This window comes from Bos mutus, chromosome 7 (assembly GCF_027580195.1).
Source record: "Bos mutus isolate GX-2022 chromosome 7, NWIPB_WYAK_1.1, whole genome shotgun sequence".
Taxonomy (NCBI): Eukaryota; Metazoa; Chordata; class Mammalia; order Artiodactyla; family Bovidae; genus Bos; species Bos mutus.
The window spans coordinates 48999046-49575761 of record NC_091623.1 but is presented as its reverse complement, the minus strand read 5'-3'; the positions used below and the strand labels follow the sequence as shown (position 1 = coordinate 49575761).

Sequence of the window (576716 nt, the reverse complement as noted above, 5' to 3'; positions counted from 1 at the left end):
ATCCTTTGGAGGATTCTCATCACATTTCTTAGACTCTGTCTCTCATATCAGGCCCTGCATTTCTATGCCCAGTGCCCCTGCCTGAGTGGATTCTTGCCTGGTTTGTAGTCACTCACCAGGACATTTCCCTGTGCCTTGGGGCTTTACTTCCTGCATCTGTTCCAGATCAGCCAAGGACTTCCAAGACCCAGGGCTGATCCTTTCCTTCTTGTTTTCAAACCTCCCTTTGCTTCCCTGTGGCAAGAGGCTTTGTCTTGTCTACATGCTGCAGTTTGCAGATTGCTCATTTTCTCCTTGGTGTGGACTAGATATCGAGTTATGCAGCATCCCGTGGTGGTTGGGTGACTTGGCTGAGTCCAAAGTGAGAGCCAAAGAGATGGATCCTTGTGGCTTCAGTAGGATTGCAATTGGCCTATCAGTAGACGGTGCTTTACTAATTGTGTCTCATGTGTGTATAATTTGTGCACTTTGATTGTCATTTTATAATCTAAGCGAGCTTCACTATCTGGATATAATTGGTACCCTGTGCCAAGAACGGCCAATTAAGGTCAAATCATTTTTCTGAATAACACAATATGCCATTGGCTGTGGTCTTCTGCCAAAAGTGTTTACCTAAAGCAAAATATGCTTTTTGAGCAGCACTGTCTGATAGAACCCTTAGCTGTAAATGTTCTGTATGGTGGCCTGTGACTGTACAGGAGTCACAGGCAGCTGCTGAGCACTTGCAATGAAGATCATGTGACTGGGTTATAGGAAATGCAGGGGAGAAAGGAAGAAGAGAAACAGCACCTGTAGCAAACAGTGAGACATTCCTACAATGGGCAGCATCTGCCATGACCTGGTAGAACAGGCAACCCTGATGAGACTGGAACTACCTTCTGAAAGACTTCTTTCTAGAAAGTCAAGAAAGTAATTGGTGTGAACGTGGCAAGATCTTGACAGTTTTGCAATCTAGGTAATGAGTGTAAGAGAATTATTATTCTACTTTTTTGAATGTCTGAATTTTCATAATAAAAAGTAAAAAGATATATAAAAAAGTGAATACATATGAAATGGGAACCAATGTGTCATAAAGACTGAAAAATCCTAGGGAATTCCTTGACAGTCCAGTGGTTAGGACTCTGCACTTTCACTGCTGTGGACCTGGGTTCAATCCCTGTTTGGGGATCTAAGATCCCGAAAGCTACACAGCGTGACAGAAAACAAGAAGACTGAAAAACCCTCAAAAAAGTCTTGACTGAGATGAACATAGATGCAAAAATCCTCAACAAAATTTTAGCAAACAGAATTCAGCAACACATCAAAAATCTCATACACCATGATCAAGTTGGGTTTATTTTAGGAATGCAAGGGTTCTTCAATATACACAAATCCATGTGATATACCATATTAACAAGTTGAAAGATAAAAACCACATGATAATCTCAATGCTGCTGCTGCTGCTGCTAAGTCACTTTAGTCGTGTCCGACTCTGTGCGACCCCATAGATGGCAGCCCACCAGGCTGTCCTGTCCCTGGGATTATCCAGGGAAGAACACTGGAGTGGGTTGCCATTTCCTTCTCCAATGCATGAAAGCAAAAAGTGAAATCTCAATAGATGCAGAAAAAGCCTTTGACAAAGTTCAACACCCATTTATGATTAGAACTCTTCAAAAAATGGGCATAGAAGGAACCTACCTCAACACAGTAAGGGCCGTATATGCTAAGCCTACAGCAAACATTATTATTAATGGTGAAAACCTGAAAGCATTCCCCATAAGATCAGGAATCAAGACAAGGCTGTCCACTTTCATCACTATTATTCAACATAGTTCCAGAAGTCCTAGCTACAGCAATCAGAGAAGAAAAAGAAATAAAAGGAATCCATATCAGAAAAGAAGAAGTAAAGCTCTCACTGTTTGTACATGACATGATACTGTACATAGAGAACCCTAAAGATAGTATCAGAAAATTACTAGAGCTAATCAGTGAATTTAGCAAAGTTGCAGGATACAAAATCAATACACAGAAATCACTTGCATTTCTATATACTAACAATGAAAAATCAGAAAGAGCAATTAAGGAATCAATCCCATTCACCATTGCAACAAAAAGAATTAAGTATCTAGGAATAAACTTACCTAAGGAGACAAAAGAACTGTACACAGAAAATTATGACACCAATGAAAGAAATAAAAGATGACATAAACAGATGGAGAGATATTCCATGTTCCTGGGTAGGAAGAATCAGTATTGTGAAAATGACTACACTACGAAATGCAATCTACAGAGTCAATGTGATCCCTATCAAGTTAGCAATGGCATCTTTCACAGAACTAGAACAAAAAATTTCAGAATCATATGGAAACACAAAAGACCCTGAATAGCCAAAGCAGTCTTGAGAAAGAAGAATGGAGCTAGAGGAATCAACCTTCCTGACTTCAGATTATACTACAAAGCTACAGTCATCAAGACAGTATGGTACTGCCACAAAAACCAAAATATAGACCAATGGAATAAGATAGAAAGCCCAGAAATAAACCCATGCACCTATAGGTACCTTATTTTTGACAAAGGAGGCAAGAATATACAATGGGGCAAAGACAGCCTCTTCAATAAATGGTGCTGGGAAAACTGGACAGCTGCATGTACAAGAATGAAATTAGAACAGTTCCTAACACCATACACAAAGATAAAATCAGAATGGATTCAAAACCTAAATATAAGACCAAAAACTAGAAAACTCTTAGAGGAAAACATAGAACACTTGATGACATAAATGAAAGCAAGATCCTCTATGACCCACGTCCTAGGAAATAAAAACAAAAGTAAACAAGTGGGCCCTGGTTAAACTTAAAAGCATTTGCTCAGCAAAGGAAACTATAAGCAAGGTGAGAAGACAACCCTTGGAAAGGGAGAAAATAATAGCAAATGAAACAACTGACAAAGGATTAATTTCCAAAATATACAAGCAGCTCATACAACTCAATACCAGGAAAACAAACAACTCAATCAAAAAGTGGGGGAAAAAACCTAAACAGACATTTCTCCAAAGGAGACATATAGATGGCTAACAAACATGAAAAGATGCTCAAATCGCTTATTATTAGAGAAATGCAAATCAAAACCACAATGAGATATCATCTCACACCAGTCAGAATGAACCTCACCAAAATTCTAAAAACAATAAATGCTGGAAAGAATGTGGAGAAAAGGGAAGGCTCTTGCACTTTTGATGGGAATGTAAATTGATATAGCCACTATGGAAGAGGGTATGGAGATTCCTTAAAGAACTAGGAATAAGACCACCACATGACCCAGCAATCCCACTTCTAGGCATATACCCTGAGGAAACCAGGGTTGAAAAAGACACATGTATTCCATGGTTCACTGCAGCACTATTTTCAATAGCTAGAACATGGAAGCAAGCTAGATGCCCAACGACAGATGAATGGATAAGGAAGTTGTGGTATACATACCCAATGGAATATTACTCAGCCATAAAAATGAACACATTTGAGTTAGTTCTGATGAGGTGGATGAACCTAGAACCTATTATACAGAGTGAAGTGAGTCAGAAAGAGAAAGATAAAAATCATATTCTAATGCGCATATATGGAATCTAGAAAAATGGTACTGAGGAATTTATTTACAAGGCAATAATGGAGAAACAGACATAGAGAATAGACTTACAACATGGGGAGAGGGGAGGAGAGGGTGAGATGTATGGAAAGAGTAACGTGGAAACTTACATTGCCATAAGTAAAATAGATAGCCAACAGGAATGTGCTGTATGGCTCAGGAAACTCAAGCAGGGGCTGTGTATCAACCGAGAGGGGTGGGATGGGAGGGAAGTGGAAGGGAGTTTTAAAAGGGAGGGGATATATGTATACCTATGGTTGATTCATGTTGAGGTATGACAGAAAACAACAAAAATTTTGTAAAGCAATTATCCTTCAATTAAAAAAAAGAAAAAAAAGTCTTAACTGAGATTTTATTTTGATAATAAAAACAAAAATAAGTTTCTTTTATCTTATACTTAACAGAATTTAAAATGTTCGCAACCATGTACTAGTTTGTATAATGAGTAAAGAATGAATAAGTGCTAATTTTCTTTGTACAATTTTTCTGAAGATAATCACATTATATAGCATTATTTATTTCACATCTGATTCACAATGGAGTCAGAAAGAGGGTCCAAAAATATTTAGGCTTCATATTTTTTCTCAAGGCCCCTTTAATCCTGCGGCAGATTAAACCACACCCTATTCTGGCTACCTTTTCATTTTACTTGTATCTCTTTGCATGTACATACAATTCAAGCTAGTTGGCCCAAAGTGGTAAAGTAATTGTCCCGTTTATCATGTTATTCATCCTTCTGGATATTTTGGTAGGATATCTCATAGGAAAAAACAAGCCGTTTTGCCCATCTAAGCTCACTCTTCTCTTTTCATATGTTTTAAATTTACTATTTTCCCCCAACTATTCTATTTTAAAGCTCCTATTGGATCAGCAGCATTAGTTTTCTTTTCTGCTGATCTTATATGTCTGTGGCTTTGTGTGGGATTGGCTGGGACTTTAGTATCACTTTTGTTTACTCCGTGAAATCTTGCATTGTGTGCAGATTTATAGCTTCACTGTACAATTGATTTGCATTGTAGACATCTGACAACCAGCCAGAGACTGGCTAGCCTTTGGCTCAGTACCTGAGGTATAGTACTTTGGGGTCCAGCAGGAAGTGAGCTTGGAGCAGGGATGGATTTTATAAGCGGTAATACTAATATACTCATTAGTAAATATTTTAACATTTTAAAGACTTCGGCTTCTCTGAACGGCCTTGTAACTACAGGGATTTGGGTAAAATACTCTACAATGATAAGTTGAATCGTAGAACTTGTGGTGGTTCGTTGTAACTGAACGAGATGTAAGTACTGTTGCTGAGATGGCATCAAAGTGTGAAAGTTTAAAGGGTAACCAACTGAAAGGAAAACTTGTCTTCCTACTCACAGTACTTCTGACACTAACTGTCTGGAGTTAATGTGGACCCCACAGGGTGAGAGCTCAGTCCCACAAGACTGTCCCCTCCTAAGACTCTGATGCTGGGAGGGATTGGGGGCAGGAGGAGAAGGGAATGACAGAGGATGAGATGGCTGGATGGCATCACTGACTCGATGGACGTGATTCTGAGTGAACTCCAGGAGTTGGTGATGGACAGGGAGGCCTGGCGTGCTGCGACTCATGGGGTCGCAAAGAGTCGGACACGACTGAGCGACTGAACTGAACTGAACTGATGGCTAATTCATGTTGATGCTTGACAGAAAACAAGAAAATTCTGTAAAGCAATAATCCTTCCATTAAAAAAAGATAAAAAAAAGACTGTCTCCTCAATTCAGAGGCCAATCTAGGCCTCCAGTGAAACTGAGATCCCCTAAAACGGAGTTCCTTTACCGAGTTTATGATTAATCTATTTAAAACTTTATTCCCTTTCTTGTCCGCTCTGACCTCAGTCCTATGCTAACTGAACCCTAGTCAACCAGAGTCGGATGACTAAAATTGCTCTTGTCAATAACATTATTGAAGTACTCAAATTGCTATTGTAGACATCATCATTAATGTAAAAACTCAGGTTGTTTCTCTAGGGCAATATGAGCTCACAGACTCCTGAGCCATGGACCACACATGGCTAGAGAATCTTAAACTGGAGATATCCTGACCTCTGCAATTATGATCAAGAATTGTCACAAGATAATGTTTAAACACAGCTTCTTTGTTCTTCCCTTTAAAAAACACCCCCAAGCCGAAGATCGGGTTGGAGTAGATCTGGGGCTTGTCTTCCACTCCCTTGCTTGATACCCTGCAAATACACTCTCACTTCTGCAGACACCTGCTGTTAGGGTTTGGCTGTCTGTGCTGTGGGCACAGAAGCCCTTGTTTGGTGACACAAGTACTTCTAACTGACTGGCTATCAGTAAGCCGTTCCCACGAACCCCTCCTCAGGTTTCATAACTTGCTGGGATGACTCATGGAACTCAGGACAGTGCCTTACTTAACTATCCTCTTTGTGGTAAGGATGTAGCTAAGAAACCAATGGAAATGAAAAAGAGATGCACGGGACAACGTGCATGGGAAGAGGTTTGGAGCTTCCATGCTCTCTCTGTGTGCATTACCCCCTCAGCACCTTGATATGAATCCTACTGCTTAGGGTTTTAGTGGAAGTTCAGTTAGATAGGTATGATTGATTATTAACCATTGGTGATTGAACTCAATCTCCAGCCCCTTACCCCTCCCAGGAGGTGGGGGTGGGGTAAGCATGAAATTTCCAACTCTCTAATCACAAGAGTCACCTCATTAGCATAAACTCAGGTATTGTTGAAACAGGCTTTTTACAAATAACAAAAAAGCTGTTCCCATCTCTCTTTCACTCAGGAAATGACAAGTTTTAGGAGCTCTGTTCTGGGGACCAGAAGCAGAGTATCAAATATGTCTTTCTTATTATGCAAGACAGTTATTCTAGGAAACTAATCTTGTATTAATTTAAAAATAAATTGTTGTTTAATCACCAAGTTGTGTCCAACTCTTTTGAGATCCCACGGACTATAGCCCCCTAGGCTCCTCCGTCCATGGGATTTATTTCCCAGGCAAGAATACTGGAGTGAGTTGCCATTTCTTTCTCCAAGGGATCTTCCTGACCCAGGGATTGAACCTACATCTCCTGCATTGGCAGGCATATTCTTTACTGAGCCAACGTGGTGGTAAAGAACCTGCCTCACAAGGCAGGAGACATAAGAGACACAGGTTCGATCCTTGGGTTGGGAGAAGATCCCCTGGAGGACGGCATGGAAACCTACTCCTGTATTCCTGTCTGGAGAACCCATGGACAGAGGAGCCTGGCTGGCTACAGTCCACAGGATCTCAGAGAGTCAGACATGACTGAAGTGACTTAACATGCATGCGTATCTTTGTGTACTTGTCTCCTAAGTAACTTTCTGGGAGTGGAATTTTTGGGTCAAAATGTTTCATTAAAAAAAGATCTTGGGACTTCCCTGGTAGTCCAGTGGTTAAGAATCCACCTGCCAATGCATGGGACATGGGTTCGATCCCTGGTCTGGGAAGATCTCATATGCCTCAGGGCAACTAAACCCATGCATCACAACTACTGAGGCCACAGTTTGTAACTAAGGAAGCTTATACATCTTGGAGCTTCTGTTTTGCAACAAGAGAGCCTCTGCATGAGAAAGCCGTGCACGGCAATTACAGAGTAGCTGGCATGCAACAACGAAGAACTAGCACAGCCAAAAATAAATAAAAAATCTTGATTTGTAGTAGATGGCCAGATGAAGACTGTACACTTCTACCAAAAAGTTATGAAAATGTTCACTTTCCTCCATCTTTCCAACACTAGACATTATCAGCCTTTAGAGATGTGGGCCAATTTGATAAGTGAGAAAGAGCTCTCCTTTTGTTTCATTTCTTTGTTTATTAGTATAGGTACTCTTTTTTTTTTGCTAAATAAATGCTGATTTTGTTAATAGGCTCAGTCCTAGGTGGGATACTGATGTTTATTACCTCCCTGGCAGCTAGGCGTGCCATGTAGCGTAATTCTGACCAATGAAGTGTAACTACTGTATTGGGGCTTTTGGGAAGTCTTTTGCTTTTTCTGATAGTGGGAAGCCATATAACATTTACCAGGTCTATCTATGTATTCACCAGCTGATGATCCACTTCCTTTTCCTTTTTTCCTTGCCTTGAATGTAGACACGATGGCTGGAGCCATGGCAGCCATTTTGGCATCATAATGTGACCAGCATGAGGGTAAATAACTCTGTTTATGCCACAGTAAATGCTTACTTTCATCTTGCAGCTGAAAGTATCCCTAAGTGATGCACTGTGTGAACCTGAACTTCATTTGGTGTGCTAGTTTCACAGTGTATTTATTGCTGTATGATAGTATTTGGTTTGTCTGTCTGGCTCCTCTCTACATTGGGAGCTCCTTGAAAAAAGGGGCCACCTGACAATAACACTCCCTTCTGTATGGCAGAGAAGACACAGATCAAGTGTTCATTAAGTATGTTTGAAAGGAATTGTATGATATTATTTAATTATATATGCAAATTGTTTTTAAGACGGAGAGCTCAGGATGGATATTTACTCTTTCAGTAAATTTCAGGTGGATGGCTGCTCCAGGTCATTTCCTGAACAAGCATTCTCAAACTCTCTGGTCTTTGTAGTCCTTTATAAGTTTGAGAGATTCTCATTCCTAAAGCTGTGCTTCCTAATCTTTTTCATGTCATGAATCACTCAGAACATGATACTGTTTGTCGTCGAACACTGCATTGTAAATGAGTGGAAGACTTCTTGCTGCAGAAGTAGCACTTGGGGAGTCTTGCTTCCTCAGACTTCACTGGGTCACCCCGGGCCAAACATATCAGCGTCTCTGAACAGCTAACTGCTGAGTAGCCTTATTAGTCTGGAAGCTCTGCTCTGCTCTGCAGAGAGGTGAAGGCTTTTCTACTTCCTAGTAGGGAATATCATGAATACTTTTAAATTTATGCCCAAAGACACACATGACTATGTAACAAGTATCAGTGTTTGGCTCCATCTAGTGGTCTAAAATGGATTTGGGTTTCTAACAATCCAGGATTTGACAAGTTGCGTCAATCTATTCTTGTTGCTGTTCAGTCACTAAGTTGCGTCCAACTCTGGGCAACCCCATGAACTACAGCACGCCAGGCTTTCCTGTCCTTCACTATGTCCTGGAGCTTCAGACTCATGTCCATTGAGTCACTTGGATGTCATCCAACCATCTCATCCTCTGTCCACCCCCTTCTACTCCTGCCTTCAATCTTTCCCAGTATCAGAGTCTTTTCCAATGAGTCTGCCCTTCGGATCAGGTGGCCAAAGTACTGAAGCTTCAATTTCAGCATCAGTCTCTCCAATGAATATTCAGGACTGATTTCCTTTAGGATTGACTGGTTTGATCTCCTTGCAGTCCAAGGGACTCCCAAGAGTCTTTTCCAACACCACAGTCTAAAAGCATCGATTCTTCTGTGCTCAATCTTCTTTATGGTCCAGCTCTCACATCCATACATGACTACTGGAAAAACCATAGCTTTGACTATATGAACCTTTGTTGGCAAAGTGATGTCTCTGCTTTTGAATATGCCGTCTAGGTGTGTCATAGCTTTTCTTCCAAGAAGTAAGCGTCTTTTAACTTCGTGGCTGCAGTCACTATCTGCAGTGATTTTGGAGCCTAAGAAAATAAAATTTGTCATGGTTTCCATTGTTTCCCCATCTATGTGCTGTGAAGTGATGGGACCAGATGCCATGATCTTCATTTTTTGAATGTTGAGTTTTAAGCCAGACTTTTTCACTTTCCCCTTTCACCTTCATCAAGAGGCTCTTTAGTTCCTCTTTGTTTTCTGCCATTAAAGTGGTATCTGCATATCTGAAGTTGTTGATATTTCTCCTGGCAATTTTGATTCCAGCTTGTGATTCATCCAGCCCACATTTTGCATGATGTACTCTGCATATATGTTAAGTAAGCAGGGTGACAATATACAGCTTTGTCGTACTCCTCCTTTCCCAATTTTGAACCAGTCCATTGTTCCATGTCTGTTCTAGCTGTTACTTCTTGTCTTGTATACAGGTTCTTAGGAGGGGGCTTCCTTTTTGGCTCAGCTGGTAAAGAATCTGCCTGAAATGCAGGAGACCTGGGTTCGATCCCTGGGTTGGGTTGGGAAAATCTGCTGGAGAAGGGAAAGGCTACTCACTCCAGTATTCTGGCCTGGAGAATTCCACACACTGTGTAGTCCATAGGGTCGCAAAGAGTCCGACACGACTGAGCGACTTTCACTTCTTATGAGGCAGGTAAAGTGATCTGGTATTCTCATATCTTTAAGAATTTTCCACAGTTTGTTGTGATCCATACAGTCAAAGACTTTAGTGTAGTCATTGAAGCAGAAGTAGAATTTTTTTTTTTGAATTCCATTCCAAAGGAAGGGAATTGCTTTTTCTATGATTCAGTGGATGCTGGTAGTTTGATTTCTGGTTCCTCTGCCTTTTTGAAATCCAGCTTGTATATCTGGAAGTTCTCGGTTCATGTACTGCTGAAGACTAACTTGAAGGATTTTGAGCATAACCTTGCTAGCATGTGAAATGAGTGCAGTTGTACAGTAATTTGAACACTGTTATTGCCTTTCTTTGGGATTGGAATGAAAACTGACTTTTCCAGTCGTGTGGCCACTGCTGAGTTTTCCAAATTTGCTGACATATTGAGTGCAGCACTTTCACAGCATCATCTTTTAGGATTTGAAATAGCTCAGCTGGAAGGGTTATGTAGGCGTACATAATTTCTTTCTTTATTTTTCCTTTCCTCTTTTCCTTCCAAGATCCCTCCCTCCTCCTTCCCTCTCTCCCTTACTCTTCTCTCTCTTTCTTTTCATTTCCATTATGGTTGGAGAACAGAGGTGTTATGATATTGAATTTTTGGAATTATTAAAGTGTACTTTAAGGTGCAATCATATGTTTAATTCTCAGAAATGTTCTAAATTACATAATTAAATATGTAATTACATAATTTTGTTTATTGTGGATAAAGACACATACATATAAATTTAAAAAGCATTTTGTAGGTCTTTCATGTCTCTGCTTATTGCTTTATCTGCTGTGTTTATTGGTTCCAAGAGAGATGTTAATATTATTGATCTAGCTATTATTCCCTACAGTTCTATCAGTTTCTGAGAAGGTATTAATAACTTATTATTTCTCTTAAAATTTCTTCCAGTTGTGGCTTTCTCCATAACTAGAGAAAAAATTAAGTTGATTTCGCATACATATTTCAAGCCATTGCATTGTATACCTTAAACTAATTTTATTAGTTTAAGGTATTAGTATTAGTTTAACTAATACAATAAGTATTAGTTATTAATACAATACAATTAGTTTAAGGTATTAGTATTAGTTTAGCTAATACAATAAGTATTAGTATTAATACAATACTAAGTATTATATTAGTTTAACTAATACAATAATATCTCAATACTGCTGGAAAATTTTCATTCATTTTTATGGTGCAATAGTATCTCTTCATCAGCTTTCATCTCAGCAGAGTTTTACACTGCTCTGACACCACCTCACAATCTGTAACACCAATGGTTTAACCACAGGTTTCTAGGGGGACATGTTGTCCCGAGAAAATGGGTGGGTTGGGTTTTGGGGGATGGAGTAAAAAGCTCTACTCCAACATGCCTTCTCATTGCAAATTCTGCCTTTACTTAAGTTTTAGTCTTTTCAGAGCTTTCTTGGGGATTATTATTTTGGGGGATGGTTATTTCTTGGTATTCATGTTTCCTTTTCCATTCTTGGGAGCAAGTCTGCAGCCTTGGTTTGCCAAGTTGGCAGGAAGCAAGGCTGTGTGGCCTCTGGATTTCATTTTTTAAATTCCAATTTTATTGATTTATTTTTTAATTTCAGTTTTATTGATATATAATTGACATAGTCCATTATATAAATTTAAGGTATTCAGTGTGATAACTTGACTTACATATATTGCAAAATAACTAACATGATAAGTTTACTTAATATCCATCATCTTGTATAGATAGAGAAAAAAAGGAAAAAAAATTTTTTTCTCGTGATGAAAATTTTTGTCAGCTTTCAAATAGATTACACAGCAGTGTAAACTAATCATCATGTTGCATATTTCATCCCCAGTGGATTTTGAATTATGATTTGAAAGTTCCTTCTTCCAGTGGCACCCCACTCCAGTACTCTTGCCTGGAAAATCCCATGGACGGAGGAGCCTGGTAGGCTGCAGTCCATGGGGTCCCTAAGAGTTGGACACGACTGAGCGACTTCACTTTCACTTTTCACTTTCATGCTTTGGAGAAGGAAATGGCAACCCACTCCAGTGTTCTTGCCTGGAGAATCCCAGGGACGGGGGAGCCTGGTGGGCTGCCGTCTATGGGGTCGCACAGAGTCGGACACGACTGAAGCGACTTAGTAGTAGAAGTAGTAGTAGTAGTGGGCACTTTTAATCTGAAAACTTGTATTCTACTTTTCTAGGAATGGTTTCACATTATTTCTTTGATAAACCTGTCTGCTTAGTTTTCTTGGGTTTCTCTTTCTGGAACTTATATTATTCTTTTATTTTATGTCTTTGCAGTTTTTTAAACTCCCCCCTGCTACCATCTCAAGATTCTAAACACTTACTCCTATATTTTGCTTTAGTAGTATTACAATTGTATTCTTTATATTGATATATTGATCTGTATGGAATTTATTTTGGTGTCTGATACAATACAGGAACTTAACTTCTCCCCCAAATGTTAGCCATTTATTCAAACACTGTTTATTCAATAGTCTATTTTTCCTCCACTTACTTGAAATGTAAAGTATTGATTTTTTACTGTGTTGTGATATCTTTCTACTTTATTCTTTTGTTAATTATTCACCTATCAATTGACCCTCTTGAATTTTCTAGGTAGGCAATCACGTCTTTTGCAAAACAGTGTCAGTTTTTCCCCCCCTTTTTAAGATTTACGTCTTTGTCTTTTGCTCTTATTATTACTGATTGATTGCTTTAGACTATGGCATTAGTTTCTTATTATAGATTTGTGGGGAGACATTTTTTTAAATTTCATGATGTTAAATAAGCTTCTTTCTCTTCTTCAGCTTTAAAATAAAATCAGGAATGGTATCAAACATTATAAAATGGTTTACAGACAGAGGTATCCCCTACTTTACACCACTTCACTTTTACAAAGACTTACCTTAAGAGACCTTTTAACCTGTTTTGGGGGCAGGAATAGAGAGGAACATGTAGAGAAAGGACTTGTGGACACAGAAGGGGAAGGAGAGGGCAGGACCAGCTGGGAGTGTAGCATTGAAACATCTACACTGTCTGTGTATAGTATGCTCAGTCGTGTCTGATTCTTTGCCTCCCCATGTTCTGTAGCCCGCCAGGCTCCTCTGTCCGTGGAATTTTCCAGGCAAAAATGCCATGTATAAACTAGATAGCTAGTGGGAAGCTGCTGTATAACACAGGGAGCCCAACTTGGCACTCTGTGATGACATAGAGGGGTGAGAGGCTCAAGAAGGAGGGGGAGATATATATATATATATATATATATATATATTGCTGCTGCTACTGCTGCTAAGTCGCTTCAGTCATGTCCAACTCTGTGCGACCCCATAGACGGCAGCCCACCAGGCTCCCCCGTCCCTGGGATTCTCCAGGCAAGAACACTGGAGTGGGTTGCCATTTCCTTCTCCAATGCATGAAAGTGAAAAGTGAAAGTGAAGTCGCTCAGTCGTGTCTGACTCTTAGCGACCCCATGGACTACAGCCTACCAGGCTCCTCCCTCCATGGGATTTTCCAGGCAAGAGTACTGGAGTGGGGTGCCATCGCCTTCTCCGATACATATATACACACACACACATATATATGTATACATACTTATGGCTGATTCAAGTTGTTATATGGCAGAAACGAACACAATAGTGTGAAGCAAGTATCCTTATTCAATGAAAAAACGACCTGTTTTTGCTTTGAACTGAAAGAAGTCTAAGAAGACTTTTGCTTTTACAAAAAAGGCAAGAAGCTAAAACAGCATTCAGCATTTTTTTTGCTAACCAGATGAGTCTGTACAGAGGCAGCTGAATCCCAAGCATAGAGTGGCCCTGCCCAACTCCCTCCCTGGGAACCGCTTGGCACCTCAGCAAGGAGCTGCTGAAGCTGTGAACCATGTCCGTGAGCATCTGTGCTTTGTCTAGATGTATTTCATGTGTCCTTTAGCAAGATGTATACTGAGGTAATCGCTTCTAGCTTTATTGCCCTTTTGTAGTTTTACAAAAGGTTTCATAGGAACGCTCTACTTTTGGATAGTGGGAGAAACATGTTTATCAAGATAGTGGTGAAATTTTTCTCACTAATCTGTTAATGTGGTAAGAAAATTTCTACTCTTGAACCATTCCTATATTCTTGAAATAAGTTCCATTAGATTGTTATTATTTTTCTTTTAATAGAATGCTGGATTCTATTTACTGATATTTTATTTAGAAAATTTGCATTTGGTTTATAAGGATTTTTTTTCTCCTTTCCCATTCTTTTTCCTTTCTTCCTGTCTTCCTTTTCTTCCTTTCTCACTTCCTTCTTTCCTTATTCTCTTACTTCTTCCCTCCTTCCATGTTTCTTCCTTTTAAAAAATATTCTAGTTTGTCTAATTTTGTTGTGATGGTTATGGCAGCTGCCAAGAATATTGCGGTCAGGGAAGGCAAATTCATACACCAAAACTATGTCTGTCTCTATTAGGACAAATTGCTGTCCCCTTCATGATAGAAGTGCCCACCGTGATCACCTGGAGTGGGCCAATCCCCTTCCTGACAGAAGTGCCCACTGTGATCACCTGGAGTGGGCTGATCCCCTTCCTGACAGAAGTACCCAGTATGATCACCTGGAGTGGGCTGATCCCCTTCTTGACAGAAGTGCCCAGTGTGGTCACCTGGAGTGGGCCCATCCCCTTCCTGACAGAAGTGCCCAGTGTGAGCACCTGGAGTGGGCTGATCCTCTTCTTGACAGAAGTGCCCAGTGTGGTCACCTGGAGTGGGTCGATCCCCTTCCTGACAGAAGTTCCCAGTGTGAGCACCTGGAGTGAGCCCATCCCATTCATGACAGAAGTCCCCAGTGTGAGCACCTGGAGTGAGCTGATCCCCTTCATGATAGAAGTACCCAGTGTGATCACTTGGAGTGGGCCAATCCCCTTTATGACAGAAGTGCCCAGTGTGAGCACCTGGAGTAGGCTGATCCCCTTTATGACAGAAGTGCCCAGTGTGGTCACCTGGAGTGGGCTGATCCCCTTCCTGACAGAAGCGCCCAGTGTGGTCACCTGGAGTGGGCTGAGTGGTCTCCCTGGGAACTGGTGCCATCTGCCTTTGGTAGGGTAGGCCCTCAGCAGCAGCTGTGGCCAGAGCAACCTCTGTGAAGGAAAGTCCACAAAGAGCCTCCTTCTTGTTTCTGTGGCCACTTTGTACCTAGACTTAATGAACAAGCACTGGGCGATTGGGGAAGAGGCTGACTGACACTTATGAGAGCATTCTCTTCAGGAGGTGGATGTTGTCTTCTAGGTATTCTACTTCTTTCCAAGTCCTAGACCAGCTGGCCAATCTATTAGCCACTGCACGTGAACCACTGTAGACCCATATCACAGGCCATCTTTCCTTCCATACAACACGGACCACCAGATGTCTTGTCTGAAGTTCCGTCTTTGGGAAGATCTCCAAATACTGTTTTCTAGGGTTTCTAGGGTTTTCCCTGAGTGGTTGTCCCCTTTAGGCTGGTGCTGGCATATTGCGCTTTTTTCTCTTCATTTTATGGTCATAGGGAATACCCATAAGATCACAGAACAGTGGCAGGCCTGGCAGCAAAGCAGTAGGGGCAGGTCCTGTGGAATCTGACACACACACACAGGTATTTTATTGGGTCTTTTGGAACCACTCAGACTTTTCTAGTAGGTACCCCTTACATGTCATAATGAAATGCTTCTGAACACACCCAGTTTTTTGATTTGGTGGTTCATATAACACCCAGTTCCTAATGGGCAGTTTAGTAAAATTATTTCACAAAGCAGGTTATGGTTTTAATTAGATTTCTCATTCATCAGTATTCCTTGTATACACTGTCTTCTCTTGTCTTGAGGTTACTGTTCTGATTTAATTTTCATGTTTATGAAACTATTCTTCAGTTATTTCCTTAGAAAGGACATGTTTATGGTAGACTGTATGAGAAATGCATTAGAAGTATGATTATCTTTGGCAAATAGCCTGTTCTTTCGTTCTGGAAGCTCCTAAGATTGTCTTTTGATAATCACAGTTCAAAAAATTTACAGGAAATGTCATACTTATGACTTAAAAAAATTAACTCTGCTTGGTACTTAGCTTGGCATTTTCAATCAGAAAATTCAAGTCTTTTTTTCAGATAAGGAAGTTTTCATGTATTATATCTTATATTATTACTTTCTCTACTGTTCCTTTCTTTCATTTTGGAACTATTATTATTCACTCTTTTTTTCTCCGTGCTTCGTTTCTTGTCAGGAATATGCGTTTGTGGTGTTATTTATTTATGTATTTACTTAACAAACATTTTTGAGCACCTCCTCTGTGCCCAAATTCAGGCACTTAGGTTATATCATGAATAACACAAAGAACCTTGCTTTCAAGGAGCTTGCATTTTAGTGAGAAGAGATAGATGACAAAGAAGTAAATTCCATAATATATTTGAAGATGATGAGTACTAAAGAAGAAAGAGACAAGTAGGGTAGGGCAAGGAGAGTTGGGAGTGGTATTAATAATATAGGGATGATCTGCAATTTTATTTTATTTTATTTTTATTCTTACTAATTTTATTTTATTTTTAAACTTTACAATATTGTATTGGTTTTTGCCAAATATCGAAATGAATCCGCCACAGGTATACATGTGTTCCCCATCCTGAACCCTCCTCCCTCCTCCCTTCCCATACCATCCCTCTGGGTCGTCCCAGTGCACCAGCCCCAAGCATCCAGTATCATGTATTGTACCTGGACTGGTGACTCATTTCATACATGATAGTATACATGTTTCAATGCCATTCTCCCAAATCTGCCCACCCTCTCCCTCTCCCACAGAGTCCAAAAGACTGACTGTTCTATACATCAGTGTCTCTTTTGCTGTCTCGTATACAGGGTTATTGTTACCATCTTTCTAAATTCCATATATATGCGTTAGTATACTGTATTGGTGTTTTTCTTTCTGGCTTACTTCACTCTGTATAATAGGCTTCAGTTTCATCCATCTCATTAGAACTGATTCAAATGAATTCTTTTTAATGGCTGAGTAATACTCCATTGTGTATATGTACCATAGCTTTCTTATCCATTCATCTGCTGATGGACATCTAGGTTGCTTCCATGTCCTGGCTATTATAAACAGTGCTGCGATGAACATTGGGGTACACGTGTCTCTTTCCCTTCTGGTTTCCTCAGTGTGTATGCCCAGCAGTGGGATTGCTGGATCATAAGGCAGGTCTATTTCCAGTTTTTTAAGGAATCTCCACACTGTTCTCCATAGTGGCTGTACTAGTTTGCATTCCCCACCAACAGTGTAAGAGGGTTCCCCTTTTCTCCACACCTTCTCCAGCATTTATTACTTGTAGACTTTTGGATCGCAGCCATTCTGACTGGCGTGTAATGGTACCTCATAGTGGTTTTGATTTGCATTTCTCTGATAATGAGTGATGTTGAGCATCTTTTCATGTGTTTGTTAGCCATCTGTATGTCTTCTTTGGAGAAATGTCTATTTAGTTCTTTGGCCCATTTTTTGATTGGGTCATTTATTTTTCTGGAATTGAGCTGTAGGAGTTGCTTGTATATTTTTGAGATTAGTTGTTTGTCAGTTGCTTCATTTGCTATTATTTTCTCCCATTCTGAAGGCTGTCTTTTCACCTTGCTTATAGTTTCCTTTGTTGTGCAGAAGCTTTTAAGTTTAATTAGGTCCCATTTGTTTATTTTTGCTTTTATTTCCAATATTCTGGGAGGTGGGTCATAGAGGATCCTGCTGTGATGTATGTCGGAGAGTGTTTTGCCTATGTTCTCCTCTAGGAGTTTTATAGTTTCTGGTCTTACGTTTAGATCTTTAATCCATTTTGAGTTTATTTTTGTGTATGGTGTTAGAAAGTGTTCTAGTTTCATTCTTTTACAAGTGGTTGACCAGTTTTCCCAGCACCACTTGTTAAAGAGATTGTCTTTAATCCATTGTATATTCTTGCCTCCTTTGTCAAAGATAAGGTGTCCATAGGTGCGTGGATTTATCTCTGGGCTTTCTACTTTGTTCCATTGATCTATATTTCTGTCTTTGTGCCAGTACCATACTGTCTTGATGACTGTGGCTTTGTAGTAGAGCCTGAAGGTAGGTTGATTCCTCCAGTTCCATTCTTCTTTGTCAAGATAGCTTTGGCTAATCGAGGTTTTTTGTATTTCCATACAAATTGTGAAATGATTTGCTCTAGCTCTGTGAAGAATAATGTTGGTAGCTTGATAGGGATTGCATTGAATCTATAAATTGCTTTGGGTAGTATACTCATTTTCACTATATTGATTCTTCCAATCCCTGAACATGGTATATTTCTCCATCTATTAGTGTCCTCTTTGATTTCTTTCACCAGTGTTTTATAGTTTTCTATATATAGGTCTTTAGTTTCTTTAGGTAGATATATTCCTAAGTATTTTATTCTTTCCATTGCAATGGTGAATGGGATTGTTTCCTTAATTTCTCTTTCTGTTTTCTCATTATTAGTGTATAGGAATGCAAGGGATTTCTGTGTGTTGATTTTATATCCTGCAACTTTACTATAGTCATTGATTAGTTCTAGTAATTTTCTGGTGGAGTCTTTAGGGTTTTCTATGTAGAGGATCATGTCATCTGCAAACAGTGAGAGTTTTACTTCTTCTTTTCCAATTTGGATTCCTTTTAGTTCTTTTTCTGCTCTGATTGCTGTGGCCAAAACTTCCAAAACTATGTTGAATAGTAATGGTGAAAGTGGGCACCCTTGTCTTGTTCCTGACTTTAGAGGAAATGCTTTCAATTTTTCACCATTGAGGATAATGTTTGCTGTGTGTTTGTCATATATAGCTTTTATTATGTTGAGGTATGTTCCTTCTATTCCTGCTTTCTGGAGAGTTTTTATCATAAATGGATGTTGAATTTTGTTCAAGGCTTTCTCTGCATCTATTGAGATAATCATATGGTTTTTATTTTTCAATTTGTTAATGTGGTGTATTACATTGATTGATTTGCAGATATTGAAGAATCCTTGCATCCCTGGGATAAAGCCCACTTGGTCATGGTGTATGATCTTTTTAATGTGTTGTTGGATTCTGATTGCTAGAATTTTGTTAAGGATTTTTGCATCTATGTTCATCAGTGATATTGGCCTGTAGTTTTCATTTTTTGTGGCATCTTTGTCAGGTTTTGGTATTAGGGTGATGGTGGCCTCATAGAATGAGTTTGGAAGTTTACCTTCCTCTGCAATTTTCTGGAAGAGTTTGAGTAGGATAGGTGTTAGCTCTTCTCTAAATTTTTGGTAGAATTCAGCTGTGAAGCCGTCTGGACCTGAGCTTTTGTTTGGTGGAAGATTTTTGATTACAGTTTCAATTTCTGTGCTTGTGATGGGTCTGTTAAGAGTTTCTATTTCTTCCTGGTCCAGTTTTGGAAAGTTGTACTTTTAAGAATTTGTCCATTTCTTCCATGTTGTCCATTTTATTGGCATATAATTGTTGATAGTAGTCTCTTATGATCCTTTGTACTTCCGTGTTGTCTGTTGTGATCTCTCCATTTTCATTTCTAATTTTATTGATTTGATTTTTCTCCCTTTGTTTCTTGATGAGTCTGGCTAATGGTTTGTCAATTTTATTTATCCTTTCAAAGAACCAGCTTTTGGCTTTGTTGATTTTTGCTATGGTCTCTTTTGTTTTTTTTGCATTTATTTCTGCCCTAATTTTTAAGATTTCTTTCCTTCTACTAATCCTGGGGTTCTTCATTTCTTCCTTTTCTAGTTGCTTTAGGTGTAGAGTTAGGTTATTTATTTGACTTTTTTCTTGTTTCTTGAGGAATGCCTGTATTGCTATGAACTTTCCCCTTAGGACTGCTTTTACAGTGTCCCACAGGTTTTGGGTTGTTGTGTTTTCATTTTCATTCATTTCTATGCAAATTTTGATTTCTTTTTTGATTTCTTCTATGATTTGTTGGTTATTCATCAGCGTGTTGTTCAGCCTCCATATGTTGGAATTTTTAATAGTTTTTCTTCTGTAATTGAGATCTAATCTTACTGCATTGTGGCCAGAAAAGATGCTTGGAATGATTTCTATTTTTTTGAATTTACCAAGGCTACATTTATGGCCCAGGATGTGATCTATCCTGGAGAATGTTCCATGTGTGCTTGAGAAAAAGGTGAAATTCATTGTTTTGGGATGAAATGTCCTATAGATATCAATTAGGTCTAACTGGTCTATTGTATCATTTAAAGTTTGTGTTTCCTTGTTAATTTTCTGTTTAGTTGATCTATCCATAGGTGTGAGTGAGGTATTAAAGTCTCCCACTATTATTGTGTTATTGTTAATTTCTCCTTTCATACTTGTTAGCATTTGCCTTACATATTGCGGTGCTCCCGTGTTGGGTGCATATATATTTATAATTGTTATATCTTCTTCTTGGATTGATCCTTTGATCATTATGTAGTGACTGTCTTTGTCTCTTTTCACAGCCTTTGTTTTAAAGTCTATTTTATCTGATATGAATATTGCTGCTCCTGCTTTCTTTTGGTCCCTATTTGCATGGAAAATCTTTTTCCAGCCCTTCACTTTCAGTCTGTATGTGTCCCCTGTTTTGAGGTGGGTCTCTTGTAGACAACATATGCAGGGGTCTTGTTTTTGTATCCATTCAGCCAGTCTTTGTCTTTTGGTTGGGGCATTCAACCCATTTATGTTTAAGGTAATTACTGATAAGTATGATTTACTTTATTGTTTGGGTTCAAATTTATACACTGTTTTTGTGTTTCCTGTCTAGAGAATATCCTTTAGTATTTGTTGGAGAGCTGGTTTGTTGATGCTGAATTCTCTCAGCTTTTGCTTGTCTGTAAAGCTTTTGATTTCTCCTTCATATTTGAATGAGATCCTTGCTGGGTACAATAATCTGGGCTGTAGGTTATTTTCTTTCATCACTTTGAGTATGTCTTGCCATTCCCTCCTGGCCTGCAGAGTTTCTATTGAAAGATCAGCTGTTACCCTTATGGGAATTCCCTTGTGTGTTATTTGTTGTTTTTCCCTTGCTGCTTTTAATATTTGTTCTTTGTGTTTGATCTTTGTTAATTTGATTAATATATGTCTTGGGGTGTTTTGCCTTGGGTTTATCCTGTTTGGGACTCTCTGGGTTTCTTGGACTTGAGTGATTATTTCCTTCCCCATTTTAGGGAAGTTTTCAACTATTATCTCCTCAAGTATTTTCTCATGGTCTTTCTTTTTGTCTTCTTCTTCTGGGACCCCTATGATTCGAATGTTGTAGCATTTAATATTGTCCTAGAGGTCTCTGAGATTGTCCTCATTTCTTTTAATTCATTTTTCTTTTTTCCTCTCTGATTCATTTATTTCTACCATTCTATCTTCTAATTCACTAATCCTATCTTCTGCCTGTTATTCCACTATTTGTTGCCTCCAGAGTGTTTTTAATTTCATTTATAGCATTATTCATTATATATTGACCCTTTTTTATTTCTTCTAGGTCCTTGTTAAACCTTTCTTGCATCTTCTCAATTCTTGTCTCCAGGCTATTTGTCTGTGATTCCATTTTGATTTCAAGATTTTGGATCAATTTCACTATCATTATTCGGAATTCTTTATCAGGTAGATTCCCTGTCTCTTCCTCTTTTGTTTGGTTTGGTGGGCATTTATCCTGTTCCTTTATCTGCTGGGTATTCCTCTGTCTCTTCATCTTGTTTAAATTGCTGAGTTTGGGGTGTCCTTTCTGTATTCTGGCAGTTTGTGGAGTTCTCTTTATTGTGGCATTTCCTCACTGTGTGTGGGTTTGTACAGGTGGCTTGTCAAGGTTTCCTGGTTAGGGAAGCTTCTGTCGGTGTTCTGGTGGGTGGAGCTGGATTTCTTCTCTTTGGAGTGCAATAAAGTGTCCAGTAATGAGTTATGAGATGTCTATGGTTTTGGGGTGACTTTGGGCAGCCTGTATCTTGAAGCTCAGGGCTGTGTTCCTTTGTTGCTGGAGAATTTGCTTGGTATGTCTTGCCCTGGAACTTGTTGGCCCTTGTGTGGTGCTTGGTTTCAGTGTAGGTATGGAGGCTTTTGATGAGCTCCTGTCAATTAATGTTCCCTGGAGTCAGGAGTTACCTGGAGTCAGGGTTTGGACTTAAGCCTCCTGCTTCCAGTTATCGGTCTTATTTTTACAGTAGTTTCAAAACTTCTCCTTCTATACAGCACCATTGATAAAACATCTGTGTTAAAGATGAAAAGTTTCTCCGCTGTGAGGGTCACCCAGAGAGGTTCACAGCGTTACATGGAGAAGAGAAGAGGGAGGAGGGAGTTAGAGGTGACCTGGATGAGATGAGGTGGAATCAATAGAGGAGAGAGTGGGCTAGCGAGTAATCACTTCCTTATGTGCACTCCACAACTGGACTGCTCAGAGATGTTCACGGAGTTATACAGAGAAGAGAAGAAGGAGGAAGGAGGCAGAGGTGGCCAGGAGGATAAAAGGGGGGAATGAAAAGGAGGGAGACAGATCCAGCCAAAAATCAGTTCCCTAAGTGTTCTCCACCGTCTGGAACACACAGAAATTCACAGAGTTGGATAGAGTAGAGAGGGCTTAGGGAGGAGACACAGGCGACCTGGTGGAGAAAAAGGAGAGTCCAAAGAGAGAGAGAGCAGTCAAGCCAGTAATCTCGCTTCCTAGTGAAAAATGGGTACTGAAGATTGGGTTCTTAAAGGTACAAAATTGGTAACAAATACATAAAAGCAAAAATTAAAAATCTAGAGTAGAGTTTGGAATTTCAAAAATACAATGTTAAAGAAAAGAAAAGGAAAAGAAAGAGAGAGAAAAAAAACCCAACCAAACAAAAACAAAGGCGCAAAAATTATAAAGAAAACATAGGTATAAAATTGATAACAAATACCAGAAAGCAAAAGTTAAAAATCTAGAGTAGAGTTTGGAATTTCAAAAATACAATGTTAAAAAAAAGAAGAAAAAGAAAGAGAGAAGAAAACAAACAAACAAAAACAAACAAAGTTGCAAAAATTATAAAGAAAATATAGGTACAAAATTGATAACAAATACCAAAAAGCATAAATTAAAAATCTAGAATTGAGTTTGGAATTTCAGGTATACAATGTTATATAAAAGAAGAAGAGAAAGAAAGAAAAAAAAAGTCACAAAAATTATAAAAAGAAAAAAAATATAGGTACAAAATTGATAACAAATACCAAAAAGCTAAAATTAAAAATCTAGAGTAGAGTTTGGAATTTCAGAAATACAATGTTAAAGAAAAGAAGGGGACGTCCCTGGTGGGCTAGTGGCTAAGACACTGCGTTTGCAGTCCATGGGGCCCAGGTTTGATCCCTGGTCAGGGAATGAGATCCCACATGCTGCAACTAAGACCCAGTGCAGCCAAATAAAACAAAATAAAATATATTTAAAAAAAAAAAAAGAAAAAAAAGAAAAAAAAAGGTCAAAAAATTATAAAAAATATATGAAGTTTGCTTTAAAAAATAGATTTTTTTTTGCAAAGTAATAGTAGGTTATAGAAGTGAAAATTAAAGGAACAATAGAGGACTTAAAATTTTTTTAAAAATTAAAAAAATAAAGAATGATCGTAAAAATAGTAAAAATATATCTAGGACTTTCTCTGGTTTTGTTGTCGGTATTGTGGGTTCAGTTCATTTTCGGCTAGTTCCTTGGTCCGACTTATATTTCTCAAGATCTATAGGCCCCTTCCTATGTAGATGGTACTAACCACAGGGTTAGTACCTATTGCCTGTAGCTTCCAAGGCGGTTCCCTCTGTTATAACTTCTTCTGTTTGCTGGTCTCTTCAGTGTCTGGTTTCCGCCCTGACACAAAGGGGACGGTGGTGGACACTTTTTTTTTTTTTTTTAGGCTCACTTGTTCAGTCGCGCTGTGGGGAGGGAGGGACGCTGCAAACAAATAACCCTGGCATGTGCTCGCAGTGCCTCAGCCACACTGGTTCTGCCCCCACTCACGGCGCATGGAGCCTCCCTGCCCACACTGCTCAGGCTCTAGGTTGCTCTGCCGGGAACCATCCGTGGCCGGCCCTGGGCTGCCTGCACCTCCCAGGTCCAAGCTGCTCAGGTTCAGGCACTCGGGTAGTCCTCAGAGGCGCAGACTCAGTTGGGCCTGCATTTTGTGCCCTTCCCAGGTCCGAGCAGCTCAGGTGATGAGGTGTTTGGCGAGCGCGATTGCTGCGACTTATCGCCTCCCCACCACTCAGTTATCTAGGTGTACAACCGGCGCATCTTCTCAGGCGGATGTTGACCGTCCAGACCCTCAAGAAATCTTAGTTAGCAAAGAAGCCTGCTTACAGTTTTATAGATAATGTCTCTCTAGGGCTGCAATTGCCCCCTTCTGGCTCTGGCTGCCTGTCACCGGAGGGGGATGGTCTGCAGCCGGCTATCTCTGTTCAGTCCTTTGTTCCGTGCGTGGGCCTGGCGGTGTCTTAGGTTAGGGCTGGCTTTTAGCGTGGTAGATATCCCACAGTCTGGTTTGCTAGCCCAAATTATTTCGCTCAGATAGTGCTCGGGGTATTCAGGCCAGATCCTTACTCTAAGCGATGCAGCCTGTGCCACGCCTCCCTGCCCAGCCCCCGCTTGCTAGTGGCGTGTGCAGGCGTCTGCTCTGCTTCTCCGCTGGAGGAGTTACCATAGGGCTCATAATCTGCAGGTTTTAATTGTTTATTTATTTTTCCTCCCTGTTATGTTGCCCTCTGTGCTTCCAAGGCTCTGCACAGATTCGGCAGTGAGAAGGTTTCCTGGTGTTTGGAAACTTCTCTCTTTTTAAGACTCCCTTCCCGGGACGGAATTCCGTCCCTCCCTCTTTTGTCTCTTTTTTTGTCTTTTATATTTTTTCCTACCTCCTTTTGAAGACTTGGGTTGCTTTTCTGGGTGCCTGATGTCCTGTGCCGGCATTCAGAAGTTGTTTTGTGGAATTTACTCGACGTTTAAATGTTCTTTTGATGAATTTGTGGGGGAGAAAGTGTTCTCCCTGTCCTACTCCTCTGCCATCTTAGCTCCTCTGATCTGCAATTTTAAATGGGTTGTTCAGGGTAGGCCTCTTGAGAAGGTGAGAATTAGTCAAACAAGGTGAGGGAGTGAGCCTTGCAGGACCTGGGGAAGAACATTCTAGGAGGCAGCTGGTGCAAAGGCCTGAGAAGGGCGTGTACCTTGTGTGTTGGATGAAGAGCAAGAATGCTGGTATGACTGGCACAGAGTGGATATTGAGGTTCTGATGGATAACAAAACCTATAGGGTCTTATCGGAGAAGACAGTGGCACCCACTCCAGTACTCTTGCCTAGAAAATCCCATGGATGGAGGCGCCTGGTAGGCTGCAGTCCATGGATATTTGGTAGCAGTTTGGTAGCAGTGGACTGTAATGGCTAGCAGAGTTTCCACTAGCTGAAATGAGGCCAACATTCAGAAAACGAAGGTCATGGCATCCGGTCCCACCACTTCATGGGAAATAGATGGGGAAACAGTGGAAACAGTGTCAGACTTTATTTTTCTGGGCTCCAAAATCACTGCAGATGGTGACTGCAGCCATGAAATTAAAGGACGCTTACTCCTTGGAAGGAAAGTTATAACCAACCTAGATAGCATATTCAAAAGCAGAGACATTACTTTGCCAACAAAGGTTCATCAGGTCAAGGCTATGGTTTTTCCTGTGGTCATGTATGGATGTGAGAGTTGGACTGTGAAGAAGGCTGAGTGCTGAAGAATTGATGCTTTTGAACTATGGTGTTGGAGAAGACTCTTGAGAGTCCCTTGGACTGCAAGGAGATCCAACCAGTCCATTCTGAAGGAGATCAGCCCTGGGATTTCTTTGGAAGGAATGATGCTAAAGCTGAAACTCCAGTACTTTGGCCACCTCATGCGAAAAGTTGACTCATTGGAAAAGACTCTGATGCTGGGAGGGATTAGGGGCAAGAGGAGAAGGGGACGAAAGAGGATGAGATGGCTGGATGGCATCACTAACTCGATGGACGTGAGTCTGAGTGAACTCCGGGAGTTGGTGATGGACAGGGAGGCCTGGCGTGCTGCAATTCATGGGGTCGCAAAGAGTCGGACACGACTGAGCAACTGATCTGATCTGATCTGATGAGATTAAAATCAATAATTTGGCTTGGGATATATTAAGTTTGAGAAGTCTAACGTTTCAAGTGGAGGTATTGGGTAGGTAGTTGGATATTTGGACTGTAGTTGGATATTTAGTATCCGCTAAGAGTCGGATACGACTGAGTGACTTCACTTTCACTTTTCACTTTCACGCATTGGAGGAGGAAATGGCAACCCACTCCAGTGTTCTTGCCTGGAGAATCCCAGGGACGGGGAAGCCTGGTGGGCTGCCATCTATGGGGTCGCACAGAGTGGGACACGACTGCAGTGACTTAGCTTAGCATAGCATAGCATAGCATAGGGTCTTATAGACCACAGTAAAGACTTTGGATTTACTCTGGCTAAAATGGGAAGCCATTGTAGAGTATTGATACAGAAGAATAACTTGATCTGACTTATTATAAAAGGGGGAGAGGGTTGGAGGAAGGATGGAACAGAGGGTTGGAGTTAGCTTATGTAAGTTATTATATGTAAAATGGATAAGCAATAAGGTCTTACTGTATAGCACAGAGAACTATATTCAATATCCTCTGATAAACCACAATGGAAAAGAATATGAAAAAACAATATGTATGTATATAACTGAGTCACTGTCCTGCACAAGCAGAAATTTATACAACATTGTAAATCAACTATACTTCAATAAGATAAAGAATTTTTAGTATAGTTTCATAAACAATAAAAAGATCTCTCTGGCTAATCTGTTAGGCATAGATTGTCCAGGTATCAATTGTATGGGAATAGACTGTAGAGGTAGAAGTGGGAGAACTAACTGAAAGTGATTCTTTAACGAGTGTGACAGTGGGATCAGGGTGGTAGCAGTGGAGTTTGGTAGCAGTGGAGTGTAATGGCTAGCAGAGTTTCCGCTAGCTGAAATGAGGAATGTTATGAGAGTAAAATCAATAATTTGGCTTGGGATATGTTAAGTTTGAGAAGTCTAATGTTTCAACTGGAGGCATTGGGTAGGTAGTTGGATATTTGAGTCTAGAGTCCAGGAGACAAATTTGGCAAAATCTATAAATTTGGGAGTAACTGGCATATGTAGTTAAGTAGTTAAAGGTATAAAGTTGGATAAGGTAACTGTATTGGTCAGAATAGATGAGGCTTCTGCCTTGGTAACAAATATCTCCCAAATACAAGCAATTGATACACAGATGTTTGCTCAATGATATGAAGCTTGATGCATGTCTGGGTTCATTTCCAGGACGTCTGTCTTTTATAGAGTGACTCAGTGAACAGGCTGCTTTGGTTTTTTGGTCCCACACATCAACATGAGAAATTCTCTAAATAGCTACAGCAGGAGAAAAGACAGCTGGAAAATTTTATGCCAGGCTTTGCTGGGAAGTGACCTGTCTCTTCTACTCAATCTATTAGCCAGAACTAGTCACATATGGTCTTCTAGTTGCTGGGAAGGAGTGGGAGGAGATGTGGCTATCACCAGGGAAGCCAGGTAGTTAGAGGGGAAAAGAAGGTCATGGAGGGGAGGAGGAGCTAGCAAAGGAGACAGAGAAGAAATGTTCAGGAGATGAAAGGAATTCAAGGAGATGGTATCCTGGAAACCAAGGATGAAAATATTACAAGGATGGGAAGGTGGCCATGCTGGGACAGTGAGATGAGGACAGCCCATGGGATCTATATGGAAATGATTTGTAAGCTTGAGGAGAGCAATTTATTACTGTCACGTGTAAAAGCCTGATTGAAGTACGTTAAAGAGAGATGGTGGATGGAAAAGAATTTGAGACAAGTACAGACAAGAAATGGGACAGATGTTGGCAGGAGGAGTAAGCTCGAGACTAGGGTGTTTTGAGGACTTCCCTGGCAGTCCAGTGGTTAAGACTGCATGCTTCTACTGCAGGGGCATGTGTTCAATCCCTAGTTGGGGGACTGTGATCCCACAAACAGTGCTGTGTGGCCAAAAAAACAAAACTGCAGTGGTTTTTTTTTTTTTTAATTTATTTTAATTGGAGGATAATTGGTTTACAATATTCCACTGGTTTCTGCCATATATCAACATGAATCAGTCATAGGTATATGTATGTCCCCTCTCTCTTGAACCTCTGTCCCACCTCCCCACGTGATCCCACCCCTCTAGGTTGTCACAGAGCACCAGGTTTGAACTCCCTGCATGACACAGCAAATTTCCACTGACTATCTAATTTTACCTATGGTGAAAATGAAAGTTGCTCAGTTGTGTCCAATTCTTTGCGACCACATGGACTTCTCCAGGAAGTCCATGGAATTCTCTAGGCCAGAATACTGGAGTGGGCAGCCTTTCCCTTCCCCAGGGGATCTTGCCAACCCAGGGATTGAACCCAGGTCTCCCGCATTGCAGGCAGATTCTTTACTAGCTGAGCCACAAGGGAAGCCCACGAATACTGGAGTGGGTAGCCTATCCCTTCTCCAGCAGATCTTCCTGACCCAGGAATCAACCCGGGGTCTCCTACACTGCAGGCAGATTCTTTACCAACTGAGCTCTCAGGGAAGCCCCTTGCATATGGTAATGTATATGTTTCAGTGCTACTGTCTCAGCTGGTCCCACCCTCTCCTTCCCCGCTGAGTCCACAAGTCTTTTCTCTATGTTTGTAACACTAGGGTGTTTTCTCTTGTTCTTTTCAGCTGGGAGAGGTAACAGCATTGTTGTATACAGTTGAAGAAGATCCAGGAGAATGAAAGAATGAAGACTGATGATGTGGCAGAGAGAGAGCAATGTTGTTGGAGCAGGACCCTTGCATCGGTTAGGAGGGACTGGCTGTGGGTGGCAGCTTGGACAATCCAGGGTGGGCAGATGCTGGTGGGAGAGGGCTGGTAAAGGCAGAATATTGGGGGTTTGCGGCGAGAGAGGAAAGTGAGAACCAGCCTCTGGAGACTGGGGAGTGGATGGATGAAGGAAGTACAACATGACCTGGGCAGGACAAACTGCCTCTTGAGGTTCACAGTCAGGGACTGGAGTGAAGCCCATCTATGCGACTTGTGATTTTTCCCAGCTATCTTCTGCTGGAGAGTTGGATTTAACATGGTTAAGGTTTCATTAAGAGAGTTCAAGGAAGTTAGGGGCAGGAGTTTGGCGTGTGTGTAGGAGTGATAATTACGATAATGTTAGAGCATCCATTTTGCTTTTCATTACCTCTACTGAATTTTTATAATTTGAATGTATGTATATATGTTCTGTATGTATATAGACTAAAAACTATTAAAAATAAAATAAAAATAAAATACACAAATATATAAAATGTTAAAATTATAACAAAAATCTAAAAAATAATTGTAATGAGAACTTTTAAGGAGAGTCAGGAAGATATTAGCAAGAAACAGTAAGAAAAAACTAGCGTTTCAGTTCCAGGTGGAGGAGCAGCAGCCTGTGGGGAAACAGGTGTCACGGCCAGGAAAGAGGTACACCGGGGAGTCGCGAGTGGCCTGCGGCGGCAAGGACCCCACCAGCCAGGGGAGCTGCACAGCCTCCGGCCTCCCCAGCCGCCACCAGCTCTCGGTCGCTGCCACCACCCGGCCCGACATGACCAGGCTGATGAACGCCTTGCCCGCCGCCTCAGCGAACCCAGAGAGGGCTTCCAGGGTAAGGGAGGCAGGCTGACTGCGAGTCAGAGGACGTGAGCAGGGGCAACAGACTTCCCAGCCTCACCCTCAGCTCCTTCTTCAGTCTCTCTACGTTGCGGACATTGGTCAGCTCTTCAGGTCCCATGAGAAAAACCTAGAAGAACCATATAGGAGAGTAGAGGCCCTGGACAATTGGTTACAAGACAGGAGGGGCTGGGACTCAGACTCCTGTGTCTAAGGGAGAAGTCGGACTGAGGGCCAGAATTCCTGAGAAAAAAAGAAAAAAAGAAGAAAAGAAAAAACAAAGATTTTGGACTATATCTATACCAAATCTGTATCTAATTTCTCTCTCCCTGTTTCTCTGTGTAGACATATCTCCTTACGAGTTCTCATTACAGTGTCTCTTGTGTTCAGCATTGTTTTTTGTTTCCTTTCTGAAGTCTGCCTCTGTTGGGGCCACCTCCTCTGATGGCTGGCCTCTGTCCCCTTCCTTCAAGCCACCTTTGAGGTCCTTTGAATTAGTGCTTTCACTGTGGTCCTGGGCCAGAGCATTAGCGTCACTTGGGAGCTCTGTGGGAATGCAGATGCTCAGGTTCTGCTGGAGACCGCCTGAATCAAATATTTGGGGGCAGGGCCCAGGAACATGTATGTTTACTAGCTCCCCAGGGATTCTGTTGAGAACTGCTACTTATATCCCTGTGGCCTTTGCTTTCCTACTCATATGAGGGATGTGGGCCCCTCCAGACCTGTGCTGGTAAGATTTGGGGGCTCTTGCCCAACCACACTGGGGAGTTGGCATGAGGCATGAGAGCAAGTCCTTCCTTCCCTGGGAGCGTGGGGACAAGAGAATGGTGAGCGAGCTGGCCAACAGAGGTTTGGATTCCCATTTCTCTACCTTTCCATCTGTATGTTTTGGGTTGAATCAGCACCCAGCCAGCCCTGTGCATGTTAATTACCATTCTTACCTCACTGTGGTCCTTGTAGGCTTTCTCGGGCCTCTTCCTGGCTCAGGGAAGAAGGGACACTAAGATCTCAGACCCAGAGAGAACACAAAGACAGCCAAGTTTCTAAATGGATTAACTTACAACCAAGGAAAGACTAATTTGAAAATCATGATCTTTTTGATTTACTTAGACAAATCCTGAAAGACTCATTCAAACATTTTTTCTGCATGAAGAATTGAATAGGGAAGATTGCAGGTTGGTGTAAGAAAGCCTTCCTCAGTGATCAATGCAAAGAAATAGAGGAAAACAACAGAATGGGAAAGACTAGAGATCTCTTCAAGAAAATTAGAGATACTAAGGGAACATTTTATGCAAAGATGGACACAATTAAGGACAGAAATGGTATGGACCTAACAGAAGCAGAAGATATTAAGAAGAGGTGGCAAGAATACACAGAAGAACTGTACAAAAAGATCTTCATGACCCAGATAATCACGACGGTGTGATCACTGACCTAGAGCCAGACATCCTGGAATGTGAAGTCAAGCGGGCCTTGGAAAACATCACTACGAACAAAGCTAGTGGAGGTGATGGAATTCCAGTTGAGCTATTTCAAATCCTGAAAGATGATGCTGTGAAAGAGCTGCACTCAATATGCCAGCAAATTTGGAAAACTCAGCAGTGGCCACTGGACTGGAAAAGGTCAGTTTTGATTCCAATCCCAAAGAAAGGCAATGCCAAATAATGCTCAAACTACTGCACAATTGCACTCATCTCACACGCTAGTAAAGTAATGCTCAAAATTCTCCAAGCCAGGCTTCAGCAATATGTGAACCATGAACTTCCAGATGTTCAAGCTGGTTTTATAAAAGGCAGAGGAACCAGAGATCAAATTGCCAACATCCAATGGATCATCGAAAAAGCAAGAGAGTTCCAGAAAAACATCTATTTCTGCTTTATTGACTATGCCAAAGCCTTTGACTGCATGGATCACAACAAACTGTGGAAAATTCTGAAAGAGATGGGAATACCAGACCACCTGATCTGCCTCTTGAGAAACCTATATGCAGGTCAGGAAGCAACAGTTAGAACTGGACATGGAACAACAGACTGGTTCCAAATAGGAAAAGGAGTACGTCAAGGTTGTATATTGTCACCCTGCTTATTTAACTTCTATGCAGAGTACATCATGAGAAACGCTGGGCTGGAAGAAGCACAAGCTGGAATCAAGATTGCTGGGAGAAATATCAAGAACCTCAGATATGCAGATTGACACCACCGTTATGGCAGAAAGTGAAGAGGAACTAAAAAGCCACTTGATGAAAGTGAAAGAGGAGAGTGAAAAAGTTGGCTTAAAGCCCAACATTCAGAAAACTAAGATCATGGCATCTGGTCCCATCTCTTCATGGGAAATGATGGGGAAACAGTGGAAACAGTGTTAGACTTTATTTTTTGGGCTCCAAAATCACTGCAGATGGTGACTGCAGCCATGAAATTAAAAGATGCTTACTCCTTGGAAGGAAAGTTATGACCAACCTAGATAGAATATTAAAAAGCAGAGACATTACTTTGCCAACAAAGGTCTGTCTACTCAAAAAGTGAAGTCGCTCAGTCATGTCCGACTCTTTGCGACCCCATGGACTGTAGCCTACTAGGCTTCTCAGTCCATGGGATTTTCCAGGCAAGAGGACTGGAGTGGGTTGTCATTTCCTTCTCCAGGAGATCGAACCCGGGTCTCCTGCATTGTAGACAGACGCTTTTACTCTCTGAGCCACCAGGGAAGCCTAGTCAAGGCTATGGTTTTTCCAGTGGTCATGTATGGATGTGAGAGTTGGACTGTGAAGAAAGCTGAGCGCTGAAGAATTGATGCTTTTGAACTGTGGTGTTGGAGAAGACTTTTGAGAGTCCCTTGGACTGCAAGGAGATCCAACTAGTCCATTCTAACGGTGATCAGTCCTGAGTGTTCATTGAAAGGACTGATGCTGAAGCTGAAACTCCAATACTTTGGTCACCTCATGCGAAGAGTTGACTCATTGGAAAAGACCCTGATGCTGGGAGGGATTGGGGACAGGAGGAGAAGGGGACAACAGAGGATGAGGTGGCTGGATGATATCACTGACTCCATGGACATGAGTTTGAGTGAACTCCGGTAGTTGGTGATGGACAGGGAGGCCTGGCATGCTGCGATTCATGGGGTCGCAAAGAGTCGGACACGACTGAGCGACTGAACTGAACTGAACTCTAGGAGCTGAGAGATGAGTGCACTGGCTGGGAGCCTGGCAGGACTGTGGGTGGGCTGTGTGTGAGCACGGAAAGCCTGCCGACTGTGGGGTACCAGCACTTCAGCACATCAGGACTTGGGGCAGGGAGTTCAGGTAAACAGCCTGAATCTCTTGAGAGAGAACCTCAGGGACTTTCTCAGCAATGACAAAAACACGAAAAGTGCCTTCCCTCCCAGCAGGTGGCCGTGGCTGGGGGTGGGCTTCCATGGAGGCACAAATGCTCGTCCATCACGTGCTGTCTGGGAGGATGCTGGTGGAACTGAGGCCAGGTGTCAGTCTTGCAGCCAGGGATCCATCCAAGAAAAGGGGAGCAGGGTGGGATGAATCTGCATGAAGTGTCTGAGGGATCAAAGATGGGACCGAGTTTTCCTTCAGGAGACTAGAAGAAACTGTACAGAAACTGGAATCAGAAATTCAGGAGAATTCCCTGGTGGTTCAGTGGTTAAGACATGCGCTTTCACTACTGTGGACCCAGGTTTGATCCCTGGTTGGGAGATCCCACAAGCCATGCAATGTGGCAAAGAAAAATTCAGAGTGCATTATGAAAAATAGAGAGCTAGGTTTTGAACATGTGATTTTGAGGCTGAAAATTTGTATTTGTTACATTTATACGTGAATGTGAAAATATGCATAGTGCCTGGCATACAATTGGTGCCCAGTAGGTGCTAATTAATATCTTTTCAATTATTCATGTAGCCTACATGTGTGCCCGCACACCAGTGGAAAGGGTAATGGAGCAGAGAAAATGCCCAGGTGATGCTGTCATGCTATTTTCATTTGGAAATTTGTTTGCCTTTTAACATGCTGCTGCTGCTGCTAAGTTACTTTGGTCGTGTCCGACTCTGTGTGATCCCATAGATGGCAGCCCACCAGGCTCCCCCGTCCCTGGGATTCTCCAGGCAAGAACACTGGAGTGGGTTGCCATTTCCTTCTCCAATACATGAAAGTGAAAAGTGAAAGTGAAGTCACTCAGTCGTGTCCAACTCTTAGCGACCCCATGGACTGCAGCCCACCAGGCTCCTCCGTCCATGGGATTCTCCAGGCAAGAGTACTGGAGTGGGGTGCCATTGCCTTTGCCTTTTAACATATTTTGGGTCATATCTTATAGATGATTTTTTACAACTTAGAAGCAGTCATTAGTGCAGATGACTAAATTCCAAGTTGATCAGAAGACCCAGGTCTGAATCCCAGGTCTACCACTCACTAGGTGTGGAACCTTGAGCAAGTACTTTACCTCCAAGAGTCCTCCTTGTCAGTGAAGATAATGCCTGATTCATGAAGCTGGTGGACAGCAATGAATGTCTCTTGAGGGCTTATACCTGCCTGGAGCTGTGCTAGGCGATTTAACGGGTGTTTTTACAATGTTGAGCGATTGGTCCAGGGCTGAGTGCATATGCCAAAGACAGTGAAAGAGCAAGTGTTCTCTCGTGTTCACATACTACACACACAGCACATGCATGTGCACCACAAACACACACTATGGCAGCACACACTGCAGGCGTGCATTCCACGCACATACTTACCATATACACGGTGTGTTCACATACGCAGACACCGCACACACGCATGTCACACAGACACCTAGACGCACAATACCTGCGCAGCACACACAGGCAATACACGCACATGTGCCACAACCTCGCATGTACCACGTACCACCCACACCCACACTGTGTCACTTGCATGCTCAGTGCACTGCATCACACACATGACCTACGGGAACACACACCTGCACACACACGCCACATACTAAATGCATACACACGTGTGGTAACCAGTACTTGCAATAATTAGAGACACCACCAGGTGGCATCACGGCACCTTTATTTGGGCGTTTTTACTTGTCAGGCTCCTCCGTCCATGGGATTTTCTAGGCAAGAGTGCTTGAGTGGATTGCCATTTCCTTCTCCAGGGGATCTTGCCCACCCAGGAATCGAACCCAGGTCTCCCACATTGCAGTCAGATGCTTTACCTTCTGAGCCACCAGGGAATCTAAGTGTAACCAAGACTATTTTCATAATAATACTAAGATGTCATTTGCCCTTTTTTTTACTCTTTCTCCCAGGAGTATACAGTGGAGTTTTTAGGAGACTACATGACGTATGACATAGCAACAGACTGAAGGCTGAAGTAGATCTGAGAATCCAGCTGTCATCTGCAAAGCCAGACCTTAAAGAGATTTGTAAACGTAAGACAATATCACTACATTTTTAGAAGATACAGTTAATTTTCATAAAACTTATTTTATATTAACATGCACTAAGTTTATTAACGCTATTTTAAAATAAATAAATATCTCAAGATCTCCTCAGTTCACTATCTAATACAGTTAAAATGGATAGGTACAAACTCACATAACAAAAGTTATTTTGGGGGTCTGCAATATAGCTTTTTAAGAGTATCCTGAGGCAAAAACATTTCAAATCACTATTTTATATGTAATCACATATCCACAGATACATTTCAAAGTTTTTCTTTTTTTTTTTAAGTCTTTATTGAATTTGTTACAATATTGATTCTCTTTTATGTTATGGTTTTTTGGCCTAGAGGCTTGGGGGATCTTAGCTCTTTCACCAGGGATCGAACCCACACTCCCTGCATTGGAAGGCAAAGTTCCAACCACTGTACCACCAGGGAAGTCCCAAGGATTTTCTTGTATTATAAATTTATTTGTAAAGAACCAAAACATTACAGAGAAGAGGAAAATAACTTTTAAAAGTACATAGTTCATTTTTTATTACCAATAAAAAATAAATTCCATATGTATGTATGGTATGGGTGTGCTCAGTTGTGTCCGACTCTGCAGCCCCATGGCCGGCAGCCTGCCGGGTCCTCTGTCCATGGGATTTCCCAGGCAAGAACAGTGGAGTGGCTTGCCATTTCCTCCCTCAGGGAATCTTCCTGACCCAGAGACTGAACCCATGTCTCCAGGGTCTCCTGCACTGCAGGCGGATTTTTTACAGCTGAGCCACTGGTGAAGTCCCTAAATTCCATACATTGTTTAACAAATGTTGTTCTCTGTTTTGTGACAAAAAAGTCAGATTCATGACAGTGCCAAAGTAAATCACAAAATTATACAAATTAAGGTCTTATGCAAGACAAATATGAGTTATTTGCTATGCTGGCTGTGTCTTGCCTGTCCATTTGGAGGCCCCTTGGGAAAGTCTGCTCATGGGCAGTCACATGGGTGGGCTGGTTCCAGGGTATGGCCAAGAGACCAGAGACAGTCGCTACTGATGTCTTACCATGTTTTGTCCCAGTGTTTCTGCACATATTTCTGCACAGTTGAGGTGTTCTGAGTACAAACTCAGAGTCCCAGGCTGTGTCAGCCAAGTCCTGTTTTGTTGACATTGCCGTGTGTATGTGGCAGCTCGGAGCCTTCAGCTGCTCATGCTGCCGCCCGGGACCCAGGTGGGCTCTGGCCCTCAGCGTCTTTGTGGGTCTTACTTCAGTGACCCAGCTGCCTCTAAGGTGTCACCTGTGGATTCTGGCTAAGGTGTGTCCTCAAGTGTTTCCGCCTTCGAACAGCAGCCCCCAGCCCTCCCCCTGGGGCCCTCTTGGTCTCTGGGCTGTGGAGGGCGTCTCCCGTCCTGTGCGGGGCCATGGCCTGCGGTGCCCTGCTCCTGCTCCTCTGGCCTTTGCTCGCTCTGCCCTCTCAGGCCAGGGGCACCACCGTGACCTGCTGTTCCGCTGACACTATTTTCAGACTCTGTATGGGCCCCAGTGTGTCCGCTTCTTTAGTACCTGTAGGAGGGCAAGCTCCCAGGAGCTTCCCGTGCATCTCCCTCCTCTGACAGAGATGAGAAAAGCCTGCACGGTCTGCGTTCCCCTCTCACATGGGAAGGACTGCTGAAACTACAGACTTACATAAGACTCTTGGCAAGCCAAGGTGGGAAGGGGGTTCATTGAACTGCGCAGCCTGAGAAGCAGGTTCTCCCCTGCCTCCCCAGAGCCCATGGACTCCAGGCAGGACTCCTCCGGAGGGTTCAGCACACGCCCTGTTTTTCCTCTGCTCACCTGCCTTCTTCAGCCTCCTTCCCATGCGGCAGACAAGCTTCAGTGCAACTGTCAGCCCACTTGAACTTCTTTCCCAAGATTCGTCTGGGCCCTCAGAAATATCTAGAGGTGTGCCCAGACCCCGAGCCCATGAAAAGTGTTCCAGAGTCTTCATGAGAGTGCCAAGCTTTGTCTACCTGGAGCCCGCTGGGTGTTGGGGGCTGTCCAAGTCCACAGATGGGCCTTTCTGTCCCTCAGCTTCAGCCGGATATCATCTCCAACTCCACACACATGCATTTTAAAACTGAGGTATAGTTCAGTCAAATGCACACACCTTAAGTGTATTTAGCTCAAAGATTTTTTTTAACAAATATTTGCGTATCTGTGTGGCCAACACCCCCATCAACTTAAAGAACATTGTCATCATCTTAGAAAAAATCCTGCCTGTTCCTTTCCACTCTGTCTCCCTCCTGCCCCCATCTTGCTCCCCAAGCAAACACTATTTTGATTTCTATTCCAAAAAATTAGCCTTTTTTTCTAGTTTTGAACTCCATATTAACCGATCATAAAGTACACACTCTTTCGGATCTCCTTTGGCTCAGAACACACTTTTGAAGGGTACTCTTTGTTCTCACTCGTGTTAGTAAACCATTCCTTTTTAAACCTGTCACGTAGTGTTCCCCTGTATTATTGTCACTGTCGTTTAGTCGCTCAGTCGTGTCCGGCTCTTTGGCAACCCCACGGACTGTAGCCCGCCAGGCTCTTCTGTCGGTGGAATTTTCCGGGCAAGCATACTGGAGTGGGTCGCCGTTTCCTTCTTCAGGGGACCTTCCAACCCAGGGACTGAACCTCCGTCTCTTGTGTTTCCTGCATTGGCTGGCGGATTCTTTGCCACTGAGCCACCAGGGAAACCCATACCACAATTTACTTACTCATTTTCTTGTCGATGAGCATTTGAGTTGTCTTCCATTTTCCTACTATGAATAAAGTTGCAATAAACATTCTTGAACAATAATTTGTGTGGACACGTGTTTCCTTTCTCTTGGGTCAATATGTAGGGGTGGAATTGCTGGGTCATAAGGTAAGAGAGGGCTTCCCAGGTGGCATTAGTGGTCAGTTTATTTCTTCAATGTCTTATACTTTTGAAGGCCTTTTACTTCCTTAGATAGGTCTATTCCTAGGTATTCCTAGGGATACAAGGATTTTTCGATATCCACAAATCAATTTATATGATATACCACATTAACAAATTGAAGAATAAGAAGCATATAATCATCACAATAGATGCAGAAAGACTTTTGACAAAACTTTCCAGAAAGTGAGCATAAAGGAAACATACCTCAAAATAATAAAGACTCCATATAATACATTCACAGCTAACATTATACCGGATCTGAGATGCAGTGTGTACGTGCTAAGTCACTTCAGTGTCTGACTTTGCAATCCTATGAACTGTAGGCCCATCAGGCTCCTCTGTTCATGGGATTCTCCAGACAGAAATACTGGCATGGGTTGCCATACCCTTCTCTAGAGGATCTTCCCCACCCAGGGATTGAACCCGCATCTCTTATGTCTCCTGCACTGGCAGGCAGGTTCTTTACCGCTAGCACCACCTGGGGAGCCCTAACACTATACCCAATGGTGAAAAACTAAAGGCATTTCTTCTAAGATCAAGAAAAGGACAAGGATGCCTACTTTTACCCCTTTTATTCAACATAGTTTTGGAGGTCCTATCCACAGCAATCAGGGAAGAAAAAGAAATAAAAGGAACCTAAATTGGAAAGGTAGAAGAAAAACTGTCATTCTTTGAAGATGACATGCTACTGTACACAGAAAATCCCAAAGGTGCCATCAGAAAACTGAAAAATTCATCGGTGAATTTGGAAAACAATAAATACAATTAGTAAACAAACTTGGTGCATTTCTATACACTAACAATGAACTACCAGAAACAAAAATGATAGAAACAACCTCATTTACCATTGCATCAAAAAGAATAAAATTATTGTGTGCTTTAAAATGGCTGCATAACAGTCCAGAGTGTGAGTGAACCACATGCTTTCTTTTGGCTGTTTTAGGTGGAACAGCATGCAGGTTAGGACCATGGGCCCTGGAGCCAGCAGTCCAGGTTTGAAGGGGAAGTGCTGGACTGCTGGTTCCCGGGCCCATGGTCCTAACCTGCATGTTATACTGTCTACAGCAGAAACTAACAACTATACTCCAATTAAAAAAAATGCATGTGGAAACCTTACTGGGATAATTGCAGTAAATGCTTCTTTTTTCTTTTGTTATAAACCACATTACTATCTTGCACAAAGCCTTTTTCCTTATTTAAGATTACTCTTTTGGGATCAATACTCAGAAGTAAAATTACTGGGTCAGTAGACGTGAGCATTTTTAAGAATCTTAACACCTATGCCCAAATTGCTTTCTGAAAGGATCCATTTACCCTCCCACCAGCAACATATGAGCGTGTCCTTGTCACCACAGTGCAAGTGGTGACTTTTTACTATGGTGGAATGTTCTATCTACAATGGGAGAAGTCATGTTAACAGGCAGTGACTCAGAAGTCACTCCTTACACCTGCTGCGGTAACACCCAACACCTACCCAGTATTACGTATTGCCACAGTTACGCTGCATAACAGCATAACTTACATGTCAATGACATACAGTAATACGTATTTATTTTTTATTCATGAGTTTGTGGGGCTTCCCAGGTGGTAAAGAACCCTCCTACCAATGCAAGAGACCTAAGAGATGGCGGTTCGATCCCTGGGTCAGGAAGATCCTCTGGAGGAGGGCATGGCAACCCACTCCAGTATTCTTGCCTGGAGAATTCCATGGATGGAGAATCCTGGTGAGTTACAGTCCATAGGGTCGCAAAGAGCTGGATATGACTGAAGTGACTTAGCACCTGCTGTGTATGACCTGAGGCACATGAGTTTGCAAGTTGCCTGGTGTGGCTCTGTTTCATGCTTTTTTGGATTCCTACCCTCCTCCTGCAACTAGCAGGGTCATGTTCATCTCTAGGTGGTGGCAGGGGTCTGAGAGAGGGCACTCTTGACCACTCAAACATATTTCAAATTTTTCTTGTGTCAGAGCTGCTAATATATCATTGAGGGAGCCCAAAGTCAATGGGAAAGCCCAAGGGGGTGGGAAAGTGCCTCCCGCATGGAGACTGTGACAAGGGTGTGGCTGCAGAGAGAGGAGAACAACTGGGGAGATAGTTCAGTCTACCACCCTTTGCATTCGGTTGTTATAAATTAAAAGAAGCTTCTTTATTGGATTTAAATGGATAAAGGAGAGGTTTCTTTTAAGCTTAATATGCTGATATATTAATAATGTATTTATTAGAGATTTTAGAAATTTTTCATGCTCAGCAACTCAACACTCTTTAAGAGAACCTGTCAGGATACAAGCTTTCCTGTACAGTTGCTGATCATATACGATTTCTCTACCATCTCAGGTAGCTCTCCACCTAGTATGATCTGATTTACTGAAAAGTATATGTGACAGTTTAAATCAGTATCTTAGTTGTACTCCTCACCTTGCTTCTGGCCTTGAGTTAACTCAATGACAAACTTTATAAACACGTTCATTAGCTTAATAAAAAGCAACACTGGTTTACTAGTCCAACTATTTAGTGAATCTGAGCAATTTATTAAAAAATACATATTTGAGTTATTTTTATAGAATATGGCAGTTATAATAGGATGTTTTGTTAAAAAAGGTCTGTTCTTGCAGTCCGGCAGTATATACACTTTGTGAATAATTTCACTTCTTTCTCTCCTAGCTGCTCCCATTAACCCCGCAATCAGTTCCTTATCACAGTGAGCTCACTGAGATTTTAATTCCATATTGAAATTTAACTTTTTGTTAAAACTAGTGCACCAACTCTAAGTTTTTACTTTACCTCTTCCTCCATTATTTATTGGGTTCTATATCTGATTCTGGGAGGGATTGGGGCAGGAGGAGAAGGGGACAACAGAGGATGTGATGGCTGGATGGCATCACTGACTCAATGGACAGGAGTCTGAGTGAACTCCAGGAGTTGGTGATGGACAGGGAGGCCTGGCGTGCTGCGATTCATGGGGTCGCAAAGAGTCGGACACACTGAGCGACTGAACTGAACTGAACTGATATCTTCCACTTTTTTTGATTCTTTGCAAGTTTTACCTGCTATGAACTGACACATGCATGAAGATGTCTTTATTTAGCATCCCCACTTGAATGCTAGTTTGGCTGGGTATTAGATTCTAGGTTAAAAATGCTTTTTCCTTCAGATTATGAGAGAAATTGCCCTACTATCTTCTAGCATTCAGGGTAATGGAGATGTCTGATGTCAAACTGCACTCAATGTGCACTCAATGTGAAAGTGCTGCACTCAATATGCCAGCAGATCTGGAAAACTCAGCAGTGGCCACAGGACTGGAAAAGGTCAGTTTTCATTCCAATCCCTAAGAAAGGCAATGCCAAAGAATGTTCAAACTACCACACAGTTGCACTCATCTCACACACTAGCAAAGTAATGCTCAAAATTCTCCAAGCCAGGCTTCAACAACATGTGAACCATGAACTTCCAGATGTTCAAGCTGGATTTACAAAAGGCAAAGGAATAGGAGATCAAATTGCCAACATCCCTTGGATCATAGAAAAAGCAAGAGAGTTCTAGAAAAACACCTATTTCTACTTTATTGACTATGCCAAAGCCTTCCTCTTGAGATACCTGTATGCAGGTCAGGAAGCAACAGTTAAAACTGGACATGGAACAACAGACTGGTTCCAAAGGAAAGGAAGTACATCAAGGCTGTATATTGTCACCGTGCTTATTTAACTTATATGCAAAGTACATCATGAGAAACGCTGGGCTGGATGAAGCACAAGCTGGAATCAAGATTTCTGGGAGAAATATCAATAACCTCAGATATGCAGATGACACCACCCTTATGGCAGAAAGTGAAGAAGAACTGAAGAGCTTCTTGATGAAAGTGAAAGAGGAGAGTGAAAAAGTTGACTTAAAGCTCAACGTTCAGAAAACAAAGATCATGGCATCTGGTCCCATCACTTCATGGCAAATAGATGGGGAAACAGTGGAAACAGTGGCAGACTTTGTTTTCTTGGGCTCCAAAGTCACTGCAGATGGTGACTGCAGCCACAAAATAAAAAGACGCTTACTCCTTGGAAGGAAAGTTATGACTAACCTAGACAGCATGTTAAAAAAGCAGAGACATTACTTTGCCAACAAAGGTCTGTCTAGTCAAGGCTATGGTTTTTCCAGTGGTCATGTAGGGATGTGAGAGTTGGACTATAAAGAAAGCTGAGCACCGAAGAATTGATGCTTTTGAACTGTGGTGTTGGAGAAGACTCTTGAGAGTCCATTGGACTTCAGGGAGATCCAACCAGTCCATCCTAAAGGAAATCAGTCCTGAATAATCATTGGAAGGACTGATGTTGAAGCTGAAACTCCAATACTTTGGCCACCTGATGCAGAGAGCTGACTCATTGGAAAAGACCCTGATGCTGGGAAAGATTGAAGGCGCTCAATGGACATGAGTTTAGGTAGGCTCTGGGAGTTGGTGATGGACAGGGAGGCCTGGCTTGCTGCAGTTCATGGGGTTGCAAAGAGTTGGACGTGACTGAACGATTGAACTGAACTGATGCCAAGCTGTTTTTCATTGTATTGGGATAACCTATTTTCTCTCTTTTGAAGCTAGTAGGACTTTCTTTTACACTTGGTGTTCCAAAATTTTACCACAATATGTCTAGATTTCTGAAATTCAATTTGATTTTTCATTCACTCTGCTTAGCACTCAATGAACCCTATTAGTCTGAAGACTAATATCTTTCTTCAGCTCTGGAATTGCCACCCACCATCCCATTATTTCTTTGAGTATTTCTTCACTTGCATTTTACCTGTTCTTGCCTTTTAGAACTCCTGTTACACACACGGTGGAACTTCTGAGTCTACCCTGCATATCTCATGACTCATGTTTTCTATTTCTTTGCCCTTCTAACTTAGCTTTAGGAGAATTCCTTGTTTTGATCTTCATGTCACTAGTTTCCTTGACCTGTGTTATTCTGATAACGCCTTATTTTTGAAGTTAATCTTCAGTTTTTGCTAAATATTTGCAATTAATTTTTAATGGGTAAAATATCCTGTCATCTCTCTAAAAATAGAAATTCTAGTTACTATAATTTTTTTAATAAATAATTTAATTTATTTATTTATGACTGTGCTGGATCTCCCTTGCTGTGTGGGCTTTTCTCTAGGTGTGGAGAGCGGGGGCTACTCTTTCCTCACTGCAATGTGCAGGCTTCCTATTGTGGTGGCCTCTCTTGTCTCCAGGCTCCAGAGCACAGGCTCAACAGCTGTGGTCCACGGGCATGCTCCAAGGCATGTGGATTCTTCCCAGACCAGGGGTCGAGTCTGTATCTCGTGCATTGGCAGGTGGAGTCTTTACCGGAGAAGTCCTATGATGTCTTTATGTCCTCTATTGATTGGTTGTAGTTCTTCTATGCTAAATTTGATTTTATCATGGTGTTGATTTTTCTCAAGAGTTTGGAGATTCTTGGTTACCATTATGTACTTCTTTTTCCTTTCCTTTCTCCCCTCTCTTGTTTTTTGCTTCTGTTGATTAAACGAGTCTTTTCTGTCATTTATAGGATTTTGATCAGGAAGGAGGTCAAATGGGGGTGCTTGATCTTCCATCTGGATCTGATCTGCATTTTTAGCAAAGCAACTAAGTTTGGAAGTTTGAAACTGGAGACACTAGTGCTGAGAGATTTCTTAGTGTAAATATATTTCAGCAGAGTTAATGAAAACTTGGAGTGCTTACAAAGTTGGATATATTACATGTGTGACAAATTATATATAAACCAGATTTCATTTCCTGTTTTTTTTTTTTTTATCAGCAAAGGAAAAATGGCAAGAGACCTAAATCTCCTATATTTTAGCTATACATTTTAAGGGACAATGTATATTTGAACATTTTCAGCATTTGCTGTTAAAATGAATAAACCTTTACAGTAAATCGCCCCCAAGCATAAGTTCTAGCCAGTGATGAGCCCCTCGTTGGCTACAGCCCAGGTTTTGTTCAGAGGACCTGCCGGCTGCAGGCCGCTGCTGTTAGCAACCGCAGAGCCATCTTTCTCACTTGTCTCTCATCACTATGGTGATTCTTGTTAAATAAAGTGAACAGTCCTGATCGTGTACACTGGTACCTTATTTCGTGTATTATCTGTGGCTGTCAGTTTCTACAAATAGCCGCCATCTTAACCAATAAATACTTGTGAATGCCTACTATGAGCTTGGACCTAGAGACACAAATAGGGCAAAATGCTTTCCCTCAAGGGAGGAACATGCAAAATCCGTAGATTTCATGGATCATCCAGCAAGTGAAGCCCAACTTGATACATTTTTGTGGTTCTTGAATTTAAAAATGTTTTGTTTGCATGGGTATAATCCTTTAAAAATCATGTCTAATTTCAAACAGGAGATAACTTACAGGGTTCAAAAATCAAAATGTCATGAAAAGTTATCCCCATTCACATTCTTTCCTCATCTCCCACTCCTCTAGGTGACTTTTTTTTTTTTTCCATTAGATTCTTGTTTCTACTAGTGTGTTTCCTATGCATTATGTATGGATACATATTTAGATTTTTCTCTTCTTAACAAGGGTGATATGCAATATATTTACCAATATACCCTGGAGATCTTTTCATATTGGTTCATAAAGATCTCCCTCATTTTCTTTCACAGCTCTAGGTAGTCCCCTTGGTTGATGTATCATAGTACATTAATGAATCCCCTACTGAGGGACACTTGGGAAGTTTTCAATCTTTTGCCATTACAATGAACATCCCAGTTAATAATCTTGTGTCTGTCATTTCTGTGTATGCAGGAGTATTTGCAGAATTGATTTCCAGAAGTGATACTGGTGCATTAAAATGTACTTTCATGTATACTTTTGGTAGGTTTTGCCAGCTGTCCCTTTAGAGCTGCCCCTTTATATCTCTCCCTCTCTCAACAATGTCTGAGAGCACCTCTTTCTCCTGGGTAAGACTATGTCTGATCCTTTCTCATCTTCTCAGTTAAGTCGCTCCGTCGTGTCCAACTCTTTACAACACAAGGCTTCCCTGTCCGTCTCCAACTCCTGGAACTTGCTCAAACTTGTGTCCATTGAGTCGGTGATGCCATCCAACCATCTCATCTTCCGTCGTTCCCTTCAGCTCCTGCCTTCAATCTTTCCCAGCATCAGGGTCTTTTCCAATGAGTCAGTTCTTCGCATTAGGTGGCCAAAGTATTGGAATTTCAGCTTCAGCATCAGTCTTTCTTATGAATATTCAGGACTGATTTCCTTCAGGATTGACTGGTTGGATCTCCTTGCAGTCCAAGGGACTCTCAAGAGCCTTCTCCAACACCACAGTTCAAAAGCATCAATTCTTCAATGCTCAGCTTTCTTTATGGTCCAACTCTCACATCCACACATGACTACTGGAAAAGCCATAGCTTTGGAATAGGTGGACCTTTGTCAGCAAAGTAATGTCTCTGCTTTTTAATATGCTGTCTAGGTTGGCCATATTTTTGCTCCCAGGAGCAAGTGTCTTTTAATTTCATGGCTGCAGTCACTATCTGCAATGATTTTGGAGCCCAAAAAGATAAAGTCTGTCGCTGTTTCCATTGTTTCCCCGTCTGTTTGCCATGAAGTGATGGGACCGGATGCCGTGATCTTCGTTTTTTCAATGTTGACTTTTAAGCTCACTTTTTCACTCTCCTCTTTCACTTTCATCAGAGACTCTTAGGTCCTTTTCACTTTCTGTCATAAAGCTGGTGTCATCTGCATATCTGAGGTTACTGATATTTTTCTTGGCAATCTTGATTCCAGCTTGTGCTTCATCCAGCCTGGCATTTCGCATGATGTGCTCTGCATATAAGTTAAATAAGCAGGGTGACAATATACAGCCTTGATGTACTCCTTTCCCAACTTGGAACCAGTCCATTGTTCCATGTCCAGTTCTAACTGTTGCTGCTTGACCTGCATACAGGTTTCTCAGGAGGCAGGTAAGGTGGTCTGGTATTCCCAGCTCTTTAAGAAGTTTCCACAGTTTGCTGTGATCCACACAGTCAAAGATTTTAGCATAGTCAGTGAAGCAGAAGTAGATGTTTTTCTGGAATTCTCTTGCTTTTTCTATGATCCAAGGGATGTTGGCAATTTGATCTCCTATTCCTCTGTCTTTTCTAAATCCAGTTTGAACATCTGGAATTTCTCAGTTCACGTACTGTTGAAGCTTAGCTTGAAGAATTTTGGGCATTACTTTGCTAGCATGTGAGATGAGTGCAATTGTGCAGTAGTTTGAACATTCTTTGGCACTGCCTTTCTTTGGGATTGGAATGAAAACCGACCTTTTCCAGTCCAGTGGCCACTGCTGAGTTTTCCAGATTTGCTGGCATATTGAGTGCAGCACTTTCACAGCATTATCTTTTAGGATTTGAAATAGCACAACTGGGATTCCATCACCTCCACTAGCTTTGTGCATAGTGATGCTTCCTAAGGCCCACTTGACTTCTGGCTCTAGTGAGTGATCACACCATCGTGGTTATCTGGGTCATTAAGATCTTTTTTTGTATAGTTCTTCTGTGTATTCTTGCCACCTCTTCTTAATATCTTCTGCTTCTGTTAGGTCCATATCATTTCTGTCCTTTATTGTGCCCATCTTTGCATGAAATGTTTCCTTGATATCTCTAATTTTCTTGAAGAGACCTCTAGTGTTTCCCATTCTATTGTTTTCCTCTATTTCTTTGCATTGATCTCTGGGAAGGCTTTCTTACCTCTCCTTGCTATTCTTTGGAATTCTGCATTCAGATGGGTATATCTTTCCTTTTCTCCTTTGCCTTTAGCTTCTCTTCTTTTCTCAGCTATTTGTAAGGGTGAGACTAAGTCTAATCCTTTCTTGTCTTCCAGTACCAAATAATACTTGCAGATTTCCCCCTTTCCCTCACAGTGTTGTCTTTTTTCTCCAGTATTGTGCAAGTCTCTTTTAGCAGAAGTTTCTTATGCTGCTAAGTCACTTCAGTCATGTCCGACTCTGTGCGACCCCATAGACGACAGCCCACCAGGCTCTGCCATCCCTGGGATTCTCCAGGCAAGAACACTGGAGTGGGTTGCCATTTCCTTCTCCATAACTTATAAGTAGACAGAGTGTTACATTTACTGTGTGGTGCACCAGATGAAGAATTGTTGAAGGAAACCCAGCATATTTAAGGGATGATGTGGAATGCAGGTGGCTGGGGTCCAGGTTCAAGCTGCTGAGTAGTGTGAGGAAAGCTCAGGGACAGATTGTGGAGAACTTGGGCTTCCAGACACCAAAAGATTTGGATTTTTCCTGCAGGCAACAAGCAGCCATTGAAAGTTTCACAGTAGAGGGAGAAGATGGCCAGAGCCATGTCAAGGCAGATTAATTCCAGTGGCCTCAGGATGGGAAGAGACTAAAGATTGCAATTTTTAGTTCTTACACGTACCTCCTGTGGCTTGCTATGGTAAGAAATGTGTAATATTGCTATTTACCAGTTGTGTGTTACCGCACATGCAGCGGTTTGGGGGAGAATTCCTTAGCCAGAAGGGGTAATTTCTCCATTAGCTTTCTGACTGGAAGAGGGGAGGGGTGACTTTCCCTTTGGCCCCTCAAGGGTTGTCCTCATCATTGTCATTCAACTCACAGTAACTGAAACACCAGTCCCTTTAAGCTCACAGAGCAGCTGCTGCCTTTGAGCCGAGGTTTCTTATCTACTGTTCTTTTGATATTATTTCCCGGGGAGAGGCTGTCCCGCTGGGGCAATCCCTCCTTCCAGACATAAGAAGAGAGTGTGTTACAACCACGAGAAGAAGGCACGCTTCCCAAGGCTTCATTCAGCTGTTTTCTACCCACCGAGCGGCCTTGCCGAACACTGTCACCTGCTTGGTGCCGGTGCGAGGGGCAGCGATGCTGTGTGCGGTTTCCATGGCAGTGGGCTCCCGAGCCCCGCAGTGGCCCGCCAGGTTGCTGGTTCACTGCCATCCGCACGGGCTCAACTGCTTTGCCGTTGGCAGCTGCCCTCTCCACTCCTCTTAGTTCCTGGAGCTTTAGAATTTCTTTGGTTACTCTCTTTATGAGTCTGGTCTCTGTGTGAGAGAACCTGAAAGTTCTGAGCTTATGAGAAGTGCGACTTTGTCTCTGAGCAATGGAATGGCAGGAATTCAGAAGGCGAGGGTGGAAAACTACGGGGAGATGGACCTCTCTGGAAGGGGGCTGGAACTTGGAGGGGAGGCCGATTCTGAGGCCTGAGCTTCCTGTGAAGGGTGGTGGGAGGACACATTCCATGGCAGAGAGAGTCCCCCCAAAAGGGCCCTGGGATTCTCCTCCCAGATGTCATTGGCACACAGGTTGTTAGGATTTGGAGTCTGTCCATCTTCGCTTCATCTGATCTCTTCATTTAATTAACTTAGGGAATTTCCTGGCTGTCCAGTGGTTAGGACTCTGCCCTTCCAGTGCAGGGGACCTGGGTTCGATCTGCAAGGGGTTCAATCTGCAAAGGTAAAGATTAAATTTACCTTTAGGAGATTGTATGTGTTGCAGTTATTTGCTGACAGAAATGTCTGCTCAATCAACGTCCATAACTTTTCAGTGAGGACACAGTATTGCATGATTACTAGGAATTGGGGGTCACGGAAGGGAAATGAAGGGTCTTAAATAGAGAAGGACGTTAAAGTTCACGCATGCTATTTTAGCAAGTGCTGCTGGTTTTCCTGTCAGCTCTGTTTCCTGATGCTGTGTCTTCAGCCCTGTGGTGTTGGGGACCAGGCAGCTTCACAGGCCCGGGACCCTGTGGGCTCTGCCCATCAAGGACACCTGGCTTTGGGCTCTGCCTTGAGTCCTGGTGAACCAGGCTTATCTCCAAGTTAACACTTAGAAGAGTTTCATGGCAGGGATGGAGACAAAGGCTTGAGGTAAGGGACAAGACTCTGTTTGGGAAATGAAGATGCTTCAGATGGGTTCTATCCAAAACAGTCATGATGGCAACAACAGTAAGAGCTGCCGGGGCGTGGGGTTCTTCCAACTGCTTAAGGCTCTGTAAAAGTGGCCCCGGAGTCACATTTTCTTCTAGGACATACTAAAGAATCACTGAGCAGAACATATTTTAGTATCAAGTGCTACTGGAAAACAAAAAGTTAAACTCAATTTAAGCCCCAAAATGAGTCAAAGCAATTTATTTAGTTTTCTTCAGGGGCAAAATATTCTTTGTCCTAAATCATCTGCAGTTAAGTCATAAACATAGAATGAAATTCCCTTTAGTAACCCCCTAAGCTAATTAAACGCATTTCTCCGGTTCCATATCACGAGCAGCAAAAGGGAAAGGAAAGAAGGAAAGAGCGAGTAAATTAGTCCACGTGATGATTCTGTGGTTAGACATGTTTTTCAGCAATTACTGTGGTTCTTGACTCTGAAACAGGGACTGAGCAAAGCCAGCCCAAACCCTTGCCACCAGGGGCTGAATGTGCTCGGGATCCAGGGAGGCAGGCAAACAGCCAGATGATAGTCCAAGGCTCGGCAACTTGGGCTTGGCTCACTGGGGTGGTTGGGAAGGTGAGGAAATTGGAGACAAGGTGCAGAGGTGAGAGAGGGAGGCCCGCTCCAGGTGTGGAACCAAGGCTGGAGGAGCTGAAGGAGGAGACATGGCGAGAGGCGGGTAGAGCCCACTGGCTTGGGGACGTGGGCTCCACGCTGCGTGTGCAGAGGCCTTCAGATAGGGGAAGTGGGTTTCTCAGACGACTCTGGCTGGTGAGTGAATAAGGAAGGTGAAGTTGTCATGGGTGCAGGGAGTCCAGGGATGCAACTACTGCCAGATCCAGAGGGAGAAGAGATCGGAGTGGGGTTGGAGGGCTGGGCACAGACTCGAGAGAATTCTACTCCCCTGCTCTCTCCTTCCACCCAGCTGACTGAGTAGAGAAGGAGCGCAGGAGGGAGGAGTCAGTTCACACCCCAGGGCTTCTGACTTGGGGAGCTGCCAGGAAAGCCATGCAGTCCATCAGGATAGGATCATGGCAGTGTGCCTGGGTGGGCTTGATGGTGGGGCGGAGGCAATGAGAGTAATGAGTTTGAGTTTAATTAATGGTATTAGGCACTGTATCAGTCAGGGTTCTGCCAGAGAAACAAAATCAGAAAGATATTAAAGAGAGAGAGAGGTCGATTTATTGCAAAGCTTACATGTAGGGCTGCCGAGGCTAGTTGAAAATCCGCAGGGCAGGCTGTGAGGAAGTGCGGGCTGGGACCATCAAGGAGGAGCTGACAGTGCATCCACAGGCAGGGCTTCTTCCTCAGGGAATCCTCAGTTTTGCTCTGAAGACTTTCATCTGACTGGATGAGGCCCATCCAGGTTACCAAGGATAATCTCCTTTACTTAGTCTCTAAAGAGTGTAGGACTTCCCTGGTGGCTCAGACAGTACAGAGTCTGCCTACAATGTGGGAGACCCGGGTGCGATCCCTGGGTTGGGAAGATGCTCTGGAAAAGGAAATGGCAACCCACTATAGTACTCTTGCCTGGAAAATCCCGTGGATGGAAGAGTGTAGTAGGCTACAGTTCATGGGGTCACAAAGAGTCAGACACAACTGAGCGACTTCGCTTTTTCACTTTCACATCTAAGCCAAGTTGGTACATAACACTAACCTTCATCGATAGAAAACTACAGAATTGTGAAATATTCAAGTAGTAGGGAATGAGTAAAGGAAAAATGGTATTCCTCCCATCCCAAACTCCTGGAACTTCTTCCCAGAGGAAACCATAGTTAAGAGTTCCTGTGTTTTCATTCAGATGGATGAGGGACCTGGGCAGGAAATGGGGGTTTTTCAGCATTTGGGTAGGATGTAAAGCCATAGGACTGGGTGGGAGCACCCAAGGAAACTATGAAAGTCACACAGGAAGAGAAGGGCAGACTCTGAAGATACCACAGATGGGGACTTGGCAGGCAAGAGCCAAGAGAGGGGCATATGGAGCCTTGTCCTACAGAATCCCAACCAGCTTATGCATGGCGAGTGAGTCCAGAGCAAGCACCCAAGAATTCAGGCTGGGCAAGCAGCAGAAGAACAGGCAGCAGAGCCCTGGGGAGGATGGCCTTCTTTGTCTGGCGGGAGGAAGCACCTTACCCTAGCCTACCCCTGTGGCCGGGGTCCTGTGTTCAGGGAGGAGGGTCAAAGATTTCTCTCCATGCTGCTGAGAGCAGAGACCAAGGGTTCTTGGCATTTTGCTTAGGGTTCACCTTAGTGAGTTCTTAGTTGAGCAGAGGTTGTCCTGGAGACTCATTTGGGATTGTGTACAGGAATTTGAGGCTAAGAGGCTGGTACTGTGGGAAGAGAGAGGAGCAGACCCAGCCCGTGGCAAGAGGAATTGTGAGGAGGAAAGATGGCCGGTGAGCCCTGTGCAGAGGGGCTTTTGCAGACACTGCAGTTCTGATGCTGTATCCTGTTGTAAACCTGGAGGGGCAGAGTGAGCCCAGACGGACAGCACGTTTACTTACTGTGCTTTGCCCTGTGGAGCCTGATGCTAGCTCTCGACTGTTAGCATCAGAACTGAACTGCAGGATTGCACTCTGGCTTAATAATCCCAGTGTAAATGTGGAATTGAGCATGTATGCAAGGGGGCAGCGGCCTCTGTTCCTTGGTGAGGGCCATGGTAGTATAACCTAGGGCTCCCCCAATAGCTCCCTGTGCCCTCTCACATGAGCCGTGATTGAGACTGAGTTATTTGGTGAGAAAACCCCTTGGAAATCTGGGAAGGACTCAGGCAGCAGTTTAGTCACAGACCTTCACGCTTTTTGTCCTAAAAGCCTTGTAGAACAATGAGTACCCTGAACTTTCCTCCATATCTCAATAACAACATGAAACGGCACCTTTGGTGAATCTAGGAGACAGAGGAGAGCTCCAAGCTGGAATTACATTTAACTGCAGTCAAAAGCTCTCACAGTTGATCACTAGGCCTGGCAGAGAAGAAGGGGCAGTGGGGAAGAGTCTAACAAGAACTTCCTAGAAGGAGAAGGTCTTACTCCGAGGAGGAGCTGCTGTAATAAAGACTGAAAATCAGTTGGAGGAGGTTGAGAGAAGATGTAGATGGGCCTGGAGGGCGTCTAGATGTGGCCAACCTAGGAATAACTGCTTTAGGAAAAGAGTGGGTCCCTGGAAGGCAGACTCAGTGTTCCTTGGAGACAGTAGTTACTGATAAAGGAACTGAAGATGCTTAGAGGTTGGGAAGAAACCCTTCTGTAGTTTAGTTTGCTCTCCTTTTTTCAGCGTTTTGAGGTAGACCATTAGGTTATTGGGAGAAGGCAATGGCAACTCACTCCAGTGTTCTTGCCTGGAGAATCCCAGGGACGGGGGAGCCTGGTGGGCTGCCGTCTATGGGGTCGCACAGAGTCGGACACGACTGAAGCGACTTAGCAGCAGCAGCAGCAGCAGCATTAGGTTATTGATAGGCTCTTTCTTCTCTGTTAACAAAGGTGATAACTATAAGTTTTCCTCTAAGCACTGTTTAGTTGCATACCATACGTTGTGGTATGTTGTGTCTTCATTTTTATTCATCTCAAAGCATTGTCTGGTTTTCCTTTTGACTCCTTCTTTGACCCATTTGTTGTCTAGGAGTGCATTGTTTAGTTGTCATGTGTTTGTGAGCCTTGGGGAGCCCTTCTACACTGGCAGCCTGGCTCTGCAGAGAGTAGGTGAAAGAATCTGTCCTTTGTATTCACAGAAGAGGGGGCCCTGGAGCCCCAGTACTACCAACATTCAGGATTGCCCACTAACAGCTGATCCTAGAAAACAGAACTCACCAAAATATCAGTAACATAATAGGTATTATAGCACATTTATAAGAATATCATAAGAAAAATAGTGAAAAGGAAAAACAGAATTGTTCTGCATATGAAGAAAACACACCAGAAAAATGTTGCTAAAGGTGGGGGAAAATTGTACCCTAACCTTCCAACATATGTTAATGATAATAATAATAGCTCAGTGAAATAGTTGCAGCTTTGAAGAAAGACCACACAGCAGGAATTTAAGACCTTAGGAAAGAAGGAGCTAAACGAAAGGAAGATAGTGAACTATCTTGGTAGAAATCAGGAGAGAAACAGAAGAAAATACAAAATCAGAAATGAACACTAAATTAAAAGGAGCTTGAAAGAGAGTAGAGCAGAAAGCACAATAAGGCATATAGAGGTTATCAGTGAGGAAAGAACCTGAAACAGCAATAAGGGAATGAAACAGGTTAGAGAACCAGTGAAGACAGTGAAAGACATTGAATTGGGTCAAAAGGATTATGAGGTATCTTTAATGGAAAACTATGCTTTGGAGTGGAATGGAACACTAAACACTGCTTTCTGGATTATCCCCTCGGGGGCTGCACCTTTGTGCTATTTTATGATTTTGTAAATTGTAAATGGGGCTTCTCCGGTGGCTCAGTGGTAAAGAATCCACCAGCAGTGCATAAGGTGCAGGAGATATGGGTTTGATCCCTGGGTTGGGAAGATCCCCTGCAGGAGGAAATGGCAACCTGCTCCAGTATTCTTGCTGGGAAAATCCCATGGACAGAGGAACCAGGAAGGCTACAATCCGTAGGGCACGAAGAGTTAGACAGGCCTGAGCGACTGAATATACACACACATGCAAATTGTAAATAACCAATAGCAATGCAAGTGATTTCTTTCTTTTTCTTTTTTTTGATGTGGGCCATTTAAAAAAAGTCTTTATTGAATTTGTTACAATCTTGCTTCTGTTTTAGGTTTTGTCTTTTTGGCCATGAGGCATGTGAGATCTTCGCTCCCTGACCACCTGCATTGGAAGGCAAAGTCTTCACCACTGGAATGCCAGGGAAGTCCCCAGTGCAAATGATTTTAATCTTATATATGCAACTTAATTATTTGTGATGGAAGGAATAATTGACCCCCCATTTTTGTAGGCAGAATAATGCTCCCTGCAAAATGTACATGTCCTATTTGTAACCTGTGAATATGTTACTCTACATGGCCAAAAGGGTTTTGCAAATGTGATAAGTTAATGATCTTGAGATGAGGAGAGTCTCTTGAATTATCCAGAAGGGTCCAATGTAATCACAAGGATCCTTTTACCAGTAGGGTCAGTGTTAGAGAAGGAGATGTGACAATGGAAGCTGAGGTTGGAGTGATGCAGTCATGGACCAAAGAATGAAGGCAATCTCTCAAAGCTGGAAAAGGCGGGAAACAGATTCTCGCCTAGACCCTCTAGAAGGAAACAGACCTGAACACCCATTTTATTTTATTTATTTTAATATAAATTTATTTATTTTAATTGGAGGTTAATTACTTTACAATATTGTATTGGTTTTGCCATACATAAACATGAATCCGCCACAGGTATACACATGTTCCCCATCCCGAACCTCCCTCCCTCCTCCCTCCCCGTACCATCCTCTGGGTCATCCCAGTGCGCCAGCCCCAAGCATCCTGTATCTTGCATCAAACCTGGACTGGCGATTTGTTTCATATATGATATTATACATGTTTCAATGCCATTCTCCCAAATCATCCCCCCCTCACTCTCTCCCACAGAGTCCAAAAGACTGTTCCATGCATCTGTGTCTCTTTTGCTGTCTCGCTTACAGGGTTATTGTTACCATCTTTCTAAATTCCATATATATGCGTTAGTATACTGTATTGGTATTTTTCTTTCTGGCTTACTTCACTCTGTATAATAGGCTCCAGTTTCATCCACCTCATTAGAACTGATTCAAATGTATTCTTTTTAATGGCTGAGTAATACTCCATTGTGTATATGTACCACAGCTTTCTTATCCATTCATCTGCTGATGGGCATCTAGGTTGCTTCCATGTCCTGGCTATTATAAACAGTTCTGTGACGAACACTGGGGCACACGTGTCTCTTTCAATTCTGGTTTCCTCAGTGTGTATACCCAGAAGTGGGATTGCTGGGTCATAAGGCAGTTTTATTTCCAGTTTTTTAAGGAATATCCACACTGCTGAACACCCATTTTAGATTTCCAACCTCTAGAATTGTAAGGTAATAAATTTGTTGTTTTAAGCCAGTAAATTTGTGATTGCAGCAATAAGAAACTAATACACCCCCCCAAATGTCTATTTATATCTATTTGTAGATTCATTTTATGCTCTATGTATGTCTCTATCCTTTGAATTCTCCTTTAAGCTGGTTGCAACATCTTATTGGTTTATCATTAATCAATGAATTAAATATTTTGTATTTGCTTATTCATGATTTCACTTTTTTAAAAAAGTAAATTTTGACAAGTAATTGTTGCCAAGACCATTTAATAGCTAAAGAGCAGTCTTTTCAATAGTGCTGTGAAATGGTGCTGGGAAAACTAGGTATCAACATGCAAAAGAATGAACTGTACCCTTGTCTAACACCATATGCAAGAATTAAGTTAAAATGGATACAACACCTAAGTGTAAGAACTGAAACTGTAAAACACTTTTTTATTTTATTTTTTTGTCCATGTGGCTTGCAGGATCTCAGTTCCCTGACCAGAAACTGAGCCTGGACCACAGCAGTGAAAGGGCAGAACCCTAACACTAGACCACTAGGAAGCTCCCAACTATAGAACTCTTAGATGACAACATAGGGAAATTTTCATGACACTGGATTTGGTAATGATTTCTTGGATATGACACTAAAGGCAAAAAAAGAAAACAAATGGCCAAACTGGATTTCATCAGAGTTAAAAACTTTCATGCATCAAAGAATACCAGCAACAAAGTAAAAAAGTGGGAAAAATATTTGCAAACACCTATTTGACTGTGTGGATCACAATAAACTGGAACATTCTGAAAGAGATGGGAATACCAGACCACCTGATCTGCCTCTTGAGAAATCTGTATGCAGGTCAGGAAGCAACAGTTAGAACTGGACATGGAACAACAGACTGGTTCCAAATAGGAAAAGGAGTACGTCAAGGCTGTATATTGTCACTCTGTTTATTTAACTTATATTCAGAGTACATCATGAGAAACGCTGGACTGGAAGAAACACAAGCTGGAATCAAGATTGCCAGGAGAAATATCAATAACCTCAGATATGCTGATGACACCACCATTATGGGAGAAAGTGAAGAGGAACTAAAAAGCCTCTTGATGAAGGTGAAACTGGAGAGTGAAAAAGTTGTCTTAAAGCTCAACATTCAGAAAACGAAGATCATGGCATCCGGTCCCATCACTTCATGGGAAATAGATGGGGAAACAGTGGAAACAGTGTCAGACTTTATTTTTTGGGCTCCGAAATCACTGCAGATGGTGACTGCAGCCATGAAATTAAAAGACGCTTACTCCTTGGAAGGAAAGTTATGACCAACCTAGATAGCATATTCAAAAGCAGAGACATTACTTTGCCAACAAAGGTCCGTCTAGTCAAGGCTATGGTTTTTCCTGTAGTCATGTATGGATGTGAGAGTTGGACTGTGAAGAAGGCTGAGCGCCGAAGAATTGATGCTTTTGAACTGTGGTGTTGGAGAAGACTCTTGAGAGTCCCTTGAACTGCAGGGAGATCCAACCAGTCCATTCTGAAGGAGATCAGCCCTGGGATTTCTTTGGAAGGAATGATGCTAAAGCTGAAACTCCAGTACTTTGGCCACCTCATGCAAAGAGTTGACTCATTGGAAAAGACTGATGCTGGGAGGGATTGGGGGCAAGAGGAGAAGGGGACGAAAGAGGATGAGATGGCTGGATGGCATCACTGACTCGATGGACGTGAGTCTGAGTGAACTCCGGGAGTTGGTGATGGACAGGGAGGCCTGGCGTGCTGCAATTCATGCGGTCGCAAAGAGTCATACATGACTGAGTGACTGATCTGATCTGATCTGATTTGATAACAAAGTATATGGAGAACTCCTAAAATTCAATAACAAACCCCCCAAACAACCCAATTCAAAAATAAGCAAAATACTTGAATGGACCTCTATCCAAAGAAGATACAGAAATGTCTAGTAAGCACTTGGAGAGATGCTTAATATCAGTAATCATGAAGGAAATGCAAATACAAATCACAATGAGATATCACTTCACACTTATCAGAATGGCTATGATAAAACAGAAAACAAGTGTTGGTATGGACATGGAGAAAACGAAACCATTGTGCATTGCTAGTAGGAATGTAAAATAGATTTGATTATATTTAAAAAGAATCTTCCACCCTGCTTCTGGAAAGATGGAGTCGATGTACTTTTTCCTATTATTTCTGTTAAGTACAACTAAAGCTCCTGGAAGATGTATATAAAATGAACACAAGAAGACTCTGAAAGGTAGAGAGATAGAAGCCAACAAAGTAAAGGACTCAACAAAGCCTGCTCTCTGTGGTCAAAGGACCAGAAAGATATAGCCTAGCAAGACAGAAAACTTTTAGACAGTAACTACTCTGCTTCAGCCAGACTCCGCAGGAAACAATGATGGTCCCACCCGCTCTGTGTCAGCAGAGGTCACGAGGAGAGCCTAGACGTCCGTTCTTGCTTGCATGCTGTCACTTCAGTTGTGTCCAGCTCTTTGCGACCCTCTGGCCTACACTCCTGTGTCCATGAGATTCTCCAGGCATGAATGCTGGAGTGGGTCTCCATGCCCGTCTCCGGAGGATCTAGACTTCTTCTCTTGCCATGCTGTAATGAGGTGGCTCAATCGATGCGTCCATTAGTAGGGTGCTAGCAGAGAAGGCCAAGTGAGGAGCCAAGACTTCTATACGTGCTGGGTGAGAAACGAAACCTTGCCAATTATGAACATGCTTCAAACAAATGAAAAAATAGGGCGTCTCAGCAAGAAATAGAAGCTATAAAGAACTCTGAAAAATTTTATACCTAAATGTGCAGTAACAACAACAAAAACCTCAACAACTGGCCTAAGAGTAGGATGGAGTGGATAGGGGAAAGAATCAATTAAATCAGTTAACTTAAAGATAGAATGATATAGTGCTTGCTTTAGCAACACATATACTAAAATTGGAACGATACAGGGAAGATGAGCACAGCCCCTCAACAAGGATGATGTGCAGATTTGCGAAGTGTTCCATATTTTAAAAAAAGATAGGGTGGAGATTCCTTAAAAAACTGGAAATAGAACTGCCTCATGATCCAGCAATCCCACTGCTGGGCATACACACTGAGGAAACCAGAAGGGAAAGAGACACGTGTACCCCAATGTTCATCGCAGCACTGTTTATAATAGCCAGGACATGGAAGCAACCTAGATGTCCATCAGCAGATGAATGGATAAGAAAGCCGTGGTACATATACACAATGGAGTATTACTCAGCCATTAAAAAGAATACATTTGAATCAGTTCTAATGAGGTGGACGAAACTGGAGCCTATTATACAGAGTGAAGTAAGCCAGAAGGAAAAACACCAATACAGTATACTAACGCATATATATGGAATTTAGAAAGATGGTAACAATAACCCTGTGTATGAGACAGCAAAAGAGACACTGATGTATGGAACAGTCTTACGGACTCTGTGGGAGAGGGAGAGGGTGGGAAGATTTGGGAGAATGGCATTGAAACATGTAAAATATCATGTATGAAACGAGATGCCAGTCCGGGTTCAATGCATGATACTGGATGCTTGGGGCTAGTGCACTGGGACGACCCAGAGGGATGGTATGGGGAGGGAGGAGGGAGGAGGGTTCAGGATGGGGAGCACATGTATACCTGTGATGGATTCATTTTGATACTTGGCAAAACTAATACAATTATGTAAAGTTTAAAAAAAAAAAAAAAAAAGAAATACATTATCCAATTGAAATAACGGGGAGAAAATAAAGTGGTGGAAAAAAGAATAGAACTTCAGAGACGTGTGGGCTTCTAACAGAGATCTAAAATTTATGCCATCAGAGTCCCAGGAAAGGAGAAGACATGGAACTGAAAATATTTGAAGAAATAATGGCTGAAAGATTCTTAAATTTGGCAAAAAACAAAAACAAAACCCAACCAAACAAACAAAAACAAAACACCTGAATGTACAATAAGAAACTGAGTGAACTCAAAGATAAACCTGAAGAAATCCACGTCAATACACATTGAGTCAAATATCTAAAAGCTAAAGACAAATTACAAAATCCTTGAAAGTAGCTAAAGAGAAACAACATGGAAACCTTTGGGGAAAAACAAAATTTCAGCAGATTTCTCACCAGAAACCATGGGGACTAGAAGGAAGTGGTGCAGTACTGTTTCAAATGCTGAAAAAATGACTGCAACCCAGAATTGTGTCAAGCCCATGAAAATATGCTTCAGGAATATAGGGAAAATCAAGATATTCTCAGATGAAGGAAAACTAAGAGCATTTGTTGCTAGCAGATCTACCATAAAAGAATGGCTAAGGTTGTTCCTCAAACAGAAAGGAAATAACAAAAGAGGAACCTTGGAACATCAGAAAAGAACAATGTAGATAAATACAGAAAAGGACAAAAATGTAGATAATACAACAGACTTCCCCTCTTGAGTTTTCCAAATTATTTTTGATGATTGAAGTAAAAATTATGACACTGTCTAATGTGGGGCTCAGTGTTTATAGAGATAATATTTAAGACAACTATAAACGGTGTAAGGTAAAGGGACTTTAAAGGAGGTAAGTGTTCTTCCCGTCACTCAAACTGGTTAAGTGGCAACACCATTCAGTTCAGTTCAGTCGCTCAGTCCTGTCCGACTCTTTGCGACCCCATGGACTGCAGCACGCCAGGCTTCCCTGTCCATCACCAACTCCCGGAGTTCACTCAAACTCATGTCCATAGTGTCGGTGATGCCATCCAACCATCTCATCCTCTGTCGTCCCCTTCTCCTCCTGCCCCCAATCCCTCCCAGCATCAGGGTCTTTTCCAATGAGTCAGTTCCTTGCATCACGTGGCCAAAGTATTGGAGTTTCAGCTTCAGCATCAGTCCTTGCAATGAATATTCAGGATTGATTTCCTTTAGGATTGACAGGTTGGATCTCCTTGCAGTCCAAGGGATTCTCAAAAGTCTTCTCCAATACCACAGTTCAAAAGCATCAATTCTTCAGCACTTAGCTTTCTTTATAGTCCAACTCTCATGTCTGTACATGACTACTGGGAAAAACCATAGCTTTGACTAGACGGACCATTGTAGGCAAAGTAACGTCTCTGCTTCTTAATATGCTGTCTAGATTGGTCATAGCCTTTCTTCCAAGGAGCAAGCATCTTTTAATTTCACAGCTGCAGTCACCATCCAGTCTGTCACCAACAGTCACCAACAGTCACCAACAAGTCTGCCACTGTTTCCATTGTTTCCCCATCTATTTGCCATGAAATGATGGGACCAGATGCCAGGATCTTAGTTTTCTGAACGTTGAGTTTTAAGCCAACTTTTTCACTCTCCTCTTTTGCTTTCATCAAGAGGCTCTTTAGTTCTTCTTCACTTTCTGCCATAAGGGTGGTGTCATCTGCATATCTGAGGTTATTGATATTTCTCCCGGCAATCTTGATTCCAGTTTGTACTTCATCCAGCCTGGCATTTCACATGATGTACTCTGCATATAAGATAAGTAAGCAAAGTGACAATATACAGCCTTGATGTACTCCTTTCCTCATTTGGAACCAGTCTGTTGTTCCATGTCCAGTTCTAGCTATTGCTTCTTGACCTGCATACAGATTTCTCAGGAGGAAGGTAAGGTGGTCTGGCATTCCCATCTTTTTGTGAATTTCCACAGTCTGTTTTGATCCACACAGTCAAAGGCTTTGGCATAGTTAATAAAGCAGAAATAGATGTTTTTCTGGAACTCCCTTGCTTTTTGATGATCCAACAGATGTTGGCAATTTGATCTCTGGTTCCTCTGCCTTTTCTAAATCCAACTTGAACATCTGGAAGTTCATGGTTCACGTACTGTTGAAACCTGGCTTGGAGAATTTTGAGCATTACTTTGCTAGCGTGTGAGATGAGTGCAACTGTGCGGTAGTTTGAACATTCTTTGGCATTGCCTTTCTTAGGGATTGGAATGAAAACTGACCTTTTCCAGTCCTGTGGCCACTGCTGAGTTTTCAGATTTGCTGGCATATTGAGTGCAGCACTTTCACAGCATCATCTTTTAGGATTTGAAATAGCTCAGCTGGAATCTTATCATCTCCACTAGCTTTGTGCATAGTGATGCTTCCTAAGGCCCACTTGACTTCACATTCCAGGATGTCTGGCTCTAGGTGAGTGATCACACCATCGTGGTTATCTGGGTAGTGAAGATCTTTTTTGTACAGTTCTTCTGTGTATTCTTGCCACCTCTTCTTAATATCTTCTGCTTCTGTTAGGTCCATACCATTTCTGTCTTTTATTGTGCTAATCTTTGCACGAAATACTCCCTTGGTATCTCTAATTTTCTTGAAGAGATCTCTAGTGTTTCCCATTCTATTGTTTTCCTCTATTTCTTTGCATTGATCACTTAGGAAGGCTTTCTTATCTCTTTGCTATTCTTTGGAACTCTGCATTTAGATGTGTATATCTTTCCTTTTCTCCTTTGCCTTTAGTTTCTCTTCTTTTCTCAGCTATTTGTAAGGCCTCTTCAGACACCCATTTTGCCTTTTTGTATTTCTTTTTCTTGGGGATGGTCTTGATCACTGCCTCTTGTACAATGTCATGAACCTCCATCCATAATTCTTCAGGCACTCTGTCTATCAGATCTAATCCCTTAAATCTATTTGTCACTTCCACCGTATAATCATAAGGGATTTGATTTCAGTCATACCTGAATGGTCTAGCAGTTTTCCCTACTTTCTTCAATTAAAGTCTGAATTTGGCAATAAAGAGTTCATGATCTGAGCCACAGTCAGATCCCAGTCTTGTTTCTGCTGACTGTATAGAGCTTCTCCATCTTCTGCTGCAAATAATATAATCAGTGTGATTTCAATATTGACTATCTGGTGATGTCCATGTGTAGAGTTGTCTCTTGTGTTGTTGGAAGAGGGTGTTTGCTATGACCAGTGCCTTCTCTTGGCAAAACTCTGTTAGCCTTTGACCTGCTTCATTTTGTACTCCAAGGCTAAATATGCCTGTTACTTGAGGTATCTCTTGACTCCCTACTATTGCATTCCAGTCCCCTATAATGAAAAGGACATCTTGTTTGGGTGTTAGTTCTAGAAGGTCTTGTAGGTCTTCATAGAACCATTGAACTTCAGCTTCTTCAGCATTACTGGTCAGGGTATAGACTTGGATTACTGTGATATTGAAAGGTTTGCCTTGGAAATGAACAGAGATTATTCTTTCATTTTTGAGATTGCATCCAAGTATTGCATTTCAGACTTTTGTTGACTATGATTGGCACTCCATGTTTTCTAAGGGATTCTTGCCCACAGTAGTCAATATAATGGACATCTGAGTTAAATTCACCCATTCAAGTCTATTTTAGTTCATTGATTCCTAAAATGTTAGACTATATAAATTATGTACATATAATGTAATACAGCAACCACTAAAGGGTATACAAAAATATACATTCAAAGATCTTAGAGATATGTCAAGTGGAATTCTAAAAAAAGTTGCAGTAACCCAAAGGAAAGTGGGAATAAGAAAACAGAAATGAAAATCAGAGAGAATAAGAGGAAAATATAAAGTGGCAGACTTAAGCCCTAACATGTAAACATTTACATTAAATATAAATAGTCTAAATATATCAACTATGAGGCGGAGATAGGCAAACTGGATTAAAAAACATGACCCAGCTATGCACTGTTGACAAGAAACTTATAATGTTTATAATGATATAGTTGAATGTAAAAGGGTAAAAATATATACTATGCAAACATTAATTAAAAACACAAAAGTGGCTACATTTATATTAAATAATGTAGACTTCAGAGTGAATAAAATTATCAGGGACAGAGAAAGAAATCATACGATGGAAATAAAGCTAATCCACCAGAAAAAGGACCAATCTGTCATGAAGACATATCATAATAAACACATGAAAAGATGCTCAGCATTGCTCATTATTAGGGAAATGCAAGTCAGAACTATAATGAGATATCACCTCACTACCAGTCAGAATGGCCATCATCAAAAAATCTACAAACAGTAAATGCTGGAGAGGGTATGGAGAAAAGGGAACCCTGTTGCACTGTTGGCGGGAATGTAAATTGATACAGCCACTATGGAATACGGTATGGAGATTCCTTTCAAAACTAGGAATAAAACTACCATATGACCCAGCAATCCCACTACTAGGCATGTACCCTGAGAAAACCATAAATGAAAAAGACACATGTACTCCAATGTTCATTGAAGCACCATTCACAATAGCTAGGGCATGGAAGCAATGTAGATGTCCATCGACAGATGAATGGATAAAGAAATTGTGGTACAGATATACAACGGAATATTACTCAGCCATAAAAAGGAACATAATTGAGTCAGTGCTAATGCGATGGATGAACCTAGAGCTTATTATTCAGAGTGAAGTAACTAAAAAAGAGATAAATATCATACATTAATGCATATATATAGAATCTGGAAAGATGGTACTGATGAGCCTATTTGTAGGGTAGCAGTGGATACGAAGACGTAGAGAACAGACCTATAGACACAGGATAGTGGGTAGGAAGGAGAGGGTGGGGTGAATGGAAGGGGTAGCATGGAAACATATACGTTAACATATGTAAAATAGATAGCCAATGGGAATTTGCTGTATGACTCATGGAACTCAAACCTGGGCTCTGTGACCACCTAGAGGGGTGAGATAGGGTGGGAGGTGGGAGAGGGGGAAAAAGAGCAAAGCCAATATTATAAGAATCTGCACAGATGTGGGGGAGTCTAGTGGGAATCCAGGTGGGGAGTCACATGAATAAAATGGTGGTGCTGGGAGTATCTGGTCCCAGTGGGGAACTTCAGAGGCAGTTCTGACAGGAACAGCAAGAACCTGAGAGAGAAGGATGGAGTCCAGACCAGAGTGGTAGAGATAGCTTGGGTCATAGTGGAATGGCAACACAAATGCTTTTTTCCAAACTTCATCAGTGGAGAATGAGCACTTTGATTTTCTAGATGAACTGAATTTTTCTGAAAGTCCCTTTAGGAAAACAGCCACGTGAACCCCTCCAACAGACACTTTCTCCAACAACATGCAAACTCCTGAAACTCCTCCACCACAAATGCTTCATATAGTAAAGTTGAGAATTAATTAGAAAAGGAAGAAAATATCTCAAGTCAAAACACATATCTCACAACCTATTATAGCATTAAGATTAGCATTAAAGAAAGTTGGAAACTGTAACGTTTTAAGCACAATTTATAAGTCAGATTTCCTGTGTGTCACTCTCAGATAATAAATGCTTTTCCTTCAAGTTGAAAAAAAAGAGAAGAGATATCAGTCCTAAATGTATATGCATCAAACAGCAAAACTGTAAAATATGCATAGCAGAAACCGAAAAAATGGAGAGACAACTCTACAATTATAGAGACTTCAACACCCCTCCTCAACAATTAATAAAACAGTTAGACAGAAAAGCATTAAAGATACAGAAGAATTCAGTAACACCATCAATCAACAAGATCTAATTGGCATTTATACAACATCCCACCCAACAACAGCAGAACACACTTTCTTCTCAAGCACCCACAGATTGTATAACAAGACAGACCACATCCTGTGTCATAAAATGAACCAAAGCAAGTATAAAATTACTGAAAGCATACAGTGTGTTCCCCAACTATTCTGGACTCAAACTAGACATCAGTAACAGAAAAATAACAGGAAAATCTGCAAACAGAAACTAAACAATACACTTCTAAATAATCCCTGGATTAAAGAGTAAATCTTAAAGCAAATTAAAAAGTAGATTAGAAATGAAAATATAGCATCAACGTTTGTGGGACGCTGCTAAAGGACTACTGAAAATAAGTTTGTAGCACTGAAGGCTTACATTAGTAGAGAGGGAAAGTCTCAAATCAGTAGTCTAAGTTTTCACTCAAGAACTCAGAACACCAACAACAAAAATCCGAAGCAAGCAGAATAAAGGAAATAATAGAGATAAGATCTGAAATTAGTGAAGATGAAAACAGGAAAGCAACAGAGGGAATCAATTAACCAAAAGCTAGTTCTTTGAAAAGATTAATAAAATTCACAAAGCATTAGCAGGGCTGACAAAGAAAAAAGAGAGATGCCACGTATTAGTAATGTTACTAATACCAGGAATAAAACAGACCCTGCAGATGCTGAAGGAATGAAAGGGGGATACTGTGAATAACTGTACACGCATACACTTGACAACTTATATGAAATGGATCACTTCTTTGAAAACACAAATTCCACACTAACCCAATAGGAAATAGTTGATTAACCCTATCTCTATTAATTTCCCAGGTGATGCTAGTGGTAAAGAATCTGCCTGCCAACCCAGCATACATAACAGCAGCGCGTCTGATCCCTGGATTGAGACAATACCCTAGAGAAGGAAATGGCAACCCACTCCAGTATTCTTGCCTGGAGAATCCCATGTTCAGAGGAGCCTGGAGGATACGATCCATAGGGTTGCAAAAGAGCTGGACATGACTGAAGTAACTTAGCACACAGCACATCACTATTAACAAAATTTAGTTCAAAATTAAAGAACTTCCCCAAAGGAAATCTCTGGGAGCATGATTTCCGTCCTGAATTCTATCAAACATTTAAAAAAATTAACACTCATTTTATACAACCTCTTCCAGGAAACAGAGCAGGGAAAAATATTTCCTAACTCATTAATGAAGTCAGTATTACCCTGAAACAAAGACTGTGCCAAACAAATGAAAAAAAGAGAAAGAAGAACCTAGAGACTAATATATACATTGATCATGCATATAGACACAATGTGTCAATATATATTCCCTTATGCATATAGATGCAATGATTCTTTTTTCTCTGCTAATTTAGTTTTATTTTAAAAGTTCAACTTTATTGAGGTATAATTGACATTAGAATTATAAGATATTTCAAAAACTCTTAATAAAACATTAGCAAATAGAATTCAGCAATATATAAAACCAATTTTACTCCATGACCATGTGAAATTTGTTCCAAGGATACAAGGCTGGTTCAACATTCAGAAATCAATTAATGTTAAAAAAAATCAATTAATGTAATCTGCTATATCAACAAAGTCACATGATCATATCAATTGATATAGAAAAGCATTTGACACATTTTAACATCTATTCATGATAAAAACTCCTAGGTAGCTAGAGATAGAGGAGAACTTCTTCAATGTGATAAAGAACATTTACGAAAATCCTATAGCTAACATCGTGCTCAATGGTGAAAGATTAGATCTTTCCTCCTTAAAATCAGGAATAGGCAAGGATGTCTGCTCTCACCACTGCTATTCAATATATTATCAGAAGTTCTAGCTATGCAATGGAGAAGGCAATGGCACCCCACTCCAGTACTCTTGCCTGGAAAATCCCATGGACGGAGGAGCCTGGAAGGCTGCAGTCCATGGGGTCGCTAAGAGTCGGACACGACTGAGCGACTTCACTTTTACTTTTCACTTTCATGCATTGGAGAAGGAAATGGCAACCCACTCCAGTGTTCTTGCCTGGAGAATCCCAGGGAAGGCGGAGCCTGGTGGGCTGCCTTCTATGGGGTCGCACAGAGTTCGACTCGACTGAAGCGACTTAGCAGCAGCAGCAGCAGCTATGCAAGTCAACTATATTAAATAAAATGTATACCATTGGAAGGGTTTCCCTGGTAGCTCAGTGGTAGAGAATCCACCTGCAATGCAGGAGAGGCAAGAGGTATGGGTTTGATCCCTGGGCAACCCACTCCAGTATTCTTGCCTGGAAAATTCCAGACAGAGGAGCCTGGTGGGCTGCAGTCCATGGGATTGCAAAAGGGTCAGACACAACTTAGCAACTAAACAACAACAACATACTATTGGAAAGGAAGAAATAAAACTTTTTCTATTTGTAGACAACATTTAGGGACTACATAGAAAATCTCAGGCAGTCTGCAAAATCCTCTAAGTGATTTCAGCAAGGTTATAGAATACAAAGTCTACTGTATTTCTACAAACAAGCAGTGAGCATGTGGACACTGTAATTAAAATTCAATATTATTTATAATCACTTAAAAAAAGAGAAATACTTAGGTGTAAATCTAACAAAGCATGTGCAGGATTCAAGTGCTGAAAACTGAGAAAGTTTCTAGTACAAAACTTCCAAAGTGCAAAGAGAGAGAGAGTGAGAGTGAAAGTTGCTCCATTGTGTCCGACTCTTTGCGACTCTCCAGGCCAGAACACTGGAGTGGGTAGCCATTCCCTTCTCCAGGGAATCTTCCCAACCCAGGGATCAAACCCAGGTCTCCTGCATTGCGGGTGGATTCTTTACCAGCTGAGCCACAAGGGAAGCCCATGTTTGTTTTCTACATCTGTGTAAGTAAATGGAGAGACAGACCATGTTTGTGAATTAAAAGATTCAACATAACAAAGATATTAGTTATCCTTAAACTGATACATAGGTTTAACCAATTGTTATAAAAATCTCAGTAAGATATAGGCAAGATTATTCTTAAATTTATATGGAAAGGAGAAGAAACTAGAATAGTTAAAGACAGTTTTGGTAAAGAAGAAAAAAGTGGGAGGAATCACCCCTTTTTAAAGACTTATAACTAAAATAATCAAGACGGTATTGTATTGGTGGAGGGATTAATGAAACAAAATTGACAATCCAGAAATAGCCTCAAGCAAGTACGGCCAACTGATTATGAACAAAAGTACAAAAGCAGTTAGACAGAGGAAAGATAGTTTTTCAACAGAGTGCTAGAACAATAGCCAAAAAAAAAGTTCATTAACCGAAATCTTATACTTTACACGAAAACTAACTCAGGATGGATTAGAGAATTAATTATAAACTGTAAAACTATACAGCTCTCACAACATAACATCTGGAAAAATCTCCAAGGCCTAGTTCTTGGTAAAGATTTCTTAGACATGGCATTAAAAGCACAATCCGTTAAAAAGAAGAGCTAATCCTTGACATTCTCTGGTTTCAGATTCTGGAGTTAGGATTTGGGCACATCTTTTTGGAAGCCACTCTTTGACCCCTTGCAGATGGAAAAAAACAGATGAATGGTTGTGGGGTTTAAGTATGGTGGCGCGAGGGCAGTGGGTCACGACAACGAGAAAGAAGCTCTAGCAGATCTTTGTGTTGATGGGCAAGTTTTGTGCCCTGATTGTGGTTACATGAATCTCTACACATGACAAAATGACCCGTGTGATACCAATGTCAATTTTCCTGACTTTGATGTTTATTGGTTTTGATATTTTCTGGTTTTGAGGTTTTTTGATGTTAACATAAGATCATTATTGGGAGAAACCAGGTGATGAGTCCAAGGGGAATTTGTATTATGATTGCAACTTCCTGTGATTATACAATTGTTTCAAAATAAAATTTTAAAAACACTATACACATATAAATATGAGCAAAATCAAAAGGCAAATGATAAACTGGCAAAAATGTTTCTAATTAGTTTTGCAAAAGGATAATCTACCCAATGCAGATGTGGATGACAGACGGTCTTAAAAGATGCTGCCACCAGCTCTTGTTTCCTGTGCCCCATCCCACTCCCCAAGCCAGAGGAGGAGTCATTTCCGACCCTTTGAATCTGGCCCGTGACTTTCTCTGACTAATACAGTGCAGAAGCGGCGTGTTATGACTTCTGAATCCATGCCATAAGAGGACTGGCAGCTTGTTTCCTCCTTCTTGAAAAATTAACCATAATGCAAGAAGGCTGGCTTCCTTTAGACTCTCATGTTGTGAAGAAGCTCAAGCCAGCCAGCCCCTGGAGAGCCCACCTCTGGATGACAAATGCATGGGACAGGTACGTGATACCTTCTTGGGCTGTCCAGCTTCTTGGACTACCGGCTGCCAGATGAATGCAGCCATGTAAGCCCACTCCTCCATACACTTTAGATGCCAATTGCAAGCCCAGATTATCACCTGTGCTATAGATTAGAGGTTCCAATGACTCACCCCCTTGGGTTTGCAGAGCTTCTGTACTTTCTCTGAGCAAATTCTCCCAAATTTTCCACGTGTTCATCTACCTGGAAACTCTCCAAACCCTGTCTTTTTTTTTTTTTGTAGAGGCTTCATTGATTACATACATAGGCATCATGCCTACAAAGGCATGAGTAAATAAATCAGACCATTGGCAATTGTTCCAGCTCCTTGGAACTGGAGCTGAGAATTCTCACACACACACTCCCACATGCATACTCATTTGCACACACACTCGCATATTCACACACACAGAGACACATGGTTGGGTCTCCTGGCAGTCAACCCCATCCTAAGGTGGGGGGGCTAAAATCACCTCAACATAACAAAAGACTTAGAAATTCTCATCACTTAGAAATTCCAAGGGTTTTAGGAGTTCCGTGCCAGAAATTTGGACCAAATTCATATACTTTTTATCATAAAGCATGGGCTTCCCTGGTAGCTCAGATGGTAAAGACACTGCCTGCAATTCAGAGACCCAGGTCTGATCCCTGGTTCAGGAAGATTCCCTGGAGAAGGGAATGGCAATCCGCTCCAGTATTCTTGCCTGGAGACTCCCATGGACAGAGGAGACTGGTGGGCTACAGTCCATGGGGTCACGAAGAATTGGACACGACTGAGTGACTAGCACACACACATCACTGTAGGAAAGAAGGAGGGTGTGCTGTAGGATGTGGTGAATGCAAAAGAAAGGTGCACAATGCTGTGGAAATTATGTTATCTTTCTGTAAGGAAAGGATGGAAAACAGAAATAAATATACTTGCATTTCCTTGTGTTTGCATAAAGAAATACAGAAAAATGAACAGAAAACTAATGAAATGATTACCTATAAAGAGGGAGTGGGAGTTAGAATTCCCTGTGTATGTTTTTATACCCGTTTCATACCTCTTAATGTTCTTTTGACTTTTGAATCCACATAAACATATAACATATTAAAAGCCAATTCATGTGGTAAGGAGGGAGTTGGAATGGGAAATGACTGTTGATGTGCTTGAAGTCTCTCTTAATGTGGAAGTTTTCTAAAATTAGATGATGGTGATGGTTGAACAACCCTGAGAATATGGTAAAAACCACTGAACTCTAATGTTTTACATGGTGACTTTTATGGTGTGAAATGTATCTTGATAAAGTTGGAAAAAAGAGCACACATGAACACAAAAATTGTCAGGAATGAAGAGAAGATAGACTCAAGATGAAGTGAAGATTAAAATGACAGTAGGAAAATAATATGGATGACTCAATGTCCTTAAACGCAGGACTTCCTAAGAACATCTAGAAAATTAAATTAAAAAACAATGGCTCAAGGAGAAAGAAAAAACCTAATAATATTTAAAGAAACCAAATTATTAGTAAACAGTCCTTCATAAATGAAACAACAGACTGTGGTAAGTGTAAGATAACTTTGAAGATCATTTCAGTCTTATATAAAGTCTTCTGAAAAAATACTCTCCAATTCACTTGTTAATACAAAAATAACCTAGATACTAAAACTAGACAAAATTAGGAGAAAAGTAAATCATAGGCCAATCTACTCCTGAATATGGGTACAAAACCTAAGTAAAATATCAACAAACTGAATCAAAGCAACATACATAAAGATATAAACATGTCAAAGTTGTAATATTTCAGAAACTCAACGTAACATTAGAAAGTCTACTAGTGATAGTGAAAGTTGTTCAGTTGTGTCCAGCTGTTTGCAATCCCATGGAATTCTCCAGGCCAGAGTATTGGAGTGGGGAGCCTTTCCCTTCTCTAGGGGATCTTCCCAACCCAGGCATTGAACCCAGTCTCCCACATTGCAGGCGGATTCTTTACCACCTGAGCAAATAATATTCTCAATAAATGCAGATGAAGAATTTCATAAAATTCAAAAGCTGCTCATGATTTAAAAAAAAAACAACGAACTTTTGGCAAATTAGAAGTAGAAGAAATTACATATTATAATCTATGGCAAACATCATACTCCAGGGTGAAATGCTAGAGTAATTCTTATCCAATCAGAAATAAGATCAGATACCCAATGTGCTCTTTAAATCAAATATTGTCCTGTAGGTCCAAGACAAATTAGACAAAGAAGAAAAACAAATTCAACATACAAGGATTAGCAAAAAGGAAACCAAATAGTAATTGGTGTCTGAAGATATGCTTGTAGAAATAGACTGCCTCTCTCCATTTACAAACAGAAGACAGGAATCAATAAGGTAGTATAGGACTACCAGGACTGGAAAAGGTCAATTTTCATTCCAATCCCAAAGAAAGACAATGCCAAAGAATGTTCAACTATCATACAATTGCACTCATCTCACATGCTAGAAAAGTAATGCTCAAAATTCTCCAATCTAGGCTTCAACAGTACGTGAACCATGAACTTTCAGATGTTCAAGCTGGATTTAGAAAGGGCAGGGGAACCAGAGATCAAATTGCCAACATCCACTGGATCATAGAAAAAGCAAGAGAATTCCAGAAAAACTCTACCTCTGCTTCACTGATTACGCTAAAGCCTTTGAATGTGTGGATCACAAAAACTGTGGAAATTCTTAGAGAGATGGGAATACCAGACCACCTTACTTGCCTCCTGAGAAATCTGTATGTAGGTCAAGAAGCAACAGTTAGAACCAGGCATGGAACAATGGACTGGTTCCAGATTGGGAAAGGAGTACATCAAGGCTGTATATTATCACCTTGCTTAATTAACTTATATGCAGAGTACATCATGTGAAATGCTGGGCTGGATGAAGCACAAGCTGGAAACAAGATTGTTGGGAGAAATATCACAAACCTCAGATATGCAGATGACACCACCCTTATGGCAGAAAGTGAAGAGGAACTGAAGAGCCTCCTGATGAAAGTAAAAGAGGAGAGTGAAAAAGCTGGCTTAAAACTCAACATTGAAAAAACAAAGATCATGGCAGCCGGTCCCATCACTTCATGGCAAATAGAAGGGGACACAATGGAACCAGTGAGAGACTTTAGTTTCTTGGACTCCAGAATCACTGCAGATGGTGACTGCAGCCATGAAATGAAAAGATGTTCGCTCCTTGGAATCAAAGATATGACCAACCTAGGCAGCATACTAAAAAGCAGAGACATTACTTTGCCAACAAAGGCCTGTCTAGTCAAAGCTATGGTTTTTCCAGTAGTCATGTATGGATGTGAGGGTTGGACCATAAAGCCGGCTGAGTGCCAAAGAATTGATGCTTTTGAATTGTGGTGTTGGAGAAGACTTTTGAGAGTCTCTTGGATTGTAAGGCGATCAAACCATTCAATCCTAAAGGAAATCAGTCCTGAATATTCATTGGAAGAACTAATGATGAAGCTGAAGCTCCAATACTTTGGCTACTTGATGCAAAGAGGTGACTCATTTGAAAAGACCCTGATGCTGGGAAAGATTAAAGGCAGGAGAAGGGGATGACAGAGATGAGAAGACAGAGATGAGAAGGCTGGATGGCATCACTGATTCAATGGAGATGAGTTTGAGCAAGCTCCAGGAGTTGGACAGGAAAGCAGTCCATGGGGTTGCAAAGAGTTGGACATGACAGAATGACTGAACTGAACCAATAGTAAGCTGCTTGATATATAATGAATAAAAAAGCCAATTGCCTTTGTACACTCCAAAAACAATGAAAATAAATAAATTTACTAAAGCAACAAAAATATGGGGTGCCTAACAATAAAGTCAACAAATATTCTGCAAGGGACTTCTAAATGTCATAGTTGCAACAGCCTTAGGTCCAGTTCAAGCCTGGCAACGGAAGAGAGAAAAGGAGGAACCAGAGCCTGGCATCTCAGACACAGCCTTCTGCTGTGGGCTTTTCTGGTGCGGATCTCCAAGATAGAGTAAGAATGTCTTGAGTTAAAGAGAATATTAAGCAGAGAGTGTAGGAAGCTGCCCAGACTATCCTAACAGCAGCATCACTTCATCCTCTTTTCCTAATTGCAGCTGGTGACACTGACCCAGTAGGCCCATCTCCAGCCATACCTCGACCACTCTCCCTCACCAGACAAGCCTTCCCAGTTCAAGGGCAATAATGGGCTTGGGCAGCCAGTCCAATATGTTCCAGCCTCATGCTTCTCCACATATTTTTTTTAAACTTTATTTTTTGATGGAGGATAATTTTTACCATGTTGTGTTGGTTTCTGCCATAGAGTGACATGAGTCAGCCGTAGGTATATGTATACTTCCTTTTGAAACTCCCACCCAACTCACCCTCTCCATCCCACCCCTTCTAGATCACTGAGCGCTGGGCTGAGCTCCTTGTGTTATACCGCAGCTTCACATTAGTTACCTATTTTACACATAGTGGTGTATATAAGTCTGTGCTACTCTCTCAATTTGTCCCTTCCTTCCCCCACTGTATCCAAGTCCATCCCTTACTTCTGCATTTCTCTTCCAGCCCTGCAAATAGGGTCAGATCAGATCAGATCAGTCACTCAGTCATGTCCGACTCTTTGCGACCCCATGAATCGCAGCACACCAGGCCTCCCTGTCCATCACCAACTCCCGGAGTTCACTCAGACTCACGTCCATCGAGTCAGTGATGCCGTCCAGCCATCTCATCCTCTTTCATCCCCTTCTTCTCCCACCTCCAATCCCTCCCAGCATCAGAGTCTTTTCCAATGAGTCAACTCTTTGCATGAGGTGGCCAAAGTACTGGAGTTTCAGCTTTAGCATCATTCCTTCCAAAGAAATCCCAGGGCTGATCTCCTTCAGAATGGACTGGTTGGATCTCCTTGCAGTCCAAGGGACTCATCAGTACCATTTTCTATATTCCATATATATGCATTAATATACGGTATCTGTTTTTCTCTTTCTGACTTTTTTCATTCTGTATAATAGGCTCTAGTGAATCCACCTCACTAGAGCTGACTCAAATTCATTCCTTTTTATGGGTGAGTAAAACATTGTATATCACAATAAACTGTGGAAAATTCTGAAAGAGATGGGAATACCAGACCACCTGACCTGCCTCTTGAGAAACCTATATGCAGGTCAGAAAGCAACAGTTCTAACTGGACATGAAACAACAGACTGGTTCCAAATAGGAAAAGGAGTACGTCAAGGCTGTATATTGTCACCCTGCTTATTTAACTTCTATGCAAAGTACATCATGAGAAACGCCAGACTGGAAGAAACACAAGCGGGAATCAAGATTGCTGGGAGAAAGATCAATAACCTCAGATATGCAGATGACACCACCCTTATGGCAGAAAGTGAAGAGGAACTAAAAAGCCTCTTGATGAAAGTGAAAGAGGGGAGTGAAAAAGTTGGCTTAAAGCTCAACATTCCGAAAACTAAGATCATGGCATCTGGTCCCATCATTTCATGGCAAACAGATGGGGAAATAGTGGAAATACTGTCAGATTTTATTTTTGGGGGCTCCAAAGTCGCTGCAGATGGTGAGTGCAGCCATGAAATTAAAAGACGCTTACTCCTTGGAAGGAAAGTTATGACCCACCTAGATAGCATATTCAAAAGCAGAGGCATTACTTTGCCAACAAAGGTCCATCTAGTCAAGGCTATGGTTTTTCCTGTGGTCGTGTATGGATGTGAGAGTTTGACTGTGAAGAAAGCTGAGCGCTGAAGAATTGATGCTTTTGAAGTGTGGTGTTGGAGAAGACTCTTGAGAGTCTCTTGGACTGCAAGGAGATCCAACCAGTCCATTCTAAAGGAGATCAGCCCTGGGTGTTCTTTGGAAGGAATGACGCTAAAGCTGAAACTCCAGTACTTTGGCCACCTCATGCGAAGAGTTGACTCATTGGAAAAGACTCTGATGCTGGGAGGGATTGGGGGAAGGAGGAAAAGGGGACGACAGAGGATGAGATGGCTGGATGGCATCACCGACTCGATGGACGTGAGTTTGAGTGAACTCTGGGAGTTGGTGATGGACAGGGAGGCCTGGCGTGCTGTGTGATTCATGGGGTCGCAAAGAGTCGGACACGACTGAGTGACTGAACTGAACTGAACTGAATAATGAGTGATGTTGAGCATCTTTTCATGTGTTTATCAGCCATTTGTATGTCTTTGGAGAAATGTCTGTTTAGGTCTTCTGCACACTTTTTGACTGAGTTGTTTGTCTTTTCTGGCACTGAGTTGCATGAGCTGCTCATATATTTTGAGGATTGAACCTTTGCTAGTTGTTTCATTTGCTGTTGTTTTCTCCCATCCAGAGGGTTATCTTTTCACCTTGTTTGTAGTTTCCTTTGTTGTGCAAAAGCTTTTAAGTTTAATCAGGTACGGTTTGTTTATTTTTATTTTCACTACTCTAGGAGATGAGTCATAGAGGATCCTGCTATGATTTATGTCATAGAGTGTTCTGCCTATGTTTTCCTCTAAGCGTTTTGTAATTTCTGATCTTACATTTAGGTCTTTAATCCATTTTTAGTTTATCTTTGTGCATGGTGTTAGGAAGTGTTCTAATTTCATTCTTTTATGCATCACTGTCCTGTTTTCCCAGCACAATTTATTGAAGAGGCTATCTTTTCTTCATTGTATATTATTGCCTCTTTTGTCAAAGATAAGGTTCTCACAGGTGTATGGGTTTATCTCTGGACTTTCTATCTTGTTCCATTGGTTTATATTTCTGTTTTTGTGCTGGTGCCATACTGTCTTGATGACTACAGTTTTGCAGTGTAGTCTGAAGTCAGGAAGGTTGATTCCTCCAGCTCCATTCTTCTTTCTCAAGATTGCTTTGGCTATTTAGGGCCTTTTGTGTTTTCATAAGAATTGTGAAATTTTTGTCCCAGTTTTACCAGTGCCATTGGTGATTTGATAGGAATTGCACTGAATCTGTAGATTGCTTTTGGTATATAGTCATTTTCACAATATTGATTCTTCCTACCCAGGAACATGGAATATCTCTCCATCTATTTATGTTGTCTTGGATCTCTTTCATCAGTGTCTTATAATTTTCAGTATACTGTACTTTTTTTCTCCTTAGGTAGGATTATGCCTAGGTTTTTTATTCTCTTGGTTGCAATGGTAAATGGGATTGATTCCTTAATTTCTCTTTCTGCTTTTTCATTGTTAGTGTATAGGAATGCAAGTGATTTCTGTATATTGATTTTGTATCGGAGAAGGCAATGGCACCCCACTCCAGTACTCCTGCCTGGAAAATCCCATGGATGGAGGAGCCTGGTAGGCTGCAGTCCATGGGGTCGCTAAGAGTCAGATACGACTGAGCGACTTCACTTTTCACTTTCATGCACTGGAGAAGGAAATGGCAACCCACTCCAGTGTTCTTGCCTGGAGAATCCCAGAGACGGGGGAGCCTGTTGGGCTGCTGTCTATGGGGTTGCTCAGAGTTGGACACGACTGAAGTGACTTAGCAGCAGCAGCAGCAACATTACTACATTCACTGATTAGCTCTAGTACTTTTCTGATAGTACCTTTTGGGTTTTCTATGTGTAGTATCATGTCATCTGCAAACAGTGAGAATTTTACTTCTTTTCCAAAATGGATTCCTTTTATTTCTTTTTCTTCTCTGATTGCCATGGCTAGGGCTTCCAAAATATGTTGAATAATATGTTGAATAATAGTGGGAAGAGTGGTTACCCTTGTCTTGTTCCTGATCATAGAGGCAATGCTTTCATTTTTTCACCATTGAAAATAATGTTTTCTGTGGGTTTATCATACATGGCCTTTATTATGTTGAGGTTCAGTTCAGTTCAGTTCAGTTGCTCAGTCATGTCTGACTCCTTGTGACCCCATGAACTGCAGCATGCCAGGCCTCCCTGTCCATCACCAACTCCTGGAGTCCACCCAAACTCATGTCCCCTGAGTTGGTGATGCCAGCCAACCATCTCATCCTCTGTCGTCTCCTTCTTCTCCTGCCCTCAATCTTTCCCAGCATCAAGGTCTTTTCCAATGAGTCAGCTCTTCGCATCAGGTGGCCAAAGTACTGGAGTTTCAGCTTCAACATCAGTCCTTCCAATGAACACCCAGGACTGATCTCCTTTAGGATGGACCAGTTGGATCTCCTTGCAGTTCAAGAGACTCTCAAGAGTCTTCTCCAACATCACAGTTCAAAAGCATCAGTTCTTCGGTGCTCAGCTTTCTTTATAGTCCAACTCTCACATCCATACATGACTACTGGAAAAACCATAGCCTTAACTAGACAGACCTTTGTTGGCAAAGTAATGTCTCTGCTTTTGAATATGCTGTCTAGGTTGGTCATAACTTTCCTTCCAAGGAGTAAGCGTCTTTTAATTTCATAGCTGCAATCACCATCTGCAGTGATTTTGGAGCCCCCTTCTCAAAATAAAGTCAGCCACTGTTTCCACTGTTTCCCCATCTGTTTGCCATGAAGTGGTAAGACCGGATGCCATGATCTTAGTTTTCTGAATGTTGAGCTTTAAGCCAACTTTTTCACTCCCCTCTTTCTCTTTCATCAAGAGGCTCTTTAGTTCTTCTTCACTTTCTGCCATAAAGGTGGTGTCATCTGCATATCTGAGGTTATTGATATTTCTCCTGGCAATCTTGATTCTAGCTTGTGCTTCATCCAGCCTGGCAGGGTGACAATATACAGCCTTGACATACTCCTTTTCCTATTTGAAACAGTCTGTTGTTCCATGTCCAGTTCTAACTGTTGCTTCCTGACCTGCATATACGTTTCTCAAGAGGCATGTCAGGTGGTCTGGTATTCCCATCTCTTTCAGAATTTTCCACAGTTTATTGTGATCCATACAGTCAAAGGCTTTGGCATAGTCAATAAAGCAGAAATAAATGTTTTTCTGGAACTCTCTTGCTTTTTCGATGATCCAGCGGATGTTGGCAATTTGATCTCTGGTTCCTCTGCCTTTTCTAAAACCAGCTTGAACATCAGGAAGTTCACGGTTCACGTACTGCTGAAGCCTGGCTTGGAGAATTTTGAGCATTACTTTACTAGCGTGTGAGATGAGTGCAATTGTGTGGTAGTTTGAGCATTCTTTGGCATTTCCTTTCTTAGGGATTGGAATGAAAACTGACCTTTTCCAGTCCTGTGGCCACTGTTGAGGTAGTTTCCTTCTATGTCCATTTTTTGAAGAATTTAAAAAAATCATAAATGGGTACTGAATTTTGTCAAAAGTGTCTTCTGCATCTATTGAGATTATCTTATAGTTTAATATTTGAATTTGTTAATACAGTGTATCACAGTGATGACTTGTATATACAAGTATTAAAGAATACTTGCATCCCTGGGATAAATCAGACTTGATCATGGTGTATGATCTTTTTAATGTGTTGTTGGGTTCTGTTTGCTAGAATTTTGTTGAGGATTTTTGCATCTATGTTCATCAATGATATTGGCCTGTAAGTTTATTTTTTTTGATGTCTTTATCTGATTTTGGTATCAGTATGATGGTGGCTTTGTTGAATGAGTTTGGAAGTGCTCCTTCCTCTGCAATTTTTTGTAAGAGCTTAAGAAGGATAGACATTAACTCTTCTCTAAATGTTTGAATAGAATTCACCCATGAATCCATCTGGCCCTGGGCTTTTGTTTCTTGGGAGGTTTTTGATCACACTTTTCATTTCAGTGCTTGTTATTGGCTTCTTCATAATTTCTGTTTCCTCCTGATTCAGTCTTGGAAGGCTTAACCTTTCTAAGAATCTGTCCATTTCTTCCAAGTTGTCCATTTTATTGGCATATAGTTGCTTGCTATTGTCTCTTATGACCCTTTTATATCTGCAGTGTCCCTTGAACTCTCCTTTCTCATTTCTAGTTTTGTTGACTTGATTTTTCTCCCTTTTTTCCTTGGTGAGTCTAGCTAATGATTTGTCAATTTTATTTATCTCCTCAAAGAACCAGCTTTTAGATTTATTCATCTTTACTATTGCTTCCTTCATTTCTTTTTCATTTATTTCTGCTCTGATCTGATTTCTTTCCTTCTATCAACTTTGGGGTTTTTGTTCTTCTTTTCCCAGTTGTTTTTAGGTGTAAAGTTAAGTTGTCTATTTGATGTTTTTCTTGGTTCTGGAGGTAAGATTGTATTGCTATAAACTTCCCTGTTAGAGCTGCTTCTGCTGCATCTCATAAGTTTTGAGTCATTGTGTTTTCATTATAATTTGTTTCTAGGAACTTTTGATTTCCTTTTTTATTTCTTCAGCAATCTGTTATTTACAAATATGTTTCTTAATCTCCTGTACTTTTTTTTTTTAACAGTTTTTTCCCCCTTGTAAATGATATCTAGTTTCGTAGCATTGTGGTCAGAGAAGATGCTTATACAATTTCAATTTTCTTAAATTTTCTGAGGCTTGATTTGTGACCCAAGATGTGGGCTATCCTGGAGAATGTTGCACGTGCACTTAAGAAGAATGTGTATTCTTCTGCATTTGGATGGAATATCCTAAAGAGATCACTTAGGTCAATCTGGTCTGGTGTGTCACTTAAGGCTTGTGTTTCCTTATTAAATTTCTATTTTGATGAGCTGTCTATAGGTGTGAGTGGGATGTTAAAGTCCTCTATTGTTACTGTCAATTTCCCCTTTTATGTCTGTTAGTGTTTGCCTTATGTATTGAGGTGCTCCTATGTTGGGTGCATTAATAATTACAATTCTTATGTCTTCTTCTTGGATTGATCCCTTGATCATTACACAGTGTCCTTCCTTGTCTTTTGTAATGGTCTTTTTTTTTTAATTATTTTTTTTTTTTACTTTACAACATTGTATTGGTTTTGCCATACATCAACATGCATCCACCACGGGTGTACACGTGTTTTTATTTTAAAGTCTATTTTATCTGATCTGAGTATTTGCATGGAATATCTTTTTCCATCCTCTCACTTTTAGTCTGTGTGTGTCTCTATGTCTGAAGTGGGTCTCTTATAGACAGCATATATATGGGTCTTGTTTTTGTATCTATTCAGCCAGTCTGTGTCTTTTGGCTGGAGTGTTTAATCCATTTAAATTTAAAGTAATTCCAGAAAAATAAATGACCCAATCAAAAAATGGGCCAAAGAACTAAATAGACATTTCTCCAAAGAAGACATACAGATGGCTAACAAACACATGAAAAGATGCTCAACATCACTCATTATCAGAGAATGCAAATCAAAACCAATATGAGGTACCATTACACGCCAGTCAGAATGGCTGCGATCCAAAAGTCTACAAGTAATAAATGCTGGAGAGGATGTGGAGAAAAGGGAACCCTCTTACACTGTTGGTGGGAATGCAAACTAGTACAGCCACTATGGAGAACAGTGTGGAGAATCCTTCAAAAACTGGAAATAGAACTGCCTTATGATCCAGCAATCCCACTGCTGGGCATACGCACTGAGGAAACCAGAAGGGAAAGAGACACGTGTACCCTAATGTTCATCGCAGCACTGTTTATAATAGCCAGGACATGGAAGCAACCTAGATGTCCATCAGCAGATGAATGGATAAGAAAGCTATGGTACATATACACAATGGAGTATTACTCAGCCATTAAAAAGAATACATTTGAATCAGTTCTAATGAGGTGGATGAAACTGGAGCCTATTATACAGAGTGAAGTAAGCCAGAAAGAAAAACACCAATACAGTATACTAACGCATATATATGGAATTTAGAAAGATGGTAACAATAACCCTGTATATGAGACAGCAAAAGAGACACTGATGTATTGAACAGTCTTTTGGACTCTGTGGGAGAGGGAGAGGGTGGGATGATTTGGGAGAATGGCATTGAAATATGTATAATATCATATATGAAACGAGTCACCAGTCCAGGTTCAATGCACGGTACTGGATGCTTGGGGCTGGTGCACTGGGACGACCCAGAGGGATGGTATGGGGAGGGAGGAGGGAGGAGGGTTCAGGATGGGGAACACGTGTATGCCTGTGGTGGATTCATTTAGATATATGGCAGAACCAATACAATATTGTAAAGTTTAAAAATAAAATAAAATTTAAAAAAAACACAAAAGACAAGAGGAAAATAAAGAGAAAATTAAATGAGAAAAAAATAAATTTAAAGTAATTATTGATATTTATGTTCCTATTGGCATTTTTCTTTATTGTTTTTAATTTATTTTTGTAAATATTTTCCTTCTTTTGTGTTTTCTGCGTATAGAAGTCCCTTTAAAGCCTGTTGTAAAGCTGGTTTAGTGGTACTAAATTCTCTTAACTTTTGGTTGACTGTAAAGTTTTTGGTTTCTCCACCAGTTTTTTGAATGAGATCCTTGCCAGGTTGAATAATCTGGTTGTAGATATTTCCTTTTCAGTACTTTAAATATATCTTGCCATTCCCTTCTGGCCTGCAGAGTTTCTGCTGAAAGCTCAGCTGTTAATCATATGGGGTTTCCCTTGTATGTTACTTGTTGCTTTTCCCTTGCCGCTTTTAATATTCATTCTTTGTGTTTAATCTTTGTTGATTTGATTCGTATGTGTCTCAGTGTGTTTCTCCTTGCATTTATATTTTATGGGACTCTCTGTGCTTCTTGGACTTGATTGACTAATTTCCTTTCCCATGTTAGGAAGTTTTCAACTATAATCTCTTCATAAATTTTCTTAGACACTTTCCTTTTCTCTTCTTCTTATGGGATTCCTCTAATCCAAATTTTGGAGTGTTTAGTATTGTCCCAGAGGTCTCTGAGACTATCCTCAATTCTTTTTATTCTTTTTCCTTTATTCTGCTCTTCAGCAGTTATTTCCACCATTCCATCTTCCAGTTTACTTATCCATTCTTCTTAGTTATTCTGCTATTAATCCTTCTAGACAATTTTTAATTTCAGTAATTGTGTTGTTTGTCTCTGTTTGTTTATTCTTTATTCCTTCTAGGTCCTTGTTAAATGTGTAATTGATTCTTTCATTTTCTCCAGTTTAGTTTTGAGGTTTTGGATCATCTTTACTATCATTACTCTGAATTCTTTTTCAGGTAGTTTGCCTGTTTCCTCTTCATTTATTTGATATTGTGAGTTTTTACCTTGTTCCTTCATTTGCACAACATTTCTCTGCCTTTTAATTTTATCCCTAGCTTACTGTGACTGAGGTCCTCTTTTCCCAGGTTTAGGGCTGTATTCTTCCTTTTAGTTTTTGGCTTTGGTGGGGGCGAGTTTGGTCCAGTAGTTTGTGTAGGTTTTGTATTGGGAGGGACTTGTGCTTGCATTCTGGTGGGAGGAGATGGGTTTTTTCCCCCTACTGGGCAGGGTTGTGTGAGGCGGTATATTTTGGGGTGTCTGCTGATGATCAAGTTTATGTTTTTGTCTTGCTTGTTGTTTGGGTGAGGCATCCTGCCCAGGATGCTGCCAGCAGTTGGGTGATGCTGGGTCTTGGATATAGATGGAGGCCTTTGTGGGAGTTCTCACTAATTAATACTCTCTGGCATCAGGAGTTCTTAGGCAGTCTAGTATTTTGGACTCAACACTCCCACTCCAAAGGCTCATGCCTAATCTCTGGTCAGGGAACTGAGATTCCACAAGCCATTTGTTATGGCATTAAAGTGGATTAAAACAAACATAGAAAAACAAAAAACAAAACAAAGCAAGAAACCCTAGACAAATGGTAGATACAAAATCAGACAAAAAACAGCAAAAACAAAGGAACATACATACATACACACAAACAAAACCAAAACAGCCCAGAAAGAAGAAAGTACCAGAGAGCCACTTGGCTGGCAAAGGAAACCAAAAATGATATCGACCAATTAAAAACAAAACTAACTAAAACACAAACCCGAAAACAAGACCAAAGCAGAGTGCCAACTGGGGAATAAAGCAAAGAAAACAAAACAAACTAACAAACATGGTGAAATAAAGAAAGAAAAGGATGAAAAGAGGAAAACTAGAAAAGCAAAGTTAAATAGAAGTGTATAAAAAAAGTATATGTATTGAAGAATAACTGCAGCAGGAAAAGAACAATAAGAAAAACAAACAAAAAAATTTAAGTAGAAAAACCCTATAGAGCTGCAAAAAGCCAATGTATAGGTATAAGTATATAAAGGAAATAAAAAGTGTGTTTTTAAAAAAAGTTCTCAAAAGCTTAAATAGAGTTAATAGTAATAATAAAATCAACAACCTCAGCAATGGAAAAAGAAAGAAGAAAAGAAAATCCAGAACCAGTTCTTTTGTGGGAACTCTCATTGTCCTTCAATATATTGCATAGACACAGAGTCTGCCTAGTTGATTTTGTGGATTTAATCTGCAGCTTGTACAGCCAATGGAGAGGTTTTTGATCTTCTTCCTTAGCCATGCTGCCCCTGGAGTTCAATTGTGGTTTCATCCCCACATGCTTGTGGATCATCCACAGGAGCTGTTCCTGAGGCTGTCCTAGAAGATTTAGGTCTGCCTTAGTGAGGACTGGGTTGGAGCTGGCACAGCTGATGGGATCGCAGGGATCCTGGAAGTACTGGGTATGCAGGGGAGCTGGTGGCTGTGGGCACAGATGATATGGCACTATTAGGAACTTTTTCTAGCCCTGGTAGCTCTGCCCCAGAGAGGACTGAGCATGTAGGTGGTGCAGCTGCTTGGATCATGGGGACCCTGGCAGCACCAAGCATTCAGAGACACTGGTATCTTCAGGCACAGAACCTATGGCAGTATTAGAGTCTTTTTCTAGCCTCTGGCAGCTGGCATTCAAAGCGCCTCCCTGGCTGGTCCTTCTCTGTTGCTTGGAACAGCAGGCACTTGAAGGCACCACTCTGGCTAGAGTACTTCTCCATTGCTCAGCACATCAGGCGCTCAAAGGGCTACCCTCTCCAGGGCTTTTCTCTATTGGTCAGCTGCTGGCACTAGTGTGCGGGGTGAGAGAGGCTGCAGTGATGGCTCCACCCCCTGTCTGTGACTCAGCAGTATTGCCTTGCTTCCATGGCTGCTCAGCTTTCCTCCAAAGGCATTCTTCACTGCGGTCTCCTTCCTCCATGCCCTCAGGCTGTCTCCTCATGGTCAACAGCTGACCTTGCTCTGGGCTTGCTCTCCAACCCCTATGCTCCAGCTCCCAGCCTCTGAGTGTTCCAGGGGACTTGTGTCCCTCTCTGGGGTATACAGGGCTGTGGCAAGGTTTGTGTGGTTCTCACTCCATTCAGACGTCACAGATGAGCTGTTGCACTCTCCAATGGCTCAAGTGCTTCCCCTCCATCCCAAATGTTTGCCCCAATGTGGGGATCTCACCCCCACTTCAATTCCCCTACCCCATGGTTGCAGGTCCAGTCGTGCTCACTCTCTTCTTTTTCCCTTCCTTCCTTCATCCTACTGAGTTATTCATGAGTCTACATACTCCTTTCCAGTGGTCAGGGACTCTTGTCTGTTCTCAGCTGGTGTTTTGCAAGATCTTCTAAATCTGAAGGTTTACTTATTCCTGATGCATCTGTGGAGAGAGATGTACTCCATGTCTACCTACCATATTGCCATATTGTCTATCCCCACCTGAATTTCTCACATATTTTTAAGATGAACTTAATTCTGTGAATAGGTAATACATTTGTATTGTCAACCAAACCAAGCACTTTGGTGATGGGTTACAGATAGGACACAGAACTTGGAGTAGGAAGCAGCTTATTTGGAGTGAGCATCACCGTCTGTCTCAGGGCCACTGTCCCAACATCTCATTCCTTTGCAGTTATTTCTGATTCCATTCTCTCACTCTTCCCTTTATCCTTTGACTCTGCTGCTGCTACTGTTGCTAAGTCGCTTCAGTCGTGTCCGACTCTGTGCGACCCAGAGACGGCAGCCCACCAGGCTACCCCATCCCTGGGATTGTCCAGGCAAGAACACTGGAGTGGGTTGCCATTTCCTTCTCCAATGCATGAAAGTGAAAAGTGAAAGTGAAGTCGCTCAGTTGTGTCCGACTCCTAGCAACCCCATGGACTACAGCCTACCAGGCTCCTCCATCCATGGGATTGCCAGGCAAGAGTACTGGAGTGGGTTGCCATTGCCTTCTCCGATCCTTTGACTCTATCTCCCCTAAAAACTGCATTCTATGACAATCTCCTAGAGGAAGCAAGAACAAGGATGGTGTTTTCTTAAATACTTTTTCCACTTTATAAGATAGCCCAACTGCTCTTGTTCCCTGAGCCTGATGTGACCAAGAGGTGGGTGATGGATCCATTGACCTCCAGGGCATATTTCCCCTTATTTTCTTGACCCCAGTCTCACTCCATGAACCATTATTGCTTTGCCTACATGGTGGGGCAGGTAATGGCCAATCAGGGGAACACGACTAGCCTGTCAGGGCTGTCTACAGCAGAGACATGGGGGATCCCAGAATGGAGGTGGCTGATCTTTGGTTGATGGGGTACAGGTGAAGGAAGCTGCCGTGAGGGTGCAATCCTGTTCTAGAGGCAGATGAGAAGGGGCATTTTGGTCCAGCAGCAGTGTCTGCAAAGGTATGAAGGGCAAGTGTGCTTGGGGCCCACATTTCAGACAGGGTGCAAAGCCACCCTGGTCAGGAATGCACAGCCTGACCTACGCAGGAAGAAGAGGACAGCTGTAGTCACAGCATTTCCTCCCTACATGTGCAGCCTCCTGGGGACCTGGGAGGGACTGGGGAGGAGGCATGTGTGGGTGGCCAAAAAGCCACAGCCCCAGGATAGAAGAGCCTGGGAGCAGAGATCTGGCAGAAAGCCAGGAATCTCTTCCCTGCCAGTCAATTGATCCTCTTGGGATCCTGGGATCCTGGGCAGAGGTGGCAGCTAGTTGTCACTGTGGGCTTGTGACTGAGCCTGGAGCAGGTCTAAGGACTCTGCCCACCCAGCCACCTGATTTTGTGTGGCCCAGTGAGTTTCTGAACCATATGCCAACTGCCCCTTAACAGCCCCCCAAACTGTCCAGAGCATAAAAGTGGTTTGTTGTGATCATAGCCTCAAATTTTAGGAGTGGGCAGTGGCCTTGGGTTGTTGGCCTTGTTATTCCAAGGACAGGGAGACGGTTGTTTCTCCGGGTGGTGAAGGATTAATGACAAACCTTAGGAGTTGGGTCTCCTTGCCCTTTAAATCAAGAATTTAGCATTTTCATTCTGGTTGGAATTTGTGACTTATTACTGCCACCAGCACAATCCCAGAGAGTGTGGCTTAAATGTCAAGGTATATTTTTCAGGTGCATAAGACACCAAAGATCACAGCTCTCTGGAAGAGTGAATTTTAATTAGCAAAGGGATGCCATCAAACCTCCCCAACCTTGATGAAAGAGCCCTGCCAATCTTTATTCAGCCCTGGTGTTTCTTACAGACTCAGATGGCTGGTGATAGTATCCAAAGGACCTCGGGACTGTGTTAGTGGGAATGGTTTTTACTTTCAAATCTTATCTGTTAAGTCCCTTATGCCAAATACCTCTGTAGAAAGAAAGAGGGCTACATAAAGGCACTTTATGAATAGCTAATAGTGTAGTATTGTCCTTAGGGACTTCCATGCACTGTGCTTCCTTTGGTTAATTTAGATGGTCTAGAAAGAGTTTGTTCTTTGAGGGCTTGGGGAGCTACTCACATTTGGAAAGGAGCCCCTTACTAGTTCTTACTTTACTTTCCCTCATACCAGCTTTCTCTATTCCCACTCTTTGCTCCTCGGCACTGCTAGAGAAAGCCAAAGACACCCCCTCTCTGATGCCAGCAAAGACTCATCAAGTTCAGAGACAGTCCAGCCAGCTCTGCTCTGTAGCTGGGTACTCAGAGATGGATGGGGTGGTCTTAACCTTTGAAGAGCTCACAGCGTCCTGATATGTAAGCAAGTTGACTGTGACACCGAGTGACAAGGTGTCCTAGTTACAGTGTGAATGAGGTAGGCTGTGAACACAGAAGAACACTCAGGAAGGTGTGTGAGTATGTTTGTTGGGAAGGTGGTGAACTCAGTAGTAGCTGGATTTTAGAAGATAAATAAGATGACATCATAGAAAAGATTATAAAGGAAAACTATAAATTTGTCAATATATTAGATAACTAGTATATATATCCCACTCCGGTACTCTTGCCTGGAAAATCCCATGGATGGAGGAGCCTGGTAGGCTAAGTCCATGGGGTCGGACATGACTGAGCAACTTCACTTTCACTTTTCACTTTCATGCATTGGAGAAGGAAATGGCAACCCGCTCCAGTGTTCTTGCCTGGACAATCCCAGGGATGGGGTAGCCTGGTGGGCTGCCGTCTCTGGGTCACACAGAGTCGGACACGACTGATGCGACTTAGCAGCAGCAGCATGTATGTATATATATATATATACTAAATAACTTTGATGAAATGAACAAATTCTAGGAGACAAACTACAAAAACTGACTCAGGAGTAACTTGAATATCTGACTAGACCTATAGCACATAAACAGATTGACAACAAAAACACAGGCAACACAAGGAAAAATAGATAAATTGTACTGTGTCAAAATTAAGAACTTTTGTCTTGTGAAGGACACCATCAAACACGTAAAAATATTTACATATATGGTAGGGACCTGCATTTAAAATATATGAAGAACTCCTTCATTTTACTAAGAAAAGATAAACAGCTCCATTAAAAATGGGCAAATGGGGAATTCCTTGGAGGTCGGGTGGTTGGGACTCTGCATTTCCACTGCAAGGGTCACAGGTTCAGTTCTTGGCTGGGGAACTAAGATCTTGTGAGGCCAGAAGAAGGGCAAATGATCAGCATATACATTTTTTTCAGAGAAGATATGCAAATACCTAATAAACACATAAAACAATGTTCAACATCATTAGCTATCAGGGAAATGGAAATTAAAACCACAATGAGAATCACTTCATATAGCCTTACATTAAAAAAACAATATATATTTGTTATAGTGTATACTTTAATTGAAAATACTTTATTGCTAAAAAATGCTAACCATTATCTGAGTTAGTTGTAAGCATTCTGCAATAGAACTGTCAAAGATCACTGATCACAGGTAACTATCACAAAGATAATAATGAAAAATTTTGAAATATTGGGAGAATTACCAAAATATGACAGTGACACAGAGACATGAAGTGAGCAAATGCTGTTGGAAAAATGGCACCAATAGACTCGCTCAACACAGGGTTGCCACAAACCTTCTATTTGTAAAAATTTCAGTGTATGAGAAGGCAATAAAGTGAAGTGCAATAAAATGAGGTATACTTGTGGAGGAGTATTCATAATAGCTTTATTCAGAATAGCCCCAAAGTGGAAACAACCCTCAAAATCCATCAGCTGATGAATGGAACAAAATAGGATATATTCACACAATTGAATATTATCTGGCGTAATATATAGTATATATTGATATATGTGACAACATGGATAAAACTTGAAAACATTATGTTAAGTGAAAGGAATAATTCATAAAAGATCAATTATATTATTCTACTTACATGAAATTTTTGTAAGAGGCAGATTTGCAGAGACAAGTAGATTACTGTTTAGGGGTTGAGGGGAAAAGGGGGGTGAAGGCTAATAGGTATGGAGGTTTGGGGGAAAGTCATGAAAATGTTCTAAAATTGATTTTGGTGATGATTCGTAATTCTCTGTGAACACACTAAAAACCGTTGAATTGTACACTTTAAAAGGGTGAGCTTTATGATGTGATAATTATATCTCAATAAAATTGTTAATAAAGAATTCACTAGGTGTGGGAATGGCATACTGCGCTGGTGGACAGCATCATAAAGGGGAGCGTCAGGGACTCGGAACTTTCGATGTGCTGATGGCCGCTGGCAGTGAGTGAAGGGGCAGAAGATGTGAGCAGTGGGCCTGGGCAGCAGCACACTGGATGTGGTGTCTGGATTTTCTCTGAAGGCCACGGTGGGCCGGCGATCAGCATGAACAGGAGGGTGGCAGGCGAAAGAAAGACTACTCCAGAATGAGAAGCACGTGGCTGAAGCTGGGGCTGAATAGGCGCAGTGGATGCCGGGCTTGGGGAAGAGGAGGTGGCTCTGAGAGCCAAGTGGAGGTACTAATCTTTTCACAGATTTCTTGATTTTATTTGGAAAACTTCAAAATGGCATTTGAAAGTAAACCAACAAGTGAAAAGCCTCTGAACAGTCTTCCTTACCTTCAGAGAATGCTTCTCCTTTTCCTTTGAGAGCTGTGGCTGGGGGTAACTGCCAAGCTACTTAACTTCTTCTTTTTTTTAAATTAATTAATTTTAATTGGAGGCTAATTACTTTACAATATTGTAGTGGTTTTTGCCATACATTCACATGAATCAGCCATGGGTGTACATGTGTTCCCCATCCTGAACCCCTTCCTTAACTTCTTTTTTAAATTGTTTTTTTAATTGACATATAGTTGTTTTACAATGTTGCGTTAATTTTTGCTATATGCAAAATGACTCAGTTATATACATATACACATTCTTTTTTATATTCTTTTCAATTATGATTTATCCAGGATATTGAATACACTTCCCTGTGCTATACAGTAGAATCTTGTTGTTTATCCTTTCTATATTTAATAGGGTTTCCCTGATAGTTCAGTTGGTAAAGAATTCGCCTGCAATTCAGGAGACCCTAGTTTGATTTCTGGGTCAGGCAGATTCGCTGGAGAAGGGATAGGCTACCCACTCCAGTGTTCTTGGGCTTCCCTGGTGGCTCAACTGGTAAAGAATCTGCCTGCAATGAGGGAGACCTGACTTTGATACCTGGGTTGGGATGATCCCCTGGAGAAGGAAAGGCCACCCACTCCAGTATTCTGGCCTGGAGAATTCCATGGACTATGTAGTCTACGGGATCTGCATCTACCAACATTAAACTCCCAGTCCATCCCCCTCCCAACCCGGTTTCCTTTGAGAACCCCAAGTTTGTTCTCTATGTCTGTGAGTCTGCTTCGGTTTCATAGATAAATTCATTTGTGCCATATTATAGATTACACATGTAAGTGATTTCTCTTTCTGACTTACTTCCCTTAATATGATACTCTCTAGTCACATCTATGTTTCTGCAAATGGCATTATTTTGTTCTTTTTCATTGCTGATTAGTATTCCATTGTAGAGATGTATCACATTGTCTTTATCCATCCAAGTCTTCAGTTCAGTTCAGTTCAGTTCAGTCGCTCAGTCGTGTCCCACTCGTTGCGACCCCATGAATCGCAGCATGCCAGGCCTCCCTGTCCATCACCAACTCCCAGAGTTCACTCAGACTCACGTCCATCGAGTCAGTGATGCCATCCAGCCACCTCATCCTCTGTCGTCCCCTTCTCCTCCTGCCCCCAATCCCTCCCAGCACCAGAGTCTTTCCCAATGAGTCAACTCTTTGCATGAGGTGGCCAAAGTACTGGAGTTTCAGCTTTAGCATCATTCCTTCCAAAGAAATCCCAGGGCTGAGCTCCTTCAGAATGGACTGGTTGGATCTCCTTGCAGTCCAAGGGACTCTCAATCTTCTCCAACACCACACTTCAAAAGCGTCAATTCTTCAGCGCTCAGCCTTCTTCACAGTCCAACTCTCACATCCATACGTGACCACTGGAAAAACCATAGCCTTGACTAGACGGACCTTTGTTGGCAAAGTAAAGTCTCTGCTTTTGAATATGCTATCTAGGTTGGTCATAACTTTCCTTCCAAGGAGTAAGCGTCTTTTAATTTCATGGCTGCAGTCACCATCTGCAGTGATTTTGGAGCCCAGAAAAATAAAGTCTGACACTGTTTCCACTGTTTCCCCATCTATTTCCCATGAAGTGATGGGACCAGATGCCGTGATCTTAGTTTTCTAAATGTTGAGCTTTAAGCCAACTTTTTTACTCTCCTCTTTCACTTTCATCAAGAGGCTTTTTAGTTCCTCTTCACTTTCTGCCATAAGGGTGGTGTCATCTGCATATCTGAGGTTATTGATATTTCTCCCGGCAATCTTGATTCCAGCTTGTGCTTCTTCCAGCCCAGCGTTTCTCATGATGTATTCTGCATATAAGTTAAATAAGCAGGGTGACAATATACAGCCTTGACGTACTCCTTTTCCTATTTGGAGCCAGTCTGTTGTTCCATGTCCAGTTCGAACTGTTGCTTCCTGACCTGCATATAGGTTTCTCAAGTCTTACATATTTTGAATAGCGCTGCAATGAATATAGGGGTGTATGTATCTTTTTGAATTATAGTTCTGTCCAGATATATGCCCAGGAGTGGGATTGCTGCATCCTGTGACAATTCTATTTTTAGTTTCCTGAGGAATCCCATCCTGTTTTCCACAATGGCTGCACCAACTGACATCCCTGCCAACAGTGTAGGAGGGCTCCCTTTTCTTCACACCCTGTCCAGAATTTATTATTTTGTAGGCTCCAAAATCACTGCAGATGGTGACTGCAACCGTGAAATTAAAAGACGCTTACTCCTTGGAAGGAAAGTTATGATCAACCTAGATAGCGTATTCAAAAGCAGAGACATTACTTTGCCAAAAGGTCCGTCTAGTCAAGGCTATGGTTTTTCCAGTGGTCATGTATGGATGTGAGAGTTGGACTGTGAAGAAGGCTGAGCACCGAAGAATTGGTGCTTTTGAAGTGTGGTGTTGGAGAAGACTCTTGAGAGTCCCTTGGACTGCAAGGAGATCCAACCAGTCCATTCTGAAGGAGATCAGCCCTGGGATTTCTTTGGAAGGAATGATGCTAAAGCTGAAACTCCAGTACTTTGGCCACCTCATGTGAAGAGTTGACTCATTGGAAAAGACTCTGACGCTGGGAGGGATTGGGGGCAGGAGGAGAAGGGGACGACAGAGGATGAGATGGCTGGATGGCATCACTGACTCGATGGACATGAGTCTGAGTGAACTCTGGGAGTTGTTGATGGACAGGGAGGCCTGGCATGCTGTGATTCATGGGGTCGCAAAGAGTCGGACACGACTGACTGACTGAACTGTACTGAGACTTTTTAACGATGGCCATTCTGACAGGTGTGAGGTAATACCTCATTGTAGTTCTGATTTTCACTTCTGGTGCTGTGGTAATCTGCTTGCCAATGCAGGAGATGCAAGAGATGTGGGCTTGATCCCTGGGTTGGGAAAATGCCCTGAAGTAGGAAATGGCAACCCACTCCAGTATCTTGAATGGAAACTTCCATGGACAGAGGAGCCTGGCAGGCTACAGTCCATGGGGTGCAAAGAGTCAAGACATGACTGAGCAACTGAGTGTGCACACGCGTGCACACACACACACAATAATAATAGTTAGTTGAGTATCTTTTCATGTGCCTATTGGCCATCTATATATCTTCTTGAGAAATGCCTATTTAGGACTTCTGTACATTTTTCAATTGGGCTGTTTATTTTTTGTTGTAGAGTTGAATGAGCTGCTGATATATTTTGGAAATTAAGCCTTTTTTGGTCACATTGTTTGCAAATATTTTCTCCCATTCCATAAATTGTCTTTTCATTTTGTCAATGGTTTCATTTGCTGTGCAAAAGCTTGCAAGTTTGATTAGGTCCCATTTGTTTATTTTTGTTTTAATTTCTACTGCATTGGGAGAATGAACTAAGAAAACATTGGTACAGTTCATGTCAGAGAATGTTTTGCCTATGATCTCTTCTAGTTATACAGTGTCTTGTCTCTAAGTAATTTTGAGTTTATGTTTGTGCATGATGTGAAGGCGTGCTCCTCCCTTCACTGATTTACATGAAGGTGCCCAACTTCCTCAGCACCACTTGCTGAAGAGACCAGCTTCCCCCCATTTTATATTCTTGCCTCCTTTGTCAGAGATTAACTGACGACAGGTGTGTGGGGTTTATTTCTGGGCTTTTTACTCCGTTCCACTGATGTGCGTCTGCTTTTGGGCCAGTGCCACACTGTTGTCATTGCTGTGCCTTTGTGGTCTTGTCTGAAGTCTGGAAGGGTGATGCCTTCTGCTTTGCTCTTTTCCCGCAGGATGACTTTGGCAATTCTGGGTCTTTTATGGGTCTATATAAATTTTAGGATTATTTGTTTTGCGAAAAATGTCATGGGTAGCTTCATACTGCTGCTGCTGCTAAGTCGCTTCAGTCGTATCCGACTCTGTGTGACCCCATAGACAGCAGCCCACCAGGCTCCCCCGTCCCTGGGATTCTCCAGGCAAGAATTCTGGAGTGTGTTGCCATTTCCTTCTCCAATGCATGAAAGTGGAAAGTGAAAGTGAAGTTGCTCAGTCGTGTCTGACTTGTAGCGACCCCATGGACTGCAGCCCACCAGGCTCCTCCGTCCATGGGATTTTCCAGGCAAGAGTACTGGAGTGGGGTGCCATCGCCTTCTCTGGGGTAGCTTCATAGGGAACACATTAAATCTGTAGATTGCTTTGGGTAATATTGCCATTTTAATGATATTAATTGTTTAATCCAAGAGCATAGGATATCTTTCCATTTTTTGAATCATCTTAATTTTCCTTTACTAATGTTTTATAATTCTCAGCATATAAATCGTTCATCTCCTTGGTTAGGTTTATTCTTCACGCTAATTCTTGATGCCTCAGTGTCTTTGTTTGCAAAACCTACCTGCCTGAGCCTTGTGGTGAAAGTTAAATGTGAGTCCTGGCATAAAATGAGGGCTGAATAAAGACACATTCTTGTTTATACATGTAGCCACTTCTTATACATTTGGAAGGATGAGATGGATTTCATTTTGAGTCCTTATTTCCTTTAATCTTGTTTTTTTTTTTTTCTTCATGCTGTGTGTATGTGTTTGTGCTTGTTGAGTTTTATTTTTTTAAGTGGAAAGATGCACAAAAGGTACTATTTGCTTTAAGGTTTTATTTACTTTTGTTAACTCATTAACCCTTATTTTGATAGTTTGCATTGTCTTGGAAAAGAGATGTGAGCTCAAAGTTTTAATATTCATGTACCTATTATTATTTATATCTTCTGTCATGTTTGCTTTATGAATATTGATGCTGTTATTTGTTATTTAGTTACCATTATCTATGTTGAGAGTTGCACCTGTGACTGTAACAAAGGGCCAGTTTTCATATTAATTAATGTTTTCTGCCATGAATCCAACCTCCTTTATACACTTTCTGCTGCATTTCCAATATAACTTGTTTATACTTTTAAGTTTTATCTTTCTGAGTTATTCTTGGTTATATCTTTTGTACATAGTGTGGAATGGGATGTTGCTTTTGGGGACATGTTTGATTGTGTATTACTCTACAATACTAGACCACGTGACAAGTATGTTTTGTCTTGGTTCTGTCATATAATTTAGTTTTGAGGGCTGTTATCTGTCTTTTTGTGTGCATCTCTTCTGATAATCCGAAAGATATCTATTATTGTTTTTACTGAGATACAGTTGACACGTAACATTGTATGAGCTATTGGTGTACAACCCAATGATTTGATACATGTACCAGTTAGTCTTTATGTCATTTTAAAGCCACATCCCATTCTACTGTGCTGCTGTGTCATTATTGTTTTGTAGTAAATCTTGTGTGGTAGACTGAGACTGTCTCTAATTTTGCAAAGATGCTTTAGGCATCTCTGTGTTCATTCCTGGTTTCAGTCAGGGGTCTTTAGTTGCAAGAGACAAAGATGACTGGAGTAGCTGAGGGAAATTGGTCTGGAGACAGGGCCATGCCCAGAAGCCCCACGGGTATCAGTGCACAGATTTCATTGTGCCCTTGCCAGCATCCAGTGCTATCATTTAGCTTTCTTATTATTTGCTAATTTAATGGGCATAAAACAGAACTTCAATGTTGCGTTAATTTTGTAGCAAGGGGCAAAGATGTCTATGGATTTGTTTGGTGTGAGTTCTCTCCCCTGTGGTGGTGGCTGTGTTTATTTCTTAGCTCACTGCACGTGGGGCTGCTTTCAGACTTTGTTGGAGAACTGGGGCATAGGGCCTGGCCTCCACGTGGTCTTCCTCTTTCTCAAGAACACACAGAGCATGTCTCCAACTGTGCAGTGAAGGCCAGTGTGTTCTGCTCCCACTATGGGGCCAGCTCTGTTGCTGCAGCCTGCCTGAGAGGGGCCAGGGAAGTGATAAGTGAAAATCCATCACAACTTCTGGAACTAACTCAAAGGACACACTTGACTGCGGAAATACCAGCAGGACTCGGCCAAGCTCAGCAATGTTGTCAGGAGAATGATTCCATTTCAGCAGGTACTGTCCTTGTGGAAGGAGGTCTTTGGAGGATAGCTTACAAAAAGAGTAAAAAACTGTCTAAACAGTATTTGTGTAGGGGGAGAAAAGGAAAAGGGAATGTGTCTTTTGCTTGAATCCAGTCTCCTTTGTGTCCCTCTTTTGGGGGTGTCTGTGCAGCAGCTGCACTCTCAATTATTTCCCTTTTGGACAGAGTTGTGAGCAAAACATGATAAGTGGTGCTTGCTGTGGCAGGAGTATAAATCAGTGAACTGTACATTAGTTTATATAGTGTCTTATGTAATGTTATATATGTCTTATATATTGGTTTACCCAAATAACAACCTTTCGATTTCAGGAATTCATGAGTTTGCTTCAGTTTTCTAAAGTCTTTGCAAATGGAAAATGGTTTATAAGATGAGTAGAAAAATTTACCTGATGAGTATATTTTTCCTTCTTAGAATGTTGGGTTGGATTTCATCTCTGAGAATCCTTCTAAAGTGTAATTGCATGCACATGCTCTGGGTCTTAGGTATGTTTGGGTGTCCAGATCCCTTTGCAAGAAGCACCAAAGAGGTCTGGTGTGAAAAATAAACCCTCACCCAAAAATGAAACTCCCTGTGCTCTGATTTCTCTCATAAGTTGAATCTTATTTGCTTTCTATTTTTCAGAAATTCCTCAAAGTATATGGTTCCTCAAGAGCATCATTCTTGCTTCCCCATGTTTTTCGGGGGACCTTTTCATTTCCAAATGCTGTTTTCTCGTGCCATTTCTTAGCTATTTTGGAAGTGGAGGATATGAGAAGTATACAGCTCACAACCTTGAATTGACCATTCAATTCAAGGTTTGATTCATTTAGCTTTATTTATGTTTTTAGAACATTTTTTATAATTAGAGACAAACTTTAAGAAACAATAAAATCACTTATAGCTTCTATCCTTAGAAAAAGGTTTTACATTATTTTTTTAAATTTATTTTAATTGGAGGCTAATTACTTTACAATATTGTAGTGGTTTTGCCATGCATTGACATGAATCAGCCATGGGTGTACATGTGTTCCCCATCCTGAACCCCCCTCCCACCTCCCTCCCCATTCCATCCCTCTGGGTCATCCCAGTGCACCAGCCCTGAGCACCCTGTCTCATGCATCGAACCCGGACTGGCGATCTGTTTCACATATCATAATATAATATACATGTTTCAATGCTATCCTCTCAAATCATCCCACCCTTGCCCTCTCCCACAGAGTCCAAAAGACTGTTCTATACATCTGTGTCTCTTTTGCTGTCTCACATACAGGGTTATCGTTAAATTCTTTAAATTGTTAAATCTTTCTAAATTCCATATATATGCATTAGTATACTGTATTGGTGTTTTTCTTTCTGGCTTACTTCACTCTGTATAATAGGCTCCAGTTTCATCCACGTCATTAGAACTGATTCAAATGTATTCTTTTTAATGGCTGAGTAATACTCCATTGTGTATATGTACCACAGCTTTCTTATCCATTCATCTGCTGATGGGCATCTAGGTTGCTTCCATGTCCTGGCTGTTATAAACAGTGCTGCGATGAACATTGGGGTACACGTGTCTCTTTCCCTTCTGGTTTCCTTTGTGTGTATGCCCAGCAGTGGGATTGCTGGGTCATATGGCAGCAGTTCTGTTTCCAGTTTTTTAAGGCATCTCCACACTGTTCTCCGTAGCGGCTGTACTAGTTTGCATTCCCACCAATAGTGTAAGAGGGTTCCCTTTTTTCTGCACCTTCTCCAGCATTTATTATTTGTAGACTTTTGGATAGCAGCCATTCTGACTGGCGTGAGATGGTACCTCATTGTGGTTTTGATTTGCATTTCTCTGGTAATGAGTGATGTTGAGCATCTTTTCATGTGTTTGTTAGCCATCTGTATGTCTTCTTTGGAGAAATGTCTGTTTAGTTCTTTGGCCCATTTTTTGATTGGGTCATTTATTTTTCTGGAATTGAGCTGCAGGAGTTGCTTGTATATTTTTGAGATTAGTTGTTTGTCAGTTGCTTCATTTGCTATTATTTTCTCCCATTCTGAAGGCTGCCTTTTCACCTTGCTTATAGTTTCCTTCGTTGTTTGATCCATGAGAACTTTATATTAGTGAAAGGAATACGGTTGTGATTTGGCATTCATTTTTGTATTGTTTTTAATTGATTAATTTTCTAGTTGTGTCAATGCCTTTTATTGAATGAGGTATTCAGTGGTTCTTCTCTATCACATTTCAAATCCCTGCTTGTACTTAGTGGAGAAGGCAATGGCACCCTACTCCAGTACTCTTGCCTGGAAAATCCCATGGGTGGAGGAGCCTGGAAGGCTGCAGTCCATGGGGTCGCTAAGAGTCAGACACGACTGAGCGACTTCACTTTCACTCTTCACTTTCCTGCATTGGAGAAGGAAATGGCAACCCACTCCAGTGTTCTTGCCTGGAGAATCCCAGGGATGGGGGAGCCTGGTGGGCTGCCGTCTATGGGGTCGCACAGAGTCGGACACGACTGAAGCGACTTAGCAGCAGCTTAGCAGCAGATTGTACTTAGACTATTTTTGAACCCCCTTGTCTGCCCTGATTCCTCCTTCTTGGCAGTGGCGCCAGGTAGGTTCATCACATCCAGGAGAGAGTGCTAGTCCTGCTTTGTTACTTTTTCTTTTCAGAAGTTTCCTAGATATAACTATATTTTCCTTCTGATAGACTGACTGGCTTTTAAATATCTTCCTTTTCCAAAAAAAAATGAGAAGAAAAAAATAAACAAGATACTATACTAAACCAAAAAGAAAGAAAGGGAAGAAGGAAGGAAGCAAGGAAGAAAAAGTCAAACTAAACCAAACTACAAACCTAACCAAATAGGATTTTGATTAGGATTGAATTAAGCTTGTAGTTTATATGGAAAAATACTGGCATCTGTATTAGTTTTCTAGACTGCAGTGATAAATTGCCACAAACTACATGACTTGGAGCTTCCCAGGTGGCTCAGTGGTAAAGAATCCACCTGCCAGGGCAGGAGGCGCAAGAGACACCAGCTCAGTCCCTGGGCCAGAAAGATCCCCTGGAGAAGGAAATGGCAACCCACTCCAGTATTCTTGCCTGGAGAATCCAATGGACAGAGGAGCCTGGGGGGCTACAGTCCCTGGGGTTGCAAAGATTTGGACACGACTGAGTGACTGATCACACACGCGCATGACTTAGAACAACCGAAGCCCAATCCCTCGCCGTTCTGGAGGCCAGAAGTCTTGAATCCAGATGTCAGCAGGCCATGCTCTTTCTGAAGTCTATAGAAGAGAATCTGGTCCACGCCTTCCTCTTAGTTTCTGGTGGTTCCGGGAAGGTCTTGGCAGTTTATTGACTTGTAGACACATGATTCCAGTCTTTACCTCTGCCATCACATGGTGTTCTCCCTGTGTCTCTGCCCTTTTCTTATGACACCAGTCATTTTAGACAAGGACACACCCTACTCTAGTATGCCCTCATCTCAATTAATTACATCTTCAGTGACCCTATTTCCCAATAAAATCACATCTGAGGATTCAGGAAGGACATGAATTTGGGGAGGATACTGAAACCCAGTAGAATGTTTTTTAGAATTTGTATCAATATTGTTTTCAAGAAAGAGGTATATCAAGGGAGGGGGGTTCAGGATGGGGAACACATGTACACCCATGGCGGATTCATGTTAATGTATGGCAAAACCAATACAATATTGTAAAGTAATTAACCTCCAATTAAAATAAATTAATTTGTATTAAAAAAAAAAAAGAAAAAGAGGTATGTCAATTTATTCAGGTCCCCCTTTACATCATTTAATATTTTTTTTCATGCATTGCATTCCTAATTGAAAATTTTTTTGTCCTTTTGTTGAGTGATATAGTTTCTTTTGTTGCACAATCTAGCTGTTTCTATTTCTTATAACAAACTATAGGAAATCAATTTTGCTTTGGAGGTAGATTTTTTAACTCACTGAATTATCTTATTTTTAATACCTTTCAGTCGGTACTTTGGAGTTTTCAGGTCTGTAATTTTCTCATCTACAAATAATGATACTGTTGCAACTCATTTTGAATATTCAAACTTTGTATATTGTTTTCAAGTCTAATTACATGGTCTCACAGTTGAACAGCAGGTGAATACAGCTGTGGGTCTGACTTGTGAAGCTTGACTTCAGACAGAGCTTAATAATGTGAATATTTTTTTAAGTGTCTTCTGGTTGAAAGTGGCAAACTGAACTCTAGATGACGTAACTGAAAAGGTCTTTATTAGCTCATGCAGTGTAAAAAATTGTAAATTAAAACAATGCTACTAGAGAGTGATCATGGTAGTCATCATTCTTAGTCCTAGTTTCTGATTTTGAGGGCCAGTGGAGGGTGGAGTCAGGAAAATGTGTAGGAAGCGGCACTGCAACTGAGGCCAGACTTTGCCTGCTGCTGCTAAGTCGCTTCAGTCGTGTCCAACTCTGTGCGACCCCATAGACAGCAGCCCACCAGGCTCCCCCATTCCTGGGATTCTCCAGGCAAGAATACTGGAGTGGGTTGCCATTTCCTTCTCCAACACTTTGGCTAAAGGGGTATTTTGACATCTTGCCCTTTTTGAGTCACTTCTCATCTGGATGGAGCCTAGGGTCAGGAGAAGACAGTTCAGGTTTTCTGGGTAAGGCAGGCCAGTCCTCAGGTCAACCCCTGTCAGTGTCAGATCCACCAGGCCATCTGGGAGCTATTCTCACACCCCTGAGAGGCAGGCACCGGGGGCAGACAGCTGCTTATGCCTGCCCTGTACCCGGGATCTCTTCCTTGGTAGCAGACCTCTCGCCTCCTCCATCCAAGTCCCTGTGTTTTAGGCTAACTCTAGTGTCTGGGGTATGGCCAGCCACTGTATTCCATTCTGAGTGAATGGCAGTTGGTTTGGGGCAGGGGTGGAAGGTTCCATTCAACTCACACCAGGCCTAGGCAAGCTAATTTGGGGGCCCTTTGTATGAGAAAGCCTCTACCTTGGGGACCTGAGATAGGGAAGGAGTTGCCCTGAAGCTACTAGTGTTACACACGAAGAACAGCTTGCCTGAGGCTCAAACTAGCAATCATGACGCCAGGTTATAACAGCATTATTTGCTTATCTGGATCCAGCCATACCTGCAGCTAGTTACTCTTAGATTTTTAAGGTATATGAGTCAATAAAGACCTTTTAAGTCTTGTCATCTTAAGTTCTCCACTTTCAACTGAAAGACACTTGAAAAATATTCACCTTATTAATCTCTGTCTTAAATCAAGCTTGGGAAGTTAGACCAAGTGGTACTCACCTGCTGTTCAAAACCACTGTGGTCATGAGACATTTTGTATTTGCTCACTCAAATAATACGTGTTGAGTAGCTACTAGGTACAAGCGCGGTTCAAGCCCGCGGGATACGTCAGGGATCAAAACAGATGGTGATTGCTGCCCTCAATGGAGCTCACATTTTAGTGGGGAAGGCAGGTAATAAACATGAAAAATTAATGACTAAATAATCTAACATGCTAGAATGTGATCAGTGCTGTGGAAAGGCAAAGAAGGGCAGGCTAAGGGGGGATGAAGAGGTAGTTTTCAGCATCAAAAAGGGTGGTCAGGTCTCATTGATTGGAAAGGTAGATTTTGGGCAATGGTAGGTGGGGGTGTGAAGTCTGTTACTGGAACAACCCCCTCCCCCAGCTTGGGGCAGGGAGTGGGTGGTAGGGATGGAGAAGCAGGTAGGTTTGTGGAGGATAATTAGGAGCCGGAACTGGTAGTATTGTGTGATGGGTGGGACACCTGGGAAGAAGACAAGGGAGGTTTGAAAAGACTCCTAGCTCTGGATCATTTGTCAGATGAGTCTGGATGGAGCAGGGAACTCCTGTCCTGAGGCAAGAGCTGAGTGTGCCGAGTTGCAGTGTCTTGGAGACACCTAGATCTGGGAAGGGCCCTGCTTCTCATGGGGCTGGCCCAATGGACTGGGCGCTGATGATCCTTTCCCCAGTATCTTAGCTGCTGGCTGTGTCTGGTCAGCGTCCCTCTGTATGTGTGGTCACTCGAGCTGGGAAGTGGGCTGGGCTATCGTGGGCCTGGTTTGGGGCCCATCAGCTCCTGGTCCACTTCACACTCCCTGCCCACTCCTGTGCTCAGCTGTGGGCCAGGCTCAGCCACTGGGCCTTGCATGGGGCCCAGGAGCCTCCTCTCCTTCTTGGGAGGCCTGGGCAGGCAAATCCAGGGCACCTGGGCTGAGAGTGCCAGGGCAGTGCCGGTGGTCTCCCTGGCCTCCTTTCCCTCCCCTCTCTCCTCCGTCAGCCAGCACCTACGGAGTCCACACTCCTGTTCATGTTTGTTGTTCTCATTTCTCTGATGGATTTATTTGCCCTCATTTGCATAAGAAATACCATACTCCCCAACTTAATGAGCAGGCCCATCTGGCAGTGCAGGCTTCCTCTCGGCTGAGATTTGCATGGCCAGGAGCTGTTATAATTAGTTTGTTCCTTTCCAAGATTGAGGAAGGAGCAGGTTCTTGACACAGCCCCTGGACCAGGGCCCTCCGCAGTGGGCCAGAGCTGGCTTCCTGGGCCGCCAGCTGTCTCGTTTGTAGGTCCATCTGTGTGTGTTGTCTGGGTTGGCCCTGCCTCTCCTGAACTGTCCTTGGCTGGGCCAGGGCTTGGCCAACATCAAAGCAGGCATTTCATAGTCGCACTGCAGAATCGAGCTGAGAGCATCCTCATGGCCACTTGGTTGAGCTTGTCCCAGGCTGGAAGTATTGGAGTCCTGTAATACTGTGTCATGGAAGGGAGGCTCTGGGCAGAGCTTAGCTGAGCTATGTCAGAGGTGACACACCAGAGAATGTGCCCTAATCTCTCAGATGTCACCCTGATGACCTCCATACTAACCCCTATCCACCCATACTTCAACCCCGCAGTGGTGACTGCCCACGCCTCTGTGCCAAGTAGGCTCTGCACTGGCCTCAGAAGAGGTGATAGGCTCCCGCCTCATGAGCTGTGAGCCCTAGGACACAGGCACCCCCCTGTGATGTCATCCTGCTAGAATGGGTTGAGGGTCAAGGGAGCCTGGCCAGGCGAACATCTGTGTCTGATCTGAGTGGGCCACACCTGGTCTGCATCGAGGGGGTGTCGCCAGGTCTCCCGGTCGGTGTGCAGAGCGCCAAGCCACCCTTCTCTCCCCCAGGTCGCCTTCAACTTTGGCTTAGTCATGACCATCCTGGCTCCACTCCTGCCCGCTTCGCACTCCAGGAGTAGTTCCTGCGTGCTTAGTGAGCACTTTTTGCCTCATTTCCAGTAATGAGGTAAAATTCATACTGTTAAATGATTAGCTTCCAAGAAGGGGTGACGGAATCCTCAAGTATCCTAGGACGGTGCGACAGGGGAGAGCCACGTCTGGGGAAGGTGGTAGTGGGTGGCACCCTGCAGTGCATTTTCCCTACTTTTTGCCTACAGGAAGACTCAGGAGAAAGAGTCAAAGGGAGAATTTGCTAAGTTTTAAGCTGGCAGCTGGAAGCAGACTGGAGGGCTCCCATGAATGAGTCAAGCTATTTGGAGGCTGGGAGGGGATGGAACTGTGCCGGGAGCCCTGGGACTGAAGTCTGGGTGTAAGGAGGAGGACTCTGATGCTGGAAAGAGCATGAGCCTGAATGGTGACCAGTGAGTTAGTGAGTTCCCTTGTCTTTGTGTTTCTTACAATTGAATTCCATATTTGTAGTTTTAGAAAACTGAGGTATCATGACAAAATGCATCAAGAGCCCTGATATTCTGACCGAACAGGACCCTATAGGGCCCTCCTGGGACAGATTCCCCGTCTCCCCTCTCCTCCGCCTGTCTTATGTTTGTAGAAAATCTTTAGCCTTCTAGGCCTTCCAAGGAATAAATTTGATCAGAGAAGTGAGAAAATGTTAAAAACAAAACAAACAAACAAACAAAAAAACCCAAGACAGTCAAACAAGACAAAATATTAGTTTAGCTGTTAAAAGAAGTCAAAGACATTTAATTTCTCCTCAAGGGATATGGGTAATATTCTGAGTAATATCCCTTGAGTTATTTTGCAGGTACTGAATCTCCCACCAGGTGGAAGAAGTTAACTGTGTGCTGCCCGCAAACATGCAGACCCCAGATTATTTGGAACCAGAAGGTTGATGATGTTGACTCCCAATTACCTCACCATCAACTAGTCAGAAGAATGTCCATGAGCTGATTGCACATCCCACAATCCACTCCCTCATTCTGTTTTTAAAAATCTTTTTCTAAAAGCCTTTGAGGGTGCTGGTCTTTTGAGCATCAGCTGCCCAGACTCCTTGTTTGGGGCCTGAAATAAATGCTGCACTTTACTTCACCACAAGCCAGTGTCAGTAGATTGGCTTTATTGCACATGGGCAAGCCGATCCAAGTTTGGCTCAGTAACAGTAGTATGCAGATCTTTACAGCAAATTTTTCTACATAGATAGAGAGGCTTATCAGTATTCTGTAAGGCTCCTATATTAATTGCATCTTAAATTTTCAGTATTTTATGATGCTTTGACATCTTCTGTTGCTTTACTAGCTCAGGGAGACTGCCCCTTCCAGCCTAAAGACAGCAAACAGCTTGTCTACAAGTGTCTTTTATGTGCAAGCCAACCAATCCAACTCACAGGCTAAGCTAGTATCCCTTGTGCCCTAAATCACCCCAGGGTCAGATACCAGACAACTAGATAAGATACCATCCTCATAGTACAGAGCTTGCCAAAATAATTCAGGATGTGAGAGTTGGACTGTGAAGAAGGCTGAGCGCCGAAGAATTGATGCTTTTGAACTGTGGTGTTGGAGAAGACTCTTGAGAGTCCCTTGGACTGAAAGGAGATCCAACCAGTCCATTCTGAAGGAAATCAGCCCTGGGATTTCTTTGGAGGAAATGATGCTGAAGCTGAAACTCCAGTACTTTGGCCACCTCATGCAATGAGTTGACTCATTGGAAAAGACTCTGATGCTGGGAGGGATTGGGGGCAAGAGGAGAAGGGAATGACAGAGGATGAGATGGCTGGATGGCATCACTGACTCGATGGATGTGAGTCTGAGTGAGCTCCGGGAGTTGGTGATGGACAGGGAGGCCTGGCGTGCTGCGATTCCTGGGGTCGCAAAGAGTCGGACATGACTGAGCGACTGAACTGAACTGAACTGATCCAGTTCTAAACTTGCTTAAACTTGCCAATTGCCTCTCCCATTTCTTCCCTGGGAATCACAATACGAGCTCTGACCATGCCTTTCCCGGCTCCTTCTGCCTCCTGACCAACCTGGCGCTTTTCCAAGTGGCCCTGCATGGCCACTTCTTCTCTTGGAAACTGTAAGTAGCAAACTCTTCTTTCAAAGACATTGTCTCTGTGTCTGTTACCTTAGCATATCTGATTAAAACAGAATTTCATTTCAAGACAGCACCCGCCTCATGTCCCTTCCTAGTCTATACATTCCTCCGTCCCAAGAAGTACCACTGTTGTGATTCTATAATTACAGAGCTTTGCCTGCTCTTGTCCCTTATATAAATAAAGTCATTCAGCATTTTCTCTTTCGTGTCTGGCTTCTTTCACTCAGCATGATAAAATTCATCCATGGTGCTGAGAATATTTCTCTCTCTCTTCCTCTCTCTCCCTTCTGTTGTAGTATTCCATTTATACACAGGCCACAATTTACTCATTTCTTTGTTGATGGGTATTTGAGTCTATGACTGTTTCACTCCCACCCTGTACCTATTTCTCATAGAGTTTCACATTTCATTGTCATTACACTCTTTTGCAACTATGGAGTAAAACTGCAAGTATCTTACAAGTTGTGACCGTGTGTGTTTTGTATTCTGTCTCCTAGATCCTGATGCCCAGTGACAGCTGTTATCCATCCATTCATCAATAGGTCTTGAGAACCTGCCATGTGCCAAGGTGCTGTTCTAGGTGCTGGATTTCCTCCCACAAGGGGCATTCTAGTGGTGAAGGTGGTAGTGGGAAGAACAGATAGCAAATAAACAAGAAAATAGATCGCATAATTTCAGGAGTTGATATACACTAAGGAGAAAATAAAGCAGGATGAGGGTATTCAGTGTATGTATGGCAGTGGTTATTACAGGCCAGGAAGTCAGGGCAGTGCTCTTTGAGAAAGTGCTTTTAAAAACAGATACCTAAATGCCTTGGGGGAGGACGTTCTCTGGGAGAAGAGCATTCTAGACAGAAGGGACGAGCATGTGCAAAGGCCCTGAAGCAGAAACATACCCTCCTAGGGTGTAGCAAGAGACTGAGAGGACATGGAGAAATAGACATGAGGGGGAAAGTGGTAGAGATGTGACCATGTGGTCCTGGGCTTGAAAGAGTGGCTGGCAGACACCCTCGGGTTATTCAGATGTGGATATGTGGAATACAGGGCTTCCCTGATGACTCAACGGTGAGGAATCCACCTGCCAAGCAGGAGACACGGGTTTGATCCATGGAGAAGGAAAAGGAAAACTGCCCCAGAATTTTTGCCTGGGAAATTCCATGGACAGAGGAGCCTGGTGGGCCAGAGTCCGTGAGGTCACAAAAGAATCGGACACCGCTTGGTGGCTAAACACCACCACCACCATATGGGATACGTTCTATTGAAAATGATCTAAGTTAGCTTGTCTGTTCACATAAAACAACTGAGTGCATTTATAGTTAAAAAGAAAATTTAAACTTTCAAGTGAAAATTAGAAATTTGGGTAACATGTACCTGCCACTGTGAGTGTAACAGCTTCTCAACACAGGAAGCCTTTTCTGATGAGATTAATGATATTAATGAATGTGATTTTTGATATTGTTTAAAGCAACATGTCAACAATTGGAAGCTCCCGCATGTCTCAGAGAACCTGTGTTTTCCGAACGGCCACGCATCATGTTTCTGCTGAGAAGTCGGCCCTCCACTGGGGCTCGCTTCCACTCTGCAGGTCTCCCTGGGTGTGCCAAGAATGGGAGACCTGACTCTCTCTTTATTCAAGGTGTTTCTCAGAAGTGTTTGAGGTGAGCAGCCTTGAAGGATGAGGCATTGTCTCCCTTTAGGTCAAAGAGCAGGCTTGCTTACTATGTACTGTAAAAAACATTGGTCCCCAAGCTCAGGGTCTGTCACTTGCAACACAACCCCGCTGCTTCCGTAGCGTCTATCCAGGCGCTTCTGCATAACCTCTGTGGGACCTGGGGGGCAAAGAGAAGCGATGTAAACAGGCTGATGCTCACGGTGCTTGCTGGGGAAGCATGCTGTGAGTAGTCAAGTCCTTTGTCACTGACAAAGGACTCTCATGTCTCTTGCCAACATCTGTGAAACAGCAGCAAGTTAATTCAGTACCTTGTAAGTAGAGTAAAATCAATCCTAGTCCTGACAGTTACAAAATCACGCATGAACAAAAAACCCATTCAAGCTACAAGACATAAAGGGGATTTTAATGGAACAGAGTACAAAACAAAGCTTATCGCTTAAGCTTTGAGGTTCTCATTCAACCAGCAGGCCTAGTGTTAGGTGAAAGGAATGAAGTGCAGGCACCTCACACCCCTGAGAATGAGTTCTCCTGAGTTTGTACCCTGAGTGCCTCCCTTACCCTTTTTCTAGTCCTGGTAACTAATCCTTAAGAAACAGCTTCTTTAAATAAATTTTTGAGTAACCTCCATAGTGTCTTCATATATATATGTGAAATCTGAAAAAATAAAACAGATCACAGATACAGAGAGCAAACTATTGGCTATCAGTGGGGAGAGGGCTGGGAGGAGGGGCAAAACATGTGAAAGCAATTCAGAGTTACAAAATTCTGTATATAAGATAAATAAGCTACAAAGAGGAACTGTGCAGCACAAAGGATAGAACCAACATTTTGTAACAAGGAGTATAATCTGTAAAAATATGGAATTACTATGTTGTAATAACCTCAGATATGCAGATAACACCACCCTTATGGCAGAAAGTGAAGAGGAACTAAAAAGCCTCTTGATGAAAGTGAAAGTGGAGAGTGAAAAAGTTGGCTTAAAGCTCAACATTCAGAAAATGAAGATCATGGCATCTGGTCCCATCACTTCATGGGAAGTAGATGGGGAAACAGTGGAAACAGTGTCAGACTTTATTTTTTGGGGCTCCAAAATCACTGCAGATGGTGATTGCAGCCATGACATTAAAAGACGCTTACTCCTTGGAAGGAAAGTTATGACCAACCTAGATAGCATATTCAAAAGCAGAGACATTACTTTGCCAACAAAGGTCCGTCTAGTCAAGGCTATGGTTTTTCCTGTGGTCATGTATGGATGTGAGAGTTGGACTGTGAAGAAGGCTGAGCACCGAAGAATTGATGCTTTTAAAGTGTGGTGTTGGAGAAGACTCTTGAGAGTCCCTTGGAATGCAAGGAGATCCAGCCAGTCCATTCTGAAGGAGATCAACCCTGGGATTTCTTTGGAAGGAATGATGCTAAAGCTGAAACTCTAGTACTTTGGCCACCTCATGCTAAGAGTTGATTCATTGGAAAAGACTCTGATGCTGGGAGGGATTGAGGGCAGGAGGAGAAGGGGACGACAGAGGATGAGATGGCTGGATGGTATCACTGACTTGATGGATGTGAGTCTGAATGAACTCCGGGAGTTGTTGATGGACAGGGAGGCCTGGCATGCTGCAATTCATGGGATCGTAAAGAGTCGGACACGACTGAGCGACTGAACTGAACTGAACTGAACACCTGAAGCTAATAAAATATTATAAATTAACTATACTTCAGTTTAAAAAAAAGAATGAAATGCTTGTTGACTTCTGGTATAGTATCAAGTAAGAACATCCATAATTCTCTGAAAAGGCTATTAAAATACTCCTCTCTTTACTGGTTGTATCTCTGAGGAAATCCTGAATTTCTTCTTATGCTCCAACCAAATAACGCGTCATAATAAATAGAAGCAGGAACGAAGACGAGAACCCAGCTGCCTTTCTTAATATAGAGATTAAGGAGATTTGCAAACCTGTCAGACAGTGGCACACTTTGTGCTACGTTTTCTCATTTGTCTTGGAAAATTAGTTTTTATTTAAAAATGTGTTATTTGTATTAGCATATAACAGGCTTATTATTGCTATTTTTAAAACAAGTTAATGAATGAATGTTTTTAAAATGTCTCGGTTGAAAGTTTTAATGTGGTAAACACTGATGGGTGTAACATACAAAACAAGAACCCTTTGGGGTTCTTAATACTTTTTAGGCAAGTAAAAGTGTCTTGAGACCAGAAAGTTTGAGAACTGCTGGTCTAAATGTTTAAGAGTTTATGAATCAAGTTAACAAATTGGTAAATAAAATATGTTGTTGCTCCAGTCTTGAAAGATACATCTTTAAAACAGCCTGGAAAGCCAGATTCAAACAGAAAATTCTGTTTTTAAAAAATAAGTTAAATTCATTTCTTTTGGCTGTACCCCATGGCTTGCAGAATCTATGTTCCCTGACCAGGTATTGAACCCATGCTTCCTGGAATGGAAGCGTGAAGTCCTAACCATGGGCCCACCAGGGAATCCCCCAGATGGAGAAATCTTGAACTCATCAGAGTTCTGTGCTGGAGGGTGGTGGAGAGGGGCTCTGTGGCCTGGCGTCACCCTCTCTCTTCATCCCAGGCTCCAGGCACCCCTGAAAAAAGAGGTTTGTTGGCCACCCTCCAGGGCAGATCTATGCAAGAGGACTACTCAGGTCCTGAAAGTGAAGTTGGGTTTTGGGGTCAAGACCTGTAAAGTCTGGGGCACTTCAGACAGAGCACAGTCTGGAGTGTGAGGGAGTGGGCTCGGGTGGCCATCTCCCCTTGACCCAGTGGACACCTCATCCCATGAAAAGGGACATGGCTAGAAGTTAAGTCTCAGGAAGGAACGGGGCTGGTTCTAACAGGGATCCTGCTCCTTAGTGGCTGTCTCCATACTTGGTTGTTCAGTTGCTAAGTCATGTCTGACTCTTTGCAATCCCATGCACTGCAGCATGCCAGACTTCCCTGTCCTTCACTATCTCCTGGAATTTTCTCAGTGCATTGAGTTGGTGATGCCATCCAACCATCTCATCCTCTGTTGTCCCCTTCTCCTCCTGCCTTCAATCTTTCCCAGCATCAAGGTCTTTTCCAATTAGTTGGCTTTTCACATTAGGTGATCTTGGTACTTAGCACACAGTAGAAAACCTTGAACAAGTTGGAATCAAGAATGCTGGAAGAAATATCAATAACCTCAGATATGCAGATGACACCACCCTTATGGCAGAAAGTGAAGAAGAACTAAAGAGCCTTTTGATGAAGGTGAGCAAAGAGAGTGAAAAAAACTGGTTTAAAACTCAACATTCAAAAAATAAAGATCATGGCATCCAGTCCCTTCATTTCATGGCAAATAGATAGGGAAAGAATGGAAACAGTGAAAGATTTCATTTTCTTGGACTCCAAAGTCACTGCAGATGGTGACTGCAGCCATGAAATTAAAAGATGTTTGCTACTTGGAAGAAAAGCTATGAAAAACCTAGACAGCATATTCAAAAGTGGAGACATACTTTACCGACAAAGGTCCATATAGTCAAAGCTGTGGTTTTCCCAGTAGTCTTGTGAGAGTTGGACCATAAAGAAGGCTGAGTGTTGAAGAATTGATGCTTTTGAACTGTGGTGTTGGAGAAGACTCTTGAGAGTCCCTTGGACTTCAAGGAGATGAAACCAGTCAATCCTAAAGGAAATCAATCCTGAATATTCATTGGAAGGACTGATGCTAAAGATGAAGCTCCAATACTTTGGCCACCTGATGTGAAGAACTGACTCATTGGAAAAGACCCTGATGCTGGGAAAGATTGAAGGCAGGAAGAGAATGGGGTGACAGAGGATGAGAAGGTTGGATGGCATCATTGACTCAATGGACATGAGTTTGAGCAATCTCTGGGAGTTGGTGATGGACAGGGAAGCCTGGCATGTTCATTCACTGTGGATGAAAACAAAGAAATGAAAAGAGACTGACATATCTTCAAAAAACTTGGTCTCTCTGAACAGAAATCCATCTATTTATCCACCAGTCCATCCATCCATGCAGGCACCCATGTCTCAGTCTTCACATTTGTTAATACATCTACCTATTCTCCCTATCTATCTCCCATCTACCTATCACCTACTCATTTGCTGTTCATTCATCTACTCTTCTATTTACTTCATCTATCTAACCATTCAACCACCCATCAATCCATCTGTTTATTCCATCCATCCATCAATCTATCCATCCAACAGATATTTGGATCCCCAATCTGAGAGGAGACTTTCCTGGTGGCTCAGACAGTAAAGCATCTGCCTACAATGTGGGAGACCCAGGTTCAATCCCTGGGTTGGGAAGATCTCCTGGAGAAGGAAATGACTATCCACTCCAGTATTCTTGTCTGGAAAATCCCACGGAAGGAGGAGCCTGGTAGGGTACAGCCCATGGGGTCTCAAAGAGTCGGACACGACTGAGCGACTTCACTTCACTTCACTTCTGAGAGGAGCCAAACCTCATAATGGGTCATGTGGTTGGGTAATTAGAAAAAACCTCTGGGTTTGTAGGAATTGGGTCTGCTCTGGCCCCTTTTATTAAGTTTCGTGAAGAAAGTCACTGCAGCCTGACACAGTAGGGGTAGATGTGTCTTCTCCTTTAGCCAAAGGAACAATCTGGTTATTAGCTCAACAGGTAAAAATGTGTTATGTGACTAGGAGCAATATTTATTTCTCATATTGACCTGATACTGAAGAATGAACAACAACGGCAACAAGGCTTGACTTTGGATATTCTGGAAGTGAGCAATCTGCATCCCAGAGGGGAAGACCCCACGACTCCTACCCTTTCCTTGCCAACAGGCCCAGAAATATGACAGCTACAGAGGCAGCACATCTCAAGTATCTCAGCAGTCTGGGAATACCCAAGGGTCGCTGAGCTTGGGTCTCTGCCACTCATGGGAGCAGGGTCAAAAGTAAGGGAGTGGTGGGATACATAGGTGTGCCAAGCTTGAGACTCAGCTCACCTTTGGGGCAGGAGGGATGGGTTCAGTATCCCCTCTCCCTCAACTCAAAGGTCTGAACAGAATCCCCATGGAATGGTGGAATGGCAATCCCAAAGACAGGGAGGTCAGGAGATGACGGCATGCTCACACCCTGGTCATCTATTGGCACGGGTTCCACCAGAGGACCCCCATCTGGGATCTACCCCTGGATCTGCACTTGAATCCCCACCTGCCTGCCAACTGCTAACATGTGGGCACAGCTTGTTCTACATATTACTGTGGGTTTTTGTATCAGTTGCTGCCTCCCTGGGTAGGTCACATCCCAGAAGTCTCTCCCCACTGTCCTGGGTCCCCTTATGCAGATGGAGAGAAGCCATGACTTGTTTCTCCTGTCCCTGAGGGCAAGGGGCCTGTTAGACCCTCCATCTGCTCATCCCTGCAACATCCCAGCCTCACCCAGCCTCAGGAGGGAGACGTGACAGGTAGGTGGCAGAGTGCTGGCATAGTTCTAGACTAGGGGCTTGCACCCATTGTCCAAGGCTGATTAGTATTTACTGAGTAAAAGTCATTGCCCTGGAGACGCGGGCTGTACTGACACTGAGAGATGAACACTGTCTGGTCTGTTGGTCTGCAGAGAAAGCCTCTTGTGTTTCTGTGCAGAACCTCAGGGAGAAGATTGCCTGCCAGAGGCTGGCAAAGCCCGGGGTATGGGACAGAAGTCGTGGGTGGCTGGGGGTGGCCTGGACACAGGCAGCAGGTGGGTGTTGCCTCTGTGCTCTGAAAACCTGGGGTCTAGGATGTTTAAGGGTGATGCAGTCTGTAGATACGCCCAGAGTGGCTAGTCTTGGCTTCAGGGTCTGCTTTCTTCCTATTTCCCTTTCATCTGGGGCCAGCTCTGCCCTAGTCCCTTCACAACCTTCAGTATTATCACACCCAGCTCTAGTCCTAAGAGGGAGCGTCTAATGATACCCCAGTCCCTTACCTGGGGTCTCTGACCTGGGTCCCCCAGACACCGCCCCTCCCAACCTTTGGAGTGCCTTTCATGAAGTTGTCTAAGTGCCTGGGACCAGTTAGGCTGGCAGAGGTACCCAGGGGTGCTCTCCAAGTCTGAAGGGGACCTGTGTGGGCCCTGGACCCCATTTTTCTCCCTCAGGCACTGTCTGGCCCTGCAACCAATGTGTGGAGTTGACCATATGCCTCAAGCAGCTCCAGGACTTGGGCTGATGGTCATTCTGTGGGCCTGTGGCTGGACCTTGGTTCCAAGAAGGTGACCTAGTAAGTAAATGCTTCCTGCTAGCTGGCGTGGTCTTCCTTTTATGTAGTCACACGAGGTTGGATTGCCAGAATGATGCTGAAATGCTGATTTGGGGTGACTCAAATAGTTTACATGAGCAGAGGCCCCACAGAAAGTATTTTCCCAAGGGCCTGCACACCTTCATCTGCAGTAACTCACGAGCTGTTTACGTGGTACCAGTAATGCCTAAGCACCCCACCATCTTCCCCCATATTTTCCAACACAACTTCTGGGCAGACTTTTGGCCACTTGCCCAATGGCCATTTTCCTACTCTCAACTTTTTTCTCTCAGCCATCACCCTGGTTTTGATTAGAGGGGTTCTGGTGGGTCCCAGGAAGTCTTCACCCACATTGGCCACTCTCTGCTCCTCTCTTCTCTACACCTGGTGCCTTCAGTGCCCACAAATGGTTGATGTCCCCATCTGTCTGTGTCTGATGGGTGCCTGCCCTGGCCACCTCCCCGGGCAGCTACTGGGTCTGGGCATCCCTTGGTGCCATGGCCAGCCTGCCCCAGACACTGGGTGTTTGATGTTTGCAGGGGCCACAGAGTGGAAGCTTCACCTGGGTGACAGATGCTTCTTCCCAGACAGCAGATAAAGGTTGCTCCTAAATTCTTGAAGAAAAGCATCCACTTATCTGGAAAATGTCAGAAAGAAGAACGGCTGCCCTTTGCCGAGCTCAGCCCTGCAGGGTTCAGGAGGGAACTTAGGAGGGCGAGACGCCTGCCAGGTTGGCTCAGGGGAGCCACTTGCTCACTCAGGGAAGACAGGACAGCAGATGACCTCCCCCACAGGCTGGGTCTGTGTATCAGGAAAAGGGGGCAGCGTGGTGGGAGAGGCAGTGGGTGTGCCGCATCTGGCCAGAAGACCTGTTCTGCTTGATGCACTCACAGTGATAGATTACTAATGTGGCATCAAAGCCTGGGTGTCTGGCATCTCTGAAGAGGGCAGCCCTGGGCTGACATCCTGTAGGCCCATTGGCAGGAGCTGGGGAGGGGAGCCGCCTGCAGGGAGCTGTGCTGTGCTCTACTGCCTGCAGCCCCAGGCCAGGCTGCCTCCCTGCCTGCTGGACTGCCTGGCCCCTGAGGGCATCCTGGCCTGAGGCCCAGTGCTCAGCTGTGAGCCCTCCCCCAGGCAGGTGGGCTCCGGGTTGGGCCACTCCATTCCCACCTCTGTGTCTTCCTCCCCAGATTGGCTCTCTTTCTGGACCTCAAACCGTTTCCTCTCCACCCGAGTTCTCACCATTTAACACAGCTCTGCTGGGTTCCGAGGCTTTGGGGGTTTCTTTCTTGCTCTGCTGTAAGCTTCCCCCAGTATCTCTTTGTCTAAGGATTTTGGTCCAGAGTCAGTGCTAGAAGCCCCACTCCTTCCAGGGTCTCCCACATCTCAGCAGAGTCAGGAACACCTAAAATGCTGAGCGTCTCTCTTTCTGCCCAACGCCCTTTCCCAGGCAATACCCAGGACTTCACGTGTTCCCTTACCAGCACTGAAGGTCAGCGTCACAGCCCTCCTAAGTATGATTGGTGAGGGCTGCTGGATTCCTGAAGACTAGTTCTGTGAGGGCTGGACTTGCATACCATGCAACCCCGTGCCTGGAAGAGTGTCATAGGTGCACAGGAAGTGTTTGTGGGAGGGACTGCTGCAGAAAGAGTGCAAGGGTCTGCATTTGTCTGCTTGGGCTGGGTTGCTGAGGCAACAGAGATTTACTTTCTCACAGTCGTGGAGGGTGGAAGTTCAAGGTCAAGGTGTCAGCAGGGTCGGTTCCTTCTGAGGCTCCTTCCTCGGCTCCTGGAGAGCCGTCTTCTCCCTCCTTCTCACGTCATCTCCCTCTGTATGTGTCTGTGTCCTCATGTCCGCTTTGTAGAAGGACCCGAGTCATAGTGGATTAGGACCCATCCATATGGCTTCATTTTACCTTAACTACCTCACTGAAGACCCTACCTTCAAATAAGGCCACATTCTGAGTGGGCCGGGGACTGGGGGCTAAACTTCATCATATCATTTTTTGCTGGGGGCAGGGAGTGACCCAATTCAGTCCATAGTGTTACTGAGCCAGTAACCAACACTGGAGTGGTGTCCTCCTCCCGGTGCTTCAGATGAGGAGGGCGTGAAGGGTGAGAGTGCCTGGTAGGAGGCACTCAGCTTTGCCCAGGAGCAGGCAGGGTGTTGATGGAGGTGAGCAGGTGGCCCGGGCCGTCCTTCTCCTTGCTCATCTCTGGGCTCAGTTCTTGCTGCAGACAAGGCTCCTGATGCTGAGCCCTGGCGACAACGATGGGCAACCCCTCCCAGGGCTCCAAGCACGGAGCTTTGTACCACAGCTCCGGCTTGGAAGTGGGCGAGGAGCGCACAGACGCAGTGCCAACATTCACAGTGCCGGGAGGATCTGTGGTGCTCCTGGCAGGGACCCTCAGAGACCTCCGGAGCAGCAGCAGGGACCAGCAGGATACTGCAGGATACTGCAGGGTGGCTGCAGAGGAGGCTGTGTAGGTGGGACTGTCTCACTCAACCAGCGACCTCTGTTCCTGCCCTCTGCGACAGGGCAGCTGGCATACTGGGGGTGGGTGGGGACCTCCCGGGTGGCTGAAGCGGTGTGGACAGCGGCTTGTGCATGAAGCCCTCTCCCCACCAAGGGGTTGGAGATGCTGCCTATGTTCCGCTTGCCTCCAAGCTCACCTTGTTAATATAACTCCATCAGTGATTTCGTTGCTGGTTCTTGTCAGTATTCATGATACATTTGGAGGGTGCCTTATGTCTCCATTACTTACCACTTCCAAACTCATGGACCTGTGTGGACAATGAGAAAATATTAAAGTCTACCCTCTTGAACTTTCAAATGAGCATGTAGCTCTTTCATGAGAAAGGTGCATTTCTGCCATCATATAAATGAACACATGTGTGTGTGGTGAGCAAGCATCTGGTTTGGTCTTTATCACTAAGTTGTGTTGGATTCTCTGTGACCCCAGGAACTGTAGCCCACCAGACTCTTCTGTCCGTGGAGTTTTCCAGCAAGAATACTGGAGTGGGTTGCCATTTCCTTCTGCAGGGGAATCTTCCTGACCCAGGAATCAGACCCCTGTCTCCTGCATTGACAAGTGGATTCTTTACCACCGAGCTATCAGGGAAGCCCAAATGAACACGCACATACACACCTTTTAGTTGGTAGAATTTGAGATGTTGAGCTGACGTGAAAGACGAATGCCTATCCTGCATTTGGTGTCAGCACACGATGCTGTCTGTATGCTATTCACCGAATGCCTAAAGCAGCTTTGTGAGGCAGATGCCATTTCCATTCCCATTCTGTAGACAAAGAAATTGAGACCTGGCAGGGTTAGGCACCTCTCTGAGGTCACTTGGCTAAAGAGTGCTGGGGCCCAACCTCAGCCACCAAGCTGCCCTGTAACGGATAACAAGGGCCAGCATGAACGGGGAGGCTGAGATGGAGAAGCTGCTGCTGCAGCCACGATTTAGGACTTCACAGCAGAGCTTCCTCTGAAATATCTGAGGGCGAATCCCAGACCTGGATTCTCATTTCGGGCTCCCAGCAGGCTCTATTGACTTGAGCTGGTCATCATGCCAAAGTTCAAGCCGGCAGACAGAGTTGATTAGATTTGACTTTATCTCTGACTTTGAATTATTCATGCCTCTACCCTAATCTCCCCAGGAATAATTTAATAATGCACAGCAGCAGGAGGGCGCCTGAGTGGGTGGCTCCGTGCCAGGCAGGCCTAGGACTCCCACAGTGTTCGCTGGGCAAAGGCTGCCTTGAGACGTCTTTCCTTAAAAGCAAGTCCCACCTTGAGCATGCAGGACCTGGAGATCCTGCCTGGGCAGCCCAGGGCTCCAGGGACCTCCGTCCTCCTCTGTCCCTGGCCCCTGAGAATCCTGTCCCCAGCCCTGCATCCTGTCTCCCCGCAGGGCTCCTGTGCTCAGCACCTGGCCATGCTCCTGAACCCCCAGACGCGGCCCAGGCCACACCCTCCACAGCCCTGGAATGTGTGGGAGAAACCTCTTAGTCACTGCACTCTCCTGGACCAGACCCTTCTGGTGCTCCTGCCCTGTTTGGGGCAAGGTCAAGCTTGTTAGCTTGGCGTTCGCGCCCTAGCCTGTGGGGTCAGACACCGTTCTGTCCTGCCCCTCACTGCAGCTCTTGCTCAAGGGCAGCCTCTTCCTCAGGAGGAGCACGGGGCCTGGTTGAGGGCCACTGGCCCTGACCACAGAGCTGACTTCAATCCTGGGCTGCGGAGGGTGGGCAGGCTCCCGGGAGCCTGAGGCCCCAGCCTCTTAGGCCAGGCAAGGTGCTGCCTGGGGAGTGGGTATTCCAGCTTCTCTTCTGCCAGGGCCATCCCTCCCACCTGCCCGGGAACAGACTGAGGGCCGGAGCAGGAGTGAATGCTTTCCTGTGGTCTTCAGGGGAACAGAGGGGCGCAGGGCGTGGAAGAGACACGAGGAGCAAAGCCAGCGCTTTCCAGGGGCTGCCTTTGGCTGGGAGCCGTGGTGAAGTCTCTGGGAGCTGTGGTGAAGTCTCCTCATGGATTCTCCCACTGGCCTGACGACCTCTGAAGGGAGCACTACTACTGCCCCATCTTATTGAGGGCAACACTAAAGCACGGAGAGGTTGGGGCACTTTTCCAGAGTCCTGCAGCCATGCAGCCAGAACCTTGAGCTGCCTGATTTTGAAACTCTCTCTGTGGGTTATTACCAGCAAGGGCTAGGAGAGAGAGAACTTCAGGGTCCTCACCTGGAATTGGAGCGTACTGGGCTACAAGCTTCATTCGCTTACACCCATCTTTTCTCCCTCTCCCCCACCCTCCCTTCCTTCCATCCATGAACATGTTGGTCGCTCAGTCCTGTCTTGACACTTGGAGACCCCATGGACTGTGGCCTGCCAGGCTACTCTGTCCGTGGGATTTCCCAGGACGAAGATACTGGAGAGGGTTGCCATTTCTTCCAGGAGATCTTCCTGACTCAGGGATCAAACCCGAGTGTCTTCTGTCTCCTGCATTGGCAGGTGGATTCTTTATCACTAGCACCACCTGGGAAGCCTTTCCTTCCATCTGTCTCTCCTTTACCTATCCATTGACCCATGCCTCCATCCCCGTAACAATTATTGAGCATTTACCGCATGTCAGGTTCCATAGTGGGTACTGGGAATCTAGACATGAATTGATCCGGTCTCTGCGTGGGACCCCTGGGATGGGCAGACAAAATAAAGCCTGCTCAGAGCTGGGGACATCCCGGGAAGTGGCTTGGTAAAACAGGGCATGGTCTCCCTGGAGAAGGTGTAATGGCAGGGCTGGCTCTGACCCTCACTCTGGAAGGTGCCCAGGTGGTGAGAAGTCACTGGTCGGGGCTTGGCACCTTGTCCTTCCTCCTGTCCAGTCCCCCTCACTGACTCCACATACACTCCTGTCCTTGTGCTTGCTGACAAGATGCAGCCTGCATCTGAGGACACTTGTCTCTTTTGTCCCCAGGCTAACCTGGCTGCTGGAGAGGATGCAGAAGCTTATTGGATGAAGGGGGTGGGCTACAGAGCTGCCCTGAATGGTGGCTGAGACTTGGCGATGAGAACACTGTAGCAGCTTATAGGACAGTGGTAAGTGGGAGGCCAGCACAGGATGGGGTAGCCTCAGGCCATAGGGCATCTGATGGGGGGTGACTCTCAGTCCTTTAGGATAGGGGGCTTGCAGCAGGCTACACAAAAATGGACCCTGGTGAGTGACTGATGAAGAAGCACCCTTAGTCTGGGGTGGAGGAGGGGTGTGAGGGACAGGGCTCCCAATGGACACGGGACTTTAATGTGTGGGGATGTCACAGAGCATCTGGAGGAGCAGAGCCACGTAGTGGGTAGACAGCAGAGGCCCAGGCTGACTGTGGAGGATGAATAATGGTCCCCTCCTTAAGAAGTCCCTGTTCGAATCCCAGGAGCCTTTGAATGTTACCTTATATGGCAAAAGAGACTTTGCAGATGTGATTAAATTAAGGATCTGGAGATGGGAAGATAATCTTGGATTATCCAGATGGGCCCCAAATGTAATTATCAAAGTCCTCATAAGAGGGGGGCAGAGGGAAGTGTGATGACAGGAAAAGGAGACGTGATCTACTTTGAGAGTGGAGGAAGCCAAGGTGGCCACTCGGAGCTGAACAAGGGAAGGAATGGATTCATCCCAGAGCCTCCAGAAGGACCCAATCAGTCTGCCCACAACTTGACTTTAGCTCCATGGGTCTGATTTTAGACTTCTGACTTCCAGAGGTGTAAGAGGATAAATTTGTTTCATCCTAAGCCACTGAATTTGTAGTAATTTGTTACAGTGGCAATAGGAAACGAATGCAGTGACCATGCTTAGGGCGAGACAGTTGTGTGGGAGAGTCACGTTGTAAAAGGCAGAGAGCTCCTGCGGTGGAGGGCGTGGTTATCCTCTGCAATAGGAAACAAATCCAGTGTCTCAGGGCAAGACAGTTGTGTGGGAAAGTCACGTCATAAGAGGCAGAGAGCTGTGCAGTGGAGGGCATGGTTATCCTCTGCAATAGGAAACAAATCCAGTGTCTCAGGGTGAGACAGTTGTGTGGGAGAGTCACGTCGTAAAAGGCAGAGAGCTCCTGCGGTGGAGGGCGTGGTTATCCTCTGCAATAGGAAACAAATCCAGTGTCTCAGGGCGAGACAGTTGTGTGGCAAAGTCACGTCATAAGAGGCAGAGAGCCGTGCAGTGGAGGGCGTGCTTATCCTCTGCGCACGTCGCTATTATCTGAGGGTTTGGGCATCCGTTCCGGACTCGGTGCTCTGAGGGACAGAAAAGTTTGAGGGGAATGGCCATTTTTTGGGGGGTGTTTGTCCAATCTCTCTCCTTTGAGAACTGCTTCCCACTCCTCCGAAGGAGGGGTTATGGTGGCTAAGTTTTTGCCACATATTCCTGTCACCGTGGCCACCCTTGGTCTAACCAGGATGGACAGCTGACCCTGGCTCAGTTGAGCAGATGCTCTCTTCTGAAATCTGTAACCGAAGCAGGTTCTTGTTGAGTCTGGGCTGGATGGTGAATTGAAAGTGAAAGTCGTTCAGTCGTGTCTGACTCTTTGCGACCCCATAGATGATACAGTCCATGGAATCCTCCAGGCCAGAACACTGGAGTGGGTAGCCTTTCCCTTCTCCAGGGTCTTCCTGATGATGAGGTGTTGTGAGCGGCAGAGAGGGACCTGAGACCCATGGCCCTCTGCCTCACATAAATTTGTGAATTTATAAATTCACAATTGTGAATTGCATAAATTTGTCTGTGATAGCCTCCCATAGTTTTTTTTTTTTGAAATTTTTTATTGAGACAATATTCCCATAACATAAAACTCATAAAACTCACTGTATGTTTCAAAGCATACAATTCAGCAGATACTTAGAGTGTTGTGTATCCGTCCCCTTTACCTAATTCCAGAGCATTTCATCACCACCCAAAGACTCCTCAGCAGTCGTTCTCCCTTCATTCAGCCCCTGGGAACCACTCAGGTATTTTCTGTCGATACAGATTTGGGCATTTCTTATGAATGGAGTCAGGAGACCTAGGGCCTTTTGTGTCTGACTTCTTTCACTGAGCAGAACGGTTCTGAGGCTCATCCATGTTGTGGTGTATGTCAGTAATCCAGTCTTTTCTGTGATTGAATAACATTCCACTGTATGAATAGATCGCATTTTGTTCATCCGTTCATTCACTGATGAACATGTGACTGACTCTCCTTTTTTACTATTGTGAATAAAACTGCTATGAATATTTGTATGCAAGTTTCTGTCTGGATGTGTTTTCAGCTCTTTTGAATAAACCCCTGTGGATGGAATTGCTGGATCATATAGTATCTCTGGGCTCTGAACCTGGAATTCAGGAGACCTGGGTTCGATCCCAGGGTTGGGAAGAGCCCCTGGAGTAGGAAATGGCAGCCCACTCCAGTATTCTTGCCTGGAAAATTCCATGAACAGAGAAGCCTGCTGGTCTACAGTGCTTGGGGTTGCAAAGAGTCAGACATGACTGAATGACTAACACACACTGAATATATGGTGCCTCTATGTTCTCTGGTAACCTTTTGTCCTCTTGTCTTGAACATCTGTAAGATCTTTAGTGATATGTTCTTTTCCATTTCTGACATCATTTTCTGGTTTTTTTTTTTTTTTTTTCTTTATTTCTTGCTCAATCTCTGCAAGGTTTACCAATGAACCAAATTTTGGCTTAGCTGATCCTTTTTATTGCATACCTTAAAATTTTAATGAACATGTATTACATTTTATTATCTCTTTCCTTTTACTTTCTTTGATTTATTTAGCTGTTATTTTCAGCCTTGTATTTTGTAATACTTGTGTTTAAAACCATAGTTCCAAGTAATAATCATGGCTTCAATTGCAATCTTACAAATTTTAATACATAGTATTTTCATTAACTCCAGCATATTTTCTAACTTACATTGTGATTTTTCTCTTTGATCCATTAATTATTTCAATGTGTGTTTTTCAGTTTTCAGAGAGCAGCCTCTGGCCTCAATTCCCTCTTGAAGCCGTCGAGGTGTCACTTAAGGTCTTAGCTGTCTCCTTAGGAAGCAGTGAATGTATCTGTTTTCAAATGACTACAAATTTAGCCTCTTATAGCAGGACCTGTTCATTAGTTCACAGATGTGCAGGTCAAAGGTCTGGCACTAGCGGATAGGATACCTCTGCTCATGGTCTTACCAGGCAGAAATCAGGTTGCTGGCCAGGTTGGATTTCATTTGGAACACTGTGGCGGCTTTCAGCCTCGTTCAGTTCTTTGGCAGAATTCATTTCCTTCCGTTTGTAAGATTGAGGTCCCTTGCTGGCCGTCAGCCACAGGCCACCCTCCTCTCCTAGAAGCTGCCTACGTGTCCTGTGAGAGGGCCCCTGCATCTTCCAAACCAGCAAAGGAGCCTCTTCTGCCACATTGACTTTCTCTCACAGTTTGAATCTCCTTTGCCAGGAACAACACTGTCCCTTTTAAAGATTCATCTGATTAAGTCTTTCCCACCAAGGTTAATCTCCTGGTTAAAAATAGACTGATTCGGGACATCAAACACATTTGCAAAATCATTTCACAAAAGTGCCTAGATGAATGCTTTACTAACCTAGAGAAGGTAGGTGAATACCAGGGCCAGGTATCTTGGAGCTGACTTAGAATTCTGGCCTCCACAGTGGGCAGCAGTGGGTATACTCCTCAGGCCTCCATCCTCTCCCAGGTACTGGCAAGGGAATTATTTATTATCTTGTTAGTGTTGTGATACAGTCTAACAGATTTTTAAATTTTTGGTTCCATTTTTCTGCTCTGCTTCAGTGGAAGGGTTGGCCCAAATTACATACCCATCATTATTGGAAGTAGAAGCTCTTCTATTACTGATTAAAAAAAAAAAAAGAACCCCCAAAAATAAACTCTTAGGAATGAAAGAAAACTTTCTTAACTTGGTAAAGAATGTCTTTCAGAAATCTAAAGCAAACATCACATATAAAAGTGAAATATTAGGCTGATTCCTTTTAAAAGTGAGGATGGAGTTAAGTTCAAGTTCTCTGTCACTATGGCTAAAAACTGGAATCTTGGCAATACAAAAGCTGATATTGCAAAGAAAGAGAAAAAACCCTGTCATTATTTGAAGGTAGATATGATCCTCTACTTAGGTAATTCAAGAGATTCAACCACCTGTCAAATTATTAGAGTTAATTAGAGAGTTCAGCAAGATGGCAAAATAGATCACCCTAAAAATCAGAGCATTCCTAACTGCAGCAATAACTAATTAAAAGCACAATACAAATGAAATATCAATGACAATAGCTACAGAGAACAGGACACATCAAGGAATGAATCTGACAAAATATGAGAGGATTCAAGTGTTGGGTATCATAAACCCTTTCTGAAAAGCATAACAAATCTTCACAGTTAATGGAAAGAAATGTCACATTTAACAAGGGAAATATTCAGTATCCTGAAGACTTCATTCTCTTTGAATTAATATAAGTTCAATGACAATCTCAATCAAAATCTCAGAATGGAGGATTTTTTTTTTTTGAAACTCTTCAAACTGATCCCAAAATTCATGTGGAAGACATCATGGGTAAGAAGGAAATGCTTCTGAAAAAGGATGACAGTGAGGTTCTTCCAGATCTGTCCAGAGTGAGGGTCTGTAGAGTGTGCCAGTGGTGCTGGCACGAGAAAAAGGACAGTCAAAGGGCTCAGAGGAAGCCAGAGCTATCCACGCACTTAGGAGCATTTAGTGCAAGACAGAAGTGGCATTTCCAATGCAGGGGGAGAGCTTTTATTCTTTTCTTTTTAAACAGATAGGGTAAGGCCAATTGGCTCTTTGTATCAGTCATGGCACACTCAGGAAAGGAAGAGTTCTCATAATAGAAGCAATTGAATGCACGGAACTAGTTACACAGGTGATGAAAACAGCCAGTAGGGGCCAGAGGTGCAGCCGGGCCTGGCCTTGGTGCGGGGAATAAAATGGACTGGGGTCCGCTGGCTGAGGCTGGGTGCACGCTTGGCTTACTCAGGCCGAGCCAGAGCCACAGAGCAGGTGCTGACTGTTCAGAGCGGCTGCCTGGCCAGAGTGGGAGGGCAAACACCCCAGCTCTCCCTCCTTCCTGCCCTCCAGCCTCCTGCCAGTGCTTTCTCTGGCCTGAGCCCGGCTGGAAGGTAGGTGACATGGTGGCCTAGGCAGATGCAACTGTAGGGTCAGCGCCCCTACAGTTCAGTCTCTGTTCAGTCTCCTCTGCTTCACTTCTGCAGGGTGAAGCAGAAGACGGGCCAGAATGGGGCTGGAAGTAAACAGGCCAAGACTGCGAACTGTCGTCTTGGGAGAAAAAAAGTTAGATCTATTGTTCATGGCTTAAAAAAATAAATTCCAGATCAATCAGAGATTTAAACATCAGAAACCAAAGAACTGAAGCATTAAAGAAATATAGGAGGATATGGTTACAACCCCAGAGCACACAATGCTTTAAAGAACACACAAATTAAAAATAAACCATGACAGAAAAGACCGATACAATTTGTATTAGGAAACTGAAAATCTGTTTTATGACAAAGGATGTCATAAACAAATGAGAAAAATGACAGATAAGGATAAAATATTTGCGACATAAAGACAAAGATTCATTTTGATATTTGGCAAAACTAATACGATTATGTAAAGTTTAAAAAAATTATTTATATATTTAAATTTGCATGGTTTAATTTAGTGTAAATATATGTTTATTTATCTTAAACATTCTTTTCTTAAGAATTAAAAATAAATTCTTCTACCTGAAAAAAAAAAAAAAAAAGACAAAGGGACTTCCTGGCAGTCCAGTAATTAAGATTCTGAGCTCCCTCTGCAGGGGGCAGGGTTCAATCCTTAAGTGTAGAATTAAGATACCACATGTCATGTGGTACAGCAAAAAAAAAAAAAAAAATTATAAAAAAGGATTATCTTAGAATATGTAAGTAAACACTTTTACAAATTGATAAAAAGACAAAACAACCCAAAAAGGAAAACTGGCAATTCCAAGAAGAGAAATAAGAACGTTCTAAGACAGAGAACTACAGATAGACAATAAAAATGAAACGATAGCCTTTTTCAGTAATTATTGGGAAAATGCCAATGAAAACAACAGCGAAATACCATTTTAGGGGAACACAAGGGTGTGTGTGGTGGAGATCATTACCAAAGTCACCCACTAAACCCCATTATTCACACCCCATTTTTCCGACAATGAGCAGACTCCTCACTGTCTGTTTCACACAGGGCCACCTGGAGTCAAGGCTGCAGTTCAGTCTCCTTTGCAAATAGGTGTGGCCACACGATGAAGTCCAGGGAATGACATGTAAGGAGAAGGGTAGAGGGCAATGTCTGGCATCTTCCTTGAAGATAGTCAGGGTGCTCTTTGCCCATCTGTCTTTGTCCTTTCCTTCTTCCGAATGCTGGCAATGCAGCTGTGACGGCCGGAACTGCAGCTTCAGCTGGGAGACCTAGAGAAGGGGCCAGGTTTGACGGAACCATCAGGTGGTTCCCTGGGGATCTGGGGAAGCAGAGCTGCTAGGCAGCCCCAGCCTGCCCGCCTCTGGTCTTTAATTTGAGAGAGACTTACACTTCTGCCTTGTGTGTTTTCCCTTCCTGTTACGCATAGCCAGATGGATTCCCAGTTGATACAGGGCGTAGATGAGGACAGGAATTGTTATGGGCTGAACTGTGTGTCTCCTTTAAAATTCATGTGTTGAAGCCTTAGCGCCCAGTATCTCAGAATGGGACTGCGTGAAGTAAGAATGAAGTCACGTGAGTATGCCCTAATCCAAATGACTGGTGTCCTTAGGACAAGAAGAGATAAGGACACGACCACATCCAGAGGGTGATCGTGTGGGCTCACAGTGAGAAGGTGGCCATCCACTGGCCAAGAAGAGAGGCCTAAGGAGAAAACCACCCTGCCGACATGTCAGTCTTGGACTCCCACACACACAAGCAGACCTCAGCCTCCCCCTGTCTGCTCAGGAGCCCTGGGCAGTGGGCTCAACACAAGCTATCCATGGCTCACAGCTGCCACCATCCTATCCTGAGCTGAATTTGGGGCGTGCTTGGGTTGGCTTGGCCAGAGCTGGGGCACTGGCCCTCCATTGGGTCTACATGCTTTGGAAGGCAGGGTGCCTTCTGACTGGCGCCTGGAGTGGGCAGCTGGGTCCTCATGCCTGCCCACTGCACCAGGTGGAGACTCCCATCTGGCTGGGCTGCTTGGGGTGGGGTGGGGCAGACGGTGTTAGCCCATCGCCCACAGGTCTGACCTCCTCCCTGGCTTCCTTGCCTCTCCCAGTCATGGAGTCTGCTCTTGGCAGGCCTGTCTCTGAGCTGCGGCCCCTGCCCCTCTGGCCTGGAGGGCTGGCTTTGCCCTTGGTACACTTCTGCTAGAGTTCACAGCCAGATGACAATCCAGGGAGCATGGCTAGAAATTTACAGCAGCCCACCGACTTCTAAGGGCCTCCACAGCCAGAGATGAGATGCTGAGTAGCACACTGGGGTTTCACAGGAAATCTCTCAAGGCCCCGGTTTTCTTGTGAAGTTCATGACAACACTTGCTGAAATTCAAACTTGGAAGGGGTGAGTCAGAGCAGATGAGGTGGCTTCCCAGGCCTGGCCCTGAAATTGTCCAGGGATCTGTGTCCACAGACACTCCTGCCAGCCAGAGGGCAGGAGAGTGGGGGCAGTGCTCCAGCTGGACAGCTGGCCTAGGTAAGCACCCGTCACAGTGGGGGCTGGACCCATCCCTGCCATGATGACTTCAGTGGGGCCTTGCATTACTTCCAGCAACTCACATAGAAAGTCATCAATCCCAAATCTCCTGCCAGCCAGCAGGAAAAAGAATTAAGCAGAGAATAGCAAATGGGCTCATTATTTCCTTTCTCCTGTGGGTCTAGGGGTCTGGAGGACAGGAGGGGACATGAATTGCTGGCTCCTTTGACCCAGAAGTCACTTTCCTCTGGGAACCTCATCCTGCCCAGTCTCCATGCCCTGAAGCTGCTGGGGCGAGAGAAGGGACCATCTGGGGGGTACCGCGCTTCTTCTCTCTCATCCTGTGGCATGAGTGTGTGGCCAGCCTCTGCCTCTGCCTTTCCAGACCACCTGATAACTCCAGGTCCTGGACCCCAGAGCACCTGGGCAGGAGGATTCAGCTGGCAGTGTAGCCCCGGCTGAGTGGGAGGCTGAGCCTTGTGGGTCTACAGCACTGGCCGCCCCCTCAGTCACGAGTGCTCTGACGGCCTTGCAGTCTGTGCCATGCCTCGGCTTACTCCATGGTGCCTGGAGCTTGTCGCTAGCTGGGCCCGATCCTAGTGAGAACCGCCCGGGCCACTTTCCAACACTGACGGTCCCCCACGCCATCCCACAGCCTCTTCAGGCCCAGTCTACCACTACATCTTGTCTGGAAAACTGGGCAGTGGGTACCCTCTCCTCATAAACCCAAATAGCTGCTTTGATTGGGTCCTGTCTGGCTGCCATCTCTCCTGCCCACATGCTAGATAGGGCTGCACTGGGGCATGCCCCCCTCTGCTTGGGGGTCTCTCATGGAGGAGGGTGGGGGCAGGACCTGCCCGGGGTAGCAGGGTCCCTGGATTCTGCCGCTTGGGCAGTGGGACAGGAGCCTCCCTGGATCCAAGACAAGCCGGAGTGACTGCCCCTTGGGGTGATGAGAGGAGGAACGTAGCTGGGGGCAGTGCTGCCCAGGACTGCTGAGAAGGACTTCTCGTCCAACGGGCAGTGAGGGGCAGGCCCCTGATGGCCAGGTGGCGAGGACAGGCAGGCTCTGAGAGCTGCTTCCCTCCAGAAAGGCTCTTCAGGGCTCTGGGGAGCTGCAGGTCCTGTTGAGGACATTGGGGATGTGAAGCTGAGGCTATGTGCCGACTACTGGCTGTTGCCAGGGAAGCAGGACTGGGCTCTCTGAGCCTTTATTTTGCCATCCATGGAAAGGGAACAGTAACATTGACTTTGGAGTTGGTGCTATACTTCAGAAAGCTAAAGGTTATGAAGTCTCCAGCACTGGGCTGGGGCCAGAGGACCCAACCAGCCTTTCAGCAGGGAAGGCAGAGGCTCAGAGATGAGTTCCTTACAAGGAAAATCTAAGTCCCACTCAGGCTGACCCTTTTCCCAGGTCCCTCCTGGCATCTCACCCTCTCTGAATGGACATGGTTGGGTGCACTAGGCAGACACCTGCAAAGAGCTTTGCTTACAGCTTCTCAGTCACTGCTCCCATAGCCCTGGGAAGTGGGGGCTAGAACACTCCTGGTCTTACAGATGACACTCCTGAAAATCAGTCAGGAAGGCTCTGCACCCCGCCTGTGCTCATTTTGTGTGGAAGGGCAGAAGTGAATTTTAAAGCCAGCCATGTACCCGAGGAATTAAAGGCGGGCTGGCCCAGGTAGAAGCGCCCAGGAGGAGACTTGCCTACCAGAGGGGCTTGGGAGCCGCCTTCTGTTCTGGGAGAAGGCGGTGGGACAAGGAATTAGTGCCTGTGTGTGGAACCCCAGAGGCCCTGTGAGGGCTCCAGAATGAATGTGTGGGATGTTCTGAAAGCTTTCAAGCCTCTAAGGGTCCCCAGAGAGGCTCTGAGACTAGAAGTGATTTTTTTTCCCCTTGAAACTAATTACTATTTTGAGAGTCAGTGAATTAGAGCTCATGGAAATGTTTAAACCCCTGGGAGTGGAATTCAGGCATCTCTTCTTTGCTCCTGTTTGAAGACTTGCTCTGAGAATCCTTCCTGCTCCCCTCGTGAGGAGCTCTGGCTTCCCGAGCCAAGGCCCGAAGATGGTGACTTGGGAGAGCGCAGCACGGCTGTGCCCAGGTGCCCAGCAGGGATCGGTGCCCACAGAGAGGCCTAAGTTCTGGCAAGGTGAGCAGGGCAGGCTTGAAAACGAAGGGTGGACTGAGGGAAGCCCTGTCCTTTCCTGGACCAACAACCATCTTCATCAGCCTGTGGGTCCTAACAGTGTCTCTGTAGGGTCACACACACAGATGTGGCTCGCAGTCTGCTCACCCTGCAGCTCCCTAACGCAGCAGCTAACTACCATATACTCTTACTTATATGGCACCCTGGAAACCCTTCCAGTCTGATACCTAGAGTATGTCCTTGTCCTTTTTTTTTTTTTTTTATAAATAGCTACTGCATTAGTCAGGGGCCTGGCAGGAAACAGATGGCTCACTTAAATTGGGCAATTTGAGGAGTGTTTACTGAGAGAGATTCTTCTTTACAGAGGTGTGGGGAGGACACAGGGAAGTCATGAGGGGTGGCGTTCATTCTTACTGTCCAAGGCCAGAGGGGTGAGGGGAACGCGGGAGAGGGAAGCCAACAGGGCCACCTGCCAGGAGCCATGACCTCTGCTTACCCGGGTGCAGCCAGGTTCAGGTGACCCTGCTGGGGGAAAATACCTCCATTTCTTTCTCTTCTTGCCCCCTCTGTCCAGTGACTGAATCACTGAACTAGACCTGGAGTCAGAGGGTGATGGAACTGTTGTCTTAGTCACACGACGACTCCCGGAGGCCCTGAGCAGGGTGAATGATGGACGGCGAATCTGGCAGGCAAATGGGACAATCTCTGGGTTTTTGCCTGTCTTTCCTCTTTGTTGGGCCATAAGTTTTTGTTTTTTTTTTTTAAAACATGTGACTTCGCTTAGCTTTCAGATCTATTGCTCTTAACACATGCAGGCCTATGTCAAGGCTGCATTTCCAGAAGTGAAATTGCTCGGTCAAAGGGTAAACACGTTTGCTGTTTTGACAGCCGTTGCTGAATTGCCTTCTGGAGAGAGACACCTCTCCCCACATTGTTTCCCCAGCAAAGGGTGTTTTCAAATTTGCACTTCTGCCAAGCTGATACTGAGAAGCCACAGTAGGGCTAATTTGTATTTCTCTTAGTAAGGGTATCTTTGTGTATTTGAGGTCCCTTTGTATTTCACTATCTGTTCCTGTCCTTTATCATTTTCTCCCTATTGCATTATTATTATTATTATTTGGCGCACTTTTTTTTTTTTGAGGATAATTGCTTTACAGTATTGTGTTGGTTTCTGCCATACGTCAGTGTGAATCAGGCACAGGTATACCTGTCCCCTCTCCCTCCCACCCCTCTAGGTTGTCATAGAGCACTGCACGGAGCTCTCTGTGTCACCCAGCACGTTCCGTGCATGGGCGCCAAGTAGCTTCAGTTGTGTCTGACTTTGCAATCCCTAGGACTGTAGCCCGCCAGGCTCCTCTCTCCATGGGTTTCTCCAGGCAGGTATACTGGAGTGGATTGCTACACCCTTCTCCAAGCAAGTTCCCACTTGCTGTCTATCTTACATATGGGATCCTATTGCATTATTGATATTTTTCTTATTAGTTTCCAAGAGCTCCTCATATTATGAATATTAGCTCTCTGACAGTGATCTGAGCTGCAAGTATCTTTTTCCCAGATGGTTTCTCTTTTTTTTTAAATTTATTTTTAATTGGAGGATAATTGCTTTACAATGTTGTGTTGGTTTCTGCCATACAACAATGAACCAGCCATAGGTACAGCTACGTCCCCTCCCTCGTGAACTTCCCTCTGACCTCCCACCCCATCCCACCCCTCTAGGTCGTCACAGAGCACCAGGCTGAGCTCCTTGTGCTACGCAGCAATTTCCCGTTAGTGTCTATTTTACACATGGTCATGCATATATGTCAGTGCTACTCTCTCAATTTGTCCCACCCTCTTCTTCCCCCACTCTGTCCATGTCTGTTCTATATGTCTGAGCCTCTATTCCTGCCCTGCAAATAAATTCACAATACTATTTTTCTAGATTTCATATATATGCGTTAATATATGGTATTTGTTTTTCTCTTTCTGACTTACTTCACTCTGTATAACAGGCTCTAGGTTCATCCACTTCACTAGAACTGACTCAAAGTCGTTCCTATTTATGGCTAAGTAATATTCCAAAGAGGAGAGTGAAAAAGTTGGCTTAAAGCTCAACAGTCAGAAAACTAAGAGCATGGCATCTGGTCCCATCACTTCATGGGAAATAGATGGGGAAACAGTGGAAACAGTGTCGATTATATTTTTGGGCTCCAAAATCACTGCAGATGGTGACTGCAGCCATGAAATTAAAAGACGCGTACTCCTTGGAAGGAAAGTTATGACCAACCTAGATAGCATATTCAAAAGCAGAGACATTACTTTGCCAACAAAGGTCTTTCTAGTCAAGGCTATGGTTTTTCCTGTGGTCATGTATGGATGTGAGAGTTGGACTGTGAAGAAAGCTGAGCATCGAAGAATTGATGTTTTTGAACTGTGGTGTTGGAGAAGACTCTTGAGAGTCCCTTGGACTGCAAGGAGATCCAACCAGTCCATTCTGAAGGAGATCAGCCATAGGATTTCTTTGGAAGGACTGATGCTAAAGCTGAAACTCTAATACTTTGGCCAACTGATGTGAAGAGTTGACTCATTGGAAAAGACCCTGATGCTGGGAGGGATTGGGGGCAGGAAGAGAAGGGGATGACAGAGGATGAGATGGCTGGATGGCATCACTGACTCGATGGACATGAGTCTGAGTGAACTCTGGGAGTTAGTGATGGACAGGGAGGCCTGGCGTGCTGCAATTCATGGGGTCGCAAAGAGTCGGACACGACTGAGCGACTGAACTGAATATTCCACAGCTTCTTTATCCATTCATCTGTTGATGGACACCTAGGTTGTTTCCATGTCCTGGCTGTTGTAAATAGTGCTGCGGTGAACTGTGGGGGTGCATGTGTGTTTTAGAATTGTGGTTTTCTCGAGGTATATGCCCAGTAGTGGGACTGCTGGATCATATGGTAGTATTATTCCTAGTTTTTTAAGAACTCGCCATTTTATTCTCCATCGCAGCTGTATTGATTTATATTCCCATCAACAGTGCAAGAGGGTTCCCTTTTCTCCACATCCTCTCTAGCTTTTATTGTTTGTAGATTTTCTGATGATGGCCATTCTGAGCTGTGTGAGGTGATACCTCATTGTAGTTTTTATTTTTATTTATTTATTTTTAAAATTATTTATTTTTAATTTTTATTATTATTATTATTATTATTTTTTTACTTTACAATATTGTACTGGTTTTGCCATACATCAACATGCATCCACCACGGGTGTACATGTGTTCCCCATCCTGACCCCCCTTCCACCTCCCTCCCTGGAAAAAGATATTCCATGCAAATAGAGATCAAAAGAAAGCAGGAGTAGCAATACTCATTGTAGTTTTGATTTACATTTCTCTAATAATAATAATGACCCCGTGGATTGTAGCCCACCAGGCTCCTCCATCCATGGGATTTTCCAGGCAAGAGTATGGGACTGGGTTGCCATTTCCTTCTCCAGGGGATCTTCCCAGCCTAGGGATTGAACCCAGGTCTCCCACATTGCAGGCAGATGCTTTACCAGCTGAGCCACAAGGGGAGCCCTTAAAGTGAAAGTGAAAGTTGCTCAGTCATGTCCTACTCTGCGAGCCCATGGACTATACAGTCCATGGAATTCTCCAGGGCAGAATACTGGAGTGGCTAGCTGTTCCCTTCTCCAGGGGATCGTCCCAACCCAGGGACCGAACCCAGGGCTCCTGCATTGCAGGTGGATTCTTTACCAGCTGAGCCACCAGGGAAGCCCAAGAATAAAAGATGTTTCCTGTGTTTATTAGCCATCTCCCAAACGGTCTCTTGACTTTGCCTAAGTGACTGCTCTGCAGAAGTTTTTGGTCTTTGTGCCATCTATCAATCTTTTATGGCTCTTCAATTTTAAATCATAGTTGGAAAAGCCTTCCTTGCTTCAAGCTTGTAAAGCTCAATTCTTCCCATACTTTTGTAGATTAATTTATACATTACATTTTTTGATTCATTTAGAGATTATCCTGAGGTATGGTGTGAGAGACTGATCCCACCTGATCTTTTCCCAGAAAGCAGCTAATCACTTCCAACATCATTTACTCAAGAGTTCATCTTTACTAAAGGAGATGCTGTCTTTATCATTGACTGACCTCCTGTGTGTTTGAGTCCCCATCTGCTCTCTTGGTCTGTCTCCATTGTATCTGCATATTGCCACACTGATTTGATATTAAAGTGCTCGTGTTTTAATATCTGATAAGGTGGTTTCCTCTCATTGTTTCTTTTTAGTGTCTCTGCTGCTGCTGCTGCTGCTAAGTCACTTCAGTCGTGTCCGACTCTGTGCGACCCCAGAGACGGCAGCCCACCAGGCTCCCCCATCCCTGGGATTCTCCAGGCAAGAACACTGGAGTGGGTTGCCATTTCCTTCTCCAATGCATGAAAGTGAAAAGTGAAAGGGAAGTCGCTCAGTCGTGTCTGACTCTTGTCTCAGGTACTTTTAAACTTACCTTTGCAAACTGTACATGTGCGTGTGTGCGTGCTAAGTCACTTCAGTCATGTGACCGCACGGACTGTAGCCCACCAGGCTCCTCTGTCCATAGGATTCTCTAGACAAGAATGTTGGAGTGGGTTGCCATGCCCGCCTCCAGGGCATCTTCCCGACCCAGGGATGGAACCTGTGTCTCTTACGTCTCCTGCTTTGGCAGGTGGGTTCTTTACCACCAGCGCCGCCTGGAAGACCTGATTAGGCACGTACTTTACTTATTTCCCTGGGACAGGCCTCCCTGCCCTTTTACTCCTGGTGGGCATCCAGCGGCAGAGGGTGTCTTTAACTGGCAAGTTTATTTTTCAGCTGCTCTATGTTCAGAACTGAATAAAGAAGGAGAAAAGAATGGTTTTGGATACCACATTTGTAATGTAAGAGGTCAGCTGGTCACACCGCATCCGGCCCTGTTTGTTTCCCTGCCTGTGCCCCTTCAGCCCCGCTGTCCGTGGGCTCTGCAGACGTGGCCAGTACCCTCTCCCACAAGGCCCGCTGTTCCTCTGTTTCGGAGGCCTCCCTCCGCAGGCCTCTGCTTAAAAGTCCTTCTCTTGGAGGCCCTTGTCCTGTACCTGCATGATTGTTAGGCGGCTGTCTGTCTCCCTGTGTGCGGGTTCCTGGAGAAGGTCCATCTCTGGCCCAGGGTGTTTCTAGGGGCGCAGACAGCTAAAGCTCAGGGTGCCTGCACTTGCTCACTGCTGTTCCTCCCCCAGCCGGCGGTCAGTCCCCGTCGACTACTCTTCTGTGGCCCTCCTCTGCCTCAGGGCTCCTCCGCTCACCAGCAGTTCATATGGCCCTCTGCTGTCCTCTGCTACTACTCACCCCATGTTCGGTCCTCCCAGTTCCACCTCTGAAATGCAGCTTATATGGGAATCTCTCCTTTTATCTGCATGGAACTTCCCCTGACCGGACACCTCCTCCTCCTTCCTGAATTGCTTCTTTCTGCCAGGAACCGTTCTGGTCTGCTGTCCAGAGGCTGTCAACACGATCTTTCTAGAAGGCACATCTATCGGTGTTGTTTCCCTGACTAACTCTGCTCGTGGTCTCCCAATGGCTTTCAGGATGAAGTTCAAACCCAGTGGCTCGGCATCCTTGACCTTCAGTGGCCTGGCCTTGGCTTACCTCACCAGCATCCCTAGCCCATCTTCACAGAGGCTCCTCACCCCTCAGCTGACCAGTAGCCCCTCAGCCTTCAGGTCTCAGGGTCTGTGTCACGTTCTCTGGGAAGACCCTTCTGGCCCACAGGTCTGGGTTGGAGGCCCCAGAGCCCCTTGAGCACACCATAGAACCGTGGCGTGGGAGGGCAGATCCTTACTGGACAAGCTGGATCCTGGTGCCTGGCGTGTGCAGGAGCTTATTCTTGCCTAAATGAAGAAATTAAAGCCTTGAAATCAAGACAGCAGCAGTTGATAGAGAAATATAATGTTTTTTAGGAACATCTTTGGATCTGCCCCTTGGCACTGAAATACTCTCTCAGCGTCTGAAGGGCTTAAGGAAGAGTGGGCGCCAAGCCAACCCTGTAGACAATGGAAATGAGCTTAGCAAAAGCTTCCATAATGTGTGTGCCACACCGCTAGTCCCCAGAGGTCCATGAAAGGATAGATTATGTTTTCAGCAGGAAGAAAAGAAATTTGTCATCTCCTCCAGCGCTGGGAGCCAAGGTCACCCTGACTGTGGAGTTGGCTCCTGGATGACACCAGGAGTGTCCGTCAGGTGCTGAGAGAGGCTGCGGGCCTTGGAGGCCAACAGGGTGGGCACTTCAGGTCATCACTGCCTCCTGGGAGGGGAGGCACTTTCGGAGGGTCCCCGCACAACTGAGGAAGGCCCAGGGTAGCCCCCTCCCAGGGGGCCTTCCTGCCTGTGCACCTTCGTTTGTGGTGGCAGCGTCTCCGGAGAACCGTGGGCCTCCCAGGCCAGCTCCTGGCTCTGTCAGGGTCTTGGTGAAGACCGTGTTCCCCTCCCCCTACGGACAGGAGTTGCCGACACAGCGTGCCCAGAGAGCATGGCCTAACATGGTCAAGGCTGGACAGGTATTGCACGTGGCCTAAAATACAGAGAGTCATTCTTAAAGTCCTGACATTACTCTTCACTTGACTGCCCCTTGTTCCTCTTCCTCCTTGTCTATCCACTCCAGGGGCTTTACCTTCCTCTCCACTCAGGCTCAGTTTTTTATGGCGAATACTCTCAGGGGGAGTTCAGGCTGGCACCTGCTCTGCTTCTGAGGCTCAGCATCCCCACGGGAGCAGGCAAGAGGTGGGTATGAGCTTGGGTCAGACACTCAGAAAGCTGGCTGGCAGGAAGGGGCCTCCCCGGTGCTCACGGCTCCTGAGGGGCTTGGGGCAGCAAAGGAGTCTGAGTCTGTTTGGGAGCACTGACTGGGTAGTAGGTGCCCAGCAAACATTGTTGCCCAGGGGTCTTTGGTGTGGGGACCATGGCTGAGCCTTGGGCCTGAGGGGTAAAATGGACAGTTGGTGCAGATGGCGGGGTACAGGCGTGCAGCTGGTGACTATAAGCAGGACTAGAGCAGCAAGCGCTCCAAGCCGAGTGCGGGAAGTCAAGAACGACTCCTGGTGGGAGGGCAAGGCAGGGTGCTTGACCTTGAAAGATGGGAAGATTTTGACAGCTGCAAATGTACAAGAAGGGCTCTTCGGGCCTAAGCAAAGAGGAGGGGAAGGAAGGCACTGGGATTGTATGGCTGCACAAACGGGTGATTTGTGTTAGAGGTGAAAAAACATGCGAAGAGATCTCAACCCAATTATAATCAAAGGATGCAAATTAAAGCAATAAAAAGATGCCTCCCCCTGCAAATGTTAAGTAGGCAAAGATAAAACCAAATTGGAATCCAGGCTCGGAAAGGGGTTGGGAGATGAACCCTCATATTAAAGTAGGCTGAGTCAAAGCAGAGATGGATATAGAAAGCCAGAGAATGTCTATATTCCTTACCCAACTTCCAGGATAGTCTTCTAAGGATGTAATTAAGAGAGGCATCAACATTTAGCTCTGCTGATTTTCATCAAAGCACGGCTGAGGACCACAAAAAAAGTCTCAAATGTTTGATGGGGAATTGGTTAACTTTTTTTAAAAAATTGGGCTTCCTTCAATTTCCCTTCTGTGGCTCAGAAGGTAAAGCATCTGCCTGCAATGAAGGAGACCCAGGTTTGATCCCTGGGGTGGGAAGATCCCCTGGAGAAGGAAATGGCAACCCACTCCAGTATTCTTGCCTTGAGAATCCCGATGGCCAGAGGAGCCTGGCGGGCTGCAAAGAGTCAGAGACAACTGAAGTGACTTAGCACACGCACGCAAAAGAGCAGTTATTAAGGGGAGAGTATGTTCCAGATAAGCTGTTGGGTGGGAACTGCAGGCTTTAAAACAGGGTGAACAAGGTGGATTTTGTAGAAGTGGATGTGTGTGTGTGTGCACATCTTTCTCCCTCCCGGCAACAGGATGGGGGTGCTGCAGGCCCCTTCATCCCCCCTTGTCCTTGAGTGGGTGACTCTTTCTCTGAAGTGGCCACAGACGCCCAATGAGCAGGGACTATCCTGCCTCGCCTTGCTGGTGATTTGGAGAGCTGACGCCCTGCCCAGGGGACCTGGGTATACATCTAATTAATAACACAAGGCGCACTTTGGTTGGCCATGTGCCACTGTCCCTCCCCTTCCTACAGCTTCCTTGAAAACCTTGCAGGCAGGGGATGGCTGGGCTCAGAAGGGGTTGTAGTATTTCCCAACCCTGCTATAATTTATGCTTATAATTTTGTATATGTACTTTCTGTTTTGAAGTTCAAAAGTCACCAAAGAATGTACAGTGAAAAACAGGATTTCTAACCATGCCTTCTAGGCTATCTAGAACTACCAGTTTCTTGTGTAGCCTGCTAGAAATGTTTTAGAAATTTGAAGACTATTCAGACAATTACATGTATGTAACCTCCTCCCAAGGCATCCCAGGTGGCTCAGTGGTAAAGAATCCGCCTGCCAAAGCAGGAGACACAGGAGACTTGGGTTTGATCCCTGGGTCAGGGAAGATCCTCTGGAGAGGGAAATGACAACCATCCCCAGTATGCTTGCCTGGGAAATCCCATGGATAGAGGAACTTGGCAGGTACAGTCCATGGGGTTGCAAAAGAGTTGGACACGATTTAGTGACTAAACAACAACAACCTCTCCCAGCTGCTGTCACATGACTGAGAGTATTGTACATGCTGCTTTGCACCTGTCTTTTCACTTAATGATGCGACCTGATGATAATTGCTTACTACAGAGGGTCCTTGTTCACGGCTTCATAATATTTCATGACACAGACACACCACTATTCATTTAACAATAGACGTTTAGGTTGTTTCCCATCTTTTGCTATTACAATGAAGAAGCCTTTGCACAAGTAAATTTGAACATCTGTGACTCACTCTGTAGGATAAGACCCCAGAGGGGGGCAAAGCTTTGTATCTTGGAAATTTGGGTCAAAATTACCAAAGTATCTTCCACAGATGATGCACCAATTTATACCCCACCAACCATTTCTCCACCCCCTTGCCAACACAGTCAGTCCTCAGATTTTTTAGCCTTTATAAAATAGTTTAAATTTTTTCACTTATCTTATTATGAGTGGTGAACATCTTTTAATTTTTTTTAAATTGTGAATTATAGCATATATAGACAGAATTATACAAAATATTTGTACAGTTAAAATGAATAATTATGAATGAAACACTCAGATAACCAGCAAGTAAATCAGGAATGAAAAGAGATCAGCACCCTATGATCCACTCCCATGCTGTCTTAACCCTTTCCTCACCCATCGGGAGCCACTCTCCTTAATCCTGTGTAGTTCTGTTCTTTTAGGGGTCCCCCTGGAAATCAGGATGGTCCTTAACTTTTCAAATCCTGTGGCTAATCAATATCTTCATCTTCCCCTCAGATGACACAGACCATTGGACACTTGAGTATCATCCACCCCTACCCCCAACGTACACATTGCTATGGCAGTGCATTTGGACTCCATCTCCTTCTTAACGATTTCTAGGATCTTTTTGTGTGTTAGGAAATTAGCTCTTCGTTGGTGATATGAGTTGCAAATATTTCCCCCCTCCAAGTTTGTCTTTTAAAATTTTAATTTGGCCATGGTGGTTTTGCCACGCAAAGTTCCCAAAATGCACGTGTTAATTAAAAGAGACTAGCATACCAGGAGAGCAGCCCTAACCGCTGCTAGTGGGGGAATTATGGCTCATTGTTTTGCTTTCCGTTTGCTTTTTTAAAGTTTTTTTTCATATTAAGAATATATTACTTTCGTAATCAGAAAGAAATAGGTCAGATGCCAGAACAGTAGAGTTGCTCACCTATGGCAGGACCGCCCAGGGCCTTGTGAAGCCGGAGGCACCGATGGAGTCACTTTGCATTAAGGCTCTGCCTTCCTCCCACCCTGGCTACGGCAGACCCCAGGGTCTCGGCCTCTCCCATGTTCTCCCCAGCCATTTCTAGGAGACCTAAACTGGGATCTATAAGGCCTTCACCTGTTGGTCCAAGATGCTGCACGCTGCTGCATTTGCAACCTTGAGCCTCTCACCCAGGCTGCCGCTACACATGCCAGCTCCTGTGGTCCTCAGAGGATCCTCCTGAAGGGAGTCCCAAGATGTGGGTGGCCCCCTGACTCTGCAGCACCTCCTGAAGGCCAAATAATTGCAGGCAGCCTTAGTTGGGCTTCCTTTCTCCTCTGTAACCTTTACAACCCCAGGCTGTGCCCAGCAGTTGCTTAAAGCTTTCAGACTGAAATATGAGGGAGTGAAGATCTGGGTGTCCAAAGCAAGAGCGGATGGGACTTGCAAGGTCTAGTGACGCCCTGAGGGGGGCTGGCTGGCATTCCACTCCACCAAGCAGGAGGGGCCTCCGAGACAGTCACTGGAGATCTCTCTCCAGAGGGTGGGGTGCCATTCTGAGGGTGTGGGTAGGAGCAGGAGAGGCTGGGTGCCATTCCCAGAGCATGGCAGCTATTACAGTCCCCTCGCTGTCCAGGTGTGGGAAGCAGGGGGGCTAGAGCCTTCCTTGTCCCACCCACGCCCTGCCAGCGAACGCCCTGCTACTTCCAAGCTCACAGCTCGGGACAAACGCCCATCAGTCCTCACCTCCCATTGTCCTTGCATCGCCATCCCTTGGGAGACGTTCCTGGGAAACAAGCCCTGGGATGTCTCCTGGGTAATCGTGTGTGCTTTTTAACGCAACCAACGCTGAGGCTTCCAGCAGACAGGTTTGCTTTTCTCCGGTGAGCTGCTGGGAAGCGTTGGGACACATTTGTTTTTCGTTACAGCAAGCACACGGAGCACGCATGGCATTCATTTGGCCGTTGTTTTCAAGTTCGCTTTCTTTCTTGTTCCTCTTTACGTCCCTACCCTTGTTTTTCTTTCTTTTTTGTCTCCCACGTTTAATTTATGCTGTCTTGTTATATATGTGTATCCTCGTAAGCACCTTAAATCCTTTCCAGAAACGTTGGGAAGAAATCATAAATACCATTTCTATCTTCATCCGGAGTCTGGAGGTGGGAAAACATCTCCCTGACAGCCAGTCTTATTAACCCTTACCTGGACAGGCAGGGCAGTGACTCCCAATCAGAGCAGACTGTGGGGTCTGGGAGCCTCCCCAGCAGTCCTCGGAGAGGTCCTGAAGGGGAGGCTGGCGGAGGGGCGCACCCACTTCAGGTTGAGTGAAGGCACTGGGTTTACATGGAGACTGTGGAGCCTGGGGGCTGGGCACGGGCTGGGCACGAGTGCTGCCAAGGACTGCTGGGGACCCTGGATTTCTGTAGCCTCAGCCCTCAGAGTATTTGAGAAAAGACACATTTTCATTGCTCTAAGATAGGCTTGTTTGGCAGAAGGGTGGGACACAAGGTTGCTATGGGCGTTGGTAGGAGAGCAATTGAAGAGTACCTGCAGGGCTCACCCACTGTTCCTGCCTAGGCAGGGCTGGAGGAGAGGCTGGGGAGTGCTGATAAGACCCAGGCAGGATCCGGGGGGAAGCCCCACTGGGTGGGCTGTGGAGTTCAGCATCACTTCCTAGAGGTGGTGCTGTCCTGAGTGAGGAGAAGGTTTTGGGTTGGCCTCAGAAGAGGCTGGCGGAAGTGGTGTATGGACAGGTCCCCCTCCATCCTCAGGGGTGGCAGGAGCGGGCGGGTCAGTGAGGAAGGGTACAGGGTGGTACAGCTGGGTGGGCGGTCCTCCTGGGATGGTGCAAGGACACTGTGCTTGGTCTGTGAGCTCTCCCGTCCGGCAGCCGCTTCCCCCTTCTCCAGGAGCAGTGCTGAGCTGCCTCTGGGAACCTGCCTCCCCTCCCACCTCAGATGGTATGGCCTCAGGACAGCTCTGCCTCTTTTCCACAGCCGCAGCGGGAGGCCCTTCCATCAGGTTGTTCAGTTGTGTGGAATTCTGGGACTCAGGTGGAAACTTCTGGAAAGAGATGCTTTCTTTCTTGTTGAACTTGAATCTGAGGACATGAAGGCCTGGAATTCACAGGCCCATTGTTATCATGAGAAGGCTGAAAGTAAAACCATGTGGAATGGACTGGAGAAAGGACTAGAGAAGCTAGAGGAATGGGGAGGTTTTGAACCTCCAAATTCAGCTGTACAAGAATTTTTTTCTTTTTTCTTTCTTTTTTAAAAAATTGAAGTATGGTTGATTTACAATGTTGTGTTAATTTCAGGTGTACAGCAAATATATCTTGGAGGAGGGCATGCAACCCACTCCAGGATTCTTGCTTGGAGAATCCAATAGACAGAGGAGCCTGGTGGGCTACAGTCCATAGGGTCACAAAGAGCTGGACATGACTGAAGCGACTTAGCATACATGGCACATATGCAGTAAATAATATATATGGGAAAAGATCTGAAAAAGAATACACACACACACACATATATGCTGCTGCTGCTGCTGCTAAGTCGCTTCAGTTGTGTCCGACTCTGTGCGACCCCATAGACGGCAGCCCACCAGGCTCCCCGGTCCCTGGGATTCTCCAGGCAAGAACACTGGAGTGGGTTGCCATTTCCTTCTCCAATACATGAAAGTGAAAAGTGAAAGTGAAGTCGCTCAGTCGTGTCCAACTCTTCTCGACCCCATGGACTGCAGCCCACCAGGCTTCTCCATCCATGGGATTGTCCAGGCAAGAGTACTGGAGTGGGGGGCCATTGCCTTCTCTGACACACACATATATATACACATATAAATACACTTTTTCAGACTGTTTTCCTAAATAGGTTATTATAAGATACTGAATACCATCCCCAGTGCTATACAGTAGATCCTTGTTGCTTATCTATTTTATATAATAGTGTGTACATGTTGATTCCAAACTTCTGATTTATCCCTCCCCCTATTTCCTTTTTGGTAGCCCTAAGTTTGTTTTCTATGTCTGTAGGTCCTTTTCTGTTTTATAAATGAATTCTTTTGTTTTGTGTTTTTAGATTCCACACACAAGTCATAGTGTAGTGTCTGGCTTACTTCACTTAGTATCATAATCCCTAGGTCCTGAAAACAGCACTATTTCATTCTTTTTTATGGCTGGGTAATATTCCATTATATATATTAACATATACACATATGTGTGCTGTGTTGTGCTTAGTTGCTTCAGTCGTGTCTGACTCTTTGCGACCCCATGCAAGCCCATCAGGCTCCTCTGTCCATGGGATTCTCCAGGCAAGAATACTGGGGTGGGTTGCCAGGGCCTCCTCCAGGGGGTCTTGCCAACCCAAGGATCTAACCTAGATCTCTCACATTGCAGGTGGATTCTGTACCATCTGAGCCACCAGGGAAGCCCAAGAATATTGGAGTGGGTAGCCTATCCCTTCTCCAGGGGATCTTCCCAACCAGGAATTGAACCAGGGTCTCCTGCATTGCAGGCGGATTCCTTACCAGCTGAGCTGGTAAAGAATATGAATATATATATATATATATATATATATATATATATATATATACACATATATACACCACATTGAAGATAATTTATTGAGTCAAAAATTGAAAATGTCCAGTCATAGACTGGATTCCTCAGAAGAGACTTGAACAAGCAGTTCAGTGATATCACAAATCCCTCCTAGCTTTTCCTCTCCTGTGCTGTAGGCATTATCTTACGCTGGGTCTCCTCTTGGTGATACAGTGGCTACCAGTGGCATATGAGGTCATGTTCTTTATCACTGAGAAAGAACTTTTCCCCAGAACCTCCTGTAGACTGAGGAAGCATCTTTCCTGGGAGACCTCAGCAACTTCTCCCCCTATTTCACCGGCCTGACTTGGGTCACATGCCTACCTTTGGACCCATTCCTGCTGTCAAGGGGCTGAGAGGCCCTCACTGGCCAGTAGGAGCCCAACTTGAAGTTGGAAGATGTAGGTATCTGTTAGGAAGGGGAGGCTATATGTGGGGAGGCAGCCAACACTGCATACCTCAGTCAGCTTGGAGCGCTGAACCAAGAGCTGACCTGGCTTCCTGTGAGGTCTGAGGTGACTCCTGGCTGGACTGCTGGGCTTCCAGTCCCCTCTTCCAATGTGCTGGGGCTTGTGTCAGCAGACCCGGCAAATCTGGGCTCATCTGGACTCTGAGTCGGAGTCTTTGGATCTAACTCCAGTTACAGGAGAAAGTGGGGGCAATGCTGGGGCTCGAGGGGGCACCCCATTCAGAGGGAGGCTCAGAGAAGTCATCAGAGGGACTGGAATGACAGAGCAGGGGAGTTTGTCATGGCAATACTACATTTGCCTTCCTCAGGAAGTTTTGTTCAGAGACAGAAGCTGTGTACACAGTCTGGAAGCAGGTGATATGTATCTGGAGCCATGGGTCACCGCCTTATTTACTCCATGAACTAATCCCCATCTTCTGTGCTGCATGTATTACTGAGATTCTCTATTAAAACATGATTGATTCATATCATTGTGGTTTGTATTTCTTTTTCTGATGAGATGAAACTAGTGTGTGTTAGTCGCTCAGTCGTGTCCAACTCTTTATGACCCCATGGACTATAGCCCGCCAGGCTCCTCTGTCCATAGAGTTCTCCAGGCAAGTATACTAGAGTGGGTTGCCATGTCCTTCTCCAGGGGACCTTCCCAACGCAGGGATCAAACCTCGGTCTTCTGCATTACAGGCAGATTCTTTACCATCTGAGCCACAAGGGAAGCTCTGATGAAATTAGTAACCATGGCTTAATTCATAATGGATTAAAAGTAACTTATCTGTCAAAGACCCCTTGCCCCATCAACTCTGAAGTCTTTTGGGGTCATTAACCACGCCCGTAGGGCTGAAACTCAGCTCTGGCGCTGTCTTCTCCCAGAAATGGTTTCTTCTGAAGACCAGCATGGAACCTCTCCCTGGGCGAGACCTTCTTGAACCCTGGGTCTGGTAGAGGTCTCCTGCCTGAGGCCTGCAGCAGGGAGGGAGGAGGGAGACCCTGGGAGTGAGTCTGAGGGTGGAGGGAGGTGGTCCTGCACTTAGGTCCACAGCCTGTGGGCTGTTTCTGTGCCTCAGAAGTGTACAGAGTGATAAGCAGGGGCCATCCTGTGGCTCTCGGACCCCTCTGGGTGGGGAGAGGCCTGCATTTCCACCACCAGAACCTGACCTCCCTTTCGCCCTCGCCCCTTCCAGGGGGCTTTGCTCTGGACGTCACACTTGGTGTTTCCCTGGAGGGCATGACTTGGTGCCTTTGGCACCATGGTACCTCCTGCACCATGCCTCACCCTGCTTCCAAACCAGTCTCTGCTCCAGTCCCTCCCCCAGGGCGTCTGCTTTCCCCATGGTAACTTCCCTTACTAATCTCTTTGTCCCCCTGGATGGTCATGGGGCCTGAGAGCCCCCAAGCTGGTCCCGACCCTCCTCAGTGCCAGGCATGGAGCAGGGTGGTTCACAGAGCAGGCACAGTTCCCGCTTCCCGAGGCTGATCTTCCAAGGGGATGCAGACGGCAGTAGCCTGGCATGCCATCCGGGAGGCGGGAGGCGGGAGGCCCTGCTGAGGAGCGTGAGACAAGAAGGCACAGCACGCAGGCAGGGGCGGAAGCCCTGCTGGGGGCAGATCACGGACAGCCTGGAGGAGTCAAGGCTTCGGGTGTAATGCTAAGCCACGGGTAGCTTTTCTAAAAACCATCTTGGTTGAGGAGTAATTTATGGCTAATAATACGTACCATTTTTAAATGTGCAGGTTAATAAAATGACACAGACGTGTATAGAAGTGTGGCCAACACCGAATCAAGATAGAGAAAATCGCATCACCCCACAGAGTTCCCCTGCGCCTCCTTCAGTGAACCCTTCCTCCCCAGCCAGAACTCACCCTTAAGTAGCTCGGATCTGCTCTGTTACCAGAGACTAATTCTGCCTGTTCTAGAACTCACTTCTCTATTGGGTCTGGCTTCTTTCAGCAAAATGCTTTTGAGATTCATCCATGTTTTTACGCATATTAGTAGCTTTAAAAAATTGCTGAGTAGCATCCCATTTTGGGGTTCCCGTGTGGCTCAGCTGGTAAAGAATCCTCCTGTAGTGCAGGAGACCTGGATTCGATCCTTGGGTTGAGACAATCTCCTGGAGAAGGGAAAGGCTACCCACTCTAGTATTCTGGCCTGGAGAATTCCACGGACTGTATAGTCCATGGGGTCGCAAAGAGTCAGATACAACTGAGCCACTTTCACTTTCATGCCATTTTATGAACTATCCTATTGTGGACATATGAGTTATTCTCAGTTTGGAGCAATTATGAATAAAGACTAAACGTTCTTAAGCAGGTCTTTTTTTGTGTGGAAATGTTTTCATTTCTCTTGGGTAACTGCCTAAGAGTAGAATTGTTGGCTCATGAGATAGGTTTATGTTACACCTGTTTCTTGGTAACTGCAGGGGATTGATTCCAAGACCTCTGTGGATCCCAGAATCTGCAGATGCTCAAGTCCCTTAGGTAAAATGGAGTGGTATCTGCATATAATCTAAGAACATCCTCCTGTATACTTTTCAGAGAGTCAATTCCTAGGCAGGTTGATAAGAAGTCCAGGGATCCCTGAGGAGAGAGGGTCTGGAATTCTCAAGGAGGAGGAAAAGACAAACATCTTTTTTTTTCTTTACATTCCTTAGTCTTAGTCACATAAAACTTTTTTTTCTTTAAGCCAGGAACTGATGATTACACAACAAACAACTCAGTTTAAACTCTGTACTAAGGATTATATAACAACAGTGTATCCTGTGTGAGGACAATTTCTCCTTCCTGAAAACCTTCTGGCTAATCCTGTTATCCTACAATGTAAATTGTGGGAGTGGGTCTGGTAAAATATTCACAAACTTGAGACATTCTTTTGATTTATTGTTATGATTAATTAAAAAGTATGTAACTCCTTTGCTAACACCAGCGAGGAGGGCACTCTCCGTCCCCTTCTGATGTCTGTGTCAGAAGCTTTCTCAGTCCCTTTTTCATTTAATAAAACTCTGCTACACAAAAGCTCTTGAGTGATCAAGCCTGGTCCTTGGTCCCGAAGCTAAATCTTCTTCTTCAAGCTATCACTTTAAATCATATTTGCATTACCATGCTTATGTAAGTAGTTGATAATATAATATAAACACAATGTAAATAGAAAAACATCTACTTCTGCTTTATTGACTACCCCAAAGCCTTTGACTGTATGGATCACAACAAACTGGAAAATTCTTAAAGAGATGGAAATACCAGACCACCTTACCTGCCTTCTGAGAAATCTGTATGCAGGTCAAGAAGCAACAGTTAGAACCGGACATGGAACAACAGATTGGTTCCAAATTGGGAAAGGAGTACGTCAAGGATGCATATTGTCACCCTGCTTATTTAACTTATATGGAGAGTACATCATGCAAAATGTCAGGCTGAATGAAACATAAGATGGAATCAAGATTTCCGGGAGAAATATCAATAACCTCAGATACGCAGATGACACCACCCTTACGGCAGAGAGTGAAGAACTAAAGAGCCTCTTGATGAAAGTAAAAGAGAGGGGGAAAAGTTGGCTTAAAACTCCACATTCAAAAAACTAACATCATGGCATCCGGTCCCATCACTTCATGGCAAATAGATAGGGAAACAATGGAAACAGTGACAGACTTTATTTTCTTGGGCTCCAAAATCACTGCAGATGGTGACTGCAGCCGTGAAATTAAAAGACGCTTGCTCCTTGGAAGAAAAACTATGACCAACCTAGACAGCATATTAAAAAGAAGAGACATTCCTTTGCTGACAAATGTCTGTCTAGTCAAAGCAATGGTTTTTCCAGTAGTCATGTATGGATGTGAGTCTTGGACCATAAAGAACGCTGAATGAGGAAAAATTGATGCTTTTGAACTGTGATTTTGGAGAAGACTCTCAAGAGTCTTGGACTGAGAGTCCCTTGGACTGCAAGGAGATCTAACCATTCAATCCTAAAGGAAATCAGTCCTGATTATTCACTGGAAGGACTGATGCTGAAGCTGAAACTCAAATACTTTGGCTACCTGATGTGAAGAACTGACTCATTGGAAAAGACCCTGATTCTGGGAAAGACTGAAGGCAGGAGGAGAAGTGGACGACAGAGGATGAGATGGTTGGATGGCATCACGACTTGATGGACATGAGTTTGAGCAAGCTCTGGGAGTTGGTGATGGACAGGAAAGCCTGGTGTGCTGCAGTCCATGGGGTCACAAAGAGTTGGACATGACTGAACTACTGAACTGAACTGAAACACTCTGTAAATACCGCATACAATAGATAGTTGCTGGTGTGTGGCAAATTCAAGTTCTGTGGTTTGAAACTTTCTAGAATTTTTTTCTGGAATATTTTTGATTTGTGCTTGGTTGACTCTTTGGATATGGACGTATGGACATGGAGGACCGACCATGTAACAAAACACCAAATGATTTTCTAAAGTGCTCGCACCACTTTCACTTGAGCAATGCACGAGAGCTTCTGTTGGTCTATACCTTCATCAATACTTGATGCTGTCAGACTTTGAAAGTTTAGCCAATTTACTATGTGTGAGGTGATGTTTCCTTGTGGTTTTAATTTGTGTTTCTTCAGACAGCCTTGAACACTGGGAGAGTAGCCATGGACAGGACTTCTGACAAAGTCTCTATGTTAAGGGTCTCCTGAAGTAGGCTGGCCTGGTTGTCCCACCTTTTCCTTTTGAGATTCTGGCTCCCTGAGCTCCCAGCATTTCTCCCCTGTTCTCCCCACCTCCCAGTCCCTCCTGGAAGGATGTGCAGCTCCGGAACCTGCGATTTGGTTTGTGTGTCCACTGAGAAATAGGGGCCAAAGCGCTGGTCAGAAGCTTCTCAGGAAACGGTCCAGGGAACCTAGGGACTCCAGGCCAGCCCAGTGCAGTGGTGTCAGCCTTTGGTGACTGCCGACCCCCAGAAGGAGGGTCTGGGGCTTGCTTTCAGAGACAGAGTCTCAGGGTGAGTCTCAGGGTGGCTCCTGCTGGCGAGTATGCTCCATCCTAGGGCCACCATGGTCACTGTGGGGCCCTGGAGTACCCCACCTCTGGCCCCGGTTCCTAAGTCTCATGTGCGCCTAGCCCTCTGCCTTCCTCTCCTTCAGGGCCCCTGGGTCCTCAAGCCTCCATGTAGAGGCGCTTCTCCTTTCTCAGGTTGCTTCCCTTGGTGGTCTCGACTCGGACTCTGGCTTCCGAGGGCCTGGAGGAGCCTGCAAATCCTCTGCACCCTCATTCTGGAACTGGGGGTGGCTGGGCTATGTGCTTGCTCCAGGCCTTGGTTTCCTTGTCTGTAGGCTGGGCCGGTGACAGTCTTTCTTATGGGTTGATGTGGGGATTAGAAGCGACCCTCCCACTGTAGAGGGTGCACATTGCTGGGCCTCTTCTAAAGCCCATCTGTGCAGATACAGGGCGCCTCGTTGTCTGACAGCTGGAGGCGGAACACTGAGGCTGCTTGCAGGGTGTCTCCACTGTGGGCTGCGAGCCTTGGCCGCTCATGGCGATTTCCAGCATCCGTCCTGTGGCGTCCTCCGGAATCGCAGCTCTTACCTTCTCAGCGCCCCAGCGCCCTCCTCACTCACCCTCCCATCCTGACACGTGGCTGTGCTCCTCCTCCTGCTTCCCCTTCTCTTCTCCTGTTCCCGCTTGTCTCACCTGACCCAGCTGTCATCCTTGAACCCCCGTCACTCCTGACCCAGCTGTCTCGTCTGACTTACCTGTCTCTCCTGACCCACCTGTCTCACCTGACCCAGCTCACCCGTGAAATGGCCACCTCTGTGCCAGCCAGGCTGAGCTCAATCCATTGCAGTCATGGAGATGGCTGGTATCTGGTGCGAGGGTGGGGCCTAGCTTTAGCGTGTGCTGCCTGCACCGCTCAGGAGCCTTCTCCCTGTGTCCATGCTCAGGTCCTTGTTCAGTGATGGTCAGGAGGCCCACTGGGAGGCATCTGTGGGGGCCTGCAGGGCCCTGGGGGGCAGGAGAGCCCTGGAGAGCAGGGGCAGGGGACAGCATGAGACCACGGTGAGCTCACCTTTCACAGAGCCTCGGGGGAAAGGCCCGTGGCAGACAAGGGGGTGCCTCATTTCTAGGAGAATTGCCCCAGAATGTGCTGGAGGGAGCAGGCCTTAGGGCTCCTCCCTGACTCCCACCAAGCCCCTGGTGTGGGGGACTCCGTCCTGCTGGCCCCTCTCCCAGGGAAGGGCCCACCTCACTCTTCTCTTTTGGGTCCCCAAGACAGAGGCTCTGGGGAATGGAGGAGTAGAGATGGGTGGAGCTGGGGCTGGGTGGGAGTGTGTCAGCCCCCTTTATTGACTTGGATTTGTATTTTGAAATTGTGTTGCAAGGTCCACCTAAGAAGACCGGCAGTGCTAGAGCCCCTGTAGAATTCCTCTGCTGACCTGCCTCTGAGCCACCCCCAACCCCCAGAGGCCAGGAGCCCCACAGTGGCCGTCCTGCAGATCTTGCTGGGGCTGGGGTCTGCTCTGGAGGAGGTGTGTGAGAAGGTGGCCTTGCGTGGCCTTCCCTTAGGCACTGCTGTGCTGCTGGGGGTATGCCTGTGGCAAATCAACAGGTGAACTGGGCCTGCCCTTGATGCGTTAAACCATCTAGAGAAGCAGACATTGTTGAGAGCCACAGAGTGCGTGGGTGTGGGGACAGGAAATGGGCTAGGGACAGGTGCAGCCCTCCAGAGGGCAAAGGGACACCGATGGGCAGATGGAGCACGTTGAGAGTCCCTGAGAGGCCACCCCTGGTGCTGTTCGTCCTGGCCTGCATAGGCACCCAAGGGCATCAGGGCTCCCTGAGCTCTGCCTCTGTGAGAAGCAGCTAATCCCAGGGTGCGCAGTGCTGCCACTGGGCCTTCACTCGGGGCCGAGTGGAAAAGTCAGAAACGTGGAGGCTGTTTTACAACATTATGTCAGGAAGAGACTCTCCGCCCCATCTCACAAGGACACTCAAAGTGCAAAGACACACAGCAAAGACCCCGGGTGCTGGCTGTGGAATGTGAGGCGTGTTTGGTGGGAAGGGAGCAGGGATGCAAGGGGAAGCAGAAATCACAGAGTGAGTCATGGGCCTGTGGAGCCTTAAGAGATAGAGGCCACGTACTGAGGAATCTGAACTCAGTGAAAGTGAAAGTCGCTCAGTTGTGTCCGACTCTTTGCGACCCTATGGTCTATACAGTCCATGGAATTCTCCAGGCCAGAATACTGGAGTGGGTAGTTGTTCCCTTCTCCAGGGAATCTTCCCAACCCAGGGATCAAATCCAGGTCTCCTGCATTGCAGGTGAATTCTTTACCAGCTGAGCCACCAGGGAAGCCCTTCTCTTTAAAGCCCAAAACATGATGAACAAACAAGTAAGCAGTTGTAGATCTCACGATTACTTGGAGAAACTCAATGTGGACAGAAAAGGATGGGAAGGAGGCATGGGAGGCGAGGCCACAGTCAGTGGGTTGTCAGGGAGCATCTGAGTGGGGGTGGTGGTAGAAAGCCTGACTTTGGAGGCCCAGGAGAAGGCCAGGGGCTGGGACCCGAAGTGTGTGCAAGAGGAGCTGTGGCTGAGCAGGTGAGGCACGTGCAGGGGGCCCCAGAGCTGTGTGGACTCAGGCCAGGCAGGGGCGGCCACCAAGCATGCTTCTGCTGGGAGCCTTCATGCATCACTAGCTGCTGGGAAGGCTGGCTTCTCCCCATCCTGCATGCTGTCCCTGCTTCTCCCATCTCAAGTTCCAAGCAGAGTTGTTAGTTAATCTTCCCCCACTCCACAAATGGGGCATAGGCCTCAACATAAATGATGTTGTGTATTCGGGTCTCAGAGTGGTTTTCTGTTAACTTAGGGTCAGGGCTTAACCTGGGATTCAGTAACCAGGAGGTAACTTCTCCCTGGAGCTTCACCCTGGAGCTGAGAGCTGCTTCCCTCGGTTTGGTCCTGGCCTGCTCGCTTTCCTAGAGCCTACCCTCCTACTGGCGATGGGGAGGTGGGTCCTTGGGTTTTAAGGTCGTTAGGTGGGTCAAGGCCTCAGAGCTGGCTAAGCAATAGCTTTGGGGATTGCTGTGGCTTCTGATAATATCAGCAAGTGGACCAGCCTCTCTTGGGGAACTTCCGTTTGTGCCATACATCTGGGATTCACTCCTGCCCGTGCGTTCCTGTCCCCATGTCACCGACAAGGGAGCTGAAGCTCAGTGGGGGAGGGCACTTGGAAAGGCCACCAAAGCCAAGGGCAGTGGTCAGACTGGGAGTGAGGCTGCCGATGGTGCCCTCACCAATGGCTTGTCTGTCCCAGGCTCCGGGCTCATGGCCAGGGGGAAGCCAGTGGGGCTGCCAGCATCCCAGGAGTGGTGATAAGCTGTGATAGAGCTGTGTCCCAGGCCTGCTGGGTCCAGAGCCTCTAATTGCTGGGAGCTGGCTAACCCAAAGGATGGGGTGGTTATCGCAGATCTGGCGGAGTGTCCTGCTCCTTTGGGGTTGTTGGTTTTTTCCATTGCAGTTGAAGCAACTCCACTCTTTCTTGTGGGGCTGGGTCTGGCCTCTGCTGGCCTTGAAGAGCTGAGGTGGCCCAGGGAAACTGACTTGCTTATGCTGCCGGGAAGTGTGGTGCTGTCACAGCTTCAGCAGCTGGCTCTGCCCCTGGTGGTCACTTCAAGGGGGGCCCCAGCCAAACCCCTATGCCGTGGGTACGGGTCTGGGTCTGGCTTCCTGGTCCAAATTTCCTGCCAGGGCCAGCTGGGGTACTCATCTCTGCCCCTCAGGGAGAACGCCCACTCTCTAGTGTCTATTTGATCTGGACGCCCATCCAGGTTGGGGGACCCAGCTACAGGGAGCTCCAGCCAGGGCCTGGCTGAAGCCGCTGGACATGTCTTCTCGTCAGTCTGAGTGGAAGGCAGGACCCCAGACCAGGAGGATGAAGAGAGGAAGACATCCTGGCTCAGTCCAGTCCATCCTGGGCACAGGGGTCTCAGGCTAGGATCCTGACTGCGGGGTAGGCGGCAGGGAGACACGTGTTCTCACTCCTACCTGCCACAGCTCAGCGCGGCTTTCCTGGTGTGGGTGAGGATCTGGCCTGCTGCTTGCTCTTGGGTGCCCCTGCAGAGATCTGGACCCCAGGGCTCCCTGGAGAAAGCTTGGCCTGTGCTGAGCCTCAGCTACAGGAGGGCCTGGGAGTCTGGGGATGATGACGAAGGAACAGTTATCTGCACAGCTGGCTGGAGGTCTGCCACCAAGAGCCCAGGGAGAATCTGCAAAGGACCACTCCCCATCTCTGAGCCTGCCTCTGCCATCTCTGGGGTGTTCTGAGTGGACCCTTAGGCCACTGCAAGGGCCAGTTTGGAGCAGTCACTCTTCCAGCAGGAGGCAGAGTCCACTCCGATGGAGCAGAGGGAGAGAAACGAAGGTATCCCTCTGGAGTGGTGAGGACTTGGAGCTGGAACAGTGAGGGGCTGGGACCATCTTGGACCAGCAGGGTGAAGAGAAGAAGCAGGGTTTACTGGGAAATTTTTAATTAAATGTATTTCTAGCAAGTTTGGATAACTGGTTTCTAAAATGGAATAGTGGAGAAGCAGCAAATGTGTGTGTGTGTGTGTGTGACTATATGAGTATGCTGTGAGGTATGAGGATGTAGGCCTGGGACATGCTACCCCAACCCGTCCCCTCCACTCTCCCTCCAGCCCTGCTATCCTCATATTGGACTCAGGGACCGGCACTGGGTCCTTCGATTCCTCTGGGTCTTCCCCAGGATCCTGCCCCTAGTAGCTATCTGAGAATATCTATAGAGTAAATGATTCAATGAATACGTATGCTAATAATTACAGCAAAAAGGGAAAAGTATCAGTCTGATATGTGAGAAAGAAAATAAAAGGAAAAAAGCCAATAAAAGCAGAGGAGAGAAATACAAAGGCATTACAACAAGAGGCTGAGTGGAGCAGAAGTCAAACATTCCATGCAGCTGGAAGGATCCCGAGACGGGCCTCGTTAAGCACTGGACTGATGGTCAGTTGGAAGCCATATCTCATTGCCTCCTGTCTTTCCTGCCTCTTTCATTTGGTCCTCAGACATGCTCACTTCTTCCTTGTGGTCTGAAAATGCCAGCAGTTTCTTGTTATCTGGCTGCTGCTCGTGCTGTTCCCTCTATGTGGCATATCCTGCCTAGTTGACCTTGTAAATCCTCCTTCAAGGTCAAGTCAAATGCCCTCTCCTTTGTAGAGTACAGCTCCCACTCCCTGTTCATTCTTCCCCTGGGACCTCGCCATGAACTTATTCCCACTGCAGCAACTTCGACTTCTAGCCAGGCATTTCCACAACTCATTGCAATTGTCTGGTTTTGTGTCCCCTCTCCCATGAGTTCTTCAAGCACAAGGGCATCACCTTACTCTTTTTGTAGAAATGCAACAAGTTTGTTGAAGCAAATTGAAGTTTGGCTATTTAAAGTGTCAAATCTTTCAGACATTTGGCTAGTGAGAGAACCATGTCCCAAATATCCAATGTATTTGAGGTTTTCTTTCAAAGGTTTAGGACATAAGATCCGCAAAGAACAGGCTTAAACCATTTGAAGGGAATTTGTCCAACATTAGACCCAGATGCCTTACAGGAAAGAACTATTTTTCAATAGAAGGAACTTCCTAAACTGTTACATTGGACATGTTGGAAGCCCAAGGCTGCTCACATCAGTTTTACTTTCTTCATCTCTCATTCCCTGGCTTTTAAGGGTCATCCATTGTCATTAAATTTAAAATAGTTTCCAACCTTCATGCAGTTGAGTTGTCAGTATTTACTGGATCCTGAGTTGGGCCTGCTCTGGATGTTGTGCTCAGAGGTGTGGGAGGCCCGCTTCTGGCAAAGGGCTGCTCACCCTCAGCTGGGGACCTGGGAGCTGTGGCGGGCGGGGGTGGGTGAGCACACAGCTCGGCTCAGAGTAGCCTTCGAAGGCCGAGGTGTCTGGGCCTCTGAAGTCTGGGAGGCTGTGGTGATTGCTGGCTGCAGGAGGCAGCATGTTGTGGGCACGGTGCGGAAGTTGGTGGACTCAGGAAGACAAGGGTTCAGAGCCTGGCTCCCAGGCTGCTGGCTGGCTGAGGCGACTGCTCTCTGCTCTGCCTCTATAAAGAGGGTGAATGTGACGGAGCGCTCAACACAGGGCTGGCACCAGGAGGACTGAGGACACTGAACTTGCTTGTTGTGCAGCCGTCTGGGATGACATCACTGGGAGGTGGCCTGAAGCCTCGCGGTCGCTGGAAGATGAGGCCGCGTGCTCGGCCTGACTCCATGACCCTGTACCCACAAGCCCAGCTCTGCTGCCAGGGCTCTGGGGCAGGGTCAGGCCTGGTGAGGCCCAGGCTGTCACCCTAAGGCAAATGACAATCTCTGAGTGTGTCGGTGCTTTGGGCCCTCTGGTGTTCAGGCTTCGGGGAGGCTGTGAGAGGATCCACTTAGGCCTTCAGGGAAGGTGAGGAGGAAGCCAAGCTGGAGGAGTTTCTGGAGCCTGGCTTAGTGTCTGTCACGGCCAAGACTTCCCTCTCCGAGATGCCATCAGGAACCCAGGGCTTCTGCCTCATCCCTGGCCACGCTTGCTCAGAGGCCCTGGCTGGCTTCTCCCCTTCTGGAGTCCGTGCCATGCTCAGACCCGACTGGAGGGGAGGCCCTGCTGTCCTGGCCACGCCAGGGTCTTGGGGTCCTGTGGGTGGGCCTGATGCTGCTGTCCTCCTGCGTGTTGTGGCTTTGGAGTCTGTGGTCTTCCCAAGATAGGCCTCTGAGGGTGGCTGTCAGTGATGAAGAAACATTTTTTTTTTTTTTTTTACAGATGGAAGCACTAATTAAGACATTTGAATGTCTTCCATATTCCTAATTCTTTGTTCTTTTCCTTTATGTAATAGAGAAGATACTGCTTAGCTCATTACCAGCTGGTCTAGTAAACATCTAGAGACTATAAGGATATTTTATTTTAATTGCCTGAGCCTCAGGATTATGGAAACAAGATGGTAGGGGGAAGGGCTCTGCAACGAGGCTGGAAAGAAATGCTCTTCAGGAAGTACTCCCTTGGAAGCAAGTGGTCAGGTTACTTTGTTGGAGCGATTTAGAGGTTTTGACCTGGACCCAGGAAAGATTGAAACCAACTTGAAGGAACAGATGGGTGGAGCCTGAGTTGCTGCCCCGTTGATGGAAAGGCAGGTTTGAGCCAGTCAATTCAACACATTTCTCTTTAATAAATGTGGCAAAACTGCATGAAAATATGTCTTATTTTCTAGGTTGCATGAATCAAAGTCTGGCAGGGGGCCTGAGAGGCAAGAGCTGTTTGCTCTGTGACCGACACGCACACAGACTCTGGTGCCGGCGCCGGGCTCCACTTGCACAGGGAACGCGGCCCGCTTTCCAGAACAGGGCTCCCGAGGCAGTCAGGGAAGCCGGGGAGGGAGTGGATGCTGACCCACAGGCCAGCACAGGAAGGGTGGCAGGAGTACGGCCGCCCACTGAGAAGAGTCGTGGATGAAGGGCCACAGGCAGGCCTGGCCTGGCTCAGCCACATGGATCCCATCAGGGTAAGGCCTTGAGGCCACCTGTCCTGGCCCCAGGGCTTGCCCCACCAATATGTCCAAGAGGCGCAGCTTTAATGCAGGCTGAAGGGGCGCGCAGAGGCCCAGCGAGAGGGCGGAGGCCAGCAGCCTCCCCGTTTCCTCCTCGCCAGCCACTCCCAGTCTGACCCCCTTGCTGGGAGAGCAGCCTCTGGCAGCAGCCTGCTCTGCTAACATCCAAGGGGAGTGAGGCGGTCCAGCTTCCCCTGGGCCAGCAGCAAGGGCCCACCCCATGACCTGGTGTTTGGACGGTTCTGGTACCTCTCTGACCAAGCCTGACATGTTATTCTCAAAGTGGACACCCTTAGGATGTCACTACCCGGAGGGGAAACAGGCTCAGCAACTCCTGGGCTCCTCTGTTGCATCCCTATCTCACCTATGAGTGCTCCCTGGAGACACCCAGCCCTCTGCACCCAGCCCTGTAGCTCTAGGAGGGAGGTAGGGCTGGGACTTCTGCCCACACTGCTGTGGGGTTGGGGCTGGCTCCTGTCTGGGAGAAGCCAGAGGTGCTATGAGCTGTCCCACTCCACTCCCCACCGGTGGCATTGCTCTCTGCTTAGCTGGCTGTAGAGTGCAGGCTTGGCCTTATTAAAAACTGGGATCCAACCACAAATGCCAATTCCTTGCTCTTAACTCACAGTGTAGTGTTTATAGTGGAGAGAAACTCATTAGGGCCAAGCACTTCCCAGGTTGAGGAAGCTCAGGTCTCATTATGGAGGCCAGATCTGTTCTGGTGGTTCTAATGAGCTGTGAAAACCACTCAGGACCAGGAGGATTAGCAGAGAAGGTGTCTTCAAATTCCCACAGGAGAGTTTTCTGCCTAGTTTTGGAGTCTGCTGGCCAAGGCATTTTATGGGAAAGGGGGCTAAGAAACCTGGCTTACCTTTCTGCACGTCTGCATTGAGCCTTGGGCCAAAATTCTCCCACAGAGGAGTACCACTACCCTGGGTTTCCCAGCTTTGGTAGAGAAGGAGAGATGAGGCGGGTGGGGATGGGGGCCAGGCAGGGGGCTGCCAGGCCCTCAGAATAAGGTGGGGCACTCTGGCATTGGGATTGAGGAATGGTACTTGGGCAGGGATGTGGCTGGGGGCCGTTAGCAGTGCAGACAAGGCCTGCCTGACCAGACTACGGCTCTGGCCAGGTCCTGGGTCAAGAAGGTGGGTCCAGAGGGAGAGAGTTCCCAAACGGTAGGGTGTGAGGTCTGTGTCAGCTTATTCTCAGAGACCTGTCACTGATGACCTTAAGGGGGAAATGTGAGCCAGTTGAGGTGAGGCTGGTGTAGCCAGGCCACGTCTTCTCCTTGTCAGCAGGGCTCAGTTCCCTGGTCCTTCTCAGCCCCATGAACCTGAACTATCCGCAGCTTCTTCAGGGATACGCTCCCCACGTTGGACCTTGGGAGCTCTGGCTCCTGCTCCTGCCTTACTCAACCCAGTGTGTGGAGAGGGCCTCTTGCTTAGAACTTCAGGAAATATCCCAATCACGAGACTCATCACCTAACTGGGGCCACTGGCCATGCCCTCCCTCATCTGGGGGCCAAGCTCAGTCACACTGTTGATTCTCATCTGGAAGGGAGGGGACCATGCACACTGGTGACCCAACCCAAAGTGACCTTTAGCAAAACACTGAAATCCCTGCAGAGCATCTGGTTCTCCAACTAAAAGCCCACTGCAGGTAGGGGCCCACAGGACCTGGAGGTAACCAAGCATGCAGGGGGCGCATCTCATTCCTGGAAGGCAGGCAGCTGTTTTCCAAATGCGGGTGGCCTCCTCCCTTACCCAGGACAATGGTCTGTACCCCTTGGCCCAGGTCAGTGTGGACAGGTGTCTGTGGGTCTTGTGACCACAAGGCTGTGTGCTCCCCCGTGTGTAAGTGACGGCAAGTCTCCAACTCATAGGCCCATCTGTGACCTCTTGCTTCTCAGCTCACAGACCCTCTGCAGAGTTTCTCCCTCTATTCTCTTGGTGTCCCTGACAAGGAACCTACTATGTTTCCTTCTACTCTGTTGATTGCTCCTTCTCAGTCTCCCTTTCTACCTCTTCTTCCTTCACACAGTTCTAAAACGAGCCTCAGTCCTTGGTTCTCTTTGCTTCTCACTCTAAACCATCACCAGGCAAAGCTGTCCAGCTGTGACAGTAAGACCATCTATAGGCTGATGACCCTTTGTGTCTCCACCTTTGAGCTTTGGACTCACCGCTGGACATCTCAGCTGGTCCCAAACTTGAACTTGCTCTCTCCTGTCCCATCTGCTCCTCTTCCTGTCCCCCTCTCCAGTTGCTCCATCTAGTTCCTTCCTCTCTGTGAGCTGGCTGGGGCTGCCTGCCTGGAGCCGAGCGTTGCAGTGTTCCCAGGTTTGCACAGGCATGGCCCCAAACAGACCTGCCCTGGGGTGGAGCTTTCCAGGGCCATCCCTCCTAGTTTCTATCACCTTACTAGCCGCTGAGTGCAAGCAGCTGAAACAGGAAAAAGAGTCCAGAGGGGTGGGGGCTTCTTGGTACCCAAGTGAGGACATACTGACTTGTCAGTGCTGGTTCCTCTCCTTGCTCTTGTCACAGATGTTGCCAGAGTGTACCTGGAGGTCACCCTGGACACCTCTTTGCATAACTGCCCACATCCAAACAATCCCATGTTCTGTTTATCTTACCTTTCATATGGATCTCAAACTCACCCTTGATCTCCTCTCCTTGTGACCTCTGGGCCAAGTCATCATTCTGTCTCTCCTGGACTCTGTACTGGCCTCCAACACACCACCCTGTATCTTCTTCAGCCTGTTTTCCACTTGGCAGTGAGCACAGTCCCTGGCACCTGGTGGGGCTCACTTAGCGTTTATGCCTCAGAGGGATGAAACTGCTCCCTGTAGGTCAGCAGGGCCAGGAGGACGAGCTTTGCTGCTAAGGATGTATGTCATGCCCCTGCATGGTAGGGATTATCATTACTATTTTTGGCTAGGAGGAAAAAGAACAGCTCTTTGTTATTAAAACCAGAGAGGAGCTACTGGTTGGTCAGAGTGGCAGGACACCTGGTGTGCCATGCACAGGCCCACCAAGTTTGTGGTTGCTGGTGGTGATGATCTCAGCACGTGTCTTGCCTATGTGTTTTTAACTTTTAATTTTGAAATAATTAACAGGAGGTTGCAAAAATTGTAAATCCTTGTAGGATTGTCTGCTTCCCCCAACGGTAACATCTTATATAACTGCTGCTAAGTCGCGTCAGTCATGTCTGACTCTGTGTGGCCCCATACACGGCAGCCCATCAGGCTCCCCGGTCCCTGGGATTCTCCAGGCAAGAACACTGGAGTGGGTTGCCATTTCCTTCTCCAATGCATGAAAGTGAAAAGTGAAAGTGAAGTCGCTCAGTCGTGTCCGACTCTTAGCGACCCCATGAACTGCAGCCAACCAGGCTCCTCCGTCCGTGGGATTTGCCAGGCAAGAGTACTGGAGTGGGGTGCCATTAACTGCAGTGCAATCCACGACTGAAGTGACTTAGCAGCAGCAGCAGAGTTAATTTATAATTTTATTTTCAAGTGTACAGCAAAATGATTCAGCTGTACATGTATCTATTCTTTTTCAGATTCTTTTCATGTATAGGTTTTTACAGAGTATTGAATAGAGTTTCCAGTGCTGTACAGTAGGTCCTCGTTGATTAGATATATAATATATACCCACTCCAGTACTCTTGCCTGGAAAATCCCATGGACGGAGGAGCCAGGTAGGCTGCAGTCCATGGGGTCGCTAGGAGTCGGACACAATTGAGCGACTTCACTTTCACTTTTTACTTTCATGCACTGGAGAAGGAAATGGCAACCCACTTCAGCGTTTTTGCCTGGAGAATCCCAGGGACCGGGGAGCCTGGTGGGCTGCTGTTTATGGGGTCGCACAGAGTTGGACATGACTGAAGTGACTTAGCATAGCATAGCAGACTACTAATTTATCCCTTTCTCCACCTTCCCCTTTTGGTAATCATAAATTTGTTTTCTAAGTCTGTGAGTCTGTTTCTGTTTTGTAAATAAACTCACTTGTATCATTTTTTAAAGATCCCACATGTAAGTGACAGCATATGATATTTGACTTTGACTTACTTCATTTAGTGTGATAATCTTGAGGTGCATTCATGTTGCTGAAATGGCTTTATTTCATTCTTTTTAATGGCAGAAGAATATTCCATTGCATATATGTACCACATCTTCTATATTCATTCATCTGTCAGTGGATAGTGAGGTTGCTTCCACGTCCTGGCTTTTGTAAATGAACATAGGGGTGCGTGTATCTTTTCAAATTAAATCTTTTTCCCAAGATATATGCCCAGGAGTGAGACTGCTGGATCATGTGTGTGCATGTGTGCTAAGTGTCTTCAGCCTTTGTCAGACTGTACAACCCTATGGACTATAGCCCACAGGGCCCTCTGTCCATGGAATACTGGAGTGGGTTTCCATGCCCTCCTCCAGGGGATCTTCCCAACCCAGGGATCAAACCCACATCTCTTATGTCTCATGCATAGGCAGGCGAATTCTTAGCCCTAGCACCACCTGGGAAGCCCTTACTGGATCATACGGTAGCTCTGCTTTCAGGTCCTTAAGAAACCTCCATACGGTTCTCCATAGTAGCTGTGATGACTTACATTCCCACCAACAGCGCAGGAGGGTCCCCTTTTCTCCACATCCTCTTCAACATTTATTTTTTTGGTGATGGCCATTCTCACTGCTGTAAGGTGATGGCTCACTGTAGTTTGCATTTCTCTAGTAATTAGCAATTCTAAGCATGTTTTATGTGCTTTTTGGTCATCTGAAAGTCTTCTTTGGAAAAGTGTCTATTTAGATCTTCTGCCCATTTTCTGAATGGGTTGTTTATTTTTTTGACATAGAGCTGCATGAGCTGTTTATATATTTTGGAGATTAATCCCTTATTGATTGCATAATTTGCAAATATTTTCTCCCATTCTGTGAGCCACCTTTTCATTTTGTTTCTGGTTTCCTGTGTTGTGCAAAAGCTTTTACATTTAATTGGATCCCATTTGTTAATTTTTTCATTACTCTATGAGGTGGATCCAAAAAGAAATGCTTCAACTTATGTCAAAGAGTGTTCTGCCTATGTTTCCCTCTAAGAGTTTAGGTTTTGAATTTATTTTGAGTTTATTTTTGTATATGCTGTTAGGGAATGTTCTAATTTCATTCTTTTACATAACGCTGTTCATTTCCCCCAGCCCCACTTATTGAAGAAACTATCTTTTCTCCATTTTATACTCTTATTTCCTTTGTTGTAGATTAATTGACCATGGATGCCAGGGTTTATTCCTAGGCTTTCTATCCTGTTCTGTTGATCTAGAAGTCTGTCTTTGTGCCAGTTCTGTACTGTTTTGTTTACTGTCGTTTTATAATATAGTCTGAAGTAAGCTGGGCTGGAAGAAGCACAAGCTGGAATCAAGATTGCCGGGAGAAATATCAATAACCTCAGATATGCAGATGACACCACCCTTATGGCAGAAAGTGAAGAGGAACTCAAAAGCCTCTTGATGAAAGTGAAAATGGAGAGTAAAAAAGTTGGCTTAAAGCTCAACATTCAGAAAACGAAGATCATGGCATCTGGTCCCATCACTTCATGGGAAATAGATGGGGAAACAGTGGAAACAGTGTCAGACTTTATTTTTCTGGGCTCCAAAATCACTGCAGATGGTGACTGCAGCCATGAAATTAAAAGACACTTGCTCCTTGGAAGGAAAGTTATGACCAACCTAGATAGCATATTCAAATCAGAGACATTACTTTGCCAACAAAGGTCTGTCTAGTCAAGGCTATGGTTTTTCCTGTGGTCATGTATGGATGTGAGAGTTGGACTGTGAAGAAGGCTGAGCACCGAAGAATTGATGCTCTTGAATTGTGGTGTTGGAGAAGGCTCTTGAGAGTCCCTTGGACTGCAAGGAGATCCAACCAGTCCATTCTGAAGGAGATCAGTCCTGGGATTTCTTTGGAAGGAATGATGCTAAAGCTGAAACTCCAGTACTTTGGCCACCTCATGTGAAGAGTTGACTCACTGGAAAAGACTCTGATGCTGGGAGGGAGTGGGGGCAGGAGAAGGGGACGACAGAGGATGAGATGGCTGGATGGCATCACTGACTCGATGGACATGAGTCTGAGTGAACTCTGGGAGTTGGTGATGGACAGGGAGGCCTGGTGTGCTGCGACTCATGGGGTCGCAGAGTTGGACACGACTGAGCGACTGAACTGAACTGAACTGAAGGGAGACTGATTTCTCCAGCTCAGTTTTTCTTTCTCAGGATTGCTTTGGCTATTTGGAGTCTTTTGTGTTTTCATACAAGTTAAAAGTACTTTTGTTCTAGTTCTGTGAAAAAATGCCTGGGCAATTTGATAAAGATTCCATTGAATCTGTAGATTGCCTTGGGAAGTATAATCATTTGACAATATTAATTCTTCCAGTCCAACAACATGGTGTATCTTTCCACCTATTTATATCATATTTAATTATTTTCATCAGTGACATATAGCATTCAGAGTACAGGTCTTTTGTACCCACAAGTAGACTTATTCCTAGGTATTTTATTCTTCTTGATGCAATGGTAAATGGAACTGTTTCTTTAATTTCTCTTTTTGATCTCTTATTGTTAGTGTATAGGAATGCAAGATATTTCTGAGTATTAATTTTTTTTGTATTTTATTTGATTTTTTTAAAATTTTATTTTATTTTTAAACTTTACAATATTGTATTAGTTTTGCCAAATATCGAAATGAATCTGCCACAGGTATACCTGTGTTCCCCATCCTGAACCCTCCTCCGTCCTCGCTCCCCATACCCTCCCTCTGGTCGTCCCAGTGCACCAGCCCCAAGCATCCAGTATCATGCATCGAACCTGAACTGGTGACTCGTTTCATACATGATATTATACATGTATCAATGCCATTCTCCCAAATCTCCCCACCCTCTCCCTCTCCCACAGAATCCCTAAGACTGATCTATACATCAGTGTCTCTTTTGCTGTCTCATACAAACCTGCAAACTTACCACATTTATTGATGAGTTCTATTAGTTTTCTGGCAGTGTCTTTAGGACTTCCTGTGTGTACTATCATGTCATCTGCAAACAGTGACAGTTTTACTCCTTTTCCAATTTGTATTCATTTTATTCTCTGATTGCCTTGGCTAGCACTTCCAAACCTATCTTGAAAGTGGACATCCTTGTCTCGTTCCTGATTTAGAGGAAATGCTTTCAGTTTTTCACTGTTGAGTATGATGTTAGCTGTAGGTTTGCTGTATGTGGCCTTTGTTATATTGAGGTATATTCCTGAGGTATAAGCTCTTTCTGAAGAGTTTTTTTTTTTTTTAATCATAAATGGGTGTTGAATTTTGTCAAAAGTTTTTTCTGCATATATTGAGATGATCATATGGTTTTTATTCTTCAATTTGTTGATGTGGTTTATCACACTGATTGATTTGCAGATATTGAAAAATGCTCATATCCCTGGGATAAATCACACTTAAATCATAAGTCATTATTTGTGATTTTTTAAACATATTGTTGGATTTGGTTTGCTAGTGTTTTGTTGAGGATTTTTGTGTCTATATTTATCAGTGATGTTGGCCTATTATTTTTGTGTGTGTGTGTGTATGTGATATATTTGTCTGGTTTTGATATCAGATGATGGTGGACTTATAGAATGAGTTAGGGAGTCTTCCTTCCTCTGCAGTTTTTTGAAAAAGTTTCAAAAGGATGGATGTTAACTCTTCTCTAAATGTTGGATAGAATTTGCCTTGGAAGTCATCTGGTCCTGGACTTTTGTTTATTGGGAGTTGTAAAATCACAGTTACAATTTCAGTACTTGTTCATATTTTTTATTTCTTTCCGATTCAGTCTTGGGAGCTTGTACCTTTCTAAGAATTTGTCCATTTTTTCTAGGTTGTCCATTTTATTGGCATATAGTTATTTGCAGTAGTCCCTTATGATCTTTTGTATTTCTGTGGTGTTTGTTGTAACTTCTCCTTTTTCATTTTTCATTTTTCTTGTTTGAGCCCTCTCTTTTTCTTGATGAGTCTGGTGAAGGGTTTATGAGTTTTGTTTATCTTTTCAAAGAACCTGCTTTTAGTTTCACTGATCTTTCCAGTTGCTTTCTTCATCTCTATTTCATTCATTTCTGCTATTATCTTTATGATTTCTTTCCTTATAGTAATTTTAGATTTTGTTTGTTTTTCTTTCTCTAGTTGCTTTAAGTGTCATGTTAGGTGGTTTGACATTTTTCTTGCTTCCCAAGGTAAGATTGTATAGCTGTAAACTTCCTTCTTAGATGTTATCTCTTCAAATGTTTTCTCATGTCCTTTCTCTCTCTCTCTTCTTCTCCTAGGACCCCTATAATGTGAATGTTGGTGCATTTAATGTTGTCCCAGAGGTCTCTTCAGTTCAGTTCAGTTCAGTCGCTCAGTCATGTCTGATTCTTTGCGACCCCATGGAGTGCAGCGCACAAGGCTTCCCTGTCCATCACCAACACCTGGAGCTTGCTCAAACTCATGTTCATCGTCCATCTCATCCTCTGTCGTCCCCTTCTCCTCCTGCTTTCAATCTTCCCCAGAATCAGGGTCTTTTCCAATGAGTCAGTTCTTCATATTACATGGCCAAAGTATTGGAGTTTCAGCTTCATCATCAGTCCTTCCAATGAATATTCAGGACTGATTTCCTTTAGGATGGATTGGCTTGATCTCCTTGCAGTCCATGGGAGTCTCAAGAGTCTTCTCCAACAACACAGTTCAAAAGCACCAATTCTTTGGTGCTCAGCTTTCTTTATAGTCCAACTATCATATCCACACATGACTACTGGAAAAACCATAGGTTTGACTAGACAGACCTTTGTTGGCAAAGTAATGTCTCTGCTTTTCAATATGCTATCTAGTTTGGTCATAGCTTAAGGAGCAAGCATGTCTTAAATTGTCTTAATTTCTTTTCATTCTTTTTCTTCATTCTGTTCTGTGACCGTGGTTTCCCCCATTCTATCTTCCAGGTCACTTATACATTTTTCTGCCTCAGTTATTCTGCTATTGATTCCTTCTAGTGTGTTTTTCATTTCAGTTATTGTATTATTCACCTCTGTTTGTTTTTTATTTCTTCTAGGTCTTTGTTAATGTTTCTTGCATCTTCTCAATCCTTGTCTCCATTCTTTTCCTGAGACTCTGGATCATCTTCACTATCATTATTCTGAATTCTTTTTTTGAATTGCCTATCTCCATTTCACTTAGTTGTTTTTCTGGATTTTATCTTATTTTTTCATCTGGGGCATATTTCTCTGTAATTTCATTTTTTTTTTTTTTTTTTCTAATTTGCTATAATGTAGTTTCTGTTCCAAGACTGCAGGATTATAGTTCTTACTTCTGCTGCCTGCCCTCTAGTGGATAAGGCTGTCTAAGAGGCTTATGCAAGCTTCTTATGGGAGGGACTGTTGGTAGGTGGAGCTCAGTCTTATCCCTCTTGTGGGCAGGGCAGTGCTCAATAAAATTTTTATCTACTTGCTTGAGGATGTATTCTCACCATGTTAGTTGTTTAACCTGAGGTGACCCAGCACTGAAGCCTATAAGCTCTGGTTGGGCTAATAGTGGCCTCTGGGAGCCCCCAAGTCAATGAGTATGATTCTGAACTACTGCTGCCAGCGTCTTTGTCCCCACAGTGAGCCACAGCTCCCCTACCTCTGTAGGAGGCCCTGCAATGCTAGCAGATAGGTCTGGCCCCATCTCTTATGGGATCATTGCTTTTTTCCCCTGAGTCCTCGTACACATGAGACTTTATGTATTTTCCAAGAGTGGAGTTTCTGTTTCCCCAAGTCCTGTGGAAGTCCTTCAATCAAACCCTTCTGGCCTTCAAAGCCAGATTCTCTGGGTACTCCACCTGTTGCTGGACCCCTAGGCTGGGAAGCCTGACATGGGGCTCAGAACTTTCACTTCTGTGGGATAATTTCTGTGGTATAATCATTTTCTGATTTGTGGGTGGCCCATCTGGTGGGTATGGGAATTGATTTTATCATGATAGCACCCCTCTTACCAGGTTGTTGTGGCTTTTTTTTGTTTGTTTTTGGATGCAGGGTTTTTGTTTTTTTTTTTTTAAGAGGGGGTAGGTTCCAGCATTTTTGGCTAGTGGTTATTCAGCAGTTGTGATTTTGGTGCTTTTGTAAGAAGAGGGTGGGCTCACATCCCTCTACCCTGTCATCCTGAGACCAATCCTCTTAAAGAGTCTGGGAAGAGTATTTGTGGGTGCAGGTTTTCCCCTCTCATCAGTTTAAATGTATTGTGCCACTTCCTTCTAGCCTGCAGAGTTTCTGCTGAGAAATCAAGTTGATAATCTTATAGGAGTTCCTTTGTATGTTATTTGTTGCTTGTAATACTTTTTCTTTGCTTTTAATTTTTGCCAGTTTGATTACTGTGTATCTTGGGGTGTTCCTTCTTGGGTTTATCTGGCCTGGGACTCTCTATGCTTCCTATACTTGCGTGACTGTTTCCCACATTATAGAAAATTTCAGCTATTGCCTCTTCAGATATTTTCTCTGGTCCTCTCTCTCTCTCTTTCTTTTCCTACAACTCCTAAAATTTGAATGTTGGTGCATTTAACGTTGTCCCAAATGTCCCTTAAAATGTCTTCATTTTTTTTATTTTTTTTTCTTTATTTTGTTCTGCAGCAGTAATTTCCACTATTCTGTCTTCTGGCTCACTCATCCATTCTTCTGCCTCACTTATTTTGCTATTGATTCCTTCTAGTGTATTTTTCATTTTAGTTATTGTGTTGCTTGACTCTGTTTGCTCTTTATATCTTCTTTGTCAAACATGTCTTGTATCTGTGCCTCCACTCTTTTTTCCAAAATCTTGGATCTTCTTCACTATCATTACTCTGAATTCTTTTTCAATACTGGTATATTGCCTATTTCCACTTACTTAGTTGTTCTGGGGTTTTATCTTGTTCCCTCTTCTGGGACATATTACTCTGCTGTCTCATTTCATTTAACTTTCTCTGTTTGCAGCCTCTCTTCCACAGGCTGCAGGATGGTATTTCCTCTTGCTTCTTATGTTTGGTCCCAGTGGGTGAAGCTGATCTAATGGTCTTCTGCAGGCTTCCTGGTGAGATGGACTCATGCTTGCCCACTGGTGGATGGAGCTGGGTCGTGTCCCTCTGATGGGCAGGGCTGTGTTAAGGAGTTCATTTAGAGGTGGTTGTGGACTCAGGAACATTTTAGGCAGCCTGCTTTCTGATGGGTGGGGCTGTGGTCCTGCTTTGTTATGCTTGGCCTGAGTCACTCCAGTACTGAGGATGCTTTTTATCGCCAGATTTTGCTGTCAAAATGGCAGCCAGCAGGAGGGTTCACACTTATGAATATTCCCTAGTACGCTTTCCACCTGTGTCCTTGTCCCCACAGTGAGTCATAGCTGCTCCTGCACCCGTGAGACCCTCCAAGACCAGCAGATAGGTCTGGCCCAGGCCCCTATGTAGTCAATGCTTTTCTTCCAGTTCCTAGTGTGCATGAAACCTTGTATGCACCCTCCAAGACTGGAGTTCCTTTCCCCCAGTCCTGTGTAATTCCTGTGATCAACCCCACTGGCCTGGGGGATCCTCTTCCCAATGCCAGACTCCTAGACTGGAAGAACCTGATGTGGGGCACAGAATTCTTATTCCTTTGAGGAGAAGCTCTGTTATATATTTGTTTTCCAGTTTGTGGGTTGGTCTCCTGGCTGGTATGGGATTTGATTGTATCATAAAAGTGTTCCTCCTACCTCTCATTGTGGCTTCTTTGTCTGTGAATGTAGTATATCTCTTTTTGGTAGGTTCCAGTATTTTTTTTTTTTTTTGATGATTATTCAGCAGTTAGTTGTGATTTTGATGTTTACACAAGAGGAGGTGATCTCTTTTACCCTGCCATCTTGTCTTTAACCTCTGCTTCTTGTTGCACTAGTTCCCAGAGAGGATGCTGGGCCTGGAAAAGGGCCTTTATTGAACCAAATAAGGAGTGGGGAAGATGGTTATTGGTGTCATTGTTTTCTTTCTTTTTCTGGTATCTATATCCAATAAAGAGCCTTAAAAATGTATCTGTTCCTAAGAACATATAATGCAATCATCCTACTTGTATGGGATCAGAATGCTGTTCCTCATCCCATTTATTCTCTAGCTCAGTTTGCAAACTAGTTGCCCATAAGTGTCATGTAGTTAACAAGTATGCTTTATATGTCCTATTTGTGTGTTTATATACCTATAACTCCAGAAATAGAAAAATTAGAACCACCAGATTAGTAAAATCGTATTTAGTAAGCATTTATTGTGCATATAAGAGCAGTTTGTGAAGCTGGGTCTCTGTAACAATGGAATGAAACACAGAGGTATGTTATAGGACAATTTACATAGTGAAATGCAGAGGCTGCTTATGATTTACAATGATTTGTTATATAGCTTAGAGTTTTCTTCCAATTGTGGGTGACAGTCTAAGGTTCATTTATCCTCTTCAGGGTAAAGAGTCTGCCTGTAATGCGGGAGACCCACGTTCAGTCTCTGGATCAGGAAGATCCCCTGGAGAAGGAAATGGCAACCCCCTCCAGTATGGGAAATCCCATGGACTGGAGCCTGCCAGTCCAAGGGGTCTCAAAGTGTCAGGCATGACTGAGTGATTAATACTTCGCTATACTCTTCAGAGACATTATAAGAAGTGGCCCAGGTTGTTTTTACCTATTGTCTAGAATAAGATTAATGTTTTTTTCCACTCAGGAAATTTACAAGTTTGCTTTCCATTTTGTATTTTACTTTGTATCTATTTACCTACAATTATTGTTTGTTTATACACCCGTGTAACTGTCATTTCAATTGATAGAGAACATTTCCATTATCTCAAGAAGTTCCCACATGTCACTTCCCAACTAAACTGAGTTAAACCCCATTTTACCAAGGCAAGAACTGTCCTGACATCTACATCACAGCTTAGATTTGCTGTCTTTGAGCTTCATGTAAATGGATGGCAGATACTCTTTTTTCCTAACTCCTTTCACTCATCATGATCTTTATCATCCATGTTGTTGCATGTATCAGTACTTTGATTCACTTAATTGCTAAGTACTAGTCCATTGTATGAATAAATGCAATTTATTTGTTTACTTGATGATAAACATTCAAGCTGGTTTTAGAAAAGGCAGAGGAACCAGAGATCAAATTGCCAACATCTGCTGGATCATGGAAAAAGCAAGAGAGTTCCAGAAAAACATCTATTTCTGCTTTATTGACTATGCCAAAGCCTTTGACTGTGTACATCACAATAAACTGTGGAAAATTCTGAAAGAGATGGGAATACCAGAACACCTGATCTGCCTCTTGAGAAATTTGTATGCAGGTCAAGAAGCAACAGTTAGAACTGGACATGGAACAACAGACTGGTTCCAAATAGGAAAAGGAGTTCGTCAAGGCTGTATATTGTCACCCTGTTTATTTAATTTATATGCAGAGTACATCGTGAGAAACATTGGACTGGAAGAAACACAAGCTGGAATCAAGATTGCCGGGAGAAATATCAATAACCTCAGATATGCAGATGACACCATCCTTATGGCAGAAAGTGAAGGGAAACTGAAGAGCCTCTTGATGAAAGTGAAAGTGGAGAGTGAAAAAGTTGGCTTAAAGCTCAACATTCAGAAAATGAAGACCATGGCATCTGGTTCCACCACTTCATGGGAAATAGATGGGGAAACAGTGGAAACAGTGTCAGGCTTTATTTTTCTGGGCTCCAAAATCACTGCAGATGGTGACTGCAGCCATGAAATTAAAAGACGCTTACTCCTTGGAAGGAAAGTTATGACCAACCTAGATAGCATATTCAAAAGCAGAGACATTACTTTGCCAACAAGGGTCCATCTAGTCAAGGCTATGGTTTTTCCTGTGGTCATGTATGGATGTGAGAGTTGGACTGTGAAGAAGGCTGAGCGCCAAAGAATTGATGCTTTTGAACTGTGGTGTTGGAGAAGACTCTTGAGAGTCCCTTAGACTGCAAGGAGATCCAACCAGTCCATTCTGAAGGAGGTCAGCCATGGGATTTCTTTGGAAGGAACGATGCTAAAGCTGAAACTCCAGTACTTTGGCCACCTCATGCGAAGGGTTGACTCATTGGAAAAGACTCTGATGCTGGGAGGGATTGGGGGCAAGAGGAGAAGGGGATGACAGAGGATGAGATGTCTGGATGGCATCACTGACTCAATGGACGTGAGTCTGAGTGAACTCCGGGAGCTGGTGATCGACAGGGAGGCCTGGCGTGCTTCGATTCATGGGGTCACAAAGAGTCGGACACGACTGAGTGACTGATTTGATCTGATCTGAAATGTTTGAATTGTTTCCAGTTTTGGGCTATTATCAATGAAGTTTCTATACAACATTCTATGCAAGTCTTTTTATTTTTATTTTTTATTTATTTTTTAAAATTTTATTTTATTATTTAACTTTACAATATTGTATTGGTTTTGCCATATATCAACATGAATCTGCCACAGGTATACACGTGTTCCCCATCCTGAACCCTCCTCCCTCCTCCCTCCCCGTACCATCCCTCTGGGTCGTCCCAGTGCACCAACCCCAAGCATCCAGTATCGTGCATAGAACCTGGACTGGCGACTCGTTTCATATATGATATTATACAAGTTTCAATGCTATTCTCCCAAATTATCCCACCCTCTCCCTCTCCCACCGAGTCCAAAAGACTGTTCTATACATCAGTGTCTCTTTTGCTGTCTCGTATACAGGGTTATTGTTACCATCTTTCTAAATTCCATATATATGCGTTAGTATACTGTATTGGTGTTTTTCTTTCTGGCTTACTTCACTCTATATAATAGGCTCCAGTTTCGTCCACCTCATTAGAACTGATTCAAATGTATTCTTTTTAATGGCTGAGTAATACTCCATTGTGTATATGTACCACAGCTTTCTTATCCATTCATCTGCCGATGGACATCTAGGTTTCTTCCATGTCCTGGCTATTATAAACAGTGCTGCGATGAACATTGGGGTGCACGTGTCTCTTTCACCTCTGGTTTCCTTGGTGTGTATGCTCAGTGGTGGGATTGCTGGGTCATAAGGCAGTTCTATTTCCAGTTTTTTAAGGAATCTCCACACTGTTCTCCATAGTGGCTGTACTAGTTTGCATTCCCACCAACAGTGTAAGAGAGTTCCCTTTTCTCCACACCTTTTCCAGCATTTATTGCTTGTAGACTTTTGGATCGCAGCCATTCTGACTGGCATGAAATGGTACCTCATAGTGGTTTTGATTTGCATTTCTCTGATAATGAGTGATGTTGAGCATCTTTTCATATGTTTGTAAGCCATCTGTATGTCTTCTTTGGAGAAATGTCTATTTAGTTCTTTGGCCCATTTTTTGATCAGGTCATTTATTTTTCTGGAATTGAGCCGCAGGAGTTGCTTGTATATTTTTGAGATTAGTTGTTTGTCAGTTGCTTCATTTGCTATTATTTTCTCCCATTCTGAAGGCTGTCTTTTCACCTTGCTTATAGTTTCCTTTGTTGTGCAGAAGCTTTTAAGTTTAATTAGGTTCCATTTGTTTATTTTTGCTTTTATTTCCAATATTCTGGGAGGTGGGTCATAGAGTATCCTGCTGTGATGTATGTCGGAGAGTGTTTTGCCTATGTTCTCCTCTAGGAGTTTTATAGTTTCTGGTCTTACGTTTAGATCTTTAATCCATTTTGAGTTTATTTTTGTGTATGGTGTTAGAAAGTGTTCTAGTTTCATTCTTTTACAAGTGGTTAACCAGTTTTCCCAGCACCACTTGTTAAAGAGATTGTCTTTAATCCATTGTATATTCTTGCCTCCTTTGTCAAAGATAAGGTGTCCATAGGTGCGTGGATTTATCTCTGGGCTTTCTATTTTGTTCCATTGATCTATATTTCTGTCTTTGTGCCAGTACCATACTGTCTTGATGACTGTGGCTTTGTAGTAGAGCCTGAAGTCAGGCAGGTTGATTCCTCCAGTTTCATTCTTCTTTCTCAAGATTGCTTTGGCTATTCGAGGTTTTTTGTATTTCCATACAAATTGTGAAATTATTTGTTTTAGCTCTGTGAAGAATACCGTTGGTAGCTTGATAGGGATTGCATTGAATCTATAAATTGCTTTGGGTAGTATACTCATTTTCACTATATTGATTCTTGCAATCTATGAACATGGTATATTTCTCCATCTATTAGTGTCCTCTTTGATTTCTTTCACCAGTGTTTTATAGTTTTCTATATATAGGTCTTTAGTTTCTTTAGGTAGATTTATTCCTAAGTATTTTATTCTTTTTGTTGCAATGGTGAATGGAATTGTTTCCTTAATTTCTCTTTCTATTTTCTTATTATTAATGTATAGGAATGTAAGGGATTTCTGTGTGTTGATTTTATATCCTGCAGCTTTACTATATTCATTGATTAGTTCTAGTAATTTTCTGGTGGAGTGTTTAGGGTTTTCTATGTAGAGGATCATGTCATCTGCAAATAGTGAGAGTTTTACTTCTTCTTTTCCAATTTGGATTCCTTTTATTTCTTTTTCTGCTCTGATTGCTGTGGCCAAAACTTCCAAAACTATGTTGAATAGTAATGGTGAAAGTGGGCACCCTTGTCTTGTTCCTGACTTTAGAGGAAATGCTTTCAATTTTTCACCATTGAGGATAATGTTTGCTGTGGGTTTGTCATATATAGCTTTTATTAATTATGTTGAGGTATGTTCCTTCTATTCCTGCTTTCTGGAGAGTTTTTATCATAAATGGATGTTGAATTTTGTCCAAGGCTTTCTCTGCATCTATTGAGATAATCATATGGTTTTTATTTTTCAATTTGTTAATGTGGTGTATTACATTGATTGATTTGAGGGTATTGAAGAATCCTGTCATCCCTGGGATAAGCCCACTTGGTCATGGTGTATGATCTTTTTAATGTGTTGTTGGATTCTGATTGCTAGAATATTGTTAAGGATTTTTGTATCTATGTTCATCAGGGATATTGGACTGTAGTTTTCTTTTTTTGTGGGATCTTTGTCAGGTTTTGGTATTAGGGTGAAGGTGGCCTCATAGAATGAGTTTGGAAGTTCACCTTTCTCTGCAATTTTCTGGAAGAGTTTGAGTAGGATAGGTGTTAGCTCTTCTCTAAATTTTTGGTAGAATTCAGCTGTGAAGCCGCCTGGACCTGGGCTTTTGTTTGCTGGAAGATTTCTGATTACAGTTTCAATTTCTGTGCTTGTTATGGGTCTGTTAAGATTTTCTATTTCTTCCTGGTCCAGTTTTGAAAAGTTGTACTTTTCTAAGAATTTGTCCATTTCTTCCACGTTGTCCATTTTATTGGCATATAATTGCTGATAGTAGTCTCTTATGATCCTTTGTATTTCTGTATTGTCTGTTGTGATCTCTCCATTTTCATCTTTAATTTTATCAATTTGATTTTTCTCCCTTTGTTTTTTGATGAGTCTGGCTAATGGCTTGTCAACTTTATTTATCCTTTCAAAGAACCAGCTTTTGGCTTTGTTGATTTTTGCTATGGTATCTTTTGTTTCTTTTGCATTTATTTCTGCCCTAATTTTTAAGATTTCTTTCCTTCTACTAACCCTGGGGTTCTTCATTTCTTCCTTTTCTAGTTGCTTTAGGTGTAGAGTTAGGTTATTTATTTGACTTTTTTCTTGTTTCTTGAGGTATGCCTGTATTGCTATGAACTTTCCCCTTAGGACTGCTTTTACAGTATCGCACAGGTTTTTGATTGTTGTGTTTTCATTTTCATTTGTTTCTATGCAAATTTTGATTTCTTTTTTGATTTCTTCTGTGGTTTGTTGGTTATTCAGCAGTGTGTTGTTCAGCCTCCATATGTTGGAATTTTTAATAGATTTTATCCTGTAATTGAGATCTAATCTTACTGCATTGTGGTCAGAAAAGATGCTTGGAATGATTTCAATTTTTTTGCATTTACCAAGGCTAGATTTATGGCCCAGGGTGTGATCTATCCTGGAGAAGCTTCTGTGTGCACTTGAGAAAAAGGTGAAATTCATTGTTTTGGGGTGAAATGTCCTTATAGATACCAATTAGGTCTAACTGGTCTAATGTATCATTTAAAGTTTGTGTTTCTTTGTTAATTTTCTGTTCAGTTGATCTATCCATAGGTGTGAGTGGGGTATTAAAGTCTCCCACTGTTATTGTGTTATTGTTAATTTCCCCTTTCATACTTGTTAGCATTTGTCTTACATACTGCGGTCCTCCCGTGTTGGGTGCATATATATTTATAATTGTTATATCTTCTTCTTGGATTGATCCTTTGATCTTTATGTAGTGACCTTCTTTGTCTCTTTTCACAGCCTTTGTTTTAAAGTCTATTTATCTGATATGAGTATTGCTATCCTACTTTCTTTTGGTCCATATTTGCATGGAAAATCTTTTTCCAGCCCTTCACTTTCAGTCTGTATGTGTCCCCTGTTTTGAGGTGGGTCTCTTGTGGACAACATATATAGGGGTCTTGTTTTTATATCCATTCAGCCAGTCTTTGTCTTTTGGTTGGGGCATTCAACCCATTTACGTTTAAGGTAATTATTGATAAGTATGATCCTGTTGCCATTTACTTTATTGTTTTGGGTTTGAGTTTATACACCCTTTTTGTGTTTCCTGTCTAGAGAATATCCTTTAGTATTTGTTGGAGAGCTGGTTTGGTGGTGCTGAATTCTCTCACCTTTTGCTTGTCTGTAAAGCTTTTGATTTCTCCTTCATATTTGAATGATATCCGAGATGGGTACAATAATCTGGGCTGTAGGTTATTTTCTTTCATCACTTTAAGTATGTCTTGCCATTCCCTCCTGGCTTGTAGAGTTTCTATTGAAAGATCAGCTGTTATCCTAATGGGAATTCCCTTGTGTGTTATTTGTTGTTTTTCCCTTGCTACTTTTAATATTTGTTCTTTGTATTTGATCTTTGTTAATTTGATTAATATGTGTCTTGGGGTGTTTTGCCTTGGGTTTATCCTGTTTGGGACTCTCTGAGTTTCTTGGACTTGGGTGATTATTTCCTTCCCCATTTTAGGGAAGTTTTCAACTATTATCTCCTCAAGTATTTTCTCCTCAAGTATTTTCTCATGGTCTTTCTTTTTGTCTTCTTCTTCTGGGACTCCTATGATTTGAATGTTGTATGTGGTGTGTATTTCTATTAGTATTAGTCTCCTTTCATTTCTTTCTTTTGGTGGGGAGATCTAATTATCTTAATTCAACAACTCAGGAGTCAGGCAGCATCCAATCTAGTAAATAGAGGGATGCTCAAGGAGTTGCTTAAAATCGAAGGTTTTTATAGGTAGAAGGAAAGTAGGGAAGAAGGTGCTAGCAAAAGAAAAGAAAGGATTTTTTTTTTTTTTTTTAAACCAGGCCATCTTCGCTTGGAGGGAAGGAAACAGAAAAGGTCTTTACCATGTTCAGTTCAGTTCAGTTCAGTCGCTTAGTCATGTCCGACTCTTTGCAACGCCATGAATCGCAACACGCCAGGCCTCCCTGTCCATTACCAACTCCTGGAGTTCACTCAAACTCGTGTCCATTGAGTTGGTGATGCCATCCGGCCATCTCATCCTCTGTTGTCCCCTTTTCCTCCTGCCCCCAATCCCTCCCAGCATCAGAGTCTTTTCCAATGAGTCAGCTCTTCACATGAGGTGGCCAAAGTACTGGAGTTTCAGCTTTAGCATCAGTCCTTCCAAAGAACACCCAGGACTGATCTCCTTTAGGATGGACTGGTTGGATCTCCTTGCAGTCCAAGGGATTCTCAAGAGTCTTCTCCAACACCACAGTGAAAAAGCATCAATTCTTTGGCGCTCAGCTTTCTTCACAGTCCAACTCTCACATCCATACATGACCACTGGAAAAACCATAGCCTTGACTAGATGGACCTTTGTTGGCAAAGTAATGTCTCTGCTTTTGAATATGCTGTCTAGGTTGGTCATAACTTTCCTTCCAAGGAGTAAGCATCTTTTAATTTCATGGCTGCAGTCACCATCTGCAGTGATTTTGGAGCCCAGAAAAATAAAGTCTGACACTGTTTCCACTGTTTCCCCATCTATTTCCCATGAAGTGATGGGACCAGTAGACTTCTGAAATTTCAGGTTATATATTTAAAATTCACTTTCCTAGCTCTTTTATGCCCAGTGAAGTCATGGCTCATGGTCTCAAGAAGCACTTGAAGTGTGTAACAGCTCCAAAGCTTTGGATGCCAGATAAACTGACTGGTGTGTTTGCTTCTCATCCATTTACTGGTCCCCATAAGCTAAGGGAATGTCTCCTCCTAATAATTTTCCTGAGGAACAAACTTATGTATGCTTTGACAGAAGATGAAATAAAGAAGATTTGTATGCAGCGTTTCATTTAGATTGATGGCAAGGTCTTCACTGATATAACCTACTCTGCTGGTTTTATATCATTAGCATTGACAAGACTGGAGAGAATTTTCATCTTTTGCTGTTCATTGCATTACACCAAAAGAGGCCAGGTATAAGTTTTACTAAGTGAGAAAGATCTTTGTGGGGCAAAAGGAATTCTGCATCTGATGACCCTTGATGTTTGCACCATCAGCCACCTTGAGTCCCTCATCACGGTGAATGACACCATTCAAATTGATCTGGTGACTGGCAAGATTACTGATTTCATCTAATTTGACACTGGTAATCTGCATGGTTTCTGGAGGTGCTAACCTGGAAAGAATTGATATGATCACCAACTGCGAGAGACACCCTGGTTCTTTTGTAGCTCGTGAAAGATGCCAGTGCCAACAGCTTTGACACCAGATTTTCCAACATTTTCATTATTGGCAAAGGCAACACCATGGATCTCTCTTCACCATGGAAAGAGTGTCCACCTTACCATTGCTGAAGAGAGAGACAAGAGACTCATAGCCAAACAGCAGTGGATAAAATGACCTCTAGGTGACATGATTGGAAAAGTCTATACTTAATTAAAGATAATGCTGCACAAAAACAATAAAATTTTATACCCCTAGGAGATGTTGAAACTGCCATGAGATTGTGGTTTGATGTTCTGGGAGCAAATCACTCCCTTTTGTATTTATTTTATTTTTGAAATTTTATTAATTTTTTAACTGGTGGAAAATTGCTTTACAGTTTTGTGTTGGTTTCTGCTGTACAACAGTGAGAATCAGTTATAATTACACACACACACACACACACATACACCCCTTAGCTCATGAACCTCCCTTACTCCCTTCCCACCCCTGTAGGTCATCACAGAGTGCCAGGCTGGGCTCCCTGTGTTATTTAGCAACTACCCACTATTTCACATGTGATAGTGTCAACGCTACTTTTTCAGTTTGTCCCACCCTTACCTTCTCTGACTGCATCCACAAGTCTGTTCTTTACTAGGTTCATCAGTACCATTTTCTAGATTCCATATATATACATACATATACATTAATATACTGTAGTTGTTTTTCTCTTTCTGACTTACATTACTCTGTATATTAGGCTCTAGGTGCATCTACCTCACTACAAGTGACTCAGATTTGTTCCCTTTGTGCTCGAGTAATATTCCATGGTACATTTATATGTACTACAACTTCTTTATCCATTCATCTGTCAGTGGACATCTAGGTTGCTTCCATGTCCTGGCCACTGTAAATATTGCTGCAATGAGCACTGGGGTACATGAGTCTTTTATAATTATGGTTTTTTCAGAGTATATGCTCAATAGTGGGATTGATGGGTCATGTGGTAGTATTATTCCTAGTTTTTAAAAGGAATCTCCATACTGTTTTCCATAATGATTGTATCAGTTTGCATTCCCACTAACAGTGTGGGAGGGTTCCCTTTTCCCCACATCCTTTCCAGGATTTATTGTTTGTAGATTTCTTGATGATGGCCTTTCTAACTGGTGTAAGGTGATATCTCATCATAGTTTTAATTATTACTGTTAATCTTTCCACATGTTATTGGCCATCTGTGTGTCTTCTTTGGAGAAATGTCTGTTTAGGTCTTCTCCCATTTTTTGATTGGGCTGTATGTGTTTTTTAATTGTATAAGCTGCTTATATATTTTGGAGATTAACCCTTTGTTACTTGCTTTGCAATTATTTTCTCCCATTCTGAGTGTTGTCTTTTCATCTTGTTTATAGTTTCCTTTGTTGTGTAAAAGCTTTTAAGTTTAACTAGGTCTTATCTATTTATTTTTGTTTTTATTTCCATTATTCTAGGTGTGTCAGAGAGAATCTTGCTACAATTTATGTCAAAGGGTATACTGCCCATGGTTTCCTCTAAGAGCTTTATAGTTTCCAGCCTTACATTTAAGTTTTTAATCCATTTTGAGTTTATTTTTGTGTATGGAGTTAAGAAATGTTCTAATTTCATTAAAAAAAAAACAAACAAACACGTAGCTGTTCAGTTTTCCCATCACCACTTGTTGAAGAGGCTGTCTTTTCTGCATTGTATATTCTTGCCTCCTTTGTCAAAGATAAGGTGCCCATAGGTGCATGGGTTTATCTCTGGGCTTTCTGTCTTGCTCCATTGGTCTATATTTCTGCTTTCACACCAGTGCCCTACTGTCTTGATGATTGTAGCTTTGTAGTATAATTTGAAGTCAGGGAGTTTGTTTCCTCCAGCTCCATCTTTCTTTCTTAAGATTGCTTTGGCTATTCAGGGTCTTTGTATTTCCATACAAATTGTGATTTTTTTGGTTCTAGTTCTGTGAAAAATGCCATTGGTGATTTGATAGGGATTTCACTGAATCTGTAGATTGTTTTGGGAAGCATAGTAATTTTGACAGCATTGATTCTTCCAATCTAAGAATATGGTATCTCTCTCTGTTTGTGTTGTCTTTGATTTTTTTTCATCAGTGTATTTTAGTTTCCTACGTACAAGTCTTTGGTCTCTTTAAGTAGGTTTATTCCTAGGTATTTTTCCTTTAATTTATCTTTCTGATATTTTTATTGTTAGTGTATAGGAATGTAAATGATTTCTATTTTTTCTTCTTAACAATGTCAGTTATATCTTTAAAAAAATCAGTGTGCCCCTAGTTTTAATGTGTGAAAGAAGGTTTCCTTTAATTTCTGTTAGCAGTGTTTTATAATTTTCAGTGTGACAATCTTTAGTATCTTTTGTTAGATGTGTTTCTATGTATCTAATGTTTTTTCATGCTATTGTAAATTAAAATTTTTACATTCCAATTTTTATTGCTAGTATATAAAATGCAATTATTAATATTTCTGTTTTTGACCTTGTATCTGTGAGTTTGCTAAACTTGTTTTTTAATATTAGTAGCTTTTTGTAGACTCTTTAGGATTATCTATGTAGACCATCACATTTTCTATGAACAAAGGCGGTTTTATTGACTTCCTTCCAATGTTTTCACCTTTTATTCATTTTGCATGCTTTGTTGAAGTACATAGAACCCCCAGCATGATGTTCAGTAGAAGCTGTGAGTGTGGCATTCAGTATATCACTACTTAGCATGATGCTAACTGTAGGTTTTCATAAGCAACAGTTATCAAACTGAGGAAATTCATTTTTATTTCCAGTGTGCTGAGGATTTACGTCATGAATTGATGTTAAGCTTTGTCACCCCCTGCCCCACATCTATTAAAATAACTATATATGATTTTACTCTTTTATTTCATTAACAGGATGAATTATAGATTCACTTTTGAATCAACATTCAAAAACTTGCATTTCTTAGAATTTACTTGGCCATGATTTATTATCACTTTTATATGTTGCCAGGATTCTATTTATTGATATTCTATCGAGGATTTTTTTTGCTTTTGCATATGTGTGTGCATGCATGCATGTGTGCTCAGTCATTCAGTCATGTCTGACTCTGTGACCCATGGACTGTAGCCTGCCAAGATCCTCTGTTCATGAGAATTTCCTCTGTCCAGCAAGAATACTGGAGTGGGTTGCCATTTCCTTCTCTAGGACATGTTCCCAACCCACGGATTGAACCCATGCCTCTTCTGTCTCCTGCACTGGAAGGTGGATTCTTTATCACTGAGCCAACTGATAAGCGAGGAAGCCCACTAGGTCTGTAAGACTGATAGCTTTCTTCCTTAAATATTTGATAGGACTTACCAGTGGAATCTATTTCTTTACACTGAACACTGAGGAAGGCTTTCTTATCTCTCCTTGTTATTCTTTGGAATAGGATGGAAAAGACTAGAGACCTCTTCAAGAAAATTAGAGATACCAAGGGAATATTTCATGTGAAGATGGGAACAATAAAGGACAGAAATGGTATGGACCTAACAGAAGCAGAAGATATTAAGAAGAGGTGACAACAATACACAGAAACTATAGAAAAAAGATCTTCACGACCCAGATAACCATGATGGTATGATCACTCACCTAGAGCCAGACATCCTGGAATGTGAAGTCAAGTGGGCCTGAGGAAGCATCACTACGAACAAATCTAGTGGAGGTGATGGAATTCCAGTTGAGCTATTCCAAATTCTGAAAGATGATGCTGTGAAAATGCTGCACGCAATATGCCAGCAAATTTGGAAAACTCAGCAGTGTCCACAGGACTGGAAAAGGTCAGTTTTCATTCCAATCCCAAAGAAAGGCAATGCCAAAGAATGCTCAAACTACTGCACAATTGCACTCATCTCACATGCTAGCAAAATAATGTCAAAATTCTCCAAGTCAGGCTCCAATAGTACATGAACCGTGAACTTCCAGATGTTCAAGCTGGATTTAGAAAAGGCAGAGGAACCAGAGATCGAATTGCCAACATGTGTTGGATCATTGAAAAAGCAAGAGAGCTCCAGAGAAACATCTACTTCTGCTTTATTGACTACCCCAAAGCCTTTGTGTGGATCACAACAGCTCAGTTCAGTTCAGTTCAATCGCTCAGACGAGTCCAACTCTTTGCGACCCCATGAATTGCAGCACACCAGGCCTCCCTGTCCATCACCAACTCGCGGAGTTCACTCAAACTCACGTTCATTGAGTCAGTGATGCCATCCAGCCATCCCATCCTCTGTCGTCCCCTTCTCCTCCTGCCCCCAATCCCTCCCAGCATCAGGGTCTTTTCCAATGAGTCAACTCTTTGCATGAGGTGGCCAAAGTACTGGAGTTTCAGCTTCAGCATCATTCCTTCCAAAGAACACCCAGGACTGATTTCCTTTAGAATGGACTGTTGGATCTCCTTGCTGTCCAAGGGACTCTCATGTGTCTTCTCCAACATCACAGTGCAAAAGCATCAATTCTTTGGCGCTCAGCTTTCTTCACAGTCCAACTCTCACATCCATACATGACCACTGGAAAAACCATGGCCTTGACTAGACGGACCTTTGTTGGCAAAGGTCTCTGCTTTTGAATATGCTATCTAGGTTGGTCATAACTTTCCTTCCAAGGAGTAAGCGTCTTTTAATTTCATGGCTGCAGTCACCATCTGCAGTGATTTTGGAGCCCCCAAAAATAAAGTCTGACAGTATTTCCACTATTTCCCCATCTGTTTGCCATGAAGTGATGGGACCAGATGCCATTTTCTTAGTTTTCTGAATGTTGAGCTTTAAGCCAACTTTTTCACTCTCCTCTTTCACTTTCATCAAGAGGCTTTTTAGTTCCTCTTCACTTTCTCCCATAACGGTGGTGTCATCTGCATATCTGAGGTTCTTGATATTTCTCCCGGCAATCTTGATTCCAGTTTGTGCTTCTTCCAGCCCAGCGTTTCTCATGATGTACTCTGCATATAAGTTAAATAAGCAGGGTGACAATATACAGCCTTGACTTACTCTTTTTCCTATTTGGAACCAGTCTGTTGTTCCATGTCCAGTTCTAACTGTTGCTTCCTGACCTGCATACAGGTTTCTCAAGAGGCAGGTCAGGGGTCTGGTATTCCCATCTCTTTCAGAATTTTCCACAGTTTATTGTGATCCACACAGTTATAGGCTTTGGCATAGTCAATAAAGCAGAAGTAGATGTTTTTCTGGAACTCTCTTGCTTTTTCGAGGCTCCAGAGGATGTTGGCAATTTGATCTCTGGTTCCTCTGCCTTTTTTAAAATCAGCTTGAACATCTGGAAGTTTACAGTTCACGTATTGCTGAAGCCTGGCTTGGAGAATTTTGAGCATTACTTTACTAGCGTGTGAGATGAGTGCAATTGTGCAGTAGTTTGAGCATTCTTTGGTATTGCCTTTCTTTGGGATTGGAATGAAAACTGACCTTTTCCAGTCCTGTGGACACTGCTGAGTTTTCCAAATTTGCTGGCATATTGCGTGCAGCATTTTCACAGCATCATCTTTCAGGATTTGGAATAGCTCAACTGGAATTCCATCACCTCCACTAGCTTTGTTTGTAGTGATGCTTCCTCAGGCCCACTTGACTTCACATTCCAGGATGTCTGGCTCTAGGTGAGTGATCACACCATCGTGATTATCTTGATTATGAAGATCACAGCAAACTGTGGAAAATTCTGAAAGAGATGGGAATACCAGACCACCTGACCTGCCTTCTGAGAAATCTTAATGTAGGTCAAGAAAAAACAGTTAGAACTGGACATGGAACAATGGACTGGTTCCATATTGGGAAAAGAGTACATCAAGGCTGTATATTGTTACCCTGCTTCTTTAACTTTTATGAAGAGTACATCATATGAAATGCTGGGCTGGATGAAGCACAGTCTTGAATCAAGATTGCTGGGAGAAGCAGCAATAACCTCAGATATGCAGATGACATCACCCTTATTGCAGAAAGTGAAGAAGAACTAAAGAGATTCTTGATGAAAGTGAAAGAGGAGAATGAAAAAGTCAGCTTAAAACTCAACATTCAAAAAATTAAGATCATGGCATCCAGTCCCATCACTACATGGCAAATAGATGGGGAAACAATAGAAACAGTGACAGACTTTATTTTTTTGGGCTCTAAAATCACCACAGATGGTTACTGTAGCCGTGAAATTCAAAAGACACTTGCTCCTTGGAAGAAAAGCTATGACCAACCTAGACAGCCTATTAAAAAGCAGAGACATTACTTTGACAACAAAGGTCTGTCTAGTCAAAGCAATGGTTTTTCCAGTAGTCATGTCTGGATGTGAGAGTTGGACCATAAAGAAAGCTGAGCACCAAAGAACTGATGTTTTTGAACTGTGGTGTTGGAGAAGACTCTTGAGAGTTCCTTGGATGGCAAGGAGATCCAACAAGTCCATCCTAAAGGATATCAATCCTGAATATTCATTGGAAGGACTGATGCTGAAGCTGAAACTCCAATACTTTGGCCACCTGATGTGAAGGACTAACTCATTGGACAAGACCCTGATGCTGGGAAAGATTGAAAGCAGGAGGAGAAGGGGACGACAGATGATGAGATGGTTGGATGGCATCACCAACTTGATGGACATGAGTTTGAGCAAGTTCCAGGAGTTGGTGATGGACAGGGAAGCCTGGTGTACTGCAGTCCATGGGGTCACAAAGAGTCAGACATGACTGAGGGACTGAACTAAACTGAACCACTGAAATCATCTAGGCCTTCAGTTCTTTTTTTTGTGGTGGGGGGTGGGGGGTAGTTTTTGGTTATGGTTATTTAATAGATTTAGGTTGTGGTAGAGGATCTCCAAACTGGGATGCCATCCATTTCTTACCCCTCTGTGTGCATTCCTTTGCATATATCTCCCTCTCTTGAGGCTAATGTGGTCTTAAGACTTATTTTGACGAATAGAATATGGGAAAATGACAGTCAGTTTAAGTTCTGTCCCGTAGGAGCCCCAGCAGCTCACGCTTTCCCTCTTGAAGTCAGCCACAATAGAGAAAATATGACTGCTCTGAGGCTGCATGGTTAAGAGGGAGCTCAAGAGAAGAGACCATCTGAAGGAGCGCTAGGTACCAGACATGTGAGTAATGCATCCGTGGACTTTCCAGCGTGGCCCGTCTGCCAACTGAAAGGAGCAGGCTGAGTCATCCCGGCCAACGCCATTGGATGGGGAGAAACACCCAACTGAAGTCAATTAATTCAGCAGCCACGCAATGGTTGTTGTTTTTGTTATTTTAAATTGCTAAGTTTTGGGACTGGCTGTGAAGCCATAGGACACTAAAAAATAGGGCTATTCATATTGTTTCTTTTTTCACGTGTGTCACTTTTGGAAGATTTTGTTTCAAGGAACTTATCCATTTCATCTAAAATCTTGAGTTTATTATTATAAAGTTGTTTATAATAATCCCTTATGCTGCTGCTGCTGCTGCTAAGTCGCTTCAGTTGTGTCCAACTCTGTGCGACCCCCCAGACGGCAGCCCACCAGGCTCCTCCGTCCATGGGATTTTCCAGGCAAGAGTACTGGAGTGGGTTGCCATTGCCTTCTCTGAATAATCCCTTATACTTTATATCTATTGGCTCTGTAGTGATGTCTTATCTTCTATTTTGGATATTTGTAAGTTTTTCTTTTTATCTTGATTAGTTTTGCTGGGTTTTAAAAATTTTTTATTAATCATTTCAGAGTTATCTTTTGGCTTTATTATTTTTTATTTATTTGCTTGTTTTTATTTACTTGACTTTGGTTTTTATTATTTCTTTCCTTCTACTCATTGTGGGATTAATGTGTTCTCCTTTTTAGTAAATTTGAGCTATCAGTTTTTAATCTTTGTTTTATTTTTTATTATAGAATTTTATGATTGAATATTTCCTTGTAGGCACTGCTTTAAGTTCATTCCATAAAATTTCTTACTTTTTATTTTCATCATCATTCAGTTAAAATATTTTCTAATTTTCCTACTAATTTTTTGTCATGAGTTATTGGGTCAGGAAGATCCGCTGGAGAAGGGATAGGCTACCTATGCCAGTATCTGCAGGCTTCCCTTGTGGCTCAGCTGGTAAAGAATCTGCCTGCAATGTGGGAGACTTGGGTTCGATCCCTGGGTTGGGAAGATCCCCCAGAGAAGGGAAAGATTACCCACTCCAGTATTCTGGCCTGGAGAATTCCATGGGCTGTATAGTCCAAGGAGTCGAAAAGAGTCTGACATGACTGAGCAACTTTCACTTTCATTTAGAAGAATGTTGTTTACTTTTCAAATATTTAGGAGGATTTTCTGGATATCTATTGTTCTTGACTTTTAATTTAATTCCATTATGCTCAGAAAACATACTATAAGATTTTATCTTTTGCACTTTATTGAGACTTATGACTCAGTATACGGTCTATTTTGATAAGTGTTCGTGTGCAGTTGAAAAAATGTGTACTTTAAAATCATTCAGGGAGATATTCTGAAAGTGTCAGTAAGAGCATGATCGTTGATAATGTGGTTCAGATCTTTTATATGATTACTATTTCTTTTTTTTGTCTCCTCATTCTGTAAATTACTGAGGTAGAGGCTCCAAAATCTCCAGTCATGATTGGCAAAATTTTTATTTTTCTCATTTTGTTACTCAGTTTTTGCTTTATGATTTTTGAAGTTCAGTTATTAGGTGCAAAATTAAGATTTTAATGATTTCCTGCTGAGTTAACGCTTGTGGTATTATGAAACGTCTCCCTTTATCTGTGGAAATGCTTTGCCTTGAAGTCTGCTTTGTTTTATTTTAACGTAACCCTACCAGTTTTCTTACTTTTACTATTTTCATACTTTCCCATCCTTTCATCTTTAGTCTGTGTCTTTATATTTCACATTTATATAGTTGGGCATTGTTTTTATTTTTTATTTATTAAAACTCGTATTTGCTTATTTATTTTTGGCTGCCCTGGGTCTTCACTGCCAAGTGAGGCCTCTCTCTAGTTGCGGTGTGTGGGCCTCTCTTGCGGCTTCTCTCGGTACCGAGCACCGGTGCCGCAGGCTTCAGTAGTCGAAGCACGTGGGCTCCGTCGTTGCGGCATGCAGGCTCTAGAGTGTGGGCTCAGTAGTTGTGGTGTGTGGACTTACTTGTCCTGCAACATGTGAAATCTTCCCAGACCAGGGACCGAGCCTTGCATTGGCAGGAAGATTCTTATCCACTGGATCACCAGGGAGGTCTGGGCATTGTTTTTACTGTAAAGTAAAAAACTTTAATAAATAAATTAAATAAATTTATTAAAATAAATAATTAAAAAGTCTACTCTGACAACCATTTCCTTTTAATCACAGTATTCAGCTCAGTTTTACTAAATTATATAGTGAGCTTTAAGCATGACATGTAATTATTTGTTTATTTGTCCCATCTGCTTTGTGTTCTTCCTCTTTAGTGCTTTCTTTTGGATTAATCAAATACTTTGTATTCTTTTTTTCATCTTCTTTATTGGCATCAAAGCTATTTTTCTTTTTATTTTTGTTGGCTCTTTAAGGATTATGTGTTATTAATTCATCACAGTCTAATTATAATTAATATTGTTTAACTTCCCACATTGTTATTCACACTTAACAAATGTAAGAAACTAATGGCAGTACGTGGGGAGGGAGCATATTAGCCAAGATCGGGTGCGTACTCGGGCTCTTTCGCCCCACGTTTTGTAAACAATGACTATGTAACAGCTGGGATCATTTGTAGCAGTGCGCATGCACGTCACGAGGTCCTTGCTTAGTCACGGGTTGGGGGCTGCACATATATGTGAGCTCCACCTAAAAGGTGGAGGCGTTGTTGTTGCTACATGGCTGGGTCTGTTGGGTCAGCCTTGAGAGGAGAGAATTGTGGAACGGGTGCTGCGTCAGCCAGGAGAGAATACTGTTGTGGCTGCTGTGTCAGCCAGGAAAGAGGTTGTGTTGTGTTAGGTAATGCGATGGCTGCTGCTCCACCAGCCAGGACAGAATAAATGTGTCTCCTCAAGCCTTCTTGCAGCCTCTGAGCTCGCGTCTTGCCTACCCTGGGTTCAGCAGACCGTGCGGACAGTGTGAACAGCGAGACAAATGGCGTCACGAACAGGATGAGGAGCACGCACAGCCTAACTTCATTTTCCTCTCCATCCTTTGTGATGTAGGAATAATTTTAATTTATGTATAGTATAGACCTCAGTTTATAATGTTACTATTTTCACTTTTAATGGGCATTTGTCTTTAAATTAAGGGGGAAATCTAGTGTTTTAGATTAGATATAACATTTTCAGTGTTTGTCATTTTTTTCCTGTGGATCTGTTTCTATTTGGTAAAGTGTAAATTTGAGCTGTCAATTTTTAATCTTTGTTTTTTTTTCTATTATAGACTTTTATGATTGAATATTTCCTTGTAGGTATATTTATCTAAAGATATTTCCTTGTAGGAAATATTTATTTAAAGATAAAGATATCATTTATCTTTAGCCTATAGTGCATGTCTGCTGGGAACCATTTCTTTCAACTTTAAAAAAATCTGAAATGTCTTTATTTTGCTCTCCTTTTAAAGAATATCTTTGTTGGATACAAATTCTTAGAATACAGTTTTTTCTTTCTTCCTTTCAGTGTTATTCTGTGTTATACACTGTGTTATAGAGTGTTATTCTGTAATAACTTGTGGTCTCCATCATTTCAATGAGAAGATAGCTGTCTTTGTGTCGTTCCTCTCATGTATTTATTTAGTCATTTTTCTCTTGTTGCTTTCAGAGTTTTCCCTTCATCTTTGGTTTTCAGCAGTTTGATTGTAATGTGCTTGCTTGTGCTTTTCATTGTGTTTATCCTGCTTGGGGTTCGCTTCGTTTCTTGAATCGGCAAGTTAACATTTTTCACTACATTTAACAAAATGGCAATCACTGTTTTTTTTGTTTTTGTTTTTTTTTTTAAATTGTTTCTTTCTTGTTCTTTCTTTGCTTTCCTCTGAGAGCTGAACTGGACTTATGTTAGACTATTTAACGTTGTCCCCCAGGTCACTGGGACTTTGTTCATGTTTTTAAATTTTTAAAAAATCTTTTTCCTTCAGAGTGGAAATTGTTATGAATCTGTCTCTGGTTCACTTGTTTTTTTTTTTTTCCCTCTTGCCATCTGAAATTTGCTTTTAAGCCAATCTAGTAAAATTTTGATTTCTGATATTTTCTTTTCAGTTAGAGAATTTCCATTTGCTTCTCTTTCATAATTTCTGTTTCTCTGTGGACTTCTCCTCATACGGTCACTCATTAGGACTATATTTTTCTTTAAGTTTTTAGCATAATTCTAATAGCTTTAAAGAAAATCCTTGTGTGCTGATTCCAATTTCTGGATCATCTCAGAATCTGTTTCTAACTGCTTTTAAAAAAAACATTATGAGTCATTTTTTCATTTCTTTGCATGGTTAGTAATTTTTTTTTACTGTATTCTCAAACATTGTAAATTATGCGTTTTAAAGAATCTGGCTTTTTTTTTTTTTTTTAAAGAGTTTTGAGTTTTGTTCTGGCACACAATTAACAAGACTTAGTTTTAGGCTTGGAGAAGGAAATGGCAACCCACTCCAGTGTTCTTGCCTGGAGAATCCCATGGACGGAGAAGCCTGGTAGGCTGCAGTCCATGGGGTCGCACAGAGTCGGACACGACTGAAGCGACTTAGCAGCAGCAGCAGCAGTTTTAAGCTTTGCTAGGGCAAAGATTGTTGTGTTCATCTACTGCTGTGTAATAAATTACCCCAAAACTTAGCAGTTAAAAACAACATTTATTATCACACCATTTCTGAAGATCAGGAATCTGGGAGTGACTTGGCTTCATGGTTCTGGCTCAGGAACTCTGTATGAGGTTGCAGTGAGCCATCATTTGGGGCTATAGTCATCTAAGACTCCAACATAGTTGCAAAACATGCTTTCAAGAGTACTCACGTGCTTATTGGCAGACTTGTTCTCATTTCTGGCTATGACAGAGACCTCTGTCCTGCTTCATCTGAGCTTTTCCGTGTGGGTGGGTGGGAACTAGACAAAGATATGAATAACAGGAGGCGAGGATCACTGGGGAAGCTAGCTACTAGCTTTTGCAAAGGTCTAGAGTAGCACTTTCATGCATTGGAGAAGGAAATGGCAACCCACTCGTGTTCTCGCCTGGAGAATCCCAGGGACGGGGGAGGCTGGTGGGCTGCTGTCTCTGGGGTCGCACAGAGTCGGACACGACTGAAGCAACTTAGCAGCAGCAACAGCAGCAGAGTAGCACTTATTTTAGGGTGGGGTTTCTCAACCTTGACACTATTGGCATTTTTAGGCTGGAAAATTCTTCGTCGTGTGTGATTACCTTGTGCACTGTGAGATGTTTAGCAATATCCCTGGCTCTGCACACTAGATGGCAGTAGTACTTCCCGTCCCCTGGAGAAGGAAATGGCAAGACACTCCACTACTCTTGCCTGAAAAATCCCATGGACGGAGGAGCCTGGTGGGCTATAGTCCAAAGGGTGGCAGTAAGTTGGACGCGACTGAGCGACTAAGCACACACAGCACCAGTATGTCTCATCATGACAGTAAAAACAAGATCTCTAGACTTTGCCAGATGTTCTTTGAGGGAGGAGAAAAATCACCTCACCCTTCCAATTTGGAACCACTTCTTTAGGACATGAATCTTAACTTGTGTGATGTTGGAATAAACATTATGTCTCAGATGAATGCCTTAATGAGGTCTCTTTCATCTGGTTGGACCAGAGCTCCAGTGTCTACTGAAAGAAAGTGAAGACACTCAGTCGTGTCCAACTCTTTGCGACCCCATGGACTGTAGCCAACCAGGCTCCTCCCTCCATGGGATTCTCCAGGCAAGAGTACTGGAGTGGGTTTCTATTTCCTTCTCCAGGGGATCTTCCCGACCCAGGGATCGAACCCCGGTCTCCCGCATTCCAGGCAGACGCTTTAACCTCTGAGCACCAGGGAAGCCAGTGTCTGCTAGTGTGACATTTAGTATCTCGGCTCTGCTTTCAGCCATGTCAACTGCTTTCTGCAGGGTCTTTCGGTCTTTCTCCGTACATGTGAAGCCAAGCTCTCAGCCAGTTCCCTTCTCTGTGTTGCTCAAATCTTTACATTTTAGGTGTTTCAATGGCTCTAAACTAACCTCTGCCTTCTCAACTCAGCATTTGTGCTCCCTGGGGTAGAAGAGATCGGGCTCCTTCTATTTTGTGGTTAGGAAATTGTCCTAGGCCAGGCAGTGCTTGGGGCTCACCTGATGCGCTTCCTTCTCTTAGGGGTTGCAATCCTGAGCTGGCTATAACAATACCTCACAGCATTTTCCTTATATATATTGTTCCATTAAATCTGCTTAAGGCAGAATGGCAAGTGTGATGGCAATTATTCCATCATGACTGAAGGTAGACTGTACCAACCCAGTGTGGCTGTTGTTTTTAAATGAACCAACGTTAAAAAATCAGAAAATGTTATTGCTCTGGAGAATCATATCTGTCTGTCTACTTGGAACTGACAAACGGCAGTATTTATCCAGACTGATGGTTGCTGTTCATCTTCACATTTTTGCTGTTGGTTTTTTCATTTCTATGAATCCAAGTGCCTCCATCCGTGCCTCTTACAAAAATGGAAAGATATGCTGAGTGGACAGTGTGGTTTTTCTCACACATGTCAAACCTCACTTGTATCTATCGTCCACGCTTGAGTTGGTGACCCCTCTTCCTGAAATTTAAGGGGTGATGAGATCCAGGGGAAGAGAACATTCCAGTGTCATCTGTTTTGTCCATAAGTAAAGCTCGGAGGCTGTTTGATTCGAGCCAGCACATCTCCCATGAATTCACCGGGCTGGGGTTAGCCACAGGGCCACCACCATGCAATTATATGGACAGACTTCCTGAGGGGTTGGCTCTGATGTGGTTGTCTGAGTCTACTCAGAAGCTATTCATTTTCCCAAGGGCTCTGGGAAAAGACCCTTCAGTAGCAAGTTACTGAAGGAAAACTCAAAAGGAGAAGAACTGTGCTTTACATGCAGAAGGGTCACCTTCTGATTTAGAACCCATCCCACTGTGTTCTGACAAAGCAAGAACAGCCTTTATCCTAAATGGAGATCACGTGGCTTATTTCCTGAGGGGACCCTGTGCATGAAATCAGAACAACCATCGTTGAATCCGTAAACGCAAGAAGAGCCTTGAACTGTGCTTAAGTTGGGTTTGCACACTGGAACGCCCAGAGGGGCCAGATATGCAACATAAATGAATCAAGCTAGATACTGAACAAAATAGAGTGGAGGGGTCTGTGGCCAGTGGAGACCACTTTCTCTGGTCGAGCAATCCATTTCCAGAAGCTTAAAAACATGGAACCAGTGAAACAAAGCCACATGTGGGTTTGCCTATGGACTACAAGTTTACAGGTCTGGTTCACATTCTTTATTGGTTCAGAGAAAGATGTGTGTCCTTTGGCGTTGCTCAGTCGTGTCTGACACTTGGCGACCGCATGGACTACAGCCTGCTATACTCTTCTGTCCATGGGGATTCTCCAGGCAAGAATACTGGAGTGGGTTGCCATGCTCTCCTGCAGGGGATCTTCCTGACCGAGGGATCCAACCCAGGTCTCCCGCACTGTGGGCTCATTCTTTACTGACTGAGCCACCAGGCACCAGGGAAGACCCAGTGAAAAACACCGTTGCTAGTTTTCCCTGGGGGCATCACGCATCTTTCAAGCTGGGCACAGTATGGAGGAGGCTAGTTCCAGTGCCTTGGACCACCTCTTGGGCCCCAGTGCAAAGAGCTCAGTGTGGCCCTTCATGCTCTGGGCTTGTTGGCTACTCTGAGCCGCCTCCTGACTAAGGAGTCCTGCCCCTCACGCACCATCTGTAGTGCCCTGGGGAACGCACTCTTCTGAGAACTTTTCTGTTTGGTTGGAGTTGTCTGGTGCTCAGTGACTGAGGGCTGTGGAGGGGAGGAAGGAGCTCCAGGCCAGCCAGCCATTCACCTTGAACTGACGCTTTTCTTCAGGTCACCCTAGTGGGCCTGACCCTAACCTGCCCAGCTGTGGCACACACCAGTGCTCCAGTTCTGGGTTGCCTATGGGGCCCGGAGGAGCCGTCACTCTGAAAGCCCTTCACCCCATTCCTTGGCCACAGCAAGCGGACCTCCCAACCCTGAAGCCATCTCTCTTGTGTGTGCAGTCGGAAACGCGCACTCGTCCCTGAAGTCTCACTTTAGTTCTTTAAGTGCAGAGGTGTCTCCACTTCTGCAAAGTGTGCCCAGCAGGGCTGGGATAGAGCTCGTGGCCCAGGCTAGTTTTTCATCCTCCCTACCTGATTGGTTACCTTACAGTGTCTTCCTGGCTTCTCCAAATCTTTATAGGTATTCATGAGAAAAATGTGTACACTTGTCTTATATATATTATATATATATATATATATATATAAAATTTGAACCATGGAGTAAATATTTACTTTATGAGGAAAATGGATTAGGTAGTCAATAGGCATGCCTGCTCAGTTGTGTCTGAATCTTTGAGACTCCATCTTTGGACTATAGTCATGGAGTCTCAAAGATTCATATATACCCATGGAGTCATATATACCCACCAGACTCTGCTGTCCATGGAATTTTCCAGGCATGAATACTGGAGTGGGTTGCCATTTCCTACTCCACACTTAGTCAGTAAACACTTATAAATACTATTTTCAAAGCTGCACTTGAAAAAGTGACCATTAATTTCTTTAATAGATGGTGACATTGGCATAAATGAAATTAAATATTATATTTTTAATAAAGTGCTGATCTTAATTATTTTACCAGGTTCAGAAAAACACTCCAATGCTTACATATGATTTTTTAAAAACTATCATAAAACTAGAAATAGATGGAAGCTTCTTTACCTTCATTGCTACTGCTACTGCTAAGTCGCTTCAGTCGTGTCCAACTCTGTGTGACCCCAGAGACGGCAGCCCACCAGGCTCCTCTGTCCCTGGGATTCTCCAGGCAAGAATACTGGAGTGGGTTGCCATTTCCTTCTCCAATGCATGAAAGTGAAAAGTGAAAGTGAAGTCACTCGGTCACGCCTGACTCTTAGCGACACCATGGACTGGAGCCTACCAGGCTCCTCCGTCCGTGGGATTTTCCAGGCAAGGGTACTGGAGTGGGGTGCCATTGCCTTCTCCGCTTTACCTTCATAACAGCTACTATATTTCAAAAGCCTACAGCAGACAAGATACTTGGGGATAGCATCTGCACTATGAGCAAGGCTGGGTGATAAGGCCCATACTGTCCCCACTGTTGACACCGTATTTGGGGTTTTGGCACCAATACTCTCTGGAATGGAAATGACATAATACCTGCAAGAATTGGAAGGAAAGAGATTAAATCCTCATTTCAAGGAGGGAATAACATTACATATATATTAAGCTCAACTCAATCAACAGACCAAATAATAGAACCAACAAGTCACTTAAGCAAGTTTTCATCATCAGCTTACAGACACCAACAACCTCCTGCTATATCAGCAACAACCACCTAAAAAATAAGTCCCAGTGGCCATGTTGAGATGCTGGGAGGGTGGTACATCTGGATTAAGCATGGAACTCTCTCCCTACGCATCCCCTGAAGTATCTATTCCATTCAATTGTTCCTGAGTTGTGTCCTTTATAATGAAAGAATAAACTGACTGAAGGGAAAGCCTGTAAATATTTTTAATAAAGCATGGAGTTCTGTTTTTATTGATTCAATTTTGAAGTGGAAAATACAGACGTCTCCTTGGTTTGCACATAACTTTGTAAGAGAGTCAGTACTTAAAGGTCTATTGAAACTCCAGGTTTTGAAGCAACAGCAGAATTACTCCTAGGCTACAAATTTATAGGGTTCTCTTCAAACAATCCAAAAACAGCTGGCTACTAGCCAAACCCTCAACTGGTTCTGTCAAACAATGAGACGTTATCAACCAAACAAATTATCTTTACTGAAAAAGAACTGAGGAAACATGTATTATGCAGCAAATGTACTGGAAAAATATTGATATTCAAAAATGCCATAAAATGCTTTATAGGAACAAATTCTTAATGAAAAATGATCAAGAAATTTTAAAAAGTCACCATTTTCAATGGCAAAAAAAAGCATAACAAAGAATATAGAGAACTTTTCTGTAGATAAATGGAAACTTCTAGTATATGACATAAAAGGAGAGATTACTGTGTGTACAGGTGAGATTTCTTACTGTTACAAGGCTCTCGAGTCTCCCAGATTCATGTAGGCATTATATGCAATCCAGATGAAAATTTCAGCTGGAATTATTGAGGAAATCAACAAGCTCATTGCCAAATGTATATGGAAGTATCAAATAAGAAGGGGTAAGTCACTCCAAGCCAAACACATGTAGGTCTTGCCACTATTTCTCATGTGATAAGGTTTCCAGACCCTACATCATCCTAGATCTCCACCTTGGTATGTACTCCAGTTTATCAAAATTGTTCATAAATTGCTGTTGTTGTTGTTCAGTCATTAAGTGGCGTCTAACTTTTTGTGACCCCATGGACCAGTTGCGTGCCAGGCTTCCCTGTCCTTCACAATCAGGTATCAAATTCAATCCCATTATGGTCATCATAAGGTGGAGGAGGGCCATGAACCCCAAACTAGGTGCCCTTGAGTGAAAGAAATGGCAGAAGCCTTGAGGTCTGGGAGATGTGGTGGGATGCCCTCCCCCCAGCTTTGATCCAGTGTCCATCTGCCACTCAGTCTACATTCCAAGGAAGTAAATTTAGCAACCTTACCATTTTCATCCCTTCTTTTCTTTCACATTTAATCCTTTCCTACTTTTTGTCTCCACATATTACTTGACTCTTTCCATCTTCTTTATTTTTGAAAGACGCGGAAATATAAAAGCCAAAAAGGATGTGAATGAGAAAGGAATCTGAGCAGGTAGGAAAAAGTTTTTCATTCCTTGTTTTAGAAAAAAGAAATGAGGCAAACGGGGTGTTTCCAATTATTAAACAATCAATCTAGTTTGCTAATCAGACTTCTTCAAGGGCATCATGAAAGTCCCGAATGGAAGAACACAGAACTCTTTGCATACGAAAAGAACACACCTGCCTACCACCCAGTGAAGCCAGGAGAAGTCAGGCGAGGGGAGGAACTTCGGGAGCATTGCTGGCTGGGAAAAACCCTGCTTGGGCAGAGCAAGGACTGTTGAGGAGAGAGAGGAGGCTTGCAGGGCGACAGCACTTTCCTCAAGGTCCCTGGCCCTCTGCAGCACTCGCTGAACCAGGTGAAGACTGAGACACATTAATCAAGATATTCATGGCATCTTGAATAAAGAATTTGAGAACTAAGTCTAATAGGTCCGTTGAAGACAAGTAATAAATCAGAATGCTTGTCAAAACAAACAAAAGAAGAGGTAACTTGATCTTTCAAAATTTCTCTGTCACGGCGTGTCCTGGAGACTGTGGTCCTGGTCATGGGATAGACTGGGATGTCAATAGCATGAAACGGAGAAGCTGAAACAGACCTGGTGGACATGGGGATTTGGAATACGGTACAGGTGGCATCACAAAGAAAAGGGGGAAAGACAGGCTATTTAGTGGATGAGGCTGGGAAATGGGCTTTAAAACTGGACTCTACTTCACCCCGATATCCTAGGGGGGTCTCTGGATGGATTAAAGGCTGACAGATGGAAAGTAAAGCTTTAAAGCCGGCAGAAGATTATGCAGGATAACATCTTTTGAGATCTAGAGTGGTGCAGAGACTTTTTAAAATAAAACTCGCCACAATGCAAATCAGAGGTGAAAAATTGATGCTTTTGGCTAAATCAAAGTTAAATATATCTGTTCAATGAAGAACTCCACAGCCCAAGTCAAGAGAGTGCAGACTGGGAGGTGACATTTGTGATGCTCACAACTGCTAAGGGATTACTTTTTAGAATATAGAAAGGTCTTCTGCCAGTTACTAAGAGAAAGACATGCAGCACAATAGAAAAATGGGAGAGGGGAGGAAAAGACAGTTCTTATAAGGAGATGATGCCCAAATGGCCAGCAAGTGTTTGAAGAGATTTGAACACACCAGGGGTCAAAGAAACACAAGTGAAAGCCACAGTGAGGTGCCACTGAATACCCAGCAGAGTGGCAACATTGGAAAGGTGGATGATACCAAGCATCAGTGGGATGTGTGCTGGGATTTTCAGGAATGGTTGATTGGGGGTGTGCTTCTGGCGACAATTTCAGAGTTTTGTGAACGTGTCCTCTGACCCAGGAATCCTAGAGACGCTTCCACAGGGGTGCCTGAAGGGACGTGCATGGCCATGTTTATTACGCTATTGTTTCTGATAGCAGAATGCTGGAGATAGCTCCAGGTTCACAGCCAAAGGTGCATGACAAGTTCGACGTGCTGAGTGCAAACTATTGTGTACAAAGCAACGTGAAGGAACTCTGGACCAGTTATTCATAAGTTCCATAAACAGAGCTCAAAAACTGTGTTAAGAGAAGAAAGTAGGATTGGAGCAGAGTTTGCAGCTCAAAGTTGTTTATGCAAGGCAGCATGAGGAGGGTTCCACGCGTACTACACAGGGAAGCCTGCATCTTTAAGGTTGAATCAGACAGAGCATGTGCCTGTGGAGGGAGGCAGTGGGAAGAGTAGATGGAAAGAAGGGAAAAATTAAGTGGGCTTAATCAGGGGCTTGCCTGCATCTGTGTTAACAAAGCTGTGATCTGAGGAGTATGGTTTTAGCTTAAATATCTGAAGCTGAAGTTCAAATATTAATAAATAAGGAAATGAATAGGGAAGCAATTTCCAGGTTTTAAGATAAATTTACAAGTCATCTGTCCCTGTATGGAGGAACCATTAAATAAATGTAGGTGGGAAAATTGGATTCTAATCTAGGGACAAAGGAAATCTTAACCCAATCATATCCCAGACATTATGATAAATTCCTCATGATTTCAAATTTAAATGAACAAGTGGTATGGCAAAGCGTTTGCCTGTTGTCTCATCTCTGGAAGGAAGAAAATGCTAAGTGAAAGTGGTGGTAATGTGAAGATTTAAAATGCTTACTATGTGTTAGGGACTATGTACTGTGCAGTGAGCTTTACATAGATAGTTCTATCGCTCATGGCTACCAGCTACTATTTCCATCGTACAGACGATGCTCTTGACTAGGGAGGTGAGGATCTTGCCTGAAGTTGTGGTACAAGGGCTTCACCAGCTTGGAACTCAGTCCACCAGCCTCGGAGCCTGTGCCTTGACCCAGTGATGTGACAAGTGACGGGATAACAGCAAAACAAAGCGGCTCTGCAGATTGAAATGGAACACAACCAAGATAAAAAGCAGCAACAGATGGGAAATAACAGGTTCCATAAAGACGATGAGAAAGTTAACACAAACATAAGGGCTTGCTACAACTCTCATCCTCCAGCACACAGTATCCAAAGCAAGTGAAACAGGAATTTTATCTAAATGGAAACTAAAGCGATAAACCAATGTCTCAGGAAGCTTCACTTTAAATCATTAAAAAATGCCAACCAATAATGCATTTTCACTTTTCCCAGTTATTGTTATAAAAAATAAATGCATGCCATAAAACTTTGTGCTGGTGAGATGCGGGGGACAGGCACATTCATGCACAGCTGGTGGAGGCCAAACATGTATGCAACTAACCTGGGGAGCAAACACCCCTGAAATGGAACCAAATTGCAACAGTGTTTTTCTTCTACCTTCTCTTTTTTTTTTTTTTCCCTACCTTCCTCTTAATGTGTGCTGGTAGGAGGACACCCTGCCCTCTCTGGAGGAAAATGCGGGCTGGTCTCACGCCCTCTCAGCTCTCCGGTGATGGGTCTCGCACAGACTTCATCCCCAAATCAGCACGACCAGGTCAAGGCTGTGACTAAACTCTTAATTCGGCAGCGTGGCCCAACTTCTGCCTTGCCCCGCTGGGCTGCCTTCTGGCTGGACTCCTGCCGTGGGAACTTGCTGAGGTTGCCTTCTGTGCTGTTTCTCCTGTGGAGCTTCTCCCCCAACCTTGCCGATCAGGGTGGGTTGGCTGCCTGCTCTTGGCCTGGCCGGCGTTGGGCTGTCTCTCTCATGTGTGCTGTTTGATGGTTACTGAAAGGTTCCAGCTCCATGACCGTGAGGGTCCTGGGACGGAAGGTTCCCTATCCCATGGGTCCCTCAGGAAGAGACAGAGTGCTTCCCCAGGAGGGGGTGGGTGGGCTGGATGCTCAGGGGCCACTGCAGCTGCTTAGCAGGTGAGCCATGTGCTTTTTCCTCCACTGGTGTCTTTTCTTGTCCTCATGGTTCCTACAGATTCATTGCATGCGGACTCCCCTTGAGCTCCACATCCTCTCAGCCTGGGGGTTCCATGTCCCACCACATCTGGTCCCCGGAGCATCCTTGGCCCTGGGGCACTGAGAGGCGGGGTGATCCCAGTACAGCAATTCCCTCCGAAGTCTGCTTCCACGAACACGACACTGGTCCCTCTATCAGCTGGCACTGGTTCCCAAGTAGGGGGGTCTGACCTCAGTCTTCAGTGCCCAAAACCTCCAAGTGACCCCCTGAAAGTGCCCTCAGTAGACCAGAGGTGAAGGGGGTGGCACACCACACCCCTCTACATTGGAGGGGGGCTGCATTCATGGTATGAAACAGAAGCTTCCAGATGCACCCCGACTCTCTTTCAAAATCCTCTCTTAGCACTTGCATGTTCTTCTAGTTGGTGAGGAGGTTCAGGAGGAATTGGGATGCAGGCTGAATCTTGGGGTGTCCCCATACTTGAATTCTGAATTACTTCCGTCTGAGATTGACCATTAATTAAGCTTACACATTGGAGCACTACCAAGGCTCTGAGTATGCAAAGCTGCCTGTGATACGGCCTTTGTCTTGAGCATTCAAGGAAGCAGATGAGATGGGGGGGCAGACATCTGCCCCAAGACCCCGGATGAGTTCATGGAGTTGATGGTATGTGTACCAGGGCCATGTCCAGGATTGAAGTTCCTGAGGGTTCCACTGGGAATTTCTGTAAGTGACAGAAAATCCTACTTAAACTAGCTTAAGCTCTGAAGGGAATTTATTGGCTCATGTTACTGCCAAGTCCGGAGAGGCTTGCAATGACGTGACTAAGAACCAGCTCCAGTCCTCTGGGATTCTCTTGGCTCTGCTCCTTCTGAATGCTGGGCTCATCCTTAGCCTAGCTGCCCCCTCCCTACTCCAGGGAAGCAGCTCCCAACCATCCACCTTCACACCACTCCCTCCCGGAGAAGAGCTCCATCTCCTCCCTAGGCACCCATGGGATAGAGGGACTTTCCACTCCAGAACACTGAGGGTCACTCTGATTGGATCCACTAAGGCCAGGGACGTGGCTGGCTCTCTTAGGACCTAGTTTCCTGCTTCGTCCCGGTCGGGGCAGTTGGGAGAAGGTGACCAGCAGCGGGCAGAAGAAGCAGTGGGAAGCCTGCTCACGTTGGAGCAGAGTGACTTTACATCATGGCACTGCTGCTCCATCTTACAGGCAGGTAACTGCTTCGCCTAAGGTTGCATCAAGAGTTAGTGAGTGTGGACCCAGGTCTGAAGACCCGGTTCTTGGAGAACAGGAAGGCGTGTGGAGCTGGTGGTGGTGGGGAACCCAGGAAGAGTGGTCTAGGCTGAATAACAGACCTTGAAGATCAGGCCAAAGCAGTTGCCCTGACTCTTATGGGACTTGGGTTTCAGTGAGGAATAGAGACTGGTTCCAGGTTTTGGAAAGAGCACCAGGATTCTGGGCAGATGGCTAGGAGGTGGGGTGGGTGCTGAGACACAGGGCTGTGGTGGCAGCTGGGCACATGTACCTGGGCTCGTCCCCCTGGGGCTCCCTGTTACTTCTGTCCACAGCAGCAGCTCCAGCCTGCCTAGCTCGGTTTGGATGCAGAGACTTTGCCCAGATGCTGAGCTCTAGGGGTTCAGCCACTACTGAGTCCCTGCCAGTCCACATACTATTGATGCTGGAATGGAGGCCTGTTCTCTGTTACTGATCAGGGGATGTTCTGTGTCCATCCCACGCCCCACTTCTGGGTCCTGTGGTCTGTGTCCTGTCCTGTTAGTCTGCTCTGCATGCTGCTCACCAGCCTGAGTAGATGAGACATTTTTTCCCCAAACAATCATATGAGATCTAGTATGTTCTTTCCTAAAACAATGGAGAAATTGTGGTTAGACTGAGGACATTCAATCCCTCTCCTGCATTCCTGACAAAAATCTACTCAGGGTGACATGCGAACCGCTTAGACTAGCTGAGTCACCTCCCATCTCCAGCTTCACCCACAGCCCCGGGTGGCTTCGTGTTGAAGGCGTTCAAAGCTCAGCTCCCCTCCCTTGCCTGGCCACACGCTTTGACACCTGCCTGCCTTGGCACAGGTGCTCCACCAGAGAGGGACCCTGCAGGAACTCTGTGTTTGCTCTCTTCTGAAGTTGCAGGCCGTTTTATGAAAACCAGGCTCCTTTGGGCACACCTCTTGCTCTGTAAGGAAGGTCTCCTTTGGTCACATAGATGGGAAATGAGGCATCTTCGTGGTTCTGGGACCTAGTCACTGGCTGTAGTCCTCCCTTTCTAGACCACTCCCTGCTGGCTCTTTCCCCTTCATCCCCAGCTCAAAGCCTCTCAGAATCAAACTGTGGCTGTACCCGTAGTATGGACCTAGGCCTGGCATGCCCAGACCCTCCTTTGTCTGCCATTGGGGTCTCCCTCAGGCCAGCTTCTCCACCAAGGTATGACTATCTCCTTTTTTCATGTAAGGAATCAGGCGCAGAGACCTAAAGAGATCCTCAGAGGCCAGGTCACCAGCCTGCAGAGTCATATCTGGGTCAGGGCTGCCAGCCTCTCAAACCTGATTCTTCTCTCCAAAAATGTCATTCCCCATGGCTTAGGTCACTCTTGGAAATCAAACAATAAATTGTAAAAACAAGATAAGGGAAACACTCTAGATGAAATGAACTGACGGCTTCTGTGATGAAAGGCTGAGATAAAACAGGAAAAGAACTACAGAATTTTTTCAAAGTTAAAATTGCAGGAGTAAATAGCATTTGTTGTTGTTCAGTCAATAAGTTGTTTCTGACTTTTTGCAAACCCATGGACTGCAGTACACCAGGCTTCCCTGTCCTTCACCATCTCCTGGTGCTTGCTCTAACTCATGTCCACTGAGTCGGTGATGCCATCCAATCATCTCATCCTCTGTTGCCCTCTTCTCAATAAACAAGACAGAAGAAAGAGTAAAATAGGGAAATTAAAAATATGTGACTCTGGGTGGGGAAGGGTGGAAGGGCCCAGGACAGTCCAGATGAGCCTGGGGTGGGCTCCTGCCATCTGCCTTCTCCCGGGGCCAGTGGCTGGCAGCCCCACTCAGCAGGGCACCAACGGAAGGTCATGCTGCTGATCAGGCTCCCTGAGTGCTGGAATTAGGTACGCCAGCCATACAAGCTGATATCCAGCAGCAGCTCTGACCAAACAGGGAGGCGTTTCCACTGGGCTGTTTTAGTGCTCACTTCTGTAGCTGGTCTCTCTGCAGAATGGTGATACCTCTCCGATTCAAGCAGCTACATCTCCATGAAACATCTTGCATATGCATTTATTTACAGACTCAAATCTTAGTTTCTCGCATTTTAGACAGTGTTCCCTGCAATTTACCCTGATCTAAGAGGATTTACCACCTGCTTGGAGGGCAGCAGAACCCTGGGGCCCCACTTTGTGGGGTCCTGGGCCTGGACATCTTTCTCAGCCTTGCTCGCTGAGGGTCAGCCTCTGGCCCAGGAGGTGAGCCCAGGGGAGCCCTGAGTCAAGGCTGCAGGCTCAGTGGTTCCAGCTGGAACTGGCTGGACTCTGGCTTCTGAGAGCAGCATCTTCTCAGTAGCCTGCAGACAAGAGGATGCGCGTGTCGTTGCTGGGATACGGTGGAGGCCCGGGAAGAAAGGCCGGACTGCCTGCCAGCCAAGGCATTGATTTTTACCAAGGGGCTCTGCAGGCTCCTGTGTTTGGGCAGGCCTGGGGCTGGAGGGCTGAGGCTGGCTGCCAGGGGACTCAGCTCTGAGCCAGACTTTGAAAGAGAAGCCTGTTGTGGGGGCCACAGTCCTTGAAGGGCAAGGACGATGCTAGCTTGAAAATGCCCACTTCTCATCTAGCACCTCTGTGCTGACATCAAGGAGGGAACCATCGCCTCCTACCCTCATGGACTCTGCTTCTAGTGGAGGGACTGACGAGGCGTGTGCGCTGTGGGTGCTGAGAAGGTGGTGGAGAAAACAAGCAGCTGCACTGCTGAGAGCTGGGCAGCGTGATGGCTGGGTGCCCTGGCGTGACTGCCCTGACCTCCCTGAGCCTCAGTTTTCTCTGTATGATAAAAATGGTGTGTGCCTCAGAGGGTTGTGCAGAGAATTAAATGAGACAAGGGGGAAGGCACTTAGAATATTGCCCACACATTACAAGTGCTCAGCAAGTGTTACAGGTTGAATTGTGTCTCCAAAATTCATATGTTGCAATCCTAACTCCTAAAACATCAGAATGTGGCTGTATTGGGAGATAAGGCCTTTAAAGAGGTAGAAAAATTAAAATGGGGGTGTTAGGGTAGGCCTTGATCAAGTATGACCGGTGTCCTTATAAGAAGAAATTAGGACACAGACACGCTCAGGGGGAGGGTCGCGTGAGGACACGGGGAGGAGACAGACATCCGCAAGCCGGGAGAGAGGCCTCGGAGGAACCGGTCTTGGCCACACCTGGGTCCTGGACTTCTAGCTTCCAGAACTGTGAGGAAATAGATTTCTGTTGTTTAAGCTACCTGATCTGGTACTTTGTTAGAGCAGTTCAGCGAATACAAGCGTTAGCTACAGGCATACGTTGTTTTATTATGCTGTGCTTTATTGCAACTTTATAGATACTGCAGTCTTTACAAAGCGAAGGTTTGTGGCAATCCTGTGTTGTTGATTTACAGTTAGAATTTTTTGGCAATAAAGTGCTTTTTTGGTTAAGGTATGTACATTTTAAAAATATAATGCTGTGGCACACGATAGACTATAGTGTAAATGTAAGTATTATGTGCACTGGGAAACCAAAAAAAATCCATAGGACTTGCCTTATTTCAGTATTTGCTTTATTGGGATGGTCTGGAACTGAACCTTCAGAATCTGTGAGGTCTGCCGATATTATTGTTATTTCCAAGCCCCAGCACTCCGCCCGCATAGCGAAGTTTACAGATGGAACCCTCAAGAGTACATGACCCTCTAAGGAGGCAGTGAGGTGAACAGCACTGGAGCCATGGTGAGCCAAGGGCCCTCCTTAGAGTGGGAATGACAGGCTCCCAGGGGCATGGCCCCAGGGAGGAGGAGGAAGTGGGGAGCAGGGCGAGGGGGTGAAGGGAAGGGGTGCAGGAGTCTTCTGCTGTTGCTGACTGTCAACGGCGTCGTCTGTGCTGCAGCACTGTGACCGTGTTCACCACACAGACAGCGAGAGTGGGCGTCTCTGCTGGTTGCCTGCAGGCTGTCCCTCTGGGTGTGGGGGCAGCGTGTCCAGCTGGTCTGCTGTGGCCTGGACACCGCTCTTGGATCTGTTACTCCGCTCTGATATGCAACACTAAAGGGAGCAGGCTTGCCCAGTCCCCCTTGGGCACATAGGCAAGGCTTTCCTCATTCAAGTGAATACGAAGAGCTGCTGGATCAAGGGGCATATGAATTGTTCACTTTAATTTTAAGAGACTTTACCTTTAGACTCATCTTGTTAATGGGATCCTAGAACTCAGGGCAGGGGACCCAGTGGAGCCTCTGTGCTCAGCAGCTTGGTGGAGGTGCCCTGACATTGCCCCAGGCAAGTCACTGCAAGAAGGCACTGGAGGGGCTCCAGGCCCCTCCCCCATCTCTTCATGTAGTATCGGTGGTTGGGGACCCTGTGGGTGACAGAGGCAGGAGTCATTGCTTCCAGCATATGGACAGATGCTGGGGACTGGGGGAAAGGAGCTGCTCAGCCTCCCTAAAATCTGCAGTAGCAGCTCCATCACCTGTCTGGCTTGTGATCACTCCCTTCTAGCTGGTACTTTGCTTATGATCGTCACCCTGGGTGACGACCAACCAAGAACAGGGCTGGCCACTGCTTTCCATAATGTCCATTGTATGTCAGACCTGGATTCGGAGACATCTCCCCTCCTCTCTCTCCACTTGAAGGATGCTGAGGTAGGCATGCACTCCTTGCACCCAGGAAGGACTTAAGACACCAGATGAGTTCACAGAGATTCAGTAAACTAGCTTGCCCTGAAATATATTTGCTCAGCAGCTCAGGGAGGATGATTTCCTGAGGTCTGGAGATGTCATTCTCAGCTGCAGAGTGACACATGCCCGGAGGTAGTCTGTCTGCACATCCCTGGTGATGGGTGAGGTCCTGCATCTGTGTCCTGGTTTACATGGGCCTTTTCTTCTGTTGAATGGGTAGGACTGGGCTAGACACTAGAGGTGAGAACTCCAGGTGGAAGAAGCAGCCCACGTAAGACAATGAGGAAAGGACATTTGAGATGTCTTAAAAGCAGAGGCACAGCGCTGGGGGCTGGGACTCGACGCCAGTTGGAGGCGCAGAGGAAGGGCAGAGCGGCGGCCTGCAGGCCTCTCAGTGCAGGAAAGGGTCTGGGCTCAGCCCTGAGGGCAGAGGGGGTTAGGGAGAGGAGAGGGTGGGGCGGGCTCTGGGCTGCTGCCAGGAGCTGGTGAGGAGAGGGTGGGAGCAGCGGCCTGCCTGGAGCAGCCGGGGTGGCTCGGCAGGGGGACCAGCAGGGGAGCGGGCTGAGAGGCCGTGCAGAGGCAGCCCTGGTGGGTACAACTGGCAGATGGATGGCGAGCTCTAGGCAGTGGGGCTGAGGCTATGACATGCCAGCAGCTCTGTGCACCCCTATCCCAGAGGGCCACTCAGGGCGTGGCCTGCTGGGAGTGGCCGGCAGCTCCAGCCCCACGAACGACCGGGTAGCCTCCCAGGTGGCACAAGTGGTAAAGAACCCACCTCCCAATGCAGGAGATCCGCACTTAGTCTCTGGGTTGGGAAAATCCCCTGGAGGCGGGCATGGCAACCCACTCCAGTACTCTTGCCTGGAGAATCCCATGGACAGAGGAGCCTGGTGGGCCACAGTCCATGGGGTCACACAGAGTTGGAAACGACTGAAGCAACTTAGCACGTGTGCACCACGAATGAGGCAGCCCTGTGTCTGCCCCCAAGGAGGGAGTGGGGTCCCGGTCAAGCCACCTTCTGTTTGTCCAGCCGTGGTAAAGGAGGGCTGAACCTGCTGCAGCTGCCTGGGGCTAAGTCTCTCAGCTCTCCAGTAGGAGGCCTTGTGGAAACAGCCCCGAATCAGGCTCCCAGAGCCTCCAGTCTAGGGCGGCCCTGGTGAGATGTTGGAGCCTGGGAGGAGAAGCCATTTGGGGTGGGAAATGTGACTTTAGAGCCTGAGAATTATTGTGGCAGGTCAGTATTCTCTTGGGAATTCTGTGTCAGGGAATTCACCAGGATCACTGCCTTGGTCATGGAGAGGGACCGTCTTCTGGGGCTGAGTGCCCCCTCGCACCTGGGATAGGCTGGCAGGGGAGAAGGGCAGCAGGAGCATGTTTCCTGGTGGGCACTTTGTGCTGTAACTCTGCCCCACCCTTCGTTGAGGTCTGGCGTCACAGGCCCCCAGGTCAAGTGGCCCTGCAGGGCAGTCCAAGCCTGGTGGAGACGGAGTAACATTTCTTGGCTCCAGGCTCTAGCTAGTTTGCTCTATCAGGACACAGGCCCTTGGATGCCGACTCTTGATAGTTCAAGAGAAGCTGCAAATCCAGATTTCTGGGTGAAATCCTTTTGTATTCATTTGCCAGGGCTGCCATAACAAGCTATCATAGGCTGGAGAACTTAAACAATAGAAATGTATTTTTTCATGGCTCTGGAGGCTGGTAAGCCAAGATCCAGGTGGTGGCAGCCTTGGTTCCTCTGCAGCCACTTGTCTTGCACATGTTTCCTTGTCTTGCACATGTTTTTTTTCACGAGGTCCTCACGTGGTCACCCCTCTGAATGTACCTTTCTGGTGTCTCTCAGTGTATGAAAATTTCCTCTTCTTATAAGGACACAAGCAAGATAGGATGAGGGCCCATCCATATAACCTCATTGTACCCTGAAAAGTGAAAGTGAAATGAGCGTAGTAGTCGCTCAGTTGAGTCCAACTCAAGAATGCTGGAGCGGGTTGCCCTTCCCTTCTCCAGGGGATCTTCCCGACCCAGGGATCAAACCGGGGTCTCTTATGTCTCCTCCATTAGCAGGTGGGTTCTTTACCGCCAGTGCCACCCGGGAAGCCAGAGAAGGCTAAGTGGGAAAGTGAGAATGTGTCAGTCGCTCAGTCGTGTCCGACTCTTTGCGATCCCATGGACTGTATCCCGCCAGGCTCCTCTGTCCATGGGATCCTCCAGGCAAGAAGACTGGAGTGGGGTGCCCTTCCCTTCTCCAGGGGATCTTCCTGACTCAGGGATTGAACCTGGGTCTCCTGCATTGCAGACAAATTCTTTACCAATGAGCCACCAGGGAGGGTACCCATTTTACCTTATGCCTCTTTTTTAAAGACACTGTCTCCAAATAGTCATTTCTGAGATTCTGAGGTTCAGGACTCCTATGCATGAATTTCTGGGGGAACACAACTCATGCACAACATTCCCTAATGGTTTAATGTTGGTTTTCATTTAAAAAATTAAAAAACTCTGAAGGGGCAAACAAACCAGCCCATGAACTGGATTGGGCTTGTGAATGGTCTGTTTGAGGCCTCTAATTTCAGGTCTGACGCCAGACCCCCAGGAGCTCCCACGTGTGATCTGGAAATGTGCACAGGTGACTTTAGCCCCACCCATGAGGTCTTGTCGATTTGAGCTCTGGGCTGTAGGCCTGGGAGGAAGAGATGGTGTCTGCAGATGGGGGATGAATATTCTGCCCCCACTGGTGATTGAGCTCAGGAAGGAAAGAGTTGGAGGGGAAGGGAGATAAACTGAATACCCAATGTATGCTGATGCTGTGCCAGCCACTGGTGACCCAGATGTGTGTCAGACACTCCTGTCCCATCTGAGGGGCTTCTCTGGAGGTCTGTCCAGGGCGTGGTGGGTGCTTAGACGAGCAGGAGCCTAGTACACCCTTTGTGTGGGGCTGGGGTAAGAATGGCTAGATCCTGGGACAGTGAGAAGCCTGGCTGGATGAAAAGCAGGACAGTACAGCTTCTCATGTGATCTAACCCATCCAAGGCAGGCTCCAACATCAGTCTCAGAGCCTCCTGGTGGTCTAGTCTAGGCTGCTGCAATGAGAGGCTGGAATAGATTTTCCCCAGGTCCCACAGGATCCTCTCACCTATCGCTGTGCCGGAATGTACACTGGGAAGTGGAGAGGAGTGAGCAAGGCCGACCAAGCCGGCCAGGACAGGGCTGAGCATCACCCATCTCTGAGCACCCTACCTGTGAAAACTAGAGAGATTATCTGTTGGATCCAGTACAACTGTAACCTGCTGTTGCTGATCAAGCTCACCTTAATTTTTGTTAGAAAAAACTTGTGGGTTCCCCAAGAGCTCATGCAGCCTAAACAAAGTTTGCCTGAGCTGTTTTCCAGGAACTTGGTCAGCTGTGTCTAGTTCAAGCTCCAGGTTAAGACTGCTTAAGACCACTGACCGTCCAGCTGGGCCTCTGAGTGTCCACTCAGGTACTTTTTGACGTCAGAGGGTTAAACACTCCACCCTGTGTGCACCCCGCTGCCATACTTCTGAGTGCATGTCCCATGGAGAAGCCTGTTGCTAAGCTGAGCCCGTGCAGAATCAGATCATCTCTACCTTCCCTTATCTCTAATCACATTTCCCCTTTCTCCTCATGCCTCAGATCAGCCTGCTGCTTTATGCCATAAATTCCTGAGCCCCTAGCCTTCCAGTAGGTCAATCTAAGATTTGTTTTCCTACCTCCTTGCTTGGCTGTCTCATAAATAAACTCTTTGCTGCAGACCTCAGGGTCTCAGCATTTGGCTTGTTGTGTGCTGGGTAAACACACCTTGTTTGGTACCCGGGGTCTCAGGCCAGGTGAGGCCTGGAGCTGGGCCTAGCACAGGCATAGGAAGGGGTCCCAGACTCCAGCCAAAGGGCAGTGCCACCCAGCAGCAAAGAGATGCATAGGGATCGGTGCTCACCTGGCCTTTCCCAAGCCAGTGTCTGAGACTGGGATACAAGGTTCAATCTCCTCTCATTACTCAGGAACTTAAACTGGACAATTCAGGCTATCAGAGTAAACCTCTTTTGTGATTTAATAGTCTCACTCTAAGTCAGAACTGTTAGGGTGGTACAGGGGCCACTTATACCCCTTTTCTATGAATCATGTAGTTAGGGTGACGTTGGCCTAGCCCTGGCTTAAAAGGTGAATCACATGGCCCAGGCCTGGCCTCTCTTGACCAGGAGATGGATTCAGGAATGGGTATCTGATCCCTTTGGGGCCCATCAGATAGTTGAGACTCAGTCTGAGCTCTTGGAGCGGCAAGGGTTTCCCCCCAGATTTTGAGGTTGTGAGAGTGTGAAGCTGGAGCCGCAGCAGCCCTCTGGGCACCATGAAGAGACTTCTTGCCTGAGAAGGGAGTGACCCAAAGGCAGGGAGAATAAAGTTAGAGGGAAAAAACTGGGCTCTAGGGACATCATTTCATATGTCCAAGGCCAAACAATCCCTGGATTTTTAATTTTGTCAAACAATAAATTTCTTTTTTGCCCAAGTCAGCCCAAGTCAGCTCCTGTCACTGTCTTATAGCTATGGCTGAGCCACCAGTTCTTGTCAACCTCTGATCCTTCCTGTGGTTGGGTGGGGCCACTGTGCTGTCCTGACATGGAGTGGGTTCCCTACTTACCTGGTGAATAGTTTTGGTACCCAAGTATCTTTCTAACTTCCAGTCCTTGGGCTGAAACCAGCCTGTGGGTGAGAATTACAACCAACCTCTGAGAACTCTGCAGGAGGAAGATGTGTTGAGGGAGGGATATCAGAGCATTTGCCTTCAGGAAGGCAAGCCAAGTGTTGAATCTCCATGGGCAACTTTAATTTAACTGGAAATTTAAAAAATCAAAACCAGAGTCTGGGGCATTTAGAATGTCTGTCTTCCTGGTTTAATTTCACTGGGATTGTATTATTGCTTTTGATAAAATGTTTCATTTTAAAGGACTGGTTTCATCAAAGCAGGGCTTTCCTGTACAGAGGCAGCTCCACTGATAGAAGATATTTTCATTAGGAAAAAGTGACACCTGGCTTGGACTTAATGGTGGGTTCAGAGAACAGAAAGGAAACGTCTGTGCCCTTTGGTGATCCCTCATGGTCTCTGCGGAGGCAACATAGCTGAGACCGGGAGTAATTTCTTGGACACAGCACGCGTGTTCACAGTGCTTGCCTTTGTCCATGCTGCTCGCTGCCTCTCCCTGGATGTCTTCTCTTTGCTCCTGGTGGGTAAGATCCAGCTTGCTGACTTGCCTCTGCCTACTCTGGATGTGGTCTTGGCCAACTCCCGTGGTTTGCCAGGGCTGGTTGGTTGCAAATGGTGAAATGTGACCTTATTTGCAGATATGATTAAATTTGAGGACTTCAGATGAGGAGGTGTCCTGATTTATCTGGACGGGCTCTAAATACAAGCACAAGTGTCCAGATAACAGGGAGACCAAGGGAGACTGGGCATGCACACAGGCAACGAGATCAAAGAAGTGGAGACTGGAGTGTTGCGGCTACAAGCCAAGAAATGCTGGCAGTCACGAGAAGCTGGGAAAGTTGAGCAATAGAATCTTCCCTAGAGTCTCTGGGGAGAGGTTGGCTCTGCTGATGCCTTGATTTTGGCCTCTGGAATTTTGGCCTACTGGGAGAGAATATATTTCTGTTGTTTTGAGTCACCTGTTTGGTGCTGATTTATTTGTAGCAGCCACAGGATACTAACATAGAAGGGAAAGCCATCTGAACAAAGTAGGAATTTTGTGTTGAGCATGGTGGTGGTGGTGGGGGGATTGCAATTCATGAAACCCAGAGTGGAAAGAACATTCCACTCTCCTGTGGGTTAGAAGCAGTACCAGAGAGTTGCCCGGCAAGCTTACAGCCCTTTCCTTGCTTCCCTCCTGCTCCTCCTTACTCTCCCTGGCTTCCCCATGCATTGCATGATCCATTCTTCTCTAACCAGGAGAGGAAATTGGGCGGTTCACAGGGAAGAGATACTCGCTTTTTTTTCACATGATTTGGAATTGTTTCACTTGTTACAACAACTACTACTTTTGTAATATGAAAGATGTCAAGTAAGGAAAATTGAATCTAAGATGTGTTGGATTGCATCATTTTCCCAGCTCCTTACCCCTCTCTTTCTCCACCCCTGTGCTATGTCACTTTGTAACTTCTCCATCTAGAATGGAGTAGGTGTTCTGCCCCATTCATGTGGCTTTCCTGGCCCATGGAACAAGAGTGGAAATAAGCGTGTGCTGGTTTGGAGCCCAGCCCACAGGGGTCATCGTACTTTCATGCTTCTCCTCCTAGAAGCTCCCGACCTCCTCCATGAGACGGGCTTCCCCTGGGTCCAGGCTGCACACAGGGAGAGCAGAGCTGTGGGTCTGAGCGAACACTACTGTTGTTCTGGGTTTCCAGGTTCTAAGGTGGCTTAGCATCCAGTGTTACCACGGCACTGGGTAACCGCTACAGAAATTGGTACCTGGAACAGAAACCTGCAATATGTGGCGTTGACTTTGGAACAAGAAACTGTTACTGGAGGCTGAAGAAATGATGGCCTGTATTATGGAATGGTGGGATATTTGCTAAAAACTGTCACTTGAAATAACTTGGAGGAAAGAAAGTGTGCCTAATACACTGGTGGCTCTGGGCCAGAGTGCGCAGGTGGAATGTTGCAGGCAGGAGCAGGCTACAAAGAGTCAGTGCTTCTTGACTGCTCAGGTCTCAGAAAGGATTAGAGTGACCAAAGAGAGTCTGGAAAATCTTGGACTTACTGTGTTGAAAAACAAAACTATTTTTAATCTCCATCTTCTCCATTCAATAAAAGATTCTCAAACATAGCCTGAGAGAGAAGTCAAATCAAGGGTATGGCTATTAAGATATAGCCCAGGGGTCTAGAGTGAATCAAAGGCACAGCACTTGCACTTGTGAAGGCTTCTGGAAGAACTAGATGGTGCTTAAAGTTACTAGAAAGATCAGCGATGTGGTCCTTTAAATCAGCCCGAGCTGCCCACAGTACTTGTACATGCAGAGACAGACATGTCTTGAAATGAAGTGGGAATATGGCTTTTGGCATATTAAATCAAATACATAGGAACTCCACAAGTTTTGAGAGAGCTGTATTGACAAAAGCCCCCAGTTCAGCTCAGTTCAGTTCCGGCATGTCCGACTCTTCGTGATCCCATGGACTGCAGTACACCAGGCTTCCCTGTCCATCACTAACTCCCAGAGTTTACTTAGACTCATGTCCATTGAGTCGGTGATACCATCCAACCATCTCATCCTCTGTCATCTCCTTCTCCTCCTGCCTTCAATCTTTCCTGGCATCATGGTCTTTTCCAATGAGTCAGTTTTTCACATCAGGTGGTCAAAGTATTGGAGCTTCAGCATCAGCTCTTCCAATGAACATTCAGGGTTGATTTCCTTTAGAATGGACTGGTTTGATCTACTTGCAGTCCAAGGGACTCTCAAGAATCTTCTCCAACACCACAGTTCAAAAACATCAATTCTTCGGTGCTCAGCTTTCTTTATGGTCCAACTCTTACATCCACACATGACTACTGGAAAAACCGTAGCTATGACTAGACAGACTTTTCTTGGTAAAATAGTGTCTCTGCTTTTTAATATGCTGTCTAGGTTGGTCATAGTTTTTCTTCCAAGGAGCAAGCATCTTTTAATTTCATGGCTGAAGTCACCATCTGCAGTGATTTTGGAGCCCAAGAAAATAGTCTCTCACTGTTTCCACTGTTTCCCCATCTATTTGCCATGAGTGATGGGACTGGATGCCATGATGTTAGTTTTCTGAATGTTGAGTTTTAAGCCAACTTTTTCACTCTCTTCCTTCACTTTTATCAAGAGGCTCTTTAGTTCTTCTTCACTTTCTGCCATAAGGGTGATGTCATATGTATATCTGAAGTTATTGATATTTCTCCCTGCAATCTTGATTCCAGCTTGTACTTCATCCAGCCTGGCATTTCATATGATGTACTCTGCAAATAAGTTAAATAAGCAGGGTGACAATATACAGCCTTGATGTACTCCTTTCCCAATTTGGAACCAGTCCATTGTTCCATGTTCAGTTCTAACTGTTGCTTCTTGACCTGCATACAGATTTCTCAGGAGGCAGGTCAGGTGGTCTGGTATTCCCATCTCTTTCAGAATTTTCCACAGTTTGTTGATATCCACACAGTCAAAGGCTTTGGTGTGGTCAATAAAGCAGAAGTAGATGTTTTTCTGGAACTTTCTTGCTTTTTCTCTGATCCAGCAGATATTGAGAATTTGATCTCTGGTTCCTCTGCCTTTTCTAAATCCAGCTTGAACATCTGGAAGTTCTCAGTTCACATACTGTTGAAGCCTAGCTTGGAGAATTTTGAGCATTACTTTGCTATTGTGTGAGATGAGTGCAACTGTGCAGTTTTGAACATTCTTTGGCATTGCCTTTCTTTGGGATTGGAATGAAAACAGACCTTTTCCAGTCCTGTTGTCACTGCTGAGTTTTCCAGATTTGCTGGCATATTGAGTGCAGCACTTTCACAGCATCATCTTTCAGGATTTGAAATAGCTCAACTGGGATTCCATCACCTCCACTTGCTTTGTTCGTAGTGATGCTTCCTAAGGCCCACATGACTTTGTATTCCAGGATGTCTGGCTCTAGGTGAGTGATCACATCATTGTGGTTATCTGGGTCATGAAGATCTTTTTCTATAGTTCTTCTGTGTATTGTTGCCACCTCTCCTTAATATCTTCTGCTTCTGTTAGTTCCATACCATTTCTGTTCTTTATTGTTCCCATCTTTGCATGAAATATGCTCTTGGTGTCTGTAATTTTTTGAAGAGATCTCTAGTCTTTCTCATTCCATTGTTTTCCTCTATTTCTTTGCATTGTTCACTTAGGAAGGCCTTCTTATCTCTCTTTGTTATTCTTTGGAACTCTGCATTCAGATGGGTATATCTTTGCTTTCGCTTCTCTTCTTTTCTCAGCTATTTGTAAGCCCTTGTCAGACAACCATTTGGCTTTTTTACATTTCTTTTTCTTGGGGATGGTTTTGATCACTGCCTCCTGTACAATGTCATGAACCTCCATCCATAGTTCTTCAGGCACTCTGTCTATCAGATCTAATCCCTTGAATCTATTTGTCATTTCCACTGTATAATCATAAGGGATCTGGTTTAGGTCATACCTGAATGGTCTACTGGTTTTCCCTACTTTTTTTCCAACTTAAGTCTGAATTTGGCAAAAAGGAGTTCATGATCTGAGCTACAGTCAGCTCCTGGTCTTGTTTTTGCTGACTGTATAGAGCTTCTCCATCTTCGGCTGCAAAGAATATAATCAATCTGATTTTGGTATTGACCATCTGGTGATGTCCATGTGTAGAGTCTTCTCTTGTGTTGCTGGAAGAGGGTGTTTGCTATGAGCAGTGCATTCTCTTGACAAATTCTGTTAGCTTTTGTCCTGCTTCATTTTGTACTCAAAGGCCAATTTTGCCTGTTACTCCAGATATCTCTTCCTACTTTTGCATTCCAGTCCCCTATGATAAAAAGGACATCTTTTTGGGGTGTTAATTCTAGAAGGTCTTGTAGGTCTTCATAGAATGGTTCAACTTCAGCTCTTTTGTATTAGTGGTTGGAGTATAGACTTGGATTCCTGTGATATTGAATGCCCTGCCAATCTGGACCAAAAGACACTGAAACTGTTCAAGTTGGAAAACCTCTGGGCCACTAATTTGTTATGGGCAAGGTGCAGGTTGAGAAAGCATTCAGCATCCATGAAAGCCATATTTTAGAGTATCCTTCTCAGAAGTAACCAAGAAGAATGATGTGAACAAGAAGTGACCAAGAAGAATGATGTGACAAGAAAGAAGTGGCCAAGGAGAATGATGGAGAAGGAAAGATATTGTAGGGAGTAGAGCCAAGAACCACAGCTCCAGGGAGTAGACTTGAAGCCCGATTCCACAATACTCCCTGCTCCAGGGTAGAAGTTCCTGGCAATGTTTCTCTAACAGGATGTAAGAATTGTTGTGGGCTAGTGGACCAGTGAGGAGAAGGCGATGGCACCCCACTCCAGTACTCTTGCCTGGAAAATCCCATGGATGGAGGAGCCTGGTAGGCTCCAGTCCATGGGGTCACTAAGAGTCGGACACGACTGAGTGACTTCACTTTCACTTTTTACTTTCATGCATTGGAGAAGGAAATGGCAACCCACTCCAGTGTTCTTGCCTGGAGAATCCCAGGGACGGGGGAGCCTGGTGGGCTGCCGTCTATGGGGTCGCAGAGAGTCGGACACGACTGAAGGGACTTAGCAGCAGCAGCAACAGTGGATCAGTGGGGCTTCCCTGGCAGCTCAGATGGTAAAGAAGTCACCTGCAATGCAGGAGACCCGAGTTTGATCCCTGGGTCGGGAAGATCCCCTGGAGAAGAAAATGGATACCCACTCCAGTATTCTTGTCTGGAGAATCCCATGGACAGAGGAGCCAGGTGGGCTACAGTCCACAGGATAGTGAAGAGTTGGATATGACTGAGTGACCAACACACACACATGAGTGGACCAGGGGGCTTCCCTGGTGGCTCAGGCGGTAAAGAATCTGCCTGTAATGCAAGAGACCCAGGCTTGACCCCTGGGTCTGGAAGATCCCATGGAGAAAGGAATGGCAACCCAATCCAGTAGTCTTGCCTGGAGAATGCCATGGACAGAGAAGCCTGGCGGGCTATAGTCCATGGGGTTGCAAAGAGCCAGACATGACTCAACAACTAGCACTTTAACTCACAGTGACTGTTTGGGGCCTCCTGTCCTTCCTTTTTTCTTTAAATCAGAGTATGGTTGCTTTATCCTGCTGTGTCAGGTTCTACTGTCCAGCAAAGTGAATCAATTATACATATATGTATGTCCACTCTTTCTTAGATTCTCTTCCAATTTAGGTCATCGCAGAGCGTGGAGTAGAGTTCCCTGTGCTATACAGTGGGTTCTCATTGGTTATATATTTTAAATGCAGTAGTGTGCATATGTCAATCACCGTCTCCCAGTTCAGCCCACCCTGCCTCCTCCCATTTGAATGGGAGTGTTTGTTGCCTGACATGTCCCTGTTCTATCACGGCCCACTTGGCCTGTGTGAGGTGTTGCAGGGGAGGAGGGGCACAAACAACTTCTCCTTTTGTACTTTAGGTCCTAGGAGCAAGGGGAGCTGCATTTGGATCTGACTTAGAATACGAGATTCTCAGCTTCAAGCTTGACACCGCGATTGGGTGTGTTGAGTGAGAATGAGTGTATTTTGTATGTGGGTGGGTAACTGTGTCCAAGCGGAGAAGGCAATGGCACCCCACTCCAGTACTCTTGCCTAGAAAATCCCATGGATGGAGGAACCTGGTGGGCTGCAGTCCATGGGGTCGCGAAGAGTCGGACATGACTGAGTGACTTCACTTTCATTTTTCACTTTCATGCACTGGAGGAGGAAATGGCAACCCACTCTAGTGTTCTTGCCTGGAGAATCCCAGGGATGGGGGAGCCTGGTGGGCTGCTGTCTCTGGGGTCGCACAGAGTCGGACACCACTGAAACGACTTAGCAGCAGCAGCAACTTCGTCCAAGAGGGCCCTTTGCGGAAGATTCTATCATTGTTCCCGATTCTTTACCCATCGTGTAGTTGTTTCCTAGGACTGCCACAACAGATAACCGCAAAATTGGTTGGCTTTATGTGACAGAGGTTTACTGGAGGCCAGAGATCTGAAATCAAGGTGTCAGCGAGGTTAGTTCCTTCTGCGAGGGAGAATCTGTTCTGTGACTCTCTCCCAGCTCCTCATAGCCAGAAATCCTTGGTATTTCTTCCTTTTTTAAGAGAATATTCTGAGCCTGTTCTTTTCAACATATCTTTATTTGTTTGTTTTGGCTGTACTGAGTCTCCGCGGCTGCATGGCCCTTTAGTTGTGGTGGGCAGGGGCCGCTCTCTAGCGGAAGTGCGCTTCCCATCGCAGAGGCTCCTCTTGCTGTGGGCACAGGCTCCAGGTGCATGGGCTTCGGCAGTTGTGGCTCCTGGGCTCTAGAGCACAGGTTCAGTAGTTGTGGTACTTAGTTGGTCTGTGACATGTGGGGTCTCCCTGGATCAGGGATCAAACTCATGTCTCCTGCATTGGCAGGCAGATTCTTTACCACGGAGCCACCAGAGAAGCCTGGCATTTCTTGAGTCATAGACACATCCTTCCAATTTATGCCTCCAACTGTCACACGGCATTCTCCCTGAGTGTCTCTACTTCCCTTCTTATAAGGAGATCAGTCACATTGGATTAGGGGTGCACTCTGATCCAGTATGACTTCATCTTAACTCATCACTTCTGCAAAGACCCCTTTTCCAAATAAGATCCCTTTCTGAGGTTCTGGGCAGACATGCATTTTTCAGGGGAGCACTGCTCAGTCCACTACATGTCCTGTATCCACATCCTTTGCCCTGTGACTCTGCAGCTTCTCTCCCCAGGATGCAGAATTATCTGCCCCATTCATGGGGTTGGTCCATATGTCTCATGTGGCCAAGGGTAGGTGGGTGAAATAAACTGTGGGCCAGTTTGGAGCCCAGGTCTTAGAGGCATTGTGTACTCATGCTTACCCTTTTAGAAGCCTCTGATCTCCTCCGGGAGATGAGCTTCCCCTTAGAGCTGCTGTCCCTGCATCCTGGTTTACATATGAGCTGCCCCAGCTGTCCCCAGACGTGCCCTGTCAGGAGAGCTGCCTTGGCCAAGCTGTACAGCTGTGAGCCTGCAGGTAACTCTTGTCTTTCTCCAAAAGAAGACAAGAATATAGATTTCAAATCCTTAATCTCCTAATTTTTATGTGTGTTTCTGACTCAATTAAAAATGTCACTGTGCTGTCCCAACCAAACACTCCTGTGAGTAGAATTCTGCCTGTAATCTTCCAGCTTATGGTCTAGGGTGCAGATCGGCCAGGCCCAGGGATCCCTCTGCTCAGCTGCTTCCTGTCTGAGGCACCATCCTGGGAAAATCCTTGCTCCAGGAGGAGAGGGTCCTTCCGTGTGACACAGAACCCAAGTGGGCCCTGCAGCAACCGAGGATTTCCATCTGGAGGGCGTATAGAGCCCATCTCTACCGGCGGTTGTGCACAGGATGGCCAGGCCACGGAGGGGGTCTGTCATCTTGATGCCCCTCTGCCCTTTCCAAGGCATCTCAAATGATGCTGTTTTAAGAACATTTGGCAAGAAGATGCCCATAGTGTTCCTTTTACAAAAATGGTGGCTTCTTAGGGATTGCTCTAAAAAACAAAACCGAACCGAATGAAACCACACCAAACCAAAACAGTTACGGAGAATAAGGAAATCAAATACCACCAGGTTGAAACTGATTTTACCGGATGAACTTCTCACTTTAAATTGAGTCCAAGTTCATTTTCTCTCCCAGACTTCTAGAAGGCAGCATTCAAAATGTTTACACTTGTTTCGTGTGCCTTTTTGCTCAGCTCTGGTCCCCCACCTCCTTGCCTGCACTTCACACTTACTGTTTCATTGCACACATATGCTCAGCTTTATATTTACACGTATCTAATTTTTATATATGGCTTGTGAAATATGCCAGACGAAGAATGAAATAGTCCTGAAAACAGCTGGAAAATTATGCAACAGAGGAGATTGGGCACATGCACATTCTGTACTGCAAAGTTGCACAACAGACCAAGTTTGTTATAAGCGAAGCTGGGAGGTTTTTATTTTTTCTCCAGAGTGACAGCTTGCATGGTGGAGTAAGCCTTCTGCAGAAGGCATTTCCTCAGGCGCCTCAGACTCTCTGAGACGGGAGAGGCAAGGCTGGAGCTACACGGGGAGCACAGAGGCTGCAGCCCAGGGGAGTTTGCCGAGGGGCTAGAGGCAACTCTTGGGGTCTGGTCAGGTCAAGGCCAGGGGCCGGGGTAGGCCAGGACATGGCAGAGCCCATAGGCCAGCCAAGGCTGGGGATCCGGCAAGGCCAGGCCCAGCAAAGCTGAGACCCAGTTTCTGGTGAGAGGAGGACAACTTTTGGAGGTGTCCATGTCTCTGCTGCCATCTGTTGGGAAATCCTGGTGGACAGATAGCCTCAGATGAATCTGGAGCCAAATGATCCCTCACCGTCTGCTGCTCCCAGAGCTGAGTCTCTGTTTACCCATCACCACCCTGGCTCTGCAATTCTCTGGTCTCTCCCGTGGCCCAAGAGGATGCAGGAGAGCAGGGCCTTGGCCCCTCAGACCAGAACTGGGGCATCACTGGGGCCATCAAGCCCTGTGACACAGCTCTGCTGTGCACCTTATTGTCTCACAGGTTAGAGTCAGTGAGAACCGCAACTGAGCCCAAAATCTGCATTGTCAACACCCAGTGAAGAGGCAGGCATTACTCTGCTATTAAAAAGACCCAAGTGTCTCAGTCAGCCTGAGGTGTAACAAGATGGCTGATAATGTGATCTGTCTGCTCCACAACTGAAGGTAACATTATGGCCAGCAGTGACCTTCTGTCTGGGCTCAGTCTGGGAGCCTGTGTGGAACAGGCAGTTCTGGCGTATGCTGGAGGAGGGGCTCCTGAGCAGGTCAGGAGGAGGACAAACACCGCAGCCCAACCCTGTGTGGAAGGTGGAAGGGAAGAGCCTCTGGGAAGCTGCTGCCCAGCCCTTGGTACAGGGCTTGAGTTTACCCAGAGAGGGCAATTTGGCTCAATAATGGTGGAGAAAATCTGGGGCCCTTGCTGTGAGGGGGGCCTTGGCTTCCCGGGCAAGCAGGCCAGTGGCTCCCACCATCACCACAACCCCTAGGTAAGCTGGCACGTCCTGTTTACGGCCCTCATGGCCAGGGCAGGCCACGACACGGCAGAGCCCACAGGCCAGTCACGGCGGGGGATTAGCTGCAGTGCGGAGGGTTGCTAAGGAATCCGGGGCTCAGCTGAGAGCCTGGCTGCTGCAGCCACTCAGAGCGGAGACGGGAATCGCCATGGGGGAACTGTGCCGCCCGGCTCATTCGGTTTCCTCGTTCCCGTTTCCAGAAATGCAATTAGGGAGGCCAAGGCACTGCGTGGGCTCTGGAGCGACTGTCTGGGTGTCTGGGTCTGTGGTGTTTGGGGGCTGGGGTCAACGTGTGCCTCTGTGCTCATTTGTGCACATATATCACCACACGCACGTGGCATGGTGTGTGTGTGTGCACAGGTGCAAATGAACACTCTCACCTCCCATCTCCTGGAACAGTCATCCCCAGACCTTGAAATGACGGTTCTTGGCACCCTCCACCCCTGCTCCCAGGGGCAGCCTGTGCTTTCAGATTTATCTCTGGGGGGCTGTGTATTCTCAGCTAGGGAATATAATCTCTTAGTGGGTAGCAGAGGGTCAATGGTGCCATGTGGGGACCACAAGAAGGAGCATACAGGAAAGTTCCAGCAACCAGAGGCCCTCATGGAGGTCCTGACTGAGCACGGCTGAGAAGCCTGGGAAGGAGAAGGGGATGCAAAGGCAGTGGGTGCTGGAGAGCAGCCCCCATAGCCTGCAGATGCCTCACAGGCCGTGCAGGGGCCGCCAGAAGGCAGAAGTGCTTGCTCTAGCTTCCCCATCCAAAGAGCCGGAGGTGGGCCCTGCAGGGCAGGTGGAGGCCCTGCTGCCTCTGGGTGAAGCCAGCCGGCTGGGGGCCAGGAAGGTCAGAAAAGCATCTAAATGCTGTGCTACCCCTCAGACCCAGCTCGGCTCTCCATATGACCTGGTATGCCCAGTGTGGTCAGATGTGCTTTTTTCCCAAGAGAAGCCAGAGAGGCATATTTTAATGGGGGCATCTTTTGATTTTTAAAAAGTTTTAGCAAATAGTTTAACAAACAAAACCCTGTGGGCTGCTAGTTGGGAGCCCCTTATGCATCAGTTATGATACTTGACTCTGGCAAAAAGTAGGGATTGGTAGAAAGGATTCTCAGATTCACATCCCAGAAGGCTTCACAGGAGCACCCAGAGCAGTTCACCTTGTGGGTGATGAGTGCTCTGGTTCTGAAGCAAGTCATGAGGTCTGGTCTGGCTCTGGCCCCAGGTGTTATCATCTCTAAGGCTCAACTTCTTCACCTGAACATGGTAAGGTTGCGTTTCCACCTGGAGGGATGTTGTGAGGATAAAGGGAGGTAGTTTACTTAAGAGCTCTGCTAACTCACCAACAGAGCTACGAGCTTGCGGGAAATATTGTGATTAACAGAACACAGCCTGGGACAAGAGGTGTTTCCCAAGGGCACACTGACCCCAGTGTCTTCACTGGGAAGAGGAAACTGTGGGCCTCAGGTTGGCCAGTCATACTTGACCAGGGCACAGGGGGATGGCCATGGAACACTGATGTGTGAGATCCTTTTCCTGAGAAGGGGAGTCTGGAAGCTCCGGATCAGTGTCCTGGTGAGTGCTCCCAGCTCCCAGGGCTTTTCAAGATGAACACGATCTTGCTTCATTCTCCTACTTAAATCTTCCATTTAGAACAAAGTGCAGCCTGCAAGCTGAGACCTGCAAGGCCCTGCCTCATCTATGATCCCCTGGTTGCCTTTCTCACTTCATCTCTTTCTTCTTTTACCACCCTCTGGTTTCACTGCTCTTCTTTCCCTGGAGCAGTAAAATCTCTTTTCTGCTCAGGGCCTTTGCCTATGCTGGTCTCTCTGTTTGAGATGCTCATTGCCTAGACTGCCCATTAGGATTCCTGGTGGCTCAGATGATAAAGAATTCGCCTGCAATGCAGGGTTTGATCCCTGGGTCAGGAAGATCTCCAGAGAAGGGATGGCTACCCACTCTAGTATTCTTGCCTGGAGAATGCTATGGACAGAGGAGTCTGGTGGGCTTCAGTCCATGGGGTCACAGAGAATCACACACAGCTGAGTGACTAAAGCTTTTTTCCCCCCAACACTTAGACTGGTAACTTCTCTCTGACTAGCTTTTAACGTCCCCTTCTCTTCCTCTCCTTTGTCCCACGTGTTCTATATCACGAGTCTCTGTTTATTTTCTTCATAGTATCTATCTTTGAAACTTACCTTATTTTTAAAAATTCACCCTTCAAATCTTTACTGAGTGCCCACTACGTTCTATTCTGTGTTTTGTCAATCAATGTTTCTTGCAGTTCTTCAGCAAGGTTCCTCATTAGGCCACATTCAACCCTGGCATCCCAGCCACCCATCTCCTGCAGGACAGCCAGGGTTCAGTTCGAAGGTCAGTGATGATATGAAAAAGCACGCAGTGAAAATACTCTGGAAAATTTCCAACGAATACAGTTTTGCATCTATAGGCCGACGCTGAACTACGTACAACTGGGTATAGGGAGTGACGGAGAGCAAAACCAGCTAAGGTATGGACAGCTCCATATGTGTTAAATCATTTAATTCTCCAAGCCATTCTGTGAAGTTTGTGATATGACTCTGCCCATCATAAAGTTTAAGAAACTGAGGCATGCGAAAGTTAAGAAAGCTTCTCAAGATCACATGACTGGAAAGTGACTGACAGAGCCCTGGCAGCCTGTCTCTGGGCTGCTCTGGGGAGTAGACAATTGTGTATGCTGGGGAACCATCGTGTAACCCCCCTCTCAGCAACCCTCAGCGAGCAAGGCCTCTGCTGCCCAGGATGGCAACACTGTCAGGGTTGGGAGGGAACGCTCTCATTAAGCCATCTGACTCATTATTCCAAAGTAATACATGTGGTTTCAGCTTCCAGTGTGTGTCAGGGAATCTTACATTCATTCTGCTCTGAAAATGAGGATGAGCCAGGCCCCAAGCTCTTCCTGACCCTGGCGTCCCAGCCTTGTGGATGGGGAAATGGGCAGTGGAGAGACTGGGCACAGTGTGCAAGGTGTCAGAGGTGCCTCACTGACTTTCGGGAGAGAAAGTCACGAGAGTCAGTGGTTCAGCTTCAGGCACCCACTGCCCAACCGAGACGATGGTGAGGGTACTGCCACCATGGCTGAGACAGGTGACTAGGTCTGGCTTTGACGGAGTAGCAGGGAAGAGAGGTGAATTCCTCCTCCTAATGAGAGGGAGATGGAGAGCTGACTGCTTTACTGTAGGGGTAAGGAAAGAGAAAAGCAAAGGAATTCCAGGAAAACATCTGCTTCGTTGACTATGCTAAAGCCTTTGACTGTATGGTCACAGCAAACTGTGGAAAATTCTTCAAGGGATGGGAATACCAGACCTCCTTACCTGTCTCCTGAGAAACCTGTATGCAGGTCAAGAAGCAACAGTTAGAACTGGACATGGAACAATGGGCTGGTTCAAAATTAGGAAAGAATATGTCAAGGCTGTATATTGTCACCCTGCTTATTTAACTTATTTGCAAAGCACATCATGTGAAAAGTCAGGATGGATGAAGGTCAAGCTGGAATCAGGATTGCCGGGAGAAATATCAATAAGCTCAGATATGCAGATGACACCACCCTAATGGCAGAAAGTGAAGAGGAACTAAAGAGCCTCTTGATAAAAGTGAAAGAGGAGAGTGAAAAAACTGGCTTAAATTTTCAACCTTCAAAACACTAAGATCATGGCATCCAGTCCCATCACTTCATGGCAAAAAAAAACACAAAAAAACAAAAAACCGCCAACAGTGACAGACTTTATTTTTTGGGCTCCAAAATCACTGCACACAGTGACTGCAGCCATGGAATTAAAAGACGCTTGGAAGAAAAGCTATGGCAAACCTAGAGTATTGAAAAGTGGAGACATTCATTACTTTGCCGACAAAGGTCCGTATAATCAAAGCTATGGTTTTTCCAGTAGTCACGTATGGGTAAGAGAGTTGCACCATAAAGAAAGCTGAGCACTGAAGAACTGGTGCTTTTGAACTGCGGTGTTGGAGAAGACTCTTGAGAGTCCCTTGGACAAGAAGAAGATGAAACAAATCGATCCTAAAGGAAATCAACCCTAAATATTCATTGGAAGGGCTGATGCCGAAGCTGAAGCTCCAATACTTTGGCCAGCTGATGCAGAGAGCCAACTCACTGGAAAAGACCCTGATGCTGGGAAAGATTGAGGGCAGGAGGAGAAGGGGATGACAGAGGATGCGATGGTTGGATGGCATCACCAACTCAATGGACATCAATGTGAGCAAACTCAGGGAGATGGGGAAGGACAGGGAACCCTGACTTGCTGCAGTCCATGGGGTTGCAAAAAGCCTGACACAACTGAGCAGCTGAACAACAACAAAAGGAAAGAGATGGGGCTCAGATGCCCCTGGTGCCCAGGTGGAAGGAGAGATGCCAGGTTTGAGCCCAGGAGGCTGGGGTGGGTGGAGATGAGGGCTGTGAGAAGCTGAGGCTCTGGGACACCACAATTACAGGGTGGACAGACCTGTCTGGGTGGTCTGTGCATAGAGCCTTGAATACATGAGGAAGGCTGAGGAGGAATCCTGTGTATGGAGAGAAAATGGCATCCATTGGGACCGGCCCTGAGGAGTGGCCAGAGGCTATGGGGACATGTGAAGGGTCCTCTCGTGAGGTGCTGCCTGGAGCCAGATTTGCAGAGAGCCTGCAAGGGGCTATTTATTTTATCCAAAACAAAAACTTCAAAACATTGCACTAAAGACCCAGGTCTATCTCTTTTTTGGAATGAGCAGAAGATGGGGACACTATTTTGCAGGGGGCAGAGGAGACTGTTCCTCCATAAACTCCACACTGGAGTGGACTTTGTGTCGAGTCTCAGCATTTCTGCAGAGGAGGGACCATCTGGAGCTGCTAGGAGGGAGATAGTCAAGAAACACCCATCCTACTAGTGACGGGGACGTTGGTGGGGAATAATCCTCCTGACACCCTTGCAGGGGTGGAGGGTCTCGAGGGAGTCCCCAAGGGCTGCAGTGATGGCCAAAGGCCCTCAACCCTGTGTCCGGAATTTCTTCTCACTGAGTCTCAGCCTTGGGATTCCATGGTTAGTGCTACTGCCAGACCCAGCTAGAAGCTTTGGCCTCTTCGAGGCCCACATCCTAGACGGTGCGAGTCCTGCTGGGTTGGGCAGGACTGGAAGGAACTTGACATGAAGGGAATGCAATCAAAAGAGAATAAGGCTCCGAAGGCCAGGGATCCTGGGTTTACCAAGGCATTGGCCAGGGCCACCCACTGACATTCCCTGGATTGTCCAGGGAAGAAATGTCCAGTGAGATTTACAAAGCGTTTGAATACAAAATGCCACAGTGTAGTAGGATTGTGCCGTTCACAGTAACATACAGGATTTATATGTAAAGAAATTCATTCTCCAGTCTCTGGAGGGGATGTCATCAGGGAATGGTGAATTCCAGGGAAGAACATCTTCTTTCACCAGACAAGGGAAAGCCTGGGACTGTGCCATGCTCTCATTTGGACATAAAGGCAAGTAAAGAGCTGGGCGGACACTGAGGCTAACGCCTAACATGTTTCTGCCTCCGATGGTTAATCCAGGCTTGTCCCAGTAACAGCACTGCCCCTTGTCAGCAGCTGGTTCAGCAATGGCCGTATGACCCAGCCTGGGGCGGGAGTCAGCTGGTCCATCTGGGAGAGGTGAGGACCCCTGCATGTGCTTCGGTCATCTTGCTACCTGGTTGAGCTCTGGAGCTGTCGTGCCTGCAGACCTCCTGCATTTCCTTATGGTCTAAGTGGGCTGTGAAACTTGTGTCCAGGGGCATCTTAAGGGACCCAGAGGCATTTCTCAGATGAGAAGCTTGGAACAAATGTCCCCCTTGACCTGTGTGAGAGGCCAGACACAGGTCTAGACCCTGATCCCAGGAGACTCAGAGCATCACTATTTGCCACACCCAGCGTCACCTTGAAAAGTCTTGGGACCTTCTGCCTCTCTGCTAGGTGGAGCACACATGGATAGTCAGAGGTGCGCACTGAGCTTTCTCCTTCCCCAGCTCTTGATTGCATAGATTGAGCCTGAGCCTCCAGCTTCCGTCTCCAGTGTAAAAGTATTGACTGAGCCTAGATCCCCAAGCCTCCAAACTTCAAGCACTTTGCTTTTCACTTCTAGGCAGAACCCACTGCAATGGAGGTGGGACTCCTCTGTGTAGAACATGGCAATGAAAAAAAATTGACCTGGACACAATCTCCATTTCCTCTTTTGTCTGACACAGATCCCTGTCAGTGTATGTGTTGGGCGGGATGCTCAAGAAACTGCAAGAACTACACCCCTAAAGGCCACCTGGCTGGCATGTTCTGTTTAATTAGCATTCCCCTGACATATTGCTTACCAAGGCTGCTCCCAGCCAGAACTCTGCCTGTGCGTCTGACGGGGCCATTGCACCCGCTGTTTGCCAATAGCAGAGGGGGGTAGAACTGCTCTCTTCAGAGGCCCTTCGACAAGGTCGCCAAGTCCTCACGGCTTGTTATGCTCGGCATACGGGTCCCCGGAGGGCTAGAAGAGTCTAGATCTTGCCCCACAAGCCCTAGGATCTTGCCTGTCGGACGCAGGAGAAGGAGCTCTCACTACTTCCATCTGCTTGCAGCCTGCAGTATGGGCATGGCCTGCCAAGGATGGTGACCTCGGCAAAGGGCAGAAGCACTTCTGGTTTTTGTGTGGCCGCCAGGGGACAGGAACGGCTCTGATGAAGTCTGTCCTGGTGCATGTGACCCGGAAGTCAGAGGCGGGCTGAGAGCCTTGCTTCTCTTCAGGCCAAAGGGGCACTGCTCCCACCAGACAGCTGGGGCAGGCAACCATTGGAGTAGAGACATTAAGTTCCTTGCTTAATGTCTCTACTCCAAGGCAAGCACTGTGATTTGTGATACCCAAAATGACCAGAAAAAGTCCCCATTTCTTTCCGTACCTCATGTTGGGAAGATTTTAAAGGGATTGGAGGGCTCGAGCTCACTCTGAGCTGTTCTCACCCTTTGTCCACAACATGGGGCTGTTCTAGATCAGGGGTGCAATTCCAGTTCTTCAGGGATCAGACTGGACACAACTGTGAGCAAAAAGCAGGTATCGGACAGCAGGGAGTGGTGGGGATGGTCAAGTAGGAGAGTGCAAGCCAGACCGAAGGCCACTCAAGTTCAGCTGGAGTCAAACACACAGGATATGCACTTAGTAAGAGGTCTAACTGGACTGGATCTAGACTGGATAAGCAGACTTCAACGAAGAACCACTGTGCATTCCTCTGTTCCCCTTTCACCCAGAGGAGAAGAGGGGAACAGAAGGAGAGGCAACGACCTCAGTTCTGGCAGCATTTTCCAGGAGGAGAAAGACCTGAGCATGGAGGTTTGAAGAAGTAGGGGTGATCTTTTCTATTTTTGAACTGAGGACAAGTGATCAGGAAGCTGGGATGAGTCCACAAGAGCTCAAGGATTCATCCATAAATTTTGATGCGTCTGTGCTTGGTTCTTCCACTCAGCCTAGACAGGTGTCATTGTGGGGACTAAAGGATGGGTTGGTTAAGGGTAGTGGTCTGCCTTCGAGGAGTCTCTGTCGGGGTGGAGCCCCAAGAGGCTTGGGGTGATGTGGGAGGAATAGTTGCCAGGAGTGACTCAGGAGTGTCAGAGAGACAAAGCTGCTTGCCAAAAAGATATTCTAGAGCTGATTTTTCAAAGTGCACAAGATAAGTTAGCTACGTGGACCCGTTAGAAAATATCAACTCGCAAGGTGAAAGAGTCATTCATTTTCAATTCTCCCTTCATGCTCTGATCACATCAAAGGAAAGGGCTTTGCTTCTGCTGGTCTGTCTTACCACTTTTTCAACACTTGTTAATCATCTTCAGTCTCAATGCCTTTTGCAGGCAGTAGTATTTAGACTTTGATAACAGCTTTTTGTTTCATATATTTATTTTTGGCAGTTTTCTTTGACTTATGGCAAGATTTTGGCTTTCCCATGTACAGTATGATTTAAAGTATCCTTTAAAAACTAAAGTACAGGATTAAGTACAGTATAAAGAAATAATGGTGGTGGTGGAAGGATTATGGTAACGACCATAAACCTGGCAGGGAAGTGAGTGAGGTGATAGAACGTCACCCTCATCAAGTAGGTGATGCTGCTGCTTGGGTCTCATTCATCTTTTCAGGAGGATGAAAGCACAAAAACCACACGGGAAATGAGTGGAAGAGAGTCATGGGTTCCAAGACAGCACCTAGCTGAACCCAACTCTGGGCTGCTTGGCTTCCTCCGCCTTCAGGACTTGACCCATGCTGTTTCTTACGGGAAGTCCTCCAGGATACCTGGCTCTTTCCTCATACACTGATCTCCATCCACTTTCTCTGGAAGCATCAGAGGTCACAAAAGTGGACGACTGTTGGGGGTAAGGGAAGGACACCTACAGCAAACTGCAGAGCATTTGCTTCATTTTATCACTGATAAGTAGAAATGCAGGCCCAGTGTGGTCTCACTTTCCAATTTCTCAAGAGAAGTCAAAAGTTTAAAATTTTAGGTGAAATGTCACCGGTTTAAACACTGACAACAAATGGTCACCATACCTGGGGGCTGGATGCTGTGGTGGGCACCCTCAGGTGACACAGAGAGAAGCTTCCATGTGAAGATGACCGTCAAGCTGCAGTGCTCATACACCCAGGTCCTGGAAATGATGGAACTAAGGATATGAAACCACAGCTAAAGCAAGTTCCCCAAGTCACATGTTTTCCCCGTAAGACTGGGCCCTTCTGGTGGGCATGGAGGGATCTGAGTCATCAGGCCCCGCCTGGCCAAGCCAACCCCAAAGCCCTGGCCACTCAGGCTGGGGGCAGGGTGAATAAGAAACTCCAAAGGGACAGGTGTCTCCCCTTCAGGGACTTGAGGCAGGGGTCACACAGCAGAGGTGTTCCCATAGACACGTTTGGAAGTGAGTTCCTGGGCAGGATGGGGGTGGGGAGGTCATTGTGCCTGGGGACAGTAGACACGGTAGGATGGTGACTCCAGGCAGCGAAAGGATGAGGAGTCCAGCTGGGGATGGGCTTCGACTGCAAACTGGCTCCAGGCTGCAGAGGGACGCCTTGGAGGCTGAGTTGGAAACGGTGGGCAGAGTGTGGAGAGGCTATTTCAGGCAGAGCCTGGGTGAGTGCAAAGACCAGACTTCGAGAAGCCCATGCAGGACTCAGGACAGGTGAGGGAGGCAACCTGTGAGGTCTAGCGGGCAGAGCCCAGGTCTACGAGGAGGAGACTGTGCTCGCAGGCTGCAGTGGAGGGTTGGGGAGGAAGAGTACAGGGTGTGTGGGGAGACCTTAAGGCAAAGAGCAACTGGGGACTGAGGGAGCCTTGCCTCTCTCTGGAAGGGTAAAAGTTGGTCTTTGGGGAGGCCCCTGTGGTGCACACCCCCTCCTGGAAAACTCTTCCAGTCCCTGGAGTCTCCATCTGGTCAAAAGGCCTGTCTCAGACCCACAGTAATCAGGCCTCTCCGCCCACCCGAGGGCGCACAGAGAGGGGCCATCTCTTGCGCCCCGAGACCGACGGCTGGGACCCGGGGGCCCCGAGTCCTCTTTGGGCGGGGAACTTGCTCCTCCGAGGTGGCGCGCCACGAGTGCGCTGGGCGCGTCGAAGGTGGCCGGCCGCGGGGCTCCCCCGACCCGACCCGCGGCGCTTCTCTGCCGCCGCCTCGGGGTGTCTCTGCTTCGCTACGAGCCGGGAACCGCGGCGGCGACGGCGCGAGGAGGGGAGCGGGCGGCGGCGGCGGCCGCCGCGCCAAGAAGCGCCGGGTCACCGCAGGCTGAGGCGCCCGCCGTCCCCGCCCTCCCCCTCGCGCGCCTTCTCCTCCCTCCCGCCTCCCTCGCTCGCGCTCCTTCCCTCTCCCCGCCTCCCCTCCGCGCTCCCCCGCCCTCCCCTCCGCGCCTCGCCTCCTCCGCCCCGCGCCCTGCGGTGCTGCAGCTGCGGGCGGCTCCAGCTGCCCCAGATGTGGGCTGGGCGGCGCGCGGGGAACTTTCGCGCCGGCTGCGAGTGCGGGGCCCCGGCTGTGGTCCGGCTGCCATGGATCCGCCGGCGGGAGCCGCCGGCCGCCTGCTCTGCCCCGCGCTGTTGCTGCTCCTGCTGCTGCCGCTGCCCGCGGACGCCCGGCTCGCCGCCGCCGCCGCCGACCCCCCAGGTAGGTGCGGCCGAGTCCCCACGCCTCGCGACCCCAGTCGGCCGGGTTCCGCCCCGCGCGCCCCACCGCCCCCTCCCCAGGCGGCGTCCGGCTCGACTTGGGCAAACTCCGCGCGCCCCGCCCGGGGCCAAGTTGGCCAACTTCGGGGCCGGGTTGGTCGGGCAGGGGGCGCCCTGCGGCGCACCCGGGAATCTCGGGCCGGGGGGAGCCCCGGAGCGCTCGCGGCTCCCGGGACGCCGAGCGTGGAGACAGAGGGCCGGGAAAGCCCAGCGGCGACGAGCGCAGCATCAGCACCAGCGGGTCCGGGGGAGCCAGGGCGAGGCGGCGCCCCGGCTCGCGTCCGGAGACGCTCGGGAGCAGTCGGGTGCAGAGCGCGCCGCCTTGGGCCTTGAGGATTGGTTGGGGCGCCCCGGAGGGGATCCTCGAAGATCGGAGGGACCCGGCTCCACCCCTCCCTGTTCTCGGGCACGCGGGGGAGGCGGCCGGCAACGGGCTAACCTGGAGCTGTACGCGGAGGACAGGCCGCCGGTGCCGGGGGGAGCCGAGTCCTCGCAGCTCCGGAGGCGAGCGGTGAGGGCAGTCGCGCGGCGGGGACTGCTGAGAGGTAGAAGCGCACGGGTAGGGAACCAACCGGGAATGGCTTCAGAGCAGCCCCCTGTCCTGCCAAGGACGGTAGGTTCAAGGGGCGGGGGACGGCCTGACCGGGCCCGCCCCTGGGGAACTGCGAGGAGCTGAGGAACCCCAACTTGGAACGGGGCAGGGGGCAGAGCTCTTGGTTGGGAGGGCCCCAGAAGGGTCGACCGGAGGTCGGAGGAGCGCCAGCGTGGTAGCCCCGTTAACGCCCCTTCCCGATTGGAAGAAGGCCGGGGAGGTGCAGGCTAGTTTCTGGGGGATGCCTAGTGGAACGCCCTTCCCTTCGCCATGGGGCGGGGTTTGGGAGGATGCTGTGCTCGGTGGCGGGGCCCTGGGGCTTCCCGGTCTCGGCTGGTCTAACGCCCCTTCCCTTTGCAGGCGGGCCCCAGGGGCACGGAGCCGAGCGCATCCTGGCGGTGCCGGTGCGCACTGACGCCCAGGGCCGCTTGGTGTCCCACGTGGTGTCGGCGGCGACGGCCCCAGCTGGGGTGCGGACCCGCAGGGCCGCCCCTGCCCAGATACCGGGGCTCTCTGGAGGCAGCGAGGAGGACCCCGGTGGCCGCCTCTTCTACAATGTTACGGTGTTTGGCCGAGACCTGCACCTGCGGCTGCGGCCCAACGCCCGCCTCGTGGCGCCTGGGGCCACGGTGGAGTGGCAGGGAGAATCGGGTGCCACCCGCGTGGAGCCCCTGCTTGGGACCTGCCTCTACGTCGGAGACGTCGCGGGCCTGGCTGAATCCTCCTCCGTGGCGCTCAGCAACTGCGATGGGCTGGTGAGTACGCGCTTCTCTCCCTTCTGTCTGTCCACTGCTCTCACGCGGGCTTTGGAAGCCGGTTATCTGGGGGTCTGCTGGGAGGGCAAGGCCTGTACTGAGGACCTTCTCTGCACCCCTTGTGCTTAGGGACCACCGAAGGGGTTGGCTGGAAGGCAGGTTGTTTTGACTGGCCCAAGAGGGTGATTTACGCAGGGGGAGGGCCACATTTCCAAAGTATTTAGCAAGTAGCCAAGTGTGGTCCCCCTTAAGCCTACAGGAACTGGTTTTCCTTTTGCATTCAGGTGTGTGTATATCTCGGTGAGTGCATGCATCTGCACACGTGTTTTGGCATGGGTGCTAGTATCTAAGTACATGTGCACTTGTGTGAACATGTGACCGTGTTCTTGTGTCTTGTGCGTGTGTGTATTCACAGGTTTTTGCTCATTTGTATGTCAGTGTCTGTTCAGTGTGTTGCTGTGCATTGTAGCACGTGTGATATGTGTGTGAGGGGGCACGTATGCAGGTGGGTGGTTTTTTTGTTTCTGTGTGTGCAGGTGGTGCCAGCCCAGCGAACAGGCAATGGTGCTGAAATGCCCAGTTATCCCTCTGCCCCCTGGCTGATTTTTTATGCTGTGGTTTCCTGTTGGATTTCAGCTGGTTATTTGAAAAGTTAGTTTTCTCTCTCTATTTTGAGCCAAGCGGAGCATTTGGAAATGCAGTCTCTGGTGCCCCCGGGCAGCCCCTGAAGGACAGGAGAGGCTGGGGAGAGGGACCCTTCTGGGACTGGCTGGGCCCCTCAGTGTGACCAGAGCTCTGGGAAGTTCTCCTGCTTCCAGGAGCCTAGAGGGACCATGGCTTTGCATAAGAGAGCCTTGGAGGAAGCCTGGATCAATGCTTAGGGAGGAGGCTGACATTGGCAGTGCTCTGTCTGGCCACCCCGGGGCCTGGCACATGGCAGAAGCCACTGCAGTTTTCTATTTTGGATTGGCTGTGTGGTGGTCAGGCTGGCTGTGCTGGCCAGACATCTGAAGCCGCCCACCATGGGTTCCGCTGTAATTACTACTCAGGGGACTCCTGCTCGGAGCAAGTGGCCTCTCTCCCAGCCCTGGTGGCCCCCAAGCCCCCCGTCCTCAGGCTTGCCCTGCAAGTTGCAGAGCCAGCAATTACACAGAACCCCACAACCGGTGGTGTTCTTTTTATGGACACACAGGAAATGTCACTTGTTGCTTCGGAAAATCACTGCCTTTGGCTGGATTTAGTTGGAACCCAGACGTATTGCAAACAACCGTGAATGTCCTTGGAATAGCTGGGTAACATGGTGCAGCCCTTTATATTCTGTTGCCTCTGAGGATATCCCAGACTTCATAAGTGTGTCTTGTTTTTACGCTGGAGGTGAATTTCCTAAATGAAAGGAAATTGGTGTTGGGGGCTCGGAATGGGGGTGGTGGTGGCCTGAGCTGGGGTGGGGGAGTTGACATGGAAGTGGTCTGTTGTTAGTTGCTCAGTCGTGTCCAACTCTTTGTGACCCCATGGACTGTAGCCTGCCGGGCTCCTCTGTCCATGGGATTTCCCCCGCAAGAATACTGGAGTGGGTTGCATTTCCTCAGTCTGTTGTTGAGCAACTCCTGTGTGCTGAGTAATTCTTGATGGAAAGCATTTCAGAGAGGCTTTGTTCATGTATCATTCATTCATCTGTTCATTCTGTGGTTTGTTTTTTCAGCCAGTACTTCCAAGCACAGTTGTCTGCTGTGCTGGTCAGAGATGTAGCTGGCCTGGTGCCCGCCCCCGCTGCTCCCCCCCGGGGCACCGTGCTCAGCTAACAGTCTGGGGCCCACTCTGGTCAGGGCTTGGAAAGCATGCTCTTGGGGGCTCTTTGAGCATGAGTTGCCAGGGGGCAAAGGCCCAGAGGGAAGAGCATATGCAGAGAAGTACCAGGTGTGAATTGGCTTGATCAGAACAGGCGCAGTGAGATGTCACATGTACGGGACACACACCAGCAGAAGTGCAAGAGACAACTGGAGAGCAGACTGGAGCTGAAAGGGGCTGGAGTCTGCCAGCGTGGCCTTGAATGTGGTCAGTGAAAATGGCTTTGAGACAGTGGAGCAGCATCATTAGTTCTTCTTTCCTTGTCCTTCTTTCTTTTTGGTGTGTGAATGTCCTGATTTGATATCACTTAATTCCTTAACTAGTTAAGTCCCACTGTGTATCACTGATGGGCCGATTGCAAAGCGCCTAGGGTTTAAACATCATGTTTCTGGTCCACAGCAGCCCTGTAGTGGGAGGGATTCTTCATCCCTCATTTACAGATGGGCAGCTGAGGCTCTGGGAGATTGAGTGGCTTGCCCAAGGCCACACTGTCTGTGGTGGTAGGAGTCTGGCCTGGTTCTGTCCAGCCCCTTCTGCCAGGGTGCTTCCAAGTCTGGGCAAGTAGAAGCGCTTGATATGTGGTGGTAGAACTCTACTCACTCCCGAGCCATTCCCTCATGGTCCTGCATGCATTTCAGCAGCCATGCTGCACAGTACCCCTTCCTCTGAGCCTGCTCTTCCTTCATAGATAGTGAAACACACAGAAGCAGGTGTGCCAGGCTGCAGTGTCTGTGTAGATCCTCAGGGATCTTGTTACAATTCAGATTCTGAGTCAGCATGTCTAGGGTAGGGTTCAAGGTTCTGCGTTTCTAATGAACTACCAGGCTGATGCTCCTGGGGTTTGGGACTGCCCTTTGAGAAGCAAAGTATCACACCCTAATTTCTGCAAAGGAGTTCTATAGGATCACACCACAAGTTTCTCTGAGCAAATGCGGTTCAATGGACAACTGGTGTGGGAAACGCTGCAACTTGCTTTCAACCTGGGAGATTCAGGGAGGCTCATTGTGATCTCTGAGAAGCTCTGTAATAAAGAAACCTCTTGAACTTCATGTATTGTAGCACTTCCCATGCAGATGAGGCCATCAACCTCTTCTTTGCAGGAACCCCAGGAATGTGCATTCCTGGAAGACAAGTGGAAAAACCATGAAGCAGGGTCACAGCAGGCAGCTGGCAGCTCACAGCTTAGGTTGAGGTGCTTAGGTGCTTAGGTGGGATGAGCCTCTCCCCAGAGCCATAGGCCTTTTCACACCTGTTGGCCTGCTTCTGGCCTGGGACACACATTTACTCATCTACTTGCTTGGTGCTGAGTTTGTTTCTCTGCCTTAAAGGAAGGCAGTAGTAGCTCTGGTTTCTGTGGACAGCAGTCTCCTTTTCTGTTTAGCACGAGGGGATTCTTATGGTCAGGATCCTTTTAGTCATGAGTGAAGGAAACACAAGTCAGACCATTGAAACAGAAAAGGGAAGTTAGTGGCTCTTACGATGCTCTGCCTTCAGGCCTGGCTGGATCCAGGTGCTCCTCCCGCGTTGCCTCTCTGCCTCCACCTTTTTATGTATTGGCTTTGTTCTCAGGTGGAGTCCTTCTGTGGTAAGTCAAGGGGCGCAGTGGTGCTGGCTGATAATCTTTCTCTGATAATTCTGGCTGACTCCTGGGCAGCACTCTATTCAGGCTGGGGTCAGATGCTCCCATGAGAAACAGAACATGAGGTTTGTAGAACCCGGTGGATGGAGAGTGCAAGGGGTGTTGCTCCCTAGAATGACATGAGGTGAGGGCCTGGGCTGGCCAAGGTGACGATTCTAGCTGAGTCAGGTAGAGGTGTAGATTCAAGAAATGCCACATGCTTCATGTTGTTGTTCAGTCACTCAGTCGTGTCTGACTCTCTGCAACCCCATGGACTGTAGCACGCCAGGCTTTCCTGTCCTTCACCATCTCCTGGAGCCTGCTCAAACTCATGTCCATCGAGTCGGTGATGCCATCCAACCGTCTCATCCTCTGTCGTCCCCTCCTCCACCTGCCCTCAATTTTTCCCAGCATCAGGGTCTTTTCCAATGAGTTGGCTTTTTGCATTAGCTGGCCAAAGTGTTGGAGCTTCAGCTTCAGCATCAGTCCTTCCAATGAATATTTAGGGTTGATTTCCTGTAGGATTGACTGGTTTGATCTTCTTGCAGTCCAAGGGACTCTCAAGAGTCTTCCCAACACCACAGTTCAAAAGCGTCAATTCTTTGGTGCTCAGCTTTCTTTATGGTGCAACTCTCACATCCATACGTGACCACTGGAAAAGCCACATGCTTCATAAGACACACCGTACATTTTATTTACAGAGAGGTTGGTAGGTGTAGTTTCCAGGTTCTCTTATAGCCACTAGGTAGATATTGTTCATCATATTCTCAGGGGAAGGTTAACATTTGCCTTTTCACAATGAGTGAGAAAATGATGCTTAACAAAGGATACTTGTATATCTCATTGCTATGGAAGAATTCTCTAGTACCTCTCAGGCCACATGATATGTAATTCCATGTCATTTTTACATGCTCACTAAAGACTCATGAGAAGCCTGTTGATAAAAAAATAATAACAGAACGTCGGTTTACTGTGCCCATGTTATGTGTCAGGCTTTCCGTTGAGCACCTTATGCTATATCACCTTGATTAATCCTCACCACCCCCTATACTGTGTGACTGATATTATTCCCATTTTACAGATGAATTAACTGAGATAGCCTGCTTCAGGCTTTGTGGGTCTGTATTTAAATACATGTCTATTTGGTTCTAAGACCGTGCTTACTACATGTTATTGCCTTTATTGCATGCCAAAATAAAATAAAATAAAGCAATGCATTTCTTTAAAACATTTCCTACCTCTTCTAGTCAGCTCCCGAAGACCTTCTTGGTCCGCAGCACTGCCTGTCGTTGGCGTCAGTGAGTGGGAGCTGGGGGTAGGTCTGGTGGCCAGGTGGCTTCGTGACTTGCGGCTGACATGCTCTGGCTGCACCCCTTTCAGGCGGCCCGAGTCCCTGTGGGGAGGTAACGGCAGCGGAGACTCCAGTGGGATGGGAGTGCCCTGCCGCACCTCTGTCTCCTCCATGCACTGCTGCTCAGGGGGACTTCTCTGGCCTGGCGTCTCTGGTTGGCAAGGCCATCGGTGGGAATGTCTATGGGCTGGGCAGCGACTCTGAGGGGCATGATCAAGGCCTGCGGCCTTGTGGGCTGGGGCTCCCCTGCTGGGCTGCTATGCCGGCCAGGCCCCTGCTCTGTAGAGTCTTGATGGGCGTTGAAAGTCACTGAGGGCCACAGAGAGAGAGAGGTCGTTTGCTGGCCTAAGGGATGGAATTGAGTTTAATTTTTCTATAAAGGCCACTGTATTTGAGGCTGCACGCTGGGTTCCAGCTGGCTCAGGTGCTAGAATGGCGAGGGCAGGGGCAACACGCTTGGGCTGCAGGGCAACGGGTGAGAAGTGTGTAGGACTTGCAGTTGCCCTTTGTAGAGTCTCCTCACCTTTCACCTTGCCTTGGCACTGCCTGGAGGGCAATGAGAAGGTCTCAGGAACATCAAAGAGGGGCTGCGGGAACGTCTGAGTTCCCTGGGTGTTGGGGCTCCTCAGGTCAGAGGAGCAGAGGCTCCTGCTTGGCCCCTACTCTTGGCAATCTACACAGCTTCCCAAGGTGGTCTCAGCCTCCTACCTGGCTTACTATTCTCCTTGTTGTTTAAGATGCATTCAGCTGAAGTGGTGGAAAGCCAACTTGGATGAAACAAGCAAGATGTCGTGGGCCCAGTTCCTTGGGGTCCTGAGGCGGACTTCAGGCATGGCTGGATCTAGTGGCTCAGGGGTGCTTCAAGTTATGACCAACCTAGACAGCACATTAAAAAGCAGAGACATTACTTTGCCAACAAAGGTCTATCTAGTCAAAGCTATGGTTTTTCCAGTGGTCATGTATGGATGTGAGAGTTGGACTATAAAGAAAGCTGAGCACTGAAGAATTGATGCTTTTGAACTGTGGTGTTGGAGAAGACTCTTGAGAGTCCCTTGGACTGAGGGAGACCCAACCTAAAGGAAATCAGTCCTGAATATTCATTGGAAGGATTGATGCTGAAGCTGCAACTCTAATACTTTGGCCACCTGATGCGAAGAGCTGACTCATTTGAAAAGACCCTGATGCTGGGAAAGATTGAAGGCAGGAGGACAAGGGGACGACAGAGGCTGAGATGGTTGGATGGCATCACTGACTCAATGGACATGAGTTTGAGTCAACTCTGGGAGTTGGTGATGGACAGGGAGGCCTGGCGTGCTGCAGTCCATGGGGCTGCAAAGAGTCGGACATGACTAAGCAACTGAACTGAACTGAACTGAACACCTGGGGAGCCCTTAGGTTATAGGCCCACCTTTGAATCAAACACTGTGATGTGAGCCTAGCTAGAGTCTCTTGCCCATCTTTGGAGTTGAGAGTGAGGGTCAGATCCCCAAACTCTGGAACGTATTGAGGTTTTATCAGAAAGCAAGGGGAAGGACCAGTGTGCTGGGCCACCACACTTCACCCAGACTTCAGGTCCCACGTCTCTTCCTGTGCTCCAGACTTGCCTGCCAAGCTGCCTCGTGGGACCCTTCCTTGAGTGACCCAGGCTTCTGAAATGGAACGTGGGTCTCTCTACTGTCCTCCAGACCTCATCGTTCACTTGGGCGGGAATCCCAGGATTGCCCCTCCCTGCTCTCTCCATGACCCTCACATGCAGCTAGTCATAATCATAGACATCTCCAGACTTGATCTCAGTTCACAGCTTTCTACCATGCCTAACTCCAAGCCCTGTGATCCTTAGGGACTCCAAACTGGAGCAACTCTCTCCCCACACAGCTACCAGACTGATTTTTGTAAACCATGCATTCAATCATGTCACTCCTTTGCTTAAGACTTTTCTTGAGTAGTGGTCTTAATTGGTTCTGATTGCCCTTAAAAAATCCAAAAAAAAAAAAAAAAATTCAGACACACTGAAACTGCTAGTCACTCAGTTGTGTCTGACTCTTTGTACCCCATAAGCTGTAGCCTACCAGGCTTCTCTGTCCATGGGATTTCCCAGGTAGGAATACTGGAGTGCATTGCCATTTCCTTCTCTAGGGGATCTTCCCGACCCAGGGATGGAACGTGGGTCTCCTGTGTTGCAGGCAGATTCTTTACCGTCTGAGCCACCAGGGAGGCCTGGCTTGGCATAGGAGGCCTCCCATGAACTGACCCAGTAGTCTTCAGCCTTGTCTGTCACTGTGTCCCCCCTCATGCCTGTACTACAGTCACATCAAGCTTTTAGTTTCTCTGCCACTGGACACTGCCGTCTTAGACCCTTTGCACAGACCGTGCCCTTGCCTGGACCACTCTTACCTCCCTCTTTAGTTGGCTCACTCTGTTGTTGTTCAGTCGCTCAGTCCTGTCTGACTCTTGGTGACGCCATGGACTACAGCATGCCAGGCTTCTCCTGGAGCTTGCTCAAACTCATGTCCATTGAGTCGATGATGCCATCCAATCATCTCGTCATTCGTGGTCCCTTCTCCTCCCACCTTCAATCTTTCCCAGCGTCAAGGTCTTTTCCAATGAGTCAGCTCTTTGTATCAGGTGGCCAAAGTATTGGAGTTTCATCTTCATTATCAGTCCTTCCAATGAATATTCACGATTGACTTCCTTTAGGATTTGATCTCCTTGCAGTCCAAGGGACTCTCAAGAGTCTTCTCCAATACCACAGTTCAAAGGTATCAATTCTTCGACGCTCAGCCTTCCTTATGGTCCAGCTCTCACATCCATACTGACTTACTGGAAAAACCATAGCTTTGACTATAAAAGCTTTTGTTGGCAAAGTAACGTCTCTGCTTTTTAATATGCTGTCTAGGTTTGTCATAGCTTTTCTTCCAAGGAGAAAGTGTCTTTTAATTTCATGGCTGCCATCACCATCTGCTGTGATTTTGGAGTCCAGTGTAGTCTCAGCTAAATGGCGTTTCATCCAGGAAGCTGTCCTAGACATTCACATGCCACATTGTACCCCATGCTTCTTTGGTAACTTGTACCATAGGCAATTTGTACCTGGGTCCACAGGGCCCAGCTCCAGCTGGGTGGAGCTCAGCTAGGGGCCATGAAATGAGTGTCTGTGGAGTGGGGGATAGAAGCCTGTGCAGTCCTTTGGCCCTCAAGACCCTGTGCCCCATACCCAGGGATGGTCCACCTCTCCATACCCAGGGATGGGGTATGTGGACCTACCCCAGAATGTCCACACTCAGCGGGGTAGGCCCCCTAGAAGAGTGCCCAAAAGCTCCTTTTCCGCAGGAAAGCGTTGTATTCTCATGTGGTTTTATGCAGTTTTCTTGCCCCCACTTTGGAGTTCATGAAAGACAAGTTGAAAGTCCGTGGTCTAAATGAAACTTAAGTAAGGGAGGGACCCCCTCTGGGCCTGAAAAGACTGGGCTCTGGCAAGTCACCATCCAGCTTTGAGCAATGAGCTTCAGTTTGTTCAGGTGGCAAGTGGGGCTGGAATAATAATTTCTGAGACCTTTATAAAGCAACTCTGGTGTCTTGGCACCAAATGGCGATCAGTTGAGGGGATCAGTGTGATAGAAGGAGAGGTGGGAACCATGGCCGGTCTATGCCCTGCATTCCTTGATAGATTTTTGGCCCTTGGGAACACAGGCTCTTTGCTGCCAGACATGCAGATGTTTCTTCAGAGAAGCAGCATTTCTGAGTCTGTTGATATTACGTGAGCAAATGCATCCAATGTGACTCCACGGAGCTCTGAGGTCTTGACCGGGCCTCCAGAGGCATGTGTGGAAGTGTTGAGAGCTGCACTGGCAGCGGGATTAGTAGATGGGCAGGGCTTCCTGCAGGCAGGAGCTTTCTTTGAGAACTTGCTGAGAACCCAGGCTTACTTCATTACAGATACCCCCTGGTCTCTTCCGGGGCATCCACAGATGGATGGCCTCCCCGCCACTTCTCACCTAGTGCCGTTTGGTGGGAGGGAAGGAGCTTCCCAGGGGCTCTTCCCTGCTGGGACTGGGTGCACTGACCTGTGGCTGGTGGAGGCTGGCTTGTCAGGGGTTTGTGCCGGAAGCAGCAGAGGAGCAGCCCACGGCCCCTGCCCGCCTCGTGGTGGCCCCCTTAGAATGGCGTAGGCGGGTCTGTGGTTGGAAATCCAGACTCACCAGGCTTCAGCCAATATGGCATCTGAAGGCCTTTTTGTTTATCAGAATCTTAGAGACGGGGTAGAGTTGTAAGTTGTGGCTGTCAGGAGCTGAAGGAGGAAGACAGAGCGTTGTCGATACAGAACTTCAGTTTTACAAAAAGGAAAGGGTTCTGGAGATGGATGGTGGTGATCATTGCACAACTTTGTGAATGTATTTAATGCCAGCAAACCATACACTTCAAAGTGGCTAAGATGGTAAATTTTGTGTTATGTGTATATTTTATCTGGAGAAGGCAATGGCACCCCACTCCAGTACTCTTGCCTGGAAAATCCCGTAGACGGAGGAGCCTGGTAGGCTGCGGTCCATGGGGTATCACGCACACATACAAGGCTTCTGGGGACTGGGAAGGCTGTGCAGGTAATTCAGAGGTGGAGTCGTGTCCCCGCTTGCCCAGCTCCTTCTCCCCAGTGTGACTCTGTTCTCTGGTGAACCTTTGGCTGTAGCTGTACACACACTCCTCACACTGCACAGGCATAACCAGGTTCTAAAAGGGAACAGTTCTTCGCTCCATGCAGAATGGACAGGCTTAGGTCTTGGGACCGTCCCATAGCCAGTCATCGTGGCCTGGCAGTGCATGCAGGAGCAGAGTGGAGCCTGACTAGGCCCCTCATGGAGGCCAGCACGGTTGGTTGCCGCCTGAGTCTCAGGCCAGGAAGGCTCTTTACCGACCGTCTTCTGCCACCCCTGCCCTGGCTGCACTGCCTGCTTCTGCGTCTCTGGCACTGGTCGTGAGCTGCTGCTCCTTTCGGTGCTGGCAGGTTTCAGGTTCCCTTGCCTGATGGCTGACTGCCTGTGCCCCCATGTCCCCAGCAATTAATGAATGAGGAGGGACCAGCATCAGGAGGGAGGCGAGGAGAGGCTGGGTCTTCACCCAGGCCTTCTGCGAGAACCACAGGTACCACAACCTCCCTGAGTAGAGGAGGCATCGAAGAGCTCACCATTCTGGGCCACAGGAGTGCTCCCCACCCCCACCGTGGCCTGGGGTGTCCACTTCCGCATCCAGGGGGGCTTTGCTGTGTGGTGGCCTGAGCTGTGGCCTGGGCCTCCTCTTCTGGCCTCTGAGGTATGTAGGGTCAAGTGTTTTGGGGGCCTCTGCCAGGACTGTGGGTCTGTACTGACAGGCAGACATGTCTGTGATCACCCCTATTGCCCTCCTCCACTTGGGCAAACAGGGGAATTTTGTGTTGTAGCCTGAACACAGCAGGCTGCTGGTATATGTGAATATGTGTGCACGTTCCTGTCCATGGGAATATGTGTGCATGTGTATGTGGAAACGTGTGCACATGTATGCATATCTGTATGAGTATGGTGTGTGTGCATATGAGTGTGTGTGGGTATCTGTGTGTATGTCTGTGTGCATCTGAGTAAGCACGTGTGCGAGTGTGTGCACTCAAGTGTGAGTGTGTGTGTGATCATGTATGTTCTCAGCGGGGCTTTCCTGCAAGGGAGGGGACTGAGGTGGGATGGAGGGACTGAGGGGAGGGCATGACTCCTGCCCCCTGAATCTGGGTGCTGCCTTGGGCCCTGCTCTCCCGCCTGGCAGGCGTTCTCGAATGGGAGGGCCCGGGTAGGAGCCTCTGGCTCTGCTGCGTATGTTTCATATTAAATGTCAGCTGTCCACCGGCTCTGCTGTGCTGCCATTAATATGGAGAAGTTATTACTGAGTCTGGAGCCGGCTCCTCGGGCTCATCCATGAATTTCAATTGCACTGCACGTCTCCTCCAGGGCCTGTGGAGGGGGCACACAGCTTCCTCTGTGAGGCGGAGGAGGCCCTAGCGTCCAGGACAAGGCTCCGCAGGCTCTGCGCCGCCCCACCCTGCCATGCATGTTTCAGTGAGCGCCATGGTGAGCGGTGGACTTAACGTGGGTTGGAGGCTGCCGTGTCCCGTGGTTAGCTTTGTCCCTGGCAGCTGGGCAGCCTTGACAAGGGCCTCAACACTGCCGATGTTTGGATTGCCCAAACGTTGCCCGTTCTTCGGATTGGCCCCCTCATTGGGCTTTGGAAGGAGGGCTGCAGGATTTAGCAGCGCTTAGCCCAGGTCGATGATTTGGGAAATGTGGGCCGTTTCTGAGTTTCATTGTGTCTAAGGTGCCATCAATTAGAGGACACAGAAGGAAAGAGGGGGCACTCCAACTGAACTGCTCCGTTGCACCTTAACCGTGGTCTCGTGGAGTGTAGGCAGCCACCACCCTGCCACTGGCTGCTCCGCGTGGTGGCTCCTGCCTCGCTCGCCTGCCTTGCTCACATTGCTTACTTAGTGTGTGACTGGCTTCATCTACTCCTGGTATCTTCCTCTCTTTAATAAAGGAATGAGGTCATGGTCCTTCCTCCAGGGACATTCCTCTGGATGCCAAAGCTCTCTGTGTCTTTCCGTACAGACTGTAATTTTTGCGTCACAGAGTGACTTCTTGAAGACATGTTGGGTGGCAAGTGTCGGCGACCCCGCACATAAGTCAGGTGACGTGATGGCAATATGAAACACCGTGGCAGAGTTGGTGTGTGCCAGGCAATGCCAGCCACCCCACAGTTGCTGCCGGCTGCCAGCAGTGCAAAGACCCATGGATTTCATCCTGAGTTTGGATGTGGTAAATGTGAAAAATGTGTGTCTTAGATTCCTGGACATGTGGTTTTGTTATTTTGATGATGTTACGTGTGATTAATGGTTTTAGTCCCTGAGAGCTGGCATGCAATGCCCATGGTAGGGCACCAGGGTGATGGCAGAGCCTGGGTTGTCCATACTGCAGGGACTAACCCTTCCCGGCTCTACGAGCAGAATGTTCAAAGATTCGTCTTTGAACCTGGATATTTCTCCTTTGAAAGCAGGGATTGGACCCCACGGCAAATAAGGTATATGTTCTTGTACCAGTACTGAATTATGTTCATTATTAGAGCTTTAAAGCTCGAATATGTAAAATATTGGCTATTTGACAACTATGCTGTCCATTATGGTAGCTATAAGCCACTCGAGGCTGTTGGCTATTTGAGATGTGGTGGGTCAGGACTGAGAAGTGCTCTTGAGTGCAAAATATACACCAGAATTCAAAGACTTAGCACCAAAGAAAAAGAATATAAAATGTCTAAAGGATAAATTCAATAGTGACTACAAGTTAATATGATAATAGTTTGGATATATTGGGCTAAGTAAAATATATTGCTGAAATTAAATTTACCTTTTTAAAAACATGGCTGCATGTAGCATTCATATGCCATCTCTGTTGGATCGTGCTGCTTTGAAACATCTGACTGGATACTTCCCATTTTGCTGTTATTTTGCAAAATTTTCCTGGCTGGTCACATCTGTTTATTCATTCAATTGAATTTCAGAATTGTTTTGTCAGGTTAGAAACATCCCTGGTGAATTTGATTGACATTAAATTAAACTTAGACACCAATTAAAGGGGGAATGGACATAATTTGTAGTATTTATCAAGAATATGGTATATTTTTGATTAATTAGATTCTACTTTGATGTTGCTTAGTAAAGTATCGCACATTTTTTTATGTGGGTCACCTATTGTTTAAAACCAGGGCCATTTTAAGGGTTTTTTTCGTTTTGCCATTGTGAATTAAAGCATTTCCGTCTATTGCTGGTATACAGGGTGACTATTGATTTGTGTGCAGTTATCTTTTATCAGGCTGCTTGATTGAACTCAATTCTCATATATCTTTGTGAGTTCCCTTGGGTTTTCTGGGTAAACAGCTGTACCATTTGTGGCCTATGATAATTCTGGAGCTTAATTTTCGATCTGTGCCATCGAGAACCTTCGGAGTAACGTTAAGTACCCGCGGTGGCTTTGTGTATTCCTTTCTGCGCCCGACTCTGATGGGAACGCCCCTGGCATTTCTCTGCTTAATAGAATGCTTGCTCGTGGACTAAGATGGATTTCATGCGAAGGCAAGATCCTCTGAATTCTAGTTTTCTAAGATCCCCTTTTCATCAGCAAAGGAACTGAAATCTAGGTAAAATGTGTCTAACCCCCACACCACCACCACCCTCCTTAAAGGCTCAAGGCATTGCAGTTCCCAGAGGCTGGGCCCCTGCCATCCTGGACTTCAGGACTGCTGCCCGGTCCCCTCAGTTGCAAGCTTGCGACCCCTGTGAACAGCTGTTGACCCCTCACAGGAAGCCCTTGCGGGGTGCGGGAAGGCGGAGGGGGCTGCCCTGCCTAGCTGTGCCGCTGGCTCCCTGTAGCGCAGGGAGCGATCCTCAGGAAGGCCATCTGTCCCTCTGATGGCAGGTCCCCCTCCTCTCAGTGATGGCTTTCCCATCCTCCAGTTTCTCTGGGGCAGGCCCCCTTTTTATCCCCCTTCTGAGTCACTGACACCTGCTGACATAGACCTCCTACCTCCCATTGTTAGCTTTATTCACTCACGCCTAGAAGGTCTTTTCCCAAAGACCATTGTCCCCTTAGAGGAAATCTGTGGCCTGTAAAAATAAATTTGTTTTCCATCATATTAGCTGTCTGCCCACAGACAGGCATGGATTTGGGGCAGTTTGAACAATGCCTGTGCCTAGGTCCCACCCTGAGAGAGTCTGACTCATCAGATCTGGGCAGGACCTGGGGATGGGGAGGCCTGAGGTCACCCAGAGCCAGGTTTGGGGCCCTACCTTCCTTTTGCTGGCCTGTGCCCCTCAGTTTCCTTCCTTGCCATGCCACCTGCCTCGGAGGGCATGTGTCTGTGAGGGAGTGATGGGAAATGAGTCTGGCTGGCCTCGGTCTAAAGGAATGTTGTGGGGAGACTGGGGTGAAAGGTGATGGCCAAGAGGGATGGCCAGGCCTCCAGGCGGCCTGGGACCAGGGGAGCTGCCTCCTGGCCCTCTCTGCCCTGGGTCCCCCATCTGGGAATTCAGAATCTGGCAGAGGGAGGGTGCCCTCCCTTGCACAGCCATCTCAAGGGCTGGCTGCCCGCCACAGGCACGTGGAACTCAGTGGGTGTGATGCTGCAGATCCAGTGGGCAGGGTAGATGCAGGGTGTCCTCCTCGTGGCGCCCACTGATGCCCCCAGCCAGACCACAGGCCCCTGAGGCTCCTCGCCTGCTCCCCTCCCCTCTGCTCCCTGCACCTGCCGGCTGGCCATTAGCTACTAGCCTGAGCTCACTAGCCCTGGGCTGGGGTCTCGGCGCCCCCCGGGGTGCGGGGTCTGACACCGCCTGGAGTGGTTTGTCTGAGACCTGCCTGCAAAGAGCAAGGAGGTCCCGGGCCTGGGCTCCGCTCAGCAGACAGAGGGCGGGCCAGTCTCTCCAGAGCAGCTCCAAGCAGGCAGAGGTGCTGGGTTCTGGGGTGGCGCTGGGGTCTTGGTTCAAACTCCCTGGCATCGCTTCTGTCCCTCTCTCTTCCCTGCCTCACCCCGCACCTCCCCTCCCATCCCTCGCTTCCCCTCTGTCTCTCTTTCCCCCATCCTTCCCTTCTCTACCCCCTCCCTCCTCTCCTCCCTCCCTCTTCTCTCTTTTTCCCCCTCAGTTCTTCCGACTCCCTCCCCTCCCTACTTCCCTTTCTCTTTCCTCCTCTGTCTGTCCTCCCCTTCTTTCCCACAGTGAGGGGAGCCCCCTCCGTCACCCTGGATGGCCCTTCCTGGGTACCCTTCCTGGGCAGTGGACTCTTCATCTCTGGCTGCACACTTAGCCCCAGGCGGCACCGTGTTGTTCTGTTCACAGTCACCTCCTGCGATGCTCACAAGCTTCCCCTGACAATAGGCGCAGTCAGGGATGGTGACACGATCCCGCTGGACTTGGAGGAAAGCAGGGCTCAGAGAGGGCAGTGACTTACTCCAGGTCACACAGAGTCCAGAGCCTGAGCCCCTCCCGCTGAAGCTCTGGATAAAGCCCTTTTGATCTCAGAGCACACGTCACCCCTCGACCGTCCACACAAGCAGGGTTAATTGCTTCCAGGGAAGAGCTGAGTTCTTGGTGCACTTCCCAGCAAATGAGGTCAAGGCCTTGCTCTGCCTTGCTGGAGTGGCCCTCACTTCAGATAGGGTGGCCTGGCCTTTGGGTGCCATCTCTTCTGCCAGGGTTCCCAGGCCCTTGCTGACTGTGTCCTTACTAGGGAGGCCAGTTGGGCCAAACTGTGCTCTGCTTGGGGTTGCCATGAAAGGTTGTGCAAGTGGTGTCCTGCACAAGGACGCCTGAGCAAGGAGACGGACATGTGAACAAGGAGATGAATGAGGCTGGCTCCCGCTTGGTGTCTGGGAGTGGATGGAGTAGAAGGCAGGGGGTGGCCACAGCTAGGTGGGGATGGTGGACATTGGAGAGGCAAGAAAAGTGTGCCTGGCATCTGCCCCCACCATCAAGGTCACTGGAGTCACTGCATTCTCTTTGAGGAGCTCTTGGGTCTGTAGGATTTGGAGCCTAAGAGCCAAAGCCAGGCCAATTGCAGAGAACTGATGGCTGTTGATGATGGCTTTGATGACCAGAGTGGATCCTCTGGGACTGGGCACGAGGGAGGAGCACAGATGCTGGCAGATGCTCTGTCCCAGCGTCAGCCTGTGCTGCTCAGGGGCAGGGTCCTCACAGTCCTCCCCAACCTGAAGGTGCTCCTTGCTTCCAGTGGAATGAGCTCTGCTCCTGAGTGCAAGGGCTGGACTGGGCCCCTCAGCCCTGGGCGTTTGCTTTGGGTTAATTATATGGGTGTGGGTATGATCCTATTGTTGCTGAATCTTTTCCTCTTCTGAAGCTGGCTCGTCCTTCTTGCGGCTAAACATTAACCCTTTGTTAGCTTGGGCAGACATAGTCTTCAAGTTTCCTTTTTTATTTTACCTTGCTGACTTTGCTTTCTTCTGGTCAACTCTGTGAGGTCCCTCCTACTGATTTCTTCTGTTTATTTAGATTGTAGAAAATAATCAGCCTTTCAAAGAGGTACTTCATATGTTTTGATATTGTTTTCGGATTTGAATTTTAAGTATTTAGCTTCTTTACTTCAAGTGAAGTGTTTCTTGTACTGTATAAATTAAAGATTTTAAGTGTTTATTTTTTCTAAATTGCCACTCTGTGGTCTCAACACCCTTCATGTACTAAGTCACCCTTCCTCCTGACTTTGGGGTGCATATTTCGTATCTCTGAAGTTCATGGAGGTGATCTGGCTCATTTTTCACGTGAAAAATGTTATCTTTTTTGCACTAGCACAAGAGTCTTGTAATTACTGTGCTTAACAGTATATTTTCGGAGAAGGCGATGGCACCCCACTCCAGTACTCTTGCCTGGAAAATCCCATGGATGGAGGAGCCTGGTGGGCTGCAGTCCATGGGGTCGCACAGAGTTGGACACGACAAAAGCGACTTAGCAGCAGCAACAGTATATTCTAAAACCACATAGGGCAAGAATCACCATCGTGACTTAAAATGTTTTAGCTACTTTTGTCCATTTATCAAATGTCTTTTGGGTTTGTTTTCTTATGGTTTTTAAACAATCATGAAGATCACGAGGATCTTTATTTTGGGTGATACTGCTGCTTAAATTAGCGTCCAGCATTCAACAGAACTGCAGCAAATCGTAGCTGAAAACAAGTGATTGACATCTTCAAGATGGTTATTTTTCTCAGGGAAATAAGAACATTAATTCATACCTTTTAAAATATATCCCAGGAGGTTTACTACCAAGAGTTAGAATGTTATTACCATTACAAATAGGATCTTTTCTGTTATGTTTTATAGTAAGTTGTTATAGATGTCTAGGAATATTTTTAATCTAGGATACAGTAGATGATCATTTACTCAGAATACCCAGAACCTACTTGTTCCAGATTAATGATATCCTCAGTTTCAGTTCAGTTCAGTCGCTCAGGTGTCGGACTCTTTGTGAGACCATTGACTCACTGCAGCACGCCAGGCTTCCTTGTCTATCACCAGCTTCCAGAGTTTGTGCAAACTCATGTCCATCGAGTCAGTGATGCCATCCAACTGCCTTAGAGTTTAGACACCTTCATTCCCAAAGAGCCAACAGAAATATAAACAGCGTTTTAGTACAAATTATATAAGCATTTGCATAATTGTTTCTAAACACGACAGCTGCCGTTGACCTGGCAAACCCAGACCCCATCAGGCCCCTCCTGTTCCTCGTCACTTGCTCCTGATGGCTTGCATCTTTCTCTTGCGCTTCAGCAGAATCAGTCTTCCAATATCATAGTGGCACAGATGCAGAACATGGATAATCACGAAAAAACCCTTTTAAAGTAAATCTCTCGATTGGATGTTTCCCATGTTTGCACTCCAGATGCGCACGTTTCTATATTTATTTCACATCTAGGCATTTTCACGGAGAAGGCAATGGCACCCCACTCCAGTACTCTTGCCTGGAAAATCCCATGGATGGAGGAGCCTGGTAGGCTGCAGTCCATGGGGTCGCTAAGAGTCGGACACGACTGAGCGACTTCACATTCACTTTTCACTTTCATGCATTGGAGAAGGAAATGGCACCCCACTCCAGTACTCTTGCCTGGAGAATCCCAGGGACGGGGGAGCCTGGTGGGCTGCCGTCTATGGGGTTGCACAGAGTCAGACACGACTGAAGCGACTTAGCAGCAGCAGCAGGCATTTTCATGAACTTCTGTATTATTATTTTTGTCCTGTTTTGTTGGATTTTTTTTGGGGGGGTGAGAATTTTTTACATATGCTATTATCTTCTGCAGTTCATAATATGTTTGCATTTTCTTTTTCAGTGTTTATTCATTTTATGTCTTATTACATTGGTTACAGTATAACGCTGAATTTTAGCAATTCTGTGTGGGAGCCACAACTGTGTATGCAGAGCATCTGGCCTGCCGCCATCCATGGGAGAGCAGGACCTGGTCCTGCCTCTCTCTCTGTGAATGTGCAGATGGCCGACCGGAAGTGGGCATGTCTGGGAGGAGGTGATCTCCCATCCTCACTTTCCCTTGGTGGAGCAACTTCTCTTTCCCTGGTCTGTTGCGTTAGGTAGAGCTTGAGCACAGAACATGGATGTACGGTGGTTTCTGGGGGGATGAGCAGCAGTGACTGGCAGGCCTCCACTAGTCAGGGAGTCTCTCTCAGCCCCGTTTGGGCTGTTGTGTTCCCTGCAGCTGAGGGGCAGTGCTCCTGAGCCCCATTGTTTGCAAGGCTGGCAGGAAAGGCATGGTCTTTCAAAGACTGTTCTGAATTTCAGCTGGGGAAGCAGTTCAGTGAAACCCTTGCAGGGGAAGGCTGGCAGGTACATGCACACGTATAACCTCAAAGTCTGAATGAATCTGGACTTTGAAACCCCGTTTTGAGCCCCTGCCTTGCCCCTGACCAATGGAACGGCATCTGAAGCTCAGTGTTCTCATCGTGCAGGGCGGAGCTTGCGAGCGGGTGGGCTGCGTGCCATGTCCACCCACAGATGAGTTTTGTTTGGCCTTCTCAGTGTTTGACAAATTTCTCAGAGAGCTCCAGATTTCCCGTTTCTCTTGAGAACCTGGGAGAGCTGCTCGGCCTGTATTTCCGAGGGCTGGAGCTGAGCGGGGCCAGAGCCCTCGCGAGGGATCTCACGGCCTCCACCACGCGCTGTGATCACCACCGCCTGGTCACTTTCGTTTCCCACGTGGCCCTGTGTTGGCACCTGGCTTTCTCGCGTGTTGAGGTGGGATGCCCGAGGGGTTCCGCGGCCAGTCGTCTCTTCCTCCTGCCTCTAACTCACGGTTTTGACTTATAGAATGTTGTCTCTGTGTGGGGCCCTGTGCGCGGAAGTCAGACATGGTCCCACAAACACGGTGTGTTTGATTCTGGCTCCTTCCCTCCCGACAGAGCCTCCTATTTCTCTGTGAAAGGTAAATTTGATGGGTTGTTATGAGGATTCAGTGAAGTAGGGCCCACAGCTGGCATTTAGTAGCGAAAGGCCCTTGTTACTTCGAGATAGTATTTTCCTTGGGGTGCTGTTAGAAGAAGCCAAAGCGGGAGAGTACTCAGAGACGAATGGAGCGCAGTGCAGATACTTATCATTTCTGAGCGCTCCATGGGCTGAGCTGGGGCTGGGCGTGGGGAGGAGGGAGGCAGGGCTGTGGGCCGGCAGGCCCCTGAGTAGGACGCTCTCCCTGCCCCAGGCCGTAACTAGCCTGGGACATGTTGCCAGATGCCGCCGTGACTATTCTGAAATGGAATTCCTGGGTCAGAATAAGGAGACCAGATGTTTACTGGATGCGGCCAAGAGCCACTGACGTCACCGAGAGCCCGTCAGGACACAGACTGCGGCTGAGGGTCCTCCGTCCCTTCCTGTCGACACAGCATTCCTGGGACAGCTGCCAGGGCTGGGGCGGGGACACACACACATGCACCTACATACACACCCACATACACTTACATGTGTGCACGCGCACACACACACAAACACGACTTTTCTTCTGCCAAATCCTCCTCACCTGAATACAATTAGCCAGGATGTGGGAAAGATTTCCAGCCGGGAAGGAGAGAAGAGCTCGTGCTGGCAGTGGGCTGGGGAGGGGAAAGGCATGCCAGGTTGGTGAGTGGCCTACTCTGTAAGACGGAGGGGCAGCTTTTGGGGGTGAAGAGCTGTCTGGAGGCACTGGCCGGGCAAGAAGGGGGAGAGCCTGTCCTCTAATTTCTTCCTCCCTTCCCTTCCTGTCTCTTCCTGTCTTCCCTACCTGTCCCTTCCTACTTTCCTAGCACAACCCCCTGAGGCGGAGAGCCTGTCCTCTAATTTCTTCTCTGGGTGTAAATCTGGAGGGTGTGACTGTGAGGCTGACTCCTTGTTCCCATCCTGTCACCAACACGCGTGAAGCTGCTGCTGCTGCCCTGGTCCCCTGGTGATCCCCAGGTCCAGACCCCTGCCAACGCACGTACAGAAAACCCCGTGTGAATCATTTCAGGCCAGAAGAGGATGCTCAGGCCTGCTGCCCTCTTTCAGCTCCGCTTCCCTCCTCCCTGATGTGACCTCAGCAGGCACTCTCCAGTGCAGGGCTGCAGGCCGACCCCCCACCAGCTTCAAGCCCAGCAGAAAGACCTTCTTTCCCCCTGGGGTTTCAAGTGTCCTGAGTCTAGTTCTTACTGACTTAGGCTAGGTCACGTGTCAAGTATTGAGCAATCACTGTGGCCAGCGCAGGGAGCAGGGCTTCCATCGGCCAGGTCTGGTCACATGTCCACTGGCTCCAAGGGTAGAGTCTATGGTCTGAAGCTCTAGGACACAGACAAGGAGGGTTGGGTACCCAGTGGGAAGCCAGACTGCTGTTGTAGGGGATAGCAGCAGGGCCCGCTGCCTTCTCTGTCTCCCAGATCTCTGCCTGTCTTGCCCCTTCTCCTGACTCCCATTTCTCCTGCTCTAGTCTGTCTTGCTGTACCTTCCCCTGAGCGCCTTCAATGGCTCTTCTTCATCCATTGGGTAAACCAGCATTCAAGATCCCTTATGACTTAGTTTACCCAGCTCCCTCTCTTCTATCCTGCGGGCCTGGGATGAGCTTTCCAAAGACCATACATTCCCACCAATGGGAGTGTTACAGATAGCCCATGTTGCAGAATACCCTTGTCTCGGTACTAGGAGGGAGCTGATTGTCTAGGCTGCAGTTAGACCTAAAGACAACCTGAAGGTGAGAAGTTTTAACTGGGGCCTAAGACAAGTCAAAGGTCTGAGTGGGCAAGGAAGCCGGGACTCCGTGGGCTCATCTGGGGTTGTATTAACAGAGCAGATGGAGTGGGGGGCGTCTCCAAGGACCTCTGGGCCTTTGTCTTAAGTGTTGGGAGTCCCATATGCCTGGATAACTCCTCATCGTCGGTTTCAGGAGGCCCTGCCTGTTCTCTTTGCCACGGCAGGTGACACAGCTGCATCACAGCACACACGTTCCGGTTCGTCCTCCTCACTCTGTGTCGTGACCCCTGGTAGTCTGTGGAGGCCCTCGGACCCTTCACCAGAATAATGTTTCTAAGTCATAATTTAAAATACAAAGAACACCAATTCCATTGAAATAAACCTGTTAACATCAAAACAGTTTATAATACAGCAGCGCATGTGCTTTTAAATTTTTTCTTGTCATCGTGCCTTTTTTTGGGTAATGACTTATTGAGATAAAATTCACATATCATATATTTCACCCATTTAAAATAAGATTCAATGGCTTTAGTATGTTTATAGAGTTGTGCAACCATCACCAATGAGTTTTATAACATGTTCATCACTCCCAAAAGAAACCCCAGACCCTGTGGCTATCAGACTCAAGTGCCCTGTCCGCTTAGTCCCTGAGAACCACTGTTCTACTTTATGACTCAGATTTGCTTATACAGTACTTTTCACGTAGATGTGATCACACGATGTTTGTCCTTTTGTGTCTGACTTCTTTCACTTACCGCTTTTGAGGTTCTTCTGTGTTGCAGCACGTGACAGAACTTCTTTACTTTTTCTGGGTCCATTACCTTCACTGAGCGACTGGACGGACCCTTATTTATTTATTGTGACTGCTCTAGGGGTTTGTTGCTCTACATGGGCTTGTCTCTCTCTGCGGCCAGCAGGGGCTCTTCTTGGTTGCGGCGTGTGGGCTTCTCGTTGCGGTGGCTTCTCTTGTGGCCCAGGAGCTCAGTCGTTGTGACTCCTGGGCTCTAGAGCTTGGGCTCAGCAGTTGTAGCACATGGGCTTAGTTGCTCTGTGGAATCTTCCTAGTCTGGGGATCAAAGCTGTGTCCCCTGCATTGGCAGGAAGCTTCTTATCCACTGTGCCACCAGGCAAGTCTAGAACTTTATTACTTTTCGTTGCTGTTGTTTAATCTCTCAGTCATGTCCAGCTCTTTGTGACTGCATGGACTGCAGAATGCCAGGCTTCCCTGTCCTTCACTATCTCCCAGAGTTTGTTCAAACTCATGTCCATTGATTCGGTGATGCTATCCAACCCTCTCATCCTCTGTCATGTCCTTTTCCTCCTGTCCTCAATCTTTCCCAGCATCAGGGTCTTTTCCAGTGAGTCAGCTCTTTGCATCAGGTGGCCAAAGTTTTGGAACCTCAGCTTCAACATCAGTTCTTCCAATGAATATTCAGGATTGATTTCTTTTAAGATGGGCTGGTTGGATCTAGCTGTCCAAGGGACTCTCAAGAGTCTTTTCCAGCACCACAGTTCAAAAACATCAATTCTTTTGCTGCTTAGCCTTCTTTATGGTCCAACTCTCACAACCACTGGGAAAGCCATAGCTTTGACTAGACGGACTTTTGTTGGCAAAGTGATATCTCTGCTTTTGAATATGATGTCTAGGTTTGTTATAGCTTTTCTCCCAAGGAACAAGCACCTTTTAATTTCATGGCTGCTTTTTATGGACAAATAGTTTTCTATTGTGGCCTTCCGTGCTGGATAAGTCAGTAAAGCATCTGCCTGAAATGTGGGAGACCTGGGTTTTATCCCTGGGTTGGGAAGATCCCCTGGAGGAGCGCATGGCAGCCTATGCCAGGGGGCTGGATCCAGGTAACCAAGTAAAGTTTTCATCTCTTACTTTCTCCAGCTCTTGGCTGTACTCCTCTCAGTGTTGATTTCATTCATGCTCTTTTATTCATCCAGAAAAAAAGGCTGAAGGTAGATGCTTCCTCGGGTTTGTACATTATAACAACCCCAGGGAAAACAGGTTTTCTAAATAGTTACAGCAGTGTTAGTTGCTCAGTTGTGTCCGACTCTTTGTGACCCCATAGACTGTAGCCCACCAGGCTCCTCTTCCATGGGGATTCTCCTGACTCATGCCCTCCTCCAGGGGATCTTTCCAACCCAGGGATCGAACCTGGGTCTCCTGCATTGCAGGCAGATTCTTTACGCTCTGAGCCACCAGGGAAGCCCCAGTTGCAGCAGTGGTTTCTGGATTTAACCCAATAGGCTGACTTGTGGCAAGTCCTTGTCCCTAAGCCTGTGTTCACTGCGGCCGGGTTGTCCTGCCTGGGCTGTGTGGCCCTTTACCTCCACGGGACCTGTGGGAAGGTGGTGGGGCGTGGCTCCTGACAAACACAGGGCTATGTTATCAGAAGGAGGGCAGTGCGGTTTAGGCAGGCCGAGGTCCCCAAAGAAGAGGCAGGGCAGGGGGCGGGAGCCCTAGATGGCTGGAGGAGGCAGCTGCTGCCCCACAGGATGGAAGGAAAGTGTGGGTGATGATATGGGGCAGGAGGGAGTTTCCTCTGGGGCCTCCCCTCACTTGCTGGGCAGGGCAGGGACACTGAAGTTGCCAACCAGGCTCCGTAACTCTCGTGGGGGTTGGCCAGCCCTGGAAGGAGAGTGTCAGGCTGGAGGAGGTTGACCACCTGCTGGCTGCCTTGGGAGCCCTCAGGCTGGGCAGCTAGAGTGGCCTGAATGCAGAAACATGAGCACTAGGGCCACGCAGGGAGTCCTCCTCCCTCAGGAGCCAGAGACCAGGATTATTGGGGCCTGTTAGAGGTGGGGCACACATGTATGGACCTAACAGAAGCAGAAGATATTAAGAAGAGGTGGGAAGAATACACAGAAGCACTATACAAAAAAGATCTTAGTGACCCAGATAACTATGATGGTGTGATCACTCACCTAGAGCCAGACATCCTGGAATGTGAAGTCAAGTGGGCCTTAGAAAGCATCACTACGCACCAACCTAGTGGAGGTGATGGAATTCCAATTGAGCTATTTCCAATTCTAAAAGACGATGCTGTTAAAGAGATTCACTCAAGATGCCAGCAAATTTGGAAAACTCAGCAGTGGCCACAGGACTGGAAAAGGTCAGTTTTCATTCCAATCCCAAAGAAAGGCAACGCCAAAGGATATTCAAACTACCGCACAATTGCACTCATCTCACATGGTAGCAAAGTAATGCTCAAAATTCTCAAGCCAGGCTTCACCAGTATGTGGACCGAGAACTTCCAGATGTTCAATCTGGATTCAGAAAAGGCAGAAGAACCAGAGATCAAATTGCCACATCTGTTGGATCATAGAAAAAGCAAGAGAATTCCAGAAAAATATCTACTACTGCTTTATTGACCACGCCAAAGTCTTTGACTGTGTGGCTGACAAAAAACTGTGCAAAATTCTTCAAGAGATGGGAATACCAGACCACTTTACCTGCCTCCTGAGAAATCTGTATGCAGGTCAAGAAGCAACAGATAGAACCGAACATGGAACAATGGACTGGTTCCAAATCGGGAAAGGAGTACGTCAAAACTGTATATTGTCACCCTGCTTATTTAATTTATACGCAGAGTACATCATGCAAAATACTAGGCTGGATGAAGCACAAACTGGAATCAAGATTGCTGGGAGAAATATCAATGACCTGAGATATGCAGATGATACCACCCTTATAGCAGAAAGCAAAGAGGAACTAAAGAGCCTCTTGATGAAAGTGAAAGAGGAGAGTGAAAAAGCTGGCTTAAAACTCAACATTCAAAAAACAAAGATCATGGCATCTGGTCCCATCACTTCATGGCAAATAGATGGGGAAACAGTGGAAAGAGTGTCAGACTTTATTTTCTTGGGCTCCAAAGTCACTGCAGATGGTGACTGCAGCCATGAAATTAAAAGACGCTTACTCCTTGGAAGAAATTCCAGGAGGGAATTCCAGACAAACATCTACTTCTGCTTCATTAACTTCCCTAAAGCCTTTAGCTGTGTGGATCACAACAAACTGTGGGCAGGTAGAATGGGGGAGACAGGAACGAACATCATTTCAGATAGTGGTAAGAAACATGAAAATAAGTAAGCAGAGAATGAGCCCAAGAGCAGCTAACAGGGCGGGTGTTTGTGCAAGCAAGTGCCTGTAGGTACATGTGTGACACACATGCAGGAACGACACACACACATGTGTGAACACATGTGCATGCGTGTTGGATTTCTGCATATGTGTAGTGTGTTGTGTGGGCACACGTGTGTGTGTGATGTGTGTGTACAAGGGCCTGTTTTGTGCATGTGGATACATGTGTGAAGCATGTAGGAGTGCACACAACTGTGCATTCATGTGTGTGTGGTGCACATGTGCTTGTCAAGGGTTAGAGCTGCTGGGTACCCACCGTCATGAGTGAGAACAACCTGTAACCTTTCACAACATCGCACTCATGGCTGGAGGAAAACAGAAGAGAAATAACACCCAGGGGGAAAGCAAAGTCAGCATAGCAAGCAGCGACCCTTTCCCAAGTGCCCAGTTGAAGAAGGCCTTCCTGCCCAGTGGATGGTGCTGTCTGTGACCTACTCCTTTGGGTTGGGTCTGACGTTCCTGGATGGCCCTTCAAGCTTCTCCCCCAGGAGAGGACAGGGCTCAACGTCTCAGGGTTCAAGAGAGTACCATTAGCTCTCCTCCCAGGAAATTGCCAGAGGACAGCCCCTGCCTGAGTCAAGGGCCTCAGCCTGGTCCCTGCGCCCAGGGAGGAGCTGCCCTCTGCCACGTGGGAGTGAAGGCCACCTGCGGGCTGTGCCCTGTGTGTTTCCCTGCTAAGGTTTGTGAAGAGGAGGCCTAGTGTTGCTGCAGCCGCTGCAGTGCACACTGCGTTTATCCCCCCTTCCAATCGTGTTGAGAAAGGACTCGAAGCAGCTGCAGCAGGCACATTCTCCCAGAGGGGTTTACGGTGCGGCCCTCCCCGTGACAGCACCCGTGGCCTTGCTGGCCCTGTCTGCCCCGCGTCTGCCCCTGACCGCTGTCTCCCGCTCTCCTGTCTCAGGTCTGGCTCCCCCTCTGCCTCCGCTCCCTCTCCTGGCTTTAGTCTCATGCCGTTTTAATGAGGGCTTGGCCTCCTGTGTGGGGCGGCTCAGCAGCAGTGCATTTAATTAATAATCTGACATTGCAGTTCTTCAGAGTAAATGCTGCCATTTTATTCTTTGCTAATTGGAAGAGGCTAGTTAAGCCCAGAGATGAATGGCCTTTTCTGCCGGGATGTATTAGTCTAGGATCTCCTTCTGTGTGGCAGTGCCAGGGTGGGCACTGTGGGCTCTGGGCTGGGGCTCTGAGCTTGGGGGCCAGAAGGGCTAGCTTGCCCCACCTGCCTGCTCCAGGGACGGCCTTCTTGCTAGGAACCAGGGCAACCATCAACCCAGTGTCAGCATCCCCGAGGCCTGGGGAGGGCTTTCAGATAGGGATCCTGCTGGGAGGCAGAGACTGGGCTTCCTGTTGCCCATTCCTCTTGTCCCAGCTCCGTGTCAGCCGTGGACAAGGCTCTCAGAGACGCTGGAAGGCCTCAGTCTACCCTGTCATCTCCTGCTGACTGGGACCCTGGCATATCTCCCCCCTGCACACCTGCACCTCTCTCCTCGCCTGGCCAGGATGGCCTGCCTGGTGCTGGCCGCACGGTCCTCAGTGAGACGTGTGCCGAGACAGATGTTTGTTAGCTTGTGTCTAACAAGCATAAACTCTGAGTTGCCTTGGCTGTTAGAGAAACATCAGTTATCCCAGTGCGGCCATGCTCTTGGCCCCCTGTGGGTAGGCAGCAGCAAGGCCCGGGTCTGTGTCTAGGGCAAAGACCCACTGGGTGGGCACCCATCCTGCGCTCCAGTCCTTGAGATTTCCCTGAGACATAGATGCAAAGGGCACCATCCTGCAAGATAAGATGTCTGAAATAAGATGTCTCCACGTCTGTCCAAATGAATTGGCTCCCCTGAGTGGAGCAGAGGGGTGTCGAGGAGTGAGTTGGAAGTGTGGGCACAGGGGTGGGCAAGAGTGGACAGGAAGACGTGGAAGGGAGGAGCAGATGGCAGGATGATGCTCAGGAGAGTATGTTGACATAATACTTGTGTAATTAATACAAGAAAGTGAGTGAGTTTTCCCTGTAATTATTGGGACACGTGGTATTGAATGCCAGAAGCATTCCTGGAAAGTCTCAGGGTGCGTGTCCGGCCATGAGCCCAGTGGTCCTTGACGGCTGCAGAGCTCTTGGCTCTGCTCCAGGGCATGAGATCCTGTTTCTTTCCCTCAGTTAGCCTCCCCTCCGGACAGCTGGGTGGCAGCAGGGTGCTGTGAGAACAGTGGGAAGGGATGCCCACTCATATCCCTGGGGCCTCCCTCCCATGGGTAAGGTTCACTGCAGACCAGCGTCGTTGCCTCCCTGGACCCTCAGCTGTTTGTGTGTCTCTGTGTGTGTGAAGCTGTGCTGTGGGTTTTTGGAGGTTTTCATGTTCCCTCCTTGTTGCATTGGAGTCAGAAATTGGGGTCAGAAGTGCACCACCCGAGCAGGCTGGCCCTGCAGTGTGATGTGTTGTAATGTCAGCTGCTCTGCCAGCTGAGCCAGACTTCGGGGACAAGGACAGCTCAAGCCAGAGCCCAAGCTTGGTTTGTGAGGAATTACCTGGAAGCCATCAGGAGGAAAGAGACCGAGGTGCTGGGGCAAAGGGCTGAGGCTGCTGGTTGCTGGTGGCTGCAGTGGCCCCCAGGTGGCCCCCCGGACGAGCTGGCAGGAGGGCTGGGGCTCTGCTGCTGTCCTTACATCCCTGCACTTGTATGTTGCTGAGAATTAGCTGTGATTTCTTTCTTTCTTTCCTGTTTTTTTTTTTTCCTTTCATCTTTCCTTCTTGTCTTCCTTTCCTCCTTGCTTCTCTCCCTTCTTTCTCTTTCCTTCCTTCCCTGCTCCTCCTTTGTTCAACCACATCTGTCTGTGCTTCCCTGGCCAGGCCCTGTGGACACTGTGAAGAGGCAGTGTTCTCCAGGAGCAACATCAGGAGGGTCTGAAATGCCATCCCTGGGAGCAAAGGCGTGTTCTGCAGTCGGGAGCCGTTACGGGACTTAGGCAGGAACCTCCCATGCTCACGGTGGGGTGAGTCCCCTATTCTAACTGTTTAAGTGTCCCCCAGGATGCTGACCCACTAGGTCAGGGGGTCTCTTCTACTCTGCCGTGGCCTCTGCCGCTGCCCACCTTCCCGAAGGGACTTGGATATTCTCCGCTGTGTCTGCTGTCACTTTGGCCTCAGGGAATGGGCTGTGTCCCTCCACCCCACTCCCTTAGAGATCCTTTTCTTGAATTCTTTGCAGATATTGCTGCCTGATGCCAGTCTCTATCTGTTGCCTCTGGTGCTTGGTCCTGATCCTAAACTTGCATATCTGTCTGAAGACGCTTTCCTCTGTATTGATCTGCTCTTTCTCTCTGGGAACTGTCAGAGGCTCTTTTTGTCTTTGATATTCTTGGGTTTCAGGATACTGTATCTCGGTGAGTTCTTTCCTTAATGAGTTTTTTTCCACATACATCTTGATCTGCTCTCTATGAACCTATTTAAGTTGAAAATTAAGTTAAGCTCTCTATTTAAGTTGAAATATTTCAACTAATTTTGGGAAATTTCTTCTTTCTCCCTCCTTTCCTGCATCATGTGGATGGTATGGGTTCATCTACGTCATTTGAGTTTTCCCATATGCCTTCTCTGGCTTGATCCCGAAGCATCCAGAGGGAGTGCTCCCACCACACCCTCAGGTTCTGAGTTGGTTGGTTGGCTCATTCTTTCTGCTGTTCAGTTCAGTAACTAGGTCTTTTTCCAATTAGAAACATTTGTCCTAACTAGGTTTTTTGGTAGCTGCTGACTTCACTTTCACTTTTCACTTTCATGCATTGGAGAAGGAAATGGCAGCCCACTCCAGTGTTCTTGCCTGGAGAATCCCAGGGATGGGGGAGCCTGGTGGGCTGCTGTCTATGGGGTCACACAGAGTCGGACACGACTGAAGTGACTTAGCAGCAGCATTCCTTCTCCATGTTCCCAATGTTATCTCTATGTGAATAGAGATAAATGTTGTCTCCATGTGAATACATGATATCTTTATTTCAGTTCTCTCTCATCTATAGGCTGTCTTGGGTATGGCTTTTCTTTTAACGTACTGCTCAAATGTGACCTCTTATTTCCCAGGGCGTATGACCGTGGCTGGTTATGTGGGTGGAGGGTCTGAGTCCCTTCTAGTGAATGGGACAAGGGAGGTGAGGAAGACTGTCTCCGGAGCTGGCTTTCCTCCCACTCCTGCGTGCACCTCCTGATCCCGGCTCCTATTCCCTGACCCTTGATACTGGCTCCCTGGATTAACAGCGGAGGGAAATGGGTGCTCCTGGGGACACCCACACTTTACCCACGGGAGTGCAGTGGGCTGGCTCCAGGACGCTGACATGACCCTCACACAGGGATCTGGTTTCAGTGTATTCTGGAACGTGGGGGTATTTCATCTTATCCGTGGTTACCTTGTGATGTGTATCTTGGGAAGAGCTCTCTGGGGTTGGGAAGAGACTGTGCTGGGTGGACAGGGCCTGAGTTGACACCCTTGGAGGAATAGAGGAGAGAGAGGTGGCTCTCATGCTGAGGAAGGGGCAGGGAGAGGCAATGTGGTGGTGGTGGTGGGTAGTTGAGAAGTGGAGGAGTTGAGCCTTGGGGATGTGAGTGGGAGGGAGGAGGAGCCCAGGACAGCCTCCAGGCTCCTGGCTTGTGTGACTGGGAGGAGGGCCTGTGCCCGTGGATGAGGCAGGGGAGGAGCAGGGTGTAGAGGAAGGAAGAGTTTCTGTCTGGACAGGCTGGGCTTGAGCCTCTTCATACCGTGCGGAGGGAGGCTCCTGAGTTCCCATGGCTCTTGGTTGGCCCTGGCATAGGGAGATGGGGACCCCAGCCCGTTGGTTGGAGAGTCAACTGGCATGGGCGTACAAGCAGGACATGACCTGGGGGCACAGAGGCCATGAGGGCTGGCTGGCAGGGGGCAGACTCCAGGGCCAGGGGATTGGAGTCTGGCCAGGATCACCTCCTGTGGTCTCTGTGACCTGGCAGGCACATTGGCCCCTGCAGGCTTTGTTCCCCTCATCTATAAAACGGGGCCATAATTCAGTGAGGATGTGGCAGAGTACACACCAAGAGAGGAGGGACATGGCCTTGGGCCCGCAGAGGGCAAGCAGGCAGGAGGGCTTGTGAGCCCAGGGAGCTCAGAGTAAAGGCTGGTGGATTTATTCCTCTTATTTCAAAAGGGATGGGAAAACAGTGTCTGTTCCGGCCGCGATGCGGGAGGAGGAGCAGCCCTGTCCCTGCTCCCTGCTCTCCCCTTCCTCCGCCCGCACTCACTTAGCTCAGAGCTGGCACCCGCCCAGCGCCGAGTGAGACGTGGCAGCCAGGAGGCTGAGGCTCGGCCAAACCCCAGATGGCTGGCGAGAGGTGCTTCCCGAGAGCGGAGTAAGACAAGGACAGGAGCCGGCCTGGCAGGGGCAGGAAAGGGCCTGGAGCCCGGCAAGTGCCATCCATGGCCTGGCTTTGGCACAGCCCCGCCTGCTCCAAGTGGGTGCGGAAGCGCAGTGCTCGGGCTGCGGAGCCCTGGGTGGCCCTGTGTGTTCTGGGCGCAGGGGCCCCTCCTCAGCTTCTGGTTGGGACCCGTAGCGCCAGAGCTGACATGCTGGCTCTGGGGGACCTCTGGCTCCCCTTCTGGTGTGGTGTATGAGTGTGTGTCTGTATGTGTAGATGTGAATGGATTTGAGGATGCATGCAAGTGTGAGAATGCGTTTTGAGTGCGCGCGTGCGCGTGTGTGTATGAATGTAAGGGTGCCTGTTAGTGTGAGAGTATGGAAGAGACTGGGTGTGTGTCCCCATGAATGAGTGTGTGAGCGTGTGTGCCCCTTCCTCGAGGGCCATCCCCAAGCATGGGGCCCATGGAGGGTTTCGGGCTGTGGGTTCAGCAGTCACTATCGTGCCTTTGCATGCATTCCTGGCACTTTCTTGGTGTGTCAGGTTTTGACTCCATCTTTTGACTTCCTGCCACAGAAGATGAGGATTTAGCTCTCTGACAACCCTCCTGCCCCTTAACTGCCCCAGTCTTCCACAGTACTTTTTTCACCAGTTTAGTCCCATATCAAGGTTCCCTCTTTTATCAACTTTCTGCCTCTGAATGTAACAAATTACCCCCAATTTACTGGCTTTAACAACAGACATGTATTGCTTCCCAGTTCTGGAGTGGAGGAGGAAATGGCAACCCACTCCAGTATTCTTGCCTGGAGAATCCCATGGACAGAGGAGCCTAGTAGGCTATAGTCCATGGGGTCGCGAAGAGTCAGACACGACTGAGCGACTAACACCCCGGTTCTGGAGGCAGAAAATAGGGTGTTGGCAGGGCTATGCTCTCAGCAGTGGCTCCAGGGGAAAATGCATTCCTTGCGTCTTTGTTTCTGGTGGCTCCAGGCATCCCTTGGCTGGTGGCTGCCTCGCTCCTGTCTTCAAGGCCAGAATTTTCATTCGCTCTTCTCTGTCTTTGCCAGGCCTTCTCCTCTGGGTGTCTGGTCTCTCTGGCCTTCTTCTTATAAGGAAATGGACATGTGATTGCACTGAGGGTTGCCCTGCTAATTCAGGATTGTTTCCCACCTCCAGTTTCTTAATTTAATCACATATAAAAGTGCTTTTCTGCTTTACGAGGTAACAGCATTCACAGGTCCTCAGAGATTAGGACTAGGGTGTATCTTTGGAGCTGACCACGCCCTATGGACCTTTCAGTACCATGCTTGCATCTCTGCTTCTTCTGGCATCAGCTGACCTCTCTTACTGTGTGATTGGGGTCCCTGGTGCCCCCTCTGTCCCCTCCCCATTTCCGTCATCTCTGCCTCCCCTTCTGCATGGCAAGGTGTTCACGGTTCACATTCTTCTCTGTGGCTGGGCCTTTGCCAGCAGACTTGTGTTACTTGCTCTGACTCTTTGTGTGTTACTTGAAGCCAGTTGGTCCTGGCCACTCATGGCGCCTCTGCACAGGGCCTGCGCCTGCCCTTAGGTTACTGAGAGCAGTGAGCGCTCTTGGAGAAGGGCTGGGCTTGCAGCCTGGCTCAGCGCAGCCTAGGACCAGGCCTTCCAGAGGCGTGTTCAGCCAGAGGCCAGCTCTCCCTGGGCTGGGAGGGCTGGTCCCGAGCAGAAGTGGGGAAGGCTTTCCTGCTCAGAGGGCTTGGGGAAGATTGACATTTGAGCAGACATCTGTTGAACGCACGCATCTTTCCCTTATATAATCTGGTTTGGAGAGTGGTTTGGAAAAATTGTTTCCTGTTGTTGTTGAGATGGTGGATGGCAAACACAGGTCCTGCCCTCATGGGGATCCTTGGCCCCACCCCAAAGTGGAAGACAGGGGGCCAAGGCCAGGAGGAAAGAGGTATCCGGTCGGTGACGGTGTGCTGGGGTAGGTGGGTGGCTTGGTCCTGGGTGCTGGATGGCGAGGGTGGGCAGCTCGCCCAGGTTAAGGCCTCCCTGACCCCACAGTGGCCTCTGTACGGTGTGGTAGCCCTCTTACCATCACGAGGAGGCCAATCAAGGCCCTGGGGCTCCTGCTTCTCCAGGGATTCCCAGCTTCCTCTCCCTGGCCCTCCTCTCCCTTGGGCCTTTGCCAACCTGAGAGAGTCCTCTCATTTTACTGCTGGGGAAGGAGACCCGGTGAACAGGAAGAGCTCACCGCCCTGGCCACACAGCTGATCTTCGAGAGGCCCTGGAGAGTGTTGAGTGGCATGTCCTAGGCTGATTTTAAGTTATATTTTATTTTTTTAAAATAAAACTTGTGTATATTTAAGGTATACATGATTTGATACACACACACATAGTGAAATGATTATTAAAGTGATTATACAGATGAATGGATGGATAAAGAATTATGACATATATATATATATACACACACACACACACACACACACACACTGTGGAATATTATTTGCTTTTACAAAAGGAGATCCCGCCATTTATGGCAATGTGGATGAACCTGGAAGACATTATGCTCAGTGAAATACGCCAAAGAAGAACACGACATGATCTCACTGATCTGTGTAATCTAAAAAGGTCCAGGACACAGAAGCAGGGAGTAGAGCAGTGGTTACCAGGGGATGAGGTGGTGGGGGGAAGATGTTGGTCAGAGGTGTAAAGTTGCAGTTATGCAGGGTGAGTAAGTCCAGAGATCTAATGTACAGCATGCATGGTAGAGTTAATAATACTGTACTCAGTATTGGAAAATTGCCAAGAGGGTAGATTTCAGGTGCTGTCACACCACACACACACACACACAAAGGAAAGTATGTCCCAGACTTTAATAAGCATCCGTTCACCTGGGAACATGCAACAATGCAGGTTCTGGTTTGAGGAGCTGGGGTGAAGCTGGGGTTCCTCACTTCTGTCGAGCTCCCAGGTGACACACGGTTATCCGGGATTGCTGATGCACCTTCTGGGCCCACCACCCAGAGGAGGGGTCACTTCTCTGGGAGTGCTCAAACCTTCTTTCCCTGCCTTCCCATTGGTGCACATTTTGGGAGAAGGTATTCTGTGAATACAGTTTTAAAAATTCCTTCAAAATATTTGTCTAAAAAAAGAAAACGAGATGGTCTATGGCGTGGGGTCTGCAGGGGTGTGCCCACCTTTTGCCTGCCCGTGAGGCTACACAGCTCCGCTTCCAGCTGGTGCATACGACCTTTCCAGCTGGCATTTCAAGTGCTCTCTCCCAGCACTGCTGAGTTCTGCAGATCCCCGAGGTGGTCATTTGTCAGATGGTCCTGGAGCCTCCCGACATCCCTTCAGATTCCCCTGCTGTTAAGATAATCTGTGTCAGACAACTCCCAGTGCCTGTCTTCCCACCTCCACGCAGGCAACCCGAATATTTTATAAACCAGAGAGAAATCAGAGCACCAGAATTCTCAACATAAACATTTCTTTTACACTTCCTCTTATGCTCTGCTCATGGTGGAAGGCAGTAAACGTGGCCCATTTGTGAAACTGACCTTCAGAAGGAAGCCTCATGCAAGCAGGGGAAGGAGGGGCTCCAAAGGTGAGGCGATTTTCCCATGTTTATTGACTACCTCTGAGGTGCTAGGCACTGATCTGGGGGCCGTGGATCCAGCAGGGAAAACCCCACTCTGCTGAGATCTTCTGGTTGGAGGGCAGACAGTGACCCAGTAAAGAACCCATATGTCGATTACTGGGAAACGGTTTGATGGAAAAAATAGAACAGAACGGCAGGATGGAGAATGACAGAGAAGGAGTGCTTATAGCCAAGGTCTTTCTGAGGAGGAGACCTCTGAGTTGAGACCTGGACTTCCAGGTGCAGGGAGCAGCAGGTGTGAAGGCCCCGGGCAGGAGTTAAGCTGAAGTGTGCTAAGGACGGGAGCTCTGAGTGAGGAAGTCAGGGGACAGGGCAGTCATGTTGTGGGAAGCCTCTGGGGGATACGGGACGGGTTTGCTTCATGTCCCAGGGATTCCATCGCACAACCATGTGGGGATGGCGGTCACATGGGCTCAGCAAGCCCTGGCTCCCAGCCTGGAGCGCTCCACGGCACTGTCACCCATCAGCACAGCCTGGCCCAGGAGACGCCTGCAGGCTGGGGGTTCCAGGGCCGGCTTCTTAAGCTGCTGAGCCCTTGTGAGCAAAGTTTCCGCTGTACCACAAACCTTTCCTTGCATGGTGAGCAGTGCCTGGTGCCGGGACCAGGGGATGGCTGATGGTCTCTGTGGAGGGTAGTGATCCCTCCACAGCATCTGCTGGGGGGATGGCAGCACACAGCAGGGACGGATGACCTGCGGGAAGGTTGCCGCCGTGTGGGTGCTCATGTTTGCCCCTTGCTGGCAGTGAGGGTTTGGGCTGGGCTCAGGCTGGCTGGCTCCTGGCTCATCTCAAGGTTCACTTCCCTTGGCTGCTCCTGGTGAATGTGCATCCTCTGCTACATACTGGGCTCCCCTATCAGCCCCAAGGACTCAGTCCCAGGGTTGAGGCTCCTGGGACTGGCTGCTCCGACCTCAGGCATCTGTGAGTGCTGGGAATGTGTGAACGTGTCTGTGAGTGAGCATGATCATGTGCCTGGGAGAATGTGCAAACGTGTGTTCCAATGTTGTGTACAAATGTGTACTTATGTGTCTGTGAGTGTGTATTTATCCATGTGAATGGTGTGTGAGCTTGAATTTGTAGTGTATATCTGTGTGACTGAAAGTGGTGTGTGTGTGTGTGTGTGGTGTGGGTGTATGTATGTACATTTATGCGAGTGTATCTGAGTATATGTTTATGGGATTATGATATGTATTTGTGTGGTGTGTGTTTGTATGTATGTGTATGTATGATTGTGTTTGCACATGTGAGCGTGTGTGCATGTGGGTGTTCTAAGCTGCCAGGCCAGCTTGCCCTCAGACAAATCTGACTGTGCTCTGTCCTGGGGGCCCCTGTGCTGAGCCTTCCTCTCTCTCATACCAGTGCAATCTCATCTCGTCAGAGTGAAGACTGGGAACCTTGTGTGTGCACCCTGGCCTCACCCTACAAAGCCCTGGCCACAGGTTCAACCTTGGAGATTTCACGGCAGGGTTTTCTTTATTGAGAGAAATTCTAATTTTAATGAATTAATCTACTTTCATTATATTTTAGTCACCCAAGGTTTTTGAATATGTTCTCCTTGTAAAACCTACACCTGTGCAGATTAGGCCAAGGCTATAGTTTGCCACACCCTGGACTCTTGGCCACCACCCCTTTGAGAAAATGAAAAATATATGTTTAGATCTTTTTATGTTTTTACATGCACCTAAATGTACTTGGAGAAAAGTATATAAAGTTGTTTGTATATTTCCCTTAAAAAGTACATATATGTTTAAAACACATTCCATAATTATCACCCTGTAATTTTGTGTTCTTCACTCAAAAATATATCCTGGGACCACATCATGTTGATGTGCAGAGATTGAACTCATTTTACAAGCCCTTATCCAGCACTGTACCGTGTGAATACCTCATGGAATATTAAATGGGCCCATGTGATTGGGTACCTGGGTCATTTCCAGCCTTTTGCCAGTAAAAGTGAAACTCAGTGAGCGCAATTCCTGGTGTTCTGAGGTGGTGTGGTGTCTGTAGGGTGGATGTCATGAGTGGAACTGCTGGAACAGAGCGTGTGGGCCTTTTAACGATCAGAGATTCAGTGCAGTGGGCTGATTCTTGGTCTGGCTTTCCCGTGTGTGGGGAGTGGGGGCACTGAGGGCGCTGTTTCCAGCCTCTCCCACAGCACTTTATTTGCTGACTGTATTTTATTACTTCCCTCCTCGCCCTGCTCCTCCTCAAACTTTCTGTCCAGGACCGAAGTTGTATCTGTGGAAGGAGGAAGAAGACATCGGAGTTGGGCCCTGAAGTTGAGTAGGAGTTTTTCAGGCGGGGATGAGGGTTAGGGTATTGAGAAGCAGTGCAGAGACAGCCAGACTTTTAGTTTTCTGAATGCCAGAAGAAGGTCGTGGAGAGGCAGAGAGTGCAATAGGGCTTGAGAGGCAGAGGCCACGCACGGCGGCCTGGAGTGTGGGGGACTTGGCCGTGCTACCAAGTCGTTACCAACCTTCTGTCCCTCCTTCGGACACTAGTGAAGCTCACAGACAAGGTCTACTTCTGGACATTCGTGGGCACAAACTATTCTCCCTGGCCTTCCTCAGGACAGTTCCTGAGAAAGCCACTGAGTAAGTGTGGTAGTTTCAGAACTATCTTTGACCTATCTGTGCTGGCTTGTGCCAAATCAGAGTCAGCACCACTCTCCTAAGTGCTCACTGCATCACCTTGGAAACTGTAGCCCTTGGCTGAGGTGCATGATTATTGTTCTCTAGGGATGTACACCTAGGCTCTGGCCACATCTGCTGTCTGCAGAGCCCCCGTTAACCTCAACTTCATGTGTCTATTTTTGCCAACTCTGTCTTGACTACTAAATCAAGCTAAATGGCTTATGGCCTAATGGCTTATTTTGTCTATATCTGTAAAAAATCCTGCTCATACTTCAGTTGGAATCACTTTAAATCTACAGACCAATTTATGGAGAACTGACATCTTTACTGTGTTGAGTTTTTCAGTCCAAGAACATGGTGTGTGCTCCGTTGCTTAGTTGTGTCTGACTCTTTGTGACCCTGTGGAGTGTAGCCTGCCAGGCTGCTCGGTCCATGGACTTCTCCAGGCAAGAACACTGGAGTGGGTTACCATGCCCTCCTCACGAACATAGTATATTTCTTCATTCATTTACGTCCTTTAAAATTACTTTCTATCAGCATTTTTAGTTTTCAGTATACAAATCTCATGTGTGTAGTTTAGATTTATATCTAAGTGTTTTGTTTTCAGTGTTGTAAACGGCTTCATGGTTTTTGTTTCCAAGAGATTATTGCTGCAATATAGGCATATGATTCATTTCTTGTGTTTCGACCTTATATTTTGTTACCTTATGCATTTGTTACTTCTAGAAGTTTCTTTTATAGATTCCTTGAGATATATATATATATATATATATTTTTTTTTGCATATACAATCATGTTATTGGGAATAGGGCAGTTTTATTTCTTCTCTTCCAGTCTTGTATGCCTTGTATTTATTTTTCTTGTCTTATTGCACTGTCTAGAACTTTCAGTACAATGCTGAATAAGAGTAGGAAGAATGTGTTTCCTTTCTTAGGAACTAAAATAGTTAGTTTTAAAGATTGAGTATTATATTAGCTTTAGGGTTTATTGCTATATTCTGTTTAAGTTGAGAAAGTATTTTTCTATATTGGTTAGCTGAAAGTTAAAAAGTTTTACTTGTAAATGAATGTTAAATTTTGTCAAAATTTTTTCCTGTAACATTTGATATGACAATGTTTTTTTTCTGTTAATATGGTAGATACATTGACTTTTAAATATTGTGCCAGCTTGCATTGCAGGGTAAATTCTACTTGTGATATATTATACTTGTTATGCATTGCTGGATTTGATTCAACACTTTTTGCTTAGGATTTTTGCATCTATGTTTTTGAGGAAATTGGTCCATCATTTTTTTCCCCTGAGCTATATTAGTCTGATTTTAGTATCAGGGTAATATTGGCTTCATAAAAGGAATTGAGAAATATTCTCTCCTCTATTTTTTAAAATAGATTGTATAACATTGGTGTCATTTCTTCCTTAAATATTTGGTAGAATTTGCCAATAAAATAGTCTGGGCCTAAAGATTCCTTTGTTGGAAGCTTTTAGACTATAAGTTCAATTTCTTTGATGGTTATATGACTTTCAGGCTATCTATTTTATCTTGGGGTGAATTTTGGTAGTTTGTGGTTTTCAAGGAAATTATGAATTTCATCAAAGTTGCATTATCTGCACAGTTTTGTTTGTGGTATTCTTTTATCTTTTTAATGCCTGTGAAGTCTTCAATGATATCCTTCTTAAAAATTCTTGATATTGTTAGTATACATTTCTTTCCTTTTAAAAAATGTTAGTCTTGATAGAGATTTATCAATTTTATTGATCTTTACAAAGAACCAGTTTTTTTCTTCATTGATTTTTCTCTGTTATTTTTGTGTGTTCAGGTTTATTGATTTAAAAAATAAATTTTATTTATTTATTTATGGCTGTGCTGGGTCTTCATTGCTGCATGGGCTTTCTTTGGTTGTGGTGAACTGGGGCTGCTCTCCAGTCGCAGCGTGCAAGCTTCTCACTGTGGTGGCTTCTCTTGTGGAGCTCTGCTCTAGTATGTGCAGGCTTCAGTAGCTGCAGAACATGGGCTCAGCACTTGCGGCTTCTGGCTCTAGGGCGCGGGCTCCACAGTTCTGGTGCTCGGGCTTAGCTGCTCCATGGCGTGTGGTATCTTCCCGGATCAGGGGTTGAACCGGTCTCCTGCATTGGCAAGTGGATTCTTTACTACTATGCCACCAGGGAAACCCCAGGTTTATTGATTTTTACTCATATTTCGATTTCCTTCTCTCTGCTTGCTTTGGGTTTCTTTAACTTTAATATTTCTAACAACTAATGAATTGTTTTGTTTTTAGAATTTAAACTTGTCTGTGTGACTATATGGAGAAGGAAATGGCAACCCACTCCAGTGTTCTTGCCTGGAGAATCCCAGGGACGGGGGAGCCTGGTGGGCTGCCGTCTGTGGGGTCACACAGAGTCGGACACGACTGAAGCGACTTAGCAGCAGTGTGACTATAACTGTATAGCTGTTTTGTTGATTGCTCTAGGGACTACAATAAACATACTTAATTTTTCACTGTCTATTAGATCCAATACAAGTTGAATGTTGAAACTTTAGCATCATATAGGTCCCTTAACTCCTTTTCTGTTCTAGTTATGTTTACAAATGCATACAGTGAGCTATCAGACAATATAATTCCTACTTAAGAGAATATTATATTTTCCCAGATATATTAACTGGAAGAATCTAATATTAATGTCATCACCGTTCCAGGAGAAGAGATGGAACAATGGAATAGTTAACTATTTCCATTGTTAACTATTTCCATTGTTCTTCTCTTATTCATGATGTTCAAAATTGTCTTTTGTATCATTTCCTGTCTGCCTAAAGAATTTCCTTTAGCACCTATTTTAGGGTAGGTCTGCTGGTAATACAGTCTCTCTGTTTTTCTTCCTCTGAGAATGTCTTTATGTCTCCATAAGTCATGACGGATATTTTTTGCTGGAAATATTAGAATTATGTGTTGGTAGTTATTTTCTTTCAGCATGTTAAAATTGTTTTTCCACTGCCTTTAGACTCCATGGTTTTGACGAGATATCTGTGCTAATTTGAATCATGTTTTCCCCTATAAGTAATGCACTGTTTTTCTCTGGCTGCTTTCAAGGCTTTTCTTTGTATAGTTGTTTTCTTTGTATAGTGTTCAGAAGTTTGATTATAACATGTGTAGGAGTAGAATTCTTTGGATTTATCTTGTTTGAGGTTCCCTGTGTTGTTGAATCTGTAGGTTTGTATCTTTCACCAGATTTGGGGATTTTTCACTCTTTTTTTTTTTTTTTTAAATCACTATACTCATTCTCTTCTCCTGGAACAATGATGACATTAATGTTAGATTCTTTTGGTATTTTATCAGTCCCTAAGGCTCTTTTCTTTATAAAAATTTATTTTTTTCTCTCTGCTGTTCAAATTGGATAATTTCTGTGAATCTGTCTTCAAGTTCACTGATTCATTCCTCTGTTATTCCCGTTCTGCCGTTGCAACCATTCAGTGAGTTTTTTTAAATTGCTTATTGTATTTTTCAGTTATAAAGTTTCCATTTTTTTCCTTATTTTCTATCTTATATTTCTTCCAGAGACTATCTTTCCATTCATTGCAAGAGGTTTTGCCCTTACATTATAAAGACTTTTTATGATAGCTGCCTAAAAATCTTTGTCAGATAATTCTAACATATATGTTATCTCAGTGTTGATATCTGTTGATTGTCTTTTCCCATGCAAGTTGAGATTTTCCTGGTTCTTCAGATGCCAAGTAATTTTAGATTGGATTTAGATTGGATGCTGGACATTTCGTTACTATGCTATGAAACTTTTGGTTTTGTTTAAATGCTGTAGTCTTATTTAAGTCCTATGGAGAAGGTTGATATTTTTATTTTATCAGATAATTGACCCAGCTAGGTTCAGGTTACAAGTTGTAACCTGCCTTCTATGGATTGTAGTTTCAACGTCAGGTACATTTTTGAAGATCGTGCAGTGATATTTGTATTAGTTCCCTGTGTGCAACACCCACTGGCCATTCTGGGACCCAGGCATTGTTTTATTTCCTAGTTTAGTTCCCAAAGCCTGTGGTGTGCTGTTTAGAGTCAGATCTATGGATGCACAGCTCAGTGGTGAGCCCAGGAGATTATAAACAACTTATGACGTCAGTTTCCAAAGTTCCACTCTATCCATCATCTCCCTGGTGTTTTCTGGTTTCCTGGTGTTTCCTAAGGCTCTCTGACCACGAAGTTGAGGCTCTCTTTACTCTGCTCTGTTGTACATTTCCTGAAACTACATGAGAGGATACAGAAAGAGAAGAGCAACAGATGTGTGGTTCACCCTCCTGGGACCACACCAATTAGAAAGTAAGGCTCCCCCCTCTCAAATTTTTTGAGTGTACTGATAGGTGTGAGAGAATGTGACAGGGAATGGAGAAGAGTGTGAGAGAATGGAGGAGAGAAAAATGAAATAAAAAAGAAAAATTGGGTGTTTCCCCTACTCTGAGTGTTAGAAAGTCCTTTCTTTCTCCTTGAGCCGCAACTAGAGGGCTTCTCTCAGCTATCTGCACCCCCGAGCCTACTTTTGGGGTTTCCCCTGCCGTATACCCAGACTGCGAGATACTGGAGGTTAGAAAAACAGTGAACTCACGGTCCGTTTGGAGGTAGCTCCGATTCTGGTCTCCTCCTCCAGTTGCAAGCTGCTGCATGCCTTCAGTCTGTTTTCTTTAGCTGCGTTCAACGGGCGAGACTAAGTGAAGTGTGCTCACGCTTGCTTAGGAGACCTTGTGTGTCGGGCGGTTTATAGTCTGGGGAGGGACTTCCCACTTGGATAAGGGCGTTTGATAGAGAGGGGAGGGAGGCTTTGCGCCTCTTCCTCACTGACCTTCTGCTCTCATACTTGCTGCCCTGCAGTTCTTGCAACACGCCCGGCGCAAATGAGATGGGCATCAGATCATATCAGCCACTGCCTAAGACCTCCCAGGGGTTTCCCACTACAGAGAGGAGAAATGGGAATTAAGCACAGCTGATTAGGCTCTACTTAATGGGCTGGCCCACCTCTCATGACCTCGTGACCTTCCCACCGTCTAATCACGTTGGTCTTCTTTCTCTTCCTCAAACACGTCAGGTTCATTCTGGCCACAGGGCCTATGCATTTGCTGTTCCCTCTGCCTGGAACCTGCTTCCCTAGATCTCTGAATAGCTGGCTCCTTTATGTCATTTAGCCAGGCCTCAGCTCCAGTGTCACCTCCTCCGGGAAGCTTTCCTTGTCATTCCCATGACATTGCCCTCCACTGCTGTCTTCATGGTTCTGTCACTCTCTTATTCTCCTTACTTCCTGCTTGCCTGTTTGCTGCCCATTTGTGCCATTAGGAGTTGCTCCCCATGGTCTGCAGCCAGCTCCAGATCACAGACGTTGGCCATGTGTGTGAAGGTGTGGGTGTATCTTGATGGTACTGCTGTCAAGGTGAGTTTGGGGAGCTGGATGCTGTGGACCCCAGGACCTTAGGGATCCTTTCTGATCTTGGGGACCCAAGTAGGAGGCAGCTCTCCTCTGCTGAGAATCTTGGTGACCTCAGCTTGCAGCACCTTGACCTGACCACCCCATCTATTTTCATAAATGTGTTTAGATACGAGGCAGACATCCTGGCAGCCCAACCTCTGCTGAGGGCTTTGCCCCACGCGATGCCTGCATGGGCTTTCAATTCACTCTATGCTTTCCTTCCTGAAACTGGCCAGAGGTTGGCCAGATGCTGGTCAAGTCTGACTTTCCAAGCTCCTTTCAGGGAGTCCCTGAACCCACAGCCTGGGCTGCTTCCAAAGGATGCCCACAGGCTGAGTGTGTGGACCCAACTTGTCTGGATCTATAGGAGGCTTTTCCTTCCTCCTTTCCCCAGTACTCCCCACTGCTGTCTAGGTTTCTGGCAGCTCTCTCCTTCTTAAAGTCTCCACTGGGTAAGAGGACACTACTAGGGGGATTCCGTCTTAATTTGTATTCCTTTCCCAGGAGGTGGGTTGGTCTCAAGTTCTGCATCAAATCCGGAATTCAGCATCCCCAAACCCAAAGCATTCATGAAGGAGACTCTTTAAATCCTCTTCAGTCCCTCAGTAACTCAAGTGCTACTATGAAGAGGGAAGTCTGTGAACAGCTTTTCATCTGGGTGGCATCCATGAGCCACAGGGGCAGCCCCATGGGGAACCCCATCACAGTGTTTGGTGGGGGAAGAGTCAGCCAGTCATTAGCTGCCTGACCCTGAAAGAGTCATGTAATCTTACTGAGCCTCAGCTTCCCAATCTGTAAAATGGGAATGATACTCCTCTCACTAACTTTGCCTCATCATCTTATTTTTATTCCTTAACAACTCTATAAAGTAGGTAACACTTTGCCATTTTACATGTAAAAACACCGAGGCTAAAAGAGGTCAAATAGCTCGGGAATGACAGGGCAGGGATTTGATCTAGAAGCCTCATACAAGTCTCAGCTGGGCCAGTTCACACTTTGCTCCAGCCTGGATTTGGGGATGGCACAATCAGATTGAGCCTCTGAGCAATTCCCTCTGTTTTCTGGGGCTTCCCACTGGGGGTCAGGTACAAGCTAGGCCCCCAGAGCCTAGCTCAGGTCATGGTGGGGGTGTTCTTGCAGTGAGACCAGCATGTCCTTCTTGGTCAGGTTGAGGAGTTAAATGTTTTTTGGAAGCCTTGTGTTCTGCGGGGCTTTCTGGCTTTTAACATCTCTGTTCTGGCTCTATTCAGAGGAAGGGTTTTCTCCAGAGCCCAAGCAATAACATGTTCTCTGTCTGCTGGCTTGCCTTTTCCATACTGCTTCTGCATTAAGTTCTGTGTATGAGGACTTGTCAGTAATATCATTGTGTTTATTTGGATGTTGGCTTTGAGGCACATTTTTGAGTGTGCACATCATTCCTCCAGAACCAGTCTTCTTGATAAAGGGATTTATCCTAAGTTCAAGACATGTTTGCTTTAGCCTGCTGTGCTTAAAAAAAAAAAAAAAAAAGCCTGTGCCCGGTGCTAGGGACACAGAAAGGAAAAGGTCTGCCCTGTCCTTAGGCAGGTCACAGTCAGGAGAGGAGAATAGAAAAACCAGCCAAAAAATGGTGTTGCAGAGGTGTTGTCAATGGGGCATGTAAGAGGAAGTTATTAATTCTTTTTTTTTTCTGTTATGCTCATTATTTTTTAAGCGTGTAAGTATATACTTATTGTAAACCAAAAACATCCAACAGTGTAGAAAAGTATAAGGAAGGAGATTAAAAACACGGAATCCTATCATTTTGACATAGCCACTGTGGGAGGCGAAATAATAGCCCACGGAGATCCCATAACCGAGTCTCTGGGCGCTGTGGACATGTTCTGCTAGGTGGCAAGGGGGAATTAAGGGCGCAGTGGAGGTGAGGTTTTAATAAGCTGAGTTCACAGTAAGGAGACACTCCTGGATTGTCCAGTGCCCCCCTGTAATCACAAGTCATCTTAAACATGCGAGAGGGGTGCCAAAGAGGAGATCAGTGTGAGAGAGAGATTTGAAGATGCTGGCTTTGAAGATGGAGGAAGGGATCACAAGCCAAGGAATGTGGTGGCCTCCAGAAGCTGGAAAAGGCAAGGAAATGGATTCTCTCCTAGAGCTTCTGGAGGAACTTAGCCCTGCCAACATCTTGATTTTAGCCCAGTGAGACAGATATTGGGCTTTTGACCTCTAGAACTGTAGAATAATGGAATGTGTTTGCAATACTTTGCTACAGCAGCCATAGAAACGAGTTTAGCCACCACTGATATTTGGGGGGCCATTTTCCTTTTTTACAAAGATGTATTTTTTCATAAATGGGATCATATACATGTTATTTTAACTATTTACTTTAGGTTTATTTTTTTCTTTCTGCCTCTTGAGTGCCTGCTTTGTTTATTATCATTCTGTTTTATAATTGTGGAGCATTTGAGGCTGTGAATTTGCTTCTGATGGCACCTGTGGTTTTATCTACTAATTTTGTTATGCTGAATTCTCATTGTTATTTTAAAAAGTATTTGGGGGAAATGGATACATGTATATGTGTGGCTGAGTCCCCGCACTGTTCACCTGAAGCTATCACAATGTTGTTTTTTAATTGGTTATCTTGTTGTTCAGTTGCTCAGTCGTGTCCGACTCTGCTATCCCATGGACTGCAGTGCTCCAGGCTTCCCTGTCCTTCACTATCTCCCAGAGATTTCTCAAACTCATGTCCATTGAGTTGATGATGCCATCCAACCATCTCATCCTCTGTCGCCCCCTTTTCCTCCTGCCGTCAATCTTTCCCACCATCAGGGTCTTTTCCAATGAGTTGCCTCTTCGCATCAGGTGGCCAAAGTTTTGGAGCTTCAGTTTCAGCATCAGCTCTTCCACTGAATATTCAGGGTTGATTTCCTTTAGGATTGATTGGTTTGATCTCTTTGCTGTTCAAGGGGCTCATAAGAGTCTTCTCCAGCACCGCAGTTCAAAAGCATCAGTTCTTTGGTGCTCAGCCTTCTTTATGGTCCAACTCTCTCATCCGTACATGACTACTGAAAAAGCCATAGCTTTGACTATACAGACCTTTGTCGGCCAAGTTATGTCTCTGCTTTTGAATATGCTCTCTAGGTTGGTCATAGCTTTCCTTCCAAGGAGCAAGTGTCTTTTAATTTCATGGCTGCAATCACTGTCCGCAGGGGTTTCGGAGCCCAAGAAAATGAAGTCTGTCACTGTTTCCATTGTTTCCCCATCTATTTGCCATGAAGTGATGGGACCAGATGCTATGATCTTAGTTTTTTGAATGTTGAGCTTTAAATCAGCTTTTTTCACTCTCCTGTTTCACCTTCATCAAGCGGCTCTTTAGTTCTTCTTTGCTTTCTTCCATTAGGGTGGTGTCATCTGCATATCCCAAAACAAAATAAAAAGTTTAAAAATTATTATTTTGATTCTAATAACCTGAGTTATTTAGGAGAAAGTTTAAAAGACTTCCAAGTGGTTGGGTGTTAGGTTGTTCCTTTGAAGTTACTTCCTGCTGCTGCTGCTGCTGCTAAGTCGCTTCAGTCGTGTCTGACTCTGTGCAACCCCATAGACGGCAGCCCACCAGGCTCCCCCGTCCCTGGGATTCTCCAGGCAAGAACACTGGAGTGGGTTGCCATTTCCTTCTCCAATGCATGAAAGTGAAAAGTGAAAGTGAAGTCGCTCAGTCGTGTCCGACTCTTAGCGACCCCATGGACTGCAGCCTACCAGGCTCCTCCATCCATGGGATTTTCCAAGCAAGAGTACTGGAGTGGGGTGCCATTGCCTTCTCCAAGTTACTTCCTAGTACGACCCAAATGTTTTTAGATCTCAGTGCCTGTGGGTTTGAATCCGGTTTCTTCACCCATTCACTCACACCTACCACTAGACACTGCAGACTCAAGTTTCCTGCAAGGGCCCACTTCTCCTACTTCCACTGCAACATGATCAAACGCTTCTGGGCATCTCTGGATTCTCTTTCAGTTCCAGAGAGCCTGTCTGCACCCTCCTGCCAGGTGTCTGGATATCTATAGTCTCCCAGCCAGTGCCCCAGGCTTCATGGAGCTTCGGGCACCTTCCTCAGCTGCCAGACTCCAGAGGAAGGAGAAGAGCCAATCTCCATGGAGACTTGGCAGAGATGCCATGGTCGAGGCCAGCAGATTCTGAGTTATGAGTGTGGCAGCTGACCTGGGTGCTAAGAGCCTTGGTGAGTTTCTGAAATTGTCCTTGTCTCTGGCGTTTGCTCGGCTTTGTGAATGTTAGTGGACTCTCAAGGAAACGTACGTTCTCTGTTTCAGGGCAAATACACTGAGAGGAAACCTGTAGCCCCTGGTGCCATGGAAACCAGATGGCATCAGAGAAAAGCTGAAAGAGGGCGATGAGAAGTCCCTGAAGGTGGGGCAGAGGACGTGGGTGCTGGGTGTGCAGCACAGGGGATGTAAATCTGGGACCAGCACAGGCCAGTGTGCTGGAAAGAGTGGATGGAGGGGAGCAGACATTGGTGATGGTAACTGGAGGGAGAGGCAGGGTTTTCTTGCTTAGAATCGGACAGGCAGACCCAGGTGTGCTGCTGGCCCTAGAGAAGGAGTCCTGAAGTGGAGGTGGCTGAAGAGGCAGCCGGGTGAGGGGCAAGGAATACCGTGCAATTCTTGAGCAGGCTAAGGCAGTGGAGCAGTGTGGGGGTTTTGACTCATAGGACTTTCCTCCTGCTCTGAGACTGCATGAAAGGGAGTGAGGAGCTCGTGAAGTGGCTTCATCAGTCGAAGGGTGGAGACTTGGGCATTATGCTCCATGATTCCAGAACCGGGGATCTTGGGTGTTGGGGCAGGGGGTGTGAGGAGGCAGGTCACAGGACAGGCCAGGCAGGCTCTACTGGGGGGCGGGGAGCTTCTGGTCAAGGAGTGTAGATGGGGAGGAGCCGGTGGAGACAGCCCTCTCACCTCTCGAGAGGCAGCATCTGGGAGGGGTCTGGGCCGTGGCTTTGTGTGGTGGGGGGTTGGGGTTCCAGGGTGGCCGGTCAGGGCATTTAGTCTGGCTGGCTGAAGTGGCTGGATCAATTTTGGTAAATGTTTCCATGTGCTTTCCCGAGTAAGTGAGCCCCACGTGTTTCACTGTTGAGACGCCCTGTACCCCTCTGCTCCTGTCAGACGGTCTGTCCTCAGCTGAGACGGGTCGTGAGAGGCCCGCCGACACCACCGTCTGCTCGCGCTGTCCTCACAGCTTTAACAGAGGCGGAGGCTGCGTCACTTGCTTTGCGAACTTGCTGGCTGTGCATTTTCATTGTGAACTGTCGACGAAACGAGGGTCTCTAAGAGATATTTCATACTTCTTTTTTAGATTTTTTTAATTGGAGTGTAATTGCTTTATAATGTTGTGTTGGTTTCTGGCATACAACAATGCAAATCAGCTGTAACTATATACACATATAAACATATATGTCTCTCCCGTCCCTCTTGAGCCTCGCATCTCCACCCCCATCCCACCTCTCTAGGTTGTCGCAGAGCTCCAGGCTCGGATCCCTGTGCTATACATCAGCTTCCCACTAGCTATGGCAGCCCACTTCAGTACTCTTGCCTGGAAAATCCCATGGACGGAGGAGCCTGGTAGGCTGCAGTCCATGGGGTCGCTGAGAGTTGGACACGACTGAGCGACTTCACTTTCACTTTTCACTTTCCTGCATTGGAGAAGGAAATGGCAACCCACTCCAGTGTTCTTGCCTGGAGAATCCCAGGGACTGGGGAGCCTGGTGGGCTGCGGTCTATGGGGTCACACAGAGTTGGACACGACTGAAGCGACTTAGCAGTGTATATATATGTCAATACTGCTTTCTCAATTCATCCCACCCTCTCCTTCCCCCATTGTGTCCATTATTTATTATTATTATTTTATATTGTATTATCAATACAGTAGTCAGGATACAGGAGCAACCTAGATGCCCATCAACAGATGAATGGATAAAGAAGTTGTGGTACATATATGCAATGGAATATTACTAAGCCATAAAAAGAAACAAATGTGACCCAGTTGAACTGAGGCAGATGAGCCCAGAGCCTGTTATACAGAGTGAAGTAAGTCAGAAAGAGAAAAACAAATACCATGTATTAATGCTTAGATATGGAATCTAGAGGAATGGTGCTGATGAAACCATTTGCAGGGAAAGAATGGAGATGCAGATGTATTTCATGCTTCTTGATCTGAGTTCTCTGTTTGTGATACTAAAGATTCCTTGCTTTCTGTGAGTGTATTTGTTTATCTTTTGGCGTTTTTACTTGTTTTCAATTATTATATTTTTTAAAGATTTTTTTACGTGGAACATTTTAAAAGTCTTTATTGAATATTTATTGAGTATTGCTTCTGTTCTTTATGTTTTGGTTGTTCGTGTTTTGGAGGGGAGGCATGTGGGATCTTAGCACCCTAAGCAGGGATTGAACCCACACCCCTGCATTGGAAGGTGAAGCCCCAACTGCCGGGCTACCAGGAAAGTCCCTTTACTTATTTTTTTTAGACAGCATTATCATTTATTTTTTAAAACTTAAACTGAACCTAATCACAAGGAGAGGAAATTGTGACTATGTGAGGTCATAGATATTCAGTCAGTTGAGTTCAGTTCAGTCGCTCAGTTATGTCTGACTCTCCGACCCCACGGACTACAGCACACCAGGCTTCCCTGTCCATCACCACCTCCCAGAACTTGTTCAGACTCACATCCATCGAGTCGGTGATGCCATCCAACCATCTCATCCTCTGTGGTCCCTTTCTCCTCTTGTCTTCAATCTTTCCCAGCATCAGGGTCTTTTCTAATGAGGCAGCTCTTCACATCAGGCAGCCGAACTATTGATATTAACTAAACTTATGGTGGTGATCATCTTGAAATACATGTATTTCAAGCCATTATGCTAAACACCTCAAACTTGTACAGTACTGCGTGCCAATAGAGAAAAAAGCCCTAACGGATCTATAACCCAAACGTAAACCCAATGCTGGTTGGTAGTGATCCGTGTGGTCTTGATGTTGTCATTGTTTCTTGGCCTGTATCTCTAAGTGTGACTTGTTCTCCCTGACCCCCACACCCGCCCGCAGTTGCGGGGTCACAGGGGAGCTGCTCTGACACCAGTTGCTGCACCCTGACACTCACTTTGAAGTCACCGCCCCCCCCAATCCCACCTCTGTCCTGCCCTCTCAGGACCCTGTTCACCCAGCCCAGCCCCATCTCCACCTGCCCTGCCTTTTTGTCCTTATTCATCCAACCTGGACACCACAGCTTGTCTTTGTGGTTACACGTCCCCATTCCTTGTCATCCTCAGTGAATTACTGAGCCAAACCCTATCCAACCCCCTCACTTTCCTGCCTGCAGGCAGAGGAAACTCTCCACCGTAGCTGAAGAAATTTACCTTTAACTTCCTGACTGCAGGCCCCTCCTCCACTCCAGGTCCCTGCCCACCCACCTGCCCAGCAGCTATTCCCTGCTTCTCCCTTAGTTCCCTCTAGAAGCCCATTTCCCACTTCGGGGTACATTAGGCCCTGGTACTGCCCCTAACCCATGGCCCAGCTGTCCCTGGGGCTACTGGCCAGTTCCCAGCCTTCTCAGAAGCATTGCCTCCATCCTCTACTTCCTCCACGACCCCCCTGTATCACTGACAGTGTCCAGATACAGTGCCCCCTGTCCACAGGAGGTGGTCATTAATCTGTCCCGTGTCTCAGGCTCCCCTGTTCCTTTTGTGCCACAGTATAGACCTTGGCACCCCTGGCCCCTGACTTTCTTCCTATGCCACTGGCCCTCTTCTACTTAACCTGGACATGGCAGAAGTCCTGAGGTCTCGACCTATTGTCCTTTCCCTGCATCTCCTCCCAGGGCCATCATGACCATCCTCCAGCATTGGCTGGCCTTTCCAAGTCAGTCTTGACTCTCTATGTGCCTGCTTACCCATTGATGAGGGCAGGAAGTCCAGAATGGAAGGATTTATTCCTCCCCCCGCCCCAGCTCCTTTCTTCTCAACCCCCAAATTGAACCAAAAACAAGACCCGAGTCCTGCCTCTAATCCTGAACTTTCACCATCTTGGTAAAGGGCACCCCCATGCAGGGGCTTCCACGAGGGAGCTTGGCCTTGGTCCTGATCTCCACCATCCCTGCCCCACCACTGGCCCTTGGCAAGTCTCCTCACGCTTCTTCCAAAGAGGGCCTTGAAGCTGGCCCGTCCACAGCTGTATCAGACCACCCACCTCTCCTGAAGACACTCTCTTGACTGCCACTGCTTTCAGAGGAAATCCCACAGCTCTGGCCAGGGTCTGGCTGCGCTCCAGCCATCTCACCTCCCCCTCCTCTGTCTGTGAATGTCACAACTCAGCTCTCTGCAGCTCCTTTCTGCCCTGGGCCTTGGCCTTCCTTAGGTCTCAGCATAGATTCGTTAACTTATGGTTTTAAAGGTTTTTTTCTTGTCTTTTGTTATCTGGACTATGTCTTCTACTTTGCTCCATTCTACAGTAACTTAGAAGATATACATCCTGTTTTTATCCTGCCAGCTATTATTTTTCAATTTTTAAAACCTTCTTAAACTTAAGTTGCCCTAAGAATTAGACAAAGCTCTGGACTATTTCTCTTCAAAAGGACTAGAGCATCTCACTCCCAACCATATTCAAACCCAACGAATTTCACTGTGGTTAGAATTTGGTACTTGTTATACCACCACTTTTAAAAATTAATATGCACCTTCTGTTTTCACAGTTTGATGTCTGTGTTAAGTTTCACAGCTGCTTTAGGATGCTCTAGACCGGCGTAGACACAGACAATTGTCTGCATTGTCACTTCTGGTCTCAGTCTTCCCTGTGTGCCTGTTCATTCTCTTTCACCCCAAGCTGGCTGGGGGCCTTCCTGGTGGTGGCGAATCCCTCTTCTAACCAGGATGGTGACCCTCTCTACAGGTCATGATACCCTTGCAGACCTGTGGGCCACATTCATGGTCCCCAAACTACTGTCCAGAAGGGGCTTTCCTCCTGGGGTGGGGGTTCCTTTCCTCTTCGCGGGGCAGGCTCATCCCTAGGCCCACGTCTACATCACCCCCTTGCTCCCAGCACAGATCTATCTGGTTGTTTTCAGTTGGGAGGAAGGTTTAGGGCCTGTGTGTGAAGAGTGGCCTCAAGCAGCCATCCCAAAATTCTTTCCAGAGCATCCAGTTTCCCTATGACCCTTGCCTCCTGTCTGGGATGGCCTGCAGCAGCACAGAAGGTGGGGGAGGCGGGGTGGTTCGCATGCCTTGTTCAGCGTACTCTGGGGTGACCTTGGATTCTGTCTGCCTGAGTCTGCGTGGTTGCAGGGAGCAGGCTAACCCTGTGTCCTTAAGGGCAGGAATTGTGCCTTAAGGCAATTCCTTAAGTGTGGGAGTCCCATCCCGAAACAGAGACAGTGCATCAGCCAGGGCCCCAGAGGACCTGGGGGTCCACTGCACACCTCACTGAGACTTGGACAGGATTAGGGGACCCGCAGGGTGGGTGGGGAGCCGAGACTGCCGCTGTACCTGCGGGGCCGAGCAGAGAGAAAGTCTCTCTCCAGCCCCTGACTTCCTGCCGCCACCCACCTTGGCCAAGACAGCCAGGGAGAGGCCGCTGGCCTGGTCCACGTGCAGCGCAGCGCAGGATAGAGGTGAAGGGGTTGGGAGGCAGAAGGAGAACAGCCAGCCCCGAGGTTCAACCTGAAAGGAGAGAAGCCGACCCCATTCTCTCTGTCTTTTCCAGTTTAGCTTTCCTTCTCCATCCAGAGCTTATTTATTTAGCACTAGTAGGTACTGGGTCTTTTGCTGGGTGCTGTCATACTGCGGGGATGACAAACCAGCCTCCAGGAGGGTGTTCCAGGCCTGGTTTTGGAGCAGAAACCAAGGGACCATGGAGCCAGCAGGAGCCTTCCCTGATCGCCAGGAGGCAGTAGACAGGCAGACTGAAATGGTAGCAGCACTGGAAATCTGCACGTGGGGTTTCTTTTCTTCCTTTAGACTGCCTTGGTGGGTCCCCACATTTGTGTGCAAAACAGTTATCATATTGAGTGCCCATGAAACCCACGTCTACTCGACCTGATGCAGGAGTTGAGTCCACATTTGTGTGCAAAACAGTTACCATATTGAGTGCCCATGAAACCCACGTCTACTCGACCTGATGCAGGAGTTGAGGGCTGTTCAGGGATAATCTTGACATTTGCTGCTGGCGATATGCCTTCCCACTCAGCCAGCAAGGCCTCCTGAGAAGCTGCAGCGCTGCATTGAGGCCACCCTGCAGGTTCTGCTGCAGCGCTGCTGCAGGAGGCGCTGAGGCCGGGGCCTGGGGCAGCCCCGCTGCTTCCCAGAGCCTGTGGTGCCAAGGGTGTGGGCTCTCAGGGCCACCACTCCTGAGCACCACAAGCTGCCCACGCGAGAATGTGCTGAGCAGATCAGACCAGCCGGGGCTGCTTGGCAACCCTGGGCCAGGCTGCGCCCAGCGTCCCCAGGGGTCAGGTCCCCAGGAGCACTGCTAGGATCGTGCTCAGAACCCAGATGGAGCTTCTAGTCAGGCTCCCCTCGTCCCTGTTCATGGGATTGAGTTGCTAAGGAAAGAGCATCAGCTGAAGATGATTGGCTGGCTGGCTGTGTTTCTAGGCTGTCGGCTCTGGCTACAGGCCACACACCTTCATCAGCACCACACACCCAGATCTCAGGGATAAAGCTGAGTGCTCAGGAGGCACCAGCATCTCAATAAAACAACTAAACAAGATGAGACGACTCGGGAAGGCAGGTTCCAGTTCGCATCAGGCCTTCCAGTCCTTCGGCTCATCCTGGTCCACGGCCATGGAAGACTCACGTCCCCGGTGTCCTGCCGGCCGTTGCCACGCCCTGGTCCGTAGTGAAGGGAAGGGATGTTCCACACGTGTCTGAGCCCCCGGCCCTGAGTCGCCGTATTGTGAGGAAAGCACTCTTCATGCTGAGATGTCAGTTTTCGCTTCAAGTCTAATTTCTGACCTGTAAACAAAACCTGCAAGAATAAGAGGCTCCCCAAGTGTGAATTGGCTAATTAATCTGCCTTACTTAGAGGGACGCATAGCACCCTGGACTCTGGTGAAGATTAGCACTTTCTGAGGAAGCGTGACTCTGTGGGGACAAAGGAACATGACGGCCATTGCGCCCCCTTTTTGGGAGCGCAGAGGGATGAGGGGTAGACTGTTCTCCCACACCACCTCTCTGCAGCCAGGGAGGGAGGCGGTGTGTCAGCACTTACTGCACGCGCGAGAGGATCCGCGGGCCCTTAGCCGGTGAGCTCACAGTGCGGGGGGCTGCAGGGGGAATGGCTGGGACCGCTGGGGCTCAGAGCCCCTGACAGCCACCAGGAAGATGGGCGCAGAAGCTGGCAGTATTGGCCTGATTCAACTCGCTTAAGCAGAAGGGCATTAAAGGCAAGCCTTGGGAACTGGTGATGGAGACTTAGAAATGGAAAGCTGCTTGCGCAGTGGTCAGGGCACCAGCATGGGGTGAGGGGTGTGGTTGGCCCCGCTGTGGTTCTTCTGTCTCAGATGTACATTCCGGGAAGAGCGCGTTAAAATAGGTGAGCTGGCTCCCACCTCTCCTCACCTGGGCTCCTTAGTAACAGTTCTTCTAGACTGCTTCCAGTGGTATGGCTGTCTCTAGGGTATTTGGTGGGTCCCGGGCAGATATTTGTTTTCTGTATACATAATTTAATTAAAGTGTGTTCCAAGATCCACAAGCCCATGTTTGGAATTGTGATGTATTGATGCAGATTTAGGGGAACGGGGGAGAAGGGGTGCCAGCCTGGTGGTTTACTGTCCAGTCAGTGCAGCAAAGATCCTTCTTAGGATCGAAACCAGGAGGTTCACCCTGAACAACCTCTTGTCATTACTTAGACTCCAGACTGTACTTGCCTTTCACCTGTTTTCTGTCTCCTGTCTTTTTATCTGGTTCGGATCCCAGGCAAGATCCCACGTGGCATTTAGAAGTTGTGTCTCTGAGGTGTTCTCCTGTCTGAGATCCTCAGTCTGTCATTCCTGGCCCTGGCTCTTTTGAAGAGGCCCAGTCAGTTGCTTTGTAAATGGCCTCTGCATGGCTCTGTCTCATGTTTTCTCAGGTTAGATGACTTACACGTTTGGGCCAGGGATATCACTGAAGGCTTGCCTGCTCCACATTGGGCTCAGTTCAGTTCAGTCACTCAGTCGTGTCTGACTCGTTGTGACTCCATGGACTGCAGCATGCCAGGCCTCCCTGTCCATCACCAACTCCCAGAGCTTGCTCAAACTCATGATGCCATCCAACCATCTCATCCTCTGTCGTCCCCTTCTCCTCCTGCCTTCAATCTTTCCCAGCGTCAGAGTCTTTCCAGTGACTCAGTTTTTCACATCAGGTGGCCAAAGTACTGGAGTTTCAGCTTCAGCATCAGTCCTTCCAATGAATCTTCAGGACTGATTTCCTGTAGGATGGACTGGTTTGATCTCCTTGCAGTCCAAGGGACTCTCAAGAGTCTTCTCCAACATCACAGTTCAAAAGCATCAGTTCTTTGGCACTCAGCTTTCTTTATAGTCCAGTTCTCACATCCATACATGACTACTGGAAAAACCATAGCTTTGACTATATGGACCTTTGTTGGTAAAGTAATGTCTCTGCTTTTTAATATGCTGTGTAGGTTTGTCATAGCTTTTCTTCCAAGAAGCAAGTGTCTTTTCATTTCATGGCTGCAGTCACCACCTGCAGTGATTTTGGAGGCAAAGAAAATAAAGTCTTTCACTGTTTCCATTGTTTCCCCATCTACTTGCCATGAAGTGATGGGACCAGACGAAGTGATGGGACTACATTGTGCTGCGTGATGTCAAATTGTCTGGCTGTTAGAGACAGTAATCTTCAGCACTTTGAGGAACCTCCTTCCCCCGCCACCTTCGTCTCCTGGGGCTCTCCTCTGTAAACCTTTGGGTTTTTCCTTTCTAATTCATAAATATCTTGTGAAGAGATACTCGGAGATTATGCAAGCCTTCTGTTTCTCATGCTTTCGCCCAGTGATATTAGCACCCGTGGGTGACTCTTATCTGCAGTGATCCTTTACTGTGGTGTTTACCTTGGTGACTTTCAGTCTCCATCGTTTCTCCTACATTTGCTAATTGCATTCCACTGTAAGGAAGAACTGTTCTTTCTTCTGCGGTGGTTTAGTACCTAAGTCATGTCCGACTCTTGGGATCTCATGGACTGTAGCCTGCTAGGTTCCTCTGTCCGTGGGATTCTCTAGGCAAGAATACTGGAATGGGTGGCCATTTCCTTCTCCAGGGGATCTTCCCAATCCAGGTATCAAACCTGAGTCTCCTGCATTGCAGGCAGATTCTTTACCGACTGAGCTACCAGGGAAGCCCTTATTCAGTTATTTATTTATACCAGTATGGACTTGTGGATATGTATTTTATTCTGTGGATTTTAGCCTGTTACTATAATTATTTTTTCTTTTATTAAAGTTATCTGATTTGTCAAATGAGAGCATCTTCAGGTTGGATCCTCTACCCTTTTGATATGCTTTGCTATGCTATGCTATGCTAAGTCACTTCAGTCGTGTCCGACTCTGTGCGACCCCATAGATGGCAGCCCACCAGGCTCCCCCGTCCTGGGATTCTCCAGGCAAGAACACTGGAGTGGGTTGCCATTTCCTTCTCCAATGCGTGAAAGTGAAGTCGCTCAGTCGTGTCTGACTCTTAGCGACCCCATGGATTGCAGCCTAACAGGCTCCTCCGTCTATGGGATTTTCCAAGCAAGAGTACTGGAGTGGGGTGCCATTGCCTTCTCCGTTGATATGCTTAGGTATGATTTAAGAAGTTGTTTTTTCATTGTGATAAAATACACTTAACCTAAGATTTACCATCTTAGTAGTTTTTAAGAGCACAGTTCAGTGGTGTTAAATACATTCATATTTTTGTGCAACTGTTACCACCATCCGTTCCTGGAACTCTCTTCATCTTGTGAAAGCAAAACTCTCTACCCATTCAACAGTAGCTCCCCACTTCTCCATTCCCCACAGCCCCCTGCAACCACTGTTCTGCTTTCTGTCTCTATGAATTTGCTGCTCTAAGTGCCTCGTATAAGTGAAGTCATACAGTGTCTGTACTTTTGTGATTGTCTGGTCTCACTTAGTATAATGTCCTCAGGATCCATCCGGGTGGTAGCATGTGTGAGAACCTCTTTTCTTTTTAATATCTTCCATTCCGTGGTATGCGCATGCAGCATGCTGCTATCCATTTCATCCACTGAGGGACATTTGGGTTGCTTCCACAGTTTAGCAACTGTGGATAACGCTGCTGTGAACATGGATGTACCAATAACTTTTTGAGACCCTGCTTTCAATTCTTCAGGGTATATACCCAGAAGTTTCTGGATCATATCATAGTTCTATTTTTAATTTTTTGAGGAACAGTCGAAGTGTTTCTCACAGCGGTTGCACCGTTTCACCTGGGGTGGTGAGGCAATCCGTCTATGCAGAAAGAGCATTGCCGTGAGAGGAACCCTGAAGGAGGGCAGGCAGCCCCGAGGCGGGGAGGGCTGGCTGGGGCAGCAGTCTCCTCGTGGACTTGGCCTGGAGCATGTGTGGTCTCTGCCGGCTTGAGCTGCTGTCAGCTCACCTGCTGGCCTCCAGCGGAGGCCTTGAGAGCCCAGGCGGGGCCCCATAGGTAGGCAGGCTGGGTTAGTGTGTGTGGTTTCCATGCGGTGCCTGGAGTTTCCGCAGATGAGTTTGGATTCAGGGAGTGAATCGGACATCTGTCTGATGTCTGCTTTCATACTCTGGGACTCTACCACCGTCTCCCAGGGGGGCACCTGGTGGCCTGTCCCCTGTCGGGAGCAGGATCCCACGGGGCACTTGATGCCATGTGTGAACTTCCCCTGGATTTCCCACAGTGACAAGAGACAGTGGGCCCACTGAGCCTTTACTTTGGATGCAGTACCCTTGGTCATTGCTGGTCTTGCTGCTCAGGCTCCATGTCTAGGCAACGGCGACCCACAGAGGGGTCCAGGGCCATATGGCTGCCATCCTGGCTCTGGAAATAATCAACATCCCAAGGTCACTGTTGCAGGGGCCCAGCCCGTCACCCTGGACATCAGTGCTTCAGAAGGGAGGATGCAGCATCCAAGGGCCTGTGGAGGAGCCTGGCCACCGCCCAGAGAACCTGGCCCTTCTAGCCCTGTCTTTCCCCATAAATAAACCAGACGAGATTCTTTGTCAGATGGTGTGGCCTGATTTTTGTTTTGGGAAATCTGGACCAGAAGGGACAGTGGAGAGCCTTGGGCCCTGGCAGGGCTGCCTGCCCGAGAGAAGCAGCTGGGCAGGCGGGCAGAGGACGGTTGGCGGTCAGCCTGCCCCGGATACCACCACAGGCCCTAGAGATCCAAGTAGGAAAAGAAGCCGGATTTGAAAGAAACCAAAGTCAGGCAGGGCGCCAGGCTCTCTGTGAGCACGAGGCCTGAATGCCTGGAGAGGGGCTGGTCGCCCAGAGACCCAGGGACGCGATGGCCCATGGTGAGCACAGAAAGCGAGGCTCCTCTGCCTGGAAAACTTGAAGACCTGGGTGCCCAGCAATTGTTTGTGCCAGGACACCCTCAACCCGCCCTCTGTGACACTGACTTCTACCTTGGGAAACAGGCTCAGGAAGAGGAGAGCTGAGCCAGCGCTGCCCAGTGAAGTGCACGAACTTGCTCTGGGGTCCGAGTGGCAGGCTGCGCTTTCCCTGCCAGGGATTTTGTGTCTCTCAGGGATACACCCACTGGGTGGGGCATCTCCCCCCACCTCCTCCCACCCCTTCCCCCCCCTCCTCCCCCCACCCCCCCCACCTTTTGTCCATCCATCAACCAGGCCGCTGGACCCTTGGTGAGCCTGTGTCTTCCCCCTGGTCCTGGAGGAGCATCCCACGTGGGACGGAGCAAGACACTGCTTCCTGGGCCCCTGAAGCTGAGGGTTTCCTTCCTGGAAGGGGTGTTGCCTCTTTGGATGTGCTGCCCAACTAGCATTGCATTCCCAAGTCTTCTGCAACTGTGAAGACTCAGCCTTGGGAGCCCCTAAAATTCTGGGGTCCTGTGGGCATGGGGGGAGCCCCTTGGCAGGAGGCCTGTCTCCTTGCTATAGGCGTGTAGGATCGAGGGACCTGCCCCCAGGGGGGCTCTGGGGCAGGGCTCTCTCTGGTTCCCAGGACGGCGGTTGGTTTGGAAGACGGGGTCCTCGTGCGTGCTCTGCAGCTTTCCCGCCCCCGTGGGACTGCACTCACTACTCTGAGTCATGGAAATGAGAATGTCCACGCTAGAAGGAGTGAGAGTCAGGAGTCCCATGAGGTCAGCCTAGGCTGTGCTCCAGCTTGCCTGAGTGCTGGCCGACTTAGGTGTGACTCAGAGAGTGACCTCCTTACTACTGCCCAGAGTCGCTCCCTGAGCAGCAGCCCTGCCCAGCTCTGTTATTCTGGGCCCAAGGACTACCTGGCACCCCTACCAGCAACTACCTCTGAGTCTGGGCAGCATTGGTGCACAGAGGCTGTTCTGGGCTAAATTGTTAGTAACTCAGTCATGTCCGACTGTTTGTGACCCCATGGATGGTAGCTCACCAGACTCCTCTGTCCATGGGATTTTTCCAGGCAAGAATACTGGAGTGGGTTGCCATTTTCCTTCTCCAGGAGATCGTTCCAATCCAGAGATCAAACTGGAGTCTCCTGCATTGCATGCAGGCAGACTCGTTACCATCTGAATCACAGGGAAGGCCCCTCAACCCACATTCATATGGCAAATCCTAACCCCCCAGTACCTCAGAATGTGACCCCAAAATAGCAGATAGGGCCTTTCCAGAGATTAACTAAGTTCCATTAAGGTTATGTGTTCAGTTCAGTTCGTCGCTCAGTCGTGTCCGACTCTTTGCAACCCCATGAACCGCAGCACACCAGGCTTTCCTGTCTATCACCAACTCCCGGAGTTTACCAAAACTCATGTCCATTGAGTCAGTGATGCCATCCAGCCATCTCATCCTCTGTCGTCCCCTTCTCCTCCTGCCTTCAGTCTTTCCCAACATCAGGGTCTTTTCAAATGAGTCAGCTGGGTGGAGCCTTAATCCAATGTGACTTCCTTATTAAGAGGAAATTTGGACATAGACTCACATAGAAGGGTGACCATGGGAGGACACGTGCCACCTACAAGTCACGGAGAGAGGCGTCAGGAGAAACCACCCTGCTGACCGCCTCGCTGACTTGATCTCTGACTTCCAGAAATCAGGAAGATAAATCTCTATGGTTGAAGACACGCAGGCTACAGTATTTTGATGAGATGAACAGATGAAGGCAGAGGCAGTGGAGGAGGTGCTGACCCTGGCGTCTTGTGGGAGGAAGCTGGCCAGTGTGGAGTGCGTCTGCTTGAATGCCAAGGGACGGTCCTGGGGTTGCCAGGCACCTGGGCCCTGAAGTGGGACCTTGTGTGCTCTGCTTGCCAGTGTACATCTCTTGGCCGCCAAGGATGACTGAGTGACAGTGTGTGCAGAGTCTGGAGCTCTGTGGGTGCAGGTGGCTGGTGACTCCTCGGCCCAGGACCCCAGCCACCTGTGACATTACCTATGGGGGCGTTAGTGCCTTCATAATAGCACCTCAAAGAGCACACATCTGGGGCAAAAGCAGACAGTGGTGCTCCTAGATAAGGGTTCCAGTTCCTCAGCCCCTTACCAGACTATGTCTGGACCAGGCTAGGGCTGGTGGGGCTCAGACATGCTGGTCCCCGACAAGTCAGAGGAGAGGAGGAAAAGCAGGGTGTGTGTGGTCTCCAAGGAGGCAGGGAGGCCTGCTGGACAGCAGTGCAAATGTGTTGGATTTTAGCTGCTGGTATGTGTGCTGTGCGGGCTGGGATGCCCTAGGGTTGGGTGCCAGCTCAGGGGAGGATCTGTTAACAGGATGTTGAACAAGGAACTTGGACTTTATTCTGTTAGCTCACCTCCACCTCGTGTCTCAAGGCCATAGTCTGCTGGGGCCCAGCTGGTGAGATATGGAAGCTCGGAAAGAAAAAGTCCACTTTTTTGGTATTTTGGCAAATGTTCCTACAGCAAGATTCATTTTTCTTCTTTACTAGAGAGTGCCTTGTTATTTATGCGAATGTTAATTTGTGACTGGGGACATTCCCCGACACAGCCTTCATGCTGAGTAGGACCTGGGAAATGTCAGCTAGAGCATCTGGCAGGGGTGGGTGTCAGTTCTTGTGATGGATGGGCAGGCCTGTTACGGTCCTGGGGTCTGGGCCTGACCTGCTGACCCCTCTCTCTTAGCCTGGCTGGGAGACCAGCTCCTGGAGGCCCTCCCCAGCAGGCCGGACAGGCCAGCTCCCGTGGGAGCCGTCCTGGGAATGCTTGATTTAGTGAGAAGACTGGCGGGCTGGCCTCTCCTTTGGTCACCGTGAAGCATTCTTGTCAGTGTCTTGTTTATCCCATTTTTTTTCTCCCTTATCTTTCTTTCCCTGCCCATCCCCTCTTTTCCTGCTCCTTTCTTTAAACAAATTGTCTGTTTTGATGTGTGCCTTTTGTAAAAAAGAAAAAAATCATCAAAAAATACAGACAACAGTGATAAGAAAGCAAAACCCATTGCAAACCGTGGCTCTGTTAGCTCTTTGCTAGCTCTCTCTGTGTGTCCACACAGCTTTCCCTTTGTCTTCCTAATAAGGATGATATTGGCTAGTTTGTTACCTTTGCAGTGTGCTGAGTGCTTTACCTGGTTTAACCCTCAAACCAACTGTGCGAGATTATCATTATCCTTATTTTAGGTTGGAAACACTGGAGCTGAATCCAGTTAGCCAGTGCTGAAGCAACATTTGAATCGAAGCCGAGAACCTTAGCGGGCTCGCCCTGCTCCCTTAGGTTGCGCTGACAATCGGCTCGGAGACATCTAAGACTTCACCTAAGTTCATCGTCACAGTAGAGCTGGGCCTGCCTTCTCAGTCAATGATATGACATGGATGTATTTGTTGTTTAAGGGGTGAAAAGTCTTATCTGTAAAACTCTTTTGGTCTAGCATAAGTTTTTTCATTTTTTTTGGCAAGTCATAGAAACTTTTGGAAGTAATCTGAGCATTTACATTTATTGTTATAACAGATATATTTGTTGTTACTTCTATCATCCTACTTACATTTTTTAATGTTTTTTTTTGTGCTGTTTTTCTATTTTCTATTCTCCATGTTCAGTTATTTGGAAGGAATATATTAATTTTTCTAGTTATGGCTTTTTTAGTATTCTTAAACTTATGGCTATCAACTTTACCAGCTTGTCAGTAACTACTGATCCTTTTATGTCCGTTTAAGAAATTAATACAGTTAGACTACTTCTTCTACCTCCTCTACCCTTTTCTTTCATTTCTGCTGACTTGTTTGACAGTTTTTGCCCCAAGTTATTAAAGTTGAATTATAAATTATTTTTTACATTGCATGGATTTCCTTTCCAGAATATATGGTAAATGACTTCTGGTTTGTAACCATAATTGTTGCAGTGGAATAGATGAAGAAGTCAGTTCTGATACTTTTAACCTGTGATTTCCTTATCTGTGGGAACTAAATTTTTAATTCAAGTCTGGGCTGCCTTAAGTGGCAGGAGAGGAATGATAAAAAGAGATATGAAGTGGAGCTGAGGTGATGCTATTGAGAAGATTCTGTCTAGCAGCAGAGGTGGTATGTGCATCTGTACACTGCAGCTTCCTGAGGCTCTGATTTACTCAAGGTCACATATCTGGTTAGTCTACAGAGTTAGGGTTCGCATCCCAGTCTCTCGGTTTCTAATGCAGTGTTCTCTCTAGGCCAGCATTCCTCAAGGGTTGGCATAAGGGTGAATCAGTGTGACACCAAACATGATATTAAAATGCATTGTATTCTATCACAATCCCCGTTGGCTTCTTGGCAGGAATTGACAAGCTAAAGTTCATATGAAAATACAAGAAACCCAAAATAGTCAAAACAATGTTGAAAAAGAATGAGGTTAGAGAACTCACACTTTATGATTTCAAAACTTACAAAGTTATGGTAGTCAAGATTGTGGTACTGGCAGAAGGATAAACATATAGATCCATGAAATAGAACTGAGAATCCAGAAATAACTCTTTGCATTGATTTTTAAAAAGAGTGCCAAGACATCAGTGGAGGAAAGAATAGTCTTTTCAACAAATGGTATTGGGACAATTGGATATCCACAAGCAAAAGACTGAAGTTGGACCCCTACCCCATATCATATAAAGATTAACTCAAAATGGATCATAGATCTAAATGTAAGATCTAAAACTATAAAACTCATAAAAATGTAGGAACAAATCTTTATTATTCAGTCCTGGGTGTTCATTGGAAGGACTGATGCTGAAGCTGAAACTCCAATACTTTGGCCACCTGATATGAAGAGCTGACTCATTTGAAAAGACCCTGATGCTGGGAAAGATTGAGGGCAGGAGGAGAAGGGGACGACAGGGGATGAGATGGTTGGATGGCATCACTGACTCGATGGATATGGGTTTGGGTGGACTCTGGGAGTTGGTGATGGACAGGGAAGCCTGGCGTGCTACAGTTCATGGGGTTGCAAAGAGTCAGACACGATTGAGCGACTGAACTGAACTGAGGCAAAGCCTTTGATATAACACCATGAACACAAATGATAAAAGAAAAAATAGATAAGGTGTACTTTATGAATGTCTTTTATAACTTCAAAGAACACCATCAAGAAAGTCAGAAGATAACCTACAGAATGATAGAAAATATTTGCACATCACATATCTATTAGGGAATTGTATCTAGAATAAAGAACTCTTACAACTCAAAAATGAAATTAATCCGGTTAAAAGATGAGCAGTGAGACTGAATAGTCATTTTTTCAAAGAAGAGAAACAAATGTCCAATAAGCACATGAAAAGATGCCCAACTCCTTAGTCATCAGGAAAATTCTAATCACGATCACAATAGGACGTCAGTCCATACACAGGGGGGTGGCTAGAAGGAAAAAGGTAGATAGTAAATGTTGGTGAGGACATGGGGAAATTGGAACCATTATACACTGCTGGTGGGAATGTAAAATTGTGCAGCTGGTTTGGCATAAAGTTGCCATATGGCCCAATGGTTCCATTTCTAGGTCTATACTCGAGAAAAATGAAAACATATGTCTACACAAAAGCTTGAGCGTAAATGTTCAAAGCAGCATTATTCATAAAAGCCAAAAAATGTGGAAACAATCCAAATGTCCATCAACCAGTGAATGGATAAATAAAATGTGGAACATATGTAAAATAGAGTATTATTGGACAATAAAAATGAACTTAAGTGCTGACATATTAGGAATCTTGTAAACATTTTGCTAGGTGAATGAAACCAATCACAAAAGGTCACATACTGTATGATTCGATGTATATGAAATGTCCAGAATAAGCAAATCCATCGAGAAATAAAAGTAGATTAAGTGGTTGCCAGGGGCCGATGCATGGCAGCAGGGTCGATGAGGGGACTAGGAGAAAATGGGGACTGGCCGCAAATGTGTATGATATGTTGAAAATGTTCTAAAATTGTGGTGGTAGTTGAGTTGTATGGTGTAAGTGAATGAATTGCATGATATATGAATTACAGCCCAGTAAAGCTCTTTCATAGTTTAGAAAGCATGAAATTCATAGTGAGAAAATTATTCCCTTTTCAGTTCTATTTTAAACTTGATGATTGAATCAAAGATAGTCTCGGTTTGATACTCACAGATCTTTAACACCTCTCTAATTGTTTATAAGGAGAGAGATTATACACCAGCAGGAGGGATGGCTCCCCAAGAGGAAGGAGGATTTGGATGGCTCATGGCAAGGCCTACTTGTCCACCAAGTGAGGCAGAGAGCAGGGGAGGCAGGGGCTCTGCCACTGGGGCATCCACAGGCAGACCCCTCCAGAAGGTGATGTTCTGTAAGGGGCAGAGCAGGAGCTGACAGGCAGGGGAGAGGACAGATGCATGCTTATCAGATGCCAGCACTGGGGAGGATTTCGGTGGCAAGAGTGTGTGTGCACATGGACATGTGCGTTTACACACAGGCGTGTATGCTTCGGAGGAAAGTCAAGTTTGGGGCATCTGTGAACTGCTGCAGACACATGCTGTCTTGTCCTGTCACAGTCTGGATCCTTCTGTTTTGGGACCAGCTTCTTTTTTCTTTCTATTCTCGGTCATCACTACCGCAACCCTGACAGACACATGACGGTCGTGGCACCGCAGGTTGCAAGCGTGACAAGGCTGAGTGACAGCCCCGGCCCCTGTCCTGCATGCACGGGGATCTGCGTGTGTTGCGGCCTGTGACTTCCACCGGGGGAGCCCCTGGGGGCTGCAGACCGGGCGCCTCACACAGGGAAGCAGGGTATATGCTGGCCTTCCTGTGAGACCGCGACCGCGAGAGGGTCAGTGTCTCTAGTGCTTAGAGTTCAAAGTGACGGAGGGTATGTGTCAAGCCTCTTCATTCTGACAAATGTTTAACTTTTAGTTTCCATTCCTAGTCACTTCATCAAAAACCAAACAGCAGGAAATTCCCTGGTGGTCCAGTTGTGAGGACTTGGTACTTTCGTTGGTGAGTCTCAGGTTCAATCCCTGGTCGGGGAACTAAGATGCCACAAGCCATACTTGTAAAAAACCAAACAGCAAAGGAACAAGGCCTTAGAGAAAGGAGGAAAAAGGGCAGGCATCTTACAATTCACCAAGATCTGAGAACTAGTGATTTGATGACCAAAGACCTGCCAGGTCTCAGTGGTGGACCCTGAGGGTCAGGGACAGGGTCCTCCCGTGAGCCTGCCTCCTGGCCAGGTTAGGCCGACAGCCACAACGGTCAGGAGCAGAGTGGATTTCCGGTGAGAGCCAGCCCCTCCACGTAACATCAGGCTGGACAGACACGGGCAGGCTCCTGATTGAATGCCCTTCACATCAGTGTGCTTCAGAGACTTCTTCAATATTTATTAAGTGGGGAGAGGAAATTGATTCTTATTAATAAAAATTACATGTAAACCCAGATATATTTGCCACTGGCAGCAGAAAAAAAATCAAAGTCCTGGAGAAGACTCAGCAAAATGTACCCCACATTCTGTACCTTGTTGTTTTGTCGATTTTCCTTTGCAGTTTTTCAGACAGATTATTCCCGGCATGCATACTAAAATGCCTGAGAAGCAGGCAATGAAAGGGACCCCACTTTCCTTGTGGGGAGCGCCTTACCAAGCAGCGCTTTAGCTGGTGGTCTTGAGGGGCGATCGGCCGCTGGGCTCAGTGGTCATCCGCCGGTCTCGGAATGGTCAGCTGCTGCTCTTGGGGCAGGCCCAGCTTATACATCAGTGTGACCCCTGCGTTTGTTCCTCAGGACTTCTCAGGGATGGGCTGATGCTGGTGAGGGTTGTAACTTCTCCATGAGAGAACTGTCAGTTTAGAAGTCTCTGGTTGCGTGAGGACGCTTGAGTAAACTGGCACCATACTTCAGATTTCTCTCAGAGCACTACAGTGCCCTTCAGATGGCACTCTGGAGGGTCCCTGCCAGGCAGCTTAGCCACCTTGGACCCTGGCTTCTGATAACAGCAAGGTGGAGGTCAGCATCAAACAAATCCAGTGCCCGTTCATCAGCCCCATGACCTTTAACCAGAAAAATCTCGCCAGGGAAGAGAACCCGATCCCCCTGGACAGGCGGACCCCAAAGAGTCCTAGAATCTCTCAAGCCAGAGAAGACTGGCTCCTCATCAGGCTAGGTTCTGGGTCATTGTCACACTGGGTCCCTCCAGAATGATCCCAGGAAGCTGGGCCTGTGGCACGGGTGGCTCTGACTCTGGGGTGCAAGTTTCCCTCCAGAAGAGGGGGCTGCCCTACTGGACCCCGATGCCCCAGTTCATGCACGCAGTCTCGGTGGTGTCTGCTCCTTGTGACCCTATGGACTGCAGCCCACCAGGCTCCTCTGTCCATGAGATTTTTCTGGCAAGAACACTGGAGTGGGTTGCCAATTCCTACTCCAGAGGATGTTCTCCATGCCATGCCTTAATAAGGCAGGATAGGCCTGGGTCTCCACCTAGGAGATATTCATTCCATCTGGGGTCTGGGGTTTGATTCTTGGACCTCGTGTGTCCCTGGCAGAGCTTCCTGCCCCTCGGTCTCAGTTTTCTTCTTTGGAAAGCAAGCAGGTAGATGACACCACTTGGGTTGCAGAGCGCTGCCTGTGTGCCCTGATTCTGAGTGCCTCCTAGGTTGCCTGTGTACCTGCAGCAACCACGTGAGGGGAGGGACAACCCTCCCTCCTTTACAGGCAAGTGTATCAAAAGCCCAGGAGCTCTGACACCTGGGCTGAGGCCGCCTGGTCAGACAGAAATGGTGCTGGGAACTCAGGACACTAAACTCCCAGACCACTCCCAGGCCACGTGTCCGTGGGTTCCATCAGTGAGATGGGCTCGAGACACCAGTGTGCCCCCAAACCATAGACATGGGAAGAGTCCATGGCAGCATACAGAGAGGTTTGCCAGTGTGAACAGTATTAACCACGGGCCAGTACAAGGGGATGGCCTGTAGCATCCTCGCCCCGCCATCCGTCTTCCTCTCAGAGACATGTCCTGCTGTTTCAGGGTCACTTACTCACTTATCTCACAGATATTTGCTCACCCTCTCCAAACATGGAAGGGCCCTAGGACTCAGGGATGAGTCAGAGTGTGGGGGCCTGTACGGTTCCCATGGGTCTCTCTTCTCCTCTCTCTTCCCACAGACGGGTGCTCTTGGTGCCCCAGTCTGGCTGTCATTCTTCCTGCCCTTCCTGTTTGCCCTAGACCCCTTCCCCAGAAGTGCAGGATGCCTCAAACGTGTGTCCTCAGGGGTCTGCAACCCCTGCGCCCCATCCTGTGGCCCTCAGAGAATGGCCACCCACCTCACCCCTCTGCCCACCTGGGCCCTGTGTTAGCTTCCTGCAGCTGCTGGAAATTACTGAAGACAAGAGAAACGTCTTCTCTTGTGTCTGGAGGCCAAAGTAGTTATTAGCAGGGCTGTATTCCCTCTGGAGGCTCAAGGGGAGAACCCTAGAGGGAACCTCTGGCCACTGCTGGCTAAGCTGATGGGAAACAGGAAGTGCCAGCCTTTCTGATGCTCTGAGAGAATCTTGAAATCTGTCCATTTATGTGGAACCCTCTGATTCCTAAGTTGGAGCAACTAATTCAAGCTTTTAAAACTCCTGAGTGAAGTCACTAAGTAGATGTGTTAGGTGACCCCAACCTCCATCCCTCAGCAAAGATGAACAATTAAACAGCTATCCATGAACAGAAGCAGCCCTAGGAGAGCTCTGGTGTCCACTTAAAAACCTCAGTAACACAGTGGAACCCCCAAAAAACCCCTGAGAATAACAGCTCACGAAGAGAAGGAAGATGGTTTCATTCTGCATGTGTCATCCTGTCATCCCCAGCAAGAATGTTTCCCTCACTGGGAAGAGGAGTGAGCCATTGGCTTTCCTAGCTTCTTTGGGTAATGCACAAAGAACCAACTTTGGTTTCACCCAGAGACCAGCAAAACTGAGACGAATAGAAACCACTGGGAAGAAGAATGGGGGCTCCCATGAGCTGCGTAGTGGGAGTGACCGTGTTTCTCAGTGGCCTGCTCTGCAGCGCCCAATAGCTTTCACTGCTGAAGAAACCAATGGCCAGCACGGCTGCTGCAGACCTCCTGCAGATTTTACTGCTGAGGCTTTGCTCTATGGGTAATTGCATTCACAGACACAAGGCACCCGAGCCCTCCTGATGACACCCTTCCCTTCCCCACCCTCAACACAGGATGGGCAGCTGGCCCAGGCCTTTACAGCTACAGAACTGCAGGACATAAGGACATGGAACAACAGACTGGCTCAAAGCGGGGAAAGAATTATGCCAAGGCTTTATTTTTGTCATCCTGCTTATTTAACTTTTATGCAGAGTACCTCATGTGAAATGTAGGGCTGGATGAATCACAAGCTGGAATCAAGATTGCCAGGAGAAATATCAACAATCTCAGATATGCAGATGATACCACTCTAATGGCAGAAAGCAAAGAGGAACTAAAGAGCCTCTCAATGAGAGTGAGAGAGTGAAAAACCTGGCTTAAAACTCAACATTCAGAAAACTAAGATCATAGCATTCAGTCCCATCACTTCATAGCAAACAGATGGAGAAAAAGTGGTAACAGTGACAGACTTCATTTTCTTGGACTGCAAATCACTGCAGATGGTGAATGCAGCCATGAAATTAAAAGACACTTACTACTTGAAAGAAAAGCTATGACAAAGCTAAATAGTGTATTCAAAAGCAGAGACATCACTTTGCCGACAAAGGTGCATGTAGTCAAAGCTATGGTTTTTCCAGTAGTCATGTACGGATGTTAGAGTTGCACCACAAAGAAGGCTGAGCTCCAAAATCATTGATAATGTTCGAACCGTGGTGCTGGGGAAGACTCTTGAAAGTCCCTTTGAAAGTCCCTTTCAAAGACTGCAAGGAGATCAAACCAGTCAATCCTAAAGGAAATCCACCCTGAATATTCATTGGAAGGACTGATGCTGAAGCTGAAGCTCCAATATTTTGGCCACCTGATGCAAAGAGCTGACTCATTGGAGAAGACCCTGATGCTGGGAAAGATTGAGGGCAAGAGGAGAAGGGGGCGATGGAGGAAGAGATGGTTGGATGGTATCATGGACATGAGTTTGAGTAAACTCTGGGAGATAGTGAAGGACAAGGAAGCCTGGCATGCTGCAGTCCATGGGGTTGCAAAGAGTAAGAAATGACTTAGCGACTGAATGACAAGTGTGGAATACCTGCCTAGACCATGTTTAACCCCCACCAGTATGCATATACTCAGGATTAGCCTCCAGCTGTGCACATGTTTGCCATCAACTTGGTTTCCATCCTCAGCCTCCACTGCCACGTGTGCCGCCATGGTGAGACCCTGCAGCCATAGGAGTGCATATCAACAGCCAGGGCTCTCGTGTGCCTGCAGTTGGTCCTTCCTGCTGGGCCCGACCCTTGTCATGAACAACAAGTGGACACTGCCACTACACAGGCCCTGAAGCTGGCCCCTGAAGCTAAGTATGTGCATACTGCTTGTTCTGGCTGCCTCCACTGCCAGCTCTGGTAACTGGCTGCTGAACCCACACCGAGGACCCCAAGAGTCCTTGCAACCATTATGGACGCACTGCAGTAGTTGTCACCAGGGACCACACAACATGAACATATTCATAAACTGAAGAGAAGAGACTCAAAGTATGCCACTATAGAAAATCATCAATTCACAAAAGAAGACAGGAAGAGAGGAAGAAATGAATTATAATAAAGTCAGAAATTAATTAACAAGATGGCTTTAATAAGTCCTTCAGTTCAGTTCAGTTCAGTCGCTCAGTCGTGTCCCACTCTTTGCAACCCCATGAATCACAGCACGCCAGGCCTCCCTGTCCATCACCAACTCCCGGAGTTCACTCAAACTCTTGTCCATCAAGTCAGTGATGCCATCCAGCCATCTCATCCTCTGTCGTCCCCTTCTCCTCCTGCCCCCAATCCCTCCCAGCGTCAGGGTCTTTTCCAATGAGTCAACTCTTTGCATGAGGTGGCCAAAGTATTGGGGTTTCAGCTTCAGTGTCCTTCCAATGAACACCCAGGACTGATCTCCTTCAGAATGGACTGGTTGGATCTCCTTGCAGTCCAAGGGACGCTCAAGAGTCTTCTCCAACACCACAGTTCAAAAGCATCAATTCTTTGGCGCTCAGCTTTCTTCACAGTCCAACTCTCACATCCGTACATGACCACTGGAAAAACCATAGCCTTGACTAGATAAGTCCTTACTTATCAACAATTACTTTAATGTAAGTGGGTTAAATTCTCAAATCAAAAGACAGAATGACTGAATAGATTAAAAAACAAGCAAACAAAAGCAAGACACACCTATGTGCTCCCAAGAGACTCACTTTAGCTTTAAGGATACACATAAACTCAAAGTGAAGGAATGGAAAAGTCTATGCAAAGGGAAACCAAAAGAGGAAAGGGGTAAGCTATACATATTAGACAAAACAGACTAAGTCAAAAACTGTAACAAGAAACAAACCAATATAATACTGTAAAGTAATTAACCTCCAATTAAAATAAATAACTTTATATTAAAAAAAAGAAACAGAGAAAGTCTTTATATAATGGTCAAGTGGCAATTCAGCGTAAGAATATAACAATTGTAAATGTATATGCACCCAACATCAGAGCACCTAAAATTTTTAATCAAATAGTAATAGATCTGAAAGGAGAAATAGACAACAATACAATAATAGTGGGAGACTTTAGATCATCCATCCAGAAAATCGATAAGAAAACATTGGATTTAAGCTATACTGTAAATGGACCCAGCACACATAGGACTTTCCACCCAATATTAGTAGGATACACATTTTTCTCAAGCCTGCATGCAACAATTTCCAACAGAGGTCATATATTATGTCAAAAAACAAGTCTTAGCCAATGTAAGAGACTGAAAACATACCAAGTAACTTTTCTGGCTACAGTGGTATGAAACGAGAAATCAATAACAGGATGAAAACTGAAAAATTCACAATGCATGGAAATTAACACACTGCTGAACAACCGAAGGGTCCATGGAAAAATCAAAGGGAAATAAAGAAAATATCTTGAAACAAACAAAAATGGAAACACAGCATACCAAACTTATGTGGCATAGCAAAAACAGTTCTGAAATTTTATGTATGTTCTGAAATTTTATAATATAAGCAGTTCTGAAATTATATATAAGTTTTATATATATTTATAAATACATATATGAAAGTTTATAGCAATAAAAGCATACGGTAAAAAAGAAAGATCTCAAATAAACTACCTAACTTTATACCTGAAGGAACTAGGAAAAGATGAAAAAACTAAGCCCAGAGTTAGTGGAAGGAAAGAGATAACAAGGATCAAAGCAGAAATAAGTGAAACAGAGAATAGAAAAACAATGCAAAAGGTAAACAAAACTAAGAGTTGGCTTAAAAAAAAAATTGACAAACCTCTAGGTAGACTTACCAAGAAAAAGAGAAGATTCATAATACATGAAAGAGGAGACACTGCAACTGGATATTACAGAAATATGAAAGACCATAAGAGACTACTATGAATAAGTATTGGAGAAGGCAATGGCAACCCACTCCAATGTTCTTGCCTGGAGAATCCCAGGGATGGGGGAGCCTGGTGGGCTGCCGTCTATGGGGTTGCACAGAGTCGGACACGACTGAAGCGACTTAGCAGCAGCATGAATAAGTATATACCAACAAATTGACCAACCTAGAAGAAATGAAGAAATTACTAGAATTATACAACCTACCAATACTGAATCATGAAGAAATAGAAATCTCAATAGACCAATAATGAGTAAGGAGATTGAGTCAGTAATCAAAAATCTCCAAAGAAAAGCCCAGGACTCCATGACATCATAGGTAAATTCTACCAAACATTTATTGAAGAAGTAATGTCAATCCTTCTCAAACTCTTCCAAAAATTTAAAGAGGAGGGAGCACTCCTAAATTCATTTTTGTGAGGCCAACATTATCCTGATACCAAAGGCAAATGAGGACCCTATAAGCAAAGAAAACTACAGGCCAATACCCCCGATGAATATAGATGCAAAAATTCTTGACAGAATATTAGCAAACCAAATTCAACAGCACATTTAAAGGATTATACACCATGATCAAAGTGAGATTCATCCCTAGGATCAAAGGTTGATTCAACATATGAAAATCAGTAGATATAATATACCACCATTAATAGAATGAAAAATAAAATTTATATTAATATGATCATTTCAATATGCACAGAATAGGCATTTGACAAAATTCAACCTTTTTCATGATAAAAACTCTAAACAAATTAAGTGTAGAAGGAACATACCTCAACATAATAAAGACCATATGTGACAAGCCCATTGGGTTAAAAGCTTTCTCTATGAGATCATGAATAAGACAAGTGTGCCTATTCTCACAACTCCTGTTGAAAATAATACTGGAAGTTCTAGCCAGAGCAAGAAAAGAAATAAAAGGCATCCAGATAGGAAAGATGTAGTAAAATTGTATCTGTTTCCTTATGACATGATCTTGTATATAGAAAATTCTAAAGAATCCATCAAAAACACTGTTAGAATAATTAATAAGTTCAGTAAAGTTTTAGGGTACAAAGTCAACCTACAAAAATCACCAATAGTGAACTGACAAAGAAATAAAATATTTCCATTTCAATAGCATCTGATACTGTAAAATACTTAGGGATAAATTTACCCAAAGAAGTGAAAGATCTATGGACTGAATACTGCTGCTGCTACTGCTGCTAAGTCGCTTCAGTCGTGTCCAACTCTGTGCGACCCCGTAGATGGCAGCTCACCAGGTTCCCCGTCCCTGGGATTCTCCAGGCAAGAACACTGGAGTGGGTTGCCATTTCCTTCTCCAGTGCGTGAAAGTGAAAAGTGAAAGTGAAGTTGCTCAGTCGTGTCCAACTCTTAGTGACCCCATGGACTGGCAGCCCACCAGGCTCCTCTGTCCATGGGATTTTCCAGGCAAGAGTGCTGGAGTGGGGTGCCATTGCCTTCTCCAGGACTGAATACTATAAGATACTAATTAAAGATATTGAAGAAAACACAAATAAATGGAAAGGTATACTGTGTTCATGGGTCAGAAGAGTTAATATTTATAAAATGTCCATAGTGTCCAAAACTATTTATAGATTCAATGCAGCCCTTATCAAAATTCCAAATTCCAATATTAAAAAACCCTAAAGTTTTTATGGAACCACAAAAATACGTCAAATACCTTGAGACAGAACAAAGCTGGAGGCCTCACACGTCCTGATTTCAAAACATATTATAAAGCTCTAGTAATAAAAACAGTATGGAACTGACATAAAACCAGACACATAGACCAATGGATCAGAATCAAGAACCCTGAAATAATCCTATGCATATACAGTCAGTTTATATTTGGCAAGGGAGCCAAGAATTTTCAGTGTGAAAAGATAGTGTCTCAGTGTTGGGAAAACTGAATGCAAAAAAGTGAAATCGGCTTAGTCACCATGGAAAACAATATGGAGGTTCCTCAAAAAATTAAAATATAACTACCACGTGACCAGCCATCCCACTCTGGGAATGTACCCAAAGAAAAGAAAAACAGGATATTGAAGAGGTATCTGTACTCCCGTGTTCACTACAGTTTATTCACCATGGACATGGGAACAATCCAAGTGTCCATCTGTGGATGACAAATTGATAAAGAAGTGTGGTATTTATGTACAATGTATTCTACAGAAGCTGTTGAAATGGAAATATTTTTATTCAGCTTTTGTAAAGAAGGCAATCCTGCCACTTGCACAGAATGGCTGAAACTGGAGGATATTATGCTAAGTGAAATAATCTAGACACAGAAAGACAGATACTGTAACATCTCACTTATGTGTAGAATCAAGAACAGCCAAACTCATAACCACAGGTTGTCGGGGCTGGAGGGAGGAGGAAATGGGAGGTGATTGTCAAAGAGTACAAAATTTCAGTATGCAAGATAAGTAGGTACTGGAAATCTTTTATACAGCACAGTGCCTATAACTAACAGTACTCTATCAAAAATAGTCTATAATATACTTAAAATTTGCTAAGATGGTTGATTTTACATATAGTGTTCTTATTGCAAAAAAAAAAAAAAATAATAAAAAGTGTAGGGGGATACTGTGAGAGGTGATGGATATGTTTATGACCTTCATGGCAGATGGTTTTACGAGTATATGAAAGTCAAAAGGAAAGTGTTAGTTGCTCAGTCATATGCGACTCTTTGCGACCCCATGGACTGTAGCCTGCCGGGAATTCCTCTGTCCTTGGAATTCTCCAGGCAAGAATACTGGAGCAGGTTGGCGTTTCCTTTTCCAGGGGATCTTCCCAACCCAGGGACCAAATCTGGGTCTCCTGCATTGCAGGCAGATTCTTTACCATCTGAGCCACCAGGAAAGCCCTCGTGAGTGTATACTCATTCCCAAACTTACTGAGTTGTATATATTAACTATGTATCATCTTTTTACATGTCAGTTCAGTTCAGTTCAGTCCAGTCACTCAGTCATGTCTGACTCTTTGCGACCCCATGAATCGCAGCACGTGGTTTAAAAAATTCCAAACCATGAGTAGTTTGTAAGTATATGATCTAAAGAAAATACATCTGCAGCTTGACACAGTGGAGACTCCTACTGTGACAACTGGTTTATGGAATCAAAAGTATGGGAGCTGAATGGGGCAGTGAAGGTGGGATGGCCTCAAGGGGAGGGCAGGGCCATGTGCCTGCAGTTGGGGGATGGCATTTGAGTGGTCTGAGCCGAGCCTTGGAGAATTAGAGTTTATCAGATGGCCAAGGGTGGGGGAAGCAGCAGGTCCTCCCAAGCTGAGGGCTCCGTGGATTCAGGAGCTTGAAGGCCAGGTGGTGTGCTCTGTATTGGAAGGACGGGACCATTTTAGGGACTGGTGTGAGGTGTGTGCGGAGAAGGCAATGGCACCCCACTCCAGTACTTTTGCCTGGAAAATCCCATGGACAGAGGAGCCTGGTAGGTTGCAGTCCATGGGGTCGCTAGAGTCGAACACGACTGAGTGACTTCACTTTCACTTTTCACTTTCATGCATTGGAGAAGGAAATGGCAACCCACTCCAGTGTTCTTGCCTGGACAATCCCAGGGATGGGGGAGCCTGGTGGGCTGCCGTCTATGGGGTCGCACAGAGTCGGATACGACTGAAGCAACTTAGCAGCAGCAGCAGCAGTGAGGTGTGTGAGCTGGGGGCAAAGAGGACAGTGGCAGGCTGAGAGCCTTGGATGCCAGAGTGTAGAACGGCTTGAATCCTGATGGGGACGGGGGTCCTTTGAGGGCTTGACAGCATGGAAGAGCCATAATTAGTTTTGGTGGAGGCAGCGGTTCAGTTGCTGCCGAGTCTGGGCTGCTGGCTGTCATGGATAAAAGGATATACAGTAGGGACTGTGGCCTGAGGCTGAAGTGCATGCTCCATCCATGGTGTCCACTGCTGGGCACCATGCACTGTTGTCAGAGCCTGCATTTTCCAAGGGAAGATGGAATTCCATATTTCAAACATGAAATCTTATCATTTTGAGGGTTGGTTTCAGAACTTTGAAAATACTATTTGTGTCCAACTGAACATACCTGTGGCAGATTCAGTCCCTGGCTCAGAGTTTTAGCCTTTGTCTTGGACTTTGAGCTCCTGGGAGGGAGGGTGGGGATGATCCAGGCAAGAATCCCTTCCTCAGACAGGGTTCACCACCCCCAAATGGCTCTGGCCTTCATGGCTGTAAGTGGAGGCTCTGGCATGATGGGGCCTCTGTAGCCACCTGTTCATGCCCTTCCTGGCCTGGGGTTTAGGCCTCACACCTAGCTGGGGTTCACTGGGCCCTGCGCAGCCAGGTTAGAAGTTCTGCTCTCTGGGGCCCTCCTCACTGCTTTCCCTCCTTGGTCTGCTGTGACCTGGGAATTTGAACAATCTCATCTTTGCCCTGTAGGCTGGCCTGATCCGTATGGAAGAGGAGGAATTCTTTATTGAGCCCCTGGAGAAAGGTCTGGCGGCGAAGGAGGCCGAACAGGGCCGTGTACACGTGGTGTATCATCGACCGACCACCTCCAGACCCCCTCCTCTGGGGGGGCCACAGGCCCTGGACACAGGTAAGGCTGCTGCGGGTGGGAGGTTGCACGGTAGACCTTGAATGTTCCCCTGGGGGGATCCAGGCATCATTTCTGTAGGTCTGGTTCCAGGCCTGGACTGAGACCACCCTTGCTGACCACATAGCACAGTGGGGGTGCTAAAATGCTGAGTTGGGGACCTCTGCTTTGGGTGTATGTGAGCCATAAACCTGTAGGCCTGAGGCCTCCACGTGAGCGTGTATGTGCTAAGTCGCTTCAGTTGTGTTCGACTCTTTGTGACCCTATGGACTGTAGCTCACGAGGCTCCTCTGTCCATGGGATTCTCTCGGCAAGAGTACTGGAGTGGGTTGCCATGCCTTCCTCCCAGAGGATCTTCCCGACTCGGGGATTGAACCCGCATCTCTTATGTCTTTTGCATTGGCAGGTGGGATGTTTACCACTAGCTCTACCTGGGAAGTCCTGAGCAGGCAGGAAAAGCTGCCTGAGGATCTTGCCTAGTGTCAGGAAACAGGCAAGACCCAGACCAAGCCTGAGTCCTGTACCCATGTCTGGGAGCCTGTGCCTTGGCTCACGAACAAAGGCCCTGAGTGTTTCCTTGGCCCCGATTGAATCCTGCTCCCTCTGGGAGGCAGCCGGGGGCCAGCAGGGGAGGGGAGTGCTCCACAGAGAGCCCAAAGGTACAGCCTCGGCGACCTGTGCATACACTTGTGTGGTTTTAACTTTTTCAACTTAGAGCCAACCGTGCTCTTGGGCCCAGGAGTGAGGAGGGAGCTGCTGGGGAGGTGGTACAGCCCCTCAGAGCCCTCCCGGAGGCCAGACCTGCGACCTCTGGCCCAGAGCTCCCCAGTGTCCTCAGGGTCTCGGGTCCCTGGCTGCAGCGAGGCCAGGCTGGGTTCTGGCCATGGTCCTGGCAGGCCTCGCCATGCCCAGGCTCTGTGCCTGGCTTAGGCAGGCTGGGCTCAGCCCTGAGTTTCCAGTTGTAGATCCCTGGCTGCACTCGGTCATGGCCACGCAGGTGGCAGCAGGCTGGAGGCCCGGGTCTTGAGTTAAACTCATCTGCATGTTGACAGGAAACCCTGGAGGCCCCACTGGGCCCACCCAGCTGTGCTGTGATTAGCCAAGACACTCCCATTGCCCCCAGGCAGCCCCGCCTCATTTAATTTAGGTCTCTCTGAGTTCCCAGCTGACAGATAAATTGGGTGCAGCCTGGCAGGGCACCATTCTAATTTCAAGAAATGGTATCAGATACTTTTGCAAAGGAATTGTTCCATCAGGATGCCCAGTGCTCTGTAGAGTCGATCAATACTTGCTGCCCCTTCTTCCCAGATGATGAATTGCAAGCCGTCTGCCAACAGTGGAGGGGGTCCCCCAGGTACTGCCTTCCCGGCCTTCCCAGCTTCAGCCCCTCCTATCTTTCCTACCCTTGGGCTTCTCTGCATGGGGAGGAATGGAGAGTAACCCCATGGGGTGAGGGCAGGAGTGGAAATGGGGCAGGCGCTGTGCCTCGGATCAGGGATCAGGACCCTGGTGTTGCTCCTTGCTGGCTGGCTGCCCTTGGGCAGGTTTGGGTCTCTGGCCTCTGCTTTCTCATCTGTCCAGAGTGATTAGAAGTGCCTGTGCTTCAGAGAGCTGAGGGCTGGCCACTTTGGTTTCGGTGCTTCTGGGCTGGCCTTTACTGGAAGATTCAGGGGGTTTCCTGGGTTGGCACTTAGGCTGGGTGAGGTGGAGCCTGCACAGTGAGGCTGCCAGGTGCCTGGGTCAGGCTGCCGATCCCTAAATCCATGGGCTGCTGTCTCGTGAACATGCTGCCCTCCTTCCTGGCAGGGCCTTCTTTCCCAGACTTCTGCTGGCCTTCTGACTTCTTCTCTGGAATCCTTTCCCTAACCTCATCCGCCTATCTCTGGTGAGCACTTAAACTCAGAACACAGAAAAGGGATTCCAAACTCAGTACAAGTCCCAAACCCATTGACCTTAGGAGATTCCAGGGAAGGCCAGCTGCTCGGGTCTGGCGCTGGTGCGCTGAAACGGGCCGGGGGTGCGGGGCTGTCTGGACTGAGCTCTGGACCTCAGCCCAGGGCTGTGGGTGTGTGGGCTGAAGCCCATGGGTTGAAGGTAGCCAGAGGCTAGAGTCTGGCACCAAGCACCCTTTCCTTGGTGTCCCTGCCCAGGGTCCACGTGACCCCGTGTAGACGATGTCCACAGAGAGCACATTTCTTCTCCCTGAATGTGCCTGGTTGTTCCCCTGTGCCCAGGGTTGAGGCCCACTCACTGGCTGGAGGTGGCCCAGACACACTTTTTTGCTGTGGCTGGTCTGAGGGCCTGCGGTGACTCCAGAGAGCCCCACTCTCCGTCAGCCCCAGTCTTGTCAGGGCCCACAGTGGCAGCTGGTAGATACGTAAAAGCAATGTCCTTGTCTGAGCATGTTTGGTCCGTGCTCTTTCCTGTAAGAGGACGTGACCTACTGGGCACAGAACACCAGGGCCTCTGTGCAGAGGCTTTCAGTGTGTGTGTGTGTGTGTGTGTGTGTAAGCTAGGGGATCTTTTCTTCTCATGAATTCTGATGTGCAGTTCCAATCAAAGAAGGTAGGAGGTACTAACTGGAAGCTTCCTCCTGCCCCCACGAGGCGACTTCTTTAAGCATGTTTGAAATACCCTGGCCATTTATCAAGGACAATGGATATAATGGATCCTCTGAGAAAGGGGAAGCGGAGACACCTGTCCTGAGCCTCCTGGTCTGGGAGATTAGCATCTGCCAGTGTAAGAGTTGGAGTGGGGGTGCCTGGAAAGTGGTGTGGTTATGGGTGAGGGTGCCTGTGGGGGTTGGTGTGGCTGGGGTAAGGGGTTTGTTGGGGGGGTCTTATATACAGCTCTTCCAGGGCATTGAGACACAGTGTCATTGCCCTGGCTTCCCTGAGCAGCCAGTGGACTTCCTGGGGTGGTCTCAGGGGCTCTCAGAGCCTCGGAGCATCCTTGTCACCAAGTCCGTGTCATCTGAGGTTAGCTACTGGCTTGCTGGCTGCCCAGGGAAATGGATGGAAAATGAAGGTTTGGGGGTGTCTTCCAGGACTCGGGCCAGGGCTGGATGTTGCCCTGGGCAGCTTAGCCCACACTTTCAGACCCTGGAGGAGGGCACGAGGGTGGGCAAGGGACTGAAGGAGACCAGGGCGACCTTCCCCCTCACTGGCCTCGCAGGTGTTGCAGAAGCGTCTCTGCTGGGCTCTGCTGGGCCTGGGAGCCTGTCCGGGCCAGAAAGGCAGCGCTCCAAGGCCAGGGTGCCATTGTGGCCTTTTGGGGAGAGGGGGTTCGGGCATCTCTAGGACTTGCCTGGGTTAGACCTTTCTCCAGCACCCCAAGTCCCTTTCTCAGTCAGGGCCAGACTTGTGCCCAGGGCAGTATGTTGGGAGGTGTGCTGTGTAATGTTGGCTTCTCTGGTGTTTGCACACGTGTGCACGCGTGTGTGTTTGCATTTACACACAAGCATGGACAGAGCCTCCCTCCCAAGTTCTAGGCGCTGCCTGAGCACTGCGCTAGCTGCCATCTGTATACTCTAGGTTGCTGAGGAGTCGCCAGGGCCAGTGGGTATGGGGAATGGGGAGCCCCAGCCCAGCCTGGAAGCCCTGCTCAGAGCTCATCTGCCTGATCCTGGCATATCATGCCCCAAATCTCAGGCTGCTGGTTACCATCACCTGGGTGGCTTAAAACAGCAGTTAATTCTCTCATTCTTTTCCCTTTTCCGGGAGGGCAGAATTCAGTGTCACTGAGCTGAAGTCAGTATGTTGGCAGGACTGTGTTCCTTCCCGAGGCTCTAGCGGCAGTCTGTTCCTTGCCTCTCCCAGCTTCTGGGGGCTGCCGGCATTCCTTGGCTTGTGGCTGCATCACTCCAGCCTCTATTCTCATGGTCACAGTGCCTCCTCTGCTTCTGAGTGATGTCGCCTTCCTCTTTTAAGGGTGCATGTGATTGCATTTGGGATTCACCTTGATAATCCAGGATGATCTCCACCTGTCGAGATCCATACTTCTATCATATCTGTGGAGCCCTTTTTTGGTTATATAATACTCCCAGGTTCTGGTGAGTAGGACCTGGTATCTTTGGGGACCACCATTCAATCTATTTGTTGTTGTTTAGTTGCTAAGTGGTGTCTGATTCTTGCAACTCTGGCTTCCCTATCCTTCACTCTCTCCTGGAGTTTGCTCAAATTCATGTCCATTGAGTCAGTGATGCCATGCAACCCTCTCATCTTCTATTGCACCCTTCTCCTCTTGCCCTCAATCTTTCCCAGTATCAGGGTCTCTTCCAGTGATTCAGCTCTTCACATCAAGTGTCAAAGTACTGGAGCTTCAGCTTCAGCATCAGTCCTGTAGGACGTGAGTGAGCCTCCCTTACAAGGCTGACTGTGCAGTGACCGGGGCTGCACATCTATGGAGGAGTAACCCTGCAGGCAGACTTCACTCCTTCTCAGGGGATGATGTTCAGGCACAGCCCAGCAGGACCCACGCCCCTCTTCTGCATCTGCTGGACCCTAGTGCAGTCTCAGCCGGGCCGTGGTCTGACTCTAAGACCAAGCGTACTGAGATAATAGCCTTACTGGTTGCACCAAGAAGGGCTGAACTTGGGACCCTGGGAAAGTCCCCACTGAGTGGGAAAGGTCCTTGGGTCACACACTGAGCAAGTGGTCTCACTCTGTCGGGCACATTCGCAACAAGTCCTGCCATCTCAAGACAAGGGCTGCAAACTCAGAGACCTGCAGGGCCCGACAGGCAATGCCAGTGAGGAGAGCGGCAGAGGGCAAGAAAACAAATTACACCCACCCTTGGCCCCGTTTCAATTTTCCTTCTTTTGATACAAACATGAAAGTCTCTGCTGAAATGGATACAGCAGTGACACGTGGCATTTGGCCCTGGCCTCACCGTGGGCACAGGACAGACAATAGACGTCATCCATAGGGCAGCCTGTCCTCAGCTCCCCTGACCAAGACCTGGTGGGAGTGTGGGCCTGGGGCAGCCATTGTTTTTGCTGTTAAGAGAATCCAGACATCAGAACTTTGATGTGAACTCTCCTGATTTTAAATTGTTGCTTCAGATTTCTGAAAAGCACCATATGGGCCAATAATACAATGGCCCCTATTGACCACCTGTGTTTTCAGAGACGTGGAGGTGGAAATGTCCTGTGTCCTCCTCCATGGGCTTTCTGCAGTCCCTGGGCATGGCCTTGGGACAAGGGGAGGCTGTGCACTCCTGCTGAGCTGCTAGTGGGCTGCAGAGTCTCCCACCCTGCCTTATACCTGGCCCTGGGCTGAAGGCAAAGAAGGCAGACAGCTCAGTGCCTGTGACCTTGGCTGCCTCCCTCTCAGAAACAGCTCGTGCCAAGCCTCTGCCCGCTGCTGTCAGACTGCACCATCCTCCCTGGCGGGCAGAGGAGGCAGGGTGCCCTCGGGAATGCTGTGCCCTGTTGCTGCCAAGGAAAGCCTGTGAGGAGAGCGAGGACAGGGTGCCAGCCCTGCGTGGCTTCTCCACGTGGCCGAGCGTGGCCCGCCTGCACAGTCTCCAGCAGCCCTTCCTCCCCTCCTGACCTGCTGCATATCTCTGCCCCACTTCCCTGAGCCAGAGAGTTTTCCAGACGGCTAAGGCACCAAGAGTCCCTTGGACTGCAAGGAGATCCAACCAGTCTATTCTAAAGGAGATCAGCCCTGGGATTTCTTTGGAAGGAATGATGCTAAAGCTGAAACTCCAGTACTTTGGCCACCTCATGTGAAGAGTTGACTCACTGGAAAAGACTCTGATGCTGGGAGGGATTGGGGGCAGGAAGAAAAGGGGACAACAGAGGATGAGATGGCTGGATGGCATCACTGACTCGATAGACGTGAGTCTGAGTGAACTCCGGGAGTTGGTGATGGACAGGGAGGCCTGGCGTGCTGCGATTCATGGGGTCGCAAGGAGTCAGACACGACTGAGCGACTGATCTGATCTGAAGGCACCAAGAGCACAGCTCATGATGGGCGCTCAGGGCCAGGAAGCAGAGGGCTGGAGCTGATGCTGGGAGCTCACAGGGGCTGCCCCAGCAGGGAAGGGGACTGACAGTCCTGTATTGTAACCAGCTGCTCTGGTCCAGGCTGGAGGCAGGGAGCCTAGAGCAGTGCTGCAGGGAAAGTGCGTAGCCATCAGGACAGGACACTAGTGGGAAGTGGGCAAGGCTCCACTCGGTGCCAGCTAGGTGGCCAGGCTTACCTTGGTGATGCAGTGGGTGTGAGTCATAAGGGAGAGGGCTCAGTCAAGAATGAGACCTGGTGGAGGGGGGAGCGGGGAGTAATGCGGTAATGGAGTAGGGGATGTGGAGGGGGCACTAACTTGCTGGAAGCCCATTTGCGGAAGCTTTCTGCTCTGTAGTGGTTTATCTCCTATGGCCACTGTAACAAGTTACCACAAAGTCAGTGGCTTATGCTCTTCCGGAAGTCAGGAGTCCAAAATGAATCTCAAGGAGCTAACGTTAAGGAGTCAGCAGGGCTGGTTTCCTCTGGGGCCTCGAGAAAGGAATCCATCCCTTGCCTCTCCCAGCTTCTGGGGGCTGCCAGCATTCCTTGGCTTGTGGCTGCATCACTCCAGCCTCTGCTCTGCGGTCACGGTGACTTCTCTCTTGTCTGTTGTAAGTTTCTCCCTCTTGTAAAGACACTTGTGATTACATTGGGCTCACTGGGCTACTCCAGGAGAATTTTCTCATTTTAAGGTCTTTAGCTAAATCATGTCTGCTAAGTCTCTTTAGCCATATGAGCCTATCCTCACAGGTTCTGGGGGTTAGGATGGGACATCCTGGGGCCCATGATTCAGCTCACATGATATCAAAATGTTGAAGGCTGAGGTCCTAGCAGAAATGGAAGAGAGGTCAAGAGAGGCAGGTTTTGCACCCTGAGCCCCAGGCCTGGCCAGAGTCCAGGTGCTAGGGCCCCTCTCTGTGCCACTGGTGGGAGCCTGGGGCCTGGCCCGGCGCTTTCAGGCTGGTGACTCAAGGGCACTGCTCTTGGACTTGGCCCATGCCCTGCCCAGATGGCTCTTGCCAGCTCACTGCATTGCAGCTGAAAGTCTGGGCACCTTAGTGCTTTATGCCCAGGGCCCTCTCGGTTCTTCCTCTTCATTCTACCCTGGGCTGTGCCTATGGCCTGGGGGCCAGAGGGAACCCCAAGAGAAGTCCTGATTGTGAAACCCGAAGCAGTTGGCCTGACTCCGGGAGGCGTGTTTCAGGGCTGAGTGTATCCTTGGCAGAGGCCATGGTGCTCCTGCTGCTCTGTGGTCAGCCCCCTGGACGGCCGCTGGAGATGCCAGTGTGCTGACGTGGCCACACGCTGGGGAGATGGGCGGGGGCTGTGCTGGGTCAGCCGAGGCCTGCTGCGATCTGGGGTCAGACTGAGGAGACTGCTGCAGAGCTGGCGGCTGAGCTGGGGTCTTTCTGACTGGGTTCTGCAGCTGGGGGGCTCTGCCCCGTGGGCTGTGAGGGCAGAGGTGGTGCCTGTAGCCCATCTCCTCCTGCAGTGGAGCCTTGCTCGGCATGCCCCCTCCTCCCAGACTCCACAGATGCAGTCTGTGACGGCACTTGGCCTGGTGGGTGCAGACAGCCCACGCACTCAGCTCCTCTCCTGTGTCTAAGGTCTACCCTCCCTGCTTCCTCTCTTCTCCCACACTCATATGCAATCTGGTTCAGGGGCGGTGCTGGCTGGGTGAGTGTGGTCCAGGAAGGACTTGAATCTTGGCTGGAGCACTGTGAGCAGATGACGAATGTGACCCGGGGATAGTGCTCTGGGCCTTGGCCTGCCTGTGGTACAGGGGACAGTTCTTAGAGGAGCCACCTCCGCACATCAGTAGCTGCTCCCAGCACGGAGGCCAGGGGCAGTTTGGTTAGGGGCTGAGTGTGCCTGCCTTGGCAGCTTTCCCAGCCCCATCATGTCTCAGTTTTCGCATCTCTAAAATGGGTATAGTGTCGGCAGGGCCTGCTAATCCTCATCTCACCCTTGGTATGGTGCCCACTCTGAGCTTGCTGTTACGTATGCTTAAGATCATAGGCTGTCTCGGGCCCTGAGGTCCTCTCTGCCCTTGCCGCCCCATCTTTGAGGAACTCTTTTCCACAGACCCAATTCACTGATACTCTTTTCTTTTTATCCCCTGGATTGTGTAGTGAATGTCCCCTAAAGAGCTTTCTGTTGGCACATGGTGACTATGCCTGGCTTCCAGGTAACACACCATCTCAGAAGCAAAGTTGTGCTCTGCTCTGGGTGCATCTGGAATTAAATTAGCAAAAGTGGTGTGTCTGGCTATCACATCAGCCATGGGCTCTGCAGACTTGCTCTTTGCTGGCCTCTAGTGAAGCAGACCGGGATGTTTCTGGGAGAGATTTGATGTCTCCAGTGGCCACTTTACATGTCTGTGATGCTTTGTGCTTTAGAGGTGTCAGCTGGCCTGCCAGGGATGGGAGTGGCTGGGCCCCGAATGTCCTGACACGGTCCCTTCACACCCCATGGGGCAGCTGGCAAGAGATCTGGGCTTTCTGCGTGCTGTATACGTAATGGGGGACAGAGGGACAGGTGTCCCACGATGAACCCCTGGACAGAGGCCTCTTGGCGAAGCAGAGGGGTCCAAGGACAGGGGAGAGGTGGTGGTCCCAGCATCAGGGGATCGGGCTGCAAAGACAGCTCAGAGGGGAGAGGAGCCCTTCCCCAGAAGCAGTGAGGCCAGGCATAGCCCAGAAGCTCGTTGGGCCCGAGTTCCAAACTCTGCAAGTCTGTACCAGCTGGAGGGCTCTGACCGAGGCCTGTTTCCTCTCAGAATTCTCTGCAGGTTGACAAACACTTCAGCCAGCTCCAAGCCTGAAGTGTTTTCTATAAAAAAATTTCCAACTTTCCTTGACCCATTTCTCTTTCAAATTAATACCAAGCAGTGCTGTGCACTTGGCACTGAAGGAACTCTGAGCTGGGAAAAGGTCATGCAATTAGACGGAAGTCTTGGTGTCTGGCTGTCTCTCCCTCCCCCTTTTTGCGTCTCCCCCTCCGTCTGGCCCTCTCGGCTGCTGTGCACACATACTCCCGCGCGCACATGTTTGGAACTTGGGCTGGATTCTTGAGTTGGGATGTTTCTTCCAGAGCTTTTGACCTGGCTCCACTGGCCTGGGCTCAGTCCTGGGGTGTGGGCTTCCCCTTGACCTGGAGCTAGGAAGGCCTCCGAGAGTGTGAGTAGAGCGCATGGGAGAATCTGGAGGCAGAGTCCAGCTGGTGTTCCTTTCCAGGGATGTGCAGGCAGGACAAAGTTGCACACTTGGGATGAAGTCAAGGCTCAGGTGAGAGCTTGCAGGATGGCACAGGATTTGGGGAGTCTGGGGCCAGGTCCTGATGGAGGAGGTGGCCTGGGAGCTGGGCCTGCCTAGGCCTGGTCTGGACTGGAAGGGGCCAGGCTTCTAGTGATGTTCCCAGTCACTGGGGGAAGACCACAAACAACGGTGGGACTGTTGGATGGAACGTGGAGGCTAAGAACAGGCACCCTGTGCACTGCTGCAGAGTGGGGTAAAGCTGCGAGCAAAGCAAAACCCAGGAAAGGGTGAACTGAGTTGGGGGAGGGTCTCTGGGTCAGAGACAAAAGACTCGGCTGGTGGGAGGGCCCCGCCCAGGAGACTGCTCCAGTTCCTGAAACCGGAGTCAGCCCTGTGTGGCTGAGGGGCAGAAAAAGGGCCACGTGCCTGGAGGGAAGGAGTAATGGAGAGAGAGCAAGGGCAGGGCCCAGGGAGGTGGGGAGGGCTGATGGGGTTGAGTCGTGGAGGAGGTGAGGTCTTATTCTCCTGGCAGTGGGAAACCTTTGAGGACTGTCAGTGGGGAGAGTGGCTATAGGGAGGGCTGTACACAGGGGGCCCCGGGGGGTCCTGATGGCCAGCGTGAGATGGCCTGGTGGATGAGCACAGGATGCTTTGGAAGCAGGGCTCACAGGACGTGGGTGCGAGCGAGGGATCAAGGGTAGCTCCTGGGAGGATGGTGGATGGGTGTGGCGCAGCCTGGGGTGGGGAGGCTGGGCGGGGGAGAGGCAGGCCCACTGCAGAAGGCAGAATTGGGGCCCAATCCTCAGACCTCAGAGCTGGGCCCTCCCACTGTTCCTCCCTCCCCTGGCTCAGAGGAAGGGACTTCCCAGAGGGGACAGTGCTGGCCAGAGGCCAAGCCCACTTGGCTTCCAGACTCTGGCGGTGGGGGACAGGGACCCCAGACTTGACCCCACAGATGGACAGGTTCTGGAGTGTGCTCGCGGATCCTCTTGCCCTGGGCATCAGAGGCCCTGCTCTGCAGGATGGGGTAGCTGAGCATAGTGTAAAGTCCAGGGACCCTCGGATGTGTGTATGTCCCGGCTTTTGTGGTGAACCAGGTCCTCCTTCCACGCCTGCTGCTTTGGAGGGGGCCCCACGCTGGGGTGCATGGAAGCTGATGCCAGTGTGCGTGATGGGCTGTGCACGCCTGCTTCTCGGGCCCTGCAGGCCGAGGTCTGCTGTCCACCCAGCCGGGCTGGAGGCAGTGCTGGCCGGCTGCTCACACAGCCGGGATGGTGGTAATGACCCTGCCCTTTGTGCAACCTCTCTTGGAATTTGACTTGGGGACCTCCTGGCCTCAGTTCTTCTCCTGTGAACAGGTATATGTTGCCAACCCCGAAAGGCATGATGGCCTGGATCCCCTCGAGCCCTGGCTCTAAGCAGGGAGAACTTGCTACGTGACCAGAATAATTATGGGATCCAAGGGCAACAGATACACGGTCCTGGGCACAGCCAGGCTGCTTTCCCACCTCGGCTCCCAGAGTCACCATGTCCTCCCCAGCATAAGGGCTTTGCTGGTGGATCTTTTGCTGATCCCTGGTGGCTCAGCTGGTAAAGAATCCGCCTGCAATGCGGGAGACCTGGGTTTGATCGCTAGGTGGGGAATATTCGCTGGAGAAGGAATGGGCTACCCATTCCAGTATTCTTGGGCTTCCCTTGTGGCTCAGCTGGTAAAGAATCTGCCTGCAATGCACGAGACCTGGGTTCAATCCCTGGGTCAGGAAGATCCCCTGGAGAAGAAAATGGAACCCACTCTAGTATTCTTTCTTGGAGAATTCCATGGACAGAGGAGCCTGGTGGGCTGTAGTCTACGGGGTCACAAAGAGTCAGATATGACTGAGCGACTAACACTTTCACTTCACTTCACAGTGAAGCAGTGTTGCTTTCTGCTTTAATTTGTGTGGCTTTGATGGTCGGCAAGGACGAATGATCTCCCTGAGTTTGATCACTTTGTATGTCTCCCCTACCTGTTTAAGTCCTTTGTCCGTTCATCTCCTGGGGTCTTTTATATTGGGATAAGCCCTTTATCTACTTTAGATATCGACTTTCTGTCATGGTTGATACAGGCCTTTTCCCCAGGCTGTAGTTCCCTTTACCTTTTCGTTACATTAGTTTTTGTTGCACAAAAGCCCGTTTTTCTGTAGCCCAGCCTGTGGGTGATTCTCTTCCTCCCCTCTGAGCCAGTTGGTGGTCTGGAGGTGTGTGCCTTCATTGAGGGCCTCTGTGAGGATAGGTGCTTGCATCTGTGTGTTATTTAATCTGCACGGCGGCCCCGGGGGCAGGCAGAGAACAGGGCCCAGAGAACACTGCCGGCTGAGAGTCCTGGGCAGAGGAGAGCATCGTGCCGGTGGGGCTTCCTGTGCAGGGGTCCCCGGAGCGCTGCAGGCGCGTCAGCTCGTGGATTCCTGTAATGACTCCGTGAGCTTGGCTGCTGGTGTCATTATGCTCACTTTGTAGATGAGGAAACTGAGGCACTGACTCTCACAGCTCAGGAGTGGTAGAGCCACAGCTGAAGCCAGGCCGTTCACTCCTGCCTGGGCAGGGAGGAGCTTCCCGGGCCCCGCCTGAAGGCTGGCCATCTTTGGGACACCTGGGGCTTTCCTAGCGCTGAGGCTCAGCCTACGGGATGCAGAAACTGAGGCACGGAGAGGGTGAGTGAGGGGGTGTCTCAGGTCATTTAGTATAGCAGCTGTGGGGAGAATCTCTGACTTGCTGTGAAACCCCCAGCACTGGGGGGAGCATCTGGCACGTAGCTGGCGCTTCAGTATCCGTGAACTCGGTGCCCGGAGGCCTGGCCACACGTCCCTCATTCCTGAGGACGCTGCTGTCCTTGGCAGACTTTTGAGGGCTCATCACTGAAGGAAGCCCACTTTTGTTCTTGCCACTTTTGTTGATACCCCTGGCTTTGGGTTTCTGTGAAGGTGGGGCCTTGCTGGGGCCTCGGGCTCCTGGGATGTCGAGTGGTGTTTCCTCACTGTGGCAGTGGGGAGATGGGGCCGGCCGCAGTGCCCAGGGGCCAGGGGGAGGTGGCAGTGGGGAGATGGAGCAGGCCACAGCGCCCAGGGACCAGGGGAGGCCACCTCGCTGGGCCTGGCACACCCCGGCTACCATTCAGAGACTGTGCTGCTGTCTTTCAGCATGTGCCCTGTGGACACCATATCCCAGGCACTCATTTGTTCAATTCATTCAGCTGATAAATTTACTTACGGCCTGCACAGGGCCGGGCACTGGCTGGGTTCTGGAACCCTGGGAAGCAGACAGACACAGCACCCCCAAGCCCAGGGTCATACATGTGATACACGTGTGCCATGCATGGTGAACAGGCGGGATGCAGTGGGAGACGCCACACAGTCAGCATACAGGAACTGGGGGCTGGCGTTGAGATCTGGACGTGGATTGCAGTTCACTAGGAAAGGAGGGGCCGGGGGAGCAGGGGCGAGTGTCCTTAGGGGAGTGGTCTTGGCCTGTCTGGGGGTCCAGGAGGAAGGACCAGTGAAGACTGAGGGTCTGAGGGGCAGATCGTGGCGGGCTCTCTTGGTGTGGGGGTTGGAGGGAGGGTGATTTGCTCTGCTGTAAGTAGAGAAGGAGTATGGCCTAGTTACTATGGAGGTGGGTGAGAGGGGAAGACTCAGGGAGCCAGGAGAGGCTGCTGCCATGAGGCTGGAGAGACTGTGGCCTGGGCAGGCTGGCCCTGGTGGTGAAGAGGAGCTGCTGTTTTTCATTGGCTCAGTCACGTCCGACTCTTTGTAACATGATGGACTGCAGCATGCCAGGCCTCCCTGCCCTTCACAATCTCCTGGAGTTTGTTCAAACTCACGTCCATTGAGTCAGTGATGCCATCCAACCATCTAGTCCTCTGCGTCCCCTTCTTTTCCCATCTTCAATCTTCCCCAGCATCAGGATTTTTTTCCAATGAGTCAGCTCTTCACATCAGGTGGCCAAAGTATTGGAGTTTCAGCTTCATCATCAGTCCTTCCAATGAATATTCAGGGTTGATTTCCTTTAGGACTGAGTAGTTTGATCTCCTTGCAATCCAAGGGACTCTCAAGCATTTTCTCTAGCACGATACGAAAGCCTCAGTTCTTTGGCACTCCACCTTCTTTGTGATCCAACTCTCACGTCCATACATGACTACTGGAAAAAGCATAGCTTTGACTGTACGGACCTTTGTCGGTTAAGTGGAAGAGGGAGGAATGGCCAGATGCAATATGGAGTGATAGAGCAGCGAGGATCTTGGGGGTCCTGTTAGGTGGTCCCCATGGTGATCAGAGAGGGGTGCTGCCCACTGGGCAGAACCACATTCCCATCCAGGCTGGCAGCATCCTCCCAGGGTCAGGGAGGAGCAGAACCACAGCTCCCAGCTGCGCCCTCTCGTCTCTGCCTCTTCCCTACTCTGCCTGCAGAATCTTTGCTGAGGTGCAGGCCCGGGAAGGTCTTTGTATGTTTGGACTTTTTTATTTTTATTTTTTATTTTTTAAGGCTTCTATCCAGATCTCTCCAAACTCACCTTTGGGACAAGTGAAAAATGCTATCTGTGGATTCCTGGCTGAGGAGAAATGCTGACTCGGTGTGGGGGTTTCTTTGCCCAACTGCCTCTATGGGGTTGTTCCAAGGGCCAGATAACCGTCTTTATTCTTAGTGCTTTGATAGTTCATGGGCCAGTGGCCGGGCGGGCCAGGCGTATGGGGACAAGTAGGCTTTGGCAGGTGATGGAGTTGGGAGAACAAGGAGCTGGAGCACCAGGCCAGTCTGCTGATGTCCCACAGGATGAGGGACCAAGGGCTGTTGTGGGATCCCCAGAGCCTCCAGGCACAGACCTCTAGTGGCCCATGGGGAGTGGTCTCTAGGGGTCTCAAGTTGGCTGAAGTGCAGTACAGATTGGGTCATGCATGAGCCAAGGGCTCTGGTTAGGGACAAGGGGGTGCTCATTCCCACCCACCAACCTATAAAGCCTCAGTTGTGGGCAACCACAGGCTGGAGTGCGGGCACCACGGGCCCAGTGACCAGGCTCAGGAGGGGCGGGCTGAGTGGTCAGTGACACGGACCCCGTACAGGCCAGGGCCGCAAGGATGGGGGTTCACCGCCCTGCCACCTTGCGCAGAGCCTGGGGTCAGGTGTCTGGAGAGAGTGTGTTTCTGCTGGAGTCTTCCACGCCAGTGTTGCTAGGGTGCGGGCCAATGTGGAGTCAGTTACAGGAGGGCCGCTGGTTTCTCAGGAGTAGCCGGAAATTGCGATTTTATGTAAAACCTTTTCATTTCAAAATGTTGGCAAGCTGATTCAAAATTTTCAAAAGCTGTGTGTGAAGCACGCAGGCCCCTGGCAGCAGCAGCAGAGGCTCGAGGGTCCTAGGATAGCTTCGGTGCCGGGGACCCCAGCCCCTGGGAACCTGGCAGCAGCCGGGCCAAGCTCTCCATGTGGCTGGTAATGCTGCGGAGCTGAGATGCACTGAAGAGGAATTTTTATTTTCCTTTTGAGAATATCGCGAGAGACCTTTCCAGCAGTTCTGTTTCTGTGAGATCTGCTGTCATCGTGGTCGTGTTTTTCTTGGAGGCCAGTGGCGAAGCCCATCTGCAGAGCATTAGCGGGGCGGGCGTGTGGCTGGGAAGGCTCCATCCAGGCCTCCAGACGGAGCCTGGGGTGGGGGGTGGGGAGGGAAGGGCGTTTGGTTGGGATCAATCTGCAGACCCCTGGAGACGGGCCCCTGCCACAGCGCTAGGGCCACCGCCCGCATGGCCAGGCCTGAGGGCTGAGGGGATGGACCTCTGCCCTGTGCAGCTGCGTGCTGAGTCCCAGAGGCCTGTGCTCTGCTTTCCCAGCATGCTCATCCTTCCCACGGTCCCTGCAGCTCGGGGAGCAAAGATCAGCTGAAGGTGCAATAGGACTCTGGTCAAGTGACTGAGCTCCTCGGTTCTGGGCTGTGTCCCAGAAGCTACTTACATTTTTGGCAAACTCACCAGTAGGACAAACAGGGCCTGTCCTTGTCCTGGGACCTTGGACTGAAAAGAACGTGAGGTCTTCACACGCCGAGGAGAGGACCCACCTGGGGCAATCTCAGAAAACTCAGTTTGGGCCCTTGGTGACAGACCTGGGAGCAGCCAGGGCCCCAGTGCCCCCTTCTTTGGGTCCTTCAGTTCCTGGAACATGTGGGTGCTCCCCAAGGGCTGTGGTGACCCAGAGAGGGTGAGGGATCCGAGGGGCTCCGCCTCAGTTTCCCCATTTACAAATTCAGGGGTGTTGGACCAAAGCCGGGCCCATCTTGTAGCTTACAGGCTACACCCCTCTCCTCACATGTTTTATTTGATTTACACAATGTCTTCAAACACTGAAAGTGAACACTTAAAGGTCAAGAGGTTTCACATTAAAATCTTAATTTTCAGTTTCTCAGAAAGATCAGAAGGCCCTGTGCCCGGGGTCTGTTCCTGACGACAGTGTTTGCGGGCGTGTGCCAGAGTTCTTCTACCCCGTGGTTTCCTGTCTGGCCCCCTGACTCGCTTTGGCCCTGCCTGCTCTGGTTGGTGATGGAGAGAGGCTCTGGGAGGAAGACGGCCTCTGGCGGGTAGTTACACACTCTCAAGCTGTCTCTCTCTCTCTTACACACACACATATATACACAGATGTGTCCATGTGAACACATGTACATGTGCGTATGCATGCACAACACAGACTCATTTACATCTTCCTGGAATGAACCTTAGGTCCTGGAGGGGTTTCCCAAGTCCTTTTCCCTTTGGGCAGCCAAGACCCAAGTGAGGGGTCACAGGACTAGATAAGCCAGGACAAATGGCTGAGCTGGGTCCTGGGCCCTCAGCCTGCATGAGAGGCACCTGCGCTCCTTCCTGAAGGGGACCCGGGGCTGCAGTGCTCTGAGGCCAGAACAAGACCCTCCAGGCCTTCTGCAGGAAGGACAGCCTCAGAGCACACTCACCCTGGGTGGGCACAGGCCACTCAGTGGGGACACTGGTGAGGGGGAGTGATGGAGAGCTCATGGGTGACTTGCCAAAGCTCATGTGTGGGGATATAAGCCACCCCTGGGCCTGCCAGACTGGCCTGGCAGTTTCTGTGCAAAGGGGCTTGGTGGGGCAGGTAGCCTGGTAGGTGGAGGGGGAAGGTGCCCACGTGTTGCCGGCCCTGGCAGCCTGGCCCCGTGCCAGCTTCTGCAGAGTCACCTGCTCCCTTTGGATGCTGGTAGCAGGAGACAGGGAGACTGGCCTTGTGTTATTCGTGTCTCTGTCGTGTGTGGCTCCCGCAGCAGCTGAGGGCCAATTCCAAGGGAACACAGCAGTTTTCCCACCTGCTGAGAGGAGGCAGAATGAATCCAGGACCCACTGTCTTGGGAGCTGGCCCTGCCTCAGGGGTTTGCTGACCTGCTCTGAATTAGGACCTGGTGGGCTCTCAAGAGAGGAGACAGTAGTAGGGGGACTCCAAGGCTGAATGGTGGGAAGGGTCTGACCTCGCTGATGGATGGAGGGAAGGTGGTAGAGAAGGTGGATCTAAATCCAGCCCACTCAGACCCAGAGGCCACATCAGCTGCCCCAGCCCTGTCCCCTGTCCCCCCGACCCCCAGCTTGAGACCCACACCCCAGACGCCCTCCTGGAGATTTCACCAGGTGGCTATGATGCCTCAGTCTTGAGTCAGACACCCCCAGACCCAAATCCAAGCCCCAGCTCTGAGCCACTGAGCAGCCTCTGCTCCCTCCTCGGGCTCTGGTGTTGACTTGCCTCGTTGCTTTGAGTTACTGTGGATTCCAAATGCAGGGTTGGGGAGCCCTGCAGGCCTGGCCTAAACTGAATGCACACCCGTGGAGTTCAAGTTCGAATCTCCCCTCCCTGATGGGTGGGCACCTTCTTCTGTCCTACTTCAGTGGCTGCCTTGGCATTGCTGATCTCCAAAGACAGTGTCCTGGGTTATTATCTTCAGCCCCTCCCTCAGCATCTGGAGCTGATCTGTGAACATGCCTAACCAGGTCTATGCCCTAAATGCCTGGGAATCACATGCCATCATTCCTGTCCCTGACTTTGTTGCCTGATTCAATTGTCACGGGCACAAAGAATTCACTTTCCAGTGTCAGAGTCCATTCGCTCATTTGTTCATTCCCTTGCATACTCACCCATTCATTCACTCATTAATTCATTTAGTCACTTATTAGTTTATTCGCTCACTCATCCATCCATTTATCCCTCCGTCCATCCATTCAAAAAGTGTTTTCAAGCGCCCCTGTGCCAGCCGTGTGCTGGGCATCGCAAACTTCTGAGGAGCCCTGGTTGAAGGGAGAGGTGGATAAGGGGATGAACCATGCCAAGTGCTTCTAACACACTAGAGGCCCAGGGCACGAGCAGCTGATGTTGCCCTGGTGGGGTGAGCTCCAGGAAGCTCGTCAGAGTGTGGTTGCTGGGCTCTAAGGCCAAGTGGCTGTGCTCAGTCTCCAGGGACAAGGAAGGACAGGGGATGCTAGCTCAAAGCACAGACTCTGAGGTCTTGTTCCCTGGTTTGAATCCTGGCTTCTCCCTCCGCCTCTGTGCCGGTTTCCTCATCAGAAAAATGGACGTAGGGGATTTCCACCAGGTAGGGTTGTTGGGAGGATTAGTCCCCATCAAACTTGTGAAGAACGCAGTATGGGTCCAGTGTGGACCCAGCCTGAATAATGAAGCGTTGCCTTGAACAGAAGGGAAAGCCCCACCCCATCTGTGGCCACCAGACAGTCAGGCTGTCTCTCACAGGTTGCTGCCCACACTCCTTTTTTTCGGCAGATGGTTTCTGGGCTACTATCCCGTGCCCATTTCAGATGGGCCCTGGGTGGGGAAGTCTTGTTCCAAACCGATTCACTTTCCTGCTTCATCCGGTCAGGGAGGGGAGCAGGCACAGTGTGAGGCCATAGATCACTGAGGCCCTGGGCAGGTTGCGGGCGTCATCAACTCTGCTGCTGCGCCAGGACAGGCATCCAGGGGAAGGTGGCACTGGGTAGTCCTGAAACCTGGTAGAACCTCTCACTGGAGCCGTCCCTGTGCACCCCAGACCTTCTGCACTGAGTGGAAGATGAGAACTGCCAGCCGTAGGTCTTGCTGGACACTGTGGTGTGTTTGTCCCAGTGTCACACAATAAACTGGACAAACTGAGCTCGTGTTTAGGAGGATTTATATACACGCGGGCTCCCAGCTTTCTGTGAGAGGTCAGGACGCCTGGCCACACTGGGCCTGTGCTGCTGTCCCTGCGGCTCTGGTGGATGGATGCTAAGGGGCCCTGGAGGTGGACTGTGTGCTCCTTTCCCGGCCCCCAGTATTTCCACTGACTCCCCGAGCCAGGAGTCTGGGGCTTGGGATCCGTCATCCTTGTGCCCTATTGTCTATTTTTTTAAACCAAAATATATTTCTCTGGCTCCGAGAGGGCTTGATCTGCAACCTTCCAGCTGCTGTCATTCATTTATGTCTCCCCTGGACTCCTACTAACATTTGAATTTCTGCTGGTCTTTATATTTTTGCGGGCTTCCCTGGTGGCTTAGACAGTAAAGAATCTGCCTGCAATGCAGGAGACCCAGGTTCAATCGCTGGGTCGGGAAGATCCTCTGGAGAAGGAAATGGCAACCCACTCCAGTACGCTTGCCTGGAGAATCCCATGGACAGAGGAGCCTGGCGTGCCACAGACCATGGAGTCACAGAGCTGGACACAACTGAACGACTAACACTTTTGTTTAACAATTTATTTTTTGTGACATAAAATTCACCACTTTATTTTAAAATGTATATGTGCGTATGTGCCTGCTAAGTTGCTTCAGTCACGTCTGACTCTGTGCAACCCTATGGACTGTAGCCCGCCAGGCTCCTCTGTCCATGGGATTCTCCAGGCAAGAGCCATGGAGTGGGTTTCCATGCCCTCCTCCAGGGGATCTTCCTGACCCAGGGATTGAACCTGCATCTCTTACCTCTCCAGCATTGGCAGGTAGGTTCCTTACCACTAGCACCACCTGGGAAACCAGAAAATGTATATAATCCACTGCTTTTTAGAATATCCTCATTGTTGTGTAACCATCATTATCATTTAGTTCCAGAACCTTTCATCCCCCATATGGAAGCCCTGTACCTACTAGCTGTCACTCCCATGCACCCTCCCCCAGCCCCTAGCAAGTATTAATTGACTTCCTGTCTCTATGGCTCTACCTACTCTGGACATGTCATTTAAATGGACACACACAATTTGTGGCCTTCTGGGTCTGGCTTTGCTCCTGGTCTTTTAAAATAATCTGGTCTGCAAGCCCATGGTCTGTTCCGTGCCTTGCCAACCCAGTCTTGGCCCTGTAGGTTTCTGAGGCCCTTCCCTGTGCCCTGGGTCTCCGGGTAGCTGGCCGTGCTGTGTCTTCCGGAGCCTGTGCCTGCAACACTGACCACGCGTCAGTCTCCTGGCAGGGCCCGTGGACCAGCCTCCTGGCTCTTTCTTCTGACTTGCCTATGACTATAACCTCTTCTCTGTTGATTCTAGGTACTCTCCAGAAACAGGCATGAAAGAACTTTATTTCTTCAGAAAACCTTTAGTATAAGGCTCTGTCACATACGTTTTCTAGGCTAGTTCCCAGGGAGGGTGTGGAGCTCCGGAGCCCCTCTTTATGGGAGTGGAAGGTGCCCAGTGACATGAATGTAAACACTGCTGCTGCCACAAAATAGCACTCAGTGCAGAAGGAAGGTGCTGCTGGGTATGGGTTCAGAGCCTGCCTGCCTCTCACGTGCCTAAAATACGCAGCAATGTGCCTTTGTGAAGCCCAGGGCCGTGACACTGCAGAAGGGAGCAGCAGGAACTGTGCTATGGTAAAAAACTCCAGCGCTTTCCCACTGAAGGAGTGGCTTCCTCACCACTCCTGTGTTGACTCTGAAGCGGCACTGAGGTTCCTCGCAAGATGACATGCTCATGCTGCCGTGGATCAGCTCTGGACAAGCTGTAAGCTGGGAAATGTGGAATCTGAGAAATAACACCTCCAACCCCCACAATAACCCTGTTCCCAAAGAGGAAATACCAAAACCAAGAGAACCTGCCATGGAGACTGGCCTGGTGCTGATGCTCAGATCTGGAGCTGGGATGGTCGTGTGTGTGTGTGTGTGTGTGTGTGCGCTCGTGTCTATGGGCTGCCTGTCAGGGCCCGGCTGGCTGGCATATCCAGGAGAGGGTGTGTTGGAGGAAAAGGAGTCACGTTTTTAAAGAAGAATTAGAAAAGAGAACAGGGAAGCCAAAACAATGAAGCAGAATAATAGAGGAATATGGGAGAAACAAGTCCAAATTGATCAGTTATCGGAGTAATTGTAAACGGATTAAAGTCACCTGTTCACAGACAGATGTTGTTACATTAAAGAAACTAAACCAAACCAAACCCCAAACCTAAGCTGCGCTGTCACCAGGGCAGGAAAAGGTTGAAAGGGGAGGAGTGGAAGCAAACACCAGGCAGGCAAAGGCAGGCTGTCTCATCAATGTCAGACTCCGTGGGCTCGAGGCATCTTCCAGGAAAGATGGGTCACCGTCTAATGAGGCAGGGTTCACTTCCCCAAAATGACAAAACAGTTTTAAAGGCTCACTCGTTCAATAAAACAGTCTCAATATATTTGTCATAAACTTTGTTAGAAATAGAGGAATTGACAAATCCATCATCATTTCAGGAGATTTCAGCCATTTTTTTTTTCCAGTTAGTGTTGGATTAAGTAGACAGAAAATCACCAAAGACAAGAATGTTCTGAATAACACAAATAATGAGCTTGATTTAATGGAAGTAGATAGATTTTGCATCCTCTGAGTAGAGGTCCCTCATTTGTCTCTAGCACATGTATAACTCTCATGAAAAAAAAGTGATCAGTTAAGTGCAAGTCTCATGAAAATTAAAAGAATATTTATGATGCAGATCCTGTTTCCTCACCATCATGCCTTTAAGCTAGAAATTAATAACTGCCCAAATGAAAATCCCCATTATTTGGAAATAAAACACATTTAAGTACTTCATTGATCAAAGAAGGACTAAAAATGAAACTTCAAGGATGCTTAAAGCTGCATGATAATAAGAGCACTAAGTGTCAAAACTTGGATCGTAATTTATATAAGGGGAAAAAAAGGACTGTAAATTAAATACATTTCCAATGTAAGAAGTTAGAAAAAAGCAAAAATTACTCAAAGGAAGTGGAATCGGATAGATAATACAAGATAAGATCAGAAATCAATGAACCAGAAAACCTCTGTTCTAATGATTGTTGTTGTTATAAGGATGCAAGGTCAGTGTTGTCAGATCTTTTGATTTCCTAAGAGAAGTCAGAAATTTGTAATTCCGCAAGAAATTTCTGCATTAAAAAACATGATATGGGCCATTCAAAACATATATGTAGCCTAAATTGGGCCTGTGCACCTCTTTTATGAGCCCTGCCTTCTCTTAAACAGCACTCGGAGAGGCTGTTCACCTCAGTTAACTGGGAATGACAAGGTGACCTGGGAAGACTGGCCAGGAACTGGGCAGGAACTGAGTCTCAGGTGCAGGCCCTGCGCCCAGGGCTCTGGGAGTCTCTTCTGCATATAACACCTCATCCGGGGCTGTCTTCTCCTCTGTGAGTTCTTGTGTTGACATATATTTTTATTACTCTTGGGAACAAACCTAGAATTGCTGGGTCATATAGTAACTCCGTGTTTATCCTTTTGAGAAATGTACCAGACTGTTTTCCAATGTGACCTGAGCACGATGTCCCCTTTCCTGGGTCTGTGTGGGGGGGAGGTGTCAGGGCCAGTTACCATCCCCAGAACATTGCTAGGTCTGTGGCTGTGCACGCGGCTCACTGTGAGTTCTCAGACTTCGTCTCACAGCTCCTGTGTAGGTGCCTGAGAAGGCCTGCTGCTTGTTCCTCATTAGCAGGAACCAGCCTCTCCTTGTGTGCGGGGTCCTGCAGGTTTCTGCCTCTCGTCTGAGGACATGATGTTCTCAGGCATCGGCCTGTTGGCTTTCTCCAGAAATTGAGGAGGCAGCAGAGAGGGTTTGAGCTCTGCTTCTTTGACTGGAGAATAATTTCCACATTGGGTCTGTGTTGAAGTGAATCCCTCTTTGGCAGAAATACAAATGCTGAGGCTTTTCTGGGGTAGCAAGCTCAAACCTTCTCTGCCTGCCGAGCCTTTGCACACATTACTTCCAGTGTCGTGTAGATGTTCCTTTCCCATAAGCTCACGATGTTCTTTCACAAGGGCCTGGAGAGATGGAAAGAACCCCATTTATGGGTTGGAAATGGGAGCTTCGGAGATGGCACGATTAGAAACCGGAGCAGCTGGGACTTGAACCCAGGCCCATCTAAGGCAGATAGTAGGCTCTTTCTGCTCACATTAGCTTTAGGTAGCACCCTGGATGTCTCTGCGTCTTTCTTGCTTAGTCACCCAGGGCCCCTCTGGCAGAAGTGCCCATGGGCTGACTGCAGCTTGGAACATGAGCAGAAGCTGTTTGTGCAAGGGAGTTAGTATGGTGAGGGTGAGTGTACTTGTCTCTCACCAGGGCAACTCATTTCCTTTCATCTTGAGAGCTCAACTAACTCAGTGGCCTCCCACGACTTTGCACCGTGCAACACCTAAAAGCCGCAAAGCAGGACCGAGAGGCCTCATTAGCTGGTGCCTGGAGAATCCCAGGGACAGAGGAGCCTGGTGGGCTGCCATCTATGAGGCCGCACAGAGTTGGACACGACTGAAGTGACTTAGGAGCAGCAGCAACAAAATATGGGTGGTCATGTGGTCACCACCAAGTTTCACCTGGAGTCTGAGCTTGACTGGGAATGACTCAGAGAAATTAGGTCAAGGGTCAGGTCATTCTTTTAGCTTTTGTTTATAATAGGTTTTGTGGTGGTTTAGTTGCTAAGTTGTGTCTGACCCTTGCAGCCCCATGGACTGTAGCCTACCAGGCGCCTCTGTCCATGGGATTTCCCAGGCAAGAATACTGGAGTGGATTGCCATTTCCTTCTCCAGGGAATCTTCTCAACCCATATCTCCTGTGTCTTCTGCATTGGCAGGTGGATTCTTTACAGCTGAGCCACCACAGAATCCCTTATAATAGGTTTATTAATATATAATCATATGTCATAATTCACCCATTCTAAATACACAACTCTGTGAGTTTTGGTGTAGTCACAGCATCACATCAACTTCTGAACATTTTCATTGCCCCCAAAGAAACCTCATACTCATTAACACTCATTTCCCATTTCCCCTCAAGACGTCTTCCTTTCTTCCTTTCCAGTTAGATGGCTTTTATTGCTTTTTCATGCCTAATTGCTCTGACTAGAATTCTAGTATTCTGTTGAATAGCATTTGCAAAAGTGAACTTCCTTACGTGTTTCCTGATCTTAAAGGAGAAGCTTTCAGTCTTTTGCCACCGAGAATAGTGTTAGCTGTCACTTTTAACATGCCTTTTCTCATGTTGAGGGGGTTCCCTACTATTCCTAGTTTATTGATGTTTTTATTATGCAGGGTGATATTTTTATCATGCAGGGGACAACAGAGGATGAGATGGTTGACTGGCATCACCGATTTGATGGACATGAGTTTGAGCAAGCTCTGGGAGTTGGTGATGACAGGGGGGCCTGACGTGCTGCAGTCCATGGGATCACAAGTAGTCAGGCACGACTGAGTGATGGAACTGAACTGAATAATCATGCAGGGTGTTGGGTTTTGCCAGATATATTTTTTTTTTGCATCAGTTGAGATGATTATCAGTCCATTCTAAAGGAGATAGGTCCTGGGTGTTCTTTGGAAGGACTGATGCTAAAGCTGAAACTCCAATACTTTGGCCACCTCATGCGAAGAGATGACTCACTGGAAAAGACCCTGATGCTGGGAGGGATTGGGGGCAGGAGGAGAAGGGGACAACAGAGGATGAGATGGCTGGATGGCATCACCAACTCGATGGACAAGAGTTTGGGTGAATTCCGGGAGTTGGTGATGGACAGGAAGGCCTGGCGTGCTGCGATTCATGGGGTCGCAAAGAGTCGGACACGACTGAGCCACTGAACTGAGACTAAGAACCTGAGATGATTATGTGCTTTATTTTCCTCTATTCCGTTAACTTGCTGTATTTAGTTCAGTTCAGTTCAGTTGCTCAGTCATGTCCGACTCTTTGCGACTCCATGGACCGCAGCATGCCAGGCTTCCCTGTCCATCACCAACTCCTGGAGCTTGCTCAAACTCACGTCCATGGAGTCGGTGATGCCATCCAACCAACCTGTTGTATTACACTGATTGATTTTTGTATTTTGAACCACGATTGCCTTCTTGGAAATCTCACATGGTCATGGTGGGATTTTTTGGGGGAGAATTTGACAAAGATTGGTGTTAATTCTTTAAACGATTGGTAGAATTTACCAGTGAAGCAGTCTGGTCCTGGCCTTCTCTTTATTGGGGATTTTTCAATACTAATTTTGTACTCTTTACTTTTTATTTTTGGTGTTGTTTAGTTATTAAGTTGTGTCAGTCTCTTTTGTGACCCAGTGGACTAGAGCCCGCCAGGCTCCTCTGTCCATGGGATTCCCAGGCACAAATAGTGGAGTGGGTTGCTAGTTCCTTCTCCAGGGAATCTTCCTGACCCAGGGATCAAACCTGCGTCTCCTGCATTGCAGGAGCCACCAGGGATCTGTTTAAATCTATTAGTATTTGGGTTAATTTTGGTGGTTTGTGTGTTTCCAGGAATTTTTAAGCTTCATCTGCTGCTGCTGCTGCTGCTAAGTCGCTTCAGTCGTGTCCGACTCTGTGCGACCCCATAGACGGCAGCCCACCAGGCCCCACAGTCCCTGGGGTTCTCTAGGCAAGAACGCTGGAGTGGGTTGCCATTTCCTCCTCCAATGCATGAAAGTGAAAAGTGAAAAAGTGAAGTCGCTCAGTCATGTCCGACTCTTAGCGACCCCATGGACTGCAGCCTACCAGGCTCCTCCGTCCATGGGATTTTCCAGGCAAGAGTACTGGAGTGGGGTGCCATTGTGTTCTCCGAAGCTTCATCTAGGTTGTCTAATTTGTTAGTATACAGTTGTTCATTGTATTCTCTTGTAATTATTTTTATTTCTGTAAGGTCAATAGTAATGCCCCCACTTTTGTTTCTAATTTTAGTAATTTGAGTCTTCCCTCATTTATCTAGGTCAGTCTGGCTAAATTTTGTCAACTTCAAAGAACCAACTTTTGGTTCCACTGACTCTCCCTATTGTTTTTCTATTTTCTATTTTGTTTATCTCTGTTTTAATCTATATTATTTCCTTTCTTCTGCCAGCTGTGGTTTTAGTTTGCTCTTCTTCTAGTTCCTTGAGGTATAAGTTTTTATTGATTTGAGTTCTTTATTTTTTTTAATGTAGGAGTTTGCAGCTGTAAATTTTCTGATGAGTACTGCTTTTGCTGTATCCCATAAATTTTGGGTATGTTGTATTTCTCTCAAGATATTTTCTAATTTCCTTGGTAATTTCTCCTTTGACCCATTGGTTGTTAAAGAGTGTGTTGCTTAATTTACATATGTTTGTGAATCTTTCCAGGTTTTGTTCCATTCAGTTTAGTTCAGTTCACTCGCTCAGTCGTGTCCGACTCTTTGCGACCCCATGAATCGCAGCACGCCAGGCCTCCCTGTCCATTACCAACTCCCGGAGTTCACTCAGACTCACGTCCATCGAGTCAGTGATGCCATCCAGCCATCTCATCCTCTGTCATCCCCTTCTCCTCCTGCCCTCAATCCCTCCCAGCATCAGAGACTTTTCCAATGAGTCAACTCTTTGCATGAGGTGGCCAAAGTACTGGAGTTTCAGCTTTAGCATCAGTCCTTCCAAAGAACACCCAGGACTGATCTCCTTTAGGATGGACTGGTTGGATCTCCTTGCAGTCCAAGGGACTCTCAAGAGTCTTCTCCAACACCACAGTTCAAAAGCATCAATTCTTCAGTGCTCAGCCTTCTTCACAGTCCAACTCTCACATCCATACATGACCACAGGAAAAACCATAGCCTTGACTAGACAGACCTTTGTTGGCAAAGTAATGTCTCTGCTTTTGAATATGCTATCTAGGTTGGTCATAACTTTCCTTCCAAGGAGTAAGGGTCTTTTAATTTCATGGCTGTAGTCACCATCTGTAGTGATTTTGGAGCCCCCAAAAATAAAGTCTGACACTGTTTCCACTGTTTCCCCATCCATTTCCCATGAAGTGATGGGACCGGATGCCATGATCTTCGTTTTCTGAATGTTGAGCTTTAAGCCTACTTCTTGACTCTCCTCTTTGACTTTCATCAAGAGGCTTTTTAGTTCCTCTTCACTTTCTGCCATAAGGGTGGTGTCATCTGCATATCTGAGGTTATTACTAACTTCTAATTTTATTCCATTGTGACTAGAGAAGATACTTCATTTGATTTCAGTCCTTAAAAGTTTATTGAGACTTATTTTGTGGCCTAACATGATATTCTGGAGAAAGTTCCATTGTATTTGAGAAGACTTCATATTCTGCTGTTTTGGGGGGTGGTGTCCTCTGTTTATATCTGTTAGGTCTAGTAGGTTTATAGGGTTGTTCAAGTCCTCTGTTTTCTTATTGATTTTTTGGAGAGTTGTTCTATCCATTATTGAAAATGGAGTGTATTTATAATAACTATAATGGAGGATAACCCTTAAAAATTGTGTATCATATTGCACATTTGTAACTCATATAATATTGTATATCAATTATAGTCCAATTAAAAAATAAAGTGGAGTGTTGAAGTCTCCTCCAAATATTATTGTAGAACTGTCTATTTCTCTCTTCAGTTCTGTGAGTTTTAGCTTCATATATTTTTACTTAAAATCTATTTTGTTTGACATTAGTATAGCTATCTCAGATCTCTTTTGCTTACTATTTGGATGGAATTTGTTCTTCCAACCTTTTATTTTTAACAAATTTGGGTATTTGGATCAAAATTGAGTCTCTTTTAGACAGCATATAGTTGGATCATGTTTTTTTTTTTTTTTTTTTAATCTATTTTGCCAATCTCTGTCTTTTAATTAAAGAATTTAATTCATTTATATTTAAAGTAATTACAAGAAAGGGCTTCTGCCATTTGCTCTTTGTTTTCTATATGTCATATCTTTTTTTGCACTGCAGTTCCACCAATGCCGCTTTTTTTTGTGTTTCATTGACGTTTTCTAATGTGTTGTTTTGAGTCTTTTCTCATTTCCTTAACTATATTTTTAAGTCATTTTCTTGGTGGTAATCCCAGGGGATTATAATTATGATCTTTTACATTTTTATTTATTATTGCTGTGCTGGGTCTGTGTTGCTGTGTGCAGGCTTTCTCTAGTTGCAGCTTCTCATGGTGGTGGATTCTCATGTGGATCTCAGGCTCCAGAGTGTGCAGGCTTCAGTACCTGCAGCACATGGGCTGAGTTGCCTCGCAGTATGTGGGATCTTCCTGGAGCTGGGCTCGAGCCTGTGTCCCCTAGTTGGCAGGCAGATTCTTAACCACTGGACCACTAGGGAAATCCTGTAATTATTATCTTAAATGTGTAAAATTTTATTTTGAATGAATACCAAGTTAACTTAAACAATATACAAAAAACTACACTCCTATACACCTCAGTCTCCCCCACCTTTTATGATATTATTGTCATGAATTACATCTTTATGCATTTCATGCCCATTAACATAGGTTGATAATTGTTGTTTTATGCATTTGTCTATTAAATAATATTGGGAAAAAAGAGGACTTATAAACCAAGAGCTTGTAGTTTCCTTCACTGCTGTTCTTTGTTTTTCATATAGATTTGAGTTCAGTTCAGTTCAGTTCAGTCGTGTCTGACTCTTCGCCACCCCATGAATCGCAGCACGCGAGGCTTCCCTGTCCATCACAAACTCCCGGAGTTCACTCAAACTCACATGCATCGAGTCAGTGATGCCATCCAGCCATCTCATCCTCTGTCATCCCCTTCTCCTCTTGCCCCCAATCCCTCCCAGCATCAGAGTCTTTTCCAATGAGTCAACTCTTCACATGAGGTGGCCAAAGTACTGGAGTTTCAGCTTCAGCATCATTCCCTCCAAAGAAATCCCAGGGCTGATCTCCTTTAGAATGGACTGGTTGGATCTCCTTGCAGTCCAAGGGACTCTCAAGAGTCTTCTCCAACACCACAGTTCAAAAGTATCAATTCTTCGGCGCTCACCTTTCTTCACAGTCCAACTCTCACATCCATACATGACCACAGGAAGAACCATAGCCTTGACTAGACGGACCTTTGTTGACAAAGTAATGTCTCTGCTTTTGAATATGCTATCTAGGTTGGTCATAACTTTCCTTCCAAGAAGGAAGTGTCTTTTAATTTCATGGCTGCAGTCACCATCTGCAGTGATTTTGGATCCCCCCAAAATAAAGTCTGACACTGTTTCCACTGTTTCCCCATCTATTTCCCATGAAGTGATGGGACCGGATGCCATGATCTTCGTTTTCTGAATGTTGAGCTTTAAGCCAACTTCTTGACTCTCCTCTTTCACTTTCATCAAGAGGCTTTTCAGTTCCTCTTCACTTTCTGCCATAAGGGTGGTGTCATCTGCATATCTGAGGTTATTGATATTTCTCCCAGCAATCTTGATTCCAGCTTGTGCTTCTTCTAGCCCAGCGTTTCTCATGATGTACTCTGCATATAAGTTAAATAAGCAGGGTGACAATATACAGCCTTGACGTACTCCTTTTCCTATTTGGAACCAGTCTGTTGTTCTATGTCCAGTTCTAACTGTTGCTTCCTGACCTGCATACAGATTTCTCAAGAGGCAGGTCAGGTGGTCTGGTATTCCCATCTCTTGAAGAATTTCAGATTTGAGTTACTGGCTGTGTATTAGTGTGTTCAGTCATGTCTGACTCTTTGTGACCCTTTGAACTATAGTGCCCTTTTATTTTAACTGGAAGGACTTCCTTTAGCATTCCTTGAATGGCAGGCTTACTAGCAACAAACTCCCTCAGTTTTTGTTTATCTGATAATATCTTGATTTTTTCCTTCATTTTTGAAGAATAGTTTTGCTGGATATAGAATTCTTGCTTGATAATATTTTTCTTTCAGCACTTTAAATATGTCATCCCAGTTTCTCTTATCCCTGCATAGTTCTGATGAGAAATCAGCTGTTAATCTCATTGAAGATCCTGCGTACATGTGGAGTGGCTTCTATCTTATTACTTTTAAGATTCTCTTTTTGACTTTGATTTTTGATAATTTGCTTATAATGTGTCTCAGAATGTATCTCTTTGAATTTATCCAACTTGGAGATCCTTAGCTGTGTAGATTGATGTTTTGTCAAATTTAGGAAGTTTTTGGCTATTGCTTCTTCAAATATTCTTTCTGCCCTTTTTCTCTTGGCTGTCTTTCTGGGACTCCCATTATGTGTGTGTTGGTGCATTGGAGGTCTCTCACAGGTCTCCTAGATTTCATCCTGGGTAAGTGACCTATTTTTAAGTTTACTGATTTGTTCATATCTCTTGTTGAACCCATCTAGTGAATTTTTCATTTTAGTTATAATCTTCAGCTTCAGAATTTATTTTGGTACTTTTCTATCTATACTGACATTCTCTGTTGGTGAGACATCTTTATCCTGGTTTGCTTTAGGTCTTTTGTTTGTGGTTTCCTTTAACTATTTGAGCATATTTAAGACAGTCTTTATCTTGGTTTGCTTTAGGTCTTTTGTTTGTGGTTTCCTTTAACTATTTGAGCATATTTAAGACAGTCTTTATCTTGGTTTGCTTTAGGTCTTTTGTTTATGGTTTCCTTTAACTATTTTAGCATATTTAAGACAGTTGATTTACAGTCTTTGTCTAGGAAGCCCAATGTCTGGACTTCCTCAGGGAGTTTGTCTTAATTTCTTTTTTTGCCTGAGAATGAGCTGTACTTTTCTTGTTTCTTTGCACGCCTCGTAAGTTTTTTGCTGGAAACTGAACGTTTTGAGTATTGTATGTGACAACTCTGGAGATCAGATTTGCCTCCCTCCTCAGGGTTTGTTGCTGCTTTTTGTGGGTTTTTGTTCTTTCCCTAGTGACTTTTATAACCTGTTTTTGTAAAGTCTGTTTTGTTGTGTGTGGCCATTGAAATCTCTGTCCTGTTAGCTGTTTGTTTGACATATTTCAATAAATGCTCTGGACTAAAGAAGAAATAATACTCTTTCAGTCTTTACAGATTAGCTCTGTGTGGCAGCAACTTTCAGTACTTAGCCAGATTAAACTCTGTCTTAAACTTCACTTCCTGCTTCCTTGAAGCTCAAAGGTCAATCAGAGGTGAAAGCTTTGGGTCTTCCCAGGTCTTCTGGGGCATGTGTCTAGTCCTGGGTATGTGTGTGCCCTTCCAGATTCCTTGGCATATGTGAGAGTTTTCCGAAGACTTATTTCTCCAAGTATCTCCTTGCATAGGCTCTTCCTTCCCAGGCCTTTTGATTTGTGTATTATTTGCATTGCCCTGACTATTGCCCCAAGTGGCTATGGCTAATACATTTGCCTTTAAATGCTTTTAACAGACACTGCCCAGGAATCCACTTCAGCCCTGCGGAAGGGCCAAAGCAGGAGAAACAAAAGCAAGCCCCTGAGCTGATCTTTCAAGGAACAACTAGATAGGTCAAAACACAAAATCACAATTCTTTGGGAATAAGGTTCATATTGCTCTCACTGGTGCGCACAAACAGAACTTGGGCTGCCTTCTTCATGGCCAGCATTGAGATGGGGAGTAGGGGATGGGAAGTGTGTAAATTAAAACACCACAGCACTCTCTTACTGAAATTCAGCAGCTTTTCTCTTCATTAACCATATCCCTTGTAAAAAAAAATTTTTTTTATCAAGTTCTGGAGTTTAAAAAAAAGTTGATTCTGACAGATTTTACCAGGTTATTTGTTGCTTCTGTGGAGGGACAGATTTTTGGAGTTCCCTGAAAAAAGTGAAAGTGTTGTCCAACTCTTTGCTCAGTGGTGTCCGACTCTTTGCAACCCCATGGACTGTAGCCCACCAGTTTCCTCTGTCCATGAAATTCTCCAGATAAGAATACTGGAGTGGGTAGCCATTCCTTCCTCCAAAGGATCTTCCTGACTCAGGGATTGAACCTGGGTCTCCCCCATTGCAGGCAGATTCTCTACTGTCTGAGCCACCAGGGAGTTCCTTACTCTGCTATTGATATGTTAGTGATGTCCTCTCTATTACCATATACATCTTATCAGAATTCACTTCAGATTTATGTTAACTTGATTCCAATGAGCTATAAAATGTTACTCCTATGTAGCGCCATTTCTCCTTACTCTCTTTGAACTATTATTGCCATACACGTTATATTAGTTTTCTGTTGCTGCTGTATGTCCTTAATGATGTTCCTCCTTTCTCTTAGATTCTGTTCACGTTTCTTCTTTCTTTTTCTTGTTCTTCAAATCACATAAATGTCTTCTGCCAGTTCAGATATACTCTTGTGCCCTTTGCTCATTGCACTTTTCAACTCCAGAACTCTCATTTGGTTCTTTTTAAAAAATTTCTATCTCTTTATTGACATTCTTTATTTGATGAGACAGTGTCACCATACAGAGCTCCTTTCCTTTAGATTTTTTAAAAATGTATTTAAAATGGCTCCTTTGAAATATTTGTTACATCTAATATCTGGGCTGTCTCACAGGCAGTTTCCATTGCCTGCTTCTTTTTCTTGTATTTGGATCATACTCTCTCTTTTCTTCACGTTGCTTTCCTTCTCTCTTTATGGCTTTCAAAAACTGGACATTTTAGGCAATGTATTGTAACAACTCTGGATGCCGATTCTCCTCCTCTACTCTGGGGCTTAATTTGGTTGATGTTTGCATATTTATTTGTTTCTTGACCTGGCTAGACTGTTGTAGTGAAGTCTGCTTCCCCAGTAATGTGAAACCTCTGATGTTGCTCCTCAGAGGGCACGGCCTGGGGCATGTGCATGGTCACCCTTGGACTGTAACAGTGGCTTTAGCAGGGCTCTTTGACTCTCTCTCTGCTCTCTCTGTTGGCTCTCTGCCTCATTTAGGCTCCCCTGATTGATCGCTGATTATTCTATTATTTTCAACAATGCCTGGGAACCATAAATTGTATTATAGTCTGATCCAACTGAATTTTGGTAGCACTGGTTTTTGAGGCAAGTCTTTTGAGATTTGTTCTGCCTGTAGGAGGATTCTTCATAACTGTCTGTTTTCCTGATTCTCTTTAGTAAACTAGTAGTTTACATTTGGGCTTCCCTTATGGCTCAACTGGTAAAGAATCTGCCTGCCGTATGGGAGACCAGGGTTCAATCCCTGGGTTGGGAAGATCCCCTGGAGAAGGGAAAAGCTACCCGTCCAGTATTTAGCTCAAGCCCTTTTAGAGCTACTAGCCTCCTGTTACATGCTTAGCACCAAAATCTCTATTATTGTTGAGAGCAGGCTCAGGCTTGAACTTGTCCACACCCTGATTCAAATAAATTCAGCCTTCTGGGGAGAGTTTCAGAGTATTCTGTTCTTTGGAACTGTTTTTCTCCTTAGGGAAAATCTGTAAGCCACTACTCCAGGTGCTAGGCAGAAGAGGTAGCCTCTGATCTTTTCGGCTTGCCTTTCCCAGCATGGAATCTTTTTCCTACAAACCAAATGGGGTGAGAATTGGGACCCCAGTATTCTCACTTTGCTGCCCCTGTAGTAGAGGCTGTTCCCTTTGAATGAGGTTGAGTGGAGGAAGGGAGCCCCTGACCTTTCAGCCTGGCTCACCAGGAATTTTGCCTCTGCAACTTGGAGATGGTGGCCAGCGTATTCCAGTGAGATACTGCACCCCTTGATTGGGATCTGATGGGAGATGAAGCTCCATCTTCTTGGCCACAGCCATGCCTCATGGTAGAGCTCCCCTTAGACTGATTTGGTGAGGATGGGCTGGGCTGGGGTGAAGTAGGGGGTGGGTTATGATTCAAGCGCCACAGACTCTTTCTGTGCTTACTGAGTTCTTTTTAAAAGCAAGATTCAATAGATTTCTTGAATATATGACGTTTCTTCTTTGCTCTATGCCCTTAGAACAATTTCGAGAGACTTTGGATTGTTGTTATTGGTTTTGTTTTTAACTATTTTCACCAGTTACTGTTGTTTTGCTGAGAAAGGGGCCCATAGGATTCTCATACCACCATTCTAGAACTGGAATTCAAGACAGGTCATTTTTAACCTTTCTTCAGACCACAGCAGTGAGGAAAAGAGAGGACCCTGTATCTATCAGGGTCCTTCAAAGTGTAAGTGATGGAGTTGTCGGACCAAGTTGTGTCCAACTCTTTGTGACCCCATGGACTGCAGCATGCCAGGCTTCCCTGTCCCTCACTATCTCCCAGAGTTTGCCTACATTCATGTCCGTTGAGTTGGTGATGCCATCCATTCAACTCATCCTCTGTCGTCCCCTTCTCCTGCCCTCAATCTTTCCTAGAATTAGGGTCTTCTCCAATGAGTTGGCTGTTCGTATCAGGTGGCCAAAGTATTGGGGCTTCAGCACAAGTCCTTCCAATGAGTATTCTGGGTTGATTTCCTTTAGGATTGACTGGTTTGATCTCCTTGCTGTCCAAGGGACTCTCAAGAGTATTCTGTAGCACCGCAGTTCGAAAGCATCAATTCTTGTGTGCTCTGCATTCTTTATGGTCCAGCTCTCACATCCGTAGTGATGGAGACACAAATCTAACTAAGGTAAGAAAGGAAATACTGGCACACGTGAATGAGACGGTGTGCATGGCTGACCCAAAGAAGCTGCCAAGGCTCTGCCACTCCCTCTCTTTCCTGACTTGGCTGTCTTCTGCACAAATATCTCCTTAGGTTGTCTCTGTGCTTAAGCAGCCCCAAGCTGACCCAGGAAGGGAATGTTTCTTTTTCCCAGTGTCCAGACCTCATGGAGGGCCACTGATTAGCCTCACTGCAGTCACATGTCCACCCTCTGGACCAGTCACTGTGGTGAAGGGTTTGAGGTACCAGGTGTGAGTTATACGCCTCCCCTGAGCCAGCTGGGAGCAGGGCGGGCTTGATTTGCACACAAAGAGTCCCGAGGGCTGCTGGCTTAAAAAATTAACAAATAGCTTTTAATTACCCTTTAAAAAAATGCATATAGATAGGCACACACACTATTTTCTGTACAATTAGTTTTCACCCACTGTAAATCTCTTCCATATACTCAGAACTTAAAAATAAATTTCATGAGAGTTATAGCTCCTTTAACTTCATTTTTCATGCCAAAATGATTGGTCACTTCCTGAAACACTGAAACACATTCAAATTGCACAAATAAAAGGAAGGGTAAACTTGAATCCCACCCCAAAACAAACTTCTCCAAGAGGCTACCATTATTTGACTTTAATAAACTGAAAATTACAGAATGGCCTTTGACACAGCTATTTGCATGTCATTTTGGACATCAAATTGATTTGAATCTGTTTTGATGGCCCTGAGACTGAAAACTCTGACTCATAAAAATACAGAGTAACAGACTGATCCGGCCTGGCCCTGCTGGAGGAGAGGGTGCCTGGCTGGACTGATTTGCTGTGGCCTCACTTTCCATGGGTGTGAGGTCATCTCTGGCAGGCATGCTTCACGGAGGCTGCTCAGAGTGCAAGCACTGGCTGCTGGTCAGGGTCGCAGAGGAGGGCTTCCTGGGTCAAGGACGTGTCTGCTCTGTCCTGAGGAGTTTGGTTGACATGGTGATGAGACTCGCTGCTCAGCCCAGCCTGCAGCAGCCTGGCCTCTGACTTTGGAGGGTGCACCCCTCTTTTTCTCTCACATTTCAGTTTCTTCTTGGCCAAAGGATATCATTGTTTTCCAGCAGCTCCCACAAAGGGCCTGGGTTTACCTCATACATACAGCTAAGCTCATCTGTCAGCAAAACCAAGACTCAAGCTAAGTTGTCGGATCCAGTCCTCCTGAGAGCTGGGTTTGCTTCTCGTTGACAGAACCTGAGAGCCCCTCCCAACTTGGGCTGAATGCATCAGAGTGGTCCTCTGGGAGGTCCCTCAAGTACTGCCAGAAGTTCCACTTCCCTTTCTGGAAAAAGTCCCTGGAAGAGATGGGATGTGAACTCAAAGTTTGAGAGTGTTTATAGTTTTCTTGGTCACTGCTGTGACCAAGAGTTGTGTCAGTGCCTCTCATAGCAGTACCTGCCAGGCAGAAAACAGCAAGGCACAGGGAGCTGGAGCTGCTGCCTCCCAGCGCAGCAAGCCTGCGCCCTGACCCATTGCTGGGGCTCATCCGACAGAGGGCCCAGTTCCGCAGAACTTCCCACCAGTTTGATGATGGCAGTAGGTTTCAGGGTTTCCAAGAGGACTCACGACCTTGGTTTTCCTTTGATGGCACCTCTGGTCATGCCCCAGACTTTGTTTCGCCAGTGACCTTGGTATATGTTTTGGCATCAAGTTTTCTGCACCCTACCTTCTGCTTTTGTAGGCTTTAACAACCCTTCAGCCCAGCTAAGACCTCCAACCCATCCATGCTGTTTCCTTGTCCGTGTCTCTTTCCATCCCTTAAACAACCTCCTTTTCTGAAATTACTTAAGTAGTGTTCACTCATTATGATCACGGCGGCTTTGCTGGCATCCTGGTAGAATAAGTTCTGTAACTACTGCAAACCCTGGGAGTGAGGGCCCAGAATGGAGCATCAGGAAGATGCTCAGCTGCATGGGTGGTCTCTTTCACAGTGATCATCACAAGACTCCAGTGGGTCTTTAGGCTGCCAGCAGTCACACTCCCTGGTCCATTCAGTCTCCCCTCCCCAGGCGCCTTTTCCTGTCATTTCTCTCCAACATCACCTCCCCATTCTCTGTACATCTGATCACTCCCCTCGCCTACTGGCTGTGGTCACTTTTTTGGTTCCCGTTACAGCAAAACTTCCCCATGAGGAGTCATTGTCCTCAGTTCCTCTCCTCCATTCCCTCTTAACCCTGCTCGGTCAGGCCTTTGTCCCTGTTACTCTCCTCCTTGAGGTCACTGATGACTTCCATGATGCAAAATGCACTGGCCAGCCCTAGTTCTCCTTGTAGCCGGTCCCTCCTACCTTTGCTGTGGCTGACGGGATACTCCACTCCCCTGGGCTCCAACTACCTCACTGGTCTTCACTGATGCTCCCTCTTTTCTTTTCACTCTAAATGTTGGCGAACCCCAGTGCCCCACCTCTGGAGTTCTTGTTACCCTCAACATGTCTTCCTTGGTGACCTCATTCACCTTACTGCTTTGCATACCATCTAAATATTGTTAGCTCCTGGATTTGTATCTCTAGCCCAGTCCTCTCTCTTGCACCCCAGACTCATATTCCCAACTGCCTCTTTGATCTTTGAGTGCTTAATAGGAATATTGAACTTGACACACCCCAAACCAAGCCCCAGAATCACCCACGCCACTGCTCTGCACACGGAGTCCCATCTCTGTGGATGGCGAATCCTCCTCCCATCTGCACAGCTGAAGGTTTCAAGTCTCCACTTGCTCATGCTTTCCTCTCACATGCCCGTGTGTGCGTGTTCAATTACTGAGTCATGTCTGCCTGGCTCTTTGTGACCCCATAGACTGTAGCACACCAGGCTCCTCTGTCCGTGGGATTTTCTTGGCAAGAATACTGGAGTGGGTTGCCATTTCCCTCTCCAGGAGATCTTCCTGACCCAGGGATCCAACCTGTGTTTCCTTCATTGGCAGGCAGGTTATTTTTTTACTACTGACCCACCTGGGAAGCTACCCCTGGATAGTCTATCAGGAAGTCTTTCGGCTTCACTGTCAAAGTCCGCACAGAACTGGCCCTTGTCTAAACACCTCCTCTGGGCCCCTTGGGCTGAGCCACCCTCCTCTGCCTGGAAGACTTCAGTAGTTCGCTCACATGTCTCCCTGCATTACCCCAGCCAGCTGCCCGCCACCCCCTCCCAAGTCTAGCCCCAGTGCAGCAGCAAGCATTCTTTTTTCTCTGATGGTTTTATCGAGATATCATTCACATACCATACAATTCACCTAAGTGAAAAGTGAAAGTGAAAGTGAAGTTGCTCAGTCGTGTCCGACTCTTCGCGACCCCATGGACTGCAGCCCACCAGGCTCCTCCGTCCGTGGGATTTTCCAGGCAAGAGTACTGGAGTGGGGTGCCACTGCCTTCTCCTCCTCTCACCCCTAGGCAACCTCTAATCACCTTCTTGTCTATGGATTTGCCCTCTCCAGGCATTTCGTATAAATGCTGTCATACACCACACTGTCCTGTCAGGGATTCTCTGATGCTTTCAGTCGGATCACATCTATCTTCTGCCTGAACCCTCACGATAGCTCCCGCTTGATTTGACGTAGGAGGCATGGTCTTTACCACCTCCCTTGGCGATCTGGCCCATTGCCTCCTTATCCTGTTTTCCCTCTGGCCTCTCTGCCTTACCTGGATGCTCTTTCCTCAGATGTTCCTACAACTCCCTCCATTCCCTCATTCAGGTCTTTGCCCACGTGTCCTCATTAGGTGAGTGTTACCTTGATCACTTGAATATTCTGTAGCCTACCTCCCCCTGCCCCTACCATCACGGGCCTGGCACTCCCAACCCCTCTGTTCTCCATTTTATTTCTCTCCTGGGCAACTCTTCACCCTGCTGGAGTCAAGCCAGCTGTGGGCAGAAGGCTGGGCAGAATGCAAGGCCTGGTGACACATGGAAGCTAGGAAGTGGCAGGGGGCTTCACGGCTGAGCACTGTTTCAGGGGCAGAGGCTTTTCCTGTTAGATCAGTGCAGCTGGAACGGGAGGACAGCTGGAATCAGGACTCGGGCTGATGGGCACAAAGGTGACAAGAGGCAGGGCTGAAGTCAAAAGAAGTCTGAGAAGGGGCTGGACCAGATGGGGAGCAACCTGTGCCATGGTGTGTGGGGAGGACTGCTGGAGTAATCCTGGTGCAGAAAGATCTACTCTAGGATTTACTGGGGACGACTATTGATTGGAACCACTGAGAGCTCTGCTTGGGACTCACATGGTCCATGGAAAATGTCCAGAAATAGAGAAGACCAAATTGGTGGGCCTGGCACCTAAGCCTTTTCAGTGATCCTGCCTGGACTCCTGGGGTAAGGATGAGAAGAAGGCCTTCTCCTCCATTACCTAGAGCTCTTGGCAACCCCAACCTCTAACCATCTGAGACAGTGCGGGTGAGTTTCTTCAAGGCCTGCCAGCTGATCCTCTTTGGTGGGCATCTGGTTTGCACTTGGTCTTGGCCTGTGTCAGTTGGCAGAATGTGGATACACACAGGGATGGGCACTTGGTTCCATAGGCATGAAGGACATCTCTGTTTCATACACCTTGGGCATTTCATGACGTCAGGTGACCTGAGGGTGGGCTCCTTTCCTTGCTCTTTGTTTATTTCTTCATTCTGTCGCAACCCACTCCAGTATTCTTGCCTGGAGAACCCCCTGGACAGAGGAGCCTGGTGGGCAGAGTCGGACACGACTAAAGCGACTTAGTGTGCATGCACGCCTTCTCTCGTGCTGTCTTCAATGAGATCTTCCTCTTGGGTGGTGCTGAAGATCCAGGGGTGAATCCAACACACAGATTTACTTGGGGAGTGCGTGAATTTAATAATTCTGAGTGATCAGTCTTTTAACAGAAGAAAGTGCAGGGGGCTATGAAAGTCTAGAAAAGGGAGTGACTTTCTCTGTTTTCAGGGGTGATAAACTGGGCATGGAGCTGGGTTTTAATGACTGAATAGGAGTCTGCCAGAAAAGGCAGGGATGGACATTCCGGGCAGAGCAAGCAGTGCTTTCTAGGACCCCAGGTTATAAATGCATTGCAGGGTCCTCAGCTGGTCTCCCAGGCAGGAGACTGGCGTAACTGGGACAGGGTGGTGGGGCTGGCATGGTGTCAGGCCTGTCAGCAGTCTCTGGCCAGTGAGGCTTCCACTTCTGGGGGTTCTGGGTTGCCCAGGAACCACTGCAGGGCATATGGCAGATGTGGCGAGGTCTGTGAGGAGGCTGCTGGGTGGAGGTAATGAGGGGTGACCTCACCCCTTGCAGGGGGAAAGGGGCAGATTTCATGGAACAGACGGGGAAAGTGCCGGGGATTCAGTGGTGTCTTGGATATGGAGGGAAGATGGATGACCAGTGGCATCTACCAGGATTGGGGTAGGAAAGCTCGCCTGGGGTTTGTTGATGTGGAGGTGCTTGGGGGCAGCTGCGGGCAGCTGGTGGCAGGTCTGGAGCCCTCGGGCAGGCTGCAGCTGGGCAGGCACCTTCAACCCTCACGTGATCCTGTGGGTGGAAGCAGTAAGCACAGAAGGAAGGGAGAGGAGAGTGGGTGTGAAGCTTAGAGAATGTGCAGGCCTCTGTGGTGACTAGACCCAGGTGTGTGGGGCCAGAGTCTGTGGGGTCAGCTTCACTCCCCTCTCTGAGCTTAGCCTTGCAGAGCTGGCGGGTTTCACCTAGGACTTCCCATCAGGGAGAGCGGAGGCTGCAGGGCCAGAATTCCCTCTAGATCAGGGGTTAAGCTCTGTGATGCCTAGGCCATGGGGGCAGTGATGTCCCTGGGCCTGCTGTGGGTGCCTGGGCAGCAGGGAGGTTCCCTGGTGGCAGGCAGCATGCATAGAGTCCTAGCGCCTTAGAAAATCAAGACACCCACAGGGTCAGTGGAGAGGGAGGGAGCCAGGCTGCGGAAGGATTTGGGAGCCAGGTGGGCTGCAGGAGGGGCTGGACAGCCATGAGCCCTTTTTGGTGAGCCCATGGCTTTTTATCTCTGGACCACCTGGCTCAGGAGAGCGTCCAGAGGAAGGCTGTGTGCACATGGGGGACCAGTGTGATTCCTGGAAACACAATTGGGGTACTGATCCAGGAAAGGGGAGATGCTGATCCATCCCCCAAAACTTGGGGTCTGGTCCTTGGTACCTGCTCAGCACCCAGGCATCTCCATGTGAGAAAGGGCATGTGTGTGCAGAAGTGTGAGTCCGTGCACAGAGTACATGGCCATGGACTTGGATGTGTGACAGGCCTGGCTACCTTTCATTTTTCGAAAGCCCCATCATATTAAAAAGTGAAGGGGTGCCATGTAGGTACATTTTAAGTGTGTGCCTGAGATAAAGCAGTCATGCATGGATGTTAGAGTTGGACTGTAAAAAAAGCTGAGTGCTGAAGAATTGATGCTTTTGAACTGTGGTGTTGGAGGAGACTCTTGAGAGTCTCTTGGGTTGGAAGGAGATCCAACTAGTCCATCCTAAAAGAAATCATTCCTGAATATTCATTGCAAGGACTGATGCTGAAGCTGAAACTCCAATACTTTGGCCATCTGATGCTAACAACTGACTCATTGGAAAAGATCCTGATGATGGGAAAGATTGAAGGCGGGAGGAGAAGGGGATGACAGAGGATGAGATGGTTGGATGGCATGAGTTTGAGCAAGCTCCAGGAGTTGGTGATGGACAGAGAAGTCTGGCATGTCCATGGGGTCACAAAGAGTTGGACACGACTGAGTAACTGAACTGAACTGTACCAGGTGCAAACACATTGCCAGGCACTGGTGCCAGTCAATTCCATGGCCTCCAATGAGCAGGAGTTCCAGAGAAGGGACCCCAGGTCTTCCCCTTCAAACCCCACCCTCTCTGTGCACCTGTATGCACAGCCTCCTGGCATAATGTCACAGGTGTATATTTGATGTATATTTGAGGCCAGATTTCCCTCCGGCCTCTGCAGGAGCAGACCCTGGACAGATCATTGTATACGTGAATGATAGCCTCAAGACCTGCACAGGTTTGTCACACTGAGCCCAGGGGAGCATTTTCGGGTCCATGCCTCATGAGTACTTGGTAGAGCACTTGTAATGCCTGCTGCCCCAGAGAGGGACAGGCCACACCTTCAGGCCTCTGTACCCAGCCGCCTTGCTAGCTAGCCAGCCCTGCCTGCCGCCTGGACCTCCTCTTGCTAAACCTTTTAATCCTGCAATGCATTTCCGCTGACAGGCCAGCCCATCGACTGGGACCCTCAGGGACTTGATTACAATGCTTTCTAACAAAGTCAAAAGCAAATTTCCACAAGAGGTTTATAGTTAAGTAATTATGGTGCTTGGTATATGTATGCCAAGGCAGAGGAATGTGTGGGGGCAGGGATGTCAAGAGAAAAGGTCAAAAAATTAAATGAGGGAGAAGGAAGGCGAGCATTAGTGAGAGAGCCTGGCAGGCAGGCAGGGGCTCCCAGCAGCCTGGAGAAGGATGAACAGGGGGAATTGTAAAAATGAGCCACTTCATGCTTAATTACAATTTCCCATAAGGTACTTATAAAGTGATGATGTGCACTGGACTTGGACAATTAATGTAATTAAACATTCATGGTGCCTGCGGCCCATTTCCTGCCTGGGGATGTCTTTGGAAGCAGAAGTGATTCTTCTTCGAGGTGATTTCAAGAGCAGCCTGGGATGGGGCACTTTCTGGGGGGCTGGACCTTGGGTGATACTCCCCTGAGCTCCACTTGGGGCAGGACCCCTCAGAAGAACGTTTCTAGCAGCAGTTGGAGGCCTGGACCAGGCTGGATACCTCTTAGCCAGGGGGCAGAGGGGAGAAACAGGGGTCTGGTGTTTGTGACCAATTCCCATATTTTACTCAGTTCCAAGCCATTTGACTCTGACTCTATGGCTGTCAGAGTCCCAGGTGGCCCAGGAGTGAAGAATATGCCTGCCAATGCAGGAGACTCAGGAGATGCGAGTTCAGTCCCTGGGTCAGGAAGATCCCCTGAAGGAGGAAATGGCAACCCACTGCAGTATTCTTGCTGGGCAGTTTCATGGACAGAGGAGCCTGGGGGGCTACAGTCCTTGGGGTCGCAAAGAGCATGCACGACTACTCCCCACCTATGGCTGTCAGCTTCTTTCTCTCAATTCTCTGACCAAGGGCCTTTACAGCTCCCTCGCTTCCCCGAGCCTCAGCTGTTTTATGTGCATGGAACATGTGTTCTGTGGGCTGTTGCCAAAATCATTGTGCCTGTTTTTCATATGGGGAAACCGAGGCCCAGAGAGGGAGTGGTGTGGCCACATCTCACAGCTGGGGGGGGGGCGGTTTGCTGGGGGCCAGAACCCAGGGTGCCTCTCAGGTGTGGGAAGGAAGCACAGGGTCTTGTTGGCCAGGGAGAGCTTGTTGTGTGGGAGACAGTGCTCACTGCTAAGACTTCCCTCCAGACTGCGAGCCAGTGATCATCTTGGAAGTGGCACAGGGTTGAGTGGTTTTAGATGTGGAACCAGGCCGTAGGTGTGAAGGCACTGCCTCCGGGGTCTGCCGCGGATGCTCAGGATCAGCCGGGCAGAGCGGTGAAGCGCCACCTGGGTTTGGTTTGGATCCTGCTGGTGCCAAGGGCTTGGCTGGCAGATCCAGACACGTCTGGTCCGTCCCTCAGCCGTGGGCACACTGGCTGCTCTGAGAGACCTCAGACAGCCGGATGCAAGGAAGTGCTGGGCTGAGAGCTGGGACCTGTGGCAGAGGCTCCTCGCACCTCCCACCCGGGCTGGCCGGGGACTGCTGCAGGCAAGGGGGCCCTGCTGGAGGCATGTGCTGTGGCGAGGTGGCCTCCGTCTGCCCCCCTGGTTGGAGAGGACAGGACAGCCAGCTGCCCAGACAGGATTCTGGGGAGTGGGCAAGAGTCTCTGTCTGCCAGTTTGCAGTCAGTTTGATGTCCTTCCCCTAGTGTGTCCTGGAAGGCAAACCTCATGGCTGACATAGACTCCACCCCAGCCCTTTCTCTGTACCCAGACCCCTCGTACTCAAGTGCCTAGTGGATATCTGTCTTTGGAGTTTGTATTGCTGATCCTGCTCACGGCACCAGTTATCTCACTGTATCTTGCTGTGCACTCTGTTCATGGTAGTCAAGGCACCAGCCAAGAGGCTGGAAGAAAATGCGGGGAGCCGTAGGAACTGCAGACGCTTTTATTCTCTCCTGGCTGGCGCAGCAGCCATAGCAGCGGACATGGCATGACATGACCGCACACAGCCACAAGGGCTTTTCCAGGTGAAGCTCACACAGGCATACCACACAAAGTACCCAGGGACCAAGCGCGTACCCCGTGACACACACATGTCTCCAAGTGATCTCACTCCTTATACAGTCATTATTTACAGAACACAGGGCGAGAGAGCAGGGCCACACTGTCTTGGCTAATTTGCTCTCTCCCCACACTCCACCCCTTCAGGGTCTCTCGCCTCATATTCTATGCCCAGTCCATCTTCTGAATATTTCCTTGGCGAGTAACGCTGACCCTTGGACTTATATCCTGCAATAGCATTAGCTACAACAAGTTACATCTCCAATACACAGCAAAACCCAACGCCAGGTATTGCCTGGAACTCACACTGTAGTCCTTGCCCTCACGGGGCTAGAAAAGCCACCTACCACACGTGGAGTGCCTTTATCTTCCACGGCCAATCCAATCTGCTGTCTGTCCGTGTGAGATTGCAGGAAAGTCTCCACAGGGACAACTCTGCTTCTGTGGAGTTTTTATATTAAAGACCCACAAAATCCCCTACAGGTGCCGGGCCCACCCCTTCAAGGAGGGGATCTTTGTGGTGTTCACAGCCCACCCACATGATTCCACATGCTTTCACACTGTTCTAAATCTGCAAGAAGATCAGAGGTCAGTAGCACGTCTTAGAACACAGCCTTTACAGTGCACTGTTGTACTAAACCTACATCCCAGGACACAGCCGTTACAGGATACTGTTGCACTAAATCTACATCACAGGACACTGTTCTAAATCTCAAACACAGCTTAAGTCTTTATAGTCTAAATCTACATCATTTGGCCGCCATGGCCATCAGTGTCTGCACTAGGACTGGGAAACTGCTTGCTGTAAACAAGGCTGCATTCAGCACCGGGGTTGACCAGGGCCATTACTCTCTGTACATTCACTGCTGCTGCTGCTGCTAAGTCACTTCAGTCGTGTCTGACTCTGTGCGGCCCCATAGATGGCAGCCCACCAGGCTCCCCCGTCCCTGGGATTCTCCAGGCAAGAACACTGGAGTGGGTTGCCATTTCCTTCTCCAATGCATGAAAGTGAAAAGTGAAAGTGAAGTCGCTTCAGTTGTGTCCGACTCTTAGTGATCCCATGGACCATAGCCCACCAGGCTCCTCCATCCATGGGATTTTCCAGGCAAGAGTGCTGGAGTGGGGTGCCATTGCCTTCTCCGCTAGTGACTGGCAAATTGCAAGTTCTACAGGGGCCTCCAGTCCTTGCTTGGGTTCTTCAGGTTGGCACCTTTGTCTGAGCCCTATTCAAAGTGGAAAAGGGCATCCTCTGAAGGAGCATCCTGGGCACCATGTGGTCATTGCAGTGCCCGTGTCTCTTGCTGTGGGTGCCTCCCAAACTTGGTAAACTGCTGCTGCAGTCTCAGTGCCTCTGTAGCGCTAGAAGCAGAGCAGTGTGCTGTCTGTTGATTTTATTTCTGTCGACTCCTGCTGCCAGAAAATCAGCCCGCATGTGCATGCTTGTCACCAGGATGGGGCCTTCACCGGCTCCGGTGCCCTTCAGGGTCTTCGCCCTTCTAATCCCCTGTGCCTCCACCGTCTCTCTATTTCTCACAAGCTAGCCACCATTGAGGTCACCCCACACAGGGTACAAGAATAGCGGTCAGCGATCCAAAGGAGGTAGATGGGATATTATTCAAAATGGCATTGCGAGTGCTCCAGTAAAGTGCTCATCATCTGGGCCTTGGTTATTTGGGTTGAACATTGACTGCTTCATGCCCAGTTTTCTCGCCACTTGGTCATCTTGGCATAGGTGTGCCATTTACTCGCAGTATCTGGGCACTCTCCTGTGTTGAGTATGCACTGCACATGGCAGTGTCAATCCATTCCATCAGGGTGTGCGTTGGTTGGGTGTTCCTTCCACGAGTTGCCTAGTGTTGTGGAACCTTTGTCTCAACGAGGGGTGAATGGTTACAGATGCCAACCATTCTATTTTGTCCCCAACGCATAGGATACTGTCCACCTCTGTGTCCCAAAGTCGCTAGAGCCACGCTTCCAAGGGTTCCCCTTGCTTTTGCCGAAATTGCATACCCAAGGCGACCAACTCCGCCTGAGTGTATGGTTGATATGTCGTGAACTCAGTCACATCAGGGGCCCCTTGAGGATGCCTCCCTGGTCTCTAGACTGCTTGTGCTTCACTGTCTGCTGCACAACAGCCTCGCTGCCAAGCAGGGACCCTCAGTCTCGTAACGTTCATCATCACCGTCACTTACCGCCTTGCTGTCAGAGATGGCAGGTTCTTCTGTGCCACGGGGTTCTTGCTCTAACGCCAGTGTACGTTGCTCTAGTCCTTCCGAGCATCTCTGCACACTGCACACCAGTCAAGGATCACTGAGGACATTATCCATATTCACCTTCAGGGCAGTCACGAAATCCACCCCACAGAGCCAGCGGCAGTCTGTGCAGCCTTGTTTGGCAAATGGGAACTCACTGCCTGTAACACCTTTTCAAAGCTATCCGGTTAACTGTCCACCACCTCCTAGTCTTCCATCGGAGCCCACACCAACAGGATCACAACGACAGAGTATCACATGCTATATGTGGCCACTGGCTTCCTCCATCCAGCAGAGCCTCAGGCTCCTCTACTCGCTGGGTATTCTGCTGGCTCTTCTTCTGTGTAGCCTCAGACTCCTCTACCTGCTGAGTGTCCTGCTGACTATGCCAACTATATTGCTGATCCTGCTCACAGCATCAGTTGTCTCACAGTATCTCACCATGCACACTGTTCACTGAACCCATGCTAGTCAAGACGCTAGCTAAGAGGCTGAAAGAAAATGCAGGGAGCTGTAGGATCTGCAGATGCGTTTATTCTCTCCTGGCTGGCGCAGCAGCCGTATCCACAGACATAACATAACGCAACATAACCACACACAACCCTTCAGGCCTTTTCCAGGTGCTGTTTATACAGGCATCCCACACAAAGGAACCTGACCAAGCGAGTGCCTGGTGATGCACAGAAGTGCCGCTCTAAGCGCTCTCAGCTGTTACGTACCCACGTATTCACAAAACGCGGGGCAAGAGAGCCTGCCCATGCCGTCTTGGCTGATTTGCTCTTTCCCATCCCAGCGTAGCATGCCCCAACGTGGGCTCCCCTCTTCCACGTGACTCCTCCCAAGGCTTTCCCTGTAGCAGAAGGCTTCCCAGGGTAGCAGGGTGCCCAGTTCCCCACCCTCGCACTCCCTGCACACGTCGCAGCAGCGACACTGCCTCTCAGCCTGTGTGCTTGTCCACAGGCTGCAGCCACCGCTGCCTCTTTCCATCTCCTTACGGAGGCTGCGTGTCTCTTGGCATGTCCTCCAGAGGGGGCCCAGCTCCTGCACGCAGTGTGGCCTTTCTGATGGCTTCTACACGTCTGAGCACCTTCCTTCCTGGCTCTACCCCCTCCTTGTCCTTCCATGCCCCTCCCTGCGTATGGCTCCCCTCACTCACCACACAGGGATATATTTCTACCAACATGGGCCCCCAGATCCACACATTTCAAACTTGGCAATCTGAGCAGGTCTGTATTTCTTTTATCAAGGGTGAGGTTGGATATCTTTTTATATAGTTAAAAGCTGCTTGATGTTCCCTTCCAAGAACTGTTCATTCATACCACTTGCCCATTTTCCTTTTGGATTGCTGGGATGCTTCTTGTTGACTTGAAAGAGCACTTTACGTTTTTTTTTAAAATTATTTTTAATTAAAGGATAATTGCTTTACAAGATTATATCGGTTTCTGCCATATATCAGCATAAATCAGCCATAGGTATACCTATGTCCCCTCCCTCTTGAACCTCCCTTCCACCTCCCTTCCCATCCCATCCTTCTAGATGGTCACAGAGCCCCCATTTGAATTCCCTGAGTCATACAGCAAATTCCCACTGGCTGTCTGTCTTACATATGTTAGTGTCTATGTTTCTGTGCTACTCTTTCCATTCGCCCCACCCTCTCCTTCCCCCCTTCTCCGTCCATAGGTCTGTTCTCTCTGTCTGCATCTCCACTGCTGCCCTGAAAATAGGTTCCATCTTTTAGATTGCATATATATGCATTAATATGCAATATTCGTTTTTCTGACTTGTTTCACTCTGTGTCATAGGTTCTAGGTTCAGCTATCTCGTTAGCACTGACTCAAATGCATTCGTTTTTATGGCTGAGTAACATTCCACTGGATATATGTACCACAGCTTCTTTATCTGTTCTTCTGTGGGTCGACTTCTAGGTTGCTTCCATGTCCTAGCTACAGTAAATAGAATAGCACTTTACTTTCTTAAGGACATCAAGCCACTGTGTGTAGTGCACGTGATCTTGGGTGATTCCTTGGCTGTGTGTGGGGATGAGCCAAGACCCTGAAAGAGGAAGAGCCTGGGAGACACTGAGTGTGTCTTGCAGTGTGGATAACCAGCGGGTCTCTACTGAGTCCTTGTGTGAAGACTCCATAACGGATCACAGCCACCAGGACCTGGCTTGAGGGAGAAAGGGACTCTGGTAGACAGTGGGTGTGAGTTTGGCCCAGGAACTTTCAGTCACTGTGAGACTTCAGACAGTAGACTTGGTCTGGCTTGTTGTGGTCCTGACCACAGGCTCCTCTGCCAGGAGGAGCCTCTAGGAAATGTGCATGCCGGATGGGGCTGAGGCCTCAGACTGACCTGGGAGCCCAGCTTTGATTTGATTCATCAGGCAGTACAGGGCTCACACTGTTTTTAATTGCCTTCTGATGTCCACAGAACATTCTTTGGCATTGCCTTTCTTTGGGATTGGAATGAAAACTGACCTTTTCCAGTCCTGTGGCCACTGCTGAGTTTTCCAAATTTGCTGGCATATTGAGTGAAGCACTTTCACAGCATCATCTTTCAGGATTTGAAATAGCTCCACTGGAATTCCATCACCTCCACTAGCTTTGTTTGTAGTGATGCTTCCTAAGGCCCACTGGACTTTGCATTCCAGGGTGTCTGGCTCTAGGTGAGTGATCACACCATTGTGGTTATCTGGGTCATGAAGATCTTTTTTGTACAGTTCTTCTGTGTGTTCTTGCCACCTCTTCTTAATATCTTCTGCTTCTGTTAGGTCCATACCATTTCTGTCCTTTATCAAGCCCATCTTTGCATGAAATGTTCCCTTGGTATCTCTAATTTTCTTGAAGAGATCTCTAGTCTTTCCCATTCTGTTGTTTTCCTCTATTTCTTCTCATTGATCACTGAGGAAGGCTTTCTTATCTCTCCTTATACTATCCTTTGGAACTCTGCATTCAAATGATTATATCTTTCCTTTTCTCCTTTGCCTTTAGCTTCTCTTCTTTTCTCAGCTATTTGTAAGGCCTCCTCAGACAACCATTTTGGCTTTTTGAATTTCTTTTTCTTGGGGATGGTCTTGATCACTGCCTCCTATACAATGTCATGAACCTCTGTCCATAGTTCTTCAGGCACTCTGTCTACCAGATTTAATCCCTTGAATCTATTTGTCACTTCCACTGCATAATCATAAGGGATTTGATTTAGAACATACCTGAGTTTTCCCTACTTTCTTCAATTTAAGTCTGAATTTGGCAATAAGGAGTTCATGATCTGAGCCACAGTCAGCTCCCAGTCTTGTTTTTGCTAACTGTATAGAGCTTCTCCATCTTTGGCTGCAAAGAATATAATCAATCTGATTTTGGTATTGACCATCTGGTGATATCATGTGTAGAGTCTTCTCTTGTGTTGTTGGAAGAGGGTGTTTGCTATGACCAGTACGTTCGCTTGACAAAACTCTGTTGATCTTTACCCTGCTTCATTTTGTACTCCAAGGCCAAATTTGCCTGTTACTCCAGATATCTCTTGACTTCCTACTTTTCATTCCAGTCCCCTATAATGCAAAGGACATCTTTTTGGGGTGTTAGTTCTAGAAGGTCTTATAGTTCTTCATAGAACCATTCAACTTCAGCTTCTTCAGCATTACTGGTCAGGGCATAGACTTGGAAGTATTACTGTGATATTGAATGGTTTGCCTTGTAAACGAACAGAGATCAGATTGCCAACATCCGTTGGATCATCAAAAAAGCAAGAGAGCTCCAAAAAAAAAGAAAAAAAAAAAACAAAACAAAACTACTGCTTTATTGACCATGCCAAAGCCTTTGACTGTGTGCATCACAACAAACTGTGGAAAATTCTTCAATAGATGGGAATACCAGACCACCTTACCTGCCTCCTGAGAAATCTGTATGCAGGTCAAGAAGCAACAGTTAGAACCGAACATGGAACAATGGACTGGTTCCAAACTGGGAAAAGAGTACATCAAGGCTGTATATTGTTACACTGCTTATTTAACTTATATGCAGAGTACATCATGTGAAATGCCAGACTTGATGAAACACAAGCTGGAATCAAGATTGCTGGGAGAAATATCAATAACCTCAGATATGCAGATGACAGCACCCTTATGGCAGAAAGTGAAGAAGAACTAAAGAGCCTCTTGTTGAAAGTGAAAGAGGACAGTGAAAATGTTAGCTTAAAAACAATGTTCAGAAAACTAAAATCATCGTATCCGGTCCCATCACTTCATGGCAAATAGATGGGGGAAACAATGGAAACAGGGACAGACTTTTTCTTGGGCTCCAAAATCACTACAGATGGTGACTGCAGCCATGAAATTAAAAGACACTTGCTCCTTGGAAGGAAAGTTATGACCAACCTAGACAGCATATTAAAAAGCAGAGACATTCCTTTACCAACAAATCTCCATCTAGTCAAGGCTATGGTTTTTCCAGTAGTCATGTATGTATGTGAGAGTTGGACTATAAAGAAAGCTGAGTGCCAAAGAATTGATGCTTTTGAACTGTGGTGTTGGAGAAGACTCTTGAGAGTCCCTTGGACTGCAAGGAGATCAAACCAGTCAACCCTAAAGGAAATTAGTCCTGAAAATCTATTGGAAGGACTGATGCTAAAGCTGAAACTCCAATACTTTGGCCACCTCATGTGAAGAACTGACTCATTGGAAAAGACCCTGATGCTAGGAAAGATTGAAGGTGAGAAGAGAAGGGGACAACAGAGGATGAGATGGTTGGATGGCATCACCAACTCAATGGACATGAGTTTGAGTAAGCTCTGGGAGTTGGTGATGGACATGGAAGCCTGGTGTGCTGCAGTCCATGAGGTCGCAAAGAGTCGGACACGACTGAGTGACTGAGCTGCTTGATCTACAGAACAGAGACTTCACATGCAAATCCAGATTTCAGACTTCTTTATAAACATAAGGCCCAGTAACACAGACCTACACACTCCTAGCCACTGCCTTCCACCATTCCACCCCACCTACTTCCCCTTCCCACCCCTGCTGTGCCCTTTTGTCCCTGGCCCAAGTCAACATTTCCACCTGGCTTCTCTTAGGAGAGCGATATTTCTCAGTTAAGAGTGAAAAACACAAAAGATGAGCCAAGAAGTCCCCCTGTTTCCAGGAAAAATGGGAGAACATATCTCTTTCTGGCAATGCAGACTATTTCTCTGTGTTCAATATGTAAACAACGTGTGTCTGGGTCAAAGAGAGAAAGGGACGTGGTAACAGAGCTGGCCTAGCCACCTGCACATGCTGAGTCTTTGCCGCTGGCACAGCTAGGCCCCCAGGGCTGGGAGCCGCAACGAGGGTCTCTTTGGAGACCTGCCCTGTGGCTGGGCCTGGTGATGTGTTCTCAGACGGCTCTTGCAGGGTGTTGGGATGTGCTAGCAGCTTGGCAACTGCTCTCCCAGGAGAATAGGGAAGATGGGTAGCAACAGCACCAGCTGCATGGCCACGCAGGCATGAACACGCAGCCCCTAACCTCCCGGCCACACTGTGCACCACCCCCATGACGGGGAAAGCGGTAGACACACCTCCCTTCACGGTACTCCCCGCGACTGCGACTGCTCCTCCCAAGGAAATGCTGCTTCCACGCCTGCAGCCCCTTAAGCTCTCTCAGCCTCAGTTTGCTCAGACGTATAATAAGGAAGACAGTTGTTTTCCATGTATCCAACAGGTGGTTTTGGCCTCCGGCTTGTTGATTTATTTTGCCAGAGGTCCAAGGGGGGCTCAATCTTCCAGGAATTCCCCAGAGTGTGTGTGTTGTAAATGAGCATGTGTGAATGTGTGGTAAGCACGTGATTGTGAGTGTGTGAGCTTGTGTGCACACGTGCCAATATGTGTCAAGCAAGTCAGCAAGTCTATGAAGGTGATATAGCCCCAGAGGGCTGTCATGGGGGTGATTCTTCAGGTGAAAGGGGTCTGGCAGATCACTGGGACTGAAATATTGGAGGAGTGAAGGAACCAATGACGGAATGAAAACACAGATTTTGGGGCCAGGTGGATGGCATAGGGAAGGGCAGCCAGTCAGACATTTCCTGAACAGGAGGAAGGTTGGGGCTGGACCTTCAAGGAGGAGCTGAATTTGCCAGGCAGACAGTGGAAGCTAGGTCTGGCGCTTGGGGTGTTTCTGCCCCAGGGAGTAGTGTGTGAGAGCTTCAAGGGTGGGAGAAGCCAGCAAACGGAGACTGGCAGGTGGGCCGGGGCAGGGTCATAAATGGCCTTCCCTGCCCTGCTTGGAGCTGCAGGAGATGGGAGAAGCAGGTGCCAGTAGCCCCTGTGGTGTCTGTGTGCCAGGCTGGTGGGGTGCCCGCTGGGGCCAGGCCAGGGCACTGTGGTCCAGGAGCCGACTTGCACAGACCCTGGCGGGGTCACATCTGCTTTTAAACCAGGAAAGGAAACCCCAAACATGTTCAAGTTTGTGATGATTCTTGCAGTCTCCGCCTGCCCAGCCACTGGCCTGTCCTGGGAGCCCTTGGGGTGTCCAGGGCAGCCAGGGCCCTGGTGAGTTGGCCCCGTGCCATCCTCCCTGCAGAAAGGGCAGCCCTTGGTGGGCGTGGGACTCAGCATTGGATTGCAGCCTCCGCCTCTGCACCCCAGTCTGTTAGGAAAGGCCCCTGTGAGGCTGTGTCACAGATTGAATTTACAGCGTTCAGCACTTGCTCTGATTTCTCATTTCCTCCCTTCTTCAGATGAGGCTGATCAAATTAAGGCCCGTCAACACCATTGTCTGCCGGGAGGCTTGGTGCTGTGTAGGGAGCCCAGAGTGTGTCCCTTCCTGGCCACGGTGGAAGCGCAGCAGCTCCAGGTTTCCAGGGAGTCCCTTGGTGACCGCAGGATGTGGCCTTTCAAGGCAAGGAGCACCATGGGAGAGGGACATGTTGGTTCATCCATACTAATTGGTGTTCCCTCCAGCCCTGCAGGCTTCTGAACCCCCTGAGCTCACACAGGAAGGCAGCAGAGGATAACCCAGTTTCTGCAGGCATACCTGCATACCATTTCTGGTATGGTGGGGGTCCACAGTGGGCTGAACTGGGGGCCTCTCAGTCTGCACCCTGGGATTTATCCATGGCAGAGCTGGGTCTCTTGCTGGTGGTGGATGGAGAAAGTCCAGAAAGGAAGGCTGAGCCTGTGTAGCGGGAGGGCTGATGTGTCCCTGGGACTTGCTGGGAAGCTGGGGGCTCAGGGCTCCCTATTCCTGGGTCAGCAGTGTTTAAGAGAGGACGCACGTGAGCTCCGTGCGGAGCACTTCTCTGGGCTGACCCAAGGTGACTCTCCTGCAGGACAGGGTTGGACATGAGGAACATCAGGCAGCAGGTCATCTCTCCAGTCAGAAATCCCCACTCCCTCTGCCTCGCCCAACCTGGGATCTTCAGAATCTTTCTGTCCGTTTTCCTGCTCAGTCCATGGAACGTTTTTGTTTGTTTGTTTGGTTTTGGTTTTTGTGGGTCGTGCAGTGCGTGGGATCTTAGTTCCCTGAGCAGAGATCAAACCTGTGCCCCCTGCAATGAAGTGCAGAGTCTTAACCACTGGACTGCCAGGGAAGTCCCCAGAAAGGTTTTTTTTTTTTTTAAATTTTTTATATATTAATTTTTGGCTGTGCAGGACCTCCTTTGCTGTGTGCAGGCTCTTCTCTGAGTGGGGTTACTCTCTCGTTTGCCATGTGCGAAGACCTCATTGCTGCGGCTTCTCTTGTTGCTGAGCACAGGCTCTAGGGTAAGGGGGTTTCAGTGGTTGTGACTCGTGGGCTCTAGAATGGGGGCTCAGTAGTTGCCCCGTGGCGTGTGGCATCTTCCTGGACCTGGGATTGAGCCCATGTCCCCTGCATTGGCAGGTGGATTCTTAACCACCGGACCAGCAGGAAAGTCCTCATGGAAAGGTTTTAAAGCATTAGACCCCGCAGCGCTTCGGCTCCCCTCCAGCATGCACTGATGAGTGGAGCCCCTCCATTGGAGGGGCACCCCCTTTCCCCCAGAACTGTGCAGGGCACCACTGAACGTGATGGCCCTGACTATGGGTCCTGAATATGCCTCCCTCCTACCATCCGGCACACACTCTCATTGAGAACATCTAACAGTTCCAGTTCAGAGCCGAACGACAGTGCAAAGAGTGAGATGGGAAGGGGTGCTGAGCAACTAAGGCTACTTTTTGCTTCCATGGAAATGCCATCCTGCCTCCCTGGGTCCTTGTTGGAGTCCCACACCTCAGGGCTTTGAGTGGACGTGGTGAGGTGGAGCGTGGGTCTTTGTGCTGCAGGGTCACGGTGTGTGTGGCTCTGGGACGAGGTCTCCAGCTTAGCAAGGGCCCCCCAGCCCTTTCCGTTGCCTCTTGTCTACCAGCTCCAGTGCAGCTGGCTCTGAGGGGTGCTGTCCAGGGCTCAGGTGCAGTGGGCTGGATCCTGAGTCAGACCCTTACCTGCTCCCTTTGCTCCATGAGGCGGTGGCTGAAGCATGACTTTCCTGGGCTTGTCCCCCTATCCGCACAGGAGGGAGTCAAGCCCTGCTCTGTGGGGCTGCTGGGAAGAGTGAATAAGAGATGAACATAAAGTCCCCGTGTCACCAGTTTCATCTTCATCATTTCCCTGTCATGCTGCTGCTGGGATTGTCTGGAGAATTCTCTTCTCCATCCTAGGATGCTGGCTTGGTGCTAGGATGTGGACCTTCCTGCCTTGCCATCCTGAGTCTCAGCATCAACGAGGAGGAGCCCTTTATCCTCACCCCAGCCCCTCTGTGTGCCAGGCTCCAGGTGCAGCCAGGAGGGTAATCCCCCAGTCTTGTGGGTGGGAGCTTGGACAGGTGCCGAGAGTTCCTGCATCAACCATGATGGCCTGGCACGAGCGGGCCTAGAGCAGGGCTGTGCAGCCTCCTGCACCCGCAGCATCTGTTGGCACCAGGCCCCTCTCAGAGCACTGGGACCACCACCCTGCAGTGGCCTCGCCCACCCTGCAAGACACGGGGCTCAATATCTGAAGAGATGAAAGGCGCAAGAGGAGAAACCGGTTGGCAGCTGGAGAGAAATGCCTTGAGCTTGGATTTGGAGACTCCAAAGACTGAGCGGCTGGTTCCTAGCATGAGCAATCACAGAGGGATGGGGGTGGGGGCAAATTCAGGGGCCCTTGGGATGAGGATGGAGCTGACTCTGTTCCTAGTGGGGGCCTGGTGGCGGCAGGTGCCATAGCCCCCGGTGGGCAGTGCACCTGAAGGGGTGGGATGGCGGGGGAGGAGGCATTTGGTCCTGGAAGTCCGAGTGTGGAGGCCTGAGGGCCTTCCAGAGAGCTGGATGTCCAAGTCTGGGATCTGGAAGGCATATGGAGCTGTCAGCAGGGATGTCCCTGAGGGTGTCACACTTGGACAAGCTGTGCCAGGGTGGAGACTGTGAGGACCGTGGTCCCTTGACGCTGGCCGTCAGCACCCCGCTTGCCAGCCTCTCACTTCCTCTACATTCACAGTGAAATCCCAGGGAATCCTCCCTTCTGTTGGGACCTGTGGGTGTCTGTGTTTTGTTCTGAAGTTCACAGTAAATATTTTCATTAAGCGATCTGCCAGGCTCTCCATTGTATCCCGCCATCTGGCTGCTGAGTGCTGGGGAGCGGCAGTGTGGAGGTAACTCAGGGCCAGTTTCCCTCCCCTCAGCTGACCGCAGCGGAGAGAGTGTCTGGTGCCCTGGAGGCTGAGGCCGGCTTTAGGGACCCGCCTGCCGTGACCATGTGCAGGACCTCCCTGGGGCAGGGCCGTCAGCCCCGGGGCCCCAGGGGCCTGCTTCCTGAAGAAGCCACGTGTGTTCCTGGGCCTGGGTGGGCTTCAGAAGCCACCTGGAGCGTGGTGCACGGGGAGCAAGCAGGTGCAGAGGAGCTGAGGCCGTTCAGCTGGTGTGGGGGTGCAGAGCAGGCCTGGGGTGTTGGGGCTTCCTGTGTGGGGGCTACAGACGCAGGCCCCAGGTCCTGCCGCGAGGAGCTCCCCACCGCCCTGGGTGGCCCATGGGTTTGGGCCTCTTCTCACAGTGGCCTCGACACTTGTGCAGGCACCCTTACCTCCAAGGACTGAGATCCTTCCAAGCATCTGTGAGGAACTGAGCCAGAGCCCCTTTCTCTCGGCCACATACCTTAAATCCACAGTGGACTTCCTCTACCCCAGATACCCTGCTGCTGCTGCCGCTAAGTCGCTTCAGTCGTGTCTGACCCTGTGCGACCCCATGGATGGCAGCCCACCAGGCTCCCCCATCCCTGGGATTCTCCAGGCAGGAACACTGGAGTGGGTCGCTGTTTCCTTCTCCAGTGCATGAAAGTGAAAAGTGAAAGTGAAGTCGCTCAGCCGTCTGACTCTTAGCAACCCCATGGACTGCAGCCCACCAGGGTCCTCTGTCCATGGGATTTTTCAGGCAAGAGTACTGGAGTGGGTTGCCATTGCCTTCTCCACAGCTACCTTGGGGTTTCTCTAAAAACAGGAGGTATAACAGAGCAGTACCATGTGATGCCCACAGCCTGATGCTGCTCTGGTTATCAAACCAAAAGATGGTGTCTAGCTTAGGGCAGTGTGTGTGAGTGTGTGTGTGTGTGTGTGTGTGTGTGTGTTGGGGGGGACATGTTAGGATTCTTGTGGTTTCAAGACAGAAATCCAAATGAATTGACTCAAAGAGCTGGAGAGTCCAGGGGTATATCAGCTTCCAGTACGGCTGAAATTCGGACCTAAATGGCATCACCTGTTCCCTTCCTGTCCCAGCTCTGCTTCTCCTGGAAGGAGGTGGTGCCCAGCAGCCGCTGGCTCACTTTGTCCGCCTCAGCACCCCCAGCAGAGAGAAAAGAGGACATGTCTTCCCAGAGACCCTAACGGATGCTTGACACGGGGGTTCATTGGCCTGCCTGGGCCAGGTGGCTGCTCCTGGACCTGAGGATCCAGCAGCGTTGACTTCCCTTGAGGACTGGGAGGGCGTGGTGGGTCACCAAAGAAAAACCAAGGAGCAGCTCCCGGAGAAAGGCCAGGTTGCCACACAGCACAGCTGTGGGTGGCTCCATTCACCTCCAGCGGAGCGGGGGTGCTGGGGAGGCCCGGTGGCTCATGTCCACCACGAGGAGCACCATTGCCCCGTCTCTGGGAGGGCAGGCTCCAGGGGCAGCTCCTTCCCCATTCTCATGAGCTCCCATTCCCCCCATGAAAGTGCTAGAATGGTAAGGAGTCTGGACTCCAGGCATTCACGCATCTCCCAGCGCTGGTCTCAGACTCGGGGCAGCCGTTAACAGATGTGGCCCTGGTGGACGAGCTCCGAAACGCTGGTCGGGCCCCAGCCGCCCCACCTCTCCTCCCCTCCACCTCGACTCATAAAAGTGACACCGGACGGGCTGTGTCTGCCAGAGTTGCAAAAATGAATTCTGACTTGGTAATGAAGTTATAAAGGGCTGGGAGGAAATAACCCTAACGAGCTGCTTTTAATAAAGCTCACCAGTGGGGCTCTGTGCTGATGGCCCCCGTGGGGCTGAGCCTCTTTCTGTTTGCAGAGCCTCCAAAGATCCTGCCGGCTTCCAAACAGTGCTTTTGCTGTGTCCTAATTATGCTTCTGCGTAAACATATTTTATCTTAATGATCATCTTTAGGGGAATTTGCAGTCACAGAGGGCTTGTCTCTCAGTCGTTAACAAATGGAGAGGAAGACTCTCCCCCAGATGACCTCTCCTGGCTGGTGGCACCGCTGTGCTCCTGCAGGGTGCTGTGCTCAGGAGTCTGGACCCGGCCCGTTGCCCCCGCAGGGGCCTGCACTGGTTGTAGAAGGAGAGCTGGGCCGGAATCCTGGACCATGTCCAGCACCTGGTCAACACCTCAGTCTGCAGAGAGGCCTGTGTTTCTCAAGACTCACTTGTGACCTTGTTCGCAAGTTCCCCAGAAAGGGCCTTGTCACTTCCCAGAGAAACAGAAGCCAGACCAACCATGACCCCAGGCTGCTCCATTCATCTCCTCCAGGAGCCTCCGCCCACTGGGGGCAGTGCCGCCCTCTCCTTGCATGGCTGGTGTGTGCTTGTCTTTTGTTTTAATTTAATCACCTTTGATATTCATTTATATATATATATATTTTAAATGGCTGATCAAATAATAAAACAATAAATAAAATTAGTAGACAACAGGGCAGCAATTCCAAACTGGATGATTTGGTAAGTGGTAGAAGTGGAACAGGTATGGACATCCTGGAAATCTGGCAGTCCTTACTCGATGATTATAAGAGCATGTTAACTCAGTAATTTCACTCTTGGGTCTACATCCTAAACACAGGGTGTCCTTAGGACATCCCAGTCCCCTCCTTGAACTGACCCTTGCCCTGGGAGCTCTTTTCCCCTCCCCTGGACTGGGCACACAGGTGGTCACAGTCCCACAGGTCTCTCAGGAACGCTGTTCATGGCAACGTTGCTTGGGTAGGCTAGGGGGGAGTTGGCAGAAGCCTGGGTGTCATCAGTGGACGAGAGGGGCAAATCTGGCAGCTGCACTCCACACAGGCTTGAAGATAGACAGACAGAGTGGTGAGTGAAAGAAACAGGATGAGATACAACATGGCAGCACTTGTCAATTAAAAACAAACACAGTCAAAGAGCAGCATTGATTTTGCAAAAATACACTCTATCAGAAGGATGCCCTTTGATTATCTTAGAATGGTGCTCATTGCAAGGGGAAAGGAGAGAAAGCTGGTTGTGGAGATATATGCCTTCTTTTTTTTTTTTTTAATGATATTGGGACAACTGTTTAGATAAAGGAGGAAAAACTCAAATAGTGGCTTCGCACCTAAGCAGAAACCAGTTCCAGTCCAGTTGGTGACCTGGGATGATGAAAATGAAGTCATAAACGTGCTAGAAGAAAGTTGAGCTAAAGGCTTTCTTATGATCCCTTTATTAGGCAGGCTGTGAACGCTAATGCCAGTGCCCCTTCCAGGTTCCCCCAGGACTGCCTGTTGCTCACAAGCAGCTTTCACACCCCTGGCCTCTGCTGGACAAGCACGTGGGTGGAAGTCCCTGTGTGGATGACAGCCAGTCTCTCTGCCCCAGTGTTCAGGAACCCCTGAAGCTCAAATCTCTATTACCTCCCTGCAGAGCAGAAACTGCCATGTGTGAAGAAGGGGAGAATGGCTCTTATGGAATAGACTGGGGTCAGAGGCCAGCCCAGCTCTCCTTCTGCAACCAGTGCAGACTCCTGCAGGAGTGGCGGGCCAGGCCAAGAGTCCTGGGCCCAACCTGTGCAGGGGAGGTCGTCTGTGGGAAAGTTATCTTCTCCATTTGTTTTCCTGCATCTAATGCTTGTTTGAAAGTAAAAAAGTCGCTCAGTCGTGTCCGACTCTTTGCGACGCCATGGACCATACAGTCCACGGAATTCTCCAGGCCAGAATCCTGGAGTGGGTAGCCTATACCGTCTCCAGCGCATCTTTCTGACCCAGGAATAGAACTAGACTCCTGCATTGCAGGCAGATTCTTTACCAACTGAGCTACTGCTGGTTTGGGGAAGTCTAAAGCCATTGCCTGGAAAATCCGATGGGCAGAGGAGCCTGGTAGGCTGCAGTCCATGGGGTCGCTGAGAGTAGGACATGACTGAGCGACTTCACTTTCACTTTTCACTTTGATGCATTGGAGAAGGAAATGGCAACCCACTCCAGAGTTCTTGCCTGGAGAATCCCAGGGACGGGGGAGCCTGGTGGGCTGCCATCTATGGGGTCGCACAGAGTCGGAAATTAAAAGACGCTTACTCCTTGGAAGGAAAGTTATGACCAACCTAGATAGCATATTAAAAAGCAGAGACATTACTTTGCCAACAAAGGTCCGTCTAGTCAGGGCTATGGTTTTTCCAGTGGTCATGTATGGATGTGAGAGTTGGCCTGTGAAGAAAGCTGAGCACCGAAGAATTGATGCTTTTGAACTGTGGTGTTGGAGAAGACTCTTGAGAGTCCCTTGGACTGCAAGGAGATCCAACCAGTCCATCCTAAAGGAAATCAGTCCTGGGTGTTCATTGGAAGGACTGATGCTAAAGCTGAAACTCCAGTACTTTGGCCACCTCATGTGAAGAGTTAACTCACTGGAAAAGACTCTGATGCTGGGAGGGATTGGGGACAGGAGGAGAAGGGGATGACAGAGGATGAGATGGCTGGATGGCATCACTGACTCGATGGACATGAGTTTGAGCGAACTCCGGGAGTTGGTGATGGACAGGGAGGCCTGGTGTGCTGCGATTCATGGGGTCGCAAAGAGTCGGACACGACTGAGTGACTGAACTGAACTGAACTGAAAGCCGTTCTGCTTCCGGTTCTTTTGATTTCTTCTGTAACTGCTTCCTCTTGACCCTCTCTTATTCTCTGTGAAAGTCTGTAGAATGTTACTGGTGTTCTGAAAGTTCACGGTGATGCGCCATGGTGCTGGTGTGTTTTCATCTACTGTGTTGGGCGCTAGCTGGGCCCTTTCAGTCTTGGAGAACCTTTTAATTGTAGGAATTTTCCTGAATAATTTCATTAGTTTTTTCCTCTCTGTTTTCCTTTCTTTATGGAGTTTCTAGTATATGGACGATTTTTTTTTCTTTGATTGGGTCCTCCAATTTTCTTATCTCTTTTTCCTGATGGTTCAAGCCTTTTGGTCTTACTGCTTTACTTTCTGGGAGATTCTCGACTTTGTCTTCGTAATCCTTTCACTGAATTTACTATTTCTGCTGAAAAGTTTTTAATTCCAAAGGATCCTTTTGATTGTCCTCATTTTGTTCTTGTTCAGTGGGTGCAGTGTTTCCTTCAGGCTCTCAGGGGTCACTAATAATAGGCTTCCCCACCTTCCTAGGCAGTCTCTGTTTCCTCCATTCTCCTCATTTTGATTGTTGTGCTTTTTATTGATCTCCATCTATGGAGTCTGGGCTCACCCCGGAGAGCTGGAGATCCTTGGCTGGCTGCTCATGTGCAACCTGGGCAAGAGAGGAGGTGACTGGGAGCTCGATGCAGGTAGTAGGGGAGCCATGGACAGTCATGTTGCCTTTTGGTCTTTGGTCATATTCCCTGAGAAGCCTCCTTCCAGCTTCCTGCCTGAGGGATGAAGGCTTGAGTAGCAGCATTCTGGGAGTGGATTGTGGAAGTAGGCTGGTGTCTCAGCACTCATTTCATCCTCCTTTTTAGCATGGGACCTATGCTCTCAGCTACACCCGGTGCCTGCAGCCCAGAGATCTTCTCGAGAGAGAGTGCGCTTCCAGACCAATACAGTGTGAGTTACGGGGCTGCTACTAGGATGCAGGTTGTGAGAAAGGGATTTGTCCTTAGCTGACAACTAGTGTTTATTTCAATCCACTCATCATCCCGCTTCTAGAGGTACTTGGTGCCTTTGGAGGATTCTGCAATGCAAACTGGAAGCGTCTGGCCAGCTTCTCGGATATACTAAGTCCATTGCCATGTGGCCATCTGCTCTCCAGCCTACAACAGTTCTGTTATTTTTTTCCTCTCCTGCTCCCCCTGTCCTTGTTTGCTTGTGATTTAAGGAAAAAAAATTATTCCTTTACTAAAATTATAATGGGGTTCCAAGGAGGAGAAAAATTGGATATATGTGTTTAATGTATCATTTTTACCTAAGGTCCCTTCTATGCTTAGATTTGTGTTTAGACTTTGTATTCAGTTCCATGATTTATCTTTCATAACGCTCATGCCACTATGATCTAATTAACATTATTTTGTGATGTGTTCTGAAATTTTGAAAGGTAAATATCTCCTTGTTATTATTCCTTTTTAATAGTTTTTTTCCAGCTAATCTCCTATATGTAGTCTTCCAGTTGAACTTTGGAACTATATTGTTAGATTTTAACAGTTTTGTTTTTTTTTAATGGAGAGTGTGTTAAAATTATAGATTGATTTGGAAGACAATCAGCTTGCAGCCCAGGATACTGTCATTGTGTCTCCAATTACTGACGTTGCTGCTGCTGCTGCTGCTAAGTCGCTTCAGTCGTGTCCAACTCTGTGCGACCCCACAGACGGCAGCCCACCAGGCTCCCCCGTCCCTGGGATTCTCCAGGCAAGAACACTGAGGTTGCCTTACGCTTTTCGGGAGAGTTTTGACTATATTGTGTTACTCCTTGTGTCATCGTTCTACATTTCGTATTTTTGTTTATACCTAGATATTTTGTGGGGTTTAATAGTCGATAAGCCTCTTTTCCCATTCTGTTTCCTAGCTGATGTCTGTTATGTACAAGAAAGGTATTGATGTTTGCATACTGATTATATGGAGGATGAGAATTAGGTATTTCTTGTAGGTTTGGTAAAACTCTTGTGTAAAACCTTCTGAGCTTGTCTTTGACTGCTTTTTTTTTTTTTTTTTTTTTCTAAGGTTTATTCAAGGTTTCTACTTGAGCCAACAATTAGAATGTATGTTCTCTATTTAGTCTAGGCTTACTAGAACTGTGTTTTTAATTTCTGGTGTTTAGGGTTTGAGAGGCTTCCTTCTTGTTTTCTTTGATTTTGATCTATGATAGCAGCTGTGATTTTTGAGGGCATGATTTTTGAGTTTCCCTTTTGTCTTAATGTAAGTGAAATTTGGAACTTGTGCTTGAACAGCACACATTCTCTGCTTGTTGAGCTTAAACATTAGGTTGTTTTAGTAACTTAGATCTTCTACAGTAATTCAGGGCTTCCCTGGTGGATTAGTGGTAAAAAAAAATCTGCTTGCAATACAGGAGACAAGAGATGCGAGTTTGACTCCTGGGTTGGGAAGATCCTCTAGAGGAGGGCATGGCAACCCACTTCAGTATTCTTATCAGGAAAATCCCATGGATAGCCTGGCGGGCTACAGTCGATGGGGTCACAAAGAGCCGGATGTGACTGAGCACGCACAGTAATTCAGATCCTGCCTAATGTTTCACCTAATTCATCTGGTGTTTTCTGGAGTAAATATATTACAAGGCACATGAACTGTGGCCTTGCCTGTTTCTCCTGTACCAGGCTGAAGCTCTGTTAGGTGAATGAAATTTCATCTCTTTTTTATCTTTCCAATGAATTGTTGATCAGTTTGTCCCTTTAATGTCAGATTATATTTTATCTCATAAATATCATTATGCCTGGTTCTGTTTTGTTGGCAGTTACATGGTAACTCTCTTTTCGCCCCATTTGTTTTCACTTCTCCTGGGTAATTTTGTTTCAGTTACACCTTGTGTAAGTAATTTACGGCAGGATTTTGTGCCAGCTCATGCTCCTATGCCGGTCGCCTTCCTGTTGCTCTTGCTGCCCGCTCCCCCATCCCAAGCCTGGGCTTCCTGGCCCTGCTGTGCCTGCCCTCCTTCTGCCCAGCTCCCAGGGGCACCCCTCCCCGCACCCCCCACTGCTGGGTCTGTGCTTCCTCCCACTGTGTCTCTACGGGGGCTCCTGCCCCTCACAGCCCTGCTGGGTGGTACCCGGGTACCTGTGTGTATCTGTGGGGTACCAAGGCATACAAGACACTTCCGAGGGGGCCTGTCTTCCGAGGGGGCCTCCTTCAAGTGGAGTAGACAGGTAATGCCCAAGAAAATTCATAAATGAGATTCAAGCTGCCAACAGTGGTACATTCCATGAAGGAGGAAAACAGGATGCTGTCACGGAGACACTGGGGGAAGAGAGAGCCTGTTTTAATTTAGGATGAAACCAGGCAAATCCCCCTGAGGAGGGGACATTTTAGCTGACACCAGCAGGATGAGAGGGAGTAGGTCCAGTGAGGAATGAGGGGAAGATCATTTCCTGGAGAAGGGACAGCAGTCTTCCCCATCACTGGGCAGTGGCTTCTCAAGGCTCTGTGCCCTCCTCCCTTGTAGATGTGTCCTTGGGGGAGGCAGATGGGGACCATGTCCAGTGCGGGAGGCAGAGGCCTGTGAGCTCTGTTCCCTGTGGACCTTTTGGGGGCTCCTGCTGGACCTGATAGGAAGGCTAAATCTGGGCAGGAGCAGCAGCAGCAGAAAGGGCATCCCAGGAGAGACGAGTGCAGCGAAGGGCTGGGCATGGGGTTTGCACAGGGACAGCCAGCATCCAGGCCCCTTGAGCCCACCCCTGCTGCATGGCGCTCCCACGGCGTTTATAGACCCAGGTCCCCGGGATTGCTCTTCTCTGCACTAAACACGCTTGCTTGTTTCTCCCAGTTTTGGTTTCCCCACGCCATCTCTTGCTGCTGGTGAGATACACAGGCCACTCCAGGGCTTGTCAACAACTTTGGATGCTGTGGCTTGGGCTGGGTCCCGGCCCCTCCTCTGTGGTGCGACTTGTCTGCATCGCGTTATCTTCCTGAGGCTCCTTGATGCTAAACTGAGACAGTAATGAGGATGGGGAGGAGCCTCCTACTTGCTGAGGGTTGGATGGCTGGGTCGTAGTGGAGGTTTGTCTGTGCACACGCGCCAGCGCACCAGGCTGCAGGGGCAGCGGGAGCCGGGCAGGGTCCTGTGATCCAGGCACTGTGGGTGAGCTTGGCTGCTGTGACCCGCTTGTTCCCCTGGAGCGCAGGCACTTCAGGGTTTCCTGGATGCCATTCTGCGTCCCCTTCTTCCATCCTGTCCGCAGACTGCTATTGATTCTTTGAGGGATTTTGTCTGCCCTCCTGTAGAGACGCTCAAATGAGGGACAGCTCTTGGAGGCTTCCTGTTGAATCATCCTTTGCCCGAGACATGAGCTCACCAGAAGGGTGCCCCCAGCACAGGGAATGCCAGCAACTAAAAGCCCGTGGTTGCCCATTGAAAAGACAGGGTTCTGCCGCAGACACCTCCACTCAGGGGAGCCTCAGCCTGCTGGGGTCCAGCCTGCTCCTGTCTGCTGTGGATCAGCCCGCAAAGGGACTGGTGACTTCTCCCCATGTGGGAGGCTGTGTGCAGAGGTGGCTGTGTCAGGAGCCGGGACAGATTGTCCTTCGTCCTCGGCAGGAGATGGACAGTGCAGACTGCTCAGTGTCCAGGCCTGGCCAGAAATGAAGGGTCAGGCACAAGGCTGGGTAAGTGCTGGGTCACTGAGGCTTGGCCACTTACAAGCATGCAGGAGCTGCCAGGGGAGGCGGGAGGGGGACTGAGAGGAGCTGGGGCCTGTAGACCGGCCAGGCAGCCCTGTGCAGGCAGACAGGCCCTGAGGCTGGGTGTGGTTGCAAGTAACCAAGAACAGCCCACTGAGGACCTGAGCGGGACTCTCAACCTGAGGGGCAGGTCTGCTAGGAGCCGGCACCAGGGCACAGCTGGGATCTCCGCGTGGCCTAGCCTGTAGGGTTGCGCCCACTGTAGGGAAACTGGGAGATGTCCAAGAATGAGAAAGTGGAGCGTCAGCCTGGCTGCTGGATCCCGTCAGTGCTCATGTGGCCCTGAGACTGGGGGCCCTGGGTCTGGGGCCGGCTCCCTGTGCCATGCTAGGGCTAAGCAGGGCTGGGGCTCCCAGGGACTGACTGCAGGGCGGGGCTGCCACCTTCGAATTGCTTGGGGGGCCCTGTTTGCTTCCCTTCATCTGCCCTTTCCTTTGGATTCAAGCACAGCTCTATAGGGGCTGCGTCTTGGGAGTGGTTCTAGGACATAATGTCCAAGTCACCCTCCAATGTTATCATGATTGAGATAATAATGATAAGAACAATTATGCTTGTGGTGAAATGAATGTTTCTAGTGCATTCTTAGGAAACATTGCTGTCTTTATGGACCTGTAACATACAGTTTAGTTAAAACAGAGTTTGCTCAACAGAAGCAACTATAAGATGTACCCCAGCCAGCATGTCCTGATGGTAGCCCCGAGCCCTCCTCAGAGAATGTCAGGCCAAGTCCCTGCACAGTGTCTTCATGGTTCAGGGTCTGGGGCCCACGCTGAGGCCTGCAGAGGTTAGGTGGGCAGAGAGGACAGCGGGCCAGGAGGGCTGGGGGCCCAGACCTCTGTGCTGTGTCCCAGGCATGGCCATTACTCCACAGCATGAACCCCCCTCTCCCCTCTACAGTGGCTCTGTGTCCTAATTTCTTAGACAAGCTGACTATTCTAGATTTTTAACATGAAATCTTGAAATTTGAAATACTGTTGACCAAATGCAGTATTTAAAAAACACACAGCCCTAACAGGCACCCCTGTGGTCTGGTTTTGCCCAGGGACCACCTGTCAGTGAACCCTGGCTTGACAGGGGCAGAGGGTAAGCTCCAGCCTCTTCCCCAGGAAGAGTTCTTTTTTAGTGAAAATTATCATCTTTCTGCTTCCCAAGGTGGTTCTGAAGGTGAACTGTCCCTGCTTGTTGAAAATGCAAAGAAATAAATGTGTAAAAATAGAGCAGCCATTCTTCACCCCCCCGTCAGGTTTAAGTAGCTGATGTCTCCCCTGGGAGCAGCAACGATGGCCCTGAATCATCTCCAGACAGCCCAGCAGAAGGGCTAGCTCTTCACAGGCGCCGGCCCTGGAGCGGCCCTTGGCAGTGCCTGCCATGTGCATGTGTGTGTGTGTGCATGTGTGGAGTGTGTGTGCGCATGTGTGGAGTGTGTGTGCGTGTGTGTGGAGTGTGTGTGTGTGCATGTGTGGAGTGTGTGTGTGTGCATGTGTGGAGTGTGTGTGCATGTGTGGAGTGTGTGTGTGTGCGTGTATGTGGAGTGTGTGTGTGTGCGTGTGTGTGGAGTGTGTGTGTGTGCATGTGTGGAGTGTGTGTGTGCATGTGTGGAGTGTGTGTGTGTGCATGTGGAGTGTGTGTGTGCATGTGTGGAGTGTGTGTGTGCGCGTGTGTGGAGTGTGTGTGTGTGCGTGTGTGTGGTGTGTGTGTGTGCACGTGTGTGGAGTGTGTGTGTGCGTGTGTGTGCGCGTGTGTGGAGTGTGTGCGCACATGTGTGGAGGTGTGTGTGCATGTGGAATGTGTATGCGTGTGTGTGGAGTGTGTGTGTGTGCACGTGTGTGGTGTGTGTGTGTGTGCACGTGTGTGGAGTGTGTGTGTGTGCGTGTGTGCGGTGTGTGTGCATGTGTGGAGTGTGTGTGTGCGCGTGTGTGGAGTGTGTGTGTGCGTGTGTGTGGAGTGTGTGTGTGCGTGTGTGTGGAGTGTGTGTGTGCATGTGTGGGTGTGTGTGTGTGTGCATGTGTGGAGTGTGTGTGTGCGTGTGTGTGCGGAGTGTGTGTGCATGTGTGGAGTGTGTGTGTGTGCGTGTGGAGTGTGTGTGTGCGTGTGTGTGGAGTGTGTGTGTGTGCATGTGTGGAGTGTGTGTGTGCATGTGTGGAGTGTGTGTGTGTGCATGTGTGGAGTGTGTGTGTGCATGTGTGGAGTGTGTGTGTGTGCACGTGTGTGGAGTGTGTGTGTGTGCGTGTGTGTGGAGTGTGTGTGTGCACGTGTGTGGAGTGTGTGTGTGTGCGTGTGTGTGGAGTGTGTGTGTGCATGTGTGGAATGTGTGTGCGTGTGTGTGGAGTGTGTGTGTGCGTGTGTGGAGTGTGTGTGTGTGCGTGTGTGCGGAGTGTGTGCATGTGTGGAGTGTGTGTGTGTGCGTGTGTGAAGTGTGTGTGTGTGTGCATGTGTGGTGTGTGTGTGTGCGTGTGTGTAGAGTGTGTGTGTGTGCATGTGTGGAGTGTGTGTGTGTGTGCATGTGTGGAGTGTGTGTGTATGCGTGTGTGTGCAGTGTGTGTGCATGTGGAGTGTGTGTGCAGCGTGTGTGTGGTGTGTGTGTGCGTGTGTGGAGTGTGTGTGTGTGCATGTGTGGAGTGTGTGTGTGCATGTGTGGAGTGTGTGTGTGTGCGCGTGTGTGGAGTGTGTGTGTGTGCGTGTGTGCGGAGTGTGTGTGCATGTGTGGAGTGTGTGTGTGCGCGTGTGTGGAGTGTGTGTGTGTGTGTGTGGAGTGTGTGTGTGTGCGTGCGTGTGGAGTGTGTGTGTGCATGTGTGGAGTGTGTGTGTGTGCGCGCGTGTGTGGAGTGTGTGTGTGCGTGTGTGTGGAGTGTGTGTGTGCATGTGTGGAGTGTGTATGTGCGTGTGTGTGCATGTGTGTGTGCGCGTGTGTGGAGTGTGTGTGTGTGTGCGCGTGTGCATATGAGGGGACACGGGCACTACAGGGCTGTGGCAGGGACACAGGGCCCCAGGAGGTACAGGAATGCCGTAGACCCTCAGCCCAGCCCTACCTTATTCCTCTTTTCTGTGAAGTGCTTCCCCTTCCACTGCTCCTTCGCCTCCACTTCTTGGTCTGTCAGCGACCAGGTGGCAGGTTTGTGCCCCAAACTAACAGACAGCAGGTGTAAAGAAGAGAGCTTCTGCCCGGCTGGGGGGGCTCTGTCAGTCCTCCAGTCTGTAAAGTGGAGTCAGTAATGCCCATCAAAGAGGCCTGTTGTCAGCACTGGATAAGGACACATAAGCAGAGGGCCCGCTGGGGGAGCAGGACCTTGGTGACAGGCTGCCTTGCTGTATCTCCAGAGGAGCCAGGAGACAAGAGCCTAGGGGACGAGTGAGAATTGTTCTGGAAGACTCTCTGGCGATGTCATGATAACCTGATGTCCTAGGTCCTTCCCAGGGCAAGAGTTTCTGAGACACACCTGCTTCTCCCCTCACCAGGAATGCCGAGGATAGGGGGACCCTGGGGTCAGGGGCCTGGAGCGGACACAGAGATCCATGCAGGGATGTGAGGGGCTTCCAGGGACGTTGGCACTGGTTCTTACTGGGCAGTGTGGTCTGTGGCTGCCAGCAATGCTGAAGGTCAGCCCAGCCAACTCAGCTGCAGCCCTGAGAGGTGGGGGCAGCGGCTCTGGTCCATGGGGGGCTCCAGGCCCAGTGGGAACGCAGAAGGAATGGAGACGTGCTGCAGCTCTGCAGAAGATGCAGCGACACCCTGGGGTCCTGGCCTGATGGGATGCAGCCCCCGGCCCCTCCGCGCGGCCCCAGGCCCCGGACGGGCTGCCCCGCTCTGAGCCGCGTGTTAGTCTGTGGGGGCTGGAGTGAGCCGTGGCCAGCAGACTGTGGACTAGTTGCCATGTGAGGGCTCATCCTGGGCTCTGCATGATTATCAGGAAGCCTCTCGTCTCCTCAGAACGTGGCACCAGGGGCAGGCACAGGTCTGGGCAGGGGAAGGGTGCCCACGGGCTGGTCCCAGCCCAGGAGGGAGTGGGTGGACCAGGCTGAGAGAGGAGGGACTTTGCTTCAACCAGGGACTGAGCCAAAAGCCCCAGAGGGGAGCTGTCTGGGAAGACTCTGTGAAACACGTGCCACCTGGGCTGGGCCTCAGTTTCCCCGGTTATAAATGGGCCGGTAACACCTGGGGGACCAGCCCTTTGGCACTGGGCGAGTATGTGAATGGGTGACAAGAGCTGGCTCTGTCCACCAGGCTCCCTCCTCTCCGTTCATCACTGGGTGCCAGGCCCAGCCTCTGGGATGGCCGAGCTGTGGGTTTCCATGCTCCTGGGTCTGAGCTGACTTGCCTATCACAACTGCGCTGTCTGAACCTCAGTTTGCTCTTCTGTGAAATGGGGACAGAAGTGCCCTGGGTCACAGTGCTGTGATGATGGCAGGCTGATGGCCACACTGGCATCTTGCAGGGGCCGAGTTGCATCTGAGTGGGGTTTTTTCTGGCTGCAGTGGCCTTGTTGAGTCTGGACTGCTGCTACAGGCTGTGTCCTCTCTCTCCTTTCAGGGATCTCCCCAGACAGCCTGGATAGCCTCAGCCGTGCTCTGGGTGTTCTGGAGGAGCGAGTCAACAGCTCCAGGCGGAGGATGCGCAGGCATGCTGCCGACGACGACTACAACATCGAGGTCCTGCTTGGGGTGGACGACTCTGTGGTCCAGTTCCACGGGAAGGAGCACGTGCAGAAGTACCTGCTCACCCTCATGAACATTGTGAGTGGGGGTGCGGTGGCGGGGGAGGGCTCTGGGGTGGGGCTGGGAGGCTGGGGGCGTGGGTGGGCCAGGGCACCTTTGCTTGCCACAGCTTCCTGGTGGAGCTGGGCATGAGTGAAATGGTCACAGGGAGGCTCTGGGTCTACAGGTGAGAAGAGGTGACCCTCCTATCGACCTTGTTTAGCCTGACTTTTCTCATCTGCAAATGTTGGTGGGGATTCTGACTTGGCAAAGCCATTTATATGCTAAGGCCATTTTCTAGACACTCATCATTTGTGTACTCCTCCTCCTCCTCCTAAGTCGCTTCAGTCGTGTCCGACTCTGTGCGATCCCGGCAGCCCACCAGGCTCCCCTGTCCCTGGGATTCTCCAGGCAAGAACACTGGAGTGGGGTGCCATTGCCTTCTCCGATTTGTGTACTAGTTTTCTTAATTTTTCACAATACCCATATTGTGTAGGCTATGTGTTTTCATATAAATCAACTGATTTTTTAAAAGCTTAAAATTATTTACAAAAGCAGCCTCACTTTATTGTAAACTGAAAGTCCCTCGGTCCTGTCCGACTCTTTGCAACCCCATGGACTATATAGGCCATGGAATTCTCCCAGCCAGAATACTGGAGTGGGTAGCTGTTCCCTTCTCCAGGGATTCTTCCCAGCCCAGGGATCCAGCCTAGAGATCAAAGCCAGGTCTCCCACATTGCAGGCATATTCTTTACCAGCTGAGCCACCAGGGAAGCCAAAGAATACGGGAGTGGGTAGCCTCTCCCTTCTCCAGCAGATCTTCCCGACCCAGGAATCACTGGGGGCTCCTGCATTGCAGGTGGATTCTTTACCAGCTGAGCTACCAGGGAAGCCCAGTTTATTGTAAAGGTGTTGGAGAAGACTCTTGAGAGTCCCTTGGACTGCAAGGAGATCCAACCAGTCCATTCTAAAGGAGATCAGCCCTGGGATTTCTTTGGAGGGAATGATGCTGAAGCTGAAACTCCAGTACTTTGGCCACCTCATGCGAAGAGCTGACTCACTGGAAAAGACTCTGATGCTGGGAGGGATCGAGGGCAGGAGGAGAAGGGGATGCCAGAGGATGAGATGGCTGGATGGCATCACTGACTCGATGGACGTGAGTCTGAGTGAACTCCGGGAGTTTGTGATGGACAGGGAGGCCTGGCGTGCTGCGATTCATGGGGTCACAAAGAGTCGGACACGACTGAGCGGTGAACTGAACTGAACTGAATCTAAAACTAAAATGCAAGGTGATAAGGGGATGACAGAGGATGAAGTGGTTGGATGGCATCACCAACTCATTGGACCTGAATTTGAGAAAACTCGGGGAGATGGTAAAGGTCGGGGAAGCCTGGCGTGCCACAGTCCACGGGGTTGCAAAGAGTCGGACACGACTGAGTGACTGAACAACAGTTTCAGCCCCAGCTGGACAGCTCTGCTTTCTGCTCTGCAGAAAGGAGATTAGCATGTGTCAGAGAGCAGGACAGAGAATAACACCCATCCGAGGTTCCTCCTTGAGGCAGTCAGAAGAAATAAAGACTAAGAGAGTATCAGTGTCTCCCTGTGAGGCCGGGCTCCTTAACTGAGTGACTGTGTGCCGCCCACGCCCCCTGTGGCATCACCGCGCACCTGCCCCACCAGTCTCCTGACAGGTCACACCGTCGTGTCTCCCTGCATGCCAGCCCTCCCATCCCAGAAGGGGCAGAATTCTGACCTTGCAGAGAGTGCAGCCCTGCCTGCCCTGAGTGGCACAGAGGTCCTGCCCCTCACCGCCTGGCGCCTCCGCTGAGCCCTGCTGGGAGGATAGCAGGGGGCCTGTGTCCGTGGGAGGAGTGGCTTTGCAGGGGGCTGGAGACAACCAGGGAAGCCCCGGGGATGGGGAGTCCTAAAGCAGAAGGGCTGTGTGCCCCAGCCTGTCAGCTCTGCTCTGCTTCCTGGGCCACAGTGAGCCCCTGGGGACTCAGCTGGCCCTTGGGCAAGACCCTGCTCCCAGAGCCCCGGTGAAGAGATAGGTCAGGAGCAAGAGGGAAGAGATGAGTGAGCTGGCCACGGGGTCACGGGACCAGGAGGCCCCTGCCTGCCTACCTGCCTCTCTTCCTCTCCACCTGCCTTAAGTAAGTCACTGACTCTGGAATGCAGCCACCTCATCTGCAAAGCGGGCTGACATCTGTTACATTTGCAGATATTATTTTACTTTGGAGAGTGTTGTCACACTTAATCTCACTTACTTTTGAAAATTACCTTTAATATAATAATAATAATACCATGATGGCTACAAATATGGAGCTGTTTTTTTAAAACTCTTTATCGAATTTGTTACAATATTGCTTCTGTTGTTTATGTTCTGGTTTTTTGGCTGAGAGGCATGTGGGATCTTAGTTCCCAGACCAGGGATTGAACCTGCCCACCCCGCTGCATTGGAAGGGAGAGTTTTAACTATTTGACTGCCAGGAAAGCCCCAAATATTGAGATCTTAATATGTGATTCTGTGTGGCAGGCTTGTACTAGTCACTTATCATGCATCTCTTTGGAAATCTTCACACTAACTCTATAAAATTGGTAGAATATAAAATCTTGTCTGCCTTCAAAATATGTTTTTCCTCAAACATTATACCACTCTCTAACTCAGTGGCCAAAAGGACTGGGGTGAATTAGAGTCCTGAATCCTGGTAAAGGAAAACTACTCGTTTCCTCTACTCTTACCAACACTCGTGACACTAACGACCAGAATTAGCATAGACCCCAGAAGTAAGAGTTCAGTCGCATGAGACAGCCCCGCTTTAAACGCTCATCTCAAGCTCCAGAAGTATAAGATGTCAGCTGTACTTGACCAACCAACCACCAGCACCTCAGGTTCAATAATTTGCGAGAGTAGTTCCCAACTCAGGGACCCACTTTACTTACTATCCCCAGTTATTATAAAGCACACAGCTGAGGAAAACTGAGGAACAGCCAAAGGGAGGAATGCATGGGGGAGGTGCATGGAGCTTCCGTGGCCCCTCTGGATGCACGTCCCTGCCAGCACCTTGATGTGCTCACAAACTGAGAAGCACTCCAAACTCCATTGTTTAGAATTTAATGGAGATTTTGTTTTGTAGGTGTGATTGGTGGGAATCACTGGCCATGGATGGTGGTGGTAGTTTAGCCTCTAACTCATGTCTGACTCTTGAGATCCCATGGACCGTAGCCCGCCAGAAGTCTCTGTCCATGGGATTTCCCAGGCAAGAATACTGGAATGGGTTGCCATTCTGTTCTTCAGGGCGTCTTTTCTTCCCAACCCAGAGATCAAAGCTGGGTCTCCTGCATCACAGGAAGATTCTTTACTGACTGAGCCACCAGGGAAGCCCATGGGTGATTGAACTCAGTCTCCAGCTCTTCTCTCTTCCCTGAAAGTTGGGGATGGGGCTGAAAGTTCCAATTCTAATCATACAGCTGGTTCCTCAGGCTACCAGCCCGAACTCTGAACAATCTAAGGGCCCACCAAGAATATCTTCATTAACACGAGCTCAGGTAAGGTTGAAACGGGCTCATTATAAATAGCACAAGGTGCTCCTCTCACCCCTATCATTCAGGAAATTACAAGGATTTTAGAAGGTTTGTGCCAGAAATGCGGGGCAGAGTCCAGATATATGTTTCTTATTATTTGTATCTGGATTACTCTTGGCCCTACTACTACCAGCTATGTCTCTGAGAATGGGCTTCAATCTTCTGAGCCTTGGTTTTCTCATCTTTAAAATGGGCAGTTATTTTTATCTTGAATTGTCAATGAGCATTAAATTAAATAAATGAAGATGAACTTGCTTTTCAGTCTCTAAATAAATGTGGGTTTTATTGTGATGGTGGTGATATTTATTAATAGTTTAGTGATAGCAGGTTTAGAATTATTCTTATCAAGTCTGACAAGGACCCTGCAGGAGTGTCTTCCTGAGGCTTGTGGACCAGCTCTGCCTTTTGCCTGAGGTGGAAGCCCCCTCTGCCACACACACGTTGTGCCCATGAAGTGCTGGGAGGAAGTCTAGAACTTTGTCTTGGTTTCACCAGTTAACTTCACTTTATTCATTTACACTGCCATGATCCAACTGAACCTCGATTTTGGGTAAAGGGATGGTTTGGTTAGTTTCTTGAAAAGCATGAGAAGTATAAAAATTCTGCTGTTGAGACAACAGAAAAGGGATTATAGGAGATGAATCGGAGGAGCCAGGAAAGAGTAACTGGGCTGTGTCTTGTTTCCCTGCTTGTATCCAGCAGGTGGTGCTTGTCCCAGGCTCAGGGGTTGGTCCTGCAGAGGCAGAGGGCCTGGCGGACTCTCCTGGGCTCAGGGAGACACTGCAGCGGGAGGTGTCTGAGCCTCCACGCTGACCTCCCACTCTAAGGGTGCAGGGTGTTCGTGGGAGATGAAGCACCCTTCTTGGGTCCTGTGTTGCATTAAGCATACTCACCTTATTGTGCAGCCAGGCATCACTACCACCCATCTCCGGAACTCTCTTCATCTTGCAGAACTGCCCCTCTGTACCTGCTAAGCAATAACTCCCCAGTGCCCCCTCTCTCCAGTCCTTGGGAGGCACCATTCCACTTCCTGCCTGCTTTGCCCTGCCTCTGAACTTGACCAGTAGTACCATGGGCAGCCGCGGGAGTGGGGGCCTTTAGACCCTGTAGGTGCTGGCCCACCGGATCTGCAGCCAGCGCCCCATGGGCCCCACAAAGCCTGGCCAGGGTAGGTCTCCCCCTTCCTGTAGATGCACAGCCCATCAGGAGGCTCCCCAGCACTTGGAGCCAGAGCGGTGCCGTGGAGGACAGGAGGCTGGCCCAGAGTGAGAACGGCCAGGACCAGGGCAGAAGTGTTCCCAGCTCCCCAGGCTTGGGGCTGGCCCTGGGCGGACAGCCTGTTTCCTGAGGAAGGTCGTAGAGGCTCTGGGAGGAGGGTCTGTCGGGGGTCTGGTGGCAAGAACCTGGGAACTGTGGGCTCCGAGGAGCAACAAGGCCGAGCGGGGCCAGGTGTCGCTGTGGCTCAGCCCCGGCAGCGCTAAGCCACCTTGGGGTCCCTCATCACTCAGTTCCTCTGCTTGCAGGACTCCCTCTGGGTTCTCTTTGTGGCAGAGCCGGGGCTGGGACACGGGTCCTGCTGTGATGCTGACATTCCAGGTTCATCAAGTATTCACGTGCTCCCCTCCCTTCCAGTTCCCAGCCTCCCTTGCACCGCACTTGGGGTTGTGGGGCTAGTTTTATCTGACAGCCTGTGTGGAAACGACAGAGGTTGCCTCTTGGCTAAGGCAGCTGAGAGCTGCTGTGTCCCTTCCCTCCCTCTCTTTCTGCCACAGGGACCTTGGAAGCCACACATCCCAGTAGCTGCAGCTACAGAATGGGGCTGCATAAAGCCTTGATGTGTGCAGGAGAACGCACCCCAGCCTTTACCCTATTGAGCTACTGAGATGTGGTAGATTCTCTCTTAACTGCAGCTCAGCCTCTTCTATCATAATCCGCACAGCTCCTGTCCATACAGTGTGATCAACCAGTGTTTATTGGGTGTCAGCTCTATGTCAGAAGTGAAATAGGGCCAATGTGGGAAGCAAGGGGCCCAGGTAAGAGGGGAAACTGGAACCAAGGAAGGGTCAGGAGAGGGAGTTGAATGTGACTATGAGGGCAGTAGGAAATTGTGAAAGTTTCACTTCCTTTCAAAGTAATGGGCAAGACATTTTGTGCCCTTTTTTTGGTAGGAAAATGGGAGTGAATCCATCCCTCTTTAAATCTCAGAATCTCTGGAGTGTGAGGAGGGTTGGAAATATTTGCTGAGCACTTCAAGCGAACCACTTGGATTTAGAAAGGGTCTCATTGTGTTCAGAACCCTCCCACCAACCCATTCAAGCACCTCTTGTGAGTTCTAGTTTCCTTCTTTTCCTCCTCAAATCTAGAAAAGTAACATTGTTTGTTTATTAAAATATACTGTTTAACATGTCTGATATACTGTTTATGATGGAAAATTAGAATATATTCCTATAAGTTGTGAGTGTTTTCTCCTACCAATCATTGCCTAGTACCTCATTTTATTGGTACCTCATTTTATTATATTAAAAAGCAGAGACATTACTTTGCCAACAAAGGTCCGTCTAGTCAAAGCTATGGTTTTTCCAGGACTCATGTATGGATGTGAGAGTTGGACTGTAAAGAAAGCTGAGCACCAAAGAATTGATGCTTTTGAACTGTGGTGTTGGAGAAGACTCTTGAGAGTCCCTTGGACTGAAAGGAGATCCAACCAGTGCATTCTAAAGGAAATCAGTCCTGAATATTCACTGGAAGGACTGATGCTGAAGCTGAAGCTCCAGTACTTTGGCCACCTCATGCGAAGAGTTGACTCACTGGAAAAGACCCTGATGCTAGGAAAGATTGAGGGCAGGAGGAGAAGGGGACAACAGAAGATGAGACGGTTGCATGGCATCACTGACTTGATGGACATGAGTTTGAGCAAGCTCCAGGAGTTGGTGATGGACAGGGAAGCCTGTCGTGGTACAGTCCATGGGGTTGCAAAGAGTTGGGCACAACTGAGTGACTGAACTGAACCGAACCTCATTCTAGTGATGACATAACATTGCTCCTTGGGAATATAGCGTATTTTTTGTATGATCGATTATTTATATTGCCCATGTAGCAGGATTTATTTCCCTTTTAGATATCGGTTCAGCCACTAATAGTAGTGAATGTTGTAGCTGAATCTATTGCTTATCCTTCACTATTTCTTTAAACTAAGTTCCTAGAAGTGCGAGCTCTGGTCAGCACGTGTGTGCATTTTAAAGCTTTCTATGTCAGAATATTCTGTTATGGTTTCAGCTATTCACGTTCCATCGAGTAAATGCCCATCTTTTCACTTGCTCACACCACCAGATCTTTTTCAGCCGTGGCAATTTGATAGCTACAACAAGGGTATACTTTTGTTGTAAGTTGTACACTGAAGCGAGTTAGTAGCAGGAGCAGCAGTAGATATTTGATGGTAATGAGGTTCCATTTAAAATATATACACATGTGTTTTAAAACCGCCATCATCTTATATTTGTATGATTGGTCTCTTCATTTTCTTTATTCTACTAGGATTTTAGTTTCTTTTGTGTTAATTTGAAGGACTGTTAAGATAGGTTAACTTTATGTCTGATGTGTGTGTGGGAAGCATTTCCCCCAGTTTTGTTTTTTGCCTTTATTTTGGTTGGGGGTGGCTTGTCAATGGCTTACATTTTTGTTTGAAGTCATGTCCTGAGATCTTTCCTTCCCTGGTTTTTCCCCTTGGGGACTGTGTCTGGCGTTTCGTGCCCTCCCCAGAAGCTAGACTTCTGGAGTTTCGTTCTGGTTGCCCTCAACAGTGACTCCCATGGCCTGCTGTCAGCAGCATCATTTCCCAGACCCTGGCTCTCACTGACCACTAACTGTTCTTGCTATACATTCAGCTGTGGCAGCCCCACACCCAGAATGTCTACTGGGTACAAAACTTCCTGGGCCAAGTGCATATTGAAAATATGGTTCTTTTATTCAAAGAGTAGAAAAAGGTGTCATAAAAGGTACATATATTAATACTAAAGCCTTTTTCTTTCTCTCACAGTCCCTCAGCTTGTCAAGATTTTTAAATTTTGTTTATCATCACTCTAAGTGAAGAAAAATTAGGATTTTTAATTATAATCATGAATTTTGCCATCCCTAGGCTTCCCCTCTGTGCTGAGAAACGTCCTGTTTGACTCTTCTTCCTTGGAAACGTGCTCCCCACTGTGTCTGGTGCTCCCAGGCTGGGAGGCCATCAGCCCTCCTGAACATACCTGCAGCTGACTCTGGTGTTGCTGGGATTACGCTGCCAGCCCCTGAGCTAGTCTCTCCCTGCAAACTCAGTGCTGTGGGCGTGTGAGCCGGGCATCCCAAGGAGCCATGTGGGGACACAACCCCCCATGTTCACAGCACTCCAGTTAGCTTGTCAGGCATGGAGAGCAGCTATTCTCTAGGCTCAGCTGTATGGGAGGCTAGGGAGGAATGCTCTGGGAGAAGACTGAAGAGCCGTTTTCAGAGTCGTATGTTTATATATGCTATATGCTGTATATGCTATATATGCTATAGTCACTCAGTCACGTCCGACTCGTTGTGACCCCATGGACTGCAGTCTGCCAGGCTCCTCTGTCCTTGGGGATTCTCCAGGCCAGAATACTGGAGTGAGTTGCCGTGCCCTCCTCCGGGGAATCTTCCCAGCCCAGGGATTGAACCCAGGTCTCCTGGATTGCAGGTGGATTCCTTACCGACTGAGCCACCAGAGAAGCCCAAGAATACTGAAGTGGTAGCCTGTCCCTTCTCCAGGGGGGCCTCCAGACTCAGGAATCGAACTGGGGTCTCTTGCACTGCAGGCGATGTTTACATACACACTTCCCTGTTGGGTCAGATGGTAGAGAACCAGCCTGCAATGTGGGGGACCTTGGTTTGATCCCTGGGTTGAGAAGATCCCCTAGAGAAGGGAATAGCAACCCACTCCAGTATTCTTGCCTGGAGGATCCCATGGACTGAGGAGCTTGGCAGGCTACAATCCTTAAGGATGCAGAGTTGGACACGATTGAGTGATGAACATACATACATACATGTTTACATATGCACTTTTAAAAGTAAAACCTACTTGTGCCCAGACTTCAAAAAATATAAAATCTTGGGCTCAAGATCAGTGCTTCCTATGCGGCTTATAGCATTTAACGAAAGCTATATCATTTCAATCCTACTCCTCCTTGACAAAGCAAAGGCCTTGTTGGTTGCCTGGGCTCTCAGGCTCCGTAGTGACCTAGCGCTGCCTGACCAAGCTGCTGGTCCAGTTGGCCTCCTTGCATTGGTGAGGTGGCCAGTCATCCTCTCAGGAGGCCTGTGTCATGAGGCCAGGACACAGGTGTGAGGAGTCTTTCTGTAAAGTGCCACTTGTTTTGAATGGCAAGACTTTTTAAAACATCAACTTTATATGAAATTTACATGAAAGTAAACCATTTATATGAAAGTAAACCATTCAGGTATGACCTAAATCAAATCCCTTACAACTATACAGTGGAAGTGACAAATAGATTCAAGGGATTAGGTCTGATAAACAGAGTGCCTGAAGAACTATGGACGGAGGTTCGTGACATTGTACAGGAGGCAGGCATCAAGACCATCCCCAAGAAAAAGAAATGCAACAAGGCAAAATGGTTGTCTGAGGAGGCCTTACAAATAGCTGAGAAAAGAAGAGAAGCTAAAGGCAAAGGAGAAAAGGAAAGATATACCCATCTGAATGCAAAGTTCCAAAGAATAGCAAGGAGAGATAAGAAAGCCTTCCTCAGTGATCAATGGAAAGAAACAGGAAAACAATATAATGGGAGAGACTAGAGATCTCTTCAAGAAAATGAGAGGTACCAAGGGAACATTTCATACAAAGATGGCGCAATAAAAGACAGAAATGGTATGGACCTGACAGAAGCAGAAGATATTGAGATGCGCTGGCAAGAATACACAAGAGAACTATTCAAAAAAGAGCTTCATGAACCAGAAAACCACAATGGTGTGATCACTCACCTAGAGCCAGATACCCTGGAGTCTGAAGTCAAGTGAGCCTTAGGAAGCATCACTATGAACAAGGCTAGTGGAGGTGATGGAATTCCAGTTGAGCTATTTCAAATCCTAGAATATAGTGCCGTTTAAGTGCTGCACTCAATATACCAGCAAATTTGGAAAACTCAGCAGTGGCCACAGGACTGGAAAAGGTCAGTTTTAACTCAATCTCAAAGAAAGGCAATTCCAAAGAATGTTCAAACTATTGCACAATTGCATTCGTCTCACACACTAGCAAAGTAATGCTCAAAATTCTCCAAGCCAGGCTTCAACGGTATGTGAACCGTGAACTTCCAGATGTTCAAGCTGGATTTACAGAAGGCAGAGGAGCCAGAGATCAAATTGCCAACATCCGTTGGATCATCAAAAAAGCAAGAGAGTTCCAGAAAAACATCTACTTCTGCTTTATTGACTATGCCAAAGCCTTTGACTGTATGCATCACAACAAACTGTGGAAAATTCTTAAAGAGATGGGAATACCAGACCACTTTACCTGCCTCCTGAGAAATCTGTATGCAGGTCAAGAAGCAGCAGTTAGAACCAGACATGGAACAACAGACTGGTTCCAAATCAAGAAAGGACTATGTCAAGGCTGTATGTTGTCACCCTGCTTATTTAACTTATATGCAGAATACATCATGAGAAATGTCAGGCTGGATGAAACACAAGCTGGAATCAAGATTACAGGGGGAAATATCAATAACCTCAGATACACAGATGATACCACACTTACAGCAGAAAGTGAAGAACTAAAGAGCCTCTTGATGAAAGTGAAAGAGGAGGTGAAAAAGTTGTCTTAAAACTCAGCATTCAAAAAACGAAGATCATGGCATCCAGCCCCATCACTCATGGCAAATAGATGGGGAAATAATGGAAAGATTTAGACATTTTAGTTTCTTGGGCTCTGAAATCACTACAGATGGTGACTGCAGCCATGAAATTAAAAGATGCTTACTTCTTGGAAGAAAAGCTATGACCAGCCTAGACAGCATATTAAAAAGCAGAGATGTTACTTTGCCAACAAAGGTCCATCTAGTCAAAGCTATGGTTTTTCCAGCAGTCATGTATGGATGTGAGAGTTGGACCATAAAGAAAGCTGAGCTCTGAAGAATTGATGCTTTTGAACTGTGGTGTTGAAGAAGACTCTTGAGAGTCCCTTGCACTGCAAGGAGATCAAATCAGTCCATTCTGAAGGAGATCAGCCCTGGGATTTCTTTGGAGGGAATGATGCTGAAGCTGAAACTCCAGTACTTTGGCCACCTCATGTGAAGAGTTGACTCATTGGAAAAGACTCTGATGCTGGGAGGGATTGGGGGTAGGAGGAGAAGGGGACGACAGAGGATGGGATGGCTGGATGGCATCACTGACTCAATGAACGTGAGTTTGAGTGAACTCCGGGAGTTGGTGATGGACAGGGAGGCCTGGCGTGCTGCGATTCATGGGGTCGCGAAGAGTCGGACACGACTGAGCAACTGAACTGAACTGAACTGGACTGCAAGGAAATCAAACCAGTCAATCCTAAAGGAAATCAGCCTGAATATTCATTGGAAGGACTGATGCTGAAACTGAAGCTCCAATACTTTGGCCACTTGATGCGAAAACTGACTCATTGGAAAAGACTCTGATGCTGGGAAAGATCGAAGAGGGAAGGAGAAGGGGATGACAGAGGATGAGATGGTTGGATGGCATCACTGACTCGATGGACATGAGTTTGAGTAAGCTCCGGTAGTTGGTGATGGGTAGGAAGCCTGTTGTGGTGGAGTCCTTGGGGTTGCAGAGTCAGACATGACTCAAGCGACTGAACTGAAACTTGGACATATTAGTAGGTTTAAGCAAATTCACATGATTTTTTTCAGGATGAACTGGTAGTCTAAAGCAAGCTTGCCAAAATTAGAGCCCAAGAGCCAAATTCAGCCCATCTGTTTTTGAAAATAAAGTTTTATTGGGACGTGACCATGCCCACTCATTTGTGAATTGTCTATGGCTGCTTTTGTGCTACCGTGGTGGAGGTGAGTGGTTGGGACAAAGACCATACGGCCCGCAAAGCCACTACCTGGGGCTCAAGAAATATGTGCACTTAGAGCTAAAGAAATCTTCTACTTGCTTAATGCCCACCTTGAGCTGACAGAGGATGAGATGGTAGGATGGCATCACCAACTCGATGGACATGAGTTTGGGCAAACTCTAGGAGATGGTCAAGGACAGGGAAGCCTGGCCTCCTGCGGTCCACGGATTGCAAGGATTCGGACACGACTGAGCAACTGGAAACCAGCAACAACACGTTGAGCTGAACCCCAGCACTTTATAGTTTCATTTGCCTCCCACTGTGTCAATGCATGTGGGCGCATGTGTTAGGGAAGCACTGGGCATAGAATGAAGACCAGCTTTGGAGTCAGAAACAGTTGCATCCTAATCTTGGCTTTTACCTACCTGGCAAAGGTCCTGCCGTGCCCAAAACTTGGTTTCTTTGTCTTTACACCTCCCACACACCCTGATCAATAAAGACTGGAAGGAAAGGCACTCCTGAGGTGCCCCCAGGATACGAGCTCCCTCTATCCCCTTCAGGCCTCTAAGACCCTGCAGCTAGAGCAACCTTTTCTGAAGGCCATTGCAGGGACCTTACACTTGAGCTGAGCTCCACCCTGTCCCTGCTCAGACCCCAGCCCACCCCCACCCTGACTTTGCCAACTGAATGGATCCAGGAAGTCCCTTTAGGGATTCTGTTTAAAGCAACTGAGCGAGCATTTTAAAACAACAGAGCAGGAGGAGCAAGATTTCTGGGCAGACATAGCTGCCCCTCCTAGCTAGGCTAATTGCTCATGTTCTGGAAGAATTCCTGCTCCCCCACCCCCACCCCAAGCATGTCTTCTGTCAAGGGCAGACATACTCTTTAGGCTTGTGGAGAACAGGGACCCAAAGGAGCTTCTGAGCTTTGAGAGTAGAGACTGTACCCTTTGACCCTTCCTAGCATGAGATGTTCTTAAACAATTTTTGTTGAATGATTTCTCTCTGTGCCAGGATTCAGATATTTTTCCTCTTTTCTAATTTAATCCAGAAATTGGCCTGGGCTCACCAAAGCCTTGCCAGGGTTTGCAAACAATCAGGCCCATGGGCTCCATTTCTCACCAACTTCCAAGAATGTTGGGGCCATGTGGTGATGGTAGGGAAGGCTGAGACAGGACAGGCGTGTTTTCTGCGGGTCTCGGGGATGATCCCATGAACTGGCTGCAGAGCTGCAGAGAGGAAAGGCGCAGGCCCCAGTCCCTTTCACATGTCTCTGGCTCTGGTTCCTGGGAAGAGAAACACATGTCTGAAACTGGGCATGAAAGCTTGGCTCCCTGAAGCTGAAGGGAAGCGAGCAGGGCTCCCGGGATAAAGAGGACACACTGAGTTTGGGCCTGGGTGTAGCAAGGGATGTGAGGATGGGCAGAACAGGCTCCCACTGTCACATGGTGGCTCCCCAGGGCTCGGGCTCTGCTCCTCGTGTAGCCACAGCCGGGCGTCCCAGCACTGTTCCTGTTCCTCACGTTTATCCCACTGCTCTGAGAGCACAGCCCCATGAGCCGCCAGGAGGTGTGACTGCCAGCAAATACAGCACTTAGAAGGGGCAGCACCTCAGATGCTGGTGGGAGCCGGGCAGAAAGCCTAATCCGGGTGTCCGGGCTGTGGACAATAGGGCGTGGTTGGGACTGGGGCAACAAGAGAGGCTACAGCCCTGGAGATCCCCTCCTGGGTCCCATTCCCTTGTGGTCATTTTGGAATGAACAGGTGAGCCCCCATTGTGAATGAAAGGTGAACCATTGTGAGCCCCCCCCCCGCCATGTCCCCTGAGATGGCCCCCATTGTGAATGAAAGGTGAACCATTGTGAGCCCCCCCCACAATGTCCCCTGAGATGAGCCCCCATTGTGAATGAAAGGTGAACCATTGTGAGCCGCCCCCCCCCGCCTTATCCCCTGAGATGAGCCCCATTGTGAATGAAAGGTGAACCATTGTGAGCCCCCTCCCCCCGCCCCCCGCCATGTCCCCTGAGAAGCTGGAAATCCAAATTTACAGGAAATCTAATTACTTTTTAATGTTGGCAACAAATTGAAATTAAGACCTCACACTGCACTAGTGAGTCGGAACATGACTGGCTGCTCAGCAGGTAGATTGTTCCTTCAGGCCTAGAAGAAAGGAGGCGACGGCCTGCCCTGCTGTATGCTGGGATAGGGGATAATTAGTACTACCTCCCAGGGCTGTTGGGAGCATAACTTGAGTTAAATACCAGAAAAGTGCTTAACAGCGTGCTGGGCACACGGAGAGCATGCCTTGAGTGTAAGCTGTCCCCAGTCTTGTATTTAATTGTTGGGCACTCTCAGAAGCCTGGTCTAAATTGGGCCCCATGCTGGGTACTGGGGGCTTCCCAGGTTGGATGCGTGTTAAGCTGAGTTTGCGACCCTATGGACTGTAGCCCACCAGGCTCTTGTGTCCGTGGGATTCTTCAGGCAAGAACACCGGAGTGGGTTGCCATGCTCTCCTCTAGAGGATCTACCCCACCTGGGGATCAAACCTGTGTCTCCTGTAGCTCTTGCAGATTCTTTACTGCTGAGCTGCCTGGCCCCAGAGGCAGAGTTAACCTGCAGGGCAGCGTGGTGTGGGCTGATGGTGTTGTGGGTGATAGAGCAGCATGTGTAAAGGCTCAATGGCATCACCACATCAAAGCTCGAGGCTGGGGCCAATCAGAGTGTAGAGTGCTGGGGGAGAGGCAGGAATGAGGTTGGCAAAGCCTTCTGTGCCAGGCTAAGGGGCCTGGGATCCCAATAGACTATCAGTGGAATCATGAGGTTGGTTTGGGTTCTAAAGAGATAGAATCATCTCTCTTAGGGAGTCCAGGGCTCATGCCTTCTGTTGATACCATTCCAGACACCTCTCCCTGTGGCCTAGGGGGCTGAGTTTTCACACACATGTAAGGAAGTACTTACACGATGTGTCTCTACATTGCCCCAGTGCCCCATGAGGTTGCCTTTCCTGGATATGATCACTGAGGTTCAGAGAGGCTGAGTGGCATGGCTGGGGCATGGCAGATGGGATTCACATACCCGTGTGCCCTGGATACTGGTCCTCTTCCCGCTGCCCACGGCCCTGACTGTCTTTTCCATCTGTGACTCTCCTGGCGTTTCCCCTGGGCTTGTGTCTTCCTCCTCGTTCTAGGGTGTGTTCACCCCCTCACCCACTGACTTATTCACTTCATTTTATGTACAGAGCACCTACTCTGAGCACAGTTCCAGGTGCTAGAAGCGTCATGTTAGCAGGCCTGAGGTCCTGCTGCAAGAAGTCACTTTCCTGTGGGGGAGACAATAGACCATGTCCCTCCTCCCAGGGATGACAGTACAGGCAGAGGACATTTTGATGGGGGGAGCCGAGATCTGTCCTTCCCTCTGCCTCTTCTGCCCTGAAATGTGAGGCTCTCTCCTGCCCCCAGGACTCCCCTGCACCTTCCTCCCAGCTCCTGGAGGCCTCCTGACAGGTGAGGAGGGAAGGCTCCGAGCAGCCTGTCCTTGGCCTCTCCTGGGGAGCTGGCGGTTGCCAAAGTAGGAGTGTGAGTCGCCGTGGATGAGGAAGGCTGGGCAGTGTCACTCCTTGGTGACAGCTCTGGGAAGTGGCAGAGCTTGTCGCCCGCAAACTCCAGTAAGGAGGTGACAGTCGAGCCTGAAGAGCAGAGGGTGCTGCTTTCCCCCAGCTGTCCCTTCCACCTAGGTTCCTCCTTGTCTGCCCCCTGTGCTGTGGGAGCTGTAGCTGAGCAGACCCCTCTGCTGCCTGAGGGGCCCCTTGGCGGCATGTCTCAGGAGGGCTGGGTGCCCCAAGTTTAATGTCCGATTTAGAGGGTCTGTTTACCTGGTTCTGCACATTCAGCAGCTGGGGAAGGGTCAGGCACACAGCAGGGGTTGAGGAAGTGTCTCGTGAATGAACGAATCACTGAGTAAATGAGTTCTCATAGGATGACGGTGGTCCCACAGACTCCCATGGAAAAGAAGCCCTAGTAGCATGAATGTTCGCGTCCGCCTTCCTTGATGCTCAAGGTTGTTTGTCTCTGGCATAGGTGCTGGAGGTTTGAGTCGCCAGGGTGAGGGATACGCAGCTTTAATGTCAGCACTTTTGCCCAGTGCTCTCCAAAGCCTCTGCCCTGTCCCACTAGTGCTCGTGTGGGCGAGTTTCTCAGTCTCTCTGAGCCTCTGTCCCACAACAGGTAAACAGGGGCAGCAACACTCACTTGCAGACTGCGGGAGTGGAAGGTGGTGATGCGAGGAGGTGCCTGGCACAGGTCTGGGAAGGTCAGAGCTGGCCAATGAGGTGCAGCCCTTGTTTCTTTGTCTACGAGGTCTGTCAAAGCAGCCCCACTCTTGTCCTTGAGAAGCTTGGCTCTCTTGGGGACACACTGGCTTCCCTTAGTGCAACAGGAAGGACAGGGGCCTCGGCAGCCTCGAGACACAGCCAGCGCCCTCTGCCTGGCTGGGGAGGTCACAGTTGAGGTGCGTCTGGAACTGGTTTTGACCACATATTGGCAAAGTGGACAAGTTGGGGAGCATGCTTTCCCGTGTGGACCTTCAGCGTGTCCCGGGAGGCACGGAGCAGGGCAGGTGTGGGGTTGTGGCACAGGAGGCCTTGGAGGGACAGAGCTGGCCAGAACGGCCGAGCTTGGATTGATCCTGAAGCTTTGGGAGCCAGCCGGGTCCTAGACACTGAGGACGCGGCAGCTGAAGATGCAGAGGAGCCCCCAGTTCTCAGTGGGCACAGACGGGCCCAATGGAGGGAGGTGGCAGTTAACAACGTAACAACCCGTTGAAGGCACTGGAGGCCACGGTGGTGCAGCAGACGGGCCAGCCCCGAGGAGAGCAGCACCCGAGGGAGCTTAGCCCCTTCTGTGGGGATGTCCGCAGCTCACAGCATGGGGGGCAGCCGGGTGCGGGGGTGGAGCACCCGGGCCTGGCAGTGAGGCGGGCCTGTGGGCTCCAGTGGGCCCCTCTGATCCTGCAGTGCCCTGGGGCAGCTCCTCGCGTGTCTGTGAGCTCAGGCCCTCTGCCTTTGGCTCTGGGCTCGCTGCGTCACGGGATGTTCACCCATCTTCTCGGCCACCTGTTTGTTCTCTGGTTCCGCGCTTCTGGGTCCCTGCTCCCACCCTGGCCCAGGCAGTCAGCGCAGTGCTCTGCCTGGGGACAGAGGCTGGCAAGGGAGCGCCACGACCCCAACAGGTTCCTGTGGCGCCAGGCAGTGGGCTACGTGGACAGAGTGGCTTCCTACTGCAGTCGGGGAGGCTCCTTATGTTCAGGATGTTAGGAATCGTGCTGAGGGATTTCACTTCAGAGGAGGGATATGTTCACAGCAGACAACTCTGTAATACTATAGGGAGCGGTGCTCTGAAACTTCTGTATTTTGCTGGGAGATCGGAATTCCTGATGACCCCCTGGCTGTGCCAAAGGCACAGGTAGCCAGGGTGTCCCCAGTCTCTTCTGGGTCAGTGCCTGCTGGGCGGAGCTCTTCCTTCTTCCTCATCATGTGGGGGACTCTGAGGCCCTCGTGGCAGTGGGGAGGCAGGCCTGATGCAGTAAGTAAGTAAGTAAGAGTTGGTCACTCAGTCGCGTCTGACTCTGTGCGACCCAATGGACTGTGGCCTGCCAGGCTCCTCTGTCCATGGGGTTCTCCAGGCAAGAATGCTGGAGTGGGCTGCCGTGCCCTCCTCCAGGGGGTCTTTCTGACCCAGGGGTTGGGCCTGGCTGTCCTCCTCGGGTGAGGGACCCTGAGGCCCTCATGGCGGTGGAGAGGCGGGCCTGAATGCCTGCCCTGCGTATCCTCAGACCCAGGGCTGGGCTCCTGCCCTGGACTACTCGGGTGTGCTTATCCCACCCGGTCCAGGCCTGGCGCTGTGATGACCTATCCACTCTGCGGCCTCTCCCAGCCCACAGCCGCCACCTCCCACCCAGCCAGCTGGACAGGAGCTTCTGGAGCTCACACACACCTCTCAGGGCTGGGGCGGGTGGCGCCAGCCGCGGTTGAGGCCACTTTACTCACAGGGTCCCATCACCTCCTGCTAGAGCCACCTGGGGAGGGGACTCTGCTCTTGCAGTGTAATCTCCTCTTAGGGTCCCAGTGGGGAGTGGGGCCCACAGCTCTCGGGATCTACGTTTGACCCTAAAGGTGTGTGAGAAGCAGGAGCAGGGGTTGGGGGCATAGCCTAGGTCTGCCTTGCTGCCTGTCCTCAGCCGCCTCCACTAACCCCCGTCAGCCAGGGCACTTGCTGCTTCCCTGTTCCCCTCCCCGGGAACCTCCCAGGTGTTGTGGCTCCCCTCCCCATGATGGCATTTTCCCTCTTCCTTTCCTGGGGTCAAAGAGCGGTAGGGAATTAGAAGAACATGAATCATAGGAGGAATGAAAAATCATTGTTTTCACATGCCCTGCCAGTGCCCAACTGCTGACATTGGCCAGGGGCGGGGCGGGGGGTTGGTTGTCTTGCTCACGGTCTCTGAGGCTGGTGGGGCCATGGGGATGTCACGTGGCGTCGCCACCAGGGCCTCTCCGAAGGGTTTCCTCCAGAGGAGACTCTACGCCAGGCTCCGGGGCTGGAGCTCAGGGGGCACAGGGAGGCTGCCGACACCCCAGGGCTCTCCAGGGCCAGGGCCGCTGTCAGAAGGAATCAAGGTCCCTGTCTTCCCCTGCTCCTTCCTGTCAGCGCCCTCCACATGGACCTCAGACAGATCCTTCTGTGTCCCACGGCCTCAGACAGATCCTTCTGTGTCCCGCAGCCTCGGCAGAGCTGTTCTTCCCTGGTCTGCAGCCTTATCCCTGTTTGATGAGCCCTCTGGTGGTGAGTGGGAGGGCTGGGCCTCCAGTCTTGGTGTGGCTGTTGGTTGCCCTGTGGCAGAGCTAGAGGGGAGAACCCCAGGTCTGGGTCTCACACAGGTGCCTGCTGAGGCCCAGCGTGGGCTTTGGGAAACAGCCTGGCTGCGCACTGTGGTCCAAGCAAGCCCTTCCTGGCTGCCCTGAGGAGACCCCCAGTGGGGCCAGAGAAAGAACTCCGGTATTTGACCTTCTGTCATTCCATGACAGCTCTACTGAGTTCCTGAGTCTGTGCTATGTGCCTGGGATTTTTGCTGGATGCTTTAAATATAGTGTTGAGTTTGGTTCATGGTAACAGCCTGAGAGGTTAGAACTGGTATTGCCTCCGTTTCACAGATGAGGACACTGAGGCTCAAACGGGCAAAATATCAAGCCCAAGTCACAGGGCAAGATGGCAGCCGAGCCCACCCTGGAACCCCTGCAACCTGACGAAGTGACTGGAACGGGCAGCTTCTTGGAAGTAATCAGCACCAACACGGGCAATGGTTTAAGGCAGCTTTGCTTCTTTGTTTGCACAGTAACCATTTGTTGAGGCTCCATCTAGATTCTGGGCATCGAACTACTTGTCTGGGAGTGGAGGAACCCGTCTCCACCCTGGAGACCTGCAGGGATGTCCCCAGGCCCAGCAGAGAGTGGCCTGGTGCAGGCTTGGGGACTGGATGGTTTCACCGTCATGGGAGGAGTCACAGTGGTGGGGCCTGGATTTTTGTGCACAATACGATCTTAGCAATTCCTATCCTGCTCATTTGCGTTTCAAGACAGTTTGATATTATGAGCAGAGGCTAGAGTCGTGTTTGTTCTTGCTTTGCCTGCGAAGCGTTTGCTGAGAAGCGAGTGGTAAAGAAGATCTGCAAAGGGAATGTTCATTCTCATAGTGAGACTGGGCTTTTGCAGCCCCATTTGTGTTATGAGACGGGCACGAATGAAAATGCTCACTGGCGGCCCGCAGACTTTCTGCCCCAGCTTCTCCAGCACTGCCTTCACCTCCACCTCCACTGTGATGTACAAGCCTCCTCCTGGAGGGCTCAGACAGACCTTCTTCCCAGTCATGTCAAAGGCTCCGAGAAGCCACAAAGCAGAGCCAGCTTGTGCCTGCTTCCAAGGCCTCACAACAGACTCCTCCAGGCCTGCCTTCTCCTCACTGGGTGCCTAGGCGCCTTAGCTGGCAGAGCTTGGCTCAGAGGAAGAGGTGGTAACTTTCCTGATGGTTGGGCATAAGGAATGAGAACCCAACCAGCAGCTCGCCCCTGCCTGCCCCGGGAGGGCCCCACTGCCTGGACCAGCCTCTTCTGTCCTGCCCTGTCCTTCCACCTCAGCAGGGGAGAAGGTCACCTCTGCCCAGTAGCCGCAGGCCACCTGCCAAGGCTCACTGGTGTCCAGGGTAGAAGTCTGCCACAAAGAAAGCCAACTTTTACATTATCATGCAGAGCCTGCATCCTTTCTTATTTTCTATTCCAGAACAGAAACTTGGCTGCACCTTTGCATAAGCAAAAGGTGAATTACAATGTATTTCCCCAAACAAGAGAGCCCTTGGCCTCTCTCTGCGCAGAGAAGCCCTGCGGCTTTGGACAGAGGTGAGTAGCTTCTCCCCAGCACACAGGAGGCCTCAGGAGGGCAGGGAGGGTAGGCAGGCTCTGGGGCACTTGGCCTGACCTTCGATCATTGCAGGGCACTGCGCGCCCTGCTGCTGTTGCACTTTGCCCCGTTGCCTCTTGGTCCGCATTTTCCGGTTATTCTCTTGTTCACCCATTCAAAACTGTTTACTGAGCATCCACTGTGTGCTCAGCACTGCTGGGGACACAGCAGTGAGTGAGGAAGAGGGGTGCGTCCGCATCAAGGGCATAGTCCAGTATGGGAGCAACGGCTGTTTTTGAAATATAGTTTTTTTAACACCAAAAGCATTTTGTATTGGGCTGTAGCCGTTTAACAATGTTGTGATAGTTTTAGGTGGACAGTGAAGGAACTCAGCCATACCTATACATGCATTCCCCAACCCCCTTCCCATCCAGGCTGGCACGTAACCCTGAGCAGAATTCTATGTGCTATACAATAGGTTTTTGTTGGTTATCCATTTTAAATATAGCATTGTGTACATGACCTTCCCAAAGTCCTTAACTATTCTTACCCCTAGCAACCATGAGTTCCTTTTCTAAGTCTGTGAGTCTCTTTCTGTTTTGTAAGTTCATTTGTATCATTTTTTTTAACGTTCCACATGTAGGAGATGTCATATAATACTTCTCCTCTGTCTGACTGACTTCACTCAGTATGACATTCTCGAGATCCATCCATGTTGCTGCGAATGGCCTTATTTCATTCTTTTTAATGGCTGAGTAATATTCCACTGCTAAGTCGCTTCAGTCGTGTCCGACTCTGTGCGACCCCATAGACGGCAGCCCACCAGGCTCCCCCGTCCCTGGGATTCTCCAGGCAAGAACACTGGAGTGGGTTGCCATTTCCTTCTCCAATGCATCAAAGTGAAAAGTGAAAGTGAAGTCGCTCAGTCGTGTCTGACTCTTAGCGACCCCATGGACTGCAGCCCACCAGGCTCCTCCGTCCATGGGATTTTCCAGGCAAGAGTATTGGAGTGGGGTGCCATTGCCTGCTCCTAATATTCCACTATATACATCTATATATAGCACATCTTCCTTATCCATTCCTCTATGGACGTTTAGTTGTTTGCATGTCTTGTCTATTGTAAACAGTGCTGCATCGGGCCATATGCTTCTCCAGATATATGCCCAGGAGTGGGGTTGCCGCATCATGTGGTAGCTCTATTTTTAGTTTTTTAAGGAACCTCCATGCTGTTCTGGGAGCAACTACTTTTCAGGGCTCACTTTGAGCAGGGGATAGTTGTGCTGGGGGAAAAGCGTGAGAAACCGGAGGCACAGCAAGTACAAAGGTCCCGGGGAAGGGTAGGACTCCCTGTTTAAGAAGCTCAGACTGGATCCTTGTGAGCAAGCAGGGGCAACCTGAGAAGCCGCAGCGGGCTTCCTCCCGTTGTAGGGGGAAGGCCCTGGGCTGGGGGTTGCGGGACGCTCGCAGGGTGATAACTGCCCTCCTCCTTTGAGACACATTGATTGCCCTTTGCTTTTTCAAATGCTTTTCAAGAATCCAGAGGCTGGAGAGGGAATTACAGGTACAAAGCATTGCACAAGCAGGAGAAGGCAGAGCTGTCAGGAGTGAGGGTTCCTGAAAGAAAGTAGCTGAAGTGGAGTTCAGAGAAGCAAGCCAGGGCCACCTTTGAAAGGGCCCCACGTGCCAAGCTGAGGGCTGAGGGCTGTTCCTGAAAGCACTGAGGAGCCGTTGAGGGTTTCAGGCAGAGGAAAGAGGAAGTCAGAACTTTCAGAGTGGCAGCCATCATAAAGAATGATCCATGAGGGTGGGAGGTTGGGCAGGAGGACATGGGGTGGAGAGGAGCTGCTTCCTGTCTGCCTGTTGAGAAAGTGGAATGGGGGTTGAGGAGGAAGGGGCATTGGAAGGGAGATGTTGGGAAGCTGCCTATGTCTTTGTGGCTTTTTGTGCTGTGTCTGTGGGCTCTCTGCTTGGCAGAAATATTGCCCCTTCATGGGGGTCTCCAGGCCACAGTGGGCCCTGCTGGAGCATCCTGTGGGGAATGGGGTGCAGCTAGCTTTGTGGGGCGGTGGCAATTTCACAACCCACTAAAAAGTTGGCGTGGCCCTGGGGGGCAGGGCAGGGCCCTCTCCTCAGCACAGCCTACCTCCTCCATGCCGCATAAGCCCTGCATTCTGCTCTTTCTGGTCCTGATGAATCACAGCATGGGCACTGGGAGCCGGACGCCAGAGGGGGACGTGTTTGCAGGCGTAAGGGTTCGGTCACACCACCTAATGGGCAAGAAGACATGCCCCGCCAGCTGGTCACTGTGGGGTTCCCACCCGCTGGGGGGTCTGCAGGGGCCGAGCCATCAGGAGGGCTTAGGAGTGGGGATCTGGGTTGGGGACCACCTAGAAGGTCCAGCAGCTGCCAAGAGGTGCCTGTGCTGTAGAGAGGGGCTGGGGCACACCCAGCTCAAAGCCCCGATTCCCAAAGAAGCAGGTTGTGTGGAGCTGTGTCTCTGTGTGGAAGGGCGGAGGCTTTCTAGGAGAAACAGAGAAAGGTGCACCTCAGTGGAGGGCACCAGGGCAGGCAGGGCTGGGGCACCTCAAGAGCAGGCCTGGCGTCCTTTTTGGCTCTCTCCTGGGCAAGCTCTGAACATGCCCTGTCTAGATCCTCAGCAGTCCTGAAGGCCCAGTTGGTCTCCAAGGCCAGAGGCAGGGTGCCCAGCCCTACTGCCAGGAGCTGGTGGCTGGTGGGCAGCTCAGAAGATACAGCTGGGCCTTGTGCAGCAGCCCAACACCCCTGGGCCTGAGCGCCTGGCCATCACCCTCAGCAGGAGGTGGGGCTTTGCCTCGCAGAGCTTGGCATCTAGTGGTGGAGTTGCTGGGGGGTCTTGCCCCCTTCTGTCTGGAATCAGGAGTCAGGATTAGACCCGCCTGCTGTCCAAGAAGGACAGAAGACCCCTTCCCCGAGATGAGAGTGGCCACCCTCAGCCCCAGTGGTGGGGCCAGGAGACAGGAGGGCCTTGATGGCAGGCTCTGGGCCAGCAACTGAGGTGGGGCCAGCCCTGCATCTCCTTCCTCCCTCTGGGGCCAGCCTCAGCTTCCTCATCTCTCAGGAGGGCTTGACACCCCTCCCTCTGGCCTCCAACAGCTATTGAGAACATCAAAGGAGATAATTCTGTAAACTCAGCCCTGAATCCCTTCCGAACAGCAGGCTACCCTGCCACTGTCTTTGGGTCCCCAGGCGTAGCTATCTGAAGTCACCCAGACTTCGGGGACTTGATGTGACCTTGTCCCCTCCCAGGTCCCAGAGAGAAGGTTCAAGCTTTCTCTGCTTTCATCTTCTTCCCAAGTATCTGAACTGTTTTCACTCGAAGCATGACCTGGGAGTCAGAAGTGAAGCGTGTAGAATGAAGCTTGCCATTCACCCCCTCTCTGCCCCCTCTCTTCTCTCGTGCCCACCCCTGCTCCCCGCCCCAGGGGCAGCGGAACCTCCCTGTATCACTGCCTTCTTCTGTTCTACACCACAACTTTCGGTCAAACTCTGTGAGCCAAATTGCTTGTGAGAGATAAAATGATACTTTGGAGACAGACAAAAAAAAAAACCCTCTCTCTTAGGAAAAACTGACTTTTAGGGTTATTGTCTCACTATGGACCAAAAAGCCTAGTCTGGTTTGACCCTCAAAGGTGGGCAAGGACATCCGGATTTAGAGGGTGTGCACCCTGCCACTGCGACCTCCTAGGGGCTGCAGGGTGACATGGCTTAGCAGCAGTAACAACCCCAGCTTTGCTGTTTTCACCAGGATCAGTCCATCACATACGTGTGGAAGTCTAGTCCTCACAAAGCAAGTTGAGACTTCATCTTGTTTTACTGAAGGGAAGGCCCAGTGTGGGTGAGTTGGCTCCACCTTGCCAGTCATAGCTTCACCTTGTCGGCGTGTGACTCTCAGGCCAGTGTTCACTCTCTCCAGACTCATGCACGAGTTGCAGTGACCATCCTGTAGGCTATCGGTCATCGCTTCCCTGGAGGAAAGCCAGGTCTGGGCAGAGAAATTATAATTGGAAAGTAGATTTGTGGGCAGGAGGCTTCCCACGGGGCCACATGTAGGGCTGGCTGGAGGCGTCCCAGGACCCCTCTTTCCCTCCCACTGGTGCCACAGCAAGGGTGACAGTCATCACGAGGCTCTTTGTCTACCATGCCCCATGTGCCTGCACATCCCATCCATCGTGAATCGATTTTACTTGCTAACTCTCAGATTTCCCAAAGGGTTTTCCTGCTGTTTGTAGGTAGCAATTTCCATTGCTCAGATAGAGATTCAAAAAGTTGGGATTCCGGGGGAGAAGGGCCCTGGCCTGAGATGACAGAGTGGGCTCTGGGACATGCCTGTGGCGGGATCTGCCCTCACCAGGGGAAGGTCAGCGTTCTGGGGTTTGGTCTGCACACAGGGAGGCCCTGCACGACGAGTTCATGCCTCTCCACTGAGTGATGGCATGAGTGGATTTGTTCTCTTGACAAGTGTGTCCTGAGTATCTGCTGGGTGCGACTGCATCCTGAGTGCTGGAGACATGCAGGGAAAATACAGAGAACTCAGGAAGTAATGGACCCTGATGCTTCCTGGGAAGCAGATGAGATCTGGAGGCTGGGCCTCCAGAAGAGTCAAGTTTGGTCAGGAAGTGAATGAATGAAGGGGCTGGTAGTGAGAGCATTGTTCCAGGGAAGATCCTGAGAGTGTGTGAGGGTGCGATCAGTGGGAAAGGGAGACTTGGCTGGCCCTGAACGTGGGGTTAACCATAACCAGTGTTTCTGGAAGGCCATGCAGGCTATGCTGTGGGGAGGGGAGGTGCCTCACCTTTCTTGTGCCGTGGACTCCTCTGACTTCTGATGAGGCCCACGGGTACCTGTTCAAATAATGTTTGTAAATGTAAAAAATAAAATACATGCATGTGCTAAGTCACTTCGATTGTGTCCGACTCTTTGCGACCCTATGGACTGTAGCCCACCAGGCTCCTCTGTCCCTGGGGCTTCTCCAGGCAAGAATACTGGAGTGGGTTGCCATGCCCTCCTCCAAGGCATCTTCCCAACCCAGCAGATGGGTTCTTTACCACTAGCGCCACCTGGGAAGCCCGAAAAAGAAAGTAAAAATGATAAAATACAAAGGAAGCCCACTGAGTCAGCTGTAGTTCCCAAAACAGAACACAGAAAGCACCTTTGTGGTACAGCAATATCTGTTCTTAATTAGCACATTAAAAATTAGATCTAGGGGTCACCTAAAATGACTCCCCTTTCCAAGCTGTGATGAGTACAGATAATATTTCACAACCAGCGACAGCGCCTATGGAGTAATTTGTACCAATGACAGTCCCAGGATTGCCCCTTCTACCGAGGTTTGAGCTGTGTTCACCCTGGCAGAAAGGGCTGTGTTGCAGTTAGCGGCTCCGGCATTTAGCGTGGGCAGTGTCCACATCCCAGTGTAGGCTCTAGGTGGAGATTCCCTGGGGTGGTCGGAGGGGCTGCTGAGGAGAGAGGGGCAGTGTCCACTCAGTGGTTGGCTGTAAGTGGGCAGGAGGAGCAGAGGGAAAGGAAGGGGTTGATTCAGAGCTGATGGTAATGCCTGAGTATGAAGTGTGGCAAGGAGGAAGGGGTGGGGTGGTGTGCCCGGGTTCTGCCCCGGGGCTGAGCTGGTGGCGATGCCATTTACAAAGCCAGGGCTGGTCTGTGAGCCTGTGGTTTCTGCTGACGTGTCCCTGGTTGTCTTTCAGGTCAACGAAATCTATCACGATGAGTCCTTGGGGGCCCACATCAATGTCGTCCTGGTGCGGATAATCCTGCTGAGCTACGGGAAGGTGAGTGGGCACCTCACCAGGGCCCCCACCTCTGTGGGATGAATGGGGCCCTCCAGTGGGGCAGAGGCCGCCTTGAAAAGCCTTTATGTTGGCCAAAACCACCTCGCCTCTCCCCAGCTGCCCCGTGTTTCCTGTAAGAAACAAGGAACTTGTGAGCCGCCCCTGCTCTCCTTTCAACCTCACTTTCTCTTTAAAAATTTAGGTTCAGGTTTGGTGAGACCAACAGCTCAGGAGGTGACTGCCATGGAAGAGCTGGGTTTTACCCACAGTTTCTGGCCCTGCAGGGCTGCACAGGGAAGCACCAGGGTTGGTCGGGAGGCCTGGGGAAGGAGAGGGAAACTGGGTGAGCACCTTCATTATGGTTTCCTTGGGAAGGACCAGGTTAATCACGGGTAAGCAGGCTTAGGACTGGCCGGTGGGAATCATCTCAGTGGGCTCTGGGGAACCAGGGCTGCCTCTGAGTGCCTGGTACCTGGTCCTTGGGGATGTGCTCTGGGGATAATGGGCTGGAGCGTGAGCGCCCGATGAAGGAGATGGCTGGGGGTCTGGACTCTGCATCGGTTGGTCTGCATTTGAACAGCATGTGCTTCAGAGTGAGCACTTTACTGACTCTGGGAATTGGTTAAGCCTGGGAGCGACAGTTCCTCCCAGGTCAGCGAGGCCCTGGATGTCAAAGCAGCAGAAACCCAAGGTTGAGACGCCCCTCAGTTTGACACCTGCCTGTGTCTTCAGCCTACGTCCTCTTCTCATGCCACGTAGCTGCTGTTCTCACTGAGCACTCTTGCCCTTCTTACACCCCTTTGCTGTCAGACTTGAAGCCTTTTTCCTATCAGCATGCACAGGTCTATGCAAGTGGGGTTAGGAAGCCCTCAGACGGAAAGATAACAGGGTGGGCTGAAAGGAGAGCTGGTGAGGAAGGAAGGAGCCTCGTGGTGCCAGGCCAGTGTGGACTGAGCCAGGCCTGTGCTAAGCAGCTTGGGAGCACTTTACATGAAATTAACTCAATCCAAGGACAGAGGAGGAGGTAGAGCTATGATGATCCCATTTCACAAGTAAGGACCTGTGAAACTTAAACTGAGGTTTAAGGCAGTTCAGTGGCATGAGTAGCCAGTAGCGTCTGGCTCCTTAGACTTCCCTGGTGGCTCAGATGGTAAAGCGTCTGCCTACAATATGGGAGACCCGGGTTCAATCCCTGGGTCGGGAAGATCCCCTGGAGAAGGATATGGCAACCCACTCCAGTACTCTTGCCTGGAAAATCCCATGGACGGAGGAGCATTGTAGGCTACAGTTCATGGGGTCACAAAGAGTCAGACACAACTGAGCGACTTCACTTTCTTTCTTTCTTTCTCTGGCTCCTTAGGAGTCCAGCTTCTCACCCTGGCAGCCAAATTCTGGAATCCGTGGTCTGACCTCACTCAGTATGAACAAAGTCAAGTCGTATTAAGATGAAGCCGAGGCACATCAGGCGTAGTAATTATGGGGAGGGTTAAGTCCTCTACTCAGAGGCAGAGCCTTAGTCTCACAAAATGAAATTGAACTGCACACAACATACAAGGTCTGCAGTATAGACATGATGATGAAGGACTCTGTGATTGGACAAATCCCAGCAATGCTGGGCCTCGAGCCCACTTTTCCTGCCTTGGGAAGTGTGTTACACTATAGTGATACAAGTGACCACTGCAGAGGATGGTAGTCATGGTCCCTCAATGTCCCAAGGACAACGTAAAATGTACCAAAGCAGACTGTCAGAACAAGGGGGAAATCTGCAAAAACCTAACTGCAGGAGTCTTTCATACCCTTTCCAAAACCTTTAACAGGTTACATTCTTAAAGGCACAGGAGTTTCAAATAATACAATGCTCATGCTTAGTATGCTCAGTTGTGTCCGACTCTGCAACCCCATGGATTGTAGCCCACCAGGCTTCTCTGTCCATGGAGTTTTCCCTAGCAAGAATACTGGAGTGGGTTGCTATTTCCTACTCCAGGGGATCTTCCCAAACCAGGAACTGAACCCAATGTCTCCTACACTGCAGGCGAATTCTTTACCACTGAGCTGCCTGGGAAGCACAAATAATATAATGGGTAAAGTTAAATTAGTTATATCATCTTTTCCCCTTGCTATACCTATGGAAAGATATGCCTTCTTTTTGAGGAATCATAGAACATTTAACAATTACAAATGTACTTTAGGTCGTAAAGAAAGTTTTAGTGAATTTCATACAGCAAAAATTGTTTGGACTATACTCAGTGCTCTAAAACTAGATGGAGGAAAGGGATATATAAAAAGAGTAAGTCCAGTCTCTCTGAAAAAAAAAAAAAATCTCCTGGGAAGAATACTGTTGGAGCCTCAATTGCAGACTATTGGGGAAAACCAATCAAAATGAGAGCACTACAGATCAAAACCTGTGGAGCAGGCGCCTCCCAAGATCACACTGAGCGAATGAAAACAAGTTAGCCCTGTATTCAACTCAGTAAGTTAGAACAGATATTAACAACTACCCAAACCCCAAAACCTAAGGAAAGTAAAAAGGAAATAGTTTAGGAAAAGGCAAAAATCAATAAAGTAGCAAATAGAAAGTAACAATAGGATCCATCGAGAAGCGAGCCTTGGGGAAAGCAAATCTTTGGCATATTTAGTCTAGAAAGAAGAGGGAAGCATAAGCTAAAAGATCAGAAAGCATACGTACAATGCAACCCACAGTGGGGTGCTTTTCCTGGCTGAAGGGAAAGCTCTGGGGACAGTTGCTGCCTGGGCCTTTTCCCGACCCTTCCACCCTGATACCCAGTGGTGGTCTGTGAAGGAGGGGCGTGCACACCTTCCTCTGCAGGTAAGCAGGCAGTTTGTGGCAGAGTGGGACATTCTCGGCACGCAGGAGCAGTATACAGCGGGGTAAGGTTAGGGTGACCCACGCCCAGTGATACAGTTCCAGCCTCCGTTTGCTGACAAAGGGCTTTGGAATGTCCAATGGGACTTGTGCATCCCCATTAGAGCGGTCATCAACGTGTTCCCTGTTCCTCCCCCTCCCGCCCCCTCCTCAGGCTGGGTTCCCCTTTCCTAGCCTGAGACCCCTCATTAGCATCCTTCGGCATCTGAGGAATTTCGAGGCTGGTATCGTGAGGGATGGGCATGGTTATATCCAGCCCCCTCCCCACTTTTTGCCTCTGCAGAGGGCAGTGGGTAGGAAGAGGAGAAGAGCTACCGAGTGGTCAGGGCACTAAAAGGAAAAACTGGAGGGCTCTGTGTGGTTAACTGCTTACCAGTGCTGGCAATGTTTTGGTTCTTATTTGGCCTAGGAACTGTCTGTCTCCTTCCCGATGTTAATTACTCCATGGAACAAAGCCTTGATTATTTTAACTACTTCCTGACAGGCTTTGTGCTAAATTGTCCCCACCCAAAGATGTTTCTTCTTGTTTTTCTTTCCTTAAGTATCTCACGCAGGTAGAAACCTGGTAGAAACCAGTAGAAAACCTGAAGGTAAGATTTTGAGAAACTCTGGGTCAGGGACCCAGAAGATCTTGGGAAATTCAGGATTTCTTGGGGAAACGGGAAACCCCATAATCATGTGAGAACTCAAGTGCTTCACTGTTTTCAAAGTTATCTTAAAACTACCTCTAAACAGAGAATCAGGTAACCTGTTTTTGCCAGTATATTTTATTCATTTGCAAGGAATTATTAAGCAAAAATAATGCAATATCATATAAACAATTTCAGAATATATATATGTTCTAAAATCCACCCAATTTCTCTTTCAGGACGATCTGATTCCTACATGCAAAGTTGCCACAGGTAGCATATCTAAGACAAAGTACAGACCTGTTTCACTTCTAAAAATAGATGTAAAAAATCCTAAGGCTTTAAGTCTTTCATTCAACAATGCATAAAGAGAAATTCCCCTCATGATTAAATAGGGTTTATTATAGGAAGGTGATGATTGTTTAATATCAGAAAGTCTGTTCAGATAATTTGCCACATCCATTTGCCTCAGGACAAAGCTCATCATCTAACAAGCACTTTTTGAGGGTTTTTGTGCATCAGGTGTCACCCCCTGGACCTCAGGGGCTGCTCTGGAGTGGAGGTGCAGACAGGGAAACAGTTATAACCGAGGGCTCAGAGACTTGGCAGGGGAAAGGTGGGGCAGGCAAGCCTTCCTTAGAGGTCAAGGCAGATGACTGGAGGCAGTGACTTTTCAGCCACAGGGAGGGAGTGAAAAAGGGGATGAACCAGCACAGGGATGTTTCAAATTAAAGGCAGGAAGAGAGCAGGCCGTGGGAGGAACAGGGGGCAGCTGAATCTGACTGAAGGGGACAGCGTAAGATGGGAAAACAGCAGAAGTTGGTGCTGAAGAAGCTAGCTGGAAGGAGCGGATCCTCAGGGCTCTGTACCTCCTGCCAAGGGGGTTGGTTTTCTCACTAGGGCAGTTTCTAGCAGGAGAGTAACACGATCCGATTTGCATTTCTAAGAAGATCCCCGGGCTCCAGTGTGCAGAATGGCCGTGGGAGTGGTGGCTTGGGAGAAAGTGGGCAGCGTCAAAGGGAGGACAGTCGTGGGCTGTCCTGGGACCATAGCCACAGAGAAGGGAGAGAATTTTAGGAAGCCAGACCAGGAGGGGATGGCTGCTACGTGGATGAAGGTGAAAGGCCACTGAGCTTGTGCCTTGGGCAGCCTGCTAGGTGATGAGGTGGCCCCTGAGAGGGAGAGCACAGGAGGGGACAGGGCACATTGGGGAGAAAGGCAGCGAGCTGAGAGGAGATGTGTTGGGTCTGGGGCACCTCGTGCCATTCCAGGAGGGCCAGCCAGGGAGACACTGGCACGCGGGGCTAAAGCCTGGAGGGCACAGGGGAGCACCCCGAGTCTGGGGCACCTGGCAAAGCCCAGGAGCCTCTGCTGAAGGCACCAGCAGGGCAGGGAGCCTGATCAGCTCCTTGGGAGCTGAGAGGGTGAGAATTGGTAACAGATGGTAACATCACAACCCAAATTTTATTTAAAGGTAGAAAAAGAAGCACATTGTCCTTAAAAGTGTTCTGCATTGCTAATTCTTAGGATGTTCTTAGATGTTTGCATAGGAGAATAGAGGGGTTCCATGGTCAAATGAGTCTGGGAAAGGCCTATATGACAAAGTAAAACAGGTATTTCTGATAACAAAATTTCTCAGAGACTTTACTATGAAAATGTGCAGGGTGAATCTCCAAGAGGTGGGTTAATACACATGGTTTCTCAAAATTCTTTCTCAACAGAACCCTTTTCCTCATGGAATCAACGTTCTACAGAATTTACTTTGGGAAATGCTGCCCTTATGAGACAGTTACAGTAAAATGGGCAACAAGAAAGAGACATATAATTTTGTTACTGAGGTTTTGGAAATTCTCAGTTCAGTTCAGATCAGTCGCTCAGTCATGTCCGACTCTTTGCAACCCCGTGAACCGCAGCACGCCAGGCCTCCCTGTCTATCACCAACTCCCGGAGCCCACCCAAACCCATGTCCATCGTGTCGGTGATGCCATCTAACCATCTCATCCTTTGTTGTCCCCTTCTCCTCCCGCCTTCAATCTTTCCCAGCATCAGGGGCTTTTCAAATGAGTCAGCTCTTCACATCAGGTGGCCAAAGTACTGGAGTTTCAGCTTCAACATCAGTCCTTCCAAAGAACACCCAGGACTGATCTCCTTTAGAATGGACTGGTTGTATCTCCTTGCAGTCCAAGGGACTCTCAACAGTCTCCTCCAACACCACAGTTCAAAAGCATCAATTCTTCAGCGCTCAGCTTTCTTTACAGTCCAACTCTCACATCCATACATGACTACTAGAAAAACCATAGCCTTGACTAGATGGACCTTTGTTGGCAAAGTAATGTCTCTGCTTTTTAATATGCTGTCTAGGTTGGTCATAACTTTCCTTCCAAGGAGTAAGTGTCTTTTAATTTCATGGCTGCAATCACCATCTGCAGTGATTTTGGAGCCCCCAAAAATAAAATCCCCCATCTATTTGCCATGAAGTGATGGGACCGGATGCCATGATCTTAGTTTTCTGAATGTTGAGCTTTAAGCCAACTTTTTCACTCTCCTCTTTCACTTTCATTAAGAGGCTCTTGAATTCTTCTTCACTTTCTGCCATAAGGGTGGTGTCATCTGCGTATCTGAGGTGATTGATATTTCTCCTGGCAATCTTGATTCCAGCTTGTGCTTCCTCCAGCCTAGCGTTTCTCATGATGTACTCTGCATATAAGTTAAATAAGCAGGATGACAATATACAGCCTTGACGTACTCCTTTTCCTATTTGGAACCAGTCTGTTGTTCCATGTCCAGTTCTAACTGTTGCTTCCTGACCTGCATACAGATTGCTCAGGAGGCAGGTCAGGTGGTCTGGTATTCCCATGTCTTTCAGAATTTTCCACAGTTTATTGTGATCCACACAGTCAAAGGCTTTGGCATAGTCAATAAAGCAGAAATAAATGTTTTTTCTGGAACTCTCTTGCTTTTTCAATGGTGGGTTATTAGACTGGCAATAAATCCCATTTTCAAAGCATGTGTAAGGGCTTTGGGAAATGGTTACAGCATAAAGTCAAGTTGGTTTGCTTTTGGGGAAAGAAGGATATAAGCTTCCAGTATTTTGATCTCGATTTTGTGTACAAATATATACACAGAAGGGACTGAAGGAATACATAAAATGTGAACAGTACTTATCTCTGGGTAGTAGGTCATGGATTTTTATTTTCTTCCTTCTACTTTGGTGAATTTTCTTAATGTATCATGATAAGGATGTTTCTTTTATACTTGAGGGTTTCTTTTATACACTTATAGCACATTTTTAACTATGGAAAAATTGCTTATTTTTTTTAAAAGCAATAATTTAAAAATGAGAGAGTCCAAGTATTTCTGTTTAACTGAGCGCTAGCACCTGGGGAAGGGTCTCTAGTGGCATGCTACAAGTGTCGTGTCCAGTGTTTTATTTCTGGTTTGAAGGAGGATGCAGGAAGGACTTCACGCTTTACTTGGCTCCTCTTCTCTGTGATGGCTTGGAGGTAGTGGAGAGGCCTCTGTGTTCTTTCACCCTGTGGGCAATCTTGCCTTTCCTGGGCCTGGGCCTGGAACCTCTGTCACCCGAGTGTCTGTGGAAACTTCGGGCAAGCCACCTCGGCTAGAGGGGGATGCAGGCTGTCACCAGTGCATGGCCTCGCCTGCAGGTGAGGTCAGGTTATGAAGTGTGGCAGGGCCTGCCCTCATGGCCACGGCCAGTCTGGCCACGGCTCCTTACGTTCCACCTTGTTGGGAGGGGTTCTGCTTTGCCTGGGCCATGTTGATACCCTCGGAGTCCCCCACAGGTAGAGTGAGGGTAAGGGGAGTGGGCATGGGCCCCTTGTGACGCTCCTCTTTCTGGGGATGGTATGGGGAGGGCGGGCCATGGGTCTGACCAGAGCCCCTGGCCAACAAGATAGGTGGCCGCAGCCCACCTGGGCAGTGGGACAGCTCCAGCGAGACCAGGACCGATGCAGTGAGAAGTGAGAGGGCGCAGGGGGCCCGAGGTCCCCGCTCACTTCCCTGACTTCCTGCTGGGAAGCTGGGAATCCGTGGTGGTGAGGTGGCAGGAAGGGAGAAAGTGGAGCTCGATGCGTGCTTTCGGCAGAGCGCAGACTGCACCCACTGTAGCCTAGCAGGGCACAGCTGACCAGACTCAGACCTCTGCCATGGAGTTCAGAGGTGTCAGGATAGAGGACATGCTAGGATGTGGAGTTCGGTCCCCGTATCCATCCCCAGCCCCCAAGCCTGGCCAGAAAGGAAAAGAAACTGCTGCCCCTCCCCTGGGCCCAGGGGCCCGTCTCCTGCAGCAGAGCCTCCCCCAGGCCCTGCCCCACGCCCTGCCCGCCTCCCCTACCTCCACACCCTTCCTGTTCTCAGGAAACCATGGGGAAGGCTGCCGCCCCTCAGAGCCTGTGTGTCCTGCAGGGTTCCAGAAAGGTACAGGGCCAGACTCTGGCCTCCTCAGCAAGTTGCGGGATTGTAAGAGGCAAGTGGGGTCCAAGGTGGGGATCTCACTTTCCCCGGGGAAGACACGCTGCAGAAACACAGGCGGGGGGATAGGAGAGTCAGGAGGACATGGCTGGCTGACCACGTCCAGGGAGGCCGGTGCTGGACAGACATCGCATGCAGAGGGGTGGGGCTCTGGAGTGGGCGCACCTCGCACAGGAGCCCAGGGAAAGTGTGGGATGCTTGGCTGTGGCTCAGGGGAGACACCCTTGGGAAAGGAGGGGTCACTCCACGGACCTGAAGCAATCAAACAGGAAGTCTGGCAGTGACAGTCGCTGCAGAGTAGGTGCCAGGGCCAAGGAGGCCAGGCCAGACAGACAGAACGCCTCAGAGCCGGAGGTCGCACCACTGACCAATATTTCTGTAAGTACGTTTAACTGGAAAAGGGAAATGTGACAAAACCAAGATTATTCATGAATACCAGCCCCGACTTTTTATTATTAAATTCCATAGACATAAAGTCAGTCCATCAAACTGCTATGAAAGTTTCCCATTTCTGTACTTATCTCATTGTGGTTGATAACAGTTTGTGTCCACCAGCCACAGACACCACCTGGCAGAGTTCTAGGGGTAAGGCCCTGTTTCCAGGGCTCTCAGGGACCTCCGGAAGCGGGAGGACCCATCTCTTGGGCAAATGGATCCTGGGATGTGCCTGCCCCCAGGCCTGGGGCACCAGCTCCCCGTGAGTTCACCAGTAAATAAGGTCGTTTCGGAGTGGTGAGCACCACGAAGGAGACAGGACACTGGGCGTCTTGGGTGGGGTGATCCGGAGGGGACTGCCTGGCTGGCACTCGTGTAGAGGGAGTGAGCTCTGCTTGTTGCGGGAAAAGCCAGGAAGGGCTTCTGGGTGAGAGTCACAAATAGAGTTTGGTTCCCAAGGAGAATGGATTCTGATGAGCTGCTCTTAAAGGAGCCACGTGCTTCCTGACAGTGAGTGAGGCCCTGTCCCTGCAAGGCTTGAAGCACAGAAAGGCCAAGGGGACTGCAGGCTGACCCCTGCCAGGAGAGGGCCCTGAGCTGTGTCTTCCAAGGTCTGCAGAGTCAGGGCAAGGGGGTGGGTCTGGGAGCAGTGAGAGCGAGACCCAGACTGGGGGCAGAAGGTGGCCTGGGTATTCAGATTTGCTCTTCATTCCAAGCTGTGATGGAAGCAGCCCAGCTTCCCTGCCCTCTGCTCCCCTTGCACCTGTCCCAGGCCCCACCGAGGCCCGCTGGGGATAAAATCAGGAAGACTTGTGCAAAGGACATGTTGTTTGTCTTCCAGCTTATGAGGAGCCTCTGAGTTATCTCAAGTTTTTCCTAAAACAACATTTTTCTCCATTTCTTAAAAAAAAAAAAAAACTCAGCAGAAGAAAAGAGATTATCTTATTTTATACAATATGCCATCAGCCAGGGAGCAGAACATCAGCAATGCTTGAGGGTTGCATAGCAACTGGCTTTTCAATTGATTTTTTTGAGAAGGAACCAAAGCTACTGAACTGTTCTCATTTTAAATATTTCCTAAGATGATGAAAATCAAAGCAAATGGAAATCGGAGACTTGGGGACAGTCAAAGAACATAAGGTATCTTGTTGTGAAAGACCAGGTCAGGACAAAGTATGGAAGGCTCCTAGGAATTTTTCAGCATTAGAGGCGAAGGGTCGGAGAAATTCTGACTGTGAGTCTCTCAGGGGAAGGCAAGAGAAGAAAGTGCTGGGGCTGGGCTCAGCATTCAAGGGGCTGGTGCCACCGCCCTCTCCTGCATATGCCAGGCCATTGCTGACCCGATATGGACCTCTGCTTCCCTGATGGTGTGGGGGCTGTGTAGGAGATTCAGAACATCCCAGGGACAGCCCCCTGGTTTCCTCAGAGTCTGAGTCCCAACCCCCAACCACTTGGCGCCAGGCCTGGTGCCCAGCCCCTGGCCACTGTGGCCCACCTCCTGAGCCAGAGTCTCCAGGGTCCAGAGAAGAACAGGAAGCAATGGAGGCACATGTGTGCCCTACAGGCTTGAGCTGGGAAGGTTCACTTGAAGAGTCTTGAGCTGGCAGCTTGGCTTTCTCTGGGAATAGATTCCCAGCCTCCAGGAGGATGCCTGGAATGTGCCTTGATGATCTGGGAGTCCTGAGCACAGAAATATGGATCACGCCTTCTAGCCCTCACTGGTGTTGGGAGTGTGGATGCCTGTGGTGAGGTTTGAGCTCCAGGTAGTCCCTGGCACCCAAGAGCAGCCTGGAGAAGACCCCCAGCTTGGTGTTAATTCTGGCTCCTGTTGGTCCTTGTGAGTCATTTACCATCACTGAGCCTTAGGGTCCCCTGTAAGGTGAGCGCACACTAGCAATGGCCGCAGGAGCGAGGGTTCTTGCAAGTTTCAGCCTGCAGTGCCCTCTTTGGGTCGGGTCCTGTCTGCAGCCCCTCGTGTGACTTCACTCACCTCACCTACCCTCACAGCAGCTCTCTGGGGCACTTACCTCACCACCCACCGCCGACAGGACAGGTGAGGACTGCCGAAGTCACACAACAGGGAGCAAGCGGCTTTGCTCAGGGAGGCTGGGTTGGGCTGTTTTTCCACAGGGCTCCTTGGGTTTGCTTCCCTTGGGGGTTTCCCATGGCAGGGCTCCCCTCAGAGGGCGATTTTGCAGCCCCCCACCTTGGAGATGCTCATGGGGTCTAGCAGGAAGAAGTCAGGATGCTCCTCAACATCATTCAGTGCGCAGACTGGCCCCCACCGCAGAGAATTTTAGCAGTGTCGAGGTTGAGAAGGGGGCTCTGCTTTCTTGAACCCAGCAGATCTGGACTCCACTCTGTGCACGCGGTCCTGTGTTGTGCTTCTTTGGGAGGGCGGATTTGCGAGGTGGGGTCGGGGAGGACCCTCTGGGGTCAGAGCAGTTGAGAAGGTTTCGGTTGGCTCCCGCTGGATGAGAATATTGAAGATGCTGATCGCCGTGGCGGGAAGCGCCTGAGCTCCCAGCTGTACGCTGCGGTTGAGGAGGGGGCGCCCGGGACAGTGATGTAGGGAACATGTCCAGGGGCACAGGGCCGATGACAGCGAAGCAGGCTTCCACCCCCAGGGCCCCGAGCTGCCTGGGGAGCCGCACCATCACTCGCAGGTACCTTGGTGTGTGGGATTGGTGATCTGAGGGATTCCCTGATACATCCTGGAACCTGCGGAGCCTCCGCGCTGCTGGTCCCGCTTTTCTCCTGTCTCCTTGACTAAAGGAGATAAGAGCATAAATAATTCAGCTCATTCTAGAGCAAACAATGGAGATGTCAGAGAGCAGAGATTGGGACAGAACTTTCTGCAGAAGTCTTAATTGATTTGTTTAATGTGGGACCCCAGAGGCTGGCTGGGGCCTCCGTGGTTCCGTTTGAGCCAGTGGCCAGCGTCTCAAGAGCAGCAGCAAGCAGCCCTTTGATTCAGGCGCACGAGGCTCCCGCTGCTGTTCCTGCGGCAGCAGCGCCACCTGGTGGCCACCTCGTCTCTCGCCCTTCCTTTCCTGTCCTGCCTGCGTAGGGGAGATATGGCCCCACACAGAGAACGCCTTCAGAGGTGGCGTGGCTTCCAGGCGCCCCTCTGAGGCATTTTATTTGTATGTATTACGTCCCTAGAAAAAGAATCCAAAGATTTGTTTCCTTCTGTGTGCTTTCGTCTCGCTTCTTCGTGGTCTTTGATGCCCGCGGAGGTTGTCAGGACAGTGAAACCAAGCTGACGGGGTGGGAGCAGGTTATTCTGCCATTTTCCTAGGCCCTTGAGGTGTGCATCAAATCTGAGACTGAGCGCTCCACACTTATTCAGCCTGCCTGTGAAGCTCACAGCTTTCCCAGCTCTGTGATCCTCGGTGATGTCGAATTCGCCAAAGTGACCACCCTTCATCATCACAGTTAGAAGCCCGTCGATGACTTTGGAGCATGGGCACCTGGCGTTTGCCTCTCTTTTCAGCGCTGTTGATATTCTTCAGAGCATCAGCCCGGACATTCACACACACTATTATGGCGGCACGGATCGCCATCGCTTCTGAAAGAAAGATAGACATGTCTCTTGTCCTTGCTTGGATAGGACCACAGTCCATGTGCTGCGTGATACGTGGCAAAGACAGGGGATGGAGGGCTATGAGTGTGATTCAGGTGGCAGAGCAGTGTGGGGAGATCCCACTAGAGCCCGAGTGACCCTTGTGGGTGTCCAGACCTCCCTCCTGGGCCCTCTGCCTGGACAGCTGTGTCTGTGAAGAGCCCTTCAAGGCAGGCAGAACCGATGGGAAGGCTGGCAGCTCTCAGGAAGGGGGAGAAGTAAGCCAAGGAAGAGTTGAGTCTGGGGTGCAGCCTTCTGCCTAGAAGCTCATGGGTGGTTGTTTGGGGGTGGGGGTTGCCTCTGGGCAAGCCTCCTTCACCTGGTGTTTTGATTCTTTTGAGCCTCGGATCCGCTGACCTTACTTGAATCCCCAGCTGGCTCTAAACGATTCCCCCAGGAGCTGCACCTGAGAAGCAGCAGAGCTCCCCAAGGGAAAATTGCTGAACTTTTACCAAGGAGGAAACCTGGGCCCGAAAAGACCGTCTCTGGCCTGTGTCCCAGGGCACTGCGGACTCTCCCTTTGGACGCACGTGTGTGGGCCTCTCCCGTGCCTCCTCCACAAGCTCCATGGCCAGAAACCATGCTTCCTTCCCCTTCCAGCTGGCTTGCCCGTCTCCTGCCGCCTCACGGTCCTGACTGTGTCCTCTCTCCTCACTGACTCAGCTCTTTCTAAAATGCATACGGGTCTGGCACCTGCCACACAGCACGAGGCACACTGCACCCTCGTGAGCTCTCTAGGCCAGCATGGAGGACGATACCAGCCCATAATTCCTTGAGAATGGCCAGAACCTTGGGAGAAGTGGGACGTGGGCAAAGAAACAGGAAGTCCAAGCAGCTCCGGACTGTGGATGTCAGACGCTGACGTCACCTTCCTCCAGGCCCCATCTGGGCTGCAGGTTCCCAGGGCCCGGCACATGGCCACTGCTTTTTTTGTGATCTGCCTCTTCAGGGCCACCTCGTCCTGGTGGAACCCCTACTAGCCATTCCTTCTGCCCCTCCCCCTGGGGAGTCTCCTCGAAGCCCCAAAGCAGGGAGAGAGTCCCAGACAACTTCTGCTCTGGGTCCTGCGGCACAGACCCCCGTGGGCCTGGAAAACAGAAGTGATGGGCTGCTTCTTGGAGTGGAGGAAGGGAAGACAAGGCAAGAACAAAATGCAGATCAATACTTCAGTAAATGATCCTGCCACAGCAGTGAGATCACGGTGGCTGCTGAGAGGGCCTAGGAACCTGGGCTGAATCCAAGGGCCTGGTGTCTGGGAGGCAGGAGGCACTCACCAGCATGCCAGTGTTGGGTCCAGCCCGGAAGGGCCTTTATTCCAGGGTTCCTTACCTGGTGACATGCTGCTGCTGCTGCTAAGTCGCTTCAGTCATGTCCAACTCTGTGCGACCCCATAGACGGCAGCCCACCAGGCTCCCCAATCCCTGGGATTCTCGCGGCAAGAACACTGGAGTGGGTTGCCATTTCCTTCTCCGCTGGTGACGTGAGGGATGTGTTTTCTTTGGTCCACAGAACTTCTTTGTGGGCTTCGCAGGTGGCTCAGATGGCAAAGAATCCGCCTGCAATGCAGAAGACCCAGGTTTGATCCCTGGGTCAGGAAGATCTCCCTGGAGAAGGGAGTGGCAACCCCCTCCAGTATTCTTGCCTAGAAAACTCCCTGGACAGAGGATCCTGGCGGGCTATATAATCCATGGGGTTGCAAAGAGTCGGACATGACCGAGCAACTTGCAGACACACACACACACACACACACACACACACTTCTTTGTAAAATGTAAAGACTGGCCTGAGAGATCAGTCCGGCGACAGCTCTGGGCTCTGTTCTTGCATACCATGCCCATGGAGCTGGGGCTGAGTATTGTTGCCCCTGCGTCGGGGCATGGGCTCCTTGGTTTGCCAGTTCTTGCCACTCCTTATCACCCCAACTTCTTTATCATAACAGGGAAATATTCTTCTGTAAACTTCTAAACTGGCAAACAAAAGACAGATTTGCTTTTCTTTGAGCCAACCTGCCTCACTGACTCACATCACCAGCCTTGGCCTGTGGGCATTGGGTTTGCAACACCAACCCATCACTTCCAGTGAGCCCACTCCCTGAGCAGTCAGGCCTCTCTCTGAGCCCCCAGACTGCTTGTTCTCACCTTGTTTCAGCCTTTGGCTCTGTCTCCAACTCCATGCCCTATTCCTGTTCTCTGGCCCTGACACCATGTGTCTTTCTAGTTGGGACTCTTCTCTTCAAAAATGTGACTAGAGCTTCTCTCCCACTGGTGCTGGACACACTAGGTGATCCCTCCAACCATCCAGCCAGTGCACTCGACTGGGCTTCCCACGAGTCTCCAAGGAGGAAGTCCGCTGCTCATGGTCTTTCAGCTGTGAGTGACAATAACACACCTCCAGTTGACTTTCATGGGAGGAATTTCCTGACAACATATGTGGGACACATCTCTGCTGCAAGCAGGCACTAGGATGGCCCCTGTGAGCCCACATCTTGGTGGTCACTCCCTGCTATAGTCCTTTCCCTGCAGGCGTGGGCAGGACCGAGATTTGCCTCTAACTGGACTATGGCTTGTGTCTCAGATATGCTCTCCCAGGTCACTCATGCTGGGGGAAGCAAGCTGCCCTGTGTGACTGCTCTGTGGCGAGGTCCATGTGAGGTGGCAAGGAGCCGTAGGTCCAGCAGCACGTGAGGAACTGGATCCTGCCAGTAACCACATGAGTGAGTGTGGGAGTGTGTCCCACCCAGGGGAGTCTTCAGCTGAGATTGCAGCCCCAGTCTCAGCTGCCAGCAATCTCATGGGAGAACCTTGAGTAGAGGACCCTACTGGATTGCCTTTGGATTACTAACCCAGGAACCATGAGATAACACGTGTTTGGGGTTTTTCAGATCGTGTGTGTGTGTGTGTGTGTTAGTCACTCAGTTGTGTCTAACTCTCTGCGACCCTCATGGACTGTAGCCCACTGGGCTCCTCTGTCCATGGAATTCTCCAGGCAAGAATACTGGAGTGAGTAGCCATTCCCTTCTCCAGGGGATGTTCCCGACCCAGGATGAAACCAGAGTTTCCTGCATTGCAGGCTGATTCTTTACCATCTGAGCCACCAGGGAAACTCTTTTCAGATTTCCAAACTTTTCAGATCATAAAGTTTGGAAATAACTCATTATGTTATTGTTATTCATTGTTATTTGCTAAGTCATATCCAACTGTTTGGAACCCCACTGGCTGCAGCAAGCCAGGCTTCTCTGTCTTTTGCTATCTCCTGGAGCTTGCTCAAACTCATGTCCATTGAGTCAGTGATGCCATTCAACCATCTCATCCTCTGTTGACCCCTTCTCCTGTCCTCAATCTTTCCCAGCATCAGGGTCTTTTCCAATGAGTTGGCTCTTCACATCAGGTGGCCAGAGTGTTGGAGTTTCAGCTTCAACATCAGTCCTTCCAATGAATATTCAGGACTAATTTCCTTAGGATTGGCTGGTTTGAGTCTTTTATTAAGAGTCTTCTCCAGCACCACAGTTCGAAAGCATGAATTCTTCAGCTCTCAGCTTTCTTTATGTTCCAACTCTCACATCCATACATGACTGCTGGAAAAAACCATAGCTTTGACTATATGGATCTTTGTTGGCAAAGTGATGTCTCTGCTTTTTAACAGACTGTCTAGGTTTGTCATAGCTTTTCTTCTAAGGCGTAAGCGTCTATTAATTTCATGGCTGCAGGAAATAAACAGGCCTGTGGGCAGCTGGTTTCAGGCCTGGGTGAGCCACGTGGTGGTGTGAGGACACTGGGAATCAAGCTCTCTCCACCACTCTGTCTGTTCTGGTTTCTTCCTTCCCTGGAATTCTCTGCTCTGGGGGAAGCTCCAGCCTCACAGTCACACACCTTTCCAACTCCTTGGCCCCAACCATCATGGTGCTGGGAAGGTGCTAGGTGGGGTTGTCTGGGCTTGACCTCTCCTGCCGCTGAGCCCGAGGTCAGACCCAGATTAACAGAGGAGATATTTTACCAGAGGGAGATTGGGCTGTTGTTGTCAGAAGAACGCAGGCAAAAGTAACTGTAACCAACCAGGGGTTCGGTCCCCTCATGTTTGGGCTGAGAGACATGGCCCTAAAGAGAACAAGGTCCTTCTGCTGAAAGTGGCTTAGCAAGGCTCCGGGCTCTCCTGGTGGCTAAGATGGTAAAGAGTCTGCCTGCAATGCAGGAAAGCCCAGTTCCACCCCTGGAGAAGGGAATGGCCACCCACTCCAGTATTCTTGCCTGGAGAACTCCATGAACAAGGAGCCTGGCGGGCTACAGTCCATGGGGCTTGCAAAGACTGGACACGACTGAGTGATCTGCACGTGTCTTGGGCTTTGTGGAGCTGGAGGGTCCCCCTCCCATGGGGGCTCTGCATCCATCCTTGATCGAGTGATGGTCAGTGGCCCTTGTGGTCCAAACTGGGGTGGCACTCTTAAGCCCAATGGGGTCCAAACTCAAGCACCAAATTAGATCCATCCCTGAAGTTCCCTTCCTTCTCATTCCACCCAAAGTTCCTTCCCTAGAAAGGAGAGTCTTTGTCTTGCTTCCTCCTCCAGAGCTGTGGCTTCTCAAGGTTTTCTGGAGGCAGTGATCTCCTGGTAGTGTTTTGGGCTGACCTGCTTGGATGAGATACAGATGCCATGTCCCCTTCCTTTGCCCCTTCTGTGTCACTTGGGGTGGGCAAGACTGTGCTGCAGAAGCAAACCAGCTCCATGTCCCAGCAGCTTACAACAACACAGCTTGATTTCTTGCTCACACTGGTGTCTTCAGTGTGAATTGGCATCGGACCCTGGTCTCATTTTCACTCAGGACCTGGGCGACAGAGCAGCCTGGTCGCTGTTTCCCATGCCAGCCAGGAGAGATCTCCGAAGGCTCTCATGTGGGCAATAAAGTGCTCAGACCAGGAAGAGACACACATCACTTTTGATCGCAACTAATTGGCCGGAGGTAGTCACATGCTTTCCCAGTCACAGGGAGGGCAGTAAGGTGCCTCTCTTCCCCTTTCCCAGCATCCTCTGGGGCTGTCCATCTCTGGGGAATGTCCAGTAGGTCCCAGCCACCAGATCTCTCGTTCCTATCTGTGACTGACTTCATTAGGACTCACTGAAGGCTGTTAAAACAAGTATTTTCATCTCTCAGGAGCAATTGGCTCTGTGCTTAGGACGTGGGAACAGATCCACCGTTTTGTAAACCATTGACTTGGGTAACTCACGGGATGCCTGGCAATGACGGGTTTTCCCTGGCCTTGACTCATTCTTCCTTCTTCTGCAACATGCTGGCTTACTAACAGTGCCCTATAAATACAGCCCAAATCCATTCTACTTATACACACACAGAGAAATATGTGACTATGCTTGTTGGATTTGTTTATGCAAGAGAAGAGGCAAAATGTATGTTTTCAGGTCTACCAAGGAATGCATAGCTCTACTTCATGGACAGGTTTGCCTAGAGGGAACCGCTTGGATGGTAGGAGTATGTGGTGAGAGCAGAAACCGGAATGCCTGCTGACTGCAGATAGAAAAGGGGTGAGTGCAGCTTGTGAGACCTGATTCTGAGACGATATGGTGTGTGTTTTATTTGGAGAGGGAGTTTAGGGAAGTGGATGGAATATAGACATTCGGCTTTAGGCTTCTGAGCTGTGTGACCTGGGGCAAGTTACTTGACCTCTCTGAGCCTCAGTTTCTTGCCTTTCTGGGTAACTGTGAAAACTGAGTAGGAGAGTGAATGCCAATGCCATGAGGCAGACTGGCCTGCGATACTGCCAGTCTGGTGGTCAGCCTTGGCTAGCAGGCATGTGTCATGGTACAAATGGAATGCGGTTGCTCCCAGTGGCTTCCTGCCCATGGCTCCTGCGGGAATTACCCCAGTGGTCCTGTTCCTTATGTGGCTCCTTCACTGTATGTGCTGCAGAGTTTCCCCCTCCCTTGTGTTGTTTTCTGCAAATAGCTTCTATCAAGGGGGAAACACAGGGTTCCTTTCCTCTTCTTTGGGCTTGTAGCCATATTGGGAGTTCTGTCTTCCCTGTCCCAGATCCTGCCAGAGTGTGAACTCTTTGGGGTAACCGAGGCCCACTGCATTGGCCTCCTGGCCAGAGCTTGCACAGAGCAGGTGCCAAGTAGGATGCAGGGACCTTGGAGGTGGGGGTGGGGGGCTGAATGGACCCTTTGAGGCTTTGAGGCCTCAGAGTTTTGTTCCTGTGTCTCACCCAAAATGATGCAGTGACTTTGTGTGGAAGCTCAGGCAGGTCTGTGTGGCCAGGGAGCTTTTCTACCACTCTGGAGAATGGAGCCACGTGGGAGGGAATTCTTGAGAGGCCACTTGGGCCAGGTCCCCAGTCTACGGAGTCTGCTCAACTCCCATCTGGGCCACCAGATACCAATCTGTCTCTGTTGTCTCTCCTGCCCCTGCAGTCCATGAGCCTCATTGAGATTGGGAACCCCTCTCAGAGTCTGGAGAATGTTTGCCGCTGGGCCTACCTCCAGCAGAAGCCAGACACTGATCACGACGAGTACCACGATCACGCCATATTCCTCACACGGCAGGACTTCGGGCCCTCGGGCATGCAAGGTGAGCCTCGGGCCTGCGGGGACACAGAAAGGAGGGGGGCTGCACGTGAGTGCCTGACCCTGCCAGGGCCCCCGGCAGCCTTGGCCTGGGATGAGAGGGGTGTCTGGGCAAGGGGGTAAGTGCTGAGAAGGGTGTCGGGGTTGAGGGTAAGTGCTAGTCTCCTCCTGGCTCTTCAAAACTACCAGGAACTCTGACATGTCCCCCAGGAAACTGCATCTCTCCGGGGACAGGGAAGATCAAAGGGAGTGAAATGGGCAGAGTCTGGGGCTGGCAGCCTGGGGGCCAGACAAGCTCTGAGGCTGGGTTTAAGTTGTTTGCTTCCTCCGTGCGTGCTTGCTAAGCCACTTTAGTCGTGTCCCACTCTTTTGCGACCCCATGGGCTGGAGCCCACCCAGCTCCTCTGTCTATGGGATTCTCCAGGCAAGAATCCTGGAGGAGTTACGGGGCCCTCCTCCAGGGATTCTTCCCTACTCGGGGATTGAACCCGCATCTCTTATGTCTCCTTCATTGGCAAGTGGGTTCTTTACCACTAGTGCCACCTGGGAAGCCCTTGCTTCCTCCACCTTTTGTAAAACAAATTTGAATAAATTTTCAATCTTTAAAAGATAAGGGACTTTACTTAAAAATCCAAACTATTTAAGACTGAAAGATCTAAAAGAAAAACTGACAAGTCTACAATCATAGTTGAAGGTCTCACATAGTGACTGTTAAATAAAATAAGTGAAATAAGACAGAGAAGAATATATACTCATGACTCCACTTATTTTAGGGTTGGAAGTGGGCAAAACTGATCGGTGGTGTTCACAGTCAGGAGAGTGGGCAGGAGGGAGGGAGTTGCTGTTGGAACCGAGAAGAGGCTTCTGCAGTGTGGGGACAGTTTTATTTCTTGGTCAGCGGGGTGGCCACACAGGTGTGATCACTTTGCCTCCTGGTTGGTGTTGGTGCCTCTCCACCATGAGGGGTTGCTCGCTCCCCTTCAAGCCCGTCTGTGTGGCCAGCTGACAGAGCCCTCTGTCCCCCTTTGTCCGGGTGAGAGCTCTAACAGGGAGCAGAACTGTTCTGTGGGAGAGAAACCAACACAACCTTTATATTAAGTGACTTCATTCTTCATTTAAAAATGTGAAAGGACAGCCAAGAATTACCAGATATTAAAAAAAAAAAAGGAAAGGATGAAAAAGATGGACCGACATGTAAAATAAAATTAAAAAGCTAACTCCAGAGGAAACAGATAATTTGGAGAAGGGAAAAGTACATTTTTATAAAGTCATATCTCCAAAATGTTTGAGGAAATATATCTGTAAACTCAGACCAGGCTACAAAGAAGAATCAGAGAAAAAAAGGGTTTTCATTAAAGATTTGATGGTGTTGACTAAAAAATTAAATGTCTGACCTGAAAGTTGTGTGTGTGTTTTAATTCATCAGAAATGTTTAGCACTTCAGTCCTGGGGGACAGCATCTCAAGTAACCCTGAGAGAACTGAGCTGCTCTTAAGAGGCGAGGGGGCTAGGATATGTAGGAGTTTTGCAACAAAGGGCAGCTAATAAGAACAAAGCTTACTGTTAATTGAAGAAAACGGAAATCTCAAGATAAGGAATTAAGTGCTTTTCTATGTGTGGGAAGATGCGGGAGTCTGGGCTCACTGAAATCATTCCTTTGATATGCGTCTCAGCCATCTGGGGCCAGTATCCAGTGTTTTCACATCCTGAGTTTCCTCGGGGCTCACCAGCTCACCATCCATGGTGGCTGCAACTGCTGATGCTGTGACATCCTTTCTTTACTGATATGGGGAGAAATATTCCATTTCTCAGTGGGTGAAATGGAAAATTCAAAAGCTGAGATAAAAAGTCAAGGGCACCCAAAAGGATCAAAATATGAGAGAAAAATTGATGTAGAGGCTTAATCCAGGAAGAACACTGTCTATCTAAAAGGATTTCTGGAAAGAAAATAATAGCAAAATAAACTAAGAATGGAGGATATAAAGAAAAAATATAGATACATTTTCAAATCTTCAAATGCTAAATGTTTATGTAATGCTAGTGTGGGTGAATGAGAAATACAGACTGAGGCACATATTCATATGCAGGCTTTGCATACAAAGGACAAAGAGAAGACCACAAAGGTTGGCCCTGGCGCTGATTCAAGAACAAGCATCTCAAAATCTGCAGAGCAAAAAAATACTTTAAGACACATATTTTCCTGTTTATTAGAAGGGAAATAGACAATGGTTGGGTATACTGCTTTTAGACAGTTCTGAAACCAGCACTCCCCGGTCACGCTTCTTCCTTTCTGTATTTTTCTCTTGGAGCACATTGCCTAGGACCTCTCTGTGGGGTCTCAGATGAGTGAGGCTCAGTAGGGGGACAGTCCGGGTTTCTAATTTTCTGGGTCTTGCTGACTTAAAAAAGTACATGACCTGAGAGTTGCGAGTTAAGTTTTATTTGGGGCAAAACGAGGCCTATAGCCTGGGAGACAGCATTTCAGATAGCTCTGAGAAACTGCTCCAAAGAGGTAGTGGGGAAGGTCAGTACACTTGTGATTTTAGTGAAGAGGGAACACATGCAATCAAGTATGTATTTTTTTGCAGAAGGTTTCTGCTGGTCTCTTGAGAATTCCTGTTAGTCATGAGGAGCAGACATCACCATAAAGGAATTTAGTGCTTTTCAAGTTACAAGGAGATTCAAGAATTGAGCTCATAAAATTGGCCCCTGAACATAAGTATCTGAAGACCTGTCCCGCCAGTTTTTCCCAGAGCACAGAGTGCCTCATCCCTGATCTCCACCCTGAACCCCTTTCAGGGGGTGTTGAAGGTCAGCAGGTACAGCGGCACCTGATTTAACCATGGGCAGATGGCAAGTGCCCATGGCGATGCTGATTTGTGGCTGACAGCCTCCAGGATGCCCAGGTCTTTAAACAGAGGCCTTGCCTGGCACACACGCTCTGCACACACTTCTGTATCTCACCCAGCGGCAAGTGGCGAGGCCCCACTGTCTGCATTTCCTCCATGTTGGGTGGGATCATCGTGCCCTCCCGTCACTCTGCCTCTCCCCGTGGGCGGGAACGTGGTCCTTCCCTGGGGGCATCTTAAGACTCCCTGTGATCAGGATCAGCCCAGTCAGGGGGGATCATCCTTCTGCAGACCAGTCACATCACAGGGTGGCCTTCCCACCTGCCTGCTCAGGCGGTTCAGGCTCCTGCTTCCTCCCTGCCCTCTCTCCTTGTGAGACTCCATTCCCAACTTCTTCCTTGGCCCACACGCTGTAACTGGGCAGGCAAAACCCACTGTGTGTCCTCACTGTGACCTGTTAATTCAGTGGCTCTTCGGGAGCCCTTGGTGGGTTGAGCGGTGGCTGGAGGGTCTGTGGCTTCTCACATCAGAGGTTAGTCTGCTGCAGCTGCCCTTCCCCCTCTGATCCCCATTCTCCACCTCTGGGGGTGCCTTGCCCAGGACAGACCCCTGGACCCCTCAGCAGGAATGTGGTTCAGAATCTCCCCAGTCAGAGCGCAGGGTTCCCAGGCCAAGGGCTCCAGGAGCCTCATCATCTGTGGTCTGCGTGCCAGTCTACATAGTCGGTCTCCTCTGCACAGCTCAGCAGGCAGCACAGCACTGCCCTGAACAGCCTGGGACCACCCTCCCTGCAGCCATCTGTGCACTGTGGGAAAGGGGCCAGCTGAGGTCTCAGAGGCCCCAGGGAGGCCCCGAGGGAGCGGGCTCAGGGTGTGGTGCCAGGCACCAGGGCCAGAGTGCCTACAGCCCAGGAAGCAACCTGCAGCCTCGGGGATCAAAAGGCCACTCAGCCAAGAGGGGGAGGAAAGTGGAAGGTGCCCTGAAAGAGAACAGTGGGCAGGAGGCTACCAAGGTGGCAGAAAGTCTTGGCAGATAAGACCTGGACACGGGAAACTGAGCTGGCTGCAGGGTGGCTGCTGATGGGCAGGGCTGAGGCCCGCTCCCCTAGGGGAGGGGAAAGCTGGTCTCGAGCTGTGCCAGCCTTGAGGGCAGTTGGCTGTGCTCGTTTGCTCTGGTGATGCCAGGACATGTTGGGGTCTGGGCCCCTCCACGTGGGGAGGGCTCTGAGCCCCCTTTGTCTCTCCCAGGCTATGCTCCTGTCACTGGGATGTGCCACCCCGTCCGCAGCTGCACGCTGAACCACGAGGACGGCTTCTCCTCCGCATTCGTGGTGGCCCACGAGACTGGCCATGTGTAAGTGGCCTCAGCAGGCCCCGCTGTCTGAGGCAGGTCGGGGTTCAAGGGGCCCCGCTTATCCTCTGTGCCCTGAGAGGGACACACCCTGGATGACAAGCCCCTCGGATATGATGTCCTGACCCCGTGCTGCACTGGGCAGGCGGCAGGCCCGCTTTCCACCGAGGGCCAGGCAGCAGCCGGGGCTGCCCACTCATTATGCCATCGAAGCAGTTGGGCAGGAGGGTCTTCTCATCCAATTCTGTAGATGAGGGTGCAAGGGAGCCTCCCCCAGGAACAGAGAGCTGGAGCTCGGGTGTGCATGCTGCTGGTGTGTAGGGAGGGCAGTGGCTGCCTCCACCTCCGCTGCTTTCTTATGCCGCAGCGCTCTGCCTTGGGGACAGGACCCCACAGGGCGTCCCCAGGATGTCCTCAGAGCGCCCCAGCTCTAAAATCCAGCTGGGAGAAATCAGATACCACCTGGCTCAGGGCTGACCAGGCCAGCTAAGGGCGAGGGGAGTCAGCTCAGGGAGGTCGGAGTCCCCTCCCGGCGTCTGGAGGAGGTGGGGCTGACAGGTGAGGGTCCAGTGAGGCTGTCTTGGCTCCTCTCACAGGCTGGGCATGGAGCATGACGGGCAGGGCAACCGCTGCGGTGACGAGGTGCGGCTGGGCAGCATCATGGCGCCCCTGGTGCAGGCAGCCTTCCATCGCTTCCACTGGTCCCGCTGCAGCCAGCAGGAGCTGAGCCGCTACCTGCAGTGAGTACCACCCTGTCCCCTGAGGAGGAACCTGAGTGCTGGACTCAGCTCTAGGAGGGCGCCTCTAGCCCCAAGTGCAAAGCAGGGCAGAGGGGGACAGCAGTGGGGGGATCCCATTGTTGGGGGCTAAGTTTTGGATGGAAAGTGGTTACAGACACTGCACCTTTAATGGATGCCTAGGGCCCAGGCAAGCCAGATCCTGCCTAACCATGCCAGGAAAAGAGGTGCAACAGGAAACCATAGTAACACAGCCTTAGGGCTGGGTGTGCAAGCCGCCCCACCACCAGGGCTCCATGGGGGGCCTCAGCCGCCGCCTGGTCTGGACAGCCCGGTCCTGCTGAAGGCAGCTCGCGGTGCCCCGTGTCCCCTCACAGCTCCTATGACTGCCTGCGGGATGACCCCTTCACCCACGACTGGCCGGCGCTGCCCCAGCTCCCCGGGCTGCACTACTCCATGAACGAGCAGTGCCGTTTCGACTTTGGCCTTGGTTACATGATGTGTACCGCGGTGAGTGTCGGAGCCCAGGACACCTGCAAGGGCTGAGCGGGAGCTTAGCCCAGACCTGCCTGGTCTCCTGGGAGGTGGCTGGTGTCGGGGTGGCTCCCCGGGACGGGGTGGAGCAGCCCTCCAAACATCAGGTTCTCCCCACACCTACTGCTGTATATCCAGTGGGTGCCCGTGCCCTCCTGGCTGGTCCAGACGTGGCTTCGGGAGGGATTCAGGCAGTGGAGTGTTCAGCCGGGGGATAGCGGGTGCCCATGGGACGCCTGCTTGGGCCAAAGGAATGCCAACCAGCCTTCATGCCAAGCACACTGGTGCCCAGCCGGCTCCACAAGAGGTCCAGGCTCCATGAAAGGTGTAGCCACCAAGGTCTGCAGGCTCGGGAGGCCCAGCAGCCCCCAGGGACGTAAGGCGCTGTCCCTGCGTCATGTACAGTCATGAAGCATGAAGTACGCCCGAAATCCTCACAGCACCAGAACCACACAGAGCTCAGGGCAACACACAGGCCTGTCCTGGGCAGCCGTGCGCGAGAGCCTGGGGTGACGGGCAACCCTGGAGGGCCCCTGCAGTGGGAGGCAGCCTGCCAGCTGCCGCTGCTCTCTTCCAGTTCCGGACCTTCGACCCGTGCAAACAGCTGTGGTGCAGCCACCCTGACAACCCCTACTTTTGCAAGACAAAGAAGGGGCCACCCCTGGATGGGACCATGTGTGCGCCTGGCAAGGTGAGTCAGGGCAGAGGGCAGACACGGACGCGCACAGCTCTACAGAGCAGGTCCTGCAGGGCCTTGGAGTAGGGCCGGGGTTGTCTCAGGGGACCCCTGCCTCTCTCCTAGTAACCCCACTCTCCACTCTCCAGAGCTCCTGCCCTCTGAACCTCTTATACACTCTTTCTTCTGTCAGAGGGAACCTGATGTCTCAGAGCTCCTCACTGTGCTTCAAGCCCATTGTGGGAATGCTCTCCTCTAAGGACCAGTTTTCGGGTTCCGGAAGCCTTCCATACCCCCTGCACACTGTGGGTGCCTGCATCACCTCACCCTGACACCAACATTGGCCAACATTCTGGTGGCCCTGGGATCCTCAGGCCCAGCATCAGGCTTGGCCTTTTTACCCCCTAGCACACTGCTGTTTGGTCCCTGGTGGGCACACTTGTCCCTAGAGGTAGCTGGATGGCCACTTACCAGTGCCTGCCTGCTACCCCAGGCCCACTTCCCACTTTCAATGGAAGCAGCAAGACAAAGGGCTTCTCCTTCCAGCCCAAATTCTGGGCCTGATTTTCATTTTTGTTGTTCAGTTGCTGAGTCATCTACTCTTTGTGACCCCATGGACTGCAACACACCAGGCTTCCCTGTCCTTCACTGTCTCCCTGAGTTTGTTCATGTCCATTGAGTTGATGATGCCATCCAACCATCTCATCCTCTGTCATCCCCTTTTCCTCCTGCCTTCAATCTTTCCCAGCATCAGAGTGCTTTCTAGTGAGTTGGCTCTTTGCATCAGGTGGTCAAAGTGTTGGAGCTTCAGTTTCAACATCAGTCCTTCCAATGAATATTCAGGGTTGATTTCCTTTAGGATGGACTGGTGGGATCTCCTTGCAGTCCAAGGGACTCTCAAGAGTCTTCTCCAAAACCACAGTTCAAAAGCATCAATTCTTCAGCGCTCAGCTTTCTTTATAGTCCAGCTCTCATGTCCACATGTGTCACTGGAAAAACCATAGCTTTGACTAGACGGACCTTTGTCAGCAAAGCGATGTCTCTGCTTTGTCTCTGTTGATGTCTCAGAGGTCTCTGACAAACTGTCGAGATTGGTCATAGCTTTTCTTCCAAGGAGCAAGCGTCTTAATTTTACGGCTGCACTCACCATCTACAGTGGTTTTGGAGCTCAAGAAAATAAAATTGTCACTGTTTCCACTTTGTCTCCTTCTGTTTGACATGAAGGGACAGGACCGGATGCCAGATCTTGGTTTTTCACACTCCCACTCCTTATGCAGACGAGCCCATGAGAGCTCAGCCCAGGGAACACAGCAGACACAGCAGGATCCTGTGAGGTCCAGGAGAGGGCTCCAGTGTCCCCCAGTGTTAGGCCTAGAAAGACACCCAAACCACCTGGGCCTGAGGTTTCTGCACCGCAGGTTTTAAATTCTGCTTTATTTTAGTCCCTGGCAGAGCTTGTTAGAGATATGGATTTCCAGGTCCATCCTGAAGATTTTGATTTGGGATAAGCTTTGAGAATTATTTTGTTTGGTTCTTTATTTGTAAGATTATGTTAAAATCCAACATAATATAAAATTCATCAATTAAATCACTCTCGGTGGCTTTTAGGACTTTCACAGTGTTGTGCAACCATCACCACTCTAGTTTCCAGAACTTCTCATCACCCCAGAAAGAAACCTCACGAACCAGTGACTCCCCGTTATTGTCCTCTCTCCAGGTCCTGGAAACTACTAACCTGCTTTCTCTGTCTATGGATTTGCCTATTTTGGAGTTTCCTATAAGTGGAATGACATAGTATGTGCCTTTTGTGTCTGACTTTTTGCACTTAGCATCCTAACTTCAAAGATCATCTGTGCTGTTGCAGATATCAGGGCTTCGTTTCTTTTTTTAATGGCCAAATAGCATTCCATTATATGGATATACCACATTTGTTTACCATTTGGTGGGCATGTGGGCTTTTTCTACCTTTTGGTATCTGTGAATAGTCCTGCTAATGAACATTCATGTGTATGTTTTTGTTAGAACACTTGGGAATTGGTGTTTTTAAGAGGCATTCAGATGATTTAGCTGTGCCTGTAGACTAGACGTTGCAAATGGGATGTTGTGCCAGAACGGACCTCATAGCCTTCTTCTCCAAGGGACCTCGATGGAGAAGACAGGGGCTCCAAAACTTTTGCCATAACCCCAATGGGGAACTCAGTAAATGCTGAGCTGGAGAATGAGACTAGCTTGGCATGGACCCCTATCCCAATCTGCCCCTCAGGTCCAACCCTGGCCTGGAGAGAAGGGGTGGGGGCAGACACTGTGTGGTGTGCTCGTCCGGGGTGGAGGGGCAGTGGTAGGCCTTCCCACAGGAATCCTGGCCACTGCCAAAGGTGGGCCAGGGAGTGCTTGAGCACCAGCTTACTGGCCCATTTCCCCTTGGCGGGATGGAGAGGAAGGGGGAAGGTGTGGCCAAAGCACTCTTTCACACGGAAAATGCTGACCCAGTGATGACTCTTCACTGTTTTTGCCGGTAGGACCCTCAGTTTATTTAGCCCAGTCGTGCTGATTGAGGGGGTGCTCGGGCTTTGCTCAGCCTGCCCCGGTTCACGAGGAGCACAGGGAGAAAGCTGAGCTGGATCAGGGATTCCTGGTGTGTGTGGGGTTGGTGCAGGGGCAGAGCGGAGGAGGGGCACCTCCCAGGGCTCCATCAGAATCCTCTGCCCTTGTGAGTTTGTATGTTTTAGTGTCTTACTTATGGCAGTGTAATCTTGTATCTGGAAAGCGGTCATCCTTTATCTCTTCCTTTCCTCTAAGAATAGCCACCAGGCCCAGGAGAGAAGGTAGTGAGAAGGGAGCAGGGTAACGACTAGGCAGGCTGGAGAAATAGCAGGTTGTCTGGGGAATCAGGGCTGTGCCAGGCACAGCTGTCCCTTTCTGTCCCTTGCTGCCCCCACCCCAGACGCTGGGCAGGAGGTCACACGGCACTCAGGCTCTTCCTGGTCTCCTCACTGTCCACAGTGGGTCATCCCAAGCAAATCTTCCTCTCCTGCACCTGCCATTTCCCAGAGACAGAACCACGTATCTTTATTCCATCCACAGACAGGACCTGGGAAGAGGGATTAAACCTACAGCTGAGCCACCTGCATCCTTTGCCCCCAGTTTCATGACTTGTTCCTTGTCTGCCTGGGTTGCACACTGTGGAGTGGATGGGAAGGTGAGGTCAGGTGGAGAGGATGGGCAGTGAGCAATGAGGGCCTGTGGGCATGTAGCTTTCTTACAGAATCAGGAGTTCTGAGCAGGCACTTTTGGCTGAGAGGGGAGAGCTGAGCTTGTTGTTCTTGGAAGAGATGTGTGCAGTGGGCCTGGGGGTTAGGCTGGTTAGTCACCTCGGCTTCACATCCATCCACCCATCCATCCATCCGTATGTCAGGCTTTCTCTTCCACCGGGTGTCACTGTCTCTGATGGTTGGCCATCAATGTGACAAGGCAGCAATGATGTGATGGTGAGCAAGGGGATGGGGAGGGGCCTGGAGGAAGCACAGAGAGGCTTTCAGTGGAGTTCAGCCAAAGCCCAAAGACTGGGGAGAAGTGGGACCAGTGCTCCAAGTGGGGGGATCTCCTTGGGTGGGAGCATGGGGAAGATGGCTGGGGAGGGTGGTTGAGAGGAGCACGGTATTTTAAAATGTAATGTACTAAGGGAAAAGTTGAAGCGTGCTAAGGCCAACAAATCAAGAGAGTTGTCATTGAAAAGACAGTTCCTCAAAAATCCCAAGGAAGTAGCGGGAGGAGTGGTCAGCCTCACAGGGGAGCTCCAGGATCAGTTAGAGAGCAGGGCAGGGGGTGGAGGCAGGAACTGCGTTTGGACAGAAAGAAATGCCAAAGCAAGGTGAGCAGGATTAGGGTCGGCTGGTGGGAATCATTTCAGTGGGCTTTGGGGCATCGGGGTGCTCCTAGTACCTGACTGGGCTTGGAGTGATTAGGATGGGAGATGGTGGCCTGGAATTTAGGAGCGCTGATGAAGGAGGAGGCTGTCGGGGAGAAGGGGGTATGTGTGCTCTGGATTGATTAGTTTGCACTTGAAAATTACCCTTGTGGATGAGTTGTTTACTATCTCTAGGAGCTGGTTAACCCTAGGAGGGGGAGTCCCTCCAGGGAGGGCAAGACCCAGATGTCAAAGCATCAGAATCCAGAAAACAAAAGACATAGTTGACACTTATGGCTCCCCAAGAGACTAGAATGATGGCGGGAGAGAGGCAGGGACTGTTTGAACTGATGATGACTCTTCCTGAGCGTGAGTTATGTCCTGCCCTGTCCAGGGTGCTGGAGACTTGGCTCAGATCTGCTCTCAGACAGGAGCTCCCTGTGGCCACACGGGGATGCCTTTCATCCCCTGGAGGCAAGGTTAGGCCAGGCACAGAGGGTCCCCCCAGGTGCCTCTACTCTGCAGGCTGGGTTAGTGGGCTTGCCTTGCCCTCCTTGCCTGAGCCAGGGTGCAGATCCAACTGGGTGAAGATGGCTCCTGCATCCGAGTGTCCTGGCAGAAAAGAGTCCTTCATGTCTCACTTTCACATGCAGTGTCTTGGGAACAACACTCACCCTACGTTTTCATGAATTCAGAAGGACTGTTTCAGAAACATGTGCCACAGTGCTTATGCAAGTGCAGAGGCCCTGTGATGCTCATGTTTTGCCGCACAGTCGAGGACTGGCAGGCAGGCATAACGGTAGGGATCGCCCAGGGTCTGGGCGTGGGAGTTTAAGCCCTCCCTCCCTCCCCGTTGTGTGACCTTGAGCCATCCTGTCCCCCCTCGGGCGAGTCACCTAAGTGTCCGACTCAATTATCTTCACATCCCAGGCTCCTGGCACATGGCACCAGCTCAGGACATGCTGGTGGGTGGAGAACGGAAACCCAGGACCACAGTGGTTCAGAAATGCTAAATGTGCACTTCCTGAAAAGAACAGTCTGCCTTTCAGGCTTTCAGACCAACCTGGCAGTGTTCCTGGCCCTGCTAAAGTGCACCGGTGCTGTCCATGGTGCTTATCCTGAGAGGCAGGTCAGCTTTGTTCATGGGTGTGTGTGGTTCCAATTCACTCATGACGTGTGACTTTGTGCTTTTAAAGGTTTAAGCCCCTCTACTGGATGAAATATTTATAAGCATTTAAACATACGTTTATAGAACACTTTTTAATAATATTAAACGTGTTTCTTTCATAATAACACTGAGGCATCAGAGTTTAAAACTGTTCATTCCGTTTGCTTGTACTCTTTCAAGTGCTCACAGTCATCCAGGAAGAAATAAACCAAAATATTAGAGGGACAGCTTCTAGGTTGTGGAATTCAGGATGATTTTCCTGTCTTTCTGCCCTGTTTTCATATTTCCTATAATGTGTATGTGTTGCCTCTCTGCACTTGGACCCAAGTCTGTGGAGGAGGTGGTCCATCACACCATGGGCCTGTGGCATGTCCTGAGTTGCCCCATGCCCAGCTCCCCATTTACAAACTGAAGACCAGTTAGTCCAATGGGGACAGGGGGACCACCGCGTGGCCTCCTCCATTCCCCAGGTCCTTGGTCCCTGTGGCCACCAGTGATTTAGAGGCTGGGCCCCATCACAACTTCAGAGGTGCCAGGACCCTTCCCACCCTCGTTGTCTTAGTCAGGTGGGGCAGATATACCTGAGACTAGGGTGACTTATGGAGAAGGCAATGGCACCCCACTCCAGTACTCTTGCCTGGAAAACCCCATGGACAGAGGAGCCTGGTAGGCTGGGATCCATGGGGTTTCGAAGACTCGGACACGACTGAGCGACTTCACTTTCACTTTTCACTTTCATGCATTGGAGAAGGAAATGGCAACCCACTCCAGTGTTCTTGCCTGGAGAATCCCAGGGACGGGGGAGCCTGGTGGGCTGCCGTCTATGGGGTTGCACAGAGTCGGACACGACTGAAGCGACTTAGCAGCAGGGTGACTTAAACAGCAGGTCTGGAGGCTAGAAATCTGAGAGCAGGGTGTCAGCATGGTCTTACGTTTTCACTGACTATAATCAGTTAGGGCCACTCCTGCTTTTACTCCTGCTTCCCCTTTGATACACCTCTCCTGTTGGCTGACATTGAAGCAGCCACAGGTGTTTTGTGGCTTTGGCAAAGGAGAAATTGTATTTGGGGTGTATTTATTGGCTAATTTATATGGTTTGGGGATTTCCCAGGTGGCACTAGGGGTAAAGAACATGCCTGCCAATGCAGGAGGTGTAAAAGATGCGGGCTCGATCCCTGGGTCAGGAAGATCTCCTGGAGGAGGGCATGACAACCCACTCCAGTGTTCTTGCCTGGACAGAGGAGCCGAGGGGCTACAGTCCATGGGGTCACAAAGAGTCGGATACGCCTGGAGCGACTGAGCATGCGTGCATTTGGCTTTTAGTGCCCTATATGTACAGCTAGGTTGTTGATTCTGTCCAGGTATACTTTTAGCTTCTAGAAATACTCTTTCTGCCTCGGTACCGACTCACCCAAGGTCATTGAAGAATATGTGCTGTGTTCAGCACAGCCTTCTCAAGTGATTGGAGACAAGGGGCCTCAACTGTACTAGAGGTTGTGATTACTTCTGTGTTTGCAATAGTTTGTTTCCTTTTGGGGTTTGTCTTGTACTTGGGACTATTAACACAGATCCAACTTGGATAGTTCTTTGAAAATGCTAAGTGTAACAAGATGATTTGCTTCTTGAAAAACTGCCCAGACCTCTAAACATACATATTACAAAGCATAACAGGCATTAAAAATAATTTTCAAACACCAGGAGAGAAACTTAAATGCAGACAGGATGTGAAAAGTTTGCTCAAAATGTTGATAAAGCTGTTACCAGTTAAACTGCTATTTTGAAAATTTTGGCTTACAATAAAATAAGGAAGAGATGAAGACTTCTGATTTCAGTCAGTTCAGTTGCTCAGTCGTGTCTCACTCTTTGTAACCCCATAGACTGCAGCACGCCAGGCCTCCCTGTCCATCACCAGCTTCTGGAGCTTGCTCAAACTCACTTCCATCAAGTCGGTGATGTCATCCAATCATCTCATCCTCTGTCATCCCCTTCTCCTCCCACCTTCTATCTTTCCCAGCCTCAGGGTCTTTTCCAATGAGTCAGTTCTTCACATCAGGCGGACAAAGTATTGGAGCTTCAGCTTCAGCATCAGTCCTTCCAATGAATATTTAGGACTGATTTCCTTTAGAATGGACTGGTTGGATCTCCTTGCAGTCCAAGGGACTCTGAAGAGTCTTCTCCAACACCACAGTTCAAAAGCATCAATTCTTCGGTGCTCAGCTTTCTTTATGGTCCAACTCTCACACCCATACACGACTACTGGAAAAACCATAGCTCTGACTAGTCGGACCTTTGTGGGTAAAGTAATGTCTCTGCTTTTTAATATGCTAGGTTTGTCTTAGCTTTTCTTCCAAGGAGCAAGCATCTTTTCATTTCATGGCTGTAGTCACCACCTGCAGTGATTTTGGAATCCAAGAAACTAAAGTCTGTCACTGTTTCCACTGTTTCTCCATCTATTTGCCATGAAGTGATGGGACTGGATGCCATAATCTTTGTTTTTTGAATGTTGAGTATTAAGCCAGCTTTTTCACTCTCCTCTTTCACTTTCATCAAGAGGCTCTTTAGTTCTTCTTCACTTTCTGCCATAAGGGTGGTGTCATCAGCATATCTGAGGTTACTGATATTTCTCCCAGCAATCTTGATTCCAGTTGGTGCTTCATCCAGCCCAGCATTTTGCAAGATGTACTCTGCATTTGAGTTAAATAAGCAGGGTGACAATATACAGCGTTGACATACTCCTTTCCCAATTTGGAACCAGTCCGTTGTTCCATGTCCAGTTCTGACTGTTGCTTCTTGACCTGCATGCAGATTTCTCAGGAGGCAGGTAAGGTGATCTGGTATTCTTATCTCTTGAAGAATTTTCCACAGTTTGTTGTGATCCACACAGTCAAAGACTTTATCCTAGTCAATGAAGAAGAAGTAGATGTTTTTCTGGAATTCTCTTGCTCTTTCTATGATCTAACAGATGTTGGCAATTTGACCTCTGGTTTTTCTGCCTTTTCTAAATCCAGCTTGAACATCTGGAAGTTCTCAGTTCACATACTGTTGAAGACTAGCTTGCAGAATTTTGAGATGAGTGCAATTGTGCAGTAGTTCGATATGTATTAATATACCTTCTTTTATCATTTTAAATTTATTTATTAAATAAAACTCAGGTAAAAATCCATGGAAAATAAATAAAGGTTTAAAATGAGTGAAGAAATCAGTAGAAATAAATCTGACTTCAAAAAATTTAATTATAACCAAAAAGTTTCAGATCAGACTGAAGCAGTCATTCATTAAGAGGAAGAGATAAAAATATCCAAGAGAAGTAAGTAATAGACAGGCTCTTGAAGTGTTTGACAGTGCAGTTAACAAAGAGGAGTAAATCTGATGAACACATTGGAAAAGCATTTAAACTTCTTTCTGATTTTGACATGAAACAACATCAAAGACAATGTAAAGCTCAGAATATTGCCTCTACAGTAAAAATGTTGACAGCAACAGTTACTGAGTTGCTAATCTAAAAAGCATTTTAAATCAGTCTCCGACCAAGAAAACGTCAGACACCCTGAAATCCACATCCAGAAGCACACCAGATGCAGTTTCTCCAAATTTCGTCACCTAAATATTCGTATAGCATCACCAATAACTTCTCTAAATTACAGAAAATTAAAGAATATTTCTCTCAACATGCTAGAGCAAGTGCTGGCAAGCTACAGCACACACACCAATTCTACCTGCCTCCTGGTTTATTTTCCCGTAACAGTTTTATAAAGGTGTGACTCACATTTAAATTCCCTCATCTGAAGTGTACAATTCAATGGTTTTCACTGTATTCCTGGAGGTGTACAGCCATTACAACATGATCCACCCCCTCCTCCTCAATCCTCACCCCTCCTCCTCAATCCTCACCCCTCCTCCTCAATCCTCACCCCTCCTCCTCAATCCTCACCCCTCCTCCTCAATCCTCACCCCTCCTCCTCAATCCTCACCCCCTCCTCCTCAATCCTCACCCCTCCTCCTCAATCCTCACCCCCTCCTCCTCAATCCTCACCCCTCCTCCTCAATCCTCACCCCTCCTCCTCAATCCTAGGCAATCACTACTTTGTGTCTCCTTAGAGTTGCCTCTTCCGAATATTTCATATAAATGGCATTGTACAATATGTGGCCCTTTTTGACTGGCTTCATTCAATTAGCACAATGTTGTCAAGGTTCATCCATGTTATACCATTTGTCAGGACTTTATTCCTTTTTATTGCTCGATTATAATCTGCTGTATAGACATACTATTTTTTAATCTACCAGTTTATTAGTTGATGGACATTGAGCTGTTAACTACTTTTCAGCTATTATAAGAAATGCCGCTGAAAACATCTGTGTACAAGTTATTCCGTGGTTGCGTCATTTTTCTTGAATATGTGTCTAGGAGTAGAATTGTTGGTTCTTGTGGTAACTCTATGTTTAATGTTTTGAGAAACTGTCAAACTAGTTCTCAAAGCAGCTGTACCTTTTCACATTCCTACTAACACTTTCTCTACATCTTCACCAAAACGTATTACCTGTGTTTTTATTGTAACCATCCCAGTGGATGTGATGTATGATCTCATTGTGGTTTTGAGCACCTTTTCATGAGCGTAATGACAGCTTGTATGTATCTTTTTTGGACAAATGTCTATTCATTATCACCTTTGCTTATTTTTAATTGGGTTATCTTTTTATGATCAAGTTATAATCATTCTTTATTCATTCTATCGTTCTATATTCTGGATACAAATCCCTTATCAGACCGCTCAGATGAATGGCTTGCAAATATTTTCTCCTATTATTGTCTTTTCACTTTCATGTTAGTATCATTTGATGCATAAAAGTTTTTAATTTTGGTGAAGTCTAATGTAGATATGCTTTCTTTTGTCACTTGGTTTTGGTGTTGTAACTAAGAAACCATTGCCATCCAGTGGAGAAGGTGTGTTCCTGTTCTTTCTTTTGGATCTGTGACTCACTGTCAGTTAGGATTTGTGTAAGGTGTGAGGAAGGAGGCCAGCGTTGCTCTTTTGCATGTGAATACCCATTTGTCTCAACACCCTTTGTTGAAGGGGCTATTTTTTCCCAATGAATCATTTGCTACCCTTGCTGAAAATCAGTTAAGCGTATGGTTGTAGCCATGCGTTCCGGGAAGCAAACTCACTCAGAAGGACAATGCAGATAGCGGAGCGCAGTTTATTACACCGGCGGGCCCAAGGCAGAGTCTCCTCTTAGCCAAGGACCCCGACCAGTTTTGTGAAAACCTTATATACCCTAAGTGTACGTGTTCAAACCCACCTCCCCAAATTCCTTGAAACTAGTCTGGACAAGGTAAAAGAGAGATAAAAGATCAGAGTTAACCCATGATTCATGTGTCACAAGACTAGATAAACAGTGGACATTTATCAGTAGGATTGTGGTCATATCCCTATAAACATAATGGGAATTTACCACTTTGTTCTGTTACAGAGATAATTAGCATATTCTTTTAGGCAACAGAGAGTCCAAGGACAAGTCCTGAGGCTCTTTTATCTGGAGGTCTGGTTTTCCATTGGTATGCCATCTCTATAGACACCGGGCACAAAGTTCAGAGTCCATTAGGGGGGTGACCACGCGTGTAGCCTAATGTTCACAGCCTGGCCTAAGATGAAGCCCAGCTCTGTCTGTTTCCTCCTTCAATATGTAAAGGCTCCTTTCTGGACTCTGTGTTCTGTTCCATTAATAATTTTGTTTCTTTATGCCAGAGCCACTCTGTCTTGTTTATTTTAGTTTTGTGGTAAACTCTGAAACAGGTTAAGTCTGAGTCCTTCCACTTTCTTTTGTTTCAAGATTGTTTTGGCTATTCCTGATCCTTTGATTTGAATTTTTACAAGTATCTCGGTGTCTGCAAAATTCTAGCATAAGTGTCATATTGAGTCACAGATCAATATGGGGAATACAGGCATTCCTCGATTTATTACACTTTGCTTTATTGTGCTTTGCAGACACTACTTTCTTTTTTTTTTTTTTTTTTTAACAAATTGAAGGTTTGTAGCTACCTGTGTTTTGCTGAAAGTTTTCACTTTCGTCTCAGGTTCAAAGGATTTGTTAACAAAATAAGTCACTTGATAATACAAATAAATGATACAAATATTTATTAGAGAATTATCTAGCTTACTTTCAATATACTAAGATTAAAAGAAAAGAGAAATAGAAAGAGCAGAGGATACATCATGAAATTGGGTTTTGACAAACATCCAGACTTAATCAGTGCTGGGAAGTCCCGTGTCCCAGAGCATCTGGAGTCCCAATTGGGAGAGGTCAGCAAGTCAGCTCTGTGGGTGAGACTTTAAAGGTTGCAGTCAGGAGTTCCTGCTTATAATCCCAGGATGGAAGCAAACTGATATCATCATCCATCTATGACCAAATTGCAAGCCTGGTTTCATATTAATGCTGTTTGTTTTGTCTTGTAAAACTTTTAAGCCTGGGACTTGGTGGCCAGGCCCCCTTCAGGGGCTCAACAATCTCAAGATTGCTCCCCCTTCTTACCTAAGCTGCTACAAGTCTTGCCCTCACAGCAGGCAGTCACTCCCAGTCACTGCCAGCCAGGGCGGTGTCCAGGCAGGTTAGAAGCAAGGTCAGAGGCCTGCTCTGCTTTGTCTCTGAAGCTTAAACAGACTATTCATTTAATTTCCCTAACACCCTGCATTATCAGTTAACGTTAGCATTTTTTAGCAATAAAATATTCTAAAGTATGGTATGTACGTTGTTTTTTTAAGACATAATGGCACACTTAATAGCTTACAGTATAGTGTGAACATAACTTTTACATGTGCTGGGAAACCAAAAAAATTCATATGGCCCTCCTTATTTTGATATTTACTTATTGTGGTGGTCTGAAACTGAACCAGCAATGTCTCTGAGTATGACTGTGCTGCCATATTAAACTCTGGTCCATGAACATGGGATGTCTTTCCATTTACTTAGACTTTTGATCATTGATCTTTCAACAAGTTTTTATAGTTTTCAGTGTACTAATGTCACACTTTTTTCCTTCAATTTATCCCTAAAATTTTTTTTGTCATTTTTTGATGTTATTGTAAGTAGAATTGTTTTCTTTTTTTTTTTTTAACTCAAAATGCTTCTAATTTCTCTTTTTACTTTTTATTGAAACATAGCTGAATTACAATGTTATGTTACTGCTGTGCAGGAAAATGACTCATTTATTTATATAAATTTTTGTATTTATATAAACATTTATAAATTGTATAATATAAATACTGTAATTATATGAATATTTTATGTCCTTGTCCATTATGGTTTACTGCAGGATATTAAATATAGTTCCCTGAGCTATACAGTCAGATTGTGTTGTTTATCCATTCTGTATACACCAGTTGCATCTGCTAATTCCAAACTCCCAATTCAACCCTCTCCCACCTTCCTCCCCCTAGACAACCACCAGTCTGTTCTCAATGTCTCTGATAGAATTGTTTTCTTAATCTCATTTCAGTTCGTTCATTGCTAGTCTATAGAAATACAATAGATTTTTGTATATCGATCTTGAATCCTGCAATCTCACTGAACTTTTAAAAATTAGTTTTTAGTGCTTTTCAATAGTGTTTAGTGGTTTCCATAGGATTTTCTTCCCTCATAGCTCAGTTGGTAAAGAATCTGCCTGTAATGCAGGAGACCCTGGTTCGCTTCCTGGGTCAGGAAGATCTGCTGAAGAAGGGACAGGCTACCCACTCTAGTATTCTAGGGCTTCCCTTGTGGCTCAGCTGGTAAAGAATCCGCCTGCAATGTGGGAGACCTGAGTTCATTCCCTGCGTTGGGAAGATCCCCTAGAGAAGGGAAAGGCTACCCACTCTAGTATTCTGGCCTGGAGAATTCCATGGGTCACAAAGAGTCGGACACGATTGAGTGACTTTCACTTTCATAGGATTTTCTACATAGAAGATCATTTCATCTGCAAATAGATACAGTTTTACTTCTTCCTTTCCAGACTGGATGCCCTTTCCTTCTTTTTCTTGCCTAATTGTTCTAGCTAGAACTTACGGTACAGTGTTGACTAGAAGTAGTGTGGGCAGACACCCTTTTCTTTCTTCTGACTAGGGGGAAACCATTCATTCTTTCACCATTAAGCATGATGGGGTATTTCATTGATGTCTTTTATCAACTTGAGGAACTTCTAGTCTTGTCTTTTGAGTGCTTTTTTCAGGAAAGGATGTTGGATTTTGCCAATTTTAGTTTTTGAGTCTTGAGGTGACCATATTGTTTTTCCTTTATTCTTTTCAAGGTTTAGGATGCTAAACCTTGCATTCCTCAGATAAATTTCACTTGGTAATGATATGTAATCTTTTACCATGCTGTTGGATTTGGTTTGCTAAAATTTTATTGAGGAACTTAAAGTCTATTTTTATAAGAGATATTGTTCTCTAGTCTTTATCTTAAAATATCTTTGTCTGATTTTGGTATCAGGGTAATATTAGCCTCATTGAATGAACTGGGGAAAATCTTCTTTTCCATTTTTTGGAAGAGTTTGTGAAGAATTGGTATTAATTTTTCTTTAAATGTTTGATAGAATTCGTCAGTGAAGTAATTGGGCCTTCAGCTATTTTTTGTGAGAAATTTTAAATCACTAATTCAATCTCTTTTGTTTGTTACAGGTCTATTGAAATTTTTAGGTCTCATTAAATGAGCTTTGGTAGTCGGTGTCTTTCTAGAAATTTGCCCATTTTCAGAACTTTCTGTTTTTTTTATGTGGATTTCAATTATTCTCTGTTGTCACTTGTTTTCAGCCTGAATAACCCCTTTTAGTATTTCTTTTTTATAACTGTATTGAAGTATAGTTGATTCACAATGTCGTGTTAGTTTCAGGTGTATAGCATGGTGATTCAGTTATACATAGACATATATTCATTCTTTCTCAGTTTCTTTTCCCATATAGACTATTACAGAGTACTGAGTAGAGTTCCCTGTGCTATACAATAGGTCCTTGTTGGTTATCTATTTTATATATAATAGTGTGTGTATGTTGATCTTAAACTCCTAATTTAGTATTTGCTCTATGGCAGGTCTGCTAGCAGTGAATTATCCCAGATTTTGTTTATCTAAGAATATTTTTATTTCACTTTCATTGTTGGAAGATAGCTTTGTTATATATGATTCTTGGTGGACACCATTACCTCTGACCTCCATTATTTCTGATTAAAAGTCAGCTGTTAATCTTATTGGGTGTCCAATGAGTCATTTTTCTTTTCCTTCTTTTGACATTTTTGCTTTGTCTTTCAACAACTTTGACTATAATGTGGGAGTGGATCTCTTTGCATTTATCGTCCTTGCTTAAATTTCTTGGATGTTTCCATTAATGTTTGTAATCAAATTTTGGAAGTTTTCAACCATTATTTCTTTGAATATTTTCTACTCCGTCCTCTGTGTCCTCTCCTTTTGGTACTTTTACTATGCACATTTCAGTGAACTTATGGTCTTCCATACTTCTCAGAGGTTCTGTTCAATTTTCTTTATTTCTCCCCTCTCTGCTCTTCAGCTTGTATAATTTCCGTTGATCTGTATTCAAGTTCATGCAGTCTTCTTCCAGCTCACATCTATTACTGAGACCTCTAGTGAGTTTTTCATTTGTTTTTGTACTTTTGAGCTACAGAATTTAGTTTTTTTTTCTTTTTCATTTTTAGTTTCTATCACTTTCTTGATGCTATTTGACACTGTTCTTATACTCCCCTTTAGTTCTTTAGACATGGTTTCCTTTTGTTCTCTGAATGTATTTATAATAGCTGGTTAGAAATTTTTGTCTACTAAGTCTAGCATCTGGGCCTCCTCAAAGGTAATTTCTGTTGCCTGCTTACTTTCCTGTGTATGGATTACATTTCTTTTCATGTCTCAGTAAGTTTTGTTGAAACTGGACATTTTAGATAATACATTGAAGAAACTCTGGATACTCGTTATATTGATTCCCCCAGACCTTGTTGTGCTGTTGTTTGCTTGTTTACCTGTTTATTTGTTTAGTGACCTGGCTGCACTGTTTTAATAAATTTTATTTGCCCTGCAGCATGCAGCTGCTGATATTGCCCCTTGGAGATCATGCTGCTGCTGCTGTCGCTTCAGTTGTGTCCGACTCTGTGTGACCCCATAGATGGCAGCCCACCAGGCTTCCCCCGTCCCTGGGATTCTCCAGGCAAGAGTACTGGAGTGGGTTGCCATCACCTTCTCCTCGGAGACCATAGCCTTGGGCAGAAACATAGTCACTGAGGCCACACAGCTCCACCTCCACCACCAGAACGGTGGGATTAGCCAGGTTCTCTTTGTCTTTTTCTCTGGCTTTACTGCTAAGCTCTAGCTATTCTGCCTTTATTGGTATCACACCCAATTAGCTTTCACTAGCTGCTAGCTGATTGCTGTATTGTTTTTGATAATGCTCTGGGGTACAAGTTGTCCACAGCCTGACCCAGTTAAATTCTGGACCCTTCACAGGGGCAGGGTGTTACCAGTATTTGAAGCTTGCTCAGGCTTCTCTGGTGGCTCAGATTCCGCCTGTAATGTGGGACACCCGGGTTCAGTCACTGGGTTGGGAAGATCCCCTGGAGGAGGGCATGGCAGCCCACTCCAGTAGTCTGGCCTGGAGAATCCCCATGAACAGAGGAGCCTGGTGGGCTAGAGTCCATGGGGTTGCAAAGAGTCAGACATGACTGAGTGACTAAGCACAGCACAGTACAGATCCCAGAAGTACTCTAGCTGTCCTTTCCCTGGTTCTCTCTGTTTCACTTCTAGTTGGGTTACTATTTTACTTGTTGCTTACTAGTATCGTGGAGCTACTGGTCTCCTCTTAATTGCTCACTACCGAGATTTCTGTTGTTTTTGACAATGCCCTTAGGCATGAACTTCCTCATGCTCCATTCCAAATAAATTTAGTCTTCTTAGGGTGAGCTATGGAGCTCTTAGTTCTACCTCCCCTTCTGGGAAGACCACTGCAGCACTGCCCTGGAACTAGGAGCAGGGTTTTCCACTTCCAGAGTGACATTCTTGGTGTACAAACAGGCCAGTGAATAGGGATAGGACCCTACTCTTGGCTCTTCCCTTTCAGCATAGAACGTCTTCCCTACAAGCAAACCAGGGAAGGGGTTACTAGAGTACAGCATTCTTGGTTTTCTATACTTGGGGTAGAGCCTCCACTCTAGGAGTGAGGACTGGGTGGGCAAAGGGAGTTCCCTGCCTGAAACAGATTTTCTGCAACACAGAGTTGCATGGTATGGGAGATGCCAATGGCCTGCCTTTCCCAGGGTGAAACTATAGCCCTAGACTGGAAGCTGAGGAAACAAGGAATCTCTGTCTTTTAAGTGGTAAGGCCTCCATCACACTAAGATGGGGAAAGAATGGGAGAGGGTTGTGGCTCAAATGTATAGACTTTCACAATTCTTACAAGAATTAGTATATTTTCTCCATTTGTTGTATTGAGCTTAGGACAGTTTCCAGATACCTTATTTTATTATTGAAGTATTTTGTTGTTGGTGGTGTTGTTCAGTCACCCAGGCGTGTCTAACTCTTTGTGACCCCATGGACTACAGCCCGCCAGGCCTCTCTGTTCCTCACCATCTCCCGAAGTTTGCCAAGTGCATGTCCATTGCATCAGCGATGCCATCCAGCTGTCTCATCCTCTGATGCCCTCTTCTCCTTCTATATTGAAGTATAGTTGATTTACATTATTGTGTTACTTTCAGGTATACAACAAAGTGATTCTGTAATATTTTTTTCAGATTTTTTCCATTATAAGTTATTACAAGATATTTAATGTAGTTCCCTATGATATAACTCAGTCCTTATTGTCCAGATAATTTAAATAGTTTGTTTAGAAAATAATTTTCACCAGTTAAATGGTTGTTTTACTGACGAGCGAGTTCACTGAGCCTCTTTCAGCTCCATTCTAGAAGTTTCCATCTGCTGCCTGCTTTTGTAAATGATGTTTTATTGGAATGCAGCCATATCCATCCGTTTATGTGTTGTCTCTAGCCACTTTCATGCTCTAATGGCAGAGTTGAGTAGTTGCAGTAGAGACCTTGTCACCTTCAAAGATTAAAACAGTTACCACCTGGTCCTTACAGAAAAAGCTTGCTGGGGAATCGTCTTTCTACTCTCCCTGTGAAATACACGCTGACCAAATTGTTGTCATCTGAAGAGGGGATGAAAGAGTATGCAATTAGAATTGCAGCAAACATTGTGTAAATCAACCAATTCTAAAAAAATCATTGTTTTCTGTTTTTGGTTGTTTGTGGTATTTGTCAGTTTTTAAATTTTAAACTTTTTTATATTGTATACTTTTCTAGTTGTAAATCAACATTCCATTGCATACCTCATTTAGTATTTTTAATTTTTCACTCTTCTTCAAGTCGGCCCTAAATTGTCTAAGCTTCCTCCTTGGGGTAAGAAGGGCAGCAGTGTGATCAGGTTCAGGCTGACTTTCCTGCGCTCCAGTGTTCTACGTCCTATATTCACGAATTTTTACCATGTCAGCATATCACCTGTCCTTCATTTCCGTACTTCACTTAAATTGCTTTTTTAACTTAAACAGTAGACCTTGTATGTCTCTAGAGTCACTGGCTTGGTGTGCCGCCTGCATCTTTATAAATGGCACTGTGTGGGCACACTGGCCTGGGGGCTTCACCCTGCAGGCATGGCGTGGGGTGGGCTCTGGTGAGGGGACAGAGCAGGCTAAATGAGGCACTGAGGGTGGCAGGGGGCCAGGGTGGTGGTGGTGGTGGCAGGAGGCCAGGGTGGAGGCCAGGGTGGTGCCCAAATCTGGGCAGGCCAACACCTTACCACACCTCCCAAAGAGATTCTGAGCTTCCAGGGGTCAGTAGGGCCTTCTTCCTTGTACCTCCAGGGCCGGGCACTCATCACAGACACTGCAAGCTGAAGAATGGGGGGCATATGACCTTCTGTCTTTCAGCACTGCTTTAAAGGACACTGCATCTGGCTGACACCTGACATTCTCAAACGAGATGGCAACTGGGGTGCCTGGAGTCCCTTCGGCTCCTGCTCGCGTACCTGCGGCACAGGTGTGAAGTTCAGGACCCGTCAGTGCGACAACCCACAGTGAGTTTGCCCTGATGTTTCCCAGTCTTCCTGGGGGGCAGCTGTGGTCCCCAAGGGCCCTTGCTAGCCTACCCTATCCTGCAAGGCTCCTCCAGATGTCAGTGTGGAGAGGGTGTGAGAGTAGGCAAGTCTGGCCCCTTCTCATCCTCCCTGGGAGGGACCGAGACTTAGGAAGGGGAAGGCTCACAGTCTGCTGGGGGCAGAGCCAGCCCTGGAGACTCGGAAACCTGGTCTCCTTCCTCCTGGCCTGCATCCTACTCTAGACCCCAACCTGCTCTGCTCTTCCTGCTTGAGGGCATCAAGACAGAAGGTGGAACAGAGATGAGGCAGTGGGGATAAAGAGAAGGGCTCTCTCGGGCCCTGGGAGGCTGAGAGCCTGAGCAGGAGAGCAAATGATTGCAATCAGGCAAGAGGCAAGGTCAAGCGGCATGCCACCCGTGCCCAGCTGCCCAAAAGGGGAAAGCCTGGAGAGGTGTCCGAAGGCCCACCAGGCTCCCACCTCCACCCACGCGCCCTGTCCAGCCTCCCAAGCAAGCCCCAGCCCCTGTGCTATCCTCAGAGCGCCCCTGGCGCCTCTCAAGCACCCTGGGGCTAGTACTCGAGCCTCACGTACTTAGATCGACAAGACAGGAAGTTAGAAACTCAGAGGCTACAGGGTGCTGGGCAAGGATTTTCAGGTTCTGGTCCAGGATGCACCGTCAGAGGAGCAGATCTGGCCTGGCCTCCCCCTCGCTCCTCACCAGGCCCTGACTCCTCCTGGTGCCTGCCTGATGCCAGGCTCTTGGGGCTCAGGGGACTCAGCCCAGGTCTGGCCCTAGGGGAGATCATGCAGGTTGCAGGTGCTCTATCTTCTGTCCCTCCCCACATGTGCACTTTAGGGATATTTTTCCCCCTCTGGCTGGTCCAGCTTTCTTAGGCAGCAAGGGTTGAAGGGCAGCAGTAACATGAACAAAACCGCCAGAACCACCTGCCAGCCCATCTGTTCACAAACAGTATCGGGCCTGCCCAGTGCAGGCCAGCGCTGCCGTTCCCTCCACATCAGTGACCATCAGACAGCACAGATGTGCGCACAGAGGTCTGACTGTGGTTTGCTCATGCCAGCCTGGCCTGCATCAGCACCCAGCCTCCAGAGCCCTGCAGAGCCTGGAGGCCTCCACACTCCAGGGCACCCCCATGGGCCTCCCCTTTCGTGTGTCCTCCTGGAGATAATGGCTGGGCCTCCCACTGCCAAATCTTTAGTTGCTGCTCCCTGTGCTCAGTAGTTCTTCCTGGGATTCTGGGGCCAGTATGAAGACTTCTGAGGCTCCCCGCTGGGCCCCTGCTCCCTGGGTTGAGTTCCCTCTGTGTTCTTTGCCCTGCCACTCTTGTGATTGCAGAACTGCAGCTTGCAGCATGAGCTCAAGCTCCCCAGTTTCTCTTCTTCCCGGGCCTCCCCTGTATTCTCCCACTCACGCTCTCTTTTGGGATTATCCCGGATTTCTGTTTGAATATGTCTGTCTCCTGCCTAGGCTGGCCCCTTCCTGCTGTTTCTTGCTGCCCGATGCCCTGGGCTTCCCATACCTACACACCCAGGCCTGCACCCCTTCTTGGTAATGCCCAAGCTGTTATTGTCATTTGTCTGTCGTCCCATCAGGGGCCATGATGTAAATCTCAAAGTCACCCTTTCTTTCATGGTCCCATTCAAACACTGAGCCTCTTGGTTCTTACTCCACAAATTTCTGCGATCATTATTTCCACTGACTTCCCCCAAGAACATGGCACTGTGCAAGGAGCCTCATGGAAGCCAGCCCCTTCCATCATCCATTCTGCAATGCTGTATGCTGTACACCCCCATCACAGCAGAGCATGGCTTTTGCCCAAGACTCAGGTGGGGCCTTGGGTTCTGCTTGGCTCTGTCACACCTGGCAGATGGCAACACTGAAGCCCCCCCCTCCTCCCAAGGTGCTGGCCTGCCATGCTCCAGCACCCTGACTTCCAGGGGCACTTGCTGGCCACCAGCCAGCACATTTCCCATGGAGTTAGTGCTTTTAGGACTGGTGAGATTCTCAGCAAAGTAAGGAAATTACAGATGTACAGCCCAAGTTTTCTTGAGGTGGAGGAAACCTGGAGATGTACCTGACACTTGTTGAGAACACCTGTAGCAGGATTCCACTACTTCAGATTTACTGTGAGTTCTCACTGTGTGTGAGGCCCAGGTCGGGAGGATGTAGGGAAGGCTCACCCAGCTCCTCCACCCTGGGGCTTATGGCCAGGGGCGTGGCAGACCCTACAGGCCCTGTTACAGATCACTGCTGGTTCACAGCCATAGCTACAGGAGCTGGGGTGGGGCCCGGGGTGCACAGGGCCTGAGTAGCTGCTCCCTCCCCTTGGGGCCCCCAGGAGGATTACCAGCCTCTCCTGTACTGATGCGCCAAGCCTCTGGGACAGGGCAGGGCTGTGTTCCTTCACTCAGCAGCGCTGCCCCCTCACCCCCAAGGCTCAGGGATCCCCTCAGATCCCACAGGTGGCACTCTTAAGTGCTGGCCTCTTCCTGGTGGCACCCCATTGGAAGCCCTCTCTGCTTTCTCCTCCAGCCCAGCCAATGGGGGCCGCACATGCTCGGGCCTCGCCTACGATTTCCAGCTCTGCAACTCGCAGGACTGCCCTGACGCGCTGGCCGACTTCCGCGAGGAGCAGTGCCGGCAGTGGGACCTGTACTTCGAGCATGGTGACGCTCAACACCACTGGCTGCCCCACGAGCACCGGGACGGTGAGCCCCAGGGGGAGCGGGCACTCGGTGGAGGGGCCAGGGCTCCCTGGGCCACTGGCTGCCCCACGAGCACCGGGACGGTGAGCCCCAGGGGTGTGGGCACTCGGTGGAGGGGTCAGGGCTCCCTGGGCCACTGATTCTGTATGGGCGTGCCAACAGAGCCCACCCTGGGCTGGGGGCTCATGGCAGGACTGCAGTCCCAGAAAAGCCAGGGAACTGAGCCTGGCCAAGGATGCAGCAGATAGGGAAGCTCCAGCTGGCCCCAGGCGCCTGCAGTTGCCCTCTGGTGGACAAGGCTGGCATTGCACCATTAGCCCTGCTCAGCCGCAGGGCAGGGACAGGCCAGAGTTGTCCAAGGAATCAGGTTACCTTTGACCTCTCATCTTTCAGTGAGAACTCTCCGTTCCAAGTGACTTGAACTGGTTTAAGCACCAAAAGGCATTTGTTGGCTGCTGGGACTGAAAAGTCTGGTAGCTTCAGGCGTGAGAGTGTTTGTATTTCAACTGGATCCCACGCAGTTTCCGTTCTTTTCAGGCATCGAGCAGAGGGAGGCGGGGTCTGCGGCCTGCTCTGCTGTATCTGTTACCTCAGCTGAGCACCTGTTGCAAGCCCCACGTGTGCATGCAAGGAGAAGGTGCCAGAGCAGATGGGACCCCAAGAGGGGGACTGTGGTCTGGCAAAAAATCAAATAATGATGAGGTGTCTCTGACTTCTGAGACAAATGCTGAGAAGGGAAGGTGCCCGGTACCCGAGACTGAAGCAAGGGGCATCTTATTTGGGGTTACAGAGGTGGACTGGAAAAGGTCTTCAAGTAGAGAGCTGGCAAACAGCCAGCTGCCCTTCCCCTGAATATGGGGTTCTCTAGGGAGGACCCCAGCGATCCGAGACCTGGCTGCATCCACAGCAGCCTGGCTCAGCTGGGGGAAGCTAAGTCCCGTACAACAGGGTCATGAAGCAGGTTGCTGTCGTTACTCCTCTTTCCCTTTCTCCCCTGGCCCAGGGCAGACGTGGGGCGGGGGGCAGGTGAATCAGAAGGAAACGCTCCTGGGTGGGAGTTTCTCTTTGCGAGGTGCTTCCCTGTAGCAAACTTAGGAAGGAAACTACAAGAAAGTGAGCGGTGCGGCCAGCCAGCCAACACCCCCTGCTTCCCTTCCAGCCAAGGAGCGGTGTCATCTCTACTGTGAGTCCAAGGAGACCGGGGAGGTGGTGTCCATGAAGCGTATGGTGCATGACGGGACACGCTGTTCCTACAAGGACGCCTTCAGCCTCTGCGTGCGTGGGGACTGCAGGGTGAGTGCCCCAGGAGCAGGGGCAGCGATGGCTCAGGGCCTCGGCTTTCTGGGGCTTTGGGAAGACTTGCTGAGGTTAAGCATGCAAAGTACTGCAAACCGCACCTCGATCAGGGCAGGCTGTCAGCAAATGTTGGTTCCCAGCCCCTACTCCCTGCTGTCCTCCTCCATGACAGGGGTTCTCAGACTTGAGTCTGAGGAGCCCCCTGAGGAGCTCAGGGCCCCACCTCAGAAATTCTGCTTGTGTAGGACGAGGCCGTGGCCCAGAACATGAGTTTCACCAGCGCCACAGGTGGCCCGGACACACTAGGTCCTGGGGACCCCCTTGGGAAGCACCACTGTGTCCTTGCACTCCGCTGGGCACTGGACAGCTTACTCTTGCTCAGGGGAGCCCACTGTGGTTCTTGCCGGCTTGGTTCTTTGTTGAAATGCTGTGTTTTTTACTGTACTGTCTTTGGATGTCACAGGAGACAGCTCTGGGGCACACTCAGCATGTTATTAGCGACGTGAGTGCAGATCTGCCCCCTTTTCTAGAAAGAGCAGAGAGCCTCTGCAGCTTCTATAAATGCGGCAGACTGCAGTGTCGACGAGGCTGACTCCCGTCTCACCTTCCTGAGAAGTGAGCATCCTCAGGCTATCTCTGGCAGAGAGCCTGCGGCAGGTCCCCTGGAGGAGGTGGAAGAGGCTCGAAGAACAGAGAAGTGGGGTGTGGCGTTGTGGGAGGAGAGCTCAGGGATTCTCTCCACACGTGTTTCAGTAGGATTGTAGCCAGCAGGGAGGGCAAGCCACGTAGTCTGCTCACGCTCCAAACACGCAACCAAGTATTAATACTTGAAAACAAAGACAGCAATGTCTCTTCCGTAATCGTGGGATTTTAATTGAGGGAGGTGACTGAATGATGACACAGAAAAGTCACTTGTCATTAAAGAAGAGCTTATTACTTTCATTTCCTGAGGGAAGAGCATGCTGTGCTGTGCACCAGGTTCAGTTAGGAGGCAGAAGGAGCAGGGGAAAGTCTGGGCCAGAGCTTTTATTGGGGTTTCCATAGTGGGAAAGGGGAGGCAGGCAGAATAAACAGCTTGGGGTTGGCCAGTTTGAATAATTCTCTAAGACTGCATGGCCAGAAACTGGCTCTGTAGCCCCTTCGTAGTCTGGAGACCCAGCCCTCAAAGGTCTTTGTAAGACAAAAGGCAGAAATCAAAGAGAAAAGGGAAAGGAAGCAGTCTCACAAGAGGTGGTGAGAGGAGGATCTTGAGGGGTGAACTGGCTCTGGGCTTCCTGGCAGCCAGGGCAAAGAGGGAAACCTGTGAAGCTGCGGCGCATGCTAGAACAGGCGGGGAGCAGAGCAGCTAGAGGAGAGGCTGTCTTCCCTGCTGAGTGTGGGCATGGGTGTGAACGTGGCCTCAGGCAGTGTGCTCACACCCTGGGTCTGCTCCGCACAGAGCTCTGCGGCTGGGAATGGTGTGCTGTCGCAGGGCTGTAGCGAGCAAAAGGACCGGAATGTGTTACTGCCTCCACCAGGTGGCCTCGGGCAAGGAAACATCCCTGCTCTGTGTGGAACGAGTTTTAATACTAGGGTGGACAGTGTTGAGAGGATTCATCGAGAGAATGAAGGCAGAAGCGGTCCTACCAGCTCTTGTGTCCCGCCCACACGCCCCGAGACAGACTGAGAGGGCACCATTCCTGGGAGCAGTGTGAGGGAGGGACCTGCAGGCCGAAGCTCTGTGGGGAGCCCCAGAGGGCCGCTGCGTGGACGCCGGGACACGGGCAGAGGCCACGTCTGATTCATGTTCACGAGGACGCCAGTGTGCTATGCCAGGGCAGCTTCGGGACTAAGGCCTGGTAGCTCAGCTGGTAAAGGATCCACCTGCAATGCAGGAGACCCGGTTCAATTCCTGGGTCAGGAAGATCCACTGGAGAAGGGATAGGCTGCCCACTCCAGTATTCTTGGGCTTCCCTGGTGGCTCAGCTGGTAAAGAATCCGCCTGCAATGTGGGAGACCTGGTTTCTATTCCTGGGCTGGGAAGATCCCCTGGAGAAGGGAAAGGCTACCCACTCCAGTATTCGGGCCTGGAGAGTTCCATGGACTGTATCGTCCATGGGGTCACAAAGAGTCAGACAGGACTAAGCGACTCTCACACTAGGCTGTGCAGAGTCCGCTACAGGTTACAGTGTCCAGATGAGTGGATGAGTGAGCAGGGAAAAGGCTGGTCCTTGGGTGGGTGTCTTGCTAATCCCGTTCATGATGCCAATTGTCATGCTGTTCACACTGTCCACACCATTCGCTGAAACCAGGGTAGGCAAGGCACGAGCTAAGAGGCTGGACGGAGACTCGAGGAGCCGCTGGAATTGCAGACACATTTATTCTCTCCTGGCTGACACGGCAGCCATAGCAGCAGACATAACACAACTGCACACAGCGTCTCTCCTGGCTGACGCAGCAGCTGTAGCAGTATTCACGCTGTGTTCTCTCCTCTCGTGGCTGACCCAAGGGACACAGCCGTGAGGCAGCAGTCACGCCGCCCCTTTTTACGTGGAGCTCACATATCCCTACAGCGCAAGTAACTCGCGGCTAAGCAAGCACCTCGTGATGCGCATGCGCAAGGCCACAAATGCGCTCAGCTGTTACATGGTCATTATTTACAAAATGTGGGGTGAGAGAGCCTGCACACGCCATCTGGGCCACTTTGCGCCCTCCCTGCAGTGGGCACACAGGCTCTTTCTTGCTCCGAAGCCCCCTCTCCTTCCTCTGCTTCAGGCTGCCAAGGGAGCAGGCGCCAGGGCCCAATGGGGAGTAGGGTCTCAGCGGGCACCGCATTTCCCCCATCCCTCTGCAGAAGGTGGGCTGTGACGGGGTGATCGGCTCCAGCAAGCAGGAGGACAAGTGTGGTGTGTGCGGAGGGGACAACTCCCACTGCAAGGTGGTCAAGGGCACGTTCTCGCGCTCGCCCAAGAAGCTTGGTGAGTGCACCCCTCCCTCCCCCTGCCCAGAGGCCCGAGCCGGGGGCTGTCTGGGAAGAGGGGCTCTAAGTCTGGGAGGGTGAGGTGGAGAGGCAACCTTAGGGGTCGCTGTGTCAGGCCCCAGGCTGGGTGGGGACAGGGTGTGGGGTGCACAAGGTGAGTCTTCAGTGCCTTTATTTGAGGGCTCCCTCCCCAGCTCTCCAAGGCTTTCTAGCCACCACTGGCCTCCCTTGCTCTCTGCCCCACCACTGCCTCCCCCAGGCGCCTGTGGGTGGGACCTTTGACGAGCTAGCCAGTGCAGCCTGCGGCCTAGGGAAACGTAGGCCTGTCCCAACAGGGCCACAGGAAATTTGGGGCTGGGGAACTTGGGGTCCCTGGCCAAGGGGGCTCTGGGAAAACAGCCCTCTGGATGAACCTCCTTCCAGAGTGGTCCCTCCACCTGGCTTCGGGGCTCTGGGTGGGCCTGCAGCAGCTGACTGCTCTGCCTCTGACTGAAATGGGGAGAAGCCACTTTGGTGGGCTTCCCGGGTCCTCACTGGTAAAGAAGCTACCTGCCAATGCAGAAGACGCAGGAGATGAGCGTTCCATCCCTGGGTCACGAAGATCCCCCGGAGAAGGGCATGGCAACCCACTCCAGTATTTTGGCCTGGAGAAACCCCAGGGACAGAGGAGCCTGGTGGGCTATACAGTCCATGGGGTCACACAGGGTTGCACAAGACTGAGTGACTGAGCACACACGCAGGCACGCAGGCACTTTGGCTCAACTCTTTTGGAAGAAGGGCCTGGAGCAAACCTGCCACACTCCACTCAGAGCTGGTGCTGGGCTGCTGCCAGCTGGCTGCTGCACAGTCCCATGTGAGCAGGCTGTCTTTTGTTTAGGGATTAAGCTGCTGAGGTCCAGGGAGACCGAGCAGTTTGCTGAAAGCCTCTCTCTTGGTTGTGGCATCTTAGCTCCATGCGGGCATGACTCCGGGGCTACTCGTGAGGACACCCACCAGGTTTTCAATGGAAGAGGTTGAAGAAGCACCGGGATTTGAAAATGAGCCGGAGGGCTGTTGCTGTCTGGGATATACTAGCTTTCCCATGGGCCCCTCTCTCAGTGGGCAGTCAGAGCCCATCAAACACTGGGCCTCTGGAACCACCATGGAGGGCAAGGCCCTCCTCACATTGTCCGCATTTGACAGCGACTCCCTTCTCTTTTGGCTTTGTCTCCCCACATCCCAACCAAGGTTACATCAAGATGTTTGAGATCCCGGCAGGAGCCAGACACCTGCTAATCCAGGAAGCAGACACCACCAGCCATCACCTGGGTGAGTGCCAGAGCCAGACAGCGCAGTGGCTCCACAGCCTGACTCTTCTGGGGGTCGGGGGCCTGACTGGGAGGCATGGGCTGCAACCCTATCTCCTCTGCCCCTGGCTTGGCCCAGCCAATGGGTGGATCTCTCCTTTAGTACTTTCCCAATGGAGAAGCCTTCCCTCACAGCAGTTGGAGGGACATGTGTCTAAGACATGGCATACCTCCCACTCAAAGTCGAAGGGGAAGCGCCTCGCTCACTGGAAGTCAGCAAGTTCCACAAGCAGTGGGTGCCGAGGCCAGCTGGTAGATGGGCTCCCATGGTGCGTTTGCATATTTTCATTTAGTTTCATTTTAAATTCGAGCGGTTCTTTTGGAATAGAGATGCCTGGCATCTCTTGGAAATTTGGATGTTCTGACAACTCAGGATGCCCCTTCTCACATGGCAGCCTCTGTGGCACTGTGCTCCTGCAGGCTGCCTGGAACCCCTCACAGGGGTTCACTCATCCACACGCCCCCAAGTTGCAGGACCAAAGTAGGAAGTGATGCTGGGGGTCAGTGAGGGGACCTCACACAAGTCCTTTCTCCTAGTTTGGGTCCCATCTTCTTCCCTGTGCCCTGGAGGGGTCAGGGGTTCCATGACTGCGGGCATCTAGCACCTCCGCTGATGTGAGCAAACACCACTCTTTTTAAAATGCAGATGCTTCTTTCTTCCTTATTTTTAGAGGAGACTTTTATGTTGCTGTCCCAACATGGACAGCCAGTACTCCTTGTCTTAAGTAGGAGGCAAATATAAAAGTCAATCCCTTAAAAAAAGACACTTCTACCTAAACATTGCTTCCTGCCCAGGGCTATCCCTGCAAACAAGGAGGGAGGGTTAGGGGCAAGCCGGGGACCTCCTGGCACTTACCACGGCTCTCAAGGGAGTCTAGGAAACTTGTGCAGGGAACGGTTTCCTCACTGTTATCCTGTGATTTTTGTGCCCAGTCTGTGGCCTCCCTGCTAAAATCTTCCAGCAGCCCCCCAGGAGCCGCTTTCCACACTCTGGCAAGTGTGGGGCTTTGTGGCCAGCTGATTCTTATCTCCTAGACATTCTTTGTGGTTGCATAGTAGGCTGGGTCTGGAGAAGGCGATGGCACCCCACTCCAATACTCTTGCCTGGAAAACCCCATGGATGGAGGAGCCTGGTGGGCTGCAGTCCATGGGGTCTCGAAGAGTCGGACACGACTGAGCGACTTCACTTTCACTTTTCACTTTCATGCATTGAAGAAGGAAATGGCAACCCACTCCAGTGTTCTTGCCTGGAGAATCCCAGGGACGGGGGAGCCTGGTGGGCTGCCGTCTCTGGGGTCGCACTGAGTCGGACACGACTGAAGCGACTTAGCAGCAGCAGCAGCAGCAGTAGGCTGGGTGGTCCCCGAGTCAGGTCAGGCCTCTTTGGGATGTAGGGGACTGGTGGGGTACCAGGCTGAGCCATAGTTATCAACAGGGTGGGAGGGTGTGTGGGACGCATGCTCACCCCAGGGCAGGAAGCCCTGGTGTCCAGCAGGTACCCCTCACCCAGGGAGCTGGGTCAGGGAGGGCAGTGGCCCTGAGAGCCCCCTGAGTGCTCCAAGTAGACTGCAGAGACGTGGTCCTGGTGGCTCCTACGTCCCTACCATGGAGCCTCTCCTCCAGGGCCTGAGAGGCAGATCCAGAAAAGGGCCCCAGACCTGGCAGGAGGGCGGGTTGGAGGGAAACTTAGGTCCAGTGCAGAGAAAGGGGACAAGGCAGGTTCCCAAGGCGGCTTGGGCTGTCAGTGGGACTGAAGGAAGAAAAGGGGCTCTGCTCCCCACAACTCCCCCAACCTGTTCAAACTAGTGAACCCTGATGACCTCCCACGCTTCTGCCCCCGGGTGATTGTGGCTGTCTTCCATCCTTCTGTCTTTTATCGTTCAGCCGTCAAAAACCTGGAGACAGGCAAGTTCATTTTAAATGAGGAGAATGACGTGGATCCCAACTCCAAGACCTTCATCGCCATGGGCGTGGAGTGGGAGTACCGGGATGAGGACGGCCGGGAGACACTGCAGACCATGGGCCCCCTCCACGGCACCATCACTGTGCTGGTAAGTCAGACAGGGGCCCGGCCCGCCGCCTCTTGCAGCATGAGGCGGGTGAGGCAGGTGGCTGCTGGGGAAGGGGTCGGGCGGTGCCTGGGAGCCCTGAGCCTCCCTGCAGCCTTCAGGCCATGTTCTGCACGGCCCCTCCGGCCTGACCTTTGAGATGAGGACCTCCGTCTCTGTGTCAGAGTGAGGAGCACGCATGGAGCCACCGGTCTGGCTCCTTGCCCTGTGTCCCTGGGCTACCAGAGACAAAATCCCCTGTAAGCATTTAGGCTTCCCCTCCACAAACAACTCTGGGCGACATTCACGGCCACCTCTCATCATGCTTATTCTTGTCTGCCACTGCATTCAAACCCTGAAGCTCCCTGGGGTGACCGATGGGGCTGCAGGAAATTAGAGTGCGAGACCCAAGTCACACTAAGCCTTTGTCTCTGAGCAGCACTGGACCCCGGGTCCCCTGAGTCCAGGACCACAGGCTGCTCCTGGTGATAGGAACACAGAGAGGGTTTGATTTCCTAATTTACTTTTTAAAAATTAATTTCAATTGCATATGCAATATGTTTTGTCAGTAAAAAGAAATTAAAACACTGCAGATAAGGCTCAGGTGCCTTTTGGCCCTCTGTGAAGGTGAGCACACAGTGCTGGGGCTCAGCGCCCCACACCAGGGTGTGCAGCCGGGGGCTGGGGTGTTCACGCGCACCATGCTCTGCTCACCCCGCCCGCGTGCACTTCCGTCCCCAGAGATGCCTCTGCTGCCCTGCCTTTGTCAGTGCACATACAGTCGGGCCTCAGTCCTGCTGTTTCTGTGTTGGTAAATTCACCTACTGAAAGTATTTCTAATCTCCAAACTGGTACAGACACACCTCAGGAGAAATAGGTAGGTTAGGTTCCAGGCCACCACAGTAAAGTGAATATCATAGTCATGCAAGGCATGTGGATGTGTTTGTTTCCCAGAGCACATGGGATACTATCCTGTGGTCTGTGAAATGTCTGATAGCCTTAGGCCTGAAAAACAATGTACATACCTCAATTAAAGATAAAGAGCAAAAAGGCAACTACATAATAAAATCAAAGACCACTTGGTCAGAGATCACCATGATAAAAGTGATAATAATTGTTCTGCTGAAAGAGTTATGTCCTGCTGAGACTTACTTTTGGTTTCAGGCTCAGAGGATTCACTGGCAAAATAACCACCCTAGGCTTCCCTGGTGGCTTGGACTATAAAGAATCTGCCTGCAATGCAGGAGACCTCAGTTCAATTCCTGGGTCTGGAAGATCCCCTGGAGAAGGGATAGGCTACCCACTCCAGGTTCTTGGGCTTCCCTGGTGGTTCAGATGGTAAAGAATCCACATGCAATGCAGGAGACCTGGGTTCGATTCCTGGGTTGGGAAGATCCCCTGGAGGAAGGCATGGCAGCCCACTCCAGTATTCTTGCCTGGAGAATCCCATGGACAGAAGAGCCTGGTGGGCTACAGTCCATGGGGTCACAAAGAGTCGGACACATCTGAGCAGCAAATACAGAGCACATTTAGTAAGCAAGAAATAGGAAGTTTATTACATTAGCAGTGAGTTATAGTATGAGGACAAGTAATATAGTAAGAAATTATTATACATACATCGCCACAAGAAATATATATATATTTGATGCTGCTGCTGCTGCTAAGTCGCTTCAGTCGTGTCCGACTCTGTGCGACCCCAGAGACGGCAGCCCACCAGGCTCCACCATTCCTGGGATTCTCCACGCAAGAACACTGGAGTGGGTTGACATTTCCTTCTCCAATGCATGAAAGTGAAAAGTGAAAGTGAAGTTGCTTAGTCGTGTCTGACTCTTAGCGACCCCATGGACTGCAGCCTACCAGGCTCCTTCATCCATGGGATTTTCCAGGCAAGAGTACTGGAGTGGGGTGCCATTGCCTTCTCTGATATATTTGATATATAAATATATATTATATATAATATAATAATAATATACAATTATATTATATAAATATAATATAATATATAAATTATATATAATAATAAATATGTTGTGTATTTAGATTCATAATTATTATAATATAATTATATTGTAATAATTATATTAATATAATATACTATATGTTATATATTATATATAAAATATTTTATAAATATATAAAAATATATAATTCTATATTCTATATAGAATACAATATATTATATAATATTATATAATTATATAATACTATTCTATATATTCTATATTATTTATATAATATATAATATAAAATATATCAATATAAAATATCTTATAAATATATAAATTTATAAAAAATTTTAAATATATAAATATATTTTATAAATATATAAAATATATATAATATATAATTCTATATTTTATATATTATATATAATTGTATAATATATTATATATATTAAATATAATTAATTAATTTAATTAATATAATATATAATTGTATATATTATATTCTATACGATTATACATAATATAATGTATTATATATAATAATATAATTATTTATAATATAATTGTATGTATTATATACTATATTACATGATATATTATATGTTATATATATTATAATATATAATATTATTATATTAATTAATGTTATATATATACATAAATATATATATATGATATATATCACTAAATTGGGAACCATCCAGATCTAATCTGGAGCTCCCAGTACATGGTACAGCAAGACACAAATGCATGCATCCATACTCAGGCGATGCTGGGCTATCCCTGGAATAGCAGTCTGGACCCCCAGTTGAGAGGTTCTGGGCAGTTTGTCCCCCTCAACCTCCCATCCCTTCTCTCACTGTTGAGACTTCAGAACTCTGTTCAAAGCAGTCCTGCTTTTATTTCAAGCCACAAGTACCTTTTTGTGGAGATGCAGCTCTGGCTATTATGTTGAAGCCTTGTATGTCTATTCGTAAGTCTCAGAATGTCAGCAGATGCCTGGGAAAAGGCAGATTCCCAAGGCCCAGGAAGCTTCGTGACTTACTCCCTTTCTTGTGACTTACTCCCTTCCTTATCTGCTGGCTCCCAGGATCTTTTGCCATTTCTGCTAGTCAGCAGCTTGGCATGTAACTCCTTTCAGGGTCTCTGTTTAACAGTCAGTAGCTTTTGAAGCCTTAACAAGACTACTTCCGTTGATTTGTCCAACAATAATGAAAACATTTGAAAGATTGTGGGAAGTACCAAAATGTGACCCAGACAGACAAAAAGTCACCAAATGCTGTTGACAAATGGCGCCAATAGACTTGCTGCACGTGGGGCTGCCGTAAACCTTTAAGTTGTTAAAAGATAACGTCTGTGAAGCACAGTGAACCGAAGCGCCATAAAGCGAGGTCTGCCTGTGCTCTCGGCGGAGCAGGGCAAGTGTGAGCGCCTGACATGCATGCTCCCAGCAGAGCGGAGCCAGGCCTGGTTCTGCTACTTATTTCAGCTCCTACTGTAAACAAGCGTCTTTTCACACTCTATTTACTGCCATGTTCTTTGCCTTTTTAAGCTTTCGGAAGATAATCTCACTGTTTAAAATGTCCCCAGTTGTGGCTGTGAAGTGTGCCTGGTGTCCCTCTGCGTGGAGGCTGTGGGTTTGCCCCGTGGAGAGACAAGAATGCATGTGTTACTGAGCTTTGTCCAGGCACAAGTGCCTGGGTGCTGGCTGTGAGTTCAGTATCAGTGAATCAACAGTGTGTACTGATTAAGGTGTCTAAACAGAAATACCCATAGAATATGCTTATGCATAGGCTGTTGATGAAAATGTCATGACCAGAGGTTCGCTGGCCCAGACCCTGTGTTCCCCAGTGGTTCAGTACGGGCAGGTTCAGTGTTTGCTGGGACTTTCTAGAACCTGACTACCGGGAATAATGAGACTTGGCCAGGCATGTTCCTCGGGCTGACCTTCCTAACCAGGTCTCTGGGGGAGAGTGGTGGGGGGCGGGCATATTCACCCCTGTCTCCGGGGCAGGTCATCCCAGAGGGGGACGCCCGCATCTCACTGACCTACAAGTACATGATCCATGAGGACTCGCTCAATGTGGATGACAACAACGTCCTGGAAGATGACTCTGTGGGCTATGAGTGGGCCCTGAAGAAGTGGTCGCCCTGCTCCAAGCCCTGCGGTGGAGGTGAGGGGCTTTCTCAGAGCCGGGGCCCCAGAGGAGAGGGGGATGAGCAGGAAGGGTCTCCTGGGTGAGGAGCTCCCTTCCGCCCGTGGTCTCTGCTGACTGCCTGGAGTGAGGGCTGTGCCAGCTATGAGAACACAAGCAGTGACCTCTGCCCAGGTAACAAGGGCCTAGCCCTGCCAGGGAGGTGCCAGAGGGTGGACAGGAAGGGCAGGTGCTCAGGGCTGCTGGCCAAAGGCAGCAGGGGGGCATGTGTGGGGTTGCCTGACACCAGCACCCACCTGCGTCATCATGAGAAGGAGGTCTGGCCTGACAGGAGGTCACCGTGAGGGTGGTTTGGATAGATCACTGTGACATCGGGAGGCAGGCCACAGGAAGGACCGGGCCATGCTGGAGACCAGTGGAGAGGCCTCCTCTGCAGGTCACCTCTGAGTTCATTCAGAAAGGCCTTTCCTTTCTGGGGCAGGGCTGGGTGCAAGGAGGTCCCACCTGCCTTGGACCTCAAACTTGGGTACGACGTAACAGATAGGAAGCTCTGATCTGCCCAGTGTGTTCGCTGCTCCTTGGGGGCTGGAGGGGATGAGAAGCAGGAGAGGACACTCAGCCTGCAGAAGCAGGTGCCCAGGACAGACCACCTTCAGATGCAGGACCACGCAGGCTCCCATACCAAGATGAGACAGGGAGTTCTCCCAGTGCTGCTGCCTAAGTGGGTGGCACCCAGCCGTCCCCTGAGCCACCCAGCCCTGGATTTTATCAGTGTGTCCTGTTGAGCCTCCCTCCTGCATTTCTCTTGGACTCATCTGCTGTTACCATCTTCCCAGTCCTGGTGGCATCCTCACTACCCGACTGGCCCCCACTTTAAACTATTAAAGGGGCAAATTAGACCATACCCTTTCCTGGTGTCGTAGTTATCAGCAGATCCTTCTGCTCTTGATAAAAAAAAACAAAATGCTCCTCATGGCCTCCAAGGTCGAAGCAACTCTCTGACGTCTCCCTCTGCCACCGGCACTCCCAACCCTCGCTCACTTAGGCCTGTCCGTGCTGGCTTAGCTGGTTTTCTGGACATGCTGCGCTTCTGCCTCGGGGCCTTTGCACAGGCCATCTCCTGCCTGGGGAGCCTCCTTCACTGCTTTCCATGAAACCAGAGCACTGGGGTGCTGTATTTCCTGGGGCACCCCAGATGCCCAGTCTAGCTCAGGCTGTCCTGTCATATTCTGTCATGTCTAATGCACTAGGCTGAGATTTTGAGACTTACCCAGTTGACACTTTGGGCTCTATAGTCGTCTGTTTTGGAGGTTGTCCCCTGACTGTAGAATGCTGAGCAGCATCCCCAGCCTCTCCCTGTTCAGTGCTGGTGGCATCTCCTTTCCAGTTGTGACAACTAAGTGTCCCAGACATTGCCAGATGTCCCCAGGGACAAAATCTGCAGCAGCTGAGAGCTGCTACACTAGACTGGCTGAAGGAGCCTTGCAGGCTGTGTTTCATGTTTAGTGAGGTTCTCAGTGCATATTAATCCAAGGTATCGTCAATGACTAAATGCTGGGAGAAGGAATAGAACCTTCCCTCCTGCCCCAGGAAGCTACCCAGGAGGCTGCTCTCCCTGGCCTGGCACCCTCACTTGGCCTGCAGTGCTGGGCGGGCACCAGGCTGGACTTGTCCAAACTGCCCCACCCTCGCCCCATCAGCAGGACAGGGAGAGCAGGGCTGAAGTGGCCTGAGGAGCCGCCCCTCCACGCCTGCGGGAGGGCCCATGCTGTCCCGTTGAGCCCCCTCAAGCTCTCATCTTCAGGGTCCCAATTCACCAAGTATGGCTGCCGCCGGAGGCTGGACCACAAGATGGTGCACCGAGGCTTCTGCGACTCCGTCTCAAAGCCCAAAGCCATCCGCCGGACCTGCAACCCACAGGAGTGCTCCCAGCCCGTGTGAGTGCCGGGGCTCTCTGGCCCCCAACCCCACTAGAGGACGGGGGAAGCGTCCTGGGGCTTCTGTGGATGGTGGCGCAGGATCAGGTTTCTTGGTGGCTCTGGGCCCCACAGCCCTGAGATGTTTCAGAGTCTTTCTCACTCAACATGTTCTATGGAGTCTAAGGTGTTTGAGGCTGTGCAGTGGCCTCCTCCTTCAGACTTGCTAGAAGGAAACAATAATGTACATCTTTGTGACCCCGTGGACTGTAGCCCACCAAGTTCCTCTGTCCATGGATTTTCAGGCAAGAATACTGGAGTGTATTGCCATTTCCTTCTCCAGGGGATCTTTCCAACCCAGGGATTGAACCTGCCTCTCCTGCACTGGCAGGCAGGTTCTTAACCATTAGGGCCACCTGGGATGCTAGAAATGACAATAAGTACTAATGCTCAGATGGGGAAACTCAGGCTCTGAGGGTGTCGGGCTTGCTTCTGGCCCTGTGGTAGATGTTTCCCTTACAGTTCACCCCAGGGGCTGCAGCCTTGACCCTCCAGACCCGGAATTTGATGGGGCTGCATTTCTGGGCCCAGGTTCCTTTTGCAGGGCCCCGAGCAGGGAAGATGGTGGATAAATAGGCAGGTGGGGGCCCTTTGAGGACAGGTGCTGAGGGCGTCCATGCTGCTGCCCAGAAGGGTTGGTGAGGTCAGAGGGCAGAGTCAGGAGGCTAAGAAAGGACAAAGGCCACCCCAAACCAGGGTCTCCCTGCAATGGGCACGCTTGGGGTTCATGGTCCTCAGGCAGGGGTACAGCAAGCCTCCAGGGCACCTTCCTGACACAGGGAAGATGCGCCTGGAGGAACAGGCTGCCCTGCCCCTGTCCACCGGGGTTTCTCCAGGGGCTGACCATGTGCTGTGTGCCCTGGCAGGTGGGTCACGGGCGAGTGGGAGCCGTGCAGCCGGAGCTGTGGGCGGACAGGCATGCAGGTTCGCTCCGTGCGCTGTGTTCAGCCTCTGCACAACAACACCACCCGCTCCGTGCACACCAAGCACTGCAATGACGCTCGACCCGAGGGCCGCCGGGCCTGCAACCGCGAGCTGTGCCCTGGCCGGTGGCGGGCTGGATCCTGGTCCCAGGTGAGCAGTTCCCCAGCCCTGTGTCCTCAGCCCCGAAACCAAGCTCGGGGGGGACTGAGGTGGCCAGGGTGATCCGCCTTGGCCTGGATGCCGTTCTTGCCCTAGGCCACGTCCGTAGGTCTCAGGGCACCCATGCTTCCCTGGCTACTGTTCTGTGTGAAACTCAGAGGAATGTGTATCTTTACTCTGCAGGGCAGAGGCTCCCATGTGCTACGGGGGACTGGAACCCCAGAAGACTAGGGGCAGCCTGGGCTCCAAGATGCGAAAGGAAGCCTGGACTTTTGTCTCTGGGGCAGAACTGTGGCTAAAAGGCCAATCAGACTTGCAAGAGGGGACATGAGCAAAGGAGGGCTTAGATCTAGCTGAAAAAATAGTGAGGATAGTCTCAGGGGCTGGAGGAGAGTTTTGGGGGCAAGGCTGAGCTGATGTGAGCACTGACATCCAGCCCACATGCCTGGTGGGTCAGGGGTTGCCAAGACCAGCTTTGGGCTCAAAGGTTCCCACAGAAGTTGCTATAGTCATGGTTATGCTTTATTACAATGAAAGTTCTATTGTTGTTCAGTCGCTTAGTCGTGTCCGACTCTTTGCAACCCCATGGACCATAGCATGCCAGGCTTCCTTGTCCATCATCAACTCCTGGAACTTGTTCAAACTCATGTCCATTGAGTCAGTGATGCCATCCAACCATCTCATCCTCTGTCGTCCCCTTCTCCTCCTGCCTTCAATCTTTCCAAACATCAAGATCTTTTCTAATGAGTCGGCTCTTTGCCCCCAGTGGCCAAACTATTGGAGCTTCAGTATCAGTCCTTCTAATGAATATTCAGGGTTGATTTCCTTTAGGATTGACTGATTTGATCTCCTTGCAGTCCAAGGGACTCTCAAGAGTCTTCTCCAACACCACAGTTCAAAAGCATCAATTCTTCAGCACTCAGCCTTCTTCAAAGTCCAACTCTCACATCCATACATCACTACTGGAAAAACCATAGCCTTGACTAGAAGGACCTTTGTTGGCAAAGTAATGTCTCTTCTTTTTAATACAATGTCTAGGTTGATCATAGCTTTTCTTCCAAGGAGCAAGCATCTTTTCATTTCATGGTTGCAGTCACCATCTGTAGTAACTTTGGAGTCCAAGAAAATAAAGTCTGTCACTGTTTCCATTGTTTCCCCATCTATTTGCCAAGAAGTGGTGGGACCAGAGGCCATGATCTTCATTTTTTGAATGTTGAATTTTAAGCCAGTGTTTTCACTCTCCTCTTTCACTTTCATCAAGAGACTCTTGAGTTCCTCTTCGCTTTCTGACATAATGGTGATGTCATCTGCATATCTGAGATTATTGATATTTCACCTGGCAATCTTGATTCAGCTTTTGTTTCATCTAGCCCGGCATTTCACATAATGTACTCTGCATATACGTTAAATGAGCAGAGTGACAATATACAACCTTGACATACTCCTTTCCCAGTTAGAAACCAGTCTCTTGTTCCATGTCTGATTCTAACTGTTGCTTCTTGACCTGCATACAGGTTCCTCAGGAGGCAGGTGAGATGGCCAGGTATTCCCATCTCTTTAAGAATTTTCCACAGATTGTTGTGATCCACACAGTCAAAGGCTTTAGCATAGTCGATGAAACAGTAGATGTTTTTCTGGAACTCTGTTTCTTTTACTATGATCCAACAGATGTTTGCAATTTGATCTCTGGTTCCTCTGCCTTTTCTAAATCCAACTTCAGCATCTGGGAGTTCATGGTTCACGTACAGAGTAGAATCAGTAAAGGGAAAAAGCGCTTGGGTGAAGCATCTGGAGGAAACCAGGCACAAGCATCCAGGTGTCCAGGGTTTTCACTGGGGATCACTCATGGAAGCACAGGGTGCCTGCGTGACTGACATCCATTACTGAAGCCCTGGACCCCAGAAGGAAAGCAGATGCTCACCACAAATAATATTCTTGGTGTAAACCAACCAAACAAGTTGGTAATGCCTGATTCAGGACCTCAGGCACACAGGTATATGCTCTTACCAGACAGACCGTTCCATGAACTCGGTTCCCAGGAGTTAACCAAGGGCTAGTTCTGAAAATAGGCCTTTCTTGGGACTGGGCAGGTTCAAGCAACCCAGTCTGCTGAGTCAGCCCTTTCTCACACAGGAGGCAAGAACTTGAGAATCATCCTTTGGCTCGGCTGGGCTGAGCTGTGAGCAGAGCCAGGAGTCTGGGCATGACGGCTTCTTCTGGCCCCTCCCAGTGTGGTGACGCCAAGGGGGCCAGAGGCTGGAGGGGACGGTGCGGGTGCTGGTGGCACAGAGCTCTGTGTCCAGGGGGAGGGAGCGTCCTCTGCTAACGCCTCCTGGACGCAGGCAGAGCTTTCCTGGTGATCTGCACTGCATAGCCGTTTCTCCGGGCCTCAACTCCTCTAGATGGAGAAGGGAAGCACTCGATGCGAGTCCAGAAGTGCCGGGCTCTATCTGGCCCTGCAGATTTGCTCTCTCCAACTCACTTGAGAGCCCAAGAGCCTGAGGCAGCTTCCAGAGGCCAGGGCAAGGCCGGGCAGACCTCTAGCTCACGCTCTCCCCTCTGTCCCTCTCCACCTCCCAAGTGTCGTGGGGTCACCCACTTGGGGAGCCCTTGAAGACCTAGCCTAGCGTGGGAGGTGGGCCCTGACTGGTACTCTTTGTCCGCAGTGCTCAGTAACCTGTGGAAATGGCACCCAGGAACGGCCGGTGCTCTGCCGAACTGCGGACGACAGTTTCGGGGTGTGCCGGGAGGAGCGGCCTGAGACGGCAAGGATCTGCAGGCTTGGCCCCTGTCCCCGTAAGCCCTCTGCATGCAGCAGGTCCGGGGAGGAGGGTAGCCCAGGCAAATGCAGCTCTTCCCACAACTGGCCAAATAGAGCATCTGTGAACTTGAAGGAGAAGCCAGGGCCACCCAGGCCTGGTCTGGGGCCTTTCCCTGGCAGGAAATGAAAGGAACTGGCATTTGCCATGCTCATCTCCAGGCCAGGCCCTAGAGAAGGATGGCATGGATTCAGCCCATCGCTGCCTTCCTGGCACGCCCATCGCTGCCTTCCTGGCACTCCCTTTTGGTCTGGGAGAGAAACCAGATTCATGGTGACTGCATGTCAGGGCTCAGCCCATTCCTGTCTGGGTAGGGGTTACCTGTATGAGTAGGGGGTACTCATATTAGTAGGGGTACCTTTGTGAGTATAGAGGGTACCCATGTGAGTAGGGGGTACCCGTGTGAGTAGGGGGTACCTGTGTGAGTAGGGGGTACCTGTGTGAGTAGGGGGTATCTGTGTGAGTAAGGGGTATCTGTGTGAGTATGGCACCCTGTGAGTTGGGTTACCTGTGTGAGTAGGGGGTATCTGTGTGAGTAAGGGGTATCTGTGTGAGTAGGGTTACCTTTGTGAGTAGGGGGTATCTGTGTGAGTAGGGGGTATCTGTGTGAGTAGGGTTACCTGTGTGAGTAGGGGGTATCTGTGTGAGTAAGGGGTATCTGTGTGAGTAGGGCACCCTGTGAGTTGTGTTACCTGTGTGAGTAGGGGGTATCTGTGTGAGTAGGGGGTGTTTGTGTGAGTAGGGGGTATCTGTGTGAGTAGGGTTACCTGTGTGAGTAGGGGGTATCTGTGTGAGTAGGGCACCCTGTGAATAGGGTTACCTGTGTGAGTAGGGTTACCTGTGTGAGTAGGGGGGATTTGTGTGAGTACGGGGTATCTGTGTGAGTAGGGTTACCTGTGTGAGTAGGGTTACCTGTGTGAGTAGGGGGTGTTTGTGTGAGTAGGGGGTATCTGTGTGAGTAGGGTTACCTGTGTGAGTAGGGGTTACCTGTGTGAGTAGGGGGTATCTGTGTGAGTAGGGCACCCTGTGAATAGGGTTACCTGTGTGAGTAGGGGGTATCTGTGTGGGTAGGGTTACCTGTGTGAGTAGGGGTACCAGTGTGAGTAAGGGTACCCATGTGAGTAGAGGGTACCTGTGTGAGTACAGAGGGTGCCTAATGCCCTGAAAGGAAACCAGCCAGAACCCTAACTGTGCTGGGCGCCTTGCCAAGGGCTGGACACACATTACCTCTTTGCTCCCGACAGTTCATGAGATAGACCCAGTCAGGAGTGCCTGCTACAGACCAGGGAGCTCTGGCGGTCAGGTGTGTCTGCCCCAGCCGAGGGGAGTGTAGAGCCAGGATCTCTTGTTCCCAGCACTTCTCAAGATAAGGCGGTGCTGGTGGGGCCTGCATGGGGAGTGACCCTGTGTAGCTGAGGCCCAAGATGCTTGGTGTAGGAGAGGCAGGAGTTGGGCCTGGAGGGTGACTGGGGCCCGCCTGTCCCTGGGACACCAGAGTCCATGGAGCCCTCCTGTCTGGGGTGGGGGGATTGGAGGCCCAGACCCGGTACCCTAGCAGCCACAGGTGCCTGTCTTTTCCCTCTAGGAAACACCTCTGACCCCTCCAAGAAGAGCTACGTGGTCCAGTGGCTATCCCGACCGGACCCCAACTCGCCAGTCCAGGAGACCTCGTCAAGTAACCGGCCCGTTTATAACTCTGTCTCTGCCCTCCAGTGCATGCCCTGCGCCTTGTGGAGCTTGCCGTGGGCGCCCCTCCTCTCTGTCTATGGAAAACTCCCCTGACTCTTCCTGAGCTCTGTTGGTGGAATCTGTTTCTCCGGGCATCTGTGCTCGGCTGTCTCCTTTGGAGCCACCTGGCCGGGAGGGCCAGTCCTGCAGAGGCACGGCCCGGGGCACTGGCCTCTTGTGGGGTGCCAGGACCTGGTGGTGATGGCTTTTAAAGGGGCAAAGATCTGTCGTGGTGCTGGAGGGGCCAGAGGCCCAAGTGTGAATGTGACCACTTTGTGACCGCCTCCCAGGGCCACAGCCCTCCAGGCTGGAGCTGCAGGTTGGAAGTTGAGGGGGCCCCCACCTGCCCCCTTTTAAATGCCGCCTCCCAGCGAGGGAGCCCAGAGGGGTCTCGGGCGTGCAGTTGTGCGTCACCAGCCTGGCGCCCGGCCCGTGTCCAGCAGTGTGCCAGGGGCTCCCCAGCCTCCTCTGCTGCTGCTGCTGCTGCTGCCCCTGTGCTCAATGTGTCCTCCTGACTCGTGTGACCGTGGCCTGCTTCCTGTGGCCTTTGTGCCCAGCTCACACAACCCTTGGCCCCCATACCCGGCCCCTCTTGGGGTTCAGGTAAAGCGGAAGAGGCAGGGAATGTGTCCCTGCGGTGGGACATCGGGACACACCGCCACTTCCATTCTCTGTCCATTTGCTCCAATGGCCTTTCTCATCGTGTGCACATGGCCCCATGCACAGGGGCGAGAAAGTGAGAGCTCAAGGCTGTCTCACGTGGATGTGGCCGCCTACCCGTGTGAACAACTACAGAATTACCTCAATTTTTATTGCTTTTTTGCTTAGATAAAACTATGTAGAAGATGCCTTAAAGTTGAAAGGTAACAGAATTGGCTGCTAGCTCCAGCTTCCGAGGGGAGACATGACCCAGGCAGGAGGCAGGCAGTGCAACCTAGAGGCAGGCGGCCGGCTCACCCACCTTTGGCCAAGGATAAGACTTCTCAGTTCAGGAGGCCTGGCTGAGTCCAGGAGTCCAGGAGGCCCAGGCCTGTGCAGGGCCCCAGGTGCGGGATCACCTCTGTGGAAAGGAGACCCGCTGGAGGCCCTTTGGCCCTGACTGTTGTTGGAGCCCTGAGCGCCCTGCCGCTGGCACGGCCGCACACCAGGGGGTGACTGGCCTGGCCCTTGGTGTGACGAGTGCAACAGTCCAGCCGGCCACTCCCCTCCTGCCCCAGCCCTGGCCCCTCTTCGTAGCGTCCCCGCTGGACAGTGTCCAGCTCTCCCTTGGCACTAATTACTGTTATGTAAATATGCGGTGTAACACATACTAATTCTCACGACTGTTAACTTCCAACTTTGACTTAGGCGATGCGAGTGGCACGCGTGACTCTGGGAAGGTGCAATGCGGTCCTGGGCATTGTGCTCCCTGTCTATATGCACTTTGGTTCATCAGGGATATTTTATTAGTGTTTTGTATGTATCTAATGACGTATTATATAGGTTCCATTGTCGTTGCTTTTCTGGTTTTTTTATGAGACAACGTTAGTGTGTGCCAAAGTGACTGTGAAAATGACCTTTTACTCTTACTAACCGTGGAAAGACTTCCTGTCATGCATCCCACAAATAAACTCAATAAAAGTTCAGTGAAACTGGATGCTTGGGTCTGGCACACTGCTGCCTCCTTCTTTTCACCTCTGTGGCTGACGGCGCTGTAGAGCTGCAGGTGCCGTTCTGGGACATCAGTTCCTCAGTTTCTGATTCCAGTGACTTTCCTGTCCCCCTTACCCTGCTCAGCATAGATGCTGAGGGCCCCTCCCCCACCTGAGGCCTAGGCCCCCTCGCCAGGCATTTTTCAAAATATGATAGCAGCCCATGGAGACACCCCACCATGATTTTTGAACCTTTAGTGCTAACAGGCAGCTTGCAGGAACACCTCGGTTTTCTCCTTGTAGATAAGGCCTCATAGTTAGGAACAGGGCCCGTCTTTGGGATCTGAGCCTGTGGAATGGGAATCTGTGTTTAGTAGTGGAGACAATGTCCAGGTCATTGTGCCCTGAGCCACCATCAGGCCAGTGCCCTGGCTCCTGGCACAACTCAGGGCCTAGGCCAGCCTCCGGAGAGTCTAGGCTGGAGAAGGACAAGGCAGCTGTGGCTCTGAGCTCCTGGCCTGCAGCAGTCACACAAGTGTGTGCCCAGCCATGCCTACCTTGTCTCCCACGGCCTGCCCTCAGGATCCACGGGGCCTGTGTGTCCACTCCCCTTGCTGACAAGGACCACACAGCATGTCAAGGTCCACCGTGGGACCTCCCAATCTGGGCATCTCTCCTTCCCATTCCCATGAAGGAGTCCTGTTCCAGGGCGGAGGGAGTTCATGAGAAATGATGACCACCCAGCACTGTGGAGATGGGCATCAGGGCACAGGGTGCCAGGTAGCAGCCTTGGGGTGGGGGTCAGAGTAGCCATGACTGAGGTCAGCCTGCCCAGAGCTCTGATCATTGAAAGACTCCCAGCTCCAGAGATAGGAGATCAAGACAACTGTGCCTGATGAGCTGTGTCCACTAAGTCTCCTTGCCCAGACAGGTCAGGAGAAATCCCTGCTGAGGGCACCCTGTCTATAGCGTTGCAGGCAGGCCACCAGCAGGACTTCTCCAATAAAACCCTGTTCACAAAACCAGGTGGACGGACCAACGTGCCAACACGTGTGGTTGGCAGACCCCTACCCTAGACTGACGCGACACCGGCGTCTCAGGATCCCCGCCTGGTTGGAGACAAGTGAGGGAGATGCTTAATGCCAGTCCTGATCTTTTGTGAAGGAGGCGGCACAGGTGACGGGAGAGGGCGTCTCTGGGGCAGGGGGGCCCAGTCCCAGCAGCATGGCCAGGCCTGCCCCATCCTTGTTGAGACCTGGCCTCTGGCCTCCCTGCCCCAGCTGATGGCCAGTGCCTGGGGGAGATGCCACACCTAGTGTTACCAAAGCCCCGTGTGTCTCCTGAGGGCAGTAGGCATGGTTTTCACGTGCCTACCTCAGTGGCTGCCAGGGAGGGTAAAGGGGCCAGGAGGGAGGAAGGGAGCAGAGGCTCTGAGCATGCTCCACCCAGCTTCAAACAGCACTGTTCTGATTTCATCTGTCTCAGATCTTGAATATTTAATGTAAAATTTTATCCAAGGTTTTAAAACCCTGAAAGCCACATTTCAGGATCGTTTTAGTTTGATTTCAGGAATTGACCCTCTGTGCAAGACCATCTGCCTTTCCCCTCCACACGTTGGCCTGTTCCTCCGTCTCAGGGTTAGGAAGACCGGGGCTTTTCCTAAACAGCCCATCTGTCCCTAGCTCTTCATGTCGTCAGCCCTTGCCCAGTCATGTTTCCTCCTTATTTCAGCCACTTAGCAGCTCAGAGTCAAGGTTGGGTCCCTCTCTGATGATATATGCCTCTGTATGTTCTTGCCTGTAGCATTGCTATTCTAACATCCACGAATTCCTTGTTTTGGACTCAGTTACTCGCATCTGTCTTATTCACATTGAACACTTACATATTCTTTGATTCTCTGTTCTAGGCTCTGGGATAAAGGGACACCCGGATACAGCTTTGGGCTCTGCCCTTTGTAGCTTTCAGGATAATGAAAGTGTCAGGCATTAGTTACCTTGCTGCTGCTGCTGCTAAGTTGCTTCAGTCGTGTGCGACTCTGTGCGACCCCATAGACGGCAGCCCACCAGGCTCCCCCCGTCCCTGGGATTCTCCAGACAAGAACACTGGAGTGGGTTGCCATTTCCTTCTCCAATGCATAAAAGTGAAAAGTGAAAGTGAAGTTGCTCAGTCGTGTCCGACCCTTAGCAACCCCATGGACTGCAGCCTACCGGGCTCCTCCATCCATGGGATTTTCCAGGCAAGAGTACTGGAGTGGGGTGCCATTGCCCTCTCCAGTTAGTTACCTTACCTGAGAGCAAATGTGGACTTCGTAGCTGTGATGGAGTGCTGGGAAGGGGAGACCCGCGGCACCACTAGACTACATGCTGTGGGATGCCACCTCCAAGGGCGGTCAGGCAGTGCTTGACCGAGGAGGACGTGTGTCAGCTGAGCCTCGAGGATGAGGAAGAAGAGAGACATAGTATGTGCAAAGGGCCTGCAGCCACAGGGAGCACCCTGCAGAGCAAGGCAAGCAAGGCCCGAGTGAACCTGGAGAGGTGCAGGAGGCAGGTCCTCATCCTGAAACAAGGGAGGGGCATTCCAGGAGCTTCAGTCTGCGTCGTGATATGTTCATATCTCCAGTTGAAGAACCTGCAGCAGGATAAGTAGATAGGAAGGAGGGAGAAAGGAGACAGGCAGAAAGGAAGCTCTCACCACAGTGCAGCCCAGAGGCAAGGTAGCTTGGCTTGGTGGAGGCAGGAGAGAGGGGAACGTGGATATGTCAAGAGCATCGGGGGACATGCTGATGGACTTGGAGATGACCGGACAGGGGATCCCTGGGATCTGGCTTGTGTGCATGAAGGACCAATCTCTGAGATAGATGATGCCAGTGGAGGTCATGGACTTGGGCTGGACACGTGGAGTCAACTTTTGGCACCTCAGAAATTGAAGGGTATCTAGTAGGCAGTTGTATCCAAGAGTCTGAAGCTCCAAAAGTGTGAGGTTGGTGTCCAAGTAAGTGGGTTGCCACTTCACTGTAATGTGAAATTATAAGCTGGAGCAAAGGCCATGCAGAGGGCAGATGTCAGAACCACTGGCTTTTACATGGGAGAGGGCCTGCCTGTCTGTTATTGCAGGAAATCCCAATGAGTTAGCATAGCTTTACCTGTAGATGTAGAACACGCCCTTCATTAGTGCAAAGAGTAACTATGTCAGGTGTGGTTCCCACCAGTGGCTGCCCCTTCCCTCCTTCCTACCTTCCCATCTCCCCTATGTGGTTCCTTCCAGTAGGAGATGTCATCTGCCCTAAGGGGACTGAGGGGATAGGAGGGCACAGCAGACGGGAAAAGTCTGAAATGCCCATTATGAAGAATAGAGAGTGGCTGAGCAGGGAACATAGTTGGAAAGTGGGGCCCATTGAGGTCAGTGATTAGGAATTTATGATGGATCAAATATCCCCTGTTATATTGTTAGTTTATTCTTCTATGTTGAATGCGTTTTTGTAAATCATCTCAATAACACCTAATTTATGTGTGGAATTAGGTGTTAGCAGAAAGGGAAGCGGGTAGAAATTCGGGAAGAAGACAGAGGCTGAGAACAAGAGGAGAAGAGTGGGTCTTATTAATATCGCTGCAGACAGGGTTGGAGCTAGGCCAAGAAGGAGACAGCCATGAGGAAAGAGGAAACAAGAGAGACAACAGTGGCCTGCAGGGTCAGGGTTCTCCATGCACTGGGACCATGGATGAGCAGATCTTGGGTGGGAAAGAAAGTGGCAGATATGCTGGGCTGGATCTACATGTAAGGCTGGATTGGCCTGTGTGAAGGCATCGAGTTCTGGAGCACTTTGGAAAACGACCAGAAGCCCAGTTGTGGCAGAGCCGTGTGGTGGGTGATGCAGTGGTGGGACACGGGGTGTCACATAAGTTGAGGCAGGTGGAAGAAATCCCAGATAAGTCTGGGTGACTTTTAATTTTTATGTAGGCACTTTTCAGAAGCAAAGCTCTTCTGGGGGATTTGGATGAAGATGGAAACAAGATGTGGAGGAGTATGGCGAGGCCATAACTGAGGCTCTGGGATTTGTTTTCTTGGGTGTTAGCAATTGGTTCTTTTAGGTTTAATTTTGTTACAGTTACAGGTTAAAGATGATTGTAAATAGAGTCAAATTGTGCCACAGAATGTCACTGAGGTTACCCCTGGGATCTCACATGTGAAGATCTGACAAAGCCCAAATTTTGGGGCTTGGAATCACTCCTTAAGAACAGACAGACCTCATTTCTGTCTCCAATTTTGACAGATACTGAAACATCTGGACTCACCTGGGGCCTGCTTGGAGGAGGGGAGCATTGCTCACAGCTAGTGTGACACCACTCCAGGGCGGGGGTCCCCGGACGCCGCCCTGCCCAAGGGCTCCCTCGTATCTAAACCACACAGAGTTTCTGTGTGAGCTCGCTTGCCTCTGTGCTGTCTCTGGGCTCTTCTCAATGCCTCCTCCAGCAAACTGCTTCCTGTGGGGGAAGAAGGTCCCCCTTATCTGTCCTTTGGTTATTTGTCCCACTTTTCTCTTTCAGAGGGCCGCTGCCAAGGTGACAAGTCAGTGTTCTGTAGGATGGAAGTCTTGTCTCGTTATTGCTCCATCCCAGGCTACAATAAGCTGTGCTGCAAGTCCTGTAACCCGCACAACAACCTCACTGATGTGGACGACAGGGCAGAGCCACCCTCTGGGAAGCACAATGACATTGAAGAGCTCATGCCCACCCTTCCAGTGCCCACTCTAGTCATGGAGGTGCAGCCTCCGCCAGGCATACCCCTGGAGGTGCCTCTCAATACTTCCAGCACCAATGCCACCGAGGACCATCCAGAAACCAATGCTGTGGATGTGCCCTACAAAATCCCTGGCCTGGAAGATGAAGTCCAGCCACCCAACCTGATCCCTCGACGACCGAGCCCGCATACGAAAAGACCAGAAACCAAAGAATCCAAGAGCTCATTGATGAGATGAGGAAGAAAGAGATGCTCGGAAAGTTCTAATAAAATGGAAAGATAGCATCAATAGCTTTTTTTTTCTTGCTTATAGAGATATTCCATGGCAACTCCTGTGTTGTGGAGATGAAGTCAGATTCCTGACTCCAAAAGGTTTTGAGGAAACAAAGAAGGAGAATAATGTAAATATATAGCTATATTTACATCATACACACACACACACACACACACACACACACACACATAGTTGTAAGCATGTGGCAACTAGGTTGGTACCTATGTTTCCTAGTCCTGGAATGTTCTAAGTCCTGCACTGGGGTTGGGTGTGGGGTAGAGAGGAATATGGAGGCTCTACACCTCCCATCAATGAGGGACAGCAGGAGGGAGAGGAAAAACCTTTGCCCCAAGTTTCTGAGCAGTGATTGTGAATCTTTTCCTTGCGGTGACAACCCTACTGGAGACGCAGGACAGTTCCTACCAATCTCCAGGTTGAGGTACAAGACCCATGGGGCTCTTAGAAGAAACAGTGATTTATTTACTAAGTGACCAGTCATAAAGACGAATGCAGCGAAGTGGAGGTCATGAATTCCAGCAAACTCCAGGACGAGGTGGTGAGGCAGGTGGCGTGGATGAGTGTGGTCACCAGCTGGCACTCCCAGGCTCTCACCCCTCTCTCTTCTTTACTAACCTTGGCCTTGCTTGTCACCTCTGGCCAGCCTGGCCTCAGGCCTGGGGCTCCCCAGAGACACTCTCTGCTTCCTCAAGTCACTGGAAGGATGAAGGAGGCATGCACTCTGCTGGAAAATCCAGTGAGTGGTCAGGGCTCATTTTTCTGTGTGTGAACATGTAGCTTAAACTTCCCGAAATTACAGGACCCAAGCACATTAGCTCCTTAGCCGGGCCTAGCCTGACATGTAATTCTTAAGCTTTTCACATCCAGGAAGGTTTTAAAGACTTTGTATTCTCACCAGTCATAGATCTTAGAGAACTCTTTCTTGCTCCATTCCCCATTCTGTGGATGAAAATACTGAGGCTCAAGATAACACCACGATGTTTACTTTTTGAGTTTTGAGGTGCTAAATACCTTTATCTGAACCCATGCGTGTGTGTGCATGTATCTGTGTGTGTCTAGGGACAGGTTAAGGTTCTAGGAAACAGTGAGGAACATGTGGGACGATGCCGAGCCATCACACGGCTGAGGACCAGCCCTGCCGTCGCCCCAGCACAGCCCGCCTCCCTCCCCTCTGCCACCACATTCCACACTTTCTCATACGTGTCCTCTTAGGAGCTTGCTGGCTCCTGAGAACCCAACTGGAGGAAATATTTCTGAAAATATATCATTAGTGTTACTTATTTAACAAGATGTAGTGTGAAGCACTTCTGCAACCCCACCTCTCTATTATTAGGAAATAGACCCACGGCTTTCCTCTGTTGGCTGAATGCATGGCAACTGGTGCTCCTCACAGACTGAAGGGCTGGGCAGTGCTGGCTTGGGTCTGTTCTAGAATGTTGAGGAAGCTCTAGTCCTAGCCAGAGTATTACTCAGTTTAACTTTCTTGGAAGCCACAGGATGGGAACACTCCATTCTCGTATCTCAGCAAAGCAAGGCTGTGTGTCTTGGGGGCTGGAAGCCTTTGGGGAGAACCCCAGGTGGGACACTCCCAGGGGAATCTGTCTTTTGCAGGAGGAAGAAAGATGCCCTCTGGGAACTATAGACCACATGGGCATGGCTCAACATGCCATACTTAATGCCTTGGGCCATATATCCACAGAGTTCTCTGGATTAGATGGTCCTCAGAGGTCTCTCCAAGAAGGCAGTGTTCACCTGCTCTGAGACACTGTAAGTTTCCACTGAGCTTAAGGAGGTTGGACAGCTGGCTTAGCAACAGTCCTGAGCTTCCAGAGAGGCTTCCAGAGAGCCTGGGGGAGGCAGAGGCCGTCTTTGAGCTAAGGTTTCCTAATACCAGGTTGAGATTCAGAGGTCCTTTTTGTCCACTGCTCTGGAAAGTCAGCTGAGGGGCCCAAGAGTCACTTCATGTTTGTGGGAAGACTCCGCTGGAGTTTTGGGACCTGGCTCTCTGACCTACTCCTTTTGGAAAACCCATGGAATTTCATGTATAAGCCTTTCATGTGTACTTTAAGGTATTTTGTTTGTCTGGAGTATACAAATGGTGCTCAATAGCAAAGTCTTTATCAGATGAAGCATTTTAACTATGTACTCCCTGTCTGACAGGCAGCTGTCGCATGGGTTATTCTGGTGCTGAACTCAATCACAGTGTTTTTATCTCTCTGATGACAGCAATCAATACATTTGTTTTCTGTAGAGTAAAATTTGGCTCCTTGATTTTATAACTTATTAAAGTAAAAACGTCTGTGTTTTTGCATATCATGCCTGTGTTTGCTTGTTACCTTGACTATACTTGTCCTCCATTCCCAGCTTAAACTTGAGCAGACAGAAGGATGTGCTGCCCTTGCAAAGCCAAAAGGTCTGGAGGGACCAGTATGCAGTGAGCCAAGGCGGGATCCCATGAACAGCAAGAGGCACGCATAAGGACCGATCCCTCTCCCGGTTTCCCATGGAGTCAGTTCTCCAGGAAACATAACTTAGCCAAAGGCTCCCAAGTCAACCTTTAGTTCAAAGTGGAGGTGAAGTATCTCCAGACACTCCCTCCTCCCTGATTACAACCCCTTCTCTCCTATAATTGGGTTTCCAGGGGAAAAGAAAAAACTAGATGTTGAGTTAAATTTTAAATTCAGGAAAACAGCAGTGAACTTGATGTGTGGCAGAACCAATACAATATTGTAAAGTAATTAGCCTCCAATTAAAATAAATAAATTAAAAAAAAAAGTATGGGGAACCTCCCTGGTGGCTCAGTGGTAACAAATCTGCCTACCAATGCAGGAGACACAGGTTCAACCCCTGGTCTGGGAAGATCCCACATGCTATGAAGCAGCTAAGCCTGTGGGCCACAAGTCCTGAGCCTGTGCTCTGGGGCCCACCTGCTGCAACTACTGAAGCCCACGTGCCCTGCAGCCTGTGCTCTGCAACACGAGAAGCCACCACACTATGAACTAGAATATGCGCCTGCTCGCCCCAACTAGAGAAAAGCCAACACAGCAACAAAGATCAAGCGCAGCTAAAAAAAAAAGACACACTTCAACTAAAAGTTATTTATTGTTTCTCTGAAACTCACACTTAACTGACAATCCTGTATTTTTATTTGCTAAATTTGGTAATCCTACTTACAATCAGGATTCCACTTTTAAAGAAAAGTGCATTCTCTCTGGCCCTCTTTGATATTAGCAGATACTGGGGAAGAGAAAGGTTGAAGGGCAGAAGAGGTGATTTCTTCTTCTGCTACCCTGACCAAGTAGGAATCAGGCAATGTGTACACAGTGCTGGGGAGAGGAAACAATCAGAAATGGTATTAGTTTGGGGGCTTCCCTGGTGGCCCAGTGGTTAAGAATCTGCCTTGCAATGCAGGGGACATGGGTTCAATTACTGCTCCAGGAAGACCCCATGAGCCGCATGGCAACCAAGCCTGTGCAACAACTTGAGCCCACACTCTAGAGCCTGCAAGCTGCAATTCCTGAACCTGTAAGCCGTGACGACTGAACACGCATACCTAGAGCCCATGCTCCACAACAGAGAGGCCACCACAATAAGAAAACCCGGGCACTGCAGCAAAGAGAAGCCCCTACTCGCTGCAACTAGAGGAAGTCTGCGTTCAGCAACGAAGACCCACCACAGCCAATAAATATGCAAGCTAGAAACTATTTGGAAGGAAATAGTCATTTCATTTTTAGAAATGGTCACAAATTTAAAAAAAAAATGGTCTATATGAAAAAAGAAGACATTAATTTGTACAGGGGTTGTACGTGGCTTAGGAATGCACAGCATTTTTTCTTGTTCTTTGCGGTAATTTGTTTTGACTCTGTTTTTATAGTACAGTTAGTTATTTTAAATGGGGAAGAGGAACTTGGGATGGGTGTGTGTGAGAGTCTGTGTTAGAAGTGGAGAGTTAAGAGCCTTTGGGTAAGCAGGAACTGAGACTAAGTATTGGCACAGGTAATTCATAACTGGATAGCCCAGCGAGGTTGTTTTAGAAAACAGGCCCTGGGTTGTAGAATAAGTAGTAAGGAAGGCCCAGTCTGTGCTTTCCGAAGGATGTTGATAAATGGTTAGCAGGAACCAAATGATGTCATTACAGAGGATTCGGCCACCACTCCCTCCTCTAGGTACCCTGTGAGTCCTTGATTACCATTCACAGAGCAGCCGTGCCCTGATCATACCCAGGGGCTTATACTCCACTGTGCATTCTTAACCTAGGGGAACACAGTACACTTCCATTTAGAGGCCATGTAGCCTGTTCTCCCTGAACCTCATGACCCCACACAGCTGTTGCTTCATCTCTGGGGGCTCCTCAGGGATTAACCTCAAATACACATAAAGATTACACAATGTGTGAGTGCCCCTATGGCACACTGAAGCAACCAGTGCCTTGGTCCAAATAAGATTCTTCTAGTTTCTTTAGGTGAACACTTAGATCACTGATTTTCCATTTTTTAAAAATCCTATGCAATTGTGGCTATCAATTTCTCTCTCTAGAGCTTTAGCTGTGCCCTAAATATTTTGATATTTCATACATTTTTGTCATTTCATTCCAAATAGTTTCTAACTCCCAATGTGACTTTCTCTTTTACCTAAAGGTTATTTTAAGCATGTTGCTGAATTTCCAAACATTAGGTAATCATCTAAGGAGTGCATGGCAACCCACTTTGGTAATTTTGATTGGAGAATCCTATGGACTGATGGGCTACAGTCCATGGGGTTGCCAAGAGTCAGACACAACTGAAGCAACTTCGCACACAGCATGCACAGGATGTTCTGGTTATGGATTGTTACAGATTTCTAGCTTATTTTATTATGATCAGAAAACTATTTTGGGAAATATTTCAATCCTTTGAAACTACATCATGGCCCATGATGTAGTCAATTTTTGTTTTTTTAAAGAACTGCACATGTGCTTTAAAGAATATGCACTGGTAACTGTTGAATGCAGTATTTTATATATGTCTGTTAAGTCAAATGTGTTAGTTTATTATTCAAATCTTTTGTATTTTGATTTAGTTTTCTTCTTGTTCCATTAACTAGATAGAAAGTTGTCTTAATACCTCCCACTGATTGTGGATTTTTCTATTTCTCCTTGCAGTTTTATCCATTTTTGACTGTCTTTAAAAAAAAAATAAGCTATTTTACTACTTTGACATCTCATAAGGGCATACAGATTTCTAACTGTATCTCCTGTTGGTAACATTATCCTTTTATCTTCATGAATAGAACAATTTATTTAAAAAATGATTTAAATTCTCCCCCCTAATATTCAGTTCAGTTCAGTCGATCAGTCATGTCCCACTCTTTGAGACCCCATGGACTGCAGCATGCCAGGCCTCCCTGTCCATCACAAACTCCTGGAGTTTAACTCAAACTCATGTCCATTGAGTCAGTGATGCCATCCAGCCATCTCATCCTCTGTCGTCCCCTTCTCCTGCCTTCAATCTTTCCCAGCATCAGGGTCTTTTCAAATGAGTCAGTTCTTCACATCAAGTAGCCAAAATATCGGAGCTTCAGCTTCAGTACCACTCCTTCCAACAAATATTCTAGAATTTATTTCCTTTAGGATGGACTGGTTGGATCTCCTTGCAGTCCAAGGGACTCTAAAGAGTCTTCTCCAACACCACAGTTCAAAAGCATCAATTCTTTGGCACTCAGCTTTCTTGACAGTCCAACTCTCACATCCATACATGACTACTGGAAAAACCATAGCTTTGACTAGATGGACCTTTGTTGGCAAAGGAATGTCTTTGCTTTTTAATATGCTATCTAGACTGGTCATAACTTTTCTTCCAAGGAGTAAGTGTCTTTTAATTTCATGGCTGCAGTCACCATCTGCAGTGATTTTTGAGCCTAAAAAAATAGATGGTCACTATTTCCACTGTTTCCCCATCTATTTGCCATGAAGTGATGGGACCGGATGCCATGATCTTAGTTTTCTGAATGTTGAGTTTTAAGCCAACATTTTCACTCTCCTCTTTCATTTTTTCAAGAGGCTCTTTAGTTCTTCTTCACTTTCTGCCATAAGGGTGGTGTCATCTGCATATCTACGGTTACTGATATTTTCCCCAGCAATCTAGATTGCAGCTTGTGCTTCATCCGACCCATTATTTCTCATGATGTACTCTGCATATAAGTTAAGTAAGCCGGGTGACAATATACAGCCTTGATGTACTCCTTTCCTGATTTGGAACCAGTCTGTTGTTTCATGTCCAGTTCTAACTGTTGCTTCCTGATCCGCATACAGATTTCTCAGGAGGCAGGTCAGGTGGTCTGGTATTCCCATCTATTTCAGAATTTTCTACAGTTTGCTGTGATGCACACAGTCACAGGCTTTGGAATAGTCAATAAAGCAGAAATAGATGTTTTTCTGGAACTCTCATGCTTTTTTGATGATCCAACAGATATTGGCAATTTCATCTCTGGTTTCTCTCTGTTTTCTAGATCCAGCTTGAACATCTGGAAGTTCATAGTTCACATACTGTTGAAGCCTGGCTTGGAGAATTTTGAGCATTACTTTACTAGCATGTGAGATGACTGCAATTTGTGATAGTTTGAGCATTCTTTAGCATTGTCTTTCTTAGGGATTGGAATGAAAACTGACCTTTTCCAGTCCTGTGGCCACTGCTGAGTTTTTCAAATTTGCTGGCATACTGAGTGCAGGACTTTCACAGCATCATCTTTCAGGATTTGAAATAGCTCAACTGGAATTCCATCACCCCCACTAGCTTTTTCATCGTGGTGCTGCCTAAGGCTCACTTGACTTCAAATTCCAGGATGTCTGGCTCTAGGTTGGTGATCACACCATTGTGATTATCTGGGTCGTGAAGATCTTTCTTGTATAGTTCTTCTGTGTATTCTTGCCACCTCTTCTTAATATCTTCTGCTTCTGTTAGGTACATACCATTTCTGTCCTTTATTGAGCCCATCTTTGAGTGAAAGACTGGCCACAGGACTGGAAAAGGTCAGTTTTCATTCCAATCCCAAAGAAAGGCAATGCCAAAGAATGCTCAAACTTTTGCACAATTGTACTCATCTCACATGCTAGTAAAGTAATTCTCAAAATTCTCCAAGCCAGGCTTCAGCAATACGTGAATTGTGAACTTCCAGATGTTCAAGCTGGTTTTAGAAAAGGGAGAGGAACCAGAGATCCAAGCACCAACATCCACTGGATCATCGAAAAAGCAAGAGGTTCCAAAAAACATCTATTTCTGCTTTATTGACTATGCCAAAGCCTTTGACTGTGTGGATCACAATAAACTGTGGAAAATTCTGAAAGTGATGGGAATACCAGACCACCTGACCCACCTCTTGAGAAACCTATATGCAAGTCAGGAAGCAACAGTTAGAACTGGACATGGAACAACAGACTGGTTCCAAATAGGAAAAGGAGTACGTCAAGGCTGTATATTGTCACCCTGCTTATTTAACTTATATGCAGAGTACATCATGAGAAACGCTGAGCTGGAAAAAGCACAAGCTGGAATCAAGATTGCTGGGAGAAATATCAAGAACCTTAGATATGCAGATGACGCCACCCTTATGGCAGAAAGTGAAGAGGAACTAAAAAGCCTCTTGATGAAAGTGAAAGAGGAGAGTGAAAAAGTTGGCTTAAAGCTCAACATTCAGAAAACGAAGATCATGGCATCTGGTCCCATCACTTCATGGGAAATAGATGGGGAAACAGTGTCAGACTTTATTTTTGGGGGCTCTAAAATCACTGCAGATGGTGACTGCAGCCAAGAAATTAAAAGACGCTTACTCCTTGTAAGGAAAGTTATGACCAACCTAGATATCATATTGAAAAGCAGAGACACTACTTTGCCAACAAAGGTCCATCTAGTCAAGGTTTTTCCAGTGGTCATGTATGGATGTGAGAGTTGGACTGTGAAGAAGGCTGAGCGCTGAAGAATTGATGCTTTTGAACTGTGGTGTTGGAGAAGACTCTTGAGAGTCCCTTGGACTGCAAGGAGATCCAACCAGTCCATTCTGAAGGAGATCAGCCCTGGGTGTTCTTTGGAGGGACTGATGCTAAAGCTGAAACTCCAGTACTTTGGCCACCTCATGCGAAGAGTTGACTCATTGGAAAAGACTCTGATGCTGGGAGGGATTGGGGGCAGGAGGAGAAGGGGATGACAGAGGATGAGATGGCTGGATGGCATCATCGACTCGATGGGTGTCCGTTTGAATGAATTCTGGGAGTTGGTGATGGACAGGGAGGCCTGGCGTGCTGTGATTCATGGGGTCGCAAAGAGTCGGACACGACTGAGCGACTGAACTGAACTGAACTGAACTGCTCAATATGATAAACATGCAGTTCCTTACAGCACAGGTATCATCACTACTATTTTGGAGCCTAAGTTACAGAGCCATATACATTTGGCAGGGGGTTGGGGGAGAGGGCAGGGCTTCCCAGGTGGCACAGCGGTAAAGAATCCACCTGCCAATGCAAGAAATGCAGGTTCAACCCTGGGTCAGGAAGACCTCCTGGAAGAAGTGGCAACCCATTCCAGCATTCTTGCCTGGAGAATCCCATGGACAGAGAAGCCTGACAGGTTACAATCTTATAGTCCATAAGGGCTTCCTTGGTGGTTCAGTGGTAAAGAATCTATCTGCCAATCCAGGAGACATAAGAGACACAAGTTTGATACCTGGGTTGGGAAGATCCCCTGGGGAAATAAATGGCAACTCACTCCAGTATTCTTGACTGGAAAATTCTATGGACAGAGGAGCCTGGCAAGCTACAGTTCATACAGCTGTAGAGTTGGACATGACTGAATGATTGAGCTCACACACATAAATTCTATATCAATAGGAGGATATTTCACATTGATGTTAGGTTGATGACTAATATGCAGTTACACTGCTTGGGATAGCCTTTAATCCTATAAACTTTTTTTGTACTGGGTTCCCAGACCCAGGGAGAGTCGTATTTCTTTTCTTTTCCTCTGGGAGCAAATTCTTCCCTGGGTTTCATCACACTTGCTAGCTCATCTCTTCACTGGTTGTAGGTGGGATCGGATTGCATCCTTGTCCTGTTGTGCTGACCCTAAGAGACCAATTTCCCTTCCAGAGGAAGCAGCTTTATCCACGATGAACATGGTTGCTCCTGTGTTTTAAATGTGGTTCAACTGTTATCCCAATCTAGGTTTTCGGCTCACTCCTCAGTATAGTGGTGAGTATCCCCCCTTGTCACGTGGGAGACTGGAATTCGATTCCCCAACGAGGAGTGCTGAACGTTCTGGGGGGCTTCCCTAGTAGCTCATCTGGTAAAGAATATGCTTGCAATGCAGGAGACCCCGGTTCGATTCCTGGGTCTGGAAAATCCGCTGGAGAAAGGATAGTCTACCCACTCCAGTATTTTTGGGCCTTCCAAGTGGCTGAGCTGGTAAAGAACCCACCTACAACCTGGGAGACCGGGGTTCAAGGGAACAGCTACCCATCCAGTATTCTGGCCTGGAGAATTCCATGGACTGTATAGTCCATGGGGTCGCAAAGAGTTTGACATGACTGAGTGATTTTCACTTTCACTTTTCAGGTTTTCAGTCTATTTCTAGTTTCAGCCCCTTCATTATTAGGGAACTCTGTTAAGCATAACATATAGTATAGCCATATTATAATTACAATTATAAAACTATATAATGAATTATTAAGTATAACATATTTAATGAAGAAAACCCTTTAAAATATGTTAATTCTGGTGTAGTAAATGTGATTCCTGTGGGCGAAGGGAGAAATAAGCGGGGGAAGTAGATGAAGCAGCAGAGAGCAGTACAAAGCTACCACAGCAAACAGTATTACAAGTTGCCATATGGAGCAAACTAATCTCTCTACCAGTTGAGTCCCAACAAGACATAAAAAGGCCATCAGCACCGTGTTTGGTGTACATCACACAACTTTTTTTTTTATCTTTCACACCAGGACTTCCCAAGTACTAAATATAGGGTTGAAAGAAAATTATTTTCATCCTGCATTCCTTCTGACAACATTTATTGTCACTTATTCGGCCAGTCCTCTTTAAAGATCTTTCTTATAAGATGGAAGATCCAGGGATGGGATAGGGAACAGGAGAAGGAATTCATTAGAGGACACAGGATATAGATTTTAAAAAAAAAGTAAGAAAGCTTCTTTCATTAAGTTGCATTAATTGCTGGGGACTCAATGCAGGAAATTCTTGGTACAATAATGGTGAAAATTATTGAACAGAAACATAGACAGGTGAGGCAGTTTTCTTTGGCTTAGGATATTTTAATGATATAAATGAAAATATTCTGTCAACTAATCTGGTCCATACCTACATATCTATATGTCTATGTTTCTCACAGATATAAAAAAGTAGGATTCAGAGAGAGTATCAAACTTTCCCAAGTTCACAACATTGAGTGGTACAATCAGCTTTATTAACTCAAGTCTTTTGATTCTGAAGTCAATGTTTCTTCTACATCTTAGAATTGTGTTTGAAACCAAAACATCTTCATAATGTTTTCCTGTAGCTTCACTTGTAAACCATACCACTTTCCCATATGGGCCATAGTAGATTTCATTTGTAAAATTCCTGTTCTACTTTCACTTGTCCTCATTACGTGTGGCCTTGCAGAGGATAAGTCAATTCTATACCAACTTTGGGCTTCCCTAGTGGCTCAGATGGTAAAGCATCTGTCTGGAATGCAGGAGACTGGGGTTTGATCCCTGGGTTGGGAGGATCCCCTGGAGAAGGAAATGGCGGCCCACTCCAGTATTCTTACCTGGAAAATCCCATGGACCTGAAGCCTGGTAGGCTATCGTCCATGGAGTCGCAAAGAGTCGGACACAACTGAGCGACTTCACTTTTTCACTTTCATACCAACTTTGCTTTTCTATTAGCTGTGAATTTTGATATAAATTCAGACTTCTATATTATTTTCTCTTGGTTGCTTTCATCTTATTAACTCAGGCACAACATTCATCTCTTTGGCCTTAAATTGCCTCTTATGATGGGCTCCTCCATGGTTCATCCACAGTTTAATGCAACATCATGCAGACACATACAAACACACAGGTCCTGAACAGACACAAATGTTTATCTTATTTAAAAAAACTATGTTTAAAATTTACATATAATAAATTTGCATTTTCTTAATGTAGAGTTTCATGAGTTCTAACATTTTCACACTACAGATCTGTACAAGTACTACAAACAGGTATAACAATTCTGTCCCCAAGAAAACTCTCTTGTGCTGTTCTTTCATAGTCAAACCTTCTGCTTATCTTATCTGTGGTCCCTGGCAACCACAGATCTAGTCTCTGTGTCTCTAGTTTTTGGTTTTTACATAGAGCCATATAAATAAAATCAAAGCATATAAGCTCTGTGTCAGGTTTCTCTTTCATAGCATAATGCCTTTGACATTCTTCAATGCAGAATGTATCAACAGTTCATATGTTTTTATTGCTAAGTGATAGTCTAATATATGCTACTGCAGAAGAGTAGAGAAATAGCTCATGAAAGAATGAAGAGGCTGATCAAAGCAAAAACAACACCCAGCTGTGTGTGTGACTGGTGATGGAAGTACAGTTCGATGCTGTAAAGAGCAATATAGCACAGGAACATGGAATGTTAGGTCCATGAATCAAGGTAAATTGGAAGTGGTCAAACAGGAGATGGCTAGAGTGAACATAGATATTTTAGGAATCAGTTAACTAAAATGGACTGGAATGGGTGAATTTAACTCAGATGACCATTATATCTACTATTGTGGGCAGGAATCCCTTAGAAGAAATGGAGTAGCCCTCATAGTCAACAAAAGAGTCCGAAATGCAGTACTTGGATGCAGTCTCAAAAATGACAGAATGATCTCTGTTCATTTCCTAGGCAAGCCATTCAATATCACAGTAATCCAAGTCTATGGCCCAACCACTAATGCTGAAGAAGCTGAAGTTGAATGGTTCTATGAAGACTTTCCTACAAGACCTTCTAGAACTAACACCCCCAAAATATGTCCTTTTCATTGCAGGGGACTGGAATGCAAAAGTAGGAAGTCAAGAGATACCTGGAGTAACAGGCAAGTTTGGCCTTAGAGTACAAAATGAAGCAGGGCAAAGTCTAACAGAGTTTACCAAGAGAACACATTGGTCTTAGCAAACACCTTCTTCCAACAACACAAGAGAAGACTCTACAATGGACATCACCAGATGGTCAACACCAAAATCAGATTGATTATGTTCTTTGCAGCCAAAGATGGAGAAGCTCTATACAGTCAGCAAAAACAAGACCAGGAACTAACTGTGGCACAGACCATGAACACCTTATTGCCAAATTCAGACTTAAATTGAAGAAAGTAGGGAAAACCACTACTTTTTAGGGAGACCTGAATAGGGAGATCATTCAGGTATGATCTAAATCAAATCCCTTATGGTTATACGGTAGAAGTGACAAATAGATTTAAGGGATTAGATGTGATAGACAGAGTGCCTGAAGAACTATGGACAGAGGTTTGTAACACTGTACAGAAGGCTGTGATCAAAACCATCCCCAAGAAAAAGAAATGCAAAAAGGCCAAATGGTTGTCTGAAGAGGCCTTACAAATAGCAGAGAAGAAAAGCAAAAGGCAAGGAGAAAAGGAAAGCTATATCCATCTGAATGCAGAGTTCCAAAGAAAAGCAAGGAGAAATAAGAAAGCTTTCCTCAGTGATCAATGCAAAGAAATAGAGGAAAACAATAGAATGGGAAAGACTAGAGATCTCTTCAAGAAAACAGAGACCAAGGGAACATATCATGCAAAGATGAGCACAACAAAAGACAGAAATGGATGAACCTAACAGAAGCAGAAGATATTAAGAGGTGGGAAGAATACATAGAAGAACTGTACAAAAAAGACCGTCATGACCCAGATAACCACAATGGTGTGATCACTCACCTAGAGACAGACATCCTGGAGTACAAGGACAAGGGGGCCTTAGGAAGCATCATTATGAACAAAGCTAGTGGAAGTGATGGAATCCCAGTTGAGCTATTTCAAATCCTAAAAGATGATGCTGTGAAAGTGCTGCACTCAGTATGACAGAAAATTTGGAAAATGCAGCAATGGCCACAGGACTGGAAAAGGGCAGTTTTCATTCCAATCCCAAAGAAAGGCAATGCCAAAGAATGTTCAAACTACTGCACAATCACACTCATCTCACATGCTAGCAAAGTAATGCTCAAAATTCTCCAAGACAGGCTTCAACAGTTCTCAGGCTTCAACCGAGAACTTCCAGATGTTCAAGTTGGATTTAGAAAAGGCAGAGGAACCAGAGACCAAATTGCCGATGTCTGATGGATCATAGAAAAAGCAAGAGAGTTCTGGATAAACATCTACTCCTACGTTATTGACTATGCCAAAGCCTTTGATTGTTTGGATCACAACAAACTGTGGAAAATTCTTAAATAGATGGGAATACCAGAGCACCTTATCTGTCTCCTGAGAAACCTGTAGGCAAGTCAAGAAGCAACAGTTAGAACCGGACATGGAACAATGGACTGGTTCCAAATTGGGAAAGGAGTACGTCAAGGCTGTATATTGTCACCCTGCTTATTTAACTTATATGCAGAGTACATCATGCGAAATGCCAGGCTGGATGAAGCACAAGCTGGAATCACAAATGCCAGGAGAAATATCAATAACCTCAGATACACAGATGACACCATCCTTATGGCAGAAAGTGAAGAGGAACTAAACAGCCTCGTGATGAAAGTGAGAGAGGACAGTGAAAAACTGGCTTAAAACTCCACATTCAAAAAACTAAGATCATGGCATCCGGTCCCATCACTTCATGGCAAATAGATGGGGAATCAATGGAAACAGTGACAGACTTTATTTTCTTGGGCTCCGAAATCACTGCAGATGGTGACTGTAGCCATGAAATTAAGATGCTTGCTCCTTGGAAGAAAAGCTATGACAAACCTAGATAGCATATTAAAAAGCAGAGAAATTCCTTTGCCGACAAAGGTTTGCCTAGTCAAAGCTATGGTTTTTCCAGTAGTGATGTATGAATGTGAGAGTTGGACTATAATGAAAGCTGAGTGCTGAAGAATTGATGCTTTTGAACTGTGGTGTTGGAGACTATTGAGAGTCCCTTGGATGGCAAGAAGATCAAAGCAGTCAATCCTAAAGGAAATCAGTCCTGAATATCCACTGGAAGGACAGATGCTAAAGCTGAAGCTCCAATACTTTGGCCACCTGATGGGAAGAGCTAACTCACTGAAAAAGACCCTGATGGTGGGAAAGATAGAAGGCAGGAGGAGAAGGGAATGACAGAGGATGAGACGGTTGGATGGCATCACCATCTTGATGGTCATGAGTTTGAGGAAGCTCTGGGAATTGGTGATGGACAGGGAGGCCTGGTGTGCTGCAGTCCATGACGTTGTAAAGAGCCAGACACGACTGAGCAACTGAACTGAACTGATTCGAATATATGGATGTTCCACCATCTGTTTAACCAGTCTATTTCTGAACTCACTTTCTGTCCCATTAATCTACATATCTATTCCTTCACTTATTACTGTAGCTTAAAGTTGAGTATTTTGAGTCCTTTAACTTTATTCTGCTTTTTCAAAATTGTTTTGGCTACCCTACTTCCTTTGCTTTTCCACCTAAATTTTAGAATCAGCTTTTCTAGCTACAGAAAAAATATCCTAATGAAATTTTTACTGGAATTGTGTTAAATCTGTAGAATAAATTGATGAGAATCGCCATACTAGCTATATTGTCTTCTCACTTGTAAACTATGTCTCCTTAATTCATCTTTTTTATGTCATTCATTAACATTTTGTAATTTGCAGTATGGTGCTTCTCTGATGGCTCAGAGGGTAAAGAATCTGCCTGCAATGCAGGAGACTTGGGTTTGATCCCTGGGTCAGGAAGATGCCCTGGAGAAGGGAATGGCTAGGAGCCTGGTGGGCTTTTTTTGCAGTATAGAGATCCTACACATTTGCATATTTGTAGCTATGTATTTCTTTACTTTCCACTTCCTTTTTACTTTCCAGAGTACAGCAAATGGTGTATATTGCTTAAATTTATTTTCTAATTGTTCTTTTGTTGTTGTTTAGTCATGTGTGACTCTTTTGTGACCCAATGGACTCTCACTTGCAAGGCTCCTCTGTCCACAGGATTTCCCATTTAACACTACTGGAGTGGGTAGCCATTTCCTTCTCCAGGGGATCTTCTCGACCCAGGGATCAAATCTGTCTTCTGTATTGTCAAGCAGATTCTTTACCAGTGAGCCACCAGGGAATCCTGATTGTTCACTGCTAGTACACAAATGCAGAAACTTTTGCATGTTAATCTAATATCTTCTGACCTTGTTAAACTCAGTTCTAAGAGCTTTTTTTTTGTTGATTCCTTGGGTTTTTCTAAGAGGACAATCATGTCATCTTTAAACAGAGGCCATTTAATTTCTTCCTTTATAAACTGTATTTTCTTTTTTTTAGGCTGATTGCATTAGCAAGGATTGGTTAGGAGTGTTCAGAGTGGACATCATGACTTGTCCCTGACCTTAACATCATTCAGCTGATCACCATTAAGCAGGATGTTAGTTGTGGGATTTTGGTAGATGCCCTTTATTAGGCTAATTTCTCTTTTATTTCTGATTTTCTTAGTTTTTATCACAAATACTGTCAAAATTTTTTCTGCATCAATTGATATGACATGTTTTTTTTCCCCTTTCTAGTTCAGTTTTGATCTGTGTCAGTCTGTCTTCCGTTATGGACTCTTTTCGCTGTCATCTCTATTCTGATGCTAAGTATGTCCAGTGGTTTTTGTTTTGGTATATTTTATGACTGTATTTTTTAGTTTTAAAATTTCCATTTAGTTCCTTCTAATGTATTACCTATTTTCCTGCTGAGAACTTTTAAGTTTCCATTCAAGAATGGTCACATTTTTTTTGAAACACTGTTATAATGCTTTTATAATTCCAAAATTTGTGTCATCTTGGGGCAGTGCCTGTTGTCTTTTTTCCTTATGAACTGTTGAGACTTTCCTGATTTTTACACTTTGTGCAATTCTACATTATGAGATTCTGGATTGAGATTAGGGATGAGTCTGGGGTTATATACACAACCTTATGAAATTACTTTCCTGAGTTTCCTTTTCTGTCACCAGCCTGACAATTTCCAGCTTCCAGGGCCCACTCCTCTTCTGGTCTTTTGATTAAAATACAAAGGCTTTAGGTTCTCCTCTCTGCTGCACACATAATGGATATACCTACCTCCAGGTCCAAGCAGCAAAAAGTGAGAGATGAAAAGCAATGAGGATTCTTCCAACAGTTCTCTGACCAGAAATAAATGTTGTCCTCTCTGAGAGGTTTAGGTGTCTGCTCAACCACCAGTGTCCTCACCACAGACATGCCTGAGAGTAACAGACTGGTCTTATTTCAAATCTTGTTTCCTTCCCAAATCTGGCTGCTACCATCATTACTTTTCAGGACCCTAAGGCTGCTGTTCCATGCATTCTTTAAGATTTTTAGTCATATTTAGTAGGAGATATAAGGTGTTGTGTGCTTATTCTATAAGAGGAACCAGAACAAATGATGGTTAAGTTATCTCCAATGATCACATCCATATAGGATAAACTCTCAAACCAGAAATTTGAGTATAAAGGAAGAATACTGACTGGAAGTTTCATATGCATCACTTTTCCAATCAAATTTTTGCTTCAATTTTTTATTAAAAATTTTTACAGAAGTTTACAGAATGACCAGTGAACATACTATATCTTCCACAAAAATTCAGCAACAGCTGACTAATTTTTTACATATTTATTTAAAAATATGCTACAAACATCATGACTCTTTAAATTTGAAAACTTCGCATGCATCTCCTAAGAAGAAGGGTACTGTTTTTCACACTTCAACAACATCATCAATATCATACCTCTAGGAAAATTAAACGTACCACATTACCTAAAACCCATTCTATCCTCGTATTTCCCCACATCCCCCTAAATGCCTTACAGTTGTTTTGATTTTCTGAATCAGATGCCAAATAAGAATCACACCTTGCATTTGGTTATATCTCAAGTTTCTGAATCTAGATGACTCCACTCCTGTTTTATTATATTGGTTTCTTGAAAAGTCCAGACAAGCTATCTTGTACAATAACTCAAACTCTAGACTTGTCTAATTCTTCACTATGTAATTCAGTTTGTTCTTCTATTTCTTGTATTTCTTGTAAACAGGAAGAAAAGTCTAGATAAGAGATTTAATTAGAGTTTCTTTTTTTTTCCCCAAGAATACATCACAGGATGATCACGTTTACTTTATACTGCATCTCATCAGGAGTCACATGTCAGCTTGTTCCACTGCTAGAGAAACTCAGTTTAACAGCCAGATTTCTCCATTATAAAGGCATATCTTTCATCTGTAATTGGTATCTGTGATCTTGACACCGTGTAAATAATGTTTAATTTTTTTTTCATGTAATAGGGTTTTTCCATCCATTGAATGTGCCTAATTTAATTACATTAAGGGTTGTAAAACGGTGATTTTTCTAAATCTATCACACCATGTACAATGAAGAGAGGACATTCTCCAAATAAGTATATAAAGAGCTTTTCTATTTTCCTCTATTTCTTCATTATAGGATCATTTTATTTAGCATGTTATATCCAATTATTGTGATTATTCTTTTTGATGTTCAAATTGTCCTAAATTTGACTAGTGGGAGCTCCTTTAAATTGGCCCTCACATCCTTCTGACATTATCCCTTTAGTCTTTGAGTTCTTTTTTTGTTTCACAAAAAAAGTATTCAAGGCATATCTTATATTTTCCCTGTTCCAAACATATCTTACATTTTCCCTGTTCCAAACATATGGAATCAGCCATTTCTCCAAGGAGCCCTACTTCCTTTTAGTGAGGAATAGCATTTAGAGACCAAAATCTGCATAATGTGTGGATACTGCTATTGGGTAATCAAATGGGTTTTTATCTAGAATATCTTGCAAATGGCTCTGTATGATGAAAAACTGAGGTTTAAAAGCTTCATTTTCCTTATGTGCTAAGTTGCTTCCGTCATGTCCAACTCTTTGCGACCCTATGGACTGGAACCCACCAGGCTCCTTTGTCCATCAGATTCTCCAGGCAAGAACACTGGAGTGGGTTGCCATACCCTTCTCCAGGGAATCTTCCCAACCCAGGGATCGAACCCAGGGAACATCTCTTATGTCTCCTGCACTGGCAGGCAGGTTCTTTACCACCAGTGCCACCTGGGAAGCCCCATTTTCCTTATAAATATACTTGAATATGTAAGAAACACCCCCCACCTCACTTCACTTTCTTTGACCATGACACCCAGCTTGAAGGATCGTAGTTCCCTGACCAGGGAAGGAACCTGGGCCCCAGCAGTGAAAGCACCACATTCTGAAAAACTTGACCAGCAGGGAATCCCCAAGAAAATACTTTTTAATGAGCTAAGACAAGTCAAATGCTGAATGCTTGAGTTTAAAGTTTAGATGTCTCAGGGGGTTCTAGCTAATTTTCATATTAATAGAACAGTTCTATTGAATGATATCCACTGTGAAAGTAAATATAACTGAAGGAAGTAGGCCCAGGGGAAAATGACATTTTTCTGCAAAACATGGAATGTTTTTGGATAACCAACTTATACCAATAACTAGAATGTTTAATAATAAGATACTCATATATCACTTTACATAAAAGAAGTCCTAAAAGATGTGTAACAAAAATAAACAAAAAGGCAATTTTATATGTGAACCCCTCAAATGTAGTTTCACTATCTGGACTATAGCTAGCTTTTAGGATTTAAGTACAGTTACTACAAAAGAAGGTATAACTAGGGACTCATAAGAAAAAAGGAAAACATGACTAAGTCAATTATTAAGGTTAAAATTGAGGGAACTTACCAAACATAAAAATAAAACTGATTAAATTACTGCAATTGTGCCTAACCAGTTTACAAAACAAACAGCTTTGGGACTTGGACTCTTGGGGCCTGAAGTTGTAAATTAACCTATAATTATTACAGAAAACCAGAGCTGAAGATCTAGCTTCTAGTCTTAATTGTACTCAAAAAGCTCAATTTCTTCATTAATTAAAATGAAAAGCTATAACTAACTAAATTAAAATCTCCCCTGGTTTTAATAAGCTACCAGGTATATAATCAGAGTCTGGAAATATATCCCTTTTGCAACACACAAGACAGTATTTGCATGATAGTCTCTCCACTTGCTTCAGTTTACACCAACTTCTCTAAGACTCTGTTCAGTAATGTAGAATCATATCAAATTAAGAAATAATGTAAGGAAAGAAAAGGAAGAGACACCATTGGGGAAAATTTTAATTTTCAAAACTAAATTCTAAAGTAATAAAACCACATTTTTTAATCATCAAAGAATTTTGAAAAAATATAGACCAAAACTCTTTCTGTGTGCACATATACACATGAATACATACACACATTTATGTCTATCACGGGTGGCTCAGGCTACAGTAAAGAATCTGCTTGCAAAGCAAGAGACCCAGCCTGGACCAGGAAGATCCTCTGGTGAAGGGAATGGCTACCCACTCCAGTATTCTTGCCTGGAGAATTCCATGGACAGAAGAGCCTGGTGAGCTACAGTCCACAGGGTTGCAAAGAGTCAGATATGACTGAGCAACTAACACACATATACATACATGTATATTTATAAATATAAATTGCTGGTGAGGCAGTTCATGAAAAGTGAGCTTAATTATTTCCATGTGAAAATCTAAACTTAAAGAATTTCTTCTTATCTTTAGCTTCTCTTTATGAAAGAGAGCATGTCCTATGTCTATCTGCCATTTTAGAAAATATGGCCCCACACTTATTCACATTATTAATAACTCAGTGATTGCCTTTAAAAGAAAATTCATATTGAAGCTTACTGTTAGAAAGGCAACAAAGTCTAATGAAAGAAATAAAACTTATATTCCATTGTTTTCATTTTTTAAAGTTAGGTCTTTTACAATTTTTTGTGAATTTAAAATTTTTGTTTTTAGAAACCTTAAATTTACTGGTTCTTATAAAATTTGACACGGCAGTGCTCTTAATATTCGTTGGTCAATTTTACCATTACTTAGTGATAACTTGCATATTTTCTCTAAGAGAAGTGAAAAAGACTTGATCTATTAGAAGTCTGTGCCCTATTTATTATTCTCCTGATTATTCTCCAATGAGAACCCTTAAATTATTTCAGAGATGAATTAAACCTTATAGGCTTATCTCCTCTAAGAAATCTCTGACCCCATATTCTTTCCATTTATAGAGTTTTTCTTTATTGTGAACTTTTTTGTGTCTACAAAGGTTTGATCTGTAACTGTAGGCTTTCCCACATTCCATACATTTATAGAGTTTCTCTCCAGTATGGATTCTCTCATGTTCAGTTAGGAATGAATACTGGCTGAAAGCTTTACCACACTGATTACACTGATATGGTTTCTCTCCAGTATGGATTCTCTGATGCCTATAAAGGTTAGATTTGCAACCAAAGGCTTTCCCACATTCTCCACACGTGTAAAGTTTTTCTCCAGTATGAATTTTCCGATGGTCATTAAAGGATGAATACTGGTTGAAGGCTTTCCCACATTCATTACACTGATATGGTTTTTGTCCAGTATGAATCCGCTGATGTTCAATAAAGGTTGAGATGCGAGTGAAATTTCTCCCACATTCCAAGCATTTACACAGTTGTTCTCCAGTGTGAAGCCTCTGATGTTCAGCCAGGGATGTAAACTGGCTGTAACTTTTCCCACATTCACTACATTTATAGGGTTTCTCACCTGTATGGATTTGTTGGTGTCTATGAAGCTTTGCTCTACAATTGAAGGCCTTCTCACATTCTCCACATTTATAGAGTTTTTCTCCAGTATGAATTCTCTGATGTACAGTGAGGGTTGAACACTGGCTAAAAGCTTTACCACAGTCCTTACACTGATAGGGTTTCTCTCCAGTATGCACTCTCAAATGTTTGATAAGGGTTGAACTGCTACTAAATGCTTTTTCACATTGATTACATTTGTAAGGTTTCTCTCCAGTATGAATTCTCTGATGGGCAAGAAGTGATGATCTGTGGCTGAAGGTTTTCCCACATTCACTACATTTGTAAGGTTTCTCACCAGTATGAATTCTCTGGTGTTCAATAAGATGAAGACTCTGATTGAAGCTTTTTTCACATTCATTGTAAATATGAGGTTTTTCTCCTGGGTAAATCTGGAAACATCTCATTAGATCAAAATTCTGTTTAAAATCTCTCCCAAAAGTATAATATATACTGGGTACTCTTTCTGTAGGAACATTTTGTTGTCTAATAAGAACTGTGTTTATAAATAAACCTTTCCCTAATTCAAGACTTGTCTGGTCTCCAGTTCTACTGATGGTTTGCTTCTGTGAGGCTACCATTTGCCTGAGGGTTTTTTTCTGTTGCTCTTGTGTCCTGCCCTCAAATTCCAAAGCTTCTCCATACTTGATGTCCAACTTAATGGAGTTTTTCATTATTATTCCTTGAGATGTTTCTCCTGAAGAAATGTCCTGTTTGCGAGGCAATGCTTCTATTTCAGGCCATATCTTGAAACCTGGAATAAATCAGAATAGTGGCTCCTCTGCTAGAAGAGAGTTTGATACCATATAATTTCAAATATGGACTTGAATCTAGAGAAAAACAGGATAGAATGGAAGGAGAAGTAAACAGGAGTAGTGTGGGAGAATATAGTAGACAAATTAACAGTGACAACGAAGATATTGCCATCTGAGAGAAGTAAAGGCAGGGATCTTTTGAGACTAACAAAAGTCTACAAGAGATGTGACGTTCTGAAGTATGCCCAAGCCCCAAGCTCAGATCTGATTCTAAAGTGAAAAGATTTAGCTTGAGCTGATTCTAAGAAACTCTGAGTTAAAACCTGGCTTACTTTTATCAATCCATGATTGAAAATAGATTAAAGTTATATCACTAGGTGACTGTGTGTGCTTAAATAAACTATACAAATTAAATAAAATATAGATTATCTATGTTAATAAAGTTTATCTGGTTTTAGTAATAAAAATATTTAATGAAATTAAATAAGAATATGAAATATAGGCTATAAATCTGCATAAGAATATAGATCTTTCTTAATGGTATCCATCGGAAACCTAGCAGTTCAGATTTTCAAGGATCAACCAGGTACCTTCTCTCTTTTTACTCTTTCTTACAATATGATCTTCCCTGTCTATCTAGAAATGTACCCTACTACTCTAATCTTATTTGTTTACAAAAACTCAATTACTTAAGCCTAAATAATCCACCTCTTTCTGCAAATTTCAAAACATATTTTCCAAACATCCAATCACTTAACTTACATATATAAAGTTTGTGGAAATAATTCAAAGTTATTTGTTCAAGGAGAGCAGTAGCTATGTCTTATGATGATTTGTTAATTCTTTATTGTGTACAAGATAAGTACACAATTAGAATGTCTTAGATAAAAAATAAAGAATGAATGAGCAGAGTGGCCAAGTTGGAAAAATTATTATGAAGGGCAGGTAACCTTGAAAATGAAAAGAGACCTCTCCTCTCTTACTGGATTCCTGAGACTCAGTCATTTATTGAACAAATACTGAATAATTAGCAATGATAATAGGAAAAAAATAAATGGCCAAACAGTAATAGTTCATTTCTCCATGATCTGAGAAGACTCAACTGCATATTCAGATTTGAGGTTCAGAAAATGAGGATACCAATATCAATAATATTGGTAAAGAATGGAAGATACACAATAGAGGTGGGTTGGATTTCAACAGAAAAAGAAAGGAGGACCCTGTGAGTCAAAAAGAAGGTCTGTTAAAGTCATTTGTGGAGAAAGTAAACCTATGTGGGGGGGCTTATTGACTAAAGAAGGGAATTTGAGTTGGAATTAGTTAAAATTTTGGTTAAGCACAGTAAGGCCAAATATACAGTTACTAAATAACTAGAAGAATTTACTAATAGAAGGTGCTATAAATTCTTAGACAGATAATAACAAGGCAAAAATGTTTATATTTGGTAAAATGGGCAGCCTGGATCAAAGGAAGGACAGAATGGAATCTGAAAAATAATGTAGCTGCAGTGATCTGGCTGAATTGAGTAACTTGAGCTTCATCAGCACTGAGTTAATCAGAGAGGTAATTAATTCAATTAAAACAGAATTTAAAAAATTTTAAAATATTACTAAATCTAATATATCAGATGCTTGAGGAACAGAATTCAAAGATCTGGCCTCTCCCTTAAATATGCACAATCTTATTATAAAAATAATTAACAAACATAACTACAATTCATTTGATAGATACAATAATCAATGCACTCCAACTATGTAGGAAGTGCTGTATGAACATGAATGATGGAAAAATTAATGCTGCCTGGGAAGTAGGAGGGCTTCCCGGGTGGTGCAGTGGTAACGACTCTGCCTGTCAATGCAGGAGACGCAAGGGACACGGGTTCAGTCCCTGGGTTGTGAAGATGCCCTGGAGTATGAAATGGCAACCCACTCTAGTATTCTTGCCTGGAAAATTCCATAGACAGGGGAGCCTTGCAGGCCAGTCCATAGTGTCTCAAAGAGTCGGACATGACTGAGCAAGCAAACAACTGAGGCAAGTAGGAAAGATAAGAAAAATCTACAGATAAGAGTGGTGTATTAGGTGGACAAATGGATCTTGAAAGATAAATAGTTTCCCAATGGACAAGGTAGAAAAGGTGATTCAAGCTGAAGGAATAACACACCAATGACAGTGAGTATGCAGATGTAGCCAGAACACTGAGCTGAAGAGGAAGTGGCCACTGAGGAGACCATAAAGGAATATGAAGACAGGCTAAGATGTAGGTTTAACGTCATATTAAGGAATCTTTCTTTACTCCATGGATAATGGAGAAACAATGAAGTCTCTTAAGGTACAGGATAAATACATGAGTTTTAAAAAGATCACTGTGCTCATAGCATGGAAAATGAGTGAGAAAAAAGAGGCTCAGAGAAGGTAGGTAACTTTCCTATAGCTCATGTAAGCAGGGGTAAGGGTAAGACAAAATTCGGAATGTCTGAATTCAAACCATGATCCTTAATGCCTGGTGGTGGTGGTCCTGTGTGATCAGTCACATTCGACTCCTTGTGACTCCATGCACCGCAGCCCACCAGGAACAACGTGCTTGCTGACCCCTGGACTGGAAAGGCTACAGGGGTAATGTTAACAACAGCTGATTGAATATATAATCCTGGGACATGACAATCTAGTCACCAAGAAAATAAGAAATCAGAGACAAAGGAATGTTAATAATACTTTGAAATATGTGGATGGTAAAAACGAAATGAAAAAATTATTTAAAAAAATTCAAAATATGGCAGAAGGTGTAAAGTGTTAAAAAAAAATCTGTCAGACATGAACATGTGTAAATGCAGATGGAAAATTAACATGAAGAGCAAGAGGTGATAGAAGGAAGTGAGTGAGGCTGCAAAACAAAAGGTGGTGGGGAGGGAAAGAGAATGCAGGGAGTGGTATGAGAAGGAAAATGTCAAGGCAAGGACCTTCTTGATGAAAGAAAACCATTACAGCCAAGGAAGCTTGTCAGGTGGTCCTGAGCATTTCAACAGGGCTCAGAATTTCTAGGAGAGTTTTCAAACACTCCTCGCAACCTGCTTATGTATAAAGACACTTGTGCCCAATCCCCCAGTCACTTACTCACCAAGGCAGGTATCTTGAGGGATTTCTCTTTCCACCATACAGGGATCTTCTCCTTGTTGCAACTGGCAGATCAATTTTGGCATTGAAAATGGAATCCCTGCTCATCAGGAAGGAAATGGAGTTTGAACAAATGGCATGAAAAGCAAGCCCCAAACTCAAACCAGAACCTACAGGAAAGATAATACAAGTCTAGATAGAGAGGCAAAGTAGGCAGCAAAAGCACTCTTGAGAGGACTGAGGCCTTCACAGGGATGGAGCAGGAGGTGGGTCTTGGTTCAGAAACAATACGGGGCCCTGTCTATGAATGCCATGATGATGGGAGTCCTCTGCATTTTTCAGAATCTAAACGGGGGTCCAATCATTGGAGTAGGAGGGAACTATTAAGGAGGTGGGGTGGGAGGAAGGCAGAGGACAAAGAGCAGCATGAAGGGCATCAAAACAAACAGGTACACTTTTAATTCTACAGAGATTTGTCCTTTCCCAGGGCAGAGGACAGAAACCTGCAGACTCTGAACCTCCAAGGGAGCTCTAAAGTCCTCCCACAGCAGACTCTCCATGACAGGCAAACCTCCTTACCCAGTGAGACCAGGGTGCTGTAGTTCTCCAGCATCACCTCCCGGTACAAGGTTCTCTGGGCAGCATCCAGGTGCAACCACTCGTCCCGGCTGAAGAGCACGGCGATATCCCTAAATGTCACTGACTCCTGTAACGGCAAACCCATTCCTGTTTACCCAGGAACATCTCCCCTGGAAGACTCGGTAAGAAGGTGACACTGGGATGTGCAGCAACTATTCTGAAAATGTCTCAGGATTCTAAATATTTCAAAGCAACTGTTTATGTTACTTTTGGAACCACCCATCAACTAACAAATAATATTTATCGAGTACCCACTTGGAGCAAAGACACATGGCATGTTTGTGAGGGCATAGAAAAACAGGGCAAATTTCCTGCTGAGAAGGAATTTATATTGCACCCTGGGATCTGTCAGAGTCCATTTATCTCCTCCTTCCAATTCAAAATCCAAATTAAATGAAAAGAAAAAATCAGAGTACGTTTAGAGCAATGCTAGAAAAGTAGGAGAAATGTAACTAGTAGAACAGAAATAAAAAGGAATTTCTGAGACATAAAGCAAAGAATAAAAAAATAATACTCGTTAATGTCTATCGATGGGCTTCCCTGGTGTCTCAGATGGTAAAGAATCAGCCTGCAGTGCAGGAGACCAGGGTTGGATCCCTGGTCAGAAATTCCCAGGAGAAGACAAGAGCTACCCCCTGCAGTATTCTTGCCTGGAGAATTCCATGGACAGAGGAGCCTGGTGGGCTATAGTCCATGGGGTCACAAAGATGTTAGAGACTATGATAGAAACTTTTTATACAGTAGCCAATTAAAGTTTCATAGATATTCTATTAGGAAGACACTATAAATAATTTTGCAGATCAAGAAACAGTCCAGAAAAATTACAAAATCTTTCCTAGCTAATACTGTTCAAGTGGTGGAGCTCCTAAGTGAATTCAGGTAGACACATCTCTAAGCTATATTGTCAGATGGGTTCCGTGGACTAGAAAAAATTAGAAGAACTCAAGTACTACACAGGTGCAAAAAGGAAATGCTGAGAAGCTAAGACTTTCCAAGAGAATCTCAGTCAAACACAAAATATAAGAAGGCAGATACCAATTTTTTTTATGAAAGGGCTGAAGGGAATGACAAACGATACAAAGCTTAGTGGATATTATTAGAATCTATCAAAAGGTGAAAGGCACATCACTATGACTTTGCATTTCTACTTCTAGGATTCTACTACAAGGAATAATCACACAGCTGGGTAGGGATATCTGCTCATGGGTGTTCACTAAAGCATTACTTGTAAGTTAATCGTTATGGTAGGATGAATGATAAACCTGTAAACATTGTACATATAACAAATGGGACTTTGAGGATCTGTTGAAGGATTTTGAGCGGGGGAGAGATTATTCTGGATTATTATACAGGGTGATCTCGTGTAATCTTAACAGTCCTTGTAAGAAGAACACAAAAGGAGTTAGAAGAGAAGGCTACGTAATGATGGAAGCAGAGACTGAAATGATATATTTCGAGATGCCAGTCCAGGTTCGATGCACGATACTAGATGCTTGGGGCTAGTGCACTGGGACGACCCAGAGGGATGGTATGGGGAGGGAGGAGGGAGGAGGGTTCAGGATGGGGAACACATGTATATCTGTGGTGGATTCATTTTGATATTTGGCAAAACTAATACAATTATGTAAAGTTTAAAAACAAAATAAAATTTAAAAAAAATAATAAAGATGCTTGAAAAGGCCACAGACCAAGGAAAATAGGGGGCCCCTAGAAGATGAAAACAAGACCAGGAAACAAATTCCCCACCCCTCGCCCTACAGCCAAGGCAGAATCAGCCCTGCTGAGAACTTGACCTTAAGTCAGTGAAACTGAATTCACACTTCTGACCTCCACAACTATAGGAGAATACATTTATGTTGTTTTAGCCACTGAATTTGTTATAATTTGTTATAGCAACAATGGAAACTAATACAATGGTGAAATTTTCAAGACAACCTACATTATCTATTAATAAAAGAATAGATAAGCAATTTATACTGCATTTAGCCCATGATATGTTATAAAGCCATTAAACAGAATGAGGTAGATTTGTATGCCTGACATTGGAATTTGACTGTGATATATTATCGATTCATATGAAAAAGCAAACTCCCGGTCAATATGTGTTGAAAAATTCTTTATCTCTATATGCATAGGTGCATACAAAAATATCTGGAAGAAAACAAGCTGTCCCAGATTATTATTTGATATTTTAGAGAGGGACAGAATGGCACTCTACCACTTATATCCTTCATTAGGCTTACATTTTTTACAGGGCGTATGTTTGTTTTGACTTTTTTTAAGATTCCACTTTAATTTACATATTCATTTTTTAGCTTTGCATTTCTGGTGGCTGCTGAGAATCATAATATACATTCTTAGTTTTTCACAGCATATTTAGAGCTAATATATGATTTCACATAGAAGGTAAAAACCTTGCAAACATATGGTTCTTCTTCATGTTGTAGTTGTTACGAAGTTATTACAAAGACATTCCCAGATCATAAAGTTGACAGGACTCAGCAGCTCACCCCGAGACTGCTCAAGGAAGGCAAACAGTACAATTTTGTTGTTGTTGTTATTTAGTCATTGACTCTTTTGCAACCACATGTCTCCTCTGTCCTCCTGTCAGGCTCCTCTGTCCATGGAATTTCCCAGGCAAGAATACAGAAGAGGGTTGCCATTTCCTTCTTCAGGGAATATTCCTTACCCAGGGATCAAACCTGCATCTCCTGCATTGGCAGGTGGATTCTTTACCACTGAGCCACCTGGAAGCCCGAAGGGTACACTGCAGCAAAATAAAAACTGTGTAGGAAAGTATTGGAAGCCAGAGATGCTTCATGAGTCTCCTTATTTGCATGCACAGACTATGCTGTGTCATTGGATCTATTAATAGACAAGAATTCTTGGTTTGGGGGAGCTTAAAGGAGAAATGCTCAGCAGGGGCTTTTATGCATCAAGCATGGCTTGACATACCATATAAGCCAGTTGCAAATCAAGTGAAGATGACCCTGAGGGTGGTCAGTGGCATTTAAAGAGTACATCCAGGGCTTCCCTGGTTGCTCAGTGGTAAAGAACCTGCCTGTCAATGCAGGAGACACAGGTTCCGTCCCTGAGCCAGGAAGTTCCCACATGCCTGAGAGCAGCTAAGCTTGTGCAAAACTATTGAACCTGTGCTCTGGAACCTGGGAGCTGCAATTACTGAGTCCACTTGCCATAACTACTGAAGCCCTCATGCCCTAGAGCCTGGGCTGTGCAGCAAGAGAGGCCATCACAGTAAGAAGTCCATGCACTGCAACTGGAGAGTAGCCCCAACACTCTGCAACTAGAGAAAAGTCCATGCAGAAAGAAAGACCCAATACAGTCAAAGAAAGAAAGAAAATTATAAAAAAATAGAATAAGAGCACATCCATTGCCCTTATCTTGGCCAGGAACAAAAAAACAGCCATTCAGGCATCCCTGGAGACAAAACTTTTCCAGTCCAGACCTTAATGAATTCTAAATTCACAGTTGTCATACACATTACATCCACTTACATGATAAACTCCATAACACAAGATTATATTTTTGCTTTAAACAAGCACATGCATACCAAGCCTGGTAGGCTCCAGTCCATGGGGTTGCAAAGAGTTGGACACAACTGAGCGACTTCACTTTCACTTTTCACTTTCATGCATTGGAGAAGGAAATGGCAACCCACTCCAGTGTTCTTGCTTGGAGAATCCCCAGGACAGGGGAGCCTAGTGGGCTGCCATCTATGGGGTCGCACAGAGTCAGACACAACTGAAGTGACTTAGCAGCAGCAGCAGCAGCATGCATACCAAAGAAACTGAGAGGAAAAATTACTTATGTATTTCTATAATATATATATTTATCCAGTCACCACTTTTAATACGCTTAATTTCCTTCTTAAGATTACATCTGGCATTGTTTCCTTTTAACTCAAAGAACTTCCTTTAGCACGTCTTATACTGCAGAACTGCTGATGATGCATCAGCTTTGTTTTCTTTTATCTGAAAATGCCTTTATTTTACCTTCATTCTGGAAGAATATTTTCATTGTTTACAGAATTTGGGGTTGACAGTGTTTTTCTTCCGGCATATAAAAGGTCATTATTGTTTTCTGGCCACTGTTGTCTCGAATGAGGAGCCAATGGACATTCAGATATTGATTCTATGTATATAACATGTTTTTTCCCTCTGTCTGCTTTAAAATCTCTGGTTTTTGGTGACTTGTCTATGACTTCTCTGCCTGATACTATTGGCACCATCTACAAATGGATGTTCAGTGCTTAAAAGGTGGCTAGTTTGAATTGTGAAGTGCTATTTATATAATACACATCAGAATATTTACTAAAAATATTTATATATATATACACACATACATATATATATACACATATATATATATATATATGATACTTCAATAATTTAATACTCATAACATGTGGAAATGTGAGATGTATGGATGTGAGAGCTGGACCATAAAGAAGGCTGAGCGCCAAAGAGTTGATGCTTTTAAACTGTGGTGCTAGAGAAGACTCCTGAGATCCCTTGAACAGCAAGGAGATCCAACCAGTCAATCTTAAAGGAAATCAACCATGAATATTCACTGGAAGGACTGATGCTGAAGCTGAAGCTCCAATACTTTGGCCACCTGATTTGAAGAGCCAACTCACTGGAAAAGACCCTGATGCTGGGAAAGACTGAAGGCAGAAGAAGGGGACTGCAGAGGATGAGATGGTTGGATGCAATCACTGACTCAATGGACAAGAGTTTGAGCAAACTCCAGGAGGTAGCAAAGGACAGGGAAGGCTGGTGTGCTGCAGTCCGTGGGATTGCAAAGAGTCAGACACAACTGAGCAACAACAACACATGTTGAAATAATATTTTGGGTATACTGGGTCAAGTAAAATATTTATTAAAATTAATCTGCTTCTGTTTATTTTTTACTGGGACTACTAGAAAGTTTACTTTTTAAATTGAAGTATAGTTGATTTCCAGTGTTGTGCCAATCTTTGATGTACAGGAAAGTGACTGAGTTATACACACATAGACATCCTTTTTTAATATTCTTTTCCACTATGGTTTATTACAGGAGGTGGACTATAGTTTCCTGTGCTATACAGTAGGACCTTGTTGTTTATCCATCCTATATATAACAGTTTACATCTGCTAATTCCAAACTCCCGGTCCTTCCCTCCCACATCCCCTCCCCTTTGGCAACCACAAGTCTGTTCTCTGTGAGTCCGTTTCTGTTTTGTATATAGGTTCATTTGTGCTCTATTTTAGGTTTCACATCAAAGTGATATCATATGACATTTGTCTTTCTCTTTTTGACTTACTTTACTATGTTAATCTCTAGTCACATCCACGATGCTGCAAATGGCATTACCACTTTCTTTTTATGGCTGAGTAACATTCCACTGTACGTGCATATACACACACAGACACACACCACATCTTCTTTAACCACTCATCTGTCAGTGGGCGTTTAGGTTACTTCCCGTCTTGGCTATTGTGAATAGGGCTGCCATGAACATAGGGGTGCATGTATCTTCTTAAATTATAATTTTGTCTGGGTATATGCCCAGCTGTGGGACTACTGGATCATACAGTAATTCTATTTTTAGTTTTCTGAGGAACCTCTACACTGTTTTCCACAGCGGCTGCATCAACTTACACCAACACTGTAGGAGGGTTCCCTTTTCTCCACACCCTCTCCATCATCTGTAGACCTTTTTGCCACTTTAGTTTTTAATTGAAGGATGATTGCCTTACAGAATTTTGTTGTTTTCTGTCAAACATCAACAAGAATCATCCATATTCCCTCCCTCCCAAACCTCCCTCCCATCTTCCTCCCCATCCCACCCATCTAGATTGTCACAGGGCCTGTTTGAGTTCCCTGAGTCATACAGCAAATTCCCGCTTGCTATCTATTTTACATATGGTATTGTGAGTTTCTATGTTACTCTCTCCATACATCTCACCCTCTCCCCCCACCTTCCCCAGTGTCCATAGATCTGTTCTCCATGTCTGTTTCTCCACTGTTGCCCTGCAAGTAAATTCATCAGTACCATCTTTCTAGATTCCATATATATGTGTCAGTATACAATATTTACATTTCTCTTTCTGACTTACTTCACTCTGTATAATAGGCTCCAGGTTCGTCCACCTCATTAAAACTGACTCAAATGTGTTCCTTTATTATGGCTGAATAATATTCCATTGTGTATATGTACCACAGCTTCTTTATCCATTCATCTGTCAATGGACATCTAGGTTGCTTCCATGTCTAGCTATTGTAAAGAGTGCTGCAATGAACACTGGGGTTCATGGGTCTTTTTCAATTTTGTTTTCCTCAGGGTAGTGCCGGGGTCCAGCCCTGGCTGATCCAGGGAGTTCCAAGCGGGGACGGCGTCGGCGAAGATCAGGATACAATAGCTTCAATTAGATATTAATTAGAGATGTAAAGAGTAATAGAATGAGAATAGCTCAGCAGGAAAATTCAGTGGAGAAAAGAGGCTGAGTAGCTTGGTTTACGCAGGAGACCAATAAAACTTCAAGACAAGAAGTTTGCACCATTTATGTAGGCCGCAGGCGTCCTTCCATTCTCCCGAAGGAGAGGAGACACTGAGGTCTCCCTGGTCAGATCTTAGAAGCCCAGGCATAATTAGTAAGCATGGCGGGTTCCGCGCTCCAGATGGAGACTCAGCCAGAGTTTGAGAGAGAGAGCGACATGGGGAGACCAGTATTTCGAGCAACTGATCCCAATTCTTTATTTTCCATGGTCTACTTTTATACACTGAGATGTTATGCAAAAGTCACGTGGGGTCAGCAGTCCTGACTTTTATCAAAGTCAGGTGCTTCATACAAATGTATACAGAGGTCTTAGGGGTGTTACATCATCTTCTGGCCAGGGGGCCTGCTGACAATTTATGACCCTCTCCTTGTGACAGCGGTCAGTCAACCAGGACACTTATTTCTCCAGGGGTGATTATTCTTAAAACAGACCCCACCTTCCGAAGGTATCAGATAAAGTTACATTCCTATAGGGTGAGGGTGTAGTGGGTTTTAATTAAGGATAGAATTTACTTAGCCTAAGGTCTAACGTGATTAATATCAAAGATTAATACTTATTTCTTCTATATATTCATTAATGTGTGTAAGGGCAGGGGATGTGGAGACTTAGCAACAAACATTGGCTCAACAAATGAAAAACCCTTCACCAATACAATTTCTAATCAGCCCACTATACTTATACTAATAGTTTTCTAACTTTTCTAAGGAACCTGTTTTCAGAAGGTTTAAAGCATCTCATGCCTCTCACGGTTGGGAGGCTGTGAGCAATCACATGTGGCTGGACAAGCCTGTCAGGCAAGCTAGAGAACCCTCAGAGGAGTTTGTAGATTAAAACACTCTGTCATGCCCAGGAGTTTTTACTAACTGGAGCTCTAAGTTAACTCCTTCTCCGAAAGAGGTGGTGGGGGACAGCCCCCCGTAAAGTCAGAGGCGTAGGTGAGAGCACAAAGTAGTAAAGTAGGCAGGCTCTGGTTATGGGGGTAGATGCTCGAGGATTTCCAGGGGGACTCCTGAGGCTCGATCCCGCCTTTGCGTATGTCGAGCCTCCTTCCTCATGACCTTTGCCACAGGCGGAGTGCCTTGCGCTGGCCCCCAACAGGGTAGTATGCCTAGTAGTGGGATTGCTGGGTCATATGGTGATTTTAGTTTTTTAAGGTATCTCCATACCATCTTCCATAATGGCTGTATCAATTTATATTCCCACCAGCAATGCAAGAGGGTTCCCTTTTCTCCACACCCTCTCCAGCATTTACTGCTTGTAGACTTTTTGATGGCAGCCATTCTGACCAGAACTGATGATTTTGAACTGTGGTGTTGGAGAAGACTCTTGAGAGTCCCTTGGACTGCAAGGAGATTCCAACCAGTCCATCCTAAAGGAGATCAGTCCTGGGTGTTCATTGGAAGGACTGATGTTGAAGCTGAAACTCCAATACTTTGGCCACCTCATGTGAAGAGCTGACTCATTGGAAAAAACCCTGATGCTGGGAAAGATTAAGGGCAGGAGGAGAAGGGGACAACAGAAGATGAGATGGTTGGATGGCATCACTGACTCAGTGGATGTGGGTTGGGTGGACTCTGGGAGTTGGTGATGGACAGGGAGGCCTGGCGTGCTGTGGTTCATGGTGTCGCAAAGAGTCGGACACAGCTGAGCGACTGAACTGAACTGATTCTGACCAGCATGAGATGGTACCTCATTGTGGTTTTGATTTGCATCTCTCTGATAATGAGTGATGTTGAGCATCTTTTCATGTGTTTGTTAGCTAACTGTTATGTCTTCTTTGGAGAAATGTGTTTAGATTTTTTTCCCCACTTTTTGATTGGGTTGTTTGTTTTTTTGGTTTTGAGTTGTATGAGCTGCTTGTATATTTTGGAAATTAATTCTTTGTCAGTTGCCTTCTTTGCTATTATTTTCTCCTATTCTGAGGGTTGTGTTTTCACCATGTTTTTAGTTTCCTTTGCTGTGCAAAAGCTTTTAATTAGTGGGTTCGTTGAGGGTCGGACACGACTGAGCGACTTCACTTTCACTTTTCACTTTCATGCATTGGAGAAGGAAATGGCAACCCACTCCGGTGTTCTTGCCTGGAGAATCTCAAGGACAGGGGAGCCTGTTGGGCTGCCGTCTATGGGGTCGCACAGAGTCGGACACGACTGAAGTGACTTAGCAGCAGCAGCAGCAGGTCCCACTTATTTATTTTTGCTTTTATTTCCATTACTCCAGGAGGTGGGTCATGGAAGATCTTACTTTGATTTATGTCATCAAGTGTCCTGCCTATGTTTTCCGCTAAGAGTTTTATAGTTTCTGTTCTTATATGTAGGACTTTAATCCATTTTGAGTTTATCTTTGTGTATGGTGTTAGAAGTGTTCTGACTTCATTCTTTTGCACGTAGCTGTCCAGTTTTCCCAGCAGCACGTATTGAAGAGACTATCTTTGCCCCATTGTATATTCCTGCCTCCTTTGTAAAAAAAACAAAGTACCCATAGGTGTGTGGGTTTATCTCTGGGCTCTCTATTTTGTTCCATTGGTCTATATTTCTGTTTTGTACCAGTACCATACTGTCTTGATGACTATGGGTTTGTAGTATAGTCTGAAGTCAGGAAAGTTGATTCCTCCAGCTCCATTCTTTCTCAAGACTGCTTTGGCTATTCACGGTCTTTTGTGTTTCCATATAAATTGTGGGCTTCCCTGGTAGAGATGGTAGAGAATCAGCCTGCAATGTGGAAGACTTGGGTTTGATCCCTGGATTAGGAAGATCCCCTGGAGGAGGGCATGGCAACCCACTCCAGTATTCTTGCCTGGAGAATCCTCATGGATGGAGGAACCTGGCAGGCTAATGTTTATCGTGTCGCAAAGAGTCAGACATGACTGAGTGACTAAGCACACATGAATTGTGAAAGTTTTTGTTTTAGGTTTATGAAAAATGCCATTGGTAATTTGATAGAGATCACACTGAATCTGCAGAGTGCATTTGGTAGTATAGTTACTTTCACAATATTGGTTCTTCCTACCCAGGAACATGGAATCACTCTCCATCTTTGATTTCTTTCATCAGTGTCTTATAATTTTCCGTATACAGTTGTTTTGTCTCCTTAGGTAGGTTTATTCCTAGATATTTTATTCTTTTCACTGCAATGGTGAATGGGATTGATTCTTTAATTTCTCTTTCTGATTTTTCATTATCAGTATATAGGAGTGCAAGTGATTTCTGTGTGTTGACCGTGTATCCCATGACTTTGCTGAATTCACTGATTAGCTCTAGTATTTTTCTGATACTTTCTTTTGGGTTTTCTATATATACTATAATGTCATCTGCAAACAGTGAGAGTTTTACTTCTTCTTTTCTGATCTGGATTTCTTTTATTTCTTTTTCTTCTCTAATTGCCATAGCTAGGACTTCCAAAACTATGTTGAATAATAGTGGTGAGAGTGGACACGCTTGTCTTGTTCTTGATCTTAGAGGGAATGCTTTTAGTTTTTCACCACTGAGAATAATGTTTGCTGTGGGCTGATCATATTTGGTCTTTACTATGTTGAGGTGGGTTCCTTCTATGCCAGCTTTTTTGACATGTTTTTATCATAAATGGGTGCTGAATTTTGTCAAAGGCTTTTTTTTGCTTCTATTGAGATGATCATATGGTTTTTATCTTTCAGTTTGTTAATATGGTGTATCACACTGATTGAGTTGTGTATACTGAAGAATCCTTACATCCCTAGAATAAACCCAACTTGATCCTGGTGTATGAGCTTTTTAATGTGTTGCTGAGTTTTACTTGCTAGAATTTTCTTGAGGATCTTTGCATCTATATTCATCAGTGATATTGGCCTATAATTTTATTTTTTTTTTTGTATTGTCTTTGCCTGGTTTTAGTATCAGGGTGATGGTGGTCTCGTAGAATGAGTTTGGAAGTATTCCTTCCTCTGCACCTTTTTGGAAGTTTCAGAAAAATAGGCATTAGCTCTTCTCTAAATATCTGATAGAATTCCCTTGTGAAGCCATATGGCCCTGGGCCATATGTTTTGGGGGAGATCTCTGATCACAGTTTTTATTTTAGTGTTTGTAACTGGCTTGTTCATAATATCTATTTCTTCTTGGTTCAGTCTTGGGAGCTTGAACTTTTCTAAGAATCTATTTCCTCTTGGTTGTCCATTGAGTGCCAAAGAATTGATGCTTTTGAACTGTGGTGTTGGAGAAGACTCTTGAGAGTCCCTTGGACTGCAAGGAGATCCAACCAGTCCATTCTAAAGGAGATCAGTCCTGGGTGTTCTTTGGAAGGAATGATGCTAAAGCTGAAACTCCAGTACTTTGGCCACCTCATGCAAAAAGTTGACTCATTGGAAAAGACTCTGATGCTGGGAGAAATTGGGGCAGGAGGAAAAGGGGACGACAGAGGATGAGATGGCTGGCTGACATCACCGACTCAATGGACGTGAGTTTGAGTGAACTCTGGGAGATGGTGATGGACAGGGAGGCCTGGCGTGCTGTGATTCATGGGGTCGTGAAGAGTCGGACATGACCGAGCAACTGAACTGAACTGAACTGTCCATTTTATTGGGCTTCCCTTGTTGCTCAGCTGGTAAAGAATCCACCTGCAATGCGGGAGACCTGGGTTCAGTCCCTGGGTTGGGAAAATCCCCTGGAGAAGGGAAAGGCTACTCACTCCAGTATTCTGGCCTGGAGAGTTCTGGGGACTGCATTTTATTAGTATATAATTGCTCATAATATCCTCTTAAGATCGTTTGTATTTCTGCATTGCCTGTTTAAGCTCTCCTTTTTCATTTCTAATTTTGTTGATTTGATTTTTCTCTCTTTTTTACCTTGATGAGTCTGGCTAGTGATTTGTTAATTTGGTTTATCTTCTCAAAGAACCAGCTTTTAGTTTTATTAATCTTTGCCACTGTTTCCTTCATTTCTTTTTCATTTATTTCTGCTCTGATCTTTCTTATTTCTTTCCTTCTACTAATTTTGGGGGGTTTTGTTCTTTTTCCAGTTGTTTTAGCTGTTAAGTTAGGTTATCTATTCTATGTTTCTCTTGTTTCTTGAGGTATGATTGTATTGCTATAAACTTCCCTCTTAGAACTGCTTTTGCTGAATCCCATAGGTTTTGGGTCATCATGTTTTCATTGTCATTTGTTTCTAGGAACTTTCTATTTCCCTTCTTATACTTTCAATGACCTCTTTGATACTTAGTAATGTATTACTTAACCTCCATGAGTTTGTGTTTTTTGCATTTCTTTTCCTGGGGTTGATATCTAGTCTCATAGCGTTGTGGTCAGAGAAGATACTTGATATAATTTAAACTTTCTTAAATTTACTGAGGCTTGATTTGTGGCCCAAGATGTGGTCTATTCTGGAGAATGTTCCATGTGCACTTGAGAAGAAAGTACTCTTCTGCATTTGGATAGAAAGTCCTGAAGATATCAATTAGGTCCATCTGGTCTAATGTTTCATTTCAGGTTTGTGTTTCCCTATTGATTCTCTGTTTTGATGATCTGTCCATTGGTGTTAAATGGGGTGTTAACATCCCCTACTATTATTGTGTTCTTGTTGATTTCCCCTCTTATGCCTGTTAGTATTTGCTTTATGTATTGAGGTGCTCCTATGTTGGGTGAATAAATATTTACAATTGTTATGTCTTCTTCTTGGATTGACCCTTTGATTATTATGTAGTGTACTTTTTTGTCTCTTATAATATTTATTTTAAAGTCTATTTTTGTCTGAAATAATGATTGCCACTCCAGCTTTCTTTTGGTTTCCATTCACATGGAGTATTTTTTCCATCCTTTTACTTTCAATCTGTATGTGTTTCTTGGTCTGAAATGGATCTCCTGTAGGCAGCATATATATGGGTCTTGCTTTTGTATCTGAACATTCAGTCAGTCTGTATCTTTTGGTTGGTGCATTTAATTCATTTACATTTAAGGTAATTATTGATATGTATGTTCCTATTAGCATTTTCTTGATTGTTTTGGGTTTGTTTTTGTAGGTCTTTCCTTTCTCTTGTGTTTACTGGCTATGTAAGTCCCTTTAGTATTTGTTGGAAGGCTGATTTGGTGGTGCTAAATTCTCTTAACTTTTGTTGTCTATAAAGCTTTTGATTCCTCCATCAATTCTGAGATCTTTGCTGGGTATACTAATCTTGGTTGTAGATTTTTTCTTTCAGTACTTTAAATATATCCTGCCATTCCCTTCTGTCCTGCAGTTTCTGCTGAAAGATCTGCTGTTAATTGTATGGGTTTTCCCTCATATGTTACTTGTTGCTTTTCCCTTGCTGCTTTTAATATGCCTTCTTTATGTTTAATCTCTGTTAGCTTGATTAATATGTGTCTCAATGTGTTTCTCCTTGGGTTTATCCTATAAGGGACTCTCTGCACTTCTTGGACTTGATTGACTATTTCCTTTCCAATGTTGGGGAAGTTTTCGACTGTAATTTCTTGAAAAATTTTCTCAGTGCTTTTCTCTTTTCTTCTTCCTCTGGGATCCCTATAACTCGAATGCTGGTGTGTTTAATATTGTCCCAAAGGCCTCTGAAGTGAAGTGAAAGTCGCTCAGCTGTGTCTGACTCTTTGTGACCCCATGGAGTATACAGTCTATGGAATTCTCCAGGCCAGAATACTAGAGTGGGTAGCCATTGCTTCTCCAGGGTATCTTCCCATCCCAGGGATTGAACCCAGGTCTCCCACATTGCAGGGGGAGTCTTTACCAGGTGAGCCACCAGGGAAGCCCAAACTTCTCTGAGGTTGTCCTCAATTTTTTTTCACTCTTCTTCCTTTATCCTGCTCTTCAGCAGTTATTTCCACCATTCTATCTTCCTGCTCACTTATCCCTTCTGCCCCAGTTATTCTGCTACTGCTTCCTTCTTGGGTATTTTTAATTCAGGTAGTTGTGTTACTCACTTGTTTGCTTATTCTTAATTTCTTCCATGTCCTTGGTGATTGTATTAATTGTTTCTTGCATTTTCTTCATTCTATTTTCACATCTTCGGAGCATCTTTACTATCATTATTCTGAATTCTCTTTCAGGTAAATTGCTTATTTGCTCTTTGTTTATTTGGTCTTGTGAGTTTCTACCTTGTTCTTTGATTTGTGCTGTATTTCTCTGTCTTTTCATTTTTTTTTTCTAACTTGCTCCAATTGAGGTCTCCCTTTAGGGTTGTATTCATTCTTCCTTTTGGTTTTTGCCCTTGGAGGGAAAGGTTTATTGAGTGGTTTGTGTTGACTTCTTGTTAGGGGTGACTTGTGCCTGTGTTCTAGTGGGCGATCAAGCAGATAATTACAGAAATAATGGGATATATACACACACTCCACACACACAGTTATAACCAAAGCATTCTAAGGAAAAGAGTACAGGAGATTGACTTGGTGAACAAGGGAAACCCAAAGTGATATTGACCAATTAAAAGCAGAGCTAACTAAAGCTCAATCTGGAAAACTGAGCCTGAGCAGAGTGCAAACTAGGGAACATAGCAAAGAGAGCTCAGCAATTTAACTTGCTTGGTGAAAAAAGAAAAAGGAGGAAAAAAAGAGGAGAAGGCAGAGAAAAGAAAAGGAAGGGGTGGAAAAGAAGGTTAAAAAAGAGAAAAGCAAAGATAAATAGACATATGTGGGAAAGATTTATATATATTCAGGATTAGCCACTATATATATATATATATATAAACTACAATATTTATATATATTCAGGATTAGCTGGTAAAGAACTATAAGAAAAGCAGTAAAATATATCAAAAACAAATCAGAAAAATCACAAAAAGGTGAAAAAAAAAAGAAAAAAAAATCTTAAAATGAAAATTTTAAACAAGAAAAACAAAGAGGAAAACTCTACAGCCCTGAAAAAGGCTAACGTGAAGGTAGAAACATGTAGGAGGAATAAACAGTGTGCTTTATAAGAAAAGTTCTCAAGGTCATAGTTCTTCTTGGTTGTGGTCTGCCTCCACGGATGAGGTTGGATTAGTGTCCTGTGATGTTTTCCTGGTTGGGGGAGCTTGTGCCTGTGTTCTGGTTGATGGAGCTGGATCTTGTCTCTCTGAAGGGCAGTGCAGTGTCCAGTAGTAGGTTTTGAGGTGTCTATGAGTTCAGTATGTCTTTGGGCAATCCTCTGGCCTTGGCAGTGTTCAGTCAGTTCAGTTCAGTCACTCAGTCATGTCCGACTCTCTGTGACCCCATGAACCGTAGCACACCAGGCCTCTGTGTCCATCACCAACTCCCGGAGTCCACCCAAACCCATGTCCATCGAGTCGGTGATGCCATCCAACCATCTCATCCTCTGTTGTCCCCTTCTCCTTCTGCCCTCAATCTTTCCCAGCATCAGGGTCTTTTCCAATGAGTCAGTGTTAGACACTTCTATTTCCACAGCCACATCAAAGTGGCCCTCTCAGCATATCTTATCTGCCGCCAACCCTCTATTTGTCCCTAGAACCTTTGCCAATGCTTCTGTTCCCTGGTCCCACCCTGCACTACAGGCCAAAGCTTGCTAGGTAGGAGCTTGTGAGGATCTTTTCTCAGCTCCCCGACCACACCCTCTGCGTCTCAGAGACTTGCATGGGCTTCTGTCAGCCCCCTGAGCTTACCCTCTGTGTCATGGGGCTTGTGTGCACTTGTCTCAGCTCACCAGGCCACCTTCTATTATCATAGGGCTTATGTGCACTTATTTCGGCTCACCAGCCACTCTGCTTCACAGGAATTGTCTTTGGCTCACTGGCCCAGCCTCTATGCTGCAGGGCTTGTATGTTCTTTTGGCTCCCCAGGCCCACCCTGTGCACCCTGAGGTTTGTGTGCACTGGGGAGGTTTGTATGCTGTACCACTCTCAGCTACCCCAGCCTGCCCTCTGCACCGCAGGGGTTGTGTGCGCTGCAGAAGTTTGTATGCTTCCCTTCTCTAGGCAACCCAGCCTGCCTTCTGTGCTGTGGGACTTCTATGGGCTTCTCTCAGTTCCCCAAGCCCACTGTCTGGTCGGGGCCACAGTCTGAGCACCTTTTATAGGCTGAGAATTGCAGCTTTCTCTGTTTTCTGCCCTCTTAGTCCCTGCTTTGCCCAATTTTCTGAGATTCCGCCGCTCGCCCTTGGGCCTGCCTGTGAGGGAGCTTCCCAGTGCATGGGAATCCTTCCTGTTTCAGGACTCCCTCTCTTGGGGTACATGCTCCTGTCCAGGAGTTCTTTGTCTTTTCCCTTTTTATGTCTCCATCCTCTCTCCTACCTCATTTCAGGGAGCTTAGCTTGCCCCTCCTGGAGGCCTGGGGTCTTCTGCTATCACCTAGAGGTTGTTTTGTAGGGGTTGTTTGGTATCTTGATGAGTTTTTTGATGTATTTGTGGGGAGGTTGACAATCTCCTCATCTCACTCCTCTGTCATCTTCTTCCACTCTCCTGGTATGATGACCATTCTGACCAGTGTGAGGTGGTACCTCATTGTAATTTGATTTGCATTTCTCTAATAATTAGCCACATTGAGCATCTTTTCATATGCCTACTGACCATATTTGTCCTCTTTCAAGGAAAGTCTATTAAGATCTTCTGCCCATTTTTTGATGGGGTTCTGTTGCTGTTGGGTTGTTCAGGTTGTTTGTATATTTTAAAAATTAAGTCCCAGGATTTGCGAATATTTTCTCCCATTTCATAATCTTTTTGTCTTTTCTTTTTAATGGTTTCATTTGCTGTGCAAAATCTCATAAGTTTGATTATGTCCTATTTGTTAATTCATTTCTATTGCCTTGGGAGACTGACCTAAGGAAACATTGGTATGACTTATGTCAGAGAATGTTTTGCCCGTGCTCTCTTCTAGGAGTTCTGTGGTGTCATGTCTTGTTTAACTCTTTAAGCCCTTTTGAGTTTATTTCTGTGCATGGTGTGAGGATGTGTTCTAACTTCATTGATTTACATGCAGCTGTCCAACTTTCCCAGTACCGCTTGTTAAAGAGACTTTTCCCTATTTTATATTCTTGTCTCCTTTGTCAAATATTAATTGACTGTAGGTGTGTGAGTTTATTTATGGCTCCCTATTCTCTTCCATTGATCCGTATGTCTGTTCTACACCAGTACCACACGTTTTGATTACTGTAACATTGTGATATTGTCTGAAGTCTGGGAGAGTTGTGCCCGTTGGTTTTTTTTTTTTTTTTTTACCTCAGAACTGCTTTGCCAATTCTGGGTTTTACGATTCCATATAAAATTTTGGATTATTTGTTCTAGTTCTGTGAAGAAATGTCATAGGCATTTTGATAGGGATCACATTAAATCTGTATATGGCTTTGGGTTGTATTGCCATTTTAATAATATTAATTCTTCCAATCCAAGAGCATAGAATATCTTTCCATTTCTTTGAATCCTCTTTAATTTCTTTTATTAATGTCTATAGTTCTCAGTGTACAAGTCTTTCACCTCCTTGGTCAGGTTTATTCCTAGGTATTTTATATTTAAGGGTGCTATTTTTAAATGTATCTTTTTACATTCCCTTTCTGATATTTCACTGCTAGTGTACAGAAATGCAACTGGTTTTTGAATGTTAATCTTATATGGCTACTTTGCTGAGCTCATTTATCAGATCTAGTAGGTTTTGCATTGAGTCCTTAGGGTTTTATATATAGTGTCACGTCATCTGCATATAATGATAATTTTACCTCTCCCCTTCCAATTTGGATGTCTTTCATTCCTTTTTCTTGTCTGATTGCTTGGCCAGGACCTCCAGTACTATACTGAGTAGAAGTGGTAAGACTGGGCATCCTTGTCTTGCTTCAGTTTTTCAATAAGAAGGCTGTTAGCATTTTACCACTGAGTACTGTACTGATTGTGGGTTTTATAAGTGGCTTTTATTATGTTGAGATTTACTTTTTATTATATTGAGATATGGCCCATCTATTCCCACTTTTGTAAGAGTTTTTATCATGAATGAATGTTGAATTCTGTCAGACACTTTTTTTGCCTCTATTGAGATGATCCTGTAGTTTTCTATACTTTTCTTTTGTTAATGTGGTGTATTACATTGATTGATTTGCAAATGTTGAACTATCTCTGTGAACTTGGGATGAATCCCACTTGGTGAGGATGTGTAATCTTTTTTATGTGTTGTTGGATTTGGTATGCTAATATTTTGTTGAGAATTTTTGCAACTATATTCAAATATTTTATTGTCATTCAGTCATGTCCAACTCTTCAGGACCCCATGAACTGTAGCCCACCAGGCTCCTCTGTCCATAGGATTTCCTAGGCAAGAATACTAGAGTGGGTTGCCATTTTCTTCTCCAGAGCATCTTCTTGACCCAGAGATTGAATCCATGTCTCCTGTATTGGCAGGTAGATTCTTTACTTCTGAGCCACCAGAGAAGCTCCATATTCAAAATACTGGACTGTAAATTTCTTTTTTGGTGATGTCTTTCCCTGGTTTGGGTATCAGGGTGATGGTGGCTTCACAGAATGTCTTTGGGAGTGTTTCTTCCTCTTTGATCTTTTGAGAGTTTGAGAAGAATCAGCATAAGTTCACCTTTGCATGTTTAGTAGAATTCACCTATGAAGACATCTGGCCCTAAACTTTTGTTTGTAGGTAGTTTCTCTCTTAAATTACAGATTCTATGTCACATCTAGTGATTGGTCTGTTCAAATCATCAATTTCTTCTTGATTCAACTTGTGGTATGTATGTTTCTAGAAAGTCATCCATTTCTTCTAGGTTGTCAATTTTGACAGAGGATCCTGGCAGGCTAGAGTCCATGGGGTCACAAAGAGTCAGATATGACTAAGCATGCACTGCCTGCCTGCATGCATAATTGTTCATAGTATTCTCTTGAGGGTTTTTTGCATTTCTGCAGTATCAGTTGAGATTTCACCTTTTTCATGTCTTATTTACTTTGGGTTCTCTCTTCTTCTTCGTGGGCCTGGCTAAAGGGCTGTCAATTTTCTTTATCCTTTCAAAGAACCAACTATTGGTTTTATTGATTTTTTTTCTACTGTTTTTTTTTTTTTTTAATCTCGATTTATTTCCTCTCTGATCTTTATTATTTCCTTCCTTCTGCTGACATTATGTTTTGATTGTTCTTCTAATTCTTTTAGGTGGTAGTTTTAATTGTTTACTTGAGATTTTTCTTGGTTTTTGATGAAGGCCTGTATCACTGTGAACACCCCTGTACAAATTGCTTTTGCTGCCTCTCACAGATTTTGTATGGTTGTGTTTTCACTGTGATTTGTCTCAAGGTTCTTTTTAAATATTCCTTTTTATTTCCTCATTGACCCACTGGTTTTTCAGTAGCATGTTGTTTGGTCTCCATGTAGTAATTTTTTTTTTTTTCACTTCTTTTCCTGTGGTTCATTTCTAGTTTCATGCCATTGTGATCAGAGAAGATGCTTGAAATAATTTCTATAGTCTTAAATTTATTAAGTTTTGTGCCCTAATGTGTGATAAATCCTAGAAAATGTTCCGTGTGCACTTGAAAAGAATGTGTATTCTGATTTGTCTTCATTTTGATGTAATGTCCTGAAAACACTAATTAAATTTAACTGTTCTATTGTTTTATTTAGTTGCCTTACTGATTTTGTCTAGGAGATCTGTCCACTGATGTGAGTGGGGTGTTAAAGTCTCCTACTGTTATTGTATTTCCATCAATTTCTCCCTTTATTTAGTATTTATGTATTTGGGTGCTCCTATATTAAGTGCATATTAAGTTGATGAGTGTAATATGCTCTTCTTGTTATGATCTTTTTATCATTATACAGTGTCCTTCTTTCTTTATAGTCTTTAAAGTCTACTGCAACTCCTGCTTTCTTGTCATTTCTATTTGCATTAAGTACCTTTTTTCCATCCCTTCACTTTCAATCTATGTGAATCCTTTGCCCTAAGGTGGGTCTCTTGGGGGCAGCATATCAAACATTCCTGTTCTTTTATCCAGCCTGCCATTCTATGTGTTTTGATTATTTAGTCCATTGACATTTAAGGTAATTATTGTTGTTTAGTCACTAAGTTGTGTCCAACTCTTTGCGACCCCACTGACTGCAACATGCCAGGCCCCTCTTTCCTCTACTATCTCCCAGAGTTTGCTCAAACTCTGTCCACTGAGTCAATGATGCTATCTAACCATCTCACCCTCTGTCACCCACTTCTTCTTTTGCCTTGAATCTTTCTCAGCATCAGAGTCTTTTCCAATGAGTTGGCTCTTTCCATCAAGTGGCCAAAGTAGTGGAGCTTCAGCTTCAGCAATAGTCCTTCCAGTGAAGGGTTGATTTCCTTTAGGACTGACTGGTTTGATCTCCTTGCAGTCCAAGGGACTCTCAAGAGTCTTCTCCAGCACCACAAATTGAAAGCATCAATTCTTTGGCACTCAACCTTCTTTACGACCCAACTCTCACATCTGTACATGACTACTGGAAAAACCAGAGCTTTGACTACATGGACCTTTATCAGCAAAGTGATGTATTTATTGCCATTTCAAATCTTGCTTTCCAGTTGATTCTTTGTCCTTTTTCTGGTTTGATGACTTCTTTTGTTTTATATTTGTGCTCTCCTCTTTTTGGTTTTTCTGAATCTATTGTATGTTTTTGATTTACAGCTGCCCTGTTTTTCAAGTATGTTAACTCCTTCATCTGCTTGCTTTACACTCATAGTCATATGAGTCACACATTCTGAAAAAGAAAGAAAGAAAACGAATCTAGATTTTCTTATCCTCTTTCCCCAGATTTTATGATTCTGATGCCCTTTTCTATGCCTTTTGCTGTTCCTTGTGTTTAGTCATTGCTTTCACAAATAGGATTTTTTTTTTTTTAATCTGTATACTGGCTATTTTCCAACTATGATTTCCTCCTTCCTATATTTTCTTGCTTCTTTTCTGTTTAGAGAAGATGTTTCAATATTTCTTTTAGGTATTATATTTATAATACCTAATTATAATTATATTATAGTATTGCTATATTTTTTAAATGTTTGCTAGTCTGAGAAATTCTTTTTTTCACCCACTCTAAATGATAATCATACTTGATAGAGTATTCTAGGTTGGAAATTTTTCTCTTTCAAGACTGAATATATTTTGTCACTTCCAGCTGGCCTACAGTGTTTCTGAGGGAAATCTGCTCATGGCCTTAATGGATCTGTTTGTAATTAACTCTTTGTTTTTCTCCTGCTACCTTTAGAATCCTTTATCTTTAACTTTTGACATTTTTATTATAATATATCTTGGAGAAGGTCTGCTTGAGCTTATCTTGTTTGGGGCCCTATGTACTTCCTTTATCTGGATATCTGTTTCCTTCCTACGTTTGGGAAGTTTTCAGCCATAATTTCTTCAAATATATTTTCAATCCCCTTTTATCTTTCTTCTCCTTCTGTGGATTGGCCTGCCTTATATTATCTCATTTGTCTCTTATATGGCTTTCATTTTTCATTTGGCTTTTCATTGTTTTGATTGGGTAAATACCATTATTCAATCTTCTAGATCATTTATCCTTTCTTCTGTATTAGTCATTCTTCTATTCTGTCTTGAGTGCAGCTTTTATCTTGGCAGATGAATGCTCCAATTTTCCTTGACTCCTCCTTATAGTTTCCACTCCTTTTTACAATAATCTGCATTTCTGCTGACAGTTTTTTTTTAAGTAATTCAATATTTTCATTGCCTCCTTTTTGAACTCAGTGTCTGTTAGACTGAAGAGTTTGTTTCATTGTTTGTTCCTTCAGGGAAATTCTCTTGGTCTTTTAACTGACAGTGGTTTCTTTGCTTCTTCTGTTTGCTTATATTTTTCTAACTCAATGAGTTTCAAAAAAACAAATATCTACTGTAGTCTTGGAGAGCTATTTATATGCAGGAACATCCCTAAATGTCTTGTGTGGGTTTAATATTTTTTTGATGTGAGGCCTTTTTTTGGTTTGGATATTTGCTGTCTCCTTCCTCAGCATGTGCTGGCCATTGATAGGCGTTATGCAAGTGCATGGCCTGCTCCCACACTCCCAGCAAGGCAAGGGCAGCGGTTGGCTCCCAGTCTGGGTCCCTCAGCATAGGCAGCTGGTTGCACATACTCTGGGGAGGAAGGGGCAGTGGTTGGTGCTGTGTTGTGGGACTTTCAGCAGCAGTGATGGGTCACTAAGGGCACACCCTTGGGAAGGTGGGGGCAGAGACCCGCACCTGTTTACAGGATGCTTGGTGGTGGCAGTGGTTTGCAGCTGCCTCTGGAGTCTAAGATGGCAGCAGTGGCTTGCATCTGCCCCTGTAGGTAGCAGGTGGTACCCTGCTGCCTAAGAGTGCACAGAGAAAGATGCTCCTTTGGAGGGCCCGCCCCTCTCCTTGCATTACTCCCAACAATGGTGTCTTGCATCTCTGGCAGGTCCAGGCTTCTTCCTGGACTCCCTTGGTTTCGGCAAACCACACCCTAGACCTTCTGGCTGTCTTCATACAGTCAACCCTAATGCTCTCCCCTGGGTCTGACTCCCAAAGTCCAAGTATCAGCAACCAGCCCCAACCACTCCAATGGATGAGCTTGTCAAGCTGGGGAGTGCCAGTCAACAACAACTGTCTGTATAGTTCTCTCTTTGGTTTGCCCTCTGCAAACCTGTTACTGTGCTTTCTTCAGAGGCTTCAACGTTCTCCCTGTGTCCTGGCCAATCTACCCACCAGTGAGGGGACTTCTCTGTATGTAGAAACTTTTCCTCCTTCACAACTTTTCCTCCCTCCCAGTGGCACAGGTCCGGTTCTGATTTCTTTTTTTTTTTTTTTCTTTTGTCCTACCCAGTTACACGGAGATACTCTTGCTCTTTTGTAGGTCTGAGGTCTTCTGCCTGCATTCAGTAGATGTTCTGTGAGAGTCTTTCCAAATGTAGATGTATTTTTGATGTATATATGGTGAGAAGGTGAGCTCCACATCCTATTCCTTTGCCATCTTGATCTGCTACACCAAAAGTTTTAAGTTACATATGTGGCTTGCATTCATGGTTCATATTATACTGCTATTGCACAGCACTGATCAGTGATGTGCCGAACTGTGGTTTCCTTTTTATTTATTCTGCTATCTCAGTTCAGTTCAGTTCAGTCACTCAGTCGTGTCCGACTCTGCGACCCCATGAATCACAGCACGCCAGGCCTCCCTGTCCATCACCAACTCCTGGAGTTCACTCAAACTCATGTCCATTGAGTCGGTGATGTCATCCAGCCATCTCATCCTCTGTCGTCCCCTTCTCCTCTGCTATCTCACACGCTAGGAAAGTAATGCTCAAAATTCTCCAAGCCAGGCTTCAGCAATACATGAACCATGAACTTCCAGATGTTCAAGCTGGTTTTAGAAAAGGCAGAAGAACCAGAGATCAAATTGCCAACATCTGCTGGATCATCGAAAAAGCAAGAGAGTTCCAGAAAAACATCTATTTCTGCTTTATTGACTATGCCAAAGCCTTTGACTGTGTGGATCACAATAAACTGTGGAAAATTCTGAAAGAGATGGGAATACCAGACCACCTGACCTGCCTCTTGAGAAATCTGTATGCAGGTCAGGAAGCAACAGTTAGAACTGGACATGGAACAACAGACTGGTTCCAAATAGGAAAAGGAGTATATCAAGGCTGTATATTGTCACCCTGCTTATTTAACTTATGTGCAGAGTACATCAAGAGAAACACTGGGCTGGAGGAAGCACAAGCTGGAATCAAGATTGCCGGGAGAAATATCAATAACCTCAGATATGCAGATGACACCACCCTTATGGCAGAAAGCGAAAAAGAACTAAAGGGCCTCTTGATGAAAGTGAAAGAGGAGAGTAAAAAAGTTGGCTTAAGGCTCAACATTCAGAAAACTAAGATCATGGCATCTGGTCCCATCACTTTATGGCAAATAGATGGGAAAACAGTGGAAACAGTGTCAGACTTTATTTTTCTGGGCTCCAAAATCACTGCAGATGGTGACTGCAGCCATGAAATTAAAAGACACTTACTCCTTGGAAGGAAAGTTATGACCAACCTAGAGAGCATATTGAAAAGCAGAGACATTACTTTGCCAACAAAGGTCCGTCTAGTCAAGGCTATGGTTTTTCCAGTGGTCATGTATGGATGTGAGAGTTGGACTATAGAGAAAGCTGAGTGCCAAAGAACTGATGGTTTTGAACTGTGGTGTTGGAGAAGACTCTTGAGAGTCCCTTGGACTGCAAGGAGATCCAACCAGTCCATCCTAAAGGAGATCAGTCCTGAGTGTTCATTGGAAGGACTGATGCTGAAGCTGAAACTCCAATACCTTGGCCATCTGATGTGACTCATTGGAAAAGACCCTGAAGCTGGGAAAGATTGAAGGCAGGAATAGGGGATGGCATAGGATGAGATGGCTGGATGGCATCACCAACTTGATGGACATGAATTTGAGTAAGCTCCAGGAGTTGGTGACAGACAGGGAAACCTGGCGTGCTGCGGTTCGTGGGGTCGCAAAGAGTCGGACATGACTGAGCAACTGAACTGAACTGAACTACCCAGTGCAAGTGAAACTATAGGCTTCCCTTGTAGCTCAATTGGTAAAGAATCTGCCTGCAATGCAGGAGACCCAGGTCCATTTCCTGGGTCTGGAATATCCCCTGGAAAAGGAAATGGCAACCCACTCCAGTATTCTTGCCTGGAGAATCCCATGGACAGAGGAGCCTGGCAGGTTACAGTCCATGGGGTCGCAAGAGTCAGACATGACTTAGCGACTAAACCACCACCACTCAGTTCATATGTTTAAGTCCTAACCTCTAGAACTCTCAGACTCTGGAGATAAGGTCTTTGAAGATGTAAGTAAATTAGAATATGGTCTTTAGATTGGGCCCTAATCCAACATGCCTGGTGTCCTTATAAGAAGAGATTAGCACCCAGACATGTACACGCACAGAGGGAAGACCATGTAAGAATGCAGTGAGAATTGCGCCTTGCCTTCTGCAAGCCAAGGAGACAGGCCTCAGAAGAAACCAAACCTGCCAACATCTTGATCTTAGACTTCTAGCCTCTAGGACTATGAGAAATACATTTCTGTTGTTTTCAGTCTGTGGCATTTTGTTATGGCAGCCTGAGCAGGCATCTTGCTGCTATACGTAGAATACTCACAGCAACCCTATATTCTGTCTGTACTTCCATCCCATCTCCCTGGGCCTTAGAACACTCCCAGCAAAATGACATTCTTTTTCCTTTTAAATGTCATTAACTTTTTAAAAAGTGCACAATTAAACATAAAAACTTCAGAAAAATCAGAAAAAAAAAACTGAAAATAAAATGAACAAATATATATCACACTAAATCCTATTATATTAATGACAAGTTTTATTCATGTTTTAAGAATATATTACAAAATTCATATCCAACTGAACATTCATGTGTTCTTTTGGCCATTTCATTAAACAAAAGGAAAACAGACACATGCTAAAGAATATGAAGAGCACAAAAGAACACACAGTGATGTGTTTAGTAGCTCCATCCTATAGGTAATGGTATAAAGTTTCTCGTCTTTCTTTCCAGAAATGTTTTGTGCAAATACACATATGTATTCTTGTTTTTAATGGAAAAATTCTGAATCATGCTTAACTTGTATTGTACAGACTTGCCATATCTACATATACAAATCTTATTCTTTTTAACAACTTCATGATATATGCCATTGAACAGATACCAAAACTTATTTATCATTTCCTTCATTGATGAGTATTTAGATGGTTTCTGTTTCTTGCTATCACATACAATGCGCAGTGACCATTCTCACACAGATATCTCTGGGTATGTGTACACCTGTATTTATAACATAAAGTGGTAGAGGGGCTTCCCTAGTGGCTCAGTGGTAAAGAACTTCCCACCAATGCAGGAGACCTGGGTTCAATCCCTGATCCAGGAAGATCCCACATGCCACAGAGTAACTAAGCCTGTATGCCACAACTATTGAGCCTGTACTCTAGAACCTGGAAGCTGCAGTTACTGAAGCCCATGTGCCCTAGAGCCAGTGCTCTGCAAAACAGAAACCACTGCAATGAGAAGGCCATGCACCACAACCAGAGAGAAGCCCCTGCTCTCTGCAACTAGAGAAAAGCTGTGCAGCAATGAAGACCCAGCAGAGCCAAAAATAAACAGATAAAAATATTATTTAGAAAAAGATAAACTGGTAGAGATTGAACTACTGGCTCAAAGTACATGTACACTTTTAATTCTGACAGCTGTGGCAGACTGTACTATCCCAAGATGACCACACCAATACACCTCCCATATAACATGCTTTTCTATAATGTGACACTGACACTTCTCCCACCAAGAAGTGAGGCCTACATTTCCTTTCTTTGAATCAGCACAGGGGATTCTGGGGGCTATGACAACTAGAATTCAGTGGAGGTAATGTTACATGACTTCTGAGGCAAGAAGGTGCTTCCCACCTGGCTCACGTGATGCTCACCCTTGGAATCTGGCCACCACCCTATAAGCACAAGACACATAGAGACTACAGGTGGCTGTTTGATCCAACAACCCTAACTAAGGTCTCAGCCACAAGCTGGCATCAACTACGATACATGCGAGGGAAAGATACTTTATATGATTCTACCCTCTAAACTTTGGGCCTTTCAGTTAAGACCCCAGGCTTTGCATAGGAGAGAGAAATTGTTTCTGCTATCAGCCTGCATTCTCGATCCAGAGCAATTGTGACTAATAAAAAATGATTACTGTTACATGCCCTTAAAATTCTTACTGACATACCATATATCATCTTCCCTGTTCAAAATACAACATTTAAATTTGATCATTTAAAATTACTCGATAACGGAATACCTTCTTTCATGGATCACAGTCTTGTTATGGTGAAGGGGCTTACATAATTCAATGAAGCTATGAGCTATGCCCTGCAGGGCTACCCAAGACAGATGGGTCATAGTGAAGAGTTCTGACACACTGTGGTCCACTGAAGGAGAAAATGGCAAACCACTACAATGTTCTTGCCGTGAGAACCCCATGAACAGTGTGAAAAGGGAAAAAAACACGATACTGGGAGATGAGTCCCCCAGGTTGGAAGGTGTCCAATATGCCACTAGGGAAGAGCAGAGGGCAATTGCTACTAGAGCCAGAAAGAATGAAGCAATGGGGTCAAAGTGAAAATGATGTACAGCTGTGAATGTGTTTGGTGGTGAAAGTAAAGTCTAATGCTATAATAAACAATATCGCTTAGGAACCTGGAATGTTAGGTCCATGAATCAAGGTAAATTGGATGTGGTCAAGTAGGAGATGGCAAGAGTGAACATTGACATTTTAGAAATCAGTGAACTAAAATGAATGAAAATGGGCAAGTTTAATTCAAATGACCATTATATCTACTACTGTGGGCAGGAAATCCTTAGAAGAAATGGAGTAGCCCTTATAGTCAACAAAAAATCCAAAATGCAGTACTTGGGTTCAGTTCAGTTCAGTCACTCAGCCGTGTCTAACTCTTTACAACCCCATGAACCACAGCATGCCAGGCCTCCCTGTCCATCACCAACTCCTGGAGTCCACACAAACCCATGTCCATTGAGTCCGTGATGCCATCCAACCATCTCATCCTCTGTTGTCCCCTTCTCCTCCTGCCCTCAATCTTTCCCAGCATCAGGGTCTTTTCCAATGAGTCAGCTCTTCGCATCAGGTGGCCAAAGTATTGGGGTTTCAGCTTCAACATCAGTCCTTCCAATGAACACCCAGGACTGATCTCCTTTAGAATGGACTGGTTGGATCTCCTTTCAGTCCAAGGGACTCTCAAGAGTCTTCTCCAACACCACAGTTCAAAAGCATCAATTCTTCAGCACTCAGCTTTCTTTATAGTCCAACTCTCACATCCATACATGACTACTGAGAAACCATAGCCTTGACTAGATGGACCTTTGTTGACAAAGTAATGTCTCTGCTTTTTAATATGCTGTCTAGATTGTTCATAACTTTCCTTCCAAGGAGTAAGTGTCTTTTAATTTCACGGCTGCAATCACCATCTGCAGTGATGGTGACTGTACTTGGGTACAATCTCAAAAATGACAGAACGATCTCAATTTGTTTCCAAGCAAACCATTCAACATCACAGTAATCAAAATTGATGCCCCATCCACTAATGCTGAAGAAGCTCAAGTTGATCAGTTCTATGAAGACCTACAAGACCTTCTAGAACAAATACCAAAAAAAAAAAATGTCTTTTTCATCATAGGGGACTGGAATGCAAAAGTAGAAAGTCAAGAGATACCTGGAATAGCAGGCAAGTTTGGCCTTGGAATACAAAATGAAGAAGACAAAGGCTAACAGAGTTTTGTCAAGAGAATACACTGGCCATAGCAAACACCCTTTCAAAGCACAAGAGATGACTCTACACATGGACATCACCAAAAAGTCAATACCAAAATCAGACTGATTATATTCTTTGCAGCAGAAGATGGAGAAGCTCTATACAGTCAGCAAAAACAAGACCCAGAACTGACTGTGGCTCAGGTGATGAGCACTCTATTTCAAAATTCAGCCTCAAATTGAAGAAAGAAGGAAAACTGAAAACGAAAGTGTTGGTCGCTCAGTTGTGTCCAACTCTTTGGGACCCCATAGACTGTAGCCACCTAGGTCCTCTGTCCATGGAATTCTCCAGGCAAGAATACTGGAAGGGGGTGCCATTCCCCTCTCCAGGGGATATTCCCAATCCAGGGATCAACCCCAGGTCTCCCGCACTGCAGGCAGATTCTTTACCATCTGAGCCACCAGAGACGCCAAAAGTAGGGAAAACTACTAGGCTAATCGGGTGTGACACAAATCAGATTTCTTATGATTCAACAGTAGGGCTTCCCAGGTCGCACTAGTGGTAAAGAACCCCTCTGCCAATGCAGGAGACATAAGACACATGGATTTGATCCCTGGGTTGGGAAGATCCCCCAGAGGAGGAAATGGCAACCCACTCCAGTATTCTTGCCTGGAGAATCCCATGGACAGAGGAGCCTGGTGGGCTACAGTCCATAAGGTTGCAAAGAGCTGGATACAACTTAAGTGACTTAGCACACTTGATAATACAGTGGTGGTGATGAGTAGATTCAAGGGATTTGATCTGGTAGACAGAGCACCTGAAGAACTATGGATGGAGTTTCTAACTGTATAGGAGGCAGTGACCAAAACCATCCCAAAGAAAAATAAATACAAAATGGCAAAGTGGTTGTCTGAGGAGGCTTTACAAATAGCTGAGGAAAGAAGAGAGGGAAAAAGGGAAAGATATACACAACTGAATGCAGAGCTCCAGAGAATAGCAAGGAGAAATAAGAAGGCCTTTTTAAATTAAAAATGCAAAGAAATAGAGGAAAACAACTCAATGGGAAAGACTACAGATTTCTTCAAGAAAAGTAGAGATATCAGGGGAATATTTCATGCAAGGATGGGCATGATAAAAGACAGAAATATCAAGCTCTTAACAGAAAGAGAAGAGATTAAGAAGAGGTGGCAAGAATACACAGAAGAACTATACAGAAAAGATCTTCATGACCTGGATAAGCACGATGGTACGGTCATTCACCTAGAGCCAGACATCCTGGAGGGTGAAGTCAAGCGGGCCTTAGAAAGCATCACTATGAACAAAGCTATTGGAGGTGATGGAATTCCAGCCAAGCTATTTAAAATCCGAGAGATAATGCTGTGAAAGTGCTGCACTCAATATGCCAGCAAGTTGGAAAACTCAGCAGTGGCCACAGGACGGGTAAAGGTCAGTTTTCATTACAATCTCAAAGAAGGGCACTGCCAAAGAATGTTCAAAGTATGGTACAATTGGACTTTTTCACAGGCTAGCAAGGTTATGATCAAAATCCATCAACCTAGGTTTCAGCAGTATGTGAGCCAAGAACTTCCAGTCGTATAAGCTAGGTTTAGAAAAGGAACAAGAGACCAAATTGCCAACATTTCTTGTATCATAGAGAAAGTAACAGAATTCGAGAAAAACATCTACTTCTACTTCACTGACTTTGAATGTGTGGATCACAACAAACTATGGAAAAGCGACACACTTTATTTTCTTGGGCTCCAAGATCACTGCAGATGGTGACTGCAGCCATGAAATTAAAAGACACTTGCTTCTTGGAAGAAAAGCTATGACAAACCTAGACAGTATATTAAAAAGCAGAAACATTACTTTGCCGACAAAGGTCCATCTAGTCAAAGCTATGCTTTTTCCAGTAATCACGTATGGATGTGAGAGTTGGACCATAAAGAAAACTGAATGCCGAAGAGCTGATGCTTTTGAACTGTACTGTTTTGGAAGACTCTTAAGAGTCCCTTGCATTGCAAAGAGATCAAACCAGTCAATCCCAAAGGAAATCAATCCTGAGTATTCATTGGAATTACTGAGGCTGAAGCTGAAGCTCCAATACTTTGGCTACCTAATGTCAAGAGCTGACTCACTAGCAAAGGCCCTTATGCTGGGAAAGACTGAAGGCAGAAGGAGACAGGGACGACAGAGGATGAAATGGTTGGATGGCATCACTGACTCTATGGACATGTTTGAGCAAGCTCCGGGAGATGGTGAAGGACAGGGAAACCTGGCATGCTGCAGTCCACGGGTCACAAAGAGTTGAACATGACTGAGCAACTGAACAACAAAACTGTGATTAAGTTAATTGCTTCTCTGTGCCCCAGTTTCCCCATCTGTAAAATGCAGATATTAGCAGTCCTCTATTAGCAAGTTTAAATGAGGCATGTATATTACTAACCACACTTACATATGAGGAAATAAGCACAGAGGAAGAAAATAATTTTATTTCATCACATTGTGAGTCCACATGTGAACTCATAAAATCAACTTCCAGAGTCCACATTTTCAAACTGTGGGCTGCTACTACTTTTTAGAAAAGCAGCCAGTGACAAACAAGGGAAGAAAGTTGGTGTTGGGAGAATAACAGAAGTTCCATGTAGAAACATTTCATAAGAGTTTGGGAATGACAAACTGGATCTTTAGGGAAAAGTTCAGGTCTGAGGAGAGAGAGTCGATAAAGATCCTGAGAAAAATGAGAGTTAAATAATGAAGAGAGATCTCAAAAGGACCAAGAAACAAGAGCCGGAGGGGGATCTGAAATAGCAGGAAAAAACAAAAGAGAAGGAGACAGAGGCGCCCAATGGACGAGAGGGATATGAGATGGCTCAGCATCACAGTTGCGCAAGGCAGAGAAAGTGCCAAGAAAGAGGGAGTCCTTTGTCCTCCCAGTGTCAGCCTGAGAGCCCGGGTCAAGTTCAGTTCCTTCTGTGATGCCCACCAGGCATCAGTCCTAACCTTCAGTATCAGCTCAAAATAACTCCACTTCTCCAATCTCTTCCCTGAATTTTCTTGGGCATTTGGTCATTTCCTAAGATCAGTACCAAACTCCCTGAGGACAGAAATAACACCTCTCCTCTCTATATCCCCTCTGTATCCCCAGTGACACACAGCACCCTGTACATTGTCAGTGCTCAACAAATGCCTATTGAGCGTGTCTCTTGGCCCTTCCATGGCTTTGCTCCAGTGACACTCTATCACCGGTGAAGATAAAGACTGCCTATACCCTTACTCTTCACCAAGCACCTATCCTATCTGGAAGCCTATGTTCAGAGCCAACTCAATCTTTGCTCATGAAGTGAGTTTGGGTGTGAATTAAGAGTGACCTCTGTCTAGGGACAGAGGATGCACATTCCTCAGCAACCCCTTGGTAAGTCCAGGACCATGGGAAAAACCATCAGACTCTAGATTCACCATAGTTTTCACTGGAAAGCAAAGTAGCTGGACAAAGAATGGAAATATATCTACCATCTCTGAATACAGTGGGAAATTCATGGAAAAGACAAAATGTACTTACTGTCACCTGAGCAGGCAGCAAATCCAAGGCCATTCTTTCCTTCTCAGTTTTCCTGTCAAGGGAGAGCAGAGTGCTTGACAAGGTAGGTCTGCAAAGAAAAAAGGTGTCATGAAGAACTCTGGTGTCAAAGCACGGCTTGGAAAAAGGAAGTTACAACTACCCATAATGTCCATTAGGTCCGAACAAAGCCATGCCATATAAATGAGGCAAACCAAGTTTAAAAGTGTGCCTACTAAGCCAATTAAGTTCTAAGACAATTTGTCAACCTCTACCTCCACCTTGTATTAACCATAATTCTAATTTCCATATATAGATGCTTTTTAACATCCAATGGGCTCTATTAGCTGTATCTAAGCAAACTGCAACTCATCACAGACTTCTGGAGTCCTGAAGATAGTTTTAAACTATACATTTAAATGGTCACAGCGAACGTGAGTGTCCCAGACTGCCACTTTCAAACATATCTAGCCAATCCTAAGCCTGTTTGCCTTGCTTCACCATTTCCTTCCTGAAGAAACCACAATAAAGGAGTTTGCCCACACATATCGTCTCTTTTTCTATGGAGTTGTTAGGGGAAGCACACTGATTGAAACCACCCATCCTGGCCAGGCACCATAGTAACTATTTGCATGAGTTGTTTTACAATAGGACGTCCTAGTAAGGAACAGGGAACTAATAAGCCTCCACCAACCAGAAGAGTTCGGGAAAGGTCAAAAGGAGACATCACCTGTCTGACCACCTCCCAGAATCCTTCTCTCTGGCATCCATCTTGGCTGACCAAGGCGTGCACCACCAGGAAGGACTCTGAGTCAGAATGATTGGCTAAGGACAACCCAGAAACGAATCCCATCACCATAAAACCCGAGACTGCAAGCCATGTGACAGAGCTGTTCTCCTGGGTTCCCTTACCCTACTGCTCTCCACCCGGGTGCCCCTTCCCAATAAAATCTCTTGCTTTGTCAGCACATGTGTCTCCTCAGACAATTCATTTCCGAGTGTTAGACAAGAGCCCAGTTTCGGGCCCTGGAAGGGGTCCCCCTTCCTTCAACAGGATGACCAACAGGTGCTCCTGAGTGGCTCCTTCTTGGACTGCTGTGTTCTTTCCAGGGAAGTGTCGCACATCATGCACACCGATTTGGATGCCACTCCTAAACACAAATTCCGCAAGTGCCACCTCTTTTAGCATCCACAGCTCCCCAAATCCTTTATTCTTCATACACAAACCCCAACTGGGAAAGCCAGGTAAGAGACGTAGGCAGACCACTGTCAGAGAAGAGTGGTGGCCAAGGCTGCTGCACTAGCCACCTAAGTTTGCAGGAGGTTCTACAGGTATAGCACCTGGCATGAAAGCTCAGCAAACCGAGTGTGCTGTGTACTGTCAGCCAGAGAAGGAAAGCTGCTGTACAAGTGCCATAGTTACTCTACGATGCACATCTTCTCCCCATCTTGAATCTTGCATGTATTATTTAATCCGCACAACCACTCTAAAAAGTATTGCTACCTCATATTACAGATGTGAGAGAGACTGAGAACCAGGGAGTCTAGTGACCTTCCCCAAGAAACAAAACTGCTAAGTACACAGTAGAGGCAAAAAGGATCATGGTGGAGTCCAAGGCCCCAGTTAATGTGGCAAATTAGCTGTCCACCTGTGCCTCATTTTCTTCATCTGTAAAACAGGATCTACCTGTTATCTGAGCTTGAAATGAATTCATTCATCCAAGGCGCCAGACTAGCACCTGGCACAGATAAGGTCTCCATAGGCATTGTTATTGTTGTTACTGTTTCATCAGAAATTTCTGAAAAGCCAGCCACAAAAGACTCCCACCAACAGCAGTCCCGGACGACCCGAACTCACCTGACGGGGCGCTCCCTGCCCGCGACTCTCCCTGGGGAGGGGTGGGAGTGGGGGCAAGGCAGCGACTCCCCTTGAAGCATCGCGGCCTGGGCCGTGCAGACCGCCTCTAGACCCACTCGGCCTCGGTATCTCCTGGTGCCTGCGCGCAGCCCCGCCCGGCCGGCACACCTCCCAGCCCAGACCCGCACACGTGCTGGCTCTGACTGCCACCGGAAGATGCAACCGAGAGGTTCTCAGTCCCTGGTAGGCCGCCCTAGCAGAGTCGGGATCACCCGCGCCACGAGCCCCGAGAAAGCCGCGAGCCCTCCTTGCAGCCCCGCAAACCCAGGAGAACTACGACTCCCGGCATGCCTATGGGCTCGCGCCTACTACACTTCCCAGGGGCGCCGGGGGCGCCGCAACTTCCCAGACGGGATTATTCTCTCTTCTGGGACGCTGTTGGGCCTAGCTGTTTGTCTCCTGGGGATGCAGTGCGAGGGGCCGTTCACGTTAACAAATAAGGCCGGTTATCTCCTCCAAAATGCTTCCTGCCTAAATCAGCTGCGTGACTTGTTTTGTTAGACAGGCAAAATCATTTGAATAAAAACCCTGAATTTTGACGCCTTTAAGGTCAGTGCTACCTAGCTCCTACCAGCTAGTTTTGATTGTTTTTAATTATTTTAATGTGTACACGGAGGATAGTGTATGAACAGGTATGTTTAAGCATAATGAAACTAACCCATATACTCAACATTCTGCTTCAAAAGAAAACTTGACCAGAATCTCGGAAGACCTGTCCACGATGTTCCTCATTTTTCTAAACTGTGTTAAGCACTTCCTGGCTTAGCCTGATTCGTACATCTCAAGCAGGTGCCCCTAAAACAATGTGCTTACTTTTGCAAGGTGTTCCATCTTTATCTAAATAGAATCTGCTATATGTTTTTCTGTGACTTACACGCTGAATGTGACTTACATGCTAAACTTATTAGGTTCACCTATCTTCATATATGAAAAGTTTATTCATTTTCACTGTTGTATGATTGCATTATTCATATATTTAACAAAGTATATTTAACACTTGTCTTGCACCTGGTTTTGTTGTAGATGCTAGAAATAAACCAGTAAATAAAACTGGCACAACCTCTGCATTCATGCAGCTTAAATTGTCAAGGGGAGAGAAAGCAGAAAAATAATAGCAAAAATAACTCAGCCATTAAAAAAAAAAAGAATGAAATTATGCCATTTGCAGCAAAATACATAGGCCTAGAGATTATCATACTAAGTGAAGTAAATCAGGCAGAGAAAGACAAGTATCATATGGTATCACTTATATGTGGTATCTAAAAAAGTGATACAAATGACTTTATTTACAAAACAGAAACAGATTCACAGACACAGAAAACAAATTTATGGTTACCAAGGGGAAAAGGGGTAGAGGAGGGATAAATTAGAATTTAGGGATTTTCAAATACAAACTACATAAAATAAACAACAAGGTCCTACTGTGTAGTACAGGGAACTATATTCAATATCTTGTAATAAACTATAAGGGAAAATAATCTGAAAAAGAATATGTATAGCTGCATAACTGAATCACTTTGCTGTACACCAGAAACTAACAAAACATTGTAAATCAACTCTATGTAAATAAAATAAATAAATGGTATGTATTTAGATACTGCCACATGCTAATAAGAACAAGAAAGGGGACCAGGACCCTTGATGAGAGCGATTTTACAATTTTACACAAAGTGGTTAAGACATGTTTGACTGACAAGGTCAAACATTTGAAGAAGAACCTGCGGAAGATGAGAAGTGAGCCAAACTAAATATCTGGTGGAAAGCTTTCTGACAGACCAACAGGCAGGTGCCCTATGGTAGGAGCATACCTGGCCTATTGAGGAGACAGTAAGATTACAGTTGCTGAAACAGAAATAAGGAGACAGAGAAGCAGGAGATCAGAGGCAAGAGGACTAAATTTATAGGCTCTTATTGGTCATTATGCCACTGGATTTGACTCTGAAAGAGAATGCTCTGGGCACTGCAGAGATAAACTCTTATGTCCATTTTTTTAGTGATCACTGACTGCTGTGCTGAGAATAAACTAAAAGTTTAAAGGAAGAAGTAGAGCAACTAAGACTAGAAGGCTATTGTAGTAAATCTGTGAGGGAAGACAGGAGTTTGGACTGAGTAGAAGTTATGAGAAGTGTCTGGAAATACTAAAATTCAAAATATGGAAAAGATGAGAATGTTAACATTGGAATATTATGTTTTTTCAACTAGGAAGTATATCTATTCCTTTTAAATAGTCCTGGTAATTATATTAATTTTTTAAAAACATTCTTTATGCTTATTTGTCTGATTATTAAGAATTAGCTTGTCTCTTAGCCACCGCAATGAGAGGCCCATGCACTGCAATGAAGAGTAGCCCCCACTTGCTGCAAGTAGAGAAAAGTCCTTGCAGCAACAAAGACCTAGCACAGCCAATAAATAAATCCATTAAAAAAAAATTAGCTTGTCTCTTGATTTCCTTTTGCTGACCTAAAACAAATACACAGCCAGTTTTTTCCTCCAGCAAAATGGGTGTATTCAGGATTAACAAAAGAATTGCAATTTGAGGTCTGTAAACATGTCTGTGCAAGTCCTTAGCAAAAATGGAGAAGAGCTCTCTTTTATAGAGGGAAAAGAAGCTGAGAAGGCTATGATAAAGAGTCCGTGGTGTTTTCATTGGCTGAGTCCTGACAGACTGTCACTGGCTGATCTCTTGCTGGCAAAGAAGGGGAAGTCTTTGCTTTTCCTGTTGGGTTCTTCCTGTTGTAGGGGTGAGAGCACCCCTTCTGGTCTCCTATCTCTATTTAATTGAGGTTTCTGTTTATTGCTTTCTTACACTTTGCATTTGGGTTGGCCAAAAATTCATTCAGGTTTCTGAATATTCCAATATTTTAAACCAAACACAATTTTATTTTCTGTCCCACTTAAAATTTTAAAAATATGAACTAATAGGCTATCTAATTTTAATACTTCTGTATTCCATTTTCTCTCTCAGCTGTGAATTTTGGTAATTTCCTTAAGTTTTATAATTTATTTGCAATTAAATTTATACTTAATCAGTTTCTTTACTGATGATGAGATGCTTGTGCTCAGTCGTATCCGACTCTTTTCAAACCCATGGACTAGCCCACTAGGCCCCTGTGTCTATGGATTTTTCCAGGCAAGGATACTGGAGTGGGGTCCCATTTCTTTCTCCAGGAGATCTTCGCGACCCAGGGATTGAACCCAGGTCTCTTGTGTCTCCTGCAATTTCAGATGGATTCTTGACCATGTCTATACCATCACTTCCTAATTTTCACTTTTGGTCTCGACATTTCTGTTTCTTTTTCACATTGTCACAGTTTAGTTTTTATCTGTGCCCTCTCAGTTATTCCATGAACCTCTTTACTTAGTTTTCTAGAGACAGCTGAAGCCAATCTCATTTTTCTTCTCTTTTAGGAAAGCTTCTTTTGTTTATTTCTCTACGTTGACTTATATAAATCTTCCCCCACTCCCCATTTCCTGTATCTTTAAGTCCTTTTTTGTTTTCCCCCCTGTAGCTAGCACTTGGTTTTTTCCATTATTTTTAGGCTCAATTCTAATTTTTTCTCCTTTCTTCACTGGCAACATATTAAACTGTTATTCTTGGTGTACAGCTTTCAGGACAATGTGAAAACCTCACATTTAATTCTTTGTCCTTTCCTCCATTTTATGGGAGGGGTTTCAAATTTATCTCCCAAGTTAAAAAAATAAAGGACTATTCTTCCACTTTATCATGTAGTTTACTGCTTTAAAAGAAATGACCATCTACTTTATTTGAAAAAATGTCTGCACTACATACAACATCCATGAAATAGTAAGAAACCTTAACCCAGCAGGCCGCTTGGGTCCACTGTAGTGTAACTGAAGGTCAACTACTTTCTCCTTTCTTTCTTGCCTCCCTTTCTCCCATCTTCCCTTCCTTTTTAACAATGGGAAAATAAGAAGAAAAATTGTAGAAAAGAAAAAAAGTAGGAATTGTTTCCAACTATTCAAAATTTGAAAGGCTAAAATGAAATATATGTGAAGTGTTTAAAATTAAATTACAGTTTCTCTTCCATCTTATTCTCTTAATTAATCAGCTGAAAGGTTGAAAGTTTGCTGCTGTAAGCTGTGTATTATGCCAGGATTCGTGACCTCCGGAGGAGAGGATTTCAATCCGGGGTCAGAGACGAGGCCTAACTACTTGGAGCTTTTTGTGTAGCCAAATTTTATTAAAGTATAATAGAGACAGGGAAAGCTTCTGACATAGACATCAGAAGGGGACAGAGTGTCCCCTTGCTAATTTTTAGCAAGGTGTTTTATGTCTGTTAGAAAGCTATTAAATCAAGGCTGAGGGAGTTTCACCAGGTCCCTCTTCCACAATATGCACTTTTGAGATAGGATGGCATTGGGTGTGTCATCCCCCAGCCATAAAACAATTGACGGGAACTCTGGTTTGTTGAGCCCAAGGCTTGAGAAAAGAAAAAAAGTTAGTCTTAGGTGGAACCATTTTGAAGAAAGGCAAATTCCTAAGCAAATACATAGTTTCATTAACATAAGAAAAACGCATTTGCTCAAGGCAGAACCAGGAGTCAACAGTACAGAATTGAAAGAAGCCTCTCTTAATTTTGTGTAGAGAAGGAAAAAAAAAATCTGCCACTTGCAGTTTATTTCCTCCTGCCTCTGGGGGACCTCTGGCCTTCCTGCCTGTTACCCTCTCAACCTTAATGACATCCATCCCTATACGTACATGTGCAATTGAGGCTGATGGACTGGCTAGATTTGGGGAACACAAGAGTGCATACTGTTTAAAATGCCATCCAAATACTACTGCAAACCTGAGTGTTATAATAGAAACATGCAATAAGTGATTTATATCTTCCTGTCCTATATATATATAAACTCTTAGACGTTTAAAGGATATTTGTATAAACACATTTAAGAGTGATTGCAAGGTCTTCCCTGGTGATTGAGTGGTTGGCAATCCACTTGCCAGTGCAGGGACATGGGTTCGACCCTGGTCCAAGAAGATTCTACATGCCACAGGCAGCTAAGCCCAAGCCCGTGTGCCACAGCTGCTGAGCCTGCCTTCTAGAGCCCTGGAGCTGCAAATACTGAAGCCTAGGTACCTAGAACCCATGGCCTACAAGAGAAGCTACTGTAAGGACAAGCCTGCACACCACCACAAAGAGTAGCCCCTGCTCACCACAGACAGAAAAAAGCCCGCACACAGCACTGAAGATCCAGCACTGCCAAAAACAAAAATAAAAGTGACTGCAAAATTTGTTTAGAAAAAATAAACCCACTGATCTAAATGAAGAGAAGTACAGGCTGGATGGTGCTGAAATATAGGGATTCGGGGGCTAAATCTATCCAGGTCTTTCCATCACAACTCTATAAATTTACGGGGTGAGTCATGAAAAACTACAAACGATTTGTATTATGTACAATCTATTTGTTTAAAAGAAATGGATGCTTCGCCAGCTTGTTTTCCTTTGCCCGTATCTTTCTACTGAAGTAGAGATCACAAAACAGATGTTGGAGCACTGACAGTTTCTAGACTTCTTGCCACAGGTATGACAAGGGTTTGTTGTGTTTAAGAAACAGCAAGTTTTTTGGATGTGGCATGTAATAAGCACTTAAATAATATTTTTGGAATAAACAAAAATCGGATAAAAATCATGTATGGTTGTTTGGATAATAAAAATGTTTATTTAGATAATTCTTGGAGGTGAGGTAGCAATGGTGGTATAATCTACAGCTCCCACCATATCCTTTAAAAAAACAATAAAGGACATGGAACACAAAAGAGGCAGTGGGGTTCTTAAAATTGATATAAAACCACCACCAGAAAGAGAAAGTACAGCCTTTGTGTGAAAATATACACAAGTTTACTGGTATTTAAGAGAACCATATATAGGTAAGTGCTTAAAAGTACATGCAGGATATATAAACAACTTCCATAGCTCAATAACAACAGCAAAACCATGCAATTCAAAAACCAGCAAAGGTTTTAAATAAACAATTCTCCAAATAAAATGGATACAATACAAATGGCCAAATAAGCATTTTAAAAGATGCTCGACATCCCTAGTCATTAGAAGGATGCAACTCATAACCACAATGAGATACCACTTCACAACTGTTAGAACAGTTATTACAAAAAAAGAAAAAGTAGTGTTAACAACTGTTGTTGAAGATGTAGATAGTAGAACCCATATTCAAATTAGAACACTTGTACATTGCTGATGGGGATGTAAAATGCTGCATCCTCTGTGGAATATAGTTTGACAGTGTCATATAAAGGTTAATATCCACTTCTCAAATGATGATGCAGTCCCACTCTTAGGTATTTACCCAAGCAGAAATTAAAACAATGTTCACACAAAAACCTGTATGCAATTGTTTGCAGCAGCCTTATTCATAACTTCCAAAAATTGGAAATAACCCAAGTGTTCCTCAAGTGGAGAATAATAAATTGTGGTACACTCATATAATGGAGTATCACTCAGCAATTAAAAGGCACAAAATACTGATACACACAACATGGGGTAATCTCAAATGTACTAGCCTAAGAAAAAGCAGCCAGACATATGATACTCTATAAAAGGGAAAACTATGGGATAGTAATTGAAACCAGGGAGTCAAACAGATACATGCATGCGGGTGTTCATAACAGCATTATTTACAGTAGCCAGAAGGTGGAAGCAACTCAAAAGTCCATTGATTCATGAATGGATAAACAAAATGTGGTCTTCACATACAATGGAATTTTACTCAGCCTTAAAAAAGGGAAGGAACTTCTGAAACATGCTATGACATGGATGAATCTTTAAGACATTACACAAGTGAAATAAGCCAAACACAAAAAAAGAAATACACGCTATGATTCCACTTAAATGAACAAAGTAGGAAAGGCGAATTCACAGAGACAGAAGGTAGAACAGAAGTTACCAGGGTCTGCGGGAAGGGTAAGATGGAGAGTGACTCCTTAATGAGTACAGAATTTCTGTTTGAGATGATGACGATGTTCTAGAAATAGATTCTGGTGATATTACACCCACATTGTGACTTCACACATTGCTACTAAACTGTACATGGTAAAGTGGTTAAATGACAACTTTTAGGTTATAAATATTTTACCAAAAAAATTTTAAGTACACGCTGGATGCAAGAGGGCATTACTGGGAAGGTAATGCTTCAGGGGAAGATTGTTAACAGAAAGAAACAGGTGTGGAAACCATATTTCAAGGGAGGAAATATCCTGGAAAAGAAAAAAATCACTCTATTGTAGACCCCGCAATTTTTCTCCACAATCCTCAAGAAATTTAGGCGATAAATCATACTTTGCTACACAGAAAGAACTAAGTGTACTTGAATTCAAAATCTTGGACACAACCCAAACTTGTTGTGACAGAAAGGACACAGACAACACCTTGCTGGGAATCTTAGAGGCTAATTCTGGGACAATTTCAGCATCAAATTAAATACTGATATCAGCAGATTACAGTCAACTGATGAAAAGAGAAACTGTGCTTCCAGAATCACAGAAATAAACAGAAAATGAGACTCTTCCGTAAAGTGGAAAGTCAATTATTAAGTGTAAAAAAAAAAATAACAGAACAAGAAAATTTCCATTTGAAAACTATTATTATAATAGTTTATTTTATATAATAGATTATCTTCTATAATATTTTATATATATTACAATATAAATATAGTAATATTAGTGGTTTATATAATTATAAATATATATTATATATACCATATAATATACATGCCATATATATGATATATTAATATTATCTATTATAAATATTGTATATATTACATAAATTAATAAATTGTGTATTATATATAAACATTGAGAAGGAAATGGCAACCCAATCCAGTACTCTTGCCTGGAAAATCCCATGGACAGAGAAGCCTGGTAGACTACAGTCCATGGGATCATAAATGGTCGGACATGACTGAGTGACTTCACATATATAAACATAATATTAATTAATGTATGATATATGTAAATTAATACATTATACATATATGTTATGTATTATATATATTAATATCTCATTATTAATCTATCAATATATTAATATATGTTCAAGGAGCAGTGGCTGCGCGGGCACAGGAGGGCCGAGAGGAGCTACTCCACGTTCAAAATCAGGAGGGGCGGCGATGAGGAGATACCCCTCATCCAAAATAAGGAGCAGCAGCTGCACTTTGCTGGAGCAGCTGTGAAAAGATACCCCACGTCTAAGGTAAGAGAAACCCAAGTAAGACTGTAGGTGTTGCGAGAGGCATCAGAGGGCAGACACACTGAAACCATAATCACAGAAAACTAGTCAATCTAATCACATGGACCACAGTTCAGTTCAGCCGCTGAGTCGTGTCCGACTCTTTGCAACCCCATGAATTGCAGCACGCCAGGCCTCCCTGTCCATCACCAACTCCCGGAGTTCACTCAGACTCACATCCATCGAGTTGGTGATGCCATCCAGCTATCTTATCCTCTGTTGTCCCCTTCTCCTCCTGCCCCCATTCCCTCCCAGCATCAGAGTCTTTTCCAATGAGTCAACTCTTCGCATGAGGTGGCCAAACTACTGGAATTTCAGCTTCAGCATCATTCCCTCCAAAGAAATCCCAGGGCTGATCTCCTTTAGAATGGACTGGTTGGATCTCCTTGCAGTCCAAGGGACTCTCAAGAGTCTTCTCCAACACCACAGTTCAAAAGCATCAATTCTTCTGCACTCAGCTCTCTTTATAGTCCAACTCTCACATCCATACATGACTACTGGAAAAACCATAGCCTTGACTAGATGGACGTTTGTTGGCAAAGTAATGTCTCTGCTTTTCAATATGCTATCTAGGTTGGTCATAACTTTCCTTCCAAGGAGTAAGTGTCTTTTAATTTCATGGCTGCAGTCACCATCTGCAGTGATTTTGGAGCCCCCAAAAATAAAGTCTGCCACTGTTTCCACTGTTTCCCCATCTATTTCCCATGAAGTGATGGGACGAGATGCCATGATCTTAGTCTTCTGAATGTTGAGCCTTAAGCCAACTTTTTCACTCTTCACTTTCACTTTCATCAAGAGGTCTTTAGTTCTTCACTTTCTGCCATAAGGGTGGTGTCATCTGCATGTCTGAGGTTATTGATATTTCTCCCAGCAATCTTGATTCCAGCTTGTGCTTCTTCCAGCCCAGCATTTCTCATGATGTAATCTGCATATAAGTTAAATAAGCAGGGTGACAATATACAGCCTTGACATACTCCTTTTCCTATTTGGAACCAGTCTATTGTTCCATGTCCAGTTCTAACTGTTGCTTCCTGACCTGCATATAGGTTTCTCAAGAGGCAGGTCAGGTGGTCTGATATTCGCATGTCTTTCAGAATTTTCCACAGTTTATTGTGATCCACACTGTCAAAGGCTTTGGCATAGTCAATAAAGCAGAAATAGATGTTTTTCTGGAACTCTCTTGCTTTTTCGATGATCCAGAGGATGTTGGCAATTTGATCTCATGTTCCTCTGCCTTTTCTAAAACCAGCTTGAACATCTGGAAGTTCATAATTCACGTATTGCTGAAGCCTGGATTGGAGAATTTTGAGCATGACTTTACTAGTGTGTGAGATGAGTGCAATTGTGCAGTAGTTTGAACATTCTTTGGCATTGCCTTTCTTTGGGATTGGAATGAAAACTGACCTTTTCCAGTCCTGTGGCCACTGCTGAGTTTTCCAAATTTGCTGGCATATTGAGTGCAGCACTTTCACAGCATCATCTTTCAGGATTTGAAATAGCTCCACTGGAATTCCATCACCTCCACTAGCTTTGTTGGTAGTGATGTTTTCTACTGCTGCTACTGCTGCTAAGTTGCTTCAGTCGTGTCCGACTCTGTGCAACCCCATAGACGGCAGTCCACCAGGCTCCGCCGTCCCTGGGATTTTCCAGGCAAGAACACTGGAGTGGGTTGCCATTGCCTTCTCCAGATGTTTTCTAAGGCCCACTTAACTTCACACTCCAAGATGTCTGGGTCTAGGTGAGTGATCACACCATCATGATTATCTGGGTCATGAAGATCTTTTTTGTACAGTTCTTCTGTGTATTCTTGCCACCTCTTCTTAATATCTTCTGCTTCTGTTAGGTCCGTACCATTTCTGTCCTTTATCGAGCCCATCTTTGCATGAAATGTTCCCTTGGTAGATCTCTAGTCTTTCTCGTTCTGATGTTTTCCTCTATTTCTTTGCATTAATCGCTGAGGAAGGCTTTCTTATCTCTTCTTGCTATTCTTTGGAACTCTGCATTCAGATGCTTATGTCTCCTTTTCTCCTTTGCTTTCACTTCTCTTCTTTCACAGGTATTTGTAAGGCCTCCCCAGACAGCCATTTTGCTTCTTTGCATTTCTTTTCCATGGGTATGGTCTTGATCCCTGTCTCCTGTACAATATCATGAACCTCTGTCCATAGTTCATCAGGCACTCTATCTATCAGATCTAGTCCCTTAAATCTATTTCTCACATGGACCACAGTCTTGTTTAACTCAATGAAATTAAGCCATGCCCTGTGGGGCCACCCAAGAGGGGTGGGTCATGGTGGAGAGGTCTGACAGAATGTGGTCCACTGGAGAGGAGAATGGCAAACCACTTCAGTATTCTTGCCTTGAGAACCCCATGAAGAGAATGAAAACGCAAAATGATAGGATACTGAAAGAGGAACTCCCCAGGTCGGTAGGTCCAATATGCTACTGGAGATCAGTGGAGAAATAACTCCAGAAAGAATGAAGGGATGGAGCCAAAGCAAAAACAATACCCAGTTGTGGATGTGACTCGCGATAGAAGCAAGGTCTGATGCTGTAAAGAGCAATATTGCATAGGAACCTGGAATGTTAGGTCCATGAATCAAGGCAAATTGGAAGTGGTCAAACACAAGATGGCAAGAGGGAACGTCAACATTCTAGGAATCAGCAAACTAAAATGGACCGGAATGGGTGAATTTAACTCAGATGACCATTATATCTACTACTGCGGGCAGGAATCCCTTAGAAGAAATGGAGCAGCCATCATGGTCAACAAGAGTCCGAAATGCAGTACTTGGATGCAATCTCAAAAACGACAGAATGATCTCTGTTCATTTCCAAGGCAGACCATTCAATATCAGTAATCCAAGTCTATGCCCCAACCAGTAATGCTGAAGAAGCTGAAGTTAAACGGTTCAATGAAGAACTACAAGACCTTTTAGAACTAACACCCCAAAAAGATGTCCTTTTCATTATAGGGGACTGGAATGCAAAAGTAGGAAGTCAAGAAACACCTGGAGTAACAGGCAAATTTGGCCTTGGAATATGGAATGAAGCAGGGCAAAGGCTAATAGAGTTTTGCCAAGAGAACGCACTGGTCATAGTAAACACCCTCTTCCAACACCACAAGAGAAGACTCTACACATGGACATCACCAGATGGTCAACACCAAAATCAGACTGATTATATTCTTTGCAGCCAAAGATGGAGAAGCTGTAAACAATCAGCAAAAATAAGACCGGGAGCTGACTGTGGCTCCGATCATTAACTCCTTACTGCCAAATTCAGACTTAAATTGAAGAAAGTAGGCAAAACCACCAGACCATTCAGGTATGACCTAAATCAAATCCCTTATGATTATACAGTGGAAGTGAGAAATAGATTTAAGGGACTAGATCTGATAGATAGAGTTCCTGATGAACTATGGACTGAGGTCCATGACATTATACAGGAGACAGGGATCAAGACCATCCCCAAGAAAAAGAAATGCAAAAGACAAAATGGCTGTCTGGGGAGGCCTTACAAATAGCTGTGAAAAGAAGAGAAGTGAAAAGCAAATGAGAAAAGGAAAGATATACCCATTTGAATGCAGAGTCCCAAAGAATAGCAAGGAGAGATAAGAAAGCCTTCCTCAGTGATCAATGCAAAGAAATAGTGGAAAACAATAGAATGGGAAAGACTAGATATCTCTGCAAGTAGAGATACCAAGGGAACATTTCACACAAAGATAGGCACAATAAAGGACAGAAATGGTATGGACCTAACAGAAGCAGAAGATATTAAGAAGAGGTGGCAAGAATACACAGAAGAACTATACAAAAAAGATCTTCATGACCCAGATAACCACGATGGTTTGATCTCTCACCTAGAGCCAGACATCCTGGAATGTGAAGTCAAGTGGGCCTTAGGAAGCATCACTAGGAACCAAGCTCGTAGAGGTGATGGAATTCCAGTTGAGTTATTTCAAATCCTAAAGGATGATCTTGTGAAAGTGCTGCACTCAATATGCCAGCAAATTTGGAAAACTCAGCAGTGGCCACAGAACTGGAAAAGGTCAGTTTTCATTCCAATCCCAAAGAAAGGCATGCTAAAGAATGTTCAAAGTACCACACAATTGCACTCATGTCACACGCTAGCAAAGTAATGCTCAAAATTCTCCAAGCCAGGCTTCAACAATACGTGAACTGTGAACTTCCAGATATTCAAGCTGGATTTCGAAAAGGCAGAGGAACCAGAGATCAAATTGCCAACATCCATTCGATCACCGAAAAAGCAAGACAATTCCAGAAAAACATCTACTCCTGCATTATTGACTATGCCAAAGCCTTTGACTGTGTGCATCACAACAGACTGTGGAAAATTCTTCAAGAGATGGGAATACCAGACCATCTGACCTGCCTCCTGAGAAATCTGTATGCAGGTCAAGAAGCAACAGTTAGAACTGGACATGGTAAAGACTAGTCAGAATTGGAAAAGGATTAAGTCAAGGCTTATATTGTCACCCTGCTTATTTAACTTATATGCAGAGTACATCATGAGAAATGCCAGGCTGGATGAATACAAGCTGGAATCAAGATTGCCGGGGGAAATATCAATAACCTCAGATATGCAGATAATACCACCCTTATGGCAGTAAGCGAAGAAGAACTAAAGAGCCTCTTGATGAAAGTGAAAGAGGTGAGTGAAAAAGTTGGCTTAAAACTCAACATTCAGAAAACTAAGATCATGGCATCCAGTCCCATTACTTCATGGAAAATAGATGGGGAAACAATAGAAACAGTGACATACATTAGTTTCTTGAGCTCCAAAACCCCTGCAGATGCTGGCTGCAGCCATGAAATTAAAAGATTCTTGCTCCTTGGAAGAAAAGCTATGACCAAACTAGACAGCATATTAAACAGCAGAGACAATACTTTGCTGACAAAGGTCCATCTAGCCAAAGCTATGGTTTCTCCAGTAGTCATGTATGAATGTGAGAGTTCGACTATATTAAGAAAGCTGAGCACCTAAGAATTGATGCTTTTGAACTGTGGTGTTAGAGAAGACCCTTGTGAGTCCCTTAGACTGCAAGGAGATACAACCAGTACATCCTAAAGGAAATAAGTCCTGAATATTTATTGGAAAGACTGACACTGAAGCTGAAACTCCAATACTCTGGCCACCTGATGCAAAGAACTGATTCATTGGAAAAGATCCCGTTGTTGGGAAAGACTGAAGGCAGGAGAAGAAGGGGATGACATAGGATGAGATGGTTTGATGGCATCACTGACTCGATGGACATGAGTTTGAGCAAGTTTCAGGAGTTGGTGATGGACAGGAAAGACTGCATGTGGCAGTGCATGGGGTCGCAAAGAGTTGGACATGACTGAGCAACTGAACTGAAGAATGCTATGACCTTGAGCTTGCCCTTTGTACAACATCTGAGGTCATTACATCTTAAACTTTATCCTTAAACTATTTGTTCCTTAAACTTTATTTTAAACTATATGTTCAGCTTATCTAAGTTCTTCAGCCATGAAGATCTTTGTTTTATTCTCACTCAGTGCAGAGTTGGACCAAAAATTGGTATTTATTTTTACTGACATACACATTGGTCTTCATATTGATCATCATTGTGACTGGCCTGGGCAGCCTCTTCTTGATGAGGGACTCTCTTTCAGGCATCAAACAAGCTGAGGAATTCTCTGCTCCTCTCCAAGTCATTTCCTTGCCTCACAGAGTTAATTATCTCCTGAATTTTCTGTTTTTGTGGTAGCTAGTTTCCAAATATGGTCATCCAATGAACCATGCTCCCTGGTATCAATGTCCTTTTATAATTTTCTTGCCTTGAATCTGGACCAAATCTGTGTTAATGTTGTGACTTCCAAAACTGAGTTATAAGATTTGCGCTTCTACCTAGGGACACGGTCTCTCTGAAACTAGCTACCTTTCTGTGAGAAGCCCAATCTACATGGAGAAATCCAACCATGCTCCCAGCCTACAGTCATCAAAAACTGACAGTCTTGGGTATCAAGCCCAGTTGTGCCTCTAGCCCCACCTGCTACTTGAATGCAAACACATTAAGACACCCTAAGTAAGAATTGTCCAGCTGAGCCCAAACATGAAACCAAGACAGAAATAAATAATTTTTTTTTTAAACTGTTAAATTTGGGCAAGAGTTGTTACACAGTGATGGATAATGTGGACCATGAACAATGAAATGGAGTCACTTATGTTCAAGGGATCTAAAAAGGAGCCAAGAGGCCATTAAGGCAGATGCAATATAAACTTTCGACACAGTCACAAGTTCCTGAGACCATCTAGAACCTGCTTTCCTTACTCATTAAAGATCATGGATTAGCAAACAATTTGCTGTCCACAAGTGACTGAATGCCACAATATTTCTATAAAAATACATCTATATAACACCTCTGGAATGCCTTATCTGTTGCTTTTATAAACCCCAATGTTTTATTTCCCTTGGGAAATAAATAGTCCCCTTGGAGCACATTTGAGTTGCTGTTAGAATCTGTGCCTCTTGATTGCAATACTTAGGACCTCAAATACTTTTTCTTATTTGCAGTCTTCTATGTTTGGGTGGTTAATTATAACTAAAATACCATCTCATCCAATCACTTGTTTTTATGATCTTCCCCACATATCACTTAGTATAAACTTAATTTTGCAAAAAATGTTATCCCTAATGTAGTTTCCCATGACTTTTTAGGACTCAGTATGTTTTAAAATTCATCTGCATTGTATATAGCTTTGGTTCATTGATTTTCATTGGTGTTTACTGAATACATTCTCCTACTAATGGACATTCAGACTACTTCCAAATATTTGCTATTATGATCAGTACAAGTATCTTTATATATGATTCTTTGTGCTCATATGCAAACATTTATCTAGCATGTACAGGTGCCAGTGTATTACAGCAAGCAAATATTCGACTTTGTAAGATGTCAATGATCTGTATTGATTTATACTCCCACTAGTAGGGTATGAATCCCAGTTATTTCACATATATTCCGAAACTCAGTATTGTAATACATATTTGTTCATCTGTACTTATAAAATCATATCTATGGTCTGAATTTACATTGGTCCCAATGAAATATCCTTTTATGTTTTTAGAAATTTCTCTTTTCTCATCTATGAAATAAGTAGTCATGTATTCAGATCACTTTTTTTCTATTAGGTTTTTCTTTTTAATTGATCCATACAAATCATTCAGATTTTCCAGAAAACATACTGGGCATGTTGTAGAAACATTTCATTCTGTTTTGTGTCTTTTCCTTTTTGGTATATTCTGATAACCACAAGTTCCCTATTTCAATGTGAGCAAACATTATAAACATTTTATAAAGCTTATTTGTGTCCTGTTTAAAAAATCCTTATCTTGTGGTCATAAAGTTATTGCTTACATATTCTTCCAAAAGTCAGTTTTGCCTAGCATATAACTCTTGATATGGTGACAGTAGGCATAGAAAAAAAGTTTTTTTTCTATGTGGATGAACCATTTATGCTTCTTAGAACCATTATTGAGTAGTCTATTCTTTCCCCATACTTGTCATGTCATGAATACTTCTAATCCTTTACCATTTTTTTTCCAGCAGGTTTTTTGGTAAATAGCTTTTTATCCAGTTATAAACTTCTTTCCTACTGCTGCTTGGTTAAAGTTTTTAATCATGAGTAGGTGCTGAGTATTTTGGTTGTTTTTTTGCATCTATTGAGACGAACCTATGGATTTCTGTTAATATTAAAATGGCACATAGCATCTGTAAGCTTCCTAATGTTAAAACAACCCATGCATCTCCATGAATAACCTGTACTTATCAGTAAAACTAGTACTATGTCTAGGTACTTTTGGTACCATCTGCTTATGCCTTGTTTAGGATTTTTACATGTGTTGATGGCTGATACTGGACTGCAATCTTTCTTGTATTTTCCTTGCCTGATTTTGGTACTGGGTTATATTAGAAATCATCAAGCTTACAGATTATCTCCTCTGAAGGATCCTGCTAAAGATATAAATATTACCTGCAAGTTTGATAGGCCTCACCTTAAAAATATTGTGTGATTTTTGATGATTTTAGGTCATTGATACTTATGGAATGCTATGGTCTGAAAGTTTGTGTCCCCTCAAAATACATGTTGAAATCCAACCCCAAAGGTGATGTTATTAGGAGGTGGAGCCTTGGGAGGTATCTCTCATGAGGCTACCTCCCTCATGAATAGATCAATGCCCTTAAAAAAAGAGGCCCTGAGAGATCCCTCACCATGAGGACATGGTGAGAAGGCACCAGAAATAAGGGGATTTTAACCACAACACAACCATGTTGATGCCCTGAACTTAGACTTCCCAGCCATAATTGTGAGAAATAAATGTCCATTGTTTATAAGCTATCCAGTCTCTGGTATAGCACTCCAAACTAAGAAGCTCTATCTTTCCTAGGAAAGTTATGTATTTCCTAGGAACTTCCCTTAGGTAATCAGAGAATTTAAAAGAATGGTTATATGAAAAGGGACATTGCAAGCAGAATACTAAACGACCCTGAAGAATTTGTTCCTCACAAGTCTGAAACAATGAGACTGATTAGTCCTAAGAGGCAAAACTGAATTCACTAATTTTTGCTTTACTTAATCTCCACTCCTAACCATTTTGGAGGGTTTTTTTTTAAAGCACCTTGGCAAATAGAAAAAAACTAACAGTTTTTTCAATGAAATGAGTATTCTGGTTCTTAAGTGCTTGCTTACTCCTGATAAAATTGGCAAAATTAGATGTTAGCCTCTGTGAAGCTCAACAATATTAGCATGATTTGTTTTTATCTTGTTCAAATTACTGTTCACATTGTAGAAATGGTTTCTGGGATCAATAACTTGTTAAAGGACACAGCCCAATTTTTGGAGGAAAAAGCATCTGAACTTAGAGCCTCAACTTTTGTCTAGTGGTCCTCACAGTGTGAAACAGAGCAAGCATCACCTGATGGAGGTGAAAGTAAAACATAAGCGTGAAAACTACCTTGTTCACTTGACCTAACAGGAGGACAACCAGAGTTCCATGTGTTCCTGGGTCTTCCTGGTGGCTGGTAACCAGAGAACTCAAGGAAGCAGGCACACAGCCTTGCGGCCAAGAGTCATGCTCCCTATGCTTACATTGCAAGATAATTTTTAACAACTCTTATCAGTAAATCAACTTGCAAAAGCAGTAGTTGTCTAAATTATCTTTAATTCTCAAGGTAATACAACACTGGTAATCAATTTATGAGAAAAACAAGTGAAATACCATGTATTTTGTGATTTGAAATAAAGTAACTTTAGATCTGATTCAGAATTTGGAACAAGTAGTCAGGGAGAACACTCCCAAAACTTAAACCAGTTTACAGAGTGATTTTATTTTCAGGTGAATGGCTTAGGAAGCACAGGAGAAATAACTCAAAAGTTTTAACAACCACCAAGTACAGAAGTTGCTTTTAAACTCTTAAAAAAACAAATTTTACTGACAGTGAGGTAGTTCCAGGTCATCTGTTTACATTTCATCTCTAATACATTTTTCTTAGTACAACTGGCTTTGAAACTCAAATGCAGTTTCAAAAATATACAATCCTAGACTAATCCAAAGTCTGGATTTTATGGCTGCACTTTTCCATTAATCAACAAGCTTCCCAGTGATGCCTGTGAAAGCTGGTGGCTGTTACCACATATCACTAGAAAAAAAATAAAATACCAACCCTTTGATCTGATAAATTTTCTATTTTATAGTCAGTAATAAGTTAAGAATGTATGAAGAAACATTTTATACAAGCTTTCCTAATATTTCTAAGGTTACCTTCCATCATAAGTTTCTGATGTTTGGCAAGGTCTAAATCCTGAAGTTTAATGCACAATTAACTACTCATGATTTTCTCCCCAGAATGAATTCTTTGATATTTTGTAAGGAATGAACTTCAGTTGGAAGGTTTTTCCCCATGCATTTAACTTATAGTTTTTCTCCAGTATGAGTCCTCTGATGATTTGTAAGAGACGAGCTCTGACTGAAAGCTTTCCCACATTCTTTACATTTATAGGGCTTTTCTCCTGTATGAATTCTCATATGTGTCATAAGGGATGAACTTTGTCTAAAGGCTTTCCCACATACTTTACAATTATATGGTTTCTCTCCAGTATGAATTCTCTGGTGCTGAATGAGTGCTGAGCTTTGGTTGAAAGCTTTTTCACAGTCATTACATTTATAAGGTTTCTCTCCGGTATGAATCTTTCGATGAGTATTAACTGCTGAGTGCGAACTGAAAGCTTTTCCACATTCCTTACAATTATATGGTTTCTCTCCAGTATGGATTCTGTTGTGTATATTAAGCCGTGAAATCCAGGAGAAAGCTTTCCCACATTCATTACATTTGTAGGGTTTTTCTCCAGTGTGAATTCTTTGATGTTGTATAAGAGCTGAGCTTTGGCTAAAGGCTTTCCCGCATTCTTTACAGGCATAAGGTTTCTCACCAGTGTGAATTCTCTGATGTATAATAAGGGCTGAGTGGTAACTAAACACCTTTCCACACTCATTACAATTAAAAGGTTTCTCTCCAGTATGAATTCTGTGGTGTCTACTTAGTCGTGATATTGAAGTAAAGGCTTTCCCACACTGACTACATTCATATGGTTTCTCTCCAGTATGAATTCTATGATGCTGAATAAGAGATGAGCACTGGCTAAAGGTTCTCCCACATTCATTACACTTATAGGGCTTTTCTCCAGTATGAATTCGCTGGTGATTATTAAGGGATGAACTACCTTTAAATGTTTTTCCACATTCATTACATTTATAGGGTCTCTCTCCAGTATGCATTCTCTGATGTCCAATGAGAGATGTAGTGAAACTGAAGGCTTTTCCGCATTCACTACATATGTAAGGCTTCTCTCCAGTATGAACTCTCAGGTGCTGAGTTAGAGACGAGCTTTGGCTAAAAGCTTTCCTACATTCCTTACATTTATAGAGTTTCTCTCCAGTATGGATTCTCTGATGTTTACTCAGGGAAGAACTGTGGAGGAAGATTTTCCCGCAGATATTACACTTGTAACACTTACGCACTGTGCTGATTCCCAGCTGTTTAAATAGAATTGAATACTGCTGTGAACAAGGTTTCCTTCCTCTGGAAACGATTCTGGGTTTTCTAATAAGTGATAATTTCAGATCAAGATTTTTCCCAAGGTCAATACCTATAAAGCTCTTGTCCTTCATGCATGTTTTCTTGATGGTAACTAAGACTTCCCTCAAAGCTCTGTTTTCTTTGCTTTGTTGAATCTCTAGGGTTTCCTCGTTTATGTAGATTTTTCCCAACCTAAAGTCAAAAGGACCATCACCTAAGAGTTGATTCATTACTTCCTGATTTTCTTCTTCAGAAATTCTGGTTTCAAACAAGCTCTCCCATCCTAAAATAAATGAAACATGTAAGTCTCTCTTGCACTGAGAATAAAGAAAAATAACATCAAAAAATACAAGGATGGCTAACAACTATATTTATGGAGTGCTTAGAAGAGGTACTTGCCAAAGATGTTCAAATTACTGCACAACTGCACTCATTTCACACGCTAGCAAAGTAATGCTCAAAATTCTCCAAGTTAGGCTTCAACAGTCCGTGAACCAAGAACTTTCAGATATTAAAGCTGGATTTAGAAAAGGCAGAAGAACCAGAGATCAAATTGCCAACATCTACTGGATCATAGAAAAAGCAAGAGAATTTCAGAAAAACATCTACTCTGCCTTATTGATGATGTCAAAGCCTTTGACTGTGTGGATCACAACAGACTGTGGAAGATTCTTAAAAAGATGGGAATCCCAGACCACCTTACCTGCCTCCTGAGAAATCTGTATGCAGGTCAAGAAGCAACAGTTAGAAATGGACATGAAACAACAGACTGGTTCCAAATCAGGAAAGGAGTACGTCAAGGCTATATATTATCACCCTGCTTATTTAACTTATATGCAGAGTACATCAAGCAAAATGCTGGGCTGGCTGAAGCACAAGCTGGAATCAAGATTGCTGGGAGAAATATCAATAACTTCAGATATGCAGATGACACTATCTTTATGGCAGAAAGCAAAGAGGAACTAAAGGGCCTCTTGATGAAAGTGAAAAAGGAGAGTAATAAAGCTGGCTTAAAACTCAACATTCAAAAAACCAAGATTATGGCATCCAGTCCTATCACTTCATGGCAAAGAGATGGGGAAACAACGGAAACAGTGAGAGACTTTAGTTTCTTGGGCTCCAAAATCACTGCAAATGGTGACTGCAGCCATGAAATGAAAAGATGCTTGCTCCTTGGAACAAAAGCTATGACAAACCTAAACAGTGTATTAAAAAGCAAAGACATCTCTTTGCTGACAAATGTCCATCTAGTCAAAGCTATGGTTTTTCCAGTAGTCAGATTTGGACGTGAGAGCTGGACCATAAAGAAATCTAAGCACCAAAAAATTGATGCTTTTGAACTGTGGTGTTGGAGAAGACTCTTGAGAGTCCCTTGGACTGCAAGGAGATCCAACCAGTCCATCCTAAAGGAAATCAGTCTTGAATATTCATTGGAAGGACTGATGCTGAAGCTGAAATTCCAATACTTTGGCCACTTGATGCGAAGAACTGACTCACTGGAAAAGACCCTGAAGCTGGGAAAGATTAAAGGCAGGTGAAGGGGATGGCATAGGATGAGATGGTTGGATGGCATCACCAACTTGATGGACATGAATCTGAGTAAGCTCCAGGAGTTGACGATGGCCAGGGAAACCTGGCATGCTATAGTCCACGGGGTCGCAAAGAGTCAGACACGACTGAGCAACTGAACTGAACTGAGAAAAGGGTGAGAAAAAGAAGAGCAAGAAAAAGAAGCAGAATGGAAGATCTACCTGGGTGGGGAAAAGTCTGAAGAAAACTATATGTGGGTGGGCTGAGGAACTGAGATGGGAGCTCTTCTAGTAAAGGAACCAGGCCTGATCTAGTAACAAAGCAGAGGTCAGCAGGGTATACAGTATATCTGCGTACAGCAGGTTGTATATTATTCAGCTTCATCTTTCAGGTCAGCCACCAGTACATTCAAGCCAAAACCAAGAGAAAATTGCAGAGGGGCTATAAACAAGTGGGAGAAGCACTGCCTCTAAAAGTCTCTTTGAAACACAGCCTCAACTAGTGCAGTTTGGGGACTCCCTGAGTGCTATGAAAAATGTAATCCATTTCACTGACAGTGCCTACTTGGTGAAGTTTGGGGACCCCTTGAGTGCTATGAATAATGTAATCCATTTCACTGACAGTGCCTACTTGGTATCCAGTATGTACCACGCAAAGGTCAAGACTCAGGATTAGAGAGAACATGCCACATAAGAGTCGCATTTTCACAGGGCTTACATTCTAACAGCCAATATTGACAATGACCAAGTAACCAAATAAAGTACTGGGAGTGATGACAACTGTGGGAAAATAAACAAAAACAAGGTGATGTGTACAACGTGATATTTCAAACTATGGTGAGGAAATAAAATTAAAGATTTAAATAACATAAAGAGTTGTCCATGTAAAAATTGGGTAAGAAGAGCAATTACAAAGGCCATAAGGCAGGAAAAAGCTCTGTGTGTTTGCGGAATACAAAGAACTAGTGTGGCCTAAGCAAGAGGGAAACGGGGGAGAGTGCTTCAAGAGGAGGAGATGAGATGGGCAGTGGGTCACATCATGCAAGGTTTTGTAAAATATAGGGCAGTGTTTGGAATTTCTTCTAAGGATCACTGCGGGGTTGGAAGAACATGATGGTTTTGTTTAAAAAGGAAAACTATGGAGTTGTGTGACAAATGGACAGTAACTGGGGGAAAAGAGGAAAAAAAAACAAAGACAGGTGCAGGGCTGCCAATTAGGAGGCTCTGCCAGTCTTCCTGGATGAAGGTTACGGCAGTTTGCACTGGCATGGTAACGGAAGCAGGCACACTGGGGTATTTAAAAACAGAGACCACAGGGATGTTCACCTGTGAATAAGGAGTACAGAATAAGTGAGAGGACTCAACAGTAATGCCTAGCTTTTGGCTTGGGGTTTCCCTGGTGGCTCAGATGGTAAAGACTCTGCCTGCAATGCAAGAGACTCGGGTTCAATCCCTGGGTCAGAAAGATCCCCTGGAGAAGGGATCTCCACTATTCTTGCCTGGAGGATTCCATTAACAGAAGAGGCTGGTGGGCTACAGTCCAAGGGGTAGCAAACAGTCAAACACAACTGAGCAACTAACACTCTGGCCTGGGGAATCCAATGGAGATGTGGCTATATAGTGATACAAGGAACACTGGGAGAGTACATTTTTGAAAATGATTTTGTCTACCATTTTTATCACTTAGATTACTATTCAAGAATGGGGTTACTGATTCAAAAGGAATGAATATATTTTATAATAGAGCTTTAATATTCTTATATAAAAAGGAAATGTATAATCATTGTAAGAAAATTAAGAAATTCCAGAAAACTATTAAAATGAAAATGTAGTTTACCCATAAACATATCATGCAAATATAATCAATCACTGCTAAATGTGGAATTTAGCTCACCAGAATTTTTCAATAGAGAAAGAAAACACTTTTACTTAAAAAATTAAAGTGGGTTGAAACTAACCTTCCTGCACCACTTCACTTAAACAAAATTATTGTGTGGTACATATATACAATAAAATATTACTCAGCCATTAAAAAGAAAGAAATCTTGCCATTTGCAGCAATGTGGACAGACCTACAGTGTCATACTGAGTGACGTTAAGTCAGAGAAAGAAATATCATATGACCTCCCTTATATGTGGAATCTAAAAAGAAATGATACAAATGAATTTACATACAAAACATAGAGACTCACAGACTTAGAAAAAGGAACTTATGGTTGCCAGTGGGAAGAGATAGTTAGGGACTTAGGGAAGGTCACATACACACTGCTATATTCAAAACAGATATTCAGCAAGGATCTATAGTACATAGAACTCTGTTTAACGCTGTGTGCCAGCCTGGATGGGAGAGGAGTTTGGGGGAGAATGGATACATGTATATGTATGGCTGAGTCCCTTCTCGGTTCACCTAAAACTACCACAACATTGTTAATTGGTTATACACCAATACAAAATAAAAACTTTAAAGTTTGGGGATAAAAATCATGAACTTCTCTCCATGTAAATGACAGTAGGCTGATATCATTTTGATGGCTACAGAATATTCCAGTACATGAATATGTCACATTTAATAAATCCCCTTCTAAGTCATTTAGCTTTCTTTACTTCGAGTAATGCCTCATGTTAAAGCAAACATTCCTTTACACTATCTTTGCAGCTCTGCACAATTATGAATTATTTTCTTAAAAAAATTCTTAAGCCTGGGATTTCTGTGAATAAAGTCAGAAATACTTCAATCAAAATCCCACTAAAGATAGTGCTTACTGCTCAGAACAGCAGCAAAACAATGAATGTGTATTTCTTAACCTTTTGTAATATTCCCTATTAAAGGGAAAAATTATATTTCTTTACTTTGAATTTCTCTGATTTATAATGAAGTTGAGTAGTTTTTCAATAAGTCTTTTTAATCATAATTCTTGCCTTGAGAACCCCAAGAACAATATGAAAAGGCAAAAAGATAGGACACTGAAAGATGAAATCCCCAGATCAGTAGGTGCTCAGTATGCTACTGGAGATCAGTGGAGAAATAACTCTAGAAAGAATGAAGGGATGGAGCCAAAGCAAAAACAACACCCGGTTGTGGATGTGACTGGTGATAGAAGCAAGGTCTGATGCTATAAACAGCAATATTGCATAGGAACCTGGAATGTTAGGTCCATGAATCAAGGCAAATTGGAAGTGGTCAAACAGGAGATGGCAAGAGTGAACATCAACATTCTAAGAATCAGTGAACTAAGATGGAATGGAATGGGTGAATTTAACTCAGATGACCATTGTATCTATTACTCTGGGCGGGAATCACTTAGAAAAAATGGAGTAGCCATCACAGTCAACAAGAGAGTCCAAAATGTAGTACTTGGATGCAGTCTCAAAAATGACAGAATGATCTCTGTTTGTTTCCAAGGCAAACCATAAAAATATCACGGTAATCCAAGTCTATAACCCTGACCAGTAATGCTAAAGAAGCTGAAGTTGAACGGTTCTATGAAGACCTACAAGACCTTTTAGAACTAACACCCCAAAAAGATGTCCTTTTCATTATAGGGGACTGGAATGCAAAAGTAGGAAGTCAAGAAACACCTGGTGTAACAGGAAAATTTGGCCTTGGAGTACAGAATGAAGCAGGGCAAAGGCTAATAGAGTTTTGCTAAGAGAACACACTGGTCATAGCAAACACCCTCTTCCAACAACACAAGAGAAGACTCTACACATGGACATCACCAGATGGTCAACACCAAAATCAGACTGATTATATTCTTTGCAGCCAAAGATGGAGAAGCTCTATACAGTCAGCAAAAACAAGGCCACGAGCTGACTGTGGCTCAGATCACGAACTCCTTATTGCCAAATTCAGATTTAAATTCAAGAAAGTAGGCAAAACCACCAGACCATTCAGGTATGACCTAAATCTAATCCCTAACAATTATACAGTGGAAGTGAGAAATAGATGTAAGGGACTAGATCTGATAGACAGAGTGCCTGATGAACTATGGACATGGTTTAGTGACACTGTACAGCAGACAGGGAGCAAGACCATCCCCAAGAAAAAGAAATGCAAAAAAGCAAAATGGCTGTCTGAGGAGGCCTTACAAATAGCTGTGAAAAGAAGAGAAGCGAAAAGCAAAGGAGAAAAAGAAACATATACCCATTTGGATGCAGAGTTCCAAAGAAGAGCAAGGAGAGATAAGAAAGCCTTCCTCAGTGATCAATGCAAAGAAACAGAGGAAAACAACAGAATGGGAAAGACTAGAGATCTCTTCAAGAAAATTAGAGATACCAAGGGAACATTTCATGTAAAGATGGGCTCGATAAAGGACAGAAATGGTATGGACCTAACAGAAGCAGAAGATATTAAGAAGAGGTGGCAAGAATACACAGAAGACCTATACAAAAAAGATCTTCACGACCCAGATCATGATGGTGTGATCACTCACCCAGAGCCAGACATCCTGGAGTGTGAAGTCAAGTGGGCCTTAGGAAGCATCACTACGAACAAAGCTAGTGGAGGTGATGGAATTCCAGTTGAGCTATTTCAAATCCTAAAAGTTGATGCTGTTTGAAAGTGCTGCACTAAATTTGTCAACAAATTTAGAAAACTCAGCAGTGGCCACAGAACTGGAAAAGGTCACTTTTCATTCCAATCCCAAAGAAAGGCAATGCCAAAGAATGCTCAAACTACTGCACAATTGCACTCATCTCACACGGTAGTAAAGTGATGCTCAAAATTCTCCAAGCCAGGCTTCAGCAATACGTGAACTGTGAACTTCCAGATGTTCAAGCTGGTTTTAGAAAAGGCAGAGGAACCAGAGATCCAAGCACCAACATCCGCTTGGAAAAAGCATCATCAACAAGAGAGTTCCAGAAAAACATCTATTTCTGCTTTATTGACTATGCCAAAGCCTTTGACTGTGTGGATCACAATAAACTATGGAAAATTCTGAAAGAGATGGGAATACCAGACCATCTGACCTGCCTTCTGAGAAACCTGTATGCAGGTCAGGAAGCAATAGTTAGAACTGGACATGGAACAATAGACTGGTTCCAAATAGGAAAAGGAGTACGTCAAGGCTGTATATTGTCACCCTGCTTATTTAACATATATGCAGAGTACATCATGAGAAACACTGGGCTGGAAGAAGCACAAGCTGGAATCAAGATTGTCGGAGAAATATCAATAACCTCAGATATGCAGATGACACCACCCTTATGGCAGAAAGAGAAGAGGAACTCAAAAGCCTCTTGATGAAAGTGAAAGAGGAGAGTGAAAAGTTGGCTTAAAGATCAACATTCAGAAAACTAAGATCATGGCATCCGGTCCCATCACTTCATGGAAAATAGATGGGAAAACAGTGGCTGATTTTATTTTGGGGGGCTCTAAAATCACTGCAGATGGTGACTGCAGCCATGAAATGAAAGACACTTACTCCTTGGAAGGAAAGTTATGATCAACCTAGACAGCATATTAAAAAGCAGAGACATTAGTTTGTCAACAAAGGTCCATCTAGTCAAGGCTATGGTTTTTCCAGTAGTCATGTATGGATGTGAGAGTTGGACTATAAAGAGAGCTGAGTGCAGAAGAATTGATGCTTTTGAACTGTGGTGTTGGAGAAGACTCTTGAGAGTCCCTTGGACTGCAAGGAGATCCAACCAGTCCATCCTAAAGGAGATCAGTCCTGAGTGTTCACTGGAAGGACTGATGTTGGAGTTGAAACTCCAATTTTTGGCCACTTGATGCGAAGAGCTGACTCATTGGAAAAGACCCTGATGCTGGGAAAGATTGAGGGCAGGAGGAGAGGTGACAACAGAGGATGAGATGGTTGGATGGCATCACTGACTTAATGGACATGAGTTTGGGTAAACTCTGGGAGTTGGTGATAAACAGGGAAGCTTGGCGTGCTGCGGTTCATGGGGTCACAAAGAGTCAGACACAACCGAGCGACTGAACTGACTGACTTGTGCCTTTGTGCTATAATTATTTGGAACTTTACCCCTTCCTTTTACTTCTGTATTCCACAGCCATGACAGCGAGGATAACAATATTAATAGTGAAAAATGGGAAACTAAAATTTCCAAAAGGAAGACTGTTTAATAAAATATGGCTTAACAATACAGCAGAGTTCTTTCAATGAGGTAGACCTCTATTCAATGATGGCTAAATAATTGAACATTTATAACTAAAAACAAGCTCAAGAACAGTATGTACAATCAATCTGTTTCTCTGTGTGTCTTTCTCATATACAAACACACTCAAATATTCATAGTCTGAAAGAATAGTAAAATATTAACAATGACTCAGTATGGTTGGTAAAATTTCAAATCAATCTTTTCTTTTGTTTTTCTGTTTCTCACTTTAATACCATGCACACCTCAAATAAATTAAAAATAATTAATTTTTAAAATCTTACAAAAGAATATAGTCAATTTGAAATTAGTAATTTCTTTGCCAATCAGAAAGCTCACAACCAAATTTGAAACTCATTCAACAGATACATTTATTTCTGACAGCTGTGACTGAATTTCTGTTTCATATTGTTATTCTTACAGTCATGCACCTCCAATTGTCCATGGAATATGGCAGAATATTTGTCAGTAAGTGGGTAGAGAAAAAAATCACTGAAATGAAAAAAAGACTTGGGTCTTCAAAGCAGTGGCCCCCATGAATGCTGAATAGTATTAAAAAAAAAAACTTCCTTGATATAGCTTAATGAAACTTGTGAATTTCAAGATGAAAAGGATATCAAAAAATGAAAAAGGAGAAAAGGGTTTTCTAAATGGAAACAGAGGTGGTGGGGGAAAGAGAGGCTTCCAGTCAACAATACTCAACCCCAAAGCAGTGGAACAAAGGCTGAACAATTTCTAGGAAATAAAAACTGATGCCAGAGTTCTAGATTCAAAACATAATTCCCACAGGAGAGGGAAAAGAATTGATATTAGACAGGTACAAATAGAGTATACATGAACCTTTCTGAAACATTAGTCAGGAAATACTCTAGTCAAACCAAAGGTAAAAATCTCAAGACAGAACTCATAAATAGAAACACAGACTGAACTGACACAGAAAACCTATCTTTTGCCATCAGGATAAATAAATTCCTGACAAGGAGCAAAACTCAAAAGAGTGAGTCATCCTCCAGTGTGAGAAACAAAGACAAAATTTAAAATGCAACAGAAACCAAGACCTTATGATTCAGCAACCCACAGGGATTTTAGAGACTGAGAGATACATTTTAGCAGCCAGGGTCTGGACCATACTATTTTAAACTGTTAAGAACAGATACTACACTTAGATCTTAGCCAAAAGGCCGAGAAGTGATGGAACATGTTATTTTAAAATTGTTTCACACCAAAAGAATGAGGAGAAAGCTATGTTTAATATCTGCAAACCTTCTGCCTAAATTCAATAACTGTTACCATTTTGCTAACCTTGCTGTCTCTCTCTTGCATAGTACATAAATACACATGCATCATTTTGGTTTTTTAGCTAAACCATGTGTAAAAAGTAGCAGGTTAGTCAAAGCAAAGACCCAAGGTGGGACAATGAGGAATGCATTGTAGTGATAAAAGGTCTGTTCAAATCACAAAAAGAAAATAATTTAAGAAAATAATCAAACCAGTAAAAGAAAAAAGGAAGACGATATGAATCACAAACCTTTACACATTACATGCTCTGCATTCAAATTACAAAGGACGTATGACAAAGTACAACTCATACTGGAAGAATTCAGCTCTCCCTCTGAGCCTGCTATACCAAGTACTCAAAAAGGTCGAGTGACGATATGCCCTTCCCAGCATTTCCCACCTATCCTGAAACATAAGGAGCGTCTTGGTCAGTATCTCCCAAGCATGGCCAGTATCTCGTCCTTACCGATCAGCAAAGCCCAAGCAGCTCGGAAATGCTATGCCCATTTCCCAATTCCTGTCACTCACCTAGATATGTGCTTTGAGAAACTCCATTTTCCACCATCCAGGGGTCTTCCCCTTGTTCTAACCGGAGGATAACTTTTGGTTTGGAAAACAGAATCCCTGTTCATGAGCAAGAAAGAGAGTGAATCCATGGTGCAGACATGAGTGGCCAGTCACTCACTCAGATCCAGCCCCAGAGTCTGGGGCAAAGGACAGTTGAGAGTAAATAGATTTGTTCTGAGAAGGGCTTAAAACCAGGCTCCCAGAGGAGGGCCAGGAAGTGGTCTCGGGAAGAAAGTCAGGGCTCTGGTTGTGCATTCCTCTAAGCTGGAACCTCCTGTAAGACGCAGAGGGACAGAGTCCAGGGGGCAGAAGACAGGGAGAGTACAGAGAGGATGCCCATCACCAACTGTGCCAAGCTGAGACTTGTCCCTGCAGCTGAGGGCAACAGCACCCGCTGCTTTCTGAGTCTACCTGTGGGCTGAGTCTGGCCACGCCCTCCTCGGAGAGGGCACCAAGGTGCTCCCCCAGCAGATTCTACATCACAAGGAAATGTCCTTACCCAGAGAGAACAGGGTGCTGTAGTTCTCCAGCATCACCTCCTGGTACAAGGTTCTCTGCGCAGAGTCTAGGCACAGCCACTCGTCCCGGCTGAAGAACACAGCCACATCCCTGAATGTCACAGACACCTGTAACAGAAACCCATTCCTGCTCACCCAGGACCATACCCGCAGTGGGATGACTGAGCAGCAACCCTGTCGCCATTCTAGGTTCTGAGCAGTTTCAAGCTGAATACTTCCTGACCACCCCTCCTGTACTCAGCACATACATCTCTGTCACCTACCTACTGTCAGTGAAGCGTTGTGCTCCCAGCAAAATGAAATTCAGCAGCCAAAGAACGTAAAACACTTGAAGTCGTGGAATAAAATCAGAATGAGGGAAACACAGAACTCTAGGCATAGAAAGGTACAACAATCACCTAGACCAAACTCATTTTACAGGTGAGACATGAGAACTGGGTTTTACAAGGAGCCTCCGGTACACTCACTCAGGGAGCAACAGGTGTGCTTGGATTCTGTGGTCACCTTGGACCACCTCTGTCTCGGATGAAAGGATGTTGCCAGTCACAGTGAAGGAGGCTTTGAGAAGGCCCCAGGCGTGGCTTTCCCAGAAGCAGGCCCAGCATGTGGGCTGTACAATCTTTGAAGAGCCAAGTGACAAGGCTGCAGCTGGGACTCTCCCCATCCCAGAAGCCTTTGTTCTACTTCTCTCTGAAACCAAGCAGGAGCCCTGAGGGGCCCTCCTATATACATAAAGCCTTTCCATGGTCTCCATTTCTTGTTTGTAGGAAAAGGGCTTCAACCTCCTAGACCTTTCTGAATCCCAAGGGGCATATTCAAACAGTCGCTAATGAGGGAATTGAGGGAATGCAGAAACAAAGGAACAGGAGTCAAGAAACAACTGTGCAGCCAAAAAGCAGGGTCCTGGTTCCTACTCAAGGGACACACATAAGAACGTATCTTTGAGTTCTTCTGCAGGAACTAAGGCCCCCACCCAGGCAGAGGATGGTTACTCAAGGCTGAGCGCAACAGTGCTGGAACACTGCCCTGTTACCTCACTGCCAACCAGTCAGAAGAAATTTACAGTCTGCAGCCCGTATCTCAAATTTTGCCTAAAAAACCTTTTCCCTGAAAACCATCAGGGAGTTGAGTTTTTTGCATACAAGCCATCTGTTCTTCTTGCTTGGCCCTATAGTAAACCTTTCCCACTCCAAACTCTGATGTTTTGGTTTGTTTGGCCTCACGGTACATCAGACACATGAATGTGGCTTTGGGAACATCTCCGGCTTCAGTGCATCACAAGTCACCTGTTTTAAACTGGTGGTCCCTTTCTTTTATTATTAAGAATCTTTTTTTTTTTCTTTAAGCAAATTAGGAATGATCAACAAGCAAAAGAAAAAGGAATGTTGGACTTCCCTGATAGCCAGTGGTTAAGACTCTATGCTCCCACTGCAGAGGGATGGGTTCCATCCCTGGTCAGGAAACTAAGATCCTGCATGCCACATGGTGCAGACAAAAAAAGAAAAAGCAACATTAATCTAACTTCCTACCATCAAATACAAGGTTTGTTCACTTCTTGTTGTGTGTTCTTTCAGACTTTTTACATGATAATATGGCTCTAAATTTAAATAAAAATAAAATGTTACACAGATAACTTTACCCCACTCAACACTTTTTACTTGCTGCCACATATCTCACTGTATAGATTACTTATAGATTATTAGATGGTTTACTTAACTAATCTACTGTGGGTATTTAGGTTATTTCCATTTTTGTAACTCTAAAAATACTGGATTGAGTGTCCCTGCACATCACAAAAAAGCTTATTTTCTTAGGACACATTTCTAGAGGTAAAAATACTTCCACACTTTATCCCTAAAATGCAGAAAGGCAGTCACAAGGCCATGGTGTTCTTTGATTGGTAAGGGCAATGGCAAATTAAAAATAAAAGGCTGTTAGAAATAAGTGAGAAGACTCCAACCCCATCCTTCATTTTCTTCCAATTTCCCTTACCAAATGTATGTAAGTTTTTTTAATGGCTAAATAAGTCTCACAATTCAGGACTGTTTCCTCAAGGACCTGGTCACCATTTCCTAGGAGGAGATGGGCCTAACTTGCTACCTGACAAATTTCCAAACTGCAAAACTGGGTTATGCACTTAGCGATATATAAGTGAGCTTTCTGTCTCTGCAATCTCTTTAGTGGATTGCCAGTGATACACAATACATTCTGGTGTAATGCTTACTCAATAATAAAAGTGTTTTCTTTCTCTTCTACTGATGTGGAAAGGTTTTCTGGGTTAGAAAGAGATTATGCTTTTAATAATTGTTCCCCAAGTGAAAGGGCAAAGAAGGGAAGAAATCACTGTGAACCAGATGCTTCTCACCTCAGGGAAGTCTCACTTCCCTGAATCTGTCCCCTCCTCCAAACCACAGCCCAAATTGTAACTTCTTTTCCTTTCAACATCTGTATAAGCCTAATACTGCTCATATGTATAAAACTGCACAATAGTAGGAAGTATCTCTGACCACAATAGTAGGAAGCATCTCTGACCACTAGGTCTTCTTTCTAGGATCTTCTTAGAAAATCACCCAGACCCTGATCAGGTATTACTGTAGTAGATTAGTTCTCAGTTGATTTCCTAGATTTGACTCCCCTATGTCTCTGCCCTCCATGGGGCAAAACAAACCTGGATCCTTCACAAAGCTCTGGGCATGGCATTGGCATGGGGCCTGTGGGCCCATTCATTTCCAAGTCAACAAGCACTAACTGGTTAAGTGGAAAATTCACAAAGAGGCTGGCCCTGCAGCAAGGGAAATACCGTCTTTTTGGAGTTCCTCAATTCTGGTCCCTCAGTGGGCTTCATTACCTAGAAAAGCTCAACAATAGATGACGCATGTCCCCAACCTCTAAGCCCAGAAGGCAGTTCAAGAAAGAAACCTTCACTCACCAGAGCCTGGGCTGGCAGCAACCTTGTGGCCATTTCTCCCTCCCTCCTGCTGCTCCTTTTAGAGAGGGCACCTAAAAGGGAGAAAGAAACTGTGAGGTCTTTCCATTCTATCTGCACTCCCCTCCTCATTAGGGTTAGACCAGGTTAAGAAGTTTCCACAGGCTGAGCACCCTGTAGAAACCAAAGGAAACCTGGAAGCCCAGGCATTTCTGAGTTGGAGGGGACCTGTGCTTGACCACCAAAACCAGGAGTGCACAGTAAGCAGACTTCCAGTCCCTGAGCCTGCAACCTTTCAGCCAATGATTCATGAATAAAGATGAATTAAATGAAGGTATTAGAACCACCTGATACAAATTAACACTGTAAACAGCAGTCTCACCGGGCTCACAGAGACATTAAACTGATGAGACATGACAAATATTCTTCACACCTGCATTTAGGTATTTTGAGCTGTAGTAATTAGCATTATAATAATTCTTCAAATGTCATTTTAAGAATTGGTGTCCTTTTCAGAAACAGCCAACCAAAAATTAGTCCTCTTCTCTTCCTCTTGGACATTGTGTTTCCTTTGTGAAGAAAGTTATTAAACATCCTTAACTGTAAAAGGAAACGTTACCGATCCACCTTCCATACCCCCACGCTCCTAAAAGTACAAGACATAAAAAATACCTTCGTTGGCTAGAAATGAATTTAACATTTAGAGGAAAGGGACGTAACTTAACAAGTGGACAAAATTAAACACAAAAGGAAACAGTTAAGTCACTCAGGATTCAGCCTAGAAGAACAATGCCAAAATACAAGGTTGGCAAAAGGCATAAACATTAAGTTTCAACTGCAGGGGGAAAATACCAACAAACGGTAAAAGCTGAAAACCGCCTCAGGGCTCACGAATCCCGAAATGAGACACAGCTCCTTGCAATCTCTTCTCGAGGGACACCTTTCTGGGAGCCTGGCCCAGACTGAGCCGCGCCGTCCGTCGAGGGGCCTTGCCGGGGCAACGCCCCCTCCTCCGGCCACGTTCACCTGCCAAGGCCGCCCGGGCTTGGACGCCCGAAGCTGGGACTCGCCGCGGCTGACCCTCTGTCCGCCCCCTGCTGTAGGAGCCTAACACCCCGGGCCCACTCTCAAAGGCAGTCTGTACCTGTGCTCGCCGGGACGTGGGAAGCGGCGGACCCTACAGAAGGTAAGAGGAGAACCTAGTGCAGGATACTTAGCGTCGCCGCCGCCAGGCCACCGGGCAAAACTGCGCGTGCGTACAGGAGAACCCTAGCGCTTTTCCTTTCGAACTATACTTCCCAGACGTCTCCACGGCACGGCCCTCTACGGAGACCGAGAAGGTCTAAGGAAGGGAAGGCTAGAGAAAGCAGTCTTGCAAAAGCCAGAGGCTGAAGCCTCTGCTGTAACCACGTGTCCTTTCGTGCACCCGTTGAATTTAAAATTATGATGACAATGATAATAAGTGGAAAAAGTGAGCATGTAGTAGAAAATGTGGAAGACTAGCCGCTTGCGGCTGCTTTTTCTTGGTTATTGAGAAAACTGTTAGTATCTATTTAACGACTTTTTTAATTTAAAAATTGTCTAAATTTTGTAACCTATAATAAAAAAAAATATATATATATAATTTAACTGACACATGGGGTGAAAAAAGAAAAACATAGACCTAGTATTGCCCTTTTCGTGACATTCATTACTTCTTTTAAAAGGGTTCCTTTAAATTGTAAAGCTTGTTTTCCAGTATTGAGAGTAACCCCCTTCTTTCCCACTCCATCCTCATTGTCTGGCACTGTACATACCAAATAATACAATTCTATAAATATCAAGTGAATGCTTTTTTAAATAGCCACCATTAAAGTTTACAAAACCAGGCCTAAAACCAAAGGACACCTAAGGTAGAGAATAAAAAGATTAATTATTATATACCAGGAAAATAATATGAGAAAGAGATCTGAAGCAAAAATAGTCAAATGCAACAGTACACACTGCTAACCTTAGAGAATTGCAAATCAAAACCACAATGAGCTAGCACTTTATCCATTAGGATAGCTGCTATCAAAACAAAGACAAGAACAAAATAATTCAGAAAGCAACTTGCATTGGTGAGGACTTGTTGAAATTGAATCCTTGTGAACTGCTGCTGAGAATGTAAAATGCTGCAGCTGTTACCGAGTCCAAGTTTGGTCTGCTCCTCTCACCATAGGCCAACAAATCTGAGCTTCAAGGTGTTGAGGCAAGGAGGAGACTTTAATCAGGGGAACGGCAGACCAGGAAGATGGCAGGCTAGCGCCTCAAAATAATCATCTTATTGGGGTCTGGATGCCAGGTTATTTTATAGATCAGAGAGAAAGAAGCAATGAGGAACTAAAGTCAAAAGGCAGACTAGAGAAGGAGAAGCAATGGGGAAACAAAGTGAAAGGGCCTTCAGTCTTGCAAAACATCTCCAAGGGAATGTCCAGCCGTCAGAAGTGGTGTGTTAATCTCTTCTGTTCACAGGTGGGCAGGGACAAACTATCTCTTCACCAATTGAACAAAGGTACTTTAATCAAACAGAGGGGCAGGGTGCTTCAGGCAAGCCACTGAGTATGATTATAATAATTAAAGCAATGAAAAGCGAGTCAAAGAAACAGTTTCCAACATGGAGTCAAAATTGGCTTCCTCCCTGCAACACAGCTGCTGTGGAAATAGTATGGTGGATCCTCGGTATTAAAAATAGAATTACTATATAATCCAGCAATTCCACTTCTAAGTATATTCCCCAAAGAATTGAAAGCAAGGACTCAAGCAGGTTATACACTACTGTTCACAGAAGTGTTATTCAGAATAGTGAAAAAGTAGGAAGAACTCAAGTGTCACCGAACTGGTAAGTGGGTGAACAAAATGTGGTCTATGCATACAATGAAATGTTCATCCATAAAAAGGAAGGAATATCTGATATATGCTACAGTATGGCTGAATCTTGAAGACATGAAAAGTAAAATAAGGCAAACTCAAAAAGACAAATATGGTATAATTCCACCTATACGAGGTGTCTACAATAGTCAGATTCATAGATGGAAAGTAGAATACTGGTTACCAGGGACTAAGGGAAGGAGGAAGTGAGGATTTCTTGTTTACTGGGTTTGGATTTCAGATTGGGATAATGAAAAAGTTCTGGAGATAACTAGTGGTGATGATGGCACAACAGTGAAAATATACTTAATGCTACTGAGCCATACACTTTAAAAAAATGGTTGAACTGGTAAATTTTCTATTATGTGTATTTTACCACAATAAAAGTAATAATTTAAAATAAAATAATTGTGAACCATTATTGGCAAGACAGCATTGAAATGTACATATTCTTCATATTCTTTAAAATAAAAACACTTCCATATATAGTTTTTAGTCATGTCCGATTCTTTGCAACCCCATGGACTATATAGTCCATGGAATTCTCCAGACCAGAAAACTGGAGTGGGTAGCCTTTCCCTTCTCCAGGGGATCTTCCCAACCCAGGGTTCAAACCCAGGTCTCCCACATTGCAACGTGAATTCTTTACCAGCTGAGCCACAAGGGAAGCCCCATATACAATTTTTAAAGTAATAAAACCCATACAGGTCTAGGAAAATGCCATCGGAGTACCAGAAATTGAAAATCTTGGAAGGTGTGCAGCAGATATGTGCCCTGAGAGCCAAAGGCTATCTAACAGAAAGATTCAGAAGAAAATAGAAAATAAAGAGAAAGAAATAATTCCAAATAGATTACATGTAGAGATATAGTAGAAAACATATTCAAACTGAAGAAAGCCTGGGTCTTTCTTCAGATGAAATAGAAGATAAAGTGCTGAGCATGACTGGCAGGGGGCCAGGAGGGTGGGGAAAAGGAGGAGGAAATACATCCTGGAGAAAATTTCAGAACTCTAAAATCTTAAAAGCAACCAGGGTATAAAAAGGAAACACAAGATATCCTGTATATTACTTGTACAATAATAGAAGACAGGACTGCTCAAATTAGTTTAAATGTAAAAGCATTTAAGGGCTTCCAAGATGGTGCTAGTGGTAAAGAACTTGCCCACCAATACAGGAGCACTGCATTGCCAGCCAATGCAGGAGACGTGCGTTTAATTGCTGGGTTGGGAAGATCCCCTGGAGGAGGGTTCAGCAATCCATTCCAGATTTCCTGCCTGGATAATTCCATCGGCAGAAGAGTCCATAGCGTTGCACAGAGACTGACACGACTGAAGCGACTTAGTACGCATGTAAAGGCACAACAAGAAATCTTGGGCCAGGCTGTTGTTCAGTCGCTAAGTCGTGTCGGACTCTTTGTGACCCCATGGATTGCAACACACCGGGCTCCCCTGTCCTTCACTGTCTCCCAGAGTTTACTCAAGTTCGTGTCCCTTGAGTCAGTGATACTGTCTAACCATTTCATGCTCTCCTGTTTGCCTTCAGTCTTTCCCAGCATCAGGGTCTTTTCCAGTCAGTCATCTCTTCACATCAGCTGGCCTAAGTATTGGAGTGTCAACTTCAGCATCAGTCCCTCCAATGAATATTGAGGTTTGATTTCCTTTAGGATTGACTTTCCTTTAGGGCTGATCTCCTTGAGGTGCAAGGAACTCTCAAGAGTTTTCTCCAGCACCACAATTCAAAAGCATCAGTTCTTTGGCACTCAGCCTTCTTTATGGACCAACTCTCACATACGCACATGACTACTGAAAAACCATAGCTTTGACTATATGGATCTTTATCAGCAAAGTGATGTCTCTGCTTTTTAATAGGCTGTTTAGGTTTGTCGTAGTTTTCCTTCCAAGGAGCAAGCATCTTTTTATTTCATGGCTACAATCACCATCTGCAGTAATTTTGGAGCCCCCCAAATAAAATCTGTCACTGCTTCTACTTTTTCCCAGTCTACTTGCCAGGAAGTGATGGAACTGATTCCATGATCTTAGTTTTTTTAATGTTGAGTTTTAAGCCAGCTTTTTCACTCTCCTCTTTCACCCTCATCAAGAGGCTCTTTAGTTCCTCTTTACTTTCTGCAATTAGAGTAGTATCATCTACATATATGAGGCTGTTGATATTTCTCCTGGCAATCTTGCTTCCAGCTTGTGATTCATCCAGGCTGGCATTTCACAAGTACGCTGCGTATAAGTTAAATAAGCAGGGTGACAATATACTGCCATGTTGTACTCCTTTCTCAATTTTGAACCATATTGTTGCTTCTTGTCTGGTTCTAACTGTTGCTTCTTAACCTGCATACAGGTTTCTCAGAAACAGGTAAGATGGTCTGGTATTCCCATCTCTTTAAGAATGTTCCACAGTTTGCTGTGATCCACACAAAGGCTTTCTTGTAGTCAACAAAACAGAAGTAGATGTTTTTCTGGAATTTCCTTGCTTTTTCTATGATCCAATGAGATGCTGGCAATTTTATCTCTGGTTCTTCTGCCCTTTCTAAATCCAGCTTGTACATTTGGAAGTTCTCAGTTCATGTACTGCTGAAGTCTAACTTGGATTTTGAGTATAATCTTACTAGTATGTGGTCCAGACTACAGCTTAGCAGAATCAGTGGTTCAGTAAGGTCATCGAAAAATCAGGTTTCTATCTTCTGTTCACTCTGCTCCTCAGGTGCTGGTTGGACGATGGATATGGACACAGAATCAGGCTTCTGGTTCTGTTGGGAAATAGGAAGAGGAGAGGGGATGTATATTGGGTAGACAAGAATGTCCATACCATTCAGACTCTCACCGGGAGCACTGGGCTCTAGAAAACAGTGTGGAGCAATATCCTCAGATTTCCAAAGTAAAATAATTTATAACTTAAAATTCTATGACTCATAACTTAGTCATTCAGTTGTGAGTAAAGCAAAGGTATTTGGGAGCTAAAGGTGTAATAGGCAAGAACGAACCTGACCCTATATCAGACTTGTTCCTTTTTACGTTAACGTTTGTGCTCTGTCACCTGTATGTAGTCATGCTGGTTCTAAACCTTTTGTAAAATAATGTTACCTATAGTCTCAAATACACAGGATAGCCTATTCTCAAGGCCCTGGCCTTTAAGAGTGCATTCATATAGAGACTGAAAAGTGCATAACAGGGAATAACATTTGTCTTGTTGAAGCTGGAAGAACAAAGATTTTCTACACCAAGAAGCTGGCAACAACTAATATGCCCCTCCTTCACCTTGCCTTTAAAAGTGTTTTGCTGAAACCCTTCCAAGAGTTGAGAGTTTGGGGGTCATGAGCTGCGTGTCTCCTCATATGACCCTGCTACAACATTTCTCTGCTCCAAACTCTGACTTTTCTGTTAGTTTGGTACACAAACTTGTATTGGGTAGTAAAAGTATTTATGCAGATTATAGTTACTATCATATCTCTGGTGGGATTACTTATGAATTTAATTCACTAGAAAATCAAAGAAAGTAAAATTTGTATGGATTATAAGAAAATGAAGCAAGTAAATTAATCAGTAAAATCTCTGAGTCAAAATAACACTTGAGGGATAATGTGAAGGTCATTAATCATAGATCAAAACCCAAAATGATTACAAAAAAGAATGGCAAAGAGAATATAGTAGCAGACTACTGTTCTTGTTTATTCAGGGGAGTGATAGATAATTTCAGATGTAAGTTTTTAAAAATCTTTTAATGTGTATGTTAAGTATTTAATAGAACCAATTAGGCAAATAGAAATACAATATATGAATGTCTAACCAGTTGCTGAGTGATTTTTTTTTTTTGTAGATTCAAATCTTATTTATTTTTATAATTTTTATTGGAGTATACTTGATTTCCAATGTGTTAGTTTCAGGTGTACAGCAAAGTGAATCAGTTATCCATATAACCACTATTTTTCAGATTATTTTCCCATGTAGGTGATTACACAGTACTGAGTAGGGTTCCTTGTGCTATGCAGTAAGTATTTGTTAGTTATCTATTTTAGATATAGTAGTCTGTATATGTCAATCCCAATCTCCCAATTTATCTCTTCTCCCTGGTGACCATAAGTTTGTTTTCTATATCTGTGACTCTATTTCTGTTTGTAAAGTGAAGTAAGCCAGAAGGAAAAACACCAATACAGTATACTAACGCATATATATGGAATTTAGAAAGATGGTAACAATAACGCTGTATACGAGACAGCAAAAGAGACACTGATGTATAGAACAGTCTTATGGACTCTGTGGGAGAGGAAGAGGGTGGGAAGATTTGGGAGAATGGCATTGAAACATGTAAAATATCATGTATGAAATGAGATGCCAGTCTAGGTTCGATGCACGATACTGGATGCTTGGGGCTGGTGCACTGGGACGACCCAGAGGGAGGGTATGGGGAGGCAGGAGTGAGGAGGGTTTAGGATGGGGAACACATGTATACCTGTGGCGGATTCATTTTGATATTTGGCAAAGCTAATACAATTATGTAAAGTTTAAAAATAAAATAAAATTAAAAAAAAAATCCAGATAGAGACACTAGAATATGATATTTGTCTTTCTGACTTACTTCACCATGCATGACAATCTCTAGGTCCATCCATATTGCTTCAGATGGCTATTTGGTTCTTTTTTATGGCTGAGTAATATACCACATCTTTATTCATTCGTCTGTCAATGGACACTGAGGTTGCTTCCATGTCTTGGTTATTGTAAATAGTGCTGCACTGAACATTGGGGTGCATGTATCTTTTTTGTATGCATTTAAAAATTAATTTTTATTGGAATATAGTTGCTTTAGCATGTATCTTTTAGAAGTATGGCTTTTCTGCATATGTGCCTCGTGGTGGGATTGCTGGATCATATGATAGTTCTACATTTAGTTTATTAGAGAAACTCCATACTGTTCTCCATAATGGTAGCACCAATTTACATTACCATCATCAGTGTAGGAGGATTTCCTTTTCTCCACATCCTTTACAGAACTTACTGTTTGTAGATTTTTTTCGTGATGACCATTCTGACTGGTGTGAGGAGATATCTCATTGTAGTTTTGATTTGCATTGCTCTAATAATTAGTGACGTTGAGCATCTTTTCATGTGTTTGGCAGCCATCTGTATGTCTTCTTTGGAGAAATGTCAATTGAGATCTGCCGCCTATTTTTTGATTCAGTTTTTTTTTTTTTTAATATTGAGCTACGTGAGCTGTTTTGTATATTTTGGAGCTTAATCCCTTGTCTGTTGCTTGTTAGCAAACATTTCTTCCCATTCTGTGAGTTGTCTTTTCATTTTGTTCATGGTTTCCTATGCTGTGCAAAAGCTTTTAATTAAGTCCCATTTGTTTATTTTCGTTTTTATTTTCATTTCTCTAGGAGGTGGATCAAAAAAAGTAGTCCTGCGATTTACATCAGAGAATATCCTGCCTATGTTTTCCTCTAAGAGTTTTATAGTATCTGCCATTACATTTAGGTCTTTAGTCCATTTTTAGTTTATTTTTGTGTATGGTATTAGGGACTGCTCTAATTTCATTCTTTTACATATAGCTTTTCAGTTTTCCCAGCACTACTTATTGAAGAGACTATCTTTTCTTCTTTCTATATTCTTGCTTCCTTTGTCATACATTAGTTGACCATATGTGAGTGGGTTTATCGCTGGGCTTTCTATTCTGTTCCATGATCTGTATTTCTGTTTTTGTGCTAGTGCCAAACTCTTTTGATTATTGTATCTTTGTAGTATAGTCTGAGGTCAGGGAGCCTCATTCCTCCAGTTCTATTTTTCTTTCTCAGGATTGCATTGGCCTTGGGGAGGTGTTTTGTGTTTCCATAGAAATTGTAAAATTTTTTAGTTCTGTGAAAATTTTCATTGGTAATTTGATAGGGATTGCATTGAATCTGTGGATTGCTTTGGGTGTATAATCATTTTGACAATGTTGATTCTTCCCACCCAAGAACATGGTGTATCTTTCCATCTGTTTGTGTCATCTTTGATTTCTTTTGTCAGCATCTTAGTTTTCAGAGCACAGGTCTTTTGCCTACTTAGGTAGGTTTATTCCTAGGTATTTTATTCTTTTTGATGTGATGATGAATGGAACTGCTTCCTTAATTTCTCTTTCTGACCATTCGTTGTTAGTGTATAGAAATGCAGAAGATTTCTGTGTATTAATTTTATACCCTACAACTTTACTGAATTCACTGATGAGCTCTAATAGTTTTCTGGCAGTGTCTTTAGTATTACTATTATGTAAGGCTATGGTTTTTCCAGTAGTCATGTATGAATGTGAGAGTTGGACTGTGAAGAAAGCTGAGCGCCGAAGAATTGATGCTTTTGAACTGTGGTGTTGGAGAAGACTCTTGAGACTCCCTTGGACTGCAAGGAGATCCAACCAGTCCATTCTAAAGGAGATCAGTCCTGGGTGTTCTTTGGAAGGAATGATGCTAAAGCTGAAACTCCAGTACTTTGGCCACCTCATGCGAAGAGTTGACTCATTGGAAAAGATCCTGATGCTGGGAGGGATTGGGGGCAGGAGGAGAAGGGGACGACAGAGGATGAGATGGCTGGATGGCATCACCGACTCAATGGACGTGAGTTTGGGTGAACTCCGGGAGTTGGTGATGGATGGGGAGGCCTGGCGTGCTGCGATTCATGGGGTGCAAAGAGTCGGACACGACTGAGCGACTGAACTGAACTAAACTGAACTGATAGTATCATGACATTTGCAAACAGTGATAGTTTTACTTATTTTTCAAAATTTGGACTCCTTTTATCTCTTTTTCTTCTCTGATTGCGTGGCTTGAACTTCCAAAACCATGTTGAATAAAAGTGTCAGAAGTGGAATCTTTGTCATGTTCCTGATCTTAGATGAAATGCTTTCAGTTCTTCATCATTGAGAATGATACTAACTGTGAATTTGTTATATATAGCTTTTATTGCGTTGAAGTATGGTCCCTCTGTGTTGCCACTTTCTGGAGAATTTTTATCATAAATGGATGTTGATTTTTTTTCTTTACCTATGGAGATGATCGTATGCCTTTTATTTTTCAGTTTGTTACTGTGCTGAATCACACTGATGATTTGTGGGTATTGAAAAATTTTTGCAACCCTTGAATAAATCTCACTTGATCATGGTGTATAATCTTTTTAATGTGTTGTTGGATTTGTGTTGCAAGTATTTTGCTGAGAATTTTTGCATGTATATTCATCAGTGATCAGTTCAGTTCAGTTCAGTCACTCAGTCATGTCCGACTCTTTGCAACCCCATGAATCGCAGCACGCCAGGCCTCCCGGTCCATCACCAACTCCCGGAGTTTACCCAAACTCATGTCCATCGAGTCGGTAATGCCATCCAGCCATCCTCTGTCGTCCCCTTCTCCTCCTGCCCCCAGTCCCTCCCAGCATCAGGGTATGAGTCAACCGTTCACATAAGGTGGCCAAAATATTGGAGTTTCAGCTTCAGCATCAGTCCTTCCAGTGAACACCCAGGACTGATCTCCTTTAGAATGGACTGGTTGGATCTCCTTGAAGTCCAAGGGACTCTAAAGAGTCTTCTCCTACACCACAGTGAAAAAGCATCAATTCTTCGTTGCTCAGCTTTCTTCACAGTCCAACTCTCACATCCATACATGACCACTGGAAAAACCATAGCCTTGACTAGACGGACCTTTGTTGACAAAGTACTGTCTCTGCTTTTAATATGTTATCTAGGTTGGTCATAACTTTTTGATATTGACCTCTAATTTTCTTCTTTGTGGTATGTTTGTCTGGTTTTAGTATCAAGATTACTGTAGCCTCATGGAATGAGCTTGGGCATGTTCTTTCCTCTGCGATTCTTGAAACAATTTCAGAAAGATGGGTATTAACTCTTCCCTAAATATTTGATAGAATTCACCCGTGAAGTAATCTGGACCAAGACTTTTGCTTGTTGGAATTTTTAAATCACAGTTTTGATTTCAGTACTTGTGATTGGTCTGTTCATATTTTCTTTTCCTTCCTGGTTTAGTCTTGGAAGTTTGTACCTTTCTAAGAATTTTTCCATTTCTTCTAGGTAGTACATTTTATTGAAGTATTTGAATAGTTGATTGTAGTAGTTTCTTATTATCCTTTGTATTTCTGTGGTGTCTATTGTAGCTTCTCCTTTTTCTGTTTTTACTGATTTGAGATCTCTCTACTTGTCTCTGTCATCAGGGAAGCTAGAAAAAGACTTCTCAATTTTATCTTTTCTAAGAACCAGCTTTTAGTTTCATTGATCTTTTCTATTATTCTTTTCATTTCTATTTCATCTATTTATGCTCTGGTCTTTATTATTTCTTTCCTTCTAGTAATTTTGGGTTTTGTTTGTTCTCTTTACTCTAGTTGCTTTAGGTATAGGGTTAAGCTGTTTATTTGAAAATGTTCTTATTTCCTGAGGTAAGACTGTATTGCTATAAACTTCCCTCTTAGAACTGCTTTTGCTGCATCCCACAGGTTTTTCTATTGTCCTGTTTTCCTTTTTCAGTTGTCTTTAGGTATATTTTATTTCCTTTTTGATTTCTTCCATAATCTGTTTGGTTGTTTAGTAGCATATTGTTTAGCCTCCATTTGTTTGTGTTTTTTCAATTTTTTCTTGTGATTTATTTCTAATCTCATAGCATTGCAGTTAGAAAAGGTGCTTAATATGATTTCCATTTTCTTAAATTTACTGAGGCTTGCTTTATGGCCCAAGATGTGATCTATCCTGGAGCATGTTACATGTGTACTTCAGAAGGATATATAGTCTGCTGTTTTCAGATGGAATCCTATATAAAAAAAAATCAATTAAGTCTATCTGGTCTCATGTGTCATTTAAAGCTTGTGTTTCTTTATTGATTTTCTGTCTGGATGATCTGTCCATTGGTGTAAATGGAATGATAAATTGTTGTGTTGCTATCAATTTCTCCTTTTATTGTATGTATATTATTGTATGTATATGTGCTCAGTTGCTCAGTCATGTCCAAATCTTTGCAACCCTGTGGACTGTAACCTGCTAGGCTCCTCTGTCCATGGACTTGTCCAGTCAAGAATACTGGAGTGTGTTGCCATTTACTCTTCCAGGGGATCTTCCTGACCTAGGGATCAAACCCATTCCTCTTGTGTCTCCTGGGTTGGCAAGCAGATTCTTTACCACTGAACCACCAGGGAAGCCCTTATGGCTATTTGCATTTGTCTTATATATTAAGGTATTCCTATGTTGAGTGCATATATATTTACAATTGTAATATCCTTTTTTGGATTGATACCTTTGATCATTATGTAGTGTCCTTCCTTGTCTTTTATAACAGTCTTTATTTTAAAATCTATTTTGTCTTATATGAGCATTGCCACTCCAGCTTTCTTTTGATTTCCATTTGCATGGAATATCTTTTTCTATCCCCTCAATCTCAGTCTGCAAGTGTCCCTAGGTCTGAAGTTAGTCTCTTGTAGACAGCATATATATGGGGTCTTCTTTTTTTTTAAATCCATTCAGCCTTGAGAATGTTGCATGTGCACTTGAGAAGGATGTGTAGTCTGCTGAATCCTGTGTAAAAATCAATTAAGTTCATCTAGTCTAATGTGTCATTTAAAGCTTGTTTCTTTATTGATTTTCTGTCTGGATGATATTTTGGTTGGAGCATTTGATCCATTTATATTTAAAGTAATTATTGATGTATATATTCTTATTTACATTTTATTAATTGTTTTGAATTTGTTGGTCTTCTTTCTTCTCTTCTTCTTGTGTTCTTTTCTCCTCTAGTTTGATGACTATCTTTAATGTTGGGTTTGAGCTGCTTTTTTCTTTTTTGTTGTATATCTATTGTTTGTTGTTGTTGTTGGCAGTTCTCATGAAGTTTTGATATAGCTGTCCTCATATATATTATATGTACAAGGTTGTTTTGAGTTGCTGGTCTCTTAATATCAAATATATTTCCCACTTCCTGAATTTGTACTCTCCTTTCATGATTGCTGGTTTTGATATCATATTTGTGTATGATTATTTCCTCCTACTACTTTATATTTGCCTTTAATTGTGAACTTTTTCCATTTGTGATTTTTTTGTTTGTTTCTAGTTGTGGCCTGTTTTTTTTTTCTTCCTTGCCTAGATAAGTTTCTTTGGCATTTGTTGTAAGGTTGGTTTGATGATGCTGAACTCTCTTAATTTCTCCTTGCCTATAAAGCTTTTGATTCTCTAATGAATCTGAGTGAGAGCCTTGCTGTGTAGAATATTCTTGGTTGTAAGTTTTCCCCTTTCATCACTTTAAATATATTGTGCCACACTCTTCTGGCCTGAAGAGTTTCTACTGAAATCTCAGCTGATAACCTTATGGGGCTTCCCATGTGTATTAGTTGTTGCTTTTAATACTTTTCTTTGTATTTAGTTTTTGTGACTTTAATTAACATGTGTCTCAGTGTATTCCTCCTTGGGTTTATCCTGCATGTAATTCTGTGCTTCCTGGACTTGGGTGACTATTTCCTTTCTTGTGTTAGGGAAATTTTTGCTATAATCTCTTCAGATATTTTTCTGAAGCCCTTTTCCTTTCTCTTTTGCCCTTGGGACCCCTATAACACAAATGTCGGTGTGTTTACTGTTGTCCCATAGGTCTGTGACACTGTCCTCATTTCTTTTCATTCTTTTTTCTTTATTCTGTTCTGTGGTGGTAATTTCCACCACTCTGTCTTCCATGTCACTTATCTGCTCTTCTGCTTTAGTTATTCTGCTATTGACTCCTTCTAGTGCATTTCTTTTTTCAGTTATAGTGTTGTCTATCTCTGTTTTTTTATTTAAATCGTCTATGTCTTAAATATTTCTTATAGCTTTTCAGTCTGTGCCTCCATTCTTTTCTGAGACTTTGAATCAAGTTTACTATCACTTCTCTGAATTCTTTTTCAGGTAGTTTTCCTGTTTCCTCTTAATTTGGATGTTCTTATGGGTTTTTAATTTGTACCTTCTTTTGTAACACTTTTCTCTTTCATCTCATTTTGTCTAACTTTCTGTGCTTATGGTCTCTTTTCCACAGGTTGCAGGACTGTTCTCCTACTTCTTGTATCTGCTCCATGGTGGATGAAGTTGGTCCAGGGGCTTGTTTAGGCATCCTGGTGGAAGAGACTGGTGCTTGTCCTCTGATGGGTGGAGCTAGTTCTTGCCCCTCTGGTAAACAGGGCAATATCAAGGAGTGACTGTGAGCTCAGTACTACTTTAGGCAGCCAGTCTTCTGATGGGGGAGGCCTTGTATTCCAATCCTGTTTGTTGTATGATTGGAGGCTTTTCTGTGGTTGGTGCCTGCAGGTTGCTGAGTTGAGCCAAGTCTTGGTGCCAGAATGAGGACTCCCAGAGAGTTCATGCCAATCAATATTCCCTGGGTCCTCTGCTACTGACATACTTGCTCCCACAATGAGCTCAGCTGACCCTTCCCTCCCCAGTTTAATTCAGTTCAGTCACTCAGTCATGTCCGACTCTTTGTGACCCCATGAATTGCAGCACGCCAGGCCTCCCTGTCCATCACCAACTCCCGGAGTTCACGCAGACTCATGTCCATTGAGTCAGTGATGCCATCCAGCCATCTCATCTTCTGTCGTCCCCTTCTCCTCCTGCCCCCAATCCCTCCCAGCATCAGAGTCTTTTCCAATGAGTCAACTCTTTGCAGGAGGTGGCCAAAGTACTGGAGTTTCAGCTTTAGCATCATTCCTTCCAAAGAACACCCAGGACTGATCTCCTCTAGAATGAACTGGTTGGATCTCCTTGCAGTCCAAGGGACTCTCAAGAGTCTTCTCCAATGCCACAGTTCAAAAGCATCAATTCTTCGGCACTCAGCTTTCTTCACAGTCCAACTCTCACATCCATACACGACCACTGGAAAAACCATGGCCTTGACTAGACGGACCTTTGTTGTCAAGGGCACCCTCCAAAACCCCTAGGTAGGCCTAGGCCAAGTTCTTGTGGAGGTATTGAGATTGAGGGCAGGAGGAGAAGGGGTCAACAGAGGATGAGATTGTTGGATAGCAGTTACTGACTCAGTGGACGTGAGTGTGAGCAAACTCTGGGAGATGGTGAAGGACAGGGAAGACAGGCATGCTGCAGTCCATGGGGTCACAGAGAGTCAGACAGCACTGAGCAACTGAACAGCAACAGCACTTCTTTGTGCTGGGTCCCAGCGCGCACGAGACACTGTGTGCACCCTCCAAGAGTGGGCTTTGTTTTCCAGCCCTGTGGGGCTCGTGCACTCAAGCTCCACTGGCCATCGAGGCTAAATTCTCTGAGGCCAGACCCTCAGATACTCTTGGAGGGCTAATTTTATGTGGGAATGTCCCTGCATATCATGCATGGATTTATTTTTTTTTTTTTGGTGTGAGGGCTTCTTTCAGTATAGCTATCTGCCACCTCTTTCCTCTGTTTATGATGGCCATTATCTCCCTGATAGGAGGTATGACTGCTGATGTGGTGCCTGAAGTTTGCACTATATATTGAATAGTGCCTTCCTTTTGCTCTGTGGTTGTCACTGTCCTGTAAGGGGTAGGGTCTGCTCCCTAGTTATTGAACTAGAGGCCCACATATGTGTGTCTTAGCTGTGTTTCTGATTTGTGGTGTGATGAAGGTGGGATCGGAGCACTTGTACTTGCAGAGAAGACAAGATGTGCTCTGTTCTGTCGCCTTTCACCCACTGTGTGAGTTCTCAGATTACACTACTGTTGGTACTGCTCTTGGCCCCATCTTCATGGTGGGTGTGCCAGCACTTGGTCCTGATAT

The 576716-nt window shown here is 46.3% G+C and overlaps 2 protein-coding genes, 2 non-coding genes and 1 pseudogene across 13 annotated transcripts; 3 read left to right on the top strand and 2 right to left on the bottom strand.

Annotated features, from left to right (window-relative positions):
- Nucleotides 1–57665: 57665 nt before the first annotated feature.
- On the top strand, nucleotides 57666–57772 carry LOC138988662 (U6 spliceosomal RNA). The gene has a single exon (XR_011464934.1). It is a non-coding gene; the product is annotated as a U6 spliceosomal RNA (small nuclear RNA).
- Nucleotides 57773–173847: 116075 nt separating this feature from the next.
- Nucleotides 173848–174606, top strand: LOC102267409 (small ribosomal subunit protein eS4, X isoform-like; annotated as a pseudogene).
- A 51642-nt stretch (nucleotides 174607–226248) lies between these two features.
- On the top strand, nucleotides 226249–472503 carry ADAMTS2 (ADAM metallopeptidase with thrombospondin type 1 motif 2). Its single transcript, XM_070373478.1, has 22 exons — nucleotides 226249–226517; nucleotides 227529–227923; nucleotides 303258–303417; nucleotides 372429–372631; nucleotides 398402–398485; nucleotides 416965–417121; nucleotides 421214–421319; nucleotides 421913–422056; nucleotides 422431–422563; nucleotides 423165–423278; nucleotides 441279–441424; nucleotides 443998–444173; nucleotides 445330–445463; nucleotides 448300–448423; nucleotides 449653–449733; nucleotides 451656–451822; nucleotides 455780–455939; nucleotides 457726–457858; nucleotides 458764–458971; nucleotides 461647–461776; nucleotides 463385–463474; nucleotides 469703–472503. The coding sequence occupies exons 1-22, from the start codon at nucleotides 226403–226405 to the stop codon at nucleotides 470131–470133; spliced, it is 3591 nt and encodes a 1196-aa protein (XP_070229579.1). The 5' UTR covers nucleotides 226249–226402; the 3' UTR covers nucleotides 470134–472503.
- Nucleotides 472504–486894: 14391 nt separating this feature from the next.
- LOC102266853 (zinc finger protein 879) lies at nucleotides 486895–562356 on the bottom strand. 10 transcript variants are annotated; one of them, XM_070373455.1, is made up of 6 exons: nucleotides 562226–562284; nucleotides 561085–561155; nucleotides 526842–526929; nucleotides 495482–495608; nucleotides 494907–495002; nucleotides 486895–491790 (listed from the first exon to the last, which is right to left on the bottom strand). In XM_070373455.1, exons 3-6 carry the CDS (start codon nucleotides 526872–526874, stop codon nucleotides 490430–490432), a joined length of 1617 nt encoding a protein of 538 aa, XP_070229556.1. In that variant the 5' UTR covers nucleotides 526875–526929; nucleotides 561085–561155; nucleotides 562226–562284; the 3' UTR covers nucleotides 486895–490429. The 10 variants fall into 10 exon arrangements, with proteins under 10 accessions (XP_070229556.1, XP_070229558.1, XP_070229557.1 ...); XM_070373458.1 differs by lacking the exons at nucleotides 486895–491790; nucleotides 494907–495002 and adding exons at nucleotides 557599–557694; nucleotides 558137–558263 and having other exon boundaries at nucleotides 495481–495608; nucleotides 562226–562356; XM_070373459.1 differs by lacking the exons at nucleotides 486895–491790; nucleotides 494907–495002; nucleotides 495482–495608 and adding exons at nucleotides 509735–515699; nucleotides 557599–557694; nucleotides 558137–558263 and having other exon boundaries at nucleotides 562226–562356.
- Nucleotides 556789–556985, bottom strand: LOC138988723 (U2 spliceosomal RNA). The gene has a single exon (XR_011464981.1). It is a non-coding gene; the product is annotated as a U2 spliceosomal RNA (small nuclear RNA).
- Nucleotides 562357–576716: the final 14360 nt, after the last annotated feature.

Coding starts and splice junctions, on each gene's coding strand:
- ADAMTS2 (XM_070373478.1), top strand. CDS start 226,403: ATGGATCCGCCGGCGGGAGCCGCCGGCCGCCTGCTCTGCCCCGCGCTG. Junction 372,632..398,401: donor TGCTCACCCTCATGAACATT/GTGAGTGGGGGT, acceptor GTTGTCTTTCAG/GTCAACGAAATCTATCACGA. Junction 455,940..457,725: donor CTCCAAGCCCTGCGGTGGAG/GTGAGGGGCTTT, acceptor TCTCATCTTCAG/GGTCCCAATTCACCAAGTAT.
- LOC102266853 (XM_070373451.1), bottom strand. CDS start 528,776: ATGCTTCAAGGGGAGTCGCTGCCTTGCCCCCACTCCCACCCCTCCCCA. Junction 495,609..526,841: donor TGCTGCCTGCTCAGGTGACA/GTAAGTACATTT, acceptor TTGCCGTTACAG/GAGTCAGTGACATTTAGGGA. Junction 491,791..494,906: donor CCCTCAAGATACCTGCCTTG/GTGAGTAAGTGA, acceptor GATTTATTCCAG/GTTTCAAGATATGGCCTGAA.